Raw genomic sequence first — 576,716 nt, 5'->3', positions numbered from 1 at the left:
ACGTCCATCCCATGGGGAATGGGAGCAGTAACAAAGGTGTTGTGTTTATATTTTTGTTGAGTGTATTTATATATATATATATATATATATATATATATATATATATATATATATATATATAATTTATAATAAGTGGAAAATAGGTGAAAGAAAAGCAGAAGGAATATGTAAGTAGAGCCAAGAAAATGATGTGAACAAAATTACTGAAAAAGTAAATTTACAGAAGAAGATTTAACATGAGGCAATGCTGAAAGAGAGAAGTGAAGAGGAATTGAGGAAGCTTGTCTTGTGTGAGCTGCATGCTATTGATGGGCTGCTCGAGCTGGTGGACAAGGTCAAGAAAACAATCTGAACGAACCAAACAAACACTGTGTCACTGATCTTTTTATCTTTCCAAAACATGCTCCAAGTGATGCTCAATACAACCATAGAGCTGCACTGGAACTGAATTCTTTAACAAAGTGAATTGAACTTGAAACGTATGTAAATCATGCTTCTATACAGAGCAACATTGAGACTAAATAGAATTTAAGTTCTGTTTCATGGTTCCTTTTTTTAATCATAGCCGAACCACAAACTTGGATATCCTTGCTTTACCAAAGACTCTTTGAACACAGTCAAAATGTGTGCCTGGAGCACACAAGGCCTTTAAGTTTCTCATAGCCTGTAGGTATAGGAAGCTAAAGGGAATTGGTCTAAGGTTTACCTTTTCTTTTTCATCTGCATTACACAAACCAGAGAATTCCTTCATACGTAAGTGAAAAGACACAGACTGTATTGAAAGCAGATGTAATCAGTGTAGTTCAGTTTGTATTGCTTTTGAATGTTGCTTTAAAAAATTGTGCTGACTTTTAAATGTTGACATCAACAAAACAGCCCCACATGCGGTATGAGGTCGATGGAATAAAACAAGAGGTGAGAGCTTAGAAGCAAAGGAATCATTATCCAATTTTAGATTCCAACTCTAATATGAAAAGAAGAAAGCATGCACATATTTTGAGCTTTCAACAACATATAATTTAAAAAAAATATAGAAAATAAACAAACGCGTCTCTTGAAGAAAGGCTTTTCATGCAGGTGCTGCTGTCTCAGTCGTCAACCACATGCAACAGCAGTTTGTTTTCCTTGTCTTGTGATCCCATCCCCTTCCACTACACTGCAGCAGTTAATCACAGTCTTAGCAGAGTGCTACTCATGTTCATGCTCACCTGAAAGTAAGTGAAGGCAAGCCTTTACTATAAGCCATCCACTGAATCAAAGCATATTGCATATCTAGGCCTCTAGAGTTTTTTCATTTCCCCCCCCTTCTCATTAGTGGTTATATTGTCACATTATTGGAATAATTATGCATAGTTTGAATTCTTTAAGTTTATGCAACATTTGTTACAGTTACAATGCATGAAGAGAGAAATAATCTTGCTGAAGAGCATTACAATCAATACTGAGCCATTCAAGCCACTGTTTGCACAGAGACGCTTGCTTCTGATTTTTAACATACTGAAAGAGAAACAGTTGGTGCCGGAGCCACAAGTTGTCTCATCCATCAAAGTAAAACTTGAAATCCACTTGAAAGGTGACTGTACTAGAGCCTTCAGAGATGAAAACAATTCTCACAACAAACTGTTTTGTTATCTGAGAAATGAACCAACAGAGCATCTACAAATACATCCTGAGTATGATATGTGACAGCTCTAATGTACACAGCAGAATTGCAGTTAGTACATCGATGATCTCTTCAGACACTGTGCTCTTTTCTGTTTGAAACAAGGGACAGAGCTAATGCCAGAGATTGCTTTCTGTATATGACATTTATCATTGTATATAGTATCTAGGAATTTACCATAACAATCATATAATACATGTCACTGCTGTGTTTAAAGCCCCAAAGAAACATAAAATTTAAAAATGAAGTAGAACAAAATATGAATCAGTTATTATCCAGCTCTTTCTAACTAAATGTTTTAATGTACATTTCCTTCCATGAATTTACCAAATGGGGATTCTGTCTACTATGCAGCAACGTTTTCACTACTGGAGCATTTTCTTGCCCCATTGATGAGAAAGAACTTCTCCACCGATAACTGCTCTGTACTCATAGCTTAATGTAATATCTAGGGCAGATACAGTCAAGAACATGGCTTTGGTTACTGTGACACAATAAAGGACCCACCCACACAGCATTGTAGGTTAAGTGTTTTTATCTCCAGCTGTGCTCCTCCTGCACAGTTTTGTCTTCTGGTCCTGGTGACATACTCAAATAGGGAGACGTGATCAGGTGATGGAGGTCAGCTGTGTGGGTGAGCCTCTCCTGATACCACACCCTCAACCCACTGCTCTATCTCCTGCAGCTGAGCCACAAACCACACCCCGCCACAGTTACATACTGAAACTAACCCACAGAAATATATATTTTATGTCTCAGTTATAATTCCACTGCAATACAGATACCTGCAGAGACTCACTTGAATGTGCTTATAATTACTATCACAGTTCTGTGAAGCTCTCTGTCTTTCAAGCAGAGACACAGAGGTTCTAACAATAACCCCTCAAGCCTTATCTTTGACTATACGCTTTATGGCTCAGTCCATGTTACACTACTGCTCAGTCAGTTTCAAAAGGAACCAGGCCTTCTTTTACTTCCCGGTATCTTTTGTGTATTTGAGTAACAATTTATCAGTAATTATAAAACTATTAATTACAGGACTTTTATTTCAGTAAAAAATATCTGTGGTTCTGTATGTGTGAGTTTGTAAATATGTCAATATCTATAATCTGTCTGTCTCTCTCTTTCCAAGCTATAGAATGTTAATAGTGTCAGATTTTAAATTTGCTGTCAGGGTCCCTGTGCCTACCCGGCTACATATGTTTTTATTTTCTTTTTTGTTCCTGCTCTCTCCCTTCCCCTCTTTCCCTCCTCCCTCTGCCTGGGCGGAGCTCACCTGTGGGCTCCTGCCCTTGGCCCACGCACCTGGTCGCAATCACGCACCTGTGGCTCATCACGAGTGTTCCAGCTCCTTTATAAGATGGCAGCTCTGTGTTTCTCGTCACTGGACTGTTGCCGATCCTCGTCAGTGTAACCCCAGCTCGGTTACCTCTAGAGTGTTTTCTCAGCGATTTGCCCTTATAATCCCTTTGTGTCTCTGTGTACAGATTCCCTGGATCAACCCCTGTATTACCTGAGTGATTGGAGTGTGAAGAGGAGCGTGAGGAGTGGACGGGGTGTGTGTGTGACTTTCGGCGTCTTTCCCGTTCGTGTGTGGACCCCCAGAGCCCGGCTTTCCCCTCACCTTTGTAAATAATCACCTGGTGTATTGTAATAAAGACTCTTGTGCTTTCAAGACCTAGAGCCTGCGCGTGAGTCCGTTCAGTCCCATTGTGACATTTGTAATGTATTGAGGGGAAATCTAAAGGGCATTATGACTTCTTGCAGGCCCAGGATCGAGAATATCTGATTTTGCACTCTACAACTCAGTTGACTAACCGACATTATGTGGAACTAAATATTAAAATCAAATGGCTGGTTACCTTTGTCCAGTAATATTTTCAAGGTTTATGCAACCAAGACGTCAGTGTCCTCAGTGGCCTGATTTATTGAAGTGGTCCCTGCCAGGGACACAGCACTAGCCGGTCAGTTGTCTGTAGAAATCAGGCTGATATTTTTTCAGCACTCCCACAGCAGAGAAATTAGTTTTTCACTTCCCTGCATAAATTCGAATAAATCTTAATGCAACGTTTGCGTTTATCTGATGTAACTGAATCAAGAATCAAAGGGAACTAAATCGGGAGATAAATGAACACTCGGCTCCTCCTCACTGTGCCAGTGGATATCTGGCTTTGTACTACTCAATTAAAAGTTGGGTTATAAAGGTCCCGCATATTTCATTTTAATTTAATTAAGTCATTTGGAGAAGAGATAAACAAATGTAGGGGCTACAAAGTCCTCTTAAACTTATGCAAAGACAAAAACAATCATTCGGCATGTGTTGTGTGTTTTGAATGACTTGTTCAAAGTGGCTTAAAAGAAACCAGTATCTCCCTCAAAGACTCTTCAGTCTGAGCAATATGTGCTCAGCCGTTTGCTGAATTCTGACCTGCACACATGCTTAAGGTGAGCTTCGGCATCTTCATCCTTAGGCAGCTTTGCCTTGATGCAGCTGATGGCAAGGCTGAGTTCCTCAGGGTCTGCACACTGCATCTCCATCAGCACATAGCCCTTAGAAGTAAACTAGGACATGACCAGGAGTCAAGACTTGCTAAAGGTTTAGGATTTATATTGAGAAAAAGGACTTGATTTTACAATAAAATTGCTCCATAAAACGAGAATATCACTCAGTGGAATCAATTTTCCTGCAGACACAAGGACAGCACTTTGCAGAAACCATGTCTTTATGCAATTTTCCTCTGGTATAGGGCGATATTTTTATTTATTTATTTATTTTTTGCTTCAGTGTCTGGTAATATTCTGGGTGTACCTGCAATGATGTAACAGGTGAGGCAATGGAACAGCAAATGATGCATCTAATAAGTCACCAAAATTGACTTATGTAAATACCTTAATACCTTTAAATTCCTGCAAAAATCTATGCATATCATTTTAAAATTATAATAACTCAGTCAAACAAGATATGTATAAAGAATTAATTAAAGCCTATTTCTACAAATTCACAACTTGGGATCACTACTTTCCTGAGTTGCTGTACAAGTCCATCTTAAAGACTGGATATAAAAGAGGGGGAAGTCTAATGGAATCTAGATTACATTTAGATTACATTTGTTTTTTCCTCTTTTAGTTTTACCATACATCTTTTTTAACCCCATTTGTTTCAGATTGGGCTGTGGCAAAGACACTAAAATATAAAGGAGGATTCAAATATCACCACCTCTCTTTGACAACTGGAAACTTTTAGAACAAAGATTGTATTTCTTTATTTTTTTCTTCAGACTGACAGAAGCTGTGCACGGGACAACAACAGCCATCGCCAAAATATTGATCTTAATATTTATATATAACTCTTTTAAAAAGAAAAATGATCCAATTTTAACATAAGCCTGGACATTTGCAGTTGTTCTTACAATAGTTCTCTCAAAATTACATAACCATCTCAATTCTGTGAACAAACACAGCAGCGAAACATGTTGCGTTTATTTCTCAAATTGCAAATTGCAAAACCAGACATGCCAAGCAGCACCTCCAAATGTCAGTTCTGTAAACATAAGAGATAAGTTGATGTGTGATTCATGAGTTCCAGCACCACTTTTTTCCCCCAGATATCTATTTTTAAAGAAGCGCCCTCACCTCTCTCTCATTTCACCTGTTGCTCCATGTAACTGGTCATTATATCGCTCCTGCTGCAGATATACAACAAATTAAATGTTGAAGAGCTTCTTTCCAGGTCTCTGAAACTATACTAGAGATGAACACAATTCTTCAAAAACTGTATTCCCTCAATTCGTGTTTTGATGAAAGTGGAGGAGAGTGCTGTCTTTGTCTCTGCCAGGTGGTTATTTGAGTTTAGATCTAGTGTAACCCACATAAAAATAAAAAGAACTGCGTCTATAACTAAATTGGAATCTTAAATTCCAACCGGAGCGTGTCCGTGAAGGCATCGTGTGTCATGACGCACGCCACGCCGCGAGGCTGCACATGCCTGTTGTGACCAATCACATTCGCGAGGCACCGATATATGCCTTCCGGGTTGTCGCCTCGAAACGACGCGGGGGAGAGGCGTTAGCGGATGGAAGCAACAGGTACGTGGGGCGAGCGCTTTTCGCTGTTTACTATCTTGACTTGTTTTGAATTAATTGTGGATTGCGTTTAACAGTATTTTGATACCGCCGTGGGTAGATGCGTGGGGCTCGTATGTGACATCGCACGTAGTGAATGGTGAGTGAGTCTGAATGTTTGTTTGTATTTGTAACCTGTAACAGTATGCCAGTGCTATTAGCTGATGGGATGGCTGAGGCTTACTGTATTACTACTGCTCTCACTTTATGTGGCTGTAGTTTTGTTATTTGAGATTGTCATTTGTTTTAATTCATTACAATGGTTGGATATGTATTTGTTGTATTTTCTCATGGATTTTATGTGTACACTGGAACTAAAGCTAGCTTGGGAAGTTTAGATGAATTTTGCTAATAGTGGTTTTGTGATTATAGTGCAGGCTAGTGGTGCCCTGGAGAGACCACAGCGACACCACTACTTTGGATGGCGAGCTAGGCCCAACGAGCCAGAACCCCAGCTACAACTTCCTGCGGTCTGGTAGGAGGCTGCTGCGGCCTACACTCTCCCCTCTTGGTTTAGTCCCCTAAATCTCACTTCTGAGATTTCAGTTTTGGAATCTTAGTGCTGATCATCCTACTTCAAATTTCAACTTGTCTAGACTGTCATACGCGTTGGACTTATATCACTCATGAAATAAACTTTATGGACATTGTTGCCAGAGGTTGGACGAGGTTCCTGCACTGCCGTGCAGCGGATATTTTACAAGCTTGAATTGTTTTATTTTTTCCTTGTCTGCAGATTTTGTAAATATTGGTGTTTGGTAATTGCACTTTATTTTCACTATAAATAACAATTGTAATCACAATATCTGTGGTTGTACGTTTATTGTACTTCACTCACCTCCTAGAGCTGAATCTGATATCTTCTGAATTAGCCCAACTATTCATAACCAACTTAAATTATTTTAGCTTATGTACTTGCTACATAAGACAAATTAGTGGCGAGCCAGCCAGGAGGTTGTGTCAAGTATAATATTGTTGTGTACATTCAGTCTCACTATCTCACCATATTACTATGAACATGGACTTGTTGGAGTCATTAGGTGTTAAAATACCAAACGCGGTGTTGGTCAGTGGCGTCCCCGCATATGTGGTTGAGGAGGTTGAAGATTTTCTTCTCCAGTATGGTGCTATTGAACGCTCCGTGCCAATAAACTCACCCGGCTCTGAGTTTAATAATATGCTCGTTGTTGAGTTTAAAACGGGGTCTGCTTTTGATTTATTGGGTCCGATTCTGCCGTATACATTTAAGCCCTTAAATAATGAATATCATATAAAAAGCTTGTCTAAAATCTATGCGGCTACTGTCGGGTGCACAAAGACTAAGACTTATTTAGCTGACTTAAAACAAGTAGCAAAACTGTCTGGTCAGGATTTTGCTGAAGTTCTCCAAGAACTAATGACCCAAATAAATGGAGCTGTTTCAGAACTGCGCCCAGGAAAACCAGAAGGGCTCAAGCAGGAATGCACTGCCGCATCTGAACACAAAATGGCTGCCACTCCGGATCGACAAACCCACAACATGGCTAGCCCTGTCACTTCTTCAGCTGCCCTACATCCTACAACAACAGAAGGACATTCTATCAGTATGTCTGCGGCTGAGTTGAATCCACCTGAAGTACAGAGGTATGTTGTGGAGCATATAGTAAAGAGCGAAGATGTAAACATACGCTCATCCCATAAGCTGCGCATGTTTTCTGGGAGACTACCACACCCACAGCATGAGGTGGACTATGATACATGGTGCTCTGGAGTGGATCTCATCTTAAAGGATCCAGCCATTTCAGAACTGCGAAGATCCAGACACATCCTTGATAGTCTTTTACCACCTGCAGCGGACATAATCAAGCACCTTAACCCCGACCTACCAGCAGAGACTTATATTCAACATCTTGATTCTGCTTATGGAATTGTACAGGACGGGGAAGAACTTTATGCGAAGTTCATGGACACGCTGCAGAACTCGGGTGAGAAGCCATCCGGCTACCTACAGCGACTTCAGGTGGCCCTGAGTTTAGCTGTCAAGCGGGGAGGAGTCAAGCAGAGTGAAGTGAACAGGCACCTGCTCAGCCAATTCTGTAGGGGATGTTGGGATAGCAATCTTATCTCTGAGCTTCAGCTGAAGCAGAGAAAATCCAACCCACCTTCTTTTGCAGAACTGTTACTCCTATTAAGAACTGAAGAAGACAGAGAAGCTAGCAAAACTCTGAGGATGAAGCAACATTTGGGAACACCAAGACACAGAGTTGCAGCTCAAGCTCAGTTCGCAGTAGAAGAAGAAAAGGGGGTCTGTGCTGCGTTGTCCACTCTCACCCAGCAGATGGCGGAGATACAAAAGCAACTTGCCGCCTTAACTGCCTCCCAGTCTCACCAGTCCTGTACTCCTGTTCCAAAGCAGCACCCGAAGCAAAGAACGGATACACAGGGGAATATATCATCTAACCCCAAGCCTGGTTTCTGTTTCAGGTGTGGGGAAGATGGACACATTAGACCACAGTGTGAGAACAGACCCAATCCCGCATTGGTCAATGCAAAACGCAAACAGTTCAGTGAAAAGAAACCAAAATGGCAGAAGCGGAATTCATCAACTGGACATTTAAACTAGATACAGTTTCTGTAATGGGACGTACAGGAACTGTGCAGGACCCACATTGTCCCGCAAAGGAGGAAAGGAACAAGGAGGCAATTGTTCACTGTGTAGACCTACACACTTGTCCGAAGGCAACTACAATGTTACCTCATGGGTTAGTTGGGTCAAGATGCACAACAGAGGTGACCCTAGCAGGCCACCCACAGAAATGCCTGCTTGATACAGGATCACAGGTTACTACAATACCTGTATCCTTTTACAACAATCATCTTCATGACCAACAAATTCAACCACTCCATGATCTTCTCCAGGTGGAAGGTGCTGCGGGTCAAACCATTCCATATCTTGGATACATTGAGGTTTCCGTCAAGTTCCCCAGAGATTTTGTTGGTGAAGAATATGAAGTAACAACATTGGCTCTAGTTGTTCCGGACGTACACCCTGACGTCCCCGCTACTGTGCTAATTGGGATGAACACCCTGGAACCCCTGTATGAACAGCATCTTAACCAGCATCCGAGCTATCAGCCTAGCACTCATGGGTACAGAGCGGTGTTGAAAACACTACAGCTGTCACACAAGCAGAAGGAGAATGGCAGCATTGGGAATGTGAGGCTACTAAGCAAAGCTCCAGTGCGTGTTCCGGCCGGCCGCACTATTGTCATCCAGGGCTCTGCCAAAGTTTCCACCCCGTTGTTTAGCCAGAGTGTTCTCCTACAGCATCCTGCTTCCACCTTACCTGGGGGGTTGTGTGTCAGCAGTTGTCTCATCAACTTCCCAGCTCTTTCTCCATACAAGGTTCCTGTGGTTATTACAAATGAGTCGGAGCAAGATACCTTCATTCCACCTCACAGTGTCATTGCGGATTTGGAAACCTACCACTGCATCTTGTCTGAACATCGCGTGACCCATCTTCCAGTCAGGAACACTACCACCAGCCTGAACTTTGATTTTGGTGATTCTCCACTGTCACCTGAATGGAGGACGCGAGTCATAGGCAAGCTGAATGACATCTCGGAGGTCTTTTCGCATCATGACTTGGATTTTGGATGTACATCAGCTGTCAAACATCATATTCCACTCCATGACAATACACCATTCAAGCAACGTGCCCGGCCAATCCATCCACAAGATTTCGAAGCTATCCGCCGTCACCTGCGTGAGCTCCTGGAAGCCGGCATTATAAGGGAATCATCGTCTCCTTTTGCTTCGCCTATCGTGGTGGTCAGGAAGAAGAACGGTGAGGTCCGGCTGTGCATAGACTACCGGAAACTAAACCTTCAAACCATCAAGGATGCATACCCCTTACCTAATTTGGAGGAATCCTTTTCAGCACTCACTGGTTCTAAGTGGTTTTCAGTGCTCGACCTGAAGTCCGGTTACTACCAGATCCAGATGGAGGAGGAAGACAAGGCAAAGACTGCTTTTGTGACTCCTCTTGGGTTCTGGGAGTTTAACCAAATGCCTCAAGGTGTTACCAACGCCCCAAGCACCTTTCAGCGCTTGATGGAGCGATGCATGGGGGACCTTCACCTAAAGGAAGTGCTCGTTTTCCTGGATGATTTAATCATCTATTCGGACACTCTTGAGGAACACGAACGAAGGCTGCTGAGAGTCCTGAACCGGTTGAAGGAATATGGGCTGAAACTGGCACCGGAGAAATGTCGATTCTTCCAAAAGTCTGTAAAGTACTTGGGTCATATTGTCTCTGAGGAAGGAGTTCAAACAGATCCTGAGAAGATAGAGACCATCAAGACATGGCCGGTTCCCCAGACTCTGAAACAATTAAGATCTTTTCTGGGTTTCGCTGGTTATTACCGCCGGTTTATAAAAGACTATTCCGTCATTGCCAAACCTCTCAATGACCTGACTCGTGGATATTCTCCAGTTCAAAGATCAAAGACTCTGAAAGCTCACAAGATACCCACCTACAGGCCAAACCAACCCTTCGGGGAGAGGTGGGATACCAAATGTCAAGTTGCATTTGAAACCTTGATTGAGAAGCTTACAACTGCTCCGGTTCTTGGGTTTGCAGACCCGTCTCGTTCATACATTCTGCACACCGATGCGAGTGTGACCGGACTTGGAGCAGTGTTGTATCAAGAGCAAGAGGAGAAACTCCGGGTCATAGCTTATGCTAGCCGCGGATTGTCGCAGAGTGAGAGCCGTTATGCAGCCCACAAGCTGGAATTCCTCGCCCTTAAGTGGAGTGTGACCGAGAAATTCCAAGATTACCTGTACGGGGCAGATTTTACAGTGGTGACGGACAGTAATCCACTGACCTACGTTTTGACAACAGCTAAACTGGACGCTACTGGACACCGTTGGTTGGCTGCATTGTCAACGTACTCCTTTAAACTTCTGTACAGAGCTGGCAAACAGAATTGTGACGCTGATGCGCTTTCGCGGCGACCTTACTCCTGCTCCAGTGATGAAGTTTCTAATGACCATGAACTCATTCGTCAGTTCATTTCTCAACACACAGCTGATTCTGATGTCCTTCCAGAAGAGACTGTGAGAGCAATCTGCCAAAGTCATTTGGTCAGAGCCACACGGCCGGGTGACTGCGGTGAGGTTGGCTTCACACTTGTCGAGTCTTTGTCAGTTCAAATGGATACCATCCCTGACAGTTACTGTGCCGAGGACTGTCATCAGCTGCCTGTCGTTTCTACTCTTAACATCAAAGAGAAACAACACTCAGATCCCTGCATTCGAGAGCTTATTCACCAGCTTGAGACGGGGAACAGGGTTCCACCAACAGCTAGAGCTGAGCTCCCTGAACTTCCGTTCCTGCTCAGAGAATGGTCCAGGTTGGAGCTGGTGGATGGAGTCCTGTACAGGAGGAGACGGGACAATGGAGACCTTTCATACCAGCTTGTCCTTCCAGAGGAGTTGCGGCCATCAGTCCTGAAAAGCCTCCATGAGGATATGGGCCATATGGGGATTGAACGTACACTTGACCTTGTCCGTACGAGATTCTACTGGCCTAAAATGGCAAAGGATGTTGAGCAGAAGATTAAGACTTGTGGCCGCTGTGTGCGCCGAAAAGCCCTGCCGGAAAAAGCTGCTCCACTTGTCAGCATAAAAACATCTCGACCCCTTGAGCTTTTGTGTATGGATTTTCTTGCTCTTGAGCCTGACACTAGTGGCACTCGTGATATCTTAGTCCTGACTGACCATTTCACTAAATTCGCTGTTGCCATTCCAACACCCAATCAAAAGGCAAGAACTGTGGCGAAGTGTTTATGGGAGAATTATATCATTTATTATGGCATTCCTGAGCGAATTCATACCGACCAAGGGCAAGATTTTGAGTCAAGACTAGTAAAAGAATTGTGTGAGTTTGCAGGCATTCAGAAGAGCCGTACAACCCCTTACCATCCGAGGGGAAATCCAGTGGAGCGATTTAACAGGACGTTGCTGGCAATGTTGGGGACCTTGGAGACAAAACAAAAAACAAGGTGGAAAGAGCATGTGAAACCGCTGGTTCACGCCTATAATTGTACCAGGAACGAGGTTACAGGGTTTACTCCTTACGAACTCATGTTCGGTAGAACACCTCGTCTACCTGTGGACCTGGCGTTCAATCTGCCACTGCGGGAATCCCAGCAAAAGAGTCACTCACAGTACATTAAGTCACTCAAATTGAGATTGGAGGAAAGTTTCAGTATTGCCTCCAGTAACGCTACAAAGGCTGCCGACCGAAATAAGAAACGCTTTGACAATCGTGTGATACCATCAGCATTGGAACCAGGTGATCGTGTGCTTGTGAGGAATGTCCGCCTTCGAGGGAAGCATAAACTTTCAGATAAATGGGAGGAAGAAGTTTATGTGGTTGTCCATCGGGCTGGGGACCTCCCGGTCTACAAGGTAAAACCTGAGAACAGCGATGGACCTATGCGGACCCTTCACCGCGACCTCCTCCTTCCATGCGGCCTCCTCACGGGCAGTGAGGTTAACTTGGAATCACCAGAGCAATCGCTTCCTCACAGGCCAAGAACTCGGCAGCAGAACCCAGATTTAAATTCCTTCACAGAACCTCTGGTTGAGGATGAGGATACAGGAAGCTTGGTTTCATTATATGTTAATCCTCCAACGTTGCACTTCACTGTGGAAAAACAGAATCATTTTCCAGATTCATCTGACGGTGGGAGCCTAGGACCACTGATTTTGGATCCTTCAGTTGAAGTGGAAGTGCAAGGGGAACCAGCCTCTGTGTCCAGTGTTCTTCCTCCAGCAGTGGAGTCTGGTGGTGGGCAATCTGACTCTGATGTGGAAGACATTTTGCTTGAACTTATTGAAAGTCACCCTGAAGATAGAAATAGCTTACCTGAAAACTTACCTGGAAGTGGAGACATACTTGTCAACATTCCTGTCGTTGCTGTTGAAGATTCTCCTGAAGAGTCTAGTGTTATTGAACAGGACACCGACATAGGTGACGGGCTAAGACGTTCACAACGACAAAGAGCACCACCTGATCGACTTCACTATTTCACTCGTGGTAATCCTCTGGTTTCCGTTGTCCAAACGATGTTGCATAGTCTTTCCGATGCATTGGGCCATAATGCTAGCCGTCCTTCGTCTGTTCACGTTGTCTAGCGTTTAACATGCGACGGGACGTGCATGGTTAAGGCGGGGAGGATGTAACCCACATAAAAAATAAAAGAACTGCGTCTATAACTAAATTGGAATCTTAAATTCCAACCGGAGCGTGTCCGTGAAGGCATCGTGCGTCATGACGCACGCCACGCCGCGAGGCTGCACATGCCTGTTGTGACCAATCACATTCGCGAGGCACCGATATATGCCTTCCGGGTTGTCGCCTCGAAACGACGCGGGGGAGAGGCGTTAGCGGATGGAAGCAACAGGTACGTGGGGCGAGCGCTTTTCGCTGTTTACTATCTTGACTTGTTTTGAATTAATTGTGGATTGCGTTTAACAGTATTTTGATACCGCCGTGGGTAGATGCGTGGGGCTCGTATGTGACATCGCACGTAGTGAATGGTGAGTGAGTCTGAATGTTTGTTTGTATTTGTAACCTGTAACAGTATGCCAGTGCTATTAGCTGATGGGATGGCTGAGGCTTACTGTATTACTACTGCTCTCACTTTATGTGGCTGTAGTTTTGTTATTTGAGATTGTCATTTGTTTTAATTCATTACAATGGTTGGATATGTATTTGTTGTATTTTCTCATGGATTTTATGTGTACACTGGAACTAAAGCTAGCTTGGGAAGTTTAGATGAATTTTGCTAATAGTGGTTTTGTGATTATAGTGCAGGCTAGTGGTGCCCTGGAGAGACCACAGCGACACCACTACTTTGGATGGCGAGCTAGGCCCAACGAGCCAGAACCCCAGCTACAACTTCCTGCGGTCTGGTAGGAGGCTGCTGCGGCCTACACTCTCCCCTCTTGGTTTAGTCCCCTAAATCTCACTTCTGAGATTTCAGTTTTGGAATCTTAGTGCTGATCATCCTACTTCAAATTTCAACTTGTCTAGACTGTCATACGCGTTGGACTTATATCACTCATGAAATAAACTTTATGGACATTGTTGCCAGAGGTTGGACGAGGTTCCTGCACTGCCGTGCAGCGGATATTTTACAAGCTTGAATTGTTTTATTTTTTCCTTGTCTGCAGATTTTGTAAATATTGGTGTTTGGTAATTGCACTTTATTTTCACTATAAATAACAATTGTAATCACAATATCTGTGGTTGTACGTTTATTGTACTTCACTCACCTCCTAGAGCCGAATCTGATATCTTCTGAATTAGCCCAACTATTCATAACCAACTTAAATTATTTTAGCTTATGTACTTGCTACACTAGTGACTATAATTCTTGTTATTTTCGCATTCATGAAGCCATTCAGCGACCCTTTATACCAGATGGATACAGACACGATGATCCTGGAAGAGACCACTCCTATAAGGCTAGAAGTGTTTCATTATAGGTTAAAGACAACAGGATGCATTTGGATCGTCTCACTGAGGGGGGGAAAAGTTTTTTCCTTTAGGATGTGAATTGTTTGTATGAGTACGTAATGAATCATCTGTAATGAATTAACAGTTGAAAAAAAAGTTTTTGGGGGAAACAGAAGTTTTATCTTGGTGGCTTTGCTGACCTTTATGTCAAACTAAACAGACAAAAGTGGAGAGAAAAAGGAAACGACTGAAACGGCATCAGGCCCAATAATCATTTGGCCTGAACTCCTTCATCCTATTAATGAAGCAGAAACAATGGCAGTTTTTGCTTTCAGTGATGGTGCTGAATGGGAACAATGGACAGGATTTTCCAGAACAAGCACCATTATAACTGCTTAATGCAAACTGCTTTTTCAGAAATCTTAATGAGACCCACACTATCTGTGGTGCTTTTGTCTCATGATTTAAGCCTTAAAACTGAAGCATGACCATCTGAATGTCTGACTGATGTCGGTTTATGGTAAATTTAAAGACAATTTAGACCACAGTAATTGTTTCAGACTGGAAGATTTCGTCACTCAAAGTGAGACTTGTCTTGCAAGTTTGCTGAACATTATGGGCACTTGTGATAACTGCAGGACAATAGGGAATTACTTATGCTCAGTTTAATTTGTTAGTAATAATTTAATAACAAATGCTTTGTGTAGTGTCTCTTAGATGAATTGACAGAATTTTTTTTAAAGATTTCTAAAAGATGGAGGCTCAGTGTGAACCTTTTTGTCATCACTATCTTGGTGGCGTGACAAGTGAGAGGCAGATCAGGACTGAAAAATAAAGGACAAGAGCAAGATTATACAATAGTAAGTAGGTAATCATGTGTTAGACCCATATTAAAGTGTTATCTGTCTCTTTGACTCTAACAAAGCCAGTGTTGAAGCTAGCAACTGAGAAGATTACCTCATCAGAGATCAAAGGAGCAGCAAGACTAGTTTCCCATAGATGTCAATACAAGCAGAGTTGTTCGCTAGAGGAAAAAGAAAAAGATTTGGACTTGTAAGTGCATAAAGTACGGATGGTACATATACACTGCATTACAATCTATGTTATAATTATGCATGTGTCTGATTCCTGGCATATATTACATTTACTCCAGTTTGGGCCATAATCCACATCCTCTTGGGTGCAGTCATATTTTGCAGCCATATGTTGTCATCTGTTTCAGCTCCCAAATGGGGAGTATAAAACAGTAGATAAGGCCCAACAGTTCACTGCATTGGGTTAAAGGGGGAAAGGGAGCAGTGAACCGAGGGTAGCGACCTGTGAATTGTGATGTTGCTTCTGTTGCCCATAGCTTCAGGTGCATGAATAAACTCAACAAATATAACAGTAAATCAACAGTAATAGTAGTTTACAGGTTTTTTTTTTCCTGTGTGTGCATTTGTTTGTGTGTGTGTGTTCAAGCTTTAAAGGACATACCTGCAGGGCAGTGTGGAGGGAGCTAACTGCTGCTATGTATGTTTTCTTACTGTAGTAAAGGTTGCCATCGTGCAGTAATAAACATAGCCTTTGGTCAATTGGAGGCAGAAAGCTCAGATAAGGTGCATGGCTTTGATCGCTTTATTTATGGGTCTACATCCATGAAAAGGAGGAAGAAGCGATGACATGGAAAGGGAGGGAAGCCGGGCAGGAGGAAGAGGAAGTAAAAAGAGCAAGTACGAGAAGTCACAAGGTTAGTCCTCCTGGGAGTGTGTTCTGTTTGTTTCTCTCCATTGTGATTCTTTACATCTTCTTTCTCCTCAGTCTTTACATCCTTTTTTCTTGGGTAATGTCAAGATGCCGATTTGACCTTTTAACCTCTCATTCTTTGCTCTGTTTCCATAGGAGTGGTGCCTGTTGTTGGATGGGACATATGCATCTCTGGTTTTGTTGTCATTTTTTTTCTTTCTTCTTCTTTTTGGTTATTAATTTATAAATTTTTGTGCAGTGATCACTCATGAAGCTGCAGGGATACACGTTCAATTATGAAACCTTCCACCAAGTCATAGTATTTATATGCAACTAACTGGCAACAGCAAAAAGAATAACACACAAACAAGTTGATACAATACTGTATATGTAAGATAGATATAGTCACTATGATGTTACCTAGTAGGTAGTGACTTGAGTGTTTTAGCCCTTCCTATAAAGTCAATTCTGTTTATCTGAACGTTGTGTTTTCTGTAGAAGAAACATTTTGTTATTCATCCAAGTGACTTCTTCAGTCTCAGCTTACTGCAGGTTTCTCCAACCTTGTAAACAAAACATCATGCTTCAGTGCGAAACTACGACGCGCAGCATCGTAATCTGTTATGTTGTAAACTGTTGGATGTGCTTGGGGGAAAAAAGCTATTTTATAGCATGAAATAATGCTGATTGCATCTTGCTGACATCTGCTCTGTCAGCTGATTTATAAATTGTTCTACTTGCAGCTAGCAAACAAATGCATTGTTCTTTCCACTTATGTAAAGACTATAACTCCACCAGCTGTAAAGGTCAAAACTGTTGTGCCACACATGAGTGAGTAAGCAGCAAAGAGCCTAAGGTAAAAATATATAGCAATTTAAAACACTTGAAATTATGAAAGGTAGTACCTTCAGAGTAAGATATAGGGTTTAGGGTATTTTATTATACTAACGTCTGTGCCCCATGCTGTCTTGTCTATACATTGTCGTTTTTGAGTTTTGTTTTTTAATGTGTATTTATTGTATAGACTCTTCGTGTTATTGAGTCTTATTTTGTGTTTTACAAACATAACCATGGACAGACATTGCAAACTAGCTTAGACGATAAATGCTTTGATGTGTGGCATGGTTCATGTTCTGTAAGAATTCCATTATTCCTTTCTTTTTATCTTTCCTGACTGATTTTTTTTCTAGTTGTGCTTTTGTCTTTGTCACTACAGGTATCATTAGATGATATCTGTGGCCCACACGTGTTGCACAGGTAGTCCAGCACCTCCAAGATAACTTATCCACATGTGCTCTCACAAGAAGGTTTTCTGTTTCCCAGGACAGAGGAGATAACAGAAGATGAGTAGTTACATGACAGGGTCATAGAGGGTCTAACGTCAGCTCATTGCTATGATTGGTATTTACTTGTTTGTGTGAGGAGGAACGAGGGGAGCACCAGCAGAACCAATCAAAAGGACCTCCACTGGGCTAATCATGTGCATCATTCTGACTTAATGCAGGTGACATGTGCTCATAGCAACGGTGGCACTGAGAGGCCAAACGGACTGCAACTTCAGAAAACACTTGCAAAAAGAAAAATGCTGCAAAGAAAAACGCTGCAAAGAGAAAAACAGTTGCAAAAAGAAAAACAGTTGCAAAAAGAAAAATGCTGCAAAAAGAAAAATGCTGCAAAAGCACACACAACACAATGGAAATGTTTCTGGGGAGACAATAACTGGACGGACCAGTTGCACGAACCAAAACATGTATGTATGGCTGTATCCCAATTCAGGGACTGTTTCCCAATTCAGGGTCTGCAGCCTTAACGATCCTCAAGGGCCGCGTACTCAAAGACCGCTGAGGCCGGAAGTGCGAGGCTTGTAGGCTTGTGAGATGGGACGGTCTAGCCTCCATCGCGCTACCCAGGTTGCCTAGCAACCATGATACTAACAGCTGGAAACGTTTCATACAGCTTTGTTTGACAGAAATGAAGGAGAACATATTTTGTACATTTGTTTCTACATGAGTTTTGTGTGATTTGATAAGTATCTGAGGCTGAGACCACGGGACTGTAAAACATGATTGTTGGGCTTCATTTCTGTACTGAACAGTCATTTAAGATTAGCTAGTAAATAACAATTAGCTAATGTTGTTCTTGAGACTAAAGTCATCTCACTTTGGTAATGTAAATATAATATGGCCAATATTGTATTAATCATTATTAGTTATTACAGCAGTGAACATGAACTCTGTGCCAAACACTGAGCTTCAGTAAAGATTCAAGTTGCATTTATTTATATTTCCTATCACCTTAAATCTTCACTTAAAGACAAGTACCTGTGACAATGTATATATAGATGTATTATATATAAGAGACAAATATTGTTCTTTTAATATGTTGGCATTATTAAATTTGGCTCAATGCTTATATATGTGTGGAAAAAGAAAATGTACGAGCTGTGATAATTGTTTCTGATAGAATGAAGAGTAGACTGATATATGAAATATTCCTTTATTGGGTGAGAAAATCAGACTATGTCATAACTGCTTTAAGTCATACAGAATAGATATCAGAGCCTTAAACAGGCTGACGTCTGCTAAATGGGACAAACTGGGCAGAAAGTATACAAACACATAACATCCTTATAGAATATGATGTAACACTATAGATCAACTTACCTCAGAATATATAAAGCATATAAACAATTACAGCAATATGATGCAACAAACACAGCAGTGCTACTGATCCAAAATACTCAAAGCTTCATAGAACTGAAACAAACATTTATTTTTAGGTCCATTCTGCTGCTGATACATACTTTAGGTTTCTGAATATTAAACTTGTTGCTGCCTTTCATAGTGTGTAACTTGAAGGCCCTGAGTACTTTCTCCCACACTGAAAACACTGGAATGATAAAATTATTTGAACATTACCTAATAAGACTGATTCAGGACAGACAATTAGTTATTCTAAACTTTTCTAGCAGTCCTTCACAAACAGGGAACAGTCTGTCTATTCTCTCCATCTGTCAGCTGCTGCTGGCTCTTCCTCCTCCTCTTCCTCACACACTGCTGAGGTTGTCCTGGTGTCCTGGACACTTGCAGTCGTCACGCATGGAAATCAAATGTGTGATAAGCTGCAGGATTCAAACACAAGTGTAACTTATAAATACATGTTCATACTTTTATTCCACAATCAGAGAGAAAGAAACAGAGAGAGAGTGCAGGACAGACAGACAGGTGACAGTCTCAGGTGTATACACTGCTACAAACAGGAGGATTTAGTATTTGTGTTATTACGAGTGCTAAACAAGAAGAGTTCCCAGATGGTACAGTGGACACATGTGTGACTCCTGTGATTAAAGCATCTTTCTTTCAGCTTAACGAGTGAACCGTCAGCTCGTTCAAATACACGTTAAAGTCCGTTTGGCTCCACACCACCGAACAGAGGCAGCAACATAACATAGCTAACATTAACAGTGCAGTGAATCCTGCTTGTGCCGTGATATTCAGGACTGCAAACCGAGCAGCATCACTGACTTTCAGCTTGTTGTGTTTGTGGATATATGACTGACTTTAATTATCCACAAAATCATCACATTCTCTGTAAGATTAAGGTCGACTATCGAACGGCGTATATTTTAAAGTAAAGGCTTTAAAACAAAGTAAACGTTGAAAGTACAAACATTGCTAATGTCACATAACTTTGCCGGCATGTGGCCAACAGTAATGTTTTAATGTTCTTCATTATTAAACATTTGCACAAAAATAAGTGACATAATATTCAGAACTTACTTTTGAAAGTTTACTCTTTGGCCGCTCCGCTTCCACTTCTTTGAAGTCCCAGTGCACTTGTTAGCATGTTTTGGTTCGTGCATATGAAGAGCCGGCTCTTTCAGCTCCCAACTGGCTCTTTTTAGTGAGCCGAGCCGAATGAGCCAGTTCTCTAATAAGAGCCGGAAATCCCATCACTAATGCTAACTTCCTCTTTTAAGACCGGATGTAGTGTTGTACATTTCCGGTAGCTTTATTTTGCGGTCAATCGCTACTGCAAAGATGGACTCCAAAATCATGTCCAAAATACGGAAACGGAAAGATCGCTTTAAATTACAAAGCGCATAAGGTGGGAACGCTCACCATTGCTGTGTCCCGCTGTGTACTGCTGGGGGAGATTTAACAGGATGTTAAGTTTTCACTCCTTTCCCAAAGATCCTGAATTGTGCGCACAATGGCTGATATTCCATGGCTGAAATCAGAAGGGACGGCTTCACAGTTACAACCAGCTCTAGAGTGTGTTGTTGGTATCTTGAGACTTTAGAGATCTTTGTGTCTTCCCCTGGGAAGCGTAGTCTTTGGCCGAAAGTTGTTCCCTCCTTATTCCACTGGAATAATTTTTTTGGAAAAGACAGAGTGACCCGGAGTTTGGGAGTGCCGCCCTCGACCTGTTAATATCGTGGCTATGGCAACTGAGGATTACAACACAGAGGATGAAAACAATGTGTCTGATCTACCCATCGCTGGTTGTGCTGAGTCTGCTCCAGCCTCCATCCCCCTGATTGAAGACCACGACTCAGGCAACAGCTTGAGTCTTATCACTTTACTCAGGGATTTGGACTGCAGCGATTTGCCACATCACCTGATGACATTCATTACTATACAAGGTAAGAAATCCTGAAGTTTTCAGCTAGTGACCCATGGTCTTATAACATTATCACACAAATGTGCATTTTAACATGAGGCTGAAGTTGGTTTTCGTTTCTAGCCCTCATCACTTTAACAATATTAATGTTACTTACCTCTAATCTGTATTACATTGGCCAGTAGAACGTTGTAATGTCATCTGAAAGTTAGCAATAGCTGCAGAAAAAAACTATAATACCATCCACCATTTAAATGCAGATTTCTGTCATATGAGCATTTGATGGCCTTTTGGAATCTAATCCAAGAGGCAACAAGCAGGATGGTGAGGGTCACCAGTGATCAGAAGAGCCTTTCCACATCAGCACATCCTTCGAGAGCCCTGTAAACAGACCAACTATAAGTTCTACAAAATGAATAACTGCTTGGTCTGTGTGGGTTGCATGTTTTTGCTGGTGACTGACCAGCCTTTTTGTCCAAGCACGCTCAAATGTCAGATGTGGATGTCCTTAGAACCCAGTCCAGTGCCTTACTTTAACCGCATTTTCTATTGCTCTGTTCTGTGTGCTTCTTATTGACTGCAATAGATTTGTAAAGATGCTAAATACTGTTTCCCTGGAATTCTGAAAGAAAAACACACATAGCTTCAAATTATCAACTGTATTTGACATACTTTGAGTTTTATAACAGTAAACATATCAAACTTTTTCCACAAAAAAAATGGTTTAAACACTATGACTGCCGATATTAATACTAGCACAAAACTAGTCTGTGTGAACTCTTCACCAAACCTACTTTTACCAACAGCTTTCTATTTTTATCAAAACACCGCGACAGGCAAATAATACAATGGCCCATGCCCACCATGTAAGTTTACGACATTAAAGTAAAGAATGACAGGCTACCCATTTATGATACTGCAAGGTATTTGTCCATGTACACGTGAAAATAGAACATATTTACCTTACACTTCATTGTCTCCATCAAACCCTCATCCCTCTGTATCCTTTGTATGAAAACATCTTCTTGAGTGGAGACTACAAAATCGCACCAACTCATAATGCCATCCACCTCTTCAGTGAGCAGAATTTCCTCCAGTTTCTGCAAGACACCTAGATCTGGCTGGTTGAACCTCTCCTGAAACTGAACATCAACACTATCCAGCACTCTGTAAAACTCTGCTCTGTAATGCTCTTCAGGTGACTTGGGAGTGTGCTGGCTAGCCCCGCCAGCATATCGTTTTGGTGGCCATCTCTGGTGAGGAATCTGAATGGGCTCAATACCAAGGGAGTTCACCATTTTTGCTGCTTTGTCAAACATCTGATATAATCTTTCTTCATTTCTTTTCAGCTGTAGAGTGGATCTGACACACTCTATTGAGCATCTCATTCCTGCAATGGTTGCAGTCCGTTTTTGCAGGGACTTGTTCAGACATTCTAGCTCCTCAATAACTTCCAATGCCATAAGAAGTCCAAGCACTATTCTCCCCTTTTCAAACCTCTCATGCAATCCATTTGCCCTAGCACTTGTGCTAGATCCAGCTGCTGCCATCTCCTCTAAACTAGTCAAAATACTGTCATACTGAGACAGCGCTGCTTTGATAGCAGTTCCCCTTACAGTCACCTGGTTGGGCAGAGAAGTCTGAGTGATACTGATGGTCCCTCTGAATCTGCTGCAACTGCTGAAAACATAGCTTTGAATCTTCCAGACTGTTTGCATAATGTACCCACTCTAAAGCGTCACGTATTACAGAACTAGCCTGACATGCAGCCTGTGTAATTAATTTCAGGCGGTGAGGCCCACAATGCATGTACAATGCCAGTGGCTGTTGTTTCTTCACTTCTGCCTGAGCACCTGAATAAGCTCCTGACATGTTCTGAGCACCATCATAGGTCTGACCTCTTAAACATGACATCGGCAAATTCAGCCTCAAAAGCACATCCACAGCTGTTCTAGCTATCTCCACTCCAGTAGTTCCTGAAACCTCATAGAAGCCTACAAAAACCTCATGTGGACCCAGGTCCTCATCCACATATCTAAAACATATGGACTCTTGCTCTCTTCCTGTGATATCTTGAGTACCATCTATAATGATAGAGAACTGCAGGACAGATAGAGACTGGATAGTTTGTGCAATATTTCTGACAATGCAGTTTCCAAACAACTGCAAAATCTCATTTTGCACTGGTGGAGCGGTATAGTCATGACAACGGGTCAGCCAGTCAGAAAGACAGACATCGTCTTTGGCTTTATATTTTAAGTGTTGAAAGAGGTTACCATCTTCCTTGCCATGTCCTCGCAGTGCCAAACCCTGTCTGATAAGAAACTGCATTGAACTCACAATGCTTTTTAAGCAGTGTCTGGCATTTTGCTGTTGTTTTGACCAGGCAGTTGATAGTTGTGAATTTATTTAGGAAATTGTTAGGAAATTTATTTTAGGTGTCTTCATAGTTTTATTTTTGAAATACACCAATTTTTATATACACTGCAGGAAAAACGAAAATAAATATTATAATGCAAATTATATGCAAATTATATGCATATGCATCAAAATAAACTATTTCCAGCAGTGCAATATGAGTCCTAAACATCCCTCACCATTGTTTTTCTTGTGACATTGCCAAGTCTGATGTGTCACATGGCCCTTTTCCTATTGAAAAAACAAAAGTTGTATCCAAGATGGCCGACTTCTAAATGGCCACCATGGTCACCACCCATCTTGAGGATTTTGCCCCCTCACATATACTAATGTGCCACAAACAGGATTTTAATATCACCAACCATTCCCATTTTATTACAGTGTGTCCACATAAATGGCCCATCCTGTATTTGACTTGCTGTCATTTTTTTACATGACAAAAAGCTGGCTTTTGAACATGGGTGTGTAGATTTTTTTTATAGCCACTGTACATGTGTTTTATCCTCCGATTAAAATTATTATTATGTGCTTGATGTGCCTTCCCTTTGGCCCTGGCTCTTCCCCTCTGACTGTACTAGGACATATTACCACCTGATAAAAATAACACATGGATTCATGCCATAGAAAAAGTGAGACTTGTCAATTCAGATTCTTTATCAAATATACACTAATGAATCAATTTACATCAGCAGCCTAACAACTTTCATGACAATACTAGTTAATCTACAGGGAGTGCAGAATTATTAGGCAAATGAGTATTTTGTCCACATCATCCTCTTCATGCATGTTGTCTTACTCCAAGCTGTATAGGCTCGAAAGCCTACTACCAATTAAGCATATTAGGTGATGTGCATTGCTGTAATGAGAAGGGGTGTGGTCTAATGACATCAACACCCTATATCAGGTGTGCATAATTATTAGGCAACGTCCTATCCTTTGGCAAAATGGGTCAAAAGAAGGACTTGACAGGCTCAGAAAAGTCAAAAATAGTGAGATATCTTGCAGAGGGATGCAGCAGTGTCAAAATTGCAAAGCTTCTGAAGCGTGATCATCGAACAATCAAGCGTTTCATTCAAAATAGTCAACAGGGTCGCAAGAAGCGTGTGGAAAAACCAAGGTGCAAAATAACTGCCCATGAAAAGTCAAGCGTGCAGCTGCCAAGATGCCACTTGCCACCAGTTTGGCCATATTTCAGAGCTGCAACATCACTGGAGTGCCCAAAAGCACAAGTTGTCCAATACTCAGAGACATGGCCAAGGTAAGAAAGGCTGAAAGACGACCACCACTGAACAAGACACACAAGCTGAAACGTCAAGACTGGGCCAAGAAATGTCTCAAGACTGATTTTTCTAAGGTTTTATGGACTGATGAAATGAGAGTGAGTCTTGATGGGCCAGATGAACGGGCCCGTGGCTGGATTGGTAAAGGGCAGAGAGCTCCAGTCCGACTCAGACGCCAGCAAGGTGGAGGTGGTTTGGGCTGGTATCATCAAAGATGAGCTTGTGGGGCCTTTTCGGGTTGAGGATGGAGTCAAGCTCAACTCCCAGTCCTACTGCCAGTTTCTGGAAGACACCTTCTTCAAGCAGTGGTACAGGAAGAAGTCTGCATCCTTCAAGAAAAACATGATTTTCATGCAGGACAATGCTCCATCACACGCGTCCAAGTACTCCACAGCGTGGCTGGCAAGAAAGGATATAAAAGAAGAAAAACTAATGACATGGCCACCTTGTTCACCTGATCTGAACCCCATTGAGAACCTGTGGTCCATCATCAAATGTGAGATTTACAAGGAGGGAAAACAGTACACCTCTCTGAACAGTGTCTGGGAGGCTGTGGTTGCTGCTGCACGCAATGTTGATGGTGAACAGATCAAAACACTGACAGAATCCATGGATGGCAGGCTTTTGAGTGTCCTTGCAAAGAAAGGTGGCTATATTGGTCGCTGATTTGTTTTTGTTTTGTTTTTGAATGTCAGAAATGTATATTTGTGAATGTGGAGATGTTATATTGGTTTCACTGGTAAAAATAAATAATTGAAATGGGTATATATTTGTTTTTTGTTAAGTTGCCTAATAATTATGCACAGTAATAGTCACCTGCAAACACAGATATCCCCCTAAAATAGCTAAAACTAAAAACAAACTAAAAACTACTTCCAAAAACATTCAGCTTTGATATTAATGAGTTTTTTGGGTTCATTGAGAACATGGTTGTTGTTCAATAATAAAACTATTCCTCAAAAATACAGCTTGCCTAATAATTCTGCACTCCCTGTATAGCACCAAATCATCAGTCAGTAACCTGTGACCTTGCCTCTTCACTTCTGTCCGAGCTACAACATGGCAGAGCTGCCTCTGTCACCTGATAAATAACAGTGAGACATTCCAAATACATGCAGTCACACATGTGCTTCAAATACAGTCATGAACCAACAAGTCATCATCCAATTTCACCTGTAATCTTGTATCACCATTACTCTCTGAGCTCTGTGTTGGTTCTTCTGTCACCTGACAAACAGGACATACATGACAATAAGAATAAAATGGGTAGCTGCTTCAGCGTTTCTGTCAATTTGTGCAGATCTTGACTCATCAGTAATGTTCTTAGGGTGAATGCATTTTTTTTTTAAAAATTGTGCAAACTGCATTACAAGGTGAAATATTTGCAAAATCATGACAACCTCATGATATTTTGTCTCAAAAATTAACCCTATGAATATGTGAGTACCACTAGGATGAAATTATTGTGTCACCAACATTTTAACGTTAGACATATAATTTTAACAGCCTCTGTAAACTAATATCCTGGCTTGCTCGAGGCTCCCATTTTTCTCTGACAGTTTCAATCAAAATTAGAAATGCTACTCTGAGACCGAGATAACTAAAAGTGCTGCCTGTTGTGCAGTTAGTTTCCAAAACACGCTATTCATGGTTACATACAATTTTAGACTGATGTGGGCCAAAGCCTAGCATAGCCTGTAACGTTATTATGATGGACACATTTTAAGAGTGAACTTGACTATAAGTGACTTACAGGTTTCTTTGAAAAATACTTTTGTATATCGAGGTTTTTCCTTTTTGCTGCCATACTCCTCTCCTCCTTGCAGGTCCTCGCAGCCCAGGCTTGCCGCTGCTAAAGCTAAACAGCGCTTCCTGACAGGCACAGCCAATCACATTGGCCATATTTGTCACATGAGGTCGAGAACGTAATTTAACACTTTCTGCACCGCTGGGTGAATGAGACGTTGACAGATCGATTTTTTCTTTCCATCGGGTTTGTTTTTCTTTACTCGAAGAGATCAAATTATTGGTGGGGACGTGTCCCTTCCGTCCATGCGAAATCTACGCCCTTGCCCAGAGGTGTCTTCCTTTTAAAATGGAGTTTTTCTTTCCCACTATTGCAAAGTGGTTGCATATTCGGGATCGTTTGATTTTGGGGTTTTTCTTTGTTGACTTGAATTTAGTTGATTATGCTCCACAGTTACTCTGTTGGAGCTATGGACTTCCAAATGGACACAGCAGGAAGAAGTGCACCTGGGTGCACCATCAAACACTTTTTTCACTTCCCAAATCATTCTGATAATATATACAGAAAATACATAAGGCATTTAAAGTCCAACAAAACAGTTTTCAAAGCATACTCAATGCAAGAATAGCTTAATTGAGTAAACACTACAAAAATGATTATCATCAGTACTGTTTACAGGTTTACAGTCCAACAATTTAAAATCTTAATTTTTTTTTTTAATCCATCTGGGGCAGATTGCTTTCACTGAGGCACTTCAGAACAGCTGCTGACAAACCTTGTTGCAACTCTGTGAGGACAACAGCACTGATGAGTAGTCAGTGTAGGCACTGCAAATCCATGGGCAATCTGTGGGGAAAAAAATCACATTATGCTGCCCTCACGACACGTGACCCTGTGAGGTTAGACAGCTAGCGAACAAATAGAAGAGGTCTTCCACACAAGGCTTGACTTTCTTGTTTTTATGTAACTAGAACATGAGAAAAAATGAAAATGAATCGCTGGTTAACACACATCTTAATAACAACTTGCCGATTAGCCTAGCTTAACATGTACATTACATCAGCATACAGTTCGCTCCATGTAAACACACATAACGACTGTCTCTACACATGTCAATACTCACAAAGACGAACGTTTTCCGAGGTGCGAACGTGTAGAGCACTCTTAGCGTGAACATGAACTAGTCCCTATTTAATAACTGCCGGAGCACTTTTTCACGACATCATAAACGAAAGGGTACATCAAAGATAGGTTAGTGAACAGAGCGCTCCCTCGCTCCATTTCCGCACATAGGATACAAAGATCTCTTGTGGAAATGATGTCTCACTCTGAGCTTATTTATCACTCTGCTTATGTGGCTCAATCAGCACACACACCAACCGCTGACTTTTGACTCAAGGGCATAACACTCCCCGCTTGATATACACACATTATATCACAATAAACATCAATACAACATATTCAAACATCATCTAGCATTGAAGAATATTCATTCAGTCTCTGCAAGCAAAACAACAATCTCTGAAACTGGTCTGAGAAACATTTTAACAGTCCCATCTTTTACAGTCCGCACTTCCACTTTTCGGACCTTCTTGTCGCTGCTGGGGAATGTTTTTACTATTAGTCCCATGGGCCATTCGTTCCTGCTGGCTTGGGGGTCCTTTAGCAGGACCACATCTCCTATTTTGACATTAGGTCTAGTCTCTGTCCATTTTGCACGACCTTGTAAGGTGGATAAATACTCTCCCTTCCACCTTTTCCAAAAAGTGTCAGCGAGGAGTTGAACATGTTTCCATTGTTTCCCAAACAGCTGCCCTGATGAGAAGTTCCCAAGTGGGGCGGACACAGCACTCATCTTCTGCGTTAGTAGCACTGCTGGAGTGAGTACTGCAGGACTGTCAGGGTCGGTGGATATGGGAACAAGAGGCCTTGCATTAATAATTGCCATCACCTCGGCCATGAAGGTGCACAACACTTCATGAGTAAGACGTGTTTGTTCAGTTCGTAACAACATTGCATCCAGAATGCGCCTGGCAACGCCTATAAGGCGCTCCCACGAGCCTCCCATATGAGACGCATGAGGGGGATTGAAAGTCCAAACACACCCTCTCTCTTGCAGGTACTTTCCTACTGCTTTGTTCCCTGAGTTTAGGTCTAATTCCTTACAAGCGCCCACAAAATTCGTGCCTCTGTCCGAGCGCAGAAACTTGGCCGGGCCCCGAATAGAGAAGAGCCTTCTTAATGCATTGATAAAACTATCAGCAGACATAGTCTATCAGTTCGATATGCACAGCCCTAGTTGACATGCATGTGAATAACACAGCCCAACGTTTGTTCTGGGAACAACCACCTCTTGTACGACGCATCACAATAGTCCATGGCCCAAATACATCTAGGCCTACAGTGGTAAAGGGTGGTTCAGGGGTGACTCGGTCTGCAGGCAAGTCTGCCATTTTCTGGATCTGCATTTTGCCTTGCAACTTGCGACATGTGACACACCGATGAATGACAGATGACACAAGCCGCTTCCCTCCAATTATCCAGTACCCAGCACCACGGATAGCTCCTTCAGTTATGTGTCTTCCTTGATGAGCCACTCGTTCATGATAGTGAGTTACAATTAGCATGGCGATGTGGCTGGTAGATGGGATAATCAGAGGGTGCTTTTCATTCTCTGTGAGATCGGCAGCGGAAAGACGTCCACCGACTCGTAAGAGACTGTCTTTGTCTACTACAGGATTGAGCTTTTTGAGTGCATCAAATATGCCACTGACCTTCCTTCCTTCTTTAATGTTTTCAAGCGTCCCTTTGTAAGCTTCTTGTTGGACGGCTCGAATAATGACTGCTTGGGCTCGGGTGAGTTCTTGGACGCTCGGTGTCTCACCGAAACCTTTCCATCCCCTTTGCCCACTTGTCTTTTGTGCAAAGGATGTAACTACATGAATGAGTCTGGCTATGACTCTGCAAAGAGTGATCCAGTTTGAGTACTTTTTGAAACGGTCAGAACCCAACTGTGGCTCTGCTACAGTAGTTTTCATTACTTTTATTTCCGGATGTATCTCTCTGTCTTTTTCAGGTTCGATGAGCGTGAAAGGACCAGTGTGTGGTTCTGTGTGTGGGTCAGAGTACAGAAAGGGTGGACCTGAGAACCAGGTACTGTTCTGCAGGTCTGCTGCTGGAATGAACCGAGTGGCCTGGTCAGCTGGATTTAACTCACTTGGTACATAATGCCATTGACTCGGATGGGTGGATGCTCTAATGCGCGTAACCCTGTTGGCAACATACATGTAGAATCGTCTGGAGGTGTTGTGTATGTACCTCAACACAATCCTACTGTCTGTGTAAAAAGTCACATTGTCTACTTTAATGTCTAACTCGTCTCTGATGAGCTCAAACATTTCCACCGCGAGCACAGCAGCACATAGTTCCAGGCGTGGTACAGTGTGTGCGGGGCGGGGTGCGAGTTTAGACTTCCCCATCACAAACCCAGTATGACACTGTCCTTCACTGTCAACTGTACGCAGATAGACTACTGCACCTATAGCGACAGTGGAGGCATCACAGAAAATGCAAAGTTCTTTCACTTTCGTTGTGCTTAACGTACCTGGGCTGTAGCACCTTGGTATTTGGAGGTTCTCAAGGGCTTGCAAAGAGTCTTTCCATAAGTCCCACCTCTCCTGTTTCTCAGGGGGTAAGAGTGTGTCCCAGTCTTTTCCATCAGATGACAGTTCCCTGAGTAATGCTTTGCCCTGCATTATTATGGGAGCAGCAAATCCCAAAGGGTCATAGAGGCTATTAACTGTCGACAATACTCCCCTCCGTGTGAATGGTTTGCTCTCATTTGACACCTGGTAAGTGAAGCTGTCAGATTGTAGGTTCCAACAGAGTCCCAAGCTTCTCTGAACTGGAAGAGGGTCTACTCCTAGGTCTAAATCTTTCAGGTCCTTTGCACGATCCTCAACAGGGAAAGCTTCCATGACTTGACTGCAGTTTGATGCTACCTTGTGGAGGCGCAAGTTAGACTCTGCCAACATGTTTTGCGTTCTTGTGAGCAGGTTGATTGCTTCCTCTGGCGTGGCGACTGATGTGAGACCATCGTCAACATAAAACTGACGCTCAACAAACTGTCTTGCATCAGATCCGTGTTCTCGTTCTCCCTGCTGTGCTGCCTGTCTCATGCAGTAGATGGCAACAGCGGGTGACGGGCTGTTTCCAAACACGTGGACCTTCATTCTAAACTCAACTATGCTCTTTGTAATGTCATTGTCCTCATACCACAGATAACGCAGATAATCTCTGTGGTCTTCGCGCACAACGAAGCAGTAAAACATTTGCTGCACATCGGCTGTCAGGGCTATGGGCTCTTTGCGGAAGCGCAACAGCACTCCCAATAGGGAGTTGTTCAAATCAGGTCCGCCAAGAAGCACTTGATTGAGCGAAATTCCATCACATTCTGCACTTGAATCAAACACGACTCGTATTTGTTGTGGCTTCTGTGGGTGGGCAGAGGAGGGGCAGGCTCGGCTTGGTCGTTATCCAACATCTTCTGCATGAATTGGATGTAGTGATCTTTCATTTCTGGTCTCTTTTCCAAAGTCTTTCGGAGAGAGCAGAGGCGTTTTAGGGCTTGTTCTCTGTTGTCAGGGAGCCTCCTTCTCTGTGAGCGAAAGGGTAAAGGTGCAACCCAGCTGTTCTCTTGGTTTTGATAAACTTCACTGTCCATTATTGTCAGGAATGCTCTGTCGTCGATAGACATGGCTTGTTTGTTATCACCCTCAGATCTAACAAACACAGAGTGTCCCAAATTGTCTGTGATGCAGGTTGCATTCATAGTGACCCCATAATTCTCTTTAACGTGAATTGTGTTTGGGCAAGGCTCAAAATAGGATGCACGTCCATTATCTAAGGTGTGTGTTTTATAGACATTGACCTCTGACTGACTGTGCACTTTTCCTAGACACACCTCCCCCACAATAACCCAACCCAGGTCTAGCCTTTGGGCGTATGGTGCATCATTGGGTCCGTTGATTTGCTCACGTACCTTATGGACCCTGATGACGTCCCTTCCAAGGAGTAAAAGGATTGGGGCATGGTGGTCGACAGGTGGGATGTTATCTGTCACTAGAAGAAGATGTGGGTGATGCTGGGCAATCTCTGGAGAGGGTATTTCAGATCTATTGTCCGGCACAGAGTCACATTCAATTAAAGGGGGTAGCTGGATGTTGACTTCTCCATCCAAAGACTCGAGGAAGAAGTTTACAGCTCTCCTACCTGAGGTTTGTTCTCTGCCAGAGCAAGTCTTTAAGGTGTATGGAGTGGGTTTGGCATTGATTTTGAAAAGGCTGAAAAACTCTGACTTAACCAGTGACCTGTTGGACTGATCATCTATTACTGCATACATTTTTATAGCTCTCTCTTTTTGGCCTGCGGGATACACTTTGACCAAACTGATCTTAGAACATGAACGTGGGCTATCACCTTGGCCACATACCTCTGTGCACTTTGACTCGACTGAAGGTGCACTCTCGATTTGCTTTTCATTGTCGTTGTTTCCTGGTGTAGTACTCTTAGGGGCAAGAGTAGGACCAGGATGCATTGCAGATAAGTGTTTGAGGCTGTCACATTCAATACACTTAACCATTGCTTTACAGTTTTTTGCAATGTGTTGGACAGACCCACAGCATCTGTAGCATATGTGGTGCTCTTTGAGATAGGCTTGTCTTTCTTCAATAGGTTTGTCTCTAAAGAGCTTACACTTTTTGAGTGGATGTGGTTTTTTGTGGATTGGGCACTGGCGATCCGGTTCCTCCATTTTCTTTGGACTGAGATTATTCTGGTCCGGCTCTGCCGTAATGTCCATTTTGTGTGCTGACACAGTAGGTTTGCGACTATATGACCTCAGTTTTTCTGTGGGAGAAGGGACATGGGTGTTGGCCTTGGACATAGCAAAGCTTGGGTCATTCCTCATTTTCGCTTGCCACTGGACAAATTGTGTGAAAACTGAGAAAGGAGGAAATGACACACTATGAGTCTCCTTGTACTGTGTTCCTACAGTTGTCCACTTTTCCTGTAGGTTGAAGGGAAGTTTTTCCACTATTTGCCTGACTCCTCTAGCTGTGTCCAGGTAAGCAAGTCCTGGGAGCGCGCCATCTTGTTTAGCACACTGTAGCTCCAATAAGATGTCACTAAGTTCCTGCAGCTTAACATTGTCTTTATTTGTTAGTTTGGGAAAGTCCTCTACCTTTTTTAAGAGTGCGTCCTCAATAGCCTCAGGTGAGCCGTAGCACTCTTCAAGGCGTTGCCAGACCATCTTCGCACCTGCAGCAGGATTGAGGGTGTGTACAGCACGAATGCGCTTAGCCTGTTCGGATGATGTTGGACCCAACCATTTTGTTAGCAAGTCTAATTCCTCTCTTGGAGACAAATTTAGGTCTTTGGTTGCGCTGATGAATGAGGTTTTCCATGCCCAATAGTTTTCAGGTTTGTCATCAAATTGCAAAAGACCTGTGCTAACTAGTTCTTTGCGAATTAGGTATTTTGCAAACTGTTGCATTTCACTTGATTCAGGTACGCAGTTGTTAAGGTTGGGGGTGTGCTTTGTGGAGTTGGACCAGTACGTGTCGACTACACATGTGTTCACTGTTTGCTCCTGTTTCCTTTCTCTATTTACAGGTGGTGTTTTCGTCTGAGTGTTGGTTATAAAAGGATTAGTTATTTGTGTACTGTCTTGTGCATCTACTTCATTGCAATTTCCTTTAGGAGGCTGTGCTGAGTCGTGCTGAGTGTCTGGGTAGAGTAACTCACATTGTTGTTGAACATATTCGTTAGTGCGGTGCACTGTACTGATGGGCTCAGCTTCCTCACAAAGTTCTCCGTAGAGCTCCCCGCTCTGAATCTCTGCTTCTTCATAGGCTGAGGCCTCTGCTTCAGCTGCGGCTATTGCTTTTTGGCACTGGAGGACATGTAGATGAGCATCCAGTTCAGCTCTCTGTTTCATTGCATTAGCTTCCTTTTCAGCGAAGGCCAGTTGAGCTCGTGCTGCTTGAGCTTTGGCGTAGGCCCTTGCAGCTGCAGAAGCTGTTGATGAGGATGTCCGTTGAGAACGCCTTGTCGATGTTCTGGATTGCTGCGACTTGGTGTCGAATGGCTGAGACCGTTGCTGCGTTGTAGCTGGTTGAGTGGCGACGTCTGGTTGCTGTTCACCACCAGCTGCTTCGTCTAGCTCTTCAGCAGCGTAGTCTTTTAGGTAATTTCTTCCTGAGCGTAGACTCATGTTGCTTAAAGTAGCTCTGTATGCTTGAACCCGCTGAGTAGGCGTCTTTTCCTTCGTCTTTTTACTATGCTGCCCTCACGACACGTGACCCTGTGAGGTTAGACAGCTAGCGAACAAATAGAAGAGGTCTTCCTCACAAGGCTTGACTTTCTTGTTTTTATGTAACTAGAACATGAGAAAAAATGAAAATGAATCGCTGGTTAACACACATCTTAATAACAACTTGCCGATTAGCCTAGCTTAACATGTACATTACATCAGCATACAGTTCGCTCCATGTAAACACACATAACGACTGTCTCTACACATGTCAATACTCACAAAGACGAACGTTTTCCGAGGTGCGAACGTGTAGAGCACTCTTAGCGTGAACATGAACTAGTCCCTATTTAATAACTGCCGGAGCACTTTTTCATGACATCATAAACGAAAGGGTACATCAAAGATAGGTTAGTGAACAGAGCGCTCCCTCGCTCCATTTCCGCACATAGGATACAAAGATCTCTTGTGGAAATGATGTCTCACTCTGAGCTTATTTATCACTCTGCTTATGTGGCTCAATCAGCACACACACCAACCGCTGACTTTTGACTCAAGGGCATAACACACATTATTCAGTTAATGGTGTACCATACTTTTCAATTTCAGATAAACCAGTTTATAAGTTGTTAGGGAAAATATTCTAAAACACTTCTTCAGTAAAGACTCAGAGAAGAGAAACACACAGAACTTCTTGCTAGCAAGGGCAGCCTCCAGACTGAGACTCGCCCTGAGCACTGCCCCTGGTCTTTATTTTATACTCCATTGAACGTATGTGTGTGTGTGTGTGTGTGTGTGTGTCCTGCTGATCAAAGGGTCATGAAAGCACAAAAGGTACATCCTTGGTCAGGAAAGGGTAGTCTCCCCCTCACCCTAAATAACATGGTGAGGAAGTCCAGCAGTTCATCTATATGTAAAGAAGCACTTAAACTAAAACAGACATAGCTACGTTAATCCTACCGTAAAACAATAAAACAAGGTACGAACTCTCATGCTCCCAGGACGTGGGGGTGCATTCCTGGAGTGCACACCAAGCCTGCAGCCTGCTAGAGATCACACACAATTGATTATATGCCTCGAAGTATACATGGTTGAATATTTCCTAATACAAATAACTACATGCAGTATTCTACCATATGCAAACTTATATCACTAAAAGATTATACTGACTACTAAATACAATTTTCCATTGACATAAGTGAATGTGGTCATGCTTTTCAAACTCTTAGAGGCTGCCTTGCAATGTTTTCTATGTGTTTCTTTTTTCTATAACTGCTAAAGTTTTCCCTTTACATTGCTTGAATTTCTTACACCACCTTTGATCTCTCATACATCTAGAGCGTGTGGTCACAAATGAAATGACAAGGATAATGTGTGTAAAAGATCTTTTTTGATTCCATATGAAGAAATGTATTAACTTAATAAATGATGAGAGACCAATGTATGACAGTGGCTGTATTTAACAAAGGAGGGGGAATATATATTGATCTGAACAGTGTCAGTGGTATATGTGGTTCAGATAGATCATTGGTAAGGTCTGGTGCAGTCATATATGTTGTATTGTCCTTTAAATTACATACGTATGCCTGTCCTTACTCAGCTGAATTAACATTCCTCTCAAAGTGCTTCATATTGTAGGGTAACTTACAATACCTTAATACGGAATACTGTGTTCTTTATGTTTTGCTTGCAAAATGGATGTCAGAGCAATTAATTGAAATGTGCAAACATATGTGATGTACAGTATGTAAGGCAAGTGGAGCTTTTGTAATTCTAGCAAACTTGAAAATCAATATTTGACCACCTTTATTCTTCAACACAGTTTGAACTCTCTTTGGCAATCTTTCTTTATTTCTTTCTGGAATATTTTCCAGGTTTCTCTCTCCTGACCTCCTTCTATAGAGACAAAATAGTCTGATACACAGGCCATGTTGCATGTGCACAGAAGGCTTTGAGATACTTTTCACAGTGTAAGCTTTCCACAAATCCACATATGTAGGCTGTGTTTAAGTGCACTGGAAAACTGAAACATCATAAATATACATTCACATGTATTCCTGTGTTACTTCCAATAAAACATCTTTTCTTTTAAATAAGGTGGTTAGCTCATTGTCCCTCAACTAAAATGCAGATATTTGAAAATCAACAAACTCTATAACATTCAATACATGTTATTGCATGATTATGGTTACATGTTTTAAACAAGGTACAAACACGTTACTAACAATTGTGGAACAGTTTATCCACTGGAGAAACTGCAAATAAAGAGAGCAATTTTCAGCTGCTCTCAAAACCTCACCTGTGCTGAACTTGGCTGATAGACGATTCAAGGTCAACTCACATATCTCACATACCTCCTGACCCTGAATGACCTGTTCTTTACCCTTGTTTTTGTGACATTTTAGTGTGCAGTAGATTTCCTCTGCTGAGTTAAAATGGCAACTCTAACTTGATTAGTACAGCAGTTCAGTTTCTTTCCATTGAATTAAAAGTAAATGAAAAAATCTGTTTTTGGTGCAATCTTTGACGTAAAACTGTTGAGTCATAGCCAGAAAACCAGCTTTCATCACATCACCGTCATCACTAAGTTGTTTCTGCTTTGTTTCTGCTCTCAGATTTTTGCATTTCAAACTGTAAGTGAGAACAATCCCTGAGTTGGGTAGCTCTCTTCTCTTATAGTAAACAAGGTGAAAGAAAAGGCACGACTGGCTCATAAAAAGTCACTGATGCCAAAATCTAAAAATGATGTTATGCTGTCATCAATCCTTAATATGTATCTACAGCAGATTCAACCTATTGCACACATCACTTAAATATTGGGTTGTACTTGTTTTTCACAATTTATTGTTATCTGTAAGCATTCCAGTTCTGCCATCTGAACACGACCACTTTTGGCTAAGGACTCAACAGCACCATAAGACCAATATTGGTTCAGTGGTTAATGGCCGAAATCCAAATTCATATTTACATATTTCTGCCACTCTGTTATTTACCGTGTGAACTACTGTGCGATCCTCTAATATTTAAAGGCTTAACAGTTTATGTAATAGCAACAGTGTGTGAGCATAGATGGGCAGGTGGGACAGCAGCAGCTGGCTGTTTATACAGGACACAGCATAATGAGGCCCATGCAGGCAACCGCAGAGAATGTACACCTCAACAACAGCTTGGCGACAGATGTTGAGCACACTCTCTGAGGGTAGCCTCGGCCTGCAGGAGTTGTGTGAGATAAAAAGGAATGACGTTTGGATTGAGACTAAGACAAGGAGGGAAAAAAAGAGAGAAAGAAATCTGTGGTTCTCTGTTGGCTTGTTGGGACAGTGGAAGGTGGTGGGCTGAGGTGGAACTGATTTTTTTAAGAATATTTAAAGAGAGGTGAAAATGGATATATAAAGAATATGCACAAATTTGGTCATGCAAACACGTAAACCTATTTGATTTAGAAGTAGGTACTCCAGGCTCCATTTCCATGCATACATAAAGCATAGACATAATGGGCGAGTACTTAGTAGAACAAAAGGAAAATCAGGACCAGATTCCCACCTGTATAAACAAACAGTAAATTCAGTAATCTGCCAGAGCATAATGTGACTATAATATTTATGTAATTTTCCTATTCATGTTGTACTGCCCTCCCTGTTCCACCTGAGCATAGCTAAACAGGCAGATAAACTCCCCGAAGTGACAGGTGCATCGTCCTAATTAAGATATTTCCTTTGAAGCTTTGACAGGGTAAACTGGAAGAAACTAACAAAGCATATTTTCAGCCAGTGGTATGCAACAAACAAATATATTATAAAATATATGCAAAAGTGACATTCAGTTTGTTCCTTCAGTTTATACAGATGTTCTGTATAAACTGAAGGAAAAAAAATAGAAAAGAATACATGTGAACATATAATATGATTCAGTAAGAATCCAATAAAACCAACATACTAGATACCTGTTACATTCACAACTAATCTAATTTCTGTCCCTGTTGCTCATAACAGAATTTTAGTAGCAGACTGATTGTGTTAAGTGACGGCTGTGTGCAGACAGGAATAGGACCCAAGGTGCAGACTCCAGAGACAAACTTAAACCGAAATAGCTTTAATGCTGAACTCAAACATAACATAACTGGAGAAAATCAAAAAATAAACTTAAACCGGAGGACTGACAGAACACACAGCTAAGTAAACGGTAGATCACAACACAGACACAGAGAAACACAGGGCTTAAATACACAGAGGAAGCAATCAGGGAATGGGTAACAGGAGGGAAACACAGCTGGGGCAAATCAGGCCTAACGAGACAAGGGGAAGCAAAACCAGACACATTAACATCAGACATGGACTTTCAAAGTAAAACAGGAAACCCATAACACAGACTGAACAAAAGACACAGAATCACATGCATGCACTACAACAGAGGGAACAGAAACGTGGGACCAGGGCAGACACAGATGTAGCGCCTCTACTCAGGACCAGTACACTCTCACTTCAAATAGAGACCCTAGACATCTTTCTAGGTTCAGGAGGAGGTTTTGTTTTGGAGACTCACAAAAGGAGTTGGCTTGGAAGTGAATAACTGGGACCTTTATTGCCTCAGTACCATTTATACACATATACAACACAATAACCCAAATTGCACGCTAATAGTGCATTTTTAAAGGTGAATACATGTAAAACAAAACAAAATAAAGACATTTAAATGGAAGATTTATACTGAACAGTATCAGAGCTCTTGGGAATGGATGAAACAGATTAAAGTGTTCCTGTTGTGAAGTTTGAATTGTCCAGTCTGAATTGTCCCTTAAAGTCGTTGAAAACCCAAACAGGTGTACTGTAGGGGAATTGTCAGTGTGCAAACCCTATTATCCGGGTAGGAAAAGTAGTGCATAGGGCTTATCTGTAATCCAGGGTTGCTTGAATCAGTTTCTCAGGCAAATCCCACAATCCGATCGCATGGCTGGCCACACCATTTCACGATCATCCAGGATCTCATTTGGGCTGTTCTCGCCGTCAGTGGTTCTCCAGAATCCTTCTAGTAGTTCAAAAAAACCAATCTACACAAACAGTGCAGAACAATCAATTTCTTTTCCCATTTTGTGTTCTTAACATGAGCTCATTAACTTCTTTTCCAAATGTATTAATCACAAATGGCATTCCCTTTAGCTTTACCAAGTTACAAGAGTTACAGTAACTTGTTTGTACCAGTATCAACAATTTTATCAAAATTATATCACAACAAAGAACATCAGCAGCTTAAACTGTAATGTAAACAGTCATAGCAATGAAAGTGACATTCATCCTTAAGGCTTACAAGAAAATGTAACTTAATTCAGTGCAAATACTATTAAACTTGAAATATGCTCATATCTATTAAGACATAACCATTCTAATATAAACAGAGCTATTGCTTCTACTTGAATACCTCCCCGATCGGAATATGGCTTCAGCGGGGTGGGGTGGCTAACAGCTATTAGCAGCTAGCATCGCATCTAGCATCAGCATCGTTTAGCTCAAAGCATTCAACACTTATAACACACTGTAAAGAACAACAGGAGAAGTGAAACAACACGCCAGATTCTCATAGCTCCCGATTGGTTTTTGTTCAAAGGTTTCTGAGCTGAATCGGCTAGTGAAATACATTATCTAACTTAACAGGTAGCTAACGAAAGCACGTGACTCACCGGGATTTTCAGACACAAATAACTTGACAGACGTTATTCCCTTTGTGGTCAGAGTTCGGGGCCTAATAAAAGAGTACCTTATTAGCATTTATACGTAAAAAATCTGGTCTCATTAACCGGGTTGCAGTATTGCATACCAAGATACTTTTTCCATGCGCTCCGACACGTACTTGACCGCCATCAGAGGGAAGATCTCACAGGAAGAGAGAGGTAATACTTCCTGCGCACTAGACGCAAGGTCGTCAGAACACAAGACTGCATCACAGCGCCCCCTTGTGACAATAACAGGCTATAGCCTTAGATTACAAAAAGGGATTTTGAAGCCCTGTATTTCACATGGGTTACACCCTCCCCCTTTGACCCAGCATGAGCCCCTTCATGCGTCACGCTGTGGTCTACAGATGAACTCTCATAGTCACCTATTGTATAAAGTGCTTGGTTAAAGCTCTCTATGAGGCTCTGCGCAAAGGAAATTAAGGGATTTCCCAACTCAGGATAATGGAAGCGCCTTGGTGGTCGACGTGTCCTTTCTGACTTACGAACATGGTCATTTTTTTCTCCACTGTCAACAGTTTCCTTATGCTCCAGAGCTACCTCAGGGGTTTGTGGGTTCAGATCAATGGTTTCCGTAGCTATAGGAGCCTCTACATCAATGGACGGTACATCAATGCTGTCTTCGGCCACAGCTGATTTTTGATTAGTCATAGTTGGTAAAGTTACATCGTCTTCAGTAGGGTGTTGCTCAGCCACAACATCTGGCTCCTCTCCTTCAGCTACTTCAGGAGGTACCCCTACAGGCTCTGCAGGCAGCAAAGGGGAGCTGCCTCTGCAAGGCTCATTCTGAGGCTGAGGGTTTACACAGTCTGCTGGCGTAGCTGGTATACAACTACCCTCCGGTACTGTTTTTCCGGTTTGCTGTCGTCTCTTCGGGATTTCAAACACCTGAACCAACTTTCCAGGAATGACAGAAGACTGCCTAGGATAGACAGGTGAGTCGTCTTCAGATTCTGATTGCTCCTCCAGTAACAGAGGCTGACTGCGCCTCGTTCTTGGCCTGCAACTCTTTGGCTTGACCTGGTCAACTTCCTCAGCTTCAGATAAGTCACCACAAGGGAGTAAGAGATCCCTGTGAAGAGTTCGAATAGGACCATCTCCATTCATAGGCTGTACAACATACACAGGTAGGTCTACCATCTTTTCCACCACTCTGTACATGGTTGACTCCCACTTATCTGCAAGTTTGTGTTTATTCCGAAGTCGCAGGTTCCGCACTAGTACTTGATCACCTTTCTCCAAAGTTGACTCCCTGACAGTTTTGTCAAAACGGCGTTTATTCCGTTCAGCAACCTTCTGAGAGTTTTTGGCAGCGATCTGATAGCTCTCTTGAAGGCGAGCCTTCAGAGCTCTCACATACTGAGAGTGAGATGTAGGAGAGCCATCTTTAACTGGCAGGCAGAATGCAATATCCACGGGAAGCCTCGGCTGGCGACCAAACATTAACTCGTATGGGCTAAACCCAGTGGTCTCGTTCTTGGTGCAATTATAGGCGTGAGTTAGTGGTTTCACATAATCGCGCCAATGAGTTTTCTCTTTGTCTCGTAGAGTTCCTAACATGCCAAGAAGAGTTCGGTTGAACCGTTCAACTGGGTTTCCCCGTGGATGATAAGGACTGGTGCGCACCTTCGTGATACCAGCTAGGGCACAGAGCTCTTTAATGAGTTGTGACTCAAAATCCCTGCCCTGATCACTAAGCAGGCGCTCAGGAAAACCATAATGCACCAGAAACTGCTCCCAAAGACACTTCGCAACTGTTGTAGCCTTTTGGTCTTTTGTTGGCATAGCAACAGCGTATTTGGTGAAATGATCAGTTATGACCAGAATGTCTTTGGTGTTGTGACTGTCAGGCTCCAAGGATAAATAGTCCATGCATACCAGTTCCATGGGACGGGTTGTTTGGATACTCACAAGAGGTGCTGCTCTTTCAGGAAGAGTCTTTCTTCTAACACAACGTCCGCAAGACTTAATCTTTCTCTCTACATCAGTTGCCATTTTAGGCCAATAAAATCTTGACCTAACCAAGTCGAGGGTTCTTTCAAAACCCATATGCCCCATGTCGTCATGAAGGCAAGTGAGAATGGTGGACCTTAAAGACTCAGGGACGACAAGCTGAAAGGTGACATTTTCACCTGATTTGCGGGTTCTGTAGAGGAGACCATTTTTCAGTTCCAAACGTTTCCACTCTTTGAGCATTAGTTTAAGCTCTAAGGATGCAGAGTTCGGATTGGAATTTGCTTCACCTCCATTTTCTAACATGTTGACCACATACCCAATAATTGGGTCAGACCTCTGATGTTGTTGGAGTTCTACCTCACTATAGGTAGGTATGACAGAACAACCTAATGTTCCATCATCTGCGTAGACGTCTGGCACCGCATCGGTATGTAGAGCAAGGGACTCTACCAAAGTGATAGAAGGTAGGCTATTGTCAGATTCACCTAAGAGATGACGGTGGCACAAAACACTGAATGTGTCAGCTGTCACATCTTGTCTGTTGGGAGATGAAGAGAGATGATGGGAAGCGAATTGTTTCATTCGCTCTTTTTCTTCAAGAGAAGCATAGTCATCATCCACAGTATCATGTGGCCGCCTAGAGAGGCCATCTGCATCTTGATTGCTCTTACCAGCACGATACTTAATATTAAAGTCGAAGGTGGAGAGAGCGGCCAACCAGCGGTAGCTGGCAGCATCAAGCTTGGCTGACTTCAAAACATAGGTTAATGGGTTGTTGTCCGTTAAAACCGTGAATGTGTTCCCGTAGAGATAATCTTGGAACTTCTCTACAATGGACCACTTTAATGCAAGAAATTCCAGTTTATGAGCTGGATACCGCTTTTCACTGGGTGAAAGTCCTCTACTTGCGTAGGCAATAACCCTCACTTCACCATCCTGTTCTTGATACAAGGCTGCCCCTAACCCAGAGGTGCTCGCATCAGTATGGAGGACGTATGGTAATTTTGGGTTAGCATATCCAAGCACTGGAGCTGATGTCAGTTTCTCTATGATTACCTCAAAAGCTTCCTGACAAGCAGGTGTCCAACGGCTGGAAAGAGGCTCTTTAGGGTTCAAGTATCCGCTAGGACCGGGTGTCACCTTTCTGCCCTTCCTGTATGGTGGGTAGCCTTTGGTAAGATCATTCAGGGGTTTGACAATTTTTGAATAGTCCTTCACAAACCGTCGATAGTACCCTGCAAAGCCTAGGAAAGACTTGAGGTCACTGAGCGTCTGGGGTCTTGGCCAGGTTTTGAGAGCTCTGACCTTCTCAGGATCGGTCTCTACACCTTTGGTAGACACGATGTGTCCTAGGTATCGCACAGAACTTTGGAAGAAGGAGCACTTTTTGGGAGAAAGTTTCAACCCATATTCTCTCAGTTGCTGAAGGACACGTAGAAGCCTGGTTTCATGTTCCTCCAAAGTGCTGGAGAACACGATGATGTCATCTATGAACACCAGAACTTCTTTCAGATTGAGGCTGCCCATACACCGTTCCATTAAGCGCTGGAAGGTGCTGGGAGCGTTGGTGATCCCCTGGGGCATACGGTTAAACTCGTAAAATCCCAAGGGGCACACAAAAGCTGTCTTGGGCTTATCACATTCCTCCATCTCAATCTGGTAATAACCAGACTTGAGATCCATTACTGAAAACCATTTGGATCCAGCAAGGGCTGAGAAAGCCTCTTCAAGGTTTGGAAGTGCGTACGCATCTCGTATTGTTAACGCATTGAGCTTACGATAATCAATACAAAGACGGACCTCTCCATTCTTCTTTTTAACCACCACAATCGGTGAAGCATAAGGGGACTCTGATTCACGGATTACTCCTGCATCAAGGAGTGCTTGCAAGTGCTTCCTCACAGCTTCATAATCATTTGGGTGGATTGGCCTGGACTTTTGCTTAAAGGGTGCTTCTTCCTTTAAGTTTATGTGATGTTTCACTTTAGATACATGTCCAAGATCCAAATCATGCTGGGCAAAAACATCAGCATAGGCACTTAGACGCTGGGTAACCCTCTCTTTCCACTCCTGCGGGAGGGGAGAATTGCCAAAGTCAAATGTCAAATCTGGGTGAGCAGGTTCATCAACTGGCTGTGCAGTAACATTACAACATTTCACAGTGTCATCATTTTTGGTTGAAATGGGTGATTCGTCATATATCTTTGCAGGACTATGGAGCTCTGCAATGACACATCTAGAAGGCAGTGTTACGTCATGCTCAGTTTCATTTCTCACCCATATAGGTAACCTATGAGGATGCTTCTTGGGCAAAGTGACAAGACAGCACTCCACAAAAATTCCCCCTGGTAAGGTGGATGTCGTTGGCTGTTCAACAATGGCACATTCACCAGCACTGCTGGATCTGACACAGCCTTCAAGGAGGACCCTCCCTTGAGCTGGTACTACGTGTTGCACCTTGCCCTTAAGAGTTACAAAGCCATCGTTTCCGGCTAGGTTTATCTCTCTCCTGACCTTGAGTGTACGGAGGATCTGCCTGTAGCCATAGACCGACGACAAATCATTGGGATCTTTACCTTGACAATATTCGTCGTACAGAACATCAAGTGCATTTGTCCCAATCAGCACAGGCAAGTCACAGTTAGAGCGTAAGTCAGGTACTACTAAAGCAAGGCTAGAAACCTCAGGCTCAGTTTCAATAAAGCTTTTTGGAAACTTAAGGCTGATGGGTATGTATCCCAAGTAAGGAACATTTTGGCCACTAGCAGCCTCAACATCCAGGCCACTGATAGGCTGAATGGGATGTTCTGAAAGATTGGTGTTGTAAAATGAAGCGGACACTGTGGTCACTTGAGACCCAGTGTCAAGGAGACAACTGCAATTGACTCCCGACACGGTAACATTTGCTGTACATTTCTGTCCTACAAGTCCCTTGGGTAACCTAATCTGGGGTCGTGCTGCACGAGAGAGAGAAGATACTTTGCTCTGAGGTTCCGGTTTGGGACGTTCATGATTACTTTCAGTTCCTGGTAGTCCCTCCCCAGAAACTGATTTTAGTTTAAAGCTGACATATTCTGTTCCTCCCAGACTTGTAGTTTTTGGTTGAACTCCTTACGTTTCATTTCAACTAGTTCAGGGTTTGGTTCATTGCTGCAAGAGGGAGCAATATGACCATCCTCGCCGCACCTGAAGCAGTACCATGGGCGTGGCTTCTTAGTGGGCTTAGTCTCACTTGGGTCAGATTTCTCTTTAGGAAGAATCTTGAACTTAGGTTTGGTTTTCTTATTTGGCTTGTCAGAGTTCTGGCTTGAACTGTCAATAGCTGATGCTTTCAGTGAAGCCACTTGGGCTTGTAGCTTTGCAAGTTTCCTTTCTAACTTATGTGCATCAAAAGGCACTAGCCTATCATTAACAGCTGATACGTCTGTATCATCAGTGACATACTCTCCTACTTCAAGGGAGTTCAAATGTGCCTTAGGTTTAGAAATGCCTAAGTGCTGTTTCATTCGGCTGGACTTTGCCGCTTGCCGGTCCTCCTCAGTACGTAGCATGAGGAGCAACTCTGGAAATGAAGGTGGCTTGTCCTTCTTCTGCTCAAGCTGCAAGGTTGTGATCAAGCTGTTGTTCCAGCAACCTCTACAAAACTGTTTAAGCAGTTGGCGATCTGAATCATTTGTAGTGATGCCACCTCTTTTAATGACTTTACTCAGGGTTATCTGCAACCGCTGTAAATAGGCAGAAGGCTTTTCACCTGAGTTCTGGTTTGTGCTCAGGAATTTGGCAAAAAGCTCATCCCCATCATCAACAGTACCATACGCTGAGTCAAGAAGGCTGAGATAGTCATGGGGAGAAGCGTTAGGACCAAGGTGCTTTACAAAGTTAGCAGCTGGTGGAAGAAGGCTCTCAACTATTTTCCTTACCATATGTTTGTCAGATATGGTACAATCTATGAGGTGGAATTCAACATTGTTGCGCCACGTATCATAATCAGCTTCGAAAGTAGAGCAAGGGGTTTTCCCCGAGAAGGGCCTGAGCTTTGCATGACCTTGAGAAGGCATTTCATTGTTCTTAATGACATGCTCAACTACTACTCTCTGTACTTCAGGTGTAGTGAGCTGTTCAGGTGGTAAGTAGATAGTGGTTTTTCTGTGCGAGGGAGTCACTTCTACACTTGGAGAGGATGAGTGAGAGTCATGCTCAGGCAAGTGGGTTAAATCACTGCCCAGTTTAAGAGGACTTTGATGCTCTATGATGGCTGGTTCATCTTGGTCTGTGTCACTAGTGAGCTGCAGATTCTGATTAGGCACTGTTACATTTGGTCCAACTGCGGGATCACTCTCAGTGGACTTCTTCATTCTGGCCAGCTCATCTAGTAAAACCTTCTCAAAATCTGCACCACTCAGTTTAGCAAGCCCTTTCAGTTCAGTTAGGTAAGAATGGGTTAAACATGAACCCCTGTCTGCAGCATACAGCGCAGACAGAAGCTGGATATGATGGACAACACTTGGGTTACGGCTTTGTCTTTTGCAAGGCAAGCTATCCTTAAGGAACTGGACTGGTTCACCTGATTGGAACTCCACAATGGCTGTGTTTTTAAACTGTGCCTCTGTGCTAGTTACTTTGATTACTCTTCCAATAGAACCAAACTGCCCTAAGTAATCAATAACCTCATTGTCAACCTCATCGCCTGTTAACCCTCCTACTAGGACAGAGTTAGGTACTTTGACACCTTCACTTTGGATTACATCCATGTTGTCTTATTGCTCCAACCCAGAATGTCATGGACAATTGTAATGATTTGACCCAAAAGGCATGAAAGCACCAGTTGCTCAACTTCCAAAATAAAAGGAATTAAACCTCCTGGCTGGCTCGCCACGTTTTGTGTAGCGCCTCTACTCAGGACCAGTACACTCTCACTTCAAATAGAGACCCTAGACATCTTTCTAGGTTCAGGAGGAGGTTTTGTTTTGGAGACTCACAAAAGGAGTTGGCTTGGAAGTGAATAACTGGGACCTTTATTGCCTCAGTACCATTTATACACATATACAACACAATAACCCAAATTGCACGCTAATAGTGCATTTTTAAAGGTGAATACATGTAAAACAAAACAAAATAAAGACATTTAAATGGAAGATTTATACTGAACAGTATCAGAGCTCTTGGGAATGGATGAAACAGATTAAAGTGTTCCTGTTGTGAAGTTTGAATTGTCCAGTCTGAATTGTCCCTTAAAGTCGTTGAAAACCCAAACAGGTGTACTGTAGGGGAATTGTCAGTGTGCAAACCCTATTATCCGGGTAGGAAAAGTAGTGCATAGGGCTTATCTGTAATCCAGGGTTGCTTGAATCAGTTTCTCAGGCAAATCCCACAATCCGATCGCATGGCTGGCCACACCATTTCACGATCATCCAGGATCTCATTTGGGCTGTTCTCGCCGTCAGTGGTTCTCCAGAATCCTTCTAGTAGTTCAAAAAAACCAATCTACACAAACAGTGCAGAACAATCAATTTCTTTTCCCATTTTGTGTTCTTAACATGAGCTCATTAACTTCTTTTCCAAATGTATTAATCACAAATGGCATTCCCTTTAGCTTTACCAAGTTACAAGAGTTACAGTAACTTGTTTGTACCAGTATCAACAATTTTATCAAAATTATATCACAACAAAGAACATCAGCAGCTTAAACTGTAATGTAAACAGTCATAGCAATGAAAGTGACATTCATCCTTAAGGCTTACAAGAAAATGTAACTTAATTCAGTGCAAATACTATTAAACTTGAAATATGCTCATATCTATTAAGACATAACCATTCTAATATAAACAGAGCTATTGCTTCTACTTGAATACCTCCCCGATCGGAATATGGCTTCAGCGGGGTGGGGTGGCTAACAGCTATTAGCAGCTAGCATCGCATCTAGCATCAGCATCGTTTAGCTCAAAGCATTCAACACTTATAACACACTGTAAAGAACAACAGGAGAAGTGAAACAACACGCCAGATTCTCATAGCTCCCGATTGGTTTTTGTTCAAAGGTTTCTGAGCTGAATCGGCTAGTGAAATACATTATCTAACTTAACAGGTAGCTAACGAAAGCACGTGACTCACCGGGATTTTCAGACACAAATAACTTGACAGACGTTATTCCCTTTGTGGTCAGAGTTCGGGGCCTAATAAAAGAGTACCTTATTAGCATTTATACGTAAAACAATCTGGTCTCATTAACCGGGTTGCAGTATTGCATACCAAGATACTTTTTCCATGCGCTCCGACACGTACTTGACCGCCATCAGAGGGAAGATCTCACAGGAAGAGAGAGGTAATACTTCCTGCGCACTAGACGCAAGGTCGTCAGAACACAAGACTGCATCACAGCGCCCCCTTGTGACAATAACAGGCTATAGCCTTAGATTACAAAAAGGGATTTTGAAGCCCTGTATTTCACATGGGTTACACCGACACTGACTGGACACGGGGATATAGCAACTAAGGATACACAGAGACGTGAACTAGACAAGGAGATACAGCTGACAGGGGAGACAGAGCAGCTAGAGAAGACAGAGACATAAACCATAAGACAGAACTCAAAGAAACCAAAGACTAGAATTTTTTTTTTTTTTTTTTTTTTTTTTGCCGGTCCCGTTTGGCTCTTTTGCCATCAGACTTGTTGTCTAAAGGCAAAGAAAGATGCCCAACGGATTTACTTTACCAAATTGACCATCCCAGCCTCTCACTCCAGACCGCAGCCGAGGCCAACTCCTCCTCCTAGCCCCCCCCGCTCCAGCAGGTCGCAGAGAATGGGGGTGAGAGAAGACTCCAAACCTCCCTCCACCCGCTCAAGACTAGAAATTATAACGTCAACGACCCAGGCATTCTAACAGATTGTCCCATCCAGAGGGGCACTCCGCTTACATTCAACTAGGGTACATGCCAAGATGGTAAGGATTGCATCCCAAGTTTGTGTGTACTTGTGATTACTTAAATGTCCAATTATGTAGTTTTACCCAACTACATTTTAAAGTAACATACTGTGCATTTCAGTTAATTACATCTAGATAACAGGTTTACTTACTTAACATCTGCTTGTTTTCAATATATGGTCAAGTCCATCCATCCATCCTCTTCCGCTTATCCGAGGCCAGGTTGCGGGGGCAGCATCCTAAGCAGAGAAGCCCAGACCTCCCTCTCCCCGACCACCTACTCCAGCTTATCCGGGGGAACACCAAGGCATTCCCAGGCCAGCTGAGAGATATAATCTCTCCAACATGTCCTGGGTTTCCCTTGGGGTCTTCTCCCAGTGGGACATGCCCAGAACACCTCACCCAGGAGGCGCCAAGGAGGCATCCTTTAAGATGCCTGAACCACCTCAACTGGCTCCTTTCGATGTGGAGGAGCAGCAACTCTACTCTGAGCCCCTCCCAGTGGCTGAACTCCTCACCCTATCTCTAAGGAAGAGTCCAGCCACCCTTCGGAGGAAGCCCATTTCTGCTGCTTGTATCCACAATCTCATTCTTTCGGTCACTACCCACAGCTCGTGACCATAGGTGAGGGTAGGGACGTAGATCGACCGGAAAATCTAGAGCTTCTCTTTTACACTCAGCTCTCTCTTCACCACGATGGACCAGTACAGCGTCCGCATCACTGCAACCACACCACCAATCCATCTGTCAATCTCCCGCTCCCTTCTCCCATCACTTGTGAACAAGACCCCAAGATACTTGAACTCCTCCAACTGGGGCAGGAACTTTTCTCTTACCAGGAGTAGGCACTCCACCCTTTTCCGGCTGAGGACCATGGCCTCAGATTTGGAGGTGCTAATTCTCATTCCTACCGCTTCACACTCGGCTGTGAACCGTTCCAGTGCAAGCTGGAGGCCATCACCCAATAAAGCCAACAGAACCACATCGTCTCCAAAAAGCAGAGATGAGATTCTGAGACTACCCAAGTGAAAGCCTTCCACCACTTGGCTACGCCTAGAAATTTTGTCCATAAAGATTATGAACAGAATTGGTGACAAAGGACAGCCCTGGTGGAGTCCATCACCCACCAGGAACAAGTCCAACTTATTGCCGGCTATGACCAAGCTCTTGCAACGGTTATGGTCTATAAAGATGTTTGTTTATAAGAACAATTGCTTGTTGCACCTATAATGCTTCAACCTTACAGTTCAGAAATAAATATAATCTGTACAAGGCAAAATATTTTATATTATTTATATCATGAAGTTTACTGATTAATTTTTTTTTATTGCTCCATCCAGAAATTAGGAAACACTAAAGGTACAAATTGGTTTCTGGAGTCCGTATTGAGAAGTTTTATTATTAGTGTTTTGTCGCTATGTTGATGTTTTTGGACCCTGAAGTGACCATAAATTACAAGAGAAGAAGTGCAAGCAGTGGCGGTCCTAGCCTGTTTGGCGCCCTGGGCAAACACTCCCTCTGGCACCCCCCCACACACACACAGACAAAACATATTAAGGATTGTACATTAACATAAAACTGTTGTCGGAACCATATTGAATTTCACCAGAGAAACATACACACATATGAAGAGAGACAGATTATGCATTGTATGCAAACGGCTACCAAACAGCCATCATAATTCGTCATACAACGAGAACAGGACAAATCAACAATTGACAATGACTAATTAATAATAAAATCTGTTTTAGTCTGTTACTGTTGCTATTTTTACCATTTCTTCTTGGAGCAACTGTAACCCACATAATTTCCTTAGGGATTAATAAAGTATTCTGATTCTGATAGTTTCAGGCTACATGCCCTGCCATTATCTAATGACACAGCTGCTTACCTGTATCTTTTGCTCGTTTCTCCTCCTCTTCTTTTCTCTTTTTTCTAAACTGAGAACCTGATGGCTTTGAACTTTTCTTGTCCATCTTCCATTGATTTTAATTTTGCACTCCAGTATGAACACCCATCCCCCAACCCGAGGATCACCACAGCATAACCTAATAAACCTACACCTTAGTTCACAGATTCACTTTGTCTAAGGTGTATTTCTGAGATTTCACACAACCCAGGATTCAAATCATGAATACATAATGGACTTGGATTTACATCATTATGAATGAAATGTGCTCTATTTGGAAGCAGCAGGTCTCCCTCCCCTTTCGACGGGTTGTGTGTGAGACTTTAAATCATCAAACTGTAAATTTTAAATTGTTATTGATCCCTTTACTCCTGGTGCTGAAGTGTATATTTATTTTCTTACTCTTCTTATATATATTGTTTGTTTACCAAGATTATTATCGTTAACGAAAACTAACAAAATAACGAAAACTAGAAGTGAAAAAATATTTTCGTTAACGGAAATAAAAATAAAAACAAAAAAAAGAAAACTAACTAAAACTGTAATGAGTGTTCACAAAACTAACTAAAATTAACTGAATTTATAGCAAAAATGTGTTCAGTTTTCATTGATGTGTGCGTGTCAAACAATAGCCAAGGGTGAAAATGAAGTTTAGTTTCCAGATTTTTTTCTTGTTGTCTCATTATGCCAGCAGGTGGCAGTATGTTAGTCGAGTCGTCTGTGTTGCTGCTCCGTCCACGCACAGAATCATGTCAGGAACAGTCGGGAGAAAGCGCCAGAGTCCAATTTGGGATTACTTTGAATATGACTGTGTTTTGGATAAAGCAAGTGTCTTGTAGTGGAAAGAGACAAATTATGAGGGACATTTCTAAAGGGGAAAAAAATCCCACAAACCGTAAAGTGCACTTGAAAAGCTCACACAAGAAGGCTAACCTAGCTTACCTTGAGAAGGTAAGGGAGCACACTCAACCCTCATCCCCAGAAAACAGAAGCTAACCCCAGGCAAGGCAGCGTGATGCATCCCGAGACAACAGGACGGGGACATCTACATAACTGTGTGAGTCAATTGCCTTCAAAAAGTTTATCAATTCACTTGAACCAAAATTACGAACACCCGGTGCTGCAAGAGTTAATAGTCTCATTGGGGCCAAGATATACATTTTATAGTTGCCTGGTATCAGTGGTTGTTCATCTGCCTTTATTTATTTATTTATTTATTTATTTAAAGAACCCATAGGTGGGAATGTGAGTTGTCTGTCTCTGCGTGTTCGCCCTGCGACAGACAGGCGACCTGTCCAGGGTGCAGGGTATGGTAGCTGGAATAGCAACATACCCAAGGATAAGCAGAAGAGAATGACTGATATGATGAAACTGGGATTTTGTTACACTGCAAACACAACTAAAACTATAACTGAAACGAATCAAAACTAAACTGAAACTAAGGATTTTAAAAAAAATAAAAACTAAACTAAACTAGCAAACAATTGGTTAAAATTAATTAAAACTGATATAAAATTGAAAATCTGAAGTCAAAACTAAATAAAAATAAAAACTAATGAAAATTGCAAAACTATTAAAACCCTGTTGTTTACCTGCACTGCTGTAACTGGAGCCTCGTCGTCTTGTCTCTCTGTATACTGGACTGTATGTAGCGGAGATGACAATAAAGTTGACTTTGACTTCAGCAGCAAGCAGGTGCCCCGAGGGCTCTCGCGCTCACTTTTCGCGTATAGAATTTCGAAAAAACATTGGTGCAAATTCTAAGTCTGTATCATGATGTCTGGTGTTTTCGTGTTTGTTGGTTTGTTTTTATTTTGTTTTATTTTGTGAGTTGGCTATTAGATGCTGCTCCAGCCGGTCAGAGAATACCCCGCCGCCCCGCCCTCTCCTCCCTGTGCCGCAAGCAGCAGGCGCACCTCGCAAACAGAGGGCGCCCTTACTCCCAGCAAATGGGCGATAGAAAACCGATCGCTGCCTATGCCATTCCCGATATGCGCTGGCATGACGTCGGGGCAGCACGAGTATGAGCATTTTTTTTTTTTTTGCCGATGCCCGTGATGCCGCCCCCCCACCATGATGCCGCCCCGGGCAACCGCCCATGTCGCCCGTATCTAAAACCGCTACTGAGTGCAAGTTACCATTTTTAAATACATACCAACACGTCAGTTTAGTGATTGTAGAAGTATATGAGTGTTGCCTAGACCCAAAAATATCAAAATGGATCAACTGTGAAAGATATTCACTCACTGCATAAGTTTTAGGTTAACTAGAGTGTTGGATGTTCCATTTTCTAGAGCAGAAATACCGTGGTAACTCGCACATCTCATGGAGGAATAAACCACATACACGTTGTTAGAGTTTTACATCAGAGGCACACGCCTTCCTCTGCGCCATCATTTATTGAACACACACTTCCGTATTTATACCTTTCAGATTAAGAGCACATACATATATGATAGGGCAACACCCCCACTTGCTCTTAACACTGTACATTACACATTTACATGATATACATATTTACATGATATTCACATATTAACATTTATGTTCCAAACAAAATATGCGTAAATCAAACTGCCCACTAATTCTCTATTTTTTCCTGAATCAACTGATTCACCATGTGCATCAAAGTCATTTTTGAGTTCACAAGGAGTAGAACGTGGCTTACAGTCAGACATTTTGAACCTTTCCAGGATTTTTGTGATGTACCGTGTCTGGTTTAGTCTTATCTCATGGTTCGCTTGTATACAGTCAATACCCAAGAAATGTTTGAGCTCACCAAGATCCTTCATTTTAAATTTCTCATTCAACATTTGTTTCACGTTTCTGATAGCGTCTTCACTGTTGGCAGCTATGATTACAACATCAACCCAGATGATAAGAATCACTGTCTCACTCGCTGTCTGTCTGGAGAAAAAAAGAACTTTTTTCCCCCTTGTATGAGTTACAGTTTCAAAATGGTATTTTAAAATGAAGATACCCCCACTTTGAAATAGCACCCACAGACAGCTGACTGCCGGTCCGTTTCCAGCCAATTTTCAGGCAGGTCTCTGGTTCTGGGAGTTCCAACCCCTTCACCTGATTTTTATCTACAGTACTTCTGATTGTGAACAAGTCCCTTACAGAAACATATGTTATTGTAATATTTTAAAGTGGTCTTGGGCAATAGTTCTTCATGCTTTCTGAAGGTCTTTCAGTGTTTCAAAAAAATAAATAATATATATTAATTATATGATAATTTTAGGAGCCCTGATCCAAAAAAAGAAAAAAAATAGCAGGTAGTAACTAAATGACTTCTCTTATAACTCTTGTGAGAACACAACAATTTGCAAACGTTTTTCTTCATGGTGGTTAGAGATGGTACCACTTGTGGCTATGACACTGGCGGGGGGATCAGGGGGACCAGCCAAGAATTGGTTGTAGTCCTCTCACTGACCAACCATCAATTTTAAGTAGCTGTATCTGGAGGAAGCTATGAACATTGACCTGAATTATGGCCCTTGCTCTGCCTTCATTTTTCAGGCCTGGAGATTGCCACTTGTTCAGCACCAACCTAAATGTGCCACAAATCATGGACTGAACTAGTTGTTACGAGCCTTAACAGCATCACTTGTTCAACCTGCCATTACGGATGAGACTGAGATAAGAGGTTGATTTGCTTAATAGCGTTTCCTAATATTCGTTCAGCCATCAGCCTTTCTTCCTGATTTGTCTGCTAGATTTCAGTACAGCACAGATAGAAAGGACTTGTTAGTAAATTGTCTTTTTTCCCCGCTGCTGTCAGATATGATGATGCTTTGAGGACAATGGCTAATGTTGAGCCTAAAAGCCTTGTGTTGAGTATGAATCATGTTCGAGTGCTTTTGGTGGTGATATATGCCTCCCTGAGTGGCATTTACTTGGAAATAGCCATATTTGTGTGTTTAATGGGAGTGTGTATTTTGAGGGTGTGAGAATGGGTGTGAATGTGTTGGCTGTCTTTCTTTAGAATATTGAGTGACAGCCTTTTTCCAGACAATTGTACACCCCCACAAGAGAAAGAGACAAAGTGAGAAAGGCGAAGAGATAGAGAGACAAAGAGAAAGTTGCAAACAGGCACACAAAGTTAGTTTCCATTTTCAGCTCGTGTCAAGTGATTTTCTTTTATATTTTCTTCAATTTTTGTTACATTTTTTTTATGCTAATGTCTAGCGTACACAGACATATAATGCGTCTTCCCATACAGTGTTGCTTTACTATTTTAGAACACAAAGATTGCTCAGAGATGGCTTCAGACGTATTGGTGTGTTTAATGTTTTACTTACGTCAATGTAGCTCCATTAACAAAAAGAAAAAAAAATCTTGTTGCATAAAATGTATATTTTCAAATCATCTATGCAGTAGCTTCTGAAAAAGGATTCTGCTTGGTTCAAGCAAACAAGAAAATGATTAGCGGATATAAGGAGATTGCGTTTACTGGCACTGACTCAGAATTGTTAATTTGACACGTCATAATTCAAAGAAACTATATTTGGATGGAAGCAGTTTGTGATCTGGGAGAATGGGAACATGTGTGAGTATGTATACGCTAGTGTTACTTAGTGAAATCTGCATATAGCAGCATAAACCACAGGAAGCCCAGCTGCCATCAAACCAGGGAGGAATAGTGCCATGAGAATGAAAGAGGGAGTGAAAAAGTGTGGAGGTGGGAGTTAGGAAGCGGACAAAGATGACGAGTCACAGAAGTTGAACTAACAGCACAATGGAGAGGGAAAGAGAGAGAAACAGTGGCAGGGCAGTGAATGATGGTAGTAGGCGGATGCACCCATGCAGCTCTTTATCAGAGCTCGACCGTTGTTTTCTCTGTTGCATATAAATAGCTGTTTATATTTGTTTCATAGAGTGTATGCCTATTGTTGTTAGCCGTAGGGAAGGTGGGTAGTGCTGGCCTTCATTCTGAAGAGAGTCGATGTATGCATGTGTGTGAAGTTGCTCCTTTTCCTGTCTTTATGAGAACCATTTTAACTTGCAGACCATAGTCGTGGAGACTTAATTTACAGATTTATTGTGTTATTCTAACTTCCACAGTGTTTTTGTTTCATGAATAGCATGATTAAGATCAACCACGATAGGCAATGTAACAAGAAGTGCAAGACAGTTGGGTGCACAAGTCCAGGGGTTGTACACACACCATTAACAATACAATGTATTCAAATCAACAAAGGTTCAGTGTAGACATCTTATCCAAAACTTCTGGTGTTTTGGATAGGATGAATATTTGCAACAGTGACCAATCTCCATATCAGGTGCTGAGAGGAAGTGTCAGTCTTTGCTGTATAACTCTATATGTTGGGATGGACATTTTTGATGGTAATCCATAATCAATCAACACTTGCTTTCATAGGATATGTCAGAAGGAGCAGGCATCATCCCTCCATTTGGTAGTTTTAGCACTGCTGCTCCACCACTATCACTGGTCTGTAAAGTTGGACTAGAGACATTAGCATCCAGGTTCCCCACAGGATGCAAGTCTGTCTTTTAATCTTGAGCTTGTACTTGTTCTGACACTCCTTTCTCGCTGCTCCTACGTCCCCAAAACTGACAGTTAACTGAGAATTACAAATCTCATATTTTAAAAGTCAAATATTTTCACATAAAAACAAATAAAATCTTAAGGTCAAAAGCCCCCATTAACTCCAGTGCCTGGAATCGGGCAAAGTATTCATGTAGTGTGACCGCTAATCATGTCCAAGTACAGAATGTGACCTACAGCTCTCTCTGCCAATCTTGTCGTGTTAAGCAATTAACATATCTGTACGACATTTGAGAGGACAATGTGTCACAGCTTCAAAGAAACTACCCTAATTAAGTTCTAAAATTGACTCCAAAATCGACTCTGTTGTGCTTTACAGAGAGAATAAAAAAAAGGGAGAATGAGTGCTTTTGAAATGCATGTGCGTCAAAGACTACAAGTGTGAGATGGAGGGATTATGTTTATATGGACAGTGACCATTAACTGGAGTAAGTTCCTAGGGTAAGGAAGTAATTCCAATATTTTGTGTTTATCTATTTTCATCTGTTTATCCATTTCTGGTCCACACAGGGGCTTGAGGTGATTCCTGCTGTCATGGGGCGAGTGGCAGGATACACCCCAGACAGATTGTTAGTCCATTGCCAATTTAGAATAACCAATTAACCAAATATGCATGTGACTCTGTGAATACCCAGAAAGAACCCACACTGAGGGAACATACAAACTCCACATAGAAAGGCCATCTGGTGGATTCAAACTCAGCCCAATCTTGCTGAAATACAACAGTGCTAACAGCACCACTGTGCTGTAGACATATTTAAGGTTAAACCTGATGTGAAAACTGAGGAAATCCTCTAACTGTGATCTACGATGCCAATGTTAAAAAAGAATTGGATTTATTTATTTATTTTACAATCCACACTTCAGTTTGGAGTGAAGACTATGTTCGCTATCATTCGACAGAAATCTAAAGTTGTTGTTTGGACCTGAGCTAACTCTAAAGACATCAAGATTTATTTATTTTTTGAGAGTTTGGAAAACTTATCTAAGCCTACGTAAGTAATTTTTACTGGCAGTTTAAAACTTCTGACAAGCTGACAGAGATCACACTAGGTGAAATTCATCTTTTAATAACACTCTAGAATTGACTTAAATACACTTATCAGTTTCTGATTGCTCAAGCTGGCCAAAGCTCAAATGTCACCAACTGTTAATAATTTTCAAGACAAATCGATTGAAGCCTGCACTCTTAATTACTCGCCACAACTGGCACCCATATACGGGCTGGGGCTGGATCACATTTGGGCATCTGGTGCCAGAGCACAGCTGAGTATGCTGGAACTCAGCCTGACCCAACTGGCTGGGAAGAGTCAGAGAGGGGTTCAAGGCAATTATGTACCTGAGAAAATGGAAGCCTGTTAGAGAACTAGCATTGATTGTTTATCAACGTTTGTTTATTCTGTCTTTTGGGCAAAGCAGAACACTTTCATCTTGTATATCATAATGCCATTACAAATGAAAGCTTAAAATGCAGCTAGGGGCCTTTATTTGCAACCAACCTCATATAGTTGAGGTTATCAGGTGCATGAAACCAAATTCCAGTGATGTAGGAAGTCTGTAGCTCTAATTTCTCAATTTTTGGGTCATATTTTGGATTTTTATCATGTGAAAATTATTAGTAATGTTTCTCTGTTACTAATGTTTTCTTTGCTAAGTTCATGTATATTTAGTGTACTTGACATTACATCAAAATGTAGGATTTTGAGTGCTTAAATGCTTTTATTTTCTGTCTCTTTTTGCTTCTGTCTCCACCAGTACTAATGAGAAGCACATAACAGATCCATGTGCAATACATAAGCCACGTTCCAGGAGGCTGAAAAAAGAAGTTACAGAAAGACAGGGAGAAGAGAGCAAGGAGGGCAAATGAGAAAAACAAGTGTCCCTGTACATTATGTTGCCAATTACTAGTAATATGCTGGCATGTTGCCTCTACACTGGCTTATTTGATTTTAATTAGTGTTTTGCACCATTTTTAATGTGTTATTGTCAGGTTGATGTTGTCAGTTACTGCATAAGCTTGACTTGAAATACATGCATTCACAGTAATTAAATGTGCACACGTGGACAAGTTTCACTTTTAATGAATGTATTCTTAGTAAATGTCTCCAACATTTGTTATACTTTATATATCTAATGCAAAAATCTGAAAGAAAACATGATTTATTATCTCAGTAAAAGAAAGTACACCATCAGTCGAGCATCATCTATTTTTCATACGACACCCACCTATCCATTCATCAACTGTATCCAAGTATTGTTGCAGGGTTTGGAGTCTAAATCAGCTGACATGGGACATAACCTACACAGTTCATCAGTCCTTCACAGGACCAAAACAAAGGTGACATACAATCTAGCTTCCAAAAAAGTTGGGACACTGTGTGAAAATTTAAATAAAAAGAGAATATAATGACTTTCAAGTCCCATAAACCCATATTTTATTTATAATAAAACAAAGAAAACATTTCACCATGTCATATAGAAATTTGCTAATTTTGAATTTGACGTCATCTCAAAAAAGGCCAAAAACATAAGTGATATTAAAAAGAAACAACTGGGAGAACATTTTGTTTTTACTAATTAGGGTTAATTGGTTGCAAGTGTGTAATATGATTGGTTATAAAAGGTGTTTTTATTTTTTTATTTTTTTTATTTTTTGCCTGTCCCATTTGGCTCTTTTGCCATCAGAATTATTGTCTAAAGGCAAAGAAAGATGCCCAACGGATTGTAAAAGGTGTTTTTAGAGAGGCAGAGTAACTCAGAAATGAAGATGGGCAGAGGTCGATCAGTGTGCCAAAGAAAATGCATCTACACATTGTTAAACAATTTTGGTATGAGCTCAGTATGAAATTGCAAAGGGTTTTAATATGTCATCTACAGCAGCGGTCCCCAACCTTTTTTGCGCCACGGACCGGTTTATGCCCGACGTTATTTTCACGGGCCGGCCTTTAAGGTGTCGCGGATAAATACAACAAAATAAAACTAGTACCGGTACCGAAAAAAAGAAGATTTATTCATAACACACGTGAAAAGACCAAGGAAAACAGAGTTAATGATAAAAACGATAACAAAATAACGCTGAAAACCGATAAAAACCCTGAAAACCATACATTTCACACCTGAGCCTAAACTCTCGCGGCCCAGTACCAAACAACTCACGGACCGGTAGCGGTCCGAGGCCCGAGGGTTGGGGACCGCTGATCTACAGTACAAAAATGTCATCAGAAAAGTTGAACTTTGGAAAAACTCCCCAAGCACATGATCTTTGGGCATTCAGGCACCACCGCTTTAAAAATAATGGACGTGATTCTATCATGGAACTAATTACATGGGCTAAAGGAACAGTCACATAAATCACTGCCTGTGAGCGCACTTCATCAACAAATGCAGGTTAAAGCTTTATTATGCAAAGAAGAAACCATCTGTGAACATGGACCAGAAACTCTGCCATCTTCTGCGAGCCAAAACTCATTTAAATTGGACGGTAAAGTTGAAAACTGTTCTGTGGTCAGACAAATTGAAATTTGCAATTTTTTTTGGAAGACATGGCTGCAGCGTCATCTGTACTAAAGAGTTGAGGAACCACTTGATTTATCACACTCAAAGAATGTATGTGGGTGCATTAGTGCTTATTGAATTGGAAAGTCATCAACACTGAAGGTTATATACAGGTTTTAGAGCAACATATGGTCCCATCCAGATGATATGTTCTTCAAGTCCTGCATATTTCAGAAAAACAATGCTAAAACACACAGTGAAAGTATTTCAATAAGGAGATATCATTTGGAAGAACTGAACCCATTTATTGAGCTAGAGAAGTTAATGTACTTCAAGTGTTAAACACTATATATCCAGAGCAAAAAATTCAGTGACTTGTGTTCTCTAGTCACTTATCTTGTTTACTCACTCTGCCAAGAGCAATGTTGTCTTTAAAAAAAAACGTCAGTGTTCACTGAAACTAAATTTCACCAGCAGATGAAATTTAGAATGACTGAGTGTTTACTCTCTATATACAGTGGGGCAAAAAAGTATTTAGTCAGCCACCGATTGTGCAAGTTCCCCCACCTAAAATGATGACAGAGGTCAGTAATTTGCACCAGAGGTACACTTCAACTGTGAGAGACAGAATGTGAAAAGGAAATCCATGAATCCACATGGTAGGATTTGTAAAGAATTTATTCGTAAATCAGGGTGGAAAATAAGTATTTGGTCAATAACAAAAATACAACTCAATACTTTGTAACATAACCTTTGTTGGCAATAACAGAGGTCAAACGTTTACTATAGGTCTTTACCAGGTAAGCACACACAGTAGCTGGTATTTTGGCCCATTCCTCCATGCAGATCTTCTCGAGAGCAGTGATGTTTTGGGGCTGTCGCCGAGCAACACGGACTTTCAACTCCCGCCACAGATTTTCTATGGGGTTGAGGTCTGGAGACTGGCTAGGCCACTCCAGGACTTTCAAATGCTTCTTACGGAGCCACTCCTTTGTTGCCCGGGCGGTGTGTTTTGGATCATTGTCATGTTGGAAGACCCAGCCTCGTTTCAACTTCAAAGTTCTCACTGATGGAAGGAGGTTTTGGCTCAAAATCTCACGATACATGGCCCCATTCATTCTGTCCTTAACACGGATCAGTCGTCCTGTCCCCTTGGCAGCAAAACAGCCCCATAGCATGATGTTTCCACCCCCATGCTTCACAGTAGGTATGGTGTTCTTGGGATGCAACTCAGTATTCTTCTTCCTCCAAACACGACGAGTTGAGTTTATACCAAAAAGTTCTACTTTGGTTTCATCTGACCACATGACATTCTCCCAATCCTCTGCTGTATCATCCATGTGCTCTCTGGCAAACTTCAGACGGGCCTGGACATGCACTGGCTTCAGCAGCGGAACACGTCTGGCACTGCGGGATTTGATTCCCTGCCGTTGTAGTGTGTTACTGCTGGTGACCTTTGTTACTTTGGTCCCAGCTCTCTGCAGGTCATTCACCAGGTCCCCCCGTGTGGTTCTGGGATCTTTGCTCACCGTTCTCATGATCATTTTGACCCCACGGGATGAGATCTTGCGTGGAGCCCCAGATCGAGGGAGATTATCAGTGGTCTTGTATGTCTTCCATTTTCTGATGATTGCTCCCACAGTTGATTTTTTCACACCAAGCTGCTTGCCTATTGTAGATTCACTCTTCCCAGTCTGGTGCAGGTCTACAATACTTTTCCTGGTGTCCTTCGAAAGCTCTTTGGTCTTGGCCATGGCGGAGTTTGGAGTCTGACTGTTTGAGGCTGTGGACAGGTGTCTTTTATACAGATGATGAGTTCAAACAGGTGCCATTCATACAGGTAACGAGTGGGGGACAGAAAAGCTTCTTACAGAAGACGTTACAGGTCTGTGAGAGCCAGAGATTTTCCATGTTTGAGGTGACCAAATACTTATTTTCCACCCTAATTTACGAATAAATTCTTTACAAATCCTACCATGTGAATTCATGGATTTTTTTTCTTCACATTCTGTCTCTCACAGTTGAAGTGTACCTCTGGTGCAAATTACTGACCTCTGTCATCATTTTAAGTGGGGGAACTTGCACAATCGGTGGCTGACTAAATACTTTTTTGCCCCACTGTAAATCTGAATATGTTCTTGCATAAAACTGTGGTAAACCTCTACTGGGGGACTGACATATAGCTACACATTCACCTTTGCATTTGTGTGATTACACTTCAACCAAACATATTTGCATTTACATTTTCTTATTTGTCAGTGACCAAGTTCAAACTCTAGTGTTAAATAAAAAATTCTATGTTTGATGGTTTATTGGCTATACCATGCTGCAGAATGTGCATGAGTGTGACTATACATGCTTTTATTTTGTATGTTACATATATTTCTGACAGTCATCTTTCTGTTATTTTATGTGAGACTTTTATGTGTAATTGTATGAATTTCATATTTCCAAAACTGTTCACCTGAACGCTTGAAATCCAAAATTATTTCACTTTCACTTTATTTTTAAAATCTAAAATAAGAGAACAAGAATAAAATAATAAATGAGTACAATTACACACAAAGGGTACAAAGTTTAACACAGATGACAACACACACTGGGTTAAAAGCCAAGGAGAAAAGGTGTGTTTTTAAAGGAGTTTTTAAAAACGCAAGGGATGGAGCCTCCATAAAAGTATATATATAAAACATAATTGCTATTATTACATATACTTTCACACAATTAACTAGCAACAAGTCAAAAGTTTGGATACCAATTAGTTTATTTTTTGGTTTCTCTCATATTGTCATGGTCCTGGGTCATTTTGACCCAGCGTTTTGTGTTTTCTTGAAGTTCATTTTTGTGCCTTGTGTTTATTCTGATTTTGTATTAGTTTAGGGTTGAACCTGAAGTTTGGTGTATATTCAGCCCTACCTGTGTCTGTCCTTGGTGCTCTGTTCATGTCCCCGTGTTGTGTTGTAAATCAGTCTTTGTGTTTCCTGCTTCACTTTGAAGGCTCGTGTTCTGGATTTCCTGCTCTATTCTGAAGGTCTGTGTCTGTTATTGTGTTCAGCTTGTGTCCTCCAGTCATCATGGGTATTCAGATCAGCTGTTCTTCCCTCCTGTGTGCGATTACCTGATTACCTTGTGTGTGTGTATATTTAGTGGGTGTCGGTCTGTGTTCGTTGTTGGCTCGTCTGCGTTCTATGGTGACCCGTTCCTGTCTCTCTCTCTGCCCCGCACCCCTTTTGTATGGTCTCAGGTTTGTCATTTAGTTCTCCCAGTTTAGGTTTCTTCAGTTGTTTTGTCATGCCTCACTGCCTGTTTTTGCCACTCCACCACTTGTAAATAAACATCACTCAAATCATCAGTCACTGCCGCATTTTGGGTCCTCCTTTTCCTCCAACACCACACGGCTCACCCCGCCAGCCGTGACACATATTATTTAAAATACATGAAATAAACAAATGAAAATTTAAAAAAATCTATTTTTATAATACGACAGAACTATAAAATAATACTATACATTGCATATGCAATTAATAAAATGAGTTCCCACATATACGAGTCTTATATACTGATTTACTCTGCTGTCCAACTTTTTTGTACTGATTTTAACTGTGTTTAGCTTGGGTTATTGTGAAGGCCCGTCATCACCCTTTTTTCAAATTGCCTTTACATAGCCTGGAGTTATGTTTGGGTCATTTGCAGCACTGCAGCAGAGGACACATTGTTGACCTTGGTCCCTTTTCTGAGGGGCTTCTCATGAAAGAACTTTCATCAGTTTCAAGTGTCTTTCACTTTTTCTTACTTCACTTGAAGAAATTTAGAGTTCTTGGCCCTTAATTAAGTGAATCTTGCAATACCTTTGATTACTACAGTAAATTCAGGCAGTTATGTAAATCTGGCAGTCGAGCAAACAGTGCTTATATTTAAGATAAAATACAAATGTTTCTGTCACTACAACACTGACAACAGTAATTTTCCCTTTGTCCATTAATTTGCAGTAGTAGTAGATACAGTAGCAGTTCTTAGAAATGCAGTTGGTCATCTTTGGCTGTATTTGTAAAGTCTGTCAATGTGAGGTTCTCTGCACCTGTCAATTTTTCATCTGACACTAATTTTTAGATTACCTTTCAAAAGAGGCAAAACAAAAATATGCAAACATACAAGGGCCCTTACATTCTATATTCAGCAGTCACCACAGTATTTAAATCACTGCAAATTCTGCCAGAAGTCAATTTCAGCAAGACCTTACTGTTGTGAGGAAAACATCTTATTACACTGCCACCAGGATAAACGAGCTTAAAAGTGCAAGAAGTAAAGATGCTTACATGTATTTTCCATTTGGATGGATCAGTACAGGATGTCTGCCAGAAAGGTTTGAACTGTTGTCTGCGATGGGGGATTTGACAGGGAGAATGGTGGTGTACATAATTGGATGGATATAAGCTGGACAGGAATATTGACTTAAGAAGATTTAGTAAAGGAGTGCTGAAAGTAAAAGCTAATAGCTCAAATGTTTTTTAAGATCATTTTCAAAGAACAAGATATTTATTAAGAGTTTAAATAAATAAATAAATAAATAAGAGAGCAGGAGATCAACAGATGGATTGGTGCTGCGGCTGCAGCGATGCGGACGCTGTACTGGTCCATCATGGTGAAGAGGGAGCTGAGTGCAAAAGTGAAGCTCTCGATTTACAGGTCGATCTACGTCCCTACCCTCACCTATGGCCACGAGCTGTGTGTAGTGACCAAAAGAACAAGATTGCGGATACAAGCAGCAGAAATGAGCTTCCTCCGAAGGGTGGTTGGCCTCTCCCTTAGAGATAGGGTGAGAAGTTCAGCCATCCGTTAGGGGCTCAGAGTGGAGCCGCTGCTCCTCCACATTGAAAGGAGCCAGTTGAGGTGTTTCGGGCATCTTAAAGGATGCCTCCTTGGCGCCTCCTGGGTGAGGTGTTCCAGGCATGTCCCACTGGGAGGAGGCCCCGGGGCAGACTCAGGACAGATGGGGGGATTATATCTCTCGGCTGGCCTGGGAATGCCTTGGTGTTCCTCCGGACAAGCTGGAGGAGGTGGCTGGGGAGAGGGAGGTCTGGGCTTCTCTGCTTAGGCTGCTGCCCCCGCAACCTGGCACCGGATAAGCGGAAGAGGATGGATGGAGAAATCCCTAATAGAACCTACAAAAAAGCTCAAACATGCTCTAAGTTAAAAACAGATTGAAGACCAAAGTTATTACTTTGTTTTATCTGTCCTAATTTTGCTTTTAATATAGCAAAGCTTCAAGCCATAGACATACTGTTATACTACTGGTAAGAGAGGGATTTTTATTTAAGATTAGAGAAGAGCTCCTATTCTGTTGGAAAAGGAGGCTGTGATCTGCTATGTTAACATGATGAGATGAGTGGATTCTACTGGTGGCCTCAAAGCCCTTCTTTGATGCCTGTCTGATGCCTTTCTTGTGTCTGCAGCCACAAGAAGGTCAGAAATCTGAGCTGTAGGCAAAATGTTTGAAAGTTCCTTAATCTGAATGAACTCTGGAACAGAATATTTGTCTTTAGTATAAAACTTCTCCCAATGGAAGGATAAAATGGGACCTGTAAAGACACACACTTGCCAATAAGAGCTATAAATATCCAATATCAACATGACAAATTGTGATTAGCAACCTGATATTCACTAATTAACTGTAGGTGATTTATAACATTTCTCTGGTTTTGGTAAAACATAAAATGAGCTTACAGTTAATGGTTACAAGCTAATAAGATACATTAGCTAATATTTACTATATTTGTCACAGTTGTATCTATTGTTTAGAAGGAAAAACATGCAAGTGAAAAAATTTTCCAATGCCTTGACCTGCCATACACTGGAAAACCAAGAATCTGTTAAATTTAAGTAAACAGACGCAAAAGACAAAGAAAATGACAGTGGGGAAGAGAAGGAGAAGAAAGTGTCTGTTAATAACAGGAAAATAATTTCCACAAAGTCAGTATGATATTAATTAAAAGCAGTAGCCCATAACTAATTCATAATACAAACAAATTGGCTCAGAGGACTCAGAGGATTTTTCTAGAGCATCGCAAATAATGGACCAGAAATTTGTCACAAATCAAATAACTTCATCCAAAGGAAAAGAAAACATTTAAACTGTGATCAATCCTTTGCCCTCAAAGTTAGATGATGTCCTAACAAATTACATTAGTCACTGTAGTTAACTATGAAAGTAGCTATGGCCCTCTCAGGGAAGGCTCATGCTATTGTAAGGTAATTGAATCAATTGCAAAATAAACTTATATTTAAAAAAGAAAGCAAAACATCAAGTGTATTGAGTTACATGATCTTTGACCCAAAACATAATGTGTAAAATCTGAACACACAGTTCTCTCCTTTTATTATCAGACGACAGCTATGAAATCTAAAAAATATAACGGCTATATCCTGATTGAACCGTTATCTAAAAACACAGAATTATGTGGGCATTTACAATTGAAATGTTCTTCTAAGTGAGTCTGAAGTGCAACATTTCTTACAACTCATGAGCTGATAAACGAAACAATGTATTCTCAAGCTCTTCATATGACTGTTTCTGCTTTTTACTAGGTGTTGAAAATCTAGGCCACATTTTCATTGTGTGTGAGTCAACCTAGTAAAATCTGAACCTGTGATTATAATTTACAGGCTCTTTGCACTGAGAGCAAAATTGATTGACTGTAATCTTAATCCTGATATAATCTCTAGTATGAAGGGACAGAGAGGCATGTGAGTTACTGTTAATCTGAACCCAGGCTCCGACCTCCCGGACTTCCTCAAAAGCCAGCACTGTAAACTTAACTCTGTGCCAACATTTAATCCAATCCATATGGCATCAGATTTATCTGCAGGTAAATTAGTGGCTGGGATAAGTATCTGCTGGGTAGATTAATAGAGTGCAGAGGAAAGTAAAATAGGGATAAGGTAATGTTTTAGGGACCCACTCCAGAGGCCCAGAGCGGTGATATGTGTATAACTGTCTGTGGATGAGAAAAATGCTCTGGAAATATTTTAGAGCCACACTTAGAAACCCTCAGTATATTTCCCTTCCAAATGATGCCGTTACACTTCAAATTAAACAAGAGGTCGGTGAGATAGGTGTGTGTGATAAAATTCCTTTAATATATTGCCTATGAAATGATGTATTTTGTCCTGTTTTGTGGTACAGGGACAAGTCGCAGTCACTGCTTTATAAAATTTAAAGTGTAATCTTCTGTTGGCTTAATTGTTTGGATGCATACAGGCGCAGGCAGTGATTTGTTGGATCACTAAAACTCAGCAGATATTGGAGCACGGATGGTGGACTTCCAGGCAGTGTAGTGGAGAGAGAGTGGAGAACAGTCTGTTTGGTCCCAGGGTTATGGACAGCCTAGTACACAGCTTTTCTTTTAGTGTTTGTGTGTGTTTGGAGGCAGATAGGCCATAATTACAAGGACGCTAAATCACCTTATATTTAGAACATATACATCGGTGCTTAGCCATGTTAAAATTAGCATATTAAGGCTTGGGTCAAAAGTTAATAAAAGCGTTATAATTTTAAACTTATAAATTCTATCAAAATCTAAGACACACTGAAAAAAACAAGTGTGCTACTTTAGTAGGCAAACAGTCTACAGATTTTCATGTGAGATATACGATGAGTCAGCGCTATTCCTTTCAGTGTTTTTCATGATGCTTAACATAACCATAGACCTCTTGTCTGTCTCACACCTTGCATGAAAACCCACCCTTACGCTTCATCTTTCCCAGATATTTTTGCTCAGTCTTACAACTTAGTGCTTAAACCGAATCCCAGTTAAATATTAAATGACATGTAAAATTTTGAATGGATATCTTGTTAGCTTCTGCCATACGCGCAATTTTAACACAGCCTTTCAGACTTCTTCAGGAAAGATTGGCCGTGTGATTTCTGAGGAGGCTTCCATTATGCGTTTTTTGTGACAGGCTGTTAGTAACAAAGTGTCTAAAGATACTATTTAATTACTAGAAATACCAGATCTTTATGCATTAAAATTTCCAAAAGGCAATTTAAGGTAACTAATGGAACAAATGAAGTAAAAAAAAAATACTTGTAGGATTAATCAGTGTATGATATCAATAACTAATGAAATTAAATTTCATCCCCTTAATAAACATTCAATATCTTCACTCAGGTAGTAATAAAATTATTTCTATACCATCAAAAGCAGATGGAGGCCGTGGCATGTTTTATTTGATTGCAGTGGGCTGATACTGGATAGATACTTTTTCCCTTTGAGGTTTCTTACATGAAACCCATGCACACTTTGTCCACCACACTTTATGTGATGCAACCACTGGTTACTAGAGCAAGCGACTGCAACTTTTTCCAAATGTTTTTTCTTCTTAATGTGGCCCCAATACTCGTGTACTCGGCGGCATGATTTACCCATCCAGATCAAAAATACATGTAGCTGTCTGTATTTTGAAAGCTTTCATCCTGGCAGTAGAGTAAGTTGAGTACAGCGAGTGAGTGGTACAAGGACACAGCTTTTGAGAAGTGGAGATATGGACATTACTTTTATTTTTATTGCACGTGGTAAAGTAAAGAGCATGCTAACCGCAAGCTAGCCAAGAACCCAGAGTGACGTTAAAGCTGGATGTTTGATGTTACTGACCCCAGTCCAGCAGCCAGACCCTGATCTTTAATCCAACAAAGGCAGTGATGAGCCACCAGGCTTGTAGCCTCTGTTTCTACCTGTTCATGTTTCTAAAGTAGTCACCGTGGTGATCGCTTTGAGCTTTCTTTGGGCTGGTTTTCATCTTTCTGAAAATGAACTTAAAGGTTTGAGTCTTGTTATATCAAATTTAAAACTGAACCCAGCATTTTAAGACAAATACATCATACCAACAATCAAACATAGTAGTGGTTGTGTGATGGTTCAGGAGATGAAATCATTCTTTAAAATCTGCATTTTGTATTTAATCGGATTTTCTTTGCTTAGTAGTCAAATTTGTTTGATGGGCTGATACCTAAATGTAACAAATTTGTCAAAAAGCTAAGAAATCATTTTTGATGGCACTGCCTATACAGTGTTGGGGAGTAACTGAATACATGTACGCCCGTTACATATTTAAAATACAAAATATGAGTAACTGTATTCTGTTACAGTTACCGTTTAAAAAGGTGGCATTCAGAATACAGTTACTTTGCTGAAATAAAGGGATTACATGGCGGTATTTTCCTGTTTCATATGTTCGGCTATGCCCTCTCTATTTTTGGTTTCCACGCCCCAAACAAAACACGCATTAAGAGGGTCTAATGCCTGTGTCTCAATCTCGCGGCCCATGTCACCTCTACTTGTGGCTCGCATAATGACGTGAAGAAATATTTTAAAAAATGATTTAATATGAAGGCAATAGGCAGAGTGTTACAGGCATAGCCCTAAAGAATGTAGCCTCATGGGCAGTGTAGTCCGTGCTGCAGGGAGAATGGACTGCCATACCTGTTATGTGTCTGTGAGCGAGGGAGGGGAAAAAAAGGAGAGTTGAAAAGTACGGGATGTCACCGACCAGAAGCTGGAGAGGGAAATGGTAAATGGCCTGTATTTATATAGCACTTTACTAGTCCCTAAGGACCCCAAAGTGCTTTACATATCCAGTCATCCACCCATTCACACACACATTCACACACTGGTGATGGCAAGCTACATTGTAGCCACAGCCACCCTGGGGCGCACTGACAGAGGCGAGGCTGCCGGGCACTGGCGCCACCGGGCCCTCTGACCACCTCCAGTAGGCAACGGGTGAAGTGTCTTGCCCAAGGACACAACGACCGAGACTGTCCAAGCCGGGGCTCGAACCAGCAACCTTCCGATTACAAGGTGAACTCCCAATTCTTGAGCCACAATTTCCCCACAAAGATGGAAGCATGTAAATATAAAAAATAACCACTGCAGCCAAAAAGAGTGGCTGACGAGCCCAGTTGTAAGTAAGCTATTGAGACTCGACTGTACACTGTGTTCGTGTTTTCCTCTGAAACAATAAGTTTGTTGGAACAGCCTTTCAACACCTCTCTCTGTCTCTCGCTAGCAAAGTTGACCCAGACAACAAAGTAAAGCTAGTTTTCGGCTACGAGCCCGACATGAGCCCGATGTATTAGCCAGAGGTGCCTTTACTACGGTTCGGGGCCGCGGACCTGTTTTATATACGTGTGAAACAGTTTTCTATACAAGATCGCTTCAAAAAGTGCAGCCTTACCTAATGTCCACCCTACTGTTACTCATTTTATATTAAGATTTAAAAATCTAGTTGGTATTGGTATGGTGAGTAACCTTCAGTAATAGTAATAAATCACACACCAATATTACATTCATATAGTTGTAAAAAGCATGATAATATAATAGGTAATCCAAAGTATTCAGAATACGTTACTCTCATCGAGTAACGTAAAAGAATACGTTGCAAAATACATTTTGGGGCATGTATTCTGTAATCTGTAGTGGAATACATTTTAAAAGTAACCTTCCCAGCACTGTGTATATACCTCCCCTTTAAGTGTAAATACTTTTTTGTAAGCTTGTTCAGAGTAAAGCAAATTAAAAACCTAAGTAATACCCAGAAGTGACTGCATTATTTCACTGACTGTCATTGTTTTATTAAGGCAGTCAATTCAGCCCACACCTCACCATATTTCTACAATTATTGAATGTGTTTGTGGATGCCCAGCTAGTTTGACATGTGAGTTTGCCTGATTGCAGAGTAGTTTGCATGTGAATTATAGAGCAAATTATTGCTTTGCAATGTCAGACAAGGCGGTCAATTTAATAGCCTATTGAATAGAGCGTTGCTCTCTCCTAGTGAGGAGCCGATATAACTAAAACAAATCTTTTGCCTTGTTCTCCTTCTGTTGAACATAAAGAATTGAAGTCTTTTTAATTGCATCCCAGACAAAGTATTGAAAATCATTTTACATCCTAATCCAATTATGTAGCTTTTGAGCACGCAGTTATTTAAAGTCAAATAGAAAAAAACTTGCTGTCAGATCACTGATCACTGCTCTTTGAGTTTGTCACCAGAAAAGCCCACACAACAACAACAACAACACCACACACAAAATTTGTTTTTAAGACAAAATGAAAAAGCACGTTTTAAAATCCTTGCAAATTTATTAAAAATAAAAAAGACAACATGCACATAACCAGTCACAACTGGTTTTCTCAATACAGAAGATCCTCAAGATTTTTGGAGTATAATGCTATAAACTTGGCACACTCAGTTTTTTGCAGTTTATCTGATTCTTCTTTGCAGAACCTCTCAAGCTCCACCAGGTTGGATGGGGAGTGTCGGTGCACAGCCATTTTCAGATCTCTCCAGAGATCAGGTTCAGTTGTGTTTTGTTGTATTTTTTGGCCTTCAGACAACAATTCTGATTGCTACAGTGCCAGACAGGGGGGAATTTAAAAGAAATTACGGTCAGTAATTAACCTAACCCCTCTGACTGCATGTCTTTTCACTGTGGGGGGAAGCTGGGGTACCCAGAGAAAACCCACACAGACACATGGAGAACATGCAAACCGATTCAGTTTTTCAAAAAATGAAAATAAGTCAGCACACTAAGATTACATCCTTACTTTAGCAAATGTCACTTGCAAAGAAGTCCCTACTTTTGAGAATAATCTTCCTCTTCTGTCTTCTTTCTGGCATCTTTCTCTGCACATGCAAAATACAGCAACTGTGCACAAGCTAGGAGACACATTTTGTGACAATGTACAAAAACTGGTGGTCTGTTTATGCACACCCTTCTTCTGTAGTACTAACTAGAGGCTGAATTACCATGACCATAAATTTATATTTGTACTGTGAATGCATCACAGGGATGCAATGAGGGTATAAGCCAGCAATAGGATGTCTTTTTTTTTAAATCATGAAGCTGCTGTCACTGGAAGCAACGCCTGGCTGCACCACACAAAAAATTAACTAATTCAACAATAAATATACATTAATTAGATTTAACTACTTATTATCTGATGGTGCCAAAATACTGTTCCAGATTTTTAACCCCTGGTTGTCCACAACTCTCAGAGAACTTTCGGTGTTCAGTATCAAACTTACTTTGATTTTTTAATTAATAAAAAGTGCTCTTTGTTTTCCACTGTGGGACAACTGACTTTGTTTTACAGTGATTTATGAAGGTGGTGTGACTCTTTAAATACAAACTTGAGATTCTGATGATATTTTTGGGAGTCCAGTGCCATTGAGATCTAGCACTTTATTTGGTACAAATTGGTTTTGGTGCATAGACAGCTCTTGCATATATTCCTGGAAGAAGTATTATTTTTTTCGAGTATGAAACATTGTGAAATTGTGTTATCTTTTGAGTCCTTCATTATACAACTCACAAACCCATTAAATACTATAAAGTCATTAAGTAATCAAAAATAGTTAGGCTCCTGATGGAACAAAAATTATTGTCTTTCATATTCAAAAGGAGTTGTACAAACTACATGGTCTATCATGTACCTGTCAGGTTCATTTCACAATTCAGTAAGAACATCATTGATTTCTGTTTGCACACCATTTCAGCCCGAAGCTGCTTTGATAAAATAACCATTTAAGTATCTGATCAAAGATGTGAAGAGCAAAAGGCTTTTCAAATTAATGTATTACACAGCCCCAAGAGTATTTCACATTCAAGGAAAAATCTTGTTCTAAAGTAGGTAACACAGTTTTGTCAATAAATATAGATGGAAGCAGACAAGTAGTCATTATCGGCCTTACTCACACCTTTGCACACATCTTTGAAAGAGGTGAAACACAATAAGGTAGACAAGAATGTAAACTGGGAACAACGTAAACAGACATAGATCTTCTTTACATTGTCATCTGCCTAATTAGTTGTGTTTTCTGCTACTGAAATCATTCATTCTTCTCAGGTGCTGACAGTAATGCTAGCTGGTTAACAATGGCAGATTTCTATTCTTGTTCTTGTTTGTCGTTTATATATATGTTCAATTATTTTCTTTAATACAGGAGAAATTAGTAAAAATAATATGTGGTCAAAGGTTTGAGAACTTCATAAAATTAGGGGAGCAAACACTGCAGTTAAATGCTGCAATAGTAATTATTGATGAGTGCACAACTCGTGTTTGACTTTTGTTTGAATAACACTATGTTGTATTTCTTAGTGTTCTGCATATAAGTGTGTTAAAGAAAATATCCGAAGCGAGACAGTGTTTGCCATAGCTAGCAAGCTAATTACAGCGTAGCTAAAATGATATTAGATAAGCAAAGCAGAGTCTTCCTACCAGGAAATGTACTCTTTACAATGCAATAAAAATTGATTTTACTGCTGAAAAATGTAATGTGTTATCACTGTGCTTCCCTTGATGGTTTTATTTGATTTCTCTGAAAATGGCTGCGTCACAGTGCCAAATCACGCTTTCTTGCCATATATCAGGGCTTTCAACAGCTTCATATTCCATGTAATGCAATGTTTCCTTGTCAGTTTGAACGTGTAAATACAGTTACACTAGATTTAGAAATGCTTTCTTGTGAGGTTACCTCCTTCAAACACAATTCTAATTCTATCCCTCTTAATATACTATTGATCAGATTAGGCGAGAATTGTGTAGACAGAAATGATTTTCTGCTATACAGAAATGCACATGCTTTCAGGTAGCCTGGGAGAGCTGTAAAGCTGAGACTATCCATTTTTGTCCATTTCTATACTCAGGTTAAGGCTTTTTCCACATCATTCTCCAACCCATTTCCTGGCAGAAAAAGGAAAATGCATTTAAGAACATCAGCGCTGCACTTCTAAAGGCCTGCCTCTCTACTCTTCACAGCAGAATGATACCATGTGCCTGACAGAGGTTTTCAAATCTGGGACACTGAAATCATTTCAGAATCTTGTTAGGAAAGAAAAGATTTCTGTCCATGTGTGATACCATGCACTTACTTGAACAAAATCTGTTGAAGGTTGAAGGTCTGTTGAGACGTTTATAAATTGTTTGATGAGCCTAACTGAGGGGGGGGGGAAGAAAAATATGAAGAAAGCTACACTGATTAAACAAATGTGAATGAAAAAAAATGAATTGTGTTTTCTAAGTTTATAGGTTGTAATGTGATGTCATATTTCTGTTTAGTCTTGGCTGTATAATTTTTTTTCTTGTGTTTCAAATTAGAAAAACTGCATGCCCAACAGTCACGTTTTTAGTTTGTTCTTAACCATCTTAATTGTGACTACTCATAGGAAACTGGTGAGGGAAATTGGAGAACATTAAAACTGCACAAAGGTGTGATGAAGAAGGGGTGCCTAAGAAATACAGCAAGCTTTAACCTTTTCTTCACCAACTCATAAGAAAAAATATCTGGCGTTTTTGCAGCTTAAACCTCACCAGCTGCTCATCAGCTAGTCATCCTCTGTCTGATATTTTTTGCTGGGCTTGTAGCCAGCAGCTAACAGCTGACCACTGCTGCAGGAAAAGAGGCTGATGAGAGCAGTGGAACTGAATCACAATCATAACGTGGGGGCCTCCAAAGGTTGATTCTGTTCATCTGGACGTAGCGTTTTGTGGGAGAAACGTTTCGTCACTCATCCAAGTGACTTCAGTCTCAGCTGACTGCAGGTTTCCCCAATCTTATAAACAGTACATTTGCATAATGACTGAAACTAGCACCACTGAAGGAACAATGGGCTGGGAGGTCAGTTCGTTAATCTTAATTATGCAAATTCTCATGACCATTGATCAACAACCACTGACCAAAACCCACTGATCAATGGCCATGAGTACCAAAAAAAAAATAGGTGAAAGATGCTTCATCGAGCTGAGGAGAATAGTGCTTTTTAGCTTTTCTTAAACCATTTTCCAAATATGTGGAATTTTAAAACAAAGTATATTGGGATCTCTCCATCTGTGCAAAATTAGGGAACCCCAGTGAGGTGTGCAACAAGTCCTGTTCACCAGGTGACTGACTTCCTTTTAGATACAACAGTTATCATTTGACTGCTGGCTGCCATGAGGGGGATTCCACCATCTGTTAAACAAGCAATGCTATGGAACTGCTAGTGGAACTGAATCGCTGGTTTTTATTGATGATTTTATCCTGCTGATAGAAATGGCAGAATAAAATCTGAAGTTATGGGCTATACTCTGCTCAGATTCAGCCAAATACTGCAAATCTTACAGGTCAGTGATTCACGGTGCAAATTGATAATAATACAAAACATACTATAAAACAACCCAAGAGTTCCTCAAGGTGAAAAAAGAGATATTCCTCAATGTCCAAATCAGTCACCTTATCAACCCAGTAGAGCGTGCTCAGTTAATTAAGACAAATCTCAAATCAGAGAGACCAGAACAAGCACCCACTGAAGTTATTTGCATTAAAAGCCTGGCAGAGTTTCTAAGTGTTAAAACCCTCCATATTTTTACACTTGTGTTAGTTTGTCTAATCACTTTTGGGCCTCTAAAATGTGGGGACTCTGTATAAAAAAGACTGTAATTTCTAACCCCTAAATGCAATACTTTTGCTGAATCGCTTGAGTTACTGTAACGCTGAGATTCTGAATGCTATCTTGACTTTCATGGGTTTTTTTTAAATCTGGTGTGGTGCTGTACAAAGGCAAAATTATTAAAATCGTAACACACGGGCCTAACCTTAATAAACAGATGAACAGAAAACAAAGAAAAAACAAAGTAAAAGAGACCAAACACAAGCGAAATAAGGTTTTTTTTCTAACATTCCACTGGTACGAATGACAAGGACACTATATCTGCCAAACCTGTTATTTCTCCAAAGACATGTTTCATTTTTTCCAAGTACACTTTCAACAGGATATTCTTTCCAATATTCATTTTTATAAAGATCACAAGTACACCAAAAGCTGTTTTAAGTGCCAAGGAGACTTGAGAAATACTTTTAGTTTAAAGAAAAAGATAGATATAGATCTAACACCTCGACTTTGCAGAAGAAAACTGTATTTTTCAATGTGATACCTCATGAATCTGGAAAAAGAAATCCATTCATAAACAGATGATACGTTTTGTATTCAATCATACTCAAAATTCCATGCGCCAGGTAAGAATTCATGCAAGCCACAGCACCTGCTCTTTCTGAAGAAGCAATTTGACAAATGCAATCGAGAGCAACTTTCAAGCTGCCAAATATGTGATACTACACAGACAGTGTTGAAAGAGGATACTTGTAATGACGCAGCGTTCTGACCCCTGTCTTCTCCCAAGCAGGTAAATACACAAAATCCATGCATCACTACTGTGCCACACTGAACAGCCTGTAGTTCAGTGTTGCACAGCACTCGATCATTTGTAACTGCAGTTCAGGCCTCTTAATTTTCAATTTCTTTCAAGCCAACAATGCTTGGATCATTTCTCGCAAGAAGAAAAACAAAGATAGATGGACAAACTGCATGTTTCTGAGCACTGGCAATCTATATACAGCAACCAAAAAAAAGTAAATCCCAAAATATTGGGAAATGAATGTGTTTTAGCAGCCAAAACATGGAAAGCCACAGTGTAGTAAATGCAATATGCTGAGGCAAAATAGCTTGGAAAGGTGAAGAATTACACTAAAATAGGAATATAATTACATAGAAAACTGAAAAACAGACTGAAGATCAAAACAATAAAATCTAGATATGATACACTGAGGAACTTAAATGAAAAAGAATACAAATATTATGGTAAAGATTTTCTGTATCGTTCCTTGTGGCAGCTGAGCTAAAAACAGATGGATATGCGTATGCTGTGAGAGACACAGTGTGGCATTTCGTTCCAGTATGACTTTAAAAACAATGCGATTTATACATTATATGGCCATAAGCAGTCATTTAGGCTTACAGTGAACTGTGGGAAATGCTTAAATCCTGCTGCTCTCAGTTTAAGATCTTCATGCTGTGTGGTTGGCTGGTTAATACTAGTGCTGATGCACTACTATGATGTATTTTCTTAGTGGGAAGTAATGTGATTTTAGATTAGCCAGTGATTGCTTTTCTTGGATGAATTTTTGATCAAAGTTAAAAAAAAAAAAAAAGAAAAAAGAAAGAAAGAAAAGAAAAGAAAAAACAACCCAAAACTGTGTTTACAATGGAGGTGCAGTTTCTGTATGTTTGTAGTGGTGCAGTGCCTCATGGTAGTTTATCTACTTTTTTTACATTAGTACATTAGTTATCAAGATAACGTCTCTTTCACTCTCTTGGTCCTTCTGAGCCACCAGTTAGTCTTAGCTGTAAAGAAAAGAGAGCAAACATGCTGACTCATGGCTGACACACAAAATGTCATTGGAGCTGACTCATTTCTGTCATTTCCTTTGAGGTCTGTGCTCTTCTTCCCGCTGCTTTACTTATTTCCTGCCATTATTCACATGTAAGTGTAAGTGTTACTTCACATCTATAAATAAATTATTTAATATCTCCATAAATCCACAACTTTCAATCTGGCAAATATGAATACTACCTTGTGTAACAATTGATAAAACAAGCAAAGGAATATTATATTTGGACACACCTTCTTATTTAATGTGTTTTTCTTTATTTTCATTACTATTTACATTGTAAATTCTCACTGAAACTCAAAACATGTTTTATATTATAGATTCTTCCAAATAGCCACTCTTTGCTTTGATTACTGCTTTGCAAACTCTTGGTATTCTCTCAATGAGCTTCATGAGGGTAATGACCTAAAATGGTATGGCGTTATTTTTGTGCCACTATTCTGAGCGCATGTAAAAAAAAAATTGAGCGCCGTAAAAAGAAAAAAAATTGCAAGTACAAGTGTTACATTTTGAGGATAAATTTATTTTGAGTGAAGAAAAGCTACATTTGAGTGAACAAAATTCATTGCTGCGTGCAAAAATTTATTTTAATGTTTGCTATTATCCACACACACACAATTGCAGCCCTCTCCCTCAGTTTTTGCTCAGAATAGTGGCACGAAAATAACGCCATAAAATGGGCTTGAAAGAGTTCGCAGAGATGCTGAGCACTTGTTGACCATTTTGTCTTTACTCTGTGGTCCATCTCATCCCATTGGTTCCATATCCTTATTATAAATGAATGAGAATGTTGTAAAGATGTTAGCCCAAAAGTCTTTCAGCCTGGAACAAGACCAGAACATGTGGCATAAGTTGGCTGGCACCTGTTTACATCTGGGGCAGGTCGGATCGGCCCCCTGGTACATTCTTGCCAGTTTCTCCCTTGACAAATGGAGTCTGTGCAACACCTTAAACTGTATCAATCTGTGTCTCACACATACAGAAGCAGAGTGTACTAGATCTACAGCCCCCCCCCCAGTCAACCTCTGAAATGTCCAGCCCCAATTCTTCCTCCCATTTCCGTCTTACATTGTCCAGGGAGGGGGAAGCCACATTCTGAATATTTGCATATAGCGTGGAGATTGTCCCCTTAGCAGTCGGATCTGTGTCCATCAACTCGTCTATACATCCGCTTTGTGGAAGCTCGAGGGAGGGGCTGAATGACTTTTTCACAAAGTCCCGAACCTGGAAATATCTAAAGTAATTAGTCTTGGAGGAGATTCCATAGTCCTTTTCCAGCTGAGCAGCAGACATAAAAGTACCATTTTTAAAAAGATGTTTGACACATTCCACCCCAGCTCTATGCCATTCCCTAAAGGCTGTTCCCCCGAGGGCTGGGGGAAACAAGTGATTTCCATAGATGGGAGCAGACAGGAGGGCGGTTCTGTTTTTAAAATGTGATCTGAATTGAGTCCAAATTTTCAGAGAATGAGATACCACCGGGTTGTTTGTGTAAAGATGTTTGCTCAAGGGTAGAGGAGCACAGACCAGGGAGCGCAGGGACACTGGACTAGAGACATACCTTTCCATATGAACCCATATTGGGGTTTCATCCTCATCTAACTCTTTGACCCAAAATAACAACTTATGTATATTAGCAGCAAAATAATAGTGCATATAGTTCGGCAGAGCCAGGCCTCCCTCTTCTTTCTGTCTCTCAAGAAACTCCCTTCTTATCCTGGGGACAGTTTTTTTCCAAATAAAGGCAGACGTACATTTGTTCAATTCCTTAAAAAATGATTTAGGAATGAAAATCGGTATCGTCTGAAATAAATAGAGGAGCCGCGGCAGTATATTCATCTTAACAGAATTTACCTTCCCTGCTAATGATAAGGGGAGCGATGCCCACCTTTCCATATCTAATTTCGCTTTGTCCAGTGCAACTTTAAAGTTATAGTCCAGTAAATCTTTATACTTACTAGTTACATTAACACCTAAATATGTGAATCTATCCTTATGTATTGCAAAGGGATAGGCCCGGAAAGAAAGTTTCCTCGCCTGTTTATTAATGGGGAAAAGAACACTTTTGTCTAAATTAATTTTATAGCCCGACGCCCTCCCAAAATCTTTGATAATACCAAGGGCCACCGGGGTACTAGTGGCAGGGTTTGACAGAAAAAGGAGGAGATCGTCAGCATACAAGGACAGCCTATGGTTTTGTGTCCCCCTTTGTATCCCTACCAATTCAGCAGCCTGTCTCAGCATCATCGCAAGGGGTTCAATTGCCACATCAAAGAGCAGGGGTGACAGAGGGCACCCCTGCCTTGTTCCCCGGAATAGAGAGAAGGGTTCAGATATGATATTATTCGTTCTCACCATAGCTTGGGGGCTCGAATAAATTATTTTAATCCACGAGCAAAATGTTGGACCAAAGCCGAATCTCTCGAGGGCCGTAAATAGATAGTAATACTCTATTCGATCAAAGGCTTTGTGGGCATCTAAGGATATCACAATCTCTGGCATAATGTTATCTTCAGCAGTATATACTACATTGAACAGACGGCGGAGATTGCTGGAGAGTTGTCTACCTGCAACAAACCCTGTCTGATCAGGATGTATTATCTTACTTATAACAAGCTCAATTCTAGCTGCCAGTACTTTGGTCAGTATTTTATAATCACATCCAAGTAAACTTACTGGGCGATATGACTCACATTTAAGTGGGTCCTTATTCTTCTTAAGGAGTACAGAGATCAAGGCCTGTGACATTGTTTGGGGAAGAGCTTTTTTATCAAGAACTTCCTTAAATACTCTGCAAAGTAAGGGAATCAGTGCGGGAGCAAATGGTAAATGGCCTGTATTTATATAGCGCTTTACTAGTCCCCAAGGACCCCAAAGCATTTTACATATCCAGTCATCCACCCATTCACGCACACATTCACACACTGGTGATGGCAAGCTACATTGTAGCCACAGCCACCCTGGGGCGCACTGACAGAGGCGAGGCTGCCGGACACTGGCGCCACCACCAGTAGGCAATGGGTGAAGTATCTTGCCCAAGTACACAACGACCGAGACTGTCCAAGCCGGGGCTCGAACCGGCAATCTTCCGATTACAAGGCGAACTCCCAACTCTTGAGCCACGATCGCCCCCAAATGTTCTATAAAACTCACTTGGGTACCCATCAGGGCCCGGCGCTTTTCCTGTCTTCATACCCCGAATTGCTTTGTCTATCTCCATGACAGATATGGGTCCCTCTAACCTATCTCTATCTGCTGCCTCTAGTGGTGTTATTTCAAGGTTTTCAAAAAAATTCTTCACTCGGTCCCTATCATTTATTTCCGAGGTATACAAGTCCTCATAAAAAGATTTAAATTGATTGTTAATCCCCTTCTGATCTATAATTTTATTACCCACATTGTCTCCTATCTCTACTATCATACCAGCAGCTGCTGATTGTTTCAGCTGGTAGCTCAGGAGTTTGCCGGCGCGCTCACCATGCTCATAGAGATCTTGTCTCGACCTAAGATATAAATCCTGCTCGCGCTGACTTGTCAGAATGTCATATTCAGTCTGGAGCAAAATCCTTTTTTTATGCAGCTCCTCAGATGGAGTCGTAGAATTTGACCGGTCAACTTCTTTTATTGCTGTCATTAATTCTGTGGTACGTTTCATTCTTCTTTTCCTTTCACCAGCACTGTATGAAATAATTTGTCCGCGTACGTATGCTTTTAATGATTCCCATAAAATGCCACTGCTTATATCAGGAGTATCATTAAGATCCAAGAAAAAAACTATTTGCGAATTGATGAATTCTTTAAAATCATCATCAGCCAACAATCTACTATTAAGACGCCACATCCTCTGAGGTGGTGTATAGTCAGGGAATTTAAGTTTCAGTGTGACCGGGCTATGGTCAGACAGTACTATACCAGGGTATTCTACATGCATTACCATTGGGGTCAATTTCTTGTCTAACAAAAGATAGTCGATTCTAGTATAAGTTTGGTGTGGCGGGGAATAAAAGGAGTACTGTCTGATAGCAAATAGTCGGATTTGCATATCTCCATGGATCGAATATACCACATGTTTCACAAAAGGAGTTAACGCATTGAGCAGATTTACTTAGCACACCAGGTGTTGGGCTAGAGCGGTCCAGAATTAAATCTAGGACACAATTCAAGTCTCCCCCCAAAATCAAATTGTGTGTCCAAGTTAGGTAGTAACGAAAACAAATCCTTAAAAAATTGAACATTATCCCAATTGGGTGCATATATATTTGCCAACACTACTGGCATATTGAATAATTTCCCAGCTACAATAACGTATTGACCATGTTTGTCTTTTATGGCGGTTGTTTCTATGAATTGTACATTCCTGTGTATAAGGATGGCCACTCCTCGACTCTTACTATCAAAATTTGAATGATAGATCTGGTTGAAACCCCCCTACACAGTTTAAGGTGGTCCCTGTTTAACAAATGTGTCTCTTGCAAATATACTATCTCTGCTCCCTGGTCTCTTAAATATGAAAAGATTTTACTCCGTTTAGCCGGTTTGTTGATCGCCCTTGCGTTCCAGCTAATCAAGTTTGTGCCCATTCCGCTCACATCCATGTTTGGTGCCATGCTAGGAGTCCACAGCCCAACATGTCCACTACGCTCCCATGTCGTCCACTATCTGGATCACATCCTGAAGGTCTGGCAACAAAAACAGAAAAAATAAAGGGACGGCGTCTGGGAAAAAATGGGGAAACAACACACACACATACAAAAGTAACACATAACACATTGCATATATGAATACGAACCCAAACACAGTGCCCATTAACAAGCACTCTCGTGGCCAACCGGTCCACCATCTCCTACACACCAAGCCTACCGTGTGCGGCTCTGTGCAAAGTATCCCATGGTTCTAAAAATATAATATCACCCTCTAATCTACCCACCTCCTAAAAAGAGGGGGGAAAAAAAAAAAAAAAACAGTCGGGGGAACTTATACAAAAATAACATGTAAGTAGTATAAAGCAATTTCTCAAACAAAATATTCAAATATAAAACAATAAGATGAGGTGGTACTTCACCAATATTGCAAAATCCAATCACCAATATCTTTCCAAGGACATTTAAGTCCTTACACCAGTGTAGCCCTTATACTTAGCCAAGCTCAGACCAGCCCATATATTTCACCCGGGAGTCAGCGTCTTCTTGATGAACTCCATGGCATCTTTTGGGGTCTCGAAGGTTTTCGTTTGTCCCCCTTCTGGTGTAATCATCAGCGTTGCCGGATAACGGAGCCCATATCTGACCCCTCCGTAGGTACGCAGGAGGCTCCTTGCTTCTTTGAAGGCTGCTCTCTTGTTGTTTACTTCCTGGGTGTAGTCTGGGAAGATATGAATCCGTGCACTCCGACCTTCCGGCGTTCTCTCCATTTTCCTCGCCTTCTTCAGTATCTCCTCCTTCTCTATATAGTAGTGGCATCTCACCATGAACGCTCTCGGTGGAGCCCCGGCTCCGTCTCGTCTCGCGCCGAGTGTTCGATGTGCTCGGTCAAGCGTCGGTGTCACTGATAGCCCCAGTTTTTCTTTCAGCAGTCCAGCTATGAACTCCGACGGCGTCTTGCCCGTCTCAGCCCCTTCTCTTACCCCCACGATGCGTATGTTGTTGCATCGTGATCTCGCCTCGAGGTCTTCACTACGTCTCCTCAGCGTCAGCATCTCCTTCTCCAATTCTTTCAGTTTCGTCTCCATGCTGGTTATACTGTCACACTGGTCGTTCAGCGTGTCATCCACTTCTTTTTTCCGCGCTTCCATCTCGTTAGCCAGACTGACGGACGTCTCGCTTATCAGTCTCACCTCCTCACGTAGCAACTCAAACTGAGCTTTAGTGTTATCTTCCACACTCTTAGCCCACTTTTCCATCTCGGCTTTTGACTCTTTTCTTCCTTTTCCTTTTTCGGCAGCACGATGGCACGGTGGTTAGCACTGTTGCCTCACAGCAAGAAGGTCCTGAGTTCAATTCCACCATCAGGCCGGGGTCTTTCTGTGTGGAGTTTGCACGTTCTCCCCGTGTTTGCGCGGGTTCTCTCCGGGTACTCCGGCTTCCTCCCACTGTCCAAAGACACGCAGCTTGTGGGGATAGGTTAATTGGATAATACAAATTGCCACTAGGTGTGAATGTGAATGGTTGTCTGTCCTTGTGTGTTAGCCCTGCGACAGACTGGCGACCTGTCCAGGGTGTACCCTGCCTCTTGCCCTATGACAGCTGGGATAGGCTCCAGCGTCCCCCGCGACCCTGAGAAGGATAAGCGGATGGATGGATCTTCCTTTTTCTATTTCCTCCTTGCATCTCATGATCTCGGTTTTTGTCTCCTCTCTGTATTTTGTAATCTCAGCATTCATTTTTTTGATCTCGGACATCATGTCTTGAGCCCACTGAGGCATGTTGTCGGCGTGTGCTGGGTTAGCAGTGGCCTTGCTAGCTGCGGCGGCAGGGTTGCTATCCGCATGCAACTTTTCTACGCCGGCACGGGTCTGTCGGTTGGACATTTTCGGTCATGAATTGCCCCGTGAGCACCCTCGTTCACTCCACAGCACGAATCTTATTAACCGAGCTTCCTCAAAATGGTAACAAACTGGCGATATCACTATTTTGACTACTTTTACACGGAGCCTCCGCACGCACGTCTTCACACGGCGAAGCACATCCGGAAGTCGCCGAGCTGTCAACAAAGCAAAGTGTGGCTACTTATAGGAATCTAAAATAAAATATATATTTAGAGTTTATTATCAATTTGTTCTTTGCTACATAATTCCATATATCTTGCTTTATATATCTGGTGTCTTGAGTATGTATCTACTAAGAGTACAAGTAGTACAAATAAAGAAAAAACATTAAATGAGGTGTTTCCAAACTTTTGACTGGTAGGGTAGCTTGATGGCTTTAATTGTAAATGTAAATAAAAATGTAAAGTCGTAAAGTTACTGTGCTTTTAACTCTTGTCTGAAACACGTTTGAGTGTTTTCATTTTTAAAACTTTTATTTTACTTTACATGACTGCAGTGCAGCAAAACATTTCAGTTCATTTTTATTTAACAATCATCTGTAGAAAGGCTTGATTACTGGAGAGTATCTGAATTTGGATTCTGTGTATTGGTGTAGCAGCACACATAGACACAGCTGGGTAAACACTTGAAAAACAGGTGAACACCTTATCTACTGCCAGTGTTGTTCAAAATCACTTGTAAACTTTTGGGTTCTTACTAAACACATAACTAAGTCAGTAGCAACTTCAAAAACTGTGTTAATCACAGTATCCTGCAATGTAAACTTTAAAACAACTTTTAATATCCTTACTTGATTTGAACTTTTCCAAAGAAGACACTGAACTCTGAAATGTACATTTACCTTTTTGATTTTTACCTTTCTCTTGGCTTGATTTATGTGCAGCATGAGTATGCCAGCAATTTGCAGTGCAGATTTTATTAAATGTGCACTCACAATCTGTGTGTAATTAGTGTCTGATTTAGTAAAGCAGCACCTCATTATGTAATCAGACTTGCTGCTTTCTAGATGCATTCTGAGAGCAAAGGGGAGCTCAAAAGTGCAGTTCAGAAAGCTCAGATAATTCTGAAAATAAACTTTGTTTAATATACAATATATGTCTGAGAGAACTGTCTGTTAGTGACAAAATGCCCAAAATTTGCTTTATTTGAAATGCCAATGGACTTTTATGTGAATATTATCTCCTAAAAGGATTTTAGTTATTTCAGTGCACCTCCGAAAACATAAAATCCAATGGAGGCTTTGACTGTTAGACACTCGTGCATATGGACTACAAATAGACCTGAACAGAGATGAGTATAATCTTATACTGGAAGGGTTGCGGTATAACTTCTGAAGAGTGCAAAACTCCACACTGAATGTAGTTTTGTGGGTCAACATGGATGGGCTGAAGTTTAGAAGTGATATAATAATGTGAACATGAATATTGATGGGTACTGTGATGGTTATCAGAGTGGTGGGGGCAGAAATAAACTGCTTCAAAGGGTACTCTCTATCATGACTTGGAGCATAGTAGTTCTAGGAGGAGCTGCAACCCCTGACTAAATAGCCAGTGGCTCAGCCCACTCCTTGAAATAACAATTAAATATTAAGGATTAAATAAGTTAATAACAATCCTCAATCAGCCATTTAAACATAATGATAATAAGTTAACAGTGACAACATCAACACAAATATATTTAGAAAATGCTCCAACTTTTTAAATGTTTGAAATTATTAGATTCTTTAACCTCATCAAACTCGACCCCCTCCTTTATACTACACTTGGCACATCCCCTTCCAGGAACTTTACCATAAAAGGAGTCCAAAAACACCCACGCTTCTTTGGCAGTTCCTGGATTTTTGAGAGCTGGAGTCCAGGTGCAGGCTGGAGAAGAGGTGAGAAACTAGTTACACCAATCTTAAAACTTTAAGCAACTCTCTTAATGTTTCTAAAAGTAATATGGCAGCAATGTTCACAACAGTTATATTAAAGACACTGCTTAGTAGTGATGGGCAGATGAAGCCTCATGAAGCACTGAAGCTTTTCATCCAATTGGTTCACCCCAACGCGAAGCTTCTTGAAGCTTCATTTGCTCTAGCAGGACACCTACTGGACGTAAAAATATTAGTTGGCATGAATTTGAAGAGTGTGGCATTTTGCACACAGCCTGTAAATGTCAACAACAAAAGGAGTGTGTAAAACATCTATATTGTAGTGATGGCAGTATACTGTGTATATTTATGCTGGCAGTATGGAAAATGATTATTTGGAAATGCCTAAAATGGAAATGATCATATACTGTGAGGTGAGGTGTGGACAGTGGTTGTGCTTTTGTAACATTGAGGCAAGGACAGTGATTAGTGTTTAGGGGACACATCATTGGTTTTTATTTAAAAACAACAGTTTCTCCACTGTGGCAGGTCGTAGGCGATTTCTTTTTTTTCCAAACTGTCTCTAACTCTCTCCAAACTGTCTCTAACTCTCACTAACCGCAACTCTCCATCAAACGCCCACATTTTGAATGGGGTCTGAGGGGTTTATATCACTGTCATAGCTCACGGCAACGTTCGAACCGCTTCCTGAACCAGTCACGTGGTACAGCCGGGCAGCGAGGCTTCGGACGTCATCATTTTCAGCTCCTCCCATAAATGAAGCAAGCCTCGATACGCGCTTCGCGGAAACTTCCCCTCCATTACTCGATACACGCTTCGAAGCCTCGATACAGAACGTCACATCACTACTGCTTAGAGCTCTCAGGCCTCGATGTAATCTGTCAGAAGTCAGAAAGACACAACTATTAGTGCTCACAATCACACTTACAATTCAGTTTAGCTTTATTTATATAGCAAATCACAAAAACAGTTGCCTCAAAGCAGTAAATGCAAAGTGGTGCATAAATGTATAGACTGAAAAGAGGTGAGTGACAAAGAAATGCTAATTGTGTCATGGGATGTCCCCACCAGCCTAGGCCTAATGCAGCATAACTAAGGAAGGAAAGTCACCTGATCCAGCACCTGATCACTTATCAAAAAAGTAAAGTTTTAAGCCTTAATCTTAAAAGCATAGAGTGTGTCTGTCTCCAAACTGAGAGCTGGTTCCACAGAAGATGAGCGTGAATGTTGAAACCCTGCCTCCCGTTTACTTTTAATATCCTAGGAACCACAAGTAAGTCTGCATTTTGAGAGCGAAGTGCTGTCCTGGGATGATATGTTACAAAGTCTTCAAGATAAGAGGGGTCTGATTATTCAAAACCTTGTATGTCAGGAGAGGGGTTTAAAATTAGATTCTAGATTTAACAGGGTGCCAATAAACATAACTAACATGGAAAAAATATGATCTTTCTAGTCTTTATCCAGTAAATAAAGATGCAGCTATTGCAGTTAGCAAACAACAATAATTTGTGGCATTCACTTTGAGGTTATTTTTCCTATTTTAAGTTATCAACTGAAACTTAACCAACCTATGACTGTCATGGATGGAAACAGTACAGCACAGTCTGTGCATATAAATCCGACTCTTACTCCATCTCCTTTGAAAACACAACGTGGATTTCCATACGTGTTTATACTAACCGCTCACTGCTGCATCCTGCATTCATTCTGTGATAATCCCCTTCAGTGCCTCTCCAGTGTCCAGTAGACTAATGATGATATAAGCCCAGAGCTTAGCGTCACACAGACCTGCACTAAGATGACCTGACTCCGATGATACGGCAGAAATATAATTCCTGTGGCTTCCATCCAGCACTTTATCTCTGAGCCACTGTTCACAAAGCACTAACTATTTTCCCCCATGGCCCCTATGTAGCTTGAATACTTTTTACATAAGTAAAACAGATTATAAATATGACTTGAAGCAACACTTAGCATGCTCTATATTTATAGTAGGGATTATGAAATGTGATGGATGCCAGTCTATAAAAATCAGAAACTTTGGGTGCCAAATTAGTGCCACAACGCTGAAATGCAGCAGTTCGAGTCTGACCAGAAGCACTTTGCTCTGTCTTCCTCCACCCTCTCTACCATTCTTCCTGACCACTTTCTAATAAATGCAAAAGGCTTTTCTGATTTAAACATTTCCTTTGAAGGATGGCTTCCAACATGGCTGCAATTTACTTTGTAAAGACTATGATCTTTAACCTTAACTTTTTCTAAAAGTACATAGTGTTGCAGATTAGCCTACCTGGCAAGTAGTGAGTAAAAATTGAAGATCAATTGGACACTGAAAATGGCCTGTGATTTACGTAGTACTTTTTTAGTCATACTGACCACTCGATACAGACTGCTGCTACACTCCATTTACATGACAGACCTCCAGAAAACCTTTTCAAATGAAGGTAATTAATCAAATTAGCCCTCTGCTGTCAAGTCAGCTGCTGCTCTTATTAATAGTAGAGAGTGTGTGTCATGTTGTGACAGGTGTGTTTGCATAGTCACATTATGATGATCTGATTTGCTTCTGGGAACGAAAAGCATTTCTCGCAAATGCCGACCATTTTAAGTTGAACACAGTGTTTTATGGTTAGATTTAGACAAATAATGGTTCCAGCTAGAATTATGGCCAGAAGAAAATTAATTTAAATAATGTTAATATCACCTAAAATGATGGAAAACCAAACACCCACGGCTATTTTTTACTTGGGCAAGAATATCTGTAAAAATAGCCGTGGGTGTTTGGTGTGTGTATTAGTGGGTGGTAGTACATGTAAAATAAGAAAATTGTCTTTGTGTGTACATGCATCTTGCACATATTAAATAAGGATTTGGTAAACTGTAATAGCGAGTGACCAAAGGAGAATATCAGAGGAAGGCTCATCATTGATCACCACCATAGATTCCCTTTGGAATCAGAATCAGGTGAGTCCATGTCTCCGTGTGTACAGGGCATGGAGATGTGGCCAAAGTTAATTATCCGAGAATCCATTCTGCAAGTGTGCATGTGTGTTTATAAGAGGGTGGGTGGAGGTGTTATTGCAGCCAATGAAGCAGAAAGGTGGCTTCTAATTTGTATTCAGAAGCTGTACGGTTGGGCAGTGTGGCTCATCTCCACTTTTAGACACAGATCAAAGCAAAACAGAGTCATGTTCAAAACGTTAGAAAGGACACCAAAATAACTTGTAATAATTGCTGTGACATGGCGATATCATGAAAACACATCAGGTACTTTATCAGTGATTATTTTCAAATGTAACTGGCAATCCAAAATTAAGAACATTAAAAAATAACAATTTTAAAAATATCACTATTTTACAGAAAGGCTCATTTTGATTGCTTTCAGATTTCTTCACTCCAATTCAAAACAGTTCATGGAACTATCATTGGCATATTTATGCCTTCTTTCCTCCCCGTTTTGTTGTTTTTTTCCCTCTCTTAGTGTTTGCTAATGAGTTTAGCCTCACACTTGGGATGTCGTCGTAACACTTGTCGTAAGTACAGACTGGAAAATGCAATTATTCTAATTGTTTATTCTCCCATTTTCTAACTCTTGCAGCTAATGGGCTGGTACTGTATGCATTATCTGAATACCACTTTCTCGTTGTTGAAATTATTCCAATACTCCCATATGCACAATTGTAATAGCAAGCAAAATAGTATGTCATGTTCAAACTGGTGGACTGTGTAACCTTTTTATTCCTGGAGTCTTGCCTTGGGTTGATATGTATCTAGAGGGAAAAGTATTTAAGTTTATAATTATGAGATTTTCTGTTAAAACACAGAATAGAACTGATAATTTTGTTTGTTATTGCTTGAATGAACTTTATACTCTATATTGCCAAATGTATTCGCTCACCCATCCAAATCACTAAATTCAGGTGTTCCAGTCAATTCCATGGGCATAGGTGTATAAAATCAAGCACCTGGGCATACAGACTGATTCTACAAGCATTTGTAAAATAATTGTTCACTCTCAGAAGCAAATTCCAGCATGGTGCCATGCTAGGATGCTACAATCAACTGCTAGTGATATCATAACAAAGTGGAAGCGATTGAGAAACGACAGCAACTTCGACGCAACGTGTTAGGCCACGTAAAATCACAGAGTGGGGTTAGCAGATGCTGAGGTGCATAGTGTGCAGAGGTCACCAACTTTTTGCAGAGTCAATCACTTTAAATGACCTCCAAAAACAAGTGTTACCTTTATCCATATAGAGCCTAAAATTGCCCTGATATAATCATTCAAATCAACTATTCAATATTTTTTCTACTGAATGTTGTACACAGGCTTTTCACAAATGACAATACTGTGACAGTAAGTCTCTTTCTGTGGTCAACACTAGACCATTAACAAACAAAAGATCATGGCAAGTGACTATTAAAAACCACTGACCAAAAACAGTCACAGTTAACGCAGCTGGTTAATTTATGTTTTCTTTGATGTGTGGAGATGTTGACATGTGGAGTTTAAAGGTCTTCATTTTCCAGTGGATGAGTTTTCAGCTGGTGGTATAAAGTCGTGGTACTGCTACCTTTTGCGTCAATAGTTTTACGGCATGTTTTGCAAATTACTGCGTTTTGTTCGACATCCTCCTTGTGAAATTTAAATGACAGCGAGTCTCATTCCCCCGTTTGTCTGGAACTCCCATTTTCCCTGACTGGTAGTATAAAAACATGCATGCTCAGTGCAGTGTGGCAGGTAAAAAGATTTCTGGTTGGGAGAGTGGGGTTAATGATGCAGTGGCAGCATGTTGGGGGGGGGTCACTTTGTTACATGTAGACCCCTTAATATTGCCATGGCAATTTAAACTCGATTGTTATGATAAAGCCATTTTAACCATCATACGTGGAACAACCCACAATACATCGAGTATATTCAATATATCGCCCACCCCTACCTGAGACTGCACCTGTAAAAAGCAAAAAGCACTATCAAGTTCACTGAAATTTGTCACTTGTAAAATAGTGACATGTTCACATCACTTGGAACTCTCAACAACATGTACTGTGTTTAAAAGTGCAGGCAGTCAAATCTATAACTAGAAGGGCAGGTGGTGATTACACTGGTCTAGCCATAAAAAGTGAAAACTAGACTCACTGTAGTATTACCAGAGATGGGCAGTAACGCGTTACAAGTAACGCGTTACTGTAATCTGATTACTTCGAGTAACGAGTAAAGTAAGGGATTACTATTGCAAAAACGGTAATTAGATTACCGTTACTTTCCCGTAGGAACGCTGCGTTACTGCGTTACTAAAACTGTGATTTTTTGCGAGAATGTCTCACGACGTAAGCGAGTGCGCCGTTAGTGACAACAGCTGTGTGCAGATCAACAATGGATCACATATCGATGGTGGGAGAGAGTATGAGCGTGCAGCGTTTAAAGCGTGGAAGTACTGACCTTACTTTGAGTTTGATTCCATAAAAAGTGACAAAAACATTAGCATCCGTTGTGTGTGGGAAGAAAACTTCTTTTTACAGCGAAAAAAACCCCTAAACTTCCAAGCAAGCACCGAGTGTGCTATGACGTAATGGGAAACTCACAGAGAAAGTCACGGATTCTTCAACTGACTGCGGCACACCTGCACCAGGGTAAACCTCCGCCTACCGCAGTGCTGCTTTACAGGTGAAAATAGAGAAACAGGACCGCTGAGTCTTTGACTTTATTTATGTTCTGCTGTGTTTTACTTGCATCTATTTGAAAGAGTGAGTGTAAACACAAAAAATATTTTATTTTATGTGCTGGAATGTGCAGAAAATAGGTTTAAATGTTAAACTAATTTATTCAAGTCAGAGAATGTTGCATATAATTACATTTTTGCTTGATGCATAAAGTTAAAAGATTAAAACTGATAAAACAAGTTAAAAGAGACTTTTCCATTTGATTACATTTTGTATGATGGATTATGTAGAAAAAGTAGAATTGGGCTGAAAGATCTATCGCTTTATCACCTCTTCAGGTTGTAAATCGTGTTTTTAAAAAGTAACTAAGTAACTAAGTAATTAATTACTTTTGAAAATAAGTAATCAGTAAAGTAACGGGATTACTTTTTGGGGGAAGTAATCAGTAATTAGTTACTGATTACTTTTTTCAAGTAACTTGACCAACACTGAGTATTACTGTAGATCTCACATCTCACCACTGAACGTCCGACTCGGGTACAAACTCACGCACAATGCTCTGTATGTCAGAAAAAATGCAAGCATGCTTCTGATTGCATTTCTTACCTGACACATCTTTGTAGGTCTTGTAGGATGCAGGGTCTTACACTTAAGATTACTGTGTAGCCTCTGGGGGCTTTAACCAGGCCAGACAGTAGTGTGTGTGACCTCAGGATGTGTCTTGAACAAATCGTGAGCCTGTTGAATAATAATCTTGTACAGTGATATACAATGGTAATAAACTGGTAATAAAGGAACCAACAAAATTGGAGCACAGGTCCTGGGTTTATACAAAAATACAAAAAAAAATAAAAAATCATAAAAATCCATGCAGCACCTGTTTCATAAGTATGAGCACATAATGCCTGGTTTTAATTGCTACTCATAAATTCCTTTTCTAGCAGAAATATTTATTTATATTTAATGATAATGGTTCTTTTTGTATTTTTGAAACATTTAAACCTTTTTTTTCTTTTGTTGTGGTGTTTATTTTTTTTCTGCATCTTATTTTCTCTGTCTTCAATGTTTTGTTTTGTTTTTAATAATAATTGGGAACTAAGCCATGTTTGATCAACAAGTGAAGTATTTCTACATGAAGACATGTAGAAATGTAACGGTCTCTTTATCTATTCTGTATTTATTTATTTTTTTGCCCATTATTTGGGTTCTAAAGTAAAACGAAACAACTTTAAGAACTGGCCTCAGTTTTTTAACAAGTCACTGTATAAATTAGTAAAGGTATTTATAGAATGTGAGATGCCTTACTTGACTTAGCTTCTTCATGGGGATAAACTATCAAATATATGGTTAGAAAATATCTGGTACATTTTAAAACTGGATATTGGTAAATTGAAAGTGTAATCAAAAGTCATGCCAAAGGTTTTTGTTTTTTTTTTAAAAAAAAAATAAAAGTAGGACAAAAAGTAGCCTTGCAGTTATTCTAAGACGTTTTCGCCACAAAAAACTCCATGTTTGTTCGCAGTTCAGGAAATAAAACAGTCTTCACCTCCACAACCCTATCTCCTTAATAGATACTGGTTTCTTTCTTCCTTTTACAATATCTTTCAGCTTTCAGACAGGCAGGAAAGGGTCTGCAGCATTAATGGAAACTTGAAAACATCGACCACAGCTTTTTGAAGTGCAGCAGAGAGCCTGTTCTCCTTCCTCTTCTCTGCTTTTTCCTTTTTGCTGCTGCTGGTGAACTGATGAATGTTACATTTGGTTACTGGACACACCCGCCTCCTAATCATCTAGTCAGTGCAAGAACTCTCTGGCTTGTTTGAAAGTGTTACTTCCCATCACCTATTCTCCTCTCACCTGAAAATTTATTCAGAACTGATGAGTGCTGGTTTATAGACTAGTAACATAACCCTCGCACCTTTTTACTTTCCTTCTTTTGTTACAGTCAGTACACTGTGACCCTAGTGAGTACCAAAAATAACTAATAACTATTAACTCATAATGTAAATTCCTGTATATGTGATTGTGTATTATTTTATGTTATGTTATATTCTAATTATGCAAAATCTGTTCTAAACCCCAAACTGTCCCTGATATAATTGACTCTTAGACCTGCAGTTGTTCTCATTCTCAGTCCCTTTCTTCTTCTGCATCCCTATAAATTTGGCCTCTCCCTTCTTCTACAATACAATTTTTACCAACACTATTTATATTTTTATCCATCCTGATGTTTCTTATTGTGATTTTTTTTTTTTTTTTTTTTTTTTTTTTTTTTTTTTAGTTCACTATTGCCATCATTAGGCACATATCTACTAAATGCCGTGAATATATACATGTGTGTTGTAAATGTGTATAGGTGCTGTTAGCTTGGACAATGCGTTGGGTCAAGTGTACTTCCCTCCCACCTGTTTATGTTTGTTTATAGGCACTAGAACAGGCAAGTATTTGACTTGGAGGTCTTTCTTTTTACCTTTCAATGTCAGATAAATGACGCAGGAGGACATTTCTTGCACACAAAAGCACCCTGCTGACTTTTATTGTTGCACCTAAAGTTGATTAAATATTTTATACTGACAAACACACTATTAGATTTTCTATTATTAAACCTTCTAACTATCCTTGCAGTGCATTTTAACTGAAGTCTTGTTCAGGGTAGATTGATGTGATTTTCACAGCTTTGTCTTTAATGTCTTCAGTGTCCTCTTGCACAAGGCAATGGACCATGAACATGCCCGGATCATTTAGAGACTCCTAGGCACAAATGTTTGATGGGCCCTAGCCAGCTTTCTCCCCCCTTCCTTCAGTATCTGACAGATAGAGAGACCGTACTGTACCCAAATAACAAAAAACAAAAATAACAGGCACAATGCAATGTCACTAAAACCGTACCGTATATAAAAACGTTTTAAGTTGAAGATGCCAGACACTTTTCAAAGTGTGTGTGCATGTGTTTTTGCATACACAGTTGTTGCTGTCTTTTCTCCCCCCCCCCTCTCTCTCTCTCCCTCTCTGTTTTCCGGCTGATTTTTCCTCCTTTCAGCACCTCTTCACAGTCCCTCTCCCAGATGAGTGCTGAAACAATAATGAAGTAGAGTCCTGAGAGCTTTTATCTAGAAACCACTTTTGTGTCCGCTTATAAAAGGAATAAACTTTTTTTCTTTGTCAGAAACAAATATTAAATAAATAATCTATTACAGCTAAAGCAGAAATATTTTACGGGATACTCTCTTCTTCACTTGTAAGGTGTACAGCAGGCTTTGTACTAGTGAGGACAGCCTGGCTCCTTCATTTAGATCCAGTCAAACTTTAGGTCATAAATATAGAATAAATCAAAATATCCTTTGTCCCTCATTGGGGAAATTCATGTGTTCCTGACAGGCAGATTGAGCATGCAAAAGCACACAAAAGTAAACAATTTTTTTTTTTAAAGAAAAGAAACAAGAGACTGGTTTTTTTTTTTGTTTTTGTTTTTTTTGTTTTGTTTTTTTTAAACACAAAATGAAACCTTTCATTTGCAAAATTAACTATCCCTCGAGTACTTTTTGCAGGTTTCTGTGACAACAGTTATGTCTATAGGTCTTTGGTGAGGTTCCAAAACATTCATCACCTCCTTCTCTCTTCTTCCTGCCAGAACCTCGGAACCTGGAATCTTGTTGTGCAAGTTGTAAATAAAGCTCACTGGACTTCATAGTTTTACTTTTATTCTGCTTGACAGTATGATTTGCAGAATCTTACCCAGCTATGCAAAACTATGTCCAGTTGGAACATTTTGTATAATGCAAATAATGATTTACATTAATATGCTTTTCAAATCTCACAAACCCATATTTAAAAAAAAGTTTTGATGGGGAAAAAAATTGGATGGAAAAGTAAGTGTAACTGAAAAGAAACAATCGGTAGAACATTTGGTAAATTATTATGTTAATAAGCAACAGGTCATTGTTATATATATCGGGTATAAAAATAGCCTCTTAGAGAGGGAGAAGTTCACCAATCTGCAAAAAAACCCCAAAAAACTACCACTGCAAAGAATATTGTTCCTCAGTTTAAAAATACTAAGACATTTAGTCTCTTGTCATCTACTATGCATAATATCATCAAATGATACACTAGGGTCTTGTGCATTAGTTAAGGTCAAAGCCAAAAATCTATATTGGCAGCACTGCATTAAAAACAGGCACGTTGATTGACTCAGGAGCATCTATCAATACATGTTGATGTGCCATTCAGATTGCATGATCCAAAAACTGGCCTTCCAGCACTGAAACCCCGCGTCTCTGATGATATGACGGTGCATCAGTGAATTTAGTGGCTTGCACATGTGGAAAGGTATCATCAGTACTGAAAGATATATACATACATACATACATACACTGTAGGTTGAAAGTATACATAGGTTTAAGTGTGTGTGCTCCCATATACTGCACCCATTGCATTCTGTTTTGATTTACATTATACAAAGCATTAGGATTGCGATTGTACTTTTACCAAAAAACAAACCAAAAAGAGAAATTGTCTTGTGGATCAGCAGGAAAAAAAAATTTTCATACCTGATTTATAATTTTGGTAACTTATTAAATAAAAATATACAAAAAAGTTTTGAGATGTTCTCATCTTACAATTTATACTGCAGAATGTGTTAAAATTACTTACTGTATTTCACTGAAAATACACCTACATTTCAGAATTTTTTTGATTCTTAACATTTTCAAAATGCTCAGGCTTGCCCTGATTGTCGTCTCTTCTTTTTTCTTCCCCTTGGATATTATCATTTTTCAATCAAATTAAAAATGCTTTGTTTATTGCTGAGACAGTAGTTGATTAAACACAGAAGTTTTTTCTGTAATTTTCTGTAATATCAGAGACAAAACATACACTACCCCTTCACAAAGTGCGGTTTGTACATCTGCTCTGAAATAGACTCAGTATTGGCTTTATAACCCAGTTCCCCTTATGGGTAGTTGGTTTTGAACAGCACTTATTGTGGGCCACCCTCCATATGAATATACAAGTAGAGTGAACATGTGTATGGAGAACATGTAGGGGCTGTATAGGAATTGGGAAGACATATTATACAAGCAGGTGATTAACTATAGTTTGTACAGATTAACTGTATAGTTTAACTTACTGTGGGTGTCGAGATTATATTCCATGATGATTAAAGCCCTTCTGGTTTTGTAAATATGAGGAAAACAATGCGTATGCATATTTCTGAATACCCATGCCTGGGTGTTCCTAATTATTTGTATGTTGCAAATTGGCCATCTTTGCAGTACTTTATTGAACACGACATTGACAAAACAAAACAGCAGTGCAATTAATTTGTTTTTCTCTGTAAATGGGCAACAGCAAAAGGCCAGAGAGGCAACATGGTTACAAAAGAACAAAGCACAGGTGCCAACACTGAAGGAAAGAAAAAGTGAAGTTAAAAAAAGACATTCAGGAAAAGCAAGGGGGAACTGTGACAGCAGATACTAACAGAGACTTTTAAAGACAAGGATTCATGGTGCATGCTGTTGCAGAGGAACTTTAAATATAAATTCTGCACTGAAATAAAAGATTGACTCGCACAATGACGTGTAGCCAGATGAAGATGTTTCACCTGAAGTGTCAGTTCAATTAAATTTGATATCCCGATTCCACACGATTCCCTTTGTCCTATTAAAATTGGACTTCCCAGCCAATTTGAAGAAGTGTTAGTGGACACTGAAAAGAATCTTTATTTTTCATGCAAGTTCTCTGTAATTACATGTCACATGTGTTGTATGTGTTGTTTTTGACGGTACAAAAAAAGGTACAGTTTGCGTCATAACCTTCTCTGTAGGTACACAAGGACTTTTTCAGAGGTAAGAAAATTGCCTGTTATTTTTCAGTTGTAGTATTTTATTTATAATAAAGTAATACTTATACTTATGAGTGCTGAAGTCTGTTTGAATGCAAGAACACAATAGCTATGATCAAAGAAAGTATGATGTTTCTAAGTTCATGCAATAATTAAAAAGTTTGACCAAAAAAAAAAAAGGGTGCAAGTATGCACTTATGTCAACAACATATGTTGTATGTATTAGCAATATACTTATCTGGGACTGAGCTTTTGACCAGATGTTAAATGTACACTCATGGGTTACGCCAGCAAACCAAAGTTAATGTGGTCACTGGTTACGATGTATATTGGCGAGGCACAAACAAATGGATGGACAAAGGTGACCATGGAACCTTCTTGTCACAGGGAGATAATTAATACCTCTCAGTTTAGTCCATTAGCAGAAAAAACAAAACAAAAAAGTACAGCACAAACAAAACGGCAAGAAGAAAAATATGGCTTGTTTTCTGTCTATTTAAGACTCTTGCTGCTTGGCTTTTGCAAATTCAGTGTAAATTCTAATTAGTAAAAAGAAAACATTGGTTGTCCAAAAAAACCCAACAAAACTACAAAAACCAAGTGGAATAGTACTTCTGTGTTGTATTTACAATGTAGTTTTTTTTTTAGTTTCCTTACACTTACAGATGATAGAATTAGTACGGCCTTTTGCGCACAGAAACAAAATGATCCCACAAAAACTAGCAGGATCAAAACTACTGGGATTGCTGATGCCAATAGTCAGTTGTGTACCCTCTTTCCTGGCTAACAACCTGCAGTCAATTGCTGTAGTTTTCAACAAGTCTCGCACGTGTCTCCTGAGCAATCTCAGCTCATTCTAGTTTGGTGAATCACTCAAACCCTTCTGGATTTGATGGTCTTCTGACATATGCTTTGGGTTGTTGCGGTGTTGGAAGCCAAAGGGAATTCCAAGACCCAGTTTTGCTGCTGACTGCTTGAGGTTTTCTGTCACATATCCTTCATATAGCCTTCTTTTGTCATGATTGCTTCCACTTTGAACATCACAACAACTATAATACTCTCAACATCCTGTTTCATTGTGGGCTAGTACGATTTTTCCTTTTCTCTCCAAACATAATCAGCACCTTTAATAGCAGAAACGCTCTAGTTTCATCTCATCTGAAGGACACGCTTCCAGGTTGTCCTTACCATACTTCTGTCTGGCCTCAAGGTATCTTTTCTGTAGAGGTGTCTTTTTTTTTTTTCTTGGTCTGCAACCTTGCAATCCATTCCTGTGCATGGTTTAACCCTTTAAAACCGGTCAGAGTGGGCACGCTCCGTTTTGCTTAACTATTTTTAAATCCCTGTAGAACCGGAACCACATACGCTAGCACAATAATTTTTTTTGCAAAACCGAAGGAGCTTGTCCTAAGTCACGGTTTACTTAAACATGGCTTTGCAAAAACTGCATAAAAAGCACTTGCAGCAACAAAAACAATGTTCCAGAAAAACGCTTTGCCGATCTGATCATCTGTTCGTAACATTTGCTACGTTGGAATAGACGTCAGCGCGAACTATCACGTGTCCACCATTACTTGGCCGAAGCCGGAAATGACGCCATTTCCGCGGAAAATGTAGGGGTTTTTTTTGGTTTTTTTTTTTTTTTTTTACCTTCGGGGCCTTATAAGCCTATACTGGTGTTTTTAAAAGTGATGTTTGACTTCATGCTTTTCTGAATAGTTTCTGGGATGCTTAGAACTCAAATTTACTGACGAAAAAAGTTTATTTTGATGCACATGCTGGTTTTTTTTGCTAATTTGCATTATAATATTTAATTTTGTTTTTTCAGCAGTACATAAAAAACCTCTTAAATTTCTCTAACTAGAAATATATGTTATAAAACCAAAACAATTTTCAATTTTTTATAGTTTATTGCTCTTTTTTGCAATTTATGTAGTTACTATAGACTTAATGCATACATATTATCAAAATTTGGGCTATAACGGTTATATTGATGTATGGCAACTTGAAATGCTCCCAAAAATGGCACTACAGCATGTAAAAATATAAACATAACTCTGGTGGACTTGGTTCTATGGTAGGTCTTCAAGGGTTAATTGATTGTCTACTCTGAGACTGCATTTCCCAACTTGACTAAGCAAATATGAATAGTTCTTATGTAGCGCTTTTATACTCTGAGCATTCAAAGCAATTTACACAACTTGCCTCATTCATTCATCCATACAAGCACTTTTTTCTCTGCTCTCTCTTTCTTTCCAAGTTTTAACATGTAGTAAGAGGAATAATAGCAGAAAATTTCACTGAGGGGAAAAAAAGTTGGTTTGTTAAAATTAGATGAAAATTAACAAGTATTTAAGATGAATTTCTAGGGGTTTTAATGCACATCAGCTCATCACATTATAGGCACTGTAAAGTAGTGCAGTGTTATGCAGTAGAGAAGAAAGACAAACCTTGCTGCAGTATTCTGTAGGTAGCATATATAGTTAGTATGCAGGTAATGTCGAGGCTCAGTGTGTCCATTGTCAACACTTTACCCAAGGGACAGAGCTGTAACTCTAGGTTGCCCTGATGTGACAGACTTCTTGTGATTTGGAGAAGTTGTACAGGTCATAGCCTTGCTGTCAGGAAGGAGGAAGACACGGTGGAGAAAGACAAGAATGGAGAGGAAGTCAGCAGCAAGGCAGGCTGATTTGCTTTCACAGAAAGTAATGTGTGAGGGGGTTAGAGTTCTGCTGCATCTTGAAGAGATTTAGAGTAGACAAATTGAGAATCGGTAAAATTGGAGTAGAGTTAATATGAGTGAGACTAATGGATAAGGACTAAGAAAATAAACAGTGGCTAGTTTCTTTAAGCTGAAGATGCAGATCAGCTAGAACTTTGTGAAACAGAAGTAGACTAGGACCTCAAAGAGGACGTTTCACACAAACTTTCCCTGTCATTATCCTTTCTTCACTTAATCGGCAACCAACAATGCTACAAACAACTTTTGTAAGTAGTACAAAGTACTTTTGTACGACTACTTGATACGTGTGGTTTTGGATTTGAGAGAAAGGGAGATCAGTAATATCGCTGATCACTTGTCTGCCAGGACTTGTCACTTACCTCTGGAGTCCCAAAAGCTTTGCTCCAGATGTGCACTTCATGGGCTCATTGTCATGCTGAAAAACTAAGCAATCCTCAGTTGGGCAACTTTCCAGAGTATTTTCCATAGTTAAAAAAAATCTAATTTTAAAGATTTATTTAGTAGTTTAAATTCATCACTAAGACCAAAACATCTATTGCCATTGATTATCAGTCTAGTTCTTCTGTAATTTCACTTACCACACCATGTTCTCCCTGTTTTTGACTTACAGCTTCTTGACAGCTACCTTTCCACTATGACCAGATCTGATGTGGTTTCAGTGAACCATAGATTCATCAACTTAAGGGCCAAATGCAGATCTCTCAAGTCGTGTGTCAGGTTTTCGCTAGACTTTTTCCTTTTTGTTAAGGATGTTATTTTAAGATGATGTTTAGTTTTTAGGCCTGATGCTTCTTTTGTCCTCCATTTGTCTAGTGTCCTCCTAGGACACACTGCATATCATGGTGTGATATGCCACATTTTTGACTAACAGCTCTTTGGTTTGTGCAAAAATTGTACATTATTCTTGTCAATTTTTTTAAAAAAAATATTCAGATAAGGTAATTTTTGTGGCATAGTCTGCCAGCACCTGATGACTGAGAACCTGCACAGAAATCTACTACAGTATAAATAGTTTACTATACTCCTGTTTCAGGTGTATAGTATTCCTTAGCTCCCTGTTTTCTCTGTTTAATGTAGTCTTTCATAGATTATTATTCACCTCAACAGCAGGAAAAGTAAAACATTGTAGAAATCACATGCACACATTATCCATGCAAAGAAAGCAAATGCTCAAAATACAATTCATTGCATGAAGCATATCTATCCATGTACTGTATCGATCACATTATTCACATAATATGAGATTCTGTGAAGTTATGCAGCATCTTTATTAACAATGTTGACCTTTAATCTGAGCAGACTTGCTTGCATATTGCAAATTTGTTCATATTACAGTTTATGAGCATACAAATGTGACTCATTTATAGCAGAGAAAGCTTAAAAAAGTGTGAAAAGCTCAAGCAGTAGTGCTCCTTGAGCTATCATGGTTTGTATTTGTATACCTCAGCCCCAACATTTACATATTAAAGCCTCCTGTAAGCCAGAGGGCAGAAGGGTGAACTGCCAGTGGAAAATCTCTGTGCTGGCTCCAAATTCCTGTCAAGAGTCATTAACCTGCAATTCCACAGCAATTTACAGGGATGCTTATCAGGAAAATCCTACTCTTCTTGCAGTGTTCATGTTTTTAGTCACCTGGCAAATTTAGCAATGTTTCTGTATCATCCATTTAATAAGGTACATTGGTTTTTCTTTCTTTTAAAATAGTTCCATCCCGTCCTTTTTGGATGTCTAATCTTAACTGTAAAACCTAATGCCTTCTCACAGTTTTAAACTGTGAGCAGAACTGAAACATTTCTTTGAATATAACTAAAATAAATAAAGTTAAGGTACAAGATTAGTAAACATAACAAATGCAGAAGAAAAGCCATGTCTACTTAGCCCAGTGAGAACCAAAAACCTGAAGCCTACATTAATCTAAAACATGTATTTTATTGCTGTAGGGGACACTCTACGTTCACTTGTTATACTTTAGCTATAAGCACATAGACTTTGCAAATTTAATTTGCTGGGTGCTCCAGTCATTTTATTCAATTAAATGTACCTGAGACAGTTACTTTTCACAACCACGTAGCTTTACATATCCTTGAAAGTGTCTGAGGGAAATCTTTGAAGCTTTAAATAGAAAAGAAGTTATGGAACATCCATTGAGTCTTCCTTTCTCTATTTTTACCTTTCATTTTATCAGAGATGTCTCACCTTGCTCCCTGTTGCAGTTTGAGTGGATCATCTGGGAGAGTGGTCAGTTCCTGTTTACTTTGACTCCTACGGAAGTTTCAGGGTCAACCATTAATATGCTTAAAAGTGGTTTAGCCCCAGGTAAAGAATATCGAAGTAAGATTCAACAAAAGTAGCAGAGATAAGTCAGAGCCAAGGACAAACAGATTGGTACAGATGCCAGAGAAGGAGAATATTAGATTATCTGTAAATGTGAATTCTCCATCCGACATTTGACGGTGGCTGAAAACAGATCCATATTTTGCTGGAGGGAAGTGCAACACACACACAAAACTATTAAAAGGTCTTTAAAAAGATGGAAACTTCATTATTCCGGAGCTACTACTAGATCCAGCGAGCACGCATTTACAAGTGCAGTCACACAAATGCTCACCAAGGCACACACACAAGTGGCAGTGGCAAGCCTAGGAACATGATGCTGACGAAGTAACGCGAAAGACACTCTGTATGTTTTTGATTGGAAAGAGAGACAAAGATTACTGTGGTGGTACCAGCTATCTGCCTCTAATTTTACTTTACCATAGATACCTTTGATCCCCTGGCATCTGACACAGTTAAATGATGGCATTATATCTTAATAATGTACACTACTGTGCAAAATCATTTCTATGTACAGGGTGCATCGAAAAGAATCATTTTTTTTTTTAAATAAAGCCTATATAAATTTTTAAATACATGGCTGAATATCAAGTTTTACATGCAAAACTCCACACGATAGTCAAACCTATCCCAATCACAACTGCTGCTATTGTTATGCTAGCTACCGAGAACCACATGAAATTCACAAATCCCCTTTTTCGTAACGGTACGTGTTTTGATTGTTACTGAATGTTACAGAGTCAAAGTACTACAAGGTGTATCAAAAATAATCATCTGATTTCAGACCTTCTTGTAATTTTTAAAGTGATCTTGAGAAATAGTTCTCCAGGATTCTCTTTTGTTCATTCTCTTTGGACATTGGCTGCTTTTCCATTCATTTTCAGTCAAGTCCTGATATCTGACTATTTTTTGATTTTTTTTTTTAACTTGTTTGTTACACCACTTAACACTGTATGAATTATTCAAACACAGAAAAGGATGAACCAGATTTGTACTTATACAAAGGAGGCAACTTGGCAAAGAAAGTAAATCAAATTCTCTTTTTTGTTACTTGTAACCAGTCGCAAAAAAACAAAAAACATGGCAAATGCTAGAATTAGGGGTGCAACGATACACAAAATTCACGGTTCGGTTCGGTTCGATACTTTGGTGTCACGGTTCAATATTTTTTCGATACAAAAACAATGTTCATGCCTTTTTAATTTGTCATTTATTAAATTTTCACGGCACATTTAGCACCAAATCTCTGTGCGTTCATCATTTGTTTGAAGCCAGCTCACCTCCTGCAACCACTTTTCCGAGAATACGTGCTTCTTTTGTGGTTCGGACTCCTTCTGACATTTCTTTGGAGGTGGAGGAACACCACAGTAGCTTAAAGGAGCTTCTTTGTCATCTTTAAGAGTTCTAAACAAATGTCTGTCCTCCTCCTGAAAATCTTATGTACGCAAACACGCGTTGCAACTTATCTTGTGTGTGTTATTTATTTTGACAGCGAATGCGCACCTGCGGACCACTTATGTGCAGCCCTGGTTATTTAGCTTGTCATATCGCAGCCACAGAAATTCTTTTGTCCATGAAACCATAAAGCTGCACTTTCTTTTTGCCTCATAGTCTGATTTGTCATAACTTTTCCGTTTTGTGGTAAGCTTTTCTTTGGCTGTCACTTTTTCACCCTGACCTGTCTTATTTGGCTCAGCAGAACTAAAATATATATCCTTGCTGCTGCTTTTACACACGCACTCACATAAGCTCAGCGATTCTCTGCGCGATCAACCTCTCATATGTTTAAGCTTGCTGCGGGAGAGTTCACTTGTCATGTTGACAGTGGCTCACCGATGCCAATGACATAATTACCCAGCGACATTTCTGAAAGAATGCAAAAGCATTGACATATATTTTTCCTTCCTACGATAGGCCGACGGGCAGGGCAGAGATAGATTTTGGTAGCCCGACTGGAAAAATCGCTAGCCCCGGGACGTCGGGCTAGCGATTTTGCGAGCCCTGTATCTGATTGAGGAATCACTCATCTTTGAAATTCAATGGTATTTTTAAAGCAGCAATTTTACTCTGCACTGTTACTAAAGCTTTAATTATTAACTAGCATATTTGGCAGAATTAATGTAAAATATATAAACCAGTAAATAAATTACTGTGTGAGTTATATTGAATTAGTCCCAGCTCCATCACTGAAGTGTTGTACACTTGATTCAATAATTATATCGAGTTTAAAGTTAATGTCATTAGCTGTAGTTACAAATTAATATTAACTGTCCACGGATTTAGTTCCATGGAGCTATACGTTACCTATAGCTAACTATTAACCACTGAGGGTTGAGCCATTCCTAAGTGCACCTACTGTAACTAGTAATATATTTGAACCTAGTTATTTATTAAAGCGAAGTCTTATTAATCTAGATTACATCAATAATGATCGGCTCAGCAGAAGATAAACTTAACATTTTATTTATTAATGAAAATTTCAAATAAAAACTGCTTCTGGCCTTTATGGATATTTTCTTTTGCAGACATGCTTGTCACTGTAGTGAGCCCAGGGAAATTGCAAAAAGCTAAGTTGCAGATTGATATTAGGTGAGGTGTCACTCATAAAAAGGAGCAACAGTTCATAATAGCTGAGCACCAAACTTCCATGCCTATCTATGCAACAGTTTCCCACACAGATTTCTAATATAAAAGTCAGCTTAAAGTGATAAACCTATCTGTTGCATCACCCCTTTTCACTTTTACACTCGCACAGCAAATTCTACTCGATTGCCATTTTACCTATTTGGTTACTCTCTCATTTGTATTTATTAATGGTAAATGGCCTGTATTTGTATAGCGCTTTTCTAGTCCCTAAGGACCCCAAAGCGCTTTACACAACCTGTCATCCACCCATTCACACACTGGTGATGGCAAGCTACAATGTAGCCACAGCCACCCTGGGGCGCACTGACAGAGGCGAGGCTGCCGAACACTGGCGCCACCGGGCCCTCTGACCACCACCAGTAGGCAACGGGTGAAGTGTCTTGCCCAAGGACACAACGACCGAGACTGTCCAAGCCGGGGCTCGAACCGGCAACCTTCCGATTACAAGGCGAACTCCCAACTCTTGAGCCACGATCGCCTTCAGTACTTTCTTTTCACTTCAAAAACTATTGCAAATATAAAGTTGGTCAATAATCATCCAAGTTTTCTTGCTTGGCTTAAAAAACTTCTTGCCATCTCATCACACATCTACTATTCAAATAGCTTAATTTTACCTCAGTTCTGTAGCTTCCTGCTTTTCCTATTAGGGCGTCCAGGTTGCTAATTACCCATTTGGCTTCCTGCCAAATTCATTTGTGATTCAAAATATTCAAGAGCTAACCGTTTGGGAAATCTAAACACCCCGATGTGCTTAGACCACCAACTTTAGAATGGATAGCTATAGTGACTAAGTTTTAGGGCTTTCGAACACATAAATGCTTCTCCAATGAATGATGTACCCACTTTCTCATGGTATCTTCATCACCATCATCAGCCCTTGACTGGGTTATACATTTTAAGCTCCTAAGGAATATGTAAAATATGATTTAACTTGTTAAAACATACAAAGTTAAGATTTGAAAAAAAAAAAAAGAAAACTTTTGATTTTGCATTAAAAAGTTCTTAACACTTTTTATATGCCAGCAATTTTCTGCTTATAATGAGCCACACTAGAGAAGGAGTGAACTCTTTCAGGAGAAGTAGATGTTGCCTGACTCAGTTTGAGATTTTATGTAAATGTAAGTAGCGAAAGTGGGATTGTTCAAGGGTCTTTCTGTGGCATTGTTTGTAGTCCACAACTTAATTGTTTCAGTCATTTTGACAAAGCATCCAGAAATCAGCTCAAAGACTGAAGATGTGGTCACATGCTGCCACAAACAGAAAGGCAAAGCCTTAAACTGTCAAGGCTCTCTTCAAGGCTCCGTCTGTCGCAGTCTACATCACAAAAATTCACTGTTTTACTACAGTTTGACAGCACATTCCTGTGAGGAGCACAAATCCGAACACTTAAATATCATCCCACACACATACTGCTGGAGATACACATATCTCTGTATGTGTATCTCTTGATGAAAAGAAGTGGCAGGATTTTGGAGAGTGTAAACAGAAAGTGTAGTGTACTGTAGCGTGAGTATCTGTCCCCTCAAGGGATGTGTTGTACAGCTGGCTGCTTCCTCTGTTATCGGTTTGTGTCTGTGTGTGTGCGTGTGTGTCACTTGTGAGACAGTTGATGAATGTATGTCATGTCATTTCAAGGTAGAAGCTAAATGGCCTAAGTGGTGGTGTGTCCATCACTCTTCGGTTAGCACCTGCTGACAGTAAGAGACACTTTCACTTAGACACGTCACGCATTATGTGTGATCAAAGTCTGTGTGGAGCAGAGGTAATCAACACTGTAAAGTATATTCTGGCTGTCAGAATGTATGAGTGAAGAAAACTCATGGAAAAAGACAAAGAGGAAGTCCACTTTCTAGCTTAGCTGGTGCCAGCAAAATAAGCTGTGAACATGGTACAGTCATATTATGAGGTTCATTTAGCTCAGGTGAATCAGTTGCCAGTAAAATGTTGCATGTCTGCTTAAATTAAAGTATTCCTACATTTATTTTGTCCTATTAGTGAAGAAGAGCATATAAACAAATTATTATTTAAAATCAGTAACAGGCCTACTAGCAACTTATTTATACTGTTCTGCTTTAAAACCTGTTAAGTGGCTTTAAAATGCCTTCTGGCCATCAAGAAATGAACAAAAACCACATTTACAAACAGAACTTGATTTCAAGCAGATTGAGTAACTTCTACTATCAATTTACTGGTATGCTAAAAAGCTTAACCCTAACGTGTACTGAACAAGGCACCAGTTTAGTGCAGAGCCAGTGAAAACCAGTGCAAGGATATGTTACTGAGTTCAGGTGCTTGTAAAGAAATGAAAAGAATGATGCAGCCTTTGTCATCAGAAATACTACTCGGCTGAAAACCTTTACCAGACATGGACTTGAATGTTTGAATAAATGTAATTTGTTCATTTTCTTTGTCCATCTGACTGTTTGTTAGCAGTCTGGTGTCCACAGTTAACAAGATATCATTTTCAAATTTTGAATCTGAATCCTTTATCATCCGCAACTGAAAATAGTTGTGGATGATTACTATATCTTTCTAATGTGACGTTGTTGTCCCTGGCTCTCTTTCTCTGTCTCTCCCTCCCGCTCTGTTCCTGTGCTACAGCGAGTGTAACTACCGCCCCTCTCCTCTCTTCCCAGCGCAAGCACAAGCCTCGCGTGCGGAGTGAAGCGAAAAAAAAGTGCAAGAGAGAGTGAGAGAAGGGGGGGAAAAAAAACCTCACGGCTCGCAATAAGGAGCCAGCTCGCGTCGTTCACGTTAAAGATCCGGCTCTAAGAGCCATTTTGTTCGCGACCGACACATCACTACTAAGCATTTGACCTTGACCTTCATTGGTAGCACCCAAGGTCAAAGTTGACCTTGAAATTTAAAAAAAAAAAAAAACAAAATATGACAACCAACTGTATTTCAACTTGGGCTTGTCCAAATAGTGCTTCCGCTATGAGGGCTTTGGTGGATTCTTCTAAGCCTTTTACACAAGAATGTAATGCTTGGAAGCTAATTTTAGCCATGATCTCAGTCTCTGCTTTTCATTCCATTTTACCCTTCTTATGACCTAAATCTAGCAAGCTTAGTTCCCTGGAGTTCATGTTTTGGGAATTGATTGCAATACCAACAGCTTGGTTGTTTTTAAACTACAGTGATAGCATATGGTCTGCTATCTAAGTAACCCTCGTGTTGTCCAACTCCATCCAAAGGCTGCCTTGTATCTCCCAAAGTGACAATGTTTGGGCTTTTGTTTGGCTTGAATGTAGACACCAAAGATGTGCAGTCTATGAGGTTTTGATTTGTCTAGAAGGTTCTTTTGATGTAAGAATATGACTAAACCAATTGTGAAATCTTTTGGTCACAGAATTTGTTTATTTATTTATTTTAACTGCAGGCAGGTGTGCAATTTTATAATGCAATGACAATCTGGTTCAGTCATATCAACACTGTTAATCACAATACAAGACCACGTCCAGATTTAGTTAAGTTGATGATTTAGTGAAGATTTAGCTGATGTCTGATTTAAATGTTGGACACACCATTGTATAAGAAAGTTGTTCAACACCACTGCAGACCTGGAGACATTTTCGTGCTTTGCAGCATCCTTTATTAAGATTTACTGTTGCACAGCACGGAAGGCCACGCCCCGTCATGCACTTTTTGTTTTATATCAACCTGTTTTGGGGGTTTCATCTTAGCATGCCTATCCTGATGGTAAACAACCAAAACTTTCCACCAGAATCCCCATCAAAAAATCTATTTTTCCCTATCATATTTTTTAAGGCCTTCAGACACTTTCTCACTATATTTATTCATTTTTGTTGTTTTGTTCATGTCGTAGTTAAAATGAAAAGAATATATTAGAGCTTGAAATAACCTTGTGGCATTTTTTAGCGGCGCATTGTTTCTCTATGTATTACAGGTAAAACTGGTTCCTGTCCTGTCTTACACTACACTAAATATCTTGACAAAATTGCCCTAATTATTACTGTGAACTGCTTTTTTTCCACTACATTTTTTTAGAGCACGGAAAGCAAAATGTTTGAACATAACATTGCTTCATGTATCACAAAATTAGGCAATTGGGTTCCGCTACTGATCTGTACTTTGCAAATCTGGGTTGAGACACACTGGCTCATGCACTGAGAATACTGCGAGCCAATTTTGTTTGCTGCCAAAAGAAATTTGGAAAAAGAAGTCTTGTGACAAGTTGGTTACCTAATGAAGTGGCAGATGAAATTGACAGGCATTTGGCATCAGTTTTTGTTTCAGCCTGTGGTCTGAAAAAATACAAAAAGAAAAGGTTGAAAATAAATTTCAGAGGTCAGAGACTGCAGCTTCAAAAGCAGATAGTGTGTGTGTTTACTGTATTTGTTAATATTTTGTTGCAGTACACCATGTAAAATAAGTTAAGTCCCTCTCTGGGCTAAGGCATATCAGGAGTCTGCAGCTTCTCTTTCAACAGGCTAAGCTTACTGAAGCAGTGGCACTACACTTGCATTATACCTTTAATGATCACTAACCGGGTCAGCACAGCCTCATTCATCATGGATTTATTTTGAAGACTCGGCAGCAGTATACAGTACACACTGCATCTCCGCCAAGATTTGGGCCACATTTTCTATTCTGTGTATGGAAGATTAGCTGAAGGTTTCACAAAAAAGAGAACTGGCAGGAGGATGTGTTTGACTGTGTGTAGAACAATGTGTCTCATCACAAACAAATGCAGACTTGCCAATTGTTCCTGTTTTAGGGATAAGACTCATTCAGAGCTTGCAAACAGGGAGCATTGTTTCTCCTGATTAAGCTTCTCATCCACACACCGCAGTCTAGACATGAGGAAAAAATTAACAAATGCGCTGTAAGAATACCATAACAGGATTTAAGCACAATGTCTTATCTGGAGGTGGTGGAGACATTAAAGGCACACCTTGACACACACTGTAGAGTACGCAGTCGGGCACATTTTGTTTTGTCATTTTGTAGCCCTAAATGAAATAAATAAAGTGCAAGGCCTACTGTTTCATTAAAAGAAGTCTTAGAAAGGTTTCTTTTTTAATGAATCTCCTACTCTTGGTGTCAGGAAGGGCCTGTTCCTGCAAGAAAAGAAACTGAATCCATTTATAGGTTTTGAGATATTTGTGAACTACAAAGAGTGTCACCCCCTTAAGAAAATTTAACACAGCAAGAACTAATACACAGCATACATTCAACATTCAGACACAGAGTAATCGCCGGTGATTGTGTCACTCAAGAACAGCTTGTGCCACTAAGGGGTAGGTTCAGTTTTCTAGAGTATATGTCAAATAAGCCTATCAAATTTGGCCTAAAGATGTTCTGTGTTTGTGATGCACACATCCTCACCTCAACCCACAACTGATCACATTCTTTGACAAGAATAAAGGAGGTGTAGATACTACAGACTAGATGGTTGGCACCTACACCTGTAAGTGTCAAACACAGGTGGCCCATGGTGCTGTGGTACACGATGGCACCCTAAAAGCCTACACCTTTTTGATGGCTAAGCGCCCTGAATTCTCGAATGGTATTACCAATGGACAATGACTCTTCTTGACTGAGCTCTCAGAGCGTACCACACCACATATGAGAAGTTGACTGGAAGGTTGCGCCAACCTGCAAACCCCAATCACTGAAGCAATGGGGTCACAAAAGCGCCAACAAAGAAGCAGACAGGGCCAACCATAGACAACAAGATTTCAAGTAACGAAAATTGTAATGTCAGACGCAATGTACCACGCAATGTGTGCAGGGATTACAGCCAGAAACAGGTGATTTGTCACAACTCCGTACAGTGAGGAGACGAGGCATAAAAAGAGTGGACTTGTCTGTACAGTTACACACATTTGCATATACTCTCGCACACAAAAAAATGGGGGAAAAAAAGGGGACAAAATCTGGGACTCTCCACTAGTTGCACTTAGAACTGAAGAAGCTCCTTGGATGAACAGTGAAACGTCTTCAAGGAAACTCAAAGAAGTCCAGATGCTTTTCTTTCCGTAGACCACGATGACCAGGATGACTGAGAACCTTCACAGACATTGTAAAATGTAAAAAAAAATGAAAAATACAAAATATTTTGAACATTAAATCATTATTGTGAGGACCAAAATATAGTAGAAATTGTAATATAAATAATCATTCAACATATTCGCGTCAACATGTTAGCACGGTTAGCTTGTTAACGTCGTTTTAACGGGATTAATGCTGACAGCACTAATATAGAAAGAGAGACAGAGTAATCGGTCGCATTTTTGAGTAGATGTTTGTGGAGGATATCTTAATCCAGTTTTGGAGTGAAAGGATGTCTGGCTGATGATTTTCATGCCACATTAAATAAATGTAGCCAAATAGATGCAGTCTATTAAACATCCAAGGTAGGTCTGAAATGGTCATTATACTTACAAAGAAGAAGCAAGCGTGTGCTCTTTCATAATGAAAATGTACTGAATCTGTGCACACAGAAGACTGAGAAAAGAGAGACAGTTTTTGGTTGTGTGTGTGTGTGTTTTCTTTTTTCAGTTTTACCATAAAAAAATGTAATTCATAAAGAAGGTTATATACATTTCTTCGGAAGGTTTTGTATTCATCTGAATTACCTTCAGGGAAACTAGACAGTAAGCTATTCAGCAGAAAGGGCTCTGTTTTTGCACCAGGTTTGAGTCATAAGCACATGGAGATTATATTTATATGACAGTTTTTAACAAACTCGGCATAGAATCTGGCCGCATCTGAGATGTCTGAACAACGTGTTACAAAAAGGTAACAGGGTGTTGTTTAGTAACTTTGGGCCTGAACAAAGCGAGAGTGCATCTATAGTGCATATAACCTGAAGGGGAGTTCATATTTTTACCTTTTGCTAAATCTTGCTTGATTCAGTGTGGTAATTGGAGGCAATTAGCTTAACTGTAATTATCATTTCTCACTCGTCCAACAAAAGAGTGTTGGCTAGTGCGTCAGTTGTACTGACTCTACCTCTTACCACCGCAGCAATGAAGCCAGTACCACAGTGGCTGAGTAGCAGCATTTAATGGGCCCTCGTGGTGTGAGACAATACTTGACTGCAGTGTCCAAAGTTACAGAATTAGCTGTGGATAGAAGTGTGTTTTCCATAATTATGATAAGTACCTGTACTCAATGCTTGATATTCTGACACTCAAACTGAGCATCAAATGTAACCTGGCAACTAGATTATATAAATGACTTCTATGTTCAAGCAAGAAATACGCAACAAGTTTCCATCTGCCTGCTGATACGGATAGTTTTTGGTTTTCTCTGATGAGTAAACAACATTAGATATTAACTGCTGCATATAGTATTTAATATTGCTGTCAGAAATAAAGCCAGAAGACAAAACTTGTGCTGTCTTCTTTTCTGACTTATTAAAGAAATACACTTGAGTTCATGGCAATGTCAGTTATAAACATGTAATAGAACATCACCCCGCCAAGGTTTAAATTCCAAAAGTTATTTATTTTATTATTTACATGTATTTAGATGTTTGAATATTTACATATAAACCTATTAAAATGGCTATAATAGTGTGTTAGATCTGTTTTCCCACTTTACCTTTGTCTAAAGTCTTCTAGTTTCTGATTGATTAGGGTTAGTTACCTGTCTCCATCTAGCCCCATCTCTTCTGTAGATTGTCTGCTCTTTTCCAACTCTAGCAGTAATCTCTCACTGAAACGCCTGCAGCAACAGAGCTACTTACACGCTATCCAGTCCATCTGCCATGCAAAAGGACGACGAAAGTGAACTTAAATTCCCTGCAATGAACAAGGGTAGTGAAGGCTAGCCTTTGGAGGCCGATTTCACTGAACAAGAAATTGCTGAAAACCTTGTTGTTTGCTATAGTTAAAATATCTGAGCACACTACACAGCTTGAAGCTGAAAAGCTAGAGACAGATCACAGGGCTGACCACTGCACACCACCAAAATGTTGGACATTTATGTGTCAGAACTGAAACATAAAAAGTTCAACAGCTGACTTTACTTTCAGAGTCACAAGATTTCAGTTTCAATGAAACATCTATGGAGGCAACTTGGAAAACGAGCCTGATTCCCACCAAGACATTTCCACAGCTTACCTAATACAACAGTCCATGCCTCCATGTTTCAGTTTTGTGGCTGATATTTATTACTCTAATTTTCTAAGACACATACACATGGACTCATAAGTTCTGTGGTATTACTTCTGTGTCAGTTGGCACGTTAAGGATTTTTTGTTTTTGTAGCAAAGTTTTCTCCATCTTTTTTCATTGCCTATTTACGGTGAAAAGGTTATGAAAGATGTGTTGGAAATATAAATACTAATAAAGGAAATTTTGGAAGAAATTTTAAATGCAAATTTATGGAGACGATTCATTCAGAGCAAGTTCTAATCCATTAGAAGAGTGAAATCTCAGCACCATTTGGTAAGAAATGTCTTCTGCCTTTCAGCAGGCTGATAAACGGTTATTATATTGCTGCCTATTAATAAATGGCCTGTATTTGTATAGAGCTTTATTTAGTCCCAAAAGACCCCAAAGCGCTTTACACGTTCAGTCATCCACACATTCACACACTGGTGATGGCAAGCTACATTGTAGCCACAGCCGCTCTGGGGCGCACTGACAGAGGCGAGGCTGCCGGACACTGGCACCACCGACCGAGACTGTCTGAGCCGGGGCTCGAACCAGCAACCTTCCGATTACAGGACGAACTGCCAACTCTTGAGCCAAGATCGCCCGTAATAGCAATGTTATGTCTGGTGCTGGTAACCACAAATGTTAGTATGTTTAAGTAAATCAAAGACTCATTCCACAAGTGTCCTGTACAAAACACCAAGGTGGGGGTGTAGGTGTAAATGACATGAGGTCCCTTGGTGATACTCATCCCATTTTATGGCTTAAAATAGTCTTTCACCTATACATGAGCCTTTTATATACATATATATTATATCATATTTGCAGAATTGTTCAATTGAGTTTGATACATGAGCTTGGCCTGGATGTTGGACATGAGAAAATGCTTCCATTTCACCTTAGGTGCACTGGCATTTTTTGTTTTAGTTTCCTTCCTTTGCTCATGTGTTTTAATAAGGTCTCGTGTGTGCAAATGTCTAATAAAATTCTTTTTATTTTGAATTTGGGTAGGAGGCCTTTGAGAGTACTCAATTCCAAAAGGTGGAACCAGTGATGCACTTGTGACTCGTAAACATGTTTATATATCATTCATTACCTTTTGAAAATGCTACAAGTTCACTTACTGCTCTGGGAGCAGCTATTTGCATTAAACCCTCACTGCAGTTTTGTTCTCACTTACTAACACAAGACAACATCAATCAATAACAGGCCTCAACCAGTCCTCTTGTATTAAAAAGCAAACACACATTTAGTGTGCATTTGCATTATAAAATGAAGTGCTGGAATGCTTCTTCCCAGAGATATTCCAGTCTCTGCTCTTGCTCTAGCCCATCCAATTACTGTTGTAATTCATTTTCTGGCCTCTCACTAGTGAAAACCAATGCTTTCAGATTAATAATATTTTCACATAAAATTAGATTAGATGATATAATGCTAGATTGGCTGTTGTCTGATGTTTATTTGGTGAAAGTGTCCAATCTATGTTGTTAGTAGAACCGGTATAGCTGGGCTGACTATTCCAGTTGGAGATGTAATGTGATGTGCATATTAATCCACAAGAATATTCATTTTCCAATCCTGCATTCTTCACTGCTAATGTATTCCCTGTTGTAAATACCTTGAGGACTAGCAACACTGCCTCTTATAAATAATGCACCACTGATAAATGAAGCACTGTGCGGTTTAGTTTGTGTGTGTGTGTGTGTTAGAGTGAAAGAATGTGTGCAAAAGCAGTCATTCCATTTTGTCTGACGAGGTTGTGTGTGTTATTTTGTCAGTGTGCTGCTATGATAAAAACGCAGCATATGTTTCTTGCTGTACGAACGCCTCTGTCACAACCAGCACTCTTGTAAGGTTCTCTCCCCTGACAGAACAGCTGTAGCAATTATCCACATGCAAGCGTACAAAGAGACATATTCTAGCACTGATTTAGGCACTAACCTACATTCCTAAAAAAGCACTTACAAATCATCATTCTGTGCACATATTCTTGGATCGGACTGAAAATCATGCAGAAATCATAAAAACTGTGGAAAAGACCGTAATTTTGTGTTGTTGATGGTTTTACATGACTGGACTTTGTTGCTGACATACAGTTACAAGATAAGTGGAAGAAAAAGCTGAATTCTTAACCCTTTGTAATTTTGGTGCGTTCAGTCACTTAGAACCTGATTATTTTGTTCTAACTTTCGGTACCACTTTACAATAAGGCTCCCCTTATAGATGCTAATAAATAGTTTATAGCTATATTATTAATTAATTTGTAAATGCTTTATAAACCATTATTAATGGTTTATTATGCATTAATTAAGGGTGAGAAAGAGGAAAAAAACTGACCGGTTTCTTGCCAAATAGTGAGCCAAATGTGTTCACCTATATATTTCATCTAGAGTTGCTATATTAAACATTTCAGACTAAGTTACTATCCTGTAAGCACAATCAGCATTTGTAAACATATTTTTTATCATATAAAATTGTACTTCAGAAATGCATTATAAATATCTACAACTATCAATCGGAGCTTTGTTGTAAAGTGTAAAGCATAAAACCATTTATTAATGAATAATAAATATTTATAAATGCCAAATGGGAGCCTTATTGTAAAGTGTAAAGCATGACACCATTTATTTATGACTAATAAACATTTATAAATGCCAAATGGGAGCCTTATTGTAAAGTGTAAAGCACAACAGCATTTATTAATGACTACTAAACATAAATGACAAAAGAGAGTTTTGTAAAGTTTAAAACATGTCAACATTTATTAAGGACTAATAAACATTTATAAATGCCAAATGGGAGCCTTATTGTAAAGTGTAAAGCATAACACCATTTATTAATCACTAATAAACATTTATAAATGACAAAAGATAGCTTTGTCGTAAAGTTTAAAACATGTCAACATTTATTAATCACTAATAAACATTTATAATTGCCAAAAGTGAGTCTTAAATGTATAATGTCACCATTTATAACACTTAGACCTAAATTACAATCAGTGCTTGAAATAACATTTAACTACTGTCAAAAATGGCAATGTATTGTAAGAGTAACACATGTAACATTAAATGTGTTTTTTAAAACACCAAACAGTCACCCACTCCAAAAAAAGTTCATGCCAGACTGGTTCAAACTGGAAATATTTTTTGTATGTCCTTAAATAAGCGTCCCAGTGGTCCATCAGGGTGTCGCGAACCAAGCCAAGATGACCACTCAAGAACCATCAGGTGTTCCTCCAGCAACTTCTCAGTGCGATTTCCTCTTAGTCTACGGACATGTCCTTTGATGGTCATCCAAGCCCTTTCGATATGCTGTGTATGACTGCCAGATTGAGGATCTACAAACCACCTGCTGTGATTTACAGTGTAATGTCTGTACCCTATGTTTGTCAAAACATTTTTCTAGGCTCTCCACTCATCACTGATAATGGCACTACCCAACTTAACATGCTGTCTGATCAGAGGAACAAGGTGGCGCCTCGATTGTTTTTCAACAAGTTTTAACACGAGCCTTCGCCTTTTGTCTTTAATTCCCATCATTCCAAATACCCATTTCTTCCTTTTCCATGCATTTCCAAAGCGTCCACTGTAACAGCAGTCTGGCGAGGAAGGAGCGGCTAGCCGGTCCAGCGGGCATGTGGTGTGGAGGTTAGCCGGATAACACGGAACCAGTCGGTTAAATCCAATAACAGACCTTTATTCGCCGTCAGCAACATTACACTTTATAAGCCAGGTCTCCTCGGCTGTACTCGTCCGAACCTACATGCGCGGGGATTGGTACCACCAGCGCCAGCTTGTCACAACAGTAAGTAAGGTGCTTTCTTGGAGCATGGAACATGAGTAGCATGAAATGGCTGCCGCTAACAACTCACACACCCACTAGGAGACCCCCACAGCTACTACAATAGTTGGGCAACCCCCCCTAGTGGTGCTATAACCCAAAAGGTTTGTTACATCACCCCCCCGGCAATTCGCAGGCTGTCCTCAGCCGGACCCAGGTGACCCTCCTCCCGCTACCCTTCTTCACTATACATAGTTACATTAGGTACTAAGCAGGTTGTGGAGGAATTGTTAGACACCCTTACCTTATAGCATTGGTACAGTCAATAAACAAAATTAGTGCTTAAAGCAAACAATATAGAACATGCAGTATTACTGCCAATCCATCTTCCAGAGATGGTCATAGACAAGGGAAACAGTCAGACATACAACACAACCGGTCACTCAAATCAGTATAACAGAAAACCAAACAAAGGCTCTCACGGGCCACGATTACCAGGGCTCAGTGGAACAGAACAAGTAATCACCCCTTATGAACAGAACAATTACAGCATGTACATGTATGAAACCAACCCTCAGTCAACATTGAGTCTGTCCGTATGATGACGGTTAGTCCACCTGGTAGCAGTCCAACCCTCAGTGATTCTGGGGCACCGGCGGGGTCTCAAATGATATTGTTCCCCCTTGGCCGGTGGCGACTCAGAGGCGCCCTCAGCGGGGTGCCCGCCTGCTCCGATATCCCCTGAACTCGGGAATGAGGGCTGTTCCCCCGTTTCAGTCTCATCCAGGCTCTCCTGGGACGAAGTCCGGTGCCCTGAAGGAGATGTGGAGTCCCAGGAGTAAAATGGCTGAACGTTCACGACGTGGAAGACTCCTGCGTCTTCACCAGTGTCAATCTTGGCTAATCTGTAGTTGACCTCCCCAAGCTTCTGAGTAACCCGGAGGGTCCCTGTTCGGGCGCCACTTTGTAACAGCAGTCTGGCGAGGAAGGAGCGGCTAGCCGGTCCAGCGGGCATGTGGTGTGGAGGTTAGCCGGATAACACGGAACCAGTCGGTTAAATCCAATAACAGACCTTTATTCGCCGTCAGCAACATTACACTTTATAAGCCAGGTCTCCTCGGCTGTACTCGTCCGAACCTACATGCGCGGGGATTGGTACCACCAGCGCCAGCTTGTCACAACAGTAAGTAAGGTGCTTTCTTGGAGCATGGAACATGAGCAGCATGAAATGGCTGCCGCTAACAACTCACACACCCACTAGGAGACCCCCACAGCTACTACAATAGTTGGGCAACCCCCCCCTAGTGGTGCTATAACCCAAAAGGTTTGTTACACCACGTGCATACTGAAAACAAAAAGAATAAAATTAAACAGAATTAAAATGAAAAAGAATAAAATTAAATATCTACAAAGAAACATTCAAAAAGATGGTTTCTTCTACTAATTTTTTTTACTTATGGTAAAGGTTTCCATGTTTAGAGGACACAGTCAGATCTGCATTGATTCTAACAAACCTGTCTGAGAGTTTACCAACCTTTCGCTGATGACGGAGACAGCTTTCATCTATAACCACAAATTCTCTGTCACCACCAAGACGGTGTCCATTGTTTATTCTGTGTCTTTTAATTGCACGTATACAAACATGTCGAATGTGTCTTGCCATGCTACTTAGTGTTCTGGAGCTGCCAGCCACTTCATCATCGATCATATCTACTTGTCTGAGCCTGAGCCCTTGTGAAAATCTGTGATAGAAATTGAGGCAATTATTACTTACTGAGGCCCTAATTTTATTTCACAAGTCTCGTATTGGTGTTCAATTATGAAAGGTGCATTGCTATTAATGTCTACATCTACATATACCTGTAAATGAACTTCATCCAACTGAAAAGAGATGTTTTTGATTTCTCAAAGAGATAGCCAGTTCTAATTGTTCTGGAAACTCTCCTATGACTTGCTCTTTTGCAGCACCTGAGAACATATCAATGAGTTAAGTAAAGAAATGGACCCTTAAACAAGAGCATTAATTGAAAAGATAATCACAAAATTAAGTATGAAGAAAATAATAATGAAAAGAGGTTAATGCTCCCTCTTGCATTGATAACCGAAATATTTTGTTATATTTACTACATGCACTACATTATCATGCATTATACATACCACATATATTGGTCTTTCTTCACCACGGAAATCATTTTCATCTTATGGTGACAAACAGGACATCTAAGCTTCTTTTTTAGCAGGTGTTTCTTCTGCAGCCATTTAATGAGCCTTAGTGCCTTATATTTAGTTTGTTTTCCTTCTATTCTGGCACGCAATCTCATTCCCAAAGACATTCTGGTGGAAAAAAATGAGTAATTTATTTTATTATCACCTCGAAACACCGTAAAATACTCTATGGGAGTCTAGTGCAAATCGGTTCAGAGTTAAAGAACTTCACATGCTATATAAAACAAGCCCTATAATCAAAAATAGTCCCACGCAAAAAAGAGGATTGTCTCACCTGTTATAATGTATCTCCGACTTTGTTATGTAGATCTAACCCGCTGGATTCATGCTTAAAAAAATATGTTCTGCTGCCAAAGGGAGGGAAAACAAATTTAATTTAAACGCAGAGGAGCTTATACAAGCATCCAATCACAGTTAACTTTATTAAGGAAAGCCCCTCCTCTCAGAGCGCGACAGGCAGTGGAGCGCTCTGGAAGGTCAAGCCAAAGGGGCACGAACAGACACACTGAAGGCGCTCGTTCAAGTTGCTGCGCCATGGATGGAGCAGAAGATAAAAATTTGTGTGCGTCTGCGACTTACACAGTTAGCACACGTTCGAAGAGATACAAAAAGCAGAGACTGGATGATCTAGATTGCACTAAGCCAACGACGTCAGCAGTTAGACATGAAGGTGAGTATAATGCTAGCTAGCTAGCTACCGAGCCATTTGGCTGCTAGCTACAGTGGCTAACTAACATCACATAACATGTGAATAGCTCTATTACTATTGGTTATTCCAAACGATTGATATCACTTAGTTGTATATTTTTAGTTTTGTTTATGTGCATCATTAAATTTATATTAAACACCCTGGTAAGGCAGTACACATAAGAATTATTTGCCTTGTTTTAGAAATGTCTGAACCACCACATGTGTATATAACATAATTTTTACAAAGTGGCTTTTTATAAATTCAAGTTGTAACCGTTTTTAATCAATATTTTATTTGAGTTTCCCAAGTTTAGATTATAAATTATTTTAGTATTGTAATTTAATAATTGTTTGTTCTTTAGATTCTTCTTCTAATCCTGCCCCTACTGCAACTGCCCTTCTTAACAAGGAGCGAGAGAAACTGACTTTTCTTAAGGAGGAACTGGAGCGCGACACCCTGATGGACCACTGGGACGCTTATTTAAGGACATACAAAAAATATTTCCAGTTTGAACCAGTCTGGCATGAACTTTTTTTGGAGTGGGTGACTGTTTGGTGCTTTAAAAAACACATTTAATGTTACATGTGTTACTCTTACAATACATTGCCATTTTTGACAGTAGTTAAATGTTATTTCAAGCACTGATTGTAATTTAGGTCTAAGTGTTATAAATGGTGACATTATACATTTAAGACTCACTTTTGGCAATTATAAATGTTTATTAGTGATTAATAAATGTTGACATGTTTTAAACTTTACGACAAAGCTATCTTTTGTCATTTATAAATGTTTATTAGTGATTAATAAATGGTGTTATGCTTTACACTTTACAATAAGGCTCCCATTTGGCATTTATAAATGTTTATTAGTCGTTAATAAATGTTGACATGTTTTAAACTTTACGACAAAGCTATCTTTTGTCATTTATAAATGTTTATTAGTGATTAATAAATGCTGTTATGCTTTACACTTTACAATAAGGCTCCCATTTGGCATTTATAAATGTTTATTAGTCCTTAATAAATGTTGACATGTTTTAAACTTTACCACAAAGCTATCTTTTGTCATTTATAAATGTTTAGTAGTCATTAATAAATGGTGTTATGCTTTACACTTTACAATAAGGCTCCCATTTGGCATTTATAAATGTTTATTAGTCCTTAATAAATGTTGACATGTTTTAAACTTTACAACAAAACTCTCTTTTGTCATTTATAATGTTTAGTAGTCATTAATAAATGGTGTCATGCTTTACACTTTACAATAAGGCTCCCATTTGGCATTTATAAATATTTATTATTCATTAATAAATGGTTTTATGCTTTACACTTTACAACAAAGCTCCGATTGATAGTTGTGGATATTTATAATGCATTTCTGAAGTACAATTTTATATGATAAAAAATATGTTTACAAATGCTGTTTGTGCTTACAGGATAGTAACTTAGTCTGAAATGTTTAATATAGCAACTCTAGATGAAATATATAGGTGAACACATTTGGCTCACTATTTGGCAAGAAACCGGTCAGTTTTTTTCCTCTTTCTCACCCTTAATTAATGCATAATAAACCATTAATAATGGTTTATAAAGCATTTACAAATTAATTAATAATATAGCTATAAACTATTTATTAGCATCTATAAGGGGAGCCTTATTGTAAAGTGGTACCTAACTTTCTTCAACATCTTTGCAAAGTAAAAATAGATTTGATTGAATTTAAGTATAAATTTAAGCACAGAAAGTAAAAGTGAAACAATGCTATTCTCACTTTACCTAACAATAGAATGGACATACTGCCTTTTACCTTGACACTAAATGCTAGTTAGATGTAAATCATGCGTAATCACATAGGACCATTTTTAAAGCTCCTTACTTTACCTGAACAGAGTGGTTCTCTTTTACATTTTTGTCAGACTCCTTCCTCAAAAAGTAACAAATAAATTGTGAAATTGGAAAAAATTATAAAATCGGTCCTGTATAAACAATTATTGGCATTCCCTACAGCAAATCCAATTAGTGTGGTTTTTTTTTTTTATCATTTACATCTTTTGATCTCGTCCTTTCCTTTATGTGTGTCATGTTTGTTTACAGCGACAAGGAGTGGGGCAGATATTCACTTTTAACTGCCTCAGTTTTATCAAAGCTGACAAAAACTAGAGGGCACAGTGAGATGAAGAGCAAGATGGAAGGCCACAGGCAGTCAGAGCCCTCACAAATAATACCAGAATAATAAACACACTGAGCAAATCAGAGAGGCCATGCTGGCAGACATCTCTTTATCTGGAACGTCACTGCAGCTTGATTTAAGATTCACCATTTCTAACACATTAGCTGCTGCCACCTGGAACGGCAAATGTGTGCCATGTTACAATTCAAACATCTCTGATTTGTGTTGAAGGAGAATATATTAGGTTTCTAAAATGGCACTCAGGATATTTTAATACCTTTTCAATAATGCCTGGAATTCAATTCAATAGAACTCCCAAAGATATTTTGTAAAAAGTGGAAAGTTTAAAATCAGCAGAATACAACAGAAAACAACTTACTCTTATGCAAGAATTGTTTCCCCTACTTAACTAAACAAAGGTTATTTCAAGGTCCACCACTTGAAAAGCTTTGTATGATTCCAGAAAGCTATATTTATGTTGCCTTTTAGATAGCCCTTTTCTTGGAGTGTGTTAATCGCTCTTCCCTCTAAAGGTACATTTTCTCATTTTTCTAATGTGTGTGTACTTCTCAAGCTCGGTTCCTCTACCAGTAACCTAGATGTTTAAGGGAACTGCATGTGAAATTTTGGTCAGACACCTCTGATGTTGTGATTTGGCACTATATAAATAAAACTGAATTGACTTGAACTTACCAAGTCCAAATTACATCCTAATGTCCTTGTTGTAGATCCTGGTCAGGTGGTTTAGTCAACGTCTCACTCAAACCTGGCTTGATCTATATTCCACTCCAGTCTTAATGATGAGCTAGCTTAGACTGTTGAAGCCTATGCAGAAGAGCAGCAGGGATAGTACACCATGGTACTTTCTGCACTTGATAGTGACTTGTGTGATTGCTTTGAAGTAGGCTTCCAGTGTTGTCTTCCAGTCCCATTGAGCTCCTGATGAATGTTATCTGTCTGCTGTTAGCCTTGTACAGTCCCAGGCACTCTATTATCTATGTGTGGAGCACTGCGTAGTAGGCTCTCTTGTTGTCAATCAAGATAGTGCTCAGGTTGGACTGCTTGGTCAGAGTGCTGGTGTACTGCTCTATCAACCAGTAGCTGGTGCTTTGATTCTCTGGTGTTATTTCCAGTGACCTTCCGAACTGTGCTTACTGTGTCCCTTCAATACTTGGTTGGTTTCATATTACTGTGAGGGAACAATGATGTATTAAAGAGTTAACATAAATGTTAACCTAGCCTGTAAAGAATTTAACATTAGCTGATTAACTATTAGCAGTTACCTGATAGCCCCGTTAGTCACTTATTATCATTAATGTACTGGATACCAGATTGCAGGTCATGGATGGAATATTGAGCTGTGCTAGAACAGATTACAGACGCATGGAGAACGGGCAGGTTGCTGGTTGTTCGGAGCTGAAACCGCTGAAACCAAGCAGAGCTAAGCTGAGCAAATAACAAATAAAATCAGAGCAGCCCAGTCAGATGGTTTCAGTCCTTAAGATATTTTCTTATAGCTAATACCACACTTCATCCAAACTTTATTTGCAGATTTTCCATAAATCTTTAAATTTGATCTTCTTCTACAATAATTAAAGCATTTAGATGTGTTAGCTACTGTGTTGTTTGTTGTACCCTTGTTTTGGATTTTTTAAAAACCCTGGAGAGTTCAGGTTGTGCTGAAGAATAAAGGCGGTTATACCAAATATTGAATTTCAAGCTCACTTGAATTGTACAAAGCTTTTTTCTTATGTATATCTTATGTTCTTGTGTGTGTGTGTGTGTGTGTGTGTGTGTGTGTGTGTGTGTGTGTGTGTGTGTGTGTGTGTATAGATAGATGGTTATATCTATAGATACATATAGATATATCTATGCATATAATTCCTGCAGTGTCAAATACTGCACCAGTGTGCTTTGTTACTAGATCAGCCATCTAAGAATGCCTTGTGAACGCAGGCTTGCTTTATTTTCTGTTGCTGGTTCACAACATTAACCCTGCATGCTGTGTCCCTGTGTACAGTAGAGGCATTCAGAAAGAGTACTGAGATCTGAGTAGGTCATCCACATTTTGTCAGTGCTCAGAGTCCACAATCATTGTAGTTACTTATATAAGGAAAATAAACTTGAAGTATAAAAATAAGCTTTGGATCTCATATGCATATAGCTCAAATAAATCCAGGCTGTTCCACTGCCTGTGTAGACAGATGGATAGAATGAAATAAGAGGGTATCTGCATAACTGTTCTGCAGGTGGAACAACTAAAAATGTGGCTGAAATGCTGTCACTGTAAACAAAGCTTAAGAGTATCTGTTAATGAAAAGTGGGGAAAAAGTGGGAACCACTTGATTTTTATTGCCCTTGGATGAATATGGGGGCTTGCAAGAGACAAGTTGGACGTTGGACACTCTACATGAGCAGGCTGATCCCACAGGTATTAAAGTTGGTTTGAGGTCTGTTGTTGTTGTTTGTGATAGGTCAAGCATTATGTCTTGGACGTGAGTCAGATTTTAAATAAAAAATAAAGTAGGTCAATTCAGGAGTCCTGTATTTTATATTGACATGCAACTGACACACATGGAATACTGCAGTCACAGCACCCTCAACCTTAACCTCAAGATGCTTTATATTGCAAGGTAAAGACTATAGAACAATAAGAGAAAACAATCACCTCCTTTAAGAAAGTGCTTGCAGCAGTGGGAAGGAAAAACTCCCTTTTAACAGGAAGAAACCTCTGGCAGAACCAGGCTCAGGAAGAGCAATCCGCCCCAACCAGGTGGGGATGATGGGAAGAAGACAGGACAAAAGCCACACTGTGGAATAGAGCCAGTAATTAATAATAACTAATGATTAAATGCAGAGTGCTGTATAAAGACATAGAGAGTGAAAAAGGGGGAGTGTAGAAGACCACTCAGGGCATCATGGGAAGCCCCCAGCCTGGGCCTATGAAATGATTTAAGGCTAATTTTAAATGTAAAGAGGGTGTTTGTCTCCTGAATCCAAACTGGGAGCTGCTTCCAAATGGGCCTGAAAGTTGAAGATTCTATACCCCAGGAACCATACGTAAAACAGCAGTCTGAGAGTGAAGTGGTCAATTTGGGTGATATATTTTAAGATAAGATGGGGCATGAGTATTCTAAGGATGTTAAACTCTAGATTTAACAGGGAACCAAGGAAGAGAAGCCAATATGGGAAAATGTCCTCTCTATTTCTAGTCCAGTACCATAGCATTTAGAGAGCAAACAACAGAGGAGCCGAAACGTCACCTCTTTCACTGACCACTGCAGAGGCAAATTGTAGCTCTAGTTGTGATTGCAGTCACTGGATGTCATGGCTCTTTGTAATTGCATCTGTTTGTGTTTTGGCTCTTGTGATTCTGGCTGTGACACCTTGGTTTTTAATGAGCGTAACCCTGACTACATGCAGTTGTTGTGTGCATGCAGTGATGGTTGTGCTGTCTGAGCATTGCATTAAAGCAGCGTATTCCTGAACTCCTGCAGCGTGTTTTAACACATCTGTCATAGAAGATCAGTAGGTTCAAAGCTGCAACCTAAGTCAAAATAATAACCTCAAAATTACAATGTTTTTAGACTGAACCAAGATGCAGATGCAAAAAAAGACTCAAGCACTGACTGAAAGACAAACAAGTTCTATCGAGGAAACAAGGGAAATTTGGGTGTATGTAAGAAAAATCAGGGACAGGTCAGTGAATGGGGTTGACAGGAGGTAGGACCGAGGACAAGTTAGCAGCTGAGGAAAATAAAACCCACCCAGAGACATATGTAAGCTATTTAAAGGGATGTCAATGGCATGGAATCATCAAGAAGAAGATAAAGAAGAACAGACACAAAAGAGAAGAAACTAAAATAACAAAACATGAGCATAGTAAAATAAAAACTGCATGATGAACTAAATGTAACATTTCTGTATTAGTCTTGTGTTTTTGCCTGTGATTCTGTACTACACCTCCCTACTTGGTTTGCATATATATGTTTCTTTATTGGATAAGCTCTTTCATCACCCTGACGATATTTGACACTGAGGTGTTTCTTGGTTTTTTCTTAAGGATATCCATAACAAGGCGTATAAAGGCTTGTTTCGCTCATTATTTAGAGGTCTAAGCATATAACAGTCCATTAGTGAGTTGGAAAAAAACAAGTACATAATACAAGATATCTGGTGTCATCCAAAGTGAGTCTAAATTCCTGCATGCCAGGCACAATTACATTAGAAGAGAAAAGTGTGGAAGTGTGAGTGATAGGGAAAGTAGAAACACAAAAGAAGAAAATTCCTGTGCTTTTCAGATCCACAATCTCTGACACATTTGCAGTGTAACTTTTGACACACTATCATTATTTCAGCGGGAGCTGATGGGTGGAATGCACAGCAGAGAGCAAGGTCCTCATCACAGCAATGAAGATGGACACGGTAAGCACCCGTGATTTTATAATGTAACTGACATTTCACTTTAGATCCTCCTCTAGAAAATAATTATAATTTCCACACACATAGTAAGACGTCAATGGACCCTGAAGTCACATTTCACCTTTCATTTTCTAAGAAAAAAATGTTATTTTGACAGGTAAGTAGGATTCTGAAATTTCATAATATAATACGCAAACTGTAGTAACTTTAAAGAGTTTTGCAAAAATTCATTGTCATTTTAATGTCACAGTACTCTGCTTACAGAAAATCTGAATTAAAAAGTCATTTTGTGAGGTAAGTCATAAAATCTATAAGCCTGTGATGGTGAATATTTGAACCTACACCAATTGTAAAACTTTTTTCCATCATTTCCACAAGCAAATTTATATTAAATATGAATTGAAATCAATTCTGCTACTTTACAAGATGTTGTCTTAAATAATAAATATGATGTGAGCAGCTGTGACATTGTTGTAGTTCTTGGCATGGCATGGAGAACAGTATGACCACTAGGTAGGTCTTTAGTCTGATGTAGTGCTAAATGTCAAAATGTCAGTGTGAATGTTATCTGAAGACCGTAAGACCCAACAAGAAGAGGAAAACCGTTTGTAGTGTTGTATCAAATACAAAATTATGTTGAAAATACTCACTATATAATGCAATCATTTGCAAACCTAAAGAAACAACAGAAATATTAGCGATGAAAAGGTACAATCTGCTGTCACTGGGTGGTTGTAAACACTGGATCTTGAGATGAAAGCTCTTGATGAGTTGCTCTTGTCAAAACAAGTTTTTGTTATGTTAAATCAAGTAGTATGAGGTTTGCTGCCTTTGCAAACTGTGGAGGAAAACCCTAACACTTACACCACTCAGGAGTGTGTATCTGGTCAACTTGCTGCATCACACCAAGTAAACACTATTTGTCTAACCCAAGGGTAGCAGCCAAATAACTTTTTTTCCCCTTCCATCTACTGCCAGGAAAAGTAGTTTTTTTGTGTTTTGTTGTGTTAAAGGAAAAAACAGTGAGAGCAAGTGAGATGTAAGATATAAGGAAGTGTGAAGAGAAGGAATTTAAATTGGCTCTCAAGCCACAGGTTGCACACCAATGAGGGTTTACCCCTGGCCAACAAATGTGATCTTAAAGTCAGGGTCAATTTTGTTTGCAGATGGAGGTTGAGAAGGAGGGGATGAGGGGCCCTGAAAAAAAAGGACTACTGGTGAAAGAAATAGGAAGAGGTGTGTGGAATTCATATAGCTTCAGCCCTATCAAGTCGACCTTGCTACAAAATGACAGAAACAAATTGTTTCAGATTCTCGCTTCTCATCCTCTCTGTTCCTCCCCTCCCTTTCCCAGCGAATACTCTTTCGCCTACTGTTTCCCCCTCCTTTTCTCTACAACACTTATCAGATTACACTTAATTGGAAAAGTCATTTTGATGGAGGGGGAAATTATTTGTTTCTCTATATTTGTTAATCTATTTCCCTGTCATTTCCTTAGCTTCAGGAAGCCAATGTTGTCATTCCACCGTAACCTCCTCACTCTGTCTCCTCATCATCTTTATCTTTCTGTCATGTGTCAGTAAGCCTTGACTGTTCTGAACAGTCCATCAGCTTATGGACAGTGGATTTAATGTTGAATTAGTGGCCATTTAATTTGTGAGAGGTTGATAACCACTTTCACCTAACACATCAAAAGTGGTGCAACTGTTACGTAGTTGGTTATGAAAAGCCAGTGTTGGGGAGTAACGGAATACATGTACCGCCGTTACGTATTTAAAATACAAAATATGAGTAACTGTATTCCGTTACAGTTACCGTTTAAAAGGGTGGTATTCAGAATACAGTTACTTTGTTGAAATAAATGGATTACACTGCGGTACTTTCCTGTTTCATTTTGTCGCGGGTCAGGACTGTTTGGGTTTTGTTTGACAGCTACGTGCTCTTGTTCCAGGCGGCAGCGTTATGGTTGACTGTGTGTTTGCGACTGTGTGTTTCCTGGGTGAGAGAGCGCCTTTTCGTTGTTGTTGTTGTTGTTGTGCTAAGCTAACAGGCAGAATGCTACAAGCATAGCTCTAAAGAATGTAGCATCATGGGCAGTGTAGTCCGTGTTGCAGGGAGAATGGACTGCCATACACGTTATGTGTCTGTGAGCGCGAGGAGGGAGAAAAAGGGGAGTGGAAAGGTACGAGTTGTCATCGAGGAAAAACGGCAGCTGGAAGCATGTAAATATAATAATAACCAGTTCAGCCAAGAAGAGTGCCTGACGAGCCCAGTTGTAAGTAAGCTATTTTGTGGTAAAACAATCAGCATGCTGTCGTGGTCTGGGTGAGTCACAGTGCCTGGCTTTCCTCTTCTGGGTGGAGTCATCATCACTCCTCCCAGGGTTCCCACCTGGAGCTGATTACTCACGTTGGGCTTTTCTGTTCCACCATAGCTGGTACGATCCACTGTATGTTCTCCAGTCTTCGCTGCCTGCCTCCCTGCCTCACCATCTAGAACTCAGGATCCATTTATCACCATACTCACGTAGGCCTCACATCCACGCTCCCCCCCCCCCCCCCCCCCCTCCCTGTGCTACTCTACTTGCAAACAATGCCCTTCACCCCTGACTCTCGAAACCCTGTTTTCCAGTCAAGCTTTGTCTGTCACTGCCCGTGCTCACAGCCCTCCTCGCTTGGGAATATCACAGCTCATGTTCATGCTCCAAGCTCATGGTTAAGCTCACAGCGCCTAGCTCGTGCTCACGCCCATAGCTCTATAGAGAACACAAACGAACTGCAGTTTATGAAAATTAAACTTATGCCTTTTGAAGCAAGTTGGCTTCAGTGCAGAAGCCCAACTTTTACTTTGAAGACATGCATCCTCCATTACTGGTTTCATCACACTTTTTCAAGTATTACTACCACTTAGCTAGTGGTAATGTTTTGCTACTAGTGCAGACAAGTGACCAAAGCAGCACATTTTTGATGCAGCACCAACTTTTTGACTTTACTTAACCACAACCAACAGCTTCAGTGAACCATTCACCAACCACACACATTGTTCCCTTCGCAGTCAGTGGTTGTATCTCTTCTAATACGGTGGACCTGCTTTGTATGCACAATTTCACATAAGAAACCTTTATGCTAGTGAGGTAACCGTCATTTCTGAAGCGCAGAAACATCGATAGCTTTAAGGATCTGAGTGACTGTAATAAAGGCCACACAATGATGGCTAAAACAGTGAGTCAGAACATTTCTTCAGTGGTAGGTTTGACAGTTTGCAGATCAGGTACATGTCTTCATCACTGAAAACAGAAGCTTTATTACAGTTTTTGCCCGTTGCTTGAACACATTTTGCAAAACTTTGCTCATTGTGCCAAAACTCTAAACACAAGTAAACATGACACAACACTGGGAAATATACAATTCACATCTGTGCCAAATTAAAACTCTACTCTCAAAACCTAAACTCTGCTGTCAAAACCTAACATTCCTTTGTCAAAATGAAACTCTGTTGACAAAATGACACATACTTGCATCATATGCAAACACTTACAGATCAGGGGGAACACACTAGTCTACTTTATATAAAACACTGCAGTCTTTGATTTTCATTGTTTATTCAGACGCAGATGCACAGGCAGCTCAGTGCGCACTCGCGGAGCAGATACTGCACATGGAGCGGACATTCCCGGACTCTCTCATCATTGGGGACTTTAACAAAGCCAATCTGAGCCATGAGCTTCCCAAATACAAGCAGTATATTAAATGCCCGACCAGAGAGGAGAGGACATTAGACCACTGTTACAGCACGATCAGCGGGGCCTATCGCGCGGTGCCCCGCGCTTCACTCAAGACTTTCTGACCACGTCATGATCCACCTAATCCCCGCGTACAGACAGAGGCTGAAGCTCTCCAAACCTGTCGTGAGGACTAAAAAACTGTGGAGCAACGAGGCTGTGGAGGAGCTTCGCACGTGTTTGGAGTCTACAGACTGGGACACAATGAAGGCTGCTTCTAACAGCTTGGACGAGTTTACGGACACTGTCACCTCCTATATCCACTTCTGTGAGGACAGCATTGTGCCATCACGCACCAGGGTGAGTTATAACAATGACAAACCCTGGTTTACTCCTAAACTCAAAAAGCTGTGGCTGGAAAAGAGAAAGGCGTTCAGAAGCGGAGACAGGGACTGCTACAGAGAGGCCAAGTACAGGTTCACTAAAGAAGTGGACATTGCTAAACATCAGCACTCTGAGAAGATGCAGCAGCAGATCTCAGAGAATGACTCGGCCTCTGTGTGGAAAGGTTTTAGGAATATCACAAACTACAAGCCTAAAACCCCCCACTCCACTGATGACTTGCTCTTAGCCAACACCCTTAACGACTTCTACTGCCGTTTTGACGAGCCATCAGGCAGCCTTCACACCTCCAACGGCCCCAACAATAGAGGCACTTTGGACACTAATTCCCCCACCTCTCCCCCCTCCATAGAGCCATCACCACCTTCAAACTGTTCACCTACAACACCCCCCTCCTCACCCCACACAAAATAGGATTTCACACCACCTCCTCCCACCACAACTCTTCATATTCATGAAGCAGATGTGAGGAAGCAGTTTAAGAACCTGAATGCTCGGAAAGCTCCCGGCCCAGACGGCGTGTCTCCTGCCACCCTCAGACACTGTGCAAACGAGCTGGCCCCAGTGTTTTCTGGCATTTTCAACTCCTCACTGCAGGCATGTCATGTGCCTGCCTGCTTCAAGTCCTCCACCATAATCCCTGTCCCCAAGAAACCTAGGATCACTGGACTAAATGACTACAGACCCGTGGCTCTGACATCTGTGGTCATGAAGTCTTTTGAGCGCCTAGTTCTCTCCCATCTCAGGACCCTCACGGCCCCCCTCCTGGACCCCCTGCAGTTTGCATATAGAGCCAACAGGTCTGTAGACGACGCCATCAACATGGCCCTACACTTCATCCTGCAGCATCTGGACTCCCCAGGAACCTACGCCAGGATCCTGTTTGTGGACTTCAGCTCTGCCTTCAACACCATCCTTCCAGACCATCTCCGAGACAAGCTTTCCCAGATGAATGTGCCTGATCCCATCTGCCGGTGGATCACTGACTTCCTGACGGACAGGAAGCAGCATGTGAGGCTGGGAAAGAATGTCTCGGACTCCCGGACCATCAGCACCGGCTCCCCTCAGGGCTGTGTTCTTTCTCCTCTGCTCTTCTCCCTGTACACCAACTGCTGCACCTCCACCCACCAGTCTGTCAAGCTAATCAAGTTTGCAGATGACACCACCGTTATTGGGCTCATCTCTGACGGGGATGAGTCTGCCTACAGGAGGGAGGTTGAACGTCTGGTGTCCTGGTGCAGCCACAACAACCTGGTGCTGAATGCCCAGAAGACAGTGGAGATTATTGTGGACTTCAGGAAGCACACAGCCCCACTCCCCCCCCATCATCCTGACTGACACCCCCATCACCTCTGTGGACTCATTCCGCTTCCTGGGTACCACCATCACCCAGGACCTGAAGTGGGAGCCCACCATCACCTCCGTCATCAAGAAAGCCCAGCAGAGGATGTACTTCCTGAGGCAGCTGAAGAAATTCAACCTGCCAACACGGACGATGATGCAGTTCTACACTGCAATCATCGAGTCCATCCTCACCTCCTCCATCACCGTGTGGTACGCTGGAGCCACTATCAGGGACAAATAGAGACTGCAGCGTGTTGTGCGCTCTGCTGAGAAGGTGATTGGCTGCAGACTCCCATCTCTGCAGGACCTGTACACCTCCAGGACATTGCGGCGTGCAGCTCGGATCTCAGCTGACCCTTCTCACCCTGGACACAGTCTGTTTGACCTGCTCCCCTCAGGCAGGAGGCTCCGGTCCATTCGCACCAGAACCTCTCGCCATAAGAACAGTTTCTTCCCCTCTGCTGTTGGACACATGAACAATAACCATAGGACTGTTCCCACCACTAACACATGACCCTACGCTGTGTCACTGCATCATTCCATGTTTGGCACTGATCACCACCTGCACTCATGTATATATCTTTCTACGTAGCACTCTTAATTCTTATTCTCATGTATATATCTCATGTATAGCTCATGCACATATCTTTCTACGTAGCACTTTTAATTCTTATCCCTACTTTTATTTTTTCATGTCTATTTAAGTGCTATTTATGACACTATTTAAGTGCTATTTATGACACTATGTTTGCACTGAAGCACCGCAGCAATTTCCTAATGTTGTAAACCTGCTCAACATTTGGCAATAAACCCCTTTCTGATTCTGATTCTGATTCAGAAGGCATATTTTCAGGAGACACATTTTCAAACAACCAAAAAAGCAAATAGGCCTACTCAATATTGTACATTGCAATACCATGAATTCAGATAAAGCAAAAAAACAAAAACAAAACAACACAATAATATTGTAATAGAAAAAAACACTATACTGTAAACACAAAAAATCATGACAATTGTGCATACATGGGCTCATGGATCCCGCCGTCTGTTGGGGTCTGGCCACAGGACCTCATTAACATCGCAAGCAATGTCTTCTCCCGCTAGGCACCAGGGAAACTATCCTCTTGCATGTCGAAACCATCCATGGATTGCTGTCACCTGAATGTCACCGCAGGCCTGTTCCATTGCCTGCAGAAGAGGCATGCGGGCATGTGGTTGGCGGTCATATACATGCCATCTCTGTGACGGCCAGTGGGCTGGCCTTGTGTTTTGTTTTTTCTTTTACCTGTTTCTTGCAGGTAGGTGGAGCTGACCCAATTAGTGATGCAGCACACCTGAGAGGCCAGTCCCAGTGTATATAAAGATACCTTGACTGAACCAGTGGTGGCTGGCTTTGACGCTCTCTCTGGCACTTGTCATGTTCATTTGGAAGTTTTAGTTATGGCTGTTATGTCCTTTAAATTGTGTTTAAGTTGCTTTACCTTATTTTCATTAAATATGTTTTACAGCCTTTAAAAGCCTGTGTGTGGTCTCCCATTTGTTTGTCACTTCCTATGAGCCGGGTTGTGACAAATGGGGGCTCGTTCGGGATCGTCTGTGCAATTATCCTGGTTTGGTAAGCTTTCTAACATTTGATTGATAGCTGGTCTGTTTGCAGCTGCTTGTCTAGTTGTGTCTTGGCCTGCGCTTGGTGCCTGGTAGGCAATTGTTGAGTTGATTGCTGATCAGTTTGGTTATTTGTGGTGCTTTGATATTCTGGGTCTGCTGTGTATTGTGTTTGGGAGGCCATTTGGGTTAGGCAGATTGAGTGGAGGCAGTCATGTTAATACTGTTGTTTGCTGTAGACTTGAGCTAGTGTTGATGTGCTGTCTTGTGTCAACTTTGGAGCGTATGAGCTGTGTTGATTATTGAATATGCAAAGTTAAAATCAGTGCTTTCCCTGTTAGGTTGAAGGAGTGTTTCTCTCGAGAATCATTCACTGAAATTTCTGTTGCGGTGAACACGGTTAGAGCAGTTGTCTCGGGAGCACGTCCCCAGGATTGAGGGGGTCGCTGTTTGTGCAGTTGCCTTTCTCTTTCTGGCGGTTTTTAGTGCATAAGTACCCACCGTAAGTAACTGCATGAAGACTAGGCTTTAGTTAAGTAGATTTTGGTTAGGCAGTTAGTGGGAAAGTGCTGTTTTCAATTGCATGTCGAGAATCAATACTTCGCTGTTATGGCTACTGTTGATGCTTTTGTTCAGTCTCTATCGGAGGAACTCTTGAATAGTTGTACTAAAGAACAACTCTTGAAGCTTGCTGAACATTACGATGTCGACGTTGGAGATAAACGGTTGAAAGATGAGATTAAAGGAGTGTTGAAGGCTGCATTAGTAAAGAAAGGCGTGTTGCCACGTAAAATGCAGACCTTAGTGGCTGAGGTTGATCAGTCTGTGGTCTCAACTGCCGTTGCTTTGTCTTTTGAGCAGCAAAAGGAGTTGTTACTCTTACAAATGGAAAGAGACAAGCTGAGCATTGAGAAAGAACGTGTAAGGCATTCTTTAGAAAAGGAAAAGTTGGAGCTAGAGCAGTATCGGCTAGACCTAATCAAGGCGGGCAAGTTATCAGGTCGTGTTGAGGCTAAAGAGTCTTCTCCACAAGGAGTTGAAACTTTTGATGTCGTGCGTAATTTGCGCTTGGTGCCGAAATTTGATGAAAGAGAGCCAGATGCCTTTTTATCCCTTTTTGAACGCATTGCCGAATTGAGAGGATGGCCAGAAGCTGACTGTGTGATTATGTTACAGTCTGTTTTGACTGGAAAGGCTCAGGAAGCTTATTCAGCACTCAGTGCAGTTGATTGTCGGAGGTTTGCTACTGTTAAAGATGCAGTTCTGAAGGCGTATGAGTTGGTACCAGAAGCTTACCGTCAACGTTTCAGATCATGGAGGAAGTCTGATAAGCAGTCGCATATAGAGTTTGCGAGGGACAACTTTTCAGGATTTATGTGAGTTGATGGTATTGGAGCAGTTTAAAGAGTGTGTTCCTCCTGTGGTTGCCACTTATATTGCTGAACGGGAAGTGACAACAGTTTCTGACGCTGCTAAATTGGCAGATGAATATATCTTGGCACATAAGGGGCAGGTTGGTAGAAACTGTTTTTCAGTTGGTGCTCCTGCTAGAGCTTTTGGTCAAACTAAGTTTATGTCATCGGACCCTGCGAAGGCCATTGGTGGTGTGAAGCCCAGTAAGTTTGGTCAAGCATGCAACTACTGCCATGGCGATGGACACTGGAAAACAGAATGTCCCTTGTTGAAAAGCAAGTTGGCGCGTACAGGCAAACAGGTTAAGCCTGCGGCTCTTACCATTCCTGCACGGGAAATTTCAGTAGTCTCTCGGGAGACGCCAGTTTCGACTAAGTCTGACTCAGAGAGCTATTCGGGGTTTGAGGATTTTGTGTCCGATGGGTTTGTATCACTCCCGGGTGATGTTCATAAAGTTCCTGTAATGATTTTGCGTGACACAGGAGCGAAGGATTCTTTTATCTTAGCCATTATGTTGCCATTTTCACAGGTTACTGATACTGGTGAGTGTGTGCTTGTTCAAGGCATGGGTTTAACCACTATCTGTGCTCCATTGCATAAAGTCAGGCTGTCATGCAGTTTTGTGGATGATGATATCTGCCTTGGTGTTTGTCCTGCTTTGCCACTTGAGGGCATACATGTGATTTTGGGGAATGATTTGGCTGGAAATCGAGTCTGGGCTGACAATTCTTTACCTGTTAAATCTAGAGTTCTGAATGATTCCCATGAGTGTGAACAGGGTTTTTCTGACTTTGCAGCTTGTGCTGTTACAAGGGCTGCAGCTAAAAGGGATGCAGAGCCTGTAACTCAAGCAGAAGACTGTCAGGTTGAACCAGATTTGATTGTTCCTGAACATTTGTCAGTTTCCCAGCAAGAGTTAATTCAGGCACAGCGTGCTGATGCTTCACTGACTGAGCTGTTTCACAAAGTGCAACCTAGTGATGACGCTAGAAGTGCGGCCTCTGGTTATTTTCTGCAGAAGGAGGTACTAGTCCGTAGGTGGATTCCGCAAGGGTTGGACTGTGTTGGGAGTCCAGTTGTCCAGATTGTGGTTCCAACTAAATACCGTGACGAGGTGTTGAAGTGTTCTCTTCTTTCTTTCTTTTTTGCCTGTCCCGTTTGGCTCTTTTGCCATCAGAATTGTTGTCTAAAGGCAAAGAAAGATGCCCAACGGATTTACTTTACCAAATTGACCATCCCAGCCTTGCCGTAATGGTCCATTTGATTCACCTTTTATTGTTTATTTTATTTTCACTTACTGAATACGGGACAGACTTGACTGGGGGAAAGAAGGGGAGAAAGAAAGAGGGAAAGAGAAACAGCTGAGAAGAGGGACGGGGGAGAAGGGCAAAAGACAAAAACCAACAGAACGGGCAGAAAAAAAAAAGAAAAAAAAAGAAGAAAAAATACATATATCAATCACCTGGATCACCTGCTAAGAAAGAAAAAAGAAAACAAGCAGAGGAGAACAAGAGTAATAGAATAAACAACATCAGAATGATATATGGGAATATGACAGTAAATACTAAATATTAAACATTATTGTGCAGCACATAAGATCAACAGAACACAGTGTGCTTTGAGGTAGGAGCCAAAACGGGTGTAGTTTGTGGGTGTGATCACCCGTGTGTACACCTGTGAGCATGGACGCGCTTGTTTTTTTTTTTTAAAAGGTTCCTTCATGTAATGATCTGCTAGAGGGTGTGGGGGGGCCACAGCCCCGTCCTCCAGGGCATGAAGCAGGTATGGAGGAGATCAAAACTCCAGACATCCAGAGGCCCCCAGAACACAAGAGACCAAGGAAGACCAACAGAGGGGCAGCCGCGCCACTGTCCCAGAAAGAGCTGAGGAGAGTCCCAGATGAGGGCTTACTCAGCAGCCACGGAGCAGAAGCCAGGGGGGAGTTGCAGTGACGCGCCCGTGAGCTCCGCCGGCAGCCAGCCGTGCCTGAGTGACCGAGGCCCAGGCCGAGAGGCCGGGGGCACCCCACCTCCGAAGTGGCCCGAGCGAGCCCCAGGCTCCAGGCCTGTCAGGGGTTGACATTTGTAAAAGCACAGTAAGAGAGAAATGAGACACTGGCAGACCGACTCAGAGTTTCAAAGACGTGCGCACGGGTGAGAGTCTCTGAGCAGACTAACACACCGAGCACCGTTTACTCGCTTTATTTATAAGGCAAAATGGGTTACATAGTACTTCCTCTTTCAACTGAAGAGGGGAGAGCTCAGGCATTGTCTTAGCTATCTAACTTCTGCACACAAACTGAAAAACAACGACACAGCAGTATTCATGCTTATCTGACATCGCAGACACTGAAGTAAAGAATGCATGTATATATCCTGTCTTTGTCAAACATCCCACACACTTAAGCAAGGAATACATTGTGTTCTTTTCAACAGTAAGCTTTACCGTGTGAAAATATATAAACACTTGATTATAAGGCATACTTGTTTCTACTTGATTATACTTTAATGATTTAACTAAAATAAAAATTCTCTTAACATTCCCTCCTGATGTTAATATATTTCACATGTTTTACTCAATGCATAGTCACTTGTTAGTCACATTTTCAACTTGCACGTCATTCAGTGAAATAATTAAACAACAAGCTTGTCAAGATTGTCATAGAGATTTTCTTCTCTCTCTCCCACACTCAGCATATCATACTGACGATAGGGATCCTCCATAACTGACTGAGCCAAGACATGGTTTCCTAACATACGCTTGAACATGTTTGTCATTATGCTTCTCAGACATGGGATAATACAAGCAATGAAAAGGCAAAATAGTAACATCACACTGAAAAGGGCCAACAGGCCTTTAATCAGTAGAGATTTCCAAGAGCCGCTCAGCAGCCAGTCCCACCAACCTTGAGTATCGGTAACGTAGTCCTGCTGCTGAGCGTCTCTCAGTTGTTTCAAAACATTCAAAGCATTTGTCATGTTTAATGAATGGATGTTATCAGGTATGTAGGTACAACATGTAGTGTTAAACAATACGCAGAGACCACCTTTCTCTGCGAGAATGATGTCTAAAGCCACTCGGTGCTGCATGACAGTGATGCGAATTGCATCAATTTCTTCATTCTGTCCTTGATTAATGCGGGTTGAAGCATTTAAAAATAATCCAAAACGATAGTCCAGGGTTTCTATCTGTAGTGCGTGTTTCCCTACTCCTATCCATGGAAACAAAGCGTGTATTACCTTCTGGCTCTTGGTCCAGAGTTTGAAGTCATCTGGTACATCAGAACCAAGATATGGATCATGGGGCTTGAGGCCTGTGTTACGTTTAGCTCTGGTGTTGCTGTTCACTGACATCTTAAAGGTGTGGTCAGATACCAGAACAGGGGCACAGAGTCCGGTGCTGTTTGGTGGCAGCATGAAATAGACTTTCAGGCCACACGCCCAAGCTGCGCCCTGTACCCAGTATGTACCTGTTGATGAGCCGATGCCATCCCAATCTGGTGCCGCCAGGATCATGGAGCAGTTTCGGTTTTGTCCTAATTTCTTCAGACCCTGGGGCGTACCTGTTTGTCCGGTTGCTCCTGTGAAGTTAAAGCACACTGGGTGTTGTATGTCAGGTGGCAAAACAACTGAGAATGATTTCAGTTTTCTATGGCTGACGTTTATATGCACCCAGTAGGCTTCATTGCAGGTGTAGTTTATATTTGGGTACTGGTGGGTGCAGTTTGTTATGTTGTAGATTAAAGACTTTACACTCTGTGGGACTATATATTGTGTAGTGTTGTGGCATGTGTTGCTGTTTTGGTCCTTTATGGATCCACCTATCACCATCACAGGTTTTCCTGGTGTTGAGCAGGTCCCGGTAATGGCTTTGTCATATATGCAGAGTGCTTCAGCCTTGGTTGGGGGTTTTCCATACACTGTGGCATGGAGTGCTGTCGTGGGCATATGTGAGCAGACATAGCAGTTTGCGGCATTGTCTTCTCTGTGCACTCTGTCATGGACATACCGGTACCATGCATTGTTCAGCCACGGGTGGTTGTGTTCTTTGTCTATCTCCTTCAGGTGCGAGTTGTCGTGGGTCCACCTCTTAGGTCGGAGAATAATTGGTACTGTCTTGTGGGTTCCACTGGGCATCAACCAAAAGAGTGTCGTCATCAGGAGGATAGCCATTAGACAGAATATGTAGCACATGAGTAGTTTTCGTTTGATGTCACAAGCGCCCAAGCACAACAGCTTTGGGGCTGGAACTGGTGCTAGCATTGATTCTGAAGCTGGTTCTTCTTCTGGATTTATCAGGTTGTTTTCCTCAGTCATCTTGTTGAGATTTTATTCAGGCGTCCCTGGTGTTATTATTGGTTCTGCTCTTCGGTGGGATAGGTCAGTCTGATCTTCAGGGCGACCAGGCACACCCGAGCTCCCACGTGAGTAGCACTGCCGAGGAAGCACAGGGCGGGAAACCCGTTCAGCCCTGTCCTCCAGCAGGGGTTCACGTAAGAGTCAGGGGAACCGGCGTCTTATTGTGGTGCAAACACTTTCTTCACGTGGGATTGATGAATCCACGAAACTCGTTCGGCTATCTTACACGCTGTGGGTGTGGTAAGTAGCACCTGGAAGGGACCTTCCCACTTTGGAGCACTCCAGTTTTTCCGCTGGAGGACTTTAATCAGAATCCAATCACCGGGGTTCAACCTGCAAGAAACTGAAGAAAAGTCACTCGGCAGTTGATTGCTTAATCTCACTTCTTTATTCTCAAATAGTTTTGTCATCCATTCTGCCATTGTTGTTTCTGCAATAGATTTATTAATTGGCTCACTCATTATGGGGAGTGGAAAATGTCTGCCATGTACGATTTCAAATGGCGTTAGACCACCTGTTCCTTGAGTTATTCTCATCCATAATTTAACCAAGCTTAGACATTCAGGCCAAGGTTTTTTAGTCTCTTCCATACATTTCCTCAACCTTTTTTAATTGTGCCGTTAGTTCTCTCGACTAATCCTGCACTTTGTGGATGATAAGAACAGTGATGTTTTATGCTGAAGCCTAAAGCTTCAGAAACTTTACTTATTACTTCATTTACAAAATGTGTGCCATTGTCTGATCTTATCAGAGATGGAATACCGTACGTTGGAATAAAATGATTACATAGACATTTTGCTACTGATATTGCATCTGCTTTTTTCACTGGGTATATTTCTGGCCACTTGGAAAATACATCAATTATCACAAGTGCATATTTGGAGGATTGTGATTCATTTAATTCTATGAAATCCATGTGGACAGTGTGAAATGGATGCGGTGGTATAGGGAAATGCCCTCGCTTTGGACGTAGATTTCCCTGTGCGTTGTGTCTTTGGCAAATTATACATGTTCTGATAAACTCTTGTGCTGAACTTTCAAAATTTTTTGTATAGAATTGTTTATTAAGAATATTAGTCATCCCTCCTGTTGACACATGAGTTTTCCCATGTGTCACTAAAGCAGCAGTTCTATGCAAAGATTTTGGAAGCACTGGTTTGCCATTACACATCATGAGGTTGTCTTTTAATTCTGCTCCATCTTTCACCCAAGATTTTTGTTCACTCAGCGATGCTATTTTCTGTGCATCTGCTAGTATTTCTAAAGGTATTAGATCTATGGTTTCTGTTGTTAAAACATCAATTTGTTTTTCTGCAGCTGCTTTTGCTGCTTTGTCAGCAAAGTTATTTCCTCTCGTAATTTCTGTGTCATCCTTTTGATGAGCTGCACATTTGCATAGTGCTAATTCTTTTGGCAACGTTATTACTTCTAATAGCTTTTTTAGAAGGTTTGCATGTTGAACTGTGTTGCCTGAGGAAGTTGTCATTCCTCTGTTATGCCATATTTTAGCGAAATGATGAACTGCTGAATAGACATATTGACTGTCTGTGTAAACATTAACACTTTGACCCTTATATAAAGTACATGCTCTGATGACTGCGGTTAGTTCTGCGCTTTGAGCAGAGTTTGAGGAGCTGAGAGCTTTTGCTTCTATCACTTTATCAACAGTTGTGACCGCATAACCCACACAATTTCTACCGTGAATGTCTTTTGACGCTGAGCCGTCCACAAAAACATTACTGAAACTGCTCTGGGGGGAGCTGTATATATCAGTGCGAGGTTTTGTATCTTCCTCTAATTTTTGAATGCAACAGTGTTGTTCTCCGTCCAGAGAAGTCGGCAAAAGTGTACTTGGGTTTAGCTGGCCACACTTCTCTATTTTTATGTGTGATTGTGTAAGTAGAATCCCCACATAAGAAAGTTGTCTTGCATGCGTGAGGAAAGAGAGGTTCGCTTGGAGCAAAATAGAGGTCACTGCATGTGGGACTTTGATGATCAATTTATGTCCTAGAACAATGTCTGCACATTTTTTAACTGCCTCTGCTGCTGCTGCGCATGCCTGAACACAGGTAGGTAATCCAGCAGCTACAGAGTCAAGTTTGCATGAGTAGAAAGCTAATGGACGTTGTTTTTCTCCAAAAGCTTGAGTTAAGACTGCTTTCATATACCCTCCTGCACCATCAACATGGAGAACGAAAGGTTTTCCATAGTCTGGTAATGCTAAGACGGTACATGTCTGCAGTGCTATTTTCAAATCAACGAAAGCTTTTTCTGCTTCTGGAGTCCATTGTACTTTGTCTTTTTTACTGCTAGTGGTGTATTACACGTGGCTTTATTAGTTTTCACGAGAATACCTGCTTTCTGCATGTCTGCAATTACTGGCCTAATTCTTTCCTTTGCTTCTGCACTCAAAGGATATTGTGGTTTCACAGGCCTTCTGGCCCTTATGCTGACCTAACTATCAGAGTGTCATTAGAGAATTTCATTTTCACTTGAGGCAATTTTAGATACCTTCTAGTTTTTCAAAGAATTCACACATCTTACATATTTCAAACTTTGAAGTTTTTTGTTTTGTATATATATTATTTCCTAAACTTTGCATTGTTCATAGCTCACAGTTCTAAAACTGGGCATTTGTAAATCATATGTCTAATCACTATGTGTCACCATAATCCACAAGTATTGGCACAAATTTGTTTCCAAACTAACAAAATAATCAAACAAAACAAAAACGTACATGAGTCAGGATACAAAGAGACAAAGAAAAATGCTGCCAGAAACAAAGCAGAAGTGTGAGGGGAAACTGAGCTCACAGACAGCTGTATGTGTTCGCTTTTAACAGCATGCAGCCTCTGCTCTAAAAAAAAGAACCAATAAAAATAAAAGAAAATGTGTAACATGCTTATCAACTTAGCGGTGTCCACACATTTAATTCAGCTTCATAATCCTGTAGGTTTAGTTATTATCTACAGGGTTTGGCTTATTAGTTGTTATTATAGATGTGCTCTGTATCTCAGTAATATTTATCTAGGATAAATGACAGGTTTTCAAGCAGGTTAAGTGCCTCTATGCACCTAATTGGTTTAGATATTGCTTTTATTTTCTTCATCTCATATGTCATTATACTGAGTTTGAGCAAACCTTTAAGCTTGATGCAGACTTCTTCATAACAATTGTCCATCTCACATCATACTGGCTAAGATACTTCTTGTCAATATTAATATTATATTTTTATTAATTATTATCATCTTTTCTCTCTATATAATAACAATAGTGTATTACAATATTTTATTAGTGTATATCACTATATTATTACTGAGCCAATTTAATAGTTAGGATCATCTTACTCGGCAAACAGATAATTTATAGTTCATCCAATCTGTACAAGATTTGCTTTTTTCTCTTAACAGGTTTGTGCCTACTTTTAGACTGGTCTTCTGTTTGCCTCATCTCAGATCCAACCTTCAGATTATTATATTTTATTTTGTATCCATCAGGGACCGTGAGTGAGCTGCAGTCTCACTCACCCTCCAGGATGGAAACATTTATCTTTTCACACACTTTCCTTGGCTGAACAATGACACAGCCTTAATCTACCTTATGCATCTCTCTTTTTTATAGAAAAGGTCTTCATATGAATGATTTCCTTTTATTTATTTCATACAATCTGGGCATGATGGGTCATAAATGCACTGATTTTTGCAGCCACGGCCACTATCTCTATGTGACATAAAAAGGGGATCGGTTAGATGCTGTTTTGTCACATGTCCTGAGGCTGATTTCACAATTATAGTGTTTTTTGAGAATGTTACATTTGGGACTTCTACAGTTAAGACAGTTCTACAAGCTCCTGTGTCTCAAAACATTTTTAACGGCACACCTTTCACATATATTACAACTGCTGGTTTGGCTTTTGACTTTTTTCCACATATAACTCTTTTTGCAAAGCGGTTTTTAAAGCATTTATTGAATCAGGGGTGCATTTGCCTTGCCAAGCTGGACAATATATTTTATGTGGATTTCTCCACCTTTTTGCACTGACTATTCCTGCATTTGAACAGTTTTTTCTAACCACTCTTCGTCTGCTGTTAATTTTACTTTAGTTTTAGAGTTACCCATTTTGAACTAATTACGTCAGAACTGTGACACCTTCTTTGGCATGAAAAAGTGAGAATGGGTTTTCGATAACAGCCTTCTACTCTCCCACTAATTGAGAGAGCGGTTATCAATTTTACGTGATGAAGCACAACCCTTTTTTCCACCTTTACCAATACGTGAGTGTACACAGGAAAACAGTTTGAGAAGTGGTTTGACCGCGTATTGGGTCGTAAAAACAACTCACTCCTCACAAACAAAGCGCGTTTCTATGATTTTTATTGAGATTTTCCGTAGGCCTATTTATTTGTGTAACACCTTCACCTTCAGCCACTCTTCTTGAGTGACCGGAAACCTGTTCCGTTGCAGCCACTCCCAGAGCGACCGGAACTTTTAATAGCGATTTTTCTAGAATTTCGCTCTTGCCTGTCGTCTTCCTAGTCCCGCATGGACACTGAGATCTGTCGCCGTACCTAGGTTTACACACTACTTAAAGGAAAATCTCAATATCAACGTATTTTAGCGCTTGGTGGAATGCGTGTCATGTTCACCTCTACTGTGGCGCTGCGTTTTTGGATCCGGTGCTCATCGGGTCCTGGAGTCGTGAAGGCCGAACGCTGACCGGAGATCGAATTCACGTGTCCGGGTTTTTCGTTTTACTGATCAGATTTCTTCCAGCGCAGGCGTCACGACGTCAGGATCCGATGGAGACCGTCTATGGAAAACTAGACGTTAAAAATAACAGTCAGTTCTCCGGCTCGGAGGACCAATTAAATGTCAGGGGTTGACATTTGTAAAAGCACAGTAAGAGAGAAATGAGACACTGGCAGACCGACTCAGAGTTTCAAAGACGTGCGCACGGGTGAGAGTCTCTGAGCAGACTAACACACCGAGCACCGTTTACTCGCTTTATTTATAAGGCAAAATGGGTTACATAGTACTTCCTCTTTCAACTGAAGAGGGGAGAGCTCAGGCATTGTCTTAGCTATCTAACTTCTGCACACAAACTGAAAAACAACGACACAGCAGTATTCATGCTTATCTGACATCGCAGACACTGAAGTAAAGAATGCATGTATATATCCTGTCTTTGTCAAACATCCCACACACTTAAGCAAGGAATACATTGTGTTCTTTTCAACAGTAAGCTTTACCGTGTGAAAATATATAAACACTTGATTATAAGGCATACTTGTTTCTACTTGATTATACTTTAATGATTTAACTAAAATAAAAATTCTCTTAACAAGGCCCCGATAAGCGGCCGCCAAGGAGTGAGCCGGTGTGTACCTGGACGCCCATCCCCGGACACAAAGAACCACCAACGCACCGATGTCTGAGGGAGTCCGCCACTGGCAGGGGAAGTGGTGGTAGCCTCCTCTGCACCCTGGTGACATACCCCTACTCCAAGGTCCTGCATGTGTGGGTGGTTGTGGTGGAGCGGGAAGGGGGAGGCAGCTGGAGATGGGGAGGGAGGGAAGGAAGGGAGGGGCAAGTGACCCCTCCCTGGGGCCAGCTCCCCCGCTGACCCCAGTAGGCAGCCCCATACTCCGCGACCCGCCAGGGAAAGGGGGCCCAGGCCCATCCAGACCGGAGTTGTTGAAGTGTTCTCATGACAAATCTGGGCATTTGGGAGTGACGAAGACTTATAATTACATCTTGCGCTACTTCTTTTGGCCATGTCTTAAGCGTGATGTTTCAGCTTACATTAAGACCTGCCATACTTGCCAAATTGTAGGCAAGCCAAATCAGTCTATTAAACCTGTTCCACTTTGTCCCATCCCTGCTGTGAGTAACCCATTTAAACATTTGATCATTGACTGTGTGGGCCCTCTTCCTAGATCAAAATCTGGTTCGGAGTATCTGTTGACTGTAATGTGCCAGGTTACGCGTTATCCTGCTGCATATCCGCTGCGTACCATCACAGCCAAGTCTGTGGTGAAGGCTTTGACACAGTTTATTTCTATATTTGGCATACCGAAGATTATTCAGAGTGACCAGGGATCAAACTTGTCGTCACATCTATTTGCACAAGTTCTTAAGCTGTTGAATATTGTACATAATAAAGCCTCTCCTTATCATCCACAGAGCCAAGGTGCTTTAGAGCGCTTCCATCAAACACTGAAGTCCTTGTTACGTGCCTATTGCACCGAAATGAGGAGTGACTGGGAGGAAGGTTTACCGTGGCTTCTGCTGGCAGCGCGAGAAGTTTGCCAGGAGAGTACTGGGTTTAGCCCAAATGACTTGGTCTTTGGCCACAAAGTTCGGGGACCATTGACAGTGCTGTGCGATAAGTGGTTGTCAGGGGAACCACCAGTGAACTTGATAGATTATGTTAATGGTTTTCGGCACAGACTGTATGTGGCAGGTCAGTTGGCCAAACAGAACCTTGAAAAGGCTCAGGTCAAGATGAAATATTTTTATGGCTGGCGGTCTGAAGAGCAGCAGTTTAGTGCGGGTGACCAGGTTTTGGCTTTACTGCTGATTGCAGGGTCACCGTTCCAGGCACGGTTTGCTGGGCCTCACACCGTGGTACAGAAACTGTCTGAACAGAATTATCTGATTGCTACCCCAGATCGCCAGAAAAGAAATCAACCTTGCCATGTTAATTTGTTGAAACCATATCATGTTCATCCTTTATCCGTCGGTCTGTCAGGCTCTTTCATTTCTCCTTCCGCATCAAATCCAGGGTTGACTGCTTGTACAATAGCACAGTCAGTTTGTGGAGGGGAGGATGTGGCAGCACCTGATGATCCTTTATTGCTTGGTCGTCTGAAGAATTCAGAAACTCTTCAGAACTTGGATGTGCTGTTGGGCCATTTTCCTGCTGGCAAATGTGCAGAACTGTCTGCATTAATTAAAAGGTATCCAACCTTGTTTAGAGACATATCTTCTAAAACAACTTTGATAGAGCATGATATTGATGTGGGTGATGCAAAACCAATCCGGCAGAGGTTCTACAGGGTCTTTGAGGAAAAGAGGAAAATAATTGATAAGGAAGTTCATTACATGTTGGAAAACAACATTGCAGTGCCATCGTCATCAAGCTGGGCTTCCCCATGCTTGTTGGTTGAAAAAGCTGATAAATCACCACGTTGTTGCACAGACTTCCGTAAAGTAAATGCAGTGACCAAACCCGATTCCAATCCCTTGCCTCATATTGACGACTGTATTGACCAAGTCGGTGCAGCAGAATATGTGAGCAAGTTTGATCTGTTGAAGGGATATTGGCAGGTGCCACTGACTCCCAGAGCTCAGGAAATATCTGCTTTCATCACGCCATCTGGTCTTTATTCATATACAGTCATGGGTTTTGGTTTACGCAATGCTCCAGCTACATTTCAGCGACTCATGAATATGGTTGTTAATGGGCTGAAAGGCTGTGCTGTTTACCTAGATGACGTGGTGGTATATAGTAGCACCTGGGAGGATCATCTGGATCGCATTCGCACTCTGTTTGAACGATTAGTTTGGGGAAATCTGACTATCAACCTGGCAAAATGTGAATTTGCAAAAGCAACTGTGACCCATCTTGGTAAGGTTGTGGGCCAAGGTTATGTGAGGCCAGCTGATGCAAAGGTGTTGGCCATCAAAGAGTTCCCTGTTCCAGTAACCAAAAAAAAACTCATGAGATTTTTGGGTCTGGTTGGTTATTATCGCTGTTTTTGTTGAAACTTCTCAACAGTGGTTGCTCCTCTGACTGATTTGTTGAAGGCCAAAGTAAAGTTTATTTGGTCTGCAGCATGCCAGCAAGCTTTTTGGGATGTAAAAGCTTTACTGTGCTCTGAACCTGTGCTTTTATCCCCTCGTCTGGATCAGCCCTTCAAGCTGTACGTGGACGCAAGCCACATTGGTGCAGCTGAATTCTTTGGTCATTGAAAAGGAAGCTTTGGCATTAGTCTTGGCCTTGCAGCATTTTAGGGTATATTTAGATTCTGCTCGGCCAATTGAGGTATTTTCTGACCATAACCCTCTCACTTTCTTGAACACATTGCAGAACCCAAATCAGAGGCTTATGCGGTTGCAAATTCATAATGTAAATGTGTTTGCCAATTCAGGGTGAGACCCTGTTCTATGGGGGGAAGTGTGACGGCCAGTGGGCTGGCCTTGTGTTTTGTTTTTTCTTTTACCTGTTTCTTGCAGGTAGGTGGAGCTGACCCAATTAGTGATGCAGCACACCTGAGAGGCCAGTCCCAGTGTATATAAAGACACCTTGACTGAACCAGTGGTGGCTGGCTTTGACGCTCTCTCTGGCACTTGTCATGTTTATTTGGAAGTTTCAGTTATGGCTGTTATGTCCTTTAAATTGTGTTTAAGTTGCTTTACCTTATTTTCATTAAATATGTCTTACAGCCTTTAAAAGCCTGTGTGTGGTCTCCCATTTGTTTGTCACTTCCTATGAGCTGGGTTGTGACATCTCCAAGCCAAAAAAATTCCTCTATAGGGTTTAAAAATGGTGAGTAAGGGGGCAAGTATACCACTTCAAGTTGGTTGTGGTTGGAGAACCAGGCCTGGACCAGAGCAGCCCGATGGAAACTGACATTATCCCATATCATCACAAACCTGGGCTGATCTGGTCTGTTCTGTACATCTATGTTATGGAGAGCATCTAGAAATGTGAGTATATGTTGGCTATTGTATGGACCTAGTTTTGCATGATGATGCAGAAGCCCTCGAAGGGTTATGGCGCCACACAATGTGATATTTCCCCTGTGCTGCCCTGGGACGTGCACAATTGCCCCTTGGCCAATTACATTACGACCCCGTCGTCTTGTTTTGCATAGGTCGAATCCAGCTTCAACAATGAAAATGAATTCATGAGGCTGTGCAGCTCCATCCATGGCCAAGATTCTCTGTTTAAAAAAAAAAAAAAAAAAGAGAACGTATTACTGTACTACAGTGCTGCACATACAGAACCCTCACCCCATCACACAGGTACCTGTGTAGCTTTCAGAATGGATCCATGTGGTATTGATATGGTACATATTCAGCTGCTACTGGATTTCACCAATACTGTATTGTACATGTAAAGGACAGTTACACTTACCCATACATGTTCAGCTTGACAAATGGGACTCTGTAGAGCTGCTTCATGGTGATGCTGTGTTTTCCCAAGATGCGCCTGATGGTGGTGATGCTCACAAAGTTTATGTTGTTGAACACTTGCCTGTCTGCAAGTATTTGCTTTCGTAGCTGGTGGAGACGGATGGCATTGTCTGCCCTCACTAGATCCACAACGGCAAGGTCCTGCTGTTGTGTGAACAGGCGTTGGCGTCCTCCCCTTGAAGGTCTTCGAGTCATTCTAGAGAAATACAACCACATATTGTCATCGCTTTGCTTATTTTTCTTACAGTACTTTACTGTATATACTGTATCATCCACTGTATAACACTGTACTTCAATATAAGTAATCATGGTATGTTTCACAGAAACTACCACTTTGGCTGCAAAATGAGCATTAGCACCCTTCAATACCCTGAACACTTGATGTGGTAATGTGATATACTGTGGAACAGTGCTATAAAAACCATCAGAGTAGAGTAGAAGGTAGAGAGGTGAAGACATACCTGTTTTCTAGTCGGAATGTTCTTGTTACAGATGCCACTGTGAAGCGGCTTAGATGTGGGTGGACTCTCTGCACAGCTTCAGGCCATGGTTGATGAGATGGTCCACCAAAGTTGCTCTTATATCATCAGAAATATGGGTCCGTGCATGGCCTCTTCGTCCTCCTCCTCCTCCTCCCTCCATCCATGCTTGCAAATTTCTTGAATTGGCTAAACTGAGGGCTTTTTATAGTTGGCTAATTGGTGTTCAGTTTTGCAAGTAAGTGCCTTCAGGTGTGTATTTGAGTGGTTGCAATTACACGATGTGTTTTGTATTTTGGATACATGTGTTTTCCAAATGGCACCCTGAAATTTCATTTTGTGAACGAAGTGTCTTATGTATGGAATAGAGTGTAGTATGCAGGACCATGTGTGTTGCATAAAGGAGTAAGTGTGTTGCATAATTGCAACTAGGGTGCAAAGCAGTGCTTTTGTTTAAGGTAACGGTGCATGTGTTTGAGGTATGGTAACAAAAGCTTCAAGTTGTGTTACTTTAGTCTAAGCATGGGTTTATAGTGTTCAAGCAACGGGCAAAAACTGTAAGTAGGATAAAGTGGTTTTCTTACTAAAACTGCTATTAATATCAGGGTGTTTAAAATGTCATCAATCAAGTTTTGGATTGATGAGAGAGGCACAAAGGTGATTTTTAATTTTGTGATTTGTGAGTGTATATTAATTACAAATTTCATCTAACTGTATACGGATTTAGTAAAATGTATTCCATAAGTGGTTCAAATTTATGTAGATGAGAACGGACAAAAGAAAAAATTAGGCAGCCTTGTGTCTCTAATGGAAGCAGGCCAAGGTCCATGAATGAGGAGATCAGCCAGTATATTACTGGAAACCGTGTGTGTGTGTGTGTGTGTGTGTGTGTGTGTGTGTGTGTGTGTGTGTGCGTGCGTGCGTGCTTGCTGTCCTGGGGCAGGAGTGACTGAATGTGTAACTAATGATCTGCTTTTAATGATGGTACCTGAAGGCATTTCTTTCAGTATGAACTTCTGAATGAGTAACTGGCCACCTTGAGCAGGAAAAGCACAGACAGTGTGTGGTTACTGAAATGATTCAGGAACAGCCAAATGGAAAACAAATGAACTGGTACTGCAAAAAGCAACGACAGGAGTCTACTGAAGTGAGGTGAGCAAGCTTAACTGGCAGCCCAGTGCCAGTAACAGTGTGAAGAAATCAAATAAATAATCAGAAAAAATTGGCATTGTGAAAGCTTTGATGTTAATGCTTTGCATGTTAGAGCAATCAGATCAGCCAGATATAAAACTGCCAACCATACATGTGCAATAAGAATAGTTTTTGTATTAGAAGTTGGCAGTCTTTACCTGCTTTTTCTTTATTGTTCAGTTGATTTTAATTTGATATGTGATATCTGGATTAAAAACAGAATTTAGTGCAGATTGTAACTTTAAAGATTTAGGGAAGGCTAGAACTAGATTTCTCAAGGAAAACTACTATAAATAGGAGGATAGAAGAGCTTGGCTTCCCAGTTGGACTGCCAGGAATATAATTGAATTGTTAATGTAATGAGGCAACACGCAAACCTGACATCCAGCCAGTAACACTACTGTTTTTATCAGTGGCATTAAGCTTTGTTAGGGTGGATAAGGCAACTCTGGCCACTCTTACTGGACTCTTTTGTACTGTAATGACCTTCACAAGAACAAGGAAAGGTTGGGGTGAATAAGGAAAAACAGTCTAATCTTGGCTCTCCAGACTTACTGCTAAATAATCTCAATAAAATGCTGCTGAAAAAGTGTTTTCAAGGGCGAGCAATGACATCTCACTCAAGTGGGGCTTTGATTGTTTAATGCATGGTCAAACTACAGAAAAATTAGCTTCATACAATCAGATAGTATATTGTGTTACACTGCAACACACACATTATAGAGATTGCTTTTCACATTGCATTGTGAGAAACCTTTCTCGGCTGGGTTGATTGGAACTAGGTAGAAAAGCTAAATTATTGTTTGTTCATCACCGTTCTTTTCACACAGTCTCTGCCAACATCTCATCACTGTGGTCACTTCCTGAGAATTCAGAAATAGCCACTTTGATCGGAAACAAATTTACCTGACTTATTTCTAATTATGAGCGGTTACAGCTGAAGAAAAGCAAGGAATTTTTGAACTGAAGAATATGTTGTAATTAAAGGCTTTTTGAATCGGAAATAGCAAAATTATTGGGTCCCAGCTGGTTACCCCTTGGACTAGGATTGGTCAGTAGGTGAAATAAATAGTCCATTACGACTTGAAAGAGCATGAAAAGAACACTGCACAGTTTCTGTTGCCTAAGACCCTCATTAGAGCATAATTATGGAAATGAATGAGCTGTAATTTGAAGGGCTACCCAGCACACCAGAGTCGGTATCTGTGCTTCCATTATCTGGACACCTGGGCATTTTAGGACAGGAATAACGGCATGCTAATTGTAGCGTGAGTATGACCTTAACAGACAATCATCAGTTTCAGTTAGTAATTTAATTGTTGATACATAATATAATTGTAGCTATACTTTTAGACTTTTTCTTCATTCACAGTTTGTCTACAGACAGATTAGATAATGAATAAATTCTGTTATATTTTAAACCAAATAATTACCTATTACTTAGTCTGAATAATGGGGTGGTTTTTCAGGAGATGGGCTTGACCCCTAGTTTAAGCAAAACAAACCTTCAATGTTTTAGCATTCTAAGACATTTTGGACAATTTCATACTTCCAACTTTGGGGGAACAGTTTGGGAATCAACTCTTCCTGTTCCAATGTGACTGTACACCAGCACACAAAGCAAGGTCCAAGAAGACATGAATGTGCAAGTTTGATGTTTTTGTAGGTTCTCAGTCACCTATGTCATGGTAGTCTAAGGAGCTTGGAAAGAAACAAGAAACTGGACATCTTCAGGTTTTGAGAACATGCTTCACCTCTCATCCAAGAGGCCTCTACAGTTCTAAAACCAAAAGGTGGAGATTCCCAGGTATTTAAACCCTAGTGGGGGTTGTCTCTTAAAATATTGTTTTTGTTCACTATTAATTATGCACATTGTCACAAAGGTGTAAGTCATTACCATCAGAGGTTCAGGTGAAACCACTATCATTGTGTCACTTGACCAAAGTAATGTGCAAATCCAGAAACAGCTGTTCTTTTTATTTCGTTGTTCTTTGATTGTAGGACAATTCAAGGACTTTGTGAAAATGCAGAGAAAAAGCACAGAGATCAAATGTATTAGTTAACATATTTCCAGATTATATAATAGTGTGCAAATAGTTTTGCTTCATGAAACAACTCGCCATATTCTGTATATTATTGTTATATCATAAATCTGTTGCATTCTAACATTTCTGCACAAATATTTTTCATTTCATTTTATTTTTCATTGCATCCTTCTTTCTCAAATAAACTAAACCTTAATTGTCTAACAATTGGAATTTTAGCTTCAGATATCAAACACATTTAAATATACATTTTATTGAAAAAATAAAGCATATTTTTCACACATTTGACACAAATTTCACAAATCTGAGGCAATAATAGATACATCTGATTATTAGTTGTGGCATTTTTTTTCCTTTTACTCTTTCAATGCATTTCAGCTCTGCTTGTAATGCACATTTTATTTAATGCAGTAACAAGTCAAAACTATCCTCCGGTCATCACTGGGCTTTTCATTTACTGTGCATGACATAAGCAAATACGAACAGAACATGCATGTCTATCAGATGATGAGGCTTTTGGGAAACAGGGAGACGTAAGCAGTGCTTTGGAAGGATTTAGAGCCAGTGAATAAGCCAGCCATAAGAGGGTTTTGCAGCTACAAATACATTTATTTCACCCTGAATTAAAGGTTATGTTGGACCAAGCTGAATAGGGATTATTTGTTGAATCATAAGATTGACAGCCACCTGAACATTAGTTTAAAATAAACTACATATTTACATTTATTTAATAAGTAGAACAGGAATCAAAGCAGTAATTAGGAAAGCAAAACATTTCTTCTTTTACACGTAGTATCCAGTATGTCTTCTAAATCTGCTTCCACAAACACATGAATCATACTAGCTGGTGATCCATTCACCAGATGGCTCAACCGATCTCAGCTGGAAACAAATATCAGCCAATCTGCACCTCCTAGAACCATCTCACAAAATATGAAATATCATTGGTAAAATATGAGTTAGTTAAGTGGAGGGCTAGATATACCAAGTCGTTATGTTTCATCTTCTGGGGATCATGAATTTTACAGTAACCCATAAAATTCATGATGCCCAGTTGATGAAATTTCCATCTGATCCAAAGTGGTGGAACAGCTGGCCATCCACCAAATTCCACTGAAGTTTGTTTCTGAATACTTGACCAGATGTTTGATAAACTTACTGTTCCTCATTACAGATAAAGAACTGAGTGAAAAATCTCATAAAATGTATAATTATTGTTTTTACACTTTTATACAGCTTAAATAAAAATCAATGATTGATAAGAGTGAACTTGAGTGGTGCTGGCAGATTCCTGGATGCAGCCAGGCTGTTGTGCTTAGCAAAGCAAGAGGTCTCTGTGATATAATGTTAAATATATATATAATATATAATGTTAAAATAAATAACAATAATGTTTTAACTTTGAGAATCTTTTTCTTGAAATCGGATCTTTTTCAGTGTAACATGTAAAAATAAAGGGGAATATGGTTTTGCAAAAATCATGATCTTGTTTTCACATAATAGAGGTGTGTGTGTGTGTGTGTGTGTGTGTGTGTGTGTGTGTGTGTGTGTGTGATGGAAATAATGTGTGACAACTGACTTACATTTCATACATGTTGCATAAGCTTGTCAAAACATTTAAAACTACTTATACCCCAAAAGGTTGATTCTGTTCATCTGGACGTAGCGTTTTCAGTGGGAGGAATGTTTGTGATGCTGGAAATCAATTTTTTCAGTTAAGGTTCTGATTCTGCCAACATAAAAAGGGGCACTGCACGAATCATATGACTCTTTTTCTACACTGTCCTTAAAACGTGCTGTAAAAGAATCAGTGAAAACCTGGTGTTTTCTGTTGATTTAAGTGCAACCTCAGAACATAGCCCACTCCTGACTAAGTTATGTGTTTCGAATATGTTACCTTGGTGATTTAGCCAGGAAAAAGGAAGCCACTTACATATCACAGAAAACTGATTTTTAGGTCGACATAGTTTAGTAATCCGTTAATCTCGCTTGGTAGTATACTTGTCAGTACAAGCTTGAATAAACAATACATTTATTGTGAGCTGCCATGGCTTTAGCAAAAAAAATACTATCCAGCATGATGTGACAGACCAACTCTGGCACTGACTGCAAGCAGCGGACAAAGATAGTCGCACATATGCACATATAGGTCACCAAAGAACGAGAACAGCTTCATGTGCATTAAGCAGTTTAATAAAAACATTGCTATTATTCCATGCATTTTTAATGTAACCAAGAGTGCACACTTGGCTTTAGAAGCAGCCACACTACCGTTCTGCTTAGCATTCATTCAGGGGTTGCATACATTCTTCTCCATGGTTTCCTATAGAGGAAAGGTTGGATTGGTGAAGCGATGCAATGACATTCCCCGTTGGTAAATAATGGGTTTGTGCGCATTCATCCATCCATCCATCTTCATCCGCTTTATCCGAGGCCGGGTCGCGGGGGCAGCAGCCTAAGCATTCATGATCATGTGAACTGCATATTTTTCAAAAAATACATTTTCACTGCAATGACCTGTTATGGTTGCATATAAATGTGTGAATGCATAATGTTTTGTTTATTAATGAACAGTAAATGTGTTGTCTAGTGAGAAAAATGTAAATGTATTTTATATTTGGAAATAAGTTCAGAGTTAGATTTATTTAGATTGTCTTCATAGGCTGTCACGTAAGTGTTTGTGTGTCCTAGAGCAAACAGTGATAAATAGAGCAGGAGAACAAAAGAGATAAGAAAGTAAGTCAAACAGGTTTTTGATTTTTTTTTTTTTTTTTAAAGATGGAAAACAACCTGCAGGATTGCTCTGGCAGCCTCTTAATTCCATATGTCAGTTTGTGGGGAAAAAACAAAACAACAACAACAAAACAGTTTCTTGGAAAACTGGTTAAACATTAATGCCATGGCCTTGTAGTCTCTTTCATCCCTGTTACTTTTAATCGAGAGCTGACACATTGAATATGTGTTGTTCATGTAAGCACCCGCTTTCTTGGTACATAGTAGATGTCTGGTTCAGTAGGTGGCCAAATAAGCTTTTCAATTTAAATAAAAGTTAATTAAAAGTTCTCAGTAAGAAAATTACACTTCACCATCTAGAAACTGGCTGTTTTAAACTGCACATGCAGATAATCCCATTTTAAGCACTCTTCTTGAAAAACTGTGATCTTCTGTCATAAGGCCATAACCTTGCACTCTTTTTTTTATACCTCCACCCCTCTTTCTTTTCATAGCGAGCTGAGACTGTTGAGATACTGAATATATGTTGTTCCTCAAGTAGGCAACTGCTTTGTGGCTGTATAGTAGCTGCCTCGATTAAAGAGTGCCACAACTATAGATTAAAAAGAGACTTCCAGTGTTCTCCTTTAGTTCTTTCCCTTTGAAGCACTTGCAGATACTAATGTAAAACATTTTACTTTGTAGTTATATTGGCAGAATGAAATGTGTCTCCTTCATTGTGAGATACACACACACACACACACACACACACACACACACACACACACACACACACACACACACACACACACACTCTTATATACTCATTACAGGGCACCTGCATAACTAATTAATGCTGACAGCTCACTCTCTCTCCCAAAGAAACACTTACATACTCTCACACACAGCAGCATCAATCACAAATAGAAGCGTTTTCATTTCCATTAATTTGGCTGTGGATTAAAGCTGACCCATTTTTGCTAATGGAGCCTGCTTTGGACAGGAGAGATGGGGGAATGAGGACAAACCAGATTAATGGTTATTATACACCTACATAAAGACTGGGGTACCTACGTGTTCTCTGACATGCTGTTCCTTTTCTGATGTTTTTACTCTGAAATTTTGTTGAAATGTTTGTTTTTTGTCATCACATGCCTCTGAGGAAAATATGGTTCACATATAGCTAGAACAAAATTATTTAAATTGATTTGAAAAAATAATAATAACTTTCTTTTTATTTATTGCAGTGTATTCTCTGGTAATGTCTTATTTTCAGACACTGCAACTGTCTTCTGTTTGCTGCTGCTTGAATTTTTTATTTTTTGTAGTTCAGTGACTTTAAGCTAGTCTGTGTGAGTTCTGGAGAAACTCACTATTAAGAGCAAGGATCAAGCAGCACAGTGCAATTTAGGTGTCAAGGATTAGTGGGATTTTTGATTGCCCCAACAGCTTCAAGAAGGTCTAGCATTTTAATAGCAGCTCAATTTGGCTGTGAAAGGTCATTTGGTTATTTAGATGTTTCTTAGTGGAAGAATGCTGAGAGCTGCTGTGATGCAGTCTATTTAAAACTTAAAATATTTCTTTCATTATTAAAAACAGAGCTAAAAGGCTGTGGGAGGGATTATGATTCTTCAAGTGAAACATATAATAATATTAAAGAAAGGTATTTACAGGTACCTGTTCTCCCAATAGCTTTTGAATGTTCTTTCCCTTTCTATATGTAGTTTCATACATACATACATTACACAGCCACCTTCAACATGTTGCATCATTTGTGCTGCATTCATTGGATATTTACAACCATTTCAAGGCAAGTAAAATACTCCACAAATATCTGAAACATGATATTTTTTAATGATGGTGTTTGATATTAAACTCTTGTGCATTTTCTTATTAAAAACAGTTGGTTTTATTATTGATCAGTTTGGAGGTTTGGGTAACTACCAAAAGCATTTCCTTACTGAGAAAATCTATAATAAATTTTAAGCACTGAATATTTGATAAAATGATTTGTGTTCTTTATAGATTTCACCGTAGCTACAGAGGTATTTAAAAGGGACCTTGGGTTCCTGTCTTCAAGCTTTGGAGGCTTCCTTCAGCATATTAACATACACACCCACACAGGAAGTTTGTGAACTGTCTTGTACAAACAACACTTTTTTCTTCTTCTTCTTTCCACACCGATACAGTTTACACAATACTATGTATGTACACACTGTATGTGTGTTTTTAGCTCTTGTGGAGGTCTGTATATAAGATGCAGTATCACTCTTTGTCACAGGCAAATAAAGTTAAGGAAGAACTGGAAATGAATAACTCGAAATCTGAATCTAAATGAAAGTATAATATTGTATGGTATATGCCATATCAACCCACTTTGCTGATTCTTGAAGAGTTATAAACATGACATGTTCAGTAGCATCAGACATTAATTTAATCAACAATACAAAATGCCCTCTTATATTGCCCTACTGGACACTGGCTAATAGAAATCTCCACTAACCCTGCCATAATCAGACATCGTCCTTGCCATTTCTTTTTTAGTTATCAACATCTAGCTCAACCAACTAGCTAAATTTAACTAACTGGACCGGTCTGAGCTGAAGTCTTTTTTCTTTTTTTTTATGAATATCTTAGCCGGGACACTTTAACTGACATTCTTTAAAAAGTTGTCTACCAACCTAAACTGCCCCAGTGATGACCAAACTACGGTTTGTGGGGTTTGAAGTGATGTAGGGCTTTACGTGGTTGGTTATAGACACCATCTGCTCTTCCCAGGCGACACCTTAGATCCTCTGCAGTTTGACTGTCGCCCTAACGGAGCCATCAGGCATTGCACACCATACAAAACCACCTTGACAGCTGGCACGGGAACTATACCCCCACTTGCAGATGGGTGAAAAAAATTTGGAAAAAGAAAGAAAATGATTATTACTCGAGTGAATCATCTTTGAGTATCCCAGAAGGCGAGATGCCAGGTTGTATGAGGGGGGAAAAAGTTCACATCTATTCAGCCCAAATCTACTAAAATCTGATGTGTGTATTCTTCTTCTTTTAGCTTGAGGGATCATCACAGCAGATTATTTGCCTTCATCTTACCCTGTCCTTAGTATTCCCATCTGTCACACAACCTCTGAATGTCCTCCTTCCTCATTTCATCCTACCTGGTAGCTCCATATTCCACATCCTTTGTCCACTATGTCCACTAACACCTGTCCAAACCATGTCAGCCTGCTTCTCTAACCTTTGACTCCAAACCGCTTGACCCTACTTGTCTCTCTGACCTACTAATTTCTAATTCTGTCACTCCCAATAAAAATCAACTCCTCAACTCTACCACCTCCAGCTCCACCTCCTATCTTTTTCTTAGTGGTATCATCTTACGATTCACATATCATAGCAGTTTTTAAACCTGTATTTTCACTTTTGCTGCTGTCTTTCTGTTACATGTCACCCCTGACACTTGTCACCCTCCCTATAGTCTCTTCTTCACCTCTCTTGTGCACGGTCCATTGCTTTAGATGGTTGGACCTGATATTAAAATTCCTCTACCTTCACTACCTCAACTCTTTCCCTCTTCACCTTTTCACCTGTCTCCCTCTCATTCACACACATGTATCCTGTCTTACTTGTATTTCTTTCATTCTTCTTCTCTCGAGAACATATCTCCTTCTCTAAGCTCTCTTCCACCTGCTACCTACTCTCACTACAAATTAATGTTGTCCTTCAAACGTCATACTCCATAGACACTCTTGCCTGACTTCAGGCATATGCCAACCCGTCCATCATCTCATCAAACAAGAAGGGGAAGCTGAGCTCTGATGTTATCCCACCCTCACCTTGAAATCATCTGCCACTCCTACAACACACCTCACCACTGTTTCACTGTCCTCATGCATGTTCTGGCCCACCCTCACAATTTCTCTGTCACTCCTGCCTTTCTCTTTCAGTACCACAATCCGTCTCTTGGCACCCTGTCGTGCTTTCTCTAGCGCCTCAAAGACACGATGCAATGACTTCTGACCTTCTCTATACTTCTCCATCAACACTCTTACAGAAAATACAGCTTCTGTAATGCTCTTTCTTGGCACCAAACCATACTATGACTTAATTCACCTCTCTTCTTAACCCAGCCTCAACAACTCTTTCCCATATCATCATGGTCTTCAAGGTCACATCTTCATGGATCATTAACTTTATCCCTCTGCAGTGACTACAGCTCTGAACATTACCATTGCTTTTGAAAATCTGTACCACTTCCTCCCCATTCCTCCGGCATCCTCTCACTCTACAAGACTGTGTTAACCCTTTAGAGCCGGTCGGAGCGGGCACGCTCTGTTTTGTGTAACTATTGTTAAATCCCAGTAGCTCTGCAACCACGTAAGCTAGCGCAATAATTTTTTTCGCATATGAAACCGAAGGAGTTGTACTTACATCTTGTGCCATCAGCTTGTCCTAGGTCACGGTTTCCTTCCACATAAAGCTTTGCAAAAACTGCATAAAAAGCACTTGCAGCAACAAAAACATAATAATAAACATGCTTTGCCGATCCGATCAGCTGTTCGTAACACTTCCTACGTTGGAATAGACATCAGCGCGGACTTTTGCATGTCCGCCATTACTTGCCCAAAACCGGAAGTGACGTCATTTTCGCGGAAATTTAGTTTTTTTTTTTACCATCAGGGCCTCAGGGCCTATACTGGTGTTTTTAAAAGTTATCTTTGACTTTATGACTTTCTGTGTCGTTTGTGGGATGCTTAGGATGCTTAGGACTGCTGGAAATAGTTTATTTTGATGCATATGCTGCTTTTTTGCAAATTTGCAGTATAATATTTATTTTCGTTTTTCCTGCAGTATATAAAAATTGGTGTATTTCAAAAATAAAACTATGAAGACACTCAAAATACATTTCCTGTGGTGGGAAACTATTTTGTCCAACTTTTTTGTATTTACAGTTTTGAGGGATAAGCCTCTTAAATTTCTCTAACTAGAAATATATGTTAAAAAAGCAAAAACAATTTTCAATTTTTTTGTAGTTTATTGCACTTTTTGCAATTTATGTAATTACTATGCACTTAATGAATACATATTATTAAAATCTGGGCTATAATTGTTGTATTGATGTATAGCAACTTGAAATGCTCCCAAAAATGGCACCACACCATGTAAAAATGTAATATAAGCTCTGGAAGACTTGGTTCTATGGTAGGTCTTAAAGGGTTAAACAATATTGTCAAAAAAGACACTTTTGTCATCTGGACCACCTTTCCTCTTCATAGCAGTTCTCAGTTCCCCTTACTAATCCTCTGCACTTCCTAATTAAGGAATCCTTCTATTTTCTATACTTTAATTTTCTTCATTCATCAGCTTCTTGAAGCACTCTTTCCACCTTCTCAGCACACTCTCTTCACTTGTGAATACATTTCCATATCTATACTTAATCACCCCAAGCAGCTGCACATCCTTTTCAGCTCAATCTGTCTGGCCACTGAATATAAGTCCTCCCCTTTTAAATCATTTTTAGTGTGTTATCTTAAAAAAATCTTAAGGCTTAGGGAAATCTTAAGAAAAAAAAATCTCTTCTGAAACTTTAGTTTCTGTAAGCAAAACAACTCAACAACAGAGTACAAGAAAATTGTTACTAGTCTGCCTCTTTGAAACAGGTCCCAACCTTATTGTTCTAATAACCATCTCAACACACAATGTTGAGATGGTTTGAACATGTGTAGAAGACGAATGTGAATTTACTGGGGAAATCTTGACTATTAAGTTGCCAGTAAGGAGAAATAGAAGAAAACCACAGACAAAATTCATGGATGTACCGAAGGAGGACCCGTAGAGGCTTGGGGTTCCACATTAGAATCTGGAGGATTACATTTTGCAACTTTTAGGCATAAATTGTAATCTCAGCTTTGGTTTCCTTCATGAATCTGGCATTTAGTCTGAGATCTTAAATTAAATGTATAGATTTGCGTGTAAGGTACCTTTAGAAGAGAGGCTATGCCAGACTGAACACTGTATGTATGTGTGTTTACTTGGCAGGGGCGACCAGTCCCCAGAGTCTCTCTGTCTCCACTAACATCTGGCCTCTCCCAGAAAAAGCCTGGAGACACATACACATACATGCAAACACAGACTGACTCACCAACTCTATCTTACAAATGCACACACAGTCACGCACATGCATTTTCACTCATTTAGTCTTATGCACTGCAGGCTGATAAATTTCTCCAGTCTTTGTGTTGCCAGCTCCTAGTGTGAGTGATTGATCAATTGTAATGAAGAATTATTTGGTCCAGCTGAGACTAATAAGTACTGACAAATAAGTACTATTATGTCATTGATAAAATACATCCAGGCTTGGGCCATGGCTAATTGGTGCTTATGTGGTCTGTCGGAATTATGTTTTGCCCTTCAAGTCTCTAGACTGGAAACTATAAATAACTGATGCGAAAGCTGTCATAATGAGGAGGAAATGTGTCAGATATTTTCAGATAGGCTCAGTCTATTCAGAAAGATATTCAAATTGGGGTTCCAGTACAAAAAAATGTCACATCGAGAGAACCCAATGTACTTTCTCACCTCTTCACCACTGGCCATGCACAAAACAAAGTGCATGTCAAATGGTCTGTTTTGGGATTTCAGATGCATAGTTGTAAATATGCTCCCTAATCTCATGTCAGAAGGTGCAGGAAATGGGACGTGAAAGCAATCCGATTTCCTGTCAAGCATTTCAAACAGAACCTGAAGTCAAAGGAAGACTTGGCTCTCTTGCACAGCTTGTCTCTGTCCTGTCTTTCTCCCCTCACTATCTATCAGTTGAAGCTGATCACCACCCCTCCTGCCCCACTTCTTCTTCAATCGTCATGAGGTTTCTTCCTGTTTAAAGGGAGTTTTTCTTTCCTACTTTTGCCACAGCATTTGCTTAAAAGCAGCCACATGATTGTTGGGGTTTTCTGTGTTATTTTAGGGGCTTTACCTTACAATACTTAAAATATAAAGTGCTTTGAGGCAACTCTCATTTTGATTTCATGCTATATAATTAAAATGGACCTAAACTGAGACTAACTCAAGATCATGTATGTGGGATAACAATGTATCTCACATTTTCACAGCACCTTACAGTAAGTGATCTAATGGCTGTTTCATACCTAATTTTTGTGAAGAGACTTTCAAAGTAGAGCAGTAAATGCATTAAACACTGCTCTTGACAAAATAAAGAGCAGTGTTTAATGCTTTGAAAACAACTAACCAGAAGGCTTTGGTGTACAGCAGAATATACTCTAGTATCCTCATCAGTGTTGGGTAAGTTACTTTAAATTAGTAACTTAGTTACATTACTAGTAACTCAGTTACTTCAAGTTACTTGTTACTTTCAAAGTAACTAGTTACTAGGGAAAGTAACTTGTGTGTTTATTCCATAACTTTGCCAGTCTTCTACCTTGCTTACTTGCCACAAGTGCACTGTGCCACCTACCAATAGAAAGGAAAAGATAATGTGCATATTTCCACGAGAGAAATCCCACGCCTGGACCGTCATTGACTGCTGCCATGATTCTAGCCTACGTCACAGCGTCATGTGCGCCTTTTACATCCAACACAAAAACTGCAATTGTGGTGCTTTCGATTGTACTCAGAACTTGGAAATTCTGCCTTCTGAATAGGAAGATGTAGGTAACACCAGACTGCAGATGAGCTGCATACAGAGCTGGACTGGGACAAAAAATTGGCTCAGGCATTTTGACTAGAGACCGACCCACCATTATAGGAAAAATCATAAAGACTTTGAATGAAAACAAACACTGTTGTGACAGTGATGTACACTGTTCTGATGGTACATATGTATCAATTTGTTGTAAGATTCAGATAATTATTTTTTAAAAGCTAGACATTTTAAATGAGAATAAGAAAGAAAAGTATTTCCTTGTGCTCCCCTCTCCCTGTTAATGCCCTACCTGGCCCCCTGGCAACACTTTGCTAGATCCGCCCCTGCACAGTTACCAGCTGTCAGCTACTTAGAAAAGGATCCTGGTGTTATTTGTCTCTCAGAAACAGTTCATAACTTCCCTTCAACTCATTCATGTCACCTAAAAGGTAAACCTGTTTCTCCATCACCTGTTCAGCTCTGATGATCCAGTAAGGACATCTCCTGGTTTCATCTTCATGTTTCCCTCTCACCAGATAACCAAAACGACATCATGACCAGCAGCTTTTACAGCTGTGGCTCCAGCAAACATCAGCTGATACTAGAAATTAATATTAAATAAATTCTAACAACAGCTGATCAAACTTAAACGTGCTGCTGTTGTTTAACGTGACATCGGCTGATTTCCACTTTCTGGGGCAAAGTGGGCGATAAACAAACGAGAGCTGATCAGCTGATCATTGATCAGTTTTCATGATTGAAGTAGAAACAGGAGAGGGAGGGGGTAGAATGGGAGAAGAAGAGGCAGCTGTGCAGCAAAGACAGAATAACTCCAGCTTTGTGCCTTTTTCATTGTAGCTGAATTACGGGACAAACTGTTCCTTTTCACCTCAATACGAAACGCGTAATATTTTCTCTGAATACCAAACGGGACGGTTGGCAACTCTAATAACATATGAACAAAATAAAGTTCAACATCATTAACATCATAGCACCCACCCAGCTGTATAGAAACTCCGTCATGCTAGCTAGCACGCAGTATGGAAAAAGTCAGAATAATGAAAATAAACTCCACCAAAACTTGGTTTATATCTGACCCAGAGAGACTGCAGGTCATAACTTCTTACCTGAAGTTCAGTTCACACTTGGACCGGCGGCCGCCTCGGGTCGCTCTTCCTTCTGTGTCCCCTTTCCCTCCTCCACTTGCTAATGTTACTGAATGTGTGGAAGCTCCGCGATAGCCACCACACGAAGTAACGAGTAACGACCCTATGTTCCTGATTTTGGCATAATAACTAGTTACCGTGCTCGTTACCACAATAATAATGTAGTTACTATAACGCGTTACTTAATAACGCGTTAGTCCCAACACTGATCCTCATCCATACAAATAATAATGGATTTCCTTTAGACCCACATGGAGATCATTTTGTTCAGGTTAAAAAGTTGATTTAGGGAAACACTGCTGGCTAAAAGTTAAATAAATTAAAAAAAAGACCAAACATTTTTTTTTTAATTGCAGCATGCAGCTTTCTGTTGTCATTCATTTAGACAGTGCAGTTAATATAGTGAGAAAGCTGTTTTGTTTTTTTTCAGGAAGCTCTGCAATTAAAACTTGTCTCAAAACTGTCAAACTACAATCTAATTTTTATGTCACATGAGAGCGTGTGAGCAAAGCCTTGTGAGATATCTAATACCAGCTCGCAGCAAAACAAACAAGATTTCAATGTAGGCCTGTTTCTTCCTTCCACTGAAACACGAGGAGGAGGAGACCGTGAATAACTTTGACAGTAGCAGTGATATCATGTGCTGTGTAATTTCATATTGAAATGTGATTGCAGCAGCCACGTGTATTTTTTTGATCTCATTTGAAAATCAGCAGCTACGTCTCACAGTATGACAAAATGTTTAACACAGTTTTTCAGTCGTTTTTTGTCTGGGATACAATGGTATTTTCATAAATATAGATTAATGATTAAACATATATAAAGAAATATACATATTGTATATAAAATGTTTAAAATCTATCTATATCTAATTAAAATGTTCTGCCTGTGTCGACAGAAGAAAGAACAAAATGAGACACCAAGAAAATCAGCTGGATTTTTAGTTAACCTCTTGATTAAAACAAACAGTGATTCAGAAGGTACAAAGTACATGAAAAGGTACATTGTGTGCTTCTAAAAGTATTAACTAACCTGATGACCTACTTTCAGTTCACTTTGTATTAATATGCTGCCTAATTGCATTAGACAAGCTTCTACATTGAATCTTTACAATATTTTTGTTTCCCATTTTCACCAGACTGCAGAGGCTACAGACAGGCAGCCAAAAGGCTCTTTTTCCAGCAGTCTTTTTCATTTTCATGCCAATGGGAGAACCAGTGATTTGCTTAGAAGCTATCAACTTGGAGGAGCATACGGAAGCAAAGGCACAGCGTGACGACATAGGATTTTGACAGAGATGAGGCTGGGAAGGGAAAAGGAAAAAAGGAAACAAATTAGTGGTGAAGTGGACATGGTTTTCATTTTATAACTGTAACATAATCTGTCCTGCTAAAGAAAAGACCTTTTACAGATAGGCCAGGATTTAAGCATGGCCAATAAAGAATTTCTGGATCTGATTAAGCTGTGTTCATGTTCACCAATGGTAATGAGAAATGTTTGTCTCAGAAGGGATGCTACCGGATGGTCAGGTGAACTAGCATACCTGCAGTCAGTAGCAGAGCTTCTAACGTCCTTGCCAGCGATGTCGCGTCCAGTTAGGATCCATTTTTTAAAAAGCAGATATTTTGGCTGTAAGAAGTTTGTGTTTAACACCGCACCAGTCTTTGGTGTTAGGTCAGTTAATAATTGTTGGGATGCCTTTACTACACCTACAGTAAAGTAAGTGCGATTATTTAATTGACAAAAAAGACACTTATTTATGTGGGTTTTTTCTTCGCTTCTACTATCACTCCTCTGCTCTAGTGTGCTTTGGTGAGGAGATGAACTGTGGAGAAATACACACACACACGCGCACACACACGTGCACACACACACACACACACACACACACACACACACAAACTCAGGGTGAACAGAGAGGAGAGAGACCCCTAAGCGATTCTAAAGGACAGAATGAATCGTATAATTTTGATGTTCTGTTGGCACCAAGGGTGGCCAAAAAACAAAAACTGTGCGTCATCATAAAAATGTTGAACAAAACTTTAAAGCAATCATTGGGATTTTCTTTTAAATGATGAGTTAACAGTGCATATTTGCAGATGGCATCCCAGGTGTACTCAGATATTGTGTTGTAGGTGCGAGTCACTGCAGGTGCGCTGTGTTTAATCCAGTGCAGGTGTGTGGAGGTGAGTGTTTCATTGAAGGTGTTTTGCATAGATGACATTTTGAGTTCTGTACCTGTTTGTGAAAGGCTGGAAATGTGGTGTGCACGTATACTGAAAGTGTTAGATATCGCTTCTGTGTGTGACATCACACGTGTATCTGCGATACTGTACCTATTTAAAGTGTGACATTCGCAATTGCTTGTGGGATTTACATGTGCATGTATTCCATTTGTATGAAGCAGGTATTGGTAACATTTCAGTGGTACAGTGAAATGAACTATTTGCTCCGTACCTGATTCTTATCCATATTTGTTACAATTTAAATCATCGTGTTTCAGTATTAGACAAATATCACCCAATTAAAGACAAAATACTGTGTTTAAATGATCATTTCATTCATTAAGGGAATAAAACTATTCAAATGTACCTGGCCCTGTTGGGCCACACCCAGGCCTGATTACTCCCAGACCCAGACTCCCAAACTTAAATAGAACCTGTCTGACCTAGTGAAAAAAACATTTTCATTTTTTGAAAGCTTTAAGTCGCATTATAACTAGTTTAAAACTAACACGGCATTTCGTAAAAAGAACATTCAAACATGATGGTAGTGTGATAGTCGGAGGCTGCTTTGCTGCTTCAAGATCTGGATGACTTGCTGTATTGATGAGAAAGCCTGGTCATCAGTTTGTGCTCTAAAGCTTAAGCTCACTTAAGGTCACTTGTTATGCAGCAGGACAATGATCAGAAATACACCTGCAAGTCTACCTCTGTATGGCTCATACAAACAAACAAAGAACAACAAAGATCTAGGAGTACCTCAGGAAGATGAATGCAAGTGATCATATACTTAGTGAATACCTCAGGTAGCAGAAAACTGAGAAAGAAGAGGACCAGGAACAGGAACCATCACAAAAGAACAGGCCCCTGCATGGCACGTACCATCAGCAGATAGAAATCAAGAAATCCTAGACTGGACTGAAAGACAACACAGTGTCACTATTCATGGCAGCACAAAAAAGGAGCCCTGAACACAAAATCGATAGACCTCAGACGTAGACTGTGCAAACAATCCCCCTGAGACAATCCAGGACATAACAACATGGTGCAAAATGCCAACAGGCGGAGCATGCATGGAACACCAAAACCACATAGCTGGCATGGTATACAGGAAGATCTGTGCCGAGTATGGCCTAGAAATCCTGAGGTCACAGAATATGCCCCCTAGGGTGATTGGGTATAACTAATATAAGATTCTTTTGGACTTCTAGATAAAGATGGGCAAACTGGTGATGGCCAAACAACTGGACATAGTAGCGGTGGATAAGCAGAGGAGAAGAGCTAGAGAAAATGTGGAGAGTGAAGGCAATAGTGGTCCCTGGGGCAACTCAAACTGGATGAGTGGCCCTAGCAGATCCCATGAACGCCATCCAAGATCCCTGGCCAGAAGAGTGCAGTCGTAGGACAATCAGATAACAGGAAGTTGATTCTATTCTTTATTCTTCAAGTTTGAGTCCTCTACCCGAGGCCTGGGAGCTTAGCAGTGTCTTTGCTGTTCTAGAGCTGCACTCTTTTGAACAGAGATCTCAGGTGTCGTTCTTCATATCTGGGGGAGCCACTTGCCCAGTTTGGGGCTTACTACCCTGAGTCCTCTGATTACCATGGGGACCACTGTTATTTTCACCCTCCACATCTTCTCAAGCTCCTCTCTCAGCCCATGGTACTTCTCGACCTTCATCCCAATTTTGTTGTCACTTGATATAGCTACATCTATCACTACAGCCGTCTTCCTCTGCCTATCCACGACTACGATCTGTGGTTGGTTAGCCATCAACAGTTTGTCCATATATATCTGGAAGTCCCACAGGATCTTAGCTCAGTCATTCTCAGCCACCCAGGTGTGTGTCCCATTTTTACTTCAGGGCTTCTAGACCATATTTAGCACAGATGTCTACTTATATAACACCTTCTATCTATACCTGATGACATCTTTGAAGATGCCTTTAGTTTTATAAGGGCCAAATTGGCAGTTGTATAGTAGTGAAGGAATTTTTCCATTACTGTATGCGCTGGGAATTTGCAGGAAGTCCACTAGAGAACATTGCAGATATCTGTTCTAACAAAGCTTAAAACATGTTTCCAGTGAAAAAATGCCATTGACATTAGTGTTGGCATAAAATATTTCTAAACACAGTCAGTTCAAGATTACCTGATGTTATTGGCAACCATGTGAACAACAATAGCTGAGGTCAGTGAGAGCCAAGGTTATTATCGTTAACGAAAACTAACGGAATAACGAAAACTAGAAATGAAAAAACATTTTCGTTAACGGAAATAAAAATAAAAACAAAAAAAGGAAAACTAACTAAAACTGTAATGAGTGTTCACAAAACTAACTAAAATTAACTGAATTTATAGCAAAAATGTGTTTAGTTTTCGTAGATGTGTGCGTGTCATACAATAGTCAAGAGTGAAAATGAAGTTTAGTTTCCAGATTTTTTTCTTGCTGTCTCACTATGCCAGCAGGTGGCAGTACGTTAGTCGAGTCGTCTGTGTTGCTGCTCCGTCCACGCGCAGAATCATGTCAGGAAAAGTCGGGAGAAAGCGCCAGAGTCCAATTTGGGATTACTTTGAATATGACTGTGTTTTGGATAAAGCAAATGTCTTGTAGTGGAAAGAGACAAATTATGAGGGACATTTCTAAAGGGAAAAAAATCCCACAAACCGTAAAGTGCACTTGAAAAGCTCACACAAGAAGGCTAACCTAGCTTACCTTGAGAAGGTAAGGGAGCACACTCAACCCTCATCCCCAGAAACAGAAGCTAACCCCAGGCAAGGCAGCGTGATGCATCCCGAGACAACAGGACTAGGATATCTACATAACTGTGTGAGTCAATTGCCTTCAAAAAGTTTATCAATTCACTTGAACCAAAATTACGAACACCCGGTGCTGCAAGAGTTAATAGTCTCATTGGGGCCAAGATATACATTTTATAGTTGCCTGGTATCAGTGGTTGTTCATCTGCCTTTATTTATTTATTTATTTATTTAAAGAACCCATAGGTGGGAATGTGAGTTGTCTGTCTCTGCGTGTTAGCCCTGTGACAGACAGGCGACCTGTCCAGGGTGCAGGGTATGGTAGCTGGAATGGCAACATACCCAAGGATAAGCAGAAGAGAATGACTGATATGATGAAACTGGGATTTTGTTACACTTAATTATTGCAAACACAACTAAAACTATAAGTGAAACTAATCAAAACTAAACTAAACTAGCAACCAATTGGTAAAAACTAATTAAAACTGATATAAAATTGAAAATCTGAAGTCAAAACTAAATAAAAATAAAAACTAATGAAAATTGCAAAACTATTAAAACCCTGGTGAGAGCAGGGATGAGCTTAAGCAGATGCAGGATTTAGCTGCCACACATATGGTAGCTTAAATCAACGGGGTAATTCACAAATTATTGAATCTAATTAGATTCTTCGAGAAAAGAGCTGTTTCTTTCAGCACCACTGCAGAGGGCACATTTGAAGGAGGTTAAATGGATGGAAACACAATTACCATTGTCTCTGCTGACTCAATATGAGACCATCAGCTTTAACACTGTTCGCAAGAGTGCAAGGAATGTTACCATAAGGAAGTAATAGAACTCAAAATTGTAATTTGAATAAGAAGTTGTCATATTTTGACTAAATTAACTTACAAAGTTATCTATAGTGATTTAGTCCTGGTCCTTAAAATCCTAGTATTTGTTAGGCTTTTACTTAGCTCTAATTAACAGGTGTCTGTGTTATTTCAAGCTACATTTCATAACCCATAAAGTTTATGAAATGTAGCTTGCTAGCTTTTCATGTAAAAACAACACACACACGCAAAACAATCAAACAAAAAAACAAAACACACTGGAGGCTAATGGGCATATTTACACTCTGGTCCTAGACAGTCATGAAGCAAAAATGATTTGTATGTATCTGTCTAACCATACAGGACTTTGAACTTTAAAAAATAAGCACAAGGTCATTTGAGTTGCCAGAAACTACATTGACTTTAATGATAATAAATGTAGATATAGTAGATATACTAACTCACAGTGTTGCAAAAAAAAAAAAGAATAATACGTTGTAAGCACTTTATAAAGGGTTGTCTTTATCAAAATGACACATTGGGTCAAAATGTAGCTGTAACAAGGACATATCCAAAGAAAAATCTCCGTTCACTGTAGCTTTAAGGTGCATTACATGAAGCCTTGTTGAAACCCTTTATTCATCCACAAAGTTATTGGAAGACCATGAGCTCTGCACCTCTGCACTGCCATGATTCCAGGCATTTGTTGAGACTGGTGTGGCTCTTGTTTGAAAGAACACATTTAGAAATTTTTCAGACACTTCACATTATGCTTCAGTGGCATCATGAGATAGATTAGTTGTTTAATGTCTGTGTGCATACATATCAAAGTGTTTTGTAAATTTGTTACAGGGTGGAGAATAAAAGATGCTTATGACAACATAATTTTTTAACATAAATTCTTCACATATCCTTTGTTGTTGTAACTTTCCTGTATTGTACATTTGGAAACAAAATGTGACTTATGTCAATATGGCACATCGTCTGTGTGTTTGTGGCATTTGTGTACTAGTAAAGATTAGTAGAGTACTAACTACTACTAGTCCTACTACTAGTTCATTTAGTTAGAGTAAATAGGAATAACTTGCACAAATAAAAAAATAAACTAAAGTGCTCCTACTTCAAGACAGTCTGTGAAGCTGTTTTGGGAGAGGAGGTTAGCTGTATAATAAACTAAAAACACCTCAATGTACATGTTATTCTAGATCATTTGCAGTTCTATTGCATTGCCATTACGTTTCCTCATATTCTTTAGCAAACATTACAATATTTTTTACTGTTATTGAAAGCCTCCAATGTGTATATAGACCTGTTAAAGAAGATGATATTCCAACTCGGCTCCATAGAGAGAAACAGACGGGGAAACATATCATATAACTGCAAAGTAAAGGAGTTTTGAGATTACTATTATTTATGTCACTTTTCAAGTTGTTTTAGGATTGTTTCTCATTTTGTTACTGTCACGTCCGGTGTGGCAGACGTGTGGAGTTGTAGAAAGGACCCAAAAGGCGGCAGCTCTGGTGCAGGTGAGTATTTATTTACAGGAGTGGGTACAAACAGCAATGGTGGGTGAACAAGAAACTGGAAAACCTAAACTGGGTAAAACTAACAAAACAAAACAGGAGCACCCATCCATCCAGTCGCTTCCGCTTCTCCTTGTCAGGGTCGCGGGAGCCTATCCCAGCTGTCATAGGGCGAGAGGCGGGGTACAACCTGGACAGGTCGCCAGTCTGTCGCAGGGCTAACACACAAGGACAGACAACCATTCACACTCAGATTCACTCGCACATTCACACCTAGTGGCAATTTGAATTATCCAATTAACCTATCCCCACAAGCTGCATGTCTTTGGACGGTGGGAGGAAGCCGGAGTACCCGGAGAGAACCCACGCAAACACGGGGAGAACATGAAAACTCCACACAGAAAGACCCCGGCCTGATGTTGGAATTGAACTCAGGACCTTCTTGCTGTGCGGCAACAGTGCTAACCACCGTGCCACCGTGCTGCCGGTGCACTAGGAGCACCGGCAGCGGACGGAGGTCCGGAGGCCAGCCACGCGAATGGCAACGGCGGCGACCCAGGCGACGGAGGCCAGCCGCGCGGAAGGCAGCGGCGCCGAAGTGGACACAGTTCAGGGGGCCAACCGTGCGGAAGGCAACGGTGGCGACTCAGGTGAAGGGAGTCTGGGGGCCGCCCACGACGGTGATGGCGCCTGGCCAGTGGCCTAGAAAGTGGCCGGTTAGCTGCAGACCCAAACGAGGCCGGACCAGGCAACGCCGAAGACACGGAAGCCGGACCAGGCGACACCGAAGACACGGAAGCCGGACCAGGTGACGCCGAAGCAGAAGCTGCAGCTGGCGTGGAAGATGAGGCCGCAGCTGGCGTGGATGATGAGGCCACAGCTTGCGTGGATGATGTAGCCGCGACGAGTCTGAAGCCGGGCCAGGCGAGGACGACGAGTCTGAAGCCGGACCAGACAAGGCTGAAGGCGGCGGCGTGGAACCCGGAGACGGTGGCGCTGCAGGTGGCGGCGTGGAAGCCGGAAACGGTGGCGCTGCAGACTGGACTGATCCCTCGGACCCTCCAGCGACGACAGGAGACGAAGGCCGGACGGGCCCCTCGGGTCCTCCAGCAGAGACACGAGACGAAGGCGGGAGCGGTCCCTCGGACCCTCCAGCAGAAGACATCACCAAGCCAGCAGTCATGGAGCCCACTAGCTGACACAAAGGCGATTGGCTATGCACTGAGCACTGGCTCTGCCCAGGCAACGCTGACATGGTGCAGTTCTCAGGTGGCTGCTTAAACTTCAGGGGTCCAGAATCAGCTGGGGACTGAGACCTAACCTCTGGGGAAGCCCTGGAGCGGCAAACTGTGCCAATGGTGGCTAAACCATGAAAAGCACCTTGAGTAGAAACAAGTCTTTCTCCCTGCATGGAGTGAATAAGTGAAACTGGTGATACTGGAGCTTGAACTACGAGTAACGGTGACACAGGGGCCTGAGCTACAGGCGACACTGGAGGCGCTGGAGCCTGAGCTACAGGTGACACTGGAGGCGCTGGACACTGAACTGAAAGTGACACTGGAGGCACTGGTGACAGAGCAGAGAGTGGCTGCGGGGCAGCTAACTGAGCTGAGGGTGGCTGTTGAGCAGGTGATACGCTGTTCACATAATCATCTGCCGCACAGAACACAGCCCCTGAATGAACAGTCACACAGTCCGAAAACGGAAAAGAGTCCTCACTCACCACAGCCGGCGAATTAGAAGCCCGAATGTCCGGCTGTGGGGTGGCGCGCCGGCGGCGCGATCAGCGTTTCCTCCCCGCAGACGGCTCCGACAGGCCGGGCAAGATCACATCCGGCGAGTCGGGCAGTGAGGCAGGAGTGGCTGAGAGAAGGTGAGGTGTGAGCCGGAGAAAAGCCTGCATGGTCGGAGGAAGCGACTTCAGAAGCCATGGCAGGCCAGAAAAGAGCCGTTGTAGCCGGCTTTCATAGCTGGACTGGCCATCGGGCATACCGGGCATTTGCCCGGTGGGCCGCTGGCGATTTTTTGTTTTTATGGGCCGATGGATTTTTTTTTTTTTTTAGGAAGGGTATATATAATGAAAGGTGTTGGATTGGCCAATTGGTCATGATCGACTCTGGGCTGGACCAATTACAGCCGAGGAGGCTGGATGCACCCTCCCCCTTGTTTAGCAATCACGTGATTTTCGCGCATTGCATGCCGGGAACTCGTGGCAAAACAATCCAAGTACCGCATCAAATGCAAGCGTTTGCAGCACCGCTAAACGGTCATTCTCCGGTTCCAATACCTTCTTGTTTTTTCTTTGCCGCACAAAAAAGGAATGTACAAAACAAAAGGAGAACAATGCCGGTCCATACAAAGACAGACTCGACGAAAAGACAAAGAAAAATACGAGGAAAAAATCAAAGGAGTGAAAGGGTCAGACCCTTAGGAGCACCCAGAGTGGACAAAAGACGTCAGCGTGCTGCCCAACTTTCACCACGCTCAGATTTATAATTATACGGTTCTTGGAGTGAGTGCATACACTCGTGAAGTTTAGTAACTTCAGATCACTGCAACAAGCCCAGGTACAGTTTACCGACGGATGGGTGCAGGACCTTGAAATGCACCGTGTAGAACGAAAGACCATCGTACGAACAAAGGTAAGTTTACCAGTCTCACAAATCGTCCTCATAGATACACATTCGTTAACCGTTTATTAATATAACCTTTGAGCTCAACGGTAATTAATTAGTAGTGGAAATAATTTCTGGTACGCATCACAGAAATGTAGCAGTGACAATAATATTGTATGCTGTAATCGTACTGGACAATTAGTGATACAAAACAACTGTTTTACCCTGTGGATAAAAGTATATGTTTTTGTCAATGTACCATGGTAATAACAGAAGCGAAGCGCAATATTGTGTCAGGACAATTCACTATTTATGCACAATAAACAAAAGAGCATAGCGTGACAATTTCTGTTCAGCGCCAGACTTGCTTGTAACCTATATCACCAATTATGTTAAGAAAAATGATGTATTAACTACTACAGCAGACTGACCTTTGTGGGAATGCTTGGAGCAGACTAACATGTGAGCTGAAGTGTTCTGAGACGTTATATTTGGTATATCCAGACCATCCGTCGGCTCTTACTTCGGAAACATGGCTTAAATTTCTCTTCAACGACGTAATCCGATAAAAAAAACCGATCTCTTTACCCGTCGGCTTCCCGTGGCTGTCATGCGACCAGCTATTGCAGTTAATAATACAACAGCTTCTTGGCATTTTTTGGGTTTCTTTTTATCGCTAGTACCTCTTGCCACAAGTTCCCAGAATCCTTTGCAGTTTTACCCCTGAATGACGTCACATTTTCAATCTTTATCCTGGTGGGCCGGTCTCTAGTCAAAATGCCCGGGCCGATTTTTTGTCCCAGTCCAGCCCTGCCGGCTTTCCACGGTGCGGCGAAGCTCCTCCGGAGGGTTCTCTAGCCACAGCCCGAGGAGAATCTCCACATTATACGTAATGTTGTCCCGGAGCTCCTCGGACGGATTTACTGCCGCTGGGTCCATGGTGGCTGGTTCGTACTGTCACGTCCGGTGTGGCAGACGTGTGGAGTTGTAGAAAGGACCCAAAAGGCGGCAGCTCTGGTGCAGGTGAGTATTTATTTACAGGAGTGGGTACAAACAGCAATGGTGGGTAAACATGAAACTGGAAAACCTAAACTGGGTAAAACTAACAAAACAAACCAGAAACAAAGATGCAGGGAGGTCCGGGGAAATACATACGGAGAGACGCATGGAGACCGAGGGGAAACAACACAGACGAACCAGCAACAACTAAGACAGGAGACAAGACTTAAAAACACTCAGAGAACACAGGGAGATCACGCACAGGTGGGGGACACAGCTGGGCGTGATTAACGTGATGAGACTAGGGAGGCAAACTAAAAACACTCACATAAGACGCAGACCTTCAAAATAAAACAGGAAACACATACACGCAATGACACAACAAACAAACTTCACACAGACTGGGGAACACATAGGAACATGAAAACAAAACCCAGAATAATAATAACTACTAAAACATAAACACGGAGTCACAAACTCCGGATCATGACAGTTACCTGCATAATCTGAGATGTTTCTTTTTAATTTTTTAACAGGTTATTTTTAAGTCAACCAGTTTCTAATAAAAATTTTCCAGTGTAATATGTTCTATCAAGTAACAGTTTGTTCTGTGTATAGTAAGAACACTTGGTCCATGAAAGAAACTTTCATGGAACAAGTGTTTTTGCTTTGATTACGGACATGTCATTATCAATGTGCAGTTTTGTGTTGAGTCTCATATATGGGCTTAGAGCAGAGAGATCGAGTAGACAGAAAATGTGGTTGCCATGCTGCTGCCATGTGCATTGATGTCACACAGAATAAGATGATGGTTAGTATAAAACAAGCTACTGGTTCAGGAGGAACATTTTTCTATTTTGGATTGGTTTTGATTGATTTTTTTTATTTGCTTTTGTATAACTTTTGTTTGTGTATAATTAAAAATAAGTAGGTTCCTTTTGATAAACTGAAAGCACAGACATCTTTTCTCTTCTTTTGGTATTCCCACTTTCTCAGCTCCAGAAGCTCTTCACAGGAGAAAAGCCAAAGGTCTCCATGTCTTTCTAAGTGTTAGAATTAAGCTAACCCATATCCCCCATGAGGGGAATGTAACTCAGACTACTGAGAAAGAGACACTATTTTAAGGTAAATCAGAGCTGAGACTTGTGTTTGGCAGTTAGACACCAGTAATCCCTGGGAGTAGAGATTTTGGTGACAGTTTACCTTCCACCTCAGTAAGAACATGGTAATAATTTAATCAAGGTCGTTTATAAATTCCTATGTGATTTCCAAATGGATGACCATGCAATAACCTGTTACTAAAATTTATATTATAATAGTGGCGTAGAATTCAAATGACAGCATTATGAATGACTAGAAAAAAGATAATATTACCGAGAAACCCTTTTAAAGATGCCAGCAAAAACCTCTGACTAATATTATGGTAATATTTTTGTAATAATACAGTAGACTGCTAACAATCAATTTTAAACATTTTAAACATTCAGCCTAATGCCTTTAAAATCATATGAAAATATCTATATGTTGATAATGGTGATAGACATATAATTTCAGTATTTGCACTATTTACTTGTTTTATTTTAAGGTAATGCAAAAATGTTGTGTTTTTTGTTGTTGTAGCTTATATGAAACAGGCTTCAAAATACAAAACGATACATTTTGAAAACTACTTTTAATATTAATATTTTCAAACATTATTATTTATAATTATTCATAAAGCATGAGTGTTAAAGATATTTTACTGTACACCAATGGGCAATAGGAGTTTACCTTTTTTAAAATCTTTGTTATTTATAAGCAACAAGCTGAATGGTGGTCTAACTTTTCAAATCACACTTCACGAAGGTTTTATTGATTTCTCTTTTTACACACACGCAAAAAAGTCTCACATTTTAATGTTTCTTTAAGAGCAGTCTGTATAGGGGGCGGGGTGGGAATAAACTCATGTGGCTGTGGAGTTCCCTCTTAGGCCGCTAGGTGCGTCTCTGCTCCACGAAAGCTTCCGAGAGAGACTGGGGGCTGGAGGAGAGGAGGAGGAGGAGGGGGGAGAGGAAGAGAGAGCGAGAAAGAGAGGACGGCGTTTTATCAGCCAAGTGCAACCTGAATCGTGAGGAGCGGACGATGGGGGGGAAAAAAAATCCCACTGTTCTTTCTTTTTCTCTAACGTGACCGTCATTAACATGTAGACCGATTCGCGTCAAAAGACCCGGAGCGTAATGGTTTCTTCTGTCACAGGAGAATTTTATAGTTGTGAATAAAAAAACCCATTTTGGATTAACGGAGCACTTGTTTTGGACTAAAAGGGTTTCCTTAATTTCTTTCTGCCCGTGTGTAAATGTTGGACCGCATTTAACCCGAGTTTCTACCCTCTGGAGTGAAAAGTGCGCCAGTCTTATTTCCAAGGCTTATTTCCAACGCTTGAGCGTCGGGATTTTTTCAGGGGTACTATGTGGCTTTTGGAAGGACTGGACCTTAACCTAACGGGACTTAAGGCACAGAGGAATATTGTCTGAGGTGGAAAAAACAGCGCATGGGATCGTTTCTTAACGGTAAACACACGCTCATACTTAACTCTGAGCACTGTCGGGTTTCTGTGGGCTTTGAGAATTCACCGGTAGAATCAGCAACTGTGATGCAGTGGGTTGATTTTGTTTTTTTGTTTTTTTGACTTCATGATTTACACTGCAGAATTATTTACAAGATGTGGTCGAGGACAAGTGTATGTGGTTGAAATAACGAATAGCATTAAACATCTCCAAATGACCCTGTTTCTTCTTAGTCTAAGATGTAAGTCATGGGAGGATCTGCGCCTTGATGAGCGTCCCGTGCACAGCAGAAAGCAGCATCTCGTCTTCTTCTGTCTGCCACTTTTGACTCTCTCACTCCGTTCCAAGCGCATGAACGCACAGAGCTGCGCACTCTCGCCGACCAAGCTGCGCAAAATACTTGCTTTAGAAAAGAAACCTTTAGGTGAAAAAGGCTCAGTGATTCTTGTTTTTCGTAAAAATACTGACTTGCTTTTGAAATAGGACATATAGCTGATATTCGTTACCGTCGGTCGATCGCTTACCACCTGCAGACTGTTTGTGAGCGTGCATTTCTGTCACTGTTCAGGAGGAGCTTCTGTTAATGAAAGAGAAAATATTTTAAAAAAAATTGTCAGCATTAAACATTTGAGGCAATGTGTTTGGTGTGCAGCTGATACTTAACATTTATCGAAATTTGTCTTCGTTTTCTCTTGGTAATCAAATGAATGCAAACCTCCTCTCAGGCTGATTGCTGAGGGTCAGGATGGAGGGAGATTCATAAAGTGTGTGTGTGTGTGTGTGTGTGTGTGTGTGTGTGTGTGTGTGTGTTGAATGGAGTCTCTCTATCCTCTCCTCGATCCAGGAGGAGGAGGAAAGTTGCGCCCGTTGGCCGCTGCGGGGGCACCATCATCATATAAAACTGGATGAATGCGGTATTTGTGTGTGCACGCCTCAGCGACTTGTCACACACACACACACACACACACACACACACACACACACACACACACACACACACACACACACACACACACACACAAATGCAGCAAAAAAGGACGCGTGGATGCTTCGATGTACTCCGGTCAGATACAATATTTAATGGCATTACCCCTTACCCCGTTACCCTTACACCCCTTTAAGTTCAGCCCAGATCAGGTACCTTTTGAGATGGTGAGAAAGAGCTCAGGTACAGAAATGTCTGCACTTCTTGAGCTATTAGAGCACCTTTTCAAATGCCCCGAAGATCCCAATCAAGGCTGGACAATCATGCATATTTATGTATTTGCTTCAAATAGGCTACTGTTCAAAGGCAGCACAGCAGATCAAGATACTAATGCATTTGTTGAGATTTCCAAAGATCTAGTAACTAAACTAGGGAATGCGGATTCCCCGGACTACATATGCCACTACCACCTACCCCAAATTACCACAGTATGTAATTAAAGCACCTTAGGGCCCACTTGATTAAATTAAAAGAAAGACATGGCATAACTCATAATGACATTCTGGAATAAACACGGAACGCATAGTATAAGAAATCTCAAGGCTAAACTGTTTCATTCATCTAGTAATGAGATGTGGATGAAGAGTGAAAGGAGGGCAATCATGTGAGCGGAACACTGTTCCTGGCAGTAGTTGATGATGACATGATCTGCAGATGACCTTTTTAATGAAGTTTCGCATTGCTGTGTTTGCTGTGGATGTGTTTGTATGTGTGATTTGGATGGAGGTAGGGGGCAGTCAGTTCATACCTCTGTGTCTCAGGGGATCTGATCTACATAGCTTAGCCCTGAAAGAAAATGTCCATTCGCCACTCATCAGTGTGATCTTCTTTTTGCTCATCACACACCTCTATCCTTTTTAACCAACATTTTTCTACTTTCCTTCTCATATACCAGTTCTGTGCATGGCAGGGAGCTAGTTTGTAAATTATAGATTTGTTGGTGACTCATGCTGTGGTCCTGTTGTTTCACCTCACTCTCCAATCGGTTTTTATTTATTTGTTTTTACGTTTTTATTTATTTCTTTTGGAAGTTTCTCTTGTGTAAAGCAGGGAAGTTCTACTTTAAACTGTTTTTGTGCCACTGGGTTTGGTCCTTGTGAATAATCCTCCAAATGTAACACTATGAACACTGATCTGAGCTGAATATAAACTCCAGCCTGTTCCTTCTTAACAATTTACCAGCATTCTTGAGATATTTTCTTTCTCCCCAGACACGAGAGCACTGGTTATTCTACTCATATCTGTGTTGTTACTAATAAACGGACAAGCCATGACTTACTACTAACCACTTTTTTAAATTGGTCATATGGAAACGGGACCTATCTAAGGGTTTTAAGTGGTAAAGTGAAGATTATGTATTGTTGAATCAGTGGTATAGAAACACTGCTGAATGTACCATATTTTAAGATCTAATTACACTCGAATCGTGGCGATGAAGAAACAATTAGAGGATTTTAAATATGCGTCTTTCTTTCCTGAGACAGCACAAAATAAATTAAGTATTGACAGAGCTACAGAGAGGGCACAGGGATTTTCACTGAGCTAATTTGTCTTTAATATTTAAGATAAAAGTGGTTCAAGTTTACATTTGCAAGTTGTTGGTGCTTACAGATCCAGGCCACGATATACAAGAATAGAGATGCAGTTAGTTATTTTTTTTTTTTATTAAATAAACCAAATCAACCCAAAGTAAAGTAGGGGGGTAACATAAACAGACACATATCAAGGTTATCCACTCATGCAAAACACCACTACATGCTGTGTTTATTACAGCTACAAAACACTTTTACGTTTGTGGGGAACCTATGAACAGTAGGAGTAAGAGTATAAACTATAATTCCTCTTCTCTGGCTTTAATAGTTTGATGCTGAGATTCTGCTTCAACATTTGGAAGCTCCTGGGCTCTAGGACGTGCTGAAGCTCATGTCGCTTCTTTTATCTTTTTGAATTTATTAATTGCATGGATTGTGAAATAAAACAGTCAGTCTGCATGCTTAAAAACAGAAGGTACAGACAGGATGTATCAAAATGTGAAACTCATCAAAAGTGATCATTTACACATTGACATGATATATGAATGGAGCCAGAGAGTCACAATTCCACCAACAGACCCATCCCTATAAAATATTCTGAGATGGAGCAAGCTGTTCCTGCTCAAATGAAGTAGACACGAAGGTGCACCAGGGATGGCCGAGGGGATAAACATGGTGTGCAGCAAAACAGAATACTGTTTTGTGCGACTTCTTTGTGGGAACCTTGTTTATGGCAGGTGCTGCTGAAAACGGCGCAATGGAGTGAGAAGACAATTGAGCCTTGTAACATCTCAGGAGTCCAATTTTTGTTTAAAGAGTTGGAGAACCTTGTCTGTAGCACAGAATTGCACAGGAGGTCTCAGGAGGACCCAGATTTGTTGAAGTACCTTTTAACTGCAAACTTGTCATCTGCACCATGTATTGCCACTTCTCTTCTTAATGTTGGAACCATTGGTTAGTCATATGTGCATGCTGTAATCCAGAAGTTACAGTTGAATGTGGAATAACTAGGAGCAGATTTCACAAAATGACCTGTTGCAACAGTGGCACCCTTTTACAATACTACAATCGAACTCAGTGAGTTCTTTATTGTGACTCGTTCTTGTTTGTAAAGGTAGACTGCATAGCTAGGTGCACACCTAGTAGGACTGAAAAAGCCCGAATTAAAAAAATAATAGGTGTGGTCCAATAGCTATATTTTTCTATATAGTTGAACTATCATAATGTCCTGCACTGATAATGTATTATCATGTTGTGCAAAATCTAAGAGAGTCAACAAGAGTCCCCCATTATGTGAGACTATGTACTCTACTGTCCTACTTATGTCATGTGACAAGAAACTGTAATAACTAAGGAAATGTCTGAGAAATTCGTCAAGGTTTGTCTTTTACCTTGTTAAAGGATATAATTTAACCTTAAATTCACCACACACTTTAAACCTTAATCAAATTGTAATAAAAAGGTACATTTGCATACAGAAGTAAAATCTATAAATAAATAAAAAATATTCATACATAAGAGTTGAATGCTTGTCTGCTGGTGTCAGAAATTATGTGCTGTCCACTGTTGCACACACCTCGTAGTTCAGATATTAAACACTTTTTTCCTCTTGACATCAAAAAACAATGATTACACAAGAGCCTTTTCATTAAAAGAGAATGTGAAGAGCCAGAGTTCACATGAGTAACCGGTGAACTGGGATTAAGAAGGTCTTGGTTACGTGCACGCTGGGTCACCCTTAAAATTTTAATAAACAAAATAAAAATGTACTTTTTTTTTTTTTTTTTTTTTTTTTTTGCCTGTCCCGTTTGGCTCTTTTGCTATCAGAATTGTTGTCTAAAGGCAAAGAAAGATGCCCAACGGATTTACTTTACCAAACTGACCATCCCAGCCTTGCCGTAATGGTCCATTTGATTCACCTTTTATTGTTTATTTTATTTTCACTTACTGAATACGGGACAGACTTGACTGGGGGAAAGAAGAGGAGAAAGAAAGAGGGAAAGAGAAACAGCTGAGAAGAGGGACGGGGGAGAAGGATAAAAGACAAAAACCAATAGAACGGGCAGAGAAAAAAAAAATGCATATATCAATCACCTGGATCACCTGCTGAGAAAGAAAAAAGAAAGCAAGCAGAAGAGAACAAGAGTAATAGAATAAACAACATCACAATGATATATGGGAATATGACAGTAAATACTAAATGTTAAACATTATTGTGCAGCACATAAGATCAACAGAACACAGTGTGCTTTGAGGTAGGAGCCAAAAAGGGTGTAGTTTGTGGGTGTGATCACCCGTGTGTACACCTGTGAGCATGGGCGTGCTTGCTGACGGACGTGGGTTACTGACCTGGTAGCCTGGCTGGCCCTGGGTGGGTCTGGGATGGGCGTGAGGTTCTGGGGGCGCTCCGTCTCTGGGCTGGGACCCGGACCGGGCCTCGGGGGCTTGGGTCCTGGTTGGTGTGTTGCCGGGGTTGTGGGCGGGTGGGTGCATGGGGGCCCAGCCCTGGAGCAGGGTGCCGCCGGTGCGTCGAGCCACCTGGGGGGCTCTTCAACTGGTGGGGGAGATTGTCACATCTTGCAGGAGCTTTCCTCTCCTCAGGAGCTCCCTCTGCAGGAGGGGGAGATACAGGAGAGGTGGAGGAAGATCTCAGCCTGGGTGTTTATTGTCTTATGTAGTCTGGAAGATGAGTGGATGGTGGGGTGGGTGCAGTTTTCTCTGTGGTGGGGTTGGGTGGACTGTCCCGGGCTCTGTGGGGCCGGGCGGCGCTGCTGCACTGGGCCCAGTCTGGATGGGCCTGGGCCCCCTTTCCCTGGCGGGTCGCGGAGTATGGGGGTGCCTACTGGGGTCAGCGGGGGAGCTGTCAGAAAAATGTAATAAATAGCAGTTAGAGGACAAATAACAAATATGTCTATTCATTTTTACATCAAGTAGTTTTTTAATGTGACCACCTTTACAGTCAGTTTCATTAAAAGCTATATGTAATGCACATATAATGTTCAGTAGAACGCAACATGACTTCCTACCAGTCACATGATTTGCAGGAAGTAGTGTTGCAGGGTGACATTTGTTGAACGTGTCAAATAACTGAATCACCATATGACTTCACACCCATCTACATTTCTGTGTAAGAAGCCAGCATGCAAAAAAAAAACTGAAGCAGAATTGAAATAATTATTTTTATTCTCAGTCTGGCCAAAATGAGTCACTGCTTTAATGAGAATTTCTGGTATAAATGGTGATTAACGCGCTGATATGCAACAATGGACTGTGCGAAGATACCATAGCATTAAATTTAAGTATATGCTATACTCTACCTTTCTCTGATTTTGTCAGTAAGGAGAACCCTCGAATAATAATGGGCAGGGACAAAACATTCATTTGACAGAAAGGTCTATATAGGCACATTGGTGAACTCTTTTTCTTGCTTTCTTTGCTGTGTGAGCCCAGCTGAACGAGCTGAACAGGTGTAGAAAATATAAATGTCATTGTGATACAGACAATAAAGTGTTTTGCTTTTGCCACAAAACCATCATCCTACACTTAACACTACTTTTGAAGAGTATAGCAGTTAGGAAAACATAATAATAGTCTTAAAAAGAAACAGCCCGATGTTGGAAACCAAACTGTGGGATTAACTGTGGGAATCCAACTCAAACTGCAAATTAAATATTGAAACAGAGCCAAATATCTTCCAACTGGATGTGCTTCCAAGTGAGAAACAAACTGCTAGCTACTATATTGTGAACATGTTGCAACTACTTGTCTAATGTTACTGCATTATTAAAATGATGAATGTAATATGTCAGGATTTGTTTGGTAGCTGTATGCAGTGGTTGAAAGCGAGTACTCTGTTTTATGTTTCTCTGAGCTTATCTGTACTAAAACATTTGTTTTGAGATTAGAAAGTCTGAAACGAGTAAACCGGCATTTTCATTTGTTACTCACTGGTTTAGTGATGTTGAGCTGAGGGGTGGTGTGTGGGGGATGGCTCAATGCAGCAGCATTCTACTGTAGCCTTCTTTTGCTTTTCTGGGAGGTTTTTCTTTGTAAACAAGTGCTTCTTGTTACTGTATACCCAGTGTCCCTAGAAATCCCATTCAAACTAAATTGTTCTTCAAAACAAGAATTATTTGTGCCAAGAGTAACAGTCAGAACTGAATAGCTATGTATTGTGTAGTAAGTAGAATGTAGCAGTGTAACAATTTTATAAACAGTCTAAAATTGTGATTTAAACATTCACAATTTTTTACCGAGGTTTTAAGCTCCCTGTGATTATCAGTGTGGAGCTGGTAATGCCTAGTTAAATTATGTTGGTCAGATAAAAGCTGTAATATTAAGATGAAAGTTATTTAGACAACAAGTGAAATGGAAATAAATCCATACCTTTATAACATAACAAGAGCTGTTACAAGTCTGTGTCCTGTTGCCTAGTCTTACATTAGATGAGTTAGGTAAATGGAACATAGTTTGTCATTTCTTCAAATTATGAGAAAATGTCATGCCTTTCCAGTCATGACTTTCTTTAATAGATTAATAATCTGCAGATTAGAATATATTATCATTTTAAATTTAGTATGGACACCCAGGTAAATACTTGACACTCAATAGATTTTTACCCCTCAGTTGTAAAAGGCTGATGGGGTACTGTTATTACCCTGTGGGACAGACGAGCAGAGGAGCGGTATGGACACCAAATTTGTGAATGTAATAACTTGAGAATCAGTCGATTTAGGATTTTGAAAACGATACCATACGTGCAGCTATTAAACATCTCAGACGAGCTTGAATCTCAGCGACATAAAGGTCAAAGGCAGAAGTCAAGTTTACTAAAAATGTTATGGATGCGATAACTCAAGAAGGAAGTCACCTAGGTTTGTCAAATTGATACCATAGGAACAACTCCTTAAAATCTTGTTTGAGCCAAGGCCCAGGTGACATTGATTTCAAGGTCTAGGTCAGAGCTCATGTTTTCTGAAAAACACAAAAAAATGGGAGTTTAGTTAAAAGTTTACATTTTAAGACAAACACTGTTTAGACTTAAATATTTTCGTTATCTTGTTAAATGAACACTGTCAATTAACATTACACTGATAACACCCCTGATAACATTTCCTGTCTCACGCCAACATTGGCATTGTTGTTTCATTAATTAGACATCGCTCCTAGCCACTACCTTACCTGATTACAGATGGCTGATTTTGCTGTTGGTTATTGGTCGCGAACAGTTAAACAGCTAATATTAATATATTTGCCAGTCGCGATAACGTTTATGATAACCGTTCATTAAAATGTAATTGTTCTTGTTGAAATGGGAGCTTTACTGATATCTTGATATCGCTCATAAAATGTGTGTAAGGTGTTCTGAACATCAACGGATTATCTGCCAGTGAGTGGAGTGGGTGTCTGTCTGCAACTCTATGCAATGGTATACATACATATGTGAAAGTAAAATCTTAATTCTGAAACAGTAAAAGCTTCTGGTGTTACAGTGTCAACTAAATTCTTTGGCCAGTAAATAAATGTAGATGTAGATATGGATCCAAAAACATCTGAAAAAAATATACTTGCTCATGAACAGTGTAGTTATATAATATACTGTAAATATACTGTATATATAGATAAACTCATATTCAGGCCGTTTTCAATTATTGGGGAAAAAAAATCCAGATATAAATAGATGCAATCAAAGGAGAACATAAAAAATCACGTATTAACTCAGCTGTGCTACATTGCTAACAATAAATAAACTTAAAAAAAAGTTTTTTTAAAGAAAAAAAAAAGAAGTGCAGTACTGCCTCAATAAAGTGGGCATTGATGCTCATACAGCTGATGGACCAAGTGTGTAACTTGACCATTCCTAAGTGATAGTGTGACAGTTGTTTGGCTCTATAATCTGTTTATACACTGGAAACTACCATTTGACTGAGAAATGTTTTTGGTAACAAGAGTCAGTACTTTCATCTGCTGCTTAAACTGAACATTTTTTGACTGCTCTTGTTGATATCGTGTATTTTACAATAAGGTATGCTATTGTATTATGACATCAGTGTCTTTCTTTATTTTTTGTTGTAAGGTATGGTACATAAGTGTTTGGAACTGTGAAGTCTTGCATTGTGCATTGCATTGTGCAAGTAAACAGTCAACTGTGCACCGTGCGAGGATGGCACTGCTTCAGAAGCATAAAAAGAATTTGTGGTGTTATCTGCCTTTGGGGGAACGTGCTTTTGACACAGTTTGCAGTATATGTCACTCTGCTTCTTTGTTGGACTTTAAATAGCCTGGGTCTGTGTCCCTCAGGGTGTCATGTCTGTTGTTCAAGTTTTCCATTGTCTTCACATTTGCCATCATCTTTTACCTTCCTCACATTGCTAACATACTAGTGCGTACGTCTGGAGTAGCCCATGCACCTGCACATGTGCTGCTGCCGGCTGCTCTTCCTACGCCATGTGTGTCAATCTAATCTGACGTGACTCCAAGTCTGTTCCAACCACATGATTGGTTTGGCAGGAAGCTATTCTTATTGTTACTGCCCTTTTAAATTGTCTGTCAAAACATGGATGAGATGAATTCTGTCCATTTCACATTGACCATGACTCATATTACAACTGAGGAAAGGTTTTTAGTTATTAGCGGTAGTTATCTTTATCATATTATTGCTCAGCCCTAGTTGACACCCATCTTATCTGGGTTATCAGTGGTCATATTATCTTTGAATGGTCTGCTACAGGATAATCCAACTGCATGTCAACAGGTGTGACCATTAACAAAACAATTCTGCGTCGCACAGGCACACGGTTTTATGCAAAGTGACCCACTGAACTGTCATTTAGTGCTCACGATTAGCTTTTCGTCACTCTGCCCTGGCCCTTGCTCTTAGGTTATGAGAGCCTTTTGCTAGCATTCTGAAATGACTTCGTACAGACGCTGTGGTGAAAGCCGATAATCATTGGCTGTGTTTACATAATTTTTTTTCTCCAAGATTTAATAACTGTGACAGTCCCTGCTGAATTATCTGCAAGTGCTGAATAATACTTTTTTATGCTACAGTGCAAGCAGCTTGAAAGACTCGACACAGTATCCTCCAGGACTTCTTGAAAAATAAATAAACTATTTCCATAGTGTTGATGTGAAGCCAAGTTGATGAATTATGAGATGATGGCTTTGCTCTTTTTTGTCTTACATTTGCCCCAGAGGGTGTCACTTTTAGAGTCTTCAAGTCCTTTCACACATTTGTATTAGCTGAAAGCTCACCTGAGGATGAAGCTGAAAAGAACAGACTGTGCTGGCAGGCTGATAGGGCTGTTAAGGTTAAGGCTGTTACATGGCTAGGGAGTGTGTCTTTGTATGTGCATGAGTGTGCCTATGTGCAGGCATGCATTACTCAGACTAGAGGTTTGTAGAGAAACAACAGTAGAAGTGGAGCAACGTTAATGGATAGCTGTACTTCCAAGAGACAAAGCTACTGAAGTCTTCTCTTCTCTTCTCTTCTCTTCTCTTCTCTTCTCTTCTCTTCTCTTCTCTTCTCTTCTCTTCTCTTCTCTTCTCACACACACACACACAGACACACACACAGACACACACACACACACACACACACACACACACACACATTCGCCTACCAATGGCAGTGGAGATGTTATGGCAGGTGGTCATCTGTTAACAGCAACCAGCTCCTTAAGGGTCTCTGTGGAACCTCAGGGACTCGAGAGAGGAAGGTTTTTCAAATGTGCTCCTCAAACTAACTGGCTACAGTAATTATGTCTTTGAAGTAGACTTGAACTCTCACCAAGTGTAACACAGGTTGGAAAGATGAGTCGAGTGATTAAGAGAGGTAATGGATACTGGGGAGGGTGAATGTAAAAGGTTAGGAATGAGGTATAATGATCTAACCTGCACAGGTTCCTTGTGATTTGGGTGCATAATTGTGTGTCCTTTTATGTGTGATTGTGCTTTAAGTTGAATGTGTGTGTGTGTGCGTGTGTGTGTGTGAAAGCTTTCAGGAGGCAGCCTGTACTTGCCTGTGCCTCTGTCCTGAAGGGATACATCTCACGCTGAGCCAGTGTGGTGGTGAGGAAAGCCAGTTTCACGCCAACCTACTGCTTTCCCCATTGACCCCAACCCCCTGCAACCACGCAAAACATGTCTGCCAGGTGAAGCAAACAGAGTAGGGAGAACTCAGCTCTTCCACCACCCACACAGATAACACCGGTCACTTTCCATTTTATCCCTGCTGTGGTACTCATGGCACCAAGCCGCTTAGTATGGACGCCTACTGTTAGACTTTGTGACCGAGAGAAAATTTCCACACATTGATTATTCTCTGTCTAGGTGACTGAATTGAATACAATGCAGGCCGATGAATGCTTAATGCACACATAATTCATGTAAGGTTATTAGGCTGTGTGTGTGTGTGTGTGTGTGTGTGTGTGTGTTTGGCAGGGCACATTGGACTGCTGTAAGAGGCCGCTGCCTTCAGGGAATACCACTGCCATGAAGGATGTGCATGGTCTGCAGCAGCATTTGTGTGGGTGGTATGTGTGTAACATTGAAGGTTTCTAATCAGAACATCGCTCTAACATCATACTGGATGATCTTCAAATTCTATAAATCCAAGCACATATACACACTTAATTTCATAGACATACAAAAGTGTTTTCTCCACTCACATTGTCTACATGAATGGATGTTGACGCGTCACTATTTCATAATTTGCATCTAATTTATATATAACTGTTGCTGCGATAAAGATCAAATCAAATCAAATCACTTTTTATTGTCACATCACATGTGCAGGCACACTGGCACAGCACATGCGAGTGAAATTCTTGTGTGCGAGCCCCACAAGCAACAGAGATGTGCAAACACAACAACACAAACGAGCAAAATACAAGAATGGCCAACCTGAAACTAATAAATATATGTACAATATATAATAGTGTATGCATTTCTGGATGTGTATACTAAATATTTTCCTACGTGTGTGTGTGTGTGTGTGTGTGTGTGTGTGTGTGTGTGTGTATACACATTTTTACAAATTAAAGATGACATCTAAGGTGTGCAAAACACCTGACCAGAGAGGACATGAAAATGTTTTTGATTCCTTCTGAAATTGTAAACAGATGAAAAATGGAAAAACTGTTAGTTCACCGGGCAGTCTCAACATTAGTATGAATGGATCGAGCTACTTATGGCAGCACATTGACAAAGTTACAAAGAACAAAAAAAAAAATAACCAATGAAATGAAGCACACAGTAAATTTGCAGTGAATACTTTGAAGGGTGAATTTCACAAAATAGTATAAGTAATTGTGCAAACTTACAACAAAAGTCCACAAAATACAAGAAATGTAAGCTTTGTTATTTAAGCTTTCCTACACTTCAACATGTGGGCCTTGACCTGCTCTAGAAAACATCGCTAACCCTCCATCTGAAACATACATCAGTTCTGCAAAAGTTCTTTCAGGTTTTATACATCCTGCCTTTGTCTCACAGAAATACTTGAAATGACCAATTACTATTAATACTTCATTGCTTGGTGGTAACATGTTTTAATATGTTAAAATTATGTGCCCAGCAAAACAATCCCAGTAAAATTCTTCTTGAAATTCCTGTAGTTCAAATGATATATAAAACAAAGTCTTGTTTAGGGAGCGCATTACAATCCAAAATCTGTAAGCCTTACCGCAAGCCATCTCTTTATAGTATATCATAAATACATGGATATACAATGTATTTAACAGATTACATGCCACTTTACAATCCTAGGCATTTTCATTTATTTCTTGGAGAACAGGGTGTTTCCTGAAGTGGAGAGGGGAAAGGGTTTAGTTGATTTTATCAGAGTAGATTGAGCATGTGACAACATTTTCTAATGTGAGTAGAAAGAAAGGGGGGGGGCAATGAAAGCTGTTTGATGAGAAGGTAAAGAAAGGAAGAGAAGTCGAACATGGTGAACACATGGACACATCCTCTCAGTACTCCTATACCTTACTGTTCCGTAGGCTAGCATGTGTGTATTTTTTTGTGTGTGCTTGCGTGGACCGTGTGTGCGAAGTGCCCTAGGCTCTGTGCTGGAGTTTAACTCTGTTCGTGGGAGCCAAGGGCACACAGCACACTGATCCAGACTGACAGGCCAGCACACAGGCTACATTCCCTAGTCAACAGCCTGAACAACAGCCAGTCAGCCTTGTTCACGAGTAGGCTGCCTCGAGACACGACAGTCAGCAGGCTAGGTTTTTTTTTATATGAAACCAGCACAGTATCCATCATGATTTCAGCATTTCTGTCCAGTGCCAATAATGAAAGATAAGAGAATGGACATTTAAGTGTAGAGTATCAAACTCAAAGCAGAGAAGTAGAAAGTTGTCTGCTTATAGTCTTCCGTGATATTTCCCCAGTCTTACCTATAGCGTAGATTTATTCAGAGGTTTTGTAAAAAATGTAAATGCTAATTGCTGCAAATGTTGCAATTATTGTCTTAAAATATCTTGAGAAATGCTGTAATAATTACCCAGTACCAGTTTTCTCATCTGACAGTGAGATTGAGAGATAAGATCAATACAGCAAGTGTAAAAATAAGGACATTTTATTGCAGTTAGCTAACACATAATGAAAATATTTAAAAATATAAAGAATGGTAAATATTCTGAAATATGTAAAAATATGTATAACAAAAAAATACTATGAAGTGTAGTTGCAAAAGCGACCTGTGGAATTAAGATTTTTCTAGCTAGTACGAGCGCTGTATTTCATATTTTGGGCTAAACAGCTGAGGAAAGACTGCGAAATCTACATGAAAACTATGAGAACATGTCCATGGTGTCCTTGATTCTACAGCATCATGCATAATAAGGATACAGTAGCTGAAAAACTGAAGCGTAGTTCAGTATTCTGTTGTCACAGAGGTAGCTGTGCTGCTCGTGCTTTCTCCTTTCTCTTGGCCTGCCTAGCCGTCTTTATAAACTATATTTGTAAAATGTCCATATTATTGTAATCATGTACCGTATATTCTGAAAAATTAAAACCCAGAGTGCAAATCACCAGCACCAGATTCAATATCTTTCACACACGCTTGGTTGTACATACAGGCATCATAATTTTTAAAGTGACTAGTTCTCTCAGACCACTGAGAAGTTGAATCTCTCCCGCAAGCTAAGCACATCCCTCAAATAGTCATAAGCACCTCTTCAATAAATCCCTTCCACAATCCCTGATGTGTGTGCACCTGTGTGTGTGGTTGCCACATACATAGGTGAGATGAGATGCTTAAAATAGGACAGACAAAGGGATAGAGGGATGGCTAAAATGCTGTGATGTTGTGAGGATTTATCACACAAGAGCAGCTAGAGGAGAGATGGATGGATGGACGATGGAAAATAGAAGGTGGATATGGATGAGACTGACTAAAGCATAGGCTGATGGAGTGTTTAGCTGAATGACTGACTAAGCCATAAGTCTCCTGTGAGCCCTATGCTTCTCTCTCACTCCCCCCCTTGATCTGTTCTCTTGCTCTCTCTGCCTCTCTTTAAAATAACACTATGTTCTGTGTGGTGACAAGCCAGGATAAAATGATTGGCCCTTAGTTTTCCCCCGACTGCCCTCTCAGATAATCACTACACCTACTGGCTGCCTCCACATGCTGACTCTACTTTATTAAAGGCAATCTGTCAATGCATTATCTTACTGTGGTTAGGTGTCACTGCTTTGACCAGGGGTGGGTTTTAAAAAAATCCATCTATGTACTTCCTTTAATTTTGTACTCCATATACATCTCTGATTTTTTGTCATTTAGTCAGCGAGCAACAGGCAATCAAGTGGGTTATAAGCAATTAACTTGGCAACATCTCAGCCCTATTTACCAACGCAATTTGAAGGCAGACTTCGAGTGATGTGACGAACGAGTGAAATATGCAAATGACAAAAACTCCACTAGCACCTTACAGATAATTTAAGCAGACTGACATTCAGCAATTTTAATTGACAGTGTGTTTATTGAAAAAGAAAGCTGGCGTATGCTACTCAAATCATTCTTTTGCAGAGCAGCACTTTGGGGGTTGAAAAAACAATTCTCCAGTCACAAATCTGGAGATTTATATCATGCGCAAAATGTTGATGTAGAAGAACATTTATGAACAGTACTTTGAAAAAGTCATGAGATACCCCTCATTTCTTTATATTTTATTGGGAAATGGGTGCAGTGATTTATTGAAGAATGTGCAAACGACTACAGGAACAGGGTATACGCTTGTATATGTCAAACAAGCTTAAATGTAAATATTTCTATATAACCTAAACTCTCATATTCAAGCGTTCTTAGAATTTCTTTAATTAATCTTCAGGAAATGTTCTCTGAACATTCAAAGCACTTTTTTGGATGTTAGGTGCCTCAGCGCTTCAATTGAGGACCAGACTCTGGGAAGCTAATTCATGACTAAAAGTGTTCCTTTATCTGTTCAGTTGTATCCTTTTTACTAAGTGTGTTTAGAATCACTGATATGATGACAAATCAAGGCATTGCCAGCCAGTTTCTCAATGGTATTGCACGGTGGATCAGAATTTCATCTAATTTTGGCAGGACGGACCATGTCTCTTCCTAAACGGGATATATAATTAAGGGGAATACAATTCAAAAACAAACAAATAAATAATACAAGAGTAGGAAAATTCAGTGAGGTGTTTGCGCAGCTTGACCTTTCTTTTATAAACAACAAAAAGGGTTAAAGTCTTTGCCACGGTTATGGTTTCAATTATCATCTTCTGCAAATATTCTCCAAATTAATCCATTCTGAATCTTTATTTATTTAACGAGTCCTTCGGCACAACACATTCTTGATAGAGCTCAGTTATTTATAGCTCTTTTCAAGTATTGGAGTTACTAAACCATGCCATTGGTTGGAGTAGATAACAGTTAGAGGGATGACAAAAAGATCCGGTAGTGCAGCTCCTGTCACTAGCCTATATTTTTATTTTGTAACAATTTCTAAAACACTGAATTTATTCAGCATGACTGCTGGTGAACATATTTCAGTATTTATGAGGCATTATCAAATACTCATCTGTGGTCTGATAAGAGAAACAAACACAAAGTAAATGAGATTTGTGAATTGGACTGTTATAATGTTGGAAATTGGATTGCAGAGACTGGGGAGATGAACGTAAGTTTAATTGGATATCAATTTCCCTTCTTTGCTTTTCTTCTTCTTGACTTTTCTCTAATAAATGGTTTTTAATCCATGAACTGCTTACAGCCTGATCTGATCTCCAGTGGGCCAGGCTAGTAAAACCAATGCATGATAATGTAGTGTAAAAATATGCAGGTAAATTCTGAAAATCTTCACATGTACTGAACCTTTTTATATAATAGTTGGTGAGCAGCCTGATATCTCTTTAGAAAAATACAAGCAGTTCCAAAAAAAAAGTACAAAAGTCAGTCTACTGTCATTCCAAATTAAAACTACTTAATGTAAATCATAAAGCGGTCAGCACAGCTCTTTGGCTTAACTATCTTACTTTGGTATGTGGACCTAGGATGATGTATTTAACAGGGAGAAGGCTGCAAAACTGACAAATGTCAAATCTCCAGCTCAGAGGAAATTAAAAGTTTAGATAATCACGTTTGTGATGTTATCAATTCTTATTGACCTGCAACACAATGAAAGGTTAACAAGTAGGTTAGATTGGATCAGTTGCTTTCCTGTGTTAAAGTGGGAGTGGGGGGTGAAAGGAATAATCATTATAATGATATAATATAATAATTGTGCTTTTCTACTCTTATCAGCAACTTAAAATGCTGTAGACTTCAAGCCCAAATCACCTATTCACACATATTTATAAGGTACAATTATTGTGTACCCACAGCACTCATACTACTACATACATCTTGTAACAACCCTTACTATGGTGTAGCACCGCTATGGGGTGTCGTCCCGTTATTATAGTAGTTGGAGAGTCTCCTAGTGCGAGTGCAGTGGCAGCCATTACAGCCGAGCATGCTGCTCTCCGTGCATCTGTTTAGAGAGACCGTACCATTGTAATGGGCTGGCGCTGGCGACTACCTAACCTCGGCACATGTATGTATGAATAGTGTGGAGCCATGAAGACCAGGCTTATATGTTGTTCTGTTAACGCCAAATAAAAGCCTGTTGTTCTATTTAACTAACTGGCCTCCAAGTTGTCCGGCTAACCTCCACACCACATGCCCGCTGAACCTGCTGGCCGCTCCTTCCTCGCCGGGAATTGGATTAAGTTAATTTTTTCACATTTTATATGTGAATAAACACATTTTACCAGTCTGACCAATGTATTTGGCAACAAGTGCGATGCTAGTACAAAACATTCACCAGTACTGAATATACAATGATATGGAAATGATAAAATAACACTATTCTATTCTATTCTATTCTATTCTATTCCAGGTCAGTCAACTGACTGAACGATAGCTCAAACTGTCCCATTGACATCCTGAAATATGTGTGAAAGTACATTTGTTGTGATACAGCATCAACTCCTGGATCCAACCATCAAATTCTCTCTGCTGTTGTCTTCTCTTGAGAATTGGATGAACCGAGAATCTCTTGCTTTTTTCTTTCTTGCTTTTCTTTTTTAGGAACATCAGGACCAGCTCAATAATGCTTGATGTTAACTTCACTTTTTTGCAGGGTGTCTTTTGAGGACACGTTTTTGGAAAAACATGACATGTACATACTTTAGAGACCAGTTTGCATCTGAAAAATTCAGAATTTCATGTAATTTTATTACAACTTGCTTGGTGTGTAAAGGCCTTTAAGCTTGAGACAACATCCTTCAGGTACACATATGTATGTGCAACCATCAAGACGCACATGTGTCATACAGCTACTCTTCAGAGGACATTATCTTGACTTAAATGCATATTTCATGACCTTAAGATAAACCTAACCCAACCCTAACATTAATGTGAGTCTTCCTACTTCATTTAAAGATTTATGTTACAGTTGTTTTTTGTTCATAGGAGAGATGCGGGTACCCACAATGTGACTGTGTAAACAGATTTGTGTCCTCATGACATGAGTAATACACACACACGGACACACACCACTTTAATGGCTGTCACTGAGCGTCAGTGAAATGGCAGCAGTGTGGCTGCGGGCTGCCGTGGCTGATCTGAGCTCATTAGAACAGCGACTTAGACTGAGGGGATTCAGTGGGGATTTGTTACGCAGCTACAGCACTTTTGCCCCGGCCAGGGGGTGAAATTGGGAGAGATGAAGTGAAGGATGAGGAGCAGGGAAGGATGAGGAGAAGGTAAAGAGGTGAGGTTAAGGGAGGAGACCAAGAGGAAATTGAGAGCAAAGGGAGGAACGTGATGAAAAAGAGACTGGGAAAAGGAAGAAAGAACATTAGTAAGAAGACAACAGAGGAGTTGAAATGGAAGCGGGAAGAGGAGTGATAAGTAGAGGAGTAGGGGAGGACAAGCAAAGAGCAAAAAAGAAAGAAAGGAAGTTAAAATGTGGATAAAAGACAAAAGAATAAAGACATAAATTGAAAAAGTTAGAAAACAAAGTCTCAGAGAGTTGCAGAAGAGAAGAGCAAATATGTGGGGAAAAAAGGAGGTGAAGGCTGGATGATCTTATTAAAGGTGTGAAAAAATGAGAGTTGAGGATGAAAAGTAGGAGTGGATTGAAGAGTACGAGCTAAGAGTGTGCAAACAGATAAGAGGAAAACTTTATTGATCCCTGCAGGGCAAAGTAGCAGCAGAAATGAGTGGAAAAAGCTTGAGAATATAGATGATAAGAGGGGAAATCCAAAGTATAAACCATGTACGACTCACAACTTCAAAACCTGGTCATGTTAAGATAAGATAAGATAAGATAACCTTTATTAGTCCCACACGTGGGAAATTTGTTTTGTCACAGCAGGAAGTGGACAGTGCAAAAGTTATGACGCAAAAATTAGAATACAATAAGAATAAATACAGTACACAGCTGTACAGAATAGAATAAAATAAAATACTATATACAGTAGAATAAAATAGAATAAAAATATACAATAAGATAAAAATAGAATACGAATGCTATATACAACTGAGTAAAAATACAACGATGCCAGAAAAGATTATAGCACTTAGTGTTATTGCACATGTGTGGATGTGTGTGTTTGTTCAGTTAAAGTCTTTGTTGTGGAGTCTGACAGCAGTGGGGAGGAAAGACCTGCGAAATCTCTCCGTCCCACACCGTGGGTGCCGCAGTCTCCCACTGAAGGAGCTGCTCAGTGCTGTCACAGTCTCCTGCATGGGGTGGGAGACGTTGTCCAACAGGGATGACAGCTTAGCCGCCATTCTCCTGTCACTCACCACCTCCACTGGGTCCAGAGGGCATCCTAGAACAGAGCTGGCCCTTCGGATCACCCTGTTCAGTCTCTTCCTGTCCCCAGCAGAGATGCTGCCGCCCCAGCAGACCACACCATAAAAGATAGCAGAAGCCACCACAGAGTCATAGAAGGTCTTCAGGAGTGGGCCCTCCACTCCAAACGACCTGAGTCTCCGCAGCAGGTACAACCTGCTCTGCCCTTTCCTGTAGAGGGCGTCTGAGTTATGAGTCCAGTCCAGTCTGTTGTTCAGATGAACACCAAGGTACCTGTAGCTGTCCACAGCCTCAATGTCCATACCCTGGATGTTCAGTGGTTGCAGTGGAGAATGTTTGTGCCTGCGGAAGTCTACCACCAGCTCCTTGGTTTTACTGGCGTTGATCTGGAGTTAGTTCAGCTGGCACCAGTCCACAAAGTCTTGAGTCAGTCCTCTGTACTCCTTGTCGTCCCCATCAGTGATGAGGCCGACTATTGCAGAGTCATCAGAGAACTTCTGCAGGAAGCACTGGGTGGAATTGTGGGAGAAGTCTGCAGTGTAGATGGTGAAGAGGAACGGAGCCAGAACCGTTCCCTGTGGGGCCCCCGTATTGCAGACGACCCTGTCCGACACACAGCCCTGAGTCCTCACATACTGTTAAGTAGAAACTAATAAGTGAAAATATCTAAAAATGTATGAGATGGTGCAGCAGAAAGTGATGAAAAGAGACAAAATTATCAATATTAATGTCAGTTTTTGTGTGTATTTTATAGCAGATAGGAATATGAGAGCGTGATAAAAGACTGTTGCATAACAGATAAGAGAGCATATACATATGTACATTAGAGAGAGTGAATAATGTGCTGGTATCCACATTAACAGGTCTGCAGAGGGTCAAGTATGTATAGAAATAAATCAAGGAGAGGAGCAGGCAGGAAAGGGAGGGGAAATTAATCTGAGGATAAAAAAGAAATGGCTATGAAATGAAGAGATGTGAGTGAGTGGAGGATAGTAGGAAGAGGAAATGGAATGAAGACGAGAGGTGAAGATTGAAGAGGGATTTTCCAGTTGGTTACCCGGTCTCGACCACGTGTGAAATTTGCTCTGAACACCCGGTGGCATTCAATCACCACTCAACTGAAGCAACAAGAAAATTAACACAAAAGTAGAGAGGGGGAAATGGAGGGAATTAAAGAAATAACAGGAAAGTGACAGATTTATGACATTTTATAACAGCATTCTTTAAGCACTCCGTCTGCCCAATAAAACATTTATATTCAAAATATACAGACTGGCTGAAAATAGTTTATAAGTCTTTAAGTCAGCTATTGAGTCTGAAATTGTACTTTTTACAGGAATACAAGTGAAATATTCAGCCAGTGAGGTAATTGTATTTTTCATATTAATTTATTTCATTTTCTGAGCAGTCTCATATTTTGAATATTTTATCACTGCACTAGAAAGTATTTTTCTACATTGTTTCAGTAATTTATACTTGTTATTGTAAATGATAACGCGACGAGAAATTGCTGTGAAAACAATTGCAGTTATTTCCTAATTTTTGCAGACAATGTGCTCTGAAGCATGTCAGGATGCTAGTGACTTGGTTTTATAATATATAACCTATTGTTATAATTTAATAGAAAAACAGTTGGGGATTGAAATGCATGTTGCATCGTTTAAACTGCTGTGAATTTATTAAAGTATTAAGTTTGTATTTTATCTTCTTTCTTAAGATTAAAAAAGGCCCTGCAAAGACTTAAATGAGCAATAATGCACCTCTTTGACAACTGTTCTGGCAGTTCCATAATCTTAAGAAATAAATGAACTGTATTCATTGACGTTGTCAGAAGTTATGAAAATAAAATGGGTAACCAGTAATTTTATCTACTCTTGGACATTAATCACCATCTGTAGTGAAGTGTTCTGCAATAAGTCCTGCAATAAGTGCAGTAAGACTGACACATAGAATTATATGAAGCGTTTTGAATTTAAAAAATACAGGGGATCTAACTACAGACTAGGGGTGGAGCCGAACCTGAACACAGTATTTGGATAGGCACAAATAACGTGTTTTTTACGAATATTTATTTCAAGCAAATACTTTTAAAAATTTTGTATTCGGTAACAAGGGAAAACTTTATATCAAAAAGCTGAGTTTCCTTATGAGACTATTTTTTTTTGGTCTCAGATTTTTATGGATGGTATACATTTTCTTAGTTTGAATCAATCATAGCGTTGAAGCCAAAAAAACACCCCTGCATTGCTTGATCCATGAAGGCTCAGAGTCGTTGCTACATTGGAATACTTCTAAGACATAAACTCTGTCCACTGTATTGTGTTTGAGTTCTGTAAGAACTGCTGGAAGTTTAATGTCAATGTAATTTCAATTTTGTTGCCAATGTGGCTGAAATCTATTTTTAGACCAAGTGGGAATAAAATTTGAAACATTTTCTTCATGTCTGTGAAGTTTCTCAGTCATCCAGGTCATTGTAGTCTAAGGACCTTGGAAAGAAAAGCGTCTGGACTTCTTTAAGTTGCTTGAAGACGTTTCACCTCTCATCCGAGAAACTTTTTCAGTTTTAGGGTCAAATGTGCTATCCGAGGGAAACCAACTCTTTAGGCTGTTTTCACACAGGGCTTAAATCTGGGCTCAAATCTTCATATGAACTGGTTTCAGTAGGGCCAGCTATATTGTGTGAACCCTCACTAGCAATAGCAATGCACTCTATAAAATGCATTCGTGTATAACACTGGTCATCTGCCTCTCACCAGCTGCATAAATGGAACGGCATCAGGATGAGTTTCTTTTTAATATATATTTATTTATTTTATGGCTAGAAAGGGAAGAGGCAGAGAGTGTAATTAGTAATGGACAAGTTATTTAAAAACGTAACTAAATAAATGATTACTTGAATTGAAAAATGACAAGTAACCTCACCAGTCATATCAGGAAACTAACCTGCATATTTCAATGGGTTACTCTGTGTTGTTACAGCAAACACATCCCAAGGTAAACTTTGACAGCTTTTGTCATTTCTTTCTTTCTTTGTCAAGTTCTTCTTTGAACTTACCTAATTGCGTTTCAGCAGGACAAAAATGAACCCAGGAGAGGAGACAAAAGCCTAGAGTGTAAAGACTGTCATCACAATGACAACTATAATCAAACAGAGTACTTAAGAAAAATATAATCTTGTGGCTATAACGATTTTGCTTTAGATTTTGCATTTTATTGTATTTTGATTTAGTCAGCTGAGAGATAGAGATGCACAGTTAACATTGTGTATGCAGCAAACACATATTAGTACGAATCAACATTGCAAAAGCAGAAAATGAACACCAACAGTAATACATTCAGATAAAAACGAGCACAAATTTTATAACACAGCAGGACAAAATTGAAAATACCTTGAATTAAAATTGGTCTTCAAAGAATGAAAAATGAACATGGCTATATATAGAAGAAAAAAACACACAAAAGATTGGATGGAGACAAACAAGCTTCTTAGACGTTAGATTTGATCTGATGACAGGCTAAGCATAAATTGCAGGAGCTATTGGCAGCTGCACATATACACAACATGAAATGAGGCTGGCATGTCTAAGTTGATAGCTGCTGACTGAATTAGCACCTCAAGCACTGATAAATTTCTCTCTGCAATTTAGATGGATTTATAATCCTGCAAATTGCATTAAAATTTTGGCTAGATAGTTGCAAGATCACTGCAGTACCATTGCCACCAAACAAATCAAGTAGATATAACACAGCTGTTTTGAAATAATCACTTCATGTGTTCCTGTCTTTAGTAGTAGAGTTTCCCGTTCTTTCCATGCAGATGCATCAATTACAGATGATGACTGCTCTGTGTTTACCACCCATGAGGGAGACTGTTGTATTTAGTGACAGTGTCATATCATGCTGTCTACTCTCCACACAATGTCAAACTCTGCCTTTATACACACAGATATTTAGTGTGTACCAGCCAGAAGAGATGTGTTGTAAGTGTTGTGTTATGTGCTCATGACCTCAGGATTCTGGCTACGTGTGTCATAGTCTCAAATGTCCTTTTAAAAAGTTTTTCTTTAGCTTTTTATGAGTTTTGGTGTTTTGTTTTTTACCTAGTTTGTGTGTCTCCTGTTTTTGGCTTTCTCACTGTCTGTCTGCTTGCATTGTCTCATTTGGTAATTGCTTTCTTTGTCTTTAGATGTTAATTTTCTGTCTTTGTCTTCTCTACCATCTTCAGGATTGGTTGGCATCTAATTAGTTTCACCTATATTCTGTTAGTTATTTAGTTTTCTATTAGTTTTTTTTTCTTTTTTTCACTCCCCTGTGTGTGTGTTTTTTTAACCTCTTCCTGCATCAGTTGTTGGGATCTGATTCCTAGTGTATCCTAGTATATCATTTAGTATCTCAGCAACTCCCCTGAAATCCCTTCAGATGATTTGTCTACATATATAAGTTCAGTAACATTGCCTCATAGTTGCCTTGTAATTCACTGTATTTCATTTCAAAAACCCAGTTTTTTAATTCTGTTATTTTTCTGGTTAATTTTTCATTTGGTAGTGTCTATCTTCATATGACATTCACAGAGATATTCATCAGGCAGCTTCTGTAATGCTAAGCAAGACATGAGTTATCGTTTAGGGCAATGTGGAAGTAAAAACTACTGAATTAAGTTCTTGTTGGGATGACTCCAGGCAAGGAAATCCAGAACTAATTTGCTGTAAGTGAAAAATTCCATATAACCTTCGACCGTACAGGCTGACCCACATACAGCCTTTTGTCTAGCAAAAATTCCCTTTGAGACTGATACTACGGTTTAGAGCCTGTTTGTGTGATTTCATACTGAAAATAAGATGATACAGTTGTAGAATAATAATTTGAAGATTTCCAAACACACCGCTTGATCTGATATTGTGCTGTGATCTGTGCACAAACACAAAGTTGAATAACTTTCTCCAGTGTGGTGCTAACATGCAATTTTCCTCCTGGCTTTCAACTATTAAGTGTCTGACTTGATGTGTTCATAGCAACTACTACTGAAAGACCATGTGATTGGTTAAACAGTTGTGCTCGTAAACAGTTTCTTTGGAATGTTGAATGACATACACCAATCAACAATGCAGCAGCTCAACTGGATGAACCAGATTCCACCAAAAAGCTTCAACATAATAAGAAGGATTTTGACAAATCAGTGGTTCAAATTCTAAAGTAGTTTCAGACGTCTCTGCTTCTGTAATGACCAGCTCTTAACTTGTTGACTGGTTTATGTGCCCCTCCAGCATTTCATGTGCTCATAATGACAAAGAGTATCATGTCAGTTGTTTCTCTTCAGCCTTGCTGTAAAAATACTTGCAACTAGTTTTATGGACTCATTGACAAAAGAGTGGAACAATCAATGCAACTGCTTTCTTTCAGCGCTGTCACAATGCTCCTGTTGTTTGTCAGCCATTATTGCGTGAATGTTGGATATTTGTTTTACATTTGTTTGCGTACGTGGATTTCTCAGTGCCATTGTCGATAAGCGCTGGTTTATGTAGAAATATGGCTGTTAGGAGGAGGGGCAGGAGGGCTTCTGTCTGCCAGGGTGGTTGTTTGTGCTCTGAGGATGGAGAAGATTGTCAGACTGTCAGCTTTATCGTCATGTATACTGGGAGTTCACAATTCTTGTTCCTCTGCGTGGTTTGACTGGAGACAGGTCCCACGTCTGGGGTATCTTAGTCTGACTCAACAGATGTTTCAAAGGAAAAGTAAAGATCTCCATCCCTGTTTCTGAACTAGCAGATGGGAGACTGAAATAGTGTGACCCTTTAATGCTTCACCTTCACTCCCACATTGTGACCATTCAGCTGACTGCAGCCTGCCTCCCATGAGGCCTCAGAAGAAATAACAGCAGATGCAAACTGTCACATTTGAAGGTTTAAACTGAAAATATAGAGGACCTAAGAAATAACCTCCTTACATTGTGTCATATTCACAGTCTGTTTGTGGGTTGGAAACTAAGTAGTAATAGGAGAAGAATTTTACTGTTTTCAATAATTTTTCATAATTATCTCATAACATACAGACAGCCATGATTTTTTTTTGTTCTTAATTAGCCATTATGTCTTTGTAAACTCACACATGTTGTCTTACCAGGTTGAACATATTAAACCTTAAAACAAAAGGAAATGCACTCATTTCCAAAGCTAGATTACGTGCTTTACACTTCTTTTCAGGAGATGATTGGCATCATCTTCAGCTGTTTCTTTTAATTATTTTTTAAGCATGTTTTTAGTCTATACAGATCTGTAACTTATTTTTATTAGTTTAACTTACATTTTTCCCCTTTAAAAATATGGCTCTGGTTTGGACAGATGACAAACCACACACAGCCTTACAACGGTCATGAGATTTTACCGCAAATATCTCTAAACACTTGAAAAATTAATGAATTCAGTATTGTCACTTTTTACAATAATTAAATGAGTAAAGAGAAAGGACAAAGCCATGAATAGATAAATATAAAAAAAATATTGAATATTAAAAATTTAAAATATTGAGATTGTTTTTTAGTTTTCTCTGATCCAAAGTATGGGAGTCATATTGTAATGTTCAGCTCCAACAGCCCTCTGTGTTTGCAGCTGCTGTAATTTTCCATCATTATGCAGAAAACGTGGGTATATTCCACTAGTTCCCTTGTTTGACATGATCCAAAGGGACTATTTAGCATGCTTCAGTTTGCTAAAAGTAAAAGAGGTTTAGTAGGCAATTCTTCTGTGTCCCTGAACAAATAACAAAAACTGCTGACTTTTAAAGGCGGCCAACGAAGCAGTTTATCCTCTGGCATCAACATGGCTGCCAGCATAATTTTATACAATGAATATGGATGGTATACAACTGGCCTATGTGTAAGAAAGAAAATAATTCAATCTAGAGTCAGTCCTTTTTTTAAATTATTTTAAATTTTCAGTGTATACGTTAGATTAACTACAAATAATAGTATACTGAATATTAAATGTGGTCATGTGTTGGTAGTTATTAGGATTTCTTTGAAGATGCATGGCTCCAGATATATTGTTTGTTTTGGGGTTTTTTTTAAATAATTAAAAAAAATTTTTTTAAATGTCTTCAGCAAAATCATTTGGTGTGTGTGTGTGTGTGTTGTTCATAAATCAGAAGGTGATGTTCAGAAAAAAAAAAAAGAAGCACTTATCCAATTCACACTCACTGGGGGCATGGGTGTTGACCCTATTCCAGCTGTCATAGGCCAAGAGGTGGGGTACAGCCTGGAAGGTTGCAAGTCCATCACAGGGCTAACACAGAGATAGACACCCATTTTTGCATTCCCGTTTACAGACAGTTTCATATTACCAATTACCCTAACTGTAGCTACTACACATCATTTGACATCATAATGGTGTGGATCCTTTCAGGAGTTTTTATTCCTTAAGCTGATGAATTAAAGCAAAATTGAGATATAGAAGAAATACATTGACACAGTGAGAGGGCATCAGCTGTATTCAAAAAAAAAAAAAAGAAAAGCATTATGCTAACACAATGTTTTCAACAAAATATTCAGTCTTGCAGGATAGTGACAGTAACTGGGGCTGGGTAAGATATTATCAGATATTAATATGTAGGATTGTGCATCAGTCAACTTAGCCTCCTTAGATTTCCTGTTTGTGTATGGACACTTAGGTTCAGGTTCTAGTCTTCCCTCATTGTCGTGTTTCTTCCGTTAATCACAGTTGTACTTGCTTGCATGATCAATCAGTCTTTCATATACAGATATACACATAAACTTTTAGGAGTATAATATGTTAGTGTTTTAGTGAAAATGCAGTTCTGTGTTAATTTTAGCTAGTTTGACAGTTTGCTGTGTGTGTGCAGTTAAACAGGATTACCTCAGTGTATGAAATTGAAGGTGAGCTCATCCAGATGGAACAGTGACTACTAAGAAGTGTGGGAAAGGTAGAAAACCACATAGTGTGAAGGACATACCTTCATGTTCGACAATTTCATGCACACACACAAACACATAGTGGCGTAAAGGGTGAAGTAAAAATTGTGTGTTACCTTGTTTCAGCTGGAATTAATTTGTGTTACTACCATATATCTCATTAGACAGACTTACTGGGAGAATGGTAAAACAGGCAAAGTTTCTGGGGAATGTTAATACAAGGTCTGTGACATGACACAAACTGTAGCCACCTGTATGAAGTTCCTTGCTACATACCCATTTACCATCTCCAAATTTTGCCTCTCCATAACATGTGGTACACTGGCACTAATGATGTCACAATATCCACTTTCATTGAAATGACCTGTGGCTTTGACTGTAAGCCTTGTTGCTGCTGGGATCCAAGTTAAGGTCTGTCTAAATATCAGCCCCTCTCGGTGGGATGGAGTGTCACACAGTCAGTAGTGTATACAATTAAACTCTACATTATAATTTGTTGCCATGCATGCTGATTGATACCTTGTGTGTTGCTGAGGAATGTTATCTCATGTAACCATCCGTGCATATGGGTATGAGACAAATTAAATGGCATGTCTACAATGCTGTGAAGTAAGAAAAATAATTTTGTACATTTAAAATGGTACTGGTTAAAAATGGTCATTGCCTTCTTAGTGTGAATGCTAAAGGTGTGTTTACTGTGTTGCAGGGGACCAACTTTGGACTTGACTCTTCACAGTACAAGTACCTACTAGACCCACTGCACCGCAATCGCTGCTTCTGCCGCTGTACATGGCAATATGGAAACCATCACCACTGACTGGCTTGTCTATCTCCTGAGAAGTGGTGCCTAAAGATGAAATCTTCAGTGTTTTCTTCTTCAGTCCAGTGATTGTTTACAGGACCTTTTTGAGGAATATATTTCCATACTGTGAGGAATATTTCACAGATTTTCTTTCACCAATTTGGAGGAAACTGATGGCTGCTACAGTTCTACTGGATGCTTTGCAGTGCTTTGGTTTTAAAACGGATCATTAGCATCCACAACCCTCATTTGCTCCGGAGTTACCAATTTCCTTATACCTTACTTTTGTATGAATGTCAGTTTTGTGATTGTGTTTGTGTTTGCATCTGCATGGTATAAGTGAGAAAAAGGAAATAAGTAGTTTGTTTCACGAGCAAGAACTGGCCAGAAAAACAGAGAAAGCAACCAAGTGTAAAACGTGGGACAGCAGCCATGTTCGAGTGGAGGCAGCATTCGAGGATTGGATGTCGGCTACTTCAGAGTGCTACATGTGGGAGCAGAAGCATGGGATATGTAGGTCTAGAAGGTTCCTTAAAGGCTGGCTGGTGGGTATCCACTCTAATATGGCTGGGATTGCTGCTTCTGCAGGCATGTCCAGCTGTTGTGTTAGCTCAGAAACTTGATGAGAATGACCCAATAGTAACCACAGCCAATGGCAAGCTTCGTGGTATCAAGAAGGAGCTGAACAATGAGATCCTGGGTCCTGTCATACAATTTCTGGGCGTTCCATATGCCGCTCCACCTACTGGTGAGCGCCGCTTTCAGCCACCTGAGCCAGCGGCACCATGGCCTGACATTCGCAATGCCACACACTTTGCCCCAGTGTGTCCCCAGAGCATCGTCGAGGGCCGTCTGCCAGATGTCATGCTGCCAGTGTGGTTTACCAACAGCATCGATGTGGTGTCTACCTACGTCCAGGACCAGAGCGAGGACTGCCTCTATCTTAACATCTATGTTCCCACTGAGGATGGTGAGTTTGCCTGCAAGCCCAGGGTAGGATGGCTGAGTACAGAGGGAGGTGGGGCAGAGAGAATTAAACCCACAACCTTCTGATAGAGGAAAAAAAAAGTGTTGTTGGGGTGTGTTGTTACTATGTGAGAGTGAATTTCTGTTTCTGTCCTTGTATGCCTGTCATTAGAAGGGAAAGCATGACCTTGTGCATGTTAAATGTGCATGATATTTCTTATACTACATGAATGTGCAAGAGTGACGTGTGAAAGAGAGAACAGTGTGCATACTTTTAATTTCACTCCACATCTGCCTCAATATTTTTTCTTCCACATTCATTCTTTCAGACTTTTTGAACAGATTTTCCTCTCAGCTCCTCTTTTTTCTAATTTCTTTATTTGCCCTGCTCTGCAGGCCCCCCCCCCCCCACTCTCATGTCTGCAGCTCATCATAGCGTATTGTGCTCATCCACAATGGCTACAGTTCATTAAACAAGACAGTTGTTGTCATGATCATCACCGATTGATTTGGCTGACTGGCTGAATGACTGGCTGGCTGGCCGACTGATAGAGTGAATACTGCTCTGATTGAGCTGGTGTTATTCATTCTTTCCCCCTGTCTTTATTTCTCCCTTCCTTCCTCTCCAAGTCTTTTTCAGTCAATCAGCGCTGCGTGAGTGTTCATGTGTGCGTGTGCATGCCAGCTCCTGTGTGCACTGCGCGTCCAGGGGCTCCATGTTATTCTTTAGTTTTCTATTCATTTTACAGTCAAAAGAATATCCAAGGAATGTGCCAGGAAACCGGGCAAGAAAATATGTAGACAAGGAGGTATGTATGATCTGACTCCAACCTATACAATGCCACAGAAAGAAGAACACCCTGCAAACAGGAAGAAAAAAGAAGAGCTATATGTTACAGCATGAGAGAGAGAGAGAGTGAGAGAGAGAGAGAGAGAGAGACAGAGAGACTGAGCGAGAGAGACTGAGATGGAGAGAGAGATGTGAAATCAAGGTCTACAAGTTATTAGAGTCTTTACTCTGCTGGTTTTTAGAATGCTGCAATTAAGAGACTGGGCCTTTTAAAACACTACCTGAAAGTGAATTTAGGGCCAATTTAAAAAACATTAAGAAGAAAGTGAAAATGTCAGAAGCAGTATTCTCACTGAACACAGCTACTGCATTTCAGAAAGTATAAGTGTGCACATCAGGAAATACTTTTTTGTCATTTGTCAGGTCTTGTAAAGACCCTCTGATATACTCAATGTAATAACAGCAACATACTTGCATCTAAAACCCTGAATAAGACAAGTAATTTGCAGACCTTGTGATGGTGGATTGATGTGAGGTGTGTTGCACCACATCCCCAGTACTCATGTGTGCTCGCGTTGGTCAGCAATAGTGGGGGATTTGATTGGCTGCCAGATCATAGGTCAGGAGGTGTGCAGTAATTATGGCTGATGTGTCGCAAGATAGCAGCATATTAGATCATACACACTGTCACAAACACACATGCACACACTCACAATGATGTAGTTGTATGCAGTGTTAAATAAGATGAGCTCAGGCTGGACCTTGACTGTGTAATCTCCATTAAAAGAAAGCAGAGCTATGTTCTGGTTGGCTCTGGCTACTGTATCAAGCGCTGTTTCATCAAGATAATGTCCTCCACCTCCTCTCTGTCTTTCTCTTTTAGCCTCTCCCTTCTTGGCTGTGTGTGCACTTTTTTTCTGTATAGATATTTTTGAGTCAGAGTGAGTGACAGAGAGAGCAAAAGCGAGAGAGGGGGAGAGATGTGCTGACAGCGTCCTTGATAAGTTCTGGGTGTTAATGTCATTGTCTTGGCAGCAGTCAGCATTATCGCTTATTGTATATTTCCTTTTTTCGTACTAAATAGATACGTGCACATTATAAATTCACTGCTCTTCTTCGCCTCTAACATGTTACACATACAAATACACTGAAAGGAAATGCACTGACAGATTACAGAAGCTTATTTAATGTTCACACACCATGGAAAAATCATAATTCAGAAAACAAGATTTTGTGATTTGATAATAAAGGAAGAATAGCTGTGAAACACAGTGTATTGCACAGAAAAAGAAAAGCAAGATCGCAGAAATGTCCCTTAGTTACAGGAGAAGTTTCTTTCCTTGAGTTTGTTTCTGTGTCTGCAGTTTGCCACCCAGTAACTATGCACAAAGTTGAAAATAACAATAATTATTTTACAGTATACAAGAAGACACATTAATTTAGATATTCAATACATGGAAAAGCCCTAAATAAAAGTGACATGAAGAATACAGATCCTAAGACAATACTCTATGGTCTATAGAATTAAACGTTTTTTTTAAAATATATTTTTTGTTTTTTATATTTATAAAATTGATAAAAGTGAAATTTTAGCCTTACGTAAAAGGCACAGGTCGGAAGCAATTTTTTAGAGACTAAAAAGTGACATTTATCGACCAGAACTTAGTAGTCATACATCCTAGAGACATCACTTCTGACTGGTAAATTAAGTGTAACTTTTAGAGACTGAAGTGCTCAACTTCATGTTTTAAAATTATATTATCTTTCAGAACAATACATTATCTAAAGCAGTATGCCTCAATTCTGAAAATGTTAGTACATCAATTGCTTACTTGTTTTCCCGAATAACATTTTATGCAAAAACCCCCAAAACAAAACAAGAAAAAAACAATTTTGATAAGAGATGATGCCATGGATATCAGCCGATCCAAGCAATCCATTTAAGTAGATAGTCAGTATTCATGTAGTTCAATCACTGTGACATGGGAAGAAACTGTTGGAATTCAAGTAATTTTACTGTCTAGTGTAATCTGTAAGAAGTCATTATTCTAAAGATTTAATTTCACTATTTACATTTTGTGCATAAACATCTAAACTGAGGTCTGAATGATGGAGGGTCACTCATTTTTCGTCTTCTGCTACTGGCCTGCGATTTACATTTGACTTTTTATTTATTGTTAACCAAACACATCTTCCCCAACTATACCTTTTCTATAGTTTGTCATAAGAATGGGTTTCCCATAATGTTAGCCATATTGAAATCTATTCGCAATTAAATTGAATATAATGAGAATTTTCAAACCCAAGGTACTGAAGAAAAAAAATGGCTTTATAGTGTCATTAAATGTTGACATTCTTACGTGGCAATAGTTCTCTGTGCACGACTGTGCTGGGCAGTTGAGCCTGGGTTGAACACCAAATCGTGTCTTGCTACTGATGCTAACCACGGAGGACATCCAATTGAAGTCTGCACTTTTCAGATGAATATTTCTAGGCAGAAATGACTAAAATGTACCACACGTTTCATTTCTCAGGAATCATGAACATGTATTGGGATGGTGTTCTTCAGTACATGTGCATGGCTTCTATATTCAGATATTACAATTAAAGTGTGCGTTGTTGAGTTACTAGCCATGCTGTCCAGGCTGGGATATCAGTTTTACAGCATCAGATAATGTTTTCTGGTACATAATTAGAGTCTAATGTCAGTTCCGCAGTGATGGTGGTGGTTTACTTTAAAGAGGCAAAAGCTATTTCAGTGGATACTTTTAGAACTTGAGTCATTATCAGTGACACAGTAGTGCAGTGTACTCAGTGGTGTGTGGGGTGAGTGGATAGATTATGGTGAGTGACTAGGTAATTTCATGGCTAGATGTGTGCAGCCACAGTGATGGATTTTATAACATGTTTGGATAGGAAGTGGAAATGGGGTATTATTAATAAAATCAACTATAATGTCTTCATACAAGTGACATATTGACAGGCAATACACTACAAATATTTTGTGATAAAAAGCACATTTTAGCTCTCAAGTTTTTCCAAAGGAAAATGATCAGGTGCACCTGCAGAATTATAGTGAATATGTGAAACTTAGGATTTCATCTGCATAGGTGAAAATTTGGAGGGCAATCTTACAGCGTTCCCAAATGCTTCAGCATCCACTGATCAATAACTACACGGTTGCTGACAGATCTGTAGATAACTTATGATGCACAAAACACATCATGGAACATATACACTGTTTATTTTCGGTTTTAGTTCCGTAACAGTTTGTATAACACTTATACCTTCAGCTAACATGAAATTCTGATGTGCTTTTGTTAATGGCTGTTCTCCACACCATCATGGAAGACTTCTTAATGGACAAAACAAAGAAAAACTGTATGACTGAGGTGATTAGAAGGAAAGCTAGCGATGGAAAGCTATGAAGACATATGACTGTGTTAAAGAAGAAGATATGGGGTAGTATTAGAAAGACAGACAAAAACAAAGTAAGAGCAGGACACACGCAGCCAAACAATAGAGCAGCGGTGAAAGTGAAGAAGGCAGAGTGTAATTGCTGTGGGATTTGCCTCTTTGTCCACATAAGGACTATTGTACTGTCCTGTGTCACACAGGTTCAAAGAAATCTTCTGTGGTTAAAAGTAGTGCTTTTTGATGTCTCTGGGATGGAGTATGACCATTAAGTTATCACATGCTGGGATAATGGTTTCTGTGTTGAGATCAGAGGTAGCAGCTCTGTGGTTGGTCTTCGTTCTCTGTGCATGCATTCACAATTCATTTCTGAAAATGAAATAAATGAATATGAGTGGCTTGAAATTCAATTATGGAATTTCAGACTTGGGTTAAGTAAAACTCATTCTGATGCATGAGTCAGATGTATTTATGGCTATGGAGGGCCAAGCCTTCAGTACGTTTGGGGGAAATGCTCTTTTTGCTGCATAGAACACACTCAATACCAACTCTGGGGGGAAAAAAACAAAAACCTTTTTTGATAAATAAGATAAATCTGTAGACTTTTTAATGATTTCCAAAAATGAAAAAACAACAAGGAAACAAAACAAAAAATAAATAAGATAATGCAGTTTGCAGTTTGAAGGAAACACTGCAGGACAAAAAATTTTTTTTCATTTCTTATTGCCTGTTATATATTTTTACTACTCTTCACATAAGGCCAGAGCTGACTCAACTGTGTGGGTTGTCAAAAGACATCATGACTACAAGCACAAGCCAATATGGAAGCAGATGAGATGCGGTGAAGGTAATATTATTTAACACAAATCTTTACATTTCAATCCATAAGAACAAATGTCTTAAACTCACATGCTGACAATATTAGCACAGAACTGTGTCACAATACTGAAGGTGTTGTTTCTTTAACAGCATGTGGCGAGACTGTCACTTTGTTGCTGCTTCAGTGCCTTAAATGCATCTCATTGCATATGACACTTTAGCTATTACTGACAAAGTTGAGTAAAAGTTTTCCTGCCTGACCAAAGATTTGCTGAAAGAAAATGTATGGGGCTGTAAGCACTGAAAATTTGCATTGGCAGTTTTGAATCTGGACAATACTAATTTGTACAAGTTTAAGCTGTCTTGATGTTAAATGATCAACTTGCACTCTGAATAGAGCATTTTATTTAAAAGGTCATAGCGCTTTGCTTACCATGTGAGAAAATAAACTAGCTGCACATGCTTTGTAATTCATAGGAAAGTTGGTTCCCAAATACACAAATAATGTTTTATTACTAACAGCGATGGTACAGTATTGGCACCACTGCTAAGTGCTGTTAACTTTCTTCCACTTATTATATTCATGGTGGCAGGAGCTTATAACTGTCCTAGCGTGAGACTTGTTACACTCTGAACACATCACCGGTCTGTCACAGAGCTAACACAGACAGAAAAACAACCATTCACTCTCAGATTCACACCTATGATTAAGTTTAGAATCTGAGAATCTAACAGAACCCCACACATGATGTTGGGAGGAAGCCAAAGTACCCAGAGAGACCCGTCACAGACTTGGGGAGCACACGTGAACTCCACGCTAAAGGCCCCAGACTGGATGGAACCCAGCAATACGTTAGTTGAGGTTTAGATTCCAATTGTTGTGATTGTGCCTTGTGATTTCTAGGGTTTTTGTGCTTGAGAACAGTGTTGAGGTTGAGCTAAAAATGAACCACCATTGTGGAACTCCTACTGCAAAAGTCATATCATGCAAATGTTGAGCTACACTGTAAGTCATAGTTTAAGAAAGACAAGAAACCGATTAAGGATGAGGACATGTATATTTTATCGTAATAAACTGGATATCCGGATATCCTAAAAAAACCTAAGATAACAGTATAAAGGCAACCAGACAGCTGGCTGTCTTATACTGTAAACAGCACAATACTGTTTTGTACAAGAGGATATTGCTGTTATCATTCCCAATAGGTAAACTGTAAAATTACATTTTTATGCTGCCAGTGTAATTCAACAAGGTAACTTCTATGCACAGCATTCGGTCTTGGTCTAGAATCAGTGTCACTTAGGGTGGTGGGGTTGGCTCTGTTTTGTCTGCTTTTCTGATTCCCTTTTTCTTTCTTACATTCTTACATTAAACTGCAAACTTGATCTACTATCCCAGGACATGTACACATTGTTTAATATCTCCAGTAGTTCTCAAAATATTTTAACAAGTTGTATTGTTCTAAAATTTCTTTCTGCTGTTATCACTCCAGAGGGGTTTAGAACAGAAGTCCTGCTGTAGATACGAATTCCGTCAAGATTCAGTGAACTTCACACATTGTGAATGTTTGACTGTTTTTTCCCACAATTTCCCATTTCCCTCATTACCTTGTTCTTCTCATGTCTCTTTCCATCCATCTTGGTTTCCCTCTGTACAGGTTGGCTTTTTCCCTTGTGTCTGTCTCTGTCTCTATCCGTCTTGACCTTTTCACCCTTTACCATCTCACTTTCCTCTTATGTCCTTTTCTCTTGCTTTTGTCTCTTATTTTTTTCCTGTTATTCCTTGGGCTTTGTCCTAGTTTTGTAGTTGTTGAGGGACGATCCTTTGGGAGGTGGCATGCACACATGCCTACAAAGACACACAAATGGGCAGGAATAGGCATGGCCCTGCTTGTGTTTGGGTTTCCCTTGAGGGCCTCTGTCACCTCCACTCACAGCTTAACTTTTCCACACTGGTATTTCTTCTTATGTTAGTGTGTTCTAGTCTGTGTGTCTGTCTGTATGTGTTTGTGTCTATACCACATACTCAGTATGTGGTGAGCTTGCCATTTCCAGCTCAGCCTAACCAAACTTTCAAATTGAGTTAAAAACAACAAAAATACTGAAAGAAAAAGACAATTATGTTAGATTATGACCAATTTCTTGTGAAGAATTTAGAGTTTAACATAGTTGTACTAAAACCCCAAAAAAGGTGATTTAAAAGTTTGCTGCTGGGACAAACTTTTAAATCACCTAATAACGGTCGTGGTATGGTCTACTTATTTTTTTTTAGCGCTCCATTCATACAGGAAAGTCATAACCAGAGGACCTCAAGTGCAATACCCCCTGCTGTCTGCGTTTTTGATGTGCAAAGACTGTTTCACTTGGATATACTTGGTCTACTCTGGTCACCAGCTAAGAACCTGCACTCCAGACTAACTTGTTATTGCCAAATGAGCCGCCTTGTGCAGGACACAGCAAAGGGAACCTTACAAAAGCAAACTAAATAAACTGAACTAGATCAACAATCACATCATCCCTAAATATTTTTTTTTCTTGGAACCAGGAAAGCTCTAATATAGTACCCTTTATCAAACTTGCATAGTAATATTTCTCTGTAACAAAATGTAGTGTATTTTGAATTTGAAACTTTAGTTCACGTTGATATTCCTGTATGGAAAAACAACTTGTTTTAGGGTTTTTTGGTATTTGTTGTTATGTTTTGTTTTTCAGCACTTCCAGGTACAACTGTTAGGAGTGTTGCTTTTTATCAGTTGTTCCTGTACAAGTCAGTGATTTAGTTTTCACACTGGCAATATTATATTCTCTTTTCTAGTCAAGTCAATTCATTTATATAGCACATTTAAGCACAACAGACATTGATGAAAATGCTTTTAGCACTTTGATTGATGGATGCAACAATATTTTGAAATTGATCCTGTGCTTCAAAGAAGGCTAGTGCAATTGACTGGCCGAAATATTATCACGCCTCCATGTGGCTGTCAAGAGTGTAGCAACAGCATTTTGAACCAGCTGCAATTGTGATATTAGTGTTTTCCTCAGTCCGATATATAATTCATTGCAGTAATTCCTGTGTGTGGGATTATTGCTATGGGTGTGGCTAACACCATGATCGTTCACATGAGGTTTAAGATATGATGACATGGGCTCAAGATCTGAGGGGGTCATGGAAAGTGAAATTGTCTGTCATTGATTGGGATGAAACACTAACATGGTGGTTTTATTTTCATTAACTTTCAGAAATTTTTTTTAGTCAGGTTTCAACCTTAGCTAAACAACAAATTAATAAATTTGTAGAGGACTTGGTGCCTGGTTTAAAAGGCAGATATGTCTATTTTTTATTTAATGTTATTATTGTTATTATTTTTTTTAAAGAATATAGAATGAAAAAGGGACTGGACCCTTGAAGTATACTATAGGCTAATGGGAAGAGTGGGAAGAATGGGAAGAATGTTAGAAGAGTGAGTGCCAATACTTGTATTGCCACTTTGTCTTGTGCACATGACAATACAAGTATCTAAGTACAGGGCTATAGACTAACTTTTTGCCATGGGCGCACCGGCACAAAATTTAGGCGCACTCATATTTTTCAACTGCATCGCTTAACACCGCAGTTTTACATGTGCACATTTTGGGGGGGGATTGCAGTCCATACAGAAAATATTAATTTCTAAATTATTAACTAACAATCTTGTGCTTAAAGTGCTTTGACAATATTGTAGAAAATGTTAAACTTAATCATCATCTCGCCCTCCTCTGACGACCTGTTTGCTGTTGCATGCTGCTGAAAGGCAGTGGGGAGAGGGGACACTTGCAGTGCATTTATTGCAGCATATAATGTGTTTTCTGGATACACTGTGCTTTTTCAGCATTCAGAGGTTGATGGTACTGTGTCAGAGCACTGGCTATGAATTTCATACGGACCAGGCCTTAACTTAACAAAAAAGTTATCAGTAGTTATTTTCATCTTTTCTTATTACCCACAGCTACAGCTAGGCCTAGGCTGCTCACTAGGGCTGGGTATTATCACTGATTTCTATAATCCATTCGATTCCGGTTGTCAAAGTCCTGATTCGATTCAATTTAGCCTCAGACAGTCAGAAATATTATAATTCTGATCATTTATCAGTACTGATACATGTGAGACTTCATCAGAATTGTGAACATCACAACAGATGCCTTTGTGTCAAAGTAACTGAGAATAAAACACAGAAAAACTTGAAGGAGATTTTTCTGACCTGACTTTTTATAGCAGATAACCTTAAATTATTCTGCGATATTCTGTAATTTTGCATAATTTTAAAAAGTTTTAATTTCTTCAGTATTGAACAGCAGGTTTTCTTGTCCGAGGTCATTTAAGTGAAAAAAAAGAAAAAGACAGCGGCCGCCAGCGCTGTAAACAACGGTAGACTGATGGGTAATAAGCAAATGAGTAATGCGGAAAACAGATGTTTGAGATGGGAAACTTTTCTTGAAGTACAGAGCGAGAGCTGTGCATGAACTGTGGTTTTTATCGTGTTGGAAGCAAAACAGCAAAAATCAGAGGGAATTCATGATGACATTGATCAAATGTAAAGCCTAGTTTGCTGCTTCTTTTGCTGCTGGTTCGAACAAGATTTTTTTTTTAGTCGCACCACTGAAAAATTTGGTCGCATTTGCCAAATTGGTCGCCCTCTAGAGCCCTGACATCAGAGTTACCAGCATCAATAATTATAGATGGGAATCAAGAACTGATTCTTGTAGAGAACCGGTTCCCAGTAGTCCAATTCCTTTAAATCGTTAGTCTCCCTGCCTAGCGATCCCACTTATCGGTTCTTCTACTCTCACTACGATCAGCTGATTTTAGTTTGTGTGCTAGAGAAGGACAATAGTGGCACAGCGTAGATATGGACATTACTTTTATTTTTATAAAGAGCATGATGGTAAAATGGAGACTGCTCTAGGACAGAAACGACTGCATTATGTTGCTAACATTAAAGGTGGGCAGATCGATCGAAATATCGATGGAATCAAGCAATGTTCCCTCTAATTTTTCATGTGTGTGAGCGAACGCACAAACTCCCCGAGCGATCCCTTGGACCACTCTGAGCAACAGCAGACGTGTGCACTGTGGTCACGCCAGCATCGAATCCGTCCAAGTTACATGGTTTATTAAAATAATCAAATCACAGCATTTACATTTATGTTAGACTACTTTTAATTAACTGCTTTATCCCACTTACAATGAAAATGTAAAAAAAATCTTGTTCATGACCTTTGTAGTATGTTAACACTATTGGAAGTAAAAATAACTTGAACTCCAATTTTGAAAACACAACTTTTTTTCTTCTTCTTCTTCTTCCTTTTTTTTTTTTTTTTAATTTTAAATAAAGCTCTGACTTGTATTATGAGTCTGTGGTCTGAGAGAGAGTCCTGTAACTCTCTGACTACAAAATACAGTATATAATGACCAATGTTGGACAATTAATTATTTAGTTACTTCTACAAAAACATAACTGAGTTTTGCAGCGAAGGCATTTTTTAAAATAAACATTTCAAACTATTTACAGCACAATCAGCTGTTCTGCATCAAATTTGATGCCACACAAATTATTTGTGCCACTCCAAAAAAATGTTTCTGTCCACTATGAGATAAAGGAGAACAACATGATATCTGCAGGCCTGACAACAGGAGATGTATCACTGCTGTAACGCCTGTAACATTCAGCAGTTGCCTCATTGTTCTGACACACACAACAAAACTATTGACTACACTACACACTAACTACACAAGAGTTGTGCTAAACATCGCAAATCTCTCACATGTCAAAACACCACCATCACTCCTAAAGCTTCCCCCTTCCTAAACAACTAAATGCCATGTTGCCATATAATTTTCTGATTGGTCAACATGGTACATTTTTCGACCAATAGGAAAGGGTGGGGTTTTTTTGGTTTTGTTTTTTCTCTCAGGCGGAGAGTGCTTTCGAGCGTTTTCCTTATAAAAGCTGTTTTTACCGTTTCTTCCTGCAGTAAATATAAACAATGATAGTATTCAGGAAGAAAACCAAACATTGCATATATTTTTATCATAACTCTGGTTTTACGTGGCCTATCAACACAATTTAAAAACTGGTATAAAGTCCACAATTTTTCCATCAATTGTTCCGACTGTCCTGCTCACATCTCCAATGGTTGTACACGTTGTCATTAACGTGGCTTCACTGCACATCAGCCACGCCGCTTTGCTAGCTAAAACACCGGTGTCGGCACATAAGGACGCTGTCATAGCCTGTCAACAACGTTGATTAGCTGCCTATATACGAATGTGAATCACATTATTGGCTGCTCCCGTATGGGATAAGTTGACATCGTTCTAATCCCATACGGGAGCAGCCAGTCACTGACTGACTAACACTGCAAAACAGAATTGTTAAAGTATTCATTTTAATTTCAATTCAGGTTAGAATTTTTTTTCTGTGTGCAACGCAGGTTTTCTGTGCACAGAAACCGTGCCAGCAGTGCGCAATTGCGCACCGAGCAGCTTAGAGGGAACATTGGAATCAATACCCTACACTACTCTCCCCCAATAAGCTGCCTGAATAACTTAAAATTATTGGTACTGATATCGGCAATACTGGCCCTGTAATTACTTGGTATTGGATCGATACCAAAATTTGTAGTGTGGGACATCACTACTGTGAATGAGGGAAAGTGTGAATGTTGAATGTTTTTGTTGAAATGTCCAGGCAAGTAAATGTTAAATAACAAGATATGTGTTCAAATAGCGTAAATTAACACACAACTTCAGGTTTGTTTTCTATATGATAATTCTTCATAATTCAACAATAACAAGTTGTCTGATGGCCGTTATCATTATGAAGCTGTACCGGTAATTTGAAATACAATAACGAATTCAATTTTTGTACAAAGTATCGGTAACGGACCAGTATCGTCGATACCAACCTGAATTTTAATTGGTATCAGATCGGAAAGGAAATCAGTGGTATCGCAAATCACTAGCTAATGCAGTGGTTTGCAAACTCTTTTTTCTGGGTCCCCTTTTGTTTTACAAGAAAAATGTTCTCACCCCCCCCCCCCCCCCATTTAGTAAACAATTAAGTAATTACAAGTAACCTGCAATAAATTACAGGTAGTAAGAAAATATACTACTAACTCATTTACGCTACGTCCGCACCTACACGGGTATTTTTGAAAACGCAGCTGTTTTGTCCACACGTAAACGGCGTTTCGAATCACTGAAAACGAAGATTTTTTAAAACTCATTTTTTGCGTTTGCGTGTGGACGAGGAATGCAGAGTTCGTCACGCAACGTTAAAGGTATGTGCCTTTTTCCACGTTATTGTTTACATGAGATGAATTGCAGAATAGCAGATAGTCAGATTAACAGTATGTTGTCTCTATCTTCAGGTTTTACACTTTTTTATATACACGCAGTTACTGTCCCTCCATTTACAAAGGCAGAGGCTCACGGTGTGATTATTTTACATGTAGTTGTTTTTTTCCTGTGTAATAATATTCAACATTGCTATCAATACATTTTTCAAAAAATGTCTCTCTGTGCAAAATGGGTTTAAAAACATAAACAGCTGTAGGATACTGTTTGTCCGTGATTTAGACAGGGGGAACAAATTGTGAACCTGATATTATTTGTATCCCACTGTAACTTTACTGTATAAAGAGCTAACATCTCCAAAATGTCAGGAGTAGTTAGTCATTACAACAAATGTTTGTGAAGTAAAAATCATGAATGTGGGATACTGTTTGTCCGTGATTTGAACAGCCCAGTGCGTGCTCCCCAGGAAGGGAAAATCAATTATGCAGGTGAAGCCAAAGGGAAGATATGCTTCACCATATTTTCTAGTCTTTGGCTTAGAATGAAGTTGGTTTGGAAACATATTCAGCTATGCTTCATCTCCTGCTTTGCTTTTGTATGGGTGCCGCTTGCCAGCAGTGTCCAAGCTTTGTTTTTTTTTTGTTGTTGTTGTTTTTCCCTTTTCATACCGTGCCCCCCCCTGCAATGGCTCTGTGCCCCCCCCCAGGGGGCAGGTCCCGCACTTTGGGAAGGTCTGAGCTAATGCAACTTGTACCTGTACAGACAGCATGCTAATGCTAAGCTAGCAAGAGCCCAGAGTGGTGTTAAAGCTGAGTGACTGCTGTGACCAGCCCAGCACTGTGAGCCGTCATTTGTGCTGAAATCGGTCCTTGCTGAACTTCAACAGTCAGTGGTAGTCGATGTAATTATGGTAGAGAGTGAAGCGTAGTCCTAGGTTTTGTCCCTTACCTCAGGAACCCTGATTTAATAAAATGATGAGGCACATAGTCAGGAAAAGTGGATATACTGCAGATATAGGAAGCAATAGAACCAAATCAAGTGTGTGGCCCAGCCAAGACTCAATCGGATCAAAATAACCCCCAGACTTTATAATAACTTTAATAAGAATTAAAATCAATAAGAACTAAAATGCTGTCACATTTAACACAAATTCATTTAAAAATTCAGAAAACTCTTGGATAATTAAACAGTTATAAACAGCTGCAGTTCAAACTAGAGAGAGTTTTGAACTGTAACAGAGAATAATGTTGCCATGTATTCCTTCCACTAGGTGACAGTCAAATATATTCTTACAAACTCAAGCTGGTTAACTGGGGAGAATTAATAAATACACATTTATTGGGCAAAAGTTTAAAAAAAGCACGGGACTCACCAGTTAGCCAGGTCTTGGTCACACATACTGAGAGGAAAAAAAGGTGATTTAATATAAAGACTTTATGGGTGATCTCTTTTAAAGAGGTAATAGCAATTCTGGAACAGGTTGAAATTGTCAGTTGTCAATTTTGTGCAGTCTGCAAGTTAACTGAAGCCAGGTGTAGAGACTGAGGGGCCTACTAAAGCATTTGTAGCCACCTCTATTATCTTCAAAAACTGTGATAGTTTAGAAGTCATCAGTAGCAATTTAATAGAATGCCATTTTGTAAACTACATATGCCAGGATGACTTACTGAATAATGACACACAACAAGCTGTTTTCCAAATAGATTAGAGTAAAACAAATGATTAAGCAAAGCAAAGAAATAAATGTAGATTATTTGATGGGACAAACAAAGAGAGAAACTTGAGTCCAAAGGAGAGTCTAGTATGATGTGGTTAATAATAGAGACTGAAAATTGGCAGAATATGTTTGCACTGGTGGGAACAGAAAGCTCAACCAGATATTTTGCCAGAAATTTTAATGTGCCAACGTTTTTGATTTAGTCGCTCTGAAAGCTGATAACAGTAGGGATCTCGTTTACTCAGCTTTCTACTCCCAAGCAACATTCAGTATTTTAAAGTTTTGCCCCAACACTTGATGGTTGTATAAATAGCAACAGAACTGACTTTAAATCATATATCAAAGCTCTTGGAAATTGGAGACATCAGGTTCTTAACTATATGTAACTAAGTGAAAACAAATATCAGTCCTTTTAGTATCCAAGATGAAGAAAACAAATCTCACAACTTCAACTGGTTGTATCTACATGCTTTTCTCTGCCTAACTGTACAATTTACCTTGGAAACTGAGTAGTGTACATTCTGTAAGTGCTGAATGTGTTACAATAAAAAAATGGCTGTTCTGTGACTTCTGCTATATTCACATGCAAAATGACCACTGATCGAAAAAGTTTGAAGCCACATGAAGCCAAAGTTGAAATAGTGCTTACATTATTTTCCTTTGCATGCAGAAACAAGTTTATTTTACATAACCAAAAACCAGTGGTGTTTCATCAGCAAGTCTAAAAATAGGCATTACCGAAGTAAAGCTTCTTTCAGACAGTGCTGTCTTAGAGCTCCTGGTCTGTTAATTAATATGCATCCCTCCTTTACGTTACTGCCACCTTGTGGCTGCTGTTGGCTATTGTTGCGCTTCTTTCAGTTTTATAAGGGACTGTAGCAGTCTCTGTTTTGAGGGTTGAGCTGGGGAAGTTGATAGACCAGCAGCTTTTTCAGGTAATTTATATGCATGGATTGTGGATAAACTGCTGGTCTTTTCACAGTAAACTTAGTGGAGACCAGGGCACAAGGCAAGCTGGTGCTGGCCCAGCTTTCACTGCTCTAAGCTCACTTACGGTCTGTTCTTTGAGTGAAAACACAGCTAGCATTAGCAAGTAAATGAGCTTCAGTGATTTAGCATCATAAGAGATGAGCTTCCTCTTGCTCGCCACGTTGCACCTGATATGTGTGATACAGAGAAGATGGAGTATGAAAAAGTTGTTAATGACTCTTTTAGGATATTAATGAGGAAATCTGTGATGATGATGGAGAGAAGCTCTGATTATGTCTGCTTTAATATGGTTGACCAGGTGCAGGCTCAGCAGCACTTTCAGATGAGCATCTGTGGGAATGTCTAAATATAATCCTCAACGCTTTTAATTCAGCTGATTTTTAAAATTATTATTAAAATATATATATTTTTAAAAAACAATCAAGATGTACGCCTGTGTTCATGAGCTCATTTTAAAAGATATGTGGTCCTCACAGGACAACTATTGCAAACATTGGTTATGGAATATGATACTAGACATTAAACAGAATATAAAGTATTTAAAATGAGCTTAGTCTTAAACCTATGTTGCAGTAATATGAATCCATTTAACACTGATGCAGAATGGAGACATATGCTTTGGGTTATTGTTGTCTTTGAAGGCAAAGTAACAACCCAGACCTAGTTTTTCTGTTGCCTGCTAGAGGTTTTCTCTCAAAATCTTCACATATCCATCCTTCTTCATGAGTTCCTCCACCTTGATGAGATTCTTAATTCAAGACATACTGAAGCATCTCCATAACATTATACTCCCACTCCCCATAATACTCTCCCCACTGTGTTTCACTCTGGGACAGTGTACTTGGGTTGTATGCCTCTCCCTTCTTTCTCCAACATAAGCAGCGTGTCTTTGGTCAAAGAGGTCTAGTTTTGTGTCATCTGACCAAAGCATTCACTTCTGGTATACATTTTTCCCCTATGTTTTCTTTTTTTTTTGTAATTTGCGATCTATTTAAGAATAGTCACAAAAAACAAGAAAATTCCTGCTACAGGTTTCTGTTAAATACTACAATGCGTACTCACAAGAAACCAACTCTGTAGTGTCACATCTAGTTGCTACCAAATGTCTATTCAGAACCAGGAACAACCCTGGCTGTGTACAAGAAAAGTCAGAGCTGCAAATTGTAGCATATTGTCAGAAATTTTAAAATATAGTGCTTGCCTTTAATTTGATATGACCTAATTGACCACAAATACAGCAATAGAGGCGTATATGGCTAGATTCAGCTGCTCCCTTATTCACAAGTGGTTACCACAGTGGATATCTCTGCATCTTTGATTTGGCAGATTTTTATGCCGGATGCCCTTCCTGACACAACCGCAAAGGGATTTGTGTCTCCTCCAAGGATCAAATCAGGGATCGTTCTCTTGTTAAGCAAATGTGTAAACCACTACACTTGGGGCACTATACTAAAATGCTTTTCTCTTGTTATTATGCTTAGTTTTTGTTTGTTTTTGTGGGTTTTTTTTATTGGAGCACTGAAGGAACGTACTTTCACCGATACAGTACTTTGTTAGTTTTTTTATCAATGCAGGGATTCATTCAAATAAAGCAAGACAGAGAGAGATAGAAGGTGACTTCCCAAAAAAGCTATTTACTAGTATATTAATCTTAACAATGTATTGTTAGTGATGATAAAGTACATTAACCTTTCTTGTTTTGGAGCATAACAGGTAAATCATATAACTACAATCAACATCTGCCTTTCTTTCTTTAAGATCTCTAAGATTTTATTTCCAGAAATGTAAAGTTTTTAGGGTTTTTTAAACTAAAAATCCAGTTTTATGTGTGTCCTGAAATATACATTAACAAATGTATGTGTGATGTAAAAAGATAAGTATTCCAAAAACAACCTAGATATGAAGTAGATCAAAGATACTGTACACCTCAATAAAAATGTTGTTTTTACATGCTAATAAAATAGATTAATTTGTTAATACATAAAAGTCAATTTATCTCAATCTATGCCTAATCTTTATGTCAGACATTCAACATAGTGCACCTCTCTTTATTCCATTTTATTTTATTCGTTCATGTGTATTGGAAGAGTTATACGCTTTATAAAAGCTCTGTGTTATCAGCCAGAGATGGAGGGAAGTTTCAGTACAGTACATCTGATATGAATTTTAATAAAGTATGTACAACATTCCTCAAAATTAAAGGAATTTATTCCCAATTTTACAGTCACTATGGTGACCATATTTGTTGAATAGGACCACTGCTGTCTGAATACCCAGCACTAGTTTATAGCTCAGTGAGGTAAATGTCAAAGAAAAAGGAGAGACTGACCTTGAGTGCTTGTATAAACTGGTTTCCAAGCTTTTGTTTTTCTAAATAGCTGCACATACGCATCAGCCTCCACCCACCTAAACTCAAACCTGCACACGTACATGCAAGCCACTCTGCTCAAGGTGACAGCATTGATAGCTGCTCATACATATTCATGACACTTGCATTACAATAAATAAATAAGCTGCTTATGTTTTTCCCCTTTCCTGAATATTAAATAAAGGACATTTGAACCTTCAGCACATTGCCAGCGTGAGCCATTGTAGTGGCACAAAGACGCACGGATACAAATGTCATAACATTACCTCCTTTTTAAGATTCATCAAAAAAAAGGGAAGAAAAGAAAATCAATCTTTTTTTCATTCCCTCTTGTCTTTAGTGCTTCGTTACTACAGTTGTAGCGAGGACACATTTTGCCTCATACATATTTCAGACACAGCACATTGTGAACAACAAAAGTAGACACACTGTGGTGAGAAGTAACAGCTTTTTCCATAGTTTCTATTTCACTTCTAGTCATTATTTATGAGGGCCCTTTCCAAAACAGCCGTACAAATATGTAATGCATGAAGCTATTTGCTTCAATGATGATGGAGAGGCTGCTGTAAACTAAATATGGGCAATGATGTTAGCCATTGCACACACATGGCAAGAGAATGGAAACGACTGACTGAATTATAACAATATTTCTCTTGCACCACATTTTTGTTCCAGTGATTAGAATTGTATGGTAAGTGGTATGTGTCTGGTCGCTGAGGCGGATATGTACTTAAAAACAGACAAACTAACAAACAAACAGAAAAACTCTGTAAAACGATCATTTTAAAAGAGGAAATACAAAAAAGGTTTACATGACAGAAGTGAATAAATTGCTGTTAATGCTTCAAAAGTATTAAAAGAATTAAAGCAAGACAGTATAACCACAATTGACTTGTGGCCAAAAATAGCCATTAAAGGTCCATGTCATCATTTTGAAGTAATAAAATTCAATATAATAAAAAAAAAAAGTCAATTCTTCTTGCTGAGAGATATTTATTTAGCTGAGTACTATGTATGCTAATGGTTTAGTCTTTGGGGTATATCGAGTTCATATAGAAGTGATTCGTGCTCTTCTGGAGCACTGAAGTGCACTTAATATTGATAGCATATCTTAAATAGCTGCACATGTTGTCATGTCTCACATGGTCACAAGAGTTACAAAGGTAATTGGTTAGACGGGCTGTGAACTTACTCAAGAGTAACTCAAAAAGGAATGAGTACGCTGCATCAAATGTAGACCCGCATGTATATTAGTGCAGTCAAGGAGAAATAAATCCATGAAGTATGTATGTTATTAAAATATTTTAGGTAGTCATTCACAACTTGGATGAATTTTTAACAAGCTATTGTCAGAGGTGCATCCCAGAGGCAGCCTTTAAGAAGTAAAGATGGAGGAAGCATTCATTTATTTCAGTGTTTTTATTTTACCTTTCACTTTAACACAGGTGTTAAAATGTCATTTCAGTTATACTTTTCTTTACTTCTACCAAGACCTGAAAAATCCTAGCTAAGATTCATGTTCATATTTATCCTACAACAAATAACTATTCCAGTAATTAGTTTATTTATGGAAACAGTAAGCCACCTCATGTTGGTGTGGTATTCTGTGTTACTCCTGTGTTGCATGTGATCAAGCATCCCCCTCCAACAAGCTCTAGTGCAAGGGACTAGGAAATCTGCTCTTAGGGACTGCCAAGTCTCTTTAATTATGCTGTGATGTTAAATTGGGTAAGAAGGAATAGAGCAGGTTGCATGCTGTAATGCTGGCCCCATGCCCAGCTTCATTCTACCCATAGATACATACAGAGTTCTACTACTTTCCAGTCCTTTACAGAGCTTGTTGGCACAAGGAAGTCATCTAAACCTCATGGTTTGGAGAAAGAAAGATGTCACAAAGTTTGCTGTGTTGCCACACTATATCCCCTCTAATGGCTTCTGCTCAAACACAGAACTACTGAAATGACATTTGTATTCATTCACATGTAGTAGTGTTTTATTTTGGGGGTTTTTTTCCTGTTCATGTTTATACTGTGTGAGTGTGTGCATTTGGAAAGGTAATGGATAAAGTAATGCTGGAGCAGGTGGTGCTCAAAACAGAAGCCAAGGTGTCACTTTAGCTTATGAGACAAAGTTGGTGTGGTAGGGCCAGTGGATTGGATTGGATTAAGAAACACAAAATAATCTAATGATTTGTCAGTACACAGTTAGTTTAGTGGGAAGGTTCACTGTTAATACGATTTTTACATAGTCTTCATGGATGGTATAGAAGTTCTTAATATAAAAACTGTGATGTACAGTAAAGCAGCCTTTTATAGAAAAAAACTGAGTATACACAAATAAGCTGTAATGCTGTCAAAATGTCCTTCATTAGTGTCACTGCAATATAAATAAGTCTTTTGAAAATAGATTAGCTTTGCTGGGGGAGGCTCAGCAGCATCCACTCTGTGTAATCACACAGCCTGTCACATCTCACACTGTCTGATTATCTTGATTTTTCATTTTAGGACTTTAAAATATTTTATTTCAAAATGTGTGGATCGCTATCATATCCTCCTGGAGTCTCTTTCCTCCACTTTCTGTTTACTATTTACTCACACTTAAGCTGATGAAAAGTCATTAGCTCTACCGCAATTACTACCTAGTGCCTAATCTGTAATATTTATGTGCTGCACTAGCAAATACAGAAGAATGACAGAACACTTTATTGCTACAATAAGACATAATTAGATGTAATTTGCTTTTGCACAACTATATAAATCACTTAAAGGTGTTCAGTCATATCCACTCCAAAGCTGTTTTGCAGTGGACCTGCCTTGCCATTAATTGATCCTTCTCGTTCTGTCTCTGTCTTTATAAAAGGAGAAAATGGAAAACATTCAAGAAAGCTAACAGTCTTCCCAAGACTTCTGGAGCAATTTTCTTTGGACAGATGAGACTATGAGATGAGTGGAGATGTTTGGCAATAGTACACAGTGCCACATTTGGCAAAAACCACACACAGTATATTGGCACAAACACCTCATATCAACTGTCAAACATGGTGGTGGAGCAGTGATTCAGGCTTATTTTGCAACCACAGGACCTGGGTACCCTGCAGCCATTTCTGCTGCTAAAGTTAGTTATACAAGCTATTTAATTAGGTGTATTTAATTTTTCACACACTGCTTCTGCATTTTGGCATCATCAAAGAAATAATGGCAGAAAGGCCAAATGTGTGTGTGTTTTTTCTTGTATTACTATGTCCTGATACAGTAAAAGCCTGTAATTTGTGTACTTTGTTTTCATGACTGTACAGCAACCTTTACATGGCTAGAAAGTTTGAGACGGCAAGAAGATTAATTCCTGGCTGCATTTCAGAAAGACTTAGTAAAAAATAAGCATCTTATGGAGAACCACAGACTGTTTTTTAAAAATCCCTGGCTGTGGGTGGAGGTCAGTTCAGTAGAGTGAAATTTAGTTGCTTGATCCTTCAGGTTGTGTTCAACATTCTTATCTTTAATCCAAAAAATACTTAATATTGCAATTATGCCTTCCTTTGCGTTACAGGAGCTAAGAAAAACCTGGTACTGTTTTACTGGCTGTGAAAAATGCTGATGCTCTCTTTACTGTAGCTTATTGCACTCATATTGCATCACAGCATAACATGAAGCCACTTTGTAAATAGGGAAAATAGGCACATATATTGTACTAATTATATACATAAAAACTACTGTATGTCTGTAATTTTCTTTCTCTAAGCTATAGAAACACCATTAATGTTTGTGCTTGCAGTGCTCTCTAGAGCTTAGTTTCATTACTCCTTGTTGAAGTTTCTTTACAAAATATGAGAGTAAAGCAAAATAAATCATATTATTTATTTTCCATACCATTAGAAAATTACTCCAAAGTGTTAGCTTTGATCATTGACAGAATAAGTAGCTTATAATCTGTAGAACAAATAATTCTGAATAGCAGTGATATGCAAAATAGCTAGAAATGACCCCAGGTTTATCAATGGGCAACACTGGGCCCATGTTAGAGTGGTACATTTAAAAAACAAACAAATAAAAAGCAACAAAAAAGTCCTTTAAGCATTATTTTGTTTTTTTTCAAATCGCGTCTGCCATTGCAGTTTTTGTCACTTTCATAAATCGACCTCCGTGCTGTGTACAACAGCTTTACAGATGGAATGGCCATACAACGCCATGACAAGTAAATTTACTTGTCACAGCTGGTGCACTGTTTTGTTCAGGACTGAATCATGTCAACAAGCGCAGCATAGATTGCCACAACACTTTGGACTGATGTCCATGTATTTCTTGTGGGCTTCCTGTGATTTCTTTAATGCTCCTCTGACTCATCCAGGGCAGATAATTACACGTCCAGATACATGCAGGGATAATGTTACAATCAGCTGTAATTGTGAGCAAGTTAGCTTGGTGATATTAATATTATTTTTATGCCACCAGTGTCCAGCATGACAGAGCCACTAGCACAGCTTTAGACTTTCTGTCTTACTAAAAAATTCTATGAGAAAATTGAGAGTATTGAAGGCATGAGCTAGATACTGAAACGGCAGTATTTAATGACAGTGCACGATTCAGAGGGTTGGGGAATTATTCAGCTAAGATTTTTACTAAAAATGAAGATACTGCTATCTCAGTGTCTGCTATGCTTCTAATGAAGTTTTGATCATTCTTCAGTTAACTGCTTTGAGTAGTCTGTAAAACTGAACAGGTTAGATTGTTAATTTCATGGCTGGTGTATTGGTTGGTTGCAGTTGCAGCTTTGTGTTATAATAAACTACATTTGATTTTTTCTTTATTTCTCTGTCAGTAAATCCTCACTTTATTTATCTATATTACAGCAGAGACTTATTAGGAAATTGTTCTAGAAAATGAATTCATATTTGAGCACCTTAAATCATTTGCTGTTGGGCTTTAATGTTTAATTTCACACCAAATGAGAGGAGGGGGCAGGGAGGAGGAGGAGGAGGACAAGGTGGAAGTAGGAGAGGGAAAGAGGATCACGGGGGCGGATACATTTGTTAATTTTATGTGTGTTTGGGGGAGTCATGGGAAACTAAACCATAAATCCTTCATGGGGCCTTTTCTCATCCAAAGCATATTTGTTGTGTGTGTGTGTGTGTGTGTGTGTGTGTGTGTGTGTGTGTGTGTGTGTGTGTGTGTGTGTTGGAGGGCAGTTGCAATTGTGTGCAAATATAGTAATTGGTCTCAGTTGTGCACTGGTTCTGTGGTTCTAAATAGACCCTTAAACCTACTGTATCTCAAATATGTTATTGTTAAACCTAACCTAAGAAGCTGAAAGACACAAACCCATACTGAATTATTGAATCTTCATAGAATGCATATAGCTGTGCATTTCTACACATGTATGCTCATTCAAAGAAAAATAGCATTCATCAACCTGTGTGCTTAATGATGATGTGCTCAATATTCAGGCAATGCCAGCAACACACCCCTCCACACACACAAACAAAAATATACACAGGTGCACACGCACAAACTTATAATGAGACATAACTGTTTTTGCTTGGAGTGCTGTATTGGACATTAGATCTAAATTCCAGGGCCATCCATGTGCGTGTCTGTGTGTCAGCACACAGGAGACAGCAGTAGACACCTCAGCAGCTTTAGCTACAAGCAGCTGTCAATAACTCATCACTTCTTTCATTAAGTGTATTGGCAGACAGTCAAACAGGGTGTGTATGTCTTCTTCTGTTCCTGCCTGTTCAGTGACTCTTTGACTGCGCTGGCTTTTCTTTTTTTAAAATTCAAGGCCCATTTAACCATTAGGCCACTGTTTGGGTCTGTGTGTGTCTGTGCGTGTGTGTGTGCCTATTGGCATAGCCCACACAGATGGAAATGTAACACTTAGTAATGAGTCTCAGCATGCAGTCTGTGTGGGTCCTTGCTGACAGGTAAAAGCAAAGGTGATGGATAATGTGCTGTACCGTGGAGGGGATTGACGTAGGCGGAGGAGATGGTGTATTAAGAGACCGTCGGTAAACACGTTAACTCCACTGAGACAGGAAGAGAGCGGGGGTGCGGAATGAGCAGAAGCTAACAATCGTGAACAAGAGATCAACAGTGATCTAGAGGAAAATAATGAATTAAGCCTAGTGGGTGACCATCTGAACAAAGCCTCTCGTTGTGTGAATTTTACACACTCAGACATGGGGCTCTCTGTCTGTGGAAGCCCTACTGAGAGTACAGAGTCAAGACTAGTGACTAAAGGGGCAGTTTGGTTCTCTCTGCAACAAATGCAAACTATACAGTACAAAATTAGTTGAAATGATGAGTAATGATGAAATTTTAGGAAATAACAGTGATTAAACGCTCTCTAACCCCTAAACATATTTAGACTCAGATCAGAAATTATTTATTGAGACTAAAGCATAACCACTGTAAAGGGAGACTGGAATATCTGTGTGTAATTATGGATAAAGGCTTGACACACATACTGTCCGCAGCAACTTTATGAGAAGATTCAATACATCCCTGAAGCCACGTCAAGGCATTAAGATTCTCATTTAAGGAGTGCCAGAGCACAACATTATTACCCACAGCATGCTACTCTGATTACTAAAAAACAAAATTACCTTCAAATAACAGCATGATGCTACAAAAGAGTTTGACACTGAGACGCGGTTCACTACATGCCGCCACTTCCTGCATGCGTAGGCTGTTCACCTACAGCGCCTATGCACCTGAGACAGCATGGCATTTCAGATCAATTGCCATGGGCTGCGTTTGCCACAGATGTGTGTGATCTCACGTCTCTCAGGTGGCTTATTATAGTATAAACCTAAAATGTGCATGTAACAGCTCACCTGAAGGATGTCTAGAAGAACAGAAAATATTATTTATAGTCAGATCCTGAACCAGCCATGTGTTAATAAAGCTGTTGTTATTATGACACTATTCACTTTTTCTGTGCCATGTAATGCTGGAGGTATTTATTCAAAGTTAATAATACTTATCAAAAGATTCAGATATAAGTCTAATACAGAGATCTGCCTTATTAATAACTGTAGTTTGACAATGCAGTAATGTAATGTAGAGGATCGTTGCGCATCTTGTATAGGGATTAGAACGCCTTGATGCTCTTTCAGCCAAAGTCCATACCTCAACCTGTTTGAGACCTTAATAGAGCTGCGCATAAACATGTATATGCAGACTTCAATGAACTAAAGCAACGTTGTAAAAACAGTGGACCAAAATTCCTCCACAATGACAATGACTGATAAAAGTCATACAGAAAATAGTTACTTTAAGTTGGCTCTCAGCATTCAGGCTGAGGACTCAGCGATGAGCTAAAGGAAACGTCCAAGTCCTTGACACCAGGAACACCACTATCTGCCAATTATGCAGTTGTTCTTATAACATCTCCCTGTGTCCTTCTAAATAAATACATTTTAAATAAATTCTAAATAACGTTCATAGCTGAAACAATCATAGCTACATCCAACACCATATAAGTTTATTTGCCTTGAAGCTAAATTTGACTACATTTTCCTGCCTACCTTAGTTAATCACATTTACACAATTCATTTAAATATTGTCCTCCTAAAATATTTAATTTCAGAAAGGGAAACTATGACAATTCTAAACTCCAGCTGCAGAAAAACTAACTCTGTCCAAACCTTTCAGTCACCAGACTGACATTGCACCTCTTCTTAAATCCCTAGAGTAGTAGTGCATTGACTGGCACTAGAGCTTCACATGATATTGGCAATACAAATTTTTTATTCAGTCAAACTCTACCTGAAAACCCCAAGCTTGTAATCGTGTTACTGTGAAGACAGTCTTCATATGGGGAAAAGCTGACAAGTTCTAAGAGCCTCAAGGCTTTACTTTAACAGCAGCATCACAAGAGAAAAGCTGCAGATGAACAGGCCCCTTTAGTGACTGTTGGCATCGCTGGTCCTGCCATCATGTACATAAATAGAAAAAGAAATGATTCATGTTGATTACATTGAGGTAAAAACAGAGAAGAGCAAAGAGAGAAAATAATGACAATGTGCTTAATTAAAAGGAGACCTCAAAACAGAAGGCATTCATTTCAAACACCTTCAGTCAAGCCAAAAAGAGTCTTCATCGAAAGAGAGTAAAGACTTTCATATCTTCAGGTACGCTTAGCTACTGCCATGAATTAGATCTCATTTTTTTGCAAATACTGCATACCTTACTCTCAGCTCAGACAGGTGGTAATACAGTGGCTTGCAAAAGTATTCGGCCCCCTTGAACTTTCCCACATTTTGTCACATTACAGCCACAAACATGAATCACTTTTATTGGAATTCCACGTGAAAGACCAATACAAAGTGGTGTACACGTGAGAAGAACGAAAATCATACATGATTCCAAACATTTTTTTACAAATAAATAACTGCGAAGTGGGGTGTGCGTAATTACTCAGCCCCCTTTGGTCTGAGTGCAGTCAGTTGCCCATAGACATTGCCTGATGAGTGCTAATGACTAAATAGAGTGTACCTGTGTGTAATCTAATGTCAGTACAAATACAGCTGCCCTGTGACGGCCTCAGAGGTTGTCTAAGAGAATATTGGGAGCAACAACACCATGAAGTCCAAAGAACACACCAGACAGGTCAGGGATAAAGTTACTGAGAAATTTAAAGCAGGCTTAGGTTACAAAAAGATTTCCCAAGCCTTGAACATCCCACGGAGCACTGTTCAAGCCATCATTCAGAAATGGAAGGAGTATGGCCCAACTGTAAACCTACCAAGACAAAGCCGTCCACCTAAACTCGCAGGCCGAACAAAGAGAGCGCTGATCAGAAATGCAGCCAAGAGGCCCATGGTGACTCTGGACGAGCTGCAGAGATCTACAGCTCAGGTGGGGGAATCTGTCTATAGGACAACCATTAGTCGTGCACTGCACAAAGTTGGCCTTTATGGAAGAGTGGCAAGAAGAAAGCCATTGTTAACAGAAAACCATAAGAAGTCCCGTTTGCAGTTTGCCACAAGCCATGTGGGGACACAGCAAACATGTGGAAGAAGGTGCTCTGCTCAGATGAGACCAAAATGGAACTTTTTGGCCAAAATGCAAAACGCTATGTGTGGCGGAAAACTAACACTGCACATCACTCTGAACACACCATCCCCACTGTCAAATATGGTGGTGGCAGCAGCATGCTCTGGGGGTGCTTCTCTTCAGCAGGGACAGGGAAGCTGGTCAGAGTTGATGGGAAGATGGATGGAGCCAAATACAGGGCAATCTTGGAAGAAAACCTCTTGGAGTCTGCAAAAGACTTGAGACTGGGGCGGAGGTTCACCTTCCAGCAGCACAACGACCCTAAACATAAAGCCAGGGCAACAATGGAATGGTTTTAAACAAAACATATCCATGTGTTAGAATGGCCCAGTCAAAGTCCAGATCTAAATCCAATTGAGAATCTGTGGCAAGATCTGACAACTGCTGTTCACAAATGCTGTCCATCTATTCTGACTGAGCTGGAGCTGTTTTGCAAAGAAGAATGGGCAAGGATTTCAGTCTCTAGATGTGCAACGCTGGTAGAGACAGACCCTAAAAGACTGGCAGCTGTAATTGCAGGTGGTTCTACAAAGCATTGACTCAGGGGGCTGAATAATTACGCACACCCCACTTTTCAGTTATTTATTTGTAAAAAATGTTTGGAATCATGTATGATTTTCGTTCCACTTCTCACGTGTACACCACTTTGTATTGGTCTTTCACGTGGAATTCCAATAAAATAGATTCATGTTTGTGGCTGTAATGTGGAAAAGTTCAAGGGGGCCAAATACTTTTGCAAGCCACTGTATACATGTGAATTCAGATGCACAATATACAGCAGGAACAATAAATCTCAAATGTCACCAGTTTTCTAAGTAAAAATATTTCTTTTTTTTTTTTTTTAATATATTTTTATTGATTTTATAATTGAGTAGCATACAACAATCACCTTCAAAAGGAACACAATAGAAGGTGAACGGCAAGTCAACAATGTGGTGATACATCATACATAAATGTCAAGACAGAGTATACTTCAATTAAGGTTGTCCATCAGGCTAACGACCGGTTGCCAAATCTTATCAAACACACTCTCTCGGTTAGACAGGGTAAACCTGATTTTTTCCAGATGGAGTACATTTCCAAATGCTCTCAACCACATTTCGAAGGTAGGGGGTTTATCAGACTTCCAGCAGAGAAGTATCAGCTTTCTAGCCACAAGTGTGGTCATTGACACAACCTGCATCTCCGTCTTGTCCCTTGCCCATCCCAGTTCACACACCCCGAACAACGCTGCAAAGGGGGTACATGGGACCACCCTGCCAATGGCTTTGGACAAAAAAATCAAACAGATGATTCCAAAAAGGCCGCAGCCTTTGGCATTGAAAGAAAAGGTGAGATAAAGTTCCTCGACCACTTGAACACTTAACACAGAGGGCTGAGACGTTCTTATATATCTTTTCCAGTTTAGTGGGAGAGAAGTGCAACCTATGCACAACCTTAAATTGGATCAAACAGTGTCTAGCATTTACAGAACTACAATATACATTCTTAATGCACTCTTGCCAAAGATCATCAGGAACATCCACCCCCAGTTCTTCCTGCCACTGCTCCCTAAAAGTATCAGAGGAAGGACTGCACATATCCAGTAAGGCCCTGTAAAAGCGGGACACAGCACCTCTAGTATAGGGCTCAACCGACATGAAGCTGTCAAGCACTGGGCTTCGAGGAATCAGACCGTATCGTGGAACAGATGCTTTGATGAAATGTCTTAACTGTAAAAATCTGAAAAAATGTGAATTAGGAAGATTAAATTTCACCCTCAGTTGTTGAAAAGATGGAAAATATCCATTAATGTAAATATCTTTGAGAGAACAAATCCCTCTTCCCTGCCATGACACAAACGTGCTGTCCTCCAGCCCAGGCCTGAAGGCATGGTTGTTACATAGCGGAGCATCCAAATACATTTTAGGAGCCTTTAGGAGTCCAATAGTTGGTTCCAAACCTTAATTGAATTTTGAACCACAGGATTTCTGCCATATAGTGTATTCTTCACTTTTATCGGGCTATTAAGCAGGGCCGGGAGACAAGTTTGTCTACAAGATAGGTGTTCCATCATCAACCATGCGGGTTGTCCTTCCAAACTAGCACCTGGAGCACACCTTCGCCAAAAAGAAAAAACATTTAAGTGTGCAGCCATATAATATAACCTAAAGTTTGGGAGTCCAAGGCCACCACAAGTCTTATGTTTAACAAGATGTTTTCTGGAAATTCTAGGAACCTTACCCGACCAAACAAAAGAGGATACAATAGATTCCAACTTCTTAAAATATGACTGGGGAACGCACACTGGAATTGACTGAAAGATGTACAAAAATCTGGGCAAAACTACCATTTTGATGGCATTAATCCGCCCCACCATGGAAATTGGCAATGTGACCCAAAACTCAATATTCTTCTCCAATTGTTTAACTTTTCTATCCCAATTTTTCTTTAAAAGCTGTGACACCTTACGCGTGACTGTGATACCGAGACATTCAAACATATCCAGCGCTATTCTAAATGGAGTACTATGTAAGTAAGTCATGTCCACCCCGTCCGACAGAGGCATGAGTTCACTCTTTGTCCAGTTTATCTTATACCCCGAGAGAGAGCCAAATTCGTTAATAAGTTGCAATAGTGGACCGATCGAGGTCTTGGGTTTCGACACGAATAAGACAACGTCATCAGCATAAGCGGAGAACTTATGAGGAATACCCTGATGCATAATCGGTTGTATATCAGAACTGAGCCGTATATGGGCTGCTAAAGGTTCTAGGGCCAGGGCAAAAATAAAAGGAGAGATGGGATCTCCCTGACGCGTGCCCCTGTGCAATCGAAAAGGAACCGATACATCATTATTAGTCCTCACCGAGGCCATAGGTCCTTTGTACAGAATTCTAATCCAATTAATAAAAGAATCACCAAATCCAAATTTGGATAATACAGTAAACATATACGGCCACTCGACCTGATCAAAAGCCTTTTCAGCATCCAAAGCTATTACCACAGAATCATCCGAACACCTAGCAGAACTATATATGAGATTAAACAATCTACGCAAGTTAAAATAAATGTAGCGGTTAGGGATAAACCCTGTTTGATCCGGGTGGATAAGTTTAGCAATATGATCCTTAAGGCGGTTTGATAAAACTTTCGTTAATATCTTGGTCTCAACAGAAAGGAGAGATATAGGTCAATAGGACGAGACAGACATAGGATCACGATCTTTTTTAAGAATCAACGAAATTACCCCATGATATAATGAACTTGGCAAAGAGCCAGACAATTTTGAGTAGTTAAACATACGCAAAATCAGAGGAGCTAGCAATGAGGAGTAAGCTTTATAGAACTCTGCTCCAAAACCATCCGGTCCAGGGGCCTTATTATTTGACATCTGTTGAATAGCTGTCTTAATCTCATCTAATGTAAAGTCCGCCTCCAAATCTGCAACTGCCTCATCATCCAATTTCGGGAGATTACACTTTTCCAGAAAGTCCTCAATTGACGACTGACTCGCAGAACTCTTAGAGCTATAGAGATCACGATAGAAGTCTTCAAAACACTTGTTTATTTCTTGGGGGTTTCTAGTGGTCTGCCCATGCTCGTCATTGATTGACAGTATTGTTCGCGATGCTTGTGTTTTTCTAAGTAATCTTGCAAGCAACCTATGAGGCTTATCACCTAGTTCAAAGAATGTTTGCTTACACTTAGTGATTTGAAGGCAAACTTGTTTGCTGAGCAGAGAACTATACTCGCACTTCAATTTAGTAATTTTGCCCAGTAATTCTATATTGGGAGAGGACTGATAAGTTTGTTCTAGCAGCAGTAAATTTAACTCAAGATCCTTCAAAGCCATTTCCTGGGATTTACGTTTAGCTGCAGAGAACGAAATAATGTGGCCTCGAATTACTGCCTTCATACTCTCCCAGAGAATTGCATCGTCAACATCGCCTTTATCATTATCATTAAGAAAATCCAAAATGTGCTCCTCTAATTTCTTATGAAAGGTCTCATCTTTAAGCAGAGTTGGGTCAAAGCGCCAATCCCGTCTCTGTAAGGTAGCTAAACCTGCAAAATCCAGATTAATGGACACAGGGCCATGGTCAGAAATCAAAATGGGATGGTAGGTAACATCCCTCATAATATGAACAAGTTTAGAGTCCAGAAAGATATAATCAATACGGGAGTACGACCCATGAACGGAAGAGAAAAAGGAGTAAGCCCTGCTTGTGGGGTAGAGTAATCTCCAAGTATCCACCATGTTCATGTTTTTCAACGCACTCTTCACAGCATGACTGGATTTAGACTGTTGGGTATGGGCCGATGCACTTTTATCCAAGCGGGTGTCCAGTACCAGATTCATATCCCCAGCTATTACAATATGAGAATTATCCACATTTGGCAGCAGCTTAAAAGTCCTTTGAAAAAACTCAGGGCAATCAAAGTTAGGACCGTATACGTTTACAAAGGTGACAGGTAAGGAGTTCAAGAGACCTGTAAGAATGAGGTACCTTCCCCCTGGATCCGCAGTAACTGTGCTTTGACAGAAGGGAATATTCTTCCTGAACAAAATTGCAACCCCTCTTGCTTTAGCTCCAAAATTAGCATTGTATGCCTGACCCAACCAATTGGCACGGAGCACTGACTGAACCTTGCGTTTAGCATGCGTCTCCTGTAGAAAAATGATGTCAGGTTGCAATCGTTTAAGGTGTGCAAGAACTTTAGCCCTTTTTACAGGATTACCCAGGCCTTTCACATTCCAACTAATCAACCTCAGTGTAGACTTATTGAGTGTATTTAACATAAATGCTACTTATCCCAATTCGACTAGCTAACCAGTAGTCATACACTCTGAAATTACCACGTTTAAGCTTGTACCACCATAGAACAAGAACATCCAAACATAAAACACAAAAAACAGTCCCACCAAAAATGAGGGGCCCCCCCCATCGAAGCCCGTCTCCACCCAACATACCCAGTAGGAACATAGTAGTAGCTACAATCCTTCCCGTAACCCATCCCGCAGCCCCACACCAGCAAAGAGAGATTTATAAGACACTTTATAAGAAAGAAAAAAAAAAAAAAGGCGAAAATTCAGATAAATTAAAATACGAGAGCCATATAAACCATATATGTGCGAGCATTACTAGGCTCCCATACAGCAAATCAAAGAATAAACAAGGACCCTGAGGGCATATATTGTCCACATTGTAGGGAGCAATATCAGCAACAATACTGACCCAAGCTATATGAGTCCACAGCAACACGCCCAGAAGAACAGCAATAATAAGGCTTATACAGAGAAAACATATAATCGAGGACGTAAACCGTTGTGTTGGAGAGCCCTACTCATCCGACCCCGCGGCCAGTTTCTGGTCCAGGAATTTTTTGGCTGCCTCCGGCTTATCGAAAGTCTGTGTGACCCCGTCCATCGTCACCCGAAACCGAGCCGGATGAATAAAGCCGTAGCGTAGATTGGCCGCCCTGCATCGTTTGCGGATTTCTTCAAACTTCTTGCGCCGTGTCAGCACCTCCGCGGTCAAATCCGGAAAGATAAAAACTTTCGCCCCATTGTACTGCAGCGGAGCTTTTTGTGCTGCCATCCTCAAGATACGCTCGCGGGTTTGGTAGTAGTGCAGCCTTACAATTAAAGGACGAGGCCGGTCCCCGTCAGCTGGCTTGGGGCCCAGGGCACGGTGTGCTCTATCCACCACGACCCTGCCCGGAAAATTCTCACTCCCCAGGAGCTTAGGAATAAGCTCAGAAACAAAGTCCAGCGGGTTCCCTTTCTCTGTTCCCTCCGCGACTCCAAGGATCCTGATATTCTGTCGTCTGGACCGGGACTCGAGGTCATCCAATTTTTTGTGATGTAAATCGTAGCCTTTCTGGAGCGAGTTGCAGAGCGCCTCTAAGACGGCAATCCTCTCGTCATGCCCATTTACAGCTTCCTCAACATCATGTATCCTCCCAGTTACCGCGGAAAGAGCGGCCTCCACAGCATTCATCGTGGTTGAGATAGCAGTCAATTTGCTATCAACCGAAGCCTCCAATCTAGTGATTGCACTCATTATGTCGGCGGACGTCGGGTTAGCCACTTGGGAAGTTACGGGGCTAATTGCACTCGGCTCCCCAGCTAGCGCGTGCCCGTTAGCTACACTAGCTGGTTCACCTCCATCTTCTCCGATTTTCTCAGTCTTTTCACGGACTTTTGGAGCCTTAGGCTTCGTCATTGTTATAAGATATATCCAAACGTCAGAAATCAACAGAAAGGTGTCAAAAAAACAGATGGGTATAAACAGAAAATTACAGGCTGGTGCGGAGCTCTTCCAAAAAACGTCCTACGCCATTGCTTGCTAACCACGCCCCTCAGTAAAAATATTTCTAACCAACCCATCCAGTCCACACATACAATGAGATCAAATGAAAGATTTCGATAAATTAAGTTATGTGAAAAAAATAAGAAATGACAATGACAGTATTGAACACGCTAGCTGAAATGTATTTAATACTTTGTACAAAAGGATTACATTACAGTATTTCAAGACACCTCCTGTATGGAGAAACTAGTTGCATGCATGGCTCAAGTGTAATTTTGGCCCATTTTTCCACACAAAACCGTTTTACACTCATTCTTACGAGCCATGGCAGTTGAGTTCATTTCTTCTTGTTTTCTTTGAAACAGCTGTGTGTGTTGATTCCAGGTCTTTGTGTAGTGCTCAACGAGTGGTCTTTGGCTCTTGAACAGGTCTTCTGATAATTCTTTTCACTCCTGTGTGTGAAATGTTGCACAGAGCACCTATGAGTTTGGCGGAACAGGGTTAGGGTTGTTGGTGAAATGATATTCTTTCCGCTTCTTGATAGTGGCCCCAACAGTGTTCACCAAAATCTCCAGTAACCTTGCACTAAGAAGTAGGATTGCTTTCTAATTACTGACAGATTTCAGCCAGTGTATGACTTTCCATGCCTTTTTGCACCTCCCTTCCTTCACATGTTACAAATCCATACAGTGGACCTCAAACTCCATTATAAACTAGTAACCAGCCTGAACATTTCAACCACGATTATGGTTTTTAAACATAGATGTGTCACATTCTGCTGGAAGTTATCCTCCTAAAATCTGATCCTAAAAAGGTTTTCAGTTAGCTTTAGATTTACTGGCTGTCAAGGCCTTACCACATGACTCATATAATATTATCACTCATCACTCAGTGAGTCCTTATAAACCCAACTAAATCTGTTGAGTGCCCACTCATTTAATTCATTAACTTGTTGCTCTCTTTTGAGCATTATGGCATTTTTGTGGCTGGACTGATGTCTGAGAAAAGTACTGGCATACATAGATCTAGATATGAAATTGAAGATGATATAAATACACCAACGTTGTACTAAAGCTGAGAATATTTAGAAGGTTGATGTATATTAAACACGCTAATGTTACATTATATAAACATTAAAATGGTGGAAAAAGGGGAGACAAGAGGACTGTCATATCTGCCATCACATGAGATCAGGCTACAAATTCGAGTTCTGCCTGTCTCCTCAAAACAGAAAATAGGCCACTTCCTGTTCAACACAGCCACTGCATGGCACTCTTTGACAGTAGAACACAATACATTATATAGGACATGACAACACAGCTTCAAAGGGAATTATTTAGTACTTAGGGTTTGCAACAGATAATTTCCTGTTGCGCACTGTATATTAAAATATGATTGTTACATACAGATTGTGTTTATAATGCACAGTTTTTAATGTATCTTGAGTTGTGCTTGCTTTTTAAAATGTTTTGCTGTTTAATGTCATCCTGTTTAATCTGTCTATAACACTTGTGTATTACCGACTCGTGGAAACAGTTTTCAGGAGCTTTGGGGAAGTGGATTTTCAGTGATATTGTAAGTTAAGATGTCTAATCAATTTTCTGTTTGTTTTTTTTAAATTAGATGTAGTTAAAGCGTTTAGCGAGGAGAATGATTTGTTTTATATCAAAATCACAAACTGTTGTTCTCAATCCAATGAATAATGGACTAAATAAATACCTTCACTTTAATGAAGACAAATTTTGAAAAGGTAAAACAGACGTTTATCACGACTGCCATCATCATTATGAACATGGTTTCATTGTTTTGTTCAGCTACTTCTTCGATCTTTGATCTTCACATGTGACCATTACATTAGACGGATAACATAAAAGTATGTCTCTGAATGTTTTTGGATTCTATATGACCCAATTTGACGATGATATATTATGTTCTGGTAACAGTCTAAGTAATTTCCTTGTTAATACCATGTGAATGGCTGTCAAAGTCAGCAGCTGTTCCACTCCCTGCTCTGTCTCAAGTGCCAAACCCACATGTATTGATCAGCCTTTTGTGATGGTAGCACTTTTAATTTGGTGCCCTTAAAAAGAGGAAGGTGAAGTGGTTGTTGTTACTGGAGCTATTGCTATTTTTCTTTACAGAAATTACAGGTTTGTTTCTTTTTAGGAAACCTTGAATTTAACAAATGGGATTTCAAGTTGGATTACCTGAAACTGATTGAAAAGGCAGATTGTTTTATTCGTTTGTTCATTTGTTATTAACACTGCATTTGATGTTGAATTCACATTTCATTTCTGAGCGAGAAAAGAAAAAGAAAGAAAGAAGAAAAACAAGACTGTAAATCAATATAAATGAGGAGTGTTAGTTATTAGCAAAAATGTAACCTGCTTGTATCCTCAAGGCCAAAGCATTGAGCACTGAATGTTAATGCGGGTTTGTTTTTCCTTTTAAAGCCTGTCATGCAACTAAGGAAATGTGACCACAGGTGAGCTTATGTTAATTAACGAAGTACTGATAATAGGTGGAGCCATGTCTTTCAAAGAATGTCTGGACTAACTCTTAGAGATACGCTGAGAGGTCCTGTCACTCAGGAGGACATCAGAGTACAGCTGCTGCTCCTATGCATTAAAATGAGCCTCCTGAATGGTTGGATGTACCCAAAAGTGTTTTTGTACATCTAACCAGGAGGAGAGGAGACATTGTGGAAGGGTCATGTCCCTCACTTGGTTAGGCATCCCTTAGTATCCTCGCTGGAAGAGCTTGAGGTTGTAGCTGAAAAGTTCGCCTCTGTAAATACTGCTGCCCCTGTGACCAGGACCTTGGTAAGAGATAAAAGATGGTTTTATGGATGTTACAGTGAAATTCATAGAACATAAGTGAGCAAAATTTGGGCTTCAATGCATCAATTTATTAATATTTAATATAATTAATGTAAAAGACAACCACTATCACCACCAAAATAAACTAAAACTTTTTTAAAAAGCTGGCCAAGCCTAAAAGCTGGTAAAATAAGAGCAAGTCAGTTTTGTGGCGTCTTCACAGTAGGCACTGCCATAACAATAAAATTATTCTGTAACAAAAGCACTAATGTAACATTCAGTAAAAAAAAAAAAAAGAAGCAAGAACACAAAACAGCGATCTCGATACTCTAACTACCTTAACCACAGAAGAGAAAACTAGGATGACAAAGACAGCGAGAGAGAGAAAGAAAGAGGCTCTGTGACATAGTGGAAAAGTCAAGGATGTCTTTACCTGATATCCATACAACCTGATATCAGCATATCAAAGCTCATCACCTGGTTGAAGCCTTGTCTGAGCTTTCCAAAGGGAATGTCAAACATGAAAGAGACGGTGTTTGAAGAGTTAAGGTAGAACTGAGCTCAACTGCCAGCTCCTTTTTAAATTGTCATTTCAGTTGGTATGGACTTCTGAACTACTTGAAACTTAAGAAGTAGCCTTGAAATGATGAAATGCTGCCATGGCTCTGTATCCAAGCTTACAGAAATCTGATGCTTGCATTCCTACACTGCTGGTCATTGAACAGAAATTGTGTGTTTACGTAGGCGCGTGGGTGTGTTTGTCTGTATAAGTACACGTTGTTGTACTGCTTATAAGTTTAAAATATGGTGTTCTAAGATGGATTGATTCATTCAATCAACACGCATCACATAGATAATATATAAATAAATAAGATAAATGTCAGCTGGCAAATGCAATCTTAGAACTTTTCTTGAAACAGTTTCAGCAGCAGCTACAATTTCAGCTGTGTGCAGGCAGGGCGTGGACTCAGATGCAGGACTCGGAAACGGGAAGTTAACTGAAAGCGCAGCTTTATTTACTGGAACATCCGTTAATTTCACCTGAAGACGGGGGCGAGACAGCGCAGAGAAGGTCAGGGTGACGTTAACGACGCGACAAAGAACTGAAGGAGACGCTGACATCAATACACAGAAAGATAACAATGACGTGGAAGCACAGCTGACACGGATAATCAAGACAGGGGAGGAGCAAAGACCACCTGACGTACACTGACGGAGACTAAGTAAAACAGGGAGTACACAGAGACCCAGACTGGAAGGGGAGAGAGAGAACACGGAGGAGCACGAGGGAGAGAGGCAGACATGACGGGCAGGAAAAACAAGATGGAATAAAGGACAAGGGGAAGCAAGAACTCACAGTACAACATAAACAGACACACAGAGGGAGACACAAGGGGGAACCCTAATAACCAAAAGCTAAACTGAACAACCTAGGTACTATAGAATAAACACAATGGACCTGAAAACACAAATACTAACACCAAATGACAGAAAATACAAGACAACTCAAAACACTGGGTCAAAAGGACCCAGGACCATGACAATGACAGCGATCTATGATGGATGCTTAGTGGAACACAGGGGCATGTGTGAATGTAAACTTCCTTATTCTGTAAGTAATAAGACCCACTTCTACACTCGTGCCAAATAACCTTATTCTAGCTCAAGTAAGTAAGGAGTCAGTAAGCCATCAAGGTTGTACTTTTTAGACCACTGGTGCCAGACTCGTTTTACTCTATGGCCCGTGGACAGCATGATTTGATATCAAGTATCATCCTAGTAATGTTTTGCCAGTTTCCCTTTTCCTTTGAAAGTTCAGATAGAACATCCGTTTCTTTATTCTTTTATATATTTAATATTTTATTTCAAACAAGAAGGAGCCAACAAAGGTTGCTCACTACTTTTATAACCAACTTTTATTGACTGTACCGGTTTTTGTCCACCATAGCAGGTATAAAAACACCTCAAAGGCAGTGTTTCAAATCAATATATTAAGAGTTTCTTTGGGATTGTTCTTTTACTTAATCTATAGGATGAAGTGATGGACAATGACAGGGGTTAGTGTTTTTAGGGACAATCTGCTGCCAGCACAACAAGAGTAATGACAAAGGATCACTCAGCTTTGAATAATTATAGTCAGGCACCGTGTTAGGAGTGACTGACTAACACAGTGTGTTTGTGTATTTGTGTGTGCTTGTGGGAAAGAACTTTAGGAGGAAATGATGATTAATGAGTGAGCAGACCTTGGGAAGGACAGGCTGCCAGTGGGACAGATGACAGAAGATGAAAGGATAGGAGGAGGAGGGACTGAGTGGAGAGGTGGACAGAAGTCTATAGAACCTCTCATTCTGGCAAATGACTGTTGAATGCTGACACTTACAATAGCACTCAGTTCCTCACCATGCTATTTATTTTCCTACATTGCACTGATTGATGATACATCATTTCTTAATGCCACAGCCACTGTTAGTTGGGTTAGAAGGCAGGTTGCTATTTTTGTAACCTCCTCTGTAATGAAACTATACTGCTTCTCCTGGAATTGATTCTTCCACCTGGGCTTTTCAACGAATTTTTCTTAAAAGCAAATGTAGTTCACTTTCTAGTTCCCTGATTAACACACGTAATACTCACATTTCTGGTTTTGCTTGTTTATTTGTTGGACTGATTTCTGAACAGCTTTACTTCAAGATAAAAGTGGAATTCGTCTACATGAAAGACATGAAACATTATGCCTGTGTGAACTGATGAGAGACGCTGAAATTGAGGCTGATTGATGCCCCTGCTATACAGGCATGATTAGGTTTCAGTAGTTAAGCACAGAGTGTCGACCTATGTATTAGCAAAACCGCTAAAAGAAAAGAAAAAAAAGGGCTGATCCAGGCATTGATACTGTATTCTCTCACATTTTAATAAAAAAAATGTAATATAAATTTTGTGCAAAAAAACATGTCATACAATATCATTCAAAAGTGGAAACTAATTGATTGGATTTTATTTAGAGGCGAGAATTGAGATATTTCTTTGCAGGCAACATGAATTTTATTTCCTTGTTTAATTTAGGTGGTTGCATTTGTCATTGTTCATAGTGAAATTAAAATGCATCTTATTTAAACTGAACAAAAAAAATGAATTGTAGATGTATCTGAAACTTCAGTTTGGTGGCAGCCCTACTTACTTGTGCACAATAAAACCAGAAATGTCAAATACAACGATATATAAGGACATAAAGACAAAAAACAAAAAAAAAACTCCTATGTTTGCAGTGTTTTATGATTGTTGTGCTTGTGATGCATGGCTAACTAGAGAAATTATTGGAGAGGGCGGGTGTGATTTTGCTGCCACAGTGTAGATAATTGTGAGTCATCTAAAAGCAAACGCAGATACATTTGCCTTTGCAAGTGTTTCTCACACAGAAGCAATTTGAGAAAAAAAACACTAGAAATATGCAAAATACTTATTGAATGATCTATATGTCATTATAACATTTCCCACAGTTCTAGCCTAAACTTGGAAGTAACAGTAAAATGTGTTGTTTCTTATTCCTGTTATAGCTGGAATCTTGTTATATATATAGGAGTCTACCATGAGTATATTGGGACTTTTTTTTCTTTGAAAACCTTAGAAATCCATGATGTACTGTTGCTTTCTTATAGCAGTGGGTCTTATGAATTGGCATGAGATGAGTCCAGTGTGGTGCAGTAGTGAGTTGGCATGCCACTGCCTCAGATTATGCTATTCTTTAATCCATTTGTTCCAGGCACTCATATGAGGACTCCAGTCAGCAGTCTCAAAGAAAAGACTCCTCTTCACTCTCATCCACTGGGATAACACCATGGCTAAAGCACAGGCACCCTGAGAGGCAGTTGCTGTCTGCTACACACATCATACTCACACACATACAGTACTTGTGTAGTCCTCTTTCACACAGTCTCCTGGGAGCCAGACACGGGGAGACCATCCTAGTGTGAAAGCTCTTGGTTGGGGTCGTCTGAGAGAAGAAATGAAGTCTTATGGTTATGTGTTGATGCACACATGCATGTCTCCTTGAGTCAGTACACAGATGTGTATGTGTAGTCTACCTTTACTTGAACTTGTGTATGTGTGACATAGAGCGAAGTGAGCTGGAGCAGTGTGACCATATTTGGCATTTAGTTTGAGCAGAGAGGGATTGAAGTGCTGAGCCAAAGATGCTTGACTGCTGACCCTTTTATCTTTCACTGCTTCTCTCTTTCACACATTGTCAGACTTTAGAGGTATTTTATTTTTTCCCACTAACTAAGTAATTAATGTTAGTTGTTAACAAAACTACCTGTACTGATATAAGAAAAGCCACAATATGATTCAGCATGTTAGAATCTATGCTTTGTATGTGTTTGGATAGATTAAATCAGTTACTTTATTGGCTAATCTCTAATTTCTTAGCAAGTGGGGGCTAATGCCAGTGTTTCAGGGCTTCTGGCATAGCCAGCAGATATCTACATAACTAATATCCAGGCTAAGATGTCCCATCCCATGGGGTGGGCATTGTTTATAGTTTTACTATGAATGTAAAATATATTTTAACATTTAATAGGAAATAGTTGTCAGACTATATGCAGTTATTTCAGTAGTGCGTCCCACTTTAGTTCACAGACTGTGAAAACCTGCATGCAGCCAAACACCTCTGCATATATTGGTCAAGAGAACAAAGATCACAGTAAGCTGGAGACTAACAAGCTTCCAGTAAAGAAACATCTATTCCCTTGCCTACAGACTAAATATTCATATTCAGTTTTCAGTTTTTAGAGATTATACATTAAGTAAGGTCTGTGCAAACTTTGTGTTTCGGGCTCATAGCAGTTTGTGTGTGTGTCATTTATTGACAATGTGATGCCATAGGTGTTGACTGGGCTCCTGCAGCCGTGGTAACAGGTGTGAATTTATACACTGTAATTGGCAGATGAAAAACAAATAATTGAATCTGTTGAAAAGCTCACAAATGCCTGACTGAGTAGAAGTGGGTCCCTGTGTGAGCAACTGGGGTATATTTAAAAAATATTTTCTTTGTCTGCAAGAAATATAAAGAACAGAGAATCTCACTCAGATAATAGCTGTGTTGTGTTTGATCGTTTTGAAGAAAGGATTTTGATCATCATTGATTACAGTAAATATTTTATGCTAGTGTTTTGCAGCATTTATCTAAATTTATATGACATTTATATGTCTCTTTACATGGCCAGTTCATCTTGCATTGCCTGTAGATAAGTGTTAGGTGGATGGGTATATTAAAATATTCAAGGCATCTCAAACGTCACGAATTAGTTTCATTCAGCAGTCATTGTGTATGATATATATAAATTAAACAAAGCTTCATGGCCTTCAAATGAAAGCTGTTTGTTATAAAATGACATTTTTTGAAATTGTAGTCCCGTTTTGCACTTCATAATTACTGTTTGCTTGCAACCAAAGCTGTCCTGCTTTGTTATGCTAGTCTTTCTCACCAATCAAGCTTACTGGCTACCAGATTCCAACATTTCTCTATTTTGCCCAAAAGAGGAAAACAAAAACATTTGTTATTATGAATAAGCTTTGCTTTGGCACTGGAGGTAGAAGAGCAAAGTTTTAAAAACTTAGATACCCTTTAGATATGCTCGATATGGGAGGAAAGGAGGGAAGGGAAAATGAAGACTGTTAGTTATCTTTCTCCCCTTATTTCAGTTGGGTCACAGAGAATCAGTTGCTTCCATGCTGCATCAGTCTTTCTGCTGTGATGGTAAATTAAGAAGTTGTGAAATGGCAGACAGCCTCTCTGTTGCTACATCTAACCTCTCCAGCTTCTTATGACTCTGAATACAAATGAAACTTAAATGTGTCTTGGTGATTATGTGTGTGTGCGCGTGTGCATGTTGTCTTTAATACGACACAGACTCAGGTAATTAGCAAGATCTCACTTTGTGATTTCTCAGTCAAGAGTCAATTAGTCTAGTGGTTTGTGGATGAGCCAGCGTCAGTCCTGTGGTACGGGGGAAAAATTGTTAATGTGTTTGTGTAATGCGAAAGGCGAGATGGCATATTGAGGAGTTTGACAAGTATTCATTATCTCAGGGCTACCCAGAAATCTAGGAAATCAAATGTGGGTGACACATGTGTCTTAAACATAGAAATACAAAAGCCACTATACACTAAACGAAGTCCTAAAAATTTCACAAGAAACTAAGTTTATTCATATTTTTAGCATCGACAAAGGAGTTGTTGAAGTTGTTCTTGCTAGGCTTGCCATCAAGTTCCAATGCCTTGAAGACTTGTTGTATGCCTCCAGAGGAGCACTTGCATTTTCAACAATTTTCAGCCACCTTCAGAAGCAAGCCTCTATGACGTTTCGCAGAATCTCTTTCCCAACTTCGCTGCAGACCGTGCAGATTCTTTCCTCAAACTGTGACAGGTTAAGGGGCTTAGCATACAGCTTGCTTTTGATATAGCCCCACAAAAAAAGGCATGAGGTGTAAGGTCAGAAGAGTGCAGAGCCCATTCAAGTGTGATGGCCATGAAGCTTTTCAAACTCGTGCTGAACTGCAGTCGGGGACTGAAAAACTTCTTGCCAAGCAGGAATTTTGCAAAGCAGCTCCAATGTCAACTGGTGAGCAGGCAAGGGAATGATATCCTTTGAAAAACTGCAGAGCCTAAGCTGTCATATGCTCATTTATGTCCTCTTTAATGGACAATTGTTTTTGGTCTATATCATTTGACTTTTCTCTTGTTATTTCAGTTATATTTGAGCTACCCTAACAAGTCCTGTTGTGCTCAAAAGTGGACGTCTTGGCTTTTCCAATGATATCTCATGTGCTTGGGTGGCCACTGTCAGCTCCAAATAGGCAGGACATCTAAAAAAAAAAGATACTTGTTTCCTCAGTTCTCAGGAGGATATGCTGATGGCCTCAAGTCTCTCTGAATGATACCTGGAACAAAATAGAAAAAAGGAATTGTGTAGTGCCTTTTGGGACACCCACCCTCCAGTAGGCACAGGTTTTGGCAAACTGTCATACCTTAAAATTTATCGATGTCATGTCTTTAATGTGCAGTCTTCAAGAAACATGCTGTCTGTCTAACTCTGAAATCTCAGAGATTAGTCTCTACAGTAATTTCATTACTGATTCAGTATTCAAAAACTGATAAATTGATAAAAGCCATGCATCTGATCCAGTCTTTCATCACTGCACTATTAAACTAGACTTGGAGTTTTTCAGCGATGTTTTAGTAAATTAATCCTCAATTGTCTTTTCCCATTAAACATATTATGTAGGTCACCCAGTTTCATTAGTCCAACTTACTTTTACTCACTTAGTAACTTATTTTTTTAATAGATAATAAAATTTAAAAAAACAACCCTATGTGGTCATTGATATTTACACAAATTATGAGAGTAAGGGCTTCTAAAATGTCATTATAATGCCATATAATTAAGAGGATTTCATTAGTGGTCTACATACTATGTTTTATTTTCTACCCAACCAACAGCATCAGGTTGAAATCACAGGAGCTGATGTCAGTTGAAATCCTGAAGGTGATATCTATTCCTGGGCTCCATTTATTCCTTTCAGAGTTTTTACCTCCTGTGGTGTTCCTCACAGGGTCCCTTTCTGTCTTAGCGGCTGTCATCCTGGCTTCCTTGCAGCTCTAGGTTTTGGTAATGAGCAGCCTCAATACTCATTGCCCCCTCATTACAGTCATGGGCCTGCTAGAATTGCAGCTTCTTTTTCTTCTCTTCTGGATGTCGCTATCAAAGAATCCACTTGCTCACTGCTAGACACAGGTATGCTTCTGGCAGGCTCTGTGACATATCTGGGTATACAATATAAAAAAAATCAGTATCTAGTATGTACTGAATCTATTTTACATTTCTTCTCATTTTTCTGCTGTCTTTGTACCTTATTATTTTTTGTTTGTTCTCCCAAAAATATTGGAACTCTTTACCCCGTGTGTGGTTAATTAGTCTTTCTTTGCAAAGCATAAAACAAAGATCTGAGGACCTCGTCAAACTCTATTAGGGAAGAATAGAGAGCAAGATGTGTTTGGTATAGGAAGAAGTTGCTGTCTAGTTCTACAACAAGTACTCTTAAATTAAAATGAAGGCAGTCTTCTTTGGTTGAAACATGACAGTCAACTGTAGTTGAGAGCCAGACAGCTACAAAGGAGATTCAGGTATAGGTTAAAATGTCCTTCACAATATTCAGGACAGTAAAAAATATTATGAAAATTAACTGAACCTTTAAAACGTAGTTATATACACACATATCTTAGTGAGGACATCTTATTGACATAATGCTTTCACTAACCGCTTACCCTAACCATCAAAAGTGAATGCCTAACCTTAACCCTTAGCCTAAACCTAACCATACCTCACAAAGATGACTAAACATGTACACATAAACACACACACACACACACACACACACACACACACACACACACACACACACACACACACACACACACATATCCCCTGGGTTTTTGTTTTCCCTATTGAATCCCACTCCACTTGTCCCCGTAGAGATTATCTTGCCGGCTTGCACACGGTGCAGCAGACAGCTCATTCCAGTGCTACAGGCCACCAAGGCTCAAGACTTTATTACCCACACAGGCCAAAAGAAATATTTGTGCCTCTGCCTCTCTCTCTAGTTTACCTTTGAAGCTTGAAGGCTTAGCCATTATTGGCAGGGGAGTAGTATTGAGCCCTGGAGAGGTGCTATGGAACCCCCTACATTTAAATTTATCCCCCTGTTTTATCTCAGCTTTCTCATTAGCAACACAGGAGACTACTTGTTACTTGTTAAGTCTTTGTTTCTGCAGGTCTTTTAATGTATTCTCTCTCTCTCTCCTTCTCTCTCTCCCGCTGTATGTGTGTGTGTTTTTCCTCTCTCATCCTTTCACTGTGGCACAATGGTTGGGGCGTTTCTTTGTATGATGGTAATTAACTTTTATGATGTTGCTATGAGCATGGTCTTTATGCTGCCATGGCCGCCACTCTGTTCAACCTGTCACTTTATCACCCCACTATGTTCTGAGCAATTAGTCTGCAGGGACACCTCTTGCCCTACCTCCTGCTGCCATTGTCCAGCTATATCCTTCCAAACCTCAGCACAGAAAGATTGCGCTTTTACAGAAGGAATGAAAATCAGCCGGCTCATGCAGCTTTCCTTTTTGTCTGTAGGAGGAGCTGTGTCTGACCTGCCATTTAAAGACTGAAAATATAGTGTTTTCCACTGCATGTTATTTTGCTAAACACCAGGCTCTGGATGGAAAAATTGTCAACACAGAAAAACAGGAATGTCTGTGGTATCTTGTAGTGGACAATTGTTATTTGACTTCCCCTCCTTTGTGTTGGGTCCCTACTCCGCACAATTATAGCTGTTGTGTGCAGAATTCTTCTCAGCAAGCTGGCTTTGGAGCATAATTTGTGTATTTATGAAAACTGATCTGCCCACACACACCACATGTTATTACCAAATGCCAACCCTCATTTAGATATTTATCACAACAGAGAAACGCCTGGAAAAAAAATAAAAATAACGCTTCTTTTTAAATTTTTTTTTTTACCTTAAGCAGGTATTTGTCATAATTACCTGACTGTCGTTAGATGGCTCGAAACTTTACAAAACTGTGAAATGAATATACCGTATAGTCATTTGTGACTCTTTTATTGGTCTCTTGGGATGCCATGGAAAGCCCTCTGTTATGATAACAGCGTCCTTCTGAAAGAGTCCTAATTAAATGAGTGTATGCATACCTGGGTGTTGTTTTGAAGTGAACCGCTTTTAAATCTAACTGGATGAAATGTAAGAGCAAGGCTGCTTTTATGCATAGTTTCACTTAACTGCACTTTGTTGACTGCAACCCATTTCACACACACATCCTTCCTCTTATCCCATGAGTATTAGAATATGTAATTTTACTGCGCTCTTCTATTCAGTAAACAAAAGTGTGGCAGGTGTGAAATGGTGTAAAATATGCACATTTAAAGTATGTGAGTAGGTAAAAAAAAAGACTGAAAAAGCAGAATCAGGCAGATCAACTAGTTCTTTACATGTAAATCTGACACTGAAGAAGTGAGATAACCAAGCACTGCTTATGAATAAAAACAGGTTCTTTCCCAAAATCCTAATTTGTTTCCATAATGTTTTTTGTTTGCCATAATTTACAGGCATAAATATTAAATAATTACCGTAAAATACCAGTTTTAGTTATTACTTTCATTCATTACTTCCATCTTAGATGGAACAACTGAGATCTACATCTACCATATACCCAGTCAATAGCTGCTTTGACTTTACAGCTCCAGTAAGAATGTCAAATTTGAACCCAGGGAAACATTTGAACTCCTGAGTCCTATTGGTTGTCTCGTCACTGAGCTGTGGTCTTTCCTTCTTAGCTCAGATATTGATCTACCGCTTAGGCAATTAGTCTGAGCAGACCCCTTTTACCTTTTTTATCCTTTCTCCTCCCAGCTCCAGTCTAAAGCTCTTAGAAAATACCAAAGGATTGCCTGCAGTCAAAAGAATCTAAATTACCCGCTCTTCTTTCATTGTGATCACCTGCCAGCTTTAGGAGATGGGAAAGGTTTTCCCTGTTGATGCAGCTCAATCATCCCATTCTTTATCCCCTATACTACACAAATGATCTGCAGTTCAGTGACAATATTAGATCAGAAAAACAGAAAGACTGGAAACGTAGGGATTGACACATATTACTGTAGGATTATTTTGAAAACAGAAAGATCATTTAAGCTACAACCAACAAACTCCGAGTGAAAACTCAGAATATAGTCAGAAAGTAAACCTCTCTTGAGACGTAACCATTGTTGTTTTTTATTTTTTATTTGTATTGCCTGTAATTTCCTCTCATTCATCTCTACTCACATGCTCACAGATCAAATGGCACTAAAGCTACCAGGTGAGGCATCTACCTGCCATCAATAGCAGTGGAGGAAAAATTAATGCAGACTATGTAGCCACATTTACTTTAGTACAATTCATATAGACACTGTCCAAGAAAAAAGAAAAACAGATTTTTGTTTTCAGTAGTGCTGCTATTTTTTTAAAGCTCAGTTGCCTTAAATTTTCTCCAGTTTGACAGTGAACTCAAATTGGCCAGTCTCCTGTTGAGGTAGTCCTCATTCTGCCTGCTTTGCCCAATTTTGTCTCTGTTGTTGTGAAAGAAATGTGAGAGAAGCAGAATAATGATCAAAAACTGTTGCAGCTTGTCTATTTGTCTTAAAGGTGTCCTCGAGGTTTTTCTTGAAAATAAACTGCTTAAGACTGTGTGACAGTCGTTGGCGTCAAAACGTAAAGTCTACAGCTGCTGCAAACGGTCAACAAGATGATACAAATATATAGGAAGGGCACCGGAAGTGGTAAATGATTAGATTGGGAAGGTTAGTATTTTTGTGTACGCAAATATTCTTGTGAGACATATAAAGTCTTCCAGTGTAGTTAAACTACTTCTGGTTGTCGCTGGCTTATTAAGATTGTGCAGCTATTAAGCACAAAGGATTGTCTCCCTTTGTCATCATTTTTCCCCTCGCCTCATCAAACTGGCATCATTAATTTACCAATTGAAAGGGTCTTTAGGCAGTTGACTTGCCATTTTTAAAGTAAACAGTGTCTAGGAAGGGAAAAAAAAAATCTCTTAAAAAATCGTTAGCTAATGAAGCCTTAACAGCAATGATTATTTTCTTACTTGGAAGGCAGTGTGTGTGAAACTAATGACTTCTGAGCAATAATTAATTGATTCTTGGCCACCTGAATAAGCAGAATTTTAATAAGTAGTGACAAAGAGGACAAATCTCATTATAACCATCTATTTAGCATATGTAAGAATCATTGCAATGCTTTGAGTGGTGTGGAAGGAAAATATACACTGAGCCTAGATCATTCCACACTCTAATTAAAAAAGAAACCCTACAAATACGAGCATCGAAGCAATATAATGTTGATTGTGGTCTGCGACACTTGACATTTTAGCCATTTGTTTAGATTTTTAAAGGGTATCTGTTAGTGGCAAATGAAATAGTGACTTCTCAGTAAAACTTTAGGACTAGTTGGATTATTTATGCAGAGAAGAGCAGCAGCTACATAAGCGTGAAGTAGTAGTTGTGAAGCTGGGGTTGTGTAAATCTCTGTGTTGCTGCTCTCAAGTGTGATGGTGTAAAAGTTTTCACTCTAATACACATTTTCCAGACGCTTGAGGTGCGATTGATTGCTGTTTCTCCCTCTCATTTCCCCCCCAGATCTATTATAACTGCACCTTTGGGCCCGAAGAGAGTTCTTTCAGCAGACAAATATATACCACGAATACACACAGAAACCCTCTGTGGACATAGCGCCAGTCATTGTTGTATAGTGTGAATGTGTGATACATCTCATATTAAAAGTTCTGCAGTGAGCATTATGAAAGGTAAAGGTTTCTTAAATAGCCAAGGGTTGACAGAATAGATTATCGAGAACTTAATGGCTTAAAACCATAAAAAGATGTCACCTCTGTAGTCATCAGTACAGAGACTGATATGCTGTTTGTGAGTGAAGGCAATTCCCTCAAGGCTCACAGGCACTCTTATCTGTCTAAACCAGGGGTGTCAAGTCATTTTACATCACATGCACATACAACCCACTTTGATCTTAAGCGGGTTGGACCAATGAAAGTCTACTTTCTGTCAGTGTAAAGTAGTCACAACTGTTTTTTGACATGATACACACAAAGCTGCTGTGATAAAGAAAGAAATCTGTCAGCATGACTCTTTGGACTTAAATTGTCAGAAATAAATGTGTTAAATTATAGAAAAGGTTCTGGTAGCTCATTGCTCAGACTGTCCAGTTTATTGTTGTTGTTGTTTATCTATGTATTTATTTTTATAGTAGTCATAAAAAACAAATTTTTTTAGTTGAAAGTGAAAAACAAGCTTTTCTGATTTTCACAGTTACAGAGGTTTTATTAGAGATATAGCTAAGCGTTTTGTAATTTGGCATAGTTTATGAAAATTTCCTCGGTATGAATAGCAGAAATTTGGCTTTGTTGTCAGAGGTCATTTTGGGGAAAAAAATAAAACAGTGGCCGCCAACACGACACGACGGTAGACTGCTGTGTAATAAAGTGAATAAGGCAGAAAATAGAGATTTATGATGGGAAACTGAAAGTGAACTGTAAATTTAGGCTTTTTCAAGGAAGCTGTTTTTATTCAGTGTTTTAATAAAAGCCTTATTTTTATGCATTTACTACTACTAGGGGGAATTCACATGAGGTTTAAGGCCTGGACAAGTTTGAAACCTTTTGTCCTCCACAATGGAAAATGGATCAAAATAAAAAAACAGTATCGCTTTAGCCAGCTCCTAATTTTTTAAATTCTGCACTCTTAGTCTCCAGCATCGTTAAATGCTGCTCATTTTCTCTCTGTGTACCTGGCCTGTGCCACTAAACTTGCTCTTCAGAACTTCTGCCCCCTTCCTTCCTTCACATAATGGTATGATCTAAGTCTGTCTTTGCATGTGATTGGGTGCATGGTGTGCCCATCAAAATAAAGTCCCACCCCTGCCTGTATGGGTTCTCAGCAGGGCTGAAGATTCAGCTCCCACGTACTGATGGGCCATTAATAACTGTCTTAAGAATTTGTCTCACAGGCCCGATATAATTCTATGGCTGGCCAGATATGACCCATGTGCTGTACGTTTGACACCCCTAGTCTAGACTATACTGTGAAACTGATTTTTTTTTTTTTGTTTGCCTCTCAGTGGATACGTTTTTTATATCAGTTTGTCCGTGAGTATGTCCTTTGGATTTTTAAATGTGAAGCTGGAATACAGCTTATTTTGAAAATAAAAAACAGTTTTTTCTTCAAAGTGTGAGGATAAAGCTCAAGTAAGATGAACTAAAATTTCTAAACACAGTGTTCTCAGCAATGACCATCATCAGAAAACTTTGCTAGTATCCAATTATGCAAAAGCCCTCATGCAACTGTTGAAACTTGACTAAGGTTTGGGAACGCAATAGTTTAACAAACATTTTAAACCATTGCAGCTCTGTATTTGCCTTGTCTAAAAGTCTCGTACACTGCAAAAACAATCCTTAACTGCCATTTGTATTCTCATTACATCAAATACTGCTGTTTTGTCAAAGGTGTCTCAAATATATGCACAAGGGATCCCGTTTGCTGGCCTTAGGAGAGTATGATACAGGTGATGCAGGTATTTCACTCCCATCTAGTCCCTTATGAACATGCATGAGTGTAGGTACTACCTACAATTAAGCCTAAATAATTTCTTCTTCACTCTGTCACTCTAAAAGCCTGTGGGTTAAAAACTATTTATAAACTTCATCCCACTGAACTTTGCTCTCTGTAAACACATTTAGAATAAATTAATGTTTAGACTGCTTCTCTCCAGCTAATGAGTTAGCAAATAAGGAATTTTGTTATTAACCCCCCCACACCCCCAAAACAACAGAATATCTGACTGTTCATTGGATGACATGATATTCAGTCAGTTATGTGTTAAATTTGACACAGTCATTGCCAACATAACAACAGTGAGTGAGGTTACTGGGTTATAGCGTTTACTTTTAGAAAGTTGCTCATGGCTACTAACACATGCATGGATACATGTGTGCCATGCTGTGGTGGCAGCAGGGACTCAGCATTCCCATGCACGACACGTACTAGGGCAATTGCTGCGGCGATTTACCCTCTGCTCTGTTGCCGTGGTGACTGAATCACTAAGGAGAAGTGTGTGTGTGTGTGTGTGTGTGTGTGTGTGTGTGTGTGTGTGTGTGTGTGTGTGTGTGTGTGTGTGTGTGTGTGTGTGTGTGTGTCCAGACGGGATCATACAAGGGCCCTTGTTACTTAAAGATGATAGCTCCCTCTCCCTCTTTTTTTGTATCTCGTTTTTATCTTGTCTTTCACCCACTCACCTTTTCTCTGCATCATTTCATTGTCCTCATTGCCCCAATCATGCATTCTTTCCTTTATCATTTTCTATTGCTCCATTCCTCTCATTTTTCAAATCGTACGTCTGTTCCTTTATCATTTCCCATTTTTTCTTGAACTCTGAGTATTACAGTTTGTTCGTTCCTTTCCTTCATAGCAGTCGCCACTAAAGAGTTCCTGTTACCTTGTGTGATATTCTGCATATCTGTGGCTAAACAGTCTCTATACTTCCATAGCCACCATTGGTTCTTTTAAGCTTTGTGGGGACACAATATTAAAATGAATGTAATCAGTTAGCATGAGACAATCGTTGTTTGTCTTAGCATGCTGAATGTTTCTCATGAAAAGAAAAAGCTGGATAACACAAGACTCTCACTGAAAATCCTTAATAGTGTGGATGAAAGATAATACAGTGCTTAGTACTTTATTAAAGGTCCAGATTAGGAGCTGGAGAAAAAAGTGCTCTGCTGTAAATCCTGGAGGTTTGGATAGCTTAAGGTGTGATGGGAGAGGTATTAAAATCGTGCAAGTTTATATGCTGATGAGATGAGAGTCAGATAAGACACCAAAAACAGGATCAACAGAGAAGAGATGTAAATGTCAAGAGAGGTGGTTGTGGCGACAAAAAATATTAGGAATCTTAGCTTTCTATTCGTCATATCTGCCTTTTTTATTTAGCTCAAAGCTCTTAATAATTTTATTTAGATTTTTCTGCCTTACCTGTGTCATGTCAGTCCAATTAAGTAATACATAACTGTCTTCTTTCCCAGCTAGACTGACTTCTTGAAACTCCATTTCCCAGTCACATAAGGGCTTCCATTATGCTTTTTGTAATATATTTGAGTTGAGAGTTGTTTTGTTTTTTTTGGTTTTTTTAATGCATGGGCTTATTGCACCTTGCATGCCAGTTTCCGTTGCTTCACTATCTTCATATGTCACCCTAGAACATAGGTGTCAAACAAATTTGGCCCGCAGCCTACTTACATTTGGCCCGCGAAGCCATACCAAATTACTATCAGAGCTGGCCTACTGGTATTATACAGCTAATGTATATATTGTTTAGTATTAAGCTTTGCTTGTTCCATATTCAGTTTTTCAGCAAAACGTGTTTGAGTCCATAAGAAAAGATTCATTCTTATGTCTGGAGGAATAAATATATTTCAATAAATATTAACGTTAGCTCGCGACTTTGTTCCAGTTTTGAATTTTGGCCCACTGTGTGTTTGAGTTTGACACCCCTGGCCTAGAATATTGGATTTTTGTCTGCCTTTGAATCTTTTTCTGCATTTGAGCCCACTTCTCACAGATGTGGTGTTGTGATTGCAGTTTTTCAACCAGAATTCTCACAATAATAAACTTTCAATTGTTTTTTTTTTCCTTTAAAAAAAAAATATTTTTTCTTTAGCTGTATAGGTCACCACACAAACTCATATATCTGCTATTTTGACATGTGCAGAAAATTATTTAAAAATAAGGGAGTCCATTTTTCACAGATGGGGTTTTGTGGTCGCCGTGAAAACCCTTAGTTACGTAGAAATAAAGCCAAATGAGCAAGAGGGACACAAGGAATTAAGGAATGATTTTGCTTTTTACTCCAAATATGTTGTTTTTACTCATAATAACATTAAGTTCAAATACAGCCCTGCAATAACAGATTCACTCTTCACTACAGTAACAGCACATCTTACGATAATACATAAAATTTCTGTCTGTTTGGCAGCAAGCTTGATGTGACAAAGTATAGTTCATCAACCAAACATGCCACACAGTTACATCCAAAGGACTTGAAGGTTCAATATTAGATATTATGATGTCAACCTGTTATTTAGTAGCCACTTACCAATGCGCTAACACGACACATTTTTAACATTTATTCAGTTAAAAACATTGTATAACACTTTCCTGTTTACATGATTATACATTTTAATGTCTTTACATTGTTTAATAATAGACTCAACTGAAATGTATACAGTATAGCAGAGCAGGACCGGAGCATTGCAGTAGACTTCAATATAATCTTATATTTATTTTGATGAACAAGATCCACCACCCCTATTCTTCTCTTCATAGTGCGATTGAGAATAGTAGTTTGCCATTGGCACAAGTAGACCACACAGTACACGCAGATTCTGTTTATCCCTCGTGTGTGACAGTGATATGTAGCTTGTGTAACCGTTGCTGTGAAAAGGTTATATACACATTAACCTGTTCTCACTAGAAGGGTAACAGATACTGTTGTTTTGCCAAACCTGCTCTCATTTCACTGACATGCGCCTGCTAGAGCAGTTTAAATAATTAGATGGGTCTTAGTCCCAATTGGTTAAATGCAGATCTCATTTAATAAACACACTGGGTAGGACTCATTCTTCAAAGTACAGTGTTAATGCTGTGAAAGGGCATGTTTTAACTGAAACTGCAATCTTTTTATAATTGTACAGAAGCACATAGTCGTGCTTAAATATTCTCCTGACAGATTTACACTTTGCTCCATCTCCACCCCGCCTATCATGAAATACAGCTATATTTATGGCAGTAAAAGGAGACCTTGTCCGTGTCTCTGTCAGGTAAGTGGTGTTTGACAGAATATCAGTATTTTTTTCTGCCCTTGAAAAAAAGAGGCTGCGCCACATGATTGAAAAAGCCATCCTTTAATTTAATCCTTCAGATTCATTTTGAAGTTTGGCGATCCTTTGATTTACTGTGATAACAATTAATTATTAAAATAAGCAGCTATATGACAGGAGAGTATCACGAATCTGCCAACTCTATTCTCTTAACACATACTTTACATCAGCCTGGTACAGCCATGCATATTTCAAAAACAGAAACTATGTTGATCATGCAGCAGTGAACAGCAAATGATTCACTTAATTAACTCACAATACCATAATCTCCTTTAGCTGTATCAAAGATCTGGAACCTAAAAAAAGTGTTTCACCTGACCCAGAAAGTTAATGATTAAAATTACACCTCACCTGACTACAGATTTTGACACTTTGACAGCATTAGGAAACAATAAGACGAGCACGCATCTTGTCTGCAATTACAGCGATAGAATTGTCAGTTTAACAAAGTAACTGAATAAAGGCAACAATGTTAAAGGTTGACATAATACGGCTATTATGATAAGCCAATCTGGCTTCTCTGCCTTTTGTTCATTCAACAGATTATTATGCTGCTATGAACTGAATGGAGATGAGAGTGTGCAGACATTCACTAAATTTGACATTGCCCTTCAGATCCACAGGGAGGAAGCCTTAATTTAGGTTGCCTGAGATTCAGCCTTTCTGTCTGGGGGAAGGTCAAGGAGTGTTAGGCAACACTTATTCACCAAAGCAATTATATGTAGGCCTGTTGAGCTCCAAAAGAGGGACCAAGTCAAACTGTTGCAAAGCTGACAAGGTGAAAAAGGATAAAAGGAAAAAAAAAGAGAATACTACAAGTTATACTAATGCACTATCAGTATAAGTATTTAAAGCCAAGCAAATATTTTTGTGTACTGTATAGCATTTACCAGATTTCTTTTAATGCAAATACTCTATATTGGTAAGGAGCTGCTATAACTTCTGTCAGAAAATGAAAAACAATCTTCCAACCTCTACCCACAGTGTGGATAATATCCTGCTGTCTGTTAGGAGTAAAAGCAGAAGTGTCTTGCTGTCAGAATAGTGCCTCAGTTGACTGAGATGAGATCCTTAAAAGGGCATACACTGTTTTTAGTACAATTTCCTTCTAACATCGGTTTGTAACAGTTATAATGTGTAATGTTTCCTTACCATGACAAACACGACTTTTTCCCTATTCAAATTGTTTTGCTAGCAAAGCTTAATCACACCTGATTCATAGCAATGTTAACTCCTCAAAATTATTTTCATACCACAAGAGCCATTGTAGCATTATGTACAAAACACCTCAGGCACATTTATTAGGACTGGATAGAATCGAATCGAATAATCCTTTAATTGTCCACAAGGGGTAATTTGGTTGTAACAGCAGCCAGAAAGACACATATATAAACAAACAGTACACAGGACACAGAACAGAAACATACACAATTTTTTCTTACATATGTACATCAAGGACAATGGTTACTATAAACAGAGTACTGTACAGGTATTACATTAAATAAAATTAACTACAGATAAAAGGCAAACCCAGGTTGTAGTGTGAATCGGTTGATTAAATTATTGAAGTGATTAGATCAAAGGTTGCCTTGGTATGAACGGGTAAGAATTTAGTGGACAAAGTTTAAAGATCATAGTCACTACAAATATAAAGAAACAAATAGTTTAGTTTATCAGTATCTTTATGGCAAGCACAAAATTTAAAGAAAGACAGTAATGAATGGGTCAGATCTGTGTGGAGTCCATTATGTACGCCTTTATAAGAGCACACTTTAGCCCGTTTTCCATTACTACCTACTTGGTACCAGGTACAATGACTTAATGGAAAACCCTGAAAACCGTGGCGAATCGATCCAAGTACTACCTACTACCTACTACCTACTCGGCAGGAGTTCTAAACCAATCAGAGCAGGAACTAATATGTGACATCATCAGACTTCATGCCACAGATTGACTGGTCAGTGGCATCACACAACGAGTCATGAGAGGGGCTTGCTCACAAAAATATAAACCACTATTTTTGAAACCTGGCAACGAGGGAAATGGCTACAAAAAACAACTTGCTGCTCAGTCTGGCAGAAAGCCACAGACTGGGCAGCAGGTACATCGTCACCTCGATGATACCTTTATAGCGTTCGTGTCGCATACTAATTACGTCACAGGATACTCAGCAGCTGTGTTGCTGTAAGGATTACCATGCACATTAGGTGGTATCCAATTGTAATGGAAAACCAGTCGACCCAAGTTTGAGTTGTGGTGAGGTGATCCCAGTAGGTACTAATGGAAAAGGGGCTTTTGTAGTCTCATATAACCTTCACATCTGCATAATCAACTGTTTAACAGTGAATTGCCAAAATAGATGACCATTACACACAGACACTAACACACACGCACACCAAATAGTTTGGGTGTCATTCACAATAATTACAAAGATGCAACGTGCTGAATATACCATGGAAATAAGATACTGACACATAACTTAAACCTAAAATATGTTAAACGATCCAGACAATATTCCATCTTAATAATATTGATTTATTATCGTACAGTCAGTACTCACTTTTTAATTAATACTAGACAGAGGTGGTAATAAAATATTTGTCATATGCAAAACACACATGGGCTAGAAGTCCCTTAACAATTAGTTTTTCTGGTGTCCTTTTCCTAGGCTGTTTATTTCTAATTTCAGATCTTTATTAAATGTGTTCACAATGAGAGGGAAATACAGAGAGGTTATATTATTGGCTTTAAACTAGTGTTTAATTCCATTCCAGGCTTCTAGCAACTTCGTTTCCTTCATAGTTTTTAGAACAGATGTGCTAAGAGCATCAGAGCATCTAATTAATTACTGTAGTCACTAACAAGCAGAATGCATATGCGAATGAAATGTTTCAGTATAAACTGAACTTTATGTAAAGGAAGCTATGGCAGGACCTCTGATATTGCTGATACTGCACCACAGGTTGCAGAATGAATTGTGGGAACCATTCTTAGTGGATTTTTCTCTTTCTTTCATTGAGCCAGTTCCTATACGTAAGAATAAAATAAGCTCCTATCCGATCCCATCCTACCTTAAGTGTATCTGAGATACACTTAAGGTGTTTTTTGAAGTAGCTGCTATGATGCACCTGTTGCAGTGAAAGATTTATTTCCTTATTCATCACATACAGACATCTGGCAAAGTCTCCTTGGTTAGACACTGTGTGTGTGTGTGTGTGTATGTTAAAGGGCATACTTAACCTAAAAACATGATCATCACGGCGTTAGTACCTAAACCCAATCAACCAGGAACTTGAAGTGAAACAATACAGTGTTGAACAAGGAAAACCTGCAGTTTCTAGGCTCACAGTTTTATGTACTTTAACTCTTTAAACATTTATACATTCGTCCTATTATTGGTTGATTGATTGATTGATAATACTTTATTCATCCCGAGGGAAATTGGGTTAAGGCTGCCAGCCGTCCCACCGCCATCTTACCCTTCTGACCATGCATACATTACACAAACATCACGTGGGGTTGACAGGTCAGAGAGGTATAACAAGGGAAATGCACAACATGAGGAAAGACGAGGAGAAAAAAGAACTCCCCCCAGACTGAGCTCCAACAGGAAGATCAGTTTGAGAACAAAAAACCCACCTCAGCACAAAACACATGAATCATCTCACAACATAGAAGACATAAGCTTCGAAGGCGTTTGGAGGGGGGGGGGGGGGGGGGGGGGGGTGAGTGCAGGTCTGTGTCAGTGTACATGTGTATGTGTGCGTGTGTGTGTGTTCCGTGTTCAACCAAGAAAAAGTGTCCCTTCACCCGGTTAAGCAAAAGTCAACAATCTTCGATCTACGTGGATGGCCTTGAAGGAGGGACAAGAGTTCTGACAACAATCATTATAAGAATATAATAAACTGGAATATAAAATTTCTAATTATGCACCTGCAACCACCATAACATGCATTAACGCCACCTTGTGTATAGGGATTTTCTTTTGTAAAACCAAGTATTTACGCATTTTTTGCTCTGAATGAATATAGAATTTTTACGATTTTCATGATTATGATGGTTTAAAAATTAAGTTTAACTGTTAGGGTATGCAGCTGTTATTGGGGTAAATACTGGCAAATGCAAATGCTGTTAGGGTATGCAAATAAATAGGCCAATATATAAGAAGAAATGGGTAGTGCTACCTGGCAGTAAACTATTTCCTAAATAAATAAAATGCTATGCACTGTGGATGTCTTTACAGATAAATATTTATGATATCCACCTGACAAATGCCCCTTTTTTGTTCATTTTATTTATTTGTTTACAGAGTAAAGTCAACTTTTCCACTTACTCATCAGTAGTGGTTTTTGATACGGGCGACATGGGCGGTTGCCCGGGACGGCATCATGGTGGGGGGGGGGGGCATCACGGGCATCGGCAAAAAAAAAAATTACTCGTACTCGTGCTGCCCCGACGTCATGCCAGCGCATATCGGGAATGTCGTAGGCACCGATTGGTTTTCTATCGCCCATTTGCTGGGAGTAAGGGCGCCCTCTGTTTGCCATGTGCGCCTGCTGCTTGCTGCGCAGGGAGGAGAGGGCGGGGCGGCGGGGGATTCTCTGGCTGGCTGGAGCAGCAGCTAATAACCAACTCGCAAAATAAAACAAAATTAAAACAAACCAACAAACACGAAAACACCAGACATCATGATACAGACTTATAATTTGCACCGATGTTTTTTTGAAATTCTGTACGCGAAAAGTGAGCGCCAGAGCCCTCGGGGCACCTGCTTGCTGCTGAAGTCAAAGTAAACTTTATTGTCATCTCCGCTACATACAGTCCAGTATATAGAGACGAGATGACGAGGCTCCAGTTACAGCAGTGCAAGTAAACAAACAATATATATAAGAAGAATAAGAAAATAAATATACACTTTAGGACTAGTGGTAAAGGGATCAATAACAATTTAAAATTTATAATTTACAGTTTGATGATTTAAAGTCTCACACACAAGCCGTCGAAAGGGGAGGGGGGCCGGCTGCTTCCAAATAGAGCACATTTCATTCATAATGATGTAAATCCAAGTCCATTATGTATTCATGATTTGAATCCTGGGTTGTGCGTAATCCCAGAAATAAACCCATGACAAAGTGAATCTGTGAAGTAAGGTGTAGGTCTATTAGGTTATGCTGTGGTGATCCTCGGGTTGGGGGGTGATTGTTCATACTGGAGTGCAAAATTAAAACCAATGGAAGATGGACAAGAAAAGTACAAAGCTATCAGGTCCTCAGTTTAGAAAAAAGAGAAAAGAAGAGGAGGAGAAACGAGCAAAAGATGCAGGTAAGCAGATGTGTCATTGGATAATGGCAGGTCATCCTGAAACAATCAGAATCATATTCAGAATACTTTATTAATCCCTAAGGAAGTTATGTGGGTTACAGTTGCTCCAAGAAGAAATGGTAAAAAGGGGAGGGAGTGTTCGCCCAGGGTGCCAAACAGGCTAGGACCGCCACTGCTACTTATAACTTATTTTACTAATTGTGAAGTTGCACTGATATCCTGTTTACAAAATGCCGAGCATATGTTTTTATATTTTAAGAATTATATGTGTTTAAGAAAAAAAAAACAAGCAAAAATACATTTCCAGAACACATATTTTGTTTTAACTGTCAAGAAACGTCAAGAAATAACTTTTCAGTCAGGTAGATATGTGACAGTTCATGTGTGTTAAGCAAGACTTGTATCTCTTGAGTTGGCTATACTCAACACACAAGCACACAAAGGTGCAAAAGAAATCAATCGAACTAGAGAGGCTTGCAGTCTATCTGTAGTGCGGTGCATTCTCCAACGATTTCCTGCCGACATTTTAATGTATCTATAGGACAGGTCGATGAGCACGCCGGAAAGAATTCTATATTTCTGCCTGATGAACTACTTAATCATCTCAGGAATGGTTGGCTGAGTGAGAAAAATCCATATCCATTTTACCTTTTGTCTTTCATTGGCCACTGCCTCTCAGGTCATCAAAAAATAGAAAGAGAAATGAGGCGGGAAAGTGAAGGAGGTAGCGAGGGTGGATAAGAAAATATATCTCAAAACAGAACATGTGAGAAAAAAGAAAAAAATAACGGTAGGTGCAAATCATAAATAAATAAAGAAAAAACAAAGCTGTCATTCCAATAACAAAAATTATGTTTACAACATGAGGATTGTTTAAAAAATATTTTAAACAATTAGTATCCAATCATTGATTAATAATAATGTATTGAGAGCAAATTATTCACTATTATGATTTTTTTTTCTGTGATACAGACGGGGTTAAAATTTAAAGGGTACATTAAATTGTGACACACCACTAGCTTTTAGAGACTTTGTTACTGCTGTCTCTCCTTGCGTATCATTTGTCTTAATTTCACTGTATTTACATGGATAAAAAAATGGTTCTCAGGACTCAAGACCCAAACCTCAAGTCTAACTCCAGTCTGAAGTCTTTGCTTTCTGCGACTTGAGTGCGACTCGAGTCTAAGTAGCAAGTGTCAGTTGCCATCTCTGCTAAAAGAAGAACTTTTTCCATATCCATATTATTTTCACAAGCTGCAGTGATTTAAAGGAGTATTCATCGCATGGTTTCAGGTTCAATGTGAAACACATATTTTGCTGTCTTGGAGGTAGGATTATATATATTTATAAAGTATAAACTTGATCCGACTCCTTTTTAAGCATGCAAATTGTGTGGTATATTGAGTTATTCATGACAACTTGATTTATGTATTTTGTTGTTATTTTATTATCTATATTTTAATGTTCAAAGTAAGTCAGTCAATCAATCGCGTGCTGCTCTATCAACCAGCAGCTGGTGCTTTGATCCTCTGATATTTCTAATACTCTACTGAGCTGCACTCATGTGTTGACTGATCTGCCAACTCAGTTTGATTGCTATGATGCCAGAGGAGCTTCCAAGTCGAGGTGAGACAGGTAATCACTCAGTAGTTCAAAGATGTTTTACTCTTGCGGTGAACGTTCGTGACTAGGATTGTCTCGCCCTGTGTTAGCCAGTCTGAGTACCTGAGTATCTGTTGTTAGAAGCCCACTTATTTGTGCATCCTGGTGCTTATGGGGTACTATTACCTTCTTCAGCTAGGTGTAGATGTCAGTGCATATGTCTTCATAGTCCAGCGTGTTTGTTGGAAACAAGTCAAAACTTTATGATATTAACTGGCTCTGGTCTGGTACTATCTATCTGTCTGTCTAATATTATTATTTTAAGGCCAATAATATGAAGGACTTGTTTCAGATGGAAATATTCTGCTGTACTACACTTGTCAGATAAATGTAGATATGTAAGTATTCGAGAGTTATATGTAGGTAGAATTAGCTCCACTTCAAGCCATGCATGGTTAAGTAGCACTCAAAAGGACATACTCTTCAAAACCTTCTTACGTAATATTGTTAGTACTTCCAGATGGCTATGGATCTCTATTATTATTTTTTTAGTAATTTTACTTTGTGACGACTGTAATGAAAATATTTTGATACAGATTAACGTCTACTTCTGGAGAGCTCGATATGAAATAGTCTATATATTAATTTACAACATGTAATTGAATTATGTTTAGAGCAAATTTAAGGTTAATTTTACCAGTTGTTAATTAAAGTGATAGGATTAATCTTGTAGTTTTGCTGCTTTTTTGCTATAAAAACAAAGATCAGCAACAAAAAAATATACATATTGTTTGGAATACTTTTTGTGCAAGGGAGGTAGTATATGAATAAACTCACAAAATAAACACAATATGTGAGTTTATTAGTTTATTGCAAATCTTTTTTTACGCAGTCTAAAATATGAACAATTTATTTGAATCCCATAATAGGTATATCATTTCCCCTTATCTCTGGGAATAATATGTTTTATTCTGTGTTTAGTCTCAGCTGATTTTAGACTATCCAAAAGAGCCATAACATGGTCAGATTAACCAGTGAGAGTACTCCAGTAAGACTCTTTTAATTACTAAAATACTTGGATTGAGAGGAACTCAATTAGCTAGAACTTACTGCTGACACTCTTAACTAAAATGCAAACAGAGAACAATGATTAGGCTTCAGGCTGGGCTGTAACATTTTCTACCCAAGCAAAGATTTTTTACTTAAACTGCAAGGATGAGCAGCACCAACCATTAATCACAGAGAAGGGAGCAGCTAGGAACAAGGGAGTTGGATCAGAACTGATTTAATGTCACTTTAGTGGGATTAAAAAAATAGATCAAGTTAGGTGCATCCTCTGATGTGATGTGGTCCATAACCACAATGTTTTTAGTGTTTCATGATATCTGACTCAAGTGGGAATCTGTATGAAGTTTGTCTCACTGTGCCTTAAGGGAACTGTTAACGTACCAAATGGAAGTTCATTAGAAGGCTTTCTAACAGGGATTAGTGTCACATCATGGTCCAAGCGTTCTCTTCTTGGTTCCGAGCATTAATCATTTGCGTTAAAAATAGATACAGATGTAAAGATACTTAGTGTTCACTAGTACAGCAGTGTTGACTAAAATATCTGAGATTCCTTCACACATTTTGTCCTATCTATGGATTATTGGGGAAACAGTTCTGGGCTGCAAAGCCTCTGGTGCGTGTCTGAAGATAGATGAGCAAAATTTGTCAGCCAGAGCACCTATAATTACACACAGGAATTATGGGTGCACACTAAAATTACTGACTGAATAATAAGAAGGAACGCAAACACTTAGATTCATTTCACAGGTGCTTCACACGTAACCAACAGCTAATTGGGTGTGGGACCCAGTTTTCTGAACAAAGCCTCGGCTGTGAACACATCTCTTGAGATAAGATGTCTTTAAAAAGCATCCACAAGTGAGAGTAAAAGGGGAGACAATGATCTAATGTATGTAACAGGTATGGTATGTATGTGACCCTTAAATTGCAGTTTGTATGAAAGAACATTGTCACTTTAGGTCGCTAAACAGCATGGTGCACTGCATAGAGTTTTTATACAAAAGATCTGTATTGTATCAGACCAAGAAAGCATCAACTAGTCCCACGTTAACTAAGGATTTTTCTTTATGATCAAATCACGGATGATGCTAAGCTGTACATTTATAGTTTCTGTGAATACATACAACTTTACATTCTTCCTCTCCATACTCCTCTTGTTACCCTTTCGCAGCCTGGAGAAAAAACAAAACAACTTCTGCCTGAATTCTTGCTGAATCTGTTCGTGCAGTCGATTACACAGCAGCTCTTTACCATTTTAGTGGTGTTTCCCATATTTTTCCATGTGAATGCATCAATGGCACTGACTGCTACATATTTTCCATTTTTACTGTTGTGACTTCTGTGCTTCTGTATGAAGACATTAAGGAAATACTCTTCTCTTTGAATGGGACATACAATGAAGCTGTGCTGAAACACATTATAAACTTGTATTATTACGAGAATTAGTATCTTTACAACATGAAATAAAGTTAAGCATTTTATCTATAGAATAGAACAGAATAGCCCTTTATTGCCATTGTACATGTAAAACAAAATTAAAGTCTGAGTGATAAATATATTGAATGAAAGCCTAAATATAGAATGAGCACAGACATGTGATGCTGCGACAAGAATCGGTAGCGTGGAACGTGGAATTGGCTGACGGCGTGGAATCGGTAGTACAATGCACTACGCCAAACGCATGCACTGTCCAAACTAATACTAGTAATAGGGTTCAGTATTGTACTACTGAAGAAGAAATTTAGTCACTGGTTGATAACAGAAGGCAGAATGTACTGAACCTTTAGTTGACCTTTAACTATGCTCAACTTAACAGAAAATTCTTGCAGAGAAAAATTATCCCATTTTCAAATCTGTAAATTCTATGTGTCTCACTAAATACTTCGGTAAGACTCGGCAGTGAACCGGTCGGGGAGGGTTTGGCTTTAAATAATTCAAGAGCATTCCTTGAAGTATAGGAATATAGGAGATGGGAATAATTTTTCTTTTTTTTAGCATCCTGTTTGGACCTTCATGTTGTGCATTTAATATCTCTCAGCAAGTTATTTTGCAAATTGGAAGCAGGTCTGAAAAAACATCTCAAAACTTGGTAGATTGGACACCATACCCAAAGCACCCTATAGATGTGACACACCACTAGGTTTGGCAAAACAGCATTTGCATTTGGAAAATTAACTGTACGTTCTTTTATGTTTAATCTACAGGCCTAGTATAATAGATTTTCATATTTAGAAATGCAATTGAAGTAAACTTTATTCTAATGAATTTCTGATATATATATAGATAGACAGATGCTTACAAAATCATGCCATACAGGTCATCAAAAGTTAATACATAGACCTTTTGAGGAGTGTTTCCTATTCTGACTGTCAGTCTCCTGCTGCAATGTAAATATCAAAGATGAAATGGTGAGCAGTCGCTTGGCTAAACAACTAAAACAGCTGAGAACAATAAATCAACATTCAATTTCGAAAACTGTGACAGCAGAGATAATAATAGCATCCAAACTTAAAATAACACTTTTTTTTTTGTCAAACAAGAAACTATCCTCCTCTCAGTGGTTTTATCTCTCAGCTTCCACTTCTCCATTTCTGTCTGCCTCATTATTCCCTTCCCCTCTTCCCTACCTACCCTTGGTGTTTTAAAAATAAAAAGAATCAGTGAGAAAGAAAATGATGTAAAATGTTCCTCCAGTGTGTTCCTGCATTGCTTTGGTAATGTCTCCTACTTCTGCTTATCAGGAAATATGATTCGATTTTTGGCTCCAACAAGGTATGTTAGGGGAAGGTAAATCACATAAATACAAATTACTTTTTGTTCTTTTTAGTAGAGAAATAGAAAAGAAATGGTATTCACAAACTAGAAAATATAGTTAGATAACACACTTAATTTTGTTTTTAAACACACACTATAATTCTCTTATTTCTCTAAAATGTCAGCATGTTTCTGAAAAAAATGCCTTTGGTCTAACTTCTTTTTGTCAGCAGTTAATAGCAGTATATATTGTGCTGGCAGTATTTATTTATTTTATTTTATTAATTATTTTATGTCTCTGTGTGTGTTTTCTATTCTTTTCTATTTCTATAAGATTTTGCAAAGCTGCCCGCTTAATATATAAGGCAAAATAGAGCATCACAGAATCACAGAATAGCTGAAGCTGATTTGATGATGTAAACTCTGCTCTTGCTGACTTCTGCTCTGCCAAACTTCTATATGCCATTAATAAACTAGTTAAAAGTAAACTTAAACTCTAAATTAAACAAAGCAGCAGTTTGATTGGCAGACAGAGGCTCTAGAGGAACCATACAGGTACAGCTACTGGCTGCTCCCAGTCCACTGCCAGCCGGCTGTCATCAAGCTCCCAGTGGCTCCCGAGGCATATCTATTTTCCATCATTAATCCGCTTTGGAAATGGAAGGCTGTTCTCTTTTCAAGTTCAAAATTATGTGCAAATACAAAATAAATAAATAAATAAAATAAATCTTTCGGTGCATACAGTGTCAGGGCTTCTGTTTTGAGTACAATTTGCCACTTTTGATTCGCTTCTTATTGCCAAAAAAGTGCCACTTTTCTGGCTAACTGATGACTGCAGCCTATTGTAGAAATAGATAAATTAGGAAAAATAAAAATCAATTTTTATGTCTCTTGCCTTCTACTAGTGGATAACACAAAGTAAAATCATCTTAATTTGTGGCTAGAATATCATCAGCAACCAAGCTAGTAGCTTTGAAATCATCAACAAGTCCCATGACAAGGATATAAAATGGGTTTCATGTGGGGTAGAGTTTAATGTATTTAATTTTTATTTTTTTTTAATTTGAAGGCAAACATTGATCTCACAGGAAAATATGACGAGAGATATTTTAGTTGAGAATTACTGTTTTTTACAAATGCGTACAAAATAGTAAATATAACCACACATAAATACTTCCAATATTTGTTTGCTATTATGTTAAAACCTGACCCTCCAAGACAAATAACTTGACCCCAGCCTGACTTGGTTATCCATTCCACCGTGAAGCAAATGACTTCCAAATTCTCCCATAGTTGGTGCTGATTTAGAGAACTAGAAAGAGCAGAGCCAAGGATGGATAGATGAAATATTGATGAAAAGCTAAATGTGTGATTTGTAGCATGGCATCAAAGGCATCTGCTTCACTGGTGCAATGAGGAAGAGAGGGAGCAAGAAGTGAAGACGGGAAGGTAGTGAGAGAAAAAGATATATGGATGCGTCCAGACCACAGATGATGACAAGAAGTGAACGAATTCCTTCACCGACAGTATGATAACATCATATAGCTGTATGGTAAGGCATCTCTTTGTAGCTATTTTTGTCACGCTATCAAAAAGATACCATATGAAAATATTAATTTCTAAATATCTTTTTTATTGTAAACTAGCTTTAGATTTGGATAAAAATCGTCATCATAAAATGCAATGTGATGAAGATGTGCTACATATTTGGAGTTGGATGAGTCTGTAATCTACAAACATATATGCAATTGGCGATGTAAATTTTGACTAGAATAATAAATATTTGCTTATTGCACCTTCATAAAAGTGAAGAGCTTTTGGCTCTATTCCCTTTCATATAATTGCATAAATGCCTTTGCACTCCAGAAAGTTTTAAAGAGGAGACCCATTACACTAGAATCTGTTGATCACTTGGGCTCATTTTATGAGTATGATAAATGTCTCACTTAATTTTTTCCTCACCCAAGGCTTAAGAGTGGGTATTATTTAAGGTCATATTAAGCCATCATCTACACAGGTGAATGGGAAACCACACTGGCCTCTTATACCAGATGTTTTGAATTATATGTCTAAGCAGTGTTGCAAGGTGTTCTCTTTCCGCACATCAACATTCCTCAGCTGGACAGCAGTCATAATTCTTTCATATACTGATTGATTTTCACTGCAATTGCAATTCTATTGCATAGAAAATAGCACCTAAAGTGCTGGCATCTTTAACTTTTCCGAGCTCATTGAAAATTTAGATTTAAATGCAGTAACATCTATAAGGATAGCATATGGCATTTGATACATCATTATGTTGATCAGAATAAAGGAAGGACGTGGAACAGGATCTCAAAATCTAGATGATGGCGGTGGTGAGAGAGTATATTTATGTTTGGAAGAGATTTTCTGAACATCTAGAAAGAGGTGAGCGTGTGAATAAGAGGTTCCATATATGATGGTCTCAAAGGGAGAATAACAGGTGAGATTTAAAGTATGTGGAGTGGAGGCTGATTGGCCTGATTAAGTTAGGCAGAACGATGATTGGACTACACCAGTGATGTCAGCATTGAGCTTGACATCATGGGAAAGTGGAAGTGATGTAAATCATAGATTAGCCACCAAACACCTGGGAAGCAGAGAGATGTGTGACTACAGATGTTCCTTATTGAACGTCTGTGAAGGTTCTCAGTCATCCAGGTCATCGTAGTCAAAGGAGCTTGCAAAGAAAAGCATCTGGACTTCTTTAAGTTGCTTGAAGACGTTTCACCTCTCATCCGAGAAGCTTCTTCAGTTCTAAGGTCAAATGGTGGAGAGTCCCAGATTTAAACCTAGTAGGAGTGACCCCCCACAGAGGGACAAAAGGACCCCCTGATGATCCTCTAATCGCCTGAGCCAAGGTATGAAACTGGGTGTGGGTCCCAATCAGCCAGGGTTTCGGGTGAGCTCAATGTAAAACCTGGCCCCACCTCATTCCACCATTTGACCTTAGAACTGAAGAAGCTTCTCGGATGAGAGGTGAAACGTCTTCAAGCAACTTAAAGAAGTCCAGACGCTTTTCTTTGCAAGCTCCTTTGACTTCCTTATTGAACCTACTCATGTGCTTCATTAATATTTTTGTAGCTACTGTTGCTAAAGTGTGGGCATCTTGAACTTTCCGAGCTCATTCAAACTTTTGATTTAAAACCAGTAAAATCTCTAAACATAGCATATGACATACAACACTGCATTGTGTGGTCCTGAATGTATAAAAGAGAACAGGATCCCAAAGACTAGATCGTGGCGGTGGTGCTAGAGCAAGGTTATGATTGGACGAGATTTTCTGGATGACCCAGGTGACTGTGGGAAAAGGAAATTCCATAAATGATGGTCTCAAAGGGAGAATGATAGAACTGATGATGATTGGTAATGATATGGCCAAAAACGTTGGATCACAGTTTTGAAGACTGGATTGAGAGAAGAGCTCGATAGCTGGGAGAAAATGAAGTTGAAAGAGCAGAGCAGCAGGATAACTCAAGAACCTGTGTTACGCTTAATAAATGTATAGAAAACCCTCATTTTAACATTCAGGGTGTTGCGTATGTCCTGCTAGTTTTCTCAAGTGAAGTCAAGTGAGTTATTTTTCACCAGTTTGAGAGGTAATTTTTTTGACTTGCTAATTGTCTTGTCTTATAGATAAATTAAATGTTATAGTCCATACTTAATTACTTACCACTTGCAAATGCAAAACCCTGACATACACATTAGGTGTATCTGATAAATGCAGCAGCAATAAAATTGTGTGCTGTAAAAACCCATAATTAAAGATGATGGCAGACAAACAGGACACCAGACACACCATACAGTACAGGACGAGCACCCATTGCAGTGGGTAACGTTCTGCAACTAATTTTAGAAATGGCAAAAAATCTGTGGCAGTATCGGTACATAAAGTACCGACTTATTGCTCTGTTTGCTCGTCTTTCACCCGTTCCTTCTTTTGCTACCCTTCTACCCCTCCACTAACTTTTCTTTTATCCAAGCCAAATGCTAATGCAGCCAGAAGGTTCTTTGAAATTGAAATGATGTGAAAATAGAATTTCAGTGGCAAATGAGCTGTGTTTGCTGGTACCGCCGGGGCCAAACGAACCCTTTGAACGTGTCTCTCCCCCAGTGAGGAGGCCCTGTTCTGGGCCGCTGTCTCTCTGGCGCGCCCCTCCCTTTTGACGTCAGCTGGGAAGCTCCCAGTGGAGAAGAGATCAAGCTGAAGCTGAAGTAAAGTAATTGAAATTTTGTTTCACACAAGCGTGCATGCACACGGATCTATACATATCCACATTTGCACATAAACATTGTCATGACAAACTTCAAGACAAACACACATTTGAACCTCCATTTGTACTTTCTTCAAGTTCACAGTCCTAAAAAGACAGGAATCAGGATTAAAATAAGCCAAATTCTTTATTTTTTTCTTTTCTTTTTTTTTGACTGGGGAAAAGAAAGAGGGAAAGAAAAACAGCGGGGAAAAGGGACGTGGATAAAGGGCAAAAAAACGAAAACCAACAAAATAAGCAGACAAAGAATACATATATCAATCACCTAGATCACCTGTTGAGAAAGAAAAAAGAGAGCACAAGCAGAAGAAAAAAAAAAGAGAGTAACATAATAAACAACATCACGATGATATATGGGAATATAACAGTAAATACTAAATATTAAACATTATTGTGCAGCAAGTAAGATCGACAGCGCACAGTGTGCTTTGAGGTAGGAGCCAAAAAGGGTGTAGTTTGTGTGTGTGAGCACCCATGTGTACACCTGTGAGCATGAAGCAGGTATGGAGGAGATCGAAACTCCAGACATCCAGAGTCCCTCAGAACACAAGAGACCAAAGAGGGGCAGCCGCGCCACTATCCCAGAAAGAGCTGAGGAGAGTCCCAGATGAGGGGTCACTCAGCAGCCGCGGAGCAGAAGCCAGGGGGGGTTGCAGTGACGCGCCCGTGAGCTCCGCCGGCAGCCAGCTGTGCCAGAGTGACCGAGCCCCAGGCCGAGAGGCCGGGGGCACCCCACCCCCGAAGTGGCCCCAGCGAGCCCCAGACTCCAGGCCCCAACAAGCAGCCACCAAGGAGTGAGCCGGTGCGTACCTGGACGCCCACCCTCGGACACAAAGAACCACCTACGCACCGATGTCTGAGGGAGTCCGCCACTGGCAGGGGAAGTGGTGGGGGGAGATAGGCCTCCATACCTTGGAGGACCTGAGATGAGCCAAATTCTGACGTGAAATAAGATAATTAGATATACCTGAGAGTTAGTTAGTGAATGATTTTAACATATTCAAACACTGTAACTTTCAAAGACTTACACAACTCATAGCCTTTGCTATATTTCAAATCCAATGTGCTTGAGTGTAGAGATCAAACAGTGGACTGCTTTGTAGATGAAGATTAGACACATGCACAACAGACCTGTCTTGAACAGTTTTTTTGGAATGGTGTCAGTGTCAGGAAATCAAAGTTTAAAAACTCTGAGACACGGAATTTGATCAACAACATCCTCTTGTGGGGAAAGACAAACACACCGACCCACCGAAGACAGCCAGGAGATATGAAATGAAGAAACGGAAAGAGAAAACGCTAACGAGAGATGAGAGAAAGCAAAGACAATGGTTCAACTGAAGAGAGTGTTTAAATTGTCATTGTTTCAGATGACAGCAGTCCCAGCCCAAATCCCTCTGAACATGCTCTTTGCTTTCTGACACGTGCATACACACGCAAATTCTGCAGGAGTGAAAAGACGCACACTAAAGGAATTCATAAGAGCATCAAATGTGTCTTTAACTTGCATTCTTCCTAATGGCTAGCAAGGGGCTCCTTGATCTGTGGCCTCTGGAAAAAGGCTCTTATGAAACCCATGCATTTTGTGATTGCTACTTTTAGGTTTGGTTGAATATAACATGATGTACATTTTGTAAATCATAGTCTGAAATTCCAATAGACACACATGATTACCGTATGAGTGTGGCGTGCCAATGGGTTTATGAGTCATATGTGCCTTTTGGTTTCAAAACACCACAAAGGCCGTGGCAGGAATGTGCAGCTCAAAGCTTAAAGATGGGTTTTCACTAACAAATCTGTGAGATCACAGTGGCTTCATCTACAAGATACTTTTACTTCTAATGGCCATATTAAGTGATTTACCAGTATATGAAAATTGTGGAAATTTATTCCAGTCCAGTAATCACATTTCCAATTATTTGTTTTTTTGTTAGTTTGTTTTCTTTTCCCACAAACGGGTGGGTAATGTGCATTTTGTTAAATATGTCATGGAGTAATTTAATTATGGGAAAATAGGTGTAAATGACAGAGTTATTGGGACAGACTGGATACTGGATTAGAAGCAGAGCAAGTGAGTCACACATCATGGTAGAGTAATGAAAGATATGAATGTGATATCACTGTGTGGGACTGAGACAACAGGTTGTTTTGTTTTTTTGCTGGAATATGCGATGATTGCATACTGCAGTATATGAATGTACAGTGTGTGTATGCGGGAGCGGCGGTTGTTTACTTGTATAAGTGTTTGGGTGTACGCTCCTTTGTTCCTGTAGCAGACATGTCAACACTTGTCAAGTCACAAAAACTTCAAGCAGTTGCTTTCTTTGAAAAAGAAAGAGTCTGAACTTCACAATCAGCGGTTGTATATGAAACACGAGCATGGCCTGACGTGGCCTCTCTTCAGTCTCTGCGTAGATGCCTTTGCTGCCTTGTGCACATTCTGGCCCTCTGCCCAGTATGGAAATATCCCTCAGCCTTAATGGACATTTCATTTAATAATCAGTGATTGATCACTGCTGGTAATCGTGTATAAGTAGGAAGATTCTGGGATGAAGAATATTCTCAGTCAATAATTGGAAAATGTAGAGAGCTCTGCAGAAAGACATGCTACTGCGCTGCCAATAGCAGCATGTCTCCTTAACTCTCCACTTGTCAATATGGCATCTCTTTATTTGCCAGTGGCAATTAGCACCATGAAGTCATGTTCCTGAGTTAGAGTCACATCAACCTCACAGAGCTAATTAGACACACTTGACCTTTTCTGTAAGAAGCTAATTTTAGCAATGAAACTTCACTTGAAGATGAGACTTAGACAATTTGTTTTCGATTGTAAGTGGGGACATGTTAAGTTTAGCTTACATGACAATTCAAAATTTGTTTGTGGGTGAAGTACTTAATAATAACCATGGAATAAATAGTGTTTTTGAATTGCTTTTAATAGTGTAGATCGATAGCTCTGTTAAAATGTCCTGCCTCCAGAATTAAGTCATAAACAGTCATAAATATACGTGTTGTTATTGTAGATACATTTGAGTTAAAAAATAATGAAAAGTAATTGCTATGGTTTTTATTTATTCTTGTTTGTATATTTTCTGACAGATATTATGAACAACATTGACAAAGTTCAGAATAGTCTAATTCTATAAACACTACGAAATGCTTCCGTTTTCAAACAAAAATGTGTTTCTAGTATTAGAACTGTTAATAAAATAAGGATGTAACATTTTCATGTATGAATCTAGAAAGTTATAAAATGCTAAAAAAAAAGTTGCTAAATGTTTAAAAACGAAATATGTGTTTTATAAAAGAAATGATCTAATGTGAAACTGTATCAGTTTAAGGTAATTATTGTAGAGCCTGCCACCCTGTCTCATTTGATGGTATCTAGATTCTTATCACTTAATATGGCAATCCAGGTTGTGTTTTAATTGTATTGGTATTCAATCTGGCTTGGGTCAGCCCTATACAGTCAAGATGTGTAAATAATTGAACAGCCAACGTTAAACCTTTTTTGTGACTAATGAGCTTCTCAACATCAGTTTTCATTGATGTTTTTACCTCCTCTGGTCCATAGCAGATATGACCCCAGGAGAGATTCTCCAATCAGACGCACACAGGGATAAGATGCACACTCAAACACACACACACCTGTCTTAAGACGTTTAAAAGTCAACCATGTTTGTGACATTTTATGACATTTATTATTCATGAATGTGGCAGTTCGGTTTCTGTTTGTGATAGAGTAACAAATGCAATTTACATTTCATATTGCTACTTCTCTAAACTGAACATGATGGTATCCATCAGTGGATGCGAGCAGAGAAAATGTGTGGCTGTGTGTGTCTTAGTTCATGTCGGTCAAACAACCTATACTATACAAATTAATAGCATCCTACTCTTTGCATTGTGCACTATGCTGCAGAAACATAAAGCTTCCTTATTGAGAAATTATTCATATCAAGCATGCAAAAAAATATACCATGTCCTGTGACAGGTCCTTTTTGTAAGGGCCTATCAATACATTTTACAGAATATTAAGAATAATGCCTTTTAAGGGCTTTAACTGTTGTTAAGGTTCAAAAATTGAGGAAGGAGAGTACAAACCACCCATGGTCCAGAAGCTCTTGGTCAAACAATGATTTTAATGACTACACACGTGTGGGAAGACACTCTGTGCGCAGACAGCAAGTGGTCTTCGACTTCCTCAAAGCATACACAGATTTTATACCGTCAGGGCTTGATTTACTGACGCCCCCTTCATGCGTCACAGACAGGATATATACACATACGTCAATATCAAAACCACAACGACTTTTGACACAATTTAAAAGAACAATTGTCTTCTATCTTCATAACAGGTGCTTCCTGTCACTGCCGGATGCTCGCTTGTCATCTTGGCACCTCAGCAGCAGTTCTGCGACAAACTGCTCTTTTTGCAACCCCAAGCAAAACATGATTAAACTTTCACCTATAAATGATTCTCTCTAACTGAGTGTGTGTGTGTCTGTGTGCTAACCACAATTGCACCCTATTTCACCTCGCCGACTAGCTCCTGACCTCTAACCAGACAGAGAGACAGAAGCCACCCTCAGATATGTAATAACCGAAGTGAAACTATGGATATGTCATCTACTAAATAAATGTTTTAATCAAGAACCCCTACTAAAAGCTTAATACAAGAATATGAACATATAAAAGATATTAAAATGAACTGTTGTGTAAGCATGTATTGCAATTCCTTCTATGTTCTAGTTTTCCCTCAGCATGGATCATCTAGACACTCTCACTAGTGAAGCTTTAGACCATTAATGAACCTGAACATCAACTCAAATAAGCACAGATATGCAATATGTATAAAATAGTTATAACTGCACCTGGAATACAAAGTTAATTTAATACCTGTATGCATAAAACCTTAAAGCCTTCTTAAAGCTATCTGTTACATTGTTAAAGCAATGATCAATTTGAATAACCTAGTAATTCAAATGGCCTCGTCTGGCCTGCTGCTCAAAATAACCTAAGACTGGTTTCACTTCTGCAAACTCTCTGCAAGCCTGTTTCCTGTCAGCCTGTGACTTTTAGCCTTTTCTGAAAGACACACTGTTCAACCTCTGAATGCAATATAAACTACAGATTATATTATTAATGCAATGGTAATAATGATGATTATTTAACAATAGCAGTAAAATAATTTCCCTGCTCCACACTGTTAATCTAGAAGGAGTACTTTGTTGACGTGTGATCCAAAAAGGCAACTTTACGTACTTTCATCTGCTCCCTTTCTACAAGGGGTTGCCACTTTGGGTTGCTCGTTATGTTTCATTTGGCAGTTTTACTCTACATGCCCTTCCCAGTGCAACTCCAAAGGTGATTTGTGTATTTAAACAATAAACTTTAATGGACTAAAATTGTTATTGTCAGTCACTGACCTACAAAACTAGTTCACACCTTATTTATAAATTCTTGAATTTAGTTTTTATGGCACTTTAAATGCATGTTATTTGTTACCTTGAATGAGAATAACGGTAGAGCTACCCTTTTAAAATGTTTTAATTCAATTTTCATGTGTTTTATACTGTAGAGACAGATGATAAGGAAAAGTGAGAAAGCTGAGCTGCGATTCATTCCCATGGAGCTAGATGTACGTGGCTTTTATAGTAATTGGTTTTATTCCCATGAAGCACGTTGCTTCCTTTTTAAGGTCTCCTTTACATCGTGTGCACAAAGCAGGAAACAAACATTTTGGGAGATGCTTTTTAACACGCAAATGCGGCTTCTGGCTGCTTCGGTAGCTCGGTAGGCCAAGGCACACGCACTGTTTGTTCCTACCAAATCCCATCCTGTTTCATCTTTTATGTCATTGTTGGTGCCCGCTGTCTACAAAAGAAAACAACTTTGAAACGGTGCCTTAAAGAAAATAAAATTGTTGGCTTTTATGGTGTATAATAAACTGAGCTCAGTCTGGTGGTGATTATGAAGAGGTAGAGGCTTAATGCAGCTCTCAGCCCCTGTTGGATTTTTTCCATTTTCATCATTATTATTATTATTATTATTATTATTATTATTATTATTATTATTATTATTATTATTATTATTATTATTATTATTATTATTATTATTATGTTGACCAATCAAAAAAACACTTTGGTTAAAATAATATTTCTGATTATCTGAACAGTGCCACAGCGGTTGGCATGGTCACCTCATGGTTCAGATACATTTTCCTGGAGTTTGTATGTTCTCACTGTGTATGTGCAGGTTCTTTCTGGATATTCCAGCTTCCTCCGGTGGTTCAGACATGTATGTTAAGATATTCTGAATTGGTTGTGACAGGCTATGTGATATACTGGTGTACCCCACCTCCCATGCTATTTGGTGGGTGACTGTGTTGGCCAACAACTGTTTGTTTTTTGGGGAGGTGTGTGGCAGTGGAGGAATCTACATAAATAAAAATAAGTTCATAGAAATTGATGTCAAATTTTAAACTCTTACATGGATATAAAGGTCAGCTAAAGCACACATTAAGCTCATAATGCTGAATTTTCCAAAGATAAACTGAAGCATGTCATTTATGTCATGTAATCTAAAAATAAAAGCTGTGCCATACATGTGTTTAGACCATTAAATCACCAATGAATTACGATACATTCTATCACCGGAGCCATTTCTTATGCAGTTCTACACAAACATCTTTTCTCCCAAGCCTTGCCTCAAAGCCTGAAGTCAAAATCCATATTTCTTTCTTGTGTAAGTAGGGTTGCATACTCGGGTTTAAAACCTCTGCAGTTCCTGTCATGGCATATTTCACAGAGCAGTGGGTGAACACAGAGCAGAGCTGACAAGTCGCACTGCATGAGGAGAGAAGGCTCAGTTCAAAAACAGCTTGACTCACTGATAAATGCACTGGCCACTGGCCTATTAGCTGACAGTGTTGGTCAAAATGAGTCAGTTAACAAAACGAGAGAGACAAACAGAGAAAGACAAAAACATTGTCTCGTTTGATGACAGACATGCTGTTCTGACACATTTTATCGTATACGTAAGATTCATCAGTAACTACTCAACTATGCTGGCTGAGGTTCAGTCTCCCAACCATTTTTGGTAATGGGTTGAGTCAAGACTGACAAATCCAGTAATACTAGTGCTGTCCCTGCTGGCGTGGACATACACTGCTGTGTGATTCCGCCTGTTTATGGAGGCTTTACAGCTACATACTTGGTCCAGTAAATCTACTCCTTTTTATCATGACTCTCTCTAAGCAAGACTGACTTCAAACTTAATGCTTCACTTATTTGAGTGTCCAGAAATAAACCTGGCAAGCCTGAGGTAGTCCATCTTAATGTTTATGCGATAGGTAAGAAGAAGACTAACCACATGCAGAGATTTTTAAGTTCATATGTGACATAATGACAATTCCCAACAGTCTGATTACTGAGTACCCCAGCTCTTCTTTATCAATATTTCCAGGTTTACACATTTATTACAATCGAAGTGACTTTATACTATGAAACACAAGAGATGATTTTACATATGTCAATCTGTCACTCCAAACTAATCTTTTCATGATATATTTACAGATATAATCTTCATAACAACTAGGTCTCTCCTGTGTTCAGTTAACAAAATAAAAAAGGGGAGGCAAGTCACGATCTGAGGAGGCAGACCGTGCGGTGGTGTGTGTGGTGGACCCAGGTGCGAACACACGAAAGTAGACTGGAGTAAACTTAACTGAAAGCGAGCCTTTATTGTGGCTGGTGACAAGGAGTGCAGACAAGGCAGAAACGCAGTGACAAACTAAACTATGACTAAACTGGGAAAGTAAAACTAGGAAAAACTAAGAAGACACAGGAAACCATAACTATGAATACTAAGACTGGCTGTGACAACATGGAGGGTAGGAACACAGACGACGCGACACAGACTACATGAAACACAGAGACTAAATACACATGAGGGATGATCAGGGGAAGTGGCCACACATGGGAGCACAGCTGACACACATGAACCTAACGACAGGACAGGAGGAGTGAAACTGAATACACTGACAATGAATACAGACTTTCAAAGTAAAACGGGAAACATGGAGATTAGACATGACAAGAACTAAACATAACCACGCAGACATGACACATGAACCAGGGAGACTTAGTACAGGGGGAGATGACATAAACAACTAAGGAACAAAACTAAACTGCAATCTAGAAATTAACTAGGTGAACTAAGCTAGGTGCAGATGAATACAAAAGATACATGAAACTCAAATACTGGGTCGCTTGACCCAGGACCATGACAAGGCACTCTTTAACTCTGGAAAACAACTTTAAAACAAGATCAGTCATCCAGGTTATCGAAGTCTAAGGAGCTTGGAAAGAAAAGCGTCTGGACTTGTCTAAGTTTCTTGAAGGTAAAACATCTTCAAGAAAGAAGACTTCAAGAAGTCCAGACGCTTTTCTTTCCAAACTCCTTAGACTACTTTAAAACAAGCAGATGTGTAAATACCCTTGAATAAACCCATTGCTTTAAACTTCTGACTTCTGTTTGAGCTGCTGCTTTAATTGTTGACTAAAACATAACCAAAAGCTTTCGTCCCACCTTATGCTGATGGACATTTAACAGATATTTCTCTATAAGACCTCTATAAGCAAGATTTCTGCAGGAGTCAAAAGCTCCAATTGGTAAAAATGAGTTTTTATTTGATAATTGACGCATGTTTATGCAAATGCAGGTGCTGTTAGCAGATGAATTCCTCAAAAAATGTGCAAATTAAACCTAAGAGCTCCTGACATTTATTTTTTGTTCTTCTCTTTCTTCTTACTTCTCTGCTGTTCTTTTTTTTTTTTTTTTTGCTCGCTCGTTTGCATACTAGTCACACATCTTCGCTCATGTCCTCCCCTCCCAGACTTTGACTCGCTGACATTGACAGTGTGGGTGTTTGTTTCATCAGAAAGCAGTAGAAGGAGAAAGAACAGTGGAAGAATACAAAGAAATTAGCAGTAGCAGGGACGGATAGGAGAAGAAGAAATATGAACAGATAAAAGGAATGACAGGAGAAAGCAAAACAAAAAAGAGAAAATAAATGCAGTGTGAAACAAGTCAAGGTGAGAAGGATATTTAAGTGGGTGTGAAAGCTTTTAGTTCTCCAGAACATTACTTTGTAACTAGTTACAGCTCAGTTGATCTTTCCAGATTTTTATTGCTGGTCTTTCCAATTTTTTTTCAAATTTTCTTTTCTCTAATTATTTTAGAAAAATTGTTTTAACAACTTCAAAGTTTTATGTTCACTGGCACCGGTTCATGTTCTCTTCTCTTATGTTCCTTCTTGTGTCATTTGCAGTAGGTAAACATGTTGCCTGAATTCAATTCTGTGATCAAGTTTATTTCAAGTAAAAATAGTTGGACATATTTTTCTACTGTTGACAACCAAAACTAGGTATGTCTGCATTTTATTACTCATTTGTGTATAGTCACAAAATGTGGACCCACTTCCCTTAAGGTACCATAAAGCAACCCCCTGTAAATTCAATTAGTCGGTTTTGCAATGGCAAATAGTTTAAATCACACGGCACACCACCAAACAAAAATGTAACACAAAGCATATTGATAATTTTTTCCTGCACACCTGGCATGGTGGAATTGGCTTGGTTTGTCCTCAGCATACCCTCTTTTGCTTTCCTCTGACCACTACTCATGCTATGGCCTTCATCTGGGTCAGAATTTTCTCCAGGACCCAGGTCAGATTGACCACTTTTTTTTTCTTCAGATATTTATCTATTGCTATTACGTGTTGTGTCATCTCACAGCATGACTATTATGTAATTTCTTCTTCTGTTTTACTGGCAGTTGGCAACCTATTTAATTAGAGCTGGTAGTTGTACTGCCCTCTAGTGAAAGAGAATTTAACTGTTCTGCCCGTAACTCACGCCGATCACTTAGAGTACTAATCAGGTGGAACTAGATAATCTTCAATGGCACACCTATGTGCTGCGGCACAGTGGTTGGGAAACACTGGTCTAGATTATCTTACATGAAGCATAGAGTAAGTGTGATACCCTCCACTGTACTGAGTAGTTACCCAGTTATCATATGTTAGTGGTAGGTATTACATATGCATATGCTTTTTTCTTAATTTCACATTTACCCTCAATATGGAGAATGTTGTTTGAAAAGTTGGTGCTTGTACCACCTACACATTACTGCAGAACTGTGCACATCCACACAAGCATTTCAGTGATCAGCATTTTTTGCAAAATGCATCGACTTCTTTTATTTTGTTGCCACTGGTATTGCTTCTAATATTCACATTACTGCTACCATAATCTTTCATAGGTCTAAGATTAGTTCCATTTTTTTTCACTTGTGCTGGTAGAGGGAAAAACTGAAAAACTCATGAAATGATGTTAAATCCTGTCTGTCTCTTCTGCCTAATCTTACTTCATATGCTTCAGGCATAGTTCCTGATGATGATATGGAATATTAATGCATCTTCCCCCATGAACAGACTTCCCTTTAGGTTTTCATAATCTTAGGATCTTCTGTGTTTGGACACATTTTCCCATTTGCATCACATATTTCAGTCATTTCCCAGACAGCTCGTACACATTATGTTTCACAGTCATCTGAATAAATGGCAGCTTTATTCTGTTCTCTGATGCACAACTGTTTTGATGGATAGCTTCTTTTTTCTCTCATTATAAGTAAAGTATATATATTTCAAAGCCCAAACACTTCAAATCTAACCATAAAATGTATGGACACTTTTATAGAACAAGCTTATGTACATTGAGAAAAGGATAACAGAATGTAAGATAAGCGCCAGTTTTTATTGGTTATCATTAAAATATTTGACTGAGGAATAGGAAGTCTTTCATCTTTGGTTCAAAGATACCAATGGTGACTGATTGTTGGAATGCAACAATCATTATAACAGTGTTAATATTTCAACAACACTGCAATATTAACCAGTTATAAATATTAACCCAGCTATTGCACTGTGCATGTTAACATTAGGTGCTGAAACGTTAGTAATTACCCGCATCAGTATTCTGTTATCATTAAGTTAGCAGCTAGCGGTTATGGTTATCATGATCCTGTACTTCTGTGATGTTAATAGACAGTCTATGGAGCTTGGAAAGAAAAGCGTCTGGACTTCTTTAAGTTGCTTGCAGACGTTTCACCTCTAATTTGAGAAACTTCTTGAGTTCTAAGGTCAAATGGTGGAGAGTCCCAGACTTAAGCTCTGTGGGAGTATTCCCCCACAAGGGACAATGGACCCCCTAATGATCCTCTACCTAATCACATGAGCCAAGGTGTTAAAACGGGTGTAGGTCACAATCAGCCAGGGTTTCGGGTGAGCTCATTGTGAAACCTAGCCCCATCCTATCATGTGATTTCCTGAGGTCAGATGGCCCAGCATGTGAGTGGGCGTTAAGGGAAGGGGAAGGGATCTTAAAACTGGATTATGGATGGCAGACAGTTGGTGTCGTAAACCCCTGACTCTGTTCAAAGATGGTCACTCACAACATCCCAGTTTACTTCAGCAGCAGCACACTCAGACAGAAACTGGTTCATCCCAAAGACATAACTGTTAAAAACAAACTTAATAATGTGGTGTATGCTGTACATTGTAGTGAGGAATGCCCAGACCTCTACATTTGGAGAGACCAGACAGCCACTTCATAAATGCATGGCACAACATAGAAGAGCCACCTCCACGGGACAAGACTCGGTAGTCCATCTGCATCTAAAGGACAAAGGTCACTCTTTTGAGGATGTCACATTTTGGACAGAGAAGATAGATGGTTTGAAAGAGGAGTGAAAGAAGCCATCTATGTCCACTGTGAGCGACCATTTTGAACAGAGGCGGTGGCACCAACTGTCTGCCATCTATAATCCCGTTTTGAGATCGCTTCCCAGATGCCTTAATGCCCACTCACATCCTGGGCCATCTAACCTCAGAGTGGGGCCAGGTTTTACAATGAGCTCACCCGAAACCTTGGCTGATTGTGACCTACAACCATTTTAACACCTCGGCTTGTGTGATTATGTAGAGGATCATTAGAGGGTCCATTGTCCCTCGTGGGAGGATACTCCCACAGGGCTTAAATCTGGGACTCTCCACCATTTGATCCTAGAACTGAAGAAGCTTCTCGGATGAGAGGTGAAACGTCTTCAAGCAAATCAAAGAAGTCCAGACGCTTTTGTTTCCAAGCTCCTTAGATTACAATCACCTGGATGACTGAGAACCTTCACAGACAAGTTAATAGACAGTTTCAATATAGCGGGATAACATGAATTTGATCTAAAAGGCGATTCTTCCAAAGCCCCAGATTGACCCTGAAAATTTTTTACCAACAACTTGACATGACAGCCTATCTTACCTACTCAAATATATAATATGTATCAAATTATGTGTAGCTGTATCTGTTAGGTGTGGCTGTGTGCAGGCAGGAATAGGACCCAAGGTGCAGACTCCGGAGACAGACGTGAACTCAAAAAAGGCTTTAATTTAATACTCAAAATATAACAAAGCTAAAAAAACTCAAAACAAACTTAACCTGGAGAAATGACAGAACACACAGCTAGGAAAACGGTAGATCGCGACACAGACACTAAGAAACACAGGGCTTAAATACACAGAGGGAGTAATCAGGGAATGAATAACAGGAGGGAGATACAGCTGGGGCAAATCAGAACTGACGAGACAAAAGGAAGCGTAAACTGAACACACTAAGACAGAGACCTTCAAAGTAAAACAGGAAACACATAACATAGACTCACATGCAGGCACTACAGAGGGAACAGAGACGTGGGACCAGGGCAGACACAAACACTGACTGAACACGGGGATATAGGAACTAAGGATACATAGAGACGCGAACTAGACAAGGGGATGCAGGTGATAGGGGAGACAGAGCAACTAAAGAAGACAGAGACATAAGCCATAAGACGGAACTCAAAGAAACCAAAAACTAGAAATTATAAATAATATCGTAAACTCAAAAACCCTGGGTCAACGACCCAGGCATCCTAACAGTATCAAGTTTGAAAGTGAAGTATTGTGACAACTCTACATCCTTAACACAATTACTTTAAAAAGAACTGAATACTGATGGTAAGATAAGATAAGATAAGATAAGATAACTCTTTATTGTCATTGCACAGTCATACATAGTACAGTAGTACAATGAAATTGGAAAAACTGTCCTACGTCGGCACTACATATAACACAACACGACACGATATGACACATCACAACGTAACAAACAACACAACACAGTATATTAACTTAGTATAAAAAAGAAGAATAAGTGTATGTGTATTGCACACTGTTATTATTGCACATTAATTATTATTGCACCTTGTTATAAATATAAATATTATTGTTATCGTTTTAAACATTGTTACCTCCCCCTAAAAAGTCCAGGGAGGTATCCAGTCAGGTCAGCTATTTACATTGATCAGGGCTATTGCCCTGTTGTAAAAGCTGTCCTTGAGTCTATTTGTTCGGGACCTCAGCAGCCTGAACCTCCTGCCAGACGGCAGCAGCTTAAACACCCGGTGTCCTGGGTGTGTGCAGTCCCGTAGGATGCTGCGTGCCCTCTTGAGACAGCGAGTGCTGTACAGGTCCTTCAGGGAGGGAAGAGGATGTCCAATGATTTTTTGGGCCATGTTGATAACCCTCTGGAGTGCCTTTCTGTGTGCTGTGGTGCAGCTGGAGAACCACACACCGATGCAATATGTCAGCACACTTTCAATGGAGCAGCGGTAGAAGACGGTCAGCAGCTCCTTCTTCAGGTCCATTTTTCTGAGGATTCTCAGAAAGTGGAGACGCTGTTGGGCCTTCTTTAAGATCGCAGAGGTGTTAGAGCTCCATTGGAGGTCTGTGTCTATGTGCACACCCAGAAACTTGAAACTGGAGACCCTTTCCACGCACTCCCCGTTGATGCTGACAGGCTGCAGCTCGGACTTCCTCCTTCTGAAGTCAACTACCAGTTCTTTTGTTTTGGTGGTATTGGTGGTATTGAGGTCCAGGTTGTTGTCTGTTGTAGGTCATGGAGAAAAGTCTAGAAACCTCTCAAATGTCTTAAATTTTATTTTAAAGTTCTGTATGTCTATATTTCCATAACACATCATTTTACACACAAGACTACAATAATCCAATGATGAAAATGAATAAATAAATAACTTCAGTTCACACAAAAAAGGACTGCAGGATTTAATATGATCTCTTGAGAAGAAACGAGTAGAAACCAAAAAAGATATTTTTGGACATCAGACTCATTGTATGACACAGTTCTAACATATCTGTAACACACCTCTCTGAGGTTTCACACATTCTGCTTATTTTCATGCTTCCTGAGTGATTCTCCTCATCAGAGAGTTTGTTGAAGTGCATTAAAGTCCCAGTTCTACCTTGGGGATGGATTCTGTATTTATAGTTTACAGCCTGTGGGGATTTTATCCAAGGTCAGTTGTAGATTACCTATTTGGCTCATTGAGCAGCGAGCTCTGTTAGATCCCCTTTTTAATGTGCATCGGTGATTGATTATGCTAGTGTGTTTCTATGCCAGTAGAGGCCTTGACTGATGCATACAGAGAGCAATATATGTATGTGTGGATAGCTCTTGTGCAGAATGTGCAATCGATGCATGGACTCTCCTCACAATAATTACCTCATCCAGAAGAGGGGAAAGCCTGAGGGTTTAGTGTGTGTGTGTGTGTGTGTGTGTGTGTGTGTGTGTGTGTGTGTGTATCTATCATTCTTGCTTCCCAGCTGGCTCTTTGAGTCATGGATTGTTGCAGTGTCAGAGAGCGTGAAACTCCTCTTCATCAGTCTCCAATCAATGCTGTTGGTGGAAGCAGGGAGATATGAGGATAGAAGGGAAAACGATGGACACAGAGAAAAAGACACCACAAACGTCAGAGAAAGGCAGATGATGTAGACTGAGAGACTGAAAATCAAAGTGTAATATTTTGCTCCACTGAATGATGAAGAGGAAAAAGAAAAATGAAATGTGCTGTACGGGGTTCTTTTAGGTATGAAAAGGAAACTCAGTGTCCCTTTCATACTTAAAAGAATTACAGGAACCATAAGAATATAACAGGGGGACCTTGGGTATTTCTCTAGCTTTAACTTGATAAGTGCTAATTTTTAACGACCCACTGACCAAGTTAACTGCACATATCTGTGAATATAATAATTTAAAACATGCTGAGGCCATAAGACACAAGACTTCCAAGTCCTAAACAAAGTCAGACGAACTTCATTGTAAAGGTATTATAGTGAGCTGCTGGGTTGGATAACAGTCTGCACTAATTTACCTAATTAAATGGTAACTGATTGCATATTTCAAATAATTCATAGAGCATTTTTAATCTTTGCCCGGTTTTCTCTGCAGAACTAGTACCAAATTTCTAAATTTCAACTTCTATCTTCAAACTTCTTTCAGTGTGTTTACTGAGGTCCTGTTTGAAGCAATTAAGCTCTTTCCCTCTGAATTACACCTCTTTCACATTTACAGGTCAGCCTGTTAGTCTACCAATCTGTGCTTTTGTTTGAAAAACAAAGGGGGGTATAGTGCAGATATAAGAGAACAGCAATCTGTTAGCATGCAGAAGTAAAGGTGAAGTGATAAGAAGTAGTCACACAATGTAGAAAAAGATAACCTATTTTGAAAGCTGTTATCCCATTGAATCACCATCAGTTGTTATCTATCTTATATTGCCAGTAATTGGCAGGTTCAACCAACTGGTAGGATACTGGTTTGTGTCATTAACTCTTTTAACTACGGTTTTGCTGCACTGCTCCAAAAGACACATGTGCCTAATCACACGTTAGGCCAGTGTTATACTTTCCTTTGCCATATACAAGATGCAAAAGTCTGCTTACACAAAGGTGATGCAAATTTTGTTATCAGAGGGTGAAAGAGACTCGTGGATGTATGCGTGAATTCCAATTTGCTGCGACTCCACAGACCTGTCAGCACCCACACAGCAGACTAAAAGGGCACCAACTGTGAGCCCTTGTAGTCTAGTAGACTACGCACATAAGGACAAATACACCTGTGTTGCGTCTACAGTGGGGATAATCCTAGCTGTAGTGAGTTTTATTTACTTTTTTAATATATATATAAATACCAGGGTGAAAATATACAGGCACATTTTTCTAGATGTCTACATTCCTTTCTTTTTATTGGTGTTAAAATGGATTATAAATGACTTCATGGGTTGCAATAGAAGTACAGTATATTTGGTTGGTTATTATCTATGGTAGGGATTAAAACAAAGGTTATCTGAAAAATGTTTGAAGTGTCACGTTCCTAATCACTGATCAGAGCTGATGCCAGCTGAGACTTCACCAGTATCTCTGCTTCAGTTACCCACACACATATGAAAGCACGCATACACTGGTTCAAAATAGCAGGTGAGGACAGGTCGGTGTCAGGACATTCTTGTCACAGCGACGTTCAGTATTGGCACATGATTGTTGAATGATGTCTCTCTTGTTTTCTCTCTCTCCACATGTGTGTGTGTATGTGTGTGTGATATGACATGTCATGCAGCTGTCTTGCTCTGATCCCAACTAACCCTAAGTCAGAAAAGGTGCTCCTATAAAAGCAGCACATGTGCAATTCAGAGAGCAGTCGCATTGTTTTTGTCTTTTCTTTTTTAAATTCTCATAGGTTTTCCAGTTGCTCACAGCTTTTTAATGTTTTTATTTATTTACTTATTGTCTTTCGATGATACTCATTTCATGTTGATGGTGTTGAGACATATGTAGTATATTCAGTGTACTGTGCCAGTTGAAGTATTTTAACATTCTAAAATGGATAGTTGCTTTGGTTCATGGAGACTTAAGACTAGACTAGATCTGGAAGTTAGGCTTCTACATCCTATAAATATAAATAACACAGATAAAACAACATTTTAAATTTAAATGTCCTCTTGTAGTTTGGATATTTTTCAGTCAAAAACATATAAACACACCACTTTGTTTTGCTAATTTTATATCTATCTATATATAAAAATTAATTGTGTACTTGTCTGTCCGAACATGCATTTAAATTGTAGATGCAACAGTTTGAAAAGTAACTGTAGGCTTGCTGTATATTCAGGTATTAGCACGAAGACATATATCACTCAGCGTCGTGTATGCTGAAAGGTTACCACAGATTTCTCACAACCTTTATGTATTGTTTTGTCAGTGATCTCTCTATGCGGCATACTCTATAAACAGGTGACACATCCCTAGACAGTGGCTGCTTTCTCTTTCTTAGACATTTCCCATTTCCTAAGAAGCGACTTGGTGTCTCGGTGCTTATTCAGCACATTGAAAGCACGAGTCAGCTCTCCCTTATCAAATTGCTTGTCATATTCACAAAAGAGAGCTGGGAGACTGCTGCAGGACACACTGATATGCAGTAAGCCAGCCTCCTTTTTAAAGTCATTGGAAAGAAATCAGTGAGCTTAAAATAAACCAAGATATTATGATGGAGGAATTATTACTCTTGGATATGAGTTACTGGCTAGAACCATCTTAACCATTTAAGTCAGTCATCTGCCATTATGATCTATTTCATAAACATTAACAACAACTCATTTAGTGACATTTCTAGTTTAATATGAGCCATTTATTAGCGTTGACCTTATAAATAGAATAAACTGCTAGATCAGTTTTTAAAAATGGAATTGAAGTATATTTGCATAAAAGTGCCGGCTATTTGCTGCTGTGGTCAATTAAGATAGATTAAAGGACTAAAGTGGTGATTTCCTCATCCACTGATGGCACTTTGAGGCACAACGGGCTCACGTGTTGTCGATGCCATTGCATGTGTGCGCAACTGTATGTGTGTGTGTGTGTGTGTGTGTGTGTGTGTGTGTGTGTGTGTGTGTGTGTGTGTGTGTGGTGGGTTGGGGGAGGACCAGTATGCTACTGATGCTATTCTATGTGTCATGCACCTTGACAGCTTCTGTTATTTTTTGTTAAGACTGCATGTTTCTGATCTTGTTTGGAAGATATATGTATATTCTTTCCTCTCTACGTTTTATTTGTATTTGTGTGTTTGTTTGTTTGTAGGTGTGTAAATACTTTAAGCTAGCATGCATTTTTTTCTCTGTGTATGTAAACAATACTGATATTAAAATGACAAACTGTTGTTTTTATGGAGAAGCATCTAACCACTTCCCTTGACAGACAATTGCCTGATAAACTTAAACACTACACAAACACTCAGGTTGAACAAAAAAAATGTTTAAAGAGTATTTAAAGAATCTACTGAAAAAAAAAGAAAAAAGAAGTTTAATTCAGTACCCTTATTGTATCTGCTCAAAGTGTCAGATGCTTTCATACTTTACTTTTTTTCTTGTATTGATTAAACAAACATACATAATTAATCTCAATATTATTATGCCAGAGCAAAGTCATTATTGTGTTATTGCTCAGTTTGTTTCCTTTAAATAAAACTGATTATTCTAAATTGTATTATGAAAATTACTATGTGTGCTTATTCATGCTTTATGATTTATAGCATGCCTTGGCAAAAGCATGAAAATAAATGGATAAAGAATAACCCAATAATCACTCAAAAAATATATATTTTTTGGGGGGGTCTCCTTTCTTTCTCTCACTGCCTTTAAAATATTGGGATAGTTGATATTCTAAACAGGGATATGTATGGACAGATGTTTGTGTGTGTTGTGACATCAAATCACTTTTAAAATGCATTTGGGGAAGTTGTCACATGATTCTCTAGAGTGCTCTGCTCTTAAAAAAAAACTCTGCTTCTTTTACAGTCTTTGTTTGTTTGTTTTTCTCTTCTATTCTGATCAATTCAGTTGTTACCACAATATCTGATGTGTGTAATTTATGCTACTTTATGCAATGTTTTAAAGTTTATGATCTTGAGACGTTTATCTTTAGTTCAGTCTTCATTTTCAACAGAAAACTAACATTTTTTGCCTCTTTTTTTAAAGTCCCTCTTTTTTTGGTCTTTAACTTCTTAAATGAACTCAAGCAGAGTAAATTCCAACATTAAACAAAGTGGACATTGTGGTAATGTTTGCCCAGTCTGCTTGTCAATGTGAGGATTTTTCTAAAAAGAAAAAAAGAAAAGAAAAGAAAAAAGGGGGCTATAAAATCAGTAATGATTGAAAAAACTTTCTTTCTTTTGAGAGCATCTTTTGAAGACTGTTTGTGTTCTTGATCACCCTGTTTTCCTCCATCTTCTCCTTCTTGGTCCTATAGGTCCCCTTACAAAGAAACACAGTGATGATTTAGGTGATAGTGACCGCACGGACGACGAAGGTATTTTTTCCCCCAATGCCAAACTGATTTGCATGACAAGGGAAATCAAACTTACCCTTTCTCCTACAATTTTTATCTTCTTTGATTTTCTTACATTTCTTGTCCTTTTTTTGAAATTGATGGACATTTTCTTTTTGCTCTTTACTCGTAAACTCTCTTTTTGGGCTGGATGTGTTTTGTCCTCTTCAGCTTGATGTCTAAAATTTACATGTCTTCCACCATTCTTTGATATTAAAACTGTAACATATGTAGATTACCTGCTTGGATTTGCTGTTTCCTTTTCTTTACTTTTCTATGTTGCATCCCACCAGCAGATAGAATAACTATTAACCCTTCAGTCAGCTCTTAACACATTTTTGCATGTTTTTTGTTTTGATTTGCCTCGTTTCTAAATTATGATCATGTTCAAAAGTTTAACCGTTGGCTAACTGGCTTTTTTCTACATTAACAGATCTATTTATGTTTTTGGCATCAAAATAACCTTTGTAAATATGATAAAAATACTAGAAGACATGTTAATATCTTTCTCAGCCCTAGTTGCTGCAAAGACTTGTGGGGTGCAATGCTGGACCAACTTACTACCTATTAATATGTAAAACTTGAATAAATACACTTATTCAGCATTTGCAAGGAACCCACATGACATAGCATTATGTTTAAGGTTTTCACCGATGTCCTCACTGTACATAAACACTTCTATCACTTGGTAATTTCAGTGGAGCAATCATGTTGCTTCTTTGATTGCAGTGAATGCTCACACCGCAGATTGCAATTAAAATTTAGCAAACATCTCTGTGAGACAAAGCTGCTTCTCAGGGGCAAATACCTCACTGGTGGAATTAAATCTCCTGTGAACCAACTCAGCAAAAGGTAAGACAAGGTGAAGTAATTATTGTGGCTTAGCTGATCAGTTTTCAAAGCAGACAAACTTGTAGTTAGAATGTATGTAATATATTATCATTAATATATTTAATTTCCATTAATATTGACTTTGGTAGGTAATTATTGATCCTGGTAATTAAAGACTGACATGTAGATACATGTTTTAATTTAAAGCTCTGGAAAAGTGGACCCTGACGTAAGATTTACTTTATACATTTTTTTCTGTAAATAGTATATCTTTACAGGGTTAAACAGATTCCAATCTGCTGCACTTTAGGTCACTCATTGTAATATAAATAACTATATGGGCTAGTTATATACATTATATATAAAATCTGTGTCTGCATAGGGACAAGATCAAGGATGCTAACCCACAGTTTCCTGCCACAATGTGCTAGTACAGAAAATTATAAAGAGAAGACTCTATAACCATATATAGTAATCAAGACATGCTAGTTAACCCATAAATATGCCTGGTTCTGTCAAACTCACCATGTGTTTGAAAATAAGCAACATTGTTACCTGTTCTGCTCTTATTGCCATGAATTTTCTAAACTCAAATGCAATAAAAATAAATTATTTTGTCCCCATGTACTGCTAATCATTTAAAGCCATTTAATCCTTTAATGCAAGGCGTGTTGTATTGTTTAAAAAAAAAACACTTCAGGGTTCCGGCGAATGTCTTTTGAAAACTGCAATGACTCTTCTTTGTATTGAAATGAGTGGTGTTATGATGCTATGGCATTCCACTTGAAACCCATTAATCTCATCAGTAGAAGAAAGAAGAACCTTTGCTCAATTGCCATAAAATAGGAGATCTTTGAAAAGTCATATTACAAATAAAATGTCTTTGATAAAACCCAGAGATAGTGTCATATCCCCTTGAGACTGCTGCAGTGCAATTCTAATGACAGGCAGAAAGTCTTAATAAAGCACCTCTACTGTATAATGTGATGGAGTAAACAGCAATTACATCCAAGTAAAACTCACAACCATCCAGATCCTTTTGATCTGCATCATCATGCAGTTTTTATGGGAGTTCAAACACACACGCATACACACACACGTCAGTAAGATTATAGAAAGTCACAAAGCTCACACAGATCTATTCAATGAATTCCATGCTAGCTTCAAGTGTTATCTCGATAAAGGATGTGGAGAAGACAAGTAATCCAGTTTAATTTACAGGGAAATATGTTTCAGAATGCCTGCATGGACACGCAGACCCTCACTCTCTTTCAGGGCAACTCCAATCAGTCTGAACTCTCCCTCCCCATTTTACTTTCCACGTAGCTCTAGAGGCTTTGACCTTTGACATAGTGTTGCCTTTTATCTGCCAACTCATTGAGGACATCCCTTCACAACCCCTCCCATCCAGTATCTTGCATTTTATAATCTCTTTATATTCTCTAAAGCTGCTATTTGTAATCCTTTTTGTGCTGGGAATAGAGATGTAAACAGGAAAGCCCAGAGAACTTGTTAGAAGCTTCTGTTTCAACATCAAATATTGCTGGAATAGTTAAGAGTCAGAATGTGGAAGTGAAGCTGTTTCAAACTGTGGCATCTACTTATGGAGGCTCTAAGTATTACATGTTATTACCTGTGAAAGATTAACCTCCAGGGATATAGTATAGATTAGAGTGTTAGGGGCCCAGAGATGTTGCTAATACCATGTAGACAATCTTGGAGTAAAAGAAAAGATCATAACAGTATCAACGACTGTAGGAGGAAGCCGGAGTACACAGGGAGAACTTGCAGACTCCACAATGAAAGAGGTGAATGGTCCAGATGGTGGAATCGAACTCAGGACCTTCTTGCTATGAAGCATCAGTGCTTACCACTGTGCTCCCCTTCTTTAGTTCTGTGGATTTAAATTCATACAAGATGGTAATTTTCCTTTGGCTTCAGGTCAGGGAAGCGGGTTGTCACTATTGATAGTGCTTAGATGCTGAGACTAGCTTAGAACACCTGGCCTTCTTGAAAATCTTGGGTGGGGTGCTGCAAGCATCCCTCCGAAGGCACTCTTGTCTACTAGGTACTTCAGTGCTCACATGGATAATGATAATGTAACCCCAAGAGTAGTTCTGTTTCTAGAGTTCAGTGCCGATCATGGATAGTCCATAACGGAAACTATGTTTGACCATGATTGTGTCCAAAGTGCACTTGGCAACAGGAAATGTTGCCAAGTTTGGTTGGATTCTGGAGGTAGCTGATCAATGCTGGAAAAAAAAAGGACATGGCTCTGTCAAATCCATACTGGCAAACTTTGGGAGAAGTCTGATGAGGCCAGGGAACAAGACTTTCAGTCGACTTCAAATCAATTCTGGCAAACCGTCAGGTATATATGGTTGGGTTGGCGTGCTGACGTCAACTGAGGACACAAGAAATAGAAGCAGTGTTTGTGTGATGCATATGACTTCCATCACTAGGTGTGAAGTCACTGAGGTAGAGATGGCTGAGCTTTCCCTAGACTCCATTCAGACTCTGGATGTTGTGGAAATGAATTGGCAAAGTGTAGTGGTGGAGAACGCATTTAAGCACTTCCCTTGTCCTCTGGAGCGTGGTGGTGCGGGGGCTGTCATTGTTGGCTATTTAGTCCACGTAGAGCAGTAGTAATAGTTTGTTTTTCATTGCTCGCAAGAAGTTGTACTCATTTCCCTTAGGTATGGGGCTCCACCAGGTCTGGCTCTTGTCATCGATTCTGTTTGTGATTTTAATGGACAATGTTTCTAGATTCAGGCAAGGGGAGGACAGTTTCAGGTATGGTAGCCTCAGGATCTTATCTTGGATTTTTGCTGTTGATGTGGTGCTCTTGGCTTCACTGGTTGATGGACTCTAGCTTTCACAGCCATGGTTTGCAACCAAGTATTGAGCAGCTAGGATGACAGTTAGTACCCCAAAGTCTGGTTCTCATCAGAAAATGAAGGCATACCCACTTGGGGCAATGATCCACCATCCCAAATAGAGAAGTTTAGGTATCTTTGGGTTTTGGTCATGAGTGAGGGAAGAAGGGAGTGGGAGACAGTCAAATGGATTGATGTAACACCCTGCAATAATGGGGTAAATATAGAGCTTAATTCAAAAGTGTGACCTTACTACTTGAGCTATGTTTTACATTTTTACCCTTACGTATGGCCGCAAGCTCTGGGTAGTGACTAAAAAAGTGATACACAGATAGAAGTTGTGGAAATGGACATTATTGAAAAGGTTCCCTGGCCTCAACCTTAGAGATATTGACCTTAATCATTGGAAAGGAGCACAGGGTAGAGCTGCCAACTGGATGTCCAACTGATAGAAGACCCTGAAACAGAACCAGGACAGCGTTTATTGTAGATTTAAATGTTAGTTGATTTGGGAATGATCAATGTTTGTACTGCATATTATAATTTAGCTGAAATATGGTTTTCTAATTATAATAAAATGATTGGTCACTGTTAATACATGGTAGATTTAAATAAATATATCTAAATCTCTTCATCATACATCTCTACATTGATGCCTTCTTAACCATGTTAGTGAAGAAGTTTTTATGAACAGTTTTCACTGAATACATTTTATTAGGCAGCCTTTGAATCAGTTTTTAGCACTTGGCCTCATTTTTTTTCTTGCTGGCCTTACCAGGATTCCTGTGTCTTTATTCCCTGCAGCAAAAAGCTAGAGCTAAAGAAAAAAAAAACAACCCTTTTCTTCTTGTGACTGTTGTTGGTTTGATAAGTCCTCTACACTGGCAAAGGGAGAGGATACCAAAGTTTTTGCAACAGCCTGGGGGCCTCTCTTAGGGTTTGCCCAGAGAAATCTAAAGCACCTGAATCTCTTTGATCATAACCTCATCCTCAAGGAAGCAATGATCTACTCCATGCTGGCATGGCACCTCTCCTCTGACAAACCCTCCCTGACCCATACTCATCCCAGGGAAGATTGAGTGGTAGAATCACTACATGATTGCATCTTATTTTCACTCATCTTAGAGCAAGCTTTCATCTTTCTGCTCACTGTGAAATACACAAACCCACACACACAGACACACAGAAAAGAGAGAGAGGACAGTTGAATTTTCCTGCCTGATTCTAGACACATTCATTGAAAATTAAGTTACAGGAATCAATATTAACTACTGATTACAATAATCACACATGTATTTTCTAGTTCAATAATCACCTCAAATACAATTTATTCACTGATGGAAAGTGGTGGGTGGTAGAAAGTGTTGAAATATGCTGAATAAATTGATAAGTAAGGGGAATGAATGGAGAGGCTGGGATTTACAAGATTTTTTTGGCTCTGAATGCTGCACTTGGCAGCCAATGTAGGTTGCCAGGAAGCCATACTGAGAGCAAGCTGGATAGCATAAACTTAAAACCTTAATATATAATATGTTGAGTATACACTGGGAGTTGCTTTAGTCAGTAAATCCAGGTAAATTCAGGTAAATCCATCAATGTTCGAGCGTCGCTGTGGCAATTTTATCCTAACCTCACCTCATTACCGCTGACCTTCAGCAAAGAACAAAAAAGCCACACTGGATTTATATCACTTCAGCAGAATTTAATTTCTATTTTCAAGTAACACTTGAGAGGACTCATAAAAATACAAGTGACTCTAATAATACACAGCTTCCATTCTCAAAAATTATGATTTTTATCATAACTCTTTCCTTATCATTTTGTTTACAAACCCATGTTAACAATTACAATTAATGCTATTCATGTTTTTTATTATATAAAGCCCATTGGATTTCACTGTAATTTGCGGTAGTTGTAATCATCTACATCATCTTCATTTGTTGTTCATAGCCATGATGTTGGCATCATCTCTACCATCTTCACTGTTGTTGCCATTATCAAAATTCAAGCCATTCTTTTCCCCAGAATTTCAAATATTGCAGTTTTTTTTCAGCACATATTTGGCACAGATGCTTTGAACCACAAGCTGTGGCGGTGTTATTAGACACTAAGAGTGAATGGTCCTGTTTGACAAAATCTCCAAAAGGAAGCAGAAGGGGCGGTATCATCAATCACAATACTGTCAACCAGGAAACTTCACTTTGTCCTGTTTCAGAAGTTTGTTTGTTTTTTTTCATTCACTATATTTTAGTTTATACACCAAAATTACCAATTTAGTTTAAAAAAAGATAATAGTTTGGGTCAAAATATTTGCAATTTGGATTACATTTTAAAAAAACATGCTTGTTGAAAAACAGCCCTTTTGTTCCAACTAGTCAAAAATTCACAGGTTGGAAGTTGCACGTTACCTGGCCCCACTGCTGTTTTCGTAACATGATGTTGACTACATCATAACTGCCACCACAGTAACATTAATATTAGCATAATTGTTGCAATATTGTCCTTTAGTAACATCATTGTCTTGATCATAGCTATTGTCTGTTATACTTGTCCTCATTGCCATCAATGTAATAGGTAGCTATCATGATTTTTTAGCATGGTTGTTATTTGTCACTGAGATCATTTGCACCATAATAGTTTTCAGTATCATTACTATCAACACCATTAGCAATGTAATAGTTAATCGCTTTCATAGTTAGCTATTGCCGTCATCAAAACCATCTTGGGTGACACCAGCAAAAAGTATTTTTATTTCCATGATTGTCACCACTATCAAGTACATTACCATTACTGTCACTATCATGGTTGACATCATTGACATCATTGTCTAACTCATTGCAATCACCATTTAACATTCCCACAGCTGATTCCACTATATATCCAGTATTAATTGCCATTATCCTCATCTCTGTCATCATCAAGGCTGTCAGTTAATTATCACTACTGCCACTGTCATGCCAACATGACTATCAGCATTATCATTACCATTGCATAACCACCATCATAAACAGAATCATATCATCACAATTACCCAGTTCATTCATTCTTATTATATGCTCGGTTTGTCTCCCCTCCTCTCCTTTTGTTAGGTTGCACATATATCTGGACTGTACAGCACCAGCACACATACGCACTTGCCATAATCTCCTGACCTTTTTTGTCAGGAGTTTCTGGAAGTGTTCCAGAGGAGAGTTATGATGTGTCGGTACATTGTGGCCAGTGCCTGCTGCGACAGAGGGAGCTGAATAGCTTAAAAAAAACAAAACTGTAAAAGGACAGAGACTGTGGAGTGATGTAATGGTCTCTGCACTCAGGGAAACAGAAGAAAAGACAAACATAATACAAAGACATGCATTCAGAGAGAATTTTACCAGAGCCAACCTACCTTTTCTTTAATCCCAATTCCTTTTCTGTGTAAGGTCATTCTGACTAATAAAAAAAAAAAAAAAAACACCCAGCACGCCCCTGCGGGCGGTTTATCCTTCAAGCTCGGGTCCTCTACCAGAGGCCTGGGAGCTTGAGGGTCCTGCGCAGTATCTTAGCTGTTCCCAGGACTGCGCTCTTCTGGACAGAGATCTCCGATGTTGTTCCCGGGATCTGCTGGAGCCACTCGCCTAGCTTGGGAGTCACCGCACCTAGTGCTCCAATTACCACGGGGACCACCGTTACCTTCACCCTCCACATCCTCTCGAGCTCTTCTCTGAGCCCTTGGTATTTCTCCAGCTTCTCGTGTTCCTTCTTCCTGATATTGCTGTCATTCGGAACCGCTACATCGATCACTACGGCCGTCTTCTTCTGTTTGTCTACCACCACTATGTCCGGTTGGATAGCCACCACCATTTTGTCCGTCTGTATCTGGAAGTCCCACAGGATCTTAGCTCGGTCATTCTCCACCACCCTTGGGGGCGTCTCCCATTTTGACTTCGGGACTTCCAGATTATACTCGTTACAGATGTTCCTGTACACTATGCCGGCCACTTGGTTATGGCGTTCCATGTATGCCTTGCCTGCTAGCATCTTGCACCCTGCTGTTATGTGCTGGATTGTCTCTGGGGCATCTTTACACAGCCTGCACCTGGGGTCTTGCCTGGTGTGATAGACCCCAGCCTCTATGGATCTTGTGCTCAGAGCTTGTTCTTGTGCTGCCATGATTAGTGCCTCTGTGCTGTCTTTCAGTCCAGCTTTGTCCAGCCACTGGTAGGATTTCTGGATATCAGCCACCTCCTCTATCTGCCGGTGGTACATACCGTGCAGGGGCCTGTCCTTCCATGATGGTTCCTCGTCTCCCTCCTCTTTCTTGGGTTTCTGCTGCCTGAGGTATTCACTGAGCACTCGGTCAGTTGGGGCCATCTTCCCAATGTATTCTTGGATGTTCGTTGTCTCATCCTGGACTGTAGTGCTGACACTCACCAGTCCCCAGCCCCCTTCCTTCCGCTTAGCGTACAGCCTCAGGGTGCTGGACTTGGGGTGAAACCCTCCATGCATGGTAAGGAGCTTTCTTGTCTTTATGTCAGTGGCTTCTATCTCCTCCTTTGGCCAGCCTATTATCCCAGCAGGGTACCTGATCACGGGCAGGGCGTACGTGTTGATGGCCCGGATCTTGTTCTTACCATTCAGCTGACTCCTCAGGACTTGCCTGACCCTCTGCAACTTGGTGGTTGCAGCCTTTTCTAGCGGCCTCTTCATGGTTCCCATTCGCCTGCGGGATCCCCAGGTACTTGTAACTGTCCTCTATGTCTGCAATGTTGCCTTCTGGTAGTTCAATCCCCTCAGTTCTGACTACCTTCCCTCTCTTTGTTACCATTCGACTACACTTCTCCAGTCCGAATGACATTCCAATGTCATTGCTGTATAGCCTGGTAGTGTGGATCAGTGAATCGATGTCTCGTTCACTCTTGGCATACAGCTTGATGTCATCCATGTACAGGAGGTGGCTGACAACTGCTTCGTTCCGTAGTCGGTATCCATAGCCAGTCTTGTTAATGATCTCACTGAGGGGGTTCAGGCCTATGCAGAACAGCAGTGGGGACAGAGCATCTCCTTGGTAGATCCCGCACTTGATGGTGACTTGTGCTATGGGCTTGGAGTTGGCCTCTAGTGTTGTACACCACATCCCCATTGAGTTCCTGATGAAGGCTCTTAGGGTCCCATTGATCTTGTACAATTCTAAGCATTCCAGTATCCAGCTGTGGGGCATTGAGTCATAGGCCTTCTTGTAATCAATCCAGGCAGTGCACAGGTTGGTCAGTCTGGTCTTGCAGTCTCGGCTGACTGTTCTGTCTACCAGTAGCTGGTGTTTTTGCGCCTCTGGTATTCTTGCCAATCCCTTTCTGTGTCCCGCTCATGTATTGACCCATGTGCCTGTTCATCTTAGCCGATATGATGCCTGACAGGAGCTTCCATGTAGTACTGAGGCAGGTTATTGGTCGGAAGTTGGAGGGGACCGGTCCCTTCTTGGGGTCCTTGGGGATCAGGACCGTCCGACCTTCGGTTAGCCATTCCGGGTGTCTCTCGTTAACTAGCAGCTGGTTCATTTGTGCTGCCAGAAGCTCGTGGAGTGCAGTCAGCTTCTTTAGCCAGTAGGCGTGAACCATGTCGGGCCCTGGTGCTGTCCAACTCTTCATACTGGAGACCCTTTCTTGGATGTTGGCCACTGTGATGGTTACTGGACCCTGTTCAGGGAGGTCGCTGTGGTCTGCCCTCAGATCCACTAGCCACTGAGCATTGCCGTTATGGGCTGCGTCCTTCTCCCATATGCCCTTCCAGTATTGCTCCGTCTCCAGCCTTTGTGGTGCTGTTCTCTTATTATTATTGTTCCCTTGCCACTGAGAGTACACCTTTGCCTATCTCTCTGGTGTACCTCCTCAAGCGGCTGGGCAAGGCTATGAGTCTTTGCTTGGCAGTTTCCAAGGCCTCAGGTATGGACAGCTTGCTGTATTTCTTATGCACCTTCTTTGTCGCACCTTTCTGCAACTCCATTAGTTGGCTGACCTCCCTCCGTGCTACTTTGATCTTGCCCTCTAGCCTCCTTCTCCATGGAGGGTACTGCCCCTTGTGGCTGTTCAACTTGTAGCCAAGCATCTCACTGATCACTGCTGCCGTATTGTAGATCAGCTTGTTAGTGTCGGTAATCGTGGTTGTAGGTATCGTCCGTAGTGCTGCATTAACATCATCTAGCAGACCTTCTGAGGGTACTTCACGTAATCTTGGTAACCGACTACGGGGGATACAGGTTTCAAGCTTGGCGATGATCCTATTTTTCAGGTCAGTTCCTCTCGCACTCAACGATCCTTCTCCTATCGCACTTGGGGCTATGTACCCAATCTCGGGTGGGGGTGATGATATCTCCCCCCTGACCTGGCGTCCTGACTCCTCCTTGCCATAGCATTTGTGTTGTACCTCGTCAATCTCTAGCTGTGAGAGCGGTCCCTTCTTTCGAATGTTGGAACACTGAGCTACTAGTTGTTTCGCCGTCATTGTGGATGTTGGATATCGAAGAATCCATAGGTCCCGCATCCTATTCATGTAGCCCCTTCCGCCGGGGTTACTTGCGTAGTAGCATTCCAACAATGCCCTGTTTTTGTATTATTATTGTATTATTATTGCAGAACACAATGCATAATCTAGGAAGAATACTACAAATAAATTAAGTTATAAATAATACAAAGTGCCCTGTAATATATATATATATACATATATATATATATATATATATATATATATATATATATATATATATATACATATATATATATATATATATATATATATATATATATATATATATATATATATATATATATATATATATATATATATATATGAAGACCCCAGGTGCAGGCTGTGTAAAGATGCCCCAGAGACAATCCAGCACATAACAGCAGGGTGCAAGATGCTAGCAGGCAAGGCATACATGGAACGCCATAACCAAGTGGCCGGCATAGTGTACAGGAACATCTGTGCCGAGTACAACCTGGAAGTCCCGAGGTCAAAATGGGAGATGCCCCCAAGGGTGGTGGAGAATGACCGAGCTAAGATCCTGTGGGACTTCCAGATACAGACGGACAAAATGGTGGTGGCTAACCAACCGGACATAGTGGTGGTAGACAAACAGAAGAAGACGGCCATAGTGATCGATGTAGCGGTTCCGAATGACAGCAATATCAGGAAGAAGGAACACGAGAAGCTGGAGAAATACCAAGGGCTCAGAGAAGAGCTCGAGAGGATGTGGAGGGTGAAGGAAACAGGGGTCCCCGTGGTAATCGGAGCACTAGGTGCGGTGACTCCCAAGCTAGGCGAGTGGCTCCAGCAGATCCCGGGAACAACATCGGAAATCTCTGTCCAGAAGAGCGCAATCCTGGGAACAGCTAAGATACTGCGCAGGACCTCAAGCTCCCAGGCCTCTGGTAGAGGACCCGAGCTTGTAGGATAAACCGCCCGCAGGGGCGTGCTGGGTGTTTTATATATATATATATATATATTAGAGAGAGAGAGAGAGAGAGAGAGAGAGAGAGAGAGAGAGATCTATAGATAGATATAGATATAGATCTATATCTCTATATATAGAGAGATATAGATATAGTCCTAAATTTTAGTTAAAAAAGGAGCAATAATGTTAAAATGATGCTGATGCATTGCATTTATAGGGGCACCTACAAACTATTTTCATATCAGTCTTTTAGTGTCAAGAAGTTCCATCAAAATGTGTGTTTTTCTTGAGGTTTCTAATTTGCCACTCCTCTGGTTTAGAAAAGTATCAAAAAATATTGACAGAATCTGTCTTTTGTTTTCTTGGTTGGTTTACTTTTAATTCCCCGCACACTCTCTCATCTCTCTCTGGACCTGATCCCTCACTATAAAACATCATTAGGATAAATGATGTGTACTGCTACATGTACTGATAGAAACAGTTAAGAAACAACATGAAAAGGCTTATCACTGAAAAACGAGATGAAAGTGGAACCTTGTTTTGAACATGGGCTCTCACATGTTGTTAGATCTCCTGGGCCATACCTTACATTTGCCAGGTGCAAGTACACATACTTCTTTTTTACATTAATAGATTCTCACTACTCAAAATGATTAAATCTGCTTTAAATCACGCTATTTATTTTAAAAGACAAGCTTAGTTAGTTTTTACATCTATCAGTCTGTGCTTATATGCATTCATATTCACAAAGTCAAGGTAAGCTTTTCACTGCAGTTGAAAAAAAAAAGGATGTACTACTTTACTGAAGTAAAATTATGTCCCAATAAAACAAAGCTTTTTCATAAAGTTGTCAAACCTCATGTGCTCTTAAATTAAATTAAATTAAATTAAAATTTATCCCATGTTATTCTCTGAAGTTCCTCAGTATAGTGGGACATTTCAGATTGCCATTCTGGCATTTTGGACAGTCCATTGCCTGAAGGAAAATACAACTCATTAAATTAAACACATCAAATATCGTTTTTCCTTTACATGCATATGGAATTTAGATACATTGATAAACAAATTAAACAGTATATCTCAATAACAACAGTCATATAGTGCTTTCATATTGACAAAATATTTTGATGCCTAAAACTGACAAGGTCTCTATGTTGAAAGCCAATGTGCCAAAAAGGTTGGCGAAAGCCCCCTACAAATGAAAGTTTTGAAAGTGAATCCCTGACCGTCGCTTTCAATATGTCATCTAACCAGTCCTTCTGCCTCTTCCACCTTCTCCTTTTCACCCCCCCACCCCCCCTCCTCTAGACATTAGGGAGAGTGGAAGCCCCAAACCAGTGATGGTTTTCATCCATGGGGGCTCCTACATGGAAGGAACTGGGAATATGTTTGATGGCAGTATCCTGGCCAGCTATGGGAACGTGATTGTCATCACTTTAAACTACAGACTTGGCGTCCTAGGTAAGGATCCTGCAATGAGTGACCATTATTGCTGTCATGTTGTGTCGTTTCTGTTCTTCCTTTATTTATGCCTTTTGTCATGTTGAGTCTATTACGTTAGCCTTAAAAAGACGAAGACCAGGGATATCTTTATTTCTTTCTTTTCCTTTCTTTCTGCCTTCCTTTCTTTTTTTGGTCTGTACATTGTTCTGGCTCAAACTGGTATTTCTTGCTAATATCTGGTCTCATTTCTTTGTTGATTGATTGCGATATTTCCAAAGACTGAATTTGAGCTTTCTATGAGATGATTGCTTTTCATTCTTCCTTGACTTTGACGCTAAAGTAGGCAGGTGACAGGCATAGTAGTACAAAATGTTTGTGCCATCCCTTTTCTGATCCTTTGCTCATCTACGTATTTGTTTAAAGTGACATGTTGATTGCATCTCTGCATAGTTTGAACGTGGTTATCACTCTGCTGTACATCTCTTGCCTCCTTTCATATATAGTTAGTACAATGGATTTTCAGTCCCTCTTGTTTCTGGATATCTCAGTTTTCTGTCTCCCCTGTCTTATTTTTTCTCATCAGAGTAATTCCTAATTCCTTTTCCCTTCTTTTAGATGTCACTGCCACATGATAGAAACAAAGGTGTGCTGAATGAGATTATGCTGTCATGGAATGGACCGCTTTCATTTAAATGCTCTTTTGGTTTATGGGGTTTTCACCCGGTGTGATCAACGGATAGCAGAATAAAGACACAGGGCAATATCCGCCTTTCACTCAAATATATATTAAAAAAAGTTTTCTTGGCATGTGTGTGAGTGTGCGTGCATGTACAGCTATGTGTTTGTGTGTGTCAGGGTGTATTTAGCGAATTAATATAAATGCTCACATAATATTCTTTGTGAAGAGCTGAAACACAATATCAGTGAAATATTAGTGTGATCTGCAGGTGGTCTGCATCATCTCTGTAATCTCAAAATTATTCCCTCTGATATTTTACATTAGTTATATTTTAATGGGAAATACTAAGACTGGCTGAAAAACCTGTTGCTTTCTTACAGATGTCCTAATGATACCCAAAGATCAACAGTGGTACTAAAATTCTTGACAGCTAGAAGTCAGATAATTAATATACATATATGAATATTTAAAAAAAAGATCTAGTGATTAGATATGCAGCCTTCCTATCCACCCTAAAGTTTAGCTTCATTGCAGACTATTACAGTTTGTAGAGACACCATGTGTATAAAGTGCACATACTCTACATACACTAAAAAACTGAACTCCACACTCCAAAACCTGCTGTTCAAAGCTGAAATCTTGGATTTCCCTGTTATGAATAAACTGGCGTAGCCAATTCAAACTCTGTTTGCAAATAACATTTAAAGCTTTAGATTATAGTTATAAAGCATTATGGAAATTACATAAGCAGCTGAAGTGTACAACCACTTCCAAACATCAAAAGCTTGAGAAAGGATAAAAAAGGCACGTATGGTGAGAGTAATCCAGCCAAAAATCAGTCAGTTACATTTTAGAACATTTAAAATTATTTTAAAAGTGGTGAAATCCTCAGTCCCTTAGGCATTCCCTCCTTCTCATTCTTTTCTGTTTTTTTTCCCTCCGTTCCCCACTCGCCCCTTTTTCATGTGCAAGCTCTTAACTGCTCCAAGCCTCATAGTGTTGAGGGAAAGTGTATTCCTGCTGGTTAACATGAGGCACTGCTGTTTGCTCTCAGATTAAACTCTGTGTGTTTGTGTTTACCCCCCTGGCAATGGGCAAAAGTGTGCAGCTTTACCTTACCCAACCTTCTAGTGGGCTGTGTGTGTTTGTGTGTGTCTGTGTGTGAATGACAGTAGATATAGGACTCATAATCAGTGGGCTTGTGGGCTTTCCATTCAGTTATCCAGTATAATTGAGTACAAGTTCTGTGTTGGACTCTAAGTTGTTTTTCTTTCTCACTGTTAAGAGTCAGAGCCCACACGGCTCTGACATTTATATGGGAGTTCTTCCTCTCCGAGGTCACCAAGTGCTTTTTCAAAAGGGGGACGCAGTAATATTGCAGGGCCTTAAGGTTACATTATATAGTACCTTGATATTACTGTTGCTGTAAACTGTGAACTGGATATATTAATAAACTGAATTGAATGTTAATGTTTCATTGGTCCAGACATGATGTATATGTATTATCAGCCTCTTTAATTAAAGTCAGCCGACCACATGTTCGTAATATGAATAAACCCGTATATTAGGTATGATAACTAAACATGTGTTTGGTTTAACATTTGGTATGGGGGAAAAAAGCTCTTTATTAGAGAATGAATACAGGAGTTAATGAAAGATATTACACATCTCAAAAATTAAGAAGGACTAGGAAACAATGTTTGTTTAAACCTTTTATACCTACTAACATTTACCAGGCTCTCAGCATTATTATTATGTTCTCTAGTTAGCCAGTTGGCCAATGTTGGCTAAAGTGTGGGACTGACCTATACGGACGATCGTGGCTCAAGAGTTGGGAGTTTGCCTTGTAATTGGAAGGTTGCTGGTTCGAGCCCCGGCTTGGACAGTCTCCGTCGTTGTGTCTTTGGGCAAGACACTTCACCTGTTGCGTACTGGTGGTGGTCAGAGGGCTCGGTGGCGCCAGTGTCCGGCAGCCTCGCCTCTGTCAGTGCGCCCCAGGGTGGCTGTGGCTGCAATGTAGCCAGTATGTGAATGTGTGTGTGAATGGGTGGCTGTAAAGCACTTTGGGGTCCTCAGGGACTAGAAAAGCGCTATACAAATACAGGCCATTTACCTTGCCCAGCCAGCCATTGCAGCACCTGTTTGCTTGGAGATGCTGCTCAGCTGACAGAAATCCCTACCCTCGCTCCAGTGATTTTTCTCCTTGGTTTAGTGTGTTTGTGTGTGCAAGTGAGCACTACGAAGGAAACCATTAGCGGCTTTAAATATGTAGAGCTGCTGGCGCGAAGCTGTATTTATGGGTTAAGGGCCTTGGCTGCAATGATTTTGGCCATGGGGCATGCATATAGTATGCTACTGTCAGTGTGTGTTCATGGGTGTGTAGGAGGTTGTGTGTTTAATGAATCAGAAGTTTCTCCAGGGTGCAGATTGGGTGTTTATGAAACACATAGTATAGTGCTATCAAAGTGCCATCTCAGTCCCCCTTGGTTTATAATCAGAAGTCCTGCTGTGAGGTTAGTTTTGGTTTGAATTGTTTGGAAGTGCTTAAGAAGCTAAATGCTCTATCACAAATATGGTATGATGTTTTTTTTTCCCTTTAAAGTGACATAATATTCTGAAATTTGCTGGATATTATCATATAAAATCTTGCCTTGTCATAAAAACATTTCGATTCCCATCAGTGTCCCCAGTGAATAAAACTTATATAGGGGATTGTTACTGAGCAGTTATGAAACTGTCACACTGAGTTATTTAATATTGTTTAATCCCAGATGTCTATCATACTGGCATTGTGACAAACACAGAGTCACAAATGTTGACTGCATGTGGTAATATGTGAGTTTTAAGCCTCCACGCTTGGCTGTTGGAGTGCTGAAAAGCGGACTGTGCCTTTAAGGCCAGGCCCTCACAGTGCGGAGTTTGTTTCAGCCCAGCCAAAACCTTTAATCATGCTGATTGATGAGGTGCATTTCCCTGACTCAAACCTTCTCCAAATACCCCTTCCATTCCAGCCATACATCAGCCATTCAGCCAATTCATCAAGCCTCTGATTGTTTTAAGATATACCTGGCCAGTAAAATATCCATTTCTCTGCATGCTACTGCTCCTCTTACTTTCAGCACTGATCAAGCCCATAGAGACCTGGCATGAGAAAAGGACCGACTAGCAGAATATAGATGTTTTAAAAACATGTTAATATAATAGTTCGATAATTATGCATTTAAAATGAATCCATAAATTGATCCATTTGTCAATTCTTCCATTTATTGTTTTACTATACTAAGGTTCATAATGACTATGTGAGCTCCGTGACAAATTTTAAAGATAAAGCAACCACAAAATAAAACAAAAAATTAATAATAAAGAAAACATATACAGGACATTTTTATGAGCCTAAACACTAGCGCTATCGTTAATTATTTGATCAGCAGCATAGTTTAGTCCAAACAGTCCCAAGATATGTGCTGAGAAACTTTACTGATTGCATGCTTGTTATTTTTTCTGCATGCTGCACACATTAGAAAATCCACAAATATCAGATTTGGCTAGCTAGTTATTTAAATTAGGACTGTGTGCATTTCACACAGGCATTTCCCCTAATATTTACCTTCCCAAATAATGCTCGCTCTCTCGCTCCCTTTTTTATTCTAATATATCTTCTTTTCTTTTCCCCTTCCACAGTAATTGGACTTTTTCTTTCCTGTTAGTTTTTGTCCTGCTGGCAAAGTGTGGAGGACTATTATTTTCATGCTTATTAATTTCTTTCTCCCTGAAACAAATACTCCAATGATTTAGGTTCATTACTCCTTTTGCGCCTCTTTTCTCTACCTTCTCCTCTTGCTAGTACTCCTGACACAGCTTTCTCAAAAACTCGAGAGCATCTAATCTTTAAACAAAAGTGTTTGAGTTCTCATCCATGTGTAATGATTGCTCCACCTGCAAACATTGGTATTGCTATTAGTTCTCTTTCATTTTGTCACACTTTTCTCAGGCTTTCTCCTGAGCTAACAATAAACACATTTTCAAAAAGTCCATAGCCATTACCTGTATGTGTCCAGATATTTGACAAGGGCTTTTGGGAGGGGCAGTTGTGAAGCTTATTCCTCGTATGTAACTAAGGGAGTAAACGTATCAGTAGTAGGAGTTGTGGAAGTCCTTGCAAAGCTATTCAGCACTATTAAGCCATTTTATGTACAAAAACTTTTTTGCCATAAAAGCTTTACAGTGTTGTAATGCTTGTAGTTTTGTATCCTGGACACTAATTGTCACAAGCTCTCTCTCTCTCTCTCTCTCTCTCTCTCTCTCTCTCTCTCTCTCTCTCTCTGTGTGTGCACATAGGCATATTTAAATGCATCATCAGCAGTCCTTTGCCGTACTGCTTGGATGTTCTTTCTTGTAAATTTGCCAAATAGGGCTCAAACATTTCCTCTGCTATTTTAGGGCAGAGAAGGCTTTGATCAGTGGACAGACTGCATTGAGACATGTTGTACTATTTGCTTCAATATTTCCCAGTTTCACTGTGCTACCCGCTGCCAAGATCCCAGCATTTCTGAGGAGAAAGCTAGCAAGCTGACAAGACAGATGACATGATTGGAAATCATGACTTTCTATCCTTTTGGTGTGAAATCAGCCCAGATGTGCCCTTTGATTAAAGTGCAATCTGCCCCGATCTGTGTGGTCCAGTATTTTGCATGTTAATTTAATTGCTGATAGTGATACTAGAGTATTTCTTTTTCATTTTGTTTAACAGAATACACGTTCAGATAGAGAATTTGTATTAATTCCTAAACTGTTTTGTAATCAGGCTGCCTTGTACTGGCGGTTTCTATACTGTACCATTCGAAAGGTTTTTTTCCCCCTTGGTAAGAACTGTGTGTAAACAGTAAGTACTGAAGAAATCACAAAATAACAGCAAATATTTACTGCATCTGTAATACTTGTGTGGACGTTCATTAACAGAACCAATTAGATCAGGTTAGCAAGTTTTAGTTGAAATTGCTAGAAGTATTTCAGTCATATGAAAATCATTCTTTTTTTGTCATTGCGCTGGACTTATGTTGAAGTATTCTGGTTGTGAGGTGAGCTGTGTATGTCAGTGCTCAGTTTGCTTTTCACCTACTCATTTGGCTGAGTTTTTCTGTGATTTATTCATGAGTGAGCAGCAATACTAATGGAAGCTATGCTATGCTAATGGTGATCTGGCAACAGCAAGGTTGGCGATGGAAGGTTACAGCAGCTTTCCCGATGCATCACGGATTGGATTAATCTAGCCAAGACTTGGACAACAGTCAGCCATCTGGGCATGTTTAACAACGCCAGGTTGCTCTAGCCAGAACCATTGCACCTTGCCACCAACACACCTCACAATAATATGCACGGTTCATGGCTACTAATAGCTACAGCCTTTATGTGAGCTTTCACCACATAGTGTTTGGAAGCATTCCTGAAATTGATCAAACATGTGTAAACTCTTGTTGCTGGTTTCATTCAGGCAATCACGGTGTTCTAAACCCTGCACCCTTTTTTGAGTACAAATTAATACTTTTACAAACTTCCAAATCCTAATCAGCTTTTAAAGTTTTTAAGTTTAAAGTAACTAAAATCCCATGTAATACAACTCTTTAATACACAAAGTGCTCAGATCAGAAGAGCTAAAATGAAACCAGTACTTAATTCTTGCATGTGCATGCTTCCAGTCCCTGATACATGATGAAGTAGCAACGTTCTCACTCTCCTCCACTGCTTTACTGTCCAATGGAATCAATTATACAAATATTAAACATACTAACACCAAATATACTAACTGGAGTGAATATTTTTAAATGTAGTAGTGTACTAATTCTACTCATCTAAAATATACTAACTGAATTGCAAAGTGTGCTTAATGTATGGAAAAACTGTGAGCTTTAAAATTATTTTGAGCTTTGTTTGCTTTCTACCTCCATCTTACTCACAGATGTGGCGTGAATGCTAATGTCTGCTGATGTCTGAATGCTCATACAGCTAACCTCCCAAGTAACTATTAACAGTAATTAAAAGTAGCACACATACACACACAAACACACACACACATACATATACATATCAGTATGAGCTTTCAGACTAAGCAAGCTCTTTTCATTTCCTCCTCATCCTTTTTTGTCGCTTCTTTGTTTTCTTTGCACATTTTATGCTTGGATTTCTTTTGTTCTGTGAGATCAATAATCAAACCAAGCAGTTGTGTTTTTAACCCCCCTCGGTGTTTTACAAAATGTCCTGTTTCAGCTACATGCTTTAAAACGATTTACTTTCACAGCTGCTTTGATGGTGGCTTGATGTGTCTATATACCTCTCTGTATTTAATAATTATTTATTATTACTCTTTGGCTCTCTTCCACAGTGTGTCTTTTATACTGTCCTCCTCCCATCACCCCCAACCAGTCCCAGCAGATGACTGCCCCTCCCTGCCGGAGGTTTTGTCCTTTTTAAAGGGAGTTTTTCCTTCCCACTGTTGCCACGTACTTGCGCATACGAGGTTGTCTAATTGTTGGGGTTTTTACTGTATTATTGAAGGGTCTTTACCTTACAATATAAAGCATCTTGAGGTATTTGATGTGATTTGGCACTATACAGTACAGATAAAATAAAACTGAATTGAACTGGCTGCATATTGAAGAGTTTGACCAGATGCTGGGCTGATGTGGTCGTCATTGTTGTTTTTTACTCTAAAATCTATTTGAATTTAAGTTACATCAATCAAATTGGATTTGACTGGATGACTGATATGACTCTACAGAGTTGGATTCCTCGGCATACTGGAATTAGTTCTGACCAGATTTGCGGTTGTATTTCACATGCACTCTTGTGTTAATACCACTGTTGTTCTGTCTGAGACAGCTGATTGGTACAGATTGTACTGAAGCTGATTAGCTGGGTAGAGACGCAGGGGGCAGATGGAGAGACGTGTTGAGAAAAAATAGATATTACATCCCTTCATATCAAGCTATTACTAAGCATCTTTTTGCAGTCTACATGCATAGGTAACCCGTGTATATTTACACAACCCCTGTGACAGTGTTAAGTATTTATCAGAGTGTATCTTGTGCTTTTGTATTAATGACTGCTTACACATAGATGCCCACAGGTATAAACCATCCTGTGGGTTTGCCTGTCACGCTACATGTCCATCTACCCATAACAAAGTGTGTGGTGTGCAACAGGTCCAGTCACTGCAGGATATAAATGTAGTGGAGTAGATCAGTTCTGTCTCGAGCAACTACATCTGTATGATTAGTTTTCTTAAAGGGTTCATTGTAGAGCTGCCTCACTCTATTCATTTCATTGGACTGATGTATTTACTGGTAAGTCTGAAGTTGATATGTTTAGTTTCTCAGTCTGCCAGCCTTTCTGCAGCCCAATAAGAAACTCACATACTATCTGCCGGCACCAAATAAAACCATCGCCAACAAGCAATAAAGAAGACAGAGAGACCAAGGGAGAGAACTATGAAGAGAAAATGTGATTTAGGACTCTATGGGGGTTGTCCTCCGTGCACGACAAAAAACATCTGATTGGTTATCAGCTTGAGTCACAAATCTGCCGTCACCATATTTTTAGAGGTCAGATAGCAGCATCTTGCTGAGACACCAGGCAGCTAGGGAGGGAGTGGAAAGCCGAATGAGAGTATGTTAAAGTGCAAAACAAAGAAATAGTATGTGAATGCCTTTAAAAGAGTTTGAGAGCTCTGGTTTGAGCAATATACAGTATGCATTTTTTTTTAATTAAATATAGGAATATTTGATTAAAGAAAATGTGCCAGAAGCTATTAATGTCACGGTTCTGGGTCAGTTTGACCCAGTATTTTGAGTTGTTATGGTTTGGTTTATTTTTGAATGATGGTTTGTTCTTTGTTTCTCTGGTGCTTTGCTGGGTTTTATGATGAATCTGTGTTTCAGTTATTTTGGTGTGTTTTTGCATTATGGATTGTTTTCTTATTCTCTTGTAGTGCTTGTGGTGGTGGTGGTGATGATAGATCATTATTAGTTTCTTGTTTCTGTTTATCCATATTTAAGGATTTGTTGTTTCATGTATTGTTCGAGTTGCATGTGTTATATTCTGTCTGCCTCTCTGTCTGCGTCTTTGTTTAGTGGGTTCTTGTTTCCTGTTTTGTTGTGAAGGTCTGTGTCTCATGTGAGTGTGTTCAGTTCTACTGCGCCCCTGTCTCGTTAGTCCACTTTCTCCCAGCTGTGTCTCCCTCCTGTTTCTCATTCCCTGATTACCTCCCTGTGTATATAAGCCCTGTGTGTTCCTGTGCTTTCTGTAGTGTCGTACCATCAGATCATGCCTGTGTGTTTCCGGTTCTCAGTGTTCATTGTTTTGTGGTTTGCCAGCAATAAAGTTGTGGTTTTCTGTTGAAATTTGGCTTGGCTTTGGAGTCCTGCGTTTGGATCCTCACCTCCGCCTGCCGCACACAGAGCCCTGACAATTAAGAAGCTATTAAGCTAATATGTTTTTACATGTAAATGTGTTAGTAAGGTCTGTTGAAAAGCTTTCCTGTGATCATCTTCATGTTGGCTTGTCTGTTAGCTGGCGTGTCTATTACTTTTTTTCTTTTTTTTTTTTTTACAAAAAAACCTGAAATCAGACTTCAGGTTTTGATGAATGAAATATTCAAGCTGAAAATCTTTACTGGCATACATTGTGTAGTTTGTTGAGAACAAAATGATATCAGTGAAAATGAAAATCATCAACCATTCGCGAGCTGATCCAGAATGAAGAATGATGATCCTGGTATTCTACTGATTTATCTGCAGTGCCGAAAGCAGAAACTAGTGCCCTTTATACTGCACCTTTAAAAATGGGAGGTGTGGAGCTCAGGGTGATGGATGCACACACAGTGCATCTGATTTCATACGGGGTGCATGGAGTTAATTTCATTTGATAATCAATAAACACAGGGCTGCTATCCTTTTCTGTGTGTGTTTATTGCATACCATGAATAAACACAAAAATGCTGCTAGAGTTGACCTTACGTTGGAGGATGGCTGCCCCCTCTCCTCTGCAGCCTCTTGTTTCTCTCATCTGAAAATTCCTCTGGGATTAAACAGGCTCGTCTAATACAGATTATTCCTCTCACTTCTAACCATTTGTTATCATGTACCCACTCCTTTTTTAAATTTATGTAGTTTTTTTCAGTTAGTTACCAGCAATACAAAGAAATGCAGCCTACAAGAGTAGTTAAACGTGATCATAACTGCAATGCCAACATTTCGTTCTGCTGACTGGGTTGCTAAAACTTTGTTGAACAGTCAAGAAATGTATGGACGCATATCAAAGCATGTGATGTGCAAGCTAATCCACATGGAAAGAAAGAGTGAGAGATGCCCCAAACCAATATGATACTGTATTAATAAATCTAACATTAAGTATGCAATCAAACCTTCTAGCCGCTGACAAACTATCCTGTACTCTGACAGGATCAGAATGCATCTCTTCTGGGATTAGTGATCTGCTTTTCGGAAACCTTTACATTAACACATTGATCCTTTCCTTTTTGTCCTCTATTCTCTTGCTCTCTGTGCAATTCAGGCTTCTCACTATTAAATAGTCTATTTTACCAAATCCATCTGCCATATTTGCCTCCTCGCTTTGTTCTTAAACAAATCCCATAATCCTCTCAAAGGTCAGCATTCTCTTTTGCTGCTACTGCTCTCACCGCTCGCTGTGTATTCATTTGTTTTTTTCTCGATGGAAATAATAGAACAATATGGAAGATAAAAGAGAACGAGGAGGTGGTGGAGACGCAGGAAGATCCTGTTGTTCCTCTCCATCTCCCTCATGCATTATTGTTCTCTCTTGCTCTCCTTTTTTCTTTGTTTTTAATTCATTTGAATTCAGTTGAATTATTTATTTGCATAAGAAGTGTTTTCAGAAGCCAACAAACAGCATTTTACACATAGTACTGACGTGGTGGGTTCCAAAACTTGAATGATCACTTTCAACCCATCATTGATATTTTTAATAAAGGAAAACAACATTTTTTATTTGAATAATTAAAAACTTGGTGAGTGAATGTGTGTGCATTTGGATATTATCTCACAAACTCCTGGCAAAGAGATTTCAATGCCTCGAATCACTAACTGCTATCCTAAGACATCATCTTCTACAGAACCTTTTATTCAAAGTTAAATATACACATTGTCCCTTTTTTGGCTCAGTTTGTTTAATTTGTGGTGTTGAATCTGAATTTGTTGTAATATTTGTATTGTTACAAATGAAACATGAAGGATCTTGTGTTTCTTTCACCTGAAAATGTAGAACAAGTTAACACCGCAACCTCGGCTAAATTGCATTTTGTGAAGGAGTGAAGTGCCATATCATCACTGCAGACTCACTGCTTGATTTGCATGTGTAAAATTAATCCACAGCATATTGCATCCTGCTGATGCTAATTAGAGAAGTAACCATTAATATCAACCACTTAATCATCAGTATTAATATGCATAATTATTAATGATTCGGTTTCTCCCTTCAAACATAACAGCACTGCAGGGCTTCAGCTACTTGTGTTTACACCAACATCTATCTTCATTATACACCTTCAATTAATCAACTCTCTCTCTCCTTATTCTGCTCTCTCCTTCCCCTCTTGCGTCTCTTGCTCCGACTGTATGCGGCTGTCATTTGAATTGGAAGCGTCTCCCTTGATTACTTTTTAGAATGCAAATGACCTGTTAGTGCCTGCCCCATATTTGGTATAGTTTAATTAGGATGACATAGATTTAAGTGAGTCTCAGTACAAGTCGTAGGTATTTGACCTATACCAATACCCATACCAACTGTTGCAGCCCTCTTTCTTCTTCTTGTCATTACAAAAACAAAACAAACAAAAGTAAAACCTCAGATTCACAATAGGTACCAGTTAGTCTGTGTGTTTGCTGAGTGTTTGTGTAGGTGCGTGTTTGTGTATTAGAGAGAACAGGAGTAAAGATCCATAAGTGCTGGGCTTGCAGTTTCATAACAGACCCCAGGGAGCTGTGAACTGGTCATAGTGTTGACAAGTTGTGTGTGTGTGTGTGTGTGTGTGTGTGTGTGTGTGTGTGTGTGTGTGTGTGTGTGTGTGTGTGTGTGTGTGTGTGTGTGTACGTGTACGAAGGTGGTGTCTCTCTGGCTTCTCTAACGGAGAAATGAAAGTGTAGGCGCATTTCATTTACTGCCCCAGAGAGACCTTTCCACCACCCTTACATTTATTAACACTTACACTGTTAACCGCTGCTGACCCCTGCTTATAGGCCGAGCCTAGCTAACCTCTGCTTTCAGTCTATATCCTTATTGAACAAATCTGCCCTTCGGCCTCCTCAGTCTGTACTAATCACAGAATTTCAGGAAGCTGAACAATTTGATTATATTTTCATTTCAATCCTTATGTTCAATTTAAGGCCATCACACAAAACCACTGGTAACTTATACCAATATGATGCTCTTTCACTGCTGCTGATCAAGCTTGGGCTGAACATCCTTTTAAGACCATCGCAAAGAACTAACATGGATTAATCAAGAGGGTAGCTAACACTGAAATAGGTGGAGTTACCAGAAGGGTGTAAACATATGACAGCTTACACCATATATACCATGTATACACCATGACAATTTGTGTTTCAGAGATAGTGAACAGGGGGAAAGAAGCACTCTTGGAAGCATAAGAAATGAGACCATTGGATTAACGTCTAAGTGAGTACATTACAGTGGAAAACAAAGGGTGATGAGGAGGAAAATAGAGGAACTGGCTGACATCGAGATATCCAGTCAGCTGCTTGAATAGGCTCAAGGATAACGCAGAAGGTTTGCTGTTATTGCAGAAAATGAAGAGTAATAGAGCCACACAGCTTCTACAGCAGACTGAATCTGAACTGCAGAGATAATGTCCGAAGTCCAGCACAGTGGATAAGCTGAAGACTTTGGACAGTATATTCCAGTAAAACTGCCTGGAATATTCTATTCCATAGGCGAGCTTAAGCACCCCCATATTTCATCAGAGCACTCCTAAAAATAACTATATTAATAGTAGTATTAATAGAACTTTTTAGTATCATTTCCTGACATTGTCTTCAAATGTTATATTTTCCTAACCTGTCTGTTGACAATAGTACAGAATAGAATGAAAATAGGTTTTCGTCCAGCATTGTTGACGCTATAGTGTTACACTTACAGAGGCGTTGCTGCTTTAATAGTGCAGTTTGTCATTAATAGCCTAATGAGACTTTCATTGTTGTGGCAGAAGGCAGAGGAAAAGGGAATTTCATGACAGAAATCAGCGATGCATTTTTAAAACACACTTTAACTGAAATGCAAAAGTTCAAACTGTTCGGATAATGTGGAGTTATTGTTGTGACTTGTAACGTTTCTGCTTATTTTTATTTGTTCTCTAAATAGCTTCAAAAACATTTTCTGATGCTTAAATCTCTAGAAATTATTACCTAATTATAACCTTCTGATCCACTAGGCGGCTGGTATGTTGGGGGTTGCCAGCTAAGGAGATCATGTACTTTATTATTTTAGTTTGAGAGCAGGACAAAGAGAACATAGCGACCAAAAAGAAACAAGTAAGAGTGGACATAGACGCAGAGAAGACAGAGATATACAAGAACAGTAAGAACGAGTGAGCAAATAGTGAACTTAGATGGAAGAACAAAAAACATTTTTCACAAAGTCATTTTTCATGTATTTCAAGGATGCTCAGTGTGATTTCCAGTAGCATGCTTAAAAACTGCCAGTGGACGTTCTAAACAGAAAACATTGATATGAAAGAATGTGCATGTTTCTCATCTTATCTGTTTTGCCACAAATAGTTATTGAAGTTCTTTGACGACTGAGCCTCAGGTTTGATAAGTAAAGGCTCCACACTAAAACCAGTGAATATGTTGAAATCTCTGTATTATTCACTCTGAATTATTCTCAGACACTACAATAGATCATCCAACTAATTAGGTTGCTTTTGAAGCTAACGTTATATTGTGTATCCAGTTGGATTGAGGTTTGCAAATGTGAAAAGAGCTGATTACATTTGGAAACAGCATATTCCCTTAATATTAATTATAAGGGACTGTATGGAAGACATAATGATTTGGAGGTGAGGCCCACTAAAGGTTTGACCCTAGAATCACCCCAGTTTTATTCAATTCAATTCAATTTTATATATATATAGCCAAATCACAATAACAGGCAAGGCGCTTAATATTGTAAGGTAAAGACCCTACAATACTACAGAGTGACCCCAGCAATGAGACAAACCCCTAAGAGCAATCGCTTCAGTGACAGAGGGAAGGAAAAACTCCCTTTTAACAGGAACAAACCTCCAGCAGAACCAGGCTCAGGGAGGGGCGGGGCCATCTGCTGTGACCAGTGGAGGGTGAGCGGAGGGAGATATGACAAAGAACATCTGTGGTGTGGAACAGAAAGAAAAGACGTAAATACGCTGAACAATAGCTATACTGAATAAACAGATATACTTTCAACAGCCATGGGCAAAAATAACTGAATACAAACTAAAAAAATGTAATGGAGCATTTGTCAAAAGATCTGATATATTATTAACTGCAAGTTAATACTATTAGTATTACCATTAGCCATATCTAATCTCATTGACGTCTACTGGTTTAACTTAGACTAATCCCATAATAGATTCACTGCACGTTCCACATCCCATGGGACACATAGGCATAAGAGTTAAGATACACACACACACACACACACACACACACACACACACACACACACACACACACACACACACACACTAGAGAACAACTGAGGCAGCTGTACATGCTTCCAATATGCCTTCAGGTCAAGTTGTAAAGAAAGCCATAGACTTATTGATTGGAATAAAGTTAAGTGACAGAGTGCAGAAACATAGCGCTTGTGGGGTGGATTATGAAGAGCCAAATGTGTTGTCTTCTGGAAATCTACTTTCTAAAGTGGCTAATATTAATACCTTTATTTTAAAGTATATCACTGTATATGTGCGTGTGTGTGCAAACTCTGTTTTGCCAAGGCCAGAGAGATCAACCAGGGGTTTGTTCCATGCATCGTACAGGTTACGGTCTTCTCTCAGAGTGTGCATGTGTGTATTTCCTCCTTATTATCTCCCTCTCTCTCAATTTGTGGACTCTGCACACACAGCAGGATAGTTGGGATTTGCCAAATAGCCCCAAACACCCTGATAAACTCCACAAAAACACACACACACACACACACACACACACACACACACACACACACACACACAAAACGTAAAAACAACTCCCACATACCACTGAATCCTTCTAGTTCCCTAAATGTGACCAAACTATAACTAATCAACATAGAATGCCCACTCTGTGTGACAGTGCGGCTGATTATGTGATGAGGTGTGTGGTGGCGGTGACCTTTGCGTTGCATTTAACATATAGTGGCATGGTGTTCTTGAAATGAATGGCACAAGATTTGCCATTGTTTCACTCCAAAAAGTGAAACATTTTAAAAAGGAGTGAGCGTATTTCCTTGTATATATGGTGCTGTGTGATTCACGCTGTTAAGGACTTTAAAAGTGACACATGGTATTAATCACAGTAATCCAATTCTCTTTATCAGTACCCACTGCTGTGCTTTAATGAGCGATTCACATGGAGAGGCTTTCACATAGACGGGGTGTTGCTGGAAGATAACCGACTCACTAACTGACTCTTAACCGTGCACGCCTTCTTGTCAACCTCAAATCTTATTAGTCGAGAATACAGGTGTTTTTCTTAATAGCACTTCTATTTTATTTGTGTTCTGAAAATGAACACAATTTATTAGAATATGTATATATAATGAAGCATCACCTACATGCTGGTCGATACTGACAAAGACTATTATTGTTCAAAAATAAGTTTTGGGCATAGCAGTCCACTTTATTCATTCATGTGTGCCTTTGCATTTCTGCTCATGAAACAACATACATTGGAACAACCTTCCCTGCCAAATGCAACATGATAGAAAAAAAGTTAAAAATGTTAAAGTTAATGGACCTCTAAGTTTAAGAAATGATTGGTAAGGTATGTCTCAGGTAAAGATTTTAACAAATGCTTGCCTAAAATGACAAGATCTCAGCAAATGGAGTGTATTTTATGTAAGTATAAGTAAATGGAATTCCAGTGTGAGTCGAACCTCAGTATGAAAGTTGTAACTGGACTTTTATCAGTTTGCTGAACTGCTGTCCCCAGCTTTTAGCCTTAAGGCCTTTACACACTGGACATGTAAAATCCGTGTGAATATTTTGTGGGTTAAAAATAGTTTTCTGACTCACCTGTTCTTAATGCAGCTTATTACACTAACTGTGTAATTTCACTGGACAAATGTCCTGCATTTATTTTTTTGACGCAAGCAAAATTTTTTAGATTTTTAAGAACCAAGTAAACATATCTGACCAATCAGACCAACCGCATTTGGCAAAAAGTGCAAATGTAATTCAAATTGTGCACTAGTACTTAATACGCAGTACAACAAATCTCCTCAGGTGTGGCCCCAACCCTGATAACATGAGTGCAAATTGCAAATTATGTATGAAAGCGGACTGCGATACAGCTGTAACTCCTGGATCAAAACATTCAATTCTTCATGCTTCTGCAATTTTGTGAGAGTTGGATGGACCCAGAATCTGTTTCTTACTTTTTTGTTTAGAAAAATGAGGACCAGCTCGTTATTGCTTGATATAGACTTAATTTTTTAGGTGAAATAATTCGCAAAAATGGCAAATTCAAATCTGGAAAATTTCGAATTACGTGTTGTTTTTTTCACAACGCGTTCAGTATGTAATGGCCTTTAAATTTAATCTTGAATAAAACACCAATACCAACTCCAGTCTCAAGCATGAAACCTGCACATGCTACACAGTTATTCATCACATTAAATGGCCTCAGTGCGGGTGCACTGCTACTGAACATTAGCATGTGAATTATCAGGCATTTAATGAATTTGTAGCTTAGTTGCAAAGATTACCTTTGGTCCTGCATTCAGCGGAAATTGCTTCAAATGAGTTTGGAAAGAAATATAATTACTCTCTGAAGATATTGTAAAGATCCACACTGATGTTGTATTTTTAGTTTTTCCCACCTATTTGACCATCAGCTGCAACTGTAACTAAGTTGTAACTATTTCCAGTGACCTAGGCAAGATCTACATTCTAGATGAAACAACTACTTTGGCACCAGGGAAAAATTATGTTAAACTGTGATATTACTTGACACTGTCCAGAGCAATCTGGAAGATAAAATAAAGTCAAAATTGCTGATCTCTTATTAGTAGTTGTCATGCATTATGCATCTGAATTTCAAAGAGCTGAGTAGGTCCTGGCTTCAGCTAACTGCAACACAACTCTCTGTGTTTTTGTAAACGCCAGTAGCAGTGACAGGATGGAAGATGTTTTGGCCCTCTGTGGTCTTTCTGTGAGAGCTGCAATCACATTCAAGTGATTGTGATTGGCCTGGCTTGAAGGAAATTGATTTAGCTGCTTGAGCCTAGATATGGAATGCTTCTCTGATATCACTGGTATAGAGAGCAAGGGAATGAGAGAACAACGAAGTAGACAAGAGAAGGAGACATAATAAGGGGTGGATGTTACTCTGAGGCCCATTGTAATCTTTGGAACTATCATTTCCACTGTCATTGCCATTGTCACTGGCATTTCACTGGATTCCCACGGTAGTGTTCGGTAGTTCTGACAATAGGACAAAATTTGAAAATTGCTCATACACAGGGTGACATTTTTTCTCTTGGGCTCGCATTGATCAGTTGCTAGTCATTATTGTCCAGGTCCTGATCCACCATGATCAACTAGAACAGTGGAGCCAACTTTTGAGTAGGATATAGTATGCAGTAGCACTGAACTACTTAGAAAACTCTCCCAATTCTTTAGGACGTTTATCGGGATTACTTTCATTTTTAAAAGTTGAAATGTGGGGACTTACTGACCTATGTACTGTTTTGTTTCTTGTAAAGAGCATATTTGATTTCTTGTCATGATTTGTTCTTGATGTAGTCTTAACCTTAGTAGCATTGATTTAATTTGAATCCCTGCTGGTTTGTGTGAAATGCAGCGCAAGAAGAGGGTTAACATAATTTGTTCATTATCTACCTACCTACCTCCCTCTTTGTTATTCTTGAAGGCTGTAGTGAATGATAACATTGGAGGATTGTTGTGGTTAGACTTGACTAGGGTCAAATCCCTACTGGCCCAAGCAAGATTTTCTTCTTCTGTTTATGTTTTGTTTTTTTCTCGGTGTCAGTGCCACATTCCATTTCTTTTTAAACATGGGATTGTTTCCCAAGGCTTCAGACCTCTGCAACCTTATCAGGTCACATCCATTGATCTCTTACCAAGAGGTCGAACTCTTACGAGACAGAGTGTGAGCAGCACTTTCATAGTCCAATCACTGCTATAGTATGATCACACTGTTTAAATCAATATTGCCATGATCAGCACGCAGTTGTTGTCACAGCATTTCATCTGCTTGGGGTCATTTGTGGCACACAGCCACTATTTTGTCCCAGCTGCTTCTCCATTCATTAAGCTACACTAACTGCCAGAAAAACATTTTCAGATATGCTGATGAAGGAATTCAGTGCGTTCATAAGGGAAGCTTTACATCTCTTTTATCTTTGTTTGTGTCATGTACAGGGTTTTTGTGTGTACCATTGCTAAAATCAGGCTGTCGAATTTTAGATTAATAGTTGAGCTTGTTCAGAATTTCATACATTTTTATTGCTAATATACAGAAAACAATAGACTGCATAAGTCAGCTTGGAAAATCTCAGCAGGCATTGCTCAGCATGTCCAGAGAGTCCAACACAGTCAAATAATAACAGCCTGCAAAGCCTACCGGCAGGTAAATTGTGAGATGGTAATGGTGCTCGTCATTCTAGCTGCTGCCTTACTTCACATATCACTCTTTTCAGCTGCTCTTTATTTATACTGGAACTATTGTTCTGTTAAAGTTTTATATGAAAAAATCAGGGAATATAATAATTTCGAGGTCTTTCTGCCTCTAATTGTCTGCAAAAAACGTCCAAAAGACCCCCTGCCTGCAACTGCCTCTATCTGTCATCTCCCATTTGTCAAGCTTTCATGGTTTGTTTATTCTTTAAATGCAATTGCACCTATTTAGATTTAACAGTGAAAGATTGTTTTCATTAGCGAGTGACATTAAATGGGATATTTAATCAGCTGACTGGCTTTTCAATTTCACATCTCAAGCATCACAGCCGCACAAGACGCTTAGCAGCCACTGGTGAAGGAAGACAGAGAGAATGGTAAGGAAGGCATAACGAACAGAAAAAGATGGATACACGGTTTGTTAAAACTGCTTAACATTTGGAGTCGTAGCAGTCTAGGCAAATCGGTTTATGTCCATGTCAGGGCAAGTTAAGCAGTCTGTGATTATTGTGAGGAATGGAGAAAGTCAAATTTGATCTATCGCCTTGCCTTCAGGAGGTTGAGGTGGTATATTTGTTTGGCTCCACCCCTGTCAGAAGGCACCATCTCTTAATCGACATTGCCATTGACCATGTGACCACAAGGGATCCTTGCCACTTGGCAAGTAACTTTGAGCTGGAAGAAGTGAGCAATACAAGTACTTTAATTCCGGGAGTAAAATGTCGGAGTCTAATCTCTCTGTTGTGCAGTTTTCCTGTGACAACCTTTCCAGTGTGTGAGCATTTGCTCTCAGGTCTATGATATATTGAATTTCATTTTAATTCGGGCTTGGTTCCTCCTAGCCTTTTTTTTTTCAAGTTGGTCCAACACCCCCTGTGGCTTCCTAGCAAGCAGCAGTTCAAAGGGATAAAATCCTGCAGAGGCCTGGAGCATCTCCTGCCCTGGGAATCATGGGAACCATCAGGGGCTCCTGATAAGGCCTTGCAGGTCCTCCCTCCCTAATAGCAGTGTTGGACAACTTTGCATTTGTTAGCACATCAAAAGTACCTCATGTCTTTAGGTATTGGGAGTGTATACCTCAGTCAGTAAACCAATCTGATATTACTTTATGATGATAGCATTCAGTGTGCTCTGATTAGCATGTGTGTGCACTGACAGCAAATTTTGTCTAGTAATACATCTAAAAATGTATATTTGCAAGATGAATTAAAAAAAGTCTTGTATGGTAGTTTTGAAATGTCATTTAAAACTGAGATTTACCCAAATCATTCCTTCATTTCTTCCTTCTCAACCACCCCTTGGTGGAATCATTGCTGTAGCATCAGAATCAGCACAAATTCCAGATTCTGGTTCTGTTTCAGAATTCAAAATTGGATAAATTCCTGCAAGCTGTCTTTCCCCCTCAAGTAGCGAAGTAATCTCATGTCATACAGAGAAAATTTAAACACCATGCTTTACACTTAGCATAGCAGTCATCTGCAGCAATCCTAGGCTGCCTTTGGTCTCCATCCAACTCTTACTGTGACCAAAGAGCATCAGTTTTACAGTATGCTTAGTATTGGACTGGGGAAGGGCTGACCACACCGTCACGTCCTTTGCAACTAGTAATGGCTGTAGTAATTATAGTTGAAGTGAAAATTTTCTATTAAAGTAAATTTGAGATGTTTTGTAATGTTTTTCAGGGTCACACACATTTACACTCTTGGTATGAAACATATTTTGTCCATAGCAAAAAAAGTAACTTTTTTTTGTCCAAATACAGAAGTCACATATTAGTGATCTAATCAAATTTATATTTTGTGGATGGGGAAAGAAAAGCAATGAATCCCTGTAACAGCCTTTTTACACCATTCACATCATTTGTAAGTCCTAAACTGTTAAGAGGATACGCAGCTAGACAGAAACATGATATTCATCCATATGTAGCATCTTTATTTAAATTTCAGAATGGCAATCACCACTGGGACTATGTCACTGTCATATTATGAAACTGGGAAGAAAAGTATAAGAAGGTCAAGCATTGTATTGCAGTGAACAGTTTCTCGTACTAGAAGATCAAAGATCAGATTTGGTTAGATAAGTGAGCTGAGATCCTTTCTTGTGAAAAATGAGCCCTGCAATGTATGTCTATAAAAGAAAATCGAAAGAGTCAAGGTAAGACAGAAGTTCTTTCCAAATAACTACTAAACCCTTAATGCATAAAACACAACTTTTCTACATCTTGGACAAACTTTTAGTTGTTGATGCTGTTTGTGTGTTCTCTGGGTGTTTTGCTTCTTCTTTGATGCATGAGGCAGGTTGTTTGATAAAGACATGACAGCTTCACACAGTTGTGTGCGCGTGTGTGTGTGTGTGCGTGTGCGTTTGTCTATTGACAGCTCCAGATTGCTGTGAAACGCACAGAGAGAACAGTCTATTCCCTTTTCAGTCTGAAGAACAGGCAACATCCATCACCACTGACAGAGAGAGGGGGAGGAAGGAGTAGAATGCAGGAGGGGGGAGTGACAGGTGAAGAAATGATCTTAATTCTGAAGGGATTTTTTTTGTGTTTAAAGCTTGAATACACACACGTTACATTAGAAAGAGAAATGCTGAGCGTAGATGCAGTAATGGTGCTTTCCTTCTCTGCTTTTTTGGGATGGTTCGTTTGTTTTGCCCATCAGCAACTCCACCAAACCCAGCCGACACCAACCACTGCCACCACAGAACACAGACTGCTCTGACCTGTATATTTTACAGGTAGAGTGGCCAAGTTGGGACTGACAAAACAGAAATACTTAATGAAACCTTCTCATCCTATCTCTGCTCCTATTTCAAAACAAAACATGAGCCAGACTTGTTTTTTTATGCCCTCTACTTTCCTTACTGTTTGCTTTTAAAAAAAACCCACTACCATCCTCTCCTTCCCTCTTTCTGAGTCTTCCTCTTCCTCTCCTACTCTCCATTCCATCTGTTTTATCTGATTAGAGTAAGAGTTATAACTCCTTCTACCTAATCTATATAGTTGTCTATCCTATTTACAGGGGCATCCATTGGATTATACTGGCTTTTCTGCTTACATTAAGTTTGTCTTATGGGATTGATGACTCACACACATAAGCAATACACAATGCACGTGCATATAGATAGTGAAACCACACAGCATGCATACTTATGTATGCACAACTGTTGATCCAAATTTACAAATGAGTGCAGATAAGCATGAGTTCAGAGAGACATACTTTCATACAGTTAAATAAGTCACATCTTAAAGTAATGTATAATCTTAAAGTAATGTATTCTTGGATTCTGACTCAGTATTAATGGACTTTGAACATAAGAAAGGAAACTATGCACTGTTATGCACAGTATTTGTTTTTGTGTTTTACAGAGTAAATCCATTTTAAGTGAATCTTAAGAATGAACAGTAGTGTTCAAATCATTATCACAGATTTTTTTTATGATACACTGACTGGATTAAAGCTTTTTAACTTGAAATAAAAATTGCAATATTTCAACACCTTAACATGTTGGACTAGAGTACTTTGAGGACCTGAGGAATGTAGAATATGAGAGAGAGAGGAGGGTGGCTGGAGCGCAGTTTGTAGATCAGCAATCACGCAGCATTGGTAAGGAGAGAGAGGACACCTATGAAATGGATGAAGAGTGGAAATACCTGTTGGCATACCTGTAGAGTTATGGACATGTCTAAGAGCAAGGGCAATGGACATTCTGACCAGCCCAATTTTGGAGATTGAGAGGATGCCTAAGGAATGGAGAAGGAGTGTAGTGATACCAATTTTAAAGAACAAGGGAGATGTGCAGAGCTGTAGTAACTGCAGGGGGATAAAGCTGATGAGCCACGCCATTAAGCTTTGGGAAAGAGTTATTGAAGCTAGGTTAAAAGAAGAGCTGGTGATCGGTGACAGCAGCACGGTTAATGCTTTGATTGTCTTTGTGTAGCTAGAGAAAGCATAGGGTACCAATACAGGAACTGTGGTACTGTGAGAAGAAGTCACAAGAGGCAAAGAAGTATGTGAAGGACATATCAGGACAGCAGTGCAGTGGTGGGGTGTGTGGTAGGGGTGAGAGATGGGTTTAAGGTGGGGGTGGGATTACATCAGTGATCTGCTCTGAGCCCTTTCCTGTTTTAACTTGCTAGACTGGCAGGAGTCTATGATGTTTGCAGATTAAATTGTGTTCTATAATAAGAGCAAATACCAGGCAAAAAAAAAAAAAAGCCTGGAGAGGCAGAGGTATGCACTGGAAAGAAGTGGAATTCAAGTCAGTACAAGAAAAACAGAATACATATCTGTAAATGAGAGGGAAACAGATGTGTCGAGGTGAATATGCAAGGGTTAGATTTGTAAAGTTGTGACGTACCTGGGATCAAACATTCAAAATAACAGACGATACATAAGAGCTCAATAAGAGGGTGCAGGCAAGGTGGAGCAAGTGGGAGTGTCAGGTGTGAGGAGTGGAAGTCAGTAATGGTTTGTTTTATTTTCAGTATACAAGAAACATTTTAACTCCTCAGAAAGGAGATCCATTGGACCAGACAACGGTTCAGAGGTGTGCAAACTGTGTTCTCACCTTACTGAGGCTTTGACGGATGCAGGTGGTGGAGAGTTTCAAAGGGATGTTAAATAAGTCACATAAGAACTGGTAAATCTAAATCTTATCCAAACAGTCCACAATTGATCAACAGTGATTTTTAAAAATGCTTTTAGTTTGATTAACCAGACATTGTAATAGAATTTTTGTTGCAAATATTAAAAATATAAATGAATAAAAAATCTCCTAAATATGTCATTCACACTTTAGTGAACCAATTGTGCAAATTCAAAAATATGGGTTGATATGAGATGCATCAGCTGCCCTCGCTTGGTTTAGCTGGCTTGCAGATACCATTGCCAAGACTGTAGCTGCTGCGACATGTTGGGAACCTTTAGAAGTCGAGTCACTGGTTTGAGCTGGTGGGGAACAACAGAGGACGAGGCTGTCTCAAGAATATGATAAGAGTTTCTACTAGAAGCACTGCCCCTCTCATGCAAAACCAATACATGTTTTTAATTGACCTAATTATTTGGCGTCATTGTACTGTTCTCTCTGTAGTGTCGCACACTAGGGAGAAAAAACAAAACAAAACAAATGGGTGAAGCACATTCAATAAACTCCCTGACATCCTCTGTTAGAAATACTTCTAACAAAATGAAATGCCTTTTTATTCTAGCAGCACTTGACTCAGGGGAGCTCTGCAATCCAGCACAGTGCAGCTATATGTAATGTAATGGTTGTAGTGGTCTTAGTGAATTTCTGTCTTAGCCTGTCCCAGAATATCCTGAGTAGATACTTCCTTTCAAGTGGCGTTTGCTCTGTGGCTGTTGAGTTCACTAGTGCCAGCTTGCTTATCCGCTTATCCACTGAGCCAGTCTAGCTGGTACAAAAGCAGTCTGGGAAGAGGTGTGTGATCCCACTGTAATTGTGCTCTTGACTTGAAGAGATTGCTCAAGCAATAATTGTAGAACCCTTTGCTCTGGGTAAATCAATCTAAATGGAACAGGCTTGGATGACACTACTTTACTTGACCTACTCGGTTCCTTCCTACCTCTGATTTTCTCAATCACTTCCCAGATGCTCAAGTGACTGTTAAATTGGTTAAACCTTACAGGAAAATATGCAAGTATGGGCTCCACACACACGGAGACCCACTGCACAGTTTTGATAAAGTAAGGCAAAAAAAAAAAAGCCAACAAATACATTTTTTTAAATGTATCAATTGTAAGTGTCATCATCAAATTATGTCATTATTATTAGTAGTAGTAGTAGTACTGACTCGCCTTTGAAATGGACTAGGACCAAGACTGGGATCACTTGTAATCAGCTGCTCTCTTCAGAGTGATTTTGGTAAGTCAACATGGGCATAAAGTCTGCTGTCAGTCTGTCTGCTATCACTCTGTGATTTAATGGGGTCAAGCTGGCAACTACATGCAAACAGTTTGTGATAAATGTGTGACAAATAACTGAAAGTTGCAAGTTTGTTGCGGTCTACTTACACATAAACTCACATTAAACAAAGTTTCACATTAACTACTTAGATTCAGAGATCAGCCAGAGGTGGTAAAAGTACAGGCATTCTGTACTTAAGTAGAAGTACAGATACTAGTGTACTCAAGTAAAAGTTAAAGTGCAGGTGGACGTGGAAATGTTGTCTACTCTTTACTTATGATCAAATATTTTATTTTCCTGTGAACCGTTGTGCCTTCTTCTTAAATATGCATACCTATACATAATATGGTTTTTACTGTGTACATCTCCTAACATATCCCAGGTGTGACTTTGTATTCATAGAGCCCCCCATTGCATTCTGTAATCGTGCATGCTAATGATTTTTGCTATTATGATTTCACAGCATGTTCCTGCTAACATGGTTGTTTTGCCTTGTTTTTTTCGGTTTTGTTGCTACTTTTGAAAACAGTAACAATTACATCTTGTACATTATCTAGATAGAATAATTAAAATGTATTTTTGAAAATGAAAGAAATGTGAAATTCAGATCAAAAAGTATCAAAACTAAACCTTTAAATGCAATTTTAGTATTTAGAGAAATGGCTCGTCCACTTAATATGCTGCTAATATGCTGGTACAGCTGATTGTCTAAAAGCCTGAAAACTACTTTTAATACTATATGCAGATTTCATGGCATTAATATGCCAGTGACAACCTTGAAAACACCACAGCAGTGCATGGCGATGGAACTGGCACTATAGCAACTGTAATTCAGAGCTTCTTGTAAGGGTTGGAGCTTTGTCCCTCTCTGTTCTTACAATGAACAGAGTGCAACATAAAAACACTGGTCTCCTCTTCCCAATTCATAAGAACCAACATGATCAGGATTTAGCAACATGCTTATTTAAGTCTTTTAGCTTCCAGATGAGGTAAATGCAAAATTAGTGCTGTTTCACCTTCAACTATATTCAAATCAAAGTATTTATAACGTATAACTTAACAACACAAAACTAATAAACAAAAAAAGTTAAAATGCCATCCGCCCTTTCCAAACCTCGAGCTATTACTAAACAAATTCAGCATCCTGCACACGAAAACATTGCCTGGCTGAGCATGGAAAGAAGAACGCTCGGAAAAGCTGTTGAAAAGCTGGCCTTTAAACTTCACGGCTGGTGGCTGGAACCAATCAGCTCCTTGTAAACAAGCTACACACACACATACAGTCACAATCACTCACTCAACCAATCAGCCCAGCTCACCTGCGTCACATCAAGCAGAAATCTCAGCAGGCTCAGTAGAGGGAGAGAGAGAGAGATGTAAAAGCGCGTGCAGGATAAAATATAGATAAAATGTTCAGACAACCACAGGGCCATAATAATAAGTTGAAGTAATACATGTGGTGGTCTGGTTGCCAGTCCGATTTTAATGCAGAGAAGAAAAGCTCTGTTCACTGACAAGGCTCGTCTGCCTCATACTGCTCAAAAGGTGACGCCACTTTCTGCCCTGAGGTCCACTAATGGGTTAACTGGGCCATGTGTTTACGCCCACAGCTTTGGAAGCTACTCAGAACACAATAAGCTCTGATGGCTCTTTCTAGCAGTCTCTCACCTCCTTTGGTTGTGCCTACATTATGCTTCTGTGTATCTATTTGCCCCTGCCCCATATCTCCGCGTCTCCCTCTGTCTGTCTCTGTGATGCCCCAGGTTCATGTCACACCATAACAGGATTCATCTAAGTCAAGGGTTAGATAAAAAGCAGTAGGAGGGACCGAAATAAAATAGGAGAGAATCCTCCTTTTCATCTTAGCCCCTTGCTGTCTCACTGTCCCTATAAATGCTTGTACAGCCTGGTGGAGCATTGCGCCTGCGCCGCAGGTCTCTGCCCTAGCCAACCATTGCTCTAATCCTGTTTACACTTTCACATGCTCTGTGATAGACTACTTTGGGGTGCATTTATGCTCTGAAATAGTCTGTGTGAGCTATTTCATGCACATTGTGAAATGTTGACTGCCTGTTTCTCTGTGCCTACAGTGCCAGGATATGTGGTGAGATAGTGAGCGTGTTGGTCAGTAGATCCAGGAAAATATATCGTGATGATTTATGGGCAGCAGACCCACCCTAGAGGTCATTGTGGGAGCATGGTGCATTACAATGATTGAAGCCGATAATGCACCAACAGACTCCATGTGCCCCTTTTAACCCAATCACAACTCTGCTGATGGCAAGCCCCGACATCTGTGCTTCTTTGATTGGATGGAGGAATGATGTATGTGCACTTGAACCTCTTCCACTGAGTTATTGTGGCCTGCTGTAGTCTTTAAGACAAGACTCGGTGGTCATTTTTCATCTGCATACAGCAGTTTGTCGTACTGTCCTGCTTTGTCCTCAATTCACTTAATCTTTGATACAAAGATAAAATACCTCATGCTATCGCAGATAGTTGTGTGATGTATTGTCATTTTCTGTGTCTTCCCGTGAATGTGTTAACAAAATGTAATAGTGGAAAAATGTAATCTCATCAGCAGTACTTGGATAGAGTTGTTTTGCATGAAACTACATTGTAAGTATTTTGAAAATGTTAGGTATAATTAGATTAAACGAATGCTTCTAACTCAGTGATGGAGGAATCATATACTTTTAACCTTTTGATTTATAAAACAAAATCTTCTCTAAAACTGACAAAATCATGATTTAAAGCTCAAAATCTATGATATGATTGAGCTGAATGTGACTATTCGTAATATGAATGAAAATGGGAATATAGCATGTAGCATAAGATGTGACATTGTAACATATACACAATACATATACATGTATAGTCTAAAGGTGTTGCAACTTTACTCATTATATGCCATTACACATGCCCTTTTTTTCTTCTCTTTGCTTTATCACAATTTTTTGTGTGTGGATGTCTACGTAACACATACTGGAAGGAAGAGTAGAAACATCTCTTGCTGCATAATTCTCAGTGCCAGGGGAGCAGTGCCTGGTTGGTTCATTCAATGAGCTCTCACAGTATTTGAAGAAGCTAAAATAGAACAGTACAAAGCCTATCAGGGTTAAAATTAATATATAAATAAATGAATCTGTATTCCCAACACAGACTCTGCACAGTGAAACCTGGGAATAGTCTGTCTGCCTGACTGACTTCACTAATATTTTTTTGCAACCCCCTGAAAAAAAAGAAAGAAAAAGCTCTAAATTGAGAAGGACTTTAATCTTTGAAGTAGTTGTAGATGGGGATTCGGTTTTCCAAATCCTTTGGGAATGGCTCTATGCATCTCTGCATGAATCCCAAAAATGAATGAAAAGATTGAGTCACGTAGCTTTACGTTTAGACTCTTACTCAGACAGAAAAATAATACATATTTTATGATTTGGTGTTTTACAATCAACCTTTTCTGCATGTTTTGTTCCTTTTTTATTTGTCTTTCTTTCTTTCTTTCTTTCTTTCTTTCTTTCTTTCTTTCTTTCTTTCTTTCTTTCTTTCTTTCTTTCTTTCTTTCAAGGTATCCCATTATATTTAAGTTATATAACTTAAAAACAGCTTAACTATAGCACTGTATTGTTTTACAGTGTTAGGTTTACACACTCACTTTGCAGTTTATCACAGCTGTCTTTTCTGTTATCAACTGCTCTACTGCAAGCACTACACACCTGTCTACAAACTCTAAGGATGATTAAAGAACGATGACAACAGCTGAAAACGATCACTTTTCTGCCACAGCTTCTTCTACATTAAGAGACATTCACTTCCCACAATGAAGGTACTGAGTACATGCAGGTGTTGTTGCTTCAATGAGTGAAGCATTGGAGGCTGTTGAGGAATTAATTATTAATTTAATTATCATTTTGCTGCCTCACGTTGTTGCTCTTTCTACATTCTTCGTGTAAATACAATATGTGCAGCTCATTATAAACTAAGAAAAAACACAATCCGTAGACCCATATGGCCTCACCCTTTCTATCATTACTATAATCCACTTGTGGGAATAGATCAACCCAAATTCCACATGTTGGTTCTTTAAAGAAGGATGAAGCTGGCAAAGCTGTTCATGTTCTTGTCTGCACTATAGTCAGTGACTAACAACCTTTAAAAACATATCTTGTTTACTTGTTGTCTTTAGGTAACACACAGTGTGTGGAAAGAATTAAATAATTTACTTTCAAAACTCTTCTACTTTCATCTTAGCATTGTCGAAAAATATTGTGGTTTTCTGTGAGGATTCATAGTGTTGCTTCACAATGGGAATAACTGAATTTTGTAGAGAGCATACATATATATACATATACAGTATATATCTTTTTCTGATCAGGTATATGTATTGCTCTTAATACTGAATCTTAAAATTGAAATCCCTTCATTGCAGTCCACATGTTATAAAGAAAAAAAGATGAGTCATTGGAAAAGTCTAACTTTAAACTATCGTCAAGGTGGAGGTCACTGCATGCATGGTTACCTTTGTATAAATGCCAGTGTGTACAATATACCCCTGTGTCTTTTCCCCTTTCCTTCATCGGCTCTTGTTCTTTTGCTCCAGATCTCCTTTACTGTTTCTTTTTTTTTCTTTACGTCACCTTTCCCTTTGTGTCACTCCTCTCAACCACTTTACTGGAACTGGGGTCAAAGGGCTGTACACCCTAATCTAATCATGCCTGAGAGAATAGTTTCTGTGTCACCTATGTGTATGTGTGGTACAGCTGAATAAAACAGAAAAGACACCTAACAAAGACATGAGTCCTTTGCCTTGAAACCAAATTCAGTTCACCTTCATGCCATACTAGAGTCAGAGTTTGTGTTTTCATTGGATTGGGAATTCCTCAGTATCTAACCCGAAAGTGGTGAAAGAGTTGACTGAAGAGAAAGGTCTGGGGACCTCTGCTTAGACTGCTGCCCTCTTGACCTAGACCGGGGGGGAGTCTGATGCCTGGGTGGTTTGCTGCATCAGTGGATGAATGGATGAACAGGCAAATGATGGATGGATGGATGGATGGATAATATGTTATGCAGTCTTTTACTTTGATACTTTGGAGTATATATACAAAACTAAATCTCTGTGTGGTTAAAAATAGCAGTACGTTAAGAATATATTTTTTACAATCTTTAGACTGAAATAGTAGCTCTAATTTTTTTTTTTTTGTAGTTTTTCATGAGGTGGGATGAATTTGCATTTTATTAGGGACATATAATAGTCAGGAACAAATGCAACTCTGGAGTCAGGTATCCCACAATGCAACAAAATTAGCTGAGCTGGCAATAATAACAACTTCAGCGTTATATAACTGACTCCAATGGGTGCAAGAATTTTGATAAATGACTTTCTTTTTTTATGTAAGAATAGACGCATTTTACTGAGAGATGACTGCTGAAACTGTTTGTTGTCACTGTCATACTGAGCAGCATTTTACTGAGCAGTTTACTGAGCAGTGACCACATAAAAAACATATTTTGAAACACGTTATTGAAATGTGGAACACAGACAAAGGAATTTAACACGGAATATCTGAAATAGCTGTTTTAATATCAATTTTCACTCAAATATTTAGATAACATCACCTATGCCTAGCATTTTATTAAAGGAACTATTAAGAAATAAAATGACTCTTCTGTTTTTCAATTTACTCAGTGAAGCCTTTTAAAAACATAGACGAGAGCCCTGAACTCTTCCTAGTCTTACCTTTATGGAGGTGTTTGTGTGAATGCAAAAGCTTTGAGGACTTCATCTGACTTTAACCAGCTAGTTATTTTGTAGAAATCCCACGTAATGTCATGTCGTGCTCAGGTGCAAACAGTCTAGGAAATATTCAGGTTCAGTCACTGCTAGTGAATTTGACCCCTGTACTACTGAATGGAATAGATAAATTTGGTATATTGTATTCGGCAAAAATAAATTCATAAGTGCTCCAAAACTTTTGTACAAGTCATATACAGATAAGTTCTTATCTGTATACTTTTCTCACAAAAGGTAGAAAAGCTTTACAGGATGCTACCGAATGTCCTCTGTCAACTCCCCAATTCCTCACACGGTAAGATCATTTATTGCTTCTGCGTAAACACTTTTGGTATCTTTGGTGTCTCGCATGTTAAACCATTCACCCGTAGAAAACATTACAAGTAAAGTGCAAGTTAATGGTACTTCCCCATAAATGGAGCAGAAAAGTTGGACTTCTAAGGACAATTTTAAAAGCAATTTGCAACTGATAAAGTTTAAAGACGTTGATAAAACTGACTTGGAACTCACTAAGAGCAAGCTTCAGAAACGGTACAAAAGTCTTTTTTCAGGGAGCCCTCATTGTGCTCTTATAATTCCTTTCTGCGTATTTACTACCATCCTTGCATCAGGCAATCCCCTATCCTTTAACAAGGGGCAAAAGGCTGTGGCCTGTATATCTTTTAATATCCACAATATAGTCAGCACACATAAGTAATGTGCAGGGTGCAGGTTTATATCCACAAAGAATAGTGGATGAAAAGAGGGTAAGGGGAAAGAACAGTAAAAGGAAAAGATATGAGATTAGAAGTGTGAAATGAGGAGTGTGAGGGTTGGGATGGGAGCTAGAATGGTTGCCAGGGTTACGGTCAGGGTTGTGACCTCTGATGTCAATCCATCCATTTGGAGCATATTGCAGAATAAGAGGATTGGATTTTTATGGAAATGGATTTCATTTGCTGGAACACTCTGTCTATACCTATCTCCACTCCCTTCTATGTGCTGTAATGATCACACTTTTTCTTCATGTTTCTAGCTGTTTTTATCAGGGTTTTTCATATTTAATGTGTTCATTCGGCCAAATCAGGATGTCAATTCATAAAATAGGTTCTGTGTTTACTTTTGCTGTCTGTCTGAAGGTTTCACTCAGAAGTGACAGAGAGGCTGTGATGGAGACAGCTTACCTGGCTGTGTCACTTTTTTCTCTTTCCATCTGCTTCACGCAACGACTGTCAGATTGTGATTGTACTTTGATACTGTTTGATGTACTCCACTACAGAGAGCACAAGTTAGCAGTTCAAACCCATTTGTTCTTTGTATAACAAAATGTGCTATTGAGCTGGATGAACATTAATTAATGCTTCAGATTTGAAATATGGTTCTTGGGTCTTTATAAACAAGCTACTTACCAGAAGCTTTTAAGGTGGCTGTAATTAAACTACTACTTAAAAAGCTCTTACTTGATCCAGCTGTCTTAACTAATCGCATACTGATTTCTAACCTTCCTTACATTTGAAAAAAAATTGAATGAGTAGTTGTTAAACAGGTAACTGATCATTTGCAGAATTATTTATTTGAAGAGTTTCACTTAGGATTGCATCACATTACATAAACAGCAGTGGTGAAGGTTAAAGATGATCTCCTTACGGCCTCTGACAGAGGACTCACCTCTGTGCTTGTACTGTTAGATATCAGTGCAGCATTCACAATATTTTATTACAGAGATTAGAGCACTTCACTGGTACTGAAGGAATTCTGCGGCACTGATTTGAGTCATATCTACCTGATAGATTCCAGTTTGTGCATGTAAACAGGGAGTAATGGAATTTCTTGGAGTTCCATTCTGGGACAAATATGTTTTACATTGTACATGCTTCCCTTAGGCAATATTACTAGAAAACACTGCCAACATTTTCATTGCTAATCAGATGACACACGGTTTTATTTAACCATGAATCCAGATGACACAATTAACTAGTTAAACTACAGGTATCCTCAAAGAGATGAAGGGTTAGGGTGGATGACCACTAATTTCCTACCTTGAATTCAGAAAAAGTTAAGGTTATTGTACTTGGTCCTAAAAATCTTAAAAACATGGCGTCCGCAGAGAATAATGCCTGGGACTGCAGTCGCTGCAGATGGATGTCCCTGTCTGAACCTGGTTCTGCCAGTGATTTCTTCCTGTTAAAAGGGACGTTTACCTTCTCACTTTCACCAAGTGCTTGCTCACATGGGGTTGTTTGATCGTGGTGGTTTCTTTCTAATATTGTAGGGTTTTTACCTTACAGCATAAAGTGGGTTGAGGCAGCTGTTGTTGTGAAACTGGGCCCATATAAGTAACTGCTAGCAGTTCGTTATATTGAGCTGTGGATGTTGAGACAGAGCATGGGAACATATTTTGTCTGTGTAGCTTTGGGAATGAAGCAATATGTGGAAGCTACACTCTGAACAGTAATATGAAAAAGATCTGTAAAGTTTTTCTCATACAAACTATGGGTGACCACAATTAGGGAAGTAGGGAAGTACACATTTTTCCCTTGCACCCAGTTACCGGGGGTCACTAACCAGTCTCCACGCCTGCCTCAATGACTGCTAGCAACCACTCACAACAAGTTGAGAAATACTGATTTTTCCTTAGCAACTAGTGGTTGGCAAGTGGTCACCTACTGACAGAAATTACTGCTAAGAACTTTGTAATAAATGACCATTACTACCCTTGGTTTCAGTTCATCGTGGGTGTTTTAGTGTCTCGGTTTTGTTGCAGACTATTTTTGATGTATTTTTTGACTTTAGTAAAAGAAGACACTTTTACTTTATCCTGTTTAAATTTGGTATAAAAGTGGTGTGACAGTAGGAGATCAGTTCTGTATTCTCATGTACAAAGCGTGTTTACTGGAATTAGAAATATATGAATATATTTAAGTCAGTCAAGACTGGGGTTCTTCTAATTAGCCAATTAAAAAACAATGACATCAGTGTGGGCTGAAATGTTGGTGCTAAGCGGATATGCATGCAAATGCATAGTGTTTATGGGTTAAACGCTTATTGAGACTGAGGCATTTTATGGGCTAATTGTTGGTTTTTTGTTCTTTTTGTTCTTGTTTTTCTGCCATAAAACTATACTAACAGTGTCATGCTTTGAAGCTACTGTGTATAGCTGCTATCATTAGCAGTTTAATGGAGCTGTTAGATTTACATATTCTAATCAAGTCTCAAAAGTATGGAGAAGTTATAAGCATTTGCCTGACAGTTAGTCTATATGTTTTTATTGTGATAGATTATTTGCCCAGAAATTCTGCAGAACCTTTTTTCCATTTGGAGAAAGATGAATGAATGATAATGCTTTCATGTTTAGAAATCTGACCTTTCATGTCTGTCTGCCCAGGATTCTTTTGGGAGAGACTCAGTTATAGTTGTACAAGAAAGCAACAATTCAACTGATTATCAAGAACAAAGAGCAGGAGAGTGTGTTTTTTCCCCCCAATAAACATATTTTTTATACTTTTATTGTAAATTCTTGGCCATTTGTAACACTGTTTTGTCATCGGTTTGTCAGTGGATGTATTGCCAGTCTGTATTGCCACACTTGGCTGCCAAATTGTGAGGCCTGACACTAATTTGACTAATATCTGTCCTTGTTTCAGATGCTATAAATTTATGTGCATGATTGTTTCTATCATTTAGAAATGGCCGGAAACGTCATTCCACTTTCTGTGTTTGAATCTGTGTTTGAAATTGTAATCTTACACACAACTTATTATTTTTTAGATTTAATATTGTGTGCTACTGCTGACCAAGCAACCTCTGTCCAGGTCTGCATTATAAAAAGTCAAAATTCTCAGACTGAGCTTCCCTAGAGTGCTGTGCAGCTGATGTAGCTATGACATCTTGGCTATGAAAGTGTTTGTCTTCACATTTGGAAATTTCTTTCTTTTTTTCCATAAGCATCACCTTTCTAAAACAGTCCAATTCCACAAAAATAATTTCTGTTGCTAGCCTGCACTCAGTAGCGCCGTGGTGTGTCTTCCTTCTCTCTCTGCATTCATTTAAAGTTGAAATGCTTCCCACTCATGCAGCTAGATCAATCCTCACTGGGGAGTCACCATGAGAAATCAGCACCATGAGTTCACACTAAGCGCCTCGCTATAAGGCACCTGATTTGCTAGTGTATATCCCACACCCCAACCCGCCAAGTTTCCCAGCTGTTTCAAGGAATTCAGTTGGTGACCTTGGCAGCATAATCCTGCTTCTTGAGGCAGTGCCCACCCACGGCTCAGCAACTCTACATTGTGAAATAAGGAAAAAAGTCTGCATCTTGACACAGTATCTGTATCTATAAAGAGGAGAAGCCCAAACTATATAGTACAAAAAAACCTTAAACTGATGACACTCAAACAAACTAGATACATACTAACCTGACAAGGGAAAACATGTTATGTGTCAATCAATTTCTAATTCATGTTATTTATGACTCTGTGTTGCCTATGCAGCACCTCTGGTTTAGCCGAATGCATTTATTAATTTGCATACACTGTGTGTGTGTGTGTGTGTGTGGGGGGGGGTGGGGGGTGGGGGGGTGTATGTTAGCAGAAACTTGTGCCAAGTTCCTGACTAATCTTATCGTGCCAGTATCCTGCATTGGTTTGCATGCTGGGTAGGGTAAAGACTGACTAAACTGTGTGTGCATGTTTATGTGTGTGTGTCTGTGTGTGTGTGTGTGTGTGTGTGTGTGTGTGTGTGTGTGTGTTTGTGTGTGAGGCTACCAGGTTAATATGTCACTCAGCTGGGGGTTCTGGTAAAAGCTGACTTTTTGTGACACCCCACATTGCACCAGCGGCACTGCTTACTGTGTCAGAGGATATTTGTGTGTGTGTGTGCGGTGTGAGTGAGAGAGAGATCCAAACCTCCATCCCAGTGAGAGTCACAGTGGAAATAGCCTCTCACCGTTAAACGAGCCCATCCTTCAGAGATGGAGCTTTCCTCTGCATAATGTCTCCACTGTAGAGTCCACACACACACACACACACTCACACACACTCAGGAGAAAAAGAGAGTTTCAGATCATTAATCTTTGTAACTCCCACCCCCTTAACCCCCCACCTCTGCTCTACTGTCCTCACTCCCCTTGGCAAAGTCATCGCTGTCTTCCTTGACCAACACAGACCCCCCGAAGCATAGGAGTGTGTGCTTACAATCCTCTGTGTGTGCAGATTTCCTCTGTATGCCTGAAGGCCCGGCATGTGTTTGCACTTGTATGTGCCAATGTGAATGTACTGTAAATGAGTTTGTATGTGTGTAGCGCTGACAGAGGAACGGTAAAACACAAAACAGAGAAACATGGGAAAGCAGAGCATGTGATATGATAAAAGAAGAACACATATCCTTATTTCAGTGCCAATATCAGGACTTCATGCCAGCAAAAAGGATGCAGCTTTCTCTAGAGGATCCAGTCCTTATTTTTGAACCCCCACAAATCAAAAAAAGAAAACACTAGTGGGGAAATGTATTTGTGCGAACTGCCAATTATCACTGAATAGATTGTATGTTTTTCTTGGAACAACTAAGTAAGTAATTGACCCATATAAGACACTAATTTATCTTTTTATGTCACAGTTACAACAGAATAATAAAATGCAAGACTTTATGATTGACTTTAGGGATTTTTGATAGTATAATGTATAAGCAGTTATGAGGATAATACTTCTAATCTAAATTAAGACAACCAATAAAATTGTCATTGTTTAGAGAGATTTAGGGGTTTGAATAGGAACTATAAAAATGTGGGCAGACAAAAACATGGTTTTGACATTTAATAGAAGAAATTATACTTAAGTAGACCGTGTTACCAGAGCTTCACCTCATTTCAGGCTACAGTGTAATGAGAGTGATATTACCAAGCTGCTGCCGCAGTTATGTAATTCACAGATGGCATTGGATTTACCTCAACATACTGTTCCCATTTTGTACTCCTGCTTCTCTCTAGAATGCACAGTCTCCCACTTTTTGGATTACCCCACAAAAAAATGGTTTTCCCCATTTGTCCTGTCCAATGTGGATTACCCACAGAGTACTTGCTCTAGATGAAATGTACTGTAAGTATTTTTTTTCATACAAACAAGTCACGCTCCATTTGTACAGAATATTCTGTAGCTTTGCCCTTAGTAAGAGGTCTTTGTGACTTAAGGTTTTATTCCAATCTCTTCCGATTAGTTTGCTATAACCAATCATATTCAGGTATAAAGACATTGTTAAATTGTACACATTATGTAATCCAATTCCAATCCACTAAACATGCTTAAAATAATATTTCAGTTTTTTAAAAGTGAGTTCTTAACTAAAAACTTTGGAACTTTATGGAAGAATACTTTAATACTTCTTGAGACTTATTTTTTATTACTTGTAGTCACACGATTAAGTTCAGCACAGGAATAGCTTTCAATAGATCCGTTTTGTTTTTTTCTGAATATCTACAGTACAGCGTATACTCTCTCGACTGAGAATATAAATATAAATCCAAGGACAAATACATATGCATGGCACATATGTATGTTCTAATTAGAAAGTGAAAGCAGTGTTAGATTTTTTCGATGACAAGAAAATAGCATAGAGTAGGTGCTGCGTTACTGAGAGATAAAACCTCCAGTAAAGAGGTTCTACAGCATGTCTTGCTCATTCATTGTGTATTGAGGAAATTCACATTTTACACCTTATAATTGTGTAATTACAAATCCATTAAACAATTACCGCACATATCTGTGTAGCATAATTTAATGTGACAGTTCAGATAAAAAGAAAGCCAGTACACAACGGCACATTGTCTTAACGTAATCCCTGCACGGTGGGGGCTGAAGCCCTTTATTCTTCTCCCATGACACTATCAGCCTGCAGCCACAGTGGCAAATCCCACTGTTGTTGGAGGAAGACAAGGAATTACTTCCTGTGTCAGATTAGGGTTATCGTAACAGGCCTGAGAGTTATTATTATTGTGACTGACATAGGCACTGTCTCACTCACACACACACACACACACACACACACACACACACACACACACACACACACACACACACACACACACACACACATAGTGGAAGAGATATAGTATTTACAGTTATCAACCCATTATAATGTTGGATAATCTGCACTCTGGGGCAGTTAGCTGGCAGTTAAATTCTTCATGGGGAATTTGGGCTACATAAAAACTACAAAAAGCAAATCCACGGTCATACTCAGTAGAGACATGCTGCACATTGTTGGCTAATCAAAAAGCAAAACAAACAGACAAAAAGCCACAACAAAAAGCTGTTCATCAAGAAGTGCATTTTTAAGGCATTTGGAAATGTAACTATACAGGCTAAAGGGGCGGCTCTGAACACTGTTTGGCAGTTGTACAAATAAGACACAGATGGAGTAGAGAGAGCAAGAGAGGCAGTGAAACCAAAGAAAACTGATTGTCTGATTGATGTAAAACAGAACAAGTGCATTGTACAGCTACAATATATTTTTCTGTCGTTCTTTTAGGAAACATTAAGAGTACCTAGAAACATAATTGTCAAATATTTATAATAATATAAAAGAGACAAGGTGACTTTTTAGAGTTTAGAGTAAGACATAGAAAATGTTGCAAAAGAAGGCTGCATTAATGTATTTCTAATTTCACAAACACATTTACATTTACATTTTATTATATAATATGTCAATTATTCCTTTAATAAAAAATAGCCTCCAATCAAAAATCATGGTTCTATATAAAAAAGAAAGGGCCACTTATCCTGAACATCAAAAATAAAATTTCACATGAAAATGTGAAAAAGTCACTTAACTTAAATTTGATTTTACATTATGTATAAAAATGTCTACATAATAGCAATTTACCTTGTTTTAGAAATCACACAAGTTGTATTCTCACAGAAAGAAGAACTTCAAAACTTCATCAAAATTTACAATCAGACAATATCAGACAAAGAGAAAGGTGACAAGTTTACCTTGAGTTGGCAAGAGTTGGTAAAAAGAATTATTACCAGAACATCAGCTTTACTGAGCGTTATTCTGAGACTCAACATCTAGATGTTGTTTTCACCCTTAGTGGCCAAATTATTTCAAGTCCACACACTGAGATTTTTTTCATTGTAGTGACCAAGTGTCAAGCACAGTGGATCATTTTTGAAGTTTCAAGCTTAAATTGTATCATTTTTTTAATTGCTTGTTTTCTTTTGAAAATCTCACTTGAGTTCTGTGGGAAAAGATGCTCATATACTTTGTATCCTTGCTCTGCACAACTCTGCTGTTCAGCTGTATGTGAAATATTAGGCAATCATGCCTGCAATACTTGATCTGGACACAAAATATATCCAGCATGTCAATCCATATCTTACTTTTTCATGAAGAAATACACAAGCTCTCAATGTGATTAAGATAATGGAAGTACACAAGGTATCTGCCCTTTTGGTTAAATGCACAAAATATGATTATTCGTCCTTTATGTTTGTTATTTTCAATAAAGAAGAACGTGATTCAGTTGGTCTGAAGAAGATTACATTTGCAATGTAACTTTTTAAATTATAATTTAAATATGATTATTTATAAATTATATGTTAATTATGTGTATTCTAATTAAGATAAACAATTGCTGTTTTTGGTTCATTTTACTGTTATTAGCAGTGGTAGATATTAACTCATTTATATTGTGTTGTATGAGGTAAAAGGAAGCTATGTGCCAGTAAATGTAGGATGTAGGTGTTTGTTTGTGGTCAGAAATCATAGGTTAAGAAACATAAACAGGGATGTGGACTGTGTGTTAGAAATACTAAGTACAGTATAGAGGCTATAGACATTTGCTAAATATAAACTTTAAATCTAAAGTTTTATATCCTGGAGAAAATAGGTTGTTTTGTTTGTACGTGTAACTGAAATGAAGGAGGGTAGGTCAGCAGTAAGTGACATTTTCTGTTACTCCTGTAATGGTTGGAGAATGTTTTTATATGCCGACAGTTATTACAGTTAATATTCTATCCCTTCATCTTTCTCCAACTCTTTGATCAGCCAGTGCTCACGTCTTTCTTCGATTAGTCACATTAGAGTCCCTTTTTAAAACAATGCTAATAACTTGTTGAGTTGGTCCTGCTGCTGCTGTTATCAGTGTATTCTGATGGCTGAAACAGCTTGTTGTCAGATCAATAATAATTACATGATGAAAGGCCTCCCATTAATGATTTTTACAAAGCAGAGCTCTATTAGAGGAGTCTGGGTAATAAACATTGCTCTTTTGTATAGGGAGAGGGGAAAGTGGGTAAGTATGAAAGTGCAGTAAAAATAAAGGGCAGCAGTGGGTGGTGATATTGAGGTGGAGTTATTCAGTCACTTTTACTCTACACGTTCACATTTCTTTGGCAGATAGGATCATTATCAACATTTTTCATGAGACTGCGTGCACTAGTCTCAACAGATATAAACCAATGTTCTGTCACACAGAGTCTAAAAATGTTGCTTAAGGCCTTTAACCGATAAGACAGAGGGTCATCACAATCAAATTAGGTTAGGTTAGATCAGACTTTAATGAGCCTCGTGGGAAAGCAAGTCCATTGCAACAGAAAACAAAGTAGTAGCATAGAACCAATAAAAGTATAGGGAAGAAGAGCAGAACACATCAAAGTGATGTGTGAGCTTTGTGGAATAGCCACAGAATTAAGAACATTATTCTTGTTCATGAGATGTGAAGTGTGAGGTGACAAGGTGATGGGGCTTTCTCTTCATGAGCGAAATGTGGGATCTTCTTTTTCTCTTTTAAAGCTCTCAAAAGTCAATTTCCTTTTCTAATATTTGAAATAATGACTTGGGATTTAATTTTCAATGCCTCCTATGTGCTTAGAAGGATAGAAGAAGGAGAGCATGGGTCTAGTAGGCAAGAGACATGAGGATAAAATAGGAATAACATTCATTTTAATTGTAACAAAAATATGTAAATGATTGTTCAATGGTATTTAAACTAGATATAATCATGAAAATATTGTAGCTAGGGATAGGGGATAGACGTTGTGTGGAAGTCCAAGATTTTACAGGGTCATCTCCTTGATATTCAAGCAAAGTTGAGAAAGTAGTAAGTATGTAAAAGAACCCGACAGTGGCTTAGAGGCCCAAACTATTAATCTAACTGGTCAAGATATCTAAGATAGATGCACAACTTGCAGCTCATTGGTCAATACGAGTTATTTAAACACATTATAGATATTGTCTGATGTTCTCATATGAAAAATATGAGCACATCAGGCATAATGATAAATAATAATAAGAATAAAACCTTCTTGCTTCCGATACATTATTTGCCTCCACTCTTCTGTATGTTTGTGTTACTGCTGGTATCTTTTTCTTACTGGAATAAATTGCTTTTATCCATATGATATTGCCATTTTATAACAATTGCGAATTCATCCTGTCCCCTGGCAATAAAGAAAAGGTGAAGGTGCATTTTTGCTTTGCGGCTTGGAGGGTATAAGTCTGTAAAAGCTGCAGTGAAAGCTTCCTCACCCCAGCTTAAGGAGCTGCTAACCCACCAAAAACAATTTCATTTGTCATGGTGTCAGTGGAGAGTTTCAATGGCTCCATGATGGTGTGTAAGGGCTTTTTCACTCCCGCCAGTGAGTGTAGCAACACCTGTGGTGGAAAGTCTGTTAAATCCTGGGCAGAAGAGCAGCCACGAAGAAAGTCATGGGAGGCAATAATGTGATCACTTTTTTCAGTGATGAGCGTTTTGAGGGATTGCACTTTCACTGTAACTAGTGTCATATTTTTTACAGTAATACTCTCAGTGATGCTCAGGTACTCAAATTTAATACCGTTGTAACAGAATTGTCTACTTCTAACTGCAGCAGTATTATGGTGACTTAACTAAAGGCTAAGCTAAGCAGCACATGTAAAATGCAAATGTCCTCCGACTGCTAAGTTGTCGGCTAAATTTCAGACCTTCATTTAAAGCTGCAGTGAAAACAGGTTTGTTTTTGTGAACTTTGGAAAACTGTTCAATTTCAGGAATAAGTTACTCAGTGAATTTAAAAATGATATTATACTTTTAACTGCTTTGGGCAAATAAAACAATTTGTTTTAAATTTCGAAATATTTGGTTCAGCATATAACTCTTCATGTAATACAGGACATGCCTGCGTCTTTCACTTAGTTTACTACAGCATTACGCAACACAACCTGGTTTAAAAAGCTGTTTGGTGCAGATGAAAAGGACTAATATATTAGCTATTTTCAGCCAGAATAAATAATTAAAATTGTTAATGACTATCCAAATCTCATAATACTGCTTCTCAAAGTCTCTTCTCTTATACTCGTCTCCTTTCTTGATTTATGTGTTTTTCACTTTGCTGACACAGCACTCGGTCAATCTTGTGTTTCTCATTATTACATCGTGCACTTTCTGGGTGACCCCTCATAAACTCTGTTTTGCACTCTTTGGGGGTTTTGATATGATATATTCAAAGGTTGATGTGCGAAGGCAACTGTTTGTCCTTCTTGTGTCTTGCCTTGTTTCTGGTGACAAGATGAACTGCACCTCAAATAGTGAGATGGCAGCCAGTTGTACATGGCAAATAGGAAATTTAATCAGTAAACTAACTTTCATTAAGGAGCAATGTCAGATGTTTTCCTTGCTGAGAGCATTGAGAAGCACTGACTGAAGAGAGAAGCAAATGATGCAATACACTGATTGTGGCATCCATTTTAATCATGAGGTAATTGCTGTTTTATGCAAATGATAATACAGGATGTACTTGAGGTTTATTGTGTTGCTCTCTTCATACCCGTCGTCAAAATCCACTTTGTATTGTTTTGTAACAAACCATTATTTCCTCTCCCTCTTTCCTCAAATTGTTGTATTAAAAACATTGATAAGAAAATTGATAAATATTGTTTTACTAAGTTAATCGAGTGTTATTAGTTGTTATCATTCATGGAATTTACCCTACATCCCTGACTCCTCATCTGTCCCAGCACTTTGTGTATCCTCCAGGCATTTGCCTGTATCAGGGAGTGGTAAAGGGGGTCACCTCAGGATGGCCTTGGGGGGGGCAACCCATCCAGGAAAAAGCTAACAGTGTTTAAACACCTCCTCCAGCATCCCCCAGAGCTCAGTAGGAGACACAGCAGGAGTGTGCTTATCATGAACTAAATGTCTTGCTGTGATACAGAAACTCCAGAGAAATATTCAGGCTTCAGGTACCAGGAAATCAACAGTGTTTACATGTGCAGAACCAAACTGACAAATCAGAGTGTGTCAGGTCTTTGTGTGAGTTACCATCTGTTTAAAATGGCTTAGTCAATTCTGACTAAAGAGTTACAGCTTGATTTGGCAGTGTATGATAACAAGTAGTGCTCTCAAATAGAAACTATCAGTAATTAGTTAAAAGATTGATGCTGTTACATTTGATAAAAAGGACTAAATCTCTAATGGGGAACCTGTACCAGTATAGCATTTATTTACCATTACCAGTCCAGTCATGCAGAATCTTTACTGTGATGGCTAAGGAGTATGTAGGATAGTGAGTGTACATGTGTGCATGTTGAGCTACTCGTGTTTGCAGTAAAAGCATCTCTTTTCAGGAGCTCTGACACGGACAGCTCCTCATCGGCCCTCGGGGTGACTTTTACCCCTGAACACTCTTACATTTGAGAATAACTGGTTGGCAATATTTTAGTTTTCTGCTTCACTGAGCCCCTACTGGGCATTCTGGATGACTGTCATGGTAAACGCATGGATGGATGGAGGGACAGATGGATGGCTAAGCAAGGTGAAGATGTCGCAACATGGAAAAGAAGCAAAATAGCTAAATAAAGGATTTATTTATGTCTATATATATTGAGATATTGCTCAAGTATTTCAATAAATCTTATGGCACTGAAGGACAATGTAGCTGGGTGACATGCTGCCAGCGGCTGTGGGTCCATGCACCTGGATAATATTTTTAAAAATCAAGCAAAAAAAAGAAGTAATAAGACAACAAAACAATACAAATGTACTTAATTTGCTACATATCTATATGAATAAACCTACAAAATATAAAGGCATTTTATTTGTCACCAATTACACAGACACACACACACACAAAAAAGAAAAAACACCCAAAAAAACAAGTAACTTTTTATTGTCTATTAAAAAGATGAAGCCATGCAGACAATAATGGTTGTCTGCATGGCTTCATCTCAAAAGAGAGCAGCTCACTTCACACCCCTTTTTCAGAGAGAAATTGCTCGACTTACATAATGTACACAAACACACTGAGACAGACACTAAGAGATTCTCAGAAATGCTCTGACAAATTGCACATGTAAACGCTTGAGCAAGTGGAGCCGAGTGTGCCATCAGCTTGTCTGCCCAAGAGCACTTCTATGTAATTGTGCATTTAAAATAGCCGAGTTATTGTTGTTGTCATGCAGAAGGAGCAGAGAATGAATGGGCAGATTTGGGTTTTATAGTGCACCACTTAATGTGGCAGCAGACACTAGTTGCTGGCAGCAGAAATCAGTGTTGAATATGTGTGTGTGTTTATGTGTGTTGACAGCCCAGACATCAGTGTAATGTACTCTGTGTTGATTGAAAGGCCCAGTAGGGGAGTTTGGGGACTAATAACTATTATGAAATTGATAACCTTGGCAGTCGTCAGCTCAATTCGCACCTGCTACTGTTTTCAATAAAACAACAGAAAAGCAACATCATTGAAAATTATGCCCCAAATATGAACCCACTTCATTTTATTCTGCCATTTCCACTCTGCCGTAACAATGGCAAAGCAGGAGAGAGGGAGTGTAATGGCTTTGAGTAGTGGGGTTGTGACTGGCATCTCATTGATGTGAGTAGCTGCATCGGATGAAAATCCTGGTCATTTAGGGGAAACGGAAAATCTCTTACACTACAGCTGTGAAGTGCTCGAAGCGAGGCATTGTCTGCCCATTCATTGCTTCATACTTACACTTCACAAACCTGTCAGGACCTCTGCTATTAATAAAAAGTTGTAAAAGTCATCACATCAATTAACCTTTGACCCTATCACACTAGTTCCTGGATACTAGTTCCTGTTCCTGGTCCCTGACCTTACACACGTAGGGGAAAATTATAATGTTAGCGGAGCAGCTGCAAAAAACCCATGGAAAGGATGTGCAGCAACTGTAGGCAACCTAAACAGTGTGCTTTATGTTAATTTTGCCTGTCAGGTTCATAGTAGGGCGTCACCTGGGGGATCACCTGATCTACTTGGCTTGTGGCTGACCATAGGTTTGTGGCCTCTTCAACATTAAGCTAAAGTTTTAGAAAATGTATTGCACAGGTAAAGTAAAAAAAGAGAGAAAAGAAAACATTTGTTATCTGATTATCATCTTTATTCATACTTCAGTAGTGAAAATGCACATTTTACAAAGCCACAAATATTAAAATTAAATTAAATCTTTTCTCTCTAACTAGTATTGTAAATGTAGCTGTATGAATGGGTAGTTTTAGATTCCTTGTACCATTATGAAAGTTTTTTTTTTTTTAAATGTATTTAGAGATTCACAGTTTCATCTGTTTTTCCTGTCTTTCACTCTCTCTCTGTCGCTCTCACTCACTCAGTCACTCACACAAACAGGTCCTTTAAAAAAGATGGAAAGAGACAGCAGGAGAAACATTAAGAGAGGCAGATGAGTGAGAAAACACAGATAGATCTCCCTCATACTTTATATGCTAATCGAGGTGATGCTCCGACACGCTGTAAGCATCCTGAAAGCAGCAGTCAAACAATGACCTCAAGGTGATCGTGAGTGTAACACACTGTCAGTAGCTGATGCCAAGAGAGTGGCTGCAGCCAGAAAGTAGTCTCATCTCAACTCATCCTGTGCACTGTGCACCTGGCACGCTGGACTTATCCTCCTTTTATCTAATTATTTTTCGTCGTTGCTATTCGTCTGTTGTTCTCTGATTGGCCCGTGTCTGTTGGATCAAGAGTCAACAATATAATAGCCGGGAATGTACTTTGCACATGCTGGAAGTAGAAATTGCTTAATATTCAGATCACGCATGCAGCTATCCTTTCAACAAATTAATCTCCGCTGATTTTTCATTTATTTGCTGATTAGCACAAATGGTAAACTTGTTGTTTTGTAATTAATTGGTTGGAGGCGAAACGTAAAAAGAAACAGATGATGCAGAGATTTTTTAATATTAAAAGTATAATAGATGTTGAAGTTAATGATGAATGAATTGACCTGAAGCTTATTGGTAACATATAAGTAATTTATGCCTTCAGCAATATGTTTTACATTAAAAAAAATGAACTATTTATAGACCAAAAACTGACATAGACAGCAATATTACAATTAAGCAATAAAAATGACATGTAGCTGACTAAACCGTGGTGGACACGTAAACATTCAGCTTTGGCAAGAAACAATGAAATAACTTCACAAAATAACAGGCTGCATGCTGAGTTCAACTTCTTTTAAACAAATGTTTCCTCGGGAAAGTCACTTTAAGATGTGTGATTGTGGGATCGGATTCCTTTCCCCTAATATTTCATCTTCCTGTTTGTGTTTTCAGTAACACAAAGTTATGCCTATAAGAGTAGATGACCAAACAGCTATGCAAAGTGGAGCTAACCTTTTGTTACTCTATCTAACAAAAGTGTATAAAGACCAGCAACCATCTGGGCTCACTATGGCAGATTATCTTCTGCACAGCATTTTAAAGAAAAAATGTTATGATTAAATAGAATACATCTGTGCTTGACAGCTGCTGGATATTGCTATTCTGCCAGAATTCGTGAAATGAACTAATGGTTTGAAACGCAGTGGTTCTCTTTGGGATAAAATGCCTAAGTGCTAACTTGTTAAATACGATGCTTTTTGTCTGCTCGTATGTGTTACCTGATCAAGAACACTTTCCTGTAGTTTAAAGATATTTCGGAGTGGATTAGTAAACATGAAATCACCAGACGTCAACTAGACGGCTTGGTAAAAGTGGACTAGAGTGGCAGAGCAAACATAGCTGCTCATATTCACAGAGCTGATACCCAATCAGGGCAAAGAACAGGTGTTTGCTCTGTAAGATTGTTATCAGTGTTGTAGGTACAATGTGATTATATCACTAAGGACAATTGTATAATCATGTTGCCTGGCATTTATAAAAGTAGTTCTCATCTCTTTTCTATTTTTTTATAATAGATAATAAACCAGTTGTTTTATTTAACCCAAATTGAATTGATTTAGATAAAGATGAAGTAATAAAAGCATTTCAGCAAGACATTAAAGCTTAACAATTAAAGGCTAACAGGATAAATATTAAGCACAATAACCCCTGACAATTAATGTGGCCTGCACTTTATGAAAAATAAAAGTGTGCATGCAAGCGTGTGTGAGAGAAAGAGTCCATAAAACGACACTACTGGAATTATTCTTTTAGTTGACCGATACTGGGAAAGCCTTATAGACACAAAAGCTTTAATTAAATTAGTTGGAGGGTTTACAAGATTGGGAAGCTGTTCCCATAAACACCGCTGCACTCCAAAATTCTGCTTTTGTAAAATCACAATAAATAACTCAAACGAAACGATGCTGACCAAGCATCCACATTCAGTTGTCACTGCAATGACCCAAATGTCTGCAGTACTGTCTAAATGATTTTTAACCACATTCCATTGCCATTTCTGGCTTTGATTGTGCTTGTAGGTTCATTATGAGCTAAAATAGTTGTGATTCTTTCATTTTGAAGAGTAGAATATGTTTACTTCCCATCTGTGGCGGCATCATTTTTGAATAAACAATCATGTGAATAGGGCTGCTGCACAGAGAGATAGAAAAATGGAGATGGAGGAGCAGAATAGAAAGTATGAGTGTGGCAGGGCTGGTGTGTGAGCAGAATCCTTAGCGCCAATGGGCTAATTTATCATTGCCCCCTGTTACTATGGGAACCAGCATTCTGGGCAAATCAAGGAACGCTAGAGTGGTGTTTTTCTCCTCTTTTTCTTTTTCATTTCTTTTTTTAAGGCCAGTTCAAGGGAGTTGTGAGTTTAGAATGTCTACAGCAGAGCACAGTAAGAGCAAGAGGTCTCAGGAAAGTGTAGCTTTAATAAGTCATTAAGTCAAGCATTTAGTGGATCCATATCCAGCTTTTATTACATGTAAGAAAGAAAGAAGGAAAGAATGAATGAATCAAGTGTTGAAGTGAGATGATTTCACTTGGCTTGAATGTAAATTGGCTTTTTCTTGAGTACACATCTCATGTTTCTCGTGTCTTGAAAGACACAGGTGAATCTGGCTTTCAAGAGAGAGAATTATGTGAACCTAATGGCACAATCTTTTCACTTTCTTACAAAATCTTCACACTAATTCAACCACTTTATTAACTGAAGGATTTTTAGGAACCATTCTGACATGTAGATTTTAGGTAAAATCATGTTAATACTACTTCTTGATGTAGTGTAACATTAACTGATGTTAAATGCCTCTTCAGAAAACATTTAAGAATATGTTTTCTGAAGAAATTATTACAGTTAGAGCTTTAAATTCTTTAGTGTTTATATATCCTTTGTATATGTGATTTGTAGTGCCATTGTGTGCTGAGTATCTATGCGTAAAGCAACACACAACTTAGAGGGCAGCGGCTTTTTTCTGGTGGTTTGCGCATGAGCATTGTGGACGAACCGCTGGTCTTTGACGGTAAACTGAGGGGAGAGTGCGAGGCAAGCTATCGCTGGCTCAGCTTTTACTGTCCTAAGATCAGTTACAACCTGTGCTTCGTGTGGAAACACAGCTAGTGCTAACCGGTAGACGAGCTTCAGCGAGTTAGCATTGTAATAGATGAGTTTCCTCTCGCTCCTTTAATACACTAGCAAGGAAAGCTGTAACCATGATGGAGAGGGGACGGCAGCTCTGAGCATATCCGGTCTAATAAAACAGGGAAGCTGAGCAGGTGCAGTTTAAGGAGCACTTTCTGATTAGCATTTATGAGAATAACTGAATCTAATATGTTAACCAGATGCTTTGTTAGCACTCTACAGTCACACATAATCCACTTTTCCCTTTCATCTAAGTCCCCCTGTAAATGTTGACAGTTCAGCTGATTGTTTTGTTATTAATATTTCAATATAATAAAAAAAAAAGATTTAGGCCTGTGCTCATGAGCTCATAAACTATAAACATATGATTTATAAAATATGATGCTGGACATTAAAAAGAATATAAAGTATTTAAAATGAGCTCTATCTTAAGCATGATTTAAGATAGAGAGGAAAAAAAAAGGGTGTACGGCGGTCATCATGTGAAAAAGGATTTCATATGCTATTTTTATTTTTTACTATTTTGTTTGTTTTTTTCTTTGTTTTATTTTTCTTTATTTATTTATTTTTGATGATAATTGTCGCAATGATAACATCACTGTGAAACGTCATCTCCTGTAGTGCATGCTATGCATCCTCTGCATGACTTTGTGCTAAAAAATATCCTGCACTATGGGAGTTGTATGTGACTTTGTAGCAGACTTTGAAGTGTCAGAATATGCCAGATAGTAATAGTGATAAAAAGAAAAAAGAAAAGATACTATTTGATCTGCAGGGGGTGCTCATCTTGAAGCACGGCACATAAAATGAAGCTATTTTTTCTTTCTTTTAAATTTGTCATATGCAAAGCCTCCTCAGCACATAGCACAGCTTGGCTGTCAGCTGTGAGTGGGCAGGACACATTTAACACCGTGCTTAGGAAGACAAAGAGTGGTTACTTTGCAGTCCATTCAGCAAGGTTTTGAGTGAGTGTTTGAGGTACTTTTAATTAATTTGAAGCATGCTCATACTTATCTGTGCTACTTTTATCTTTAGTGGTTTGGTTGCCTTAACTTCACTAAACACCAAGTGAAAGCCTCCAACACCCAAAAGTGCAAAGGTGTTTCTTTAACTCAAGTCAAAGTTCTTCGACCGCCACCTCTCCTTCACCCTAATGTTGCTGTTAAAGTGAAAATACTCTGCCCATTATTTCTGTTCAACAAGGCGGCACAACCACCATTAAATGAGGTGATAACTGCCTACTGAGCCCAGTAGTTGGTGTAGGAAGCTGGAAACTAGCGGTATCAAAAGGAATATCAACTATCAATAGCTGGCAATGGACTGATAACACTGGAATAGAGTGATGAATTCAATTGTTTCAGGTACTGTATTGTTTTTTAACCAATCGCGCCAAAAACACTGAGACCCCCATCCTAAATTCTTTTCTGTCTACACCTGTGGTAATATCTAATTAAAGTTCAACCAGTCTGGACACACATACTCACTCTATTGTGGCTCTTTTAAATTTAGAGTCCTGCCAACCCTCCAAAATCAACACAAGACATGACTTTGACCACGCTTCACCTTTTCTTTGCATCAGGATGTTTTCTTGTTTTGATTTTCAATGCAAAGGATTATGAAAAAGCACCCAGCTGTGTTCCCTGTTTCTACCCTCCACCCCCTCAAATTATGGTAGGAAGGAGGAAAACATGTTTACTGTGCTTTCTTATTCTCTCTCCCTCTCTCTTCACAAGTTGACAGCACATCATAAATCCATCTCAGCCTGGAGGAAGAGCGTCTCAAGGCTGCTGCTTCTCCCCTAAAAAAAATTCTTATTAGAAAAAAAGAGAGAGAGAGAGAGAGAAAGATCCTCCAGAGATCGTGTACAGTGGGGGGAAGATGAGGAGGACGAGAGAGGAAGAGAGAGGTAGAGAAGGACAAGCAGGAGCAGTGAGAAGAGAAGGAGGAGAAGAGAGGATATGATAGATATGCGGCTCAAAGAGAATTATTCAGCTTCTGTTTGGTGAGCAACTTTGTCTAAATGAGGCTTGACAAGCGGCTATAGCAACATACAGAGACTCCCTTCATATAACACACACATAGTGTTAGTATGTGCAGGCTGAAGCTCAACATTCACAGATCCTAGCAGACGCATACATTAACACTTCTGATTTATTTAAGATGATGGACACTTTATGGTTGTGGGCTTGTTATACTAGTTATACTAAATGAAAATGATCCCTGTATGTGTGTCACTGTGTTACCATATATATATATATATATATATATATATATATATATATATATATATATATATATATATATATATATATATATATATATATATATATATATATATATATATATATATATGTTTCACTTGCCTTTCGCTGTGCTCATTTAATCCCTAAATTGGTTGATTACAAGGGCAAAGACGTGATGATGCATTCTAATGTCTTTCTAAGGAACTTAGAGTAAGAATGTGTGGGGCTTAAAATGACTGTGCCTGGCCCAAGGGCACAGTGATATTGCTAACTTTAGTGGCACAACTTTTAAGAACTCATTAGTTCCTGTTGCGTTCTGCAAAATAGTTCCTTCATCTTTAGATGTGAAAAGAAATGACACATGTTAAAAAATGCCTCCTATAAGTTTCATTTATCCATACTTTTAGTAAGACTGTACTTTAAAAAAAAGAAAAGAAAAGAAGCAAAACAAAATAAAAAACCCCAAAAACAAAATCATCCATCATCCATTCATCCACGTGTCTTAGTTATAGTGGTGTGATTTGTTAAATCTGCTAACACACTGTTGGCATTTAAGCTAGCTTTCCTTTAACTTCAACAACAGGTTCAATTTTATTAATATAGCAGCTATTTTAAAATCCTACTGATCAAAGAATTAAAGGCACTCAAACATTCATACGTCACCTTTCCTCTCACACATACTCACACTGCTGATTTGTCTGCAGCAGCCGTTACTTCAGTCAGTATTATGTTTAACATCTTTAGATTTAATATTATAGTTTTATTTAACCTTGTATGTTCAGCCGCTCTGCTGTCAGTACACTTATCCATGGCTATGATTGGTCAGATGCTGCCACCACCACCTGTTTCATGTACCGTAAATGTGCAAGGCAGACCCTGGGTTAGCATAGCGAGCTAATAAAACCAGCTTTGTGCAACTGCTTATCCTGATTGTGGGTGTTATTTTAATATTAGATTAATATTTTTTACACAAAGGTGATTATCACCTTTACCAGTTAACATAGAGTTTAGGCCTTCAGTCTGTGAATTTTCCAGGTCATTTGAATCCTAACACAGATATTTCCCTCTCAGAAACAGTACTTAATTGCTCACATAATGTTTCTTTGGCAGAATTCTACTCAACTTTGATTTTTCAATATCCTTTATAGATTCTTTCGAACTTTGGGAGTAAGAGACCTTGTCAGTGCCTCAAGTTGCTGCTTGCAGAACATATTCTTTTGCTTTATTAAAATCAGTCTGATATCCTCGATAGACCTCATTGTATGAGAAGCAGAAGTGTTTAAGTTCACTTGTGTATATTTCCATCCCTAACAACACTTCTCTGATAATCCTAGTCTGTGTCGTTTACTCTAGCTGTGTGTCCCAACTCAAGCAATACTTGACTGCTCATTAACTTGGGATTTCTGAGAGCTTCCACTTATGATAAACGTCTCACTTAATAGAAAAAGACCCAATACTTAACAGCCAATAAAAACACTCAAACACTCTAGAGTGACATTTTAGTGAAGACCATGCCAAGACTCTTTTACTATGCATGACAACTGGACAAATATTTTTCCCACAGATTACTGAGTTATCAATGGTTTCATGAATTTATAGGCAACCTAGATAGGAATGATAACAATAACCCATTTATTACCTCTCATCATTCCACCTGTTAGTGGGTGGGATATATTGGCGAGCAAGTGAACATTTTGTCCTCAAAGTCGATGCGTTAAAAGCAGCAGAACAGGGCAAGCGTAAGGAGCAAACCTGTTGAACTGTATCTATATCTCTGAAACTGCAGCTCTTGTTGGGTGTTCCTGGTCTGCAGTGGTCAGTATCTATCAAAAGTGGTCCAGGGAAGGGAAAGTGATGAACCAGTGACAAGCTCATAGGCAAATTTATACATACAACCTGAATATTAGAAGTCAGTGCTTTCAATGTTATGGCTGATTTGTGTAAGGTGGATACCTTAGGCTGACAATCTGTTAAAGTTAAGTAGTCACATGTTACTTGTCTGGCCTCAACACATTGCTTAACCCCATCTTTAGCTTTTAAACTATAACACAGGAGTCACAGAAATGGCAGAGATGAAGTTTTTCATTATAATAGAGGGTTTGAAGTGAAAGTAGGCCACCTATTTCTGACTCATTTTCATTACAGCTAAAAGTCAGAAAAACTGAAGGAAGTGGAACACCTGGGTAAAATTGAGTGAGAGCTGTGTGTGTGTAAGTGCCTGTGTGTACGTGTGCACAGATACGAAGCACTTCCGACGGTTCACTGAAGGGCCAAGTATTTACTTACATGGCATCGCTGTCGAGCAGACAAGAGAAAGGACATGCGTGTACTTTGTCTTCTGTCTCTCTGTCCTGTGACACGGAAGAAAAAAATACATGCGTACGTACACCCTGCCCTCATACTTTCTCTCCCTTTGATTGTTGTGTGCATGTACCACTGAGGCATAGTGATGGAGAGAAGCAGACAGAGAGAAACGGAAAAGGCCAGTGAAGAAGAGAGATGAACAGAGTGAAAGAGAGTGACAAAGTTAGACAGTCGAGCGGCAAAGAAATATATACTTATGGCTCTTTCACGCAACAATCTGCTTCCTGAGCATCTCCCAACCAAAGTGGTTGATGTTCTGTATTTAGAACTGGTGGCAGCTGACTGCTGCAGGTACTGGCTGCATGTTAATCTTCCACTGTCGAGAGAGGTGGGACATAGAGAGGTTTAAGTCCCCACGTCTTTTCTCTGACATCTGGGAAGGGGTGAAGGGTCTTAACATCCAGCCTATGTGTTTAAAATGATTGGAGTGCTACAACAGAGCTTTTCGTTGTTTAACTCCATAAAGCATTTTTATTCTTAACTAAAAATATAATTGATGCATACGTCTGATTAGTATGTAAAATGAGAAATGTAGTTTCAGTAGTGAAAATGTCTGAATTTTGTGTGCGTGGAGTTTCTTAAAGCATAACAACAAATGGTTGTTAATACAGGTTATATAGGTCACTATTAATAACTAATGGTTAAATGAAGAGTATTATATAAACACATAGTGAGTGTAAAACCACGAGTGAACATTCTTAAATATGACTGACTTCATGTATATGACTTGGGTGCATCCCAGCTAGAACTCTCCTTTACAGTTGTTCCTATTGTTTTTGGTCACCACAGTCACATGATCACTAAGGGCAAGTTAGACAAATGCAGCAATGGATGACCATGACGGATGAAGATAGGCAAGTGCCTTGTCCCTCATCACTACTGTCTACTTTTTATTGACATTGCTGCGACTATTCAAATATGAATGTGCCTTTGTAGACAAAGAGCGATTTAGACAGACAGAGACTGATAGGGGAAGTCAGATACAGTTACAGAGGTTTAGAGAATATAAAGTAACACAAAACAGGACTAAGCAGAATAAAAAACATACAGAACTCAAAACAAACAAACAAACAAACATGTAAATGTCATCTTGTTGTAATTTGAAATACATACTCCAGCCCGTCCTTTGAATTGTTTTAATTTTATTCTTGTATATTTGATTTTGGAACTGTGAAATTCTATCTATCATTTTTACACTTAGGCTTGAGTGTATACAATCAAATATTCACCACATGGGAAATAAACCAAATTGTTGCAAATAGACAGAACAAACAATGGCATTGTCTTGCTAAAGGAAGTGTTACAATTTTTAGATTTTTTTTTGAATTGCAGAACTAAATAAAGATTCATAGAGAGTGAGTCTGCCAGAAGAGACTGAGCTCTTTATCATCTCTGCAGCTTGTATCATGCACAGTCGTATTATCCATCTAGCTGTCAGATCCAAAAGCAGCATTGCTGCTCGATGACTTTCTTGCATCTGCTTCTCAAATATGTTTTTTGTTTTCCTCAGTCGGTGTGGCACAGACTCTGACCTGTTTTATTCTTCTGTTTCCATTCAAACATCTATGGGGTGGAGAAAACATGCATAAATGTGAAAGCTTTATTTTTGAAGCTCTTGCAAACCTCAACCAATTAGCACGCAGCTAATACCAGTAGAGAGACACACTGATGCATGCCTCAGTATATAGATGAACACACAAACAAACACACAAGTAAAAACAGGGATTCAAATTTAATTGGTTTCTGTATAAAAAATAAAACAAACTAATTAAAAAAATGAAGCAAAATGTTATTGCAGTAGCTCGGTTCATGAAAGCGTAAATGTAAATGTCATCCTGTTGTAATTTGATATACATACTGCAGCCCTGTAGCTTTGAATTGTTTAAAAGTTGTTCTTGCGTATCAGGTTTGGGAACTGTGACATTCTTTTTTTTATCATCTATCATTTTTACACTTAGGTGTGAGTGTATACAATCAAATTCACTACATAGGAAATAAACCAAACTGTTTCCAAATTGACAGAACAAACAAGTGCGCAATGGCAATGTCTTGCTCAAGGAAGTGGTGTTTTTTAAGCGTTGCTGTTGGTGAATTAACCGTCTTTCAAAATAAAATAAAAGAAAGTAGTCAACACTGTAAAGACAACAAGTTTTTTTATTAAGCTTTTTAGGCTTTTACATGCCCCCAGGGTCACTAACTAGTCTCAATATAAAATTTCTAATGGGCAAGAATCTTTTTTTTTAAATCCTTGAAAGAATGAACTGACCACAGAGATGAAGTTTAGCACAGGAATCAGGCGACAGCCACTCTCCTCAGTTATGATTATTACCATTTTAAATTTAAAGAGGTTAATAAGAAAGTAGAAAAAGTGAAGAAAAGAGCAAATGTGAAGAAAAGTGGCAGGAACTTCTAACGATAATACATTAATAGGTAGTGAGCGATTAAAAAAGACTTTCAACTGACAGACACGGAGAAGGGAGTTGAAACTGGGGCATGTATAGGGTGGGAAAAGGAAGGCAAAGAGAATTCGGAGGAGAAGCAATAAAGAAGCAGAGCTGGAGGCCCAAAATGCAACAGTGACGGTAGTCATACAGAGAATTTGAGCACTAAGGGAGCAGGAGTGTGCTGTAAATGGGGTTCGAGACAGGCCAGTACACAGTACTAGGGCTGGGCGATATGACCCAAAATTCATATCTCGATATTTTTTAGCTGGATGGCGATATAAGATATATATCTCGATTTTTTTTTTAAGCCATAAAGTAAGAACAAAAAGAGAGTTCTTAGTCAAAGCTGTGTCCCAGATGTCACACAGGCACTTTTATTAACATACAGCACAGATGTACATGAAAAATTACTCAAAATTAAATTATGAGCATTCATTAAATAATAATGCTCCATAAATAAAAGAAAACAAGGTTGTTTTTGTGCTAAACAAAGAGCTCACAATTGTGCAGTCAAAATGTAAACTAAAAGACGCTGAGCGTAATAACAAAGACAGACAGATTTCACAGCTGCTCTGTTCCCAAGTTTTACTGTGTGACTGATAGCCTGGAGTTTGAAATCCGCTTCATAACCACGTCTCTTACAGGTGCCATTTATGGTCCTTATCCACACACAATACGGTAATATTACGTTGATGCACAGTACGTATCACTCTGCGAAGCTCCTCGGTAGCCGTAATGCGCCGACAATCTATCAAGCGGTGCAGCTCCGTAGCTTACCAAAGTCGTACTCAAACATTTTTGACAGATTGCTGAGCGCCGTGTACCACATAAAATCGGTTCGCGGCCACCAAGCACAACCAGAATTCATACATAAGGCGCGCTATCAACTTTTGAGAGAATGAAAGGATTTTAGGGTTAGCGCTGTTAGCTCGTTAGCATGTTTAGCTCATTAGCACGTTGACGCCGTCCAGCCCCACGCATGGGGCGATGCGCAGTAACTCGTTAACGGAGATTTGCCGTGTCCGTCTTGTCGCTGCCTGCATGTGAAGCGATGGGGGAGGAGGGGGAGTTGTCTTCAGTGAAGGCGAGGCGGAGTAACGTTGCGTAGAGACAAAAGTGGACGAAAGAGAGGCAAACTTGCGGCTCCACAACTATAATTATAACGTAACATAGACTATATCGATATAAAGGATATTGTCACATCTTATATCTCGTATAAAAATATATCGATATGTTTTAAAAACTCGATATATCGCCCAGCTCTACACAGTACCAAACAATCGTGATTTAGTCTACACTATCTGACATATGGTTTTTGTCTTGTCTTGTCTGGTCTTTTCATGTGAACATATTCCATCAGAAAACAGCAAATTTGTCATTTATTTTTGGTAACTTGTATTTTGAAGACCTCAACTTAGTGGTTCAAATCCTTTTAGGTGGAAGAGTGTTTCAGCTATCCACTGTTTAGACCATTTAGTAGATCAAACCTTTTGCTACATTCAGAACTTCTTCACTGATTCAAATTCAAAGATTTTAGTATTTTTGTAACATCAGGAAGAGCACTACATAAATAAGAAGAAAGATTGGGTGACATTCAGCTTCAACGAAAATGTATTTGTATGGCAAACACACATATTCAGTGAAAGGAACTTGTGCAACATTGATAATTAATGCAGCAAGGTTCTTCAGGTAAATGGCGCTGCAAATACTGAGTGAATAGCTTCATTATTTTGCTCTGATGCACTTTGGTCAGTTGCTAAGCTCCTAATATGAAAACTCATGAATTCATTGATTTTTTTTAAAAACTTTTCTCACTGTTCTTTCGACTCGATTATACGGAGAGCAAAAAGTCCAGAGTGATCATGTCCATCAGCGGACAACCAGCTACATTGACAGGATTTCTGAAGCTATTATACATTTTTATTCAAGCTTATTTAAATGTAAAAAAAGATCACAGAAGCCCAGCCCATACTCTTAGTTTTTAGCATCAACAGATTAATCTATAACCAATTATTATACATTTTTTCCATGATTATGTTTTAAATCTTGTGTTGTGGAAAATTCATAGCCAAGTAGTTTCATCATTTTTAGTTAACTGACAAATGGAGCTTTATATCTTATGGTAATTATGAATTAAAACAAGGCATTGTAATTAAGACTTATTTCCACAGTGGATCTTCATTCTTCACAGTTTCTTGTCAGCAGAAATAATTTATATGCAGCTGGTGTCTTCAGATGCTGAGCTGTCATAAATTCGTTTAAAAGGGTGACAGTATTAAAGGAAAAAGACAAAATTGTTAGTCGGTACTTTCCACTCTCCACACTATATTCAGACATTGAACCACAATGAAATCTGTACTGGGACTTAGCAATGCACAGCTTGTCGAAACATAGGTGAGTGAAGCAAAACTTTTTATTACTTATATATAAATATAATATTTCACTTTTTTTCTTCTCATATTTCTCTCATCATAGTTTTCTGGCACTCTGATTAAATTTCATCACGGATATTATCCAGACCTGGGCTATATGCGTATGTGCGCGCACGAGTGACCATAAATCTTATGAATCTGGCGCCCCATTGAGCCAGGATATTGGCCAGTAGCCTTTTGATGAGTACAGAGATTGTTATATCCTCAAATACGTAAAAGATGGATCTGCCCTTCATCTTCTGTCAGATGGCTTCTAGCTGTGACACAGATCATTATGTGTCCATGTGTATAGTGAGGGATAATGAAGGTTTCAACTTATGTCATTAAATATTTTTTAAACCCTTTTACCGTTTCATGTATTCGTTCCCAAATAACTTCTGGGAATAAATTCTGGAACTATAAGATTGGATGCCAGTTGTCATAATTTCTGTCTCATTTGTACATTTGCATGATGGGTTATTAGTAAAATACTTACAGTAGGAAGAAAAGGTTAAGTTTGTAACATTATTAATGTCTCTGTCTCTCCTCTGTGTGCATGTGTGTTTTTCAGACATAAGATTAATCTTCTTATAAATGTTTCTTATAAACGGTCCAGTATAAGGTTTACAATGTTGCATGTTAGACTGACAGTGATTTCCAGTTCTGCCACAATTACTGTGTGTGTTACACATAATTGACTACTGGGATGTTTTGTACTTGAATGCATTGTTACAGATGGTGGAGGTGGGTTTGTTGAAGGATTTCAGGTGGTTGTAAGAGTACACTCTGTCAGGAGACGGTAATCAAAAATTGAAAGCAAGTGGCAGAAAATAGGAGGTAGAAGCATATAATGTAGAAACAAGCTCAAGACCATGACCATTCATTTACGACTGTGCTTTCTTTGAGTTTGGGAGGGGAGGGGGGGTCCCTGCCAAAGCAGCAACTAAAAGATATAGAATCATGAAAGACATAAAATGATTACCACGCACTGGTGGTTTGTGCTAATTTAAAGCTCTACTTGCATTTTTTTATTTTATTTTTTTTTTGATATTCAATATCTTTGATAGCTGCCAGGAATTTCCCAAGTCAACAAGCTTCCGTAACACGACAGTCTAACAACCGACAGAGCACAGAGGATCAGAAGGAGCAGCCTGTTGACACTGTCTGGCTGCTTCGGTAATAAAGCCGAATGATGGCAAACAGCAAGACACAATTTCAGCTCAGCGATGGAAAATAAAGCTGTGTAATGAAAGCGCAGATGTAATCTGTACACTGTCTGCAGAGTGAGTGGAGGAGAGACAGCAGAAGAAGGATAGAGGTAGACGGAGAGAGTAATTTCTTGCAGATCGATAGAGAGATGAAAAAATTTGTTAATAGCTCAGTTTCGGTGACACAGAGTAGTGTTGCTATTGTTGTCCTTACTGTGGGAATCCATGAGTCATCAAAATGGTATTTTTTTTCTCTGATATTTGCAGCCATGTTCTTTCTTGGGATGAAGTTTAATAAAATGGTGAAGATTAGGAAACTAACATTACATTCTGTCAGTATTGTTTTTATTCAGTGAAAATATCAAGAGTTTAAAACTGCACACGGTTTAATGCGGGAAAAAATAGTAAAATAAGTCTGTTTTTGCACAAAAGTAAATTTGTCTGATTTATGTTTTCTTACCTCTGGCACTGTATTGTAATGCACAGCACGCATCATAGTATACCCTCCTCCATCCGTCTGTCTGTTGATGCTCTGTCCTGGTGCCTACCTCTTTAGTTACTCTATTCCGTGCTGTTCTCCTCTTGCTTCCTCTTACAGTACTTTCAGTCGCAATATATGGGTCACTCCACTATGATGAATTAAAACTATGTGTGTGTGTCTGTGATGAATTATGGCATTATGTGTTTAGTTGTGTGTGTGTGTGGTATGTGTTTGATATATTAAAACAGTGCGTGTCCTGCATCCATCTAAAGCAGCCATTCTGCGCCTGCTATAAATCAGCATCAGCTTCGCCATCACATCCAGGAAGCCTGACAGGACACGCCACAGCATCAAGACACTGTGGGGGTGTGTTTGGATGCCTTTCAGGGTGTGTGAAGGGATCCCATCAGCTGCTTGGTTAATAATGTAACTCAATGTTATAATTTTATATATATTTTCTTGTTTGATTTGATGATCGCTCGTGATAGTTCACGAGCCCAAAGCAACTGATGGGCAGAGCTGCACACCATAATAGAGGGAGTAGGCGAAACAGGATTGAGTAACACTGTTGCTGATAACTGACGCACAAGGATGGCATATCATCGTCCAAGGGTTACGGGAATTCTTTTACCTGATTTGAAATTTAGATTTTCGAGAATCATCTACCCGTTCCCATCTCTTCATTTTCCCTGACATTGCCTGTTCTCTAACAGATTTCTAATAAGAAAGAGATTCGATTTTTTTGTATGAATTAAAAAAATGGTTTTAGACTCATGGTGTGTCTCTTTTCAAAAAGCATTTAATGCAATGATGCTATACGAATAATAAAGTGAACAGACAGAACACAACTGATTTTATCAGAAAACGATGAGAAAGATTTATTGTCCCCAGTGATAATTTCAAAAGTATGATCATACTGTTTAGCATACATACACGCTCATGCTCACGTGCATGTGCCACCCACTACAATGGAATAAAATCAAATTATGCTCTATTGGATTTACTTATAGCCCTGCGACAGACTGGCGACCTGTCCAGGGTGTACCCCGCCTTTGGCCCTATGACAGCTGGGATAGGCTCCAGCGCCCCCCCGCGACCCTGAAAGGATAAGCGGAAGCGAATGGATGGATGGATGGATTTACTTATCAGACATAACAAATGTAAAAGTGTAAAGTAAGAGATTCTTTTAATAAAAAGATCCATTGGACTTGAATCATTGTTAAAGAGATGATGTTTGGTCTTTAGCAGTGTAGAACTAGTATGGCATTTTTATTAGTAGCCCATTAAATTTAAAAAAAAATAAAAATTAAACTAACGCCAGTTCAATGCACTGCAGTAGATGAGACTTTAATCCATGTTTTAGTGTACAGATTGAATGCAAAACACAAAGACGTGCTTTAATCTGACAATGGCTTTTCAATCCAGCAAAGGGGTTTTTAGAGCTGCTTCGTTCTGTTAACATAATACATACACGCATACACGCATACACACGCACGCACGCACACACACGCACGCACACACACACACTGCAACACCTCAACACCTGGTCTGTATGAGATGGCAGTTGGTCACAGATGTGGCCATCTGGCATCAACTCTGATGTGTGTTTATCTACATGTGTGTGTTTTTATTTTTATCTGTGTGTGTGTGTGTGTGTGTGTGTTTGCCCTAAAAGAACAGTGAGTCCTAGAACAGGGCTGTTTTTCCTCTATATTAGCAACCTCCTGAAAAACTCCTGGGGGCTGGATTAGGAAGTACAGGCATTTTAGCAGTGAAAAATAGAAAATATCACACGAGACTGCGTGTTTGGGGGTGTTAGTGGTGTTAGAGAGAGAGATAAAGAATATTCAGAATATTCAGAGGTTTTTGTGGGTTATTATTTCAAACAGTGCTCTGTGCATTCTTCAAAGATCCTCCTCAGGAGTTTACACCCTCCACCTTTTGCAAGATATTTCACTGAGATACTTTTTAAAATAGTTCTAAAGGGATATTTTTCCTAGATTCTTTTCTTTCTGCAAAAGACTGAGTAAATTTGTTTTGTGGACAAAAATCCCTCTTTACATTTTTTAATGATGTGATATTATCAATCCTGAAGAAAGATATTAGCCCAGGCTTAAACTTGATCACCCAGTCACGTGTTGGCTTTTCAAATTGGAGACAGTTCCAAACAAACGGACATATATAGATTCAAGACTAAAACTGTGTGAACACACAAATGCAGATATCCATATATACATTGTTATTTTTGTCAGAGTTTTATGAAACACTGAGGTCCTCTCTCATATATGTCTATCATCGTGATTGCAAAAACTCGATCTTCATTGCTTTTTTTTAGACATGATTTAAAGTCTTGAAAACTTGCTTTCCATATAAAAGAATGAAATTTGCACCACAAACTTTACATAGAAATGTAAATAAGTAGAGTATCCCAGCAAGGGAGATGTAGGAAGGAATTGCCAGACAAGATCTCTCAAATATTCCTCCATAGTTCAAAACCTGTTTTATTTTTCTGTTTTCACCACTTTTACCTTGATTTGCTCCAAGCACAAATGTGCACGCCTGCTCTAGAGCATGTGTGAGGTATATTCTCCCAGCAAATTTCTACACAAGTAGCAGCATGTGTGGAAAATGCTGTATGCATGCTTTTTTATAATATACATATCACACATAGGCTCTCGATTCCACAGTGTCACCCTGTCTGCCTGGGACCTCTTAAGAATTCAGGATCTCAACCGTCTTATTTGCATTTCTGTTGTCTTTATTAGCTGTCATTTTTTCTTCTTTTGTATTTTTCATTTTCCTTTTATTATAAATTTGTGTTACTTCTTCCCTCCATCGTCATCTTCCTATTTTTAAACCATCCTGTCTTTTTTCTTCCTTCTCCTTTTTGTTCCCTTTATCTTCTTCCTTTAACGCCGCAAATCATTTTCTCATTCTCTCTGTCGTCTTTCTCATCTCTTTCTCTTCCCTCTTTAACCTCTATCCATTTACTCATCTGTCTTCTTGCTCATTTTGAGGTCGACCCCTTCGTCTGTTTCTGGCTCTGTGGAGGAGGAGGAGGGAGAGGGCGGCACTGACTCACCCTCCTACTCTCATTATCTCATTAAGATGGCTGTCAGAGCACACTGCAATTACCAAAGCAGCTATGTCACTACTCCTCCCTACCTATATCTGAATTTGCATGCATGTAACTATACATTATGGCTGCGTACATTCATCTCTGTTTGCCTGAGCACGAATGTATGAGTGTGTTAATTGCGGGACTGGACACATCTCATTTCAGGCACCCCGCAGAGACCTGCTATGAACTGTCTGCCACATATGACGCACTGTCCAAAGAATACTGATGAAAGGTGCTGCTGGAATGGACTTCATTGTGTTAGTTTGCATACGAAGCTGCCAGATGTTCACTGATCACTGCTTCATGAATGCAAGTGTTTATATCTTTCAAAGTGCAGTCATGTGTTGTACGAACAACATTAGTAATTCGTTAATCTTTCTCATGCACTGAACAGCAGTTCAGCTTATCCTTTTCAAATATGTATCACCAATTTTAATTGCAATTTTCACTTGTTTTTAGAGTAGCATTTAGAGTGTGACATGCAGATAAGTGACAATGGCTCTCTCAGGCAGAAGTATACACATTTTAATGAGGATCTTTATATATGAAATATATGAAATACACCATAGGTGCAACATCAGTCAAATAGGTATTGGCGAACAGTATTTAGTATTTCAGAAGCAAATGTTCAAATAAAATTCATGCTTTCTTTTACGGCTGCTCAATTAATTGAATTTTAATCACGATTACGATCTGGGCTTTCAACGATCATTAAAAATGACTGAGCCGATTATTAGCCCCTCCCTCGTGCTTTACTCTCGCGCTGCTCCGTGTGGCAAATCGAGCGCACCTCTCTGCATTTCGAACACGTGTCACAACAAGAGGACCCGAGGGAAGCTCGGAAAGCTAAGCAGAAGTTATTTGGAGAGGAGAGTGACTGCCGTTGGTTGAAAAGAGAGGTAAAAAAATCCAAAAAAAACCAGACGTGGATCAAGTAGACACAGTGTGTAAACTTTGCTACAGTGTCGTAGCTGCACCACAGAGCAACACTGCAAAGTTCACTAAACATAGATGTTTACATTTTTCATTTATTTTTTATATTGCAAACATTTGCACTGTTATCAGTATTTGCACACTATTTTATATTATTTTTTGACAGTCTTTAAAGTCATTATTCAATACATTGTTATTGTTAAATAAATATCGTCAAATAATCGAGATCTCAATTTCAGTGAAAATAATCGTGATTATCATTTTTGCCATAATCGAGCAGCCCTACTTTCTTTTTTCTTTTTCTTAAAGTTAATTTTGTAAAGATGCTATTGTACATCAAAATCACTCAGTAGTCCATGCAAAATATTTCAAACTTGCAAAAGATTCCAGTAGAATACCCTCTTCCATTTCTGGATTTAGTGGGAGTAATAATTCTGTATATCTGGGTTTGGAGCCTTGACTGAGTCAGCGGTTCATTGCAGGTTTGATCTGGTTATACAGAGTATACAGGCAGCTCAGAGAAAAACGTCAGGGAAAGAATGAGACGAAGAGCTTGATGAAAGAGATTTATTTTGGGTTCAGATTTGATAACCTGTATTCAATCTTCTCTCCAATGTCCTCAGCCAGGCTCTGCAGATGCTGTGTGCCATTTTTTTCTCTCCTCTTTCATAATTTCTTTTCAATCAGTTCCACCTGCCTTCAGTGATGGTGCTGAGATAAAATATTGGGCGAGCCCAAGCCTCTAAAGTGGTTTATCGCCATAGAGACATGGTACAATACTGCACTGAGGCCTGTGATAAAACACTGCAGTGTACAAAGCCTCATCAAAGAATCACCATAGCTAGTCGTGAAATCAAAGCTGAAGGCCGGCGCCGAATTCACAGCGATGGCTAAAACAAGATTTCAACAAAGAGGTCATTTTAAATTTGTCATCCAGTTTAACATGTTATGAAAAAACATCTCTGCGCTTTTTGTGATCATTAGTCATCAACAAGTAAATAAACTTTTTCAATTCTTTGTTCTCACACAGTGAGATGCCTCACAAACATCACTTATTGCATGCCAATTTGGCAAGAAGCCCTTTTTTTTTTTTAAACATGAATTTGGGAAAACTTTGAGTTTTCTTGTCTAACAGCACACTCGAGGAGTTTGTGTCCACCATGTTCTCAAAACTTGAATTTACACCAAATACCATTTGGTGTATGGGAGGGTGCCATCTTGGTAAAGCATGCAGAAGGCGGAACACAGAACAACCACTCACTAGCTGTGAAATCACTGCTGTTACTACGCTACTCTTCACTGCTACACTATTACTAGACAGTCTCCTGGGTTATTCCCACTTTGATGCAAACTAGCACAATCCGATATCCCACAGACTTTACTAGGAAGCTTGCAAGTTAGACTGTTCAATAACAAACCTGACAGCATCAGACATTTACACTGTGAAATGCCAGTGCATATGTAAAAATGGCTAAGGTGACCATAGCCATTCAGTAAGTGAAAATGAAAGTTTTATGAAGAAATACGGCATAGGGAACCAATCAATCTAAAGTCATTAACGATGGATTTGCATCATAAATGCCATCTACATGATATACTATCAACTCATCAAAATAATGTAGTGTTTGAAATGCAATAACAAAGCAATAAAAAAAGAAAATCTACTCTTCATTTGTAGCTTCAAAACAACCTCACAACGCTGAGTTGAAAAATATTTTGGAGTAAGAAATATGTAAACGTAGCACAAATCACCACAAATAGTTTGCAAAGAACAAGGGACGGGTCTGCAGTCACGTCCATGTGTTGGTAACGATGCAACGAGCAGCACCCAGGTTTATAAATCATAAGACTAAAACTGTCAACTGAATTCAAATACATTGTTTGGTTTTTAAATCTACCGGTGTAATTATTTTCAGTTTTCCCCGAGTAATCAGTGAGATAATTCACACATAAGTGCATGCTTACTTTCAACCAAACATAGCAAACATCTGTCTGAAGGTTTGCACTCTGAGCATTGCTCCTGTCATCGGTGTGATTTAACAGTCATCTCATCAAACAATATAAACATCAGATAAGATCCATAAGTCCATACTGATAAGTTGTACCCACATCATCGCTTTGTTAAGAAATTAATCATTTTCATTTAAAGTTTCACACAAAGGCAGGAGACAAGTTTCACAGTGGTTAATTGAATGAGCTTTTTTGTTTGTAGCATTTAGATTTAGCCCTCTGGCTAAAACTCCAGTAATGTTGAATGCTATGAAGGTTTTCTAGGAATTTGTAGAAGATCAGATTGTTTGCACATTTCTGGTATCTTCCAAAAGCCCTTTCTGTTAATCTGACATCATCTGAATGTGTCAACTTCATGTCTGAGCGACACCGTGGTCACTTTACTCTATCTCAACATTACTAGGTTGGACGTTTAAAGCAAGAGAGGATGCACTCATATTGTGGCTTCCTCTGTCACTGTTGCGGGTATGTCTGAGTGCAGGTGTGAAGAATATTAAGGTAGAAGTAAAATATATTTTGAAAACAGAATGCCGTCTCACCATCAGTGTTGTAATGGTGGTTCAGAGTAGACAACAGAGATGCTAATTTGAATCTATTTACCAATTTTCTCAGACACGCAGACATGGCAACACTTTTTTTTTTCTTCGGGGGGTTGCTGCGACTATGCATTAAAATGTTTTACTACAAATAGCCCCCAAAAATGGCAGAGTTCTTTATTTGTTATGATAGTAATTCAATTCAATTTTATTTATATAGCCCCAAATCACAACAACAGTTGCCTCAAGGTAAAGTGAGGTAAAGACCCGACAATAATAGAAAGAAAACAGAGAAAACGCCACCAATAATAGAGAATATACAGTGTTATTTTCTGATTTTTTTTAATTTAAATGTTGCAATTTTAGATAAATATGTTTAAAATTGTGCTATATGTAATGACAGAAAACAGCAACGTGTCTGCTGTTGTCACTCCGTTATAATCTAATCTAATCAAATGTAATCTCATACAATCAAATCTAATCGAATACAATCTAATAAACACAATCATTAGCTGGTATCTTTTTCTCGTTGATGCTTGTGCTGAGGTGGCTTGCAGCCGCTGATGTGTTTCTAAGATACATAGTAAACAAACAGGGGGAAACAAATAAAAACAAATAGAGCAGAGGCCAAGCAATGTCCTGCAGAGTTTCCATAGTGACTAGTTAAGCATGTTCGTTGCCAGAACCTTTTTCAACCTGATTTGCATTGCAAGCAGCAAATCTCTGGGTGCAGTGGCTTCACTGTGCTTGCATATAAGGTGTGTGTGTGTGTGTGTGTGCGCGCGTGCGTGTGTGCATGTGTGTGTGTGCGTGCACGCGGGAATGACTGATGCCTCAGCCAGGCAAAGAAGGAAGGTTTAGTTGGAACTTCATGGTTAGTCTGCCGAGAAAAAGCTCCTGTCGTTCCCAACATCTTTAGTTTGATTGGCTTTTTGCTACTGTCTGTTTTTCAGATTCACATATTTTGCTCTGTTAAATTGCTCCGCCATGTGAACTGCATGCATGAACAGATTTGTTGTTCCATATGCACATTTTATATGAATTCTTATTAACACTGATTTATCGTTTGGCAACACTAGAGGAATCAGCATTATTGCGGAACCACTCTGACTCTGCAAACTGACAGGCTGACAGACAAGCAGGTTAACACTCTCCTTTCAATCCTGTCATCACGGCACTGGGAGCACAGGAAATTCAGAAATACTTAGTCGTAGCTTCCAGGGTCTTAAAATCAAACCAAACACCATAAAGAAGTGGGACAGCTGTTGATTTCTTTTTAAATTGATAGCAGTTGCAAATCAAGTTCCATTAACGTTTTAAATGAAAGTGAAAGCAAGAGATTTGGTTCAGTGCAAATCTCTTGCTTTCACTTCATTCATATTTAAAAAGTTTGCAGTTAGAGGAAGTTCAGATTGCTTCACATCCACAACCAGCATTGAACATATCATTTGATCATAGATCAAATTATTCTATTATATAGTATCTTAGTTTTAGCTGCAAATCTCACTAGCATGAGAAAATGTTTTTGATCAAATAATGAATATTTTACATGTGTTCTTTTATCTCTTACATATGTGGACATGTCATGTTTTCCAAGGGGCAAAACCCCACACTGTTCTATACCTTTTTCTGTTTCTGTTGCAACATGTTTATGAATTATTTTGTCTGTTGCTTAACATTAGCTTAAAAAACATAATTACTTAGAATCTTTTAAACAAGGATCAGTATTCTGGATTCATTAAAAATTAAGAAAATCTAATTATTTATTTATAGAATAAATTAAAAATAATATTGAAATCTGGACTTTTCAGTCTCCAAAAGTTGTTTTGGTTTCTTGAAATCATCCTTACAGTGCAGATGCCCCTCTGTCACCCAACAGACGGTTTTTGAAGCTATTTACTCTTAAGTTTCATTATTCATGATTACTTATTGCAAGTAGCTCGAATTATGGCGTCAGGTTACCCTCCAGCCAATTGGAACACTACCTCATGAATAATGCAAATTTGCATATGCCATATCTTTGATGTAATAATTTCACCTGGAGATGTAAAGGCGGATGTTCATGGACTAGACTATGATCTTGAATAGAGAGTGCAACAACTTGCAAGCAGCACTGGAGAGATTGTTTTAAGCTGCCTAACAATCAACAAAGCTACACTTCTGTCCTGCGCTGATTACCTCTGGCTATTGGAGTTAGGTATGCATTTGAAATGGGTGGCAGAGAGGGCAGAAGTCCTACTTGGTGACACTACTGCGTGCGCAAGAAGAGGAGATAGTTGAAGTGCTTCAGATAGCCTCCTGCGCATGCAATGCCTCAAGTTTCCAACGGAGAAACATAATAGAGAAAAGATAAAAACAGTAGTACTGAGAATGGGTGGAAAGAGACTGAGACCAAGGAAGTAACAACACCTGAGAACATCTAAAAGTAGCTAGAGAGGGAAAATGAAAGGTGGATTAGATCTAACAAGACACAAATAATAGTGGAAGAGCGATACCTTGCTTATTTATAAAATCTGTTCCTTGATTCAGACTCGATCTATCCAAAACATCCCATGTTTCTATCCTCTCTTTAAAACGTGCCTTCTATCTTTAGCTGCCATCACTGTCCTAAATAGACTTCCTCTCTATTTCTTCCCTCTACACACACACACACACACACACACACACACACACACACACACACATACACAGACACACACACCTACACACAGATACGCTGAACAGAAAAGCAGCTATTAAGATATCTCGTACATCCCCGGTGCAGCTTTTATCTAAAAAGCATGGAATGACCACATATAAATCCATTCCACATGCTTTTTTAAGTCAGGAATGAGCAGACTGTCCAAGCTTGAGGATCAAACCTGATTGGCCACTGCTAGTTTCCCTCCCACCATAATTAAACCAGTTCACTTATCTCGGAGCTGCACTCTGCCAGGCAAGTATTTGTTTGATCAATTTCAGCCTTCGATACTTCACAAGTTGGGCAGATTGTTTTTTACTAAGGCTTATACACCACTGTATCTGAAGGAGGTTTGAAACTAATTTACAGAAAAGTCACAATAGACAAATATAGACCAAATCAATTAATTTGCATGTTTTTTATAATAATTCAAATAATTTATTTATCACCAAATCTTAGATGCCTAATTTATATATATAATATATATTGTATTTGTATATCACAAACATAGGGACACTTTGTATTTTATAGCAGTAAAAAAACCCATAATAAAATGAAATAATGGCAGCATGGTTCTTGTGACCATAAATAGACTGAGTTTGCTGTTGTATGTGCTCAAACTTTATTTCATCAAGAAAAAATTAGATATTAATGCTTTTTTAAAGATGTGATTCAAGTGGGTTTCTTTCTAGGTTGTGCGCACTTTGGTTCTGTTTGATATAAAACACTAAACTAATGAGCCTTACTGGAAATTTGTTAATATCCAATATGTGTCAAGGGACAGGAAACACTTCTAATTAATATATCAAGGCATAATTGTGAAATTCAGATGTATTAAATGCCTTCATTAAATGGAGATTAAAGGTGGATATGACATGAAAATAAATGCTGTATAACTGAGTTAAAATCCTGCAAACGTCATTTTGCTATAGTTACTTCATGAAATGGTAAATGTGTAAACTGTGATATTAACTATGATGTTTTTATTTCTTTACTTTTCTGCACACCTCCTTGATCCCCACAGCACCAGCATTTAGGAATTTATCATGTTTTTTGGACATTTTTGTTCATTTTCTTGGGTTGGATGATAATGTCTCGAAAGGTTTTCGCACATTTGGTCTAAAGACACACGCCTGTTTAAATAAAAGCTTAAAGACGATATTTAGATGAGAGTTTTCATAAATTCTCTCTCAGGAAATCCACACAATGGTGGAAGCAAGTGTGTTCTTCAAAATAAGAACCAGGGGTAAAGAAATCAGTTAAAATCAATATGTACCAACCAGACAAGTTGCAGGGTGCGTACTCCAATATCTTTCTTTTTGTCGGTCTTGTTTCTTTATCTGTCTTTCTTTCTTTTTATCCCTCCATCTCCATAGCTCTTCCTTCTCACCTCGGGTGCAGGCTGTTGCTAAGAAACGAAGCCAGTGTATGTGTTAGATATGCTTTCTTTCTTCTTTTTCAAGTCTCTGTGACGAGTTCGAGACTTTTTCAGTGGGGAATGTCAAAGAAAATCAATCTCTTCCACCCTCCTCAACTTCATTTTACTCTCTCTCCTGATCTGTTCCTGCTCTTTTGCATTCTACCTTCCGTCGCTGGCTTCAGTCTAAATATACACCAAGAAGGCAGCCTGTCTGTGCTGGGTCTTCATGACTGCACAACATGTTGACTTTCTTAACTCGCCAGTGTATTGTGAACATTGCTCAGCTCTCCTTGGATTGTTTTTCATGACATAAGAAAAAGACTATGTAGAGTTTTTTTCTCAGCTATACAATTAAGCAGGATCCCTGGTTCCTGAGACTTTCTCTATCGCACCAGAAACAACTGGTCTGTGGAGCAGTGGGCCTCAGATCTCTAAAACGTTGGTCACTGATGACAATTTCAGATGATGGAAAAACAACCAAGCAAATCCTCTAAATCCAAAATATCAAGCAGCAAATAACCAAATAACTTGATCTCATTATTTTTTCTGAACCTTTCTGATTCATCCCACTGGACTAAACAACTGATTGCCTGTTTATGAGGATTCTTATTTTCCATAATTAGGGCCAAAACAGTCAAATGGAGACAAATTTGAGATTTCTCACATTCATTCTCTCAGCATCTTGTGAAATTATACTTTAGCCACAGCAACCTGAAGCACCCCCACAAGGACCTTGACTTAGTTTAGTCTACTGTTAGCCCAAGGTGAAGGGCAAGACCACCTTGGGTGAAATGAGGGGTAAAGGAACACATTGAGTCTGTCTGCAGAGGGCCAGCACTAATGGAGAATAAATTATGTCAATTAACACTCTCAGCTGGGAAACATTAATCAGCTAATGATGGTTCAGTGACAACCAGAAAAGAGATGGAGGGGAGAAGCTGTATTTGACTGCGCTGAAGAGATGAGATTACAGAGTATTTAGCTCGCTGAAACAAGTGTATATCACAGTCTTAACTTGGAACACAAATTATGAAAATATAACCCTCATGTTAAAGATGGATGTTTAATTATAGATACTTCTTCTTTGTATTTATTTTATAGTGTTTATGCAGATATACTTGCCCTCATTTTTGAGTTTAGTTAATCATAGCATCTTCAGAAAGAATGTCCATCACTTATTATTTCAGAAAGGTTTGTTTTGAAAAGTCAGTAAGTGAATTTATTTAAATATTTGTTTAAATATTGTCTTCACATTTCTTGTATAACTAAGTTAACACAGACCACTTACACTTAATGCATTCGTATGAATATGCCTTCATTAAATATATCACTTTCTCTTTCATAAACTTTAAGTCTCAACCCAACTTCTCTACCTCTGTATTTTAGTGCTTCTCACTCTGCCTCCTCTGTGTTTATGCATCCATAAACACACTGGAAACTTTCCACAAATGCTTACTGTCAGGTGTAGACCTAGAGACAGCACAGTCATGCTTGTCTATTTATTTTATGCAGCTAGTTTTCGTATAGTTAATGATCTGTAAAATGTAGGTCAGAGTTCCACTGTATTTTGTAGAAGAGGAGGATATATGAACCACTGCTTCTCAAAGAGGGGCTTGTGGACCCATAGGGATTGTTGGGTTAACATAGTCCATAGAGAGGCAGTGTTTGATTACTTTTTAAAATCATATATTCAAAATAACACATACAGTCCCCCTATTTCCTGAGCCTTGGTTTTGCTTCATATGCAGCTGATTAAAAGCTTTCTGTTGGTTGAGAGATGACCAATGGGTGTATGAGACATGTAATCATCACACAAGTTATTTGCAGTCTTTAGCCAGACCAGATCAGACCACAAATACTGGAATGTATGTGAATTTTAATCTAAAATAGAGATTAAACAATAATATCTGCCTGTTTCCACATGGGGTGACGTATCTGCTAACATATCAGGACGTTTTTGCATCCCACACTGTCCTATATGTGTAATAAGGCCAATTAAATTGTTATTTTGCGCATAAATTGATACCATATGTGTATATTTATAGTCAGTCCTCATGCATATAACGTATTTATAGTAACTAGTTATCTGTCCTTTATGTATTACATAATTTATTCACTCTACACCATTGCACAATAAATATGCTAGATTTTGTTTCTGTCACATTGTCAGTATTGTCTGTTGTCTACTCTGTTACCTGAGAGCAAAGGACCAGCCAGAGCCCGATTCATTGTATGTGTACACAGACTTGGTCAGTAAAACTGATTCTGATTTTAATTCGAAATATTTTTATTTTTTTACAGAAATGTTCAAGTCATGCTTATTTCAAGGGTGAAGCATTTTCCGTTTTAGCAGAGAGTCTGGATTTCACTTTTTTTCCCTCCGTGAGTGTGGCTCAGCTTGCAGGCTTGCATTTACACATGCAAATGCTTTCACAGACAGTCTGTGATTAGAATGTGTCTGGCCACCAGCAAGCACTTGAACTAACTGTGGTAATAATATTCATTCCAGTATTAATATGGCTCCTTAGTCTGAAAAGTGTCAGGAAAAATAAAAGATTTTCATTTCAATTTTGATTCAACAGTCCACCAACTGTCAGAAAAATATCATAAAATCAGTTATAATTTAGCTTTAATCATTTTCAGCGACTCTTAGTTTGTTTAATGCTGGTCTTATTATTAATATGAACTAATAGTAAACCTGCTATTGGTTTACCCTACCCTACCCTACCCTACTTATACTAGTAGAAGATATGTCCTTTCTGCTACGGGTTCAATGCTCTGATAGACTAAATAATACGTCAAGGTGAAATGACAAGCTGAGTATTTGAAAATTTGACAACATGAAACTTTGATTGACCAATAAGGTGATTTGCACACTAGACTGTAGACATAAATCATATACTCAGGTTGTTTGCAGGTTTGGCTGCCATGTATATGCATGCTTAAGTATTTCACTGATCACTGCGTGGGTAGCTAGAGAGGAAGGCAACAACAGAAAATCTGATTTTTCAGCATCACTTACAGCTCTTTTGCTTATAGGAAGAGCTGTGAGGGCATTTACATCCAAAAACATCACAGAAATGAAATGTAAAAGATGAAATCTCATGAACAGATGACACTAAGGAATATAAAGGTCTTAACTGACTGTTTAGGATTTGACAGACTTTTTTTTTTAAAGAAAAGTGGAGTCTTGACTGAAACAATATGTCTACCTGACTGATTCCACTTTCTTATCCTTTTATACTGAGTTTGATGCATCCTTCATCTGGTGGACGCTTAAATTTATGCAAATTCCTCTTCACTCCAGTAAGGTGGCAGTTTCAGTCCCTGTTTTGATCCTAGTTGACTTGACAGACTAAAGTTCTGTCTCTTTCTTTTGAGTAGAGAATACGCTGCCTCTCACTGTGATGATACACTCCCATGTCCCTGTGGGATTGGACTCACAGGGCCTGATACACTGCAATTCACCCCCCACTCCCTCCCCAAAAGGCAGGGATTGTCAGTTTTCTTCAAGAGATAGAGGAGCACTATCAGTAGGAGGTAATATAAAGTACGTATTCAATATCATGATCACATGGAATAAAAAAACATCTTTACTTGACGATTGTTTTATATGAATAAATGAATGAATACTTCTGCTATCCTTCATATTCGAATAGTAAGAAGAAAATGTGAGTAATATAGTTGTTTGTTCCTCCCTCTGTGCTCGCAGATTAACTTTGAAAATTGCGTCTCTAAACAAGCTTATAGTCAATGTACTCCCACTGTGTTAGACTGTATTAGATTAAATAAATAAGGATTTAAAAGCAGATCAAGTTTTTTAAAAAATACCGGCGTTTTAATTCTCACAGGTTAGATTTAAACATCTGTTGACTTCACTTTATAAATGAAACCCCCAGCCTTCGTTTTTCAGTAATTATTCTGCATCTACTGAAGCATAAAAAGGAGGTTTTAGAGGAGGAGAGAAAACAATAAAATCCACTTAAGAATAGCTCTTTTGCACAAACATTGTAGTCCCCTCAGATGGTCGAAACATGTTTATTATTGTCACTCACAGAAGCCCCAACGAGTTTAGTATGCACTATATCACATGCTCTCGCATTATTATTTTTTCTTTTGTTCTCGCCACTTTTGCCCCAGTTAAATATAAATAAATAAATAAATACTGTAATTGAAACAAAAAGGACCAATCTGTCTTTTTCCACACATACAGTGGGGATGTTTGTGAGACAGTCTTCCATAGTAGAAGGAAATTTAGAGATAGCAACCACTGACTTGTTGTACATCTTTTATTAGAGAGACCACAGTTAGATCTTGTTTCTTAATCTATCAAGGCAGAGAATTGGAAAGAGATTTGTTAGTTTTGTAGCTAAAACTTGAGGCTTTTTTGTGACAAGACTACACTTGAGCTGTACTTGTTTAAAAAGAAAGAAAAGTCTGCAGCCCTGTCTTTCCACCTGTTCATTTGCCATTTGCTCTGTGTTCATCCAGCGCCTAATTACACAAACAGAGGTGAAATTTCCAAGTATTTAATGGTTCTCATTGAGGGGCTGGCCAGTGTGCTGCTGGATGGTTCACAGTGAACGGACATCAGGCTCTAATGAGGCACAAAGAGAATGGAAGGGGTTTGTCTGGACTAATTTCATTAGTGTCCTCCTGTCCCCGGTCATTGTAGTTAGAGATAAAAAGAACATTCTCAGATGGGGCATAATAGTCCAATAGAAGGCATAATGCAGAGATAACAGCTGATATATTGTTTAAAGGGAGGTGACTGGTTAGGGTGTTTTTTCTGCTCGGCTCTTCGTGTGTGTTTAAGAGAAAAACTTTTTAAACAAGATTTATACATCGTGATGTGATGTATATGTTATTCCCACACTTATTTATGATACTCGACACCAGCAATGATATCTCCCTGTTGATTATAATAATCAGACTCTCTGGCTCCATGCCGTAGACCGCAAACCTCACTGACAACATGTCCAACTCTAAGTAGCTGAAGGAAAACAGATGTGTTAGTAAAATATTGTGATGATAAAACTGAACTGTAGTTACTATCTTTCATGAACACTCGTGATTGGATTGTTGTTATTTACGCTAATAGTATCGCTACTGTGACTGGGAGGCCCAATGAGAAACAACTTAAAGAATTTTATTCTTTTTTTTGTGTGATGAATGTTAAATTTAAGGAGAAATTTAAAGGGAAAAAAACATCCTATGGATTCATATATGTCATCTGGTTTGCTTTTAAAGTGCTTAAAAAACCCTACATTGTTGTTTAATTTAGTTAGAAATGCAAAATAATGAACGCATTACGGGTAATTATAGAGTCTCTGGTTTCACCCACCTTGTTGTAGTTGCTATGCACTGTTGACAGTCAATGCAATGCAGGCAATATTGTCTCGCAGTATGGATTAAAAAATATATTTTAATTTTTTTTATTATATTAGTTACACATAATTTAGGCGACTTCATTTTAAGTACAAATTATAAATGCAGTAAAGCGGGCAGCAGCTGCTGCTAGGTGATTTGTTGATGACTCATTGATGCCAAAATGGTACCCAGAACACTTAACTGATAGATCAGCATTAAACAGAGTTAAATGCTGCTGCTGTTTTATTCCACAGATATTTATCTAAATATAATTTAAGAAAGTGAGGTAAACCCAGCACTTTGCAGCTGAAAGAAGGCCTCGTTCCTTCTCTCTATTTCACCTTCCATCGCTCACACACACTCTCTCTCTTCTTCTCTCAAGGTGCCATTAAAGAAATCCCCAATTACTCCTAATAATGATGTAATCAAGCACGGCTGACGTGCCAGCGAGCTTTAATTAAGTTATTAATTAGCTGAATAATGGGGTTTTTATTCACCGGGACAGAAGCCACAGACTCCCACGGCAAAAGAGAGAAAGCTAGAGAGACACAGTCGAAAAGAGCGACAGTGAAACCGAGAGGACTGTGTGGGTGACCACGTGATATTACGTCCAGAAAGAAAAACAAAGTAATTTGAAGATATCTTCTAAATTGTAAATAACAATTTTTTAATATAAATCCTGCACATATAATTTGAAAGGAACACACAAATTAGTCGTGCCACGGATGCATTTTTCCCTCCAGTTTCAGCACCGTATCACAGCCCCTTAAAAATGTTATGGTAATATTTTCACCTTATTTAGTCCCCGTGCACCACTGCCAGAGGCCAGTTTAACCTTCTCACATGTTGTGGTGAGTTCAGGTCATAGATGGCAGGCTGACAAAAAGACATCCAAGCAATACATAATTACCTGGATATGAATAATCCGAGGTGACCCCGGAGACTGCAAAGGTGCACTGTCGGTTGATCCAATTAACTTTAAACTAAGGCCCTTAATTTATCTGCAAATGGCTGTGCTTCTCCAGGGAGGCTGATAATGTCAGGCTTCTAATTCACAAAACAGCTCTTTAGTACTTTCTCTGAGTGTAGTGGTTTGGTTTATTTTATTTTCCTCTCCACACCAACCACGCGTGGTGTGCGAGACTGTGTAATAATGCACGCACACAGGACCATTTGTAAGCCACTCACACACTTCTCTGCTTTGTTTGCTTCTCTTGTTTTGCATGTATGTCTTATTTACATGTAACTCCTAAAAAAATGAAAGATTTGGGGGTTAAAGTTGGTGAACATCAATGTTTACATACATACTCAAATCAGTTAGGTGCCTCAGACTAGTATGCAGGAGTAGTAGTTGCAAGATTTATTTTGGATGCATTATAAATACCTGGGTTGCATGGTTAAGATAAGGAAGAGATTCTGTTCACTGCAAATACACTTTGCCTATTTTACGATTACATTTTAGTTGCTCTTTGCAATACTTGTCTTTTTTCCCAGCTCTTAAACAACTTCACTGTTCAAACAAATAATGCGGTAAATATATATTGCACTCACGAAGAGAAATGGCAGATTTCTGTAAGTATTACCTGCAGTTTGCTTTGATGTTTTGCTATTTGCTCTGTGATTGGTGTAGGAGAAACTTGTGTACACCATGTCAGTGCCCAGGGGCGCATGGTCTTGAAGCCCGTGTAAGCATTTTTCTTTCGTTTCTAACGCCAACAGTTTTGTATTTTTTTGTAATACAGAGAAAACTTTCAGGTTATAGTGTCTTATAAAATACGTAAGTGCTCGTCTTTTATTTTTTTAAAGTGTCAGTGTGTATTTTCATATCAAGTGTGAAGTCTTTCTGTACTACATTATCACAAACAGTTGGCCACATTTCCTCAGCAATTTGGTCATACTGTATTTTCATGTTCACCAATTTCAAACATCATTGATAACATTTTAACCTCATGCATTTAAATGAATCCTATGCATGGTGGGTCCTTGAGTAAAGGCAGCTCTTAAGCTACAAGTGCTTACAATGCCCTCCTCAAAGCCTGTTTGGTTATCACTGAATGGGAAAGCTAATAGGAGGCAAAATGACCGGCTTTAATAGAGATTTAGAGATTCCTACATCTCTTCCTGCCTGCTTCCATCCACTGTCTGGCTGTGTTTTCTGACCTTGGTGTGTGAAGCAAGGTCACACCACTGCAGTGACCTAATACTGTAGTTAGACTAGCAGCCTTCTATGAGTTTGTGTGCAATAACGCTGTGCATAAATGAAGGGAAACCTCTTCTTCACTTTCTCCCCATTCAGTCTTCTGTCATGTCTCAGACATATTTTTTTTCCTTCCATCTCTTTTGTCCTCCTTTCCTTTGCTTTCCCATATATTGTCTTAGCTATCAGCCAATCCACCAATGAGTCTTATTCTTCAATAAGTGGAGGCGATCCCAGCCTGCTGGGGAAAGCGGATGGAAGCCGAGTGAATACAGAAAGCCCTTTTATCTCTTTCTCTCTTTATTTTCTCTCTCCCTCATGTTTCTATTCCCTCACTCCCTCTCTTTATCTCTTCGCTACTCTCTCCCACTCTTTGTCTGTGTCTCAGGAGATTGCTCTGAAAGCCGGGTGCATGCAGAACTATGGCTCGTCCTATGGCTGTGTAAGCTAACAGAATTATCAACTTGGCTCCATGACTATGGTGCCAGTTTGACTCACCTTCACCTTTTTGCTTTGTACACTATGCAGCCACTGCCAGACTACAGTGCTGGCCTTGGCTGGACAAATACAGAGATCTGGCTGTGGAAGAGAAGCCTGGGGTCTATGGAATAAAGATGTATTAGGTGCTTGAGCCTATACTATTCACTCAGGCCTCAGGATATAATCCAGCTTGACTTCCAATAAAATGGTAGAGCTTTAGGCAGATAATACAATGGATTTATTGATTAGATACCCATGGGAGGTTGGAGGGTATCACATGTGTTATATACTGTTATATTAAACCAATACCTGTGAGGAAATCATGTGAAAATAACCCTAACTGATAAAGTTCCTTTAAAGTTACCTTTATGTTAAATAGAGAAACACATATGTCAGAAAGAAACCAAAATATATTTTTCCAACAAAAGTTTTGTCTGTGCAAAATTTAACGTAAACTTTAAACAGATTTATCTGCAAATAATCAGGTATCTGAAGAGGTTTCAGCTTAACTGTAGACTTAACCAGAACTAAAATAGTGTTTTCTTCATCTTTTCATTCCTTTTATCACCATTTCTTTACCAAAGTGCATCATAACCAGGACATATTTATATACTATCATAATTTAAAATACCCTAAGCTGCACTCACCCTTCACTTAAGACAATGAATTTGGTCTCTTGTCAGTGTTTTCAATATATATCCAAAAAAGTACAGGCAGTTACCAGTTTTCAGTTTTGCTACATCTCTATGATATTGTTTATGTTTGGTGTGGGCTGAATGTTGTTTCCTCTTATTTCAACTAACTGATGCCACATTAAATCTAATGTAAGTCAAATGTGCAAATGTTACTGGATTAAAAGGGTCAGATAAACAATCTAAAGGAAATGAGAATTAATTACACGATATAAAGGCTCCTCTGTCACACCCAACAAACACAATCAAACCGATGAAGATTTATTCTCCAGAGAAAATGTAAATGATCTTTTGCAAACAGTACACAGTTGTTACTTTACATCCCTGTTTCTACAGTGTGAATTGAAGTGATTTGTTCCACATCCTGTATCTCATGCATTTGCTTAAACGTAATGAATGGGCAGCTCTTAATCCAAGTCTAAATTAGTCTGATCAGATTAGCACTGAGTTAATTAATACAAACCCAACACTGGATTGATGTGTTAAACCCACTTTTCTTAATAAACTCATAGTAAGATCTTTTAAGATGTTACCTGTCTTGTGAAAAAATGTATATTTTTTTAACTCACAGCTGTTTCCTAACAATATTATCAAACGGATGGTGGAACACGGATCTTTACATTCTAGTCAAGTAGATATAATTCAGTATGAAGTATCATTTTTATTATTTACATTTTTTATATATTTTTAAATTATTAGGTAACAGACATACATTTATATCTGGCATGATAAAAACATCTCTATATCTGCTGTGCATCTTCGTGTCTCGACGCTCTGCTATTCCTATTGTTGCCTATAGATGGTGCACGTTGCCATAATCTCTGCAGCAAATATGCTGCAACTCCACTGCAATTGGATTATATCAGTAGTGGTTTGTCTGGTTGGTCTGGGATGCTGTGTTGATAATAGATTAGTCAGAGCTCTCTCTCTCGCTCTGTGTGTGTGTGTGTATGTGTGTTATTGACTGTGCTTGGGAATAAAACGATCCGCCAGGCCCTGATAGTCTGTTCTGTTGCATTTTGGTTCAGTTCCACACACGAATGTCCCATGCCGCAGGGCAACGGCTGTTGTTGCATTGCCCTGAGGGTATGTGTATTTTCTGTGTATTTGCTCTGTGTTTGCTCTGTGTTTGCTCTCTGTGCGTGTGTGTGTGTGTGTGGTTGGGCAAGGTTCAGACACAATCCGTTGGCCTACTGGCTTGGCGTTTTGTCTACAGTGAGCCGATGGGAGTTGGAGGTTGGAGTTGGACGTTGTTGTTTTCAGTAGCTCACTTCCCCCTATTTTCTCATTATAAAACATAATGTATACATAGAGTATATTTACATACACACGTTCTGGCACCATGCATTAATAAGCAACTACATCCCATAACGAGATAGAACTACTAACACATGAACACCGTCACAGATTTATGCACTGATGAAGAGCTTTTGACCCCACTATCACACAAACAACTCCAGCTGCACAACACACAGTTTACACTCCTTATCTAATAGCTTTAACTGTAGCAGTTTGTTGAGCACAAGCCCCAAAGGGAAAGAAGGACTGTAGGAATGGGACAAAAACAGAAAGCGAAAGATGCATTTCCGATATGAAACTCTTCCCTGTCAGCATATTACCAGCTGCAGTAGAGACACCATACATTTTTCTCTACTTTTGCAATCTGCTGGTTGACTCTCTCTGTCTCTCTCCATATATATATATACAGGTTGGGCCATTTATGTGGATACACCGAAATAACATGGGGATGGTTGGTGATATTAAAGTCCTGTTTGTGGCACATTAGTATATGTGAGGGGGCAAACTCCTCAAGATGGGTGGTGACCATGGTGGCCATTTAGAAGTCGGCCATCTTGGATACAACTTTTGTATTTTCAATAGGAAGAGGGCCATGTGACACATCAAACTTATTGGTAATGTCACAAGAAAAACAATGGTGTGCTTGGTTTCAACGTAACTTTATTCTTTCATGAGTTATTTACAAGTTTCTGACCACTTATAAAATGTGTTCAATGTGCTGCCCATTGTGTTGGATTGTCAATGCAACCCTCTTCTCACACTCTTCACACACTGATACCAACCATTCCCATTTTATTACAGTGTATCCATATAAATGGCCCACCCTGTATATATACAGGTATGTTGAACTTCATACTTTACTCATGGTTGTGTCCCAAGTTGTGGCCAATGGCAGGGGAGTATAATGAGTTCTGCTCTGCTGCCATTGTTCTTTTTTGTTAGTGACCCATTATGGAGGTCTTTAAAGAATAAAAGGCAATGTACAAATGTAGACCTGTTAGTATTTAGTCATGGAATAATGTCTCCATGTGTGGATAAGGATATTGGATGTAGACTTTCAGACAGAACAATAAATGGTTACAATAATAACCAAAGATTTTGCTGTAATTATAATGTCTAATTTGTCAGGACTAATTATGCAGTCCTAATATGATGTGTAACTTTGTGTTTTTACTATAAGGATCTGTACAATCACTGACCTCTGTTATCTGCATCTCTATGAATTTGTCTAATGTTGGTCAGGATTATGTTTTACATATATATATATATATATATATATATATATATATATATATATATATATATATATATATATATATATATATATATATAACATCACTCTCTGTCTATCTCTGTCTCTCCCTCACACACACACAACTTTGTGTGTTCCATATGCACTTTTAAATGATGAATGAAGTTTCACACAATGAGCAAAGAATGGATTTCAGTCTCTGTATGCTTCATGATGGAGACTGTGAGACCCAAAGTAAGACAGACATGAATAAGCTGGGTAAGATAAAAGCATCATTTTTAGGTTGTTCAGTCTGTTTGACAGCTGAAATATGTGATGAACACCATCATTATTTCTGTTCTCAGTTAAAGCATTAGATTAGGTAATGGAACGAAGGAAATACAAAGCAAGGTGTTTATCATATTCCCTGTAAGGACCAAAGCTGTTGCATAGACCAATAAAAGAAAGAGAGATTCAGAGGGGAATGTGGTGACTTGAAAGTAAGATAATGAACTGGTAAATAACAACAGAATGGAGACTCCAAATTAAAGTTTCATAAGGGGAGACTTATCTGCACTGAACTACTGGATGGTAGGAATAGAGAATTTTGTAAGATTTTGCTGTTGCACAATTAAACAGTATGACTCTCTACTGGGATAAGTAATGTGAAAAATTTTGTTCTGCTGTGATAACCTAGAAAGTTAAAAGTTATACATAAGTTTGTGACTATTTTATCTCACATTGTGTTACTTCTGATTCACCTTTTTTCATACACAACAATTTCCCCACACACATACAGTGATCTCGTCTTCGCTCTGTACATGTCACCTAATTTATGATAAAGGACAGATTGCCATTTGTCTGAAAGCTTTTTATGACTGTACAGGCCTTGTTATAGTACCACGCCATCTATTATCTGATAGAGGTCTGTGTCCATGTACTTGTGTGTGTGTGTGTGTGTGTGTGCGTGTAGAAGAGCATGAGAGAGAGAGAGAAATCCTGGACTCACGCTGCAGCACTATAACAGGGCCTCTGCTCAGGAGGCGTTATTTATGCATTGACCACTCTGTGAAACCCCACTCTCTATGCCCGATTCATTATCCTAAGAGAGACACAGAAGAGGTGAGGAGAGAGAAGGAAAAGCCCAAAGGCAGCCTTCTCCTCTCCTTCCTGTGCTCTTCTTTTCTCCCCTCTCTCCCCTCATTCTCTGCATCACACAGATCTCCCCCAAGCAGCTGATGTGAGTATGTGGTGCTAGCACATCAGGCTTTTATTGTGATTGAGTCAGCTGCTTACTAGGAATGAAGCAGGGTCTGTTGTCTTTGTCTTGCAGACAGGCAGATAGCTCACTCCTCAGGTGCTTTACCTTCATTGAGGAAAGTACATATCATTGTAGTTCAGTAACATGCAGATTCGCTGTACATGTACAGCAGAGTTGGTGGTACTGGAGGTATTAGCTGGAGCTAAGATCTTAGAAGCAGTGTTAGCATTAAGAGACATGCATAAAATTATTAGTAGTAGTATTGATAGTATTACCATGAGATGTAATAGAAATGTAATTTTCTCTCCCCCTCCTGATGTTAAGGCTTAACATAATTATAATATAATTACAGTAATAATACTACCACCCACACACACACACACATACACACACACAAATTCACATTCTGCTCACTCGTCCCTGTTCCCAGCTCAGGGCCATCTGTCCAGGGTTAGGAGTGGTGTTAAACGCCAAGATGTCCTTGCTGTGTGTCCAATCACTTTTCTCTATCACTAACTCCTTATTTCCCTCTTCTACTCTGTGCATTTCTCTTTGTTTCTATCCTAGAAATCCAAATAATTTACATTGTCTTTTTTCTCTCCCTCTCCAACCTGTCCCTATTTCTCCATGCATCTCTAACCTCTCTCCACTTCTTTGGCTGTGGGGAGAGAGAGGTAGAGAGAAAAGAGGAAACGTGATTGAACATTTACAACTATCCTGAAAATCTCATTGCAGAGGTCTCGTCACTGTGACAGCTTTTATTGCATTTTACCAGGAACCTTCAGACAGGAGGGCTAACTTTATCTCTTTGGACAGATGCACATACACACCCATGCATACATATCTGTGGGAATAACCTTCTGTGAACATAGACAATACACTTGCATAGTCATACATATATTATAAAAAAAAATGTGTGCATACTGCTATGAGTGCACAGCTTCTCTGAAATATGCATGCAAGCTTGCAAAGGTTTGTTATAAATTGGATTTTGTCAGTATGAAAGCGATATGGTGAGAGAGAGACAGTGAAAGCTAGGACCTAGTTAGGTAAAGTGTTGTGCCAGAGTCTTTGCAGTGACCCCAAAGTGGATGGGGTGGAGGGGGGGGGGGGGGGGGGAGAGGAAATAGATTAAAAGTAATATTAATTAAATTCTATTCCATTTGTATAATGGAATACAAAGACAGGAAAAGCAAAATTAAAACATTATGACAACCAGAAAGGATCGAGATGAAAAACTCTCTGTATCCTCTTAGTATGCTTGTACATGATTACCTGATTGTACAATATTTATGTGTGTTCACTTCAATGAATCGCACCTGGATAAGCAGTAGAAAATGGATAGATGCTCACCTGAGTGGCAGGACTGTGGTTTATGATCCTTAGCCATCAGATAGCACTAAAGGAGAAATCTATTGAGGTTGTACATCTGTCTGGAAATGAGTTCTCTGTAGCTGTTAGAGTGAGATGAAGATGGACTTAAAGTGCTTTACATACACTAGCCTTTTGCTCTAACCAACATGATCAAGGATACAGTTTAATCTTAAGATGAAATACAGCAGCACTCTAACAGCTCTGCAATCAGAATCCGGCATCTAGTCCAGCGCTAGTAAAGGAAAAGTAAATGGTAATGCAGTGCATAAAGCAGTAGAGTAGAAATGCACAGTATCGACAGTAAGACCCTAGTTCTTGTAGTTGTTCTGTATTCAATTTCATTAGGTCACTATATTAGCACACTGAGAATTTTAAAAACTCTTAGTTCAAAATCAGTTAATGTTAAAAAGGTTCAAACTAGTAGCATTCATTAAGTCGGCTGAGTTCAGTGTTTTAGAAACTGACTTTTATTTAAAGGAAGTTTGTTCCACTGACCACTTAAAACAATATATCTATCCTGGAATTGTGATGCTGGATCACTGCCACTACTTTCATAGGACAAAAGCTAGTGATTATTCCTCACAACAGTACCACTGCCAATTGTGCAACCATTGATAAGTTTCTTGGATGAGAGTGGACCCATTGACCTGGTTGGTACAGCCTTCATGGTGGGTGTTGGATAGTTGGAATTGAATTAGCTTCAGTTTTAATCTTTGCAGTATCAGTATAGTTGTGATAGCTATGTGCAAAAGAAAACAGAAAGCATTCACAGCAGGAAAAGCTATTCTTAGACTGAAGATGCAGAACCCCAAAAGTTGCAAACAAAAGATCTATTCTCATTTGACATTTTAAGCACTTGACAGAAACTGTGTAAACATCAACTAGGATTTATCACCAAGAATTTGACCAAAAAAGTATAAATGTTTAGTGATTTCCGTGTAGTTATCTGGACCTAGCATGCATTACAGATTTTGTTTGCAGAATCTCTTTCTACCAACAGCAGACAGAGACTGTGTGACAATTTTTAAAATCATACTATGATTGCTCACGTTGGTCATGAGCAACAAAAATGTATGAGTTCATGTATTTATTATGACTTCAAGATGCTACAAATGTCTGCTTTTTTCATAACCACAGAGTACATATTTTGTACTTCAACTGAGGTGCAAAGCACTTGAGAGCCTCGGCCTATTAATATGACCAGCAGAAGGTAATATTAGATCTGCACAGAAGCCAAAATCATTCTGTGATTACGGTTCACCCTGAGGACTGCCAGGTACTTCTCAGCTTGATGCAGATTGCATTACTTAAAACACAGCCTCTGGCCTCTCTTCATTGTACAGTACTTGACATAAAAACCATTCCCCTATTCTGCACACCTTGCTGTGCAGAATAGTCAAGTGATTGCTGCTTAGCATGCACTGTCACACAGTCAAAGTAAAAAGTTTGATATAAGCATTACTTACATGTTATTATGCCATCAAGCTATGCGACCGAAGCACTAAGTGTCAGAATAAAACCTTAGCTAATAAGCTATGAGAAATCATGTCCATGCCACTACACGATTCTCTATGGATCAGTTTTTCTCATTTCTTCCTTACATTCATACATTGCTCACAATATAAGCAGACACTATTGTATTTTGAACTACCTTGTATGATTTTGGAAGACAATGAAAAGGAATGTCCTTTCAAAAGTTGTGCAGTTTTATTATGGTTTAAAAGCCCTGTTATTACTTGTATATTCAACCGCCTTTCTACCTCCTCAATCCGTTATTACTACATTATTATTTTTCTGTTTTCTGTTGATTTCTTTTCTTTTCTCTCTCCACCTGTTTTGTAAGATTTTAACTCTCTTAACTTTAGCTTTCTCCTTTTTTCATCTGCTTTATTACTTCTTCTTGTCCAGTACAATTCATCATGTTTTAAATGGTGGACATGCCTTCCCACTGGTCTTGCTCCTTTCTTCCAGAAATGGCAAATCGAAGCTTATGCACTTCTTTACCATTGCCATTTTCTTTTCTTTCTTAGAAAAAAAGGCTTTGAATTCAGACCTATACAGTTGCTGGAGCTTGTGAGTCTGGACTTTGCATGCCTTTTTTTGTCTGTGGGTGCATTAGCTTACTGCTACTGCCAGATTAATTAGCCCTGAACTGGTAACCTGTTTAAGATGTAGCCAACCTCTCATACAATGTGAACTGGGATAAGTCTGAGTCCTGCGACTTAGATAACCATTTAAGATAAAGGCATGAGTGAATGAGCTGGGTGGTCGGTATTGGTCATATACCATATGTCAGAGTTTTTTAATCAACTTATCTGACAAAGACCTATAAGTTCTGCATATCTATATATCTGCTAAAAAATAACGTCTCCCAGTCAATTAATTTCATCACTTTGCTCTTACAAGTTGCAGTGCAGCAAACCCATAAAACTAAAAAGGATGGGGGCATATGTGCACACATGTGTAAAGTATGTGTGTGCATGTGTGCACATCCATATTCCCATATCTGCACATCCATGTGGAGAAAAACGTGCAAACTCCCACCGTGAGACATATGTGCGAGACATGCATGAACCTTTGGACAGATTGGGGTTTTGTTCTGTCATTCTTCTCCAGAGATTCATTTTCCCTCCATCCACTCATTGTGGAGAGAAGGGTTACTCCCTGCCGTTCTCTCTGAGGTAAAGGTAATTAGGTTTGGCATGAGATCTAGAGTCCTTTGGTCTACCTTTTTCCCTGTTCTTTCTCAGTGCTCCCTTCATGTCCCCTGGCCCCAACTGTCTTTTCAAGTCCAAAAATATATCCTCACCATCATGTTACCTCAGACTACTTCTGGTATTTTCCTTCTCTACTCTTTCTCTGCCCCCTTTTTTTCTGCAATGCATCATAAATTAATAATCTTATCCCATCTATACACAAATAATCTAAGATTTAATGGTGAAGTTTCTCTTAATGTCTTTTGTTTGTTTGCCAAGAAAAAGAAAACTCTAATTGTTTGTGTCCTATACTATGCTTTCTATTTAATTGTCCCTGTTTGTGTGTGAGGTGAGACAGGTGAATGAAGAGTTTTGCTTTTGCTTAAAAAAACAAGATTATTGTAAACTGTATCACAACATCCGCTGGCAGAAAGTGCCATTCAGTTCAGTTATTTACTTAAAATCTTGTCCAGTTTCACAGTTGCCAGTGTTACTACAGTGAACAGGCAATACGTTTTAAAAATTACATCTTTAGGTATCAAATCCATCAATCCTGTGGTTAGTAGCAGAACAGTGACCGTGAATGAGTACTGCATGGAGGGCTATCCACAATAAACTTAGCCCTCATTTGTAGACTTTTTGAAACTTTAATTAATGCTTGATTTTATTGTTTAACAAAATTAAAGGTCATAGTGTATCCAGCTTTGTGTTAATTGCCACATTGTAGAGTCAAATGGCTCTTTCCCCAAATGTATCTGTTGGGACTAAACCGGAATGCCCTGAGAGACGCCCATCCATCCCATCTTTTTTCCTGTGTTCTCCTCTGTAGCCCACTGTAAAGGATTTTGTATCAATTAAGCATCAAAGTTGTAAGTGTTCCACAGCAGGGCAAAACAGTGTCTGAATCACTGCCCAAAACCGGGTCCACTGGAGCAGAAAATGCATGCCAGACACACTGTTCAGAAAACAGACCATCAGCTGGATATCTGGACGATGAAAAGTCCTGATCTTCAGCCAGCTCAACTCTACCATTCACTTCAGACTAATGGGGCTCTGCATGTACTAAAGGCTATTTTAGAGTGGAGACTTGTAGCTGATGGTTATTAGCTAACACCAGTATTCACTTGATAAATGTATTAATACATCTAAGGTAGGAGTTTAGGAGGGGTCTAAAGTGACGGGTTAGTATGTCGCCACTACTCATTTGCAGTTTACTTTTTTTTAGCTATGCAATTGGTGATCTATATAGCCTAAGTATAGTTGCATAATGTTGTTGTCTTGTCTTTTATCCATGCAACATTTTTTCTCTGTATTTTAATCATCTTCCAAATAAGCTTAAGGAAGTAAGAATGGCATGCATAGGCCCAAGGTGTAAATATCAGCCTTTTCTGCCATAAGATAGCACTTGTTGGAACAGGAATTTTTCAAGTGTCCACCTGAGGCTTCAACAGTGAGACAGTCCTCACAGAGTCCAATGTAAAAATGCTGACAGCTTCATTAGTCATTATAACAACAAGGCGTGACCCTGAACTGTGTTTTTGGGTCGAATACGGAAACAGCATATACTCTTTATTTTCTTTGCATTATATAAATACATTGCCATTTACAGCTTTGAAAGCAATTGGTGATGTGAAAATCCAAGTATTATATACCAGTCTATCGGTAACATTCAACACCTCATGCATTTTGCAGCAATAGAATTATTTCCATCATCTTTCTGAAATTTCTCAAAGGTCTCTCCCATTTCAAACCACTCAAAGGTTTCAGTTAGAAAATTCAATATGTAGTCCTTGCTCACATTCTTATCCAAAGAAAAGACGATCAGACTTCAAAGTTCTAATTTAGTCACCTGTATAATGTATACAACTATATAGAAGAAAGCTTCCTGTAGCTTTGATATGCAAGCCTAAATTGTAGTTTTTCCACAAGATCTTTTTTAATAGCACATTATAATATTATTTAATAGCACAATATTACAGTTTGACTCTCTTAGTTGACGTATTAAGCAGGTTAAAATGACTTGAATTAAGTGCAACTATTTTTTGACCAATTTGAAAGTAAAAAGAAAGTAGATGTCGAAAAAGAGAGCAGTGCAGCAGGTTGTGGAAGTAAATTTCAATGACAGTAGTGATTTTACACTTACACTAGGTTATTATGATACCACTTGAGATTTTAAACAGTCTTTAATAAATAAATACAATAAATAAATCTATAGTAGATATCACGGAGGCAGGAAGAGGATAGGGTTTAAAAGAGAACCCAACCAGAGAACATTATCCACTCAGCTAGACAAGAGCAGTTCACCTTTATTTCCTAATACCCTCAAACCTCCCAGAAGTAATGAGGTACTTTGAAGAGCGCAAAATGAAATGAATGCAGCATTGAGCATGGTGTAATTCGATGCATGAGATCTGTTAGCCTCCTCTCCGTGTGTGATATGTGTTTGGGTGTGAAAGTGAGGAGTCTGATTTGACTCCTGATAAATCTTCCTCTGCTGTGGCATCAGAATGTATTACTGAGCCAACAGCCAGGGCAAAATCCATTTTTATCTGAGTGCAATTGATGTCACTCCAACCTCTCATAAAAGTGCCTGTGCCAAGGCACCAGATGTGAGGTTTTTCCTCTTTGTGTTTGCATGTAAGGGTCTGCGTGTTTGAGTGCAATTGTGTATGTGTCAATGTGTGTGTTTGAGGCGAAAGGTGAATCGATTTCCACAAGATGGTTTCAGAGAGGAATAGGTCTCACAACTGCCCAGAGCCGTCTGTAGAAAAATAACCCTGTTATACTGGATAGTGTCACACATATACACACAAACACACACACACAGACGCATGCACTGAACCTGTTTTGACAGTGGTTTTTGGCACAGCTTAACCTTAATCTCATGACTGCACAGTTTTGACAAGATGGTTTGTTCTTGCTAGAAGGCTTCACACACCTCTCCCTGCAGGCAGGACGAGCGGTCTGATCTGATGGTAGCATCGCAGAGTGCCCTGGCGCTGGACAGCCCGTCCCCATTATCTCGTTCACTACCACTTACTAATGGCAAATGAAGGCCATTTATCAGCCCAACTATCTTCATACTCCAAACTTTGTGCAACAGTTGACAGGAGAAAGATGAATTTTTATTACTTCCTTCCTACATTTTTTCTGGCTTTCTCCATCTGTTGCATGCTTTTTGTCTTTCCATGCAAGAACGCTGGTTTTACAGTGTTTTATTATAGCTTTGTGCAGCCATTTCATACTTGTTTGCACTTGTCTTATAACATTTTCATTTTGGCTTTTTAAGACTTTTTGATTTGTCTCTCTTTTACAGTTTGATCAAAATATATGGTTGGCAATAGGTCAGTGAGGTAGGTCTATACTATATAGTACTTTTGTTTGTGATGGGCAATAATTACAGATTCATTAGGTCCAGCTTATGAGGAGGTTATGGCAATGGCCAAAATGCAGAAATTACATCACTTTACTGTTTTAGTATCTTGACAACAGTATGTGCAGGATAAGGATAAATGCTGTAATACAATATCTCCTAAACTAATTTTCTTACTTGATCTATATGATATATATTAGCTGTTCTGCGTTGTTTGTTGATTGTTAATACAAATCGTGTATGCATCTTTACCGTCTCTACTTTATAATTTTCAGTTCAACTAATTTTTATTTATATCGTGCGATTACAACAACAGTTGCCTGAAGGCACTTTATATAAAGACCCTTCAATAACAGAGAAAAAAAGCCTTAGAACCAAAGGACCTTATTTGAGCAAGAACATGGCAGCATTGGGAAGGAAAAACTCCCTTTCAACAGGAAGAAACCTCCAGCAGAACCAGTCTCTGGGAGGGTCAGCCATCTGCCGCGTTGGGGGTGATGAGATAGAACAAAGACACTGTGAAAGAGGGTTGATCTGATATCCTCATGTTGGTGTTGTTCCCAGATCATCATACTAAATGTTGTTCCAGGATCAACATTGCAAGTGACCAATCAGAATGTTGTGACGTCATACTTTTGCGACTTCGGGAAAAACCGGCATAAAACAAAAAACTGTACTTAAGCTGCGTGAAACCGCCTCTGTCCGCCGATCAACGGACCCTGACCCTAACCCTAACCGTAACCCTTTAATAAACAGTAAGCAGAATTGATATTGTCCTTGCAACATTGGAATTTCATAAATGCACGAATGGCTTGGCGCGCAAAGGAATAACGTCACAACAATGTGATTGGTCACTTGCAATGTTGAACCTGGAACAACATTTTCATGATGGTCTGGGAACAACACCAACACGAGGATATCAGATCATCCGTGAAATAGAGCCAGAGATTAATAATAATGAATGATGAAACGCAAAGCAGTGTATAAATGCATAGAGGTTTTTTTGTTTTTGTTTTTTTTAAAGGTTATGAGGAGGAAGCATTCATGGGAAGCTTCCAGCACCATGGGCCTACTGCGGGACTAAGGGAGGAATCAGGGTCACCTGATCCAGTCCTAACTATATGCTTTATCAGGCAGGAAAGTTTTAAACATAATCTTGAAAGTAGAGAGGGTGTCTCCAAAATCCAAACAAAAAGAGGAGCCTGAAAGCTGGAAGCTCTGCCTCCCATTCTACTTTTAAATATGCACTGAACTACAAGTAAGAAACCAGTCTGAGAGTGCTCTGTTGGGATTACATGGTACTATGAGATGAGACTATGAGAAACAGAACAAAAGGCATAAGAGAAAGAAGGATATAGCAGCAAATTACTCCACCTGTTAAATGGGTGTACCACTATCCCAGCAACATACCCAAAAGACAATGTTTATGTTTACAAATATATAGATTAATATAATTTAGTAAAAATAAATAGTTAGAGCACTGGTATAAATAAATAAACCAAATTTAAAAAAAAAAAATCCATGGTTCATCAAGCCCACTCAGACACACACTAATAATTATTGTCACAGGAATATATTTTGTGGTGATGTTGCTGCTAGATCACTTGGAACCCTCATAGAGTTAATGGTATTAAAAAAACTGTACAGTACAGAGCTTTTAGTCTCAGACAGTCTTCTGAAATTATGTTCAGTGGCAGTCTCACGCTGTATTGTTGTTTTGTTTATCTTTGATGTTGTGTTTTTCATACCTGTCCCATTACTGGTAAATTCTGCTGTCGTTCCCTTCCCTGCTCTGACCAACTTGTCAATCAATCAGCATGCAACCAATCCACTGTGCCATCCACACTGAGAAACTTGCAGTTGGGATTTTGGAAGCCTGCACTGGAATATGTTTGCATTGATTGAAAACTTCTCTCCACAGCCAAATACATATGGAAACAGACACAATCACTGTATGATAAATTAAGCATCAGTCCACATATGGGTGGACTATTTTCACACTATATGCCACCAGAAGACTGTGAGAAACATCAAAGTGTTGGGTAAACCCATTAAAATTGTTCACTTTTTTATCATCAAAGCAAAGCTAAACCTCAGAAATTAAGGGAAAACGTAGTGAGAACCCTATTTTAAACGGTATGTTTGAAAAGTTAGGACCATGAAGGCAGTTTCCAAAATCTCATCCAAGTGTGTGGTTACCTAGTGTGCATATGTTAATTACTATGTTAAAAACACAACATGTTGACTATGATTTTCAAGCCCCCAATAGAAACATGAATAATAAAGCTAAATAATAAAAAAATAAAAAAAATAATGGTAATACTTATGAAGTAACATACTTCATTACAGCTGACAATATAAAAAAAGTCTCTGTGACCTGTAAAATGAACCAAGGGAAAACCAAAATGTGGACCTGCTTTTGTTGTTTCAAACATTACAGTTCAAATGTAGCCTTGTTCCTCTCTTTGAGCAAAAAGGTGAGAGGACAAAATATAGCGCAGAAGAGTTACTATAAGAGAGAGTGAGAGAGAGAAACTACAAAAGTGAGAGGAGAGTAAACAAGCTTTGCTGATGGGAGAGAATGAGCGGAGAACAGGAGCTGTGAGAACAAGTAGGATTAGCCCGAAAGTGAAGGATTAGCAGGGGTGAAAGGAGTCCCATAGCATAAAGCTGAGAAGCCAGCATCAACGAGGCAGCAAGCCGATAGCTGGAGGGGTTACACGACTGGATTCTGCTAACAGATAGTAGAGAGCCACTACCAGGAGGGAGCTACAACCAGCTGAGAAATTTAGATGCACTGCTGGTTGGCAAAATTAACTCCCTCTGGCCTCATAGAGTGGTTTATTGCTATTGGCTAAAATGTGGTAGTGGGGGGGTTGGGATAAGTGTGTGATCTATGTGTTTGTGGCCTAAGAAAGCTACGGATTTTTTCAAATGCAGGGTTAGCATTGCACACTGGCCACTAGTTCTTTTGAGATGTACAAAAAGCTAAGGGTATAAGATAGTTATTTTAGTGTGGATTTAATGAGGTTGGAAAAAAGCTGGAAATATATTTTAGTCAAAATTGTTTATTTAAGGATCCATTTGTTTCTTATAGTTATGGAACAAACCATGCTGCCTATGCATTTCTTATTTTAATATGATCAAAAGACCAAGTGTATAACCATACCTGTGAAATGTTCAATTGCAACTGAAGGAACAACATTATCCAAGATTTCAGAAAGTATAGGAGAAGGAAATCAAAACTTTTTTTTATTATGTTACGAAAGGAAATATGAAACAAAAGGAAAAAACATTCATACAAAGATAAATTAATTTGAAAATCTGCAACTTTGTCTGCCAGTTCAGGGGGAAAGGTTGGCTTTGTATTCAATCATTTGATCACACTCTCGCTTTTATATTTGGATAGAAGAGTATTTAAGTGAAGCAAGTAGTTATCTCTCCAAACAGCACTGAAAAAATATTTGAAGCACTGATGCAGGATGGAAGACTACGAGTGCAGATACTATGATACCAAAAAAAAAAAAAACAAAGAAAGAAAAAACTGCTAAGTTGCGATCTTTAAAGTCTAGTGCAAATGAGAAAGTGGAAGCAGTTTTTTAGTGCTGTATATAATTTTGTTGTCAGTCCACATCAAGTTAAACTGCAGTGGGGTGAAGGAGTCTATGGTGTCTCAGTGGTATAAATAGGCTTATTTTGGGCTCCCTGTGGTGTCTTCAGAGAAATATGATGAATAATTCTGAAGTTCATGTTGCAGTCATTGCACCAACAAACAGACACACATAGGCATGCCCACTACCCTTGCACATACACACACATACACACACACACACACACACACACACACACAACACACACACACACACACACACACGAGCAGTCAAAGTCAAAAGAATATGTACATACATAAATATAAAGTTACACGCATGTTGTCATGTTGTGAATACATTTTTGCAAAATATGCATTAAATGCTGTGTATTAGAGCTAGAATTGCATGCTGTAATGGCCACCCACTGAAGTCTGAAGCTGTGAAATTTCACAAGTTGCTCCTCTGAATAAAAACTCTCGGAAGTTATTTGACTGAACTTTTCTTCAAAGACATATTTGATGGTGTTTATTTCCTGCCATGGAATGTGAGGCTCAAATAGAGGGGGGAGAACAGGCGAGAGCAAGGGAATAGACAAACCCATGTTCATTTGTCTTGATGCATTTTCAGAATCAAAATATCGTTATTGTCATTGTAACAAGTACAATGAAATTAAGTGCAGTCCCTGCCGTGTAGAGGAGTATAAAAAAGAGGTAGAACGCAGCATAACACATATGCTGATGTGGATATCAAATATTTATTGCACACGACCAAACCAAAATATATGTTGTGTTCTTTCTCAAACATTTAAACTTTTTCATGTTGTTGGTGAGTCAGTGCTTGAGTAAGACAATACACATTACATTCTACAATCATTTAATGTGACTTAAAATAGATTATTAGAAAATAAAGTAGAGAAGTAAATTAATAAAACAACATATTTTCCAACTGGTAAGGCTTTCTATATTTAAACCCTGACCAGTATTCTTTATTACCTTGAGCTAATTGAGTATTGTATACTATTATTATTCTCATATTCTATTGTAATACTCGTATTGTATTCATGGGTTATGCTTTTTCAAACTACAAGGCTTCCAACAACACGCAACAAGACTGAAGAGCAGGCAAAATAACAGGGCAGAAATAATCGGAGCCTATCCCAGCTACCATTGGGCGAGAGGCAGGGTACACCCTGGACCCTGCCTGTCACAGTCTGTCACAGGGCTAACACAGAGAGATAGACAACCATTCACACACACATTCACACCTATGGGCAATTTGGAATTACCTGTTAACCTAACCTCACAATTACACGTCTTTGGACTGTGGGAGCAACCCAGAGTACTCAGAGTGAACCCACACAAACACGATGTAATGCATTAATGCAGTATATGACTAAATTAGCTGTTGGAGAAAGAAACTTGTTACACTGCTTGTAACATTATGTTCATGTCACTACGTAACATGACCTGAAATACATTGTCACATAATTATCAGCTGAGCATTTAAACCAGAGCCTACTGTCTCACACGCTGACACGAATCACTATCCTAATTAGGACACATACATTTTTTTTCTTTTAGGGTTTATGTATGAACACAAAATTAACCGCAAAATGCAAAGTTTAAAACCAGTGCAAAGAAACGGACTCTACTGTGGAAACATGCACGGGTCGAAATGGATGTCACAATGATGCTACATTCTCAGTATAGACACATACATATGCACATATGTCTCTATGGGTTCTTACCTCCACACCTCAAAAATTGTAGACCATTCCACTATTTCCTCCTTCCTGCACATGAACCAATATCAGCTGTAGTGTTCAGGTTACTTTGGAATGGCACAGAGCCATGAAGGTAAACCCCAAGAATTAACTTAATTTGGTATTTTACTGAAAGAAAGAACATTATTAACAGCTATGCCATTGATAATGTATTTTGATAAGTATTTTAACAATGAAAAGCTGATCTGCTGCTCAAATACCACTTCAATTATCACAGGTAAATTAACAAGCAGCACTTTGCATTTACTAATAGTATGTAGCCAGCTAAAGTGATGTAAATCAAATTTACCTTTTACATCACACTTGTAAGTCTGACACTTTAGCCCAGTTGCAGCTTATCTACACAGCACTGAACATTTGAGTATGACTGGTTATCTTGTCGGGTTTGCGCGCCAAAGCTGCATCAAGCTGGCTCAGTGGTGCTTTAAAGCAGACCAAATGCACTCGAGGTGAGAAAGGTGTCCAGCATATCTCTCATGCTGGAGAAATTGTGCAGTGATGTTCAATATTTCAACACACACATACAGACACACATAGCTATTTGGGGCTCAGGTGACGTTAGTGCAGGTGTTGTCAGAAAGCTTTAAGCTGACTGAGTGTATTGGAGGATGGAAAGATATAGATACACTTCATGCACGTAAGCCTGCATGCGCGCGCGCGCGCACACACACACACACACACACACACACACACACACAGTAGTTTGTTTGGTCTGAGCAAAAATGTGGAACAAGGAAAATTCATATTTCATCACTAAATATATCGTAAACCAAACTCTTTATAAAATCATGATTAAAGTATGATGGCCGAGGTTGTGTGGAGGTGATTATTATGTTTTTATATTCTTTTTTTCCCAGGGTGTATAATTATTTATTTATTTGGATTGGAGTGGAGTGGAAACCAACATCTGTCTCATTTCATTTCCTTCTTCAGTGGATAGCGATAAAGAAACTGCCCTTTTTTGCACTCTTGCTCGTTCTGTTTGTCTGCCACTTTTTTCCCTTGCTCCAACTCTCTAAATTAAAGAGGCTTTTAGCTCTCTAAAGTGAGAGCTGTCGGCCCAGCTGTCCACTTTAGCATTAAGCAAATTGTCGGTACACACACAGACACACATAGAGACATGTGAGCATGCTCACACAGACATCTCTCTCTCTCTCTCTCTCTCTGCCTTTCTCTCTATCTGGCCCAGTTATTTGAGAAGGTCAAGTATGTGCTGCGGCAGCCTCACATATGCTGGGGGATCAGTAAATTACAGCCGTCCAGGAGGGAACCGAACCGCCCAATCAGACAATTAACTCGGCTCCGTAAAGGCCAACGCAATTTCATCTTGCACACATACGCACACACTTCCGTGCACTTTTGTGGTGCAATACTTGTAAAGTCCTTACATTGATTGCATTAATTCCCAAACCAACAAACTTAATCCTAAATCTAAACTACATCCTAAACTGAGTTTCTACACAATAATAGTCACACCTGTCCTGAAGGTCAATACCCTCAAGGACACACAATGGCACATTTATATATATAAAGTGTAAGAGAGAGAAAAAGAGTGTATGTAATTTTTCCTGGATTCCTTGTAATCCTCTGTAACCTCTTTGGGAGGGTAGCATTTGAAGCATTTGAAAGCCTGTAAAACGTAGAATCCTAAAAGAGCTCCCTTTGTCTGTTCTGGATTGTGTGATTGTGAGCAAAGGGAAATGAAACGAAGGGATAAAGACAGAGGAGACAATTTTGCAGAGCAACATGGCAGGAAATTGGACAAATCTCCTGTTTTTCAAACATCTGATTACAGGGATCATATTCAATATGAAAGCAACTGTTCACTTGCATGGGCTGGCAATGGAGAAAATAAGACAGATGCACTGAAAGTTTCTACAAGAAGAAATTAGAGTGAGTTAAGACCTGAAATAACTACTCAGTACAATTTCAGCACCAAAATGATTCAGTCACTTTTACTAATTCTGTTAGGCTATTTTTTCTCTACAGATTTTCTACTGAATAGAGAGAAAAAAAACCTTCACTTAGCTGCACTGGTTTTACATTTCCACTTTATAGACATATTATGGCTGATTAACCTTTTGCTCCTTCAAACTAATGTTATTTATTATGCGGTTAATAATAATGAAACAGATCAGCAGATAAGAATACAAGTGTGGAACCACATACCAGGTGTGGTTACATGAAGTGTATTTCCTGGTCTGAGCATAACACAAAAATGTCTCCCCTCTTTCCCACGTCCTAGTAAGGACCAGGACCACAGAGTAACTGCTGTCCAAACAGAAAGGTTTTATTTATTCTTTTTATCTTGATATCTTCATCTTGGGCATTGTCAAAATGCCAAGCGAAGCATTCTCAAAATATAAACAAGTAACATACATTTTACTCATAGGAAAACAAAAGTGGCTTAATTGCTTTTTAAGCATAAACAGAAGAAAACGCGATAAGGCTAAAAACAGGACAGCATGTTCAAGAAGATATTTGCAATGTGTACAATAGTTGTCGATCTAGCTTGTCTAAACACAGACGATCACTCAGGATTAACGCAGCACTACTCAGTTTGAAGCTAGGTAGGAGGCGGAGTGAAGCCAGGCTAGGTCTCAATTTAAAGTAGGCTCAATTTAAAGTAGGCTCAATTTAAAGTAGGCTCAATTTAAAGTAGGCTCAATTTAAAGTAGGCTCAATTTAAAGTCGGCTCCTCCAGTGTTTGGCTTATCACTAGCTGCTACAAAAAATTACCCCCAGGTGGGGCGTAATGAAAACAGTGTTCATATAAAATACCAACAATAAACAAGTGGGATTTAAAGGTATATCGTACATATATTTCATGATCATAAAACACGCCTTTTCTCTTTTCTAATACTTCTCCGCTTTTTGTTGGCACATGTCAGCAAATATCGATGAGTTGAAAGGAATTAAAGCAACTGAAGGTATGCTAGGATGTGTACTCAGGGATGCAAGATCCAAGGGAAAAACAAAAAAAAAACAACTCTTCCTCCATAGCACTATTCGTAGAAGAAAGGAGATCAGACAATAAAGTGAGCAGAAAGATGACAGACAGCTGAGAAAAGGCAAATAAACACAACTAAAAGAAAAAGAAATCATAAGTCCCATAATGCAAACTGTCAGTATGTGCAGCCCTCATTACAAAGTGATAATTAAAATAAATGGCAGTGGAGAAAGACTGATCGACAGCCAGGCAACCTCTGACTGTACAAACCTACAGCACGATACATCATTAACCTCTCTCTGACATCCTACTGTTATTTGGCCTCACTAACTTTTTTTTTTGCCATCTTGGGGACTTAAGAATATAATAAAAGCTTTGCGTGTGAGTTATAACAGCCTTAATTATCCTTTTGAAGTCAATATTGCTTTTATGTATATAGTGAACAAATGATTTCAAAATATATCATGAATATATTCATGAAATATCTGTTATTGACTCAAAGTAGACTAATTACAAATACAAATTTAGGTCAAATATAACACCAAAAACCTGATAAAAACAGAAAAACATGATTTTTTTTTTTGCTTGATCATAATTTTTATACCTTTGTTAGTATGTTAATGAAAAGCTGACAGTGACAATAAAGCATGCTGACTTAGACTTAGAATCAAGGATGCAATCTACAGGCACTCATTCAACACCTTCCACAGTCATAACTAACTGAAGAAATCACTGTATATCCTGTTTATTTTTAGTGAATCTGTGTCCTAGAATTACAGCTGGAACTGACTTCTATAGTGGGATTCTCACATACAGCTGTTGTTGTTGCTGTTCTAATATATGAATCACAGTTGTTTACAGGAATACATGGATAATACCTCATTAGCACTCACAAAACTGAACTTTGTCACAGCAGGTAGTGTTTTTGCTTCAAAGAGTCGTGTTTCATACTAAGGATACAGACTGTGACCTGCAATTAATTATAAACGCAGCAGTAACGGGCAGTTATGCCAGTAATAACCAATCTTACCCTGTAATTGTCTTATTTGGTTTGATGATTACAACGAATTGCAAGAAAAGTCAATCTGCTGGACAGGACTAACATAGCTGACCTCTCTCTCTCTCGTGCTCTTGCTATGCGTGTGTGTCGGTGTGAGAGAGAGTGAGAGAGAGGATGTGTGAACCAAGATGCTGACGTGCAAGCCGAGCTGTTCGCTGCTGTTAATGGACAGCTAATATCATGAGTGAACGGTAAAAGTAGAGGCTGCTTCGTGAGCAGATGGAAAATCAATAGCCTATTAGAGGGTACAGGGCAGCAGGGACATGAAGAGACGGGGAAGAGGGGGGACGACGAGGTGAAGCGAGTGAGTTAGGATGAGGAAGAGGTGAGAAGAAACTGCCAGAGAAGATGGTAAATTTATTCTAAGCCTTTAAGTAATATTAATCCCATTTAAAAAAAACAAAAAAAACTGAGTACAAGATTGTTTGTGGCACACGTACTTACTCACACATAAAATATATATATATAAAAACCACAGAGGCAGTAATTAATTTCTCTGTGATTTTTATTTAAATGCATTTCTGTACTTTGTCAAAACCTTTAAACTTGTTCTTTATACTTCTAACGTTCTCCCAATAAAGCACAATAAATTGAACTTAAAATTGAGAGCACGACATTCTCGCACAAACACTGACAAATTGCAGAGGCCCATTAATTTCCTACACAGCAAATGGATCTTGCAGTACACACACATACAAGTTCAAAATCATGCCATGCAGGTTATTACTTTACAATATTTCTATTCATTATGAAATTCTTTTACAATGGGATTCTTCTAACATTTGTGCCACTCAAGCACATTACACTCAACCAAATAAGCCGAAAAGCAGCTGTAGCACAGACTTTCTGGGAGACAAGGAGGAAACGAGAGCAAGAGCTTGAGGGTAGCAGTGATAATGAGAGAAGTCCAGCTTCTCTGTGTGTCCGCTAGCCTCAGCAGCCTCTAGCTGGCTATTAGTAGCTGCAGCACAACCACAAGGCTCTGTGACAGTCAATTAAACCTCTTTATCTGGGATGCCTGCATCTCTTTTTGCTCGTCCTCCTCCCTGCTCTCTTGTCTGCATGCCCTTTCCTTTTGTTGTCTTTATTCTCCCCATATTCATTCTCCTTCCTGGTTCCGTCCCCCTTGCTACCTTCTCCTTGAACTGCAAATGTGCTACATTTACAAAGCGATACCTCCTATTGGCGGAGCTCGCCAGGCAAAGCGTTGTTTACACGAATGGCCTTAACAAGCCAGCTCTGAGTTTGTTGAATATTTGTGTGTGCTATGCCTTTGGACTTACAGCTATCTAGAAATCATTTCTTCTCTTAAGGCTTCACATTGGCTATTTATGAAGTCAAACTGAAGATAAGTGTCTTGCCTTTGGTGACTGATGGACTTGCTTACTGTAGTATGAAAAAGAGAGAGATTAGAAACTGCTTCACAATACAGTCTACACCCTAATTAACTGGTTGAAATTTAAACAGCATAATGTTAGGAAATCGTAGCCTTGTTGGTTATCGCAGTGGGTAAAATGCTGTCTTACTCAATCTCTTGAATAAGCCTTCGGACTCACTGACCATGACTATGTTTGGTTGTTTTCACAGACACATGACAGATTATCAGACCAACACTTCATACAAAATAATGCATTTCATAGACTCAAGAAATGCAGGAGTTCACATTAGAAAGTCGTCATATGTGATGCAAATAAACATACGCTTCATATCAGAGTCACAGTGGCCTTGTTAAGCAAAAGGCATCAATGTCATATGGAGAGAGCAGCTAAAGAGGGGCGAGACAGCAGTTACACACCGGTTGAATGGTGGCCACATTCTGTCATCTGTTCTGTCTGTGTGTGTGTGTCGCATTAATAAAGTCCACCTGTTTGTCTCATTGCATATTTATTTTTTGTTTGATCACACAGGTTGTCTGTAGGATGACTATAATAACTATCCATGCTGTTGCCATACTTGGTTTCTACACAGAATTATTATCATTATTGTTTTTCAGTGGTTTGGGAGCTTTAGTGCCAGATGGTGTGTGCTGTTTCAGAGACTTTTACACCCCAGGAGGACAAGATAATGGCCGAAAGCATACATTCTGCAACATTTTGAAATGTCTTCATACATGTCAAAATTTTCTTGGTTAAGCAATCCGATCAACTTTGGAGCATTTATTGTTTTAGTACTTTTAGTACCTGACAGAATACACACACACCAAAGCATACTATACAAGCTTTTTGTCTGTGTTTTCATAGTTTATAAGCACTGCCTTCCCCTGTTCTCCTTTGTGGTCGCATGATGTCTGCTGTGCTATGTCGGCTATGCTAAGTTGTCAAAATGATTATGTTGTGGCAAAGTGATCAGTGCCTTCAGCTTCTGCATAGCGAGCAGAGAGAGAAAAATACAGACTACAAACAGTGAATGGTTTTAGAATAGGACCAGAAGGAGGAACCTAATGATAATTTATTGAACTGCTGATGATGAAATGTTTTTCATTGCTTGGAGTTGTTGAATTACCAGAGACAAGACTAAACAATAATTTGAAAGAAAAGGAGAACAAAATGAAAATTGTGGTAGAAAATAGAAAAGTAGCAAGAAACTGGAGGAAAACCAAGGTGCTAGGAGGACACCAACAAAGTGTGTTTGTTTCAGTAGACTTAAAGTTAGTGACCTGGAAAGACTTCCACATGGCAACTCTCAGCCAAGGGCCAGGATTGTGTGTTCGTGTGTATGCAAGGCGAGTGTATATTTGATGATAGCGTGAGCAGTCATCGACCTGTAGATTCCTTTCCTCTTGTATAAGTGCAGCTATTTCAAAGCTCTACCACTGTTCACTGTCTCTGAGACGCAGTCACAGTTTTTTTAAAAATCAATAAAATAAATCATTAATAAAAAAAAAAAAAGATTCCCTATGAGCAAAGCCACATGTTTGCACATCTACAGTGAAGATTTACGCTGCCCACACATGCACCAATGTGATTTTTTTGAGGGAGGTGGAAACAAATAATAGATAACTTGGTCAATAAAAGATGAGTCAGTCAGGAAATCGTGGAAAACTTCTATCACAGCTCAGTTAAGTATTTTTTTCCCCTAATAATACCTAAAAGTCCACAATATTAAATGCAGTATTTAATTATTTCATATTTAACTGATATATTTATATTTTGACCATCATTCATTTTCTTAACTACATATTCAGCTCAGGGTCATGGGGAGACTGGAGCCCATCTTAGCTGTCACACAGTTAGAGGCGGTGAACAGGTCGCTAGTCTATCACGCAGCTAACACGTGGGGACAGGCTCACATTCACATGTATGGACAATTTATGTGGAATGACAAATTCACCTAACATGTATGACTTTTGACAGTAGCCACAGTATGCAGAGCATTTCATGTTATTACCTCATTTTTCCATTTTTAGCTGGTCGTGGTTACACAGTGAGCAGTCTCACACAGCACTCTTTTCTCCGTCTTCATTTCTTGAAGTACATGTAATTCTTGAAAGACTGTGTTGGTTTACAAGTTTCCACAAGGTTTTGTACTTTATGTTTATTTATAGAATCAAAGGGCTTTAGTTCCTTTTTTGTGTATTTTCTATCTTTCTTTATGCCAGGCTTTTACAATTGTTGGTTCCTTTATGCTGCTAGTAAAGCATTTGTATTCCTTTTTTGTTGCACTAAAGGAAGTTAAAATGCCATGTTTTAGAAGACATTTGAATGCAAATTCTTGCAAATTGTATTTGCATACCCTCTCAAGTCGCATTACCATACAGTACAGTCGGACTCTAGTGGACTTATTACCTTTCTCATAAGATGCAAGAAAAATGGGAGGACAAAGCCAGAATGATTTATTGTATAAATGTATTCTCCCTAAGTAACCTTAAATACAATCTTAGGCTAAGCAATATAAAATGTAGTGTGCCACATAAGTAGCTATAGATGTTTACAAATGAGTGCAGATTAACACAGACTATCTCTAAATTAATAGTGCACATATATCAAGTTACATCAATAAGCTCTTTCAATTTTGTGGAAGCTATAATATAGAGAAACGTGTGCACATATGTGTCTTTCACATGGTTGGCATTTGTAAGGATGAGAAGAAAAATGTCTGCCCAAAAGGAAAGTTAATAACAAATATAGTCCAATGGACAGAATCCATTTTTTTCCTAATTAAAAATGAATTCAAGTTACTCTGTACAAATGGTTTGCTATTATGTTACCATAGCAACTTTGTAAGGTTAAAAAAAGTGAAGCGACTTTTCTTTTAAAACTATGGCAATAGCTCTGTAGTTTGCTTTAAAGAATATTAATGCAAGAAGGCAAAACTTCTGATCACCTGCTCAACTCAGCTGTATTGCAGTACATCTAAGTAGATGAAAGGATACACGTATTAAAGGATATATCAAAGAAACTTTGACTGATGTCTTTAAGAGGTTATTTCTGCCTGTGTATCATTATTTAAAAGGAAATGTAATATTTCTGTCAAAACCAAAACGCATTCAGCAGCATTATTTGTTTGAACACAACGACATAACATAACGTTTGTTTGAATATATAAAAATATGACGGTTATCAATACATCTTTGTCACTTTTTTTGTGACGGTGTAGATTATACTCGTGGTGGTGATGAAAGCCTCTATCATGCCAGATTTTCTTAGGCAGCATCATTATTAGATGAGCACAGACTGGTTTTAGCTAGGAGCCGTATCCTGTCTGTTCACACCAATGCAACTTTCATGCATGTGTCTGTGTCTATATCTGGCCATCTTCTTCCACACTCGGTGAGCTGATGGCTCATGACACCTGCACTCACATCACCTTGTCCCTCAAGAGGGATGCGCGTTTTCATGAGTGCACTTCTATGTGTGTGTGTGTGTGTGTGTGTCTGTTTGTGTGCGTATGTTGAAATATTGAACAAAGCTTACCTGCAGTATGAGAGCTTGCTGAGCTACTCTCAGATGTGGGATACATTTCTCACTTATAATGGGTTTTTTTTAACCTATCCTGCTCTTCTGGTTCAGTTTGAGAATAGGCTTAAAATCTTGACTGAAGATATCCAGAAATACTACTCTGTATGATGGAGAAGACAAGTAAAATGTAGGCTGATTAATAAAAGGTAGTTTTAAGGTTAACCATAGCAACTTTCTATAACTGTTAACGAAAATAGTCAACAGGTAGAAACTGTAGGGTCAAAATTTCTTTGAGCATGAATTGGTAGACATTCATGCTGAAATGAAGATGCTGTGCTGAATGCATTGGGATTAATTAATGAAATTATGTTGTTTTACCAGTGGACAATGGACACAATCACTCCACTTCCACAATGACACTTTACAGGCTGTCATTTTTCTCTATAAAAAAACACTGAGACACTTCAAGAAGGACCAAACAGGATCATTTTGGAAGCCACTAACTTTTATTTTTTTCTCTCTCTTCTCCTTACAAGTGAAAAGTAGACTTTATATAGGGACATCACACCTCTCTCTGCACATCCACCCACATGGCACACACACGCTCTCACACCATTGCCTGGAGTGTGCAGGGGAGCAGGCAGGAATGTCACAGCTATTACAGATCCTGTTGTCTCTGTCTTTGGGACAACAGCAGCCACCCAATTAACCTTTCATCTGAAGGCACACACCCACGCACATACATACACACAGACACACACACAGATGCATCACACATCGAGAAGATTTCATTTGAGAAGCGTGCAGTCCACCATTCACTTTATGTTATCTCTTGACAGAGTACATGTTGTAGGATTCTAGACTAATAGGCATCGCCTTTTCCTCTTGTCTCACTTTCTATCATTATTTGTCAAGATAACACAAACAGATATATAGTGCATACACCTCCTTCAGCATATTCTTTTTTTTCTGTACAAAAAACAAAAGTAAACTGTCAACGCACCAAAATAAAAGAAATGAAAGTTTTTCTTTGATTAAAGTTTACAGACAATCAACATGCATTATTTTACTTTGCTATTAAGAGCACTATAGTGACTAAATGCATATATTAAATATAATATTAAAGAAACTGCTGGACATTATGAACAATGCTGGGCATCCTCTGCACACGGCCATAAACAATCAGAAGAGTCTGTTCAGTGACAGGTTGCTTCTCCCAAAGACAAGAACTAACAGACTTAAAAACTCCTTTGTCCCACACGCCATCAGACTGTTTAACTCCTCTCTGGAGGGGAGAGGGAGGGGAAACAGGAGGACAAAGGAGGGGGGAACAACTAAGCTGTAGTGCCTCTTCACCTCACTGTGCAATACCTTGTGCAATACTTTTTGTAAATAGTCAACAGTGCAATAGACTCAATACTTGAAATGTGCAATTCACTTGTATTTTTATTTTTTATTCCTATTTATTCTATTTATCCCCTTTGTATATTTTATTTATATTTGTCTCTGTATTTATATATGTGTGTGTGTGTGTGTGTGTGTGTGTGTGTGTGTGTGTGTGTGTGTATGTATATATATATATATATATATATATATATATATATATATATATATATATATAACAATTCTGTAACTGTAACTTCGGTCGTTGCTGTGCTTTTTTTTGGAAGTCGAATTTCCCAGAGGAACCCACCCGAGGGATTAATAAAGTTCTATCTTATCTTATCTTATCTTATATGAGGACCAGATTGCACTAGACCATATCAGAATTTTTTGTACAATGCATATGAACTGTAATAATTCCCCCACCCACAATTAAACAGTTAAATATACAAATTAACCTAAATTAATATATTAGTAAATCACATCTCGACTCCTCTGGAATCAGCTTTGATAATGTTAGATTCTGAATATACATCATGTCAAACTTATGAAAAGAAGGAAAAACAGGAAAATGTACACAAGATCGGCTCCACCACTGGGGGGTTCCTGCTCAGTCTTTATGTGCATGAGCTGTACAGTCCTCCAGACCAATAACACCCCGTGCATTTTTTATTAAAGTCATCATTTATTGTCATTGCTTAAATGTGGCTTTTGTGGTTGTTCCCCCTTGTTGTAGCAAGTTGGCTGTCATCTAGTGTTACATCTTGCCCTCCCTCTCTCTCTAAAAGGGATTATGTCCATCAGTGGGATTGATTTTGCATCAGAGCAGCAGGATGGCTGACACTTTCTGTCATTTGGTGTGTGTGGGTCTGTGTGCATGTCTGTGAATATGTGTATTTGTTTGTTTGTTGTACATCATAGCTTTGGCTTGATAAACAGGCAGTCAGCATAAATATTTGGGTGACTCCTCATCACCTCCTCTGTCACAATCACAGGGTTGTGATGGTGGTCCTACACAGCGTTTCTATATAAAACATAGCGATACATAAGTTCTGACACAGTTTATGTTGTTATTTTCTTCTGAAAATGTCTATTTGTAAGCCTATTGAGTGTTTTTGTCTTTTTATTAGTGTGATACTGAATATATAGAGCCCATTTAGCTTGCAGGTCTGTTGCATTAACGGCTTTGTGTCATTCAGACATATGGGAGTTTTACATAAATTTACCTCTGGTGTCAGTCAGCCATGAGACCACATTTATGAAAAGAGCTGAATGCTGCAAAGTGAAACATTTAACTGATGTGCAAAGGTTAGCAAAGGGACAGGCAAGACGGGGAGCACTGAGCGTAAAACACAATAATTAGGAAAAAAGGTGTCTGTTCACTCAAAATTAACAAATGTGATATGAACAAATATGAATAAATATGTTGTTATTGTCTTTGTTACATGTGTTATATTATTTCAATAACCATTCCAGTGATATTTCAGTGTTATTCCAACATTGTAGTTACTTTGTTAAAAATTAACCTGTGCGAAAATGTAAGAAACACTGGTTCAAATGACAGGATAGAAGACGTAAAATGATCCTAATAATGAAAAAAAAGGATCATTATGTGAAAAGAGAAACACACACACACACACACACACACACACACACACACACACACACACATTCTTGTTGCTTTCTTACAAGCAATCTTATTACTTACCGCAGCTGCCCTGAGAAATGAATTTATAGATCCTGACTTCCATCCCTCCCCCCGTAGCACATTCACAGAGCACACACGTGCACAGACACACGTACTTACTCCAACATCATCATGTGTGTGTGCGCGCTGCCAACAATAAAAAGCATCCGGAGACTGTTCTAATTGCACTACCCAGAACATCTTTATATGAAGATTACATTCTGCTAGAAGATAATTAAATAAATAATTTAATTAATTTCAATAAGAGAGACAGAGCAAGGTAGAAAATATGAGAGAATAGTTTAAAGTATTACATTGTTTCCAGAGCAAAGTGCTTTGGCCCTGGGGTTTGTTTTGAGTTGGGTTTTTTTTTAATTCACTCCCCTTTTCTTAGTTATGTTTGTGTGTTTGTGACTTCTGTGTTCTACTGCTTCTTGTTTTGTTTCCATGTTCGGTATCTATCTTTTTCTTTTCTTTTCGGTATCTATCAGTTTTTTACCTGTCTTGTTTTTATGTTTCCTGTGTGTTTGATTGCCATTAATTACTTGAATCTGTGTCGTGTTTCCCATCTGCTTTTTATCCCCTGTCTGTCCCTAACGGATGGTCCTGTCCTCCCCTTTGTCTTTGTCCAGTCGTCTGGTTGTTGATCAACCTATTTTGCGGTCTGATGCTCTGCGTTTTTCCCTTTTCGCTCTAGTCTGAGTTTAGCTTTTATACGGTCTAAACTAAATCTTGTGCCAGTAATGTGCAAACCCCCCCCCCCCCCTTTTTTTTTTTTTGTTCGTAATAAAGTTCATGTACATGATTCACCTAAACTGTTTATGCCTGAGGGCAGGACATGGTAATAGTCATAGTTATAACAAACAGAAGACGCTGAAGAGACTTTTGTGGCAGTGCTTGGTAGCCATGAAGAACAACAATGAATCTTTCCTTGTGTTAATAGTGAAGATTTGATAACTCAGAGAGATGAATATTATCTTGGATACCAGATGAACCTGAGATGTTTCATGTGATCTGGCAGAAGGCATCTGGCTCCCCTCCCCTCCCACCTGGACTTGCCCATAGCAGGCCTATTGCAATTTAATGTTTGATACAATTGCTATAAGCTCTGCAATCTGTAGTAGACTTATAGTTTTCCGTTACTCAGCACTACATCACGCATTTTGTTCACGTGATTGATTGATTGTGATTGATTGATCAAAAGCCTGACAGTCATTTACAGTGAATGAATAACCATTACAGGAATTACATACGCACTTTCATGCCTCTCCCTGCATGGATTTGTTTATTTTGTTTGTCTGCTTGCCTTGGCATGTGGCTTGAAAAGTGTCTCCCTTATCAACCAGTGTGTGTTATTGAAGTCAGTGGAAGTGGATTGGCTGTAAACTAATAGGAATTGAATATGTAGGCCTGCAGTGAACAAACAAGAGTTTAATGAGACATGCTGGTGAAAGAGTGACTGGGTGAATGAAACATCCTACCTCTTATATCTGACAATCTCAAGTTAGCTGTTTAAGACATGAGCACATGAGCGGAATAGATATTTAAGAATTTTTTTTTTTTTACTTAAGCTATAAACAGTGAGAAAGTGAAGTCACAGAGCAGTTTTAAACAAATGTATATGGAAAAATGGGATCATTCAGTCTCATATGGTAAAAAAAAAAAAAGAAAATACAGCAGCAGGAAGAAAATATTATACAATATACGGGCCTATTAGAATAAAGTTATGGCTTTTAACTTCAATTCAAGGAAGTAAAACATCATTTACTTAGTAAGGTCCACTTTGTGAGCAGTAATTTTACACTCAAGTTTTGGTTTTTACAAAAAAATAACAGTTGAAGACACATTCTCAAGTAATGATAAAGGTTCTTTCATAAAGCAATTTTCAACAGCTGCCTGTAACATCTGAAATGTGCTCTTCGAAGTATAGTGAAACACTGAGGAGTGGATTATCTGCCTGGATTTCACATGTCAGATCCAGCAGATGGCTCGCCTGGAGCAAGAGGACTCGATGATGCTGCACAACTCTGAAAAATAACCAGTTGTACACCAGTTACAGCCGGTTACACCATGGTACAACATGTCAGTGTGTCAAATGACTGACATGGCGTGGAAATACAAAAAGATCCAGTATGCACGTGTATGTGTGTGCAAGTGCTGAGAAGGAGATCATGGGCTGACATTAGCCAGTCCTCAGCCTTAGCCAGAAAATGTTTGCATGCACACCAAGGTCCATTCTATTGTCCATTAGATCTATGACCCAGACCTTGGCCTATACATCACCGAGACGAGCCCTTTATATCTAACCCTGAGGTCATATATCTACCCGGTGTATGTGGATGCTTGTGTTTGAGGGTGGATGTGGGTGTGTTTGTTTGGCTACACTTCTACACAGTTTACTCATGATGCCGAGGCACTGAGACTGTTATGGCCCCCACAGTGACTGTAACCAGAATACACACACAATCCCTCTACACACACACCGAGATGCTGTGGGTCGTTGAAGAGCCCCTTGTGTGCTCTTTCAGGAAAATGTGTTATTGAAACCCCAGTTTTATGGTGGTTCTTGGTTTCACCGATGACCACACATGTACACACACAGAGGACTGTCTGTCATTCACGGCCTATAAGACATGGTGTGTCTAAGTGTTAGGCTAATGGCCCTGCACTGCCCTCCCTGCGAGAAGCCGGCACATCAGTCTGTGTATTTGTGTGTCTACCCTGCTATTGTGTGTAAGTGTGTTATTATACTTCTTAAAATGTTAAAAGTAGCCAAGAGAGCACTTTGAGTGATTTTCTGCATATTAGCTTTTATTTTCTGCCTCAAGACTATAAGCAGTAAACAAGCCCTACCCAATAAGACTCATTTGGGAAAAATCAAATATAGCAAATAAATAAATAAATAAATATGAATACAATAACCAATCTATCATTAATTATCTCTGTGTGGTTTTATTCTTCAAATCACCCCTCTCAATTGGGTGCAAACACCTGGCAACACCAGGCAAATGTGTCTTGTTTTAGGTATTCTAAAGATTTGAACTGAATTTTTGAAGGTTATTTTTAGGTTAGCAATCAATTTAAAGACAAAAAAGTTACAATTTCAAAGAGTCACTTTCACTGCTTCCTTGGCCAGAGGAAAGCCATAGTACACATGTAGAGAAAGTTGACCATTCCAGAAGAAGTGTTTTATTCAAAAATGTGAAATAACGTCAAATATACTTGAAATTAATTTCTACATTTATTGCACAAAGCAAAAAAAATAGCCAAGTGAGTTACATGTCTTGTCTTAGTTAGCCTGTCAGTTTATTAAATCTGTAGATTAGTCAGTCTTTTTAATGTGAAATAGTTCCACATGCATTAGAATGTATAAGCAAAATTAAGACCAGTCTAACCCAAAGTGTCTTTGTGAAATCAGTCGTGGTTCAGGTGTACACAGTCATTGATCCAAAAGGTGGGCTGAGCAAAAATGAAGAGTAAAATTAATGTATCATCCTCTAATTTTCATTCATATTGTTAAATAAATATTGATATTATGTCTACATGTAACCAAACCAAAGCCAAACCAAACACACCTCAACATAATCAGATTGTTGGAGCTGGATCTTAAAATTGACAGAACATTTAACTGAAATATCGCTATTTACATATTTTATGCCACAAAATGTCTTGAGAGTGCTTGAGAAGACAAACCTTTACAGCCCTAAAACACAAGAATTTATTGGTACAGTGAGATAGAGCAGAGGTAAACTCACCTATTTTTCATTCTAACAGCCTAACATTAAAAAAAGAGAAATAAGCAAATAGTGGTGTGCACTGATGATCTTTTATTTTTAAACTGGCAACTTGGTAAAGTCTGTCAGGAGTTTGCAAAGTTTGTTATACAACTCTTGGGCCACAATGTTTGTTGTTTCCATCATTAACAAAAAAATTGCAAGAGTAACTTAAAAGGGTCTATGCACACAAATGCACCTTACTGAAAACTATTGTTATTTAATTAAAGAAACCAATAACAATCGTGTTATTTTTGATGAAGACCTGTAAAGAAAACCAGCTGTTTAAAAAGTCACATAACTACTGTGGAAATGACTGGGCACAGGACCGTTTTTGGCGTTTTAATGCTCTTCTGGACACACCGCTGCTTTGATATTTAACGCTCTTTGCCCATCAATTCAGTGAATGTTCAACATTTCATTCTTGATAAGGTGATGTCTGGGCTGAAGCAAAGCCTCATGGGAGTGCTGCTGAGTGCTGTTTGTGCAAAGACTTCAATAGACGTCAATCTGCGTGAACCTGCTGTTGGTGTCTTTGAGTGTGTGAGAGTGTGTGTGTGTGTGTGTGTGTGTGTGTGTGTGTGTGTGTGTGTGTGTGTGTGTGTGTGTGTGTGTGTGTGTGAAGCTGCTTCTTTTTCTGCTCACAAACCTAGAGAGGTTTGACAGCAAGTCCCCAAAGATACCACACTGCCTCCTCTGCCTCCTCTTCCCCTCCATATGTCTTCGTCTATCTCTCTTTTTTCTTTCTTCGTCCTTTCACACCCTCGCTCTATCTGTCCTAGTGTCTGAGCCTTCATTTGTAGTGTCCCCCGCATTCCCACCACCCTCTTTCTCTCTGTGCTCCAATCTTTCTTTCCCAGCATGCATAGGGAATCCGACAGTGAGTTCTCATCTTTGAGTTCGTATTCATTGACAGGTCCATGTGGAGCCTCACAGCTCCTTCTTTCTGAGACAAAACAACAAAATCTGCTCCCCATCTGTGTGTGTGTGTGTGTGTGTGTGTGTGTGTGTGTGTGTGTGTGTGTGTGTGTGCTTGATCCCCCACCCCCACCCCAATCTTGTGGGTGCACGTGGCTTTGTGTTTGGCTTAGACTGATATATGGATTTGCCAATATTGGTCTTGAATTAAAAATCAGATATCAGCCAGTCCGAGTGAGCTGCCTCTCTTAAGGCATAGGATCTTTGCAGACTGCAGCACGTCAATAAGTTTTTATTATTTCATACCAGATGTCTGAGCTGCGAAATCACTCCTGTGTGCTCTGAGGGGATTTTCCTCTTCACTTGTGAAACCTGCCACACAAAGCAGATGCTCACCTTTCCAAAGTGCCTATAAATAACCCGTTTTCATGTACTATCATTATTTTTAATGTTATAATGAACACGGTTTCTATTGGTGGAATTGGAGCATAAAAGTGGTCAACTGCAGTTCTAGAGGTTAAACCCAACAATCAGCTGGAAAAACCACACATGCATAACGCATTACCTCAAAGACAGACAAACAAACGTGCAAATGATGCGGCAACTATGGCAACCACCTGGCACTAAAGGTACTCTGACACCTGTGTGTGAGGTGTGTATGAAAGCAGGGCTATCAGCGGGAATCTGTAAGTGTCAGTTGTCACCCACTTGAAGTGAAGGACCAAATAATCAAAGGCAGCTTAATGGAGAGAAGCTCAGCAGGTGGCAGGTGGCAAGATCCTATCGGCCCTGAGGTGGATTGAGAACACTTGTAAAAACAGTTTGATTTCAGCCTGAGCTGCAAAAAGGAAACCTTTCTCATGAAGTCATGAACCTTTGTCATGCAGCACATGGAGAATGTTTGTCGTTTGTGGATTCTGCTCCGTAATCTGTTGACCAAATCTGCAAAAACCTGAAGTCTGCTTGGTTTTGTTGTGCACATCTGTTTGCAAACATGCCAACCATATGACAGATGAATAAAAGATGCCTCTGTTGGGTTATGATGAGATAGGCCATGCTTAATTAATATGTGAATATGGTTCTGGTTCTGCTCTGTTTTGCAGGAGCAGAGGAAGCATTAGATGCAGGATAAACTCATCAACATTTGAGAGAAAAACTTTTGCTTTCACAATGACAACTGAAGCCTTATCACAGGTTGACCCTGTTCCACTAGTGCCAAACGTGTCAGCATGATATGTAAATTCCATCTACACACCTATCAAATTCTGGAATAGCATTTATCATAAGCCCCCGTTTTTACTTATGTTGTTTGTTTTTTTGTTGGAACATTGTATTCCCATCATAAACTAGTAAGTTAACGTGCTGCACTTTAATAAGGCATTTTTGTTGTCTTATTTACAAATCAAAGCACTTTAGACCACACACAGGCCACAGACACAACTGCTTTCAGTATCACACACACACACACACACACAGTAGTTAAACCTGAGCACACTGATATTTGACATGGACGAGTGTAAAAGAATGAACCAATAACACAAAGCAGTTAAACTTTCTACAGGCATCAAACCATAGACCTTCCAATTAGTGGAGGTTTTCCCTCGATGGCACCTTACATTCTGTTCACGTGGAACTGTAGACCCACCACCCACTCATGCGGCATGATGCTTTAAACAAACATAATATCTGGACAGCAGCTAGCAGCCAGGGTGTAAACACAGCAGTATCTGAAGTCAGTAGAAAATAAATGACTTATTAACTTTAAGCAAAGGATCAAAATATATTTTCTTCATGTAATTTTAAGTAAGTGGGCCCTGAGAAGCCCTACATGTAAGGAAAGACCACAGTGTTGATTTATTCCAACCCTAACTCAACATAAATAATTTGTTTTATTTTCTTATTATGTTTAAAGTGTGTTATATTATTAATTATCAAGGCTTGTGGGCAAAGTAAAATAGACGGCTTGATTGAGAAATAGAAATGTGTTGTTTTTCTGCAATGAATAAAACTGTTTATGTATTTTTATTTGTTTTCATTTTACATATTAGATGAACTAATGCTACAAAACAGTTGAGGTTTCTCTGTATTTTATAATTATTTGGTAAACCTTGATGACTTCTTCAAAAACTACTAGAGAAATCAGGTGTTTCAGTTAAAGACAACAGAATTGGAAACAATATCTGATTAAAGATGTGTGCTCTTCTCAAGAAAAAGAACCATACTTCAATCACTGAGACTACTAGTTAGGAGAAGTTGGGAAAAGCTTTATAGACATACACAGTACTGGAAAGTGTTATAGAAGGGTTTCTAAATATGTACATATTCACCACTCTATGATAAGATAACAAGTGGTGAAGAGCTAAATTGGGGCTTCTAGCCTAGATATTACACGAGGAGCAAAATGTGCGATCCAAAAACTGTGGAAAATGGTCCACAGTTCTGACTAAAACACCTACAAAAAACTCTACAATTTGATAAAGCATTTGCTCCTCTTTCAAATCAAATCAAATCAAATCAAATCACTTTTATTGTCACATCACATGTGCAGGCACACTGGCACAGCACATGCGAGTGAAATGCTTGTGTGCGAGCCCCACAAGCAACAGAGATGTGCAAACACAACAACACAAACGAGCAAAATACAAGAATGGCCAACCTGAAACTAATAAATATATGTACAATATATAATAGTGTATGCATTTCTGGATGTGTATACTAAATATTTTCCTGTGTGTGTGTGTGTGTGTGTGTGTGTGTGTGTGTGTGTGTGTGTATACACATTTTTACAAATTAAATAGTAAAAAAAAAAAAAAAAATAATAATAATAATAATAATAATAAAATATACAGAGTTGAATATGTGCAAAACAAGTGGCATTTATATACAGTGTGGAGTGCATAATGTTGAAATTCCAGTAGTGAAGCTGAGGTGTCTATGACGTGTTCAGCAGTCTGATGGCCTGGTGGAAGAAGCTGTCTCTCAGTCTGCTGGTACGGGACCGGATGCTGCAGAACCTCCTTCCTGATGGAAGCAGTCTGAACAGTTTATGGCTGGGGTGACTGGAGTCCTTGATGATCCTCCCCGCTTTCCTCAGGCAGCGCTTCCTGTAGATGTCTTGGAGGAAGGGAAGCTCACCTCCAATTATCCGTTCAGAGCACCGCACTACTCGCTGGAGAGCTTTGCAGTTGTAGGCGGTGCTGTTGCCATACCAGGTGGTGATGCATCCAGTGAGGATGCTCTCAATGGCACAGTGATAGAAGGTCCTGAGGATGCGGGGGCTCATGCCGAATCTTTTCAGTCTCCTGAGAAAGAAGAGGCGCTGCTGCGCCTTCTTCACTGTTTTGTTTGTGTGTACTGACCACGTAAGATCCTCAGCCAGATGTACTCCAAGGAACCGGAAGCTGCTCACTCTCTCCACAGCAGCGCCGTTGATGGTGATGGGGGTGTGTACTTCTCTGCACCTCCGGAAGTCCACTATCAACTCCTTTGTCTTTGCGACGTTGAGGGTGAGATGGTTGTCTTGACACCAGTGGGTCAGGGCGCTGACCTCCTCCCTGTAAGCCGTCTCATCACCGTTGGTGATAAGACCCACCACTGTAGTGTCGTCCGCAAACTTCACAATGATGTTGGAGCTGTTAGTGGCTGTGCAGTCGTAGGTGTAGAGTGAGTACAGAAGAGGGCTCAGTACACACCCCTGTGGAGCACCAGTGTTCAGTGTGATGGGGGATGAGGTGATGCTGCTCAGTCTGACCACCTGGCGTCTGTCAGACAGGAAGCTAAGGCTCCAGCTGCAGAGGGAGCTACTCAGTCCTAGATCCTGCAGTTTCCTGTCCAGCTTCGAGGGAACGATGGTATTGAATGCTGAGCTGTAATCTACAAACAGCATTCTCACATACGTGTCTCTCTTCTCCAGGTGTGACAGGGCAGTATGTAGTGTCAGGGCTATGGCATCATCAGTGGACCTGTTGTGGCGGTATGCAAACTGTAGAGGGTCCAGTGAGTCGGGTAGTGCAGAGCAGATGAAGTCCCTGACCAGCTTCTCGAAGCATTTGCTTACGATGGGGGTCAGGGCTACAGGTCGCCAGTCGTTCAATGAGGAGATGGTGGAGGATTTGGGTACAGGGACGATGGTGGCCATTTTGAAGCAGGCTGGGACTACAGACAGAGAGAGGGAAAGGTTGAAGATGTGTGTGAACACTCCAGCCAGCTGAGCCGCGCATGACTTGAGGACGCAGCCGGGAATCCCGTCCGGACCAGTAGCTTTGCGCGCGTTCACCTTCCTGAAGCACTTCCGCACATCCTCCTCAGACACAGTGTGCGCACTGACGTCATCCGCGGTGCGCACACTGTCCGGTCTCATGGTGTTCGCTGCGTCGAATCTAGCGTAGAATACGTTTAGATCCTCACACAGAGAGGCCGTGGTCTGCGGTGTGCTGGTTTTCCCTCTAAAGTCTGTGATCGTGTTTAGTCCCTGCCACATACTCCGAGGGTTGTCAAACTGTTGCTCCACCCTGTCCCTGTACTCACGTTTGGCTGCTTTGATCGTCTTCTGGAGTTGGTAATGTGCGTGTTTGTAGTCCGATGTGTTCGCGGAGGCAAAGGCGGTGCTCCGTGCCGCGCGAACATCTCCGTTAATCCAGGGTTTTTGATTTGGGAAGGATTTAACTGTTCTGGATGGGACAACATCTTCCACGCATTTCCTGATAAATCCGCAGACTGAGTCTGTGTACTCATCAATGTCTCTGGCGGCCACGTGAAACATTTCCCAGTCCGCGTGATCAAAACAGTCCCGCAGCGCAGACTCCGATTGGTCCGTCCAACAGTGCACCGCCCTCCGGGTTGGAGCTTCCTGTTTCAGCTTCTGCCTGTAGGCGGGCAGGAGCAGGATGGAGCAGTGATCTGATTGGCCGAATGGGGCGCGGGGGAGGGCTTTGTACACATCCCGGAAAGAGGTGTAACAGTGGTCGAGTAGCCGGTTTCCACGTGTGTTAAAAAGGATGTGTTGATGGAGTTTTGGTGAGACTTTCTTCAGGTTTCCCTTATTAAAGTCTGTGATAAACGCTGCCTCTGGGTGTGCGGTTTCCTCACTGCTGATCGCGCTGTACAGTTCCCTGAGTGCACGGTCAGTGTCGGCTTGTGGGGGAATGTAAACAGCCGTAATAATCACTGCTGTAAATTCCCTCGGTAGCCAGAATGGCCGGCACTTAATCATCAGGTACTCCAGGTCCGGTGAGCATAAGGATTTGACCGGGTGCACGTTCGCATAATCACACCAGCTGTTGTTGATCATGAAACACACACCACCGCCTCTGCTTTTCCCAGTAAGATCCTGTGACCTGTCCGCGCGATGCACGGAGAACCCCGGTAGTTGTATTGCGGAGTCCGGTACCTTGTCCGATAGCCAGGTTTCTGTGAGGCAGATCACGCAGCAGTCCCGCATCTCTCGCTGGAATGAGATCCGTGCCCGAAGCTCGCACAGCTTGTTCTCCAGAGACTGCACATTAGCCAGTAATAAACTGGGTAACGGTGGTCTGTTAGTGCGCCGTCTCAGTCGAACCAGAACGCCAGATCTTCTCCCTCTGCGTCGGCGTTTGCGGCCTCCAGGGCCAGAGAACAAAGGCGTCTCAGGTGAGATGAATGGGGGGTCTGCAAACGGAGCGTCCGTGTTGCAAAACTTGAACTCCAGAAAGTTATAAGAAAGACCGTCTTTTATGTCCAGTAAGGTTTGTCGGTCGTACACAAGGAGACATGTGCTACTCGCGAAAAAATGAAGGAAAAGTAAAATTAAACACAGAAAAAAGCTGTTGCTTGGGGGAGCTCGCGACAAGGCTGCCATACTCGGCGCCATCTTGTCATCTACAGTCATTTACAGTCTAGGAAAACTCCTTATAGGTGTGGTATTAATGGAAGGCACCACTCAGGGAATCCTGCGCTCAACAACCGAGAAAGCAAACTAACAAGCTAACAAAAGCTACAGCAAGTCTCAAGTTTTCAAGTTTGCACTTCTGTAACCGTGTCCTGTGGACAGATGAGAGAAGCTGGCTGATGCAGCAAGACACTGAAGCAGAAAAATAAAACGGGTTCAGGAAATAACTCAGTGTGTTTAACAAATATATGAGAGGGAGAACTGTTTAGTTTAGTTAGATTGTGTTTGTGTCTGGTTGTTCCTTAGGTGAACATGGTTGTTGTTGGTGTTGTTATTGTTGGTGTCGTTTTCTAGTAGAGTATGTCTTTCCATTATCGTCATTACCAACCCAGTTTATTCGCCCTACCGTCATTAATGAATTTCCTTCTTATTACTGTGGTGGGATGGTATGGTTGTGGCTCGGGTGTAGGTTGGAGAGGTGGGGCAGGATGGCTGAGTGTGGCATCAGTTGGAGAAAATGACACGCCTGGTGTGGGCCTGCTGATTAGTCTCTCCTGCATATGTAAGGAGCAGGGCCGGAGGAAATGCTCTGAAGCAATAAATAATAGCGTGTATATCCAAATCCGCTTCAGCTCTGTGGTTACTGAGGAGAACCTCTTACAATTATATTAACACATCTGCTCAGTGTTGCTGTAAGTACAGTCAAGGTACTTTAAAGGTTTTATTCCTTTGCTGAACAATTTTTGATTTGTTTGTTTGCTTCCTTTCAATTATCAGTGCTAATCAGAGCCTCAAGCTCCTTCTTTTTGCCTTTAGCTGCAATGTTTATTCCAAGATAATCCTTCCTACATTTGGGCTAATTGAGTCAATTAAATAAATGATTTCTTTCATGTCCGTTCCCACAGTGGTGGCATCAATAAATGTTCGTTCCATTCAAGTGTGTGTACATGTGTTTGATTCATGTGTATGCATATTTAAAACTTGTTCTGTGCATGCTTTGATAAACGAGGCCGCAGTTGGAAGCTGCAGTGCGCGGTGGGTAGTCTGTGGGAGTTTGAGTTTTAATTGAAAAATTATCTGGTGCTTCTTTTTGGGTGTGCCTCAGTGCTGTGTACCTACACAGATGCCTGCTTGCTCGCTCACCTCCCTGTGGGTACATTGGTGTCTGAGAGAGTGTGTGTGTCTGTATGCCGTAGGTGGAATAATGAAGTGGATTATGAGTTGCCCAGCGGTGTGATGAGGAAGAACAGATCAATAACTAGATATGCGCAAGAGCATCGAAGTACAGCGGAGAGAGAGGAGAGGCTGAGCTACAAAATGACATTTTGATTATGAAGAGCAAAACTGTGTGGGTGGCAGAGAAGGAGACAGAGAAGAACAAAAACGGTGACACTTGGGCAAAACAAGAACTGAAGGCAATAAAAAAATGGTCATGGTATTTTATTCAACTGTTTGTGCTAATGCTCACCTTATATTATCATACTTCTTTTTTATTTACATATTTTCATATTTGTCATTTTTTTTCTTTACCTCTTTACAAGTTCCTGCTCAGATTGATTGACTAAAAAAGCGATAGGGGCCTACTGTAGGAAAGGTATGAAGGAGGCAGAGGATTTCAGGCTAAGAGACAGCAATATAACATAGCTATTGTAGTAGGAGTCTTTTCTCTTGACATGAAATCCACTGTCACTTCTCTAGACAAATGGTTTTTAATCAGAAGAAATCCTCCCAGCAGAGGTACAGCTAGACAGTCTGGATCTGTTGGGCATCACAAATCAAAGTTAAACCCGTCCTCTGCTCTTTTCTACAGTCCCAGAATTAGTTTTGGGTTTGTCGTCTCACATTTGAAGACTTTTTCCTTTTTTTCCTTTTTCTTTTTTTGTGTATTGTTTTGCATTTTTTCAGGCTGTGTATTTGTAGAATATCTGAACTGGATTCATTGTACTTTGTTTTATTCTTCATTTTCAATGGATCATTGAGTAAGTCGGTCAACTCAGCATGGTGGCATCAACTAATGAGAACGGACAGTCTGAAGAACCTGACAGAGGTCTGGCAACCTGTTTTTTCTGATGGTCTCTCTAGAATTAGAGTGGGATTTTTGTTTGTGTCTCAAATCTCTCGCCCTAATTTGACCTCAAGAAACACATTTTGTCATAACGCAACTTATGGAAACAAGTTCTGAAGGATGCCTTTTTGAGAATTTTTTGAAAGGTGAGCCTGTGCCTGCCTTTCATAAAGGTGGGACACTGCGTCGTGTTTTCTGCTAAATTTATTAAGATACTTGTTTTTATTTTTAAATCTGGGCAAATAACAGTCACACAATTTGGCTAATGAATCATCCAGACTGGCTAACTTATCCCATGCTTTAGTATGTTTCCCCTTTCATATGTATGAAGCAGCTCAATAAACTCAATAAATGTTATGTGAATAAACACTGGTATAAGTCAGATAATCCTCTGCAGCCTGAGGAATATAAGCCTTGCCTTTTTTAGCTTTCTTGTATTCCATAATAATCCTGATTCGAAGCCAGAAGGGATTTTATCCACCAAGATCTGCCATAAATATCCATTTACAATGGAAAAAAACATCTGTAAGCTAAAGTGAAAGAAAAGTGAACTTTGATAGCCATGAAACAAGTGACCACAGGAGACATCTAAAAGTAGCTTCAGCCTGTAGCTTCATTGGTAAAAGCAGATAATAGATAGATAATGCTCTGTCATTAGTTGGAGAAAAGAGAGAAGAAGTTGCTAATGCAAAAATAATGTAGTTATAAAATATCTAGCAAATATCTAAGTGTCTAAGGAGCTTGGAAAGAAAGCAATTTGACTTTTTAAAGCAGGAAAATGACCTGATATCAAAAATGAGGAATATCTGCATAAGTTGCTTTATCAGAAGAAAACATTAGTTGCCATTTCCTCTATGTAAAATAGGAGGAGACAACACAAAACTCACAGTAATCAACTCTGATGGTAAAAGTTATCATGTCATATTATAATCACAATTTAATGTGTTCTGATATTATTGATAATGATATACTACCGGATTCTTTTGGATCAGCATGAGAAAGAATTTGCATATAAACAATGTCAATTGTTTTTTATTGCAGATGATATAACTTAGTTGCACACTGTCCTCTGAGAGTAATCAGCTAATGTTAGCCAAAGCAAACAACTTTGCTTTCATCCATTGTTCTTCATGTGTTTTGTTTTCTATCCAAAATGTGTCCTTTTCTTTTATAGTTCAGTGTTATGAATATTCATCCAACATTACATGATAATTTTATTAACATTTATAAAAGAGAAACAAAAGCTAAGTAGATTGTTAGAGCAACACTGCACGCAGTCGGTGAGAGGTGTACAGTGTCTTTACATATTAACATCAAATTTGGGGTTTATAGTATCACTTTCATGCTAATACTGTCCAGTTTATTGATTTTAATTTTTTTTATTTTTTCCAGAAAGTTGGGAATACTGTAAACAGTGGCTGGTTTTAGTAGTTTACTCCCAATTTTTCTTCATCAGCCTCCAACAACTCTAAAACTAGATTCTCAGTGGAGAACCACAAGTGAAGTCAGAAGTAGTAAAGGCCAAAGAATGACAAAACGGCCACAGAGAAGCGCCTCAGCAATCCTAACCTTTACTCAGCCTCACACAAATTGACAAAAAGAAGAAGAGAGAAAAGAGCAGAGTGTTCCATCTGGGCAAGTAACCTTTTCTCCAGCCGCAAATCAGGTGACTGGGACTGATGTCTGTGTGATTGTGTGCAGGTGTTTACAGTCAGTCTACGTGTGTTTAGAAGGGTGAGATGCTGCTTGGTCGTGTGATCATGTGTGTCCACTCAAAGTGAACGCAGTGATTATGTTTGTCCATGTCGATGTTGTGTTCTTCTGAATATAACATCTTTTTTATGTATGCGTGCTTGAGTTTCTAGTTCTAGTAAAGTTTCTAGTAACTAGTAGTTTGTGGTAAGAAAAGGCACTTGTGATCCTAAAGCATTAGGACATTATGCATGAAGGTATATGTGCAACTACGTTTAAGGTGTGAGCTGTATTGTGTGGGTGTGCAGAGCTCAGATAGTGCAAGAGGCAGGCTGACATTTTCAGCCAGCTTGCTTATGACTGGAGGCAATGGGCAGCCGTACAGCGACATCACCTCCTGGGTGGCTCATTAGGGAGGAAGCAATGGCACAGTGAGAGAGGGTTGTGGGAGGGTGGAGTGGCAGAGGACATGAATGTGAGGACAGAAAAGATTTAATGTAATATGTTTATCTTTTTGGCAACTGTTCTTTCCTTTCATGCCAATAAAAGGTCATTACTGAGAGGGCAGGTGAGGGAAATAGAGAAGAAAATGAAACATGGAGAAATGTGATCCCCAGTCTCGCTGTTACTGAGCATGTAATTTAGAGTCTTGCGGTGTTAAATGTAGGTGGTAAAATCCTAACCAAACTAATTCAACTGGATTTTAGACATTTGATATTTTAAAATTGTGCATTGTTAATCAAACTTGCTGGATTGAAATAAACGTTTCATTTTTTTGCTTGACAGATGCATTTTACAGATCAGCTGAATCATCTTGTTAGAGAAAGTGCTGCCTCTCCAGTAAGTAGTGCAGAGGCAGATCAGGATTATCCATGACTGAACAACTTGTTCAGTAAACTCCTCTCTAGTACATCTTCAAATGTGTCCAGTTTGGAATAAATCACCATCATCTCCAATGCTGCTCCCCCAGCATATTACAGCAACACACTGACAGAAAATCTTCAACATGTTTTCACATGAATGATCTCAACTTTCTTTTTCAATAGAGCCTGATCATCTTCTTCTTATGTGTTGGTGTTCCAGTTCAGCCTGTCTGTCAATGTGGACGCCGGATACTTGTACTTCTTCGCCTTATCCTGTCCCAAGATAGATGTGGGCCATTTACAGTAGCTTCCCTCTGGAGATGTTCGCCACATCTCTAGTCTTATAAACATTTAAAAGTAGATGATTTTTCCCAAACCACCACAAAATCATCCACAAGTGCTCTGCATTCCTCCTTTTGCCTATCACTTATATATCAAGTGAATGCAGTATTGTATTTCTGTAGGTGGCATGTTCTAGAGTTGTACTGAAAGTGTCCAAGGCGAACAAGAGTGGGGACAGCACAGTTCCTTGTTGAGCTCCTGTACTTCACATTATCAAATCAGCTAGATGCACTTGAGAAATCAAAGAAGGTGATTCTCGCAGTGCAGCAGGATGAGGGAAAGCTATCTGCAGCTTCCAGATAACCTAATCATCTACTGCCAGATTAGTTTGATATCTGACCTGCAGAGCGTCAAGAGAGGTTTTCGCCTATAGTTTCATGTGGGCCAAGAGTACTCTCTCCAGTAGGGATGGGTATCGTTTAGGTTTTATCCGATACAGGTGCCAAACCGGTACTTTTGAAATGGTGCTGATGCTTAAACGGTGCTCAAACCGGTGCTTAAAGAATGGAGAACACAAAATTGGTCCAAAAACCTCTCATGTTTAGCTGTTTTTTTGTAAAAAGATAACAATGTTAGCCTTTTCTCCAGCTATAGGGCATACAGTGGGGCAAAAAAGTATTTAGTCAGCCACCGATTGTGCAAGTTCCCCCACCTAAAATGATGACAGAGGTCAGTAATTTGCACCAGAGGTACACTTCAACTGTGAGAGACAGAATGTGAAAAAAAAATCCATGAATCCACATGGTAGGATTTGTAAAGAATTTATTTGTAAATCAGGGTGGAAAATAAGTATTTGGTCAATAACAAAAATACAACTCAATACTTTGTAACATAACCTTTGTTGGCAATAACAGAGGTCAAACGTTTACTATAGGTCTTTACCAGGTTTGCACACACAGTAGCTGGTATTTTGGCCCATTCCTCCATGCAGATCTTCTCGAGAGCAGTGATGTTTTGGGGCTGTCGCCGAGCAACACGGACTTTCATCTCCCGCCACAGATTTTCTATGGGGTTGAGGTCTGGAGACTGGCTAGGCCACTCCAGGACTTTCAAATGCTTCTTACGGAGCCACTCCTTTGTTGCCCGGGCGGTGTGTTTTGGATCATTGTCATGTTGGAAGACCCAGCCTCGTTTCATCTTCAAAGTTCTCACTGATGGAAGGAGGTTTTGGCTCAAAATCTCACGATACATGGCCCCATTCATTCTGTCCTTAACACGGATCAGTCGTCCTGTCCCCTTGGCAGAAAAACAGCCCCATAGCATGATGTTTCCACCCCCATGCTTCACAGTAGGTATGGTGTTCTTGGGATGCAACTCAGTATTCTTCTTCCTCCAAACACGACGAGTTGAGTTTATACCAAAAAGTTCTACTTTGGTTTCATCTGACCACATGACATTCTCCCAATCCTCTGCTGTATCATCCATGTGCTCTCTGGCAAACTTCAGACGGGCCTGGACATGCACTGGCTTCAGCAGCGGAACACGTCTGGCACTGCGGGATTTGATTCCCTGCCGTTGTAGTGTGTTACTGATGGTGACCTTTGTTACTTTGGTCCCAGCTCTCTGCAGGTCATTCACCAGGTCCCCCCGTGTGGTTCTGGGATCTTTGCTCACCGTTCTCATGATCATTTTGACCCCACGGGATGAGATCTTGCGTGGAGCCCCAGATCCAGGGAGATTATCAGTGGTCTTGTATGTCTTCCATTTTCTGATGATTGCTCCCACAGTTGATTTTTTCACACCAAGCTGCTTGCCTATTGTAGATTCACTCTTCCCAGTCTGGTGCAGGTCTACAATACTTTTCCTGGTGTCCTTCGAAAGCTCTTTGGTCTTGGCCATGGCGGAGTTTGGAGTCTGACTGTTTGAGGCTGTGGACAGGTGTCTTTTATACAGATGATGAGTTCAAATAGGTGCCATTCATACAAGTAACGAGTGGGGGACAGAAAAGCTTCTTACGGAAGACGTTACAGGTCTGTGAGAGCCAGAGATTTTCCTTGTTTGAGGTGACCAAATACTTATTTTCCACCCTAATTTACGAATAAATTCTTTACAAATCCTACCATGTGAATTCATGGATTTTTTTTTTCACATTCTGTCTCTCACAGTTGAAGTGTACCTCTGGTGCAAATTACTGACCTCTGTCATCATTTTAAGTGGGGGAACTTGCACAATCGGTGGCTGACTAAATACTTTTTTGCCCCACTGTATATGATATCATCATCATATGGTCATCACACAGGATGTTGTCAACCATCCAGGTACCATCTCCAGTTTCAGAATCAGGCTGTAAATGTCACTCCGGAGCAAAGATAGCTGGAAAGCACAGATCCTCAGAGCCTTTTGGCTGATACCATCAGGGCCAGCAGTGTTGCCCTGTGTAATTTCTCCAGCTCTCCTGTCTCCTACAGTTAAGCACAGGGTGTTTGTCGCAGATGGAGGTGGGTCTGATCCATAGAGTTCACTTGGGGCTAAGCAGGGAAGAAAGGGAAAATCACTGACAGTGGTGTGGGTGTGTGGAGTGTAGAGAATAGGGCTGTGAACTAAATCTGTTGAAAAGATTATTTAGGTCATTTGCTTTCCCCAGTCTTTCCTCTGGTGGTCTTTCTGTCACCTTAAACACGCAGATTTAAAAAATAAATAAATTCCACTCTACATACTCCCTTATGACTTTTGTTGAGCTTCACCTGTAGGTCGTGCTGCACTCTCCTCGTTTCTCTCATGTCCAAAGACCTGAACACTTTACCGAGGCTTTAACATGCAATGAGTCCTTGTCCCAGTCAGGGCAGGTCATTTTTATAAATACAAACTTAATACAGATTAATGCTCTTACTTTCTGTCACTTTAGTAACTACCTCAGTGGAAATTTGAGGAACAGATTTTTACCAACAACTTCTGAATTAATGCAATTTTTTTCCTCTGATTTCTCTTACCTGGTAGAAAATGAAACAGAAGAGGGGGGTCAGTGTCATGTTAATACTGCCCTCTCTCTTCTCAGTCTTTCTCTCTCTCTCCCCCATTTACCTCCTTCACTTTATAAAAAAAAAAAATAACATGGATAACATGTTCTGTATTTTCTATTCAGAGGAGAGGGGCTGGTGATGCCCAGTACCATGGCTCTGAGTCCACTAGAGTGCCTTCACCATAAAAGCACTAAGCAGCTTAAGCTGCTCTTACAAGAGACATGTATATCTGAAAGCCACCTCACTTCAAGATTGTAGCAGCATGCGCTCTGACCTATATGGGGTTTTGAAGGCCAGGGATGCATTAGAATGTTGATTTGATGCTTTCAGACACTCCTGTGCTGTGGGCTGATGGATTTTGGGACTGTGAAATCTGAAGAATAGTGTTTAGTGTTTGCAATGCACTTTTTGTTTTCTCATTCAGGGGGTATTTTACAGTGTGTATTTAAAGAAAGATTGGTATTATTATTATTAGGGCAGCATGATAGTGCCGTCATTTGCACTGTTACCTCGCAGCAAGAAAAAAATTGATGAATTGTGATTAATTATGATTTATAATCAATCGTACTAAGTAGATAGATTTCCATGCTTGAGGCAGAGGACTGGCTTAGTCACACTTACACTCCTTTCAACACTCCCTCATATATACTATGAATGTAGCTTTGATTGGTTATTTACTGTTGTGCTTGTTGCTGTTATTGCGTTGCTGTCAAGCATTTTTATACCAATCAGTGGTTTATTTAACAGACTACATATTTAGAAAGGCAAATGTTGCCTTTACTGTTGCCTCATGGACTGCTTTGTTTTCCTTTTGGCTGATTGTGCAGATCCCAGCTTTTCTAACATTGTGCATGTGAGATGGCTTGTGCACATGCAAAACTGATGTGCTGGAAGCACAGATCTGTGAACAGTCTCCTCTCTACAGGCATCTCTATAATCCATCAATGTAGAAGCATATGATTTCCAGATGGCACATAACCGATGTTAGTGAAACTACTGCAACAGTTGGAAAAATCCCACATTGGGTTTGTTTTGGAATGGCATATATCCTGCGCATTGTATGTTTTATTGGTCGTTTAGTGTTGTGGCATAATGTGTGTTTTGTTTTTTCCTTCACCAGCTATGCCAGTCATTTAGAAGAAGAGTTCTTTGAGTTGAGTGCAAAGAGCAAATATCACTGTGCTGACGTTTGCATGCACAGTGGCAATGTGTCAAGCACATCCCCAGTTTAATTCAAATTATTCTTTTCCTTTGGGACTTTCTATTTTAGGACTTCTCTGTTTGTGCCACTGTTATTACACTAGAGAAATGGTTTAGTCGTTTTATTACACAATTAGTATAATTTGAAGGTGTGCACACACCTCACCTTACTCTACTAAATATAGTGTATGCTACCATAGGCTCTCTATCTTCTACACTAAAGCCTTTGGACTCTTGAGTAGCTCCATTACTTTTTCATTCCCTCAGTCCATCTTTGTGCCTCCATCTTTATTTTATTATCCATCTACAGGACTAAACTTGTCAGAGCTATCTTTGTCTTCAATTCTTATGCAGGTTTTATGTTCTAAGATGCCACCTTACATTCTGAGTGCCCTCTTCTTCCGTTTTTCTTTTTTATTCCAGTTTTTTCTCTTTTTCAGCACCTCCCACACTCTTTTCTCACATTGTCATCTACCTCTCACATGCCTCATTCTGTCTTTCTCTGCTCTCTCACTGAAATGTCGCGCTTTCTGTCTGTTAGATTTTTTTTTTTTTGCCACTCTGTTTTCATCTCTCATTCTCTTGGGTGCACTTCTACTTGTATGCTAATAATGTTCTTGTGCTAAGAAAGGAAGCTGCTTACCTATTCACATCAGGACTCAACACATGCATGCATGCATACACATGCACGCACACACAGTACTTTTGTGCCTGTAGAAGTGTGCATCCATTTCTGTCCTACAGCGAAACCTCACATCTTCTCATCCTGCTAAGCTTTGTCTCTTTTTTACATTTTGTCCTTTTACTCTTGTGCAGCTTTATGTTTTCAGTTTTCAATAATTTTTCTCTAATAGTACATGATTTAATGCATGTTCACATTTTATGTACCCCAAAAAAGTGGTACAGTTGGTGCATTAAATCACAGAGAGAGGTCAGCGGATGCTGAGGCACAAAGTGTGCGCAGGTCGCCAACATTCTGCAGAGTTATTCGCTACAGACTTGCAAACGTCATGTGACCTTCAGATTGGATCGAGAACAGTGCATAGAGAGATTCTGCCACAAGCTATCTGGTAATCAAAAGGACGAGTCTGGATTTGGAGGTTACCAGGAGAACTGTACATGTCTGACTGCATTGTGCCAAGTGTAAAGTTTGGTGGAGGCAGAATTATGGTGTGAGATTGTTTTCGAGAAGCTGGGCTCAGTCTCTTAGTCCCAGTTAAAGTTTTAGTTTTAGTTCCAATATGGCTGCGCACCAGTGCACAAAGCAAGGTCCAGAAAGACATGGATGAGCAGGTTTGGTGTGGTAGAACTCAGCACAGAGTCCTGACGTCAATCCAATAGAACACCTCTGGGATGAATTAGAGCTTAGATCTTAGCCAGGCCATCTCATCCAACTTCAGTGTCCAACCTCACCAATGCGTTTCTGGAAGAATTGTCATAAATTCCCATAAACACACTCCTAAACCTTTTGGAAAGCCTTCCCAGAAGGCTTGAAGCTGCTATAGCTGAAACGATGGCCTGACATCGCTTTAAACACAATGAATTAAGAATGAGTTGTTACACAAGGTCATGCGTGTGAAGGCAGATGAACGCATATTTTTGGCAATATGATGTATGTGTTACTTTCAGCTGTTTCCTTGTAACAATGGTTGGCTACAGTGGGCAGCCCACCCACACTTGGCTGTGTTTTATATCAATTACCCTTCCTGACATAATCCCAAAGGGAATTTATGTTTCTGTTTGGAATCAAACAAGCAATTTTTCACTTACCAAGCAAATGTGGAGCTGCAGCATGTATAAACTAGAAATTCTAACTATATTTACAATACCCCCAAAAAATCTTTACAAAATCTTTACGTCTCCAGTGGTTTCAGGACCATGTGCCAGGATTTTGTAATTTCACCAAGCCTCGGAGGAATACAATTTACTAGTAAATGATCTTTCTCTTTCTCTCTGCTTGCCAGATGGTAAACTATCTAGATTAAACTCTCTTTTCGCAAACAACACTTTTAATGTTATATGGAAATCCAAAAGCTGTTGAAATCATAAACAAGCGCTGTCTTTGTAGTAAAAATAATCTCAGACAGAAAGCTATTATACCAAATCTGTGGATAAAGTAAATTCCAACTGGAAAATTCCTTCATTGCTTACATTTTTCCTTGCATGGGTCACATGGTAATTATGGGTAAATCGGCCAACCAGTGCACAAATAAATCTGTCATAATTGCAAATATTTTATATGCACAAGAATGTCTTTCTATATACAGCTTGTATAAAGATGTGGTGTTGTTATATTGGTTGCACCATAATATTATGATTCCCATGGGTCATGGTTCTGTCAGTTTAATATATATATATATATATATATATATATATATATATATATATATATATATATAAAATTGTGGCTTGTATCTTTGCTTGTACAAAACTTCATAATGTGGCAGGTCCAGCCATTTTTTGTCTTTACATACCTAATTAGGGGGCATTATGCATTCAGTCCACAAAGCCGGAATAGCTTGAGTAACAGTTTAATCACATCCACACCCACACAGAGAAGTCCTCCCTACTCCCTCATTGCCTTCAACCCTGCAGAAGGAGGTAATCTATACCAGCTTGTCCTGCAGGCAAATCTGTTAGGGCAGCGACACAAATTAACACGTGTTTGTGTTTGTGCAGAACAAGAAATATGAACGGTGGCTCATTTCATTTTTGAAGTCGAGAGTGTAATTTGATTTGTGAAAGGAGGAAGGAGAAAGGCAGGGAGGTAAGGGAGGAGAGGATTTAATAGACAAGAAAACGGAGACGCTAGATTAACATATCAAGATAGAAGGTGATGGACAGATGATGATTAGAGAGTTTACCGTAAAATGACACCGTAGACTAACAGCCTTTGACATCCTATGTGAACCAACTGCTGTGTGTGCGTGCGTGCGTGTGTGTGTGTGTGTTCTAAAAGGTGGTAGGTAAAGTATTTGTTTACCTTAGGTTTAGTATTTTTATACAATTACACTAATTGTTTCATATTCAGTAACTCCTCATTACCACTCTTAAAGCTGCTTAATTTTTCTACTTGCGGCTGATAATTTTGATCAGTTCCCAACACACACACACACACACACACACACACACACACACACACACACACACACACACACACACACCCCTTGCGCTGTAGGTGTGTTCGGCTGCCTTGTCTCGTTCTCTCTAGTTGTAATATTTAAATGGACCTCTTGCTTTTGTGGTGTCACTTTACTGAAGATAAGGTGTCTCTTCTAAATGCAAATTCAGACACACAAAAGCATCTACACACACAAGCACACAGCTGCTTTGAAAATGTATTAGCAGTTTAAAACGGTAAAATGACTAATTTATTTATTTTGCATGTCTGTAAAAGTTCTCTTGGGGAAGTTTCTAGCTAATATCATTTCATGTTTTTTTATCGGTTAGCCATATGAAACAGCTATCTGCCTGGCCTAAATGAATTGTGTGAAATTTAAATCTGCAATATCTTAAGCATGAAAAATACAGATCCTATTTGATAAATCGTTATAAGCAAACCATTTTAGTCTCTTTAATCCCTTTTTTCAGATGTACTTCATTACTTTATTCAGCTGCCAGGTACAAAGCAGAGTAAAGAGTGAATACTGGATGGTCAAGTATAGTATGGCGCTAAAGTAGGTGGCACTGGATAGGCAGCTTCTTGCTAAAACCTCACCCATAACAGGAATATAAGTTGATATGCATGCTTGTATTTTGTGTTCACCTTCTTCTCTTGCTCTCAGGTGGGCTGAAAAGCCAATTATTCAACTTGAAAACCATCTAATTGTTTTGTTACTTCTTTTCTTCCCATGTAATTTCTTACTTTTCCTCTTAAAAGGGTATAATGCTACAGTTAGTAAAAAGGATTTAATATACACAGCAAATTTGACACAGCCTGCTAAATAATTTGCAGCCCACAGGTACTTGCTAAAAAGCCATTTTACCTGGCATATCCTGTCATGTGACTTACAAAATGTCATGTATTTAGTGGTAACAGGTGAAACACAGGATTGATCAGGTGCAGCCTAAAGTGAAATGCACATGTTTTTAAAGTTATGTATAAAAGCACAGCTGGTCTTACATTTAGAAATAAGAAGATTTTATTTATCTCTTGAAATATGGAGCTAAAATTTTATCTTTAAAAGTAACACGGATCTTCGTTGTTCTGTGTCATATGTTTACCCATTTATCATCCAGTGATCACATGCTAAATTAATTCATATAATAATATGCTCTGCTAAATACCGATGTCCATTTTGCTGGTAATGCACAATTTTGTAACTATGCAAGGAGGACACACCTGAAAATGAGAACTGGCTCTGTGTTTGCCCCGAGTGCTATCTAAATAAAGGTTGAATGAGTGAATATCCTGTAGCTCTGTATTCATTATTTCCAGTGAGAAATGCTTTGTGCCTCATCAGCATATTCCCCAGCCGGCTGCCCTCAGCGCGCCGTTGTCTTCAGTGTTGTTGTAAGCAACGAACAGATATAGATGGAGCATTGCTGAGGCACTGTAAATATTTAGAGCTGCTGTTGCACCATTTGTTTTAGGAAGACATCCATAGACTGCAGGGCAGAACTGGAGGAGTGTACTAGATGAGTTGAGGTTATGGTTTGGCCATGCAGTGTATTCGATCAAAAATGACTTGTCATCCAGTCACTGAGCTACTAGTATATAGTATAGTTCAGAAGGCCCACATAATGAGAACAGAGCATTCCATTATATTTATCTTATTTTGTCATTTCTCAATGGATGCAAAAGTATCTGAAGAAGGGTTGCAGCTTCAAAACTGGAGAAGAATTTAAAAAAAATCTGATTGCACTAGAGCTGCTTCCGCTAATTTGGAACTATGTATGCTGACCCACTAATGCAACAATATCAGTAGTTTTAAGCACATTCCCACAGACCTGAGCTACGGTAAAATTATAGTTCAGTAGAACAGTTAGCAACTGTGGAAACCTGGACCATAAATGGTAAATGGCCTGTATTTATATAGCGCTTTACTAGTCCCTAAGGACCCCAAAGCGCTTTACATATCCAGTCATCCACCCATTCACACACACATTCACACACTGGTGATGGCAAGCTACATTGTAGCCACAGCCACCCTGGGGCGCACTGACAGAGGCGAGGCTGCCGGACACTGGCGCCACCGGGCCCTCTGACCACCACCAGTAGGCAACGGGTGAAGTGTCTTGCCCAAGGACACAACGACCAACGACCAATTTATCAAGACATCACATATTTACAAAAGCGCTCTAACGCTTTATAAATGTTGAGAGTGCAAGCAACACATTGCGAGCAAGCGCAAATGCAAAAACTGTGTGTGTGTATGGTTAATAGCAAACACTGAAATACATTTTTTGCACGCAGCAATGAATTTTGTTGACTCAAATTTAGCTGTTCTTCACTCAAAATAAATTACTCCTCAAAATGCAACACTTGCACCTGCAATTTTTTTTTTACGTGCGCTCAAATTTATTTTACGTGTGCTCAGAATAGTAGAACAAAAATGACGCCGTAAGATTCTGTATTAAGAGACATGCCTCGGAAATCATTATTGTCAATTCTGCTGATTCTACTGAGATTTCTTTTTGTTTTTTAACCTGATAAGAGCGTTATTTCAAAGGATGTGAGATTAAGGGAATTGTTTTTTTTATAAACCTGCATTGTAGTAAGGCATGGGATAATCATATTTAACAATTTGAAGAAGAATCTCTAAGCAGTTCAAGAATGCCACCTCAGACGTTGGTCTACACAGCACAACAACAATGACAGATTCAGCCATTTTTCTTAGTCATTAAGCTTCTTTCTCTCACTTTCTGCGTCTTTTCGTCTTGTTTCATTTTCCTTGTCATTCTTTTGTCTACTCTAGACTCGCTGCCTCGTTCTCTGCATGCTTGTTAATCTTGCTACGCTGCGAAACTCTTTTTTCCCTCCACTTTAACTTCCCATTTCCCTTTGGTCTCTGAATTTTGCATTTTCTTTTGATTTCACCACCAGTAATAAGCCACATCTGCTGGAAGAGTTTACATGCTTGAGTGATGGTGTTTTCCCTCTTCCTTCTTCCTCTACTGTTCCTTCTCATTCTCTTTCTCACCATTCAGAGTCAAAAGGACAGAAAGTAAAAACGAGAGAAAAGAGAGAGGATTATAGTATACAGACCGTGACTGTGAAAAATAGATGTGTGCAGAGAAAGAAGTATAAAAAAATCCCATCTTTCTCTTCGTCTAGCCTTCTCTTTCTGGTTCGACAGAAATAGGAGGGATAAAAGCTGGATTCCTGGATCAGGGTTCACCTCAATATTGTCATCCCAGGAAGCTTAAAGGCCGAGCTCCTAAATCACGGATGGTGGCTTTTAGCCAAACCTGAGACATAGACACGTATGAACTCCTGCATAGAGGAGGAAAATAAAACATGTTTGGCATCACTCTGTAGAGGAAATAAAGCATGTTTATTGTAACATCAACGCACCACTTTTTTTCATATATTACCGCATTATGTGCATGTTTGTATATAAGACAGCAAGGGAATAGAGCCCCACCCCACTGCCCCACCACTGTTGGCGTAGTAATCATTCTTTCTGTCTCACTCTTTGTGATTGCCAGCCCATCCTTGCACTACAGCTAAATTGAATCAATTAAAATCTTTCTTTTAGATGGCTGCTGTTGCTTCCACCAGATTAGGCTTTGATCAAGAAACACACAAATAAATAAATAAGCAAGTGGAAGGGGAATAGAAAAGGAATGAACTTAATTAAACAGTCAGCAGGGGTGTGTGCTTGTCTGGATGTTAGTAGGAATGTGTGGATGCAGCTGCACTGTATAGGATTTTGGCACATGTGCGTGATTCAAATGAGTGCTTGTTCAGAAATACTTGCAGAAATACAAAAAAAACCCTAAAAATTGTGCATATGTGCAAATGAGCAAACTTGCAAGCAAGTGAGCGTGCATGCGAACATAGAGTGGCTCTATCATAAATTTCATAAAACAGATTTTCAGCTGACTATGTCAGCGGTTATACTTGACAGTAGATGAATCTGTGTGAGCCATTGTAAACATAATATGCATTATGGTTATTATGACCACAGTCACATGTGCTGCCATGCATAATTACAGCTCTTAACAGCCACATTAATTCAAATCACTGTGTTATGCAATAAAAATGAATATGATTTGTGATCCTGTTCTAATGAATTTTTTTTGTAAACTGGGTTCAGCATAAAGTCATAGATTTAACTCTTTAAATATCGAAGTGACAGGCCAAAGAACAATAAACACATTAGTTCCATGATGCTAGAATGGTTCAGTAAGTGTTATCTTGGATTGGGCAGATATCATGGAGGTCATATTTATTGTTGTAAAACTGGATTTATTACTCTCACATTATTAGAATTATGTTGTATAGCAGGAATTCTCATATAGAGTTCTTAATTAGTCCTCAACAGTAGAAAATCAGACAAACCTCAAACCTCAGAGCTGTGAATATAACACTAGATATCCCCAAGTCATTCCATACCAAAAACTGTTCAGGTATCAGAAGAAGTAAATGTCGTTGTTCTAGAGAGTTTTAGTGTGTAGTAGTGAGAGTGATGTAGAAATACTAATAAACTTGCTACAATCACTGCTGCTACTACAACTACTACAACTACTACAACTACTACCACTAATATGACTAATAATAATAATAATAATAATAATAATAAATAAATTACAATTTATTATTACTAATATTAATTTGCTTTTTTTCATGTCCCCATGTATAATCCTGGGTTTTACTTTAAAGACATTCAGCACATATAGTAATTATTTACAAACCAGTGATGCCATCCTTTCTTTTTTTGCACCAAGTGATTTTAACGATGATGATTTTTATTTCAGTAATTATTTACAACTTTTGGAAAACAGCAGGAACAAGCAAAAAAAATAAATGACAGCAAATAATTGAATTAATGCAAATAACAGATATGCAGGCTGAAGTGCAGGATGGTAAATATATTCTTTTAGCAATCCTCAAAGGCTTTCTGTGGGTGTACACATAATGCATCCAGTGTAAATTACCAGTGTAGTGTTGACTGAGACTGTGAAATAGGCATTTCATTTTCACTGATACAAATAAAAATATCCAAAAACACATGGAAGAAAATATGTGAGCATGTGAGGTTGAAAGGGACAGTTCTTGGGTGTGGTTGTTGGGTGTCAGTGCCCAGGATGCATGGAGGGCTTAATGGGGCTTTTAGTGTGGAAGTGTTGGGAGCTGGACATGAAATTGCTCTAAAAGACCTCAGCTCTCCTGTGGCTCTCCTCGTCTCTTCAGTACATTTGTACCTTACTAGTATTTGATGTTGAAGCCTCACTCGCCATGGATTTTGGCAAATAATCTAAGCGATAAGAGGTCGTCAGATTGCTTGAAATTCAAAGAAAAGTTGCTTCAAAGATTCCTTTCTTATCTTTTTTAGCATTGCATAGACTGGTCCGTACCTTACAAAAGGAAAGGAGATAACGCCATCCCACAATCCTTTGCAACAGTGACATTTAGGGCCATGCAGCATCAGGCTGTTCACATTATACTATTTATTCACATCAAACGTTTTTTTTATAGCAGTGACATCAATTGCATTTAAATTTAGGGGATATGAGTGGACAGGAGAATGAGCGTAAGCAAACATCTTAACATGACATTTATTTTGTTTCACTTTCTTTTTGTTTATTTGTTCACTTGTTGTTTTTTTTATTAACGGTGCTATAAACACAAACACAGAACATTATAGCTTCACCTCATCAAAGAACCAGCAACGTCCTGTAGCATGATGCATAGCTAAACATATGTTCAGTTGAAGGCTGTTAGCACCATAGTTTCACTGGATCAGTAAAAGAAATAAAAGTGATGTATATGGTGTCTTGTAGCTCGGATGGAGAAGGAGGTGATTTTGGTGAATGGCACTGACTTAGTGAATAAGTCAGTGCCATTCACCGACTATTAATTGAATAGTAAGTGATAGCTCCGACTAGCTAACAAACAGTAACAGATTCGTTTTTATGATTCACGAATGACTATTTGCACAGGCCTGAAAAAAGTACCTTAGAAAAGGTAATTGCTGCAGCATGAAAATATAATACAGAAACACTTGTGGAAAAACTGTAATAAACAGCATAATTATTTCCCAAACTATCCTTTGTAAAGATCTAGCCAACTCTGAAGAACTAATTGTAAGACAAGCCCAGTTGTCTGGTGTCAAAGATAAATATTACATTTCAGATACAGACATCTGGCCAAACACTTATTGACCTGACCTCAAACTTTTGAGATCGCCTATTGTTATTGTGGTTAAAAAGCATAATGATAATAAATGCATAAACAACAACAACAAAAATTAATATCCTTAATGTTGTTAGTTAAATTACTCCATGACCTTGTGTATTCAGTGTGTTTTTTTAACAAATCAATTCAACTTGAAATAAAAGATCATGGAGGCGTTGAAGCAGTCTATAGGCAGTTCGAATAAAGTCTTCTCTTGAAAGGCAGTCTGGATGTGGGCAGTGTGTTGTACTGACCTTTGAAAACACGAGTTATTATTATAGATTTATCCACAAAGACCTTGATTTGAAATTTGTATTATGTTATTAAACATATCACTGCTTCTTTGTGACACATTATCATTTTCCATGAAGTTTTCATTTGAATTACTCGTAACTCTATATCTCTCTATATTGCAGCAAATTATTAAAGAATGAGGCTTTTGGTTTTCTGTGTACAGTGGCAAAATATACCTTAATAGCTTAATCAAGGAGATTAAAAAAGAAAATAGATTTTAAAAAATGCAAAATCTTCAAAATACAAAAGTACAAAGAATGTTTTTGAATGATTTTTTTTTTCGTGATGTGAGATGATAAATTGTAAGATTAAACCTACTAATGTAAAGACATAAATAAACATAATTTCTCATTTCTAAAGTTTGTTGAAAAGGAACCAAACTCCATAAATGAAATGTGTAGATTAAGACAGAGAAAAGTCCTGATGCCATTAGGTGTCTTTTCTTTGTTAATGAAGCCATCTGCTTATGGTCAAATAAGAAAATTAAGGAGAAGATATTAAAATAATATCTACTATTTTTAATTTGTCCTCTCATCCAGGTTTCCTGAGTACCGGTGACCAAGCAGCAAAAGGGAATTATGGCTTGTTGGATCAGATCCAGGCTTTGCGCTGGACCAGTGAGAACATTGCAGCCTTTGGCGGCGATCCATTGCGAATCACTGTGTTTGGCTCCGGAGCTGGAGCTTCCTGTGTGAACCTGCTCACGCTGTCTCACTACTCAGAGGGAAACCGCTGGAGCAACTCAACAAAAGGTAAAGCCCAAGGACTCGAGTTACAGGGATCCATGTGGGGTCTTCATACGTTCTTAAGTCTCATTTCAGTAGCGAGTGACCATAAAAAAGGTTGTGATCTGCTTTTGCTGATGCTTGTTGTCATTTTGGATGCGTGTATGTTAACGTCGGAACGTGCTGAATGGAGGGTTTTTTTCTCTGCGTTTCACTGTACTTGCAATATTCAGCTTTGACATGAAAAAAAGCAATTGATAATATACTACTATATAGAAAACAAAAGATTTTGTGCTTCATAATTTTCTGAGAATGCCCGCTCTGAGCAATTAAAAGCAGTTGTTTTACAAACAGTTAAATAAAAAATAAAAAAATGAACAAAAACATCACATATATTCTAAACACAGGTTTCATATATGATTTTATTTAATGGGATGTTGCTCTTTATTCATACAGAGACCAATTTTTCAAAACGAAGAGACTTGGTAGTAATAATGTGTTACAACCATGTATATCTGCAGCAAAAAAAAAAAAAAGTGCCTCTAACCATAAACAAAATTAGGTGATAAGATATGTAAAGGATATTGACATTACTGGGGAACAAAATATATGGAAAGAAAGAACTTGAAGCACCTCTTTCCCTAAGGTCAGGTAAGCAATAAGAACGATAAGGACAGTGTTGACCAGTAGCCTGACATTGCTGTAGTTGGGATTTCTGTTTGAATCCTACACTATGTGGCAGGATAGTCATTTTGTCAGAGTATATGAAACCTGAGCTTTGAGATTTGTCTATTTCCCAGGCTAGCTGTCCACTGTAATTGTAACAAACATTTCTCAAGAAGAAGGAAATAGCGAATTTAGGAACATTCAAGTTATGTTACAGACCAATGCCTTCTGTGGATTTGTCATGCTTTATAAAGAAACAGAAATCTCATTTCAGTCACACCACTCACGTTTGACATGATAGATTGGATGATTCAGACAATCTCCATGAACTCTCATAGGTTTCTACCATTATCTATGATGGAGCTGTTTAGCTTAGCATCAATAGGGGATTCAAAATCAGCTTTGTTAACAACATTTATAAATATCTGAAGGACCCCAATATCTCACTCTGTCAACACCTTTTTATTACAGTCAGTTTGGTGATAATTATCTAAAAACTGTGATCATAAGTGTTTCACACATTTGGATGGAAATCAAAGAAAAGGGAAAGGGAAAACATGACATCCCCCATCACACTAAGCCATGAAGATTTTTCTTGCATTCAAGATGACTAACAATCACAGGATCATTAGTAAATGTTCAGATTTGTTTCTTGTCACTACTGAAAACTAACAAACCAAAGAATTTGCCAGTTTTTACATCATTAATGTTACCCTCAACCTGCAGGGCATTAATATGGGACTGACTCAACAAACCTGCATTGTACTATGTTCATGATGAAAATCAGGATGGCTGAGTTATTTTTTTCTTTTTTGCCAAAAGAAATATTGCTTTGTCTGTTCTAATAAGCAAAACTATTTTTCAGTGTATTCAGTTTGCCTCTAATATGACCTATGATCACTGAGGTTCCGTTCCATTTTCTCAATCAGCTGATTTATCATATGATATTTTTCTTTATATGATTTTCAAAATGACATTTTATGCATCTATACTTATTTTGACATATTTTGGGATAGTCTCTGAATTGCACCTAATTAATTGTTTTCTCCATCAATGCTGCCCCTGTGCTGTTTTTGTCTTAAGGCCTGTTCCAGAGGGCCATCGCTCAGAGCGGCACAGCTCTGTCTAGCTGGGCTGTCAGTTTTCAGCCTGCCAAATATGCTCGAATGCTGGCTCGGAAGGTAGGCTGCAACCTGGAGGACACTGTGGAGCTTGTGTTGTGCCTGCAGAGAAAACATTACAAGGAGCTTGTGGATCAAGACATCCAGCCGGCCCGTTATCACATTGCCTTCGGCCCTGTTATTGATGGCGATGTTATACCTGATGACCCTCAGATTTTAATGGAACAAGGTATTCAATTTATTTTCCACCAATGGATGCTTTGTAATTACAATTTGTAAGTTAACCAAACTCTACTGTCTCTTGCTAGGTGAGTTCCTCAACTATGATATAATGCTGGGAGTGAACCAGGGCGAGGGCCTTAAGTTTGTCGAGCTTATCGTGGACAATGAGAATGGCGTCCAAGCTAATGACTTCGACTACGCCGTGTCCAGCTTTGTGGATGACCTTTATGGCTACCCAGAAGGCAAAGACATCCTCCGAGAGACCATCAAGTTTATGTACACTGACTGGGCTGATAGGCATAATCCAGAGACACGCCGGAAGACACTCCTAGCACTTTTCACCGATCACCAGTGGGTAGCACCAGCAGTTGCCACAGCTGACCTGCACTCCAGTTTTGGATCTCCAACCTACTTCTATGCTTTCTACCACCACTGTCAGACGGAACAGGTGAGCTTCAAACTATCACATGCCTCATCAGCTCTGAAGGTACTTTCAAGTATTATGGTACCTGGAATCTAGGAATGAACACCCGGTCTTGATTTGAATTGTATCACTGAGCAGAAGCCATTTATCAACACATGTAAACAGAACGAATTCAAGAATAATGTACAATCAAATAAAATCACTTATTTCTTATTGCTAAAGGCAAAACAAAATGCTCCCAAATGAAACTAAAGTAATTGATTTGAACTGATAGTTTGATAGATAAGCCGACACATTGTTCACATATGTAACAACATGTGTATGATAACTGCTGCTTTACTTATGAGTCTTTCTCCATAAATAATCAGTGATGTGTAGTTGGCTAAGCAGTAGTGTCAAACCATGTTTTATATTTTAGATTCTTCCAAATAGCCACCCTTTACTTTGATTACTGCCTTTCACACTCTTGGCTTTCTCTTGATGAGCTTCATGAGGTAGTCACCTGAAATGTTTTTCCAATAGTTTTCCACAGGTTACAATAGATGCAGAGCACTTGTTGGCCCTTTTGCCTTCACTCTGAGGTCCATCTTGATTGGGTTTAGGTCAGGTGACTGTGGAGGCCAGTCCATCTGGCCAGGCCATTCTGGTTCAGCGTGCCTTCAATTTCGAATAAATCTCCAACAGGGTCACCAGCAAGCTTCCTCCAAGCCTCCTACAGTGGGAACCATGCATGTGGAGACCATGCGTTCACCTTTTTTGCGTCTCACAAAGACATTGTTAGTGGAACCAACGATCTCACATTTGGACTCATCAGACCAAAGCACAGATGTCCATTCCTGTTTCTTTGCCCAAACAAATCTCTGCTGCTTGTTGCTTTTCCTTAATAGCGGTTTCTTAGCAGCTATTTGACCATAAAGGCCTGATTCTCACAGTCTCCTCTGAACTGAACAGTTGACATATACATATGTATACATACATATTTGTTTGCTGGTTGCCTGGTTCTGCCAGAGGTTTCTTCCTGTTAAAAGGGAGTTTTTCCTTCCCACTGTCGCCAAAGCACTTGCTCATAGGGGGTCATATGATTGTTGGGTTTTTCTCTGTATCTTTGAAGCGCCTTGAGGTGACTTTTGGTGTGATTTGGCGGTATATAAATAAAATTGAATTGAATTGAATTTAAACTGGTTGGCTGGTTTTTTGATATTTTTTTTTTACTGGTATCTTAAATCCTTACTTCTTCCTGTATTACTTGATGCAACATTTAATGTTAATGTTCAAATATGTCTAGACAAACTAATGAAAATAAAGAGTGCTCATTAAATTGCCCACATTCCTTATTATATTAACTTCAACTTGGTACAGCTACCATGTATATGTACTCTGTATTCCAGTTTAAACTCATCTCAAAGCAATTTTCCTCTGTCAGCATCATCCTTTTATCTCTTGTCTTCTCTCTCTCTCTCTGTTCAATTCACTGAATAATGAGCCAAAAATGGCAGGTAAATTAATATTAACAACTTATCTCATTCCCCCTTTTTTCCTCAACAACTATTCTATTTCTCCAGCCTTTTTAGTCTTGCTGTGTCTATGCATATTGTCAGAATATCCACCGTGCAAAAATAAAGTCTTTTAATGTCCTGTATCTGTCACATAAATGTAATAATACTGACGTGATTTGATTCATCTGCTGCTCATTAGGTACCACCCTGGGCAGATGCAGCACATGGAGACGAGATCCCATATGTGTTTGGCCTGCCTATGATTGGACCAACAGAGCTGTTTCCCTGCAATTTCTCCAAGAACGACGTTATGCTCAGTGCTGTGGTTATGACCTACTGGACAAACTTTGCCAAGACAGGGTATGATGACTCATAAGGGCCAATGCAGTGTTATGAATCTCATGAATCTGAACAAAACCATCACAGCTTTTTCAGTTATGAAAATGTTAAGTGCCACATCTGAAATAACTTATAGCTCATACTTAATATTTGTACTTGATCTAACCAGCACCTCTGGAAAGTTAATAATTTCACTTCGCTGTAAATGATAAATAATTTGATGTGATTATTAGTTATATGGAAATGAAATAATTCTATTGTTTGACATGATTGGTTGTGATTTTGCCAAAATACATTCTATTCATTTCCAAAAAAGGGTACATGATTGTTTACCAAGTGAGCTGGTTTACATGAAATAATCAATTAGTTTATGAGCTTATGTAGTGTTAATTATATGTTAATATACATATAATCACCATTAGAACATTGTGATCATTTCACAGTGAAGTTATAATTTCACTGTAATTTTGTTTCTTCAGTATGACGAGGAGTAGTGAATCATACTATGGGTTTTATGGACTGCGTTGTATAATTGGTATTCTTTGAAAATACCCACTACATATCTTCAAATACATTATTAATTGATGATCCTAGCCTGGAGAGTGACATTCTGAAAGCGACAAAATTAAAATCCTTTTTTTCTCCCTCTGTCTCATGTTGCCCTCCACTATATAGTCATGGCGGTAATTGTTTTTCTGCAGCATAATAGGGGGACATTGGCTTTTCCTGTGCACTGCCCAGTAGCCCGGAGGGGAACAAAAAGAGCACTAATGATCTACATATATAACCCCAAATTGACGTAGAATGCTGGGTACCTGAGAGATTTATGCCACCAATTTGAATGGTTAAGAGTGTTCCTGATGAGGTTTGGCTGGCTCCATATGCTGCTCTCAGACAATGGGGCGCTCACTGGGTCTGAATGGGCCTCCATAGTTCACATGGCTGGATCTGTTCTCCTCAGATTAAGTGCGAGTGGCTCTATTTAGTGCAGGATCCAAACTCAGTGCGTTGTCCTCCTCTGTACTGAATATATGAGGGGTATTCACATGGGTTACTGACCTGCATTTACAGTTTATTTAAGCCTTGAGTTATTGAGTCAAACATTTAAAATTGATGGCACATGACATTTAAAAAAGTAGCTATTCTAAGTGTGGTTTATAGCAACCATTGAACCATGTACTTGTTGGAAATTATCAGCATGGTTGAACTGCATATTCAACTAAACATATTCTTTGGCAGGAAGCTTCTTTTCATGTTTGAATTATATATAAATGCATTCACTTCCAAGGAGATATCCATAATTTAAAAAATAAACAAAAAACTGTGACAGGGATTTTTTTTTATGTCTCAAAATTTAAATTAGGTATCTTAAGACCTTTCCATTCAGTCAGAATCTTTAGAAAGCCCTACATCTATGAGCAATAATTTCCCTTCTGACCTTTTCTGGATCTTATCAGGTGTGATATCTTAGAAAGCGCTGATTAAAATTTGATGAAACCTGGAGGCTGCATTTAACCACTGCCTTTCAGTATTTTCATAATTATACTGATTAACCTGAGGCAAATGCTACACTTATGTCAAAATTAAAATTTGAATAGCCAAACAGCTGTGTCTTAAGAGGTCCAGTTCACCTTTAGCCTGGTTTTAGATCTTCCTGCCCTCTAAGGTAAACAGCCAACAACATTTTTTTTTTCCACTGTAAGACTCTCAGCTCGTCTCTCCTCTGTGACCTCTTTAACGGAAACTCATTCCTATTCTTTCTTCAAAGGGACCCAAACCAGCCTGTACCCCAGGACACCAAGTTCATCCACACTAAGCCCAATCGTTTTGAAGAAGTGGCATGGACACGCTACAACCAGAAAGACCAGCTTTACCTCCACATTGGCCTGAAGCCCCGGGTCAAAGAGCATTACCGAGCCAATAAGGTATAGTTAGATGTAACTCTGTCATGCAGCAGATAAGCTTTTTACTGTTTTTAAGAGAACTCCAATAGAAACTTCAGTACACTGGCTCCCTGTAGATTTAGAATTGATTTTAAGATGTTACTGATCACTTTTAAACCATGTGATGGTTTGACTCCAAGCTAAATAGCAGATTTGTTGACCCCATATGAGCTGTCTTACTGCCTTAGAGCCTCAAGAGCTGCCATGCTGGTGATTCCAAAATCAAGATTTAAATCTCATGTTGACCATCATCTTTGGAATAATCTATCTGAGGAGAAACCGCTCACAAAATCTGTGGCTTTTTTCAAATCCCTTATAAAAACACATTTTTATAAACTTTTTTTGCTTTTTTTTTAATGTGATATTTTCTATGTCTTCACAGGTTATATTTTGATAGCATTTGCATGCGTGCATGTCAATCTATCTGTAAAGAAGATAGCTTGAAATAATTCTGATATGAATTTGTAGACTGTTAAAAATGCATTAAAACTTCAGACTTAAAAAAAGTTGACTTTCTCATATATTATGATATATTTGGTCTATTTTTCTGTTTATTATGTATTTAAATTAAACTCTAATTCATTCTGTTTCTATTAACATCTTACACATTTCTCTAACTTTTTAAAAAACGGATAAATCCAGTGTATGCAATCTGGATTTATAAAAATGTATTCCAATTAATTGTTTCTTGCATTATTTTAAATTTTTCGTCTCTATAAAGATGAAATTCCTGCGTGTTTCCTCTTTATGCATCACTTGTGCCCTAGTCTTGGGTTTGTTTTTCACAAGCAGGGACATTTTCTGAATGCTTAAAATTGAACTGCAATATTGTTTCATTTTCATCCTATTGTAATTCCATACTTTAAGATGCTCTTCTGAAGACAGTTTTCATACTTGCTTGATTTTACCACCTACGCATTTCTGTCCTTTTCTCAGGTCAACTTGTGGTTGGAGCTGGTTCCTCATCTACACAGTCTCAATGAGGTCACCCAGCTCATCCCAACCACCACCAAGGTTGGTTTTAAATAGTCGATGTGTGATATCATGGCAAAAAGTGTCTATGTGAGCCATTCCCTCCACAGAAGGCTTTTTGAAAAGTTTTAAATGTAACATTGAGATTGGTTGTTGACCTAGTTTGCCTAATTTTCCGCTCAAGGGGCTCTTGTGATCTCCTACTTAGGTGATTATATATATAGACATGATAGACGAGCACATATAAACACAGAGCAGCAGTTGAAGTATATTGAGGAATGAATTTAAAGGCAATGCCAAAAGTGTTCAGTAAATGCAGCTATCAGGTGTGACAGAGAAGAATTATACATAAACATCCAGTCTGACTTCAGTTTGATACAAATTATGAGTAGATACTTGATGTACAAGGGGCTGATTCTGAAGGTTTGAGGTTGTGAATGTGTGTAATATTTTTAATTTCATTTTTAAAAAACGTATTTATGTCACATTTTGATAAGTAACTTTATCAAGGTGCGATCGTGGCTCAAGAGTTGGCATTTCGTCTTATAATCGGAGGGTTGCCGGTTCAAGCCCCAGCTCGGACAGTCTCGATCGTTGTGTCCTTGGGCAAGACACTTCACCTACTGGTGATGGCCAGAGGGGCCGATGGCGTGATATGGCAGCCTTGCTTCTGTCAGTCTGCCCCAGTGCAGCTGTGGCTACAACTGTAGCTTGCTTCCACCAGTGTATGAATGTGAGAGTGAATGAATAGTGGAATTGTACAGTGCTTTGAGGGTCCCGATAAGCACTATATAAATGCAATCCACTATTATTATCAAGTCAGGCAGTGGCCATATGTTTAAAGTAATTTCAGGATGTACACAATCTCACTTTGCCACGAGTTAGAACAAAAATTTGTGTCACTATGCAACTTAAGCATTAAGCTGCAGCAAAGAGATTATCAACATTACATTAACACTTGGAGCTGAAGGAAACTGAAGTTGCTCCTTCCTGATATTGTCTTCCTTTTCCTCCTTTGCTCTCCATCCCTTTCCTGGTCTCCATTTTATTTACGTATGTTAGACCCATGAGTATTTGAATAAGGGCACTGTTTCTGTAATGTTGCCTCTCTACATTATGTTTTAAATCAAACAAACAGTTGAAGTAAACTTTGACTTTCAGCTTTAAATCGAGAGTAGCCAATCTCACTGGTGAAAAATAAAGAAATGTTGTCAGAAATTGCTAGTTTTAGGCCACTAAAACTGAAAATAATTGGCTTTGGTTTTTTTTGACATCCTACTCAGAAGTGATCTGATGTCTTTAAAGAGACAGTGCAATCATTCTTACAAGCACTATGTAATGATGAAGAAAAATATTTTGACTCCTGAATTTGAAAAAATAAGGCCCCAAATCGAAGTAGGTGCATATTTACTATTGATCTAATGAAATTGTATTTGACCTTCCTGCTAGAAGGAAATCTGCAAGGCTATGAAGTTGGGTTTTCTTAAAGGATTATAAAATGTCAAACAAGTAATATTTTCCTTTTCTTTCAAAATATGCTGTTAAAGTCATGTGACTCTTAGAAGCTAAATGAGTGAAATGTCAGTTTGGTGTGCACTGCAAAGTTTTGAATGATGTGAAATTCAAGCCACAGGAGACACAAATAAACAAACAAGAGTTGAGCTTTAATAGCAGATAAATAAATGTAGAATCCAAAAGTCCAGCTGGAATATAATGTAAATACAAGAAGTAATGAAAAAAACTTGGGGGACACATGTGAAACAAAGCAAGAACATGCACTAACCTCAGCAGGACTAGGTAGACAATGCAATAAAACCAAAGAGAAGGCAGGATTGCTTTCTATATTAAAGTATTTATTTATTGCAAATGAAATCATGCTTTTTTGCTCTAATAACATTGAAAGCCTATCATGGGGTATCCAATATGTAGTTTCAACTTTGTGGTACCACAAGCTAGACTATACAGTTGAACATGATCAGATGAATTAGTTATTAACCACTGGTTTTCTTGTCTTCAGATTCCTCCACCAGAGACTACTAATCGAATACCGAAGAAAGTTCTGGTGACCAAACGTCCTAACCCAACCCCATTCCCCACTGAGACACAGGACAGTCACAACCAACCACATCTTGTGGACCAGCGTGACTACTCCACTGAACTATCTGTAACCATTGCTGTGGGAGCATCCCTGCTTTTCCTTAATATCCTGGCTTTTGCTGCACTTTACTACAAAAAGGACAAGCGCCGGCACGATGTTCATAGACGCTGCAGCCCCCAGCGGAGTGCCGCAAATGACCTTGCCCATACTCAAGAGGAGGAAATCATGTCTCTACAGATGAAGCAGCACTCAGACCTGGACCGAGATTGCAGGGGGGTTGGCGACTCCCTGCACCCGCATGACGTGGTTCTGAGGACTGCCTGCCCACCGGACTATACTCTGGCCATGAGGCGCTCACCAGATGACATCCCGCTCATGACACCAAACACCATAACCATGATCCCCAGCACCATGGGAGGGCTCACCTCACTCCACTCTTTCAATACCTTCCCCAGCAGTGGCCAGAACAACACCCTGCCCCACCCGCACCCACACTCACACTCCACCACCCGAGTATAGCCCTGTGGATGCACCCATGCAGGCGGGACTCTGATGGCTGAGGCTAAAGCTAATGCCGCTGACGCAGCAGAGACTGAAGGCCAACTTTCTGACAAACACAAGTATGTCATGAGATGAAATGCCATCCTGGAGTTGCCAGAAACCCATGGAATTACACTGGGACTGTACGACACCCTGTTAATACCTGAGGAAATATAGTCAAGAGTTTCTGAGGGTTTGGACCAGGGAAAAAAGAATAATTATCTTTTTGTACAAAAATTTAAGACAAGAAAAAAATACATATAAAGAGCTGAAGATAAACAACCTCTAAAGCTAAAACAAAGAGGAGGATGTCTTTTTATTGTTATTATTTTTGTTCTGATATTGCAGCAAAACAAGGTACAGTAAAAATACTTTCTCTTTCTAGCAACAGATATGGCCTTCGGGATCTTTTGACAAATGACTGCTTGAGAGTATTATCTGGATACAGAAGAGAGCATCAGACACACCTTGGAGGTGAGAAGAAGGGAGCTCTTTGTAAAAGAAAGAAAGCGCGTTGTTTTCCTTCGGCATCACGCTAGAGATTACTCTGTGGGGCACAATGTAGATGCCATGCAAACCAATTTAGGCATGTCTTGACATCATAAATGGAGGCTATGTAAGATAAGGTAAAAAAGAAAAAAAACAATTGTTGAAAAGAGCAAAGGAAAGACTGAAAACTTCAAGAAAAAGAAATCCTGTATGCACAACAGAACCATTTTGAGGAGAAAAAAATCTTGCAAATACTTTTCATCCATTTATTTTTGAGGATTGGGAACAATTTTATTGTATAGAACCTATTTACATATCTAGATCTGTACACTAAGCACCGAGGCTGTTTAAGCTCTCCTCTTTTCAGAGGGGCATCCATACTGCAAACCTGCCAGTAGAACTGAACCAGTAGGAAGTGGGGATCCACCTACTGGCTTTCTGGCATTTCCAACTTCAACACAGAGAGCTGGGGGACAAAGGATAATTGGATATTTTAGCACGATGCGCATGACAATTTATCTGCTTGATGGCTGCTCTGCTGATTATGTCATTATTAAGAATCATTTTCACCCTCTCCCTTGCATTGGAGAAATTTCAGACATATTTCTTGATTGGATTACAAGAAAACACACACCCTTGCAGGACCATGGGAAATACAATTCCAGGTTATGGATGATGTGGGCTGGAGTCGGGGGTAGAAAGGGGAGGGGCTGGAAATATGGTTCAAATTTTCTTGCATAACATGATATAGCTTGAGTGGAGCTGGGCATATAAGGACTAGTTTTGTACTCCGTGTGTTGGTACTACTTTTTGATAGTGGTTAAATCACATTACACTGTATCAATCAAACTCATTGTACCTTCAGTTGAGATCAATGTTCTTTGGTATTCTACCTACTTGACCACTATACCGTATAGAAGTAATTACCTGCACTGTTTATTCCATTGCCCGGTTTTCTTTACTTTTAACTGGGAGGTGTGTTGACTGTGGTGGAGGGTGAAACTACTGGGGAAAAAAATGGTGGGAGAGTGAATTTCTGGACCGTGTAGATTTTTTATTCATCCAATCGGGCACTGTAGAGCTCTTTAAACATGAATGCCTACACATGACTAACACAAGTCAAAGGGCAAGATGATAGGAAAAGTTAGGGTCACGGTAGGCCAATTCCCATTATGCGCATTTCATCTAGTTTTGATCATTAGCCAAGGCTGGTTGTGTTAGGAGACACATTGCGTTGGAATTATTGAATTATGTGAAGGAAGTAAAAAGGCCTCTCATAGCAGCTCTGAAGCCCACAGTCACTCCTCTTTACCTCATTTTGAAGAGCTACTTCTTTTCTTTTTTTAGCCCCACTCGTTTTCTACCAGGGATTCTCTACTGTCTCATCTTTTATACTGAGCTGACAGCTGGGCTGTTTAGCAAAGCGGCTCGTCTCACATCCGCACTGTCTTCAGTTGACCATCTACTACAATGCTGTCTGCCTTTGCTAACATCTTCAGGTCAGTGAAGCCTCAGCAGCTAACGATGTTATCCATCGGTGTAGAAATGAGTCACAGTGCAGTCGAATCCAGTTGCTTAAAAGGTTGGAGTCACTGTGGGGGTAAAGTGGTGATCTTCAAAGCAGACAGAGACATGAATATCCTAGATGGCAACTCTATTGTGCACGGATATAGAAATGTGAATGCTGGCGCAGAGATGCTACTTGGTAAGCTGAAACGCTTTTCTCCCTGTTTTCCCTTCGCTAAAATGTAGATGTGTAGAGGCCTCTGTTGTGAGAATTCATCCTGCCCCTTTTGGCTTCCTTACAGGCACTGTGCAGTCATTCAAAATAATGAGTGCAGACTACTGTTACCCCATGTAACATTGTGGCAGACAAGCTGGATGAGGGGATAAAATCTTGTCTCTCACAGGAAATGTTGCTTTTTGGAATACGATTTAAATTGAATAAACTAATTTTATCTGTTGGCTCCAGATTGTTTCTCTGGATGAAATGAACAGCCAGTGCTTGATCTGGGATTGAAACAAAAGAAAGATTCCAAGGTTATTATCACACATCATCCTCGTGGGAATTTCAGAATCTGGGGAAAATCTGCTCTGTAGTTTTGTTGGCACTGTATCGACAAATCAAAAGCTTTCATACTTTAATACCGATAATATGTATAAACAATCTCATACACAACCATGTGATAAGAAATTACACCTGGGCTTTCCAAGTATTTTGTTTCCCCACACAAAATGTTTTATATAGGAAAACCCTCTACTTGAACTCAAGATTTATTAGACCCATATAAAAAGCAACATGACCTTGTTTTTGTAACCCAATTGCTCAAATGCACTTCACTAGATGTGGAAAGGACTCTTGAAAGAAAATTAAATGATGACGTTGGCTGTGCAGGGATTTAGGAACATTTGTGCCTGAATATGCGCATCAGCAACAAAGTAATTCCTATTATGTAGGTTACTAATTTAAAATGTGCAAAGAGTCACATGGGGTAGGTCAGATTGCACAACGTGAGTCCAAGCAAGACAAACAAAATCTGTTTTTCTTTGTTTATATTGGTTTATTGCTGTTTTCTCGCATTTGAATACCAAAACAATGTGTTTCATGATGTAAATCCAGTGGAGCACTACACTTGTTCACTTTTTTCGCTACAAACATGGCAAAAACAAAATAAGATTTTTATCTGTTAATTTTTTTGTTTGTGTTGTGTTTTGATTTTTTTTTTTTTTTTGTTACAGTGAACATTTGATACTTTTATATGACACTTAAACCATTGAATTTACAATCCCCGTTGACTAGAAATGACCCTCTGCATGCCTACTGCATCTATGTAAGTATACAGTGCACCCAAACATGCAGTTGCAACAAAGAAATGTCACTTTCTATGATCAATCTTCCGCACATGCTGTGGAAGATCATATCCTATGATTAATTGGGATCCAGTGTTCAATCTTTAAAATCTCTTAGCTAACTCACAACAAGTATCCAGTGGTCAACCCGTTCCAAAACAGCCATCTCAAAAGACAAAAAGCACTATGTAGTTTTGTCTTTTGTCTGGTGGAACCACAGCTTACATGACTTTCCATCACATTTTAGGATTGCATTTTACATAAATCCACGTAATATGACAAATCATTCTGCATTTTAGTCATATTGCTTTACAAAGCATCCCAAAAAAACATTTCCCTTTTAAAGTTTGCAAAACTGCAGCATTAGCAGTAGGATGAAAGGCACTGAGAACGAGCAATTACAACTCTACATGAAAATATCACAGAGGTTGAGATCGTATATAGCTAGCACTTGCCAAATTCAAACGTTGCTCTCCAGAGAAATGACAAAGGGGCAAAGGCAGGGCCACCCACTGAATTAAACATATAATTGCACTGATGGGTAAATAGTCAAGCAATTGCAAGGCCATGCTAAGTGGGTGACAGCCAGGGATGAATCCTAATTAATAACTTGCCATGCATCCAATTGTCTGATTGATGATAGTTGAAAAATGTAAATCAACTGTAGCGTGAAAAAAAATGAGAGAAATGTTGGTCAGCACCTGACATATTTGGAATTATAAATGGAAATTGCTAGAAACTGCACTGAACTTAATTTATAGTGGCAGTTGCTAACAAGATTTAGCCTCTGCAGTGACTATATGCAAATATAGTCCAAATTTTCTCATAAGGAAAAAGCAGTTGTGCTAGATTGCTTGAGGATGTAAAACTAGACAGGAAGACAGCAAAACTTTTTGCAGGAAAATGCAAAACGCAATGACTCAATCAGGAAATATATAAGTAAGCAAATGCATTAAATGCATTTAACAGTTTTGACAGTTGTGTGTGGAAAAACATGGTTATCAAAGCAAATTGAAAGCAAATTGGCATAATTTGTGAGAAAATTGCAGCACCGAATGACCTTTCCCTGAAGACAACTGCAGGCATTATGAATTAGAAATCTTTAAAAGATTAAATCTTGAAAGCGATGCACAAATTGAAAGTCTGATTTAAGCACCAGCTAGCTGCTGTTTCCCTTGCAATCAGGAAGATGTGAAAAAGATTTAAAATACACAGTAGCAGAAGAAGAGAATGCTGTGCTGAGCACCTCTCCGACCACAGAGCAAAGTTAAGACAAAATGGTATTTGACTGATGGCATAAAACCCTATCAAAATCATATCACACTACTCCACTTAACATACCCAAAATGTGTATTCTAGATTTGTTCATGTATTGTCTTAACAACACCAAAATTGAAGGATTCAGTAAATTTCACTAAGGCAACCTTACTGGAAGACTGATGCATTTCAAAGCAAACTAACTTGTTTTGCCTGGTGACATTTTCTCTATTAAGATTCGCAGTCTTTGGGTAAGAAATGGTCCACATCTAAAGCCGTGTCACCTTTTAAGCTGTGTGTTGAATATGCTCTGTGAAAATGTCAATATTCCTTTCTTAGTGTTTCCATTAAAAAAAAAATTTTATGGTATAAGGAATATCTCAAATGCATTTCCTACCTCATAGATCATTTGCAAATAATAACTTTTGTGAATGTTGCATTTTCCATCCTGCTGTTATTCTCTTGTATCAATAGTAAAGTTTTATCAGGCGTTACCCTGTCCAGCTGTCAGTAAGCATTGCCAACCCCTGCAGCCGCCACAAATGTAGGTCATGTCTCCCTGCTCTTGACACGAATGTAAACGGTTGTGTACATATGATGGTAGGTACTAGCAGTGCTGCGACTTTATCATTTAAAAGATGCTTAACAGCACCTCTAGTGGTCATAGGTTCCACAGGGTACCTCAGAGTTGTGTTCTTCATGTTGGAAAAATCTCAGCTCACAACTAAAGTACAACTACATGTGTTTTTAAGAAAGGGCTAGCTTTTAATAGACTAGGGCTAAGAAACGTATATAATTATGAAACGTATGACTGAAACAAGGTGATAAATTTTCCCAATCAACAGAACAGCTACAGAAACCAAGTTGCCCTTCTCTTTTCATCTAATTTGTTGAAGTTTTGATTCACTGCTAAGAAGGAAAAAAGGAAAAAGAAAAAAAATCCTTCCTTTCTGATTTTAGGAAACTGGAGTAATTGACACTCATTTTTTAAACGTTACATATCCAATCCCAGAGTGCCACTGAGACTTTGCTACACATAAATGACACTCTTTCCAATGAGAAGCATTTTGATTACGTTAAAGAGTGGGAAATGTCATAAACATATATTCTCTTAACACATCTTTTTAAAGTTAGGGCAAGTCACACGCCTGCCCTATGATAGAGGAAACATTAAGCCTTAAAACTGAGGACTAATAACAATAAAACTTTATTGGATAGTGAAATGAGCAAATTAAATACGAAGGAAGTTCAAATTTAATTGCAGTTATTATACTGTTTATACACTGTGGTAGTTTTACGTGGAACATTACAGAGTTATGAGGAAAAGGGTATACCTTTTGTTTGAGTGCTGTGTACCATAACATCATAAACATACACCTTTTGCCCATCTTTTCTAATTCAACCTGGTTCATAACTGAATTTCTCTTTTTTTTAAGGAGATTATTAAAAGTCTGTTATTTTCTAAAGCCGTCGCGGGCAGGTTGAGCACACTGATTACGTGCAGCATGCGTGGGCAGGAGGGTCTTTACATGTGTGTTTGCTAAAATACACACATCTTCAAAACAACAACAGCTAAAACACACACCACACACAGTTGTAAAATCTTAAACATGACCTGCAAAAATCCGTCACCCCCTTTTGAATGCATATGCTGGTATTGTTCATTTCCAGTTACCAGTATGCTCCTTTGTCAGCCTTGTAAACATTATTTCCATTAGTGTTTAATTCTATATTGTGCCTATTTTGTGTTTCTGTGTTGAATATTTAAATATTCTGTTTATTTTGTGTCATATGATGTCTTGCTTGTCCTGAATAAGACTTGAATTTGGATTTATTGGCTTTGTGCTTGTAGCAGCACTCATTTGTAAGAGTGTTGACATTCAAATGGCAGATGTGAGATATTAGTCTGAGAATGCCCCATAGTTGAGAATGACTCCCATCTGGTGTCACCCTCCTTTAAAAAATTGTGTCCAATTAGCCCAGTCTCATGGCAGCTTGTGAAATAGTCCCAAAAATGTGATCTGTGCGCTTCTGTACAGGATGACTTTTGCTTTAATCGTGACAGAGAAGCAACACTCCCATCAGATGCGACTTATCTACCAGAAAATTACTTTTAGTAAAACGATAGCGTATAAGAAGAATAAAACAAAAGAATGGTAAAAATGTCTCTTTGATTAAGTTCTTGTAGTTATGCCACTATCCTCCTACTTTCTTGAGTGGACTTTAGTACATTAAAGTGGAAGCTGTCTTGATCTTTACATACGTAACATATAGGTATTATTTACATCTATTTTTCAAGCTACCGTGAGACGGTGTTAGTCTGCCATTTGCAAAAGGGGAAGTTTCACCCAATCCAGGTAGCATTTCTTCGGTCATTTCTTTTGACTCCCAGCACCACTAGATTTTATTAAGCCAGTCAAGAAGGGTGAGTATACATCCAAACAGTTTGGGACTGCAAACACTTGTGAAACCCTGTTCTAGGGGGAAGCTTCATTTTTTTTTTGTTCTTGTGTAAAGCTACGCAGATCGTGGTCGACAGTGAGCCTGTGCTGTAGTGCAAGGGCAGAGAGGAACGAGCACTGCGAATGAATGTAACGCAACGTGCCATTTTCTGACCTCAAAGCGCAGCAGAAACAACAATTAAACCTCAGATTCATCCTGAGAGGTTTGTGCAAGCAGTCTGAAAGCTAAAGGTGGATTTGTTCTTTGAAAGTCATGTGAACCGGAGGAACTATGTGAGCAGGTCTGGCATTTGTATTGTAGATTATTTGTCACTTGTCTTTCTTTCTGGTTAAATAGTAATTACTCTTCTGGAGCACAATAAATGATTTTAATATGCTGATATGTTTTTTTTTTCCTCTGGAGTCTTCATTTATTATTTTCTGTGGCTGTTGCTGAGTTTACTAATTTAATTGGTGAAGCACACATCACTTCATACTCGCGAGTAATTACTCTGGCAATTTATTTGTGGCGTGATTAAATTTGTTTTCTGTGACTGAAGGCTGAACAAGCTTTGTCCTAGGTAGAATGCATTAAAATAAAAACAGTGCCTGTAAAACCTCACCATGTTCTTACAGGAAGTACACACGGTGATAGAGGGTGAACATCTGTCACTTTTGTTGAAATGGGCAAAAAATGTGACAACAAAATTAAAGAGTTTCTTCTACCGCACTTTTTTTTTTCATGAATTCTATGCGTTTATGCTCTTTGTGAACTCTGTGTGTGGGTTATTATGCATTATGGTACTCCATCCATCAGACAATAGGTTGGGTGTGTTTGTAGAACTGCAAAAGGTGAAGACGTGCAATATGGAATATGTATCTTGGCTGTTACCTTTAAATTACTACACATTATTGATGATTTTCATCTAAGTTTTAAAGTTTGCACAGAAGCACTTAAAGCTGAATAAACAAGTGTGGCTCAAAAGTGACAAAATGAAAAAATACACTATTACAGAAATCCTTTAAACTCTGCAAAACTCATCAGAATTTCTCACTAAAAGCAGCCTGGCTCATTTTGAAACATGTAACATTGACGCAGTTTCAGAGGTGCCCCCTCTGATCAGGTTTGCATTTTGATTGGCAACACAATAAGAAATCATCTGACTTTATTTTTAAATTTTACTTTATTTTGAAATATAAGAGAATTCGATACTGAGTAAAATCTCTTTCTTTCTTTAGAATGATTTTTGTCATAGATCTTGGAAAACAATAAAATGTGTCAGACAGAGAGAAACTTTCTAGCAGTAACCCATGTGTAAATGCTCATTATAGAAATATGAGATCAACAATAACTGGATAAATGAATAGGATAAAAAACAGGACGAAATAGAATATTAAACTAATTCGTCTTTATTGCTGTTCTCTTATTTTGTTAAAACACATTTCGTCCTGTAACACAAATTGAGATTTTGAATCATTCATTAGTGGTTAATGTTTTATTGTTTTCCAATATGTGATGAATTTAGTTATGCGTTTTAGTTCTCTGAATGCATGCTAAGAGCAGAACAACAGTATTTGTAGGGCTCAGCCTGAGAACTTCAGGGACCCGTTTGCGCCTCAGGGCTTGATGTGATGCATTATCAGTTTCCTCTGATCTTAAATATCACACAAATACAAGCACTCTCTCTCTCACACACGCAGACCAAGAAAAAAAAAAAAGCAAACTGGCATTTTGTTTAGTGCTAATTGGAAATCAATCGAAATTCATCCTCCTTGGAAAAGGGTGACATTTTCTCACTCTTTGCCAATGATTAGAAACAAATTATGCCAGACACTGACTGACATTTGGAGAGCAGGCGGCTGTTTGGAGTGGAGTGTAAAGGATCAACAGAGCATGTATTTATGCTCTCAGGCACTGATCCTGTCATGTGTCTTGTGTGTTGTGTGTGTGCGTGTATGTGTGCATCTATTTGTCTGACCAAGGGCACACACGACTGTGGGCTGCTCAGCCAGAGGGCCCTGTAGGAATAGCTTGATAAGGGAGGCTTATTTACCATAATAATGCATCTCATCTCTGCACATCAAACACTCCTGCCTGGTCTGATAACCCGCTCTTTAATTTAGCACAACTGTTTGATCTAGCTGTGCTGCCGTTGTCCCAGGGCCATTGTCGCGAGCAGCACAACAGTTGGGTAATTGCTGTGTACTTTTTTTGTTTCACAAATAGAACAGTTACATAATGTTGCACCTATGGAGTAGAGCTCCACTAAATTGTGTGATGCTCTAGACGATATGCGAAGGGGAAAAAAAGGTATCGTATTGATATCTTATTCTGTCCGTGCTATTGCCTGTTATTAAGAGGTCAAAGGACTCATGACAGACTTTCTCATTAGACAGAGCTGGTGGTTTGTGATGCAGGGACCGGAGAATCGATACGTCTGGATCATTACTTTAATACTCACAAGCCACTCAGTTGGTGTTGATTTCACCAATAATTATATAAAGTGCATGTTTGGCTGATTCACTTTTTATTTCTAGTATTTGTTTTTAGTGGTTGAGCCAAAGCAAAGCAGCCATGTCACATGACTTGTCTGTGCCACATGACTGAGAACCCAGAGGACAGCTATGCTCAGTCACACAGATTAAATTTGTGACAAATAGTGAATGACGGCAAAATAAATAAATAAACAAAGAAATCATTAGTAACATAGGCCTATTATTACTATTATTATTATAATATATAATAATCAGAATAATAATAATATGTGATGTCACAGTTTCAGTATGCAGTCAAGATGTATTTAGTTTCAGGTAATAAATGGATGGTTTTCATTCCATTTTCTCCTCTTTTTTGTGTGTTTGGTTCCAGCATCATGAAAGGGTTCTTTTAAAACTAAGATATAAGTATCAGATAGTCATATACTACCTCCTTTTTACTTGCTTTCAGGACCGCAATACACAACTTATCTGGATGGGTAATAGTCAGATGGAAGGTTGCTTGAATGAAGCTGCTTTCAGGCCACAAAAGATCCAAAAGACATTCTCCCGATCTAAAAAGACATAAAGCTTGCTGAAATACATTACGGCAAACTAATTTTTCCTTTATATTTCAGATGGGAAGATTAAAACTGTGAAATTATTAACTGAAATTCTCAAGTCACTTATTAGATATCCAAAATTTGCTCTGCTTTGAGGCAGATGAGTCACACTTTCCCCCTTAACAAGCAGCTTTAATCACTCTTTTGTTCTGTTCCTGACAAAACACACAGCAAAAGCTTTGTTCATGTCTGTGTTCGTTTTAATTGGGATTTGCTGGGTTTCTGCATCGTTTGAGTTGGTCCACTGGATGCTACCTTCAGGTAAGGCAATTATAATCAATGCACTGTCTTTCTCTTGTTCTAGGCCCAGCTTCTTCTCAAAGAGCTCATTTTGGAAAAAAATAAAAATAAAATAGAAATAACAAAACATACATGCACACACACAACGGACTCGATCTGTGTTATGTTTACAAGTTTAATGATCAAACACTTTTATATTACTAACATCTGTTCGTCAGGTTTGAGTCCTTACTCAGCCAGTATTCTATTTCAAGTGTACACGAGTGAAAGTCAAAAATGTGACTGCTGTTTCAGCTATGAAGTAAGCAGATGCAAATTTAAGTTTAACACTTAAAACAAGGGAAGCTAACCAGTGACAGCCCTGTTAACAAATTAAAATTCCAGCATATTGAAAACAATTAACACATTTTGTTTCATTTTACTTGATCACAATCGCAAGCAAATACAGGCCCATATTGTCTAAGTTAGAAATGAGGTGCTGTCAACACCAACGGATGAAGTATTTCTCTCATGTTTCATCTTATGTCTACAAGCGATCAGCCTGCACTGATTGAACCAAACAAATTAAATCTGAGAGGATCTGAAGCTTCGCTCAGCCTGTCCGTCTGAATATCTTTGAACTTAATGAGATCTGGCAGTCAGCCTGTTCCCGTTGTCTCTCTGGAGGTGAAGAAAGTTGGAACTGTCCAGAGTAACGCTAATTTAACAAATCTGCACCACAAACAGTAAGCTGTTAGACACTTGTGGTATGCATAGATATACTGCACCTTGAATAATACAAGGGGTATTAGTTTTGTATACTTTTGTTCCAATTCCTAGAGGAGTTTTTCAGGGAGTTACTCAACAGTGTAATTCTTGCTTTAATTCTGCCCAGATCATCTGGATGGCTAAGGGCAGTGTTAGCAGAGGCCAGCAGGGCAATGGGAAGGGGTTGGAATCATGCACATTGCAGGCAACAATGCCCAATCCATGCATGCCCCAAGACTATGAGAGACAATGTCTCCTTGATTAGATACACTGATTCCCCCATTTTTAATTAATTACTCTTGGTTCATTCCATCAAAACCCTGACCTATATTCTCTCTAGATGTGCTGGCTTATCATTCTGTCAGAAAGTGTGTCCATTCAAATCACGTTTGATTTCTGATGTAGTCAGACAACCCAGCTTAGGAAATTGTCCTAATGGAGTGATGCAAGGCTTGTGATAACCCCCTCAGGTTTTGTGCCACAGTGTTACCAATTATAAAATTGAAAAACAAAAGTTGCTCTTTATTAGCACAAAAACTGACACAGACTGACTTTTGGGCATCTGTTTGCTCGAGCCCTCGTGCAGGTTCCCGCTTTGCCCAGTTTGTCAAGTTTATGTTGCCTTGGTGATTAAATGGCCTGACTGCCAGTATGGTATTGTGTCTTTCATGACAACAAATTTGCGAGCTCTAATCCTGCCAGTTGACCACCCATTGAGGACCTGCCATTCCCACCCTGTTTTCTGATCTGAGCTGCAGACCTGTTCACCATGGCATCTTGGTGTGGTGTGCCAGCTGCACTGAGACTGACAAGAAAGCTCTTCAGAGACTCATCAAATCAACACAGAGGACCACCACCAGTCAGCTACATTCACTCAAGCAGTCCTACAGAACATGGTCATCACCATGTGGAGTTGCAAAGATCATCAAGGACTCTAGTCTTTCTGGCCACCACCTTTTCACTCTGCTGCTCTCTGGAAGGTGTAGAACCACAGAAAAGCTGCTGTGTCCAAATGCCATCAAAGTACTGAACTCTAGCTCATAAACTGTGCAATATTACTAAGGACTGTGAAATAAATGTTTTTGTATATTGTGTGGTGTATGTGAGTTTTAACTCATAATGTTATTTTTTTCTATAATTTAAGTTCACATATTTTTAAATCCATATTTTCTTGTCTTAACTGTATGCACCTTGCAGGGAGATACTCCAGATTTCATCGTACACTAACAAAGACAAATAAAGACATTCTGTTCTATTCCAAAGATGTATTTTCCTCATGGACATCCCAGTACACTTGACTCTTGTAGCTGTAGCTTTATAAATAACTGCCTGTTGCAATGGTAAGACAATAGTTGTTACCTCTGGCTTTGTCAAGGACTATAATAAAGATAGCAGTAATGATTTTCTGTATTCAATATATGTTTTAGAAAGCATAGCATGAAAATGTGCCGCTTCAGTTTGGGACCAATGGTGGCAGCAATGAGCTGGGAGCACAGTACCACTAAATAGGAGCAGCTGTATGTCATTGCAGCAACTATTACAAGTTGGTGATACCTCAGTTTGAGGAAAGGCAAGAGATGGATCACAGGTATTTTTCTGGGTGAGCTAAATTCATTTTTTCTAACTTACCTCCCAAAGTCATGTTTCACATCATGCAAATTGTGTTTTTTACTAGAGTGCAATAGCAGAATTATGTTTGTCAGTGTTTCCCAACTTCTGCTGTGCTGGCGTCAAATATTTAACTTGCCTATCAGATCTTAGCTGCTTTTTGACCCAAAGCAAAGATCAATAGTTCACTGGGACATTTTATGTTTCACAATGGATTTCTCATATCCAGAGTGTGATTAAACAAAATCAATACTCCTTTATCAGAGTCTCAAATGAAAGCATTAATCCTGAGGCTGACGTGCATGATAAACAGCTTACCAGGGCAACAAAAAAGCAGCACACACTGAAAATTCTCTAAAAGGCCTTTTTATATTATCACCATTTTTCTCTTAAGACAGTCAAATTGTTTTTGTTTTTTTACTGAACAATGACAGGGTTTGTGATTCCTGAGTATGAGTGACCCTGTCTGCTGTGAAGTTCTGCCTTATAGGAAATGCTTTAGTCATCAAGGCTTCAGCCATGCTAAAATTGTTTCTGGAGTTCAAACAAGACTGAAAGTCCTTAGTGATTTTAAAGTGTGTGAGACTGTGATCAGACACATTGGTTACAAAAGAGAAAAGAAAAAAGCTAGACCACTGAGTACACACTTATGCAAGTGTTGTTTAATTATAAACTCTGCCATACTAGAATATTTCTATTATATCGTTTTGACTTATTTAAAAAGAAGCTAGGAACCCACTGAAATGCAATATGTAAATCAATATGTTCTGAAAAGTACACTTTCAACACAACAAAATCTGATTATAGGTGTATTTTCTCTAAGCTTATTGCATGAATAAGGTTATTCCATATTACAACGCAGAATGGCCAAGATGCTGAACATCAGTGCAGAACATCAGTTCATGTCATTTAAAGGAACTTTGCATGCATTATTGGTATATATACTCTATTAGATTTTTGGTGACAAGACTGATGAAACTAAACAGCAGAGAGGAGTCCAACAATGGTAGGAAGTGGGACAGGACCCTCTGGAATCTAGACACTGGTGCCGAGGCAGGTTGACACTTGGACAAGACTTTATCTGGCCAGGATGAGGTAGATGCCTCAATGAGAGTCTGAAAAGCAAGATTACAGAAGAGCACTGAGACAGATGTGACAGAGGCTGATTAGCTCGCAGAATAAGTTAAAAAATTAAAATTGTCCTGTGGGAGAATTTGTGTATATACAAAACTTAATGGCAGCAACAAGTCGGTGAAATGCTTTAAAAGAAAAAAAATATAATATATGATGACTGTTTTTCCTAAATATATTTTTATATTTAGATAAATAAAAAATGCTTAAGGATCTGCGGCATCAGTGCTGTCAATATGCTTTCTGTCTTTTCCAGAGAGCACTTCTTGCCTCTCAGGTTTTGGATGTCCAGCCATCCTTGTCTGTCAACCACTGTCAGCATCACATACAAATTCTCCCATAGGACCAGATAGGCAAGGTACATACTATCTTTTTCAGCCTTGACACAAGTCACCCGTAAGGGGAAGGCAAAAAAGAAAAAGGGAGAAGATGGTAATGATAGATGGGATACACAAAGACAGAAAGGGAGAGGAAGTCCTCAAAGAGGAAGGTAAAGGAGGTATGATAGGCGACAAGAGCTGATGGGAGCGTCACGGGGAGATGCATGATATAGTCAAGATTTAAGAAAGATGGAGCTTTTCATTGTGCACTGAGAGTCATGTATGGGATAAAGAGCAGCATTTTATTTAAAGGCAATTATCGTAGTCATGTTATATTCACAATTAGTCAGTGCTGCTTTGTTTTTTACAGGGAAATAATTTTTTCAGATTAAAGGAAAACCTTTTATCAACTTGATTTTCTCATAAAATTTGATAGGTATGACATGCAGAGGCAGAGCAGACGACTCAAAAATGGACTAATTTGGCAGAAACTACAGTCCAAAAAAATAAAATTAAACTGGACATAAAACTTAATCTGAAGAGAAAACTAAAACCAGGAGCACATGGTGATCAAAACTAAACTGGGCATAAAGTAAAACTGAAGAGAAATCCAGAAAATTAGGAACACAAACGTAAGTATAAATAGAAGCCTTGTTTGAGAACAAAGGGAAAATGGGACTACGTGTACACTCGCATGTGATTGGGAGATTACAAAGAGAAAGAGACATAAGTGAAAACACAGCCGAAGGCAATCATGAAAGGGCAGACAGTTACAAAGGAATGGAAACCAAATGAAAGAGGATATAACCAAAAGGCAAATGCAGTACTAAACACAAAAAGTCACACTAAACATAACAGTGGAACTAAAGAGGACCAAAGCAGAAACACTGGAGAAACTAAATATGAACAAACTCAAAATAGAAACTGAAGCTAAATGAAAGAAGAAAAAAATATAAACCATCATGGCAGACTTCCAAAAGTTCATAAAAAGTATACAATAATTGAAAGGGTGGTAACGAAGGTAAAGCTCCAAATTGCTAGAGAGCTAAGGACATCACAACAGGGATAAAAGTGAACCTGCAGGACATAAAGTTCAAACACTAGAATAACAGTGAACCCCACTCGCTCTCCTCCAAAAATGATATGTCTTTACTGTCTTCTTCAATATAAAGGTAGTGTAGTAGTATATGAAATGAAATCAAAGCAGCAGCTTTAAAATGATATAGTTTACACATAAAAGAATGAATAACGTGATCTAATGATATTGAGTAAATAATTCCAAAATAAGTAGCTCTGCACCACTTTTCCTATTTCCCATGTATTTTAAAGAAAAAAGTTTACTTAAGTGAAAGCCTTTTCATCAAGTAAAGGGTCTAAATATTCGTTTCAAAAAGAGATGCATTGTGAAACACTTATTAAACACTTGTGCAGTGTCACTTCATACAGAAAACAAATGGTTATGCCTATAATGTTTTCCTCAGAGAAGACAAGTTATGGCTATAACGTTTGTTCCATGAAGGAGAAGAATGAGGTGCAATAGACATAGTATGGGATATTACACCACTGCATATCCTGAGCTGAAGAAACCTATATTCACACCTTTAAGGCAGATGCAACATATCCACCTTGTCACCACAGTCATCCCTTAGTTTGCTTCACTGAGCTGAGGTGCACAGTAGGGACACCTGGTGTTGTACCTAGTTCCTCTCCTTCAGGGAACACAAGTTATAGACATGCTGTTCATTCCCTTTCAGTTGATTCACTCGGTACAACATGTACTGGTGTACTACACACTGGTGTACTACACATGTACTACTCATTTTGCAGAGCAGCCCCTAAACAGGAGTCAGACCACTAGTGCCTGAATGAATGGTAAACCCAGAAAAAAGAACAGCATGAGCAATGAAACAGAACAAACAGTGATGATCAGCTAGCTCCAACACAAATAGGCCTACACTATATTGGCACAAACAAAGTATTCACTCAATTCAATTTTATTTATACAGTGCCAAATCACAACAACTGCCTCAAGTCACTTCATATTGTAAAGTAAGGACCCTACAAAAAACAAGACATCTCCAATAATCATATGGCTCTTTTTGGGCAAGCACTTTGGGGAAAAAAGCAAGATCCATTAAGACATGGATGAGTGAGAGCAGGCCTAGAGGTAGCACTGGGAGGGAGCTGGAAAAAAGTCAAAGGACTGCTAATTGGCTGAGAGCTTAACTCTCATGAAACAAGGAGAGCTTGAGTTTTAGAACAGCAGCTGTGTGGTAACTGGCTGGACCAGATATTCGTAGGCGATGAATTCCAACCTCAAACTGCCTGTGGTTTTGGTTGTATAGCCATATGAAAGTAAGCAGCTGTTAGACTCATTGTTGCAAACCAATCCCCCAGGGCAACTGTATTCAAAAGCTGAGTGTTAGCATCTCAAACTCACAGGTTGAGAAAGGAATGAAGCTATTTTGAAACAACAAAATAGCTGGTTTGTAAAAGACTGTTAAGAAAGTGCGGCGTCTTCTGGGAACGACAATTTAAATGAAACTGGTCCTTATATTCCGAACAAAATTGCAGCTGAGTATCTTGATGTGGGTGATAGTATATCAGGCAAACAGCAGAGAAGCAGATAAGAGCCAAAACAAGGCATCCTGAAATTTAAGCTACAAACTAGGAGCACACAGCACTGCCGGTCCTTAAATACAATACACAGTCTTGATGATTGGACCGAAGTGTGCACAGTAAGCCTGGGAAAATGCCACTCCATGGGTGGTTACACAGGATTCATCCACACCTCCACCTGAAAGTTAAACATAAAAAAAATTCAAATCCTGTTTATCTCATTGACATTCCAGTCTGTTTTCATTGCCAGGGAAACAAATGCTACCATTTTTTTTAAGTTGTCCTTTGGTTTCAGGTGTCATTTTTTAAAAAGTTTTTTAAAAGTTAAAGGTAAAGAGTCGTATTTTGAGCAAAATTACAAACTTTTCTTACATCGAACCAATTACTTCAGTATATAACTACTGTAAAATGTTTGAAACCAAAACAAATCAGTGAGTGAAACTTCAATCGAAAAACATCCAAGACTAAAAGGTCTCAAAAAAATCTGACATACTCTACTGTTAGCTCTCCACTCTATTCAGTTGAATTTGTCCATCTTTTAAAAAAAGGAAAATTGTCTTTTGGTGTCCGCTATTTCTATGCCCAGTGCATTAAGGCAGAGGCACAGGGGACATGTTATACATGTAGTATGGGCATAATCAATCACAACTAACTGCAGTTAGTAAGTAGTAAGTTTTTTGAAACCCGTAGCAGAGAAGAGATGGGGAGCCTTAAGTTCTAACATCTTCATTAAGCCCACTGTTTTCCAGTATATAGTTTCTTGATTGAAAAATAATGTGTCAAATGTTTAACTGAAATGACTAACTTAATTAATTAAAAATAAAACAAAGTGACAGATTTATGCCGGACTTTTGTTTTATGAAATTAAGCACTTGGCCACTCAAAACAGTTGATAGTTTTGAAAATTTGAAATGTAATGCTTTTACTTTTTTACCTCATAGATGGGCATATGATGTGATGTATTACAAAAAAATTGGCATGATAGGTTCTGGAACTGTCAGTGATTCAGGGATTTGGCTGTGCATCTCTGATGCCTTAGCAGGAAACCTGAAGGAGGTAGGAGAATAAAGAGAGACAGAAATTATATATATATATTTTTTCTTACAGCCAGCTTTTTATTACTTGCTCTTCTTTAGTTTCCAAGGGCTAGATAGAGCAGTCCCTGGAGAGGTTAAGGAAAGGCATACGTGTATGCTAGAAAGACAAAGAGCATCAAAAGGAAAAAGGAGAGAAGACAGACAGAGCCGAAACATGACAGAGGCAGAAGAGTCATCGCAAGGTGTCTCAAAGCCGTCAATCATAGGAGAAAACCGGATGTCTTGCTCTGAAGCAACTGTCAGAATAAAAAGTGTGAAAAAAAGTAGAAATGAGGAGCTACTGCTCCCTGTGGCAAACAAATGCACTCTAAATTTTTCAAATTAAGTTACTGACCTGAAACAGACTTTCTATAGAGGTGAGGATAGTGCAGGTAAGATTACACACAAGATGAGAAGGATGCCAAAATGTAATTAAAGAGAGGTAGAATTTTTAGTGTAAACTGCATGTCTGATGTCTTCAATCAGTGCAGTTATGGTTTAAAAGGTATGTTGTCTATTAGTGTAAAGCTGAAAAAAATAAATGTCCTTAACAGTGCATCAAATAAAGTAAAATGTTAAGGAGGACGGTGATCGTGACAAGCCTACTAGAAATGACATTCGTAAATGTTTTTGTCTCATTTAACCTACTAGTTAAGTTGACAGAACAAGGGCTCTCAATAACCAGTCCTTGTAGGATGAATTCATTGTGAACTACCATTTAATGTAGATAATGTGAAATGATTGCTATTGTAGCAACTTTTTTAAATTAATAGAAATAGTGTTTTCATATTATCTTTGCTGCTCTAACTGCAGAAATTTCAATTCTTGTTTGCATAAACAAAAAAAGACCTATGATTACATCATCTGTAAAAACACATTGTATACAGTCCAATTCTATTACATAATTTCAGGACGTGGTTGTTGTTTTAATCCTAACTCAAAAGACTTATATTGCAGATAGCTGTGAGCATAGGTGATAAAAAGAAGGTTTAACATTCCTAAAATATGTACATCTTTATTAAAAAGGGATATTCTTTCGTTAGTGTGTATTTTCAAGTCTCACTTTTCTGTTACTTTTATGATTTGATTCATCTCCACTGGATGCACTTACACCAGAACCCAGTGCATCCACAAAAGGTCTTGAAAAGACCAGACCTTCGTGGCGCCTCTCATGTAAATATTTGGAAATGCTTTGGTGACAAGCTGAACTAACAAGCTGCCTTTAAATTAGAATTTACTAGTGTGTCACTAGAGAAGCAGAAAGACTTAAGCAAAAGAGTGAAGCACAGCCATGTGGGTGGTTTTAAAAAGCCTGTATTTTATTGTCTGTTTGTTGACAAAATTGCAGCCAAATCTCTTCATTTTCACTATGTTGATATTTAGTTCTTGGAATTTCATTGTGTGTGTGTGTGTGTGTGTGTGTGTGTGTGTGTGTGTGTGTGTGTGTGTGTGTGTGTGTGTGTGTGTGCATAACATGAAGGAAGTTTAGGCTTTTATTGTGTTAGCTGGCTCAACAAAATCTAAAACCCCAGTTTAAGATAATGGGTATTGCAACAGTAAATAATAGATTTCTCTGTTAAGTCATACTGTCTGTGCATGCTCTCATCAAAAGAGGTGTTTCATGTGCTATTTCAGTCTTCTTCCACATACAGTGATTCCTAGAAGTCTAATGAAACACTGCTACAAAGAGATTAATCAAACTGCATTTCGAACAGTATAACACAGAGCAGCAGTTTGGAATCAAGTGTTGAAACATTTTGTGCATTACTAGCTGGATATCTGCAAATTCCAGTGACAATGTGAGACAGTTTGCATACCTGGATTTAGTCAGGTGCGATTTTAACAACTAGCACATATAAGATGTACTCACCCAGCAGAATCACTTTTTGCATGTAAAACCTGCTGTAAAAGACAAAAACATGTGAAAAGAAGAGCTTCCTATTGATATTAAACTTAAAGGAAATCTTCTTACATTCACTTCAATTTTATTTAGAAAGTGCCAAAATCACAATAACAGGTTCCTCAAGTGGGAAAACAGCATAATCTGCTCCCAACCAGGTGATGTGTCCATTATAAGTTATCTATGGTGATTTAGCAAGCCTCAGGCAAAACTGACTTTAAGCTGGACATAGGTCACTAACTCATTAATCTAATTGTGATATGCTATATTTCTTTATTATAGCAAAGTCTTTGTTCTCATTAATATTGTCGGGGACTGCCGAGGTTTTCTCTGTATTATTGTAGGGTCTTTACCTTACAATATTTCAATAAGGAGAAATGACTTGGAAGAACTGCACTGATTTATTGAGATGGAGAAATTAATGTATTTGGTGATTAAACTCCAATGACCCATCATGGCAGAACGGAATCCTAGCAGTTATGAAATTTAGGAAAAGATCCCCCGAAGTCTAGGTGCTGGTGGTGGTGAAGATGAAGACTGAGGCTTGAATGGAGCTCTGGCTGAGGTGTCTGAAGGGGAGGTGGAAAGTAGGTGGGTTTAACAAGTGAGTCTGAAAGGTGGAATGATGGAGAGCACAGATTTAAACCATGCAAAGCGGAAGCTGATTGGCCGAGGTGAGAAAGAAGACGACTGGACTAGAGTAATGTTCCTTACTGCTGACAAAATATTAGGGAAACATGACGATACCTTTTACAAATCTGCATTGGTTCTGTGCTGTGCTGGTCCGACAGTAGGTTTTGTGGCTGTATAGCCTGGTAATGCCACCCTGATTAAATCTTTTCCTCTACTTGTAAAGCTGTGGAGAATTGCTTGTAGTTTCTCTCTAATAGAAACACAATAACAAGGGTTCAGTAGCCAAATAGATCTCATTAAACGAGACTCATTCTCAGTTATGAGCATTTTTTTTAATAACAGATCATTAAATTGTGTTTGCCATTTTGCCAACAGTCTACAGTCTCTACTGATGTCTATTAGTGTAAAAAAGCAAGTCAATGCCAATTGTTAAATCCTGACCTTTATCCTATTTATGGGCTATTGTACTACATCAATACAAGAGAGCAGTGGGCAGTAATTATAGGCTTATCGGATGTAGAATATACAATCATTCAGCTTCTCCATTTTGTAGCTTGCTTAATGATTTAGGTTTGAAGGGACATAAAACACCGTCACCTTAACATGGTTGCTGTCTTACAGTTGTCGATTTAGAAACATTGTTTAATGGATTGCTTTTCTGTACCTAAGTAGCTGCATAAATATTCAGAGGACCAATTAGTGAGAAATGTTTCAGTGCCATTGATTGTGAATAAAAGCATGAAGACTGACAACTGCAAGGACCTATCTGTTGCATTTAAGCCATGACCTCATTAGATGAGACAGATGGCCCTTTGACTGATTATGTTATTTTGTTTAAATACCAGGAACACAGATCTAAACAACAAAGGTATAATGGTGCAAATATGCCAATACACAGCTTGCATGTCTCATGGTTCATTTAGGTTTGAGACTTCCAGCCAAGCAACAGAACAGAAGCAATCAGGAAGAATTCAAACTGGATATTTTTACAGAGTAAACATTTTTACCATATTTATAACGAAGCTAAAAAGCTAATTTTCTTTCATAAGATGGATAATTCCGACTAACATGGGGTGAGCCCATATTATGCTCACTTATTAACTAGAATAGGTTTACACATTATAGCAAAGACCCCTGGTTCACTGTGACAGTAGCTACCACAGGAAATAGCTGACTGTGCCAGTGCAAGCCTGCAGGCTTGAAGTTCTGAAGGACAGCAAAGTGTCTGCGATCCTGTGTCACATTTACAACCTGAATCCAAAGTAGGAGAATATACCAATGTTGTGGACAATAATGCATTTGGTTCCAGTAACAAAGATGAGCGCAGGGGCGATTTTAGCCCATTAAAATGAATCAAAGCACCCCCAAATATTTCTTACTTTTTTTTGACAATATTTGCTGTTTGTGTGACACACTACTAAAAAATATAATGCATACAGTACTGTACTTGTTTGAGACGTAACATTTTAACAAAAGTATAGATAACCACCCCTCCCAAAATGGTTTGTTCCAGCTCGCCTCTCCCCTACTCTGGCTCTAGCGCTCTTGCTGCCAGAGCGGTGGTGGCTGAGACACAGCAGAGCCGAGGTGTAAGTGCCTGGCTTAAAACAGGACATGTTAACTGCATTTAACCTTCAGTTACTCTTTATATAGGTAGGAGTCAGACCATGTTTCTTTCTAGCTGAAAAACATTACACCAGGTAACCTGCAGTGTTGAAAACGTGTTTTCCAACAATGTTTGCTACTCTACAATCCATCCTGCTCTGTAGTAAATTCAGCAACATCTGACCATCCTGTTGCTCCCATTGAAATGTATATAGTCTATTTAAAATCTAAAACTTTAAATTGTCTGCAGCCTACTGTTGTTACCACTGTCCTGTTTGAAATGGATACTAACTAGCTAACTGACTGAATGCCCATTAACCTTATAACTCCTGGTGTGTGTGTGTGTGTGTGTGTGTGTGTGTGTGTGTGTGTGTGTGTGTGTGTGTGTGTGTGTGTGTGTGTGTGTGTGTACAGAGAGACAGCCAGGTTCATAATGGATATAGGGAAGTCAAATGATCCGTCAGTCAAAAATAATACTGGATCAGTGTTTCAATGTCTATATCTTTTATTAGATTTTCATGTGGTTTGGTTATTTGCCTTTTGGTTGAAAGCACACTGAGAGAGGACTTTTTGTTAGTGATCTTAATATAATTTTTTTCATATTAATGTAATTTTTCATCTAATTGAATACAATCTATTTGTGTATGATTGTCAGTCCAAAGAGGGAGAGAGGAAAGAGGGGAACGTGAGGAGAAAGTACAAGGTCAGGAAGAACCAGGTAAGAAAACAGACAGGGAACAGTGACAGGCACAACAGAAACTGTTAAACTGACAAAGAGAAAAAAAACCTAATTTTACTCACACAATCTGGAAGTTGTGTCCTCCCTATATTAAAGCTGTTATACAGAATCTGCAAAACAAACTGGGTTGAAACATTTTTGACCCTCTTTAACAACATTCCAACATAACATTGTAATTGATTGGGGAGATTAAAATTAATGATATATTTTTATATGGTTCAGCCACAACTCTGCTAAAACCTCAGCCAGTAATAGGTCGGCCAACTTTTGGACCATTCAGCTGTCTGTATGACTGCTGCAGTACGTACATCACATTTGCGCACTATCAGAAAGTGCCAAACAGCCCTGGTGGAGTGAGGAGCTGTAAAGAGAAGCAGAGTGCTCTGTTTATATTCTAAAAATGTTTTAAGCTTGTTTCAAAGATTCTGTACTGCAGCTTTAAATGTTTTCCAAAAGCACACATACACTTAACTTCTCAGTGTTTCTCAAACTTTTTACAGTGTGTACCACCTGATAAAAATGTCAAGCTCTCCTAAGTACCACTATGAAAGCATGAAACTCATAAATCTTACAACACAAAATTAATATTATTAAATTAGTAAAATTAGTAGATTTTTTTCATACATTGTATACATTCTACCACAGGCAAAGTTGCCTCCATTTTTATAGTTTTTATTAATATTTTGTAATAATTTATTCTGTTTTGGGGGTTTTGGGAGTTTATTTTTAAGTATCTGTATTATATTATACATACACATTAAAAGTGAATCTGTGTCCAAAAAATGCACTCAGTTTACTTTTTACTCACTATGAGCATCATTCATTATTCTCCCGCAGTAATTAAGGTTAGGATATGCATTTTTTCTATTCCAATCCTTTCTTCTTTTGCAGCATTTAAATAACCTTGATCAGATTTGATGGTTTTGTTACAGACTTTTCAAAAAAGTGTTTTGCTTCTCTTTCACAAATGTGGGGATTAAATTGTGTTAAAATGTAAAAAACAGTGATCTCATGTTTTGTGACGAGGACCCAGGCACAGAGAGACTTGATGAATTTAAGAATCTCATGATTTAATAAAGAAATTTGCAGACTTGCACAGAGATGGTAAAATTATGATGACTGATAATGGAGATGAAGACAACAGACAATGAGGACAGGGAAGAACAGGGGTTTAAATGCACCAAAGTGACAGTCAGAGAGAACTCGGGACAACATTTAAGGATGCAGGGACTGAGAGAGACAGGTTTATCTTGCCTGGCTGGGCAGCTCTCTGGGTGCTCAGCACCCCCAAAGCTCTGATCCTAGAATTTCCCCTGGATGAGGTAAATGACTATTGCCTATTTGTTCTCACATCAAGTGATGAAGGCACTGGAAAAACTAGTCCTAGTGCACATGAGATTGGCAGTCAAAACAAAACCTTAGTGTAAATGATTCAGTCATCAATATGCCAAGGGTCTTTACCCTACAATAAAAATAAAATTAATTGAATTGAAATAAACTGCTACTGACAGAGAAGCAATACAAAAACCCGTAACATCTGACTAAAAGACAAGCTCCAGTATGGTGCAATTGGGGCGGGAAGTGGCTTACAACACAAACTCTGCTACTTATAATCCAGTTTTGAGATCCCTTCCCAGATGCATTAACGCCCACTCGCATCTTGTGTCGCAATAAGTCACATGATAGGTTCAGGCAGGTTCTCACAATGGTTTCATCCGAAAGGCCTTCTGAGATACGGAGGACCACATTTCTAAAATAATTTTGTTTATCCAAATATTGCTAAATTAATGTATTATTTATATTTGAATAAAAACATATTTAAAAACATTATTTTTAATTCCAGTCACTGTCCCTCCATTTAGAAAGACAGAGGCGTCAGAGTGAACTTCTACATTCAACACAGACGCTCTCACAACCCACATCCCGACGTCAACTTGTTGACGGTTTTGAATAAATGTAATTTTTTGAAATTGAATTTATGTATGCTGTATGCATTTTGTCCATTCCTAAGATGTGAGTCTACAACAGCCATATTTCAGATTGCTGTGACTTATGATTATGAATCTCTCAGAATAATGTCAAATTTTCAGTTTCTTTCTTTATTGAATAAACTCTGGCCAAGGGAGCCAATGTGAGAAAATCCAAAATACTGTCTTTAGTTATTAACATTTGAAATGATGAAGGCACTTGAAAAGTAACACAAAATTAGCTGTCTTTCCAGAAAAAAACAAACTTTTCAGAAGTAAGGTTTTTGTGAGCGTACAAAACCCTGTTTACTGTTTCCCTCCCAGGCCTTCTGACTGGCCAACATTTCTTCTTGGTTTGGCATGTTCTTGACAGCGTTCAACTTCATTTTTTGCATTTACATTTACAGATATTCTTTTCAAAACTGCTCGCGTGGACAGGATTTTTCTATAAAAACGAAATCTGAAAATCTCAGCTTTCTAAAATACCTGTGGCCTTAGCCTTAAAAATTATTTTACGTGTAGTTGTTTCCTTTTTTACTGTGTAAGAATATTCAACATTGCTATCAATACATTTTTCAAAGCATGTCTCTCTGTGCAAAATGGGTTCAAAAACATAAACAACTCTGGGATACTGTTCGTCGTGATATGGACACAAAAATTGTGGTAGGATCAACCTGATGTTATTTGTATCCCACTGAAACTTTACTGTATAAAGAGCTAGCATCTCCAAAGTTTCAGGAGTAGTTAGTCAATATAAGAAGTGTTTGTGAACTAAAAATCAAGAATGTTGGATACTGTTTGTCCGTGATTTGGACAGCCCAGCGTGTGCTCCCGTCCCAGGCGAGACAGGTGAAGCCAAATGCAAGATATGCTTCATCATATTTTCTAGTCTTTGGCTTGGAAGGAAGTTGGTTTGGAAGCATATTTGGCGATGCTTCAACTTCTGCTTTGCGTTTGGGTGGGAGCCCAATCAAAAACCTGATGTATTCAGAGAATCTTGCTTATCTGTCTCTGATGTTCATGACCTTCAGGAATAGTCCCGCTTCTCCACTCCTCTATTTCACAATGTTGACCACTTTCTACAAGTTTTGTTCAGGTGTTGAAATGATTACAGTGTCATCTCCATGCCTCAGGTTATTAATGAGGAATCCATCAACCACAATGCCTGGGATCAAGGCTGGACTGGGACAAAAAATCGGCCCGGGCATTTTGACTAGAGACCGGCCCACCAGGATAAAGATTGAAAATGTGACGTCATTCAGGGGTAAAACCGCAAAGGATTCTGGGAACTTGTGGCAAGAGGTACTAGCGCACGCAGGCTTTCAATTGAACTCAGTTACACAGCGATAAAAAGAAACCCAAAAAATGGCAAGAAGCTGTTGTATTATTAACTGCAATAGCCGGTCGCATGACAGCCATGGGAAGCCGACGGGTAAAGAGATCGTTTTTTTTATCGGATTACGTCGTTGAAGAGAAATTTTTTAAGCCATGTTTCCGAAGTAAGAGCCGACGGATGGTCTGGATATACCAAATATAACGTCCCAGAACACTCCAGCTCACATGTTAGTCTGCTCCAAGCATTCCCACAAAGGTCGGAGTTTTGTAGTAGTTAATACGTCATTTTTCTTAACATAATTGGTGAAATGGGTTACAAGCAAGTCTGGCGCTGAACAGAAATTGTGGCGCTATGCTCCTTTATTTATTGTGCATAAATAGTGAATTGTCCTGACACAATATTGTGTTTCGCTTCTGTTATTACCTTGGTACATTTACAAAAACATATACTTTTATTCACAGGATAAAACAGTTGTTTTGTATCAATAATTGTCCAGTACGATTACAACATACAATATTATTGTCACTGCTACATTTCTGTGATGCTACCAGAAATTATTTCCACTACTAATTACCGTTGAGCTCAAAGGTTATATTAATAAACGGTTAACGAATGTGTATCTATGACGACGATTTGTGAAACTGGTAAACTTATGATATGTACAATGGTCTTTCGTTCTACATGGTGCATTTCAAGGTCCTACACCCATCTGTCGGTAAACTGTACCTGGGCTTGTTGCAGTGACCTGAAGTTACTAAACTTCATGAGTGTATGCACTCACTCCAAGAACCGTATAATTATAAATCTGAGCGTGGTGAAAGTTGGGCAGCACGCTAACGTCTTTTGTCCCTCTGTGTGCTCGTAAGGGTCTGACCCTTTCACTCCTTTGATTTTTTCCTCGTATCTTTTCTTTGTCTTTTCGTCGAGTCTGTCTTTGTACGGACCGGCATTGCTCTCCTTTTGTTTTGTACATTCCTTTTTTGTGTGGCAAAGAAAAAACAAGAAGGTATTGGAACCGGAGAATGAACGTTTTGCGGTGCTGCAAATGCTTGCATTTGATGCGGTACTTGATTGTCTTGCCACGAGTTCCCGGCATGCAATGCGCGAAAATCACGTGATTGCTAAACAAGGGGGAGGGTTCATCCGGCCTCCTCGGCTGTAATTGGTCCAGCCCAGAGTCGATCATGATCATACCTAAAAAAAAAAAAAAAAAAAAAAATCCATCGGCCCATAAAAACAAAAAATCGCCAGCGGCCCACCGGGAAAATGCCCGGTATGCCCGATGGCCAGTCCAGCTATGCCTGGGATTCAGTTCAGTCTTGCACTTGGTGTACTCACTGATGGCACACACCCTCTCCGTGTACCTCTTCTCTTCTGATTTTGACAGATTCTCCAGTTTCTGCTGATTTTCAGTTTGTTCCGAGTACAGGTTCTTTATAACTCTGAGGTCTTTTTGGTCAATGTTCAGAGCTAATAATAACTTTATCAGATGTTCGTAACTTATGATTAGTGATGTGCGATACCACTGATTTCCTTTCCGATCCGATACCAAGTAATATTCAGGGTGGTATCGACGATACTGATCCGATATGATACTTTGTACAAAAATTTTATTTATTGTATCTCAAATTATAGCATCATAATGATTACAGGACATCAGATTACTTGTTCTTATCACTTAATAATGCAGAGTTCATCATATAGAAATAAAAAAAACTGAAGTTGTGCTATCCGACCACCTTGCCTGCCTGCAGCACTAAAGGACTCAGTGAGAGACGTCTGTCTCGCCCTAGCAGCACCTGTCCCTCTCCTCCTCTTCAGTTCGCCTCAACATACGCTCGTCATATTCTGTGATATGATTTACTCTGAGGTGTTTGACAAGGTTAGTGATGTTGCCACAACCATATGCCAACCCTGCTGATTTTTCTGGGAGAATCCCGAATTTCAGTGCCCCTCCCGAAAATCTCCCGGAGCCACCATTCTCCCGAATTTCTCCCGATTTTCCATCCGGACAACAAAATTGAAAAACCATATCGCAGAATTCATAGCGGGCCCAGCTAATTCCAGTTTCCAACAATGGCGGCAGCTACTTAGTTTTAATATTACTCTTATTTCTCTTTCTGGGTCGCAAAAAAACGTTTAACATATTTTCAGGTGAGAATGTAGCTGTGTAAACTTCAAATATCTGAGCCGACCGACACATCGTTTTCAAACCCCCGTTACTCGGGTTAAACATGATATATAAGTCACTTTGATAACTTCAAAATGTTATCGTTTGGCTTTTTCAGTGTTTTATTTGTTCGTGAGTAAATCGGTTTGGCTGAGATTAAAGTTATTAGATTAGATTAAATTATATGTAACTTTATTAATCCCTCGGTAGGGTTACTCTGGGGTTTTCACACAGCTGAATAAAGGTCAAACAGTATGGAACGCCAGGACTGCCATAATGAATTAATTAAATACACCATTAAATAATTAATTAAATGTGGCAATAATTAATTAAAATTGGAATTAATTAATTAAATAAATAGTTATGATATATGTAATTAATTAATTATTGACACATTTAATTAATTATTTATGTATTTCACGTTTTAATTAATTATTGACACATTTAATTAATTAATTATTGACATATTTAATTAATTATTTATGTATTTCACATTTTAATTAATTATTGACACATTTAATTAATTATTGACACATTTAATTAATTATTTAATGATATATTTATTTATTTCATTTTGGCAGTCCTGACGCCTGGCTCTCATCATGAAATAATTTTATCTGTCAGCCTCACCCATCAAACTCAGGGGGCGGGGTTAACGCTGATCGAGTCAAAACCATTGCTTTGGCCTGGTGGCCATTGTTTCTAGCACACAACCGGCATGTGGAAGCTAACAGAACTGAGCTTTGAAAAACCCTGTTTGTGTGTTACCAAATACCGTTTTAATATTTTTTTAGCCGAGAATGTAGTGGTTTAATCTTCATGTGTCTGGTCGGTTTGTCAAGATACAGCCTCTTTGCAAAAGTGTTTCGATGATTTCGGAGATGTCGTCCCAGTCTCACGGCAAAGCGTGGGATAGACCCGCTCGCCTCGTAAGCAATCCCACCGACAAAGCGCAGGCCCCGGTACACAGCTGTAGTAACCCCCGCTGACTTCTTTTACTGAGGTTATATTTATCGGTGTTTTATTTCCTGATGTTCTTATGTGTCCTACGTGTTTCAGTCGCCAATTCTGAATTATAACTAACATTAAAAACATGTTTAAGGAGGAGAGAGAGCAAATAAATCTGTTTAACATCTGATCTTTGGGTTTTTGTTCAGTAATCAGCGTGACCTGTGTATAAACACATAAAAGAGATAACGTTGGTGTTTCCGTCATGTAGTAACTGCTGGCTTTAACTGTACAAAGGTTGTTCGACACTATGAAACACATACAGACTTCATGATGTTCGGCTAATATTTTTATTGTGAATATTAATCATGCTGACCTCGCTCTGTACACCACGCAGCGAGGTCAGCATATCCACGATATCCTCAGCTCCATGACTTAACACAAAGTTTCCCAGCTGACTATCTAACTGCCAACTATTCCAGAGACGTGAAAATATACAGCATAAAGAAAAGTGTAAGAGACTCAGCAGCAGATTAGAATAACAGTTTGTGGCGTGAATAAGACACGGCGGGACCACGGAACAACGTTCAGAGTCATCTTTATTTACATCTCACCACACCACAACACCCCCAAACCCCTCAGTCCCCGTGTTTTTAACTAGGCGGGCGTGATTAAGGATGCCGTGCAGGTGCGTCCGCCCTCCCTGCACGGCACCGCAGACCACGCCCCACCACATACCCCCATCGCCCGATTGAGGCCGGGGAGCCATCCGGCCGAACCTACTCCCCCACCGCCAGTGGGAGAGGGAATCAGCCCGGACAGCTGGCACCCCCAGGCCCCGGCCAAGCGACGGGGAGGTGCGAGTTCAGGCGGCCGCCCGCGAATCCAGCGGCGCAGGCAAAGCTGGTTCGGAAGTCGGACACGTGACAGGTGCACCCGGCGCGGCCGGCACAAGCGTGAGCCCCAGCTCACAGGTGGCTGGGCAGAGGTGTGGCGTGTACAGGCCTCTGGTGGTGGTGAGGCCGGTCTGGCGAGCACGGCGATCTCAAGCGTGGCGCCCGCCTCGCTCGCCAGTTCCACTCGAGCAAGCTCCCCTGGCACTGGGACCTCCAGCTCCTTGCGCGGCCCCTCCGTCACCGCTGTCGCTCCCTGCTGGAGCAGCCCATAGCGCGACTCCTCCGTCACTACTGCTCCCTCCGCCGCCACTCCCGGCTCGAGCAGCCCCTCGTGCAGCTCCTCTTTCTCCAACCGGCGCAGACCCTCGCGCACCTCGTCTGCCGCCTCCGGTTGGAGCGGCTCATCCACCACTCCCGGCAGGAGCAGCCCTTCACCTGGCTGTTCCCCCTCCTCCGGCAGGCGCAGATCCCCGCGCGCCTCGTCTGCCACCTCCGGCTGCTGAGGTGCCTCACGCGGCTCCTCCACCGCTTCACTGTCCTCGGGACACACCTGTGGGGGTGGCGCCCAGGCCCAGAGCAGCGCCGCCAGCTCCCCAATCCTTTCCAGGTGCCGCTCGGACTGGTCCTGCAGCTCTTCCTGCTGGCGACGCACCTCCGCCGCCTGCTCCCGCTGGGCGGCCGCCATTTCGGCCACCCTCTGGGCCAGCTCCTCCATTCCCTGGCTCCGATATGGACCCGCCGTGCTGCCTCCTGGGTTTCGGCACCAATGTGGCGTGAATAAGACACGGCGGGACCACGGAGCAACGTTCAGAGTCATCTTTATTTACATCTCACCACACCACAACACCCCCAAACCCCTCAGTCCCAGTGTTTTTAACTAGGCGGGCGTGATTAAGGATGCCGTGCAGGTGCGTCCGCCCTCCCTGCACGGCACCGCAGACCACGCCCCACCACACAGTTATACATTTAATAAATCACCAAATGAATCCAAGAAACGAGCAAACCTGTTCCGACAATTTGAATTTGTATTCCCTCAGCTGCAGACTCGCTGCTGTTTAAATGTTTGAAAAGGAAGATTAGATATAAACAAACATCAAACATAGACTCAGTCTGCCTTCACATTTGATATGAGGCCAGCACGTATAGTGGCCTCAGCAGGCTATTACTGAAATACACGTGCTATATCATAAACTATGATATAAACAGGGAGGTCCTATTAACATGTTTAGTTTTAAAGGACACCTTCCTGCCTTTAGTCTCATTCATGAGCAGTATTCGTTTTCTTCTAACATCCAGAAGTCTGCACAATGTGTTTCATAGTTTGTAACAAGCCTTTGACAGGTAAACATAACATGACCGAAAAAGCAAGCAAAAAAAAAAAAAAAAAAAAAGAGAGAGAGGGTTGACATAAGAAGAGAAAATGCTCTCAATTATGGAGACAGACAAATGGTTCATTTATGTTTGATGTGTGTTTATTCCTCCCTAAATATCGTCGGTGAAGTTTGCCATGCACGTCAGATTTTCCTGCGCATTTTTATACCTCTGCCAACAGAGAGAGAAAAAAAATCACATTCTAACAGACAGCTGGTGCTTAGAATACAGTTGAATAACTATTAAAAAACAGATGATATTTAGATGATAGTTCAGTCTAACACATGTGCCAGTGAACCATTAAACGTCTGTGAAACTATGCAGTTATGAAACGTAACTTTAACCTCAGCCAAACCGATTTGCTCAGTTGTAAATAAAACAGCGAAGTAAACGTGACCCGACAGACAGAACCTGAGTGAATGAAGTCCAGCGTTTAACCACTGAGAGCTAAAACTCAGCTGAGGTTTGAAAGCTGTGTGCCGGTGATTGGACATCAGCCGCTGATAAAGCTGTTCGCCTATAAAGTGCTCTGTAAGGAAACGAACTCCAGCAGCTCTGCGCTCGGGGAAAATACTATATTTACTTATCTTGTGCAGTTAAACTGTGACTATCACCAGGTAACGTAGGCGTGTTTCTTGAATTAGCAGCAGGTGTTAAACAGCTGACAGATGAGGAGGAGGATGCATGCAGGTAAACTGAGGGTCTGCTGAGCTGATCGCTGGTTTCGTGAGAAAAATGTCAGCTCGTCCTTTATGTTACAGAAGCACAGAGACACAAGACCAGGCGGAAAGAGACGATCGTTCGGTGAAAATGAGAATCTGCGAATGCAACATGTGGAACACGGAGAGTGGAATATGTAAACAAACCGGTTAACGTGCACTCTGCATGCTAACTGTTAGCAGAGCTAGTGAAATCTCTGAAAACATCTGAGCACTTTTGCAAACATGTTCTATGTTGACAACCTGACCAGACATACGTCGCGACATTCGCGGCTAAAACACTGTTAAAAGTGTAGCTGGTGACAGAAAAACGGCCTGTGATTTGATCTGCATTCTGGGATAACTGGCTGCCCCAAGTCTGCACAAGCAATCGATTATCTAGGATCGACCTGTTTTGACTTACTTTGCACGGCAACCAATCAAATGTTAGAGAAGCTGCATGGGCAGCGTTAACCCCGCCCCCTGAGTTTGATGGGTGAGGCTGACAGATAAAATTATTTCATGACAAGAGCCAGGCGTCAGGACTGCCAAAATGAAATAAATAAATATATCATTAAATAATTAATTAAATGTGTCAATAATTAATTAAATGTGTCAATAATTAATTAAAATGTGAAATACATAAATAATTAATTAAATGTGTCAATAATTAATTAATTAAATGTGTCAATAATTAATTAAAATGTGAAATACATAAATAATTAATTAAATGTGTCAATAATTAATTAATTACATATATCATAACTATTTATTTAATTAATTAATTCCAATTTTAATTAATTATTGCCACATTTAATTAATTATTTAATGGTGTATTTAATTAATTCATTATGGCAGTCCTGGCGTTCCATAAAACAGAAAACTGATTAAATAGAAGTGTGAGACGGTCGACAGTTTATGCCAGTGCCCGCTTATATTTTAGATAGCAACGAGCAGACGGCAGAGTTTCACTCCACTGAGAGAGCTCGTGACGTACTACCCGGCTTTCTTTAGACCACGAAGGCCGGTCCTCAGGTGGAAGCAGCCTCTGAATTTGGACACCCCCGCTGTTTCCGGGCCGGCCAATAATAACGGTGATATTTAACGTATTTTATCCGATAAATAAACACTGTAATTTATTTATCACCCCCCCCAACAGCCTTTTTGAATGTCTCCCTAATTCTGAGGTCTCAAGGTTGGCAAGTATGGCCACAACACCTCACTTTTTTGCCACATGTATCGCAAACCACGTCTCGGCTGTTTGTGAAGGTAAAATAAGTCCGCACAATTACGCTCAGCCATTGTTGTGAGTGCGCACGCCAAGGGGCTGCGAGACATTTATACAGCCGTATTTCGCACATGACTATGAAAGGCGGAAGAGGAAGTAGTTCCTTTGAATGTAGACAATCCGAATGATAGTTTCTTTCCACTGTGTTCCTGTTAATAATTAATAAAATATCGATATTTTAATGTGAGAATCGATTCTAGAATATAAATGATTGGTATCGGAGGAATCGGTATTTCAGGATCAATCCGCTCATCACTACTTATGATGTCGAAAGCCTTCATATAATTAATAAAATATGAGTATGGATCTTTCTGAACTTAAATTGCTATCTACAAGGGTTCTAATATGTATATAGTGTTTTTTGTTCCTTTGGTTCTCACAAATCCACATTGTTCTTCTGCCATTTCAGGTTTAATCTATAGTAGTAATTTTGTTACTCTGAATTCATCTCAGTTTTTAAAGCACCAAATCACAGCAACCATTGCCTCAAGGCAGTATTTGACTCAAGAGACTGATGTTACATTCTATTGTTCCGAGTTTCTTTGGGAGTGGGGATCTCAATTCCACACTCTTGTTTGGTGTTATTTATTTGATTGGATTATTGAAGTCTAAAGAAACAAGTCATACTGGAAATTTAACAGTGCCACTATGTCTTGGCACAGGGGCCTGTTGTTGGTTGCTGTGGCAGAAACAGCATCCCACGCTGCCTGCACTTCTGGGGTTGAGGTCATGACTGCAAGAAAACTATTCCATCCTCCCCACTCCCTCCCCACATTATCAAAGTAATCTCTGACAAACCTTGCTCCATGGGGGCAAGCATTGTCATCTTGGAGGACAGAGTTTGGTCCCGGACTAAGGAAGTATGGGATCGCCACTAGTTGCAGAATCTCATCTTGATATCGCTCTGAATTGAGATTGCCTCCATTGAGGACAAGGCTTGTTTGCTTTTTTTTTTTTTTTTTTCAATGAGGGAAATACAACCCATGCCATTACACTGCCTCCACCAAAAGCTGTTGAAAGAATTAAGTTTTTGTACCAACATTGTCCTGTGAATATAAAAAAACAAAGAAAGAAACCTTTTCACTGCATCAAATGGTGGAAGTGCATAAAAACTTGTTCATTCTCCCTTTCAACCAATAATAAAACATACAGCTGACTATTGTCCTTGACAGTAGGCATAACTCTGCTTGCCTCCAAATTCTTTCAAATCTGAAACACAACTCAATCTCAAGGCTGTGATCATTCTCATTAATAAAGGGATAATTGACATTGTTTACTTTTCAGTAAGCAATGTCAGTAGCAGTCATGTAGATAAAAGGTTTTTCACAAGACTCTCTGCAGTCAGGCCGCAGTCAACATTTAAGCACACCCTGTGATATAATAACATGTAAAGCCAACTTTACCAGTAATAAATTGACGCAATAATTTTTTTATATAACTACAATTCTCTCACATCATTATCACAATTTTTGCTCTTTCTATATGTATTCTCATTGAGGTTTGCAGGTATCCATTTATTCACAACTCTCTGAAGGTCCTGCCAAGGCATTTTAGAAGGTTGACTTTTGGACTTTAATTGGACAAATACAAAATCTTGATTCTTTTTTTCTGCCATGCTGGAGATCATTGTCCTGTTGCATGCAGTGTTGCCAACTCCTCAGTAAGGAAAATCGCTATTGGTAACATGCTAAATGACATCGTCTCATAAAGTGAGTAAAAAACACAATACATTTAGAATATATTTAGAACTACAAATTCAATTTCTTTTAGCAATTATTGTTTTTTTTAAATGTCACAATTCCAAGCCACCTCCTTTATCTGGGCTTGGTACTGGCAAAAGTGACCTGAAATAGGCACTCTGGTATAGTTACTTTGTGTGTGTGTGTGTGTGTGTGTTTGAGTAGTTTTAAACCTTGTGATCCACAAGAAGTAACAGTAAAAGAAGAACTGACTGTGTGACAGTCAGGGCAGCAGCAAGGGCTTCACTCATGCGCGATGCATTTGCTGTTTTGGAGGTGTAGGTGATCAACAATGCTCTGACAGCCAGTGTTGCCAAGTTAGCGACTTTTGTCGCTATATTTAGCGAGTTTTCAGACCCCTTAGCGACTTTTTTTCTAAAAAAAGTTGCTACAAAAAGACGTGAAAGCGCCTATCGCTTTTACTCTCAACAAGCAGCGGGTGCTGTAACGCAGTCAGTTCTTCTTTTACTCTTTTACTCTTATGCTGTTTTGTGGATCACAAGGTTTAAAACTACTTATAAACACACACACAAAATAACTCCACCAGAGTGCCTATTTCGGGTCACTTTTGCCGGTCCAAGCCCGGGTAAAGGAACAGGGTTGGAATTGTGACATTAAAAAAAAAACAATAATTGCTAAAAGAAATTAAATTTGTAGTTCTAAATAAACTCTAAATGCATTTAGGACATTTTTTACTCACTTTATGTCTCTTCCACGATGTTATTTCTCTCTCCAACAACATAGGTTACAATCAGATTAGCATGACCAATTATGCAAATTAGCCGATGACGTCATTTAGCGACTTCTAGCGACTTTTAGGACAACCAATAGCAATTTTCCTTACTGAGGAGTTGGCAACACTGCTGACAGCAGTTGGGGGCGACTGCTGCAGATGACGATCCGTCGCCTGTGAGCGCTTGGCACAGGTGAGGTGCCCATGGCAACACCGCTGCTTGTTGAGAGTAAGAGCGATACGTGCTTTCACGTCAAAAAGTTGTCCTGAGTCTTCCTAATAACGCCAGCAAAAGTCGGCAGATTTGTCACTAGTCGCTTTTTAGACAAAAAGTCGCTAAGGGGGTCTGACTACTCGCTAAATATAGCAACAAAGTCGCTAAGTTGGGAACACTGGTCGCATGAAGGAGCTACCTGATGCCTGTAGAGACTAAGATATGGCTGTTTTTTTTTTTTTTTTTGTTCTTTTATCTTTGATTATTTCACAGTTTGCACAGCCTTGTGGTGACCACTTCTGAGAAGATTGGTAGCTGTCTTGAGTATTAAAAATCATTTTAATGACTTATTCCTGTAGAGAAAGATGTAAGGATGCATTTAGTTAACCTGGCATTTTGAGTTATTCTGCATTTGGTTCGTTCTTCGTGTTATTATAACGTTTATTTGTCTTTGTGTTGTTCACTCTCCAGGTCCTGCTCGTGTTATTGTGTCTCTTCTCTCTTTTCTATTCCTATGTTTCCCTCCATGTGTTTCATCCAATATCTCCCCCATCTGTCATGTGCATGTTCTCCCCAGGTCATCTCTCTCTCTCTCCCTTGAAGTTTCGTCTCCATTAACTGTTTCCGTGTTTCCCTCTTTGTGTCTCCTCCCTTTGTTTCCCCAGCCTGTCATGTTCCCATGTGCGCTTCTTGCTCCTGGCCCTGTGTCATTCCACATGTTTTAGTATGTCTTAGTGTTTCCTGTTTTATTTTGGCAGTCTCTCATCCTGTGTTCTGTGTGTTCTGTTTACTTCAAATGTGTCATTATGTCTAGTCGTCCCAGCTGTGTTCCCAGTGTTTTTCCACTTCTCTCGTCACCCTCATGTGTAGGGGTGGGTTTTAATTATCGATTAAAATCTATTCTAGCTTGGATAACTTAAAATCGATTCATTAAAATCCTGAATTGATTTTTAAATATAATTTTATTTTGCCCGAAACGCCAGAATCTCAGGTTAAACCTCACAAAATTTCAACAACCACCAAACAGCTAAAACAGTAAATGAGGGCAGGTACATGGATTCTGCACAAGGACGTAAACACAAAGCGTGGATAAGAATCAGTGAGATGTGGCTTTCTCACCCGATGGCACGGACACGGTTGGGGCTGAAAACCGACAGCTTTCTGATTCTTATCCGTCGGCAGGATGCGGCAGAAACGTTAACTTTTATCAAGTGGAAAAAAAGTTAGCTTGTTTATATTATGCTAACATAGCTGTATCGCTAGCGGTCACGTAGCACATCGTTATATACCAGCTAGCCCAACTTCAGTAACCCTACAAACGTCACTGCTTTTTAGTTTTCTGTCTTCATTTATGCTGGAAGTGATAACAGAGCTGTACGTTTTAATTTGTTTCCAAAACCCCGCAGTCAGGACATGCTATATTGTATTTAGATAGAAGCTAGCGAGCTAACTCCCTGCTAACTTCTAACTCCGTTAAATGTCATAAACTCCCCCTGGTTTCTGCTCGGTGGCTGTTGAGTGAGCCCTCATCTGGGACTCTCCTCAGCTCTTACTGGGACAGTGGCGCGGCTGCCCCTCTGTTGGTCTTCCTTGGTCTCTTGTGTTCTGGGGGCCTCTGGATGTCTGGAGTTTTGATCTCCTCCATACCTGCTTCATACCCTGGAGGACGGGGCTGTGGCTCCCCACACTCCCTAGCAGATCGTTACATGGAGAAACCTTTGGAATGCAAACATGCTGATCCACACAGGTATGCACACAGGTGTACACACGGGTATTCACAGACGCGGACTACAGCTTTCTTGGCTGCTGCCTCAAAGCACATTGTGCGCTGTCTATCTTGCGTGCTGCACAATATCGTTTATTATTTAGTATCTACTGATATCTACTGCTAGCTAGTTTATTGTGATGGTGCTGTTTTTTTTATTATGTTGCTCTTTGTTGTTTGCTTTCTTTTCTGTTTTTTTTCTCCATACAGGTGACCCAGGTGTTTTGTTTGTTTTTGTTTTTGTTTCTTCCCCCCCTTCTCACCGTCTCTTCTCCCCTTTGGTTTTCTTTCTCTCCCTCTCTTTCTTTCATTCTTTCTCCCTGTCCTATCCCCCAGTCATGTCTGTCCCGTTTGTAGCAACTGAAAATAAAATAAATTCATAATTATAATAAAGGTCAGTCAAATGGACCAATATGGCAAGGCCATGATGATCCACTTGGTAAAATAAATCCGCTTGGCATCTTTCTTCGCCTTAAGACAACAATTCTGATGGCTAAAGATCCAAACGGGACACAAAAAAAAAAGAAGAAAAAAAAATGTCATAAATTCCGTTTTCATGGATGCCTGGATGTTAAACTCAATTGTTACACCTGGTAGAGCAGAACGCTGATCATTTTATTAAAGATGAAAGACTTTAGACAGTTTTTCAACTCTCAGTAATGCCATAGTGATCGTTTGATATATGGACCTGCAGCGGAGTTTAGGCCCAGACACGGCTAGTGACGTCAGACTTAACGACCGGATAGGCTAATTTAAACTTTTTAAAATTATGTAAAATTGTAAAATGCTTATCTGTGTCTGTAATAAAACCTCTGTAACTTTACTCTGCTTCACTTCAGCAGTATCAGGTAATGTTCAGATGTTGATTAATGACTTTCTTTCGTTTTTGATCTACTGCAGAATATTTTTAAGGTCATCTGCTATAGAATCCCAGGCAAGGAAAATCGTCTTCATGTTTTATCCTCAGTTACTTTGACACAAAGACATCTGCTGTGATGCTTACACTTTTGATAAAGTTTCGCAAATGTCAGCTTTCTTTTTATAGATATAAAAATATAGAAATGTACTGATACGTGATCAAAATTATAATATTTCTGACTGAGACAAAATTTCTCCGATTCAAATAGAATCGAATCGAAATGTGGATCAAATCGATTCGGGACCTTGTGAATCAGAATTGAATCAATTCTAGAAATCAGTGACAATGCCCAGCCCTACTCATGTGTATATATTGTGTGAGCTTCCCTGTGGTGGTCATCAGATTGTCTGTTATTCTTCCAAAATGGCTCGCTTTTGATTAATTCACGTTTCACGCCTCGTTTTGTCTGCATTTGGGTCCTCACCTCTAAATCCAAGAGTCTGCAGCTGTAGACTCAGACAGCATAGTTCAGATGCTGTACTTCTTCACTTTTATTTAAGTAAAGAAATAAAACTCAAAGTATATCCTCTGGAATATGCTGAAAAATATAATGGCAAAAAGTAGCTTTTAAACGGCATTTCTAGCTGCTGATCTGTGCAAAGGTAACGCACTAATGTCTTTATTTTTTTTTTTATCATGCTGCTAACTGTACTTTTTACTGTCACAGGCATGACTCTGCTTTGTGCTTTAGTTTTCTGCCTTTTCATCCCTATGCCAATAAGTACAGACAAAGAATACACCAATAGAATTGTCTTTATGTGTTCCCTCCATTTATGTTCAAGCTAGTTTGATATTGAGAAAGCATATTATAATGTAAAATACTCAGTAAATGTTCGCATATGGTATAAAATTAAACTAACCAGTCCTTTTTTTCTTTTTTTCTTTTTTTGAGTAAAAATTAGAGATAGGGAAGCCAAAATTGATAGTCAACTACTAATACCTGAAAAATAACAAACAATAACTGCTTTGTTAGTTCCTTCACAAAAAACACAAATCTAAACCCAATTTCGATACTGCAGTGACTGGTCATCAAGATTTATAGGATTTACATTGTAAACTTAAAGATGTCTAAAAAAGGCCTAGCAGCAAAAATTGCAGACTTACAGTAGGTCCTGGGTCTGTAAGCTGAAAGAAAGTTCTTTCAGTAACTGTGAATCAATAATGATCTAACCTTGCCTGAAGGAGGTCAGTGAAAACTCTGAGTTGAAGAGATTCTCATCTAAAGAGACAAGGGGATGATTCAAACCCTCTGCTTCATTTAATACAAGGGTGATTACTGACACATCTCAGTTTGACCCTTTTCCTTCTATCACACTAATGGAGCAGGTCGCTGTCACCAACCTTCCCTATTTCCACAAAATAATATTATAAGTCAACACTAGATTAACGGATTTTGCACTTTCAATTGAATCTGTCTTTTTTTTTCTTTTTTTTTTTTACTGTGGAGCAATTGTTCTCTTGTTGATAATTAGTTAACACTGGTAAAGCTTAAATGGTCTTTCGGCATGAACAATACAGTGTTATTGACAGAATGAATGACAAAATTGACAGTGACAGGAAAATTAGCAAATTAATTTTCTACTCAAGATTTTCAATGCTGGCTCTGTGTAGCCATTAGTCAAACAGAGTTTCCATCGACACATAGATTGACATTGAGTAGAGGAAATGTTCCTTCAACAGCGACAGTAATAAATGTGCGCTCACTGAAGCACAGTGTTATTCAGCTCCACTGCCTGGTTGTTTTATAAAAGGCATCTGTTTTTATTTATGCTCTGACATTATAGAGATTTAAAATGGGATGAAGCCAGTGCTTAAATATCCAAACCGCCATCTCCATAATCTCCAGCTCAGTAGGCTCCACTGGACTGAGAGAATGAAAATTACAGCCTGTCAGGCATCAATGACATAGAGGAATGTGAAAATAGTGGACTTTTAACACCCATCTTTTCATCTTATATGCCCACAAAAACATTATTGATGGTCCATTTACCATTATGTCAAATAAGGTCACTCCCCCTTAGTTACATCAACTAGGAAATTGAACCTACATTTTCTTAGATGAGGATGAAACTGCATGATAATTAAGGTAGAAGATTAATTGAGCTGGAATGCCTTAATTTAAGCAGAAGTAAAATGCAGGTGTGCGTGCTCCAAATGTACACATTAAAAAGCATGGTAAAGCATAAGTTTCATGTTATGATGCTTTTTGCACTGCTATTGTCACATAATTCAGTTTTATCCAATTCAGTTTTATTTATATAGCGCCATATCTCAACAACAGTTGTCTCATGGTGCTTTATGTTGTAAGGTGTAGACTCCACAATCATGCAGAAAAACCCCAACAATCAAATGATCCCCTATGAGCAAGCACTTGGCGACAGTGGGAAGGAAAAACTCCCTTTTAACAGGAAGAAACCTCAACCTAACCAGTCTCAGGGAGGGGAAACCATCTGTTGCAACCAGTTGGAGGTTGGTTGGTAAGGAAAAAACAAGTAAACACAAGGTTCCATTCATATTCTGTATTTTACATATATCTAAATGTCAGTGTAACATATCCCATAGAACAGACCACATATCCCCCTTTTGTGGTTCGCTAGTTAACAAAATAGTTACTCTTGGGATTATAAACTAGTGCCCCTGGCTGAGCTGAATTTAACATGACTGAAATGAACAACAAAAAATAATGAACTAAGTGTTAAAGAATTAAATATTCCCTTTTTACTGTTGCTTAACCACATTCAGGTATGTTAAAATGAGTCTGTGATACAATTCTAAAGGTCTGTGAGCTTGAGGGTCCTGCGCAGTATCTTTGCTGTTGCTAGTACATAGATCTCAGATGTTGTTCCTGGGATCTGCTGGAGCCACTCACTTAGCTTGGGATTACCACTAAGACCACTGTTACCTTCAATCTCCTCACCCTCTCAAGTTCTTCTCGCAGCCCTTGGTACTTCTCCAGCTTCTCATGTTCCTCCTTCCTGATGTTGCTAATATTCACTGTAGCTATATTTATTACTGCAGCCGTCTAACGCTGCTTGTCCACCACTACTGTGCCTGGTCAGTTAGCCATCACCAGGTTGTCTGTTTTTACCTCCAAAAAAATCCGTAACCCCCCCCCCCCCAAAAAAAAACAAAAAACAGAAATCAGAGTTCCAAACATGAACCCAGTAATGAGTAGCTCCACCGATATTGTTGCAGCATGTTTGATGCAAGCGTTTCCAATGGGTGAGTGGGAACATTTTTCCAAGTGGTGGAGACGGCTGCACGACTGTTGTCCATTTTTGTAAACTTTCCTTGCCATCCATCCCCAAAGGTTCTCAATTTGATTTAGATCAGGGGAACATGCAGGATGATCCAAAAGAGTGATGTTATTCTACTGGAAGAAGTCCCTTGTTCTGAAGGCATTGTGTACTGTAGCGTTGTCCTGTTGAAAAACCCAGTTGTTACCACACAGATGAGGGCCCTCAGTCATGAGGGATGCTCTCTGCAACATCTGGACATAGCCAGCGGCTGTTTGATGCACCTGCACATCCTGAAGCTCCAATGATCCACCGAAGGAAAAAGCACCCCAGACCTTTATGGCGCCCCCTCCACTGTGGCATGTAGAAAACATCTCAGGTAGGATCTGCTTGTCATGCCAGTAATGTTTGAAACCATCACGACCATCAATGTTACATTCCTTTTTTCCTCCGAGAATAACACTTTCTTCCACCTTTCAATGTCCCATGTTTTTCAATGTCCCAACTGACCGTTTGGACTCTCTTGCAAGAGAGTCCAAACGGTCAGTTCTGTGGTGTTCAAGGAGACGAGGCCTTTAAAGACGTTTTTTGTTTTTGAAGCCCTTCGGTCGCAGATGCCGTCTGATGGTTATGGGGCTACAGTCAAAACCAGTAACGGCCTTAATTTGGGTCAAGGATCGTTCAGCATCTTGACAGATAGTGTATTGGATCCTCCAGCTCAGTGCTGGTGAAATTTTTTGGGGTCTTCCACTTGACTTTTTTGTTCCATAACCCTCAGGATCATATAAGAAATTCCAAATGACTGTCTTACTGCATCCCACCTCAGCAGCGATAGCTCACTGCGAGAGACCCTGGTTATGCAGTTTAACAACCTGACCAGGTTCAAAAAGGGGACTTTTTTTGCCTTCCCCATCAGAATGTCATGACAATGTGACTACCTGACAGAAAATGAATTAAATTTTTTAAAAACAGATTTGGCCTAAACTTTTGATCAGCTATAGAACAGCCTATAAAACAGCCTGTTTCAGTTTAAGCATTGTTTTCAATAAATTGCATGCTCAAAAAAATGTTGTCCCACTCCCATTTCTTCTTTTTGCATGTTGAAGCTCTAATTGGGACCTTGTTAAGATCCAACCGTGCAAAACTGTTGATTGGGACATTTTAGGGGTGGGATAGGTCACCTCAATTTAATCGCACTTTGCGTTCCAAGCAAAAGGGAACTTTTGTCAATACACCATTTCCTGGTATACTGATTACACCGATGCACATATCAGAGCTACAAAGAATCAGAAGAAAGTGCTTCGCTAGGACTGATAAGAGGCAAGTTTAATTTCAAAAGACTACCCGACGTAAGCCTTGATAAAAGTGTGGTTTTTTGCAAACTGTGCAGAAGAAGTCTGCATACCACCGAAGGACTTCAACCTTACGGTATCATCTAAATGCAAAACATTGGACAAACGTACAAATTCTCTCGCAAAATGGATTGCTCTGGACTGTAGGCCACTATCAGAAGATAGTGGGTTAGAAAATGTGCTACAGTTAGCACATGTGATCCAACTTTCCAACTGAAAGACTATTTCAAGTAAAATTCAACAGCTTTATGACACTCAAAAGCAAGAAAAATTGGATATATTACAGACAACCCTGCTAATATGGAGGAACTACACCAGGAGCAAGCAAGACTGGGGCAACAGAGCCCCTCATCAGGATGTTTCCACACGGTGGAATTCAATGCTGGATATTGCTGCTAAAGAATCAAGAGGCTGTTTTTGCTGCTTTACACAAACAAAAGCACAAGGTACAAGGTCATTTTAACTCCATCAGAGCTGGTAAAACTCCAAATGTTGGTGACTGTCCTTGAGCCATGCAGGTAGATAAAACAATTTTTTAACTTGTTGTTACTGTTCCTTCAACAAGCTCTATAGTTGACAGTTATTGTGTATATTAATAATTACTTTCTTGAACTGTCTACTGCAGGTTTGTGACTGAGCCTCTTGGAAGTGAGAAATATGTCTCATGTTCAGTGGTTTTACCTGCTTTCTTCCACCTGCATCACACCATGGAGGTCTCCGATGATCAAACTCAAACTACAAGGACCTATCCCACCGTGTAGCTACACTCAACCATCTGTGGCTCAGGATAGCTACTGTGCTTGACCCACGCTTTAAGGATTTAAAGTGTCTTGCAAGGGGACAGCGAAAAGAGGTTTGGACCAGCCTTGAGGCCCTGCTACAGGAACAGTGTAAAGATGCCACCACAAAGGAACCATCAAAGACAAAGAGCTTCCTCCTCTCTTCAGACTCTGATTCAGATTAGGAAGCCCTGTGTAACAGGGTCCTGAGTTTATACAGAGTAGAATCCACCATCAGCAAGACAGACTACCCGCTGCAGTGGTGGTCCAGTTGAACAGGGACCCACCCACAGCTGTCTGTCCTGGCCCGCAAGTACTGAAATTAGTCCTGCCACTTCTGTACTTTATGTTGAAATTTTTATTTTTATTATTATTATTATTTAAAGACAATATCACTTTTAAAATGTACTTAAAATAGCACTTTATTTTTAGGTCTGCCCAATTTGGCCAGGGATATTATTTTTGTTTCTCTGTTAATCGAGATTAATTAATTACAAAGCCTCTAATTAATTAGTTTTTTTTTTTCGAGTAGGACACAAGTGTAAAGTAACTTTAAACATTTTTATATATGTTAGATTCTTCAAAATAGCCACCCTTTGCTATGATTACTGCTTTGCACACTCTTAGGTCAGGCGACTGTGGAGGCCATGCCATCTTATGCAGCACTCGATCACGCTCCTTGGTCAAATAGCCCTTACACAGCTTGAATGTGTGTTTGCGGTCATTGTCCTATTGAAAAATGAATGATGGTCCAACTAAACGCTAGCAGGATGGGATGGCATGTCGCTGCAAAATGCTGTGGTAGTCATGCTGGTTCAGTGTGCTTTGAGTTATAAAAAAATCCCCAATAGTGTCACCAGCCAAGCACCCCCACACCTTCACACCTCCTCATCCATGCTTCACTGTGGGAACCATGCATATAGAGACCATCCTTTCACCTTTTATGCGGTTCACAAAGACGTAGCAGGTTGAACCAATTTTGGTTTCAAGTTTGATGATATCAAATATATCAAACATGTTTTGCATTTTGTGTTTGAGAAAATCTTTGTTCAATCAATTTCTGGCATTTACATATAGTCAACTGATGAACTGTTCATTAGCGCATATATCTAAACAACAAATCACATGGCAGTAACTCATTGCATTTAGGTAAATAAACATGGGAAAGATAACCTGCTGAAGTTCAAACCAAGTATCATAATGAAGAAGAATGGGAATTTAAGTGAATTTGTTGGATGACTTGTTCTTGGTGCCACGTGGGCTTGCCTGAGTATTTCATAAACTTCACTGTAGTCAAATGGCCTCACCAGAAAGCAGGTCAATTCAATGGAGCACCTTAGGGATCTGGTGGAATGGGAGTTTTATGTTTTCTTTTTTAATTTGTAGGTAACAAATCTACAAAAACTGAGTGATGTCATCATGTCACTTGTTTTTTCATTTATCTTGTTGTCATGAAGAATTAAAGTAACTCTGAAGTCAAAATGGTTCTAACAGGGGTGCTAGTAAATCTTACCTAATAGTGTTTAATTTATTTTTAATTCATGAGATCATTAATTTTCTCAAAAAGATTAATGAGAGAAGAAAAAAGTAAATAAATGAGGAAAAAAGGAGAAAAGAAGAAAGATAATAAATGTTGCCAATGCTTGTTCATGTTTCAGTGAAACGCACTCTTAAACAAGGGTGTCTGTTCACTGAAATTGTAAGCCTTTTATTTTGAAACAGTAACAGCAACACTGTAACAGAACATTCTAAGGGACCATTTCAGGAAACTGTGTTCACCATAGCAAAAATTATAACATCAGAAAAATATTAGGTATTTTATGCGATATTGTATTCTGTTTGTTGTTCTGCTTACAGTTTTATTTCAAAGCATTATCACTATAGATGAAATAAGTACCTGGGTTTGAGGAGTGATGTGCTTGTATCCCAACACTAAAAGAAGTACAATTAACGCACACTTACCAAATTAAATTGTTAAATGAACCTTTTCTTGTTCAATTAAAGTTTTTTGTCTTTTAAATTTATATATAATATGTCCAAGTTTGGATAATGCTGCTGAGGTTTGGTCTCACGCTGATAATGAATCTAATTACTGTCGTAGAATTATTAAGGAATTAGCTAAAAGGAAGCAAGAAATTAGTTAAAAAGTAAGACTGATGAATTGCCTGCCAACCGATAACCTACAGCCTTTATACACAACAGCAACAGTTAGTTACGCAAGTATCTTCGACACCATGAAGAACCTGGTCTGAAGCAGACAAATTTACCTACATTGTTATGACGCAGTGCAGCATTGTGCTTTGGAGAGCTAAATTTAGCTGATAGCTGCTGGGATGGATTACTGAGAGGCTTGAAGGCGACGTGATATCTGGGAGGGAAATTACTTGAGCTTAATGAAGTACATAAGTCATTCCTCACATGCTGCCCACTATATAGCACACTCTCTCAATCTGTGAGGACAGTTTAGAGGGCACTACACATACTTGTAGAGGGTAATAGTTCATTTTCCTTGCAAGCTCCTCCATTGAGACCTCGTTTCAGCTTGACCCAGTTTGTGGAAGGAAAATTATGACTCAATCATTGCATTTAATAGCAATCCAATCATATATAGTATTAAAATATTTAATTCTGAGGTGGTGAGAGAAATACTCAGACATTGAACATAATAACACAAAATATGTATAATATGAATAATGCTACATTTAAGTAAACTTAATTAAAAGTAGGAATAGCATTACACAACTCTTCTAGATTTTATTTTATTTTTTTAGATGTACCAGTGTTTAAGCAGGTTTTTACTGTTTAGACAGTAACTAGGTTAACCTATTTTATATGAGAGTTGATCAGTCTTGTTCATATAGCACGAAAAAACCAAGAATATCTTCATTATTCTGATATCTACTCAGATATATTTATTTTTAGGGATTATTTTTTTAAATCACTGCAACAGTCATAGCAACGTATTTTATATTGTAAGGTAATGTTCTAACAATATTGGAGAGAATCTCAATGATCCCCCGTAAGTACAGTTCTTGGCTGGTACGTGGTTATGTTCCAAGTGTTTTTCCGTATTTTACAACCACTGGCTGTTTTTTGGTGAAGTAAGGCGATGCAAGCAGTGAATCGTTCCCCAACTTCCCGTAGCGTTGAATGTTTCGAAATCCTTTTCAAAAAAGCGTTTGTATCATCAAAGGCATCTCTGAGAAGCTAAACCCACAAAGGTTTTATCAGAGCACCAAAGAGGGTTAGTGTAGTTTTTCATAGGGTTAACCGTTTCCAAATGGTTGGGGTGGTAGATTGGAAGTGAAGGGCGTGCTCCTGGGCGAGAGAGGGGAGAGTGGATGAGAGAGCGGCCCTAATGCGGCATCTCATTACAACCTCTGTCAGGATCCCTCTATTCTACCATCAGCTCCCTTTAACTTGGTAAGAGCCCAACTGTCGTTTCGAGTGAGTGTGCCGCCAAAGAGGCATTTACAAATAAATGAAAAATGTCACATTTGATTTCACTCCTCTCGGACTGCGGCGCCTCAGCTTTGTCACAAACTGTCTTTGTTGTTCTGGTCTCTTGCAGGTCCAGCTCCCGGTCGCCGAAGATAGATTCTGGCAGGCTCAGGCCCTCTACTTCTCTCCCAGGGTAAGCTCGCAGACAATGACCTTCCCGTAATGTTGCTGAAACACTGATTCCTCCTTTTTTTCAGCTCTGCTTCTCTCATCCTTGTCCTTGAATGGCATGCGAGCGAGCAGGAAGTTGGAGCTGGTTTGCTATGACCGGGAAAATAAAGAGCTGGTAAAATGGCGTGGCATGTCGTTTAGGGAGAGTCAGCATGGTATCGTCTTTAACCCTTGGCTTTGTGGTTCGCCTGGGATGCCCTCGCTATTGCTGCTGCCGCCACCACAAAGGCGAGGAATTAAAGACACACTACACCTTTTTTTTTGATCGCGTACGTTTGCTGAGAATATTTATTTCTTTAAATTTTGCCGAAAATTGTCGTTTGCTTTTTAGGGTTTCGGAATTGGGATATTTCTGCATTTTATTTATGACGCTTTACGGTGGCTTTTTTGTATTTATTGAAAGATTTTATTCCTACGCCGAACCGTATGTATTATTATTATCATTATTATTATTATTATTATTATATGTCCGCACTGGCAATAACAAAGTCTATGATCATTATTATCAAAAACTCAACAAAATTACTGCGTTTCTATGAAGTTCCGAAACACGAAATGCAAAAATGTTTCGCTGAATACTACGAAGAATGACAAATATTCTATCAAAATAAGCACAACGTCCTGTTTGCATCAGTGAATTTAATTTAGATTTCAAAATGACTGAATTCAAATCCCGAACGTTTACATTCTATAGTTCATTTAAACTCCTATTTTTTTCTATTGCATTCATTCATTTACTGTGCAGTCCAAGTGAAATATGAAGCCATTTTAGTTCCCCCATAGTGTTCTCCTTATTTATCTTTTTTTTTTTTTTTTTTTTCCCTTTAATCGCTTCAAGGCATGATTAATCTCATGGACTGAATTCTTACGCAGGTTCAAGGCTTTCATGTAAGCTTCATGACACAGTAATCTGATTTTAGACACAAGCAACTGAGGTACAATGGGGTGTACTTTTCTATTTATAGAAATCTAAACGTATCCCACAATCCCTACTACAGATTTCAGTCAACAACACATCCTCAGCATGCTAAATGCATCCACACAATATTGACATCAAACGCTGGCACTTCTTTAAAGCTCATTCGTCTGATGTAAAACAGCATATATGTATTGTTTGATGTTTCAGTGACGTATTACAAGGATCCATCAGCTCGCAGCGCTGAAGCAGCCAAATGCACGTTTTGTTGTGTAATATCATCATAACAAATGCCTTTTTCATTCATGATCACTTCCTTTTAGCCTGCGTTTGCAGTTGCCTCAAAGGAAACAAGCTGGACGTTACAGCTGCTTCAGATTTCATGTCATGTCGTGACACAGTCATATCCTGAATACTTGTCTAAAGAATGTATATATCTATGCTTTTACAAGATGTCCTAAGGCTATATTTTTACCGTCTTCTGTTTGTGCTCACAGATCTTTGAACAATTATTGGACAAGAAGTGCACTGTAGAGAAAACACTTTTACTCACCTGCTGCTGTCCTTAAGCGTCGCAGTACTGCAATCGGTGTGTGCTCCTCAGTGAAGTGTCATTTGTAGCTTGTTGGGTTTTTTATGGGGTACAAATGCCCCATGCAGGCTTTCTGGAATGGGCTGTTAAGCCTCTTTAGTAACACTTTAAAGAGTGTATGTAGTGGGTGGGATGTCGTAAGGAAGGGGGTATGGACAGCCTGTTAGAAGATCCTGAAGGCAGGACGCCTCTGCATTTAAAAGCTGTTAATGATGCATGTCGCTCACTGAGGAATCAGTGGACCGCAGCCACCATGTTTCTCAGACTAAACGTACGTGTGTGTGTGTGTGTGTGTGTGTGTGTGTGTGTGTGTGTGTGTGTGTGTGTGTGTGTGTGTGTGTGTGTGTGTCTGAGTAGGACACCTGTTGTGCTGTCTGTAGCAGACCTTCCCTTTGGGAATCAGGATGAATAACAACAAGCAAAGTCTACTGCTAAATAGAAGCAAACCAGTGTAGTTACTCCATTATTGAAGTAGCTAAGTTCAAGAGTTGTTGATGGGGAAGTTTGTTATGGCTTCAGATCTTGATCTTATGGAAGATGCTTATTTGCAATTTAGTAGCAAGTGGCTCTGCTGTTTTGCATTTCTGTTATCTGTTTGCGTGCAAGAAGTGTAAATGGAGCTGCCTTTAGCTAACCAATCAGAATTGTCCAAATTATGTGAAACCTGAACACATGTCGTCTGAAGGCTTACTAGAACTGGCTATTCATAATATCCTGTGCTTAACTGTTGCTGTTGTTCACAAAGAAAAAAAAAAGACCTTGGGAGCCTGGATAGAGAAAGGATTATCTTTCAATAGACTTCAGGGGGAATGTGATTAGAAAATATGCACTTTAACAGTGAATTCATGTTTGCAATCATACTCTAATTATGATTTTTTTTTAATTGCATATGTAAGGTTTTTTCACCTGACAGATGAAAGAAGTGAATCATTTAACGGGTTAACAGTTAAACAGGTTTAAAGAATAGGATTTGGAAAATTAATACTTTTGGTGGCTTCAAAAGAAAAGAGTAATTTACAGCTTATATTACAAACACATACCCCTGGATGTTCACAGAAGACAATACTGACCAATGATAACAGGATTTCTTCACAGAACATTCAGCCAGAGGAGTGTGGCCATAGCTTAGGAGGTAGTGGGTCTGTTAATAGGATCTCCCAATCATGAACAACCCTCACTAAATTGAGATAATCTGTAGGGTTAAAATCTTACCATGTACAATCAGGTTGTGGATGTGACCACTTCTATAAAAACAGCTGTTACCTCTTGCTAGCTGTCAAGCTTGGTGGTAATGAAATGGTATTGCTGCTTAACGTGGTTCTAAAAGTTGTCTAACCTTGAGGAGCACTTAGTTTTTCAAAGGACTGCAAAGACTTTTTTTACATGACTGTTATGTGTATACACTTTCCCTGATATAATTGTTTAGACAATTCAGACTGTCCTGGAAATGAGAATCACATGCAAATCCCATTAAAACAAGAGCTGAATTTGCAGGGTGCAAAATATTTGGATAGTATGCTGCTGCCAGCATTGCCATCTTTAGTGTTGATAAAGAAAGATTTGGTAAAAGACACAGTTAATGAGTGTCAGTACAGTACAACATGGTCTGTGTCCTCTGTGTTGACAAAGACCTTGGTCAGTTGCACTCATGCCTGGTGTGTGTCTAGCTGTCTGTCCGTGCGTGTGTGTTTGTGTTTGGCATATGAATGATGAGTTCTATTCACTCAAGGTGACTTTTGAGGAGTCATCCATTTCTCCAATCACTGCCTCCTATTACTTGCTCCAGTGCACCACTTAGGCTACACACAAGCAATCATGGGCTGTTATCTGACTTTAAAGTATACTTCATCCTATACTGCAGACAGACTACATGTAAGGTTATACATTTACAGGGTGTTTGGACCAGAACTGGTGCTTATTTTATATAATCTCTTAATTTATTAACTTCAGAAATTTTAGATAAAGGGTTTCTAAACTGATTGAACAACAGAACTACAACAGCATGGCAGTTACTACAAATGAGCTTATTAAGGGATGTTTTCATTTTTATTCAGCATGTGGATTGATTTAATTATCGACTTGTTTGACAAAGTGTTACATGATCTTTTGTGTCTGCTCCCAGAGGGTTTACGATGACTGGCCCACTGCTGTACACTGATCTACACTGGTCCACTCTGTGCTTCTTATCATTGCTGTTGCTAGCCTCACTGCTAATGTGTTTCACCACCAACTGTATTAGCATAACTGAGTCCTTGTGAGATTTATAGTTGCCTGTGCTGTAGAAGAAAAGGAGTATATGGATATTTAGCTCTCTATAAAAAGGTGTAAAGATTAAATGGCACAACTTTTAAAAAGTTATTGCAGCAGTGGCTGGTGGTAAAGTTAAAGAGTGGAGGAAGATGTGTGTGTGTTTAGGTGGGGGTGGAGCAATCCTCTTTGCCTGTGTCAATTTCTACAGTCATTGGTGTCAATGCATGATACTGCATTACACAGTAGCTGTGAACACAGTGGCTTTTGCTGATGAATGGACTTGGCGCTTCAAAGTTTCTATCTCCAAGGGGTATTTTGTCATTTTTCATTGAGGTGTTGTTTAGTGGATTTTGTATCTGAAGTCTTCATATAAAGTACATATACAAGGGTTTTAGCTATCTACTGAGCTAGGAAGAAGCTCTTTCATCAAAGGTAATGGGAGTAGTCTTCACCAGTTCTTACTCAATCCAACACCATTTCAAAACAATGAAAACAAGTTGACTCAGGCAAGTACACTGTTAACCCTTGTATGGTGTTCGGGTCTGTGAGACCCGTGTTCAGTTTTTTTCAAAAGAAAAATTAAACAATTAATTATTTTTTCACGTGTAAATGTGTTGTGTCTTTCCACTCACTCCACTTGATTATAACTGATTTATTTATAACATTTTATATAAAAGAAAAACGAGAAGCACATTAATTCATAAATGTGATCTAACAAAGGTAAAGGGAAAAAATCAACCATGTTTGCTGTTCATATGTCTTGTAATTGGGATGAAGTAAACATCTGTTGAGTAATTTAACATAAAATTGTTTGATAGTGTTAATTTGGAAAGCCAAAACTCTAGCGGGTCCACCAGACCCATGAACACTGGCTGAGTAACAAAAATACGAACACCACACAAGGGTTAATGGTAGCAGCTTTCAAAGCACATTAGCTGGGAACATCACTAAATGCATTAAATGAATGCCTATTTAAATTCCAAGTGCATGTGCTCATAATCATTAAGTATCTTGCTACTATACACCAACTCTTTTTCTGTTTGCTTACCCAGGAACTCCTACACATTCAGGAGCTGATCAATCAAACCTGGCACCCAGGTACAGCTAAAGGTTTTTATTTATATTGCTTGCAAACATGCAACCACCTCCCAATGACCTAAAATGACCGATTTGTAGCATTTATGCACCTGCAATACCTTATGAATGTGATTTTCATTTTATAAAAATAATATTTAATTTATCAAATTTACCATATTTCTCATTTAATATCTACCACCCCATGTTTTTTCTTAGTGTGATTTATCAGTTTGCCAGCAGTACAAACAGAACAAACAAAACTGTAGCTTAGGCATGTCCTGGTTCAGATTAATGACTGACTCCTGGCATTATTTAGTTGAGGGTTTTTTTTAGTGGTGTCAGCGTTAATCTCGTTAAAATGACGTTAACGCCATAACCTCATTACGCCTTAACGAGCTAACCCCGCTACGGCTTTGACGCCGTGCAGCCCCACGCACAGGGCGATCCGCGTTAAATCGCTAACGGAGATTTGCCACCTTAATGCGGTTATGGTGTTAACGTCAGATTAACACTGACAGCACTAGGTTTTTTTTTTTTGGTTTTTTTTTTAATGGGAAATTGTTTCATATTACGAGTGGGGCATTTACAGGTATGTTTCACTGACTTTACTTACAGACTGTAATTTTACACAGGGAGTATGTGCAGATGATGATGATGATGATGTGTGATGAAATTGGAGGAGGTAGAATATGTGATAGCCACCACAGTGACTCTACTTCTTCACTGCAGTATTTTTACACACAAAAATAAAAAGTAATATTATACTCGATCCTACTGAAAATCTTAAATTCTATTTTATGTTTAACTTGTATTGATAGTGATTTTGTCAGGTATCCTTGTTAAAATGGTGAAAAGTACACACATATTCATGCCTGAAAGTGAGGAAAACAAACTTTTCTGTTATCATCCTGCATTCCTCTTCTGTGAACTCCACAGCTGACCATGAGTGTTAGCAGCATACAAGCCGACCCTCTTGTCTATGCTGGAAGAGGAATGCATGAGGAATGTGACAGGGTGATGACAAAATACTGAGTGTCTGGGTGCTTCTAGGACTATCCAGTCTTGTCTTATCTCAAAATACTGGAATAATTAGGTCTGACCTCAAACTAATGGTAAAATTATGATTTACAGTCGTTCTGGCTTTCTTACTACAGAGTAAAATCTGCCTTGCAAATACTGTGCATGGTTTATTGTACATTTGTGGCTTCAAAAAGGATTGATGGAAGTAAATCATTCTTAAAATGTTACAAGCCAGGATGTTAATATTATCCTGGCTTGTAATAATAAACAGACTGTGATTAAAGGTAATAGATAACGTATTGTATTTATATACTGTGAGTTTCTAAAAGTGTTTGTCAGATACCCAAATCACTTCGTCTGGCTCTATGCAAGGAGTCCCATTTCTACTCTGAGCCCCTTACAAATGGCCAATCTCGCCACCTTATCTTTAAGACTGATCCCCTATCGCCTCTCCTTGGGTGGTGGGCCTGCAGGCCCATGGCAGTTTGGAGCACACACCCTAAATCACATGTAGCATGACAGAATACAATATTCTATAGTTGCCTGGTGCCTTCGTTTACATTCTTTAGTTTTACCAAGAGCCTGATTCACTTAATTGAGGTGGAAAAACAGTGACAGAGTGTTTAATGGTGTCGGGTGTAATACAAATTTTAAAAATTATTTGGAACTGCTAAGAATTGCTGATATTATTAGGATATATGATGTTAATATTCTAAGAATTGAAAATTGTTTTGGCATTTATGGACTGTTATCATTTCCACATTGTGTTGTTTGATTTTTAATTGTTTTGACTTCTGTCTTGTTATAAGTAACATGCAGAAGTTCACAAAAAATTCTGAACAATAGTGCAGTACATCACTGGACAAAAAAAATTTGGGGATTTTGATTTTAAATCCAATATAAAAATTAAAATGATTAGTGGCTATTTCCTGTTACTTCATTACTCACCTGAGAAAATAATTTATTGCACACGTTTTGTGTTACTCTTTAAATTGACCTGAAAAATACAGTAAAACAATTATGAGTTAACAATAAAAACCTGAGGCTACAGTCCCATGTACAAATCCATATCTCAATCCTAGGACACACATACGATGTTTTAGTTTTTTATGTATAAAGATGAAAAGATAAACCCAAACCCACCAAATCAGTGGCTTGCAGCACAATCACATAGAAAGAAAAAGGGATGTTTTAAGTTGGGGTTATCTCTTGTCAATCTTTATAATGCAATTAATGATACAATTGAAATTGTAACCTAATCACAGAATTTTGTGCAGTAATTGAGTAATTTACTTTTTTCAGTTACACAGTAATATGATTACAATAATTCATTGCTTTAGAATTTGTTACAACCAGTGCTGGTTTTGGCAGTTTCACAACTGCATTTCATATTTAACACAATTCCAATTCATACAATCTCAGAATTTGTAAAAATGTGAATAGTTTAGATGGAGTAACCAATCAGAATTGGTACATACTTGAATTTGGGGGATTTTCCCAAAACTTTGAGGTCAAAATAAAATTTTCTGTTATCTGGCTCGAGTTAAGAACTTTAGGTCTTAGAACTCATCCTGTAGAGTATCATTAAAACTAGAAGCAGTCATAAAACCTAGAATGATTCGACTTTGCCTGCTATCCACTACAAGGCACCTCCCTCCTCCCTGCTAAAAATTTCCATTCTTACTCGCATGTGTGTGTGTTTGCAGTGTCACCACTAACCTCAACATAGCGCAACGAGGAAACATCAAATTGTATTTGCAGCTGTATCTATGATCATTCACAGGGTTTTGTACTGTAAATCTGTGCCAAAGGGGTCAGTCTGTCAGCTGGGTGCTGTATAACATCTCCAAGCATCTGATATAAGTATTTGCTTCAAAATAACTACAACTATAAACTGTAGTATTATGGCATTGTGAGCTGTTTGCTGGCCACAACAACACAATCATCACTCACCACCTACCCCAGCTTGACAGATTTGGCTCTTTGAGACTTAGTCCTCTTCTGATGTTCAAATGGTTAAATTTTAAGAAGTGCACAAAAATAGGCATGCTGGAAGTCAGACACAAGGAAACGACCTTGACAGGGATATAACCCAAATTTAACCCTGGAGAACCCATGGAGTCCCTAGAAAACCAATGGGGTCGGCTCTGACCCCATGGGTTCTCCAGGGTTAAATCATGTTTGTTTTTCACTCTTAATAATTAAGATGGTCCACATGGTACACATACAGATATTGTGTGTGTGTGTGTGTGTGTGTGTGTGTGTGTGTGTGTGTGTGTGTGTGTGTGTGTGTGTGTGTGGAACATGGGAAATTTTCATCATGTCTAGTGTGACTAAATTGCATAAATATGCTAGATGCACAGATCAATTTTGCAGAGGAACAATGGTAATGGCTTGATAAGATGGCTATGTGAGCCTGTTGAAAATTTAGTTTCCAGCTGCTGGAGACAGTAGGGGTTGGGAATGCTGATTTCATCCAGTGTTAGATGAGCCAGTTATTTAGTTCACGGGTCCTGAAAGTCAGGTGAAGGTCACACATAACTGACAAATAGAGGAGCCAGTGAGCTGGCACATGGTTAGTGATGTAATCAACATAAAACCAGTGCTATAGCTAAAAGTGCACATCCAACAAAGGGCAATACCACAACAATGTGTGTTCGGTCTGAGCTTCTTGAATCCACTAACACGATACTCTGTGCCATCATCAACCACAGAAATGTGGTCAATACAGTCAGCTGAATGACCTTTCAAATATAAATAGAATCTGACTGATTCATTGCAATTGTAAGGGATGCTTTGTCAATATATTTTCAGCAAGAATTATAATGTATTCATCCAATCATCATCAAGAATGATATTGCCTCTTTTATCCGGGTAATTAAAAACATCTACAAAATGCAAAGGATGCAAATTTTGTGGTGTCCTTTAAACATTTGACTTATGTCATATTTGTAATGCTTTGAGGATATCTAACACACAAACGTATTGCAGTTGCAGCAAAACCCCCACCTCCACTTAGACAACCTGGACCTTTGGAATCAGATTTGAAAGGCCCCTCATTAATAGACCTAATAGTTTTGCACAAGGCCACTTTTTTCAACTGGATGTGAAATGATATTAAATAGACTATGAAACAAGTTAATTTGTAGTGACAAACATCAGTGCAGAAATTTATGGTAACTATAGTACTAGTCAGGTTAACTAACCTGTTTAGCAGAACAGCACTGGGGAAAACAGGAAGTAGGCAGAGACTGGAGCTATATCTAGTTTTGTAAATATGCTTTCTCATACTTGAAACATTTTTATTTAAAATGCTGTTATTATCAGATGCTCTTTGACCCTATTTTTGATAAGCGAATCCTGCTTTGTAGGCACATACAGCCATTGCTGGAATATCAACTTCTCCTGCAGGCTTTGTAGCACTGAATTAGGCTTTCCATCATCTGGAGAGACGTGCATGTGTAGCTGCATTTGTAGAGCCACCAGCAGCAGCACCCTTTCACTGAAAGACTTGTCACTGAACAAAGTTGGTAGTCAAGGGTTATATTTCACATTATATGTGGATATAAAACCAAGAGCAGGGTCAGAAGTTGTTACAGTATTTTAATTTGAAGAACAAAATTGCAACCTAACATGCAAGTATTACTTATTGTAATGTTTATGAGAATTTTCTTTTCCTCACTATCAGCTTTCACTGTGTTTAAGGAAGCCATACTTCAGTGAGCTTTATGTATTAGATTCTGTATTGGACATAAAAGCAATTTCTGTCTCCAAAATGGTTAGGGATAGTCAAGAAAGCATTCTTTGTCCCCATGTATGAAGCGCCCATGTAGAAATGCACTAATCTCCTTCCCGAAAGGTTAGCCCTGCATTTTAATTGTCTCTGACATTTCCCACTTAAACTGCACACAGGGACAGGCCATGCAGGTTTCACGGGCAGTGTGGAGGCTTGTAAACGTCTTTTGACAAAGTCCTTACATTTTAGTGTCTTTCTCATGGCTCTGTCAGTTTACTGAAAGAATTGGTCAATGAATTTTATCTTTGTGTATTGAATTAGGCTTTTTTAAAGTGTCTGGTGTTATTGCATAGATATCTTTAAACAGTTTTTTCCTGTCTTCTGGTTTGATCTGTGTACCTTCTGCATGTCACACCCATCCAATTGCTTGTTGGGCTCTTCAAGCACCCTTTCCTTCCTGTGCTCTCATTCTCTTTCTCTATCAGTTTCCCCTTTCTACCTATTCTCTTATCGACCTTATCACATCCTGCAATGATACATAACTCAGCAGCACACCTGTGATCCGTGACAGCTGAGCCCCTGGCCTGGTGCAGTGCTGTCACTCAGCTAGCTAACTGCCATTAAACAGCATGACCCTGCCGCCCCATTAGGCTTGAGTCAGATGGGAGTGTCAAAATATTCCCCCATGCACCTTGCTGTTTGGCACTACTGTGTAGATGTGGTCTGGGTGGAATTAGCTGTGAGCTCAAGAGCCTTTTTAGTTTACAGTTACACTTGCAGTTACACTTATAATAATTTATATAATGTGTGTTTGTGTGGATGTATGTTTCTATGTATATTGTTTTTCACTGCCTCCCTATTATTCACTATTGGCTACCCCTTATATTTAAAAGACTAGAAAAGCTAGTAGATCTTCACCAAAAACTAATAACTATAGTCATAAACAACGCCAAAAATAATGTAAACATTTTAGAAATAAATGTTTTAATAAATAAATGCTTCTAAAATCCATAGATTCAGTTCAGGTACATTTGCTAAAATGGAGAGAATGTTGTCTCCGGGAGTTTAGCTGATTTGATTTAGAGCGGCAAGGTATGGTGGGTGTGTTCCGGTTAAAGAACACGGAGGCAGCTTCCAAGTTTAGGAGATTTATTCAGCTGTGGTCTGTAGTAACGATACATAAAGCAACTATCAGTACAGCACACATAAAACATTCAACATGCCCAGACATTATTCTAGCACAGAGATAGCACAAGGAACTGTATTCAACACTCACATCTATAACAACTTCAATAATTACACAAGATTTATAATTAGCATTAACTAGCTTAGTAGCTTACATAGCATGTTAGCGTATTAGCATAAAATAACATTAGCATAGTCAAGAGGGAACAAATACACACAATAGCATCTGGCATACACAACATCATGTAAACAGAACCCACCTTCTGGCATTCACACACAGCAATAAACCAAAACCCACGAAATGCTGATGAGAGGACACAAGGAGCAATGCTGGCTATCAGCAGCTACAAGGCAGACTAGCAGCACACGGCACAGAGTGGTGCATTCAAGGAACGTCAGCATAGACATGGTGAGTTCAATGACGTAGGACATATCAATTTCCACAGTGCAAACACTATCTATAAACAAACCACTACACTTCAACCAAGCAAATAATGTGTAAACAGTGGGCTTTCTAACACAGCCGCCCCCGAATGTCTGCACAGACAGTCGAATCCAAGGTAGAAAGCCACTCAGGTACGTGGATCCTTATCATCTTCAAGCATAGGGAGTGAGACCAAGCGGGCTACCGGTCGAATATACGTTCGATCTTTGACCTTAACGGCAGCAGTCCGGATGCGTCCATCAGCTCCAGGGTAAGTAGTCGTTACCTTACCAACAGGCCATAAAGCTCTTGGGAGCTGAGGATCAACTATGAGCACCACTTGGTCCGGTTTGAGGCACTCCGAATCCTTCTGCCACTTCTGTCTCTCTTGCAAGTTAGGCAGGTAGTGACGGATGAATCGGGACCAGAAATGGTCGACAAGAACTTGACTATGTCTCCATCTCCGACTCCCAATAAGGTTACTGGGATCGTAAACCACTTGAGGGAGTGATGCATCATAGCGTCCCATCAGCAGGATGTTAGGTGTGATGGGGTCTGGATCTGCTATGTCTGATGAGACGTAGCCGAGAGGCTTAGCATTTACGATGCCTTCCACTTCCACAAAGACCGTATGAAGCACAGTTTCAGGGACCGTCTGCTCCTTGAGTACGACCTTAAGAGCGGTTTTTACGGACCTGACCTCTCTCTCCCAGGCACCACCGAAGTGAGGAGCACTGGGAGGGTTGAAACGGAAAGCAATCTGCTGCTCTGCCAAACGCTCCTTCAACTGAGGCGCCATGGTCTCAAAGGCCTCATGGAGCTCTCGGGCCCCACCGACAAAATTGGTCCCATTGTCACACAGGAGCTCAAAGGGTTTGCCTCTTCTGGCAATAAAGCGCCTTAACGACATCAGAAAGGAGTCAGTGTCAAGGCTCTCGAGGAGGTCTAGATGCACACAGCGGGTCGTCATACATTTGAAGACTATGCCCCAACGCTTCTCTGTTCGACGTCCAATTTTCACGGTAAAGGGTCCAAAACAATCGACTCCAGTCGAGTAAAAGGGTGGTTTATACAGACGAGCCGCCCCATGTAGGGACCGCGCTGTTGTCTTCCAGGTAGAGAACATGCTGATTTCAGGAAGTTGAGGGCAGGAGTTAACCCTAACCTGTCCACAGAAATATGATTTCTTCAGCTCACCATCCTCTGGCTCTGGATATACTGGTGGGATGGTCGGCCAATGTTCCTCGGATTGACGTAAAAACTCAGGGCCTTGGTGCCACCGGTGTGGTCGTGACAGCTCCTTTAAGGTCTTGCCCCGGGTAATGTCATCGGCAGGGTTATTCGCGCTATCCACATATCTCCAGGTACTCCCATCTGTAAGACTCTGGATCTCTGCCACCCGCGTGCCCACAAAAACTTTATAGCTGCAAGATTCTGACTTGATCCAGTGGAGGACGGTAGTAGAGTCCGACCAGAGAACAACCTTCCGAATGGGCAGCGTGAGCTCAGCTTGAAGGAGACCAGCTAGTTGTGCACCAGTGAGAGCGGCACTTAGCTCCAACCATTACAAAGGCAACATAGACTTCCTTCTGAGCAGTTTCTGTCCGTAGGTAAGCGACAGACCCATACGCTCTCTCGGAAGCGTCGCAAAAGATGTGGAGATCTCTGCTCGAGGCAGATGAATCAGCAGACGCTGGTGCATAACATCTGGGGATTTCCATTTGGATAAGATCAGGAATCTCCTTTTCCCAGGCAAGCCATCTGTCACGAAGGCTAGGTGGCTGGATCGGGTCGTCCCAGCCGAGCTGGTCCTTCCAAAGATCCTGTACCAGAATCTTGGCCCGTGTGGTGAACGGTACTATATAACCTAGCGGATCATACTGACACGCAAGTTTTTTGTAGACGTTCCTCAGTGTGGGTTCAGTTCTCTCCCCCAGTCGATGTCTGTATTTGAAGGAGTCACGAAGGCAATCCCATGTCAATCCCAGAGTTGGCTCCCAAAGGTCCGTGCTAGACTGAGAGAGCCATAGGTCACTACTCTCAGATCTGACATTGGATGGAAGATGTTCAATGACAGCAGGGATGTTGCTGGCCCATTGACGTATCTCAAAGCCCCCGGTGTGGAGCAGCTGGCGCAGACTGTCGACTAGGGCCTTAGCCTCCTCTTGGGAGTGGGTGCTGCGGAGACAGTTATCCACGTAGAACGACTGCTCTACACAATCGACGAGGTCATGATTGGACCTACAAGTGTCCCGGACGTGCTGCTGCAGTGCATAGATGGCGCAGCAAGGACTGCATGTAGTGCCAAATGGTAGCACTTGCCATTCATAGATCTTCGGCTCTTCATTCCTCTTCATGTCCCGCCAGAGGAAGCGCAGCACTGGTTTGTCTGCTGGCAACAGGCGTATCTGGTGGAACATACCTTTGATGTCGCCACTCACAGCAACTGGATACTGTCGAAACCGAAGAAGAACTCCTAGCAAAGATGGACCTAGGGCAGGTCCAGGGAGGAGAATAGAGTTGAGGGACTTCCCTTCGTACTGGAAAGAGCAGTTAAAGACGATCCTGTCCTTGTTATTGTGTCGCACCATGTGGTGAGGTATGAACCAGGATTCTGCAGTGGTTCTAGCTATCTCATGTGGCACCACAGCTACATAGCCCAACTTCTCTAGTTTCTGAATCTCCTGACAATACACTTCAGCACGTTGTGGGTCTTTGACAAGTCTCCTCTCTGTACTGCGCAGACTTGGCAAGACTGCTTCCATAGGAGCTTGAAGCGTGGCGGAGTTGGCGCGACGAAGCAGTGGTGTGGCATACCTCTGTGTCCCATCGACAGTGACCCTGATAGTGGATGTCTGGAGTAGGTTCAGAGCTTGCTGATCTTGCTTTGATCGGGTTACCTGCTTCTCGCTCACATAAGGGAGCGTATCAATCTGCCAGAGACGCTCAACATTCCTGAAAAGCTCACTGGTTGGCACAACGGTTGTTGTGAACAGGCACTGCTGCTCAGTTGCAGGAGTCTGGTCGATACTGATGGGACCTTGGAGCGACCAACCAAGCTTGGTATGGACAGCGATGGGTCCCCCTGTCGGGCCCAGATGAACTGGTTCTGTGGGGGCCAGGAGATGAGGCATGTCAGAGCCGATAAGCAGCAGAGGTTGAACATGGTCTACCAAAGGCAGAGGTAAGTCACGCAGGTGTTTATAGCGGCGTTGGAGAATCCTCATCGGATAGGAATGTTCTGAGAGACCAAGGGCATCGGCGGTGAATGCCTTTTGTATATGATACTTCTCCCCAGGTTTGTAGGGGGAAGACACTTGGAAGGAGACTGAGGCGCCACGAAGCTGCACTACCTCTTGGTGGACAGTCCGCAGGGTAAGCGTCTCGGGCTCTGGGGTGAGTTTTAAGCGTCGAACAGCTTGTGGTAAAATGATGCTTCGTTCTGAGCCATCATCAAGTATTGCATGAGTCTCCAATGTTTGGTCCCTGTTGTACAGCAAGACCTTTACAACCTTCAGCATCACCTTGGGGGAACGGTTCGGCCTATCCAAGTACACTGTTGTAGTCGGAGCAGTCAGCATGAGCACACTCTTCTGGATCTGCTGGATAGCATCATGCAGTACAGTCAGGTGTTGTTCTCTGCAGGTATTACAAGGTCGTTTGAGGGTGCAAACCTCCGGCTGGTGAGTTCTTCCACATTTCCAGCACCGCTGTTCATCAGTTAACCACCTCACCATCTGGTCGGTGGTCAGTTTCTTAAACTCTACACAAGCGTTCAGGAAATGCTCCTTATTCTCGCAGCGCGGGCAATATGGTTTTGGTCTGGATGAGGTCTTTGGTCGGAAAGAACTCCCTTCTGCGCTGGGGGTTTCCTGGGAAGTCAGGAAGAAGGCTGTAGATTTCTCCTTTGGTTTATTGGGAAGACGCTGGTCTTTCTTTGTCAGCTTATAAGCTTCAGGACTATAGAGTGAAGCAGCTCTACCTGCGATGCGCTTCGCTTGGGATTTCATCTGCAGCCAGGAACTCAGATCAGGCAGGGTATAGGTTTGGTCAGTACCTGTCCGAAGAATGCCTTGGTTCAGGCAATGCTCTACAAACCCATCGCGATAACTGGGTGGCATCTTACTCAGTAGTCGGTCGACATGAGACCCACATCTTAGCTCAAAGCCGTTCTGGCCCTCCAGTGTCCTAAGCATCCCTACTAGAGATTGGATAGACAAGGCAAATGCATCAAAGGCTTCTGCGTCGCCGAATTTGATAGCTGGAGCATTCAGAATTATGCCCAATTCGCTTTGGACGAGCTGACGGGGTTGCCCATACTTGTCCTGCAGGGCGTGCATGGCTGTGGTGTACGGCGTTGGGTCGTGCATGTATGCCTTAGCTAGCTGGATTGCACTAGGTAGCCGTAGGTGCCCAAGCAGCACTTGATATTTATACTGCTCATTCAGGTGTGGATGACTGTTCAACAGGTTGTCAAGGGCCATTTTCAATAAGGCAAAGTCACTTTCACGGCCACTCTCAAAGGAGGGAATCATAGGTTTGGGAATGCCATGACCTGTGGCGAGGAAAGGGTAGGCATTAGCTGTCGGTAGTTGATGTAGCTCGGACTTAGTCCGGGTGGGAGTGCAAGATAACTCTGCTTCGGCAGGGTTAGTGCAGGCTGCATGAGCGTACTGCGATGGCTGAACTGAGAATGGAGTAGATGCCTGGTAAGAGATATCAGGTGCAAAGGTAGTAGACCGAGGTCCAGCTGGAACAGTTGGGTGCAGCACTTGGGGCATGCATTGAGAATGCAATGGATGCGAGGCCATGGTTACTGGAGGTGGAGCTACCACAGGCGCTGGAGGCTGAGCCACAGTAAGTGTTGAGGGTGGAGCGATTAGCGGTACAGGAGGATGACCCACGGGACCGACTGAAGGTAGAGCTGCATGGGTGCTCGAATTACTATTCTCCGATGGGCATGATGAGACTCTGGAACCACTGGGTTCTTGTGCCTTCTCTTTAAGGAGAGAAGTAACCATCTTGGCTATCTCCAACTCGTTTACCCTCTTCTTTAGCTGTCGTCGCCTCTCCAGCTGTCTGCTCAATGACTCTTGGGTTCTAATGGCTTCTTCCTGTAGCTGCTGGGCCTCTCTGGCTTGAGCTTGAAGTCGTTGACACTCATATTCGACTTGTTGATCCTCTTCTAGGTGCTGTTGGAATTCCTCAAGTTCCATCTGCTTCACTCGCTCTTCGAGCTGGGCTGTTTCCAGGTCTGATAATGCGTGGGAAGGGAATCTGCCTATCGCCGAGCGTGATGCTCTTGTGGATCTGGATCTGGAGCTCCTCTGGGATGAGCGTGTTTTACCACTATGTGAACACTGAGAAGCAGTAGCAGGTTGCCTGGTTTGAGTTTGTCCCTCAAGAGGGAGTGTTGAAACCTCATAATCGGTCAGGTAAGTAGGTGGCCGTCGCTCCCTCTGCGAAACACATGGGGGTGCTGAGTCAGCCTGGACATCTGTCTGTTCCATACCTTAATCAGTACTCTAATCCGGCTCGAAGGACCATAAAATGGAGAGAATGTTGTCTCCGGGAGTTTAGCTGATTTGATTTAGAGCGGCAAGGTATGGTGGGTGTGTTCCGGTTAAAGAACACGGAGGCAGCTTCCAAGTTTAGGAGATTTATTCAGCTGTGGTCTGTAGTAACGATACATAAAGCAACTATCAGTACAGCACACATAAAACATTCAACATGCCCAGACATTATTCTAGCACAGAGATAGCACAAGGAACTGTATTCAACACTCACATCTATAACAACTTCAATAATTACACAAGATTTATAATTAGCATTAACTAGCTTAGTAGCTTACATAGCATGTTAGCGTATTAGCATAAAATAACATTAGCATAGTCAAGAGGGAACAAATACACACAATAGCATCTGGCATACACAACATCATGTAAACAGAACCCACCTTCTGGCATTCACACACAGCAATAAACCAAAACCCACGAAATGCTGATGAGAGGACACAAGGAGCAATGCTGGCTATCAGCAGCTACAAGGCAGACTAGCAGCACACGGCACAGAGTGGTGCATTCAAGGAATGTCAGCATAGACATGGTGAGTTCAATGACGTAGGACATATCAATTTCCACAGTGCAAACACTATCTATAAACAAACCACTACACTTCAACCAAGCAAATAATGTGTAAACAGTGGGCTTTCTAACATTTGCATTGTGGCATCCAGTCAAGTCATTTCATGGACGTCACATAAATTTGTGCCTGCTATGAAAGTTGCTTCGTGTCCTGTTTGCACACATCATTAAAATGCTGCAAGTTTAAAACGAGTTTGTATAATTTCTGCAAATTAAGTCTGTGTCAGTGTGCATTTCTATCACCTAGTTTTTGCATATGTAAAAGGATGTGATAGATTAGATAATTTTGAACCAGCACATTTTATTGCTGCAGCCCACATGAGACGGCTTTTACATTTTCCTCTTTCATAATGACTGACCTTGACTCTTCACTAAGTAAGCTTCTAAAAAAAAAGAAAGAGGGAATGGAAAAATATTAAATCCACTTTCAGGGGATGCCAGTTTAGCTCAGTGCGTTGAGTGGGCGACCACATGCCATACGGCTGAGAGCGACCGGCCTGGGCTCGAGTCCGACCAGCGGCCCCATTTGCTACATGTCTCCCCCTCTCTCTCTTTCCCTCTGCTTTCCTGTCAGTCTTCACTGCCTCTATCAAATAAACCTGTCATGGTCCTGAGTCTGACTAGTCAGTGTTTTGTGTTTCCTTATATTTTTCTAGGTGCTTGTTTATTCTGTTTTATCCTTTAAGGTTTGCCATTTGTTAGGGTTTTGTTCTGTGCCTGCCTTCTCCCACTTCTGTGTTCCCTGTGTTTGTCTATGGTGTCACACAGTCTGCTTGTGAATCTGTCTGTTTAGCTCAGTGTCTTGTCGAGTTCTCTGTGTCTGCGAGTTTCCTGTTTTATTCTGAAAGTATCTTTCTCATGTGAGTGTTCAGTTTACGTTGCCCCTGTCCCGTCAGCTCTGATTTCTCCCGGGTGTGTTGCCCTCCTGTCTCTCATCCCCTTGATTACTGCTGTGTGTATTTAAGCCCTGCGTGTTCTCCTGCCTGTTGCTGGTTCGTCTGCGTTCATGTCCTCCGTCTCCCTGAGTGATTTCCCTTCATCTGTCTGCGTCTCTCTGTTCCTCTCCATGTACGGTTATCACTTCAGGTTTGCTTTTTAGTTTTCCAAGTTTGGGTTCTCCGTTCTGTTTCTCGCCTCCCCTGCCTTGTGTATTTGTTCCACCTCCCTTAATAAATTCTCCTCACTTCAGAAGTACCTGTGTTTTGGGTCCTTAAATAATTCCACACGGCTCGCCTCGACAGCCGTGACAAAACTTTAAAAAGGCTACAAAAAACATATTTCGGGGGTTTCTGTCTGATTGGCAAGCAGAGACATAAATACCATGTCACATTTGACCCCTCTGACCTCTCCTGAAAATAAACCAATATAGAGCCATTTCTTACTGCCATTGTTTGTATTTGCCACATACATGCAAATAGAGAATGACATTCCCATTATCATTATTATTACTATTATTATTATTACATAATAAGCCTGAGTTATTCATGTCCAGTTATTTACAAACCAGTATATATCACTATCTATTGTCTATTACTTAATTCTGCATAATGTCTTTCTAATCAGTGTAAACATCTGTCATGGTACCGCTTATATGAATTTTACTGTAGTGTAACTTATTAATCTGTCTTTAAAAAGAACAAAGAAAAAAATGAATATATAGAAAACAAAATAATATTACTTTAATAATAAATGCTGACCAAACAGTGAGCTGCCTTGGTTTGCACTCTTATATTGCTTCTTGTTCATTATGTTATCTTTATTTCTTTCTTTCTTTTTAATCTCAAAGTTGAATTTGTTGGCCTTTTTTGTGTCTTAATATTTGACATTTGGGTTTTCTTAATACAGATTCATAACGAGCATATTACTAACACGCCTGTAAAGGTAATACAGTAAGATATACATATGACCTCATGCTATGATTCCATGCCCTGTGCCCTTTTTCTCAAATATTGTTTTAATAGTAACAGCTACTAAAACAGCAGCAGTGACAGCGTGTTAGTTAACCAGAGGTTGCTCAGTTTGCTCCTATTTGTTCATAGCTGTATTTATGTAGTGTAACATTTATTATGAATATGCAAATTAGCTGTTCCACATTCATTATTACCAATTACTCTCTTACTTGGAGGTAATTAGCACTGATGATGATATGCTACCCTTTACTGTCACCTTGTGTTGTGGTGAACGAGGTTGATGAAATAAGTGGGCTATGATATAATATTGCTATGCTAATGTAAATTTAGTTTGCAAAATAGCAGCACCACCTAATACACATGACTTCAGCAGGAGTTATTCTGTGAGAGTCCTTGTTCCACAGATGCAGGGCAGTTCATTTAACTGAGGTCACATCATGTTTGCACACTGTTGGTGAAAGACCTCATCCTTAAGGTGTAAGCAGAAATCCTGTGGTTATATTAAAAAAAGTAAAATAAATGGAAAGTAAACTTTCATTTGCTGTGAAACTGCATGTAAAGATGACCATGACCAGGATATTTTGCTTTTACTTAAAATAGTATGTAAATGGTATGTTTTCCTACAGTAGTTTGAGTCTTGTGCTAATTAAGGCTGATTCTGACTTCCTTTGAACTGGATGCATAGAAATTAAATTCTGTGAATTTTAGGTCAAAGTGTTTTTTGTTTGTTTTTAAATATGTTGAATAGGTCCTTAAATTAGCAAAGCTCAATAGGGATCTAAACTTTCTAAATTTCATTAAAAAATTAAATTGATGGGGAGGAAGAGACGCTTGATAGAGAAAAATGAGAAGAAGACAAGCTGCCTTTTGAGATCTGCAGAATGCAAAGCAGGGCTTCCACCAGGAAAGTTGTTTGACCCAGCACTGCAGGGGGCTTAACTGAGCACTATCCAGCTGCAATACATCATTCTTTTTGACAAACTCAGTACAGCAGAGCTGTGTAGGTGCTGCTTTCAATGCATCAGACACTGCTGCTGATGTAAGTAGAGAGACAGATGATCAGCTAATGGTAAACATTATGATTTCACAGAATGTAGCATTTTTTTATTTTATTTTTTACTACTTTTTAAGTTCTTAATGCCTCTAATCACTTTTGCCGACTCTTTTTCTGCTAAATTGGTAATAGTAGTACTATAGTTTTGTTTTTTTGTTTTTTGAAGACACTCACCACCTTATTTTTGGGAACTGACACACATCTTGGGGGGAGGTGTGTCAGGTTGTCCATCTGGAGGAAAAAAATCTGCCAAACCAAACATGTACAGCTGCCTGGTGTAAAATGTATTAGTAGTAGTAATAACATATGCAACTTAGCCTGGTTAAAAAGCACAAAAATCTTCACATTATAAAATCCCTAATCTTAAAATAACAGCTATTGCCAGATTAGTAATTCAACTGAAAACATGCACACATTGCCCTTAATTTATAATACCTGTACCTGTAGTATATAACTTTAAGACAGTGTATTTAGAGTCTGAAAGCAAAAGGAACCTTTTTAACCTTTTCTAGCAGGGTCTAAAACATCTGTTTAAGAAGGTGTCTAAGAATCTCTTGAATTCACCTCACTTTTGTGGAACAAATCCTTGGTTCCCTTTAATTTTACTGGTTTAAAATTTAAGTGTTCGGGCTGACACTAGAGCCTCGTACAGTGTTCAGCTGTCTAATGCTTAGTACACAGTGCACAAAGGACAGATGATGATGTGTAAAAAGTACAGTAAGAGGCAACATACAAGATAATGGATAGAGAGGAAGAAGCACTAATTACCTCTGTCTCTCTTCCACAGCATGTCTTTATCCTGTTTTCCTTCTCTCACCCCAACCGGTCGCAGCAGATGGCCGCCCCTCCCTGAGCCTGGTTCTGCCAGAGGTTTCTTCCTGTTAAAAGGGAGTTTTTCCTTCCCACTGTCGCCAAAGTGCTCATAGGGGGCCATATGATTGTTGGGTTTTTCTCTGTATCTATTATTGTACGATCTACTGTACAATATAAAGCGCCTTGCGGCAACTGTTGTTGTGATTTGAATTGAATTGAAATTGAATATATGGTTTTGTGTCTAAATTAGCAGCAGTATGAGTAGATGTGTGGCTCCAAAGCTTTAAATTCTTAATGGCAATGAAGGACACTTTGTATTTGCATCACAAGTTTCGTAGTATCCCGAGTTTGGACTATCATGGGGTCGAGACTAATGGCATAGGTCAGCGGTCCCCAACTTTTTTTGCGCCACGGACCGGTTTATGCCCGACAATAATCAAATAAAATAAAATAAAATCACTTTTATTGTCACATCACATGTGCAGGTACATTGGTGCAGCACATGTGAGTGAAATTCTTGTGTGCGAGCTTCACAAGCAACAGAGTTGTGCAAAATACAATAATGTAAACAAGCGAAATACAAGAATGGCTACATCTGAAACTAATAAATATATGTACAATATATAATAGTATATGCATTTCTGGATGTGTATACTAAATATTTTCTACGTGTGTGTGTGTGTGTGTGTGTGTGTGTGTTTACACATATTTTACAAATTAAATAGAGTAAACAATAAATAAAATATATAAAAATATACAGAGTTGAGACATGTGCAAAACAGTGGCATTACTGTACAGTATGGAGTGCATAATGTTGAAGTTCCAGTAGTGGAGGTGAGGTGTCTATGACGTGTTCAGCAGTCTGATGGCCTGATGGAAGAAGCTGTCTCTCAGTCTGCTGGTTCGGGACTGGATGCTGCAGAACCTCCTTCCTGATGGAAGTAGTCTGAACAGTTTATGGCTGGGGTGACTGGAGTCCTTGATGATCCTCCCCGCTTTCCTCAGGCACCGCTTCCTGTAGATGTCTTGGAGGGAGGGAAGCTCACCTCCAATTATCCGTTCAGAGCACCGCACTACTCTCTGGAGAGCTTTGCAGTTGTAGGCGGTGCTGTTGCCATACCAGGTGGTGATGCATCCAGTGAGGATGCTCTCAATGGCACAGTGATAGAAGATCCTGAGGATGCGGGGGCTCATGCCAAATCTTTTCAGTCTCCTGAGAAAGAAGAGGCGCTGCTGCGCCTTCTTCACTGTTTTGTTTGTGTATACTGACCACGTAAGATCCTCAGCCAGATGTACACCAAGAAACTGGAAGCTGCTCACACTCTCAACAGCAGCGCCGTTGATGGTGATGGGGGTGTGTACTTCTCTGCACCTCCGGAAGTCCACTATCAACTCCTTTGTCTTTGCGACGTTGAGGGTGAGATGGTTGTCTTGACACCAGTGGGTCAGGGCGCTGACCTCCTCCCTGTAAGCCGTCTCATCACCATTGATGATAAGACCCACCACTGTAGTGTCGTCCGCAAACTTCACAAACTTCACAATGATGTTGGAGTTGTTAGTGGCTGTGCAGTCGTAGGTGTAGAGTGAGTACAGGAGAGGGCTCAGTACACACCCCTGTGGAGCACCAGTGTTCAGTGTGATGGGGGATGAGGTGATGCTGCCCAGTCTGACCACTTGGCGTCTGTCAGACAGGAAGCTAAGGATCCAGCTGCAGAGGGAGCTGCTCAGTCCTAGATCCTGCAGTTTCCTGTCCAGCTTTGAGGGAACGATGGTATTGAATGCTGAGCTGTAATCTACAAACAGCATTCTCACATACGTGTCTCTCTTCTCCAGATGTGACAGGGCAGTGTGTAGTGTCAGGGCTATGGCATCATCAGGCTATGGACCTGTTGTGGCGGTATGCGAACTGTAGAGGGTCCAGTGAGTCGGGTAGTGCAGAGCAGATGAAGTCCCTGACCAGCTTCTCGAAGCATTTGCTTACGATGGGGGTCAGGGCTACAGGTCGCCAGTCGTTCAGTGAGGAGATGGTGGAGGATTTGGGTACAGGGACGATGGTGGCCATTTTGAAGCAGGCTGGGACTACAGACAGAGAGAGGGAAAGGTTGAAGATGTGTGTGAACACTCCAGCCAGCTGATCCGCGCATGACTTGAGGACGCGGCCGGGAATCCCGTCCGGACCAGTAGCTTTGCGCGCGTTCACCTTCCTGAAGCACTTCCGCACATCCTCCTCAGACACAGTGTGCGCACTGACATCATCCGCGGTGCGCACACTGTCCGGTCTCATGGTGTTCGCTGTGTCAAATCTAGCGTAGAATACGTTTAGATCCTCACACAGAGAGGCCGTGGTCTGCGGTGTGCTGGTTTTCCCTCTAAAGTCTGTGATCGTGTTTAGTCCCTGCCACATACTCCGAGGGTTGTCAAACTGTTGCTCCACCCTGTCCCTGTACTCACGTTTGGCTGCTTTGATCGTCTTCCGGAGTTGGTAATGTGCGTGTTTGTAGTCTGATGTGTTCGCGGAGGCAAAGGCGGTGCTCCGTGCCGCGCGAACATCTCCGTTAATCCAGGGTTTTTGATTTGGGAAGGATTTAACTGTTCTGGATGGGACGACATCTTCCACGCATTTCCTGATAAATCCGCAGACTGAGTCTGTGTACTCATCAATGTCCCTAGCAGCCACGTGAAACATTTCCCAGTCCGCGTGATCAAAACAGTCCCGCAGCGCAGACTCAGATTGGTCGGTCCAACGGTGCACCGCCCTCCGAGTTGGAGCTTCCTGTTTCAGCTTCTGTCTGTAGGCGGGCAGGGGCAGGAGCAGGATGGAGCGGTGATCTGATTGGCCGAATGGGGCGCGGGGGAGGGCTTTGTACGCATCCCGGAAAGAGGTGTAGCAGTGGTCAAGTAGCCGGTCTCCACGAGTGTTGAAATGGATGTGTTGGTGGAGTTTTGGTGAGACTTTCTTCAGGTTTCCTTTATTGAAGTCCCCGGTCGTGATAAACGCTGCCTCTGGGTGTGGGGTTTCCTCACTGCTAATCGCGCTGTACAGTTCCCTGAGTGCTCGGTCAGTGTCGGCTTGTGGGGGAATGTAAACAGCCGTAATAATCACGGCTGTAAATTCCCTCGGTAGCCAGAATGGCCGGCACTTAATCATCAGGTACACCAGGTCCGGTGAGCAGAAGGATTTGACCGGGTGCACGTTCGCATAATCACACCAGCTGTTGTTGATCATGCAACATACACCACCGCCTCTGCTTTTCCCAGTAAGATCCTGTGACCTGTCCGCGCGATTCACGGAGAACCCCGGTAGTTGTATTGCGAAGTCCGGTACCTTGTGCGATAGCCAGGTTTCTGTGAGGCAGATCACGCAGCAGTCCCGCATCTCTCGCTGGAATGAGATCCGTGCCCGAAGCTCGCACAGCTTGTTCTCCAGAGACTGCACATTAGCCAGTAATAAACTGGGTGACGGTGGTCTGTTAGTGCGCCGTCTCAGTCGAACCAGAACGCCAGATCTTCTCCCTCTGCGTTGGCGTTTGCGGCCTCCAGGGCCAGAGAACAAAGGCGTCTCAGGTGAGATGAATGGGGGGTCTGCAAACGGAGCGTCCGTGTTGGAAAACTTGAACTCCGGAAAGTTATAAGAAAGACCGTCTTTTATGTCCAGTAAGGTTTGTCGGTCGTACACAAGGAGACATGTGCTACTTGCGAAAAAATGAAGAAAAAATGAAGGAAAAGTAAAATTAAACACAGAAAAAAGCTGTTGCTTGGGGGAGCTCGCGACGAGGCTGCCATACTCGGCACCATCTTGAATATTTTCATGGACCAGCCTTTAAGGTGTCGCGGATAAATACAACAAAATAAAACTAGTACCGGTACCGAAAAAAAGAAAATTTTTTCATAACACACGTGAAAAGACCAAGGAAAACCGAGTACACGATAAAAACAATAACAAAATAACCCTGAAAACTATACATTTCACACCTGAGCCTCAACTCTCGCGGCCCGGTACCAAACGACTCACGGACCGGTACCGGTCCGAGGCCCGGGGGTTGGGGACCGCTGGCATAGGTAACAAATAAACTGTTGAAGATACTTGGCACTGATTAGATCTGAAAGAAAATTACAAAAATGACTTTTCCGTTTCCATTTTGGCCAAGAAAAGCATCAGTTTCACAAAGCTCAGTCAAAATGTCACCTGAAAGTGATATGGCCTGAAAGCTCAAGTTGCTATATCACAGTGGCTTTGTGGTAGAGGTAGAACCCAAAAGCAGGGCTCAGAAACTCAAGGAGTAAACTAATAGGTGGTTTTAATTAAACTAAAATCACATGCAAGTAACAAAACTAGAAAATTCAAACCTTTGACAAAATAAGGAAAACATATTGCAAGGGAGGACACAACCATGAGGGAAAACGTGACAGAGAACAGAAGGAAATGCAGACAATAGGTATGTCCCAATTCATAGGAGGCATCCTTCGGAGGACCCGGCCTTCACGGTCTATGTGGGCTTGGTCCTTCGAAGACCGAGAAGGCTGGAAGTTCGAGGCTGTGAAATGGGACGATCTAGCTTTCAGATTTGCATCACCAGCTGTCTCGGTGGAGTTCAATAAACTCAGCCGTTTGCTCCTCACTCGCTAATATATAACACGACACTGGAGTAAATTCTCGACCATCTCACACTTCTGTTTAATCAGTTTTCTGTAGAACTTTAATCTCAGCCAAACAGATTTACTCACGAACAAATAAAACACTGAAAAAAGCCAAACAATAACATTTTTAAGATAATAAGTAATTTCTATATCATGTTTAACCTGAGTAGCAAAAGACTGCAGGGGTCTGAAAACGATCTGCAGGGAGTCCGGTATTCTCGTCGGCTCTAGTGAGGCTCGACCTCCCAGTTTGCTATCAAGCTGGTGGGTAACAGACATCTCCGACAATGTCGGAGCACTTTTGCAAATATGTGATGTCTTCATAAATCAAGCAGATACACAGCTACATTCCCACCTAAAATATGTTAAAAGTTTATTTTGTGAACCTGAAAGAGTAATATTACAACTAGGTAGCTGCCCCCATTGTTGGAAACTGGAATTGGCTGGGCCGTGCTATGAATTCTGGGATAGGTTGGGCCTTGATATACCCGACCCATCCTTTAAATTTGGGGGAAATGAAGGACTCATTTGTCGGCCGAATTGGGACCGCCTTCGTCGCCTGGCTGTGACGTAATCGGCCTTCAAATGCAGCCTCAGGAGGATGCTGCCCCTGAATTGTGACTTACCTAATATATACACAAGGAGCATAATGAGGGAACAGGCTACAGGGTGGAACACAGCTGACACTAATCTGACTGATGAGCCAGAGGAAGCAAAACTGATCATAATACACATGAAACAGACGACTATCAAAATAAAACAGGAAATGCAAACCCTGAAACCATGACTAAGAAACCTGGATGGGAGAAAACAGACACACATGACTGGGAAGGCAGAAAGACAAGGAGAAAAGACTCAGGAAAACAGACCCAAGACCACAATAATATAAATAGAATAATCCTTTACCAAATTTCCCCTTGTGGGACAATTAAAGTACTCACTATTCAATAACAGCTGAGCAAAAGTAAAAACAGTACAAAAATGAACCAGTTGCAGAAACTATTCCAATAAGGAGAGATGATAAGAAGGAATTGAACATGATTTATTTATATTATTGGCTAACAATGTATTGCTGTATGTTTTAGAAGCCGTTAGAGTGATGTGCAGAACTTTAGCTGCTTCTCAGTTTTGCAGGTTATCTTTTAAGCATCAGAAGTAATTCCTTTTTTGTCCCAGCAGCAGATATCGAGCAGCCATTACCCAAATCAAGCAATAGGAAGTAAGAAAAGTACTTATTTATTTTTAATTACACGAACAGGGCACAGTGTATTATGATACTGTTAAAGGGATTAGGAATATCACTGATACCCTCAATATATCTTTTTCTGCCAAGTCATTAACACATCTCTCTGCTGATAACATTATAAGCTCCAAAATATAAAGTGGAATTTACTTAATATATTTTTCTCTGTTAAATGGGGTGAACATGTAGCCATGTATGGAAGAAGTTTGTATTATATTAATTATCAAATTTTAGAAATAGACAACTTTTCATCAACAGGTGTGCTAGAATCCCACCAGGGATTGCATGGCTGTGCCCTGTTCGTGTAATTAAAAATAAATAAGTACATTTCTTTCTTCCTATTGCTTGATTTGGGTAATGGCTGCTCAATATCTGCTGCTGGGATAAAAGGAATGTGCCATAGTTACTCTCAACCATTTAATCCAGTGCTTGTGATTCCACCAGATGTGCAGCAAAGTGTTTCAGGAACATCCTAGAAGCTGCTCTCTGACCTGCATTCCTAAAAATGCATGACTAATCTATTTTTAACAGAAGCTGAATCGGCTCAGAGCCGATTTGAAAGGCGGGGACTTGGATACAGTAATGGCATATAGACTCTGGTCAGTTTTCAGAATAAGAGACCCAGTGCAGGCTACATGGTTGGGGGGAGGGGGCAAAAACATAAACATCTCTCTTTTGGCTGTCATAAAACTGTACAGTGGTACCGTTCCTGCCATCTATTTTCTAGGATCACAGAAAGGCTTAACACAATAAGGACAAGTTGTACAGTACACCCTGAACAGGGTGCACTTTCTCAAGAAAGGCACACAGAGATGGACAACCATTCAGTCTTTTTCAAACCCATGGCTAATTTATAATCTGTAAACTGTTTTTTCATGGTGGAAAGAAGCTGACATACCCTGATGAAACTCATACAGACATAGGGGGTACATAGGAATAACATGCAAACTCTACACAGCCCCAGCAAGCCCGTGCTGTGAGGCAACAATGACAAGCACCAGTGTATAATTGTACAGGTAATAGTGAATCCATAAATACATCCATTTACCAAAAACTGTTTGATGGCTCAAGTCAATAAATTTAGGCTCTGTTGTGGTTGCTGGTAATCATAGTCACTAACTCCAATACAGACGTTATCTAAAAGCCTCCTAAAGTCAAAGCCTCTAGCTCTATCATTCTATCATTGTTGAAATAATTAGAACCAGATTAGACCAATATAGCCACCTTTCTTTGCAAGGACACTCAAAAGCCTGCCATCCATGGATTCTGTCAGTGTTTTGATCTGTTCACCATCAACATTGCGTGCAGCAGCAACCACAGCCTCCCAGACACTGTTCAGAGAGGTGTACTGTTTTCCCTCCTTGTAAATCTCACATTTGATGATGGACCACAGGTTCTCAATGGGGTTCAGATCAGGTGAACAAGGTGGCCATGTCATTAGTTTTTCTTCTTTTATACCCTTTCTTGCCAGCCACGCTGTGGAGTACTTGGACGTGTGAGGGAGCATTGTCCTGCATGAAAATCATGTTTTTCTTGAAGGATGCAGACTTCTTCCTGTACCACTGCTTGAAGAAGGTGTCTTCCAGAAACTGGCAGTAGGACTGGGAGTTGAGCTTGACTCCATCCTCAACCCGAAAAGGCCCCACAAGCTCATCTTTGATGATACCAGCCCAAACCAGTACTCCACCTCCACCTTGCTGGCGTCTGAGTCGGACTGGAGCTCTCTGCCCTTTACCAATCCAGCCACGGGCCCATCCATCTGGCCCATCAAGACTCACTCTCATTTCATCAGTCCATAAAACCTTAGAAAAATCAGTCTTGAGATATTTCTTGGCCCAGTCTTGACGTTTCAGCTTGTAAAGTAAAAGTAAAGTAAAGTGTAAAGTGTGCATGTTAGTCCCCATAGGGAACTATTTCCCTATGGGGAACTATGTGTGTCTTGTTCAGTGGTGGTCGTCTTTCAGCCTTTCTTACCTTGGCCATGTCTCTGAGTATTGCACACCTTGTGCTTTTGGGCACTCCAGTGTTGTTGCAGCTCTGAAATATGGCCAAACTGGTGGCAAGTGGCATCTTGGCAGCTGCATGCTTGACATTTCTCAGTTCATGGGCAGTTATTTTGCGCCTTGGTTTTTCCACACGCTTCTTGCGACCCTGTTGACTATTTTGAATGAAACGCTTGATTGTTCGATTATCACGCTTCAGAAGCTTTGCAATTTTGAGACTGCTGCATCCCTCTGCAAGATATCTCACTATTTTTGACTTTTCTGAGCCTGTCAAGTCCTTCTTTTGACCCATTTTGCCAAAGGAAAGGACGTTGCCTAATAATTATGCACACCTGATATTGGGTGTTGATGTCATTAGACCACACCCCTTCTCATTACAGAGATGCACATCACCTAATATGCTTAATTGGTAGTAGGCTTTTGAGCCTATACAGCTTGGAGTAAGACAACATGCATGAAGAGGATGATGTGGACAAAATACTCATTTGCCTAATAATTCTGCACTCCCTGTATATGAATGACTAACTTCGTATTGTGGCTGCATTATCTCAGTTGTTCTCCTGGCTGAAGTTTGGTCCTTTTACAGCATCCTACCATGCGATTACATTTGTTCCTGACCACCGAGAACACTCACGCTAACTTTTATCGAGTGGGAAAAAAGTTAGCTTGTTTATATTATGCTAACATAGCTGTGTCGCTAGCGGTCACGTAGCACATCATTATATACCAGCTAGCCCAACTTCAGTAACCCTACAAAGGTCACTGCTGTTTAGTTTTCTGTCTTCATTTATGTTGGACGTGATAACAGAGCTGTACGTTTGAATTTGTTTCCAAAACCCCGCAGTCAGGACATGCTATATTGTATTTAGATAGAAGCTAGTGAGCTAACTTCCTGCTAACTTCTAAATGTCATAAATTCCGTTTTCATGGATGCCTGGATGTTAAACTCAATTGTTACACCTGGTAGAGCAGAACGCTGATCATTTTATTAAAGATGAAAGACTTTAGACAGTTTTTCAACTCTCAGTAATGCCATAGTGATCATTTGATATATGGACCTGCAGCGGAGTTTAGGTACAGACGTCAGACTTAATGACCGGATTGTGAGCTACATCTTAAGCTTTGTTTTATATTCATGCATATCTAAGCATCAATCTTTTGTATAAATTTACTTCATTGTCAGAGTGGCTTGAATAAACATCCTTTTATGCATCCTTGTGTAAGAAGTCAACTGCCCTTCAAGGAAAACATGATTTCCCCATTCTTGTCTATTTATCTTTACTCTGAAACACAGCAATGCACGTCTCAAGCGATGAAAGTCTCCCATGAGTAAAATATGTCCTAAAATTCCTTTTGGTGCACTGTATCATGCAGATTTAGCCAGTTTAGCAGTAGCTGGCAGCACCGTGATGCTAACTGTGGATATCTATATGGAATAAAAGAGATTATTAGGCACTAAGAGGATTGGCTGCTGAGAGGTATAATGTGGGACAAGCTTTTTCTCTCAGGGGCCCAGATAGCACACAGGGAGATGATCAATGGTAGAGGTAGAGATAGCACCATTGTTTAGAACAAGATTAGACAGATTAACACCAGTGGCTGTTTCCTCCAGGGCTTCTGTTAGGCGTTATTAAACCCTAAACACTAAAGCATCTCTACGTTCACTGAAGGGTTTTGCTTTAGATACGAGCCCCTCTCTTAAGGTTTTTCTGCTTTTTTTTTTCTTTCCCTCCTTACTTTTTTTAAAGTCTGAACATTTTTACCCATGGCGTCTCTTCATTTTTTTCATTATCTGACCCTCTCTAAGCCTACATTTAGCCCAGCTTACCTTCCTCTCTGGAGCACCAAATCCTCTGAAACAAGTTCAGAGCGGAGTAGATGGTTGAGACACACTCTTTAAAAGTGTTGCTAAATGTGCTTTTCCAGTAGCAAACATATTTTTTAAAGCACTCCAAAGAAAATTGAAAGTGGAAGGGGAGGGATCCTCACCCAACTAAATTGCCGGTGTTATCAGTTGGGCATTCTTTGACAAAAAAGGTGTATGGATTATTATTGTAGATATATCAAGGACTTTTTGTCCCTGCCCAAGCCTACCGATAGCCATCTGTACCCTCACAAGCCTGTCAATGCTGCTATCTGACAAACACACACACACACAGTATGATACGCACTAACAAACATACAGAGCAGATGGGAATGATTGCAGAGTGGAATAGAAGATATGTATTTGCTATTTTTGATATCTACTGAGACTGATAAAGAATTTTTGGTACTAAATGTCACATGCAGTATACCGCGCACAGATGAATACACTGATGCTTTTCTACACTTAAATCTCTTTTCCTGCAGGCCCAGCATTTGCTGTTCTTTACTTCCCCAGACCCACTTCTTCACCATATGCCCTAAACATTTTCCACCCCTCTCCAGTCATCTGATTCCCAGCCACATGACACATCTGGCACTATTTGAACTACAGTAATCCCAAATGAATACTTACTATTTGATAGTGTTAGCACTGTCCCGTTGCAAGTCAAGCTCTGCAGTTCCTGAAGTACTGGCCCTCATATTCTCAAGTATGGGCCAAATTTCCTTCCAATTGTTTTTTTTTCTTTTTCTTTTAACTAACTCACTACTATAGGATTGGTAGAAACATACACTTCTGAGCATGCATCAGCTATAGGAGAATCTTTTTTTCTGTTTCTCTATGTCATGTGTAGAAAAATCAAATATAATTAACAGTCTCAATGCACAAAGAAGATAAGAGGTTTTTTGTGAACTATTATGGAACAGACGTCTGGCATTGGCAGGCTAACAGTACATTTGGTGTGCTTACAATTTGAAATACTATAATTTATAAAGATTTTTTTTTTTTAATAGAAGATCAGCTCAAATAATTTATTTTTAGGGGACAGCACTTCAAAACACATTACCATGAAGTGGTTGTATTTATCCTGATGTGAAATAGCAGCTACTCTATCACATCTTACATTTTTATGATGGGGCCCCCTTTCATAATCTCAGCTCTGCTCTAATGTGTTGCCCTAATAAGCCTTAAATTGTCATCTTGGTTTGATTTAACTCAGCCATAATGAGAAATCTGCCTTTAGAATGACAGTAGCCATCCATTTATCCTCTCCATCTTTCTTTACATGGCCTCTTAACACCTCCCCCGGACTGTCCAAATTGAAGTTGGAAGAGACAGCGGGGTTGGATTGTGAAATGACAAAAATATATATATTTTCCTAGACAGAATATTGGGTTTTTCATCATTCATATTGTAGACTTATGAAAGGCTAGGAAGATTATTTGAAAAGTTTAATTCAAATAGTTTTTTGCAATAGATCACTAATGGGTTTGGTAAAATATATTTATGAGTTTTGTGACCGTGTTGACTTGATGGAAGTACAGAGTGAGGGCAAAGTCTAAAGGGATAATTTGCACAAGGAAAAGGTCTTTTGTGCTCACCAAGCATCACTCAATCTCCATTTTCCTCATGTCTCCAAGTGCATGTCAGAGAATGAAAGTAAAATGAAAGCAGACCCATTTCCATTCAGGCTTTGTTTGGTTTGTGACATTTTTGTTAGGCCTTTCTGTTTCAATACGAGTATGCCACAGAGTCTTCCTGTAGAATAGCGCCTCAGAACCTGCTGTATTTCTTAAACCAGAATGCATTACCTGCACTTTACTTTTCTTTTGTTGTGACATGTTACATCTTTGGATGTCATTAAAATAACATTGTAACAATTCCAATTTACTTCTACTTTCTACATCATTGCATATTTCTGAACACAAGTATGTAAATGTGGCATATAGACTTAATAGGAGATGTCCTTTTTTATTAAAAAAAATTGTTACAACTATTCACAATTAAGTAAAAGTGAATCAGTCTCACCATAATTAAATCTAGCAAAGGATTATGGATTTATAAATGGTAAAAGACAGCAGTATTTCTCCATATTCAACATTTGAGCAGACCAACAAATATATTTAAAAGCATTTTTATTGAAGTTAAAAAACCTCACACTATATTCACTAAAACTAAAATAAATGTGTGAATGTGTCCTGTGAAAGAGTGTGTGGAGAATAGAAAGTATGTGTTTCATGCATGAGCACAGATTTTAGGTCAAAAGAATAGATAAAGTTTCCTTAGTTTCCTTTTTGAATGTTGTAATGCTTAATGTTAAATCAAAGTATATGTGTGTGCTCTGTGTGAGATGGTGATGCAAAAGAGTTTTTATGAAAGATCCTATTTCTGTGTGAAGCATAAAATTAACTTAGCCATAGAACTAACTGTACAGACCCTTAACTATAAACCAGATCACAACAACGTAGACTACCAAGGGCTACCATAGGATTTAGCAGTTGGGGGAACTAATCTCAAGTGTAGTGATGCCACATAAGGAAAGGATTTACACTAGTAGATTTTATATTTTATTTATATTTCACTATAATTGCCATCATCACCTTAAACATCACTAAATTTTATTCTTTGCCAAAAATATTTTCATTCAATCTTGGAATTAAGCTTCAATTGCTTTTACAAGATGTTTCACAAAAACATAATTCAGCAACAAATATATGCTTCCAATATCTGATTTAAAAAGCTGTGAAATTAATTATGACAAGTTGAGTCTAGTTTATCAAATTTCAGGAATGTGTTGAAGGTGCAATAATGTGGGATGTATTTCATTTCTTATTACTGAGCAAGTTTTTCCATGCCATCAGTCTGCAGCACAAAAAAATTTAACTAATTCACCAGTAATTTACATTAATCTTCCTATCACATTCGACTTCTCTTTAACTGAACGCTGTTCTGGCCCACTTAAACTCTTGATAACAGCCTATGAAATGGAAGTGGTTTCTTGGTGTCCTGCTGTGCTGGATGATAAGCCAGTGCTGGAGTAACAGTGTAGTTTTTGACATTTCACACTAAAAGATCAGTTTAAATCACATAAATGAGGGGAAAAAACCAACATCTGTTCCTTGTTGTTCCTCATTGGGATTGAGCAACACCACAATGAAAACCCACTCTGTAGTTGATCTGTCCTTCAACTGTGTCTCCATGATGGAGTGGCTGTAACTCAGGAGTTGGAGCAGTTCATCTGCTAACTGGAAGGTCGGTGGTTTGTTCCCTGTATGATTGGGCCAAGAAGGCATGTTGTAGAAAGTGCTTTGAGTCCCCAAGTAGAGGAAAAATAAACTACATAAGAATCACTCCAGCCACCATGATCCAACTGAATTATTTTTCTTCTCACATGCTGGCAACTTCAGCTGTGCAACTGACCACTCCTGGACACATTGTGTTTACATCAAACATGCAAGAATCTGTTTCTTTCATCTGTTGAAATCTCCATCTTAATGCATGGTGAATGATATAAGTGTCTCCAGATTCGGAATGGGCATTTTTATGCCTAGTCTTAATCTAATCTGGCAGTAAATTAATTATTTATGACTATGAATTATCTCATCATCAAAACAGGCACTGTCTGACTCTAATGATCAGTGACAGTGTGTGTTTTTCTACACATCACATAGAGAAACTGTAACATAGATTCAATGCGAGTTTATCCAGTCTTTTGGGAATATGGCAGTTGTCCTCCTCAGCTCTGAGCTACACTGAATCTGTCAGGACATTTTAATATTACTTTTGGTGAAAGTACACACTGTGCATACCACACTTGGCAATGTTGGTTGACTAATCAGAGGAATGAAACATCCTGGCTGTGTTATTAGTTTGAAATCTATCTACTTATACTAATATGTGACTCAGTGTGTGCATTAGCTTAGCTGAGGGAAAGAGCTCCACAGCTTGAACAGGTGTAAAAGAAAATGTTAAAGTCCCAGACAATCCTCTAATTCCTGCATCTACCTTGCAATTCAGGTGTGAACACATATGTGATGCGATGGTTTAGTCAGATGACTTGCATTTAACAGAATTCGTGCTCGTCGGTTTTTCTCTCATCTGTGTTCCACTGAATGAGTTAAAGCTGGACAGCCTGTGACTGATGCGCTCATCATATGTCTCACAGTGGTACTCTGATTGATAGCATGTGATTTCTCACAAAGATGCTGAGGAAACTTGTACAGATCCAGGATGCGGTTCTACTTCACACTCTGCCTTGACAGCTGGTACTGCTGTGCAGGAGGAGGACAGCAGGGTTGCATTTCCTCATAAGTGTCACAAAAATCCTTATGTGTCACTTATGACATCTCTCATTGAGTTTCAAATATGAAAATCACAGTATAATAATTGTTTCAGCATGCATCTGAGCCCACACTGACACTATATCACAAAGCAAAATAAATGAATAATAACAATAATTTTTCTCCACCTTTTATTAATATCTTGCAGTGACAAATGATATTGTGAGATAACTTTCCAACTGCAAAGTGTTTCCTCCTGCTGTGAGGTTGTTTTTTTTGGCTTCACTTTTTTGGAACAATCTCAAAAGGGCACAAATTGAAACATTTTTCTATTTTTAGAATACAAAGGCAAAATTAGTTTACAAAAAAAAGCATAGTGGAAGCAAAAGACAAGGACATAAATGACTTTGATAGGGACTGGGTTTTACTAATCTTTATTGAAAATATGAACGAACACAGCTCAATAAGCAGAATATACAGTACTACGCAAAAGTTTTAGGCAGGTGAGAAAAAATGCTGTAAACAAAGAATGTTTTCAAAAATGGAAGTGTCAATCATTTATTTTCATCAATCAACAAAATGCAGTGAAATCTAAATCAGATCAATATTTGGTGTGACCATCCTTTGCCTGCAACACTGTATTAATTCTTCTAGGTACACGTGCAAACAGTTTTTGGAGGAACTTGGCTGGTAGGTTGCTCCAAACATCTTGGAGAACTAACCACAGAACTTCTGTGGATGTAGGCTTCCTCACATCCTTCTGTCTTGTCATATAATCCCAAACACACTCAATGATTGTTGCGATAGGGCAGCGGTCCCCAACCCCCGGGCCTCGGACCGGTACCGGTCCGCGAGAGTTGAGGCTCAGGTGTGAAATGGATAGTTTTCAGGGTTTTTATCGATTTCAGCGTTTTGTTATCGTTTTTAATCGTTTACTCGGTTTTCCTTGGTCTTTTCACGTGTGTTATGGATAAATTTTCTTTTTTTCGGTACCGGTACTAGTTTTATTTTGTTGTATTTATCCGCAACACCTTAAAGGCCGGTCCATGAAAATATTGTCGGGCATAAACCGGTCCGTGGCGCAAAAAAGGTTGGGGACGGCTGCGATAGGGCTCTGTTGGGGCCATACGATTACTTCCAGTACTTCTTGTTCTTCTTTACACTGAAGATGGTTCTTAATGACTTTGGCTGTATGTTTGGTGTCGTTGTCCTGCTGCAGATTACATTTGGGGCCAATAAACAATCACTTATTTCTGAAAGCATTCTTTGTTTACAGCATTTTTCCATACCTGCCTAAAACTTTTGCACAGTACTGTAGTTTGAGTACTTTTGATTTAACAAAACTGTTCAATTAGACTCACAGAGACACTCATTAGCTCACAGAAGAAGGGCAAGAAAACTACTGGACCAGAACAACAGAATTGAGTTTGACAGCATGGCAAAGCGGAAGTGACAAAAGGAATAGAATAGCAGCACAAAAAATGAGTGAGTACAGAACTAACTTATTGAATTTACAAAAAAGCTTCATAAACACCTGGCAGGGCTCTAGACTAACTTTTTGACATGGGCGCATCGGTACGCCTAACTTTAAAAATTTAGGCGTACCGGCACAAAAGTTAGGCGCACTCAAATTTTTCAACCGCATCGCTTAACACCGCAGTTTTACATATGCACTTTCTTTGGGGGGGGAAGTCCATACAGACAATATTAATTTCTAAATTATTAACTAACAAACTTGTGCTTAAAGTGCTTTGTCAATATTGTAGAAAATGTTAAACTTAATCATCATCTTGGCCTCCTCTGACGACCTGTTTGCTCCTGTCTGCTGCTGAAAGGCCGTGGGGAGAGGGGACACTTGGGCAGTGCATTTATTGCAGCATATAATGTGTTTCTGGATACACTGTGCTTTTTCAGCATTCAAATATTGATGGCACCGTGTCAGAGCACTGGCTATGAATTTCAGACAGATCAGGCCTTAACTTAACAAAAAAGTTATCAATAGTTCTTTTCCTATTACAGCTACAGCCACTTCTCTCAGGCCTAGGCTGCTCACTAGGGCTGAGTATCATCACTGATTTCTATAATCCATTCAATTCCGGTTCTCAAAGTCCTGATTTGATTCAATTTAGCCTCAGACAGTCAGAAATATTATAATTCTGATCATTTATCAGTACTGACTTCATCAGAATTGTGAACATCACAGCAGAGGCCTTTGTGTGAAAGTAACTGAGAATAAAACACAGGAAAACATGAAGGAGATTTTCCTGGTCTGGCTTTTTATAGCAGATAACCTTAAAAATATTCTGCAATATTCTGCAATTTTGCATAATTTTAAGAAATTTAAATTTCTTCAGTATTGAACAGCAGAAATTAGGCTTTCTTGTCCAAGGTCATTTAAGTGAAAAAAGAAAAAGCGCTGTAAAAAACGCTAGACTGGTGGGTAATAAGCGAATGAATAATGCAGAAAACAGATTTGAGACGGGAAACTGTTCCTGAAGTACAGAGAGAGAGAGAGCTGTGCAGGAAGTGTGATTTTTATCGTGGTGGAAGCAAAACAGCAAAAGTCAGAGGGAATTCATGACGACATTGATCAAATGTGAAGCGCAGTTTGCTGCTTCTTTTGCTGCTGGCTCGGTGAATTTTGGTTGGAGAGAGGCAAAACCTGCAGCTCAGAATCAGCGCAAAAAGACGTAAACACAGCGCGGACCCGAAGAATCGCTAAGCTCCGACAGCGTGTCCGTGTTCGGGCCGTCGAGTGAGAAAGCCGAGAAAGACGAAGCTGATTCTGATGTGTTGGGTCCGCTCCGTGTTTAGGTCTTTGTGTGGAATCCGTTAATGAATTGATATCGCTTTATTCAAGCTACTCACCTCTCTCTTCCACCTGCACTTTCAACTGGACCACAGCCAATCAGAGAGGTCCTGCCCCTGACTATCTCTGGTTTAGTCCACGATAAGGGCATAATGTGTGTCTGTTGTTGACCACACGGAGAGTTAGAGATTTTTTTTTTTGTTACCGGAACAGTTGGTCGCACCTGTGCGACCAAATATTTATTTTTAGTCGCACCACTGAAAAATTTGGTCGCATTTGCGACCAAATTGGTCGCACTCTAGAGCCCTGCCTGGAAAAAATCAAACATTGTTGATTGAACACTGTCTCATAGTATATGTGGACAATAAACTAAAAGAATTTAACAGTTAAAGAAACTAAACATTCTACTGTGGTTGTCAGTCACCCAGTCTCCCTTCGATCTGTCTCCACTTCAAATGTTGAAGAGAAAACTAAATGGAGGAGGAAAAAAATGGAAGACATGCAGGAAAGAGACTTGGTAGGAGAAAACGCTTTCTGGTGATGTCCATGGGTTCCAGGCTTCAGGTAGTCATTGTCTCTAGAAAAGTATAAAAATGCACTTGTGTTAATGTCTATATTTTTTAAACATCATTTCTGAAATATGGGGGTTTAAGACTGGTTGTAATTCCTCAACCGTTAATGAATAATTTAGTTTTTCCTCTCAAATTGATGCTCATAATAAGATGAAGCTCATCTTATTATATAAGAGCATGCAGTGTGTAAGAATAAATATTTGGACCTAAATGCATTTCTATGATAGTATTGACATGTAGTGTTCAGTGCCATTGGTGATGAAAATAAAAATGATCATTTACAAGTCTGTAAATTCACCCAGACTATCGCCCAGGTTGTCCTGAAGCCACCTTTATCTGCTATTGCTGTTATCTCATTATCCAACTCTTTTGCTTCTTTTCCATAATAGACCTCAATTTTGCTGTCTTTGAACTAATGCACCATTAGCGACACTGCATTTCAAAGCTGACCCACTCAGGCTTTTAATGTAAGCAGCCATGTTTCCAGATGTTTCCAGCCTTTTTTACTTTGATGCCCCATTCCTGATTATTCTTTTTTCACACAAACACGTTTCCTTTCTCTTTAAAGCATTTCCTTACCTTAATACATTTATTTTCTTTGGGTAGACTGAGGCATGGACTGTTTGAGCTCCACATATTGATTGTTGTGGGGAATTTGATGCCTAGAGACTTGCTGTTCTCCTCTACTCTTCTTTCCTCTCTCTTCCACCCTGGGGGAATTTTAAATGGAAACACATTACTATGAATCACACAGCAGGGAGCTCCATGATTGATAGCATTGCTTACCATTTACTAGTCACTGTCTGGAGATAAGCCCTGAATTTATGGAGTATTGGAAATCCTTGCCGTTGCTACATGAGGATTAGAGTGAGGAACAGCTCCCCCCGTACTGCCACTGGAGTCACCCGGTTAACAGCATAAGTGGAAAGTAAGGAGCCCCTTTTATTATTTTTTTTTTTTGTTTTCTGGATTTCTGCTGTAAATGAAACTGGGAAAGCTTGGAGGACAGTGTCACCTGCTTGTGAGTGAGTTTATGTTGTACACTTACTTCTCAGCAAAGCAAATGTGACTTTCCTTATTTTAAAAAAAATCATATCGTTACACTAACTGGCTACTTTGTTAAGTACACCTTGCTACTACTGTGTTGGACCCCCATTTACCTGAAATCCTTTCTTTCAACCAGGTCCTGGAAACATTTCTTAGAGCTCACGCAATTGCTGCAGATTTGTTGGCTCCACATCCCTGATGTGAATCTTCCGTTCTGCCATATCCCCAAAGTGTCCTATTGTCATGAGATCAGGGGACTGTGGAGGCCATTTCAGTACAGGGAAGCCATTGTTCGAGCAGCCAGTTTGAGACAATCTGAGCTTTGTGACATGACGTACTATCCTACTGGAAGCATTCATCAGAAGATGGGAACACTCTGGTCATAAACAGACGGGCCACAACAGTACTCAGGCTGTAGCCTTTAAACAATTCTCAATTAGTTCTAAGTGGCCAAGAAAATATACTCACAGCATGAACACCCGAATTGTTGATACAAAGCATGATGGATTTGTGCTTTCATGTTGCTTATGCCAAATTATGACTACAGCATTTTTCCAATCTTCAATGAAGTAATTTTGGTGAGCCTGTGCAAATATTGGCCTCTATTTCCTGTTTCTCAACTGACTGTAATGGCACCTGGTGCCATCTTCTGCTACTGTAGTCCACTTGCTTCAAGGTCAACATTCAGAGATGTGTAATCAGAAATGCTTTTCTGCATGCCTTTGGTGGAATGATTATTGGAGTTACTGTTGCCTTCTTATACGCTGAAAGCAGTCTGGCCAGTCTTCTGACATCAACATGGCATGAACTCACTGTTATTTACTTACTCATATTTCTCTTTTTCTGATTATTTTCTGAAAAACCTATAGAGGTTGTGGGAAAATGCCAGCAGATCAGCAGTTTTTTGGTTTTTTAAATTCTTAACCAACAACCATGCCATGATCAGTCAGGTAAGTCACCTTTCTTACCCATTCTGATTCATTATGTACTTTAAAAGATCACCTCAACTATGTCTACATGCCTTAAATGCACTGGTTTGCTACCATGTGGCCATATTTGTGTTGACGAGCAGTTGAATGGGTGTACCTAACAAAGTTACCAGTCAGTGTATATTTAGTTGAAATGTAAACAGAGCAACCCCAAATGAAAAGAAAATTACAGACCTTAGATTAATATAATAATAATATATTTATGCTGAATCTTTTATATGCTTGTCAAATCAACCTTCAGGTAAATTATCCATTTTCTTCATAGTTCATTTAATACAATATGATAAAATAGATATATGTAATATTCAGAAATGACTAATTAGTCCATCTACTAAGCACTATCATAGTTCATTTAAAATCCCTGAAGGCATATATGCAGGAATCCCTAGACTTTGCAGGGTGCAGACAGTAGTTCACCAAAGACTTTTGTTTAAAGAATGTGCTTGCAGACCAGTTTTTCCTGTGCCTCAGATACAATTTGCAGACTAAAACTTTTCTTCTTTAGAAATGGCTAACAGTTATAGATTTTAAACATCAAATGAAAACTGTGTTTGCACAAATAGAGAGCTGTCTGTACTTTTATCCTGCACTCCTTGTGTGTGTATGCTACACAATTCAGCAGTAGCCTAACTCCACTTGAAATAACGCGCGAAGTCAGGATGTAGCGTCCAACTCCTTTTAATTAGTAAGTATTTCCTCATGGAGTAAAACTGAAATACAAATAACATAGCTAAAATTAACCTAGCATCATTAGCACAACAAAATTAGATTCCAATACACATCCATTAGCTTTAGCACACAACTACTAAAGTATTCATCTACAGCAAATATTTTCACAAAATATACATAAAATACAATCCTACAATTCAATACAAATGAAAACTTACAGACGGTGGTGTCGATGGCACAAACAAAAGGCAGATGTCGCTGGATTAAATTTCCCCACATGTGATCCGCTAGGAACTAAACAAACCTGGCTGACATTCTGTCACTTCCCGAAACTGGTTTTCAAAATAAAACGAATTTCAAAATAAAATTAGCTCATTGCAAAGAGCGCCTATATCCGGTTGTTCAGTGATGACGCGACGAATCCTACTTCCGGGTCTAAAGTAGTCTGCGTTTAATATGGCTTTTGTGTTGTTAACATGTTTAATGTTATGTATTTTCTTCTATTTGATCTCAAAAAGCTCCTAAAAAAGTCAGTGATCACTGTTGACCTCCCTCGGCTTTTATTACCGCTAATCATTTATTTAAGCTCAGTTTTTAAAACCTTAGGATGTAACTACAGCCCAGCCCATGCAGCAGTATATGAATGACTAACCTCGTATTGTGGATGGATTATCTCAGTTGTTCTCCTGGCTGAAGTTTGGTCCTTTTACAGCATCCTGCCATGCGATTACATTTGTTCCTGACCACCGAGAACACTCACATTAACTTTTATCGAGTGGAAAAAAAGTTAGCTTGTTTATATTATGCTAACATAGCTGTGTCGCTAGCGGTCACGTAGCACATCATTATATACCAGCTAGCCAAACTTCAGTAACCCTACAAACGTCACTGCTGTTTAGTTTTCTGTCTTCATTTATGCTAGAAGTGATAGCAGAGCTGTACGTTTGAATTTGTTTCCAAAACCCCGCAGTCAGGACATGCTATATTGCAGAGGTGGGACCAAGTCATTGTTTTGCAAGTCTCAAGTAAGTCTCAAGTCTTTATCCTCAAGTCAAGTCTCAAGTAATGTCAGGCAAGTCAGAGTCGAGTCTCAAGTCACTGGTGTAAAAGTCCAAGTAAAGTCACAAGTCTGAAATTTTGAATTTCAAGTCCTTTCGAGTCTTTAAAAAAAAAACGAAAAAAAGCATGTTGCAGTTATATGCTAAATGTAAATATTAGACCATGTAATTTTAAAATCTGTGTTTTTCTCAACACATGACAAAATAGTGAACTTAGAAAATATACACAAATTGTGAAATTGCACCTCTTTAAAATGCAGCTTGTAACAGCCACTATGGTGTGGTGTCCCTTTAAGACACCCAAGTCGAGGGTTGATGGTGTCATCAGTTTGTGCCACTGCTCTCTCTCTCTCTCTCTGTGATGGTGTGGACATGTGCTTGCACGCTAGTACATGAGGAGGGACGGATTTTATGTTTTACCTCTCCAGACACCTTTGTTTGCAACGTTATGGGTTGTACGAACACTGTGCGCTATGTTTGTTAAGCTGCAGCCGTTCAACCGGGCTTATATGGTTGATGAAGAGAAGGTATATTAAAGAACACACTGTGGAATCCCCAACGCCAGCGTGAGTGTGTATTCTTTTGGCTACCCTGCTAGGTGTTTTGCCGCCTCCTCTCAACCACTAAACGCAACCCGACGTTACAAGCTCAATTAAACCTAGCTCCAAGAATAATTTTCACCGACAGTTCTGAGATAAGCTGCATGTTATTCTTGGATGCGGTTGTAGGACTGGCTTTAAAATCGCATGACAAAAATATCATACACATTAAAAAGAAACTGCATCACCAACGTAGCCTGGAAACCATTTGCTAGTTAGATGAAGTCAGCTATCTCATCGTAGCATATTTATATGCATATTTATAATCATACGGTTCTTGGAGTGAGTGCATACACTCATGAAGTTTAGTAACTTCCGGTCACTGCAACAAGCCCAGGTACAGTTTACTGACGGATGGGTGCAGGACCTTGAAATGCACCGTGTAGAAAGTAAAGACCATCGTACGTATCATAAGTTTACCAGTCTCACAAATCGTCGTCATAAATACACATTCGTTAACCATTTATTAATAGGACCTTTGAGCTCAATGGTAATTAATTAGCAGTGGAAATAATTTCTGGTAGCATCACAGAAATGTAGCAGTGACAATAATATTGTATGCTGTAATCGTACTGGACAATTAGTGATACAAAACAACTGTTTTATCCTGTGAATAAAAGTATATGTTTTTGTCAATGTACCATAATAACAGAGGCGAAACGCAATATTGTGTCAGGACAATTCACTATTTATGCACAATAAATAAAGGAGCATAGCGCGACAATTTCTGTTCAGCGCCAGACTTGCTTTGTCATGGTCCGCGGCCCGGCGTCCGGGGTGCTGCTGGGATGTCCACGCCCACGGGCGTGGCTGCTAACCCCACACCTGCATCCCATCACAGGCGATCACCAGGTGGACTATTTAATCCTGCCCTACCTGCTGCTCCACGCCAGTCCGTAGTCGCCTCTCAGCGATCACAACTCGGCGTGTTTTTTTTCGAGCCACCTGCCTGTCCACCTGTCCGCCTGAGATTTGGTTCACATTCAGCTTCGCCGTCTCGACCCCTTTTGGAGCTCCACCCCCCTCTGGTTCACTCGGCCCGGCTATCACCGTGAGACGCACACTCCACCTTCCCTCGTATGCTGCCTTTTTTCCGCACCCCAGTAATCTGTCTCTCTTTTTGTTTTACAGCCTCTCACAGCCCCGCTCTCGGCGTTCCCTGTGCGGTCCCTCGGTTTCTTCTGGTTTCATACGTTGTTTTTCTGGCTACCCTCACGGGACACCTTTAGTTGTAATAAAATGTACTTTCTTTATTCTCTCCTACCCTGGTGTGTGTGTTCTGCTACTGAGTCCAGCCTGCGCTCGGAACTTCGGTTCATGACAGTACGGACTGGCCAGTATGGACCCAGCAGATCCACTCCGCTCCGCTATTAATAAACAGGGCGCTATCCTCGGTCGCCACGATCAGCAGCTCCAGTCCCTCCAAGACCGTTGTCAAGAGCTCAGTGACACTCAGAATAAATTACAAACTAGGCCGTCCGACCCCGTGCACCGCGGCGTGTCGCCTCCGCCGCTGGAACCCTTCCACGGGGAGCTGGACCTGTGTGGGGGGTTCCTTTTCCAGTGCTCGTTTTTCAGTCGCACGCCTCACGCGTTCCCCACGGATACTGCTAAGATCTCCCACTTCGTGGGATTGTTACGGGGGCGTGCTCTAGCATGGGCTGAAGCCTACTTAAATTCTCACCGCATTCGTGATTGCGATTACGATGACTTCCTGGAGGAGTTCCAGGCTACGTTTTCCCCTCCGGTATCGGAGGACGATGCCGCGCAGAAGTTGCTGGGGCTCCGTCAGGGGCGGCGCAGTATTGCGGAGTACCTAGTTGAATTCCGTACTCGAGCGGTCGCCGTGGGTTGGCCCAATTCGGCTCTTCGTGGGTTTTTTTTACGGTCGTTAAATGACCAGATGAAGGACCAACTAGCTTTTCACGAGGAGACCAGATCCTTTGATGAATTGGCCTCCCTCTCCCGTAGGATTGACAGACGCTTGCGGGAGAGGGATGCCGAGCGGCGGTCTAAGCCTATGGGCTCCGTATTGCGCCCCGGGTTTCGCGTTTCTCCGCCCCCGCCCCCAGCTGCGTGTGCGCGCTCTCCGTCGCCGCCCCCGCCTGAACCCATGCAGATCGGACGCTCTCGGCTTTCTCCGGAGGAGAGGGAACGCCGATTTCGGGCTGGAGAATGTCTGTACTGTGGGAGGCCCGGTCACCGCATCGCTGTTTGCCCGGTCCGCCCAAACGACCCGGCCCACCGGTGAGTCCGGGGATACGGGTGGGCAGCACTCTAAGCACTACTAGACCCCGATTGTTACTGTCCGTTACTATCGTGACTTCTAATCAGACTTTTACATGCCCCGCGTTAGTGGACTCCGGGGCGGAACAGAACCTTATGGATGAGAAGCTGGCTAAGAGGCTAGCTGTGTCTCTTACTCCACTCGAACCGCCCATCCCTGCGTCTACATTAAACAACCAAGTGTTTGCATACATAACTCACCAAACCGCGCCTGTACGGTTAATCACATCAGGTAACCACCAAGAGCAGCTGTCTTTTTTCACTTTTCCCGCTCCTGACACCCCGCTTATCCTAGGCTACCCCTGGTTACAGAGACATAACCCACACATAGATTGGGCCGGAAAGAGTATCGCGAGCTGGAGTGTGTTTTGTCTAGCGAACTGCCTGAGGTCAGCCGTTCCCTCCGCCTCAACGGAACGGAGGCCCGCCCCGCCACCCGCGCCGGATCTCTCTTCCGTGCCCCCCGACTATCACGATCTCCGGCAGGTGTTCAGTAAAGATGAGGCGCTCTCACTCCCGCCTCACCGTCCATATGACTGTGCTATCGATCTGCTCCCGGGAGCTTCGCTGCCCTCTAGCAGATTATACAACCTGTCTCGCCCCGAAAGAGAAACCATGGAGAATTACATCCAGGAGTCGCTAACTGCAGGACGTATTAGGCCGTCATCCTCTCCCGTGGCTGCGGGTTTTTTCTTCGTGGGAAAGAAAGACGGGACGCTCCGCCCGTGCATCGATTACAGGGGGCTGAATGACGTCACCGTCAAAAACAAATATCCCCTCCCACTCATTAGTTCTATTTTTAACTCACTCCAGGGAGCTACGGTCTTCACCAAACTAGATCTGCGGAACGCCTACCACCTGGTACGGATACGTGAAGGCGACGAGTGGAAGACCGCCTTCAATACCCCACTAGGGCATTTTGAATATCTAGTGATGCCGTTCGGGTTAACGAACGCCCCGGCGGTTTTTCAAGCCCTAGTCAACGACGTGTTACGGGATTTCCTGAATGTGTTTGTTTTTGTTTACCTGGATGATATTTTGATTTTCTCCAAGACGCTCGAGGACCATCGCATCCATGTGAGGAGCGTGCTACAACGGCTGCTCGAAAATAGACTGTACGTAAAAGCGGAAAAGTGTGAGTTCCACGCCTCATCCATTTCCTTCTTGGGCTACATCCTCGCTGGTGGGCAGGTGAAGACCGACCCGGTGAAGGTCAAAGCAATATTGGAATGGCCGGTTCCTGAGACACGAAAGAAGCTTCAGAGCTTCTTGGGGTTTGCGAATTTTTATCGCCGTTTCATTCGAAACTACAGCCAGGTGGCCGCGCCTCTCACCCAACTCACCTCACCCAAGGTGTCTTTCACATGGTCCCCTGAGGCCTACGCAGCCTTCGCTAAATTGAAGCGATTATTCACATCCACACCCATTCTGACCCATCCTGACTCTTCTAAACAGTTTGTTGTTGAGGTCGACACATCTGATGCGGGAGTTGGGGCGGTTCTTTCCCAGCGGTCTGGGCCCCTGAACAAACTCCGGCCGTGCGCCTTTTTCTCACGCCGACTCACCCCCGCAGAGAGGAATTACGACATCGGCGACAGGGAACTCCTAGCGGTAAAACTCGCATTGGAGGAATGGCGTCACTGGCTGGAGGGGACCGAACAGCCCTTCGTTATATGGACGGATCATAAAAATCTACTGTACCTTAGAACCGCCAAGAGGTTAAATCCCCGTCAAGCTCGCTGGTCCCTATTCTTCGCCCGCTTCAACTTCACACTCTCCTATCGTCCCGGGTCACGAAACATCAAACCCGATGCGCTCTCCCGTCTGTATTCCCCCGACAGCGAGGCGCCCCCCCCCCCCCCCCCCCCGCCACCATCCTGCCTGCCTCCTGCGTGGTGGGTGCTCTCACCTGGGAGATTGAGGAGACCATTCGCCAAGCGCTCCCGGGGGACCCTGACCCAGGGACTGGACCGCCGGGACGGCGCTTCGTTCCCGCCGCCGCCCGGGGAGCAGTCATCCACTGGATCCACACAGCACGATTCGCGTGCCACCCGGGCGTGAGCAGAACGGCGCGCCTCCTCAGCAGACACTTCTGGTGGAAATCGCTACTACGGGACGTGAGGGACTACGTGTCTGCCTGTGCCGTCTGCGCTCGTAATAAATCATCCACGAAACATCCCAGCGGCGTCCGGGGTGCTGCTGGGATGTCCACGCCCACGGGCGTGGCTGCTAACCCCACACCTGCATCCCATCCCAGGCGATCACCAGGTGGACTATTTAATCCTGCCCTACCTGCTGCTCCACGCCAGTCCGTAGTCGCCTCTCAGCGATCACAACTCGGCGTGTTTTTTTTTGAGCCACCTGCCTGTCCACCTGTCCGCCTGAGATTTGGTTCACATTCAGCTTCGCCGTCTCGACCCCTTTTGGAGCTCCACCCCCCTCTGGTTCACTCGGCCCGGCTATCACCGTGAGACGCACACTCCACCTTCCCTCGTATGCTGCCTTTTTTCCGCACCCCAGTAATCTGTCTCTCTTTTTGTTTTACAGCCTCTCACAGCCCCGCTCTCGGCGTTCCCTGTGCGGTCCCTCGGTTTCGTCTGGTTTCATCCGTTGTTTTTCTGGCTACCCTCACGGGACACCTTTAGTTGCAATAAAAATTACTTTCTTTATTCGCTCCTACCCTAGTGTGTGTGTTCTGCTACTGGGTCCTGCCTGCGCTCGGAACTTCGGTTCATGACATGCTTGTAACCTATATCACCAATTATGTTAAGAAAAATGACGTATTAACTACAACAGCAGACTGATCTTTGTGGAAATGCTTGGAGCAGACTAACCTGTGAGCTGGAGTGTTCTGGGACGTTATATTTGGTCTTTGAATGGCTGCAATCCAGTCGCCTCTTTGTTACTTCGGAAACATGGCTCGAACAATTTCTCTTCAACGACGTAATCCGATAACAACCGATCTCTTTACTCGTCGGCTTCCCGTGGCTGTCATGCGACCGGCTATTGCAGTTAATAATACAACAGCTTCTTGACATTTTTGTGTTTCTTTTTATCGCTGTATAACTGATTTTAATTGAAAGCCTGCGTGCGCTAGTACCGCTTGCCACGAGTTCCCAGAATCCTTTGCGGTTCTACCCGTGAATGACGTCACATTTTCAATCTCTATATAATATGCATGTTAAATTTTATATTTGGGGTAAAATATCAAGTCTTTTCAAGTAAACCGGTTCAAGTCCAATTCAAGTCCCAAGTCATTGGTGTAAAAGTCCAAGTCAAGTCACAAGTCTTAGAACATTTTTTCAAGTCAAGTCTAAAGTCATAAAATTAATGACTCGAGTCTGACTCGAGTCCAAGTCATGTGACTCGAGTCCACACCTCTGCTATATTGTATTTAGATAGAAGCTAGCGAGCTAACTCCCTGCTAACTTCTAACTCCGTTAAATGTCATAAATTCCGTTTTCATGGATGCCTGGATGTTAAACTCAATTGTTACACCTGGTAGAGCAGAACGCTGATCATTTTATTAAAGATGAAAGACTTTAGACAGTTTTTTAACTCTCAGTAATGCCATAGTGATCGTTTGATATATGGACCTGCAGCGGAGTTTAGACCCAGACACGGCTAGTGACGTCAGACTGAACAACCGGATTGCAATAAAATTAAGAGCGGAACAACTTTAAAGGCACAATGGTTGTTTGTTTTTTACAGAGGGTCTCATTCTTTTATATCATAGAAGCTGCTTACAAATCTTAGACTCCATACATCATGGCCAAGATTTTTTTTTAACACTGAACAGAAAACTGAAGCATTCAGTTTTAAAACTGGTTTGTGATTTAAAGACTACAAACAGAAGATTGTGGTTTATGTCTCTACTAATACTAACGAACTAGCTGTTTTCGTTTATGTAATTAATTTTTTTTAAAGAGCGCTTGAACACATTAATTTTTATACTTATACAAAAAACTTGCTTAGCTGTTTTTTGTTGTTGTTTTTGCCCTGGCTTTATGTATGTTAGACAAAATAGACTTAGCTTCAGTAGTTTAAATGAGTTTGTGGACCTTAGCTTCTGCAGCTTAAGAAGGACACATTTTTACAGATTTTATGTGTTAGAAACATTTCTGAGTGCTTGGTTTACACATCTCCATTTTTGGCTGTCAGGGGCAGCTTAGACCTCAGATTTCATACCTCAGCAGCCATAGCCATAGACCAAGGGCTTTGGGTTTTTTAGATTCCTTGCAAGTTTGTGCATCACTCTGAAGAAAGTCTAACCTTACTGCATTTTTGAATTATTTGTTACCAAGCTTGGTTTACCAAACACCACTGCAGTTTGTATAATGGTGTGTTTAGCAAGTAGCCAGGAAGATGACTGATCAAAATCTCATTGCTGCTGCACCCTGAACCATCGAGGCCATTTCATCACATTAATATCCTGCCACACTGTGACCGAATATTTGATCTACACACACTGATAATCAACAAGTCGTTATACATCCACACTGTGCCAGCGCATCACACATGGGGGCTGTTTCTGTGGTGCTGATCCCATTATGGAACATGACTTAATTCTCCTTGACACAAAGCCAATTCAGGGAGTGATTGTCTCACAGGTTCATCCTCTCTCACGCAGCGTGAGGGCAGAAGGGAAGTGGTGGTGAGGAGGTGGGTTGTATTAGGCGCTGAAAGACCACAGCTGAGGGGGAAATAGCTGTCAGGCCTGTGGAGGAAGGAACAGGACACAGTATAGCCCATCACTTGTGCTCCCTGAGAGACTTATTACAGAAGCAGGCCAGGGAGAGAGCTTGTAATTAATTTGGAGGGAACTGATATTGGTTTTGATGCACCAGAGACTGACAACAATGGCTGTCTCCTACATGTACCTGCACTCGTGGCTATATGTGTCTGCATAAAAACAGGAAACCAAGACGAGCAAGGGGAGAAAGGGCTATTTACATGGAATGTCTGCAACAATGCATATTAATGCCTCCTTTAGTCGCCTCATCCTCCTGCAACTCGTATTCTCATCTCTCATCTCTCTCATTCCTCTCTCACTTATCCATCTCTGCAGCAGCTTTGGTTAGATTCTTCCTCTATCATGAGTACGTGTTGTTCAGGGCAGCATTTTTTTTTTTAAATAATGAAACTATACTCGGCATGGCAAATTATTAATGTCACAGAAAGGAAATAAGCTTGTTTTCCTTCAGCTCATTCATTTAGAAAGCTCCATGACTGCACCACAGAAGCACAATTACAGCACTAAGGAATCACAGAGATTGAAAGGACCACAGAATTTGCACTCTTAGTCATGCAAATCAGCTGTTAGGTCATATCCGAGGACAAATTCAGCATTATTTTCTAATGACTGAGGAAGAATGGAAAGAAAAATGTGAGTGACACGATCAGAATGGATTTATAATATCTGCTGCCATTATTAAAAGTTTTTATCATATCTTTGGGTATATATATATATATATATATATATATATATATATATTGAATATATATATATATATATATATATATATATATATATATATATATATATATATATATTGAATATATGCCATAGATTCATTTTTTTTAATTACATCAGGAACTGGAACTAGATGATAAATCTGTAATTTTTGAAGTTAAAAGAAAACACATGAACAAAAATAAATAAATGGGTTCCATCATTTAGCCCAGTATTAGCTCACAATGACATTGGCGTTATGACAGTTTTGTATGATGGACTGTTACCACCTGCTTCTGGGAAGGAGGGCGATCCATTTGATGGAGCTTCAGAAAAGCAAGATGTATATTGTCATAGTTTTGAGTGAGAAGGACACAATCAAATACACTCAACAAAAATATAAACGCAACACCTTTGTTACTGCTCCCATTCCCCATGGGATGGACGTAGAGACCTAAAATTCATTCCAGATACACAATATAACCATCCCTCCCAAACAGTGGTCACAAATCAGTCCAAATGTGTGGTAGTGGGCACATCTGCTATATTGAGATAATCCATCCCACCTCACAGATGTGCCACATCAGGATGCTGATCTGACATCATGAGTAGTGCACAGGTGTACCTCAGACTGCCCACAACAAAAGGCCACCCTGGAATGTGCAGTTTTGTCTCACAGCAAAATGCCACAGATGCCACAAGCAATGAGGGAGCATGCAATTGGCATGCTGACAGCAGGAATGTCAACCAGATCTGTCGCCCGTGCATTGAATGTTCATTTCTCAACCATAAGCCGTCTCCACAGGCGTTTCAGAGAATATGGCAGCACATCCAACCGGCCTCACAACCGCAGACCTCGTGTAACCACACCAGCCCAGGACGTCCACATCCAGCAGGTTCACCTCCAAGATCGTCTGAGACCAGCCACCCAGACAGCTGCTGGAACAATTGGTTTGCACAACCAAACAATTTCTGCACAAACTGTCAGAAACCGTCTCAGGGACGCTCAACTGCATGCCCGTCGTCCTCATCGGGGTCTTGACCTGACTCCAGCTCGTCGCCGTAACAGACTTGTGTGGGCAAATGCTCACATTCGATGGCGTCTGGCACGTTGGAGAGGTGTGCGCTTCACGGATGAATCATGGTTCACATTGTTCAGGGCAGATGGCAGCTGAGAAAGTCCCAGTTCTTGCATGGCCAGCATACTCACCGGACATGTCACCCATTGAGCATGTTCGGGATGTGCTTGACCGGCGTATACGACAGCGTGTACCAGTTCCCACGAATATCCAACAACCTCGCACAGCCATTGACGTGGAGTGGACCAACATTCCACAGGCTACAATTGACAATCTGATAGACTCCATGCGACGATGTGTTGCACTGCATGAGGCAAATGGTGGTCACACCAGATACTGACCGGTTCTGGGTCCCCAGACCCCCAATAGCGCAAAAAACTGCACATTCCAGGGTGGCCTTTTGTTGTGGGCAGTCTGAGGTACACCTGTGCACTACTCATGATGTCAGATCAGCATCCTGATGTGGCACACCTGTGAGGTGGGATGGATTATCTCAATATAGCAGATGTGCCCACTACCACACATTTGGACTGATTTGTGACCACTGTTTGGGAGGGATGGTTATATTGTGTATCTGGAATGAATTTTAGGTCTCTACGTCCATCCCATGGGGAATGGGAGCAGTAACAAAGGTGTTGCGTTTATATTTTTGTTGAGTGTATAATAATTCATACCTTCATGGAAGGTATAATCTCCTGTTTTTATGTGACTTGTGGGGAAATAATGACTCAGATTTATGGTCAGTTTGAGGATGTTTAGGAGTATAGGTGTTTAGCCTTTAGATTTTGGAAATTTGTTGTGCACAAAAGCTCATTTAGGCCTCCGTGACATGTTGGTGATCGTCTGGCAGCCACCGGTCACCAGGGTAAAAATGTATTTTCTGCAACTGATTGGTGAGTTGATGGATTGCTGGAAGTTGCTAGGGTGAAACTGGTTGCAAAAAGGTAGAAATATTCAACAATAATTGCTTTGTAATTACTTTGGGTGCTAGCAGGTTGCTGCGATCAACAGTTATTTGCATGGAAGACTAACAGGTCTGCAAATGCTCTCAAACTGCTCCCCAAGCAGTAGTCAAACTGTGAAAAGTATTGTCATGTTTAAAATGAAAGTTGTGCTGTGTGAAATGTGTTGGTTGCAGTGGTAATCCACAACTTCCCCTTTGAAGGTAAATGGCCAACTTTCATTTTTTCAAGTTTCACTGCTGCTTGGGGAGTTAATGGTAAGTGTAGTGTAAGTGCAGAAAAGTTGGTGTCTTCCATACAGTCACATTTTCCCCTCCTGATAGGGAGTTGCTGACTAGTCTCTAGGCCTGTGTGACTGGGGTCCATTTTGAGGTGGTGATACAAAATGTTGAAAGTGGTAGAATCCACAGTGCCATTTAAAGATAATTTAAATAGCACAGGTTACCAATTAGACAACATATCAGCAGCATATAGTATACATTATGCATTCTTGTGTTTCTGCTTCCTGATATAATCACTAAGCTTTGTACATCTTTTTGATGTACAGATCTTTGTTTCATTCTGACACTGACTGTGATGCCTTCTGGTAGTGCAATCCCCTCATTTCTGACTTACTTCCCTCTCTTTGTTACCATCTGACTTTTTATTAGTGTGTGTGTGTGTGTGTGTGTGTGTGTGTGTGTGTGTGTGTGTGTGTGTGTGTGTGTGTGTGTGTGTGTGTGTGTGTGTGAGTGAGAGAGAGAGATAAGTTACTTTGTGATTAAATTAGTGCGTTACACCCAACACTGTCAGTAATTCATCACATGGGCAACCTATGTTAGTTTGATGTTATGGAATGAAAAGAAAAATGTAGCATTTGTTTCTAATTAGATTGACCTGATTTCTATTAATTTGACATAGACTGGTCTAGTGAGACAAACCCTCAAACTGTACACTTAACAATTTAATTTCAGTCACAACACTCCTTCTCTGTCTCATTCTTTTCTTTTTTTTAAATGTGCATCTAAGACAGAGCCCATGGTAGTAGTGAAACTAGGTCCTGGGCTTCAAATAGCAGCCCATTGTATCCCAGGGGTCCACAGCTGAGGAAAGGCCAAGAGGAGCAGACATACACACATACATAAACACACACACACATGCACGCACGCGCGCACACAGACAGACAGCAGGAGTGAGAGATAGAGGGCGAATTGTTTGATGAAAATTAATATTTGTCATTTGGTGCCGCACATAATACCCTGCGGACTCATAAAGTACAGCGCCTATTGTTTGAATCTATTTCTTTTGAAGATACTACAATGTACCTGTGTTTTCAGCACAGTTTGGGGGATGTGGGTATGTGCAGTTCTTGTATATTTGCTTTGATGTACTTCGGAACTGCTGGCTGTTTCCAACTTTGTTCCAGTCCGTTACTGGAACCGTCCATTCATCAGGCTGTGAGGTGTCATGTGTGATAACTTTTGTGTGTTTTTGAGAGAGAGAGAGAGAGAGAGAGAGAGAGAGAGAGAGTGATTTAATACCCCTGACAATAACTAAAATTGTGTTTTATTGCTATCTTGTTGCTATATATTTGTTATTTACTTTATATTTAAGTCTGTTTTTATTTATTCATGTTCCAAGATCTTTTTGAGGCATTTGAGGCATCTTTTTGAGGCATGGTTTAAAAGAACTAGTAAAGTAAAATAAAAAAAATAAAAATCCCAGGAAATTTGAAGGTACATAACAGCTTTTAAACATTGTTGGTCAGTCTGTATCTTAAGTGCATGACTGATAAAAGCTGTACCAAAGCTCATGATATAATTTTAAAGAAAACAAAATGAAAAAAGTACAAATGTTCTCATTTTATGCATTCGTTTTTCCAACTGTAAAAATCAAATATTATCCCTGTCTTTTTCCCAGCTTTTTAAAGCCGGTGTCTTACTCACAAACAGATGCTTGCAGAGGACCATGGGGTTACATTTAAATCCATTATTACTGTTAAGTGTTATTTTAGTTTATGTAAGGTTAATGTTGTCTTCTTCTTCTTTCAGCTCTTTCTTTTATGAGTCCCCACAGGGGATCATCTGTTTCCCTTTCACTGTGTCCCTGTCACACCAACCCTCTGCATGTCGTCCTTGACTACGTCCGTGCCCCCTCTCCTCCTCATTTGTCTTTGGTCAACAATAGCAGTTTCCACTGGTTTGACAGTTTATTAGAATCACAGTTCTGCTGCCTTAACCCAACAAATGTGTTAAACCAAAAATAAAAGTGCCAGTGAAAAACAAAGTGAAAACAAAGAATAAAACAGTTCAAATGACCCCATAACTTGAGAATGACTCAAGTTCATCAGTTCAACTTTTTTTATCTTTGCTCGCTCCTTCTTTAAAAGAGATTCATGAACTCATCACCTCATACTATTGTGGCCAGTGCAGAACTGTGGGTATGCTCTGTAATGCTAGTGTCACCTGGCATGTTGAAAAAGAATCTATGTTTTATTATGGTTAAGTTTTACATATGTAAATAAATGCAGTTCTTAATTGGGGTCTTTGGAGAATGGGCTGCCACTAGCAGTTGGCAACTGTGTATATTATGCATGTATAACACAGCTGGCAAACACTGTCTTGAATATTCACTTTTCTAGTGTTTAAGTGAGTCCTGCTCTACTGGAATGCCTCCAACATACTTGTCCCATAAAACTTTGGTTTGGCACCTCATAATACAGGACCTCTGGATTGTCAGTATGAATCTAGCCATTGTGCATCAATACTACAGAACAGGTTTCCTGTTGTGAAGGATCAGTGTAAAAAGTCTTCGTTAGCAGCAATGAAGATAGCAGTAAACAATAAAACTGGCAGCTGCCAGTGCAGAAGATGGTCATTCCAAAAAAAAGAGCAGTGAGGGTTAAGTCACAGATTTGTAATACATTTGCTGCTAATGGAACAGATGTCTTGTCTGGCCAGTTGTAGTTTTGCTAACATTATAACAATTTTTCATCCCTCATGTGCTCTCTGACGTATTAGTGTAGCTCATCATCCCATAATACCAACCTACCTCAGTGTCTCCTTGGAGCAGCATGGCAGCATTTTAACACTGGTTACCGTGGAGACCACAGTGGTGCCACTGGCAGAAGCAGCCTCTTGCTCATTCCGGATGACATTCAGAAAAGCCCCTCTAGTGTTTGTATGCACACACACTCTCTTACATGAGCATGCAGCCACACAACAGCACCCCCGTGTGCTATGCAATAATGTTTCCTTGAATACACACAGTCAGAGACATATGCTCTTACAAAAGATCAATGGAATATGGATGACACACACAAACATACAACAGTCAGTCAACTGTCATCTGTTGTAACAGCTTTCAGAGTATGTGACTACAGCTTTCTAATATGCCAGAACTATGGTGACTAACACACGTGTGTGTGTGTGTGTGTGTGTGTGCGTGCGTGTGTGTGTGTGTGTGTGCATGCGGATTTTTGTATCCAAGTAGATCTTGAGCACTTGGTTATCAAGTGGATATAAAACTAGCAGATGTAAAAGTTTAAAGGGATGTTTTTCTGTTTTTTCCTAAAACTACCTGTACGTTTCAATTTACTTTGTAACGCCATATTGCAGTGATTTACACATTTTCCTAACACGCGAAAGGACACCCAAATGCCTCTGGGATTATGTTGGGAGGAGCATCTGTTGTGAAAATTGTCAAGATCAAATATGCAGAGCTATCTGCTGTGGTGACCCCTTTTGAATAGGGGAACAGCTCAGTCTTTACTATGTTTATACTCAACATCCTTTAAATATACCTATATGAGAACTCATATAGTTATATTTTAAGTTTGATTTTCATTTTGCTTTATTGGTTAATCCAAATAACCTTAATTCATCATGGTTTATAGGATGGGTTGAAGAAAATGGCTGGCAAATACCACTATTTGGTCAAAGTTGCTAGCCTCTGTTGAGAAAATTGTCCTTTGGCACTCTTGCTGCCACAGTTTCAACAATAGTGAGGTGTCATATAAGAGTCCTCCAGTGGGACCTCTTGGTGATGCTTGGATACAATAGGTACTCTACATCGTAATCTTTCAGCTTGGCAAGTTAAAACTGGGGCTGTTGAAAACTGGCACTATGCTTGATATACATAGCTATTACTTTTCATGCCAAAACAATAGCTAAAGGGCAAGTGATGATGATGATCATGATAATAATAAAAATTTATTTTTAAATTTCAATTATTTAAAATAATTTTACATTTAAATTTAATATAAAAATAGAAAACAAAGCAAAAATAGTCCAGTACAATATTGCCAGGGGTGGCACAGCAAGGCCAAAGAACATAGTGTGCATATCACCAATGAGTATCTCAATAATAGCAGCTAATTCATGAATTTGTTTTCTAGTAATAAAACACAGTTTTTGCATGACAAAAATCTAATTTCCATTGCAATATTCATTGTGTCATATGTCATCTAGTTGTCATTTCAATGTTAGATTCAGTTTGTCATGGAAAAAGATGACAAGTGTGGGCTGTTTATAAGAAGGCGTTGGAGGAGTGTGACAGCACTGTCAACATCTCTGTTATGTTTGCACATATCCAATTTGATGCGAATTCTTCGTTTTTATGTTGCTTGATGTTGTGTTCAATGGTTCTTTTTGTTACCTCACAATTTGGATCATGAAGTCATGTTTTTCACTGCTTAACCCAGAAAAAAAACGGCTAAGTGGAGATAAAGCCTGTCCTTGAAAGACCAAACCAGCCCAAGACAGCAGGTAGATACTGGACATGAGATTACGTTTTCAGCCAACTGAACAGGCGACTGCAAGTTAGAGGAAAAGCAATGTTAGTAGAAGGAACACGCAAGAGAATTTCACAAGAAAAAAGGAGCCTGATTACCACACAACATGCAATGACAATCTGTCAGAAAAATGGTTGTTTGAGCTGGTCCTTAAAGTGAGGTTTCATATAAGAGTCCTCCAGTGGGACCCACTTGAAGGTCAGAGAGACTGAGATAGAAAGCAAAAAGAAAGAAAACCCTGACAACCCAGTACTATCACATTCATTTACATTAATGACATACTGCATTTGGCTGCCAATAACCAATCATTGGTGATGATTGGTAATTGGTGTAAAAAGAAATTGTTAAGGTATTTTAGTTAACCTTTTTCATGTTTTACAATGAACAAGGGCAACTGATGATCATTTTACACTCAACAAAAATATAAACGCAACACCTTTGTTACTGCTCCCATTCCCCATGGGATGGACGTAGAGACCTAAAATTCATTCCAGATACACAATATAACCATCCCTCCCAAACAGTGGTCACAAATCAGTCCAAATGTGTGGTAGTGGGCACATCTGCTATATTGAGATAATCCATCCCACCTCACAGATGTGCCACATCAGGATGCTGATCTGACATCATGAGTAGTGCACAGGTGTACCTCAGACTGCCCACAACAAAAGGCCACCCTGGAATGTGCAGTTTTGTCTCACAGCAAAATGCCACAGATGCCACAAGCAATGAGGGAGCATGCAATTGGCATGCTGACAGCAGGAATGTCAACCAGATCTGTCGCCCGTGCATTAAATGTTCATTTCTCAACCATAAGCCGTCTCCACAGGCGTTTCAGAGAATATGGCAGCACATCCAACCGGCCTCACAACCGCAGACCTCGTGTAACCACACCAGCCCAGGACGTCCACATCCAGCAAGTTCACCTCCAAGATCGTCTGAGACCAGCCACCCAGACAGCTGCTGGAACAATTGGTTTGCACAACCAAACAATTTCTACACAAACTGTCAGAAACCGTCTCAGGGACGCTCAACTGCATGCCCGTCGTCCTCATCGGGGTCTTGACCTGACTCCAGCTCGTCGCCGTAACAGACTTGTGTGGGCAAATGCTCACATTCGATGGCGTCTGGCACGTTGGAGAGGTGTGCGCTTCACGGATGAATCATGGTTCACATTGTTCAGGGCAGATGGCAGCTGAGAATGTCCCAGTTCTTGCATGGCCAGCATACTCACCGGACATGTCACCCATTGAGCATGTTCGGGATGTGCTTGACCGGCGTATACGACAGCGTGTACCAGTTCCCACGAATATCCAACAACCTCGCACAGCCATTGACGTGGAGTGGACCAACATTCCACAGGCTACAATTGACAATCTGATAGACTCCATGCGACGATGTGTTGCACTGCATGAGGCAAATGGTGGTCACACCAGATACTGACCGGTTCTGGGTCCCCAGACCCCCAATAGCGCAAAAAACTGCACATTCCAGGGTGGCCTTTTGTTGTGGGCAGTCTGAGGTACACCTGTGCACTACTCATGATGTCAGATCAGCATCCTGATGTGGCACACCTGTGAGGTGGGATGGATTATCTCAATATAGCAGATGTGCCCACTACCACACATTTGGACTGATTTGTGACCACTGTTTGGGAGGGATGGTTATATTGTGTATCTGGAATGAATTTTAGGTCTCTACGTCCATCCCATGGGGAATGGGAGCAGTAACAAAGGTGTTGCGTTTATATTTTTGTTGAGTGTACATTTCATCCATGTTAGAAAAATCGCACCAACAGTTGTCACCTTCTTACAAAACGTCTTGCTGATGGTCTTGTATCTCATCCATGTGAAGGTCTCCAGTCTTGTCCCTGATGTTCTTTGACATGTCTTTGGCCTTTCCCGTGGTGGTGTAGAGGTTAGAATGACATAAATTGATTCTTTGGACAGATGTGCTTTATACAATGAGATAAGATCAGCAGTATCTATGATAAGTTGGTTGGTTGGCTTGTTGGTTGGTTGTAATATAGGTGCACAGAAATCTGACCACATTACCACAGTACTGAAGGCACTTCATTGGCCCCCAGTGTAGAGTTACCTCTAAAATTCTTCTATTAGTTCATAAAGCTCTCAGTGGTTTGGCCCCCTGGTATATTTCTGTTTTGCTCACGCTCTACAGTCCAGTCAGACCTCTCAAATCATCAAGCGCAGATTTTTCCCTGTTCCCAGAATCAGATCTTAGTCTGCTGAGGGTGCTGTCCGTTATTGTGGTCCTGTTTTTTGGAACAAGCTTCCTGCTGACTTCACATCAATTACATCTCTCTGAACATTGAAGAACAAACCTGTTGCTTTGTTTTGTTTAATTTGGATGTTGATGTATTTATTTTAATGTTTTGTTTATGATCGGATATTATAGTACATAATATTGAAAATATTCATTAGAAAGAAGAATTTATTAATTCAGTAGCTTTATGATGGGGGTTTAGCAGTGCTGTAAAGTGTAGTGCATCCTTACAATCTGCTGTTGTTTTCTCTGTATTTTATTGTTAGTTAGCTATTACAGTTTGGCCGTTTGCTTTTGGCATTGCCAAAATTTTTGAGCACCATGTCACCAACATAATACCATTGCTGTAACTGGACTTGCAACAACTCAGCAATATCCATCCAAAGTGTTGAGAGACTGCAGGATTTCAGTTCATAGTGCTGAAATCCTGTCATCAGGGTTCTGATAAAGTTCTGTCTACAACAAATTACAAATCGGAATCTTTAACTGTCAATGTTTATTGCATGGGTCCGCCCCAAGTTCCTGAAGACTCTGGACGTTGTAGGGCTGTCCTGGTTGACACGCCTCTACAATGTTGCATGGAAATCAGGGGCAATACCTCTGGACTGGCAGACCAGGGTGGTGGTCCCCATCTTTAAGAAGGGGGACCGGAGGGTGTGTTCCAACTATAGGGTGATCACACTCCTCAGCCTCCCTGGGAAAGTCTATGCCAGCATGCTGAGGCCATGGTTCTCAGCCGGAAAAGGGTGGAGTACCCACACCGGATCGGGGATGAGTTCCTGCCCCAAGTGGAGGAGTTCAAGTACCTGTTCGCGAGTGATGGGACAAGTGAGCCGGAGATCGACAGACGGATTGGTGCGGCGGCTGCAGTGATGCGGACGCTGCACCGGTCCGTCGTGGTGAAGAGGGAGCTGAGTGTAAAAGCGAAGCTCTCAATTTACCGGTTGATCTACGTCCCTACCCTCACCTATGGCCACGAGCTGTGGGTAGTGACCAAAAGAACGAGATCGCGGATACAAGCGGCGGAAATGAGCTTCCTCCGAAGGGTGGCTGGCCTCTCCCTTAGAGATGGGGTGAGAAGTTTGGCCATCCGGGAGGGGCTCAGAGTAGAGCCGCTGCTCCTCCACATCGAAAGGAGCCAGTTGAGGTGGTTCGGGCATCTGACAAGGATGCCTCCTGGGCGCCTCCTGGGGTTGGTGTTCCGGACATGTCCCGGAGGAGGCCCCGGGGCAGACCCAGGACACGCTGGAGAGATTATATCTCTCGGCTGGCCTGGGAACGCCTTGGTGTTCCCCCGGATAAGCTGGAGGAGGTGGCTGGGGAGAGGGAGGTCTGGACTTCTCTGCTTAGGCTGCTGCCCCCGTGACCCGGCCCCGGATAAAGCGGATGAAGATGGATGGATGTTTATTGCATGTGTTTTTGTGAACCTAGGACTGGATCAGATTGCAGATACTGATGTCAGTTACACATAAGACTTGAATATTTTGGAGGAGTCTAGAGATGTGTTCTTTCCATAAGGAAAAGTGTTAAATGTCAGCTCATTTGTGGAGGTAATATTAGTAATACATAGCAATCGGCTACTGTAACGGCCAGCCGTAAGTATTACAGTGGTCTTTCTTTAAAGCAAAAGGCAACTGTAAGAAACTGAAAGGTCAGATTCTAATAAAAATAAAGGTTTATAGCAATGCTACCTTTTTATCTTGTCTCTCTACACTGAGCATAGACCTCAGACAAGATAGCTTCATAATGCATATTTTAATGTGTGTCTCACTTCAGCTTGTGATCTGTCGGTTGGTCGGTCACTCAGAATGGACAGCATCAGGCCCTGATATTTACACTTACTGGCTACAGAAGCTAACTGCGTTCCAAGAACATCTTGCAAAACAAATGAACCAGATGCTAATGGATGAGATGCATTAAGCATAGTTAACTGAAGGCTGGACAGTCCAGATCCCCAAGAATCCAAAAAAGGGACCTGTCCTACCTAACGACCAGATAATAACCTGCCTCAGCACCACATGGAAGCTCCTGTTAGGCATCATATCAGCGCAGATGAACAGGCATATGGCTTAGTATGGTTTGAGTAGGGCCCAGAAGGCAACTGGGAATGAATCCAGAAATGCCTAGAACTATACAAGAAAGGGCGGTCTGGGTGTCCTTGCTTAGGCTAGTGCCCCCACAACCCAGCCCTGGATAAGCAGAAGAAAATGGATGGATGGATAGTTTTTCTTTACACAGCTTTGTGTATGTATGTGTAATGTGTATATATAGACACGTGTGTGTGTGTGTGTGTGTGTGTGTGTGTGTGTGTGTGTGTGTGTGTGTGTGTGTGTGTGTGTGTGTGTGTGTGTGATTTACATTGCTGTGCTTGAGAGCCACCATCTACCGGAACCAAATTCCCTGTATGTGTCTGCACATATAGTTGGCCAATAAACACGATTCTGATTCTGATTCTGACAACACTGCAAAAAACGATTTTCAAGAAAGTAAAAAAAACCTTGTTTATGGACATTTTTTCTTATTTTTTGCCTAAAAAGAAAATATATTCTTAACAAGCAAGTTTTGGACAAGAAAATAAAGCTTATTCTAGGAAAATATGTCTAACTTTTCCTTAAAAGGATATTTTAGCTCATCTTGAGCTTTATTTACCAGTTACAAGGCATGACAATGGTTTGGTTGAATTTCCAGAATAAAAATAAGATTATTTTTCTCATTTCAAGAGTAAGGGCACTTAAACAGCTGCTCAGTTTAAGAAATGTATTTATTGACACTAAAGTTTAATAATTGCTGTCAAGTTTGACACAATATGCAGTATATGAACAAAGGCAGGAACTAAAAGCACATGGTAAACATGAAAATACAGGCCCATTTGAAAAACAGAAACAGCACAACTCATTCACTTTAGGCCATGTCAAACAGAATAATAGATCAGCATCAGTATATCTATACTATGGCAATACTAAAATCGCATTCAACTGTCAGAATTTATAGAAAAACAACAACTTCATTTTAAAAATTGTCACAAAACTGTCCAAAACAATAACCTGAAAATACAGTTCATGCATGTAAAGCAGTGTACCTTTTATAAAACATATGTTGAGCTCACGTGTAGTCCAATTACATCACCCAGGTAATATTTCATGACCGCACATGTCATATCTTTGTGTGTGAAACTGTAATATGAAATGAAATCTCATTGTTGGCTGGCTTTCCACCACTGAATCGGTCCTGTATGCCCACATGTTACTCAGATTTCTGTTCACTGCTGATGAGGGTTCCCTCCTAGAACTGCAATTGAGATTAGTTGATTAATTGACTAGTTGAGGATAAGGAAATTAAATACAAGGTACACTGATAATTTCTAAAAAAATTTAATGTCAGAAATATACTGCATTTTATAATTTACTCTAAAATATGCATGTTTTCAAGCTGAGTTTAATAAATGGATATTCATTTAATGCTCATTGCTATTTGGCAGCTTAACTGTAGTTTAAAAGCCTTGAAAAATCCTCAAAAACCTAAACTGGGAAAGCTAAACTAAAGAACACAGGAAACATGGAAAATGTTGCAAAAACCTTACAACCTTGAACAAGGAACATAAGACATGAAAACATCAGGGAGGGAACACAGATGATAACACAGGAGAGAATACAGATGATCCGACAAAGAACACACTAAATATACACACACAAAAGGAAACGAGGAATTGGCAGACAGGCACGAAACACAGCTGACACTAATCAGATGAGAAGAGACCAGGAGGAAGCAAAACAGAATACACCGATGCAAGGCAGGGACTATCAAAGTAAAACAGGAATAAACATGAATATCGAACCACGGACAATACACTGAAGACAAGGGAGGTACAGAGAACACCTAAATACTGGAAATAATTAACAAATAACTAGGAAACTAACTGACACAATGAATATTAATAAACACAAACAACCAAGGAGACTGCGGACCATGACAATCGGTTTATTTAAAACAAAAGTTTAAAAAAATACAAAATGTTGTTTTCTCTAGTAGAAGAAATTAAACACTATCAGAATATTCTTTATAAATAGATAGCATTGTTGTGGATTATAAGGAATAAGCATTAACATATCTACTGTTAAGCTGTAAAAACAAGTAGACATCTAACATGAATATTTTATATGATTATTTTCAAAGATATTAAAGTATATATTCAGTCTCACCTTACAGATTTTTGTGTCCTAATCGATCCACTGCATCGTCCATTGGCAAGGTGGTCGGAGTGTATTCGAAGAATGTGATACCAAAATTAGCTGTAAACACGATATTCTTTGACACATCCATCTATGCCACAAACTTCACGGAAATCTGGACTATGGCTATGTGCAGAATTAATATGACTCAGTAGGGATTTGAGGGTCAGACCCACAAAAACGATGTAGATAACACAGCGCCAAATCATTTTGTTTTACTGGTCTGTGAACTACTTTTCCCATAAAGTCAAGATAACCAGGATTATTCCATTATGGGGTAGGAATGGCTATCCTAATTCAGTGCCTTAAAACAGCTGTAGTAAGTAACAGTACCCACACATCAGTATTTACAGAACATAATCTAACTAAATAGTCAAATATTTAAATATATATCATTTTATAGGTATAAAAGAGCGAACTAAACCATTTCCGTACACAACCCCATACTCCTGAGTTGGTACAGCCCACCTTCCCGCCTCTAGCTCCGTGCCTAAACGGTTGGATTGCAGGATCAGAGGTCTGGGTGTAGATGCGATACAGTTGGTACAGTGTGAAGAAATTAAGGCACGCTATGGAAAAACTGGACGAAATAACAATTGCCAACCTGAAAGGTATGTGACTGTTTTGTTTTTTCTATGTTTTGTGTTTTGGTATGTTGCATGTTAAGTCGCTAGCATGGCAGGCTATACCCGGTTGTTAGCTTAGCTTAGCTGTGCGGTTAGCTTAGTTGCATTAGCATTTTTAAATATGCTAGTGCAGAGAGTTATGAAAGAATTCATGTCCAGTTATTAGTTTCAGTGTCTGTGAATTTATTCAACAAGTGTGCAAAGTGCCATAAGTTAATGCCAGTTTTACAGAAATTGTGGGAGTTTCAAATTTCCATTAGTGAAGTTATTTCATTATATACTTTAGCCCAGGAAGCAAAAAAAAAAAAAATACATTTATATGTATACATGCATTTAATTGATGTATCACAAATATATTACTTTTACCAGTCAATAGGAGGAAGGTAATTTAGAACCTGTGGAGCAGTGAGGAGGGAGTATAATGGAATAGAGTCATGGTTTTAAATGGTAAATATTAAATTATGTTTCCTATGTATCCTGTCTGTTACCCAAGCAAAGCTGTCAGCTGGCTTGCACCTGAGGATAATGCAATGTAGTGATAATTGGAAACTCCTATTGCAGAAGCAAATGTTGGAGAAGACCTGCTCTCATCACTTTCACGAGATGACATCAAAGATCTGTTTCCTGGTCCTGAACATTTCCTCAGGCGTCGGGCTCTATGGCTTGCAGTGCACAAATGTGAAGAAGTAAGTTCTGTCCTATCGCTGTGTGACAAAACTGAGAACACACCAGCTTGTTTTATGCAGTTTCAAGTAATTCCACCAATACTCACTTAACAGATAGACAGTAGAATCTTCTTTAGTTTTGATTTAAATCAAGTGGCCTACACATTTATTAAATATACATATTTTTTATTGTTCAACATTTTACTGATATTATGTTGTACTTTCTTTCATATTTAGAGACCTAAAGTTCTTGTGCAATTTTATGTGAAATTAGCCCTATGTACACTGTATTTTAGAACAAGACTGCTGCTGAAAAAACGCTAACAACTACTGGAGATGGTGACTTCTCCAGAGAGGAACCCAGCACTTCTAAGTTTGTGACTATGTCCAACCCAGAGTACATAGTCTTCACAGACAGTGAACTTGAGCAAGCTCGACATTCCTACTTTGAAAAGAAGCAACTGGGGACAGAGTGTGCTGAACCTTTGTCAAAGGAACTCTTTTGTCGACTCGTAAGAAACACCATGACAAACATGATTTCGATAGCAAGAGCAGCTGAGGACTCCAGATACCCCAGCAAACATGAGGTTGATGCCATGGCAAAGCGATTAATGGAGTACTACCCAATGCTTAAAGAAACGTGTGGTGAGTGGGTAAGTAGCATTTGCTCAATACCACTCTGTGTTAATCATGAGTGATGTATCTTATCATCTTTTAATTTTTATCGTTTGTACCTGTTAGGAGCATGTTGCTAAAAAGCTAATGAAGAGACTCTCCAATGTCAAAAGTCCAAGGAAGGGCAAAAAACCTCCTGCGAAGAAGCCAAGAAAGGATGGGAATGAAAGTGTTGCAAAAAGTGACAGCAGTGGGGAGTCCAGTGCATCAACTATTATTCTAGATAAATCACCAGTTAGATCGATGGGCACCCCAGTGCACCACCAGGATGGCAGTGATGAAGAATGTAAGTATAATATAATACACCCTCTTATTACACCCTGAGTGTAAATGTGGTTTGGACGAAACTTTTTGTTTTTTTGTTAAAAATTCTGCTAACAATGGAACACAACTACTTCACTGTTTATCTTGGAATCTTTGTGTTCCATTTAATAGTGACAACTTGACAGGATGAATGAACAATTTTAAGATAGGTGGTTAGTTAATTTGTTGATCTAATTTACAGATATATTTTGGTATTTTTGTTTTATTGCTTTGCACCAATAACAGATATATAAAGCCTTACTGTGGCAATAAATGATTTACACACCTCTGCTCTGTGTGTTTAGCTGGTTCAGCTGACTTCTTTGACAGCCAAAAAACCCAGGCAAAACACTACAAGACACTTCAAGAAATATACAAGACCAAAAAACCGAACGAAGCTGCTGTTACCCAACTGCTGAACCTGGAGTTTGAGTCTAGAAGACAATTCATTAACTCTGATGCTATAAAGGAGCAGGACAGAGCAGTGAAGATACTAGAGGCATATCCTTGTTTCAGAGAACTGGATCATGTAAGCAGCACTTATTTCTTTTAGCCATCCTGTTATTACTTTGGGGACATTTTGATATGATTTTCAAATTTCTTAAATACTGGCCCTCATGTTTAAATTGTTATCACTTATTGTCAAGACCAGATACAGAGCTAGACAGATCTATCAGTTGGGTTTCTGTCTGTATTTTTCAGGTCCTTGATGAGCTGCGGAGAATTATTCAACCATCCAACTTGAAATACATTTCTGAGATGAAGGATAGATGGGAAATCTTCTACTCGAAGGTGCAGTTTTATGGTGTCATGAAGAAAGTTATGAAGCCGCCAAAAACTTTGGATGGAGGTAATGCTACAGTATCTTGATTTGTCTACATTTATGCTTTGCAGATTACATTATTTGCAATGCTTAATGGTGTTGCCCTGTCTTATTTTTCTTTTTTCAAACCAGTGGAACATGCAGCAGCTGTGTTCAGAGCCCTTCCCATGCTTTTCCCTTCCAGCACAGTACCACCTAAGAAGCTGGGCATCTGTAGTGAGGCTTTTTTCCATGTCCTAAAGGTAAGGCTGCAATATTCTATGTGTATATATTGTTGAATTTTGCAGTTACTCACGTTTTCATTTTATATATTTTACTGTGGAGTCAGTCAAATATTCTTAAAGTTCAGATCCCCATAACATGTTGATGTTAATAAAACCTACAAAAAAAGTTGATCTATTTTAAACTGTAATGCAACTCAAAAATTGTGTTTCTTACAGTCTTGTTCTAATCCTCTTTTTTTCTGTCATGTAGACTTCAGAAGACCCTGAAGGCTACCTGCGTCAGCGACCCCTGGCTTGTCCAGTTCTGCTTGTCTCTGAAGGCAACTGCATGATAGCTGTTGGAACCACACCGGTGAGCACTTTTGAACGGAAGGATCTTAATGAGGGACTGCTCTATCTGATGGCATATTACTATGCCCTCCACCTCACATATCCATAGTGCATTTCCACGCTGCTGTCTGTCTTGCAAACTGAAATACTCAAAGACTCCATCCACCGAGATTCAACCCCCTCTTACAAGAAGGCGCTTGGTGAGTGGAAGTCATTCATTGAGTGAGTCTCTCAGATGACAGACTCCATCTGCCTTGTTTATCAGACTCAGTGTTAGTCAGTGAGGTTGTTTTTTTTTTCTTTAGAAAAGTTGTTCAAATGTAAAACACATGTTTGTTTGTGTGGTCGTTAAACTTGTTCTTCTAAAATGTTATGTAATATAGGATTTGAAATAGTGATTGTTTTAAGCTTCAGCAAAATTTATTTTTGATACCAGCTATGAGTGTGTTATACTGTTATTATTCATGTTAAGAGTATCTTGAATATGCACTTCTTATATTGGCCATGTTACACAGTACCCTGCTGAAATGTATAATTTTAGACATGATTCTCCTGGAACAGACCTCAGTGAGTTACTGACCCATTGCTGTGTCAATAAAAGCGCAAAAACTAAGAGTGCTTTTGCTGTCTTAATTTAAGATGAATTCCCTTATTTTTAGTAGCTTTTTGAAGAGATGGTGTCTTATTCTCAGGAATTTTTGCTGATTATTGTTCTCAGAGTCGAAACATAATTCTTATAGTTAGCTCAATCAAGAAAGAAACAATTCAGTTTTAAGAAAATTTGTCCTATAGTAAGGTGTTTTTTTATGTGAAAAATCTAAATTAAGGTGTAGAATCTTAAAGTAAGCAAATAATCCTTGAAAACAGCTTGTTCAAGAAAGCATAATACTCATTTTAGGTACAGATTTTCTAAATATCAAAGTGTCTTTTACTTATAATAAGTCACATTTTCTTCAAATAAGCATACATTTTAGACAATTTTGTCTAGTTAAAAGGCATATGACAGTTAGATTAATTTGCTAGTTTTAAGAATTCTAGTCAAGCAACTTTTGCTTACCCCATTGGCAGATTTTTTTGCTCAAAACAAGAAAATTTTGTCAGATTTAAGAACATTTGGCTTGTTTCAAGTATAGCTGTTTTTGCAGTGAAGAAAAGTGGATGTGTTGAAGGTATAGGCATGGCTGTAGAGTGTCATAATTTTATCATTACTGAGCGAGTATCTCCATGCCATCCCTGGGAGCAACAATAGGCTGCAGCACATGAAACTATAACTAATTTAACAGTAATAAACATTAACCTGCCTATCAGATTTAATTGCTCATTAATGGAAGGTGCGGAAACACTGTTCCAGATCGTTCCGGCCCACTTTAACCCCTGGTTCTACCACTTGAGGTAGTTGATTTTTGATTCTGAGGCTTTTTGCAGATCATTATCCTATTTTAGAAACCGTTCTCTTTTCATCTTCAACTTTCAAGCTTCACATATTCTTCGCTGTTTGCTAGTATTTAATTGAATCTATTTTCCTCTGTATCGGTGGAATTTTGCCCTTCCGCTGGTTCCAGCACAAGTCCAAAGGAGGATCCAACCTCATGCTTAACGAGTGAGGTGTTCTTTTAAAAATGTTCTGCAGCCTTTTTATCTCTAAATATATATTTACTCATAGCATTCTTTGTTTGGCCATAGGAACTGGCCAAAATTTGCATAAAAGTTAATTTTTGTGGTAAGCATGAAGGAATATACATAAATGTATATGTATACTACCAGTCAAAAGTTTGAGCACACCTTCTCATTTATTTTTTTTACTTTATTTTTACTACTTTCCACATTGTAGATACATACTGAAGACATCAAAATGAAGCAAGATATAAGGAATTATGTAGCAAAGAAAAAATTGATATTTTAGATTCCTATAAGTAGCCATCCTTTGCTTTGTTCACAGCACTGCAAACCCTTGGCCTTCTCTCTCTGAGCTTCATGATGTTGCTATGGTCGGCAAACAAAACTATAATTGCTATAACTTTGAATGTGTCCCCAAGAGCAGTCCCAAAAATCAGACATAGGCTACAATGAAACTGGCTCACATGAGGACCGCCTCAGGAAAGGAAGACCAAGAGTCACCTCTGCTGCTGAGGATAAATTTATCCATGTCACCAGCCTCAGAAATCCCAAGTTAACAGCACCTAAGATTAGAGCCCAGATAAAAACCACACAGAGTTCCAGTAGCAGACACATCTCTACATCAACTGTTCACAGGAGACTGTGTGAATCAGGCCTTTATGGTCAAATAGCTGCTAAGAAAACACCACTAAAGAAAAGCAACAAGCAGAAGAGATTTGTTTGGGCCAAGAGACACAAGGAATGGACATTAGACCAGTGGAAATCTGTGCTTTGGTCTGAGTCCAGAGTTGAGAAGGTGAACGGATGGTCTCTACATACATGGTTCCCACTGTGAAGGATGGAGGAGGTGTGATGGTGTGAGGGTGCTTTGGTGACACTGTTGGAGATTTATTCAAAATTGAAGGCAAACTGAACCAGCATGGCTACCACAGCATCCTGCAGTGACATGCCATCCCACCCGGTTTGCGTTTAGTTGGACCATCATTTATTTCTCAACAGGACAATGACCCCAAACACACCTCCAGGCTGGAGAGTGATGGAGTGCTGCACCAGATGGTCTGGCCTCCAAAGTCACCTGACCTAAACCCAATGAAGATGGTTTGGGATCTGATGCAGAATGAAGAGGGCCAATAAATATATGAGCAGATTTTTATACCTTATTTTTACATTCACAATTCTGGTTAAATGGAATTTCTTAACAATATGAACTAAGGGACAAGAAATTTGAAATAATAAAACTGTTGCTTTCACCATAAAATGTTTTCTTGTTTTGTTGCATCTGTTATTTTAAAAGCAGTTGATGAGTGCAAGACATAGAAGTCCTGTTGAGACTATGTTTGAGTAATCAGAGAACTCATAAAACTTCTAAATTTGCCTTAATGATTGTGAAAAGCCATAACTTTATCAACCCCATTAGGGTCAAAGACTGTGGTTTCAAACACTGAGAAACTTCCGAACTTTTGATAATTTTTTAAAAAGCTAAATTGTAAAAAACAAAAATAATACAGTAATCATTCACAAAATGTTGAAAAGAATCTTTCATTTTTAACTTGCCTTTTAGAGGTCAGTTTATCTTCTTCCCACTAAACACAAATTCTACTAGGGGTATCCAAACTTTGTCTTGTGCAATTTTTTCCATGTAATCTAAATCTGGGTTAATCTAAAAGCTCCAGGCATGCGAAGGTTGTGAGCTGCACTGTGGAAGATTGCCTGCATTTAAGAGCTGGTTGTAATATTTTGTCATTTCACATTAAATGGTGTGCTCTAGGATCGAGGTTGCAGTCAAGTCAGATTAATGGCAGGCATGCTCAATAAGCTCAATATCTCCCCACATTATATTTTCTCTTCAAATTTAACACAATCACTGCTGTTATTCTTGGACAGCTTTTGAATATTGAATTTCAAAGCAAAGCTGCTTCCCACTGGCTGAACAGCTAGAATTAAATAAATGGTGTTTCAGCAGTCACATTCCTCTCTGCACTCTCTGATAACACTCCTAATTTAGCATCAAAGTGATTTATCTTTGGTGACCAATCAAACAACATATGTTTTAAATTTAAGTCTGACTTTTCTATTGTAAGATTCGTTTCACAGAACAAACTCAGACATTCCAGAGATGGGGATAAAAGAAAGACAAAAAGTAGGCAATATAACACAAACGGCTGGTCGAAAAGCAGAAAATGTTTGTCACCAACCCTCTACTTTCTGGCACTTATCCAGGCCAGATATGTGGCAGAAATGCACAATCCTCCTGTAACAACTCAACTTTTGATTCAAAGAAAGAGAGGTTCTAGTCCAAACTTCCTCGAGTTGTCAAGTTAATTTTTGTCTTATTATTTCATCATTGTCAAAAGCCAAAGGTGACCAAACCTGTTGTTTGAATGTAGATCACCTTGTAAATTCAACAATTTGTCCCTTGATTCAACTAACTCTTTTACACAAAAGACCAGTACAAAGTCCACATATGCTGTGTTATTGTTTATATAGTACCAATGCACATTTGACTGTTTTATGTTTTATAATACATCTTTTATTTCATATTATTAATGATTGTGTTGTTGTTGTTGTTGTTTTGCCTGTCTGTCATTTGCCTTTACTCCTTTGGACTTCACAAAGTTCCTTCCACTTTACCTTTGAACCTTTATCGTTACCATAAGACAGAGGCTAGGTTTCCCATGATCTACGACTCTGGCTGGAAGTCAAAATAAACCCTTCGCAGCCAAATCCGAGAATTGGAGCAAGGTATCAAAGACTTGAGAACTGATTATAAAATTACACTGCATCTGGATTATTTGAGTGATTATGCATACACTGCAAAAATTTAAGCTTTTCTCATTTCCACAGTTTTGGTCCCAGTAGAACAATAGCATTAGCAACCTCATCAGTTAAGGCAGATTCTGACCAAGATTAATGCTGACCGAGCTGACTGGTTTTCTATTGGCTGCCCAGTACAGTGCTTGACCTACAGGGGGTGTAATTTTCATTGTTTAGGATGAACCAGCAAAGTGCATAATCAGTCACTAGCAATCTATACACAACCCTTATTAGAGTTCTTTTTGCCTACAAAACAAACTAGATTATAGCAGTCAGACACAAGAAAAACTGCAGGGCCTGAATTCATGAAGGAATTCATGGCTGTGACTAGAAATAACATGGGCTGGTTTTACAGTTTTATTTTATATTTTGTTCAATTATTATTTTTTTTATTTTGTTGTTAAAGACCATACATATAGACCATAGCTGGCATGATACACTATTATCATAATCTACTGTAATTTTCCTTAAATATTTTAAGCTAATATAATGTTTGATAATTTTTCTTTCATTCTAAATGTTAAACAAATGCAAAATAGACACATTTTCCTCATGGCATCAGATTTTTTTCCCAGTAATAGTACAGAAAGTACTATGTTCTAATTTCTCTGTCATGAAAAGTGATGGATTTTCATAGAAATTCTCCATGGCAGTTTAATAGTGTCTATATAATAATACCAATACTGTCTGCCTGATGCAGTCTCGGTTCTTTCTTGCTATGCAGCACCAGAACAGATGCTCTATTGTAACTTTCTCCTATTGTCTGAATCTTTCTTTTTTTTCTGACTTTGTGTCTCTTTCCCACTCTCCCTCTCCTCCTCTATGTCCTGTTTCTCTACTTTTCTCTTGTAAGCCTTTAATGGTGATAAGCTGTTCCATGCTGAATGTGTCCCTGTGTCTCCACTCTCCCAGGAGCACTATCACTGAACTCAGTCCTGCACTGTTAACTGATTCACCTCAGATGAACGATTTTGGATACAGTATAGGAATGTGGACTAAGGATACTAGGCAGCAGTGCACAGTTTTGGTTTGGCTGAGATGACTTCTCTTACCAATGATGGACTTGTATGTAATGAGTATCAGGCTTGAAAACATTTGCTGTCTATCATAATGTGGAGCAAAATTTGATAATGCAGACAGACATACAAACACACATGCCAAGAAATAAATCTATCTAAACTGTACCTACTTAGCTGCACAAGTTACATTCTACACTGTGCCACTCTGTGATATTACAGCAGTTTTGTTGTGTCTTTGTTTCAACATTGCATTATATTATTCAAAACAAAGCTCTGACATAGGGCCCAGTTGCAGTTTCCTTGTTTATACAGTGGCTTGCAAAAGTATTCGGCCCCCTTGAGCTTTTCTACATTTTGTCACATTACAGCCACAAACATGAATCAATTTTATTGGAATTCCACGTGAAAGACCAACACAAAGTGGTGTACACGTGAGAAGAACAAAAATCATACATGATTCCAAACATTCTTTACAAATAAATAACTGAAAAGTGGGGTGTGCGTAATTATTCAGCCCCCTGAGTCAATACTTTGTATAACCACCTTTTGCTGCAATTACAGCTGCCAGTCTTTTAGGGTATGTCTCTACCAGCGTTGCACGTATAGAGACTGAAATCCTTGCCCATTCTTCTTTGCAAAACAGCTCCAGCTCAGTCAGATTACATGGACAGCGTTTGTGAACAGCAGTTGTCAGATCTTGCCACAGATTCTCGATTGGACTTAGATCTGGACTTTGACTGGGCCATTCTAACACATGGATATGTTTTGTTTTAAACCATTCCATTGTTGCCCTGGCTTTATGTTTAGGGTCGTTGTCCTGCTGGAAGGTGAACCTCCGCCCCAGCCTCAAGTCTTTTGCAGACTGCAAGAGGTTTTCTTCCAAGATTGCCCTGTATTTGGCTCCATCCATCTTCCCATCAACTCTGACCAGCTTCCCTGTCCCTGCTGAAGAGAAGCACCCCCAGAGCATGATGCTGTCACCACCATACAGTGGGCATGGTGTGTTCAGAGTGATGTGCAGTGTTAGTTTTCTGCCACACACAGCGTTTTGCATTTTGGCCAAAAAGTTCCATTTTGGTCTCATCTGACCAGAGCACCTTCTTCCACATGTTTGCTGTGTCCCCCACCAGTGTTGGTCAAGTTACTTGAAAAAAGTAATCAGTAACTAATTACTGATTACTTCCCCCAAAAAGTAATCCCATTACTTTACTAATTACTTATTTTCAAAAGTAATCAATTACTTAGTTACTTAGTTACTTTTTAAAAACACGATTTACAACCTGAATAGGTGATAAAGCGATAGATCTCTCAGCCCAATTCTACTTTTTCTACATAATCCATCATACAAGATGTAATCAAATGGAAAAGTCCCTTTTTAAAACTTTATTAGTTTTAATCTTTTAACTTTTTGCATCAAGCAAAAATGCAATTATATGCAACATTCACTGACTGGAAGAAATTTGTTTAATATTTAAACCTATTTTCTGCACATTCCAGCACATAATTTTTATTTTTTTGTGTTTACACTCAGTCTTTCAAATAGATGCAAGTAAAACACAGCAGAAAATAAATAAAATCAAAGACTAGCGGTCCTTTTGCTTTATTTTCACCTGTAAAGCAGGTGAAAATTTTCCATTACGTGGTAGCGCACTCGGAGCTTGCTTGGAAGTTTAGGGGGTTTTTTTCACTGTAAAAATAAGTTTTCTTCCCACGCACAATGCTAATGGACACTAATGTTTTTGTCACTTTTTATGGAATCAAACTTAAAGTAAGGTCAGTACTTCCACGCTTTAAACGCTGCACGCTCATACTCTCTCCGGTACTCGATATATTATCCATTGTTGATCTGCACACAGCTGTTGTCATGAATGTCGCACTCGCTTATGTCACTGTCATGAGACATTCTCGCAGATACTCCCTTCACCCTGGCCAAAAATGACCAAAGAAAAAGTGGAAAACAGCTAAATATGAGAGGGTTTTGAACAAAGTTTGTGTTTTTTCCATTGTTTAAGCACTGCTTCCAGCCAAGAGTGATACCATATATGCCCTATAGCTGCAGAAAAGGCTAACATTGTTATCTTTTTACAAAAAAAAACAGCTAAAGATGAGAGGTTTTAGGACAAAATTTGTGTTCTCCATTCTTTAAGCACCGGTTTGAGCACCGTTTAAGCATCAGCACCATTTCAAAAGTACCGGTTTGGCACCTGTATCGGATAAAACCTAAACGATACCCATCCCTATCTAGGATGCCCTCTGGACCCAGTGGAGGTGGTGGGTGACAGGAGAATGGTGGCCAAGCTGTCATCCCTGTTGGACAACATCTCCCACCCCATGCAGGAGACTGTTACAGCACTGAGCAGCTCCTTCAGTGGCAGGCTGCGGCACCCACGTGTGGGACTAATAAAGGTTATCTTATCTTATATACATCAGTCTAAGTGGGGTTGACCAGATTTCTCTTCCCCGAGCCTCTGCCTCTACCTCTGGGAAGACACCAAGGGGTTCCTGGGCTAGCCAAGCGACATAACCTCTCCAATGCATCCCAAATCTGCCTTGAGGTATCCTTTCAGAGGTTTCTTCATGTTAACAGGGAGCTTTTCCCTCCTGGTGACGCCAAGTACCTGCTGATAGGGTCTCATCTGATAGTTGTCTAATTGAATTTAATGAACAACAATGTCTGAAAATATTGTTATCTTCTTTTGTGTTATATTTCATTATGAGTTTTTGTCTGTTCTTTGGATCTCTGTACTTTGTAAAATAGTCTGACAGAACAGAGTGAAAACCATGGTTAAGATGGTTGGAGCACTCTCCTCTAGGGAATGAGATGGCAGACGTCAGTGAACAACTCCCACTGTAATTAATCTAAAAAGTGTTTAATCGGCTTGTTAATTAGCAGCACTCGGATTGTAATGGGACTCTTAAAGTCAGGTGCACTAGAAAGGTCAGACAGTTTCACATTTTACTTTAAAATGTAGATGTGTTTAATTAATGCTATCAAGATCTAGTGTATTTGTGATTAGTGAAGTCATTTCTAATAAGGTGAAAGGCCGAAATTATTATTCTATTTACAGACACACACTCAGTGTTTGGTAATTTTACCAGCACACCTCCAAAAATTTAATTACACTATAAGACAGAGTGTCCAATAACTCCTGACTGGTGTGGGGTGTTAAACTGTTTCAAATGACATTAAAATGTAATTCCTGCCAGTAAGACCACAGTGAAAGAGGAGTTTACAGACTAATTTGGTTACATGTCCTTCATGCCTATGGATGGATGAGGCAGGAAAATTAAAGCCTCCCCCAATTTTGGCCCAGTATGTAGTCTTATACTTAGAAAATTATCATCTTCATGCCTAATGGCATATAAGGACAGACAAGCCTCCTCCACTGTTGGCTATTTGTGGATGACTTGGCAGTGTGACCACAACTCATCATCACTCCTTTTTAGCTTAGCTTTTTGTGGACATAAACCAATGTCTGCTTTTATAAATTTAATTTGTGTTGACTTTTGGACTGAAATGTTGACGTCTTGAGACATTCTGGATTGAAGATTGAAGCAGATCTGTTGAATTTTCCCCCATGATTTAATTATAAAGTGTAAGTATCTTGTCTAGTGTCATATAAATGAGAAACCAGACTCCTCCGGTCCTGGCAGTTTACAGCATGCTTGGCAGCAGGACTTCTGCTTCTTGTCCATAATAGGTTTTTCCCATTTCTCTCTCTCTTTTTTATAGATCATTTAGCATTTAGTCATTTCTTGCATGTCCTGATATTCTTGATATCCATAAAAAGGCTATATTTATAAAATAAAATTGCAAAAACACCATCTGAATAATTTTGCACTTGGTACCTAGCAACCATCAGTTCTTAGTAGTTGGTGCTCGTTATAGTGGAAAAACACTGGCTATTGTTAAAGGAATGCAATTAAACTGCAATATAAAATATATA

General features: G+C 39.7%; 6 protein-coding genes across 14 annotated transcripts in view; 3 read left to right on the top strand and 3 right to left on the bottom strand.

Annotated features, from left to right (window-relative positions):
• Window positions 1-37,956: 37,956 nt before the first annotated feature.
• LOC113016495 (uncharacterized) lies at window positions 37,957-41,162 on the bottom strand. 2 transcript variants are annotated; one of them, XM_026159366.1, is made up of 3 exons: window positions 39,213-41,162; window positions 39,076-39,137; window positions 37,957-38,448 (listed from the first exon to the last, which is right to left on the bottom strand). In XM_026159366.1, the coding sequence occupies exon 1, from the start codon at window positions 41,122-41,124 to the stop codon at window positions 39,373-39,375; it is 1,752 nt and encodes a 583-aa protein (XP_026015151.1). In that variant the 5' UTR covers window positions 41,125-41,162; the 3' UTR covers window positions 37,957-38,448; window positions 39,076-39,137; window positions 39,213-39,372. The 2 variants fall into 2 exon arrangements, with proteins under 2 accessions (XP_026015151.1, XP_026015150.1); XM_026159365.1 differs by having other exon boundaries at window positions 37,957-39,137.
• Window positions 41,163-44,119: 2,957 nt separating this feature from the next.
• On the bottom strand, window positions 44,120-47,535 carry LOC113016494 (zinc finger CCHC domain-containing protein 18-like). 2 transcript variants are annotated; one of them, XM_026159364.1, is made up of 3 exons: window positions 47,335-47,535; window positions 47,197-47,258; window positions 44,120-46,569 (listed from the first exon to the last, which is right to left on the bottom strand). In XM_026159364.1, exon 3 carries the CDS (start codon window positions 45,834-45,836, stop codon window positions 44,139-44,141), a length of 1,698 nt encoding a protein of 565 aa, XP_026015149.1. In that variant the 5' UTR covers window positions 45,837-46,569; window positions 47,197-47,258; window positions 47,335-47,535; the 3' UTR covers window positions 44,120-44,138. The 2 variants fall into 2 exon arrangements, with proteins under 2 accessions (XP_026015149.1, XP_026015148.1); XM_026159363.1 differs by having other exon boundaries at window positions 44,120-47,258.
• Window positions 47,536-175,575: 128,040 nt separating this feature from the next.
• Window positions 175,576-452,553, top strand: nlgn1 (neuroligin 1). 2 transcript variants are annotated; one of them, XM_026158031.1, is made up of 12 exons: window positions 175,576-176,074; window positions 203,562-204,627; window positions 205,373-205,432; window positions 292,084-292,143; window positions 304,606-304,758; window positions 441,878-442,090; window positions 443,813-444,079; window positions 444,159-444,520; window positions 446,192-446,352; window positions 448,100-448,256; window positions 449,211-449,288; window positions 451,264-452,553. In XM_026158031.1, exons 2-12 carry the CDS (start codon window positions 204,090-204,092, stop codon window positions 451,861-451,863), a joined length of 2,649 nt encoding a protein of 882 aa, XP_026013816.1. In that variant the 5' UTR covers window positions 175,576-176,074; window positions 203,562-204,089; the 3' UTR covers window positions 451,864-452,553. The 2 variants fall into 2 exon arrangements, with proteins under 2 accessions (XP_026013816.1, XP_026013817.1); XM_026158032.1 differs by lacking the exon at window positions 205,373-205,432.
• Window positions 452,554-498,830: 46,277 nt separating this feature from the next.
• Window positions 498,831-576,716, top strand: part of naaladl2 (N-acetylated alpha-linked acidic dipeptidase like 2) — a 568,261-nt gene continuing 490,375 nt past the window's right edge. The window contains exons 1-3 of one of the 4 annotated variants that reach the window (XM_026159034.1): window positions 498,831-499,471; window positions 499,620-500,144; window positions 504,531-504,576. The gene's annotated coding sequence lies outside the window, so the exon portion shown is untranslated. Of the gene's footprint in view, window positions 500,145-504,530; window positions 504,577-576,716 lie in introns of all 4 variants that reach the window. The other 3 variants (XM_026159033.1, XM_026159032.1, XM_026159031.1) reach the window with 3 other exon arrangements.
• Window positions 510,284-516,983, bottom strand: LOC113015855 (uncharacterized). Its single transcript, XM_026158211.1, has 4 exons — window positions 516,877-516,983; window positions 512,540-516,595; window positions 510,757-512,475; window positions 510,284-510,475 (listed from the first exon to the last, which is right to left on the bottom strand). The coding sequence occupies exons 2-3, from the start codon at window positions 516,428-516,430 to the stop codon at window positions 511,069-511,071; spliced, it is 5,298 nt and encodes a 1,765-aa protein (XP_026013996.1). The 5' UTR covers window positions 516,431-516,595; window positions 516,877-516,983; the 3' UTR covers window positions 510,284-510,475; window positions 510,757-511,068.
• Window positions 563,776-567,932, top strand: LOC113016301 (uncharacterized). Of its 3 annotated transcripts, XM_026159043.1 has the most exons (9): window positions 563,776-564,284; window positions 564,669-564,746; window positions 564,861-564,985; window positions 565,261-565,617; window positions 565,706-565,925; window positions 566,248-566,471; window positions 566,645-566,792; window positions 566,898-567,007; window positions 567,240-567,932. In XM_026159043.1, exons 2-9 carry the CDS (start codon window positions 564,734-564,736, stop codon window positions 567,426-567,428), a joined length of 1,386 nt encoding a protein of 461 aa, XP_026014828.1. In that variant the 5' UTR covers window positions 563,776-564,284; window positions 564,669-564,733; the 3' UTR covers window positions 567,429-567,932. The 3 variants fall into 3 exon arrangements, with proteins under 3 accessions (XP_026014828.1, XP_026014826.1, XP_026014827.1); XM_026159041.1 differs by lacking the exon at window positions 564,669-564,746 and having other exon boundaries at window positions 563,777-564,284; XM_026159042.1 differs by lacking the exon at window positions 563,776-564,284 and having other exon boundaries at window positions 564,293-564,746.

Source organism: Astatotilapia calliptera, chromosome 23 (genome assembly GCF_900246225.1).
Source record: "Astatotilapia calliptera chromosome 23, fAstCal1.2, whole genome shotgun sequence".
Classification (NCBI taxonomy): Eukaryota; Metazoa; Chordata; class Actinopteri; order Cichliformes; family Cichlidae; genus Astatotilapia; species Astatotilapia calliptera.
Note: the sequence above shows the minus strand (reverse complement) of the source record. Positions and strands in the feature narration are given on the sequence as shown.

What these genes read in the sequence shown, in the direction of transcription:
- LOC113016494 (XM_026159363.1), bottom strand. Translation starts at nt 45,836, where the DNA reads ATGGATGTAATCCAAAGTGAAGGTGTCAAAGTACCTAACTCTGTCCTA.
- LOC113015855 (XM_026158211.1), bottom strand. Translation starts at nt 516,430, where the DNA reads ATGGAACAGACAGATGTCCAGGCTGACTCAGCACCCCCATGTGTTTCG. An exon ending in CCGAGAGAGCGTATGGGTCT is followed by an intron (nt 512,476 to 512,539) that starts GTCGCTTACCTA and finishes TAATGGTTGGAG; the next exon opens with CTAAGTGCCGCTCTCACTGG.
- LOC113016301 (XM_026159041.1), top strand. Translation starts at nt 564,203, where the DNA reads ATGCGATACAGTTGGTACAGTGTGAAGAAATTAAGGCACGCTATGGAA. An exon ending in GGATGGCAGTGATGAAGAAT is followed by an intron (nt 565,926 to 566,247) that starts GTAAGTATAATA and finishes CTGTGTGTTTAG; the next exon opens with CTGGTTCAGCTGACTTCTTT. An exon ending in GTTTCAGAGAACTGGATCAT is followed by an intron (nt 566,472 to 566,644) that starts GTAAGCAGCACT and finishes TGTATTTTTCAG; the next exon opens with GTCCTTGATGAGCTGCGGAG.
- nlgn1 (XM_026158031.1), top strand. Translation starts at nt 204,090, where the DNA reads ATGTTCGAGTGGAGGCAGCATTCGAGGATTGGATGTCGGCTACTTCAG. An exon ending in CTACAGACTTGGCGTCCTAG is followed by an intron (nt 304,759 to 441,877) that starts GTAAGGATCCTG and finishes CCTCTCATCCAG; the next exon opens with GTTTCCTGAGTACCGGTGAC. An exon ending in ACCACTGTCAGACGGAACAG is followed by an intron (nt 444,521 to 446,191) that starts GTGAGCTTCAAA and finishes GCTGCTCATTAG; the next exon opens with GTACCACCCTGGGCAGATGC.
- LOC113016495 (XM_026159365.1), bottom strand. Translation starts at nt 41,124, where the DNA reads ATGGCAACTGATGTAGAGAGAAAGATTAAGTCTTGCGGACGTTGTGTT.